At 35.6% G+C, this 507622-nt stretch overlaps 19 protein-coding genes and 5 long non-coding RNA genes across 32 annotated transcripts; 9 read left to right on the plus strand and 15 right to left on the minus strand.

The window, feature by feature from the left end:
* Window positions 1-55908: 55908 nt before the first annotated feature.
* Window positions 55909-60183, minus strand: LOC128218071 (uncharacterized). Its single transcript, XR_008258309.1, has 3 exons — window positions 59746-60183; window positions 58751-58867; window positions 55909-58463 (listed from the first exon to the last, which is right to left on the minus strand). It is a non-coding gene; the product is annotated as an uncharacterized LOC128218071 (long non-coding RNA).
* A 2088-nt stretch (window positions 60184-62271) lies between these two features.
* LOC128218613 (uncharacterized) lies at window positions 62272-64162 on the plus strand. Its single transcript, XR_008258403.1, has 3 exons — window positions 62272-62465; window positions 63356-63472; window positions 63760-64162. It is a non-coding gene; the product is annotated as an uncharacterized LOC128218613 (long non-coding RNA).
* Window positions 64163-119156: 54994 nt separating this feature from the next.
* Window positions 119157-121917, minus strand: LOC128215774 (uncharacterized). Its single transcript, XR_008258059.1, has 3 exons — window positions 121480-121917; window positions 120492-120608; window positions 119157-120206 (listed from the first exon to the last, which is right to left on the minus strand). It is a non-coding gene; the product is annotated as an uncharacterized LOC128215774 (long non-coding RNA).
* A 4110-nt stretch (window positions 121918-126027) lies between these two features.
* LOC128216463 (uncharacterized) lies at window positions 126028-127625 on the plus strand. The gene is made up of 3 exons (XR_008258077.1): window positions 126028-126218; window positions 127109-127225; window positions 127515-127625. It is a non-coding gene; the product is annotated as an uncharacterized LOC128216463 (long non-coding RNA).
* A 37119-nt stretch (window positions 127626-164744) lies between these two features.
* On the minus strand, window positions 164745-288844 carry LOC128217250 (mRNA-decapping enzyme 1B-like). Its single transcript, XM_052924263.1, has 11 exons — window positions 288725-288844; window positions 282031-282071; window positions 218499-218626; window positions 212633-212696; window positions 196919-197048; window positions 192301-192424; window positions 189102-189237; window positions 182165-182915; window positions 181442-181553; window positions 179214-179329; window positions 164745-177471 (listed from the first exon to the last, which is right to left on the minus strand). Exons 1-11 carry the CDS (start codon window positions 288842-288844, stop codon window positions 177397-177399), a joined length of 1797 nt encoding a protein of 598 aa, XP_052780223.1. The 3' UTR covers window positions 164745-177396.
* Window positions 253637-421515, plus strand: LOC128217248 (muscle calcium channel subunit alpha-1-like). 8 transcript variants are annotated; one of them, XM_052924262.1, is made up of 45 exons: window positions 253637-254428; window positions 312322-312691; window positions 314685-314790; window positions 341098-341237; window positions 343421-343530; window positions 347045-347197; window positions 347481-347671; window positions 349490-349593; window positions 357000-357115; window positions 360954-361010; window positions 361501-361591; window positions 362884-363044; window positions 363828-364053; window positions 367155-367359; window positions 368055-368178; window positions 368665-368819; window positions 369865-369974; window positions 370263-370363; window positions 370672-370849; window positions 371525-371654; window positions 372543-372602; window positions 372930-373036; window positions 377814-377831; window positions 382398-382485; window positions 383388-383548; window positions 390700-390846; window positions 395796-395997; window positions 397587-397745; window positions 398078-398188; window positions 398413-398496; window positions 401721-401843; window positions 402293-402450; window positions 403594-403759; window positions 403993-404120; window positions 404448-404544; window positions 405662-405863; window positions 406492-406619; window positions 407373-407489; window positions 407805-408220; window positions 410805-410963; window positions 411471-411645; window positions 412161-412278; window positions 413846-414051; window positions 414197-414529; window positions 416116-421515. In XM_052924262.1, exons 2-45 carry the CDS (start codon window positions 312570-312572, stop codon window positions 416161-416163), a joined length of 6291 nt encoding a protein of 2096 aa, XP_052780222.1. In that variant the 5' UTR covers window positions 253637-254428; window positions 312322-312569; the 3' UTR covers window positions 416164-421515. The 8 variants fall into 8 exon arrangements, with proteins under 8 accessions (XP_052780222.1, XP_052780214.1, XP_052780216.1 ...); XM_052924254.1 differs by lacking the exon at window positions 253637-254428 and adding an exon at window positions 289089-289348; XM_052924256.1 differs by lacking the exon at window positions 253637-254428 and adding an exon at window positions 289089-289348 and having other exon boundaries at window positions 414209-414529.
* Window positions 355153-356993, minus strand: LOC128217251 (uncharacterized). The gene is made up of 3 exons (XR_008258212.1): window positions 356390-356993; window positions 355624-355766; window positions 355153-355256 (listed from the first exon to the last, which is right to left on the minus strand). It is a non-coding gene; the product is annotated as an uncharacterized LOC128217251 (long non-coding RNA).
* A 10344-nt stretch (window positions 421516-431859) lies between the features above and the next one.
* Window positions 431860-432575, minus strand: LOC128218277 (caveolin-1-like). The gene is made up of 2 exons (XM_052925909.1): window positions 432516-432575; window positions 431860-432183 (listed from the first exon to the last, which is right to left on the minus strand). Exons 1-2 carry the CDS (start codon window positions 432573-432575, stop codon window positions 431860-431862), a joined length of 384 nt encoding a protein of 127 aa, XP_052781869.1.
* A 2638-nt stretch (window positions 432576-435213) lies between these two features.
* LOC128218257 (caveolin-1-like) lies at window positions 435214-436365 on the plus strand. Its single transcript, XM_052925872.1, has 2 exons — window positions 435214-435273; window positions 436042-436365. The coding sequence occupies exons 1-2, from the start codon at window positions 435214-435216 to the stop codon at window positions 436363-436365; spliced, it is 384 nt and encodes a 127-aa protein (XP_052781832.1).
* An 869-nt stretch (window positions 436366-437234) lies between these two features.
* On the plus strand, window positions 437235-445617 carry LOC128217657 (caveolin-1-like). 2 transcript variants are annotated; one of them, XM_052924947.1, is made up of 2 exons: window positions 437235-437399; window positions 444261-445617. In XM_052924947.1, exons 1-2 carry the CDS (start codon window positions 437340-437342, stop codon window positions 444582-444584), a joined length of 384 nt encoding a protein of 127 aa, XP_052780907.1. In that variant the 5' UTR covers window positions 437235-437339; the 3' UTR covers window positions 444585-445617. The 2 variants fall into 2 exon arrangements, with proteins under 2 accessions (XP_052780907.1, XP_052780908.1); XM_052924948.1 differs by lacking the exon at window positions 437235-437399 and adding an exon at window positions 438958-439179.
* Window positions 445618-448294: 2677 nt separating this feature from the next.
* LOC128218320 (caveolin-3-like) lies at window positions 448295-449580 on the minus strand. The gene is made up of 2 exons (XM_052925971.1): window positions 449521-449580; window positions 448295-448618 (listed from the first exon to the last, which is right to left on the minus strand). Exons 1-2 carry the CDS (start codon window positions 449578-449580, stop codon window positions 448295-448297), a joined length of 384 nt encoding a protein of 127 aa, XP_052781931.1.
* A 3558-nt stretch (window positions 449581-453138) lies between these two features.
* On the minus strand, window positions 453139-454184 carry LOC128218240 (caveolin-3-like). The gene is made up of 2 exons (XM_052925851.1): window positions 454100-454184; window positions 453139-453723 (listed from the first exon to the last, which is right to left on the minus strand). The coding sequence occupies exons 1-2, from the start codon at window positions 454157-454159 to the stop codon at window positions 453400-453402; spliced, it is 384 nt and encodes a 127-aa protein (XP_052781811.1). The 5' UTR covers window positions 454160-454184; the 3' UTR covers window positions 453139-453399.
* Window positions 454185-456245: 2061 nt separating this feature from the next.
* On the minus strand, window positions 456246-457325 carry LOC128218367 (caveolin-3-like). The gene is made up of 2 exons (XM_052926025.1): window positions 457266-457325; window positions 456246-456569 (listed from the first exon to the last, which is right to left on the minus strand). Exons 1-2 carry the CDS (start codon window positions 457323-457325, stop codon window positions 456246-456248), a joined length of 384 nt encoding a protein of 127 aa, XP_052781985.1.
* A 1516-nt stretch (window positions 457326-458841) lies between these two features.
* LOC128218146 (caveolin-3-like) lies at window positions 458842-459683 on the plus strand. Its single transcript, XM_052925703.1, has 2 exons — window positions 458842-458960; window positions 459169-459683. The coding sequence occupies exons 1-2, from the start codon at window positions 458904-458906 to the stop codon at window positions 459493-459495; spliced, it is 384 nt and encodes a 127-aa protein (XP_052781663.1). The 5' UTR covers window positions 458842-458903; the 3' UTR covers window positions 459496-459683.
* A 10411-nt stretch (window positions 459684-470094) lies between these two features.
* Window positions 470095-471087, plus strand: LOC128217964 (caveolin-1-like). Its single transcript, XM_052925442.1, has 2 exons — window positions 470095-470257; window positions 470465-471087. The coding sequence occupies exons 1-2, from the start codon at window positions 470201-470203 to the stop codon at window positions 470789-470791; spliced, it is 384 nt and encodes a 127-aa protein (XP_052781402.1). The 5' UTR covers window positions 470095-470200; the 3' UTR covers window positions 470792-471087.
* A 2435-nt stretch (window positions 471088-473522) lies between these two features.
* LOC128216519 (caveolin-3-like) lies at window positions 473523-475430 on the plus strand. The gene is made up of 2 exons (XM_052923104.1): window positions 473523-473757; window positions 474477-475430. The coding sequence occupies exons 1-2, from the start codon at window positions 473557-473559 to the stop codon at window positions 474813-474815; spliced, it is 540 nt and encodes a 179-aa protein (XP_052779064.1). The 5' UTR covers window positions 473523-473556; the 3' UTR covers window positions 474816-475430.
* A 929-nt stretch (window positions 475431-476359) lies between these two features.
* Window positions 476360-478020, minus strand: LOC128216479 (caveolin-1-like). The gene is made up of 2 exons (XM_052923054.1): window positions 477703-478020; window positions 476360-477382 (listed from the first exon to the last, which is right to left on the minus strand). The coding sequence occupies exons 1-2, from the start codon at window positions 477760-477762 to the stop codon at window positions 477050-477052; spliced, it is 393 nt and encodes a 130-aa protein (XP_052779014.1). The 5' UTR covers window positions 477763-478020; the 3' UTR covers window positions 476360-477049.
* A 922-nt stretch (window positions 478021-478942) lies between these two features.
* LOC128216477 (caveolin-1-like) lies at window positions 478943-479935 on the minus strand. The gene is made up of 2 exons (XM_052923053.1): window positions 479811-479935; window positions 478943-479470 (listed from the first exon to the last, which is right to left on the minus strand). Exons 1-2 carry the CDS (start codon window positions 479868-479870, stop codon window positions 479138-479140), a joined length of 393 nt encoding a protein of 130 aa, XP_052779013.1. The 5' UTR covers window positions 479871-479935; the 3' UTR covers window positions 478943-479137.
* A 4466-nt stretch (window positions 479936-484401) lies between these two features.
* Window positions 484402-486130, minus strand: LOC128216722 (caveolin-3-like). Its single transcript, XM_052923371.1, has 2 exons — window positions 485242-486130; window positions 484402-485095 (listed from the first exon to the last, which is right to left on the minus strand). The coding sequence occupies exons 1-2, from the start codon at window positions 485296-485298 to the stop codon at window positions 484763-484765; spliced, it is 390 nt and encodes a 129-aa protein (XP_052779331.1). The 5' UTR covers window positions 485299-486130; the 3' UTR covers window positions 484402-484762.
* LOC128216721 (caveolin-1-like) lies at window positions 485942-486854 on the minus strand. Its single transcript, XM_052923370.1, has 2 exons — window positions 486718-486854; window positions 485942-486511 (listed from the first exon to the last, which is right to left on the minus strand). The coding sequence occupies exons 1-2, from the start codon at window positions 486769-486771 to the stop codon at window positions 486161-486163; spliced, it is 405 nt and encodes a 134-aa protein (XP_052779330.1). The 5' UTR covers window positions 486772-486854; the 3' UTR covers window positions 485942-486160.
* A 419-nt stretch (window positions 486855-487273) lies between these two features.
* LOC128216887 (caveolin-1-like) lies at window positions 487274-488372 on the plus strand. The gene is made up of 2 exons (XM_052923586.1): window positions 487274-487430; window positions 487780-488372. Exons 1-2 carry the CDS (start codon window positions 487368-487370, stop codon window positions 488104-488106), a joined length of 390 nt encoding a protein of 129 aa, XP_052779546.1. The 5' UTR covers window positions 487274-487367; the 3' UTR covers window positions 488107-488372.
* A 2831-nt stretch (window positions 488373-491203) lies between these two features.
* Window positions 491204-492457, minus strand: LOC128216191 (caveolin-3-like). The gene is made up of 2 exons (XM_052922764.1): window positions 492330-492457; window positions 491204-491967 (listed from the first exon to the last, which is right to left on the minus strand). The coding sequence occupies exons 1-2, from the start codon at window positions 492455-492457 to the stop codon at window positions 491568-491570; spliced, it is 528 nt and encodes a 175-aa protein (XP_052778724.1). The 3' UTR covers window positions 491204-491567.
* An 847-nt stretch (window positions 492458-493304) lies between these two features.
* On the minus strand, window positions 493305-499652 carry LOC128218484 (caveolin-1-like). Its single transcript, XM_052926158.1, has 2 exons — window positions 499489-499652; window positions 493305-493971 (listed from the first exon to the last, which is right to left on the minus strand). The coding sequence occupies exons 1-2, from the start codon at window positions 499546-499548 to the stop codon at window positions 493639-493641; spliced, it is 393 nt and encodes a 130-aa protein (XP_052782118.1). The 5' UTR covers window positions 499549-499652; the 3' UTR covers window positions 493305-493638.
* On the minus strand, window positions 494410-495568 carry LOC128218483 (caveolin-1-like). Its single transcript, XM_052926157.1, has 2 exons — window positions 495410-495568; window positions 494410-495009 (listed from the first exon to the last, which is right to left on the minus strand). The coding sequence occupies exons 1-2, from the start codon at window positions 495467-495469 to the stop codon at window positions 494674-494676; spliced, it is 396 nt and encodes a 131-aa protein (XP_052782117.1). The 5' UTR covers window positions 495470-495568; the 3' UTR covers window positions 494410-494673.
* Window positions 499653-507622: the final 7970 nt, after the last annotated feature.

Below are 507622 nucleotides of genomic sequence, written 5' to 3' on the forward strand. Positions count from 1 at the left end.
GAAAAACTGCGATAAAATCTTTTGTCAGCATTCTTGTATCGCTGGTTTTCAGATATTTACACAAAATTTGCTCATTCCTGGACAAAAGATAAAATATTATCAAAACTGTTAATCTGTAAGAGTGCAGCCTTAAAGAAAACAAATGAAATAAAAAGGGTTTTTAATGATTTCTAGCAGATAAGTCTGTTGACAAAGAGCCAAATTCAAGGTATCATTATAGCCGTCTGTCATGTCAGAGACAATACACTAATGTTATTGTATTATATTTGTATATGATGTACATGTATAGGTCCTAATTATTAGGTCTAAGTGAATATATAACCAAATGGGATTTGTCTTTCTAGTACCTTTTATAGGCCTTAAATTCAACAAATCAGTACTAAATAATCTCATCAAGAATCAGCTTAAATTTTCATTTTCTAAGTAATTTGGAAATTTACTTGTTTGAGCGCTCGAACATTGAAAATCCTGACACAGAGAGACTAACTCAGTAAATGGGTCTGAACAGGCCAAATTGTTTGAGCGCTCAAACAAAATTAAAGGAAGATGGCCGGTTTGAATGCAAATGTTTGGTTCAAGCGATAACACATTATTTCATTGGTGGCAATTTGTTTGAGCGCTCAAACATTTTCCTGTTTAGGAAGTTTGCTTGGGCACCTAAAGACTTTTTCATTGAATGCATTTTGTTTGAGCGCTCAAACATTTTAGTGTTTGAGCAGTGTGTTTGGGCACCTAAATTTCATTGAAGGCATTTTGTTTGAGCGCTCAAACATTTTCCCCAAAAGCAGTTTGTTTGGTTCCTCTTACCCTTTTTAGTCAAAGTATTTTGTTTGAGCGATCGAACATTTTCCTGTAATAACAATTTGTTTGGCCGCCCGAAATTTCATTCCTGGAATTTTGTTAGTCTAAATGTTGAACATTTTACTTTATGTCTACAATATGTTTGGTTGCTCGAACACTTTCAGTAAAGGCATATTGTTCGTGTGCTCAAACAAAATGTCAATGCATAAGAACTGTTTAAAATTATCTAAAGTTGATGGCCGAAAGGAAAAAGTCAATCGCACAACATAAAAATATAATTTATTTTTTAAAAACACATAAACAACAAGAGGTTATTCTATCACAATATATGCCTTAATTTCACAAGACAATGCTTGTTGTAAAACTTGATGAACAAATTCTGCCATTACACATTCTCACAAAATTTGGTGACTGGAAAGGCTTTGTTATTGATTGGACAAGATCTAATTAAGGTAATTTCTAAAATATAAGGATGTGACCTTAATGTGACTCAAGTTATAGGCTGGTTAACAAAATAGTCAAAAACATTGTTTTCATACACATCTGTGTTGACCAAATTAAGTGAAGATTGGGCAACAATTCAACATAAAATGGTCTTATATTATAATTTCTCAAAAATAAATTTGATTATCTCAAAAATGACTTCAGAAATACTGTTGGGTATCAACCTTGACCAACATATTATGCTCATACACCTTTTAAACAAGTTTGGTGGTGATTGGACAATGGCCTCTTTATTTATTTCTTAAACTATATATACTATATACAAAATACATGAAGGCTACTAGCCTGACAGCCCATACACTGCAGGTAAAACTGTAAAAATTTCTGCTCTATGAATGAGTTTATAAAAGGGGCCAAATACAAAACATTATCCTTTCATTAAAATAACTAAAAAAATACAAGAGTAACTTAAGATGTATAAATACAGAAATATATATATAATAATATCAACACATCTCAAATTTGATGACTTTGTTTTACTACAGCTCGTTAACACAAGAAAATAATACAGCTCAGTAATAATGAAAATAAACCAAGAATAGCTAACTTTAACAAATTATAATCATTTTGGTCTATATCATAAGTCTACGGTATGTATGTACTTAGTACATCAATAAAATAAACTTTTGCAGCTGAAAGTCAATTACTTTATTGAAGCAAAACATATTATACATTCTGCAGTGCTGCATCCAAACAACTAACATATAATCATCTTAAATATGAGACAAGAGCAGTTAATTGTATAAAACTTGGATAATATGCCCACAGGTTATCTTTAGGCTAATGTGCAAAAGTAAATGATTTCATTGGTAAATATGACTTTTCTGACAAATATTGACCAATCAAAAACAATTTTGGCTTCTTTTACCTCACCAAAGAACTTGACCAGTTTTATTCAATTAACTGCAGAAAATTTATTAAATTCAACAGATATAATTACTATATCATGTTTGATTCTCAACCAATAGAACAATAGTATTTATCCTATACAGATGGGAACAATGTAAAAAAGGAACCATATATATTTACATTATTAACAACATTACAAACATAACAACTGTTTTAGATTTGTCTTCGTCCTTTACACCTTCTTCAGGGAAGCCTGTCCAACTCTACACCTGTGGTTATCTGCCACATACTTGATGTAATACTCTGAAGATGAAAAACAGGTTCATGACTGTGAATCAAATAAACAAGTTAATATTAAAAACAGAACTCATAATTAAACATAGTCATTTTGGCCATAAATTACTCTATATTATATATCTTGCATTATGACAGCTATTTGAACAGACTGATAGTTCACATAATTTTCTGATGATACATAACATGGGATTGTTATGTCCGTATGAGATGAAAAACCATTCTTTTTCTTAAAGGAAAGATAACACGAATACGTACACAATCACAAACATATTAAATGGATGTCGCTAACACAAGGTAAACTTATGAACTAAACATAAATACTGAATGCCTAAAGGGTCGGTGTCATGTGTGTTCAAAGAAAATTGCTTATAAGAGTTAACTAAATAAGTGTAGTGAATAAAGGAATTGGAATCAGCTTTTAACTCCAATGTCAGTTTTTGAACAATTTTGTGAAGAATTACTACATGAGTCTACATACTAAACTAAAGAGCTGTCACAGGAGTAACGGATACCTCCTACGACCAGGAATGGCAAGGTATTTCTTTGTAAATAGGCCATACCATTATCGAACACTATATTTTCATGTATCATGCTTATCCAATGTGTATTGTTTAAATAATCCATTGAGTATTTTAAAAATGACGCAGTTGACAAGAAAGGTGACCAAGCACTAAACTGAAAAAAACAGACTTACTAGAAATTACATACTCCAAAAGTACTAAAGTATGCCCCCCCCCCCCCCACACACACACACACTTCCAAATGTGTGACTAAAAAACTGTTTGAGATATTGAAGGCATTATCCATTTATTGTCTGTGAAAGAAATTGAAATTAATCCAACAAAAATTGTAGAAGCCAAGTTCAATTCTCAAAATCAACCAAAATCAATCAAAATCAATCAAAATTAATGTTATCACCCTAAATGCAGGTGAGTCACTCAGCATCTTTAGGGTACAATTTTAAGAAGAGTATTCGATGAACAAGTTACCCAAGTTTCAAAGTGATAGCTTTGATAGTTTCCATGTAAGTGACCTAATCAAAAAACTAACTAAAAAAAAACAATCAACCTGGCTTAAAAGATGCACTCTTACTCCCATATATGATTTACAAAAAATAATACCATCGTTCAAAAATACCACAAGGATTAAAATATCAAAAACAATGGTTCCTATGAAGGATACAGAATTTAATTTGAAAGAAAGATGCAGGAAACACGGTATTTCTACCTTATAAGACGAAAGTAAATCACAGTAAATCTTATAACACTCACCAATCATTTAATATTTTTGCGATTTCAGCTATTAAATACACATTTACAATCTTGTTTACAGTTATTGATTATTAAGAGTGTCACTTTAAAATTACAAAGTCAAAGAATACTTAAATATCTCCAACCCTCTCCCTACCAATCCAAATGTGTGACTCAAAAACATGTTTTAAATATTGATTGTATTATCCATTATTGTCTGTGAAAAATATTGAATTCAATCCATTAAAAATTGAAGAAACTATGTCCAATAATCTAAATCAGCTAATAATCATAAGACAGAATTTTCAGGGTACAGTCGGAAAAGGCGTTCAAGATGAACAAGTTCCCCAAGTTACAAAGTGATAGCTTCGAAAGTTTCAATTTAAGTAACCTACAGGCAAAACATAACAGACGCCTCCGACAATGACAATGATGACAATCAAGTGATGACAATAGCTCCTCATTTGGTTAAGAAATTAGACAAGCTAAGAAATGACAATGGCTGTAGTAGGCTAAGCTAGAGTTATTGTTCTAGTTCAATTAAGCTAAAAAGCAATGTATTGTCTGTTGAATTCATTATGAACAGAAGTATATGTGAATTTAACATGGATCTTCCATATCGGGTGTGCCATTTACATGTTATGTCATTTTTTAAATTTATTTGAAGCGTTACTAAACAACCATATGAATGTGTATTTAAGTTAGAGCAAACAGACAGTGTCATGTTGAAATGTTACTATTAAATAAATCCAGTGAATAAAATTAGGGTAGTTCCAATGTTACTTTTCTTTTTCCATTGATCACACTTTAAGCTACAGATGGTTAATAGTACTCACCTGGGGCAAGGCCTTTTTGACCAATTGTGGGAAGAAAATTCTGCGCTCTAAACCCAACATCGTGTTTGGGATATTTCTACTTAAAAACCTTAGGGCTATTCCATTTAAACATATAACCCCCAGGGTGAAGGCACTTTTAAAATACACCACCCCCTACAGAAGCAAATTTACTCTTTCAGGGTCTAAATTAGCAAAAAAGACATCCACCCATATACTATTTAAATATTATTGCCTTCCCCCTGTGGGTTATATGTTTTACTGGAATAGCCCTTAGTTATTGTGTGAAACATTCTTTTCTATTTAGAACTGATGTTTTATTATAAGTATTTTACAAGTGGCTCTGTGAAATATTCTGTGACTGTTAAAAGGTGTAAATTTAAAATATTTTGTATATGTACTCATTTTTTTTTTATCATTGTTTTTTTTTTTGCTTTTAAATAATTTTTGTTTTTCGTTTCAGAGACTCAGCGCCATGTCACAAATACTTCAGAACCTAGAATGAAAGTTACCGAAAGAGCAATAGACTTTCCAATCTCTACAAAATTCATCTTAACTGTTTTTCAAGGTGATACTTGAGACTACCAAAGACTTTTCAAGGACAGAATTCACAAAACAGTTTATGCCACCATCTCATATCAAAGGATTGTGCTTGAGTTGAACAGCCTTCAAACAGAAACTGTTTCAACACCTTCAATGGATTCCTTCTGATTCAGTTTACCCTTGCTGTGATCTGAGCAACTATTTACATCAGTTCAACATTGTAAATTGTTTAAACTTGAAAATTCTGTCTTCGTGCAACTCACATGAATCTATTTACTGTGGACTTTGATGTTGACTCTATACAGGAAGAAGAGACCATCTTTATACATGCTGGCATATCTTTTAAAAAGGAAACAAATATTATAACCAACATACTACACTGTTATGTCATCCAAGGACTCAGCTACTGACTCAATTTATAAATACTTCAAAAGAAAATTCCTGGACGTATGGTCATCAAACTTGACATGAAGGTTGGGCCTGACCAGTAGATGATTTTAGGGCTCATTGGGTCGAAGGTCAAGGTGACAGTGACCATGAATGGTAAATTAATTTTAAAGCTTGTCTGAGTGATAACTCAACAATGCCTAGACCTTTCGTCATCAAACTTGATATGGAAGTTGGGCCTCACCAGTAGATGACCCCTATTGGTTTTGGGGATCATCGAGCCAAAGATCAAGGTCACAGTGACCTTGAAAGGTAAAAGGTTGTCCAAGTGATAAATCAACAATGCCTCCCCCCCTCAAACTTGACTCGAAGGTTGGGCCTTACCAGTAGATGACCCTTATTGATTTTAGGGGTCAAAGGTCAAGGTCAAAGTGATCTTGAAAGCAAACTCGACAATTCCTGGACCAATCATGCCATTCAGTCTGAATGGTCATCAAACTTGACATAAAGGTTGGGCCTGACCAGTAGATGACCCCTCTTGACTTTGAGGGTCATCAAGTCAAGGTCAAGGTCACAATAACCTTTAATGCAAAAAGATAACAAATCCTCTCTCAGGGATATCTCAACCTATGATCATCAAACTTGACATGGAAGTTGGTCCTGACAAGGAGATGACGCTTATTGATTTTAAGAGTCATTGGGTCAAAGGTCAAGTTCACAGTGACCTTGAATGCGAAAATGTTTCGAGTGATAACTTGACAATGCCTGTACCCATGGCCCTCAAACCTGACTTGTAGTCGTGTCTGGCCTGTAGATGAGTCCCTTTCATTTTAGGGGTCATCGGGTCAAACATCAAGGTCACAGTGACATTGATTGAAAAAAGCTTGTCTGTGTGATAACATGTCAATGCCTGAACCCATGTCTCTCAGACTTGACATTTAGATTTTTGTAGACCAGCTGATGACTCATATGGATTTTGAGGTCAAAGGTCATGGTCATAACACACTCTATCCTCACACTTTGAATGGTCATAATCTTAAAACTGCCTCAACGGCATCCAATGTCAGTGACTAATCAGCTGTCATTTCGGTCCATGCTTATTTCATTCAATTATTCATATAATCCTGACAACATGACGCTCAGGTGGGGCCATAATGTTTGACAAACATCTCTTGTTGATACTTGGCTCATTTCTTACATGTAGCTGTAACATTTTGGGCAACTTCTCAATTATTTTGTTTAAGACATTTTACTCATCTAAGCCTAAGTTAGTGTTCATGTTAACTTTTATGACTGCCTGTTTATTGTACTTTTCATAAATTATTTTTAATGACTTTTTCTCAAGAACCATTTGGCTAAGTATGTCTCCTCCTGAAATAGACTAATTCTTTTAGCCCCAGTTGTCTGTCTGTCCGTCTGTTACAAATTGTGTCTGCCCCATGTCTCTTTAACCTTTTGAAGGATTTGATATAACTTCCCACAAATGTACACCATATTGAGAGGAAGGGTTTATTATTATAACTGTTGAGCAGTTTCTGAACTTGGCTGTATTATATCTTGCATTTACCTCAAGCTGTTAAGTGAACAATATAACATTGACCAATACAAGGAACTAAACCTTCTAGGTCACCATTTTGGAATAAAGTAATACCTAAAGCTCATATTTCCATAAGAATCTGCTCATATACAGTTTAAATAGCTTATACAAGTATATCATTTCAACATAACATCAGATCCTCCACTGTTTTATGTTTGCAACATTTTTTTTTAAACTTTGATTTATATATCATGACTTTTATGAACAAATACCAAACAGCAACTCACTGATCTATACTCATTTGGGCAGAATTTTGTAAATCCAAGCATTGTCATTTGATATTCAATGCTTTTTGGCAAATTGGGGCATTTTCTGTCACATTAAAATCAATATTAACAATAAATCTCCAACTTCAATATTCTCATATTTTTGTGCCCATTCTTTGCCAATTATTTGTTTGTTTATTGGTATACATGTATGTTTATTCATACTGTTTTTCAACATAACGAATTAATAAAATGTTTGAAATATTTTATTTGTTCATAACTTATTTAATATAACAAAAAGACTGCATTTTGTTTTATTTCACATCATGATCACTCATAGAGCGAGACTTAGAGAAGTGTAGTGATATAGCAACAGGTGTTTGTCTGACTTTCTCCTACCCAAGAGGGCATGTGTTTAAATCCCAAGTTGGAAAACACAGTTCAAAGGTCAGTTGATGTATCCTGATTTCAGGCAAAGAGAAATACATAAATCTTTACTATTATCCATAAAACGTGAAAGTTGTTAGTAAAATAAAAAAGAAATGGTCTACCATTTTTTTCAAATACAATTCTTGATAATATTTCTTGTAAAAGTACACATTTATCTTAAGAGATAAAAGAACAACACTACAGTACAAATTTGTTTTGTAAAAGCCATTTCTCAAATTCAAATGAAATGCCTGCCTTGACAGTGATATTTTGTATTATGATTACATATATTGGTAAAAAATCGGTAGTGTGCAAGAAGCAGTAGCAAGTATTTTCTTATTTCATACTATGTTTTAATGGCAATTGCATCTGTTTTTGAAAGACTGGGTCTTATAACAATAAAAAATCTAATAATTATCCTACTCCCCGATTACTGTTTGCATAGTTTTTGCAATAGCTGGTTTAATCATACGCTGAGATATACAGTCATACCCAATGCTTTTCAGTGATGCAACACTGCATCTCAGATGACTGAGCTTTTCTTTCAAAAGATTGCAATCAACAACAAACAAAGAGGATACTGTAATTGACAATAGGTATACCTATTTGTAATGACAAATGTCATTTGTATACTGGTTAGTATATAGAATTGTATATTAAAACATATTTGAGTGTGTAAACTTACATACCTTAAGATACAGTTCAAATAATATTCGCTAACTAAACTCTTTCTTAAATTTGTACTTCCGGGGTTGTCAATCGAATAGAACAAAGAATTAACGAACGTAATAGTACATTTACCTTTTGGGGTGTGATTATTTAACATGTTAACGCCATAACAATTATTATACACAGTACAAGCGATAAGAAATTATAGTTGGTATCGAAATGTGTCATAACCTGAAAACATTGCAATGTGACACAGAAACAGCTGTTTAAACGGGTCAAACCTTGCCGTAGCAACCGTAGTCGACAAAAGGTTACCACCCACTATATTTATTAAAATAAATAGTAAATATCTATTTTGATTATTCGAAAAGCAAAGCAGATCAAATCACTATTTGCGATTTTTTTTTAGTATACTCACATCTACGGTTTGTTTACATTTTTAGTCCGATTCTTCCACCTTTTGAAGAGTAATTACGTACGAAAGCGTTAATAAAACGGTCGCAGAAATCATCGTACGCAACTTCGTACGAAGTGATCGCTTGCTTAACATGCATTCATAAAAAATAGTTATGCATGACGAAAGTTGGCTCTTGAAATAACCAAACTGTCAATAGTTGATAACAACGACGATTTTGAAAGCAGGCAGCTCTCCCTGTATATTTTTCTGCACGTACACCAGAGGCACCGTCCCTCAGCACTTTCAGTGCTTTGATTGATGGAGATTCCACTTCTTTCTATTTTAGTAACAAGGGAGTAGATTTTAAATTTTATTAAGTCTTCAACAAAGTCACTTACAATTATTGCTCATTTTTTAGGTTCATAGATTCAAATAATTATTATAAACTTTATTCTTTAGAAGAAATTTCATTTTTACTAAATAATAAATTTAATAATCAGACTTTCCCATTGAACTTCATGTAGATTATTCTAAGCTACAATCTTATCTTCTGTGTGGATAGTGAATAAGCCTTTATGGATTTAAAGAAAATTTGGTTTTGAACATGTGAAGGAAGGTGATGTTGACATAAATGGAAGAAGCAATGATATAAGTGGAAGGTGCTTAATGTGTTCTGATATTTGTTTATTAGAGCTTAAGGCACTTTATTGATTTATTGGATGGTGCTTTGTTTGTGGTTTGTGTATCTATACTAAAACTCTTTCAGTTTGCAAGCAATTTAACATAGTTTTGTTTGTGTGCAGGCAATTGAACAAAGTCCTGTCAGTGTGCAGGCAACTGAAAAAAGTCCTGTCATTGTGCAGGTATCTTTACCAGGTGCTGTCAGTGTGCAGTCAATTATCAAGTCCTGTCAGTGTGCAGGCAACTGAACAAAATCCTGTCAGTATGCAGATATGAGAATCAAATTCTGTCAGTGTGTAGTCAATCATCAAGTCCTGTCAGTGTGCAGGCAACTGAATGAAATCCTGTCAGTGTGAAGTTAATCACCAAGTCCTGTCAGTGTGCAGAAAACTGTGACAAGTCCTGTCAGTGTGCAGGCAACTGTGACAAGTCCTGTCATTGATTATCCAGGCAACATGTTAGATCAGTACCTATATTTTTCAATATTCTTTGATAACAAATATCAAGCTTTATTGATTACAACGGTTAAACTCTTTTACTCAGGTGAGCGATTTAAGGGCCATCAAGGCCCTCTTGTTATTTCATTGATTGTATGGGTTTATTTTCTAAAATCATTAAATGATGTAATAAAAGTTATTCTGAATTTCCTTGTTCTTGTTTGAAGAAAATTTGAGGTTTTGGCAAAGCATAGTGTCCTCATCATTGTTTTGTGCAAATCAAAAACATTCAAACAATGTAATAAAAAACATACGGTCAAGCCAAGTACTCAAGAGGCATAAGGTTATTGCCAAAGAGACTGGTAACTTATTTAGACAAATAAAATGCATAGAAAGATCTATAACTCGGTTGCACAGTTATGCTTTAGTTCTCTTTTTGTTAGTTTATGGTGAAGACTGGGACATTCAGTATTTTTTATAATTAAGATTTAATTTTCCCAAAATACTCAATGCACTTAAAAGGGCTTTGCACAAAAATAAAATTAACAAGAGCTGACACAGTATGTGACGAATGCCCCCAAATGTGACATTGACCTATGAACAAGGTCAGTACATGAAAAGATGATCTTGCCTTTACGTGTCAAATACATATGGCAAGTTATTTTAAATTGCCTCTGAACATAAAAAACACCCATATTTGACAACCTACACTCTTATGTCCTTATATTCAGCACTCCATTGTGAAAAAAACACTAAGTGTATCTTTCACCTTAGAGATAGGGAGCACTCCATTATGAAAAAAACACTAAGTGTATCTTTCACCTTAGAGGTAGGGACATGGGTCTTGCACGCGACACGTCGTCTTGGGATGTCGAACACATGTGGCAAGTTATTTTAAAATCTGTCCATACAAGGGAAAGTTACTGCCCGGACACGACAACCTATACTCTATGTCCTTATATGCAGCACTCCATTGTAAATAAACACTAAGAGTGACCTTGACCTTAGAGGTAGGGACAGGGGTCTTGCATGCGACACGTCGTCCTGGTATGTGGAACACATGTGGCAAGTTATTTTAAAATCTGTCCATACAAGGGAAAGTTACAGCCAGGACACGACAACCTATACTCTATGTCCTTACATGCAGCACTCCATTGAGAATAAACACTAAGTGTGAACTTGACCTTAGAGGTAGGGACACAAGTCTTGCACACGACATGTCGTCTTTGTATGTGGAACACATGTGGCAAGTTATTTTAAAATCTGTCCTTACAAGGGAAAGTTACAGTCTGGACACGAGTTATTGAGCCGGACACACGGACGGACGGAAGGACAGACGGTGCGCTTTTAATATGCCCACCTTCGGGGGCATAAAAATAGGACCAAAACATAAATTATAATCAATATTACGTTGGATTGCATACTGATGGCTCCATCATTGCTTGTCTAATATTTGAAATAAAATTAAGGGACATATGCATGTTGATAAAATCTGAGAGTTACTGGAATTACCAGTATACTTGTTTACATTTTATGAAGCTGGACATTTAAAAGTCATTATGTGAACAGTGATCTATTAAAAAGGCTAATTATTCAAAAAAGGTTGTTAAGTGTTATTGAAAAAAGGTCTGGTGAACATTGATGAAAAGCTTAGTAACCTAGCTAAATAGTTTGTTTTAGGCTTTTATTTACCAAAAATAAATGTTCACTTGAGTATCTTATCAGTTACTGTTTTGGTTGTTATTTTTTAATAAAAAAGGACAATTAACTCATATATATATATATATATATATATATATATATATATATATATATATATATATATATATATTAAGACTAATAATTATTGATTTAGATAAATATGTTGTGTACATGGAAACTTTTAATGAGAGTGTTTATTCAAAGCTTAAAAGAAAAAGTGAGCTCTATGTGAAGCATGATCTACCGTGATCAAATACTATTTGAAGACAAAGTTCTGCCAACTTAGCCAACACAAAGATTTGGACGAACTCCCACGTTTGTATGGTATATTATTCAATCAATGTTGTTTTTTTAAACAGAATAGTAATGTTTTTGAATTTTTTAGTCCATACATACATTTAATCTGATATATTGGTTAATGCATGCCATGAACAATATGACCATTTTGATTATTGTCAAGTACATTTTCTGTGTGTTCACCATTTTTCTAGAGGGAAAAGTGTACTTCAGGTATAAAAAACATCTAAATATTCAAATGCGAACATTCTTTGATGTTACAATAAATCTCTTCTCTTAAACAAGCACATTTAATTTAACAATATCCATTTCCTTGTTGTTACAATGGGCCGGATTGAAAATGATGTTTATCGCCGTATAGTAATTTCGTATATCCCTAATACTATTTACGTGGTCTATCTCGAAGCTTGCCAGAGAAGGCAGAGTTGTTACGATTGATCCAAATTTAAATGTATTATCTATTTACAGAAGCATAAAATCACATCAATTCTGTAGTTGTTTACACAGGGACACATTGAAAATTGGAATTTGCTACATACAGTCTCCGACTACAGAATAGGATGATTGAATTTGGCTTGTTTGTCTAAAACCAATATAGCTATACCAACATATTGCATACCATTATAAAAAGTAATGACTCCTCTTTTCATGTCACCTTTTGAAAAATGGATTATTTCTATGTTGATTAAGCAATTTAAATAAAACCGGAATCTACCATGAAATATAACAATTTTAAGTTACATACCTTGTTTCTTTCTTGTATATCAAAGACATTAATTATCTTCAGATGTGTTGTTTATCTCATTATATGTACCCAAAATGATATTAATCAACATTTTAGACACAAACAATGAGCCTGATACCTTGGTTTGAAATCAGATTTGGACAACACGTCGATGTAACGATTATCTACTACTGGCCAAATGAACGTATAAGTTCACCTTATTACAAACATGAGCTATATTTTAAGCGCTATGGTCAAGTATTGTTACTACTTAGTATCTTAATGTTGTCAAACAATATGCACTAAATAATGTTGTCCATATATAAACAGCCACTTCAGAGTCATTCGACGTTTTTTGAATTCACTAAAAAATTGACATTTAGACACATTTAAATTAAAATACGTAAACCAAGAAAAGACAACATGAGTTTCACAGGACACACTTTAGGATGAAATTTCATAGCGGTAATATCAAGTATACAAGTATCAGTTATTTTAGTTGGAACGCAAAAAAATTAAAGATGTCTCAATATTGAAGTCAATGGTATATTTTGATGACTCGTAGCTTCAAAACTGTTTTTCGAATATTGAAAATGTAAAAACAGTCTCTAAATAGACCTATACAGGGTTCGAATTTAACTATTTTTGACACTCGCAAATTTTTGCAAGTACTTAAATTTTCAACTCGCAAAACCAGCAACTCACTCGCATTTTTAAGGCAAACCTTTGTGTTTGCTAGGAAAAAGTATACCAGTATATTGTATGGAAAACAATGGTTTCAGGTATAGTGTATTCTTAAATGAATGATCATGTAATTGTACTTTAAATGATATCATCATATATGAAACACTGACGGTACGTACTGAGGAGTCTGATCAGGCCAGTATTGGTCTGTGCAAAATATTTTGAAAACATTCCTTTCGTCATCTGTGTTGAGAGTCAATTTAACATTCAACTCCCTCTTCCACATCGAAACAGTTTTAACGGACGGATTATTTCGTTTTGGCTGCTTTTTTTGGAACTGATCGATCATTGCCATCAGCTATTGTGATCCCGACATAATAACTAATATCCATATAAACATACCTGATAAAGATGAGCACTAGCGTCGAATCTACGTATAGGATGATGATGGATATAAGATGATCGTCAGAAGTAATAAGTCCGTCAGGTCTCAGTCGTGGTCAGTCAAAGTCTGTCTGTTTCCTGCTAGCTGGTTCCGTACATCAGCTTCTATTAGACTGGTTATCATAAATAAATAACGTGACTGGTTCCCAGATCACAACACAGCCGTCGGCGATTTTAAAATCAACACGCGTAAAAAAACTTATCTTTTAGCTTGTCGTCATTATACAGGCTGTGTCTCGATACGATTATCGCTAAATACCGCCGCCAAAAATGAAAGCAAAAGACCAGTCTAGAAATATACATAGCTACGAGTACCTGCCACATAGTAACAAGTACCTGTCTGTGCACATAACGTTAATTTACGTCATCAATTTCTGTGTGATTATTGGAAAACGAAAGTAGGCATTTCTAAAATAATTTTTATATCTATTGTGCGGGAACTGATCTCCGATTATGTTCATAACTTCCGAGGATTTTTGTTGAAGTATTTCTACTTTCACTTCGAATCACCTTCTTGCAATTTTGACCTTGACCGCGCACTCGGCTATGACTTAAATACACGAAGCGTTTTCATTGGACGGCTACCATCGACTTTCCTTGTTTTAATGACGTAATTGGAAAAACATTCAAATGTGGTCCAAAGTGAAAGTAGAAATACTGCAACAAAAAACGTTCGATTTGGATAAATACGCGTCTTATTCAACGAGTTTTTAACGGTAGGAACGATATTTTAAGCTTCTCTTTGTAATGCATGCGCAAAGTTTGCATGTCAGTCTTTTCTTAACGTATTTTAGGGGGGGAAAAATCCGTTGGTTTTCAACCTCCCGGTTCTTTCGTAATGGTGAATTTCAGTTTCTGGTCGGTGCATTTTGTTGGAATATGCCGTAAAGGTCAATCTTACTAGCATAAAAGTTATATTTTTCTTGTAGATGGGAATCTTACCTTATCAGAACAGTAAAAATTATTAGATTATCTCAGTTATTTTAGGAACTATGCTCTATTGATCAGGTCCGTTTGGAATTGATGATTTTTTGCACATGTTTACCTTATATTTATTTATATATAATACTAATTTTCTTTCATGAAAAAATGTGGAATAATTTTTTAAATGACATATATTGACTCTTTTGAACAAAATAAATAATAATTAAAATTAAAAAAATAAATATGAAAAAACTATCCAGGCAATGTGACGAGCACCTTTGATTTCAGTGATAAGTTGACATTTACATGTTTAGTTTTGTAATCGAAATCGAGTTAAGCGTATTGCGGTTTGGCGTTTAGCGTTAGCCACATAGCGGTTTGGCGTTTAGCATTAGACACATAGCGGTTTGCAACATCGTGAAATTTGCTAGCATGATACAGACAATGTCTATTCATGAAACATGGACACCATAATGTAAATAACGATATAGCACTTTATAACAACGAATTAAACAATACATGAATGGAATGTATTGTAAGAGATTACTAATAAAGCATTTAAATGTTAACACATTACCAATTTCATTTTTGACCCAAATACCGCTCCATACTTTTGGTGTTCACAAGGTGATACATATTGCGATATTACTCATTGCTCCGTCAAAATTGACGTTCAAAATAAAATATCTTTCAAATTTTTTGAAAGTTGGCCAGAATGATGTGTTAGGCATGTTTTCCTCATTTTTGCTAAAATGACTTATATCGGCGGCGTCGGTTAATGCAAAAAGACGATATCTAGCACCATAACTGTTTATTACATTTTTGATAAATTTGGCGTCACTCAACTGTCGTTTGTCAATATAAAGTTATGGAAATTGCTGTAAAGATGCCTTACTACAGTAATATAACTAATACAATATGCATTTTCAACAAATGTGTCAATTATTTAATGTGCAGAAGATAAGCTGCGTGTCAATAGATAATTGTGCACGTTTATTTACGTTCAACGACTGGCCTTGAAGTGGAAATATCTTCCTTAAATGTCCGGTACTTTCTATTTTTATTCTAACATTTTATAGCCTGATATTCAGCCTTTCGTGTTATGTTATAACATATGTGGGTTTTCGGGCTAATTAAGCAACCAATTTAAAACAATGCGTTCAAAAACGTTTGTTTTAACGATGTTGACGTCAACGTTGTTTGGATGTACGTAGTCGTAATGGTGTTAAATTGTGATATTTTGAACATTGAATGCAGAGAACGGTATGTCGTCTAATAACCAAGAAAGAAATGGTAAAATAACATTTAACTAATGCAACGGAAATATGATTTTCTATAACAAAATATGTTTTTGATAGATTGCAATAATGGTTGATAAATCTATCGGTTGCATTAACTATTGGGATTATGCATATTCACGTACATGCGTATTGATGAAGGTAAGATTTATCACAGGGGCAGGTTGCGTTATTTTGACACACCACGCCCCCGTCCGTTTTTTTTTGTTTTTTTTTTATCAATTTTTTTATATCAAATTTTAGTAAGAATATGTTGTTGTTACTGTTACTTGTGAAAATTGACAAAAAAAAATGTTTTTTATTTTTTTTTATTTTATTATCTTTGTAAAGGGTGACGACTTGACCCTGAATTTCCATGTATTTGCGGACATGACCCTGTTTAAGAGGCCTTAACTTTATCAAATCTTAACCAAACTCTACATTTTTGGACTTTCCTTGTAGAGTTAGTGTCAATCTTAAAGAAAATGTACAGTTTTAACGAAAACAAATGCAATTTCAAACCCGAATTTCCTAAAACATGTTACTCGACGAACCAACTACCCGCGATTTTCACCGAAATTTTCCAGACTAAAATGCATTATCTCATTATTGCATCATCAATTCAACACGTGTGCATAAGAGAAACAATATATATATCACGATACAGGTGAAATGGAAGTCAAATATCGTCCAACAGAGCCGTGCACGCTAAAAAACAATGTTCATACTTTGTTTACAATAATTATACATGCCAGCTAGTATGTGTATACACAAACAAATTTACCCACGCAACGCAACTATATCGTAGATGCAAGCAGGGCACCAACGCATGCGCCGTGAATCATTTCCGGTTGCGCAATGTCCATGTCGGCATATGCGTAAAGAAATAAACAAAGATTGTAAATCGTGTGCACGATAAAAGAAAATAAAATAAAAATATAAAAAAAAAATAAAAAAAAAAAATGCCAATTTTCACAAGTTACAGTTACCATATCATATTCTTACTAAAATTTGATAAAAAAAAAAATTGATAAAAAAAAAAAAACGGACGGGGGGCGTGGTGTGTCAAAACAACGCAACCTGCCCTTGTGAGATTTATTTCAATTTGCGATGATCATCTATACATATTTACATCCGTACTTGATTTTCTGAACGATAAAAATTGAGTTCATTTTGCATGAACCGGTCGACCTTTCGTGACCTTTGTAGGCGGAGTTTAGCAACAAAGCAACGCTCTGATTGGGCGTAGTGATATTACTAGGATCTTCTTTTTTGCTAAATATAGAAGGCACATGTTCTGTTAGATGCCGGCTTGTTTACACGTTTCTTTTGATGTTTTACGAAGAATTTAAATAAAAGACATTATTTTCTAGAAATATCATTTTGAAAATGCTTTATTTTGCATTTGATAACCAAAGAACACGCATTAAACAAATAATAAAGACAAATTAAAATTGACACGATTTTACTACGGTTCGTCTGTAACAACTGTCAAAACAAACATGGCTGATGATTCTAAGTTCGGCGATTTCTTTCTAGGACAAATGTATTTGTTCGAACAAACGTCTTAATATTGACCATTCGAGAAGACTAGCACATCACAACACTTCAATATCTTTGCGAATGTTAAAAGACAACAAACAAATGAAATTATGACGCTATAATTACCTTGAACTGGAAGTTATCCATGAAATCACCATGACTACATTTTTTATGCCCTCTCACATAGGTCATGCATATGTAAAACATGAGTTAAAATGTATCGAAAGTTCTCTTGATTAAAATGAATAAATTACAACAAAAATCATTATTACCTCCACATATTTTACAGAAACTACCAAATGATTAAAATAAATCTTTGATTATTCTTTCTTTCTGCAAATTACTTATGGACTATTTATTATGCGGTGGATAAAAAGGACGCCGAGCTAAAACACCAAGGGCGACAAGTGCTCTTACCATTTACATTCGCTCTTCACGCTTTGTTCCCCTTTGTTGTAGTTAAAGCACTATTAGGCCACTACTTTTATATAAATTGGTTTACAAAACCGGCGGGTCTAATTTTCCGAAAAGTACAAAAAAAAAAAAAAAATGAATTTCACTTTTTTTTCAAGATTATTTTCCCGACCGTATTGATTTTGGTGCGAAACGAAAGAAAAACGAACAGATAAGAGTACGAATGCAGTAGATCTCGACTGGTTTGTTGTTCCGTAGCCGTATTCGCCGATTTATAGTAATAACATGTGAGCCAGTCAAATGTTATGGCAGCGCCGTTGACAATGGCGAAATTGACGATAGCAGTCATTCTTTGTATGAAATAATTAAGTTAAATATGCAGGAGTTGTTAAAATAACAATAGCAAAATACATTGGCAAATTTAACAGCCGACACAAACAATAACTGTCACGTGATTGTTGTTTTTCCCCGCAAATTTAGGTCATGAAAATATTGTTGTTTATAGATGAAAAATAAGTGGCAGCGGCTGCCATCGAATAAGTAGACACAAATATCTGTAAATTATGTGTGAGAAAATATTATAACATTTTATGGTTAAATATCAAATAACAGTGCACTTAGTGTGAGTGGTGAAATCGAAAGTAAAATTTCTAAGTTGACACCGGTGATCTAGTTTCACAAGTTCGGTCGGTTGTGTTTATGGATTTTAAATCACAAACTGGTTTGGAAATACTTGTCATTGAGTCAATGTAAAGCTTGTGTTTATTCTAGATTACATGTTTATTCATGTTTGGGTTAATAGTAGAGTAAAAACAATGAAAGAGTTGAACACATGTGTCAATGCCATTTACTAATGCCAGGAGTTGTGTGCAAAACACTAAGATAAAACAACACGGAAAACTATTTTGAAGTCCATTTTAATTTGTTATGAACTTGATATTTCACTATAAATGAGATTTGTTGTTGTAACCAAGGAATTCTCTTTAAAATGAAAAATAAACAATCATGAAGTATAGATGCCCTGCGAACGCTTGATACACAAAATGGCGGAGTTGGGAGAAGATGAAAATATCCGACAACTAATTATGGATTTCACTGTTACTATCATTGGTACATTAAGTTAAGTCACATGCTAGATTTATTATTTTGCTATGTGATTGTTATGTACTGATGTGGTAATTTGCTGCAAGATTTGAATTTGAAATGGATTTGCTGAACATCGCATGGTAAATATCCCGGTCCGAAAATATCCGGACTTAGCATGGATTGGGTTACACACAACTAGGACCCCGCATGGTAAAGCTTATTAAAACTCAAATCTAGGTCTAGTTTGGTTTTTAGTTTTTCAGGAATTGTTTGCACAATATTAAAGCACAATGTCTTCATACAATATTACTTCCTTATTTACAAAATTGGAAATTATTTCACTTTATTGACATTTTTCCAATATTGAAATAACTGAAACAATGCTTAGAAAATGTAATGTATTGTCTTAATACAGTGCAATTCTTGTGTATTTTAAAGCGTAAAATTTGCCTTCCCTTTTTTTCCAATTTAATATTGGTCAGTTTTTAAGTGTTCTGCATTCACTTTTGCTTTAGCATACCCTTAAAGCTAAACAAATGTCCTGCTGAGTAAGATTCAATGTATCTTTGATAAAAAGTGTAGTTTATACATGTAAACATGTTTTATAGTCAATTTCATTGATGTTTTATATGCACAGTATGTAAGATTTAAACTGTGTGTTTAATTAGAACTTTGAAACTTTGAGTGTATTAAAACATGCATTAATAGCAGTTTAAAAATTTAAAATGTCAAGTAAATGATATAAATTTTCAATGTTTTTATGTTGTTCTCTGATTTTCACCCTTTAAGAGTATGTTTTGTGACTTTTTCCCTTTTTTTTTTTTTTTTTTTTTTCGACCACCCGGTGGACATTTTTTCCAAAAATTCTTGTAAACCAAAAAATAAAAAAGGAGTGGCCTTAGGTCGAAAAAAAAGAAATAAGAAGGGAAAATGTAAATATAAGTATTGATTCTTATTTTTTAGTGCGTTCATGTAGTATGAACGCTCGGCCGCGATTTTGCATATTTTGCGCGGTTTATGCAAATGCAAAATCGCGGCCGAGCGTTCATACTGCATGAACGCACAAAAATAAGAATCAATCCTTAAATAAACATGTTACATCCCTTTTAGAAGATATGTCATATACATGAAATCATAACCAATTAACATTCGTGGATGATAACTAGTACTATCATCAAACGATGCTCCGAGCGGGGATCAAACCCGGGACCTTTTGATCAAGAGTCTGATACGTGCAATCTGTGTTAGCAAGTGCGCGTTCTGTCGAAACCATGCACGTGCTCAATAAAACCGGAAAAGCGTCATATTAAGTACAAAATTTTAATGCAGAAGACATGAATTTTCGCAAGAAATATGGAAAGTTAACAAAAGAGAACAGCAAGAAACGGATGCATTGTACATATTCGTAATAAATGCGAACATGACCTAGAAGAAAGACGTGTTAATGAGCTAAAGATTTTTATAGACGGATTAGAAAAAATGCTGCAAGTGCGCGGAACAGATGGCGGAACAGATGTCGCTTACTAACATAACATCCGAAACAAAATACGGTCTTGGGAGTATTTTTCATATAGAATGCATGTCATGTATGCCTGGAAACACAGAGCCGACTGGAAAACGACACAAAGCTAGTGCTCACAAAACCGGAACTCTATGCGTTGATGTAAATACATATTTAGCTGCAGGTAAACGTTTCTGTTAAATATTACAGGAGTAAAGCTGAGCAATAGTTTGCTTCAGTTTTCAGTATGCATCAATATTACTAATATTACTATAAAATCAATGAATGTTACCCCTAAAACTCCCTAATTGACGTCAAATAGATTGTATGGAACAACACATGAATAATATTCTTGCCTACATGAACCTTCCACTTGTTAATAAGAAGACTCCTAAGAACAGGGAACGAGAAATCGGCGAGAGCTTTGAGGCAGTTGCCGAGCAGCCATGTTCACGTACAGTGGAAGAAGAAATTTGAAATTCTGTGTAACTATTCATACATCACAAATGAAATATTGTTATGGTATAAAATACAACTGTACTAAATTCAAGTAAAAGCTTTCTAATGACGGATATAATTAAACTGGCAGTAGGGCTATAGTTATACAAGGAAGTGCTTATGACTATCTGTTTACATATCTCTCATGAATACATACAATCTGAAACAACGTTGCCTCCACTATGACGAATTAATGTCAACGCTCTATCCTCTCCCGGAAGTATCTTTCTTATTGTAGGAAAATGTTGTAATTAATGGAATTGTAGGGAAACAGATGAACAGTAGGTGCCGGGAGGTTTCGGCGGCTGGTGGCTGGCAGAAACGAGGAACTGGTCACAGTAACAACAGCTTGTCCGGTAAATAGGATTTCAGTTGCTATTCATCTTGTAAGCTTGTTCCAAGCGCAGTATGCTCCTCAAAATGAGATAACACCTTGCACTAGCAGATTCAGGGGGGGGGGGGGGCACACCTTCCCCCTTAAACTCCATCAAGTTTACTTGTATTTCAATATAGAAGAAACAAATAACAGTACGCCCAAAATACAGCATTTCGGACTAGATATTATTTTTTTAGGGTGAGTACCCCCCCCCCGCATAACTTCTTTGGTTCTGAGGGAGGGACACAAGTCAAAAGTTTACGCTTCCTAACTTACGACCCCTCTAACGTCGACACCTAGAACCGCCCCTGCCCTGTAGTGTACATGGATGTCTGCCATCATAAAGATATCAACCGAAAAGTGAGATTATCTTCAGTGTCCATATTTTTATACTTTGTAAAATATCTGTATATATACAATTTTAGTCTTAATGATTCTAAAGTATATTTTGATGAAACGAATTAATGAATTCATGTAATTTTGTAAACGTCTTTAATGCATATTTTCTTCTTTGCATCAGGGCACGTGACACTTGTCGAAAAATCTTTAAGAAAATGTTTGAGCTTTGGCGTTTCTTTAAAAAAATGTAGATTTTGCAAGAATGCAATCAGAAGAAAAGAAGATGATAATCATAAAAAAAGCGCCTAAATTACTAAATTACTCTGAGTCTGAGTCTAAGGGCCTTGATATTCGTGTTTCGGCGGCAGTAGCACAAAAGAACGATGGACACGCTTATATATTGAAGGTTTGTTTGTGGAAACAACTAAGACCTCATACTCATACTCACATATTTATAAAACAAATATAAAAAAAATATTGCTATATCCTATACTATGCTGCCGCTGCTGCTACTGCTGCTGATGTTGTTGCTGCTGCTGCTGATGATGATCTGCTTTCAGGTGAACGATGTTCACAGTCTATCACCAGGACATATCACAATGAAACGTTGCCAGGAGTTAGATAAGAAACGCCAATTTAACGCCACACAACACAGGACTGTAAAAACAGAAAAGGCGTCGTATCGAGCTAAAGGTAGATTTGTTTATACAATTAATTCATCACATACACATGGCACATATACGTCCCTTGCAAATTTAGATTTTCCCTACAGTATTTTAAACCCCGTGATATTCACATGTTGTAACCAATTGATGTTAATTAGTGTATTAACTTATGGTAAAAGTAGACGAGCGTTGGATTCCAGTTAAAATGCTCTTGTTGTTTTAAGTGATTTAAGGCCGGCTTCCACATACTTCCACACACATTATGAAATGCTTTTGACAAACGCACGTGCGTCACGCGTGCCACCTTTATTTATCGGAATGCCACAACGATATTTATTAGAAAATGTGTTGTTTTATGTTTTACTTTGATTACATGAACAGCGAATTCGCAATGACACGTTTGCTGAAGTACACGAGTGGAAAACGTATGAAACCGCAATCGATTCAACAGACGACATCCCACCAGAAGACATAGTCGAAATCCCACCGCCACTTTTCCCAAGTATAAGGCCGTCCGTGTCTGCCCTGCATCCGGATACTCTCATAGTTTTCGACATTGAGACCACGGGATTAGATACCAAAATTTTCAACATTTTGTTCAATTTTCCCATAAAAACAACATTAACGTGTCATTCAGTCAGCGTTGTATATGTATATATAGTACTTATAACTAAATAGTTTTTATACCCGTTTAATAATTCTTTGTTTAATTCCAGTAAACGACAGTGCCATAATTCAGCTGCCAGCTTAGCATTTGGATACCGGCGACACGTTTTCGGCATACATAAGACCCGCCGGTGGCCGTATTCCGACCACCATCACATCGCTTACCGGAATCGCGATACATGAAGAGCCAATGTTTTAGTACTTGACACTGGTTGGGTTTATGGACGTGTTTACTGGCATGTCTTCGCTTTCTTAGTGGTTAAAGAAATTTAACAAACCCGTCCTGATAGCCCACAATGCAGCTTTTGACACTAGAGTATTAATAAAATGCTTCCTGCGTTGTAGTGTATGCCATTCTCATATTTATGGTTTTGCGGATAGTTTAAAGCTGTGCAAAGTTATTTTTCCTGGACGTTCAAGCTACAAATTATCTGTTCTCGTCCAAAATATATTGAACATTGACTTTAATGCACACATCGCGGGAGCTGATGTTGCCGTCCTTGGAGCCCTGCTACAAACCGTCGACGCTTAACCACAGAAGCTGCAGATAACGCTATTACAAGAAGCTCATTATTACCTTAACAGACTTACGAATGAAAAGAACTACCTGCAGACATATGAAATGTATATCATTGCAAAAGCATTAACAAAAGCCGCAACAAAAGTATTGGGCGGTATTGGCGTGAGACCACAGTTATTTTTACTATATGTAATCACTAACATGGCTTTTCACTTTAAAACAGTCCCAATTGAAAAACAAGTAACTGGCTGCTGTAGAACAATCCAAGACACAAAATTTAATCACAAGAAAACAGGGTTGACCATTGCGTTTTCTCACAAAATTGAGTAGTAATACATGACCCTTAGGTCAAGACGGAATAAGGCTACAAACAACCAATTTACATAGTTCCACAGGCAATGATTTTTCCAATTTTTAGACTGAAAACTATCAGCTTTTGCAATACAGTGTCAAATTATACTAAGCTCTATGCAAAAAGGCCACCTGTTTCTTCTTTGATAAAATATTGATACTTGAACACAAGCACTCTTTTTTCTGTATTCACATCCGGATGGGCAGATAACTGTGGTCTTGAGCCTATTTAAGCAACATTTTTTTCAGAAACAGACTTCAAAACTCCTATAGGTCAACTTCAGGCTATATGCAACACATACTGAAAGTTTGGCAATGATATATTAAACACTAAATGAATGAGACAAGTATTAGCACCTGTGCTACTTTCATAAAAAAAGCAGAAACAGCCATTTCCATCAAATGGTAAGCCGCAAACCTTTGAAGAGCCATTATTTGCTTATGCATTAAAATAATCTGACCAAGTAAAGTTTTCCTGGTAGCTTTCAATAGTGTCTATAGAACAGACTACAAAAATGGCCTGCCTACTCTTTTAAGATTTTTTTCTAAGCAAAATAAGGTTTTCGCACTTCTTTTGTGCTTAGAGTTTTATATAAACAAGACGCCCAAAAGGGCATATGCTCTACTGGCTGAGTGGATCTGACTGGTTTTCAAAAGGAACCGAGCTCTTATGGATATGTAGATACTGTACAAGTTTCATCGAGATACAATCAAAAATGAAAGCTGTATCATGTTAACAAACAATTGTTAACTGACAAACTGATTTTTTTATACTATCAAGGCCCATAATCTAGGCATGCCTGAGCGGATCTGGCTGGTTTTCGAAAGGAACCAAGCTCTTATGGATATGTAGATACTGTACAAGTTTCATCGAGATACAATCAAAACTGAAGGCTGTATCGTGTTAATGAGCAATTGTTTACAGGATTTTTATACGATCAAGGCCCATATCTAATCAAGCATGGTCGGATCTGGCTGGTTTTCAAAAGAAACCGAGCTCTAATGGATATGTAAATACTGTACAGGTTTCATCAAGATACCATCAAAACTGAAGGCTGTATCGTGTAAACATGAATTGTTTACAGACGCACATACTACGTACAAATTACCATCGCACTAAGCTGTTCTGACCTTTGGCCAGTAGAGCTAAAAATGACATAGAGCCAAACTGAAATGCTTCAACTTGTCAAAATTTTGCTTTTCTTATCCACTTATATAAAAGTAACAGAACTGTTCAGTTTAACAAAAGAAATTTGGTGATAATGTGTTTATAGACAGTCTAAACACCACTATATGCCAAACTGTTTGCTTCAGGGACAAATGGCGCAACAAAAGAAATTGTAAAAACCCCCACCAAAACTGAAAGATTCATGACAACTGCTAGTGTTTTCATGTATGAGGTGGCTACATGATGTAGAAAAAGCAGAGATAGCATTAATATGCCCATTTTTTTTTTTTTTTTTTACTTTAAGTATCTGTTTTGAAGGCTAGATTTGGCATTAAAATCAGAGTACAGCACTTCACCAATGTCTATAAGTTGCTTATTTACACCTGATTTGCTATAAATCTCACTCTTGTGATCATTTACACACAAACAAGTACTACAGAGTTGACTTACATATTTATTCTCATGAAATATTGGATTCAGAGCTGCATCTCCTGGATTCAGATTGAAGGACAACTGGTGGGAGGAAAAAGGAACAGCTAACTGGAGCTTATTGGCACATCATGATCTGCAAGCAAGACACAAAAGCAATGTTTTACACTTATAAAACTATCTGCCAATACTGTTAAAGCTTGAAAAAGGCATATAAACACTCATTTGAGGCATACACAACCTTTTATGTAGTCATAAATGTGATAAATATGCAGAAAAGCTCATGAATTGAAAGATTTTCAGGACAAATTTTATGAAATATATAGCCTTTTGGACATTTTGCAATCAGTTTTTAACAACTCAAAGGTAAATATCGTCTTATTGAGTATCCAGATGCATTTTAAAAGCATTAAAACCAGAGATATGACCATATGCACGGCCACTTGCCAGTTGGCGTTAAACCCGTTTGGCAGTGCTTTTTGGACTAGGGCACTTGTGGCCTAGTTCATAGCCATAAACACGCTATCTACATTCTCAAGCCGCATCTGGGGGTTCACTTACTTAATGTATTCATACGCTGTATTTTGATTGGATTGCCGTTAGCAATTTGAATAATCAAAGTAGTACCAGAACTGATTACAATGAAAACATCCAATAAAAATAGTTCTCCTAACAATTCAAGCTAACTGTATGTTCTTTAAATGAAGCACAAGAAATTCATACGTAGCGAGTGAGTTAATCGGGTTAACATTAATGTTCTTGCATACAGTCAGATTATATGCAATAAGAATATGAACATATTGGAAAAGTACGCATCGAAATGTTTCCGTTCAATGCTCTGTATTGATAGACTGATACCCTCTTTCTCTTTTATCCGAAAAGAAACCAGTATTGATCAGCTAACCGCGGTACCCGTCGTGCATTTGAAATGTCTTGTGAATTCATACGTAAAGCGAATGAAGCGTGCGGTCTAAGTAGAAAACAACCAGGAAAGTTGGTTTAAAAAAGTATTGTTATCCTTTTTATAGAATGTTTGTCTTACTCGCAGGTATTCCGTAGTTGGTCCCTTTTCTTTTTTCGACATAATTTGCATGTTTCCGTGACATTTTCTTTTCGATACAAAGTTTTTTTTAACTAATCATCGCATGGCACTTAAAGCACTTTTTTTTTTAAATACAACATGGTTTTTGGTATTTATTGTTCAAATACTATTAATGTTAGCTAAAAACCATATGCCGCGTACAAAATCTGTATAACTTTATATTTTGAGGAAAAGTAAATCAGGGTACCAGTCTACTTCAAAATTTACTCTGATCAGACCGGCCGAATGATTCAGACATGTATGTTATCACTACTTCCGGATGCTGATGATGTGAATTTCATAGTGTTTTATTGAGGAAATTTATCAATAAAGCCGCCATTGAATGATTTCCACAATCAAACGGATTTATTTTCATCTTACCGTGGGTAGCATTTTTAATTTGACACGTAAATTTTCAAGCAATACAAGTTCGTTTGAAAAAATCATGTGTTTTCAATTTTGCAAAATTGAGATAAAAAAATATCAACTATGTGCATACTTATTTATGAAGTTTAATTCTAAATGAAGCCAAATGTATGAATATGTGCACAGCATCTGTGAATAAGATGAGTGTTTACCTATGTGCATAGAGTCAATTGCCAATTTCGGCAGGGCTTATTGGTGGTTCAGTGAAATCAGCCATGACCTCCCACAATCTGCACTTATCAACAGTAGTAAATGCATTGTTTCCATTGTTCTTATTTTCATAAAGTTAGAAAACAACTGCAGTGAATAAATTTATTCCTTATCACTGAGAGAAAGTTTAAAATGAAAGAATCCAACGGTTACATTTAGTGGGATGTATTCATCATTTTATGTAACCGTATTTAGTAAATGTTAAGTTTTAAAAGTCTAAAAAGTTTCATTTTTTGTATATCAAAGATATTTTGTGCTTAATTTAATTTCATTCTTTGAAATTTACTTTCCTTAGTTTTTAATCCCAAGCATACTTGTTCACATTTAAGTGCAAGAAAAGTCACTAAATTATGATCTGAATAAATTCATTATAATGTTAGATCACATAAAAGATATACAATGTATTGTGCTTTTAAAAGTAACAGTTTTTCATCTGTTTAAAATTATTTCAAATGCTGTGCATTAAAATTTGATTATGAGTTTAAACTATGATAGGAATAATTCAAGGGAATGGTTTTTTGTGATTTCTAGCATTAAAATTGTCTGAATCGCATGCAAATTTATAAATTACGTTAAGGTATTCTCGAATTGGTCACACTTTTTGAACTTTGTACTGTCTTCTTTTTGTTTGTCTCAAATTTAATACAGCATTGGCTTCACCAAAAAAGTAGGTCAATTTTTTAATAAACTATTTTACTCTTTGATATCGTTATTGTAAATATATTCCAAAATGTAAAAAGAAATGCAGTGCAGTGTCGAATCCACTATGCTATGAAGACTTACTCTTACTGGGTGGAATTTCCAGATATATACCTAACTCGCTTATATCACGTAATAACATCAACGGCAGATTACGCATAAGGAATGAATTCTACTCGGTAGACATACCTAGTAATCTTTTTTTAATGGAAAAACACGAAATAACTGCTATTAATAAATCATTTGTAAACTATGTGGATCCTCAGTTAGTAAGTTTCAATGCATTAATTGTACACATCGATACCAAGTTTATGTCAGGTTTCTATAAAAAAAGAAGTTTTTTCTTTTTCATTATTAACTGAGTACAGCCCTTTAAAATGTACCTTGTAATGTCTGTGACTTATCAAATATTTAATAGTAATTGTATGCAACCAAGATTTGTTTGAATTATCAAGGTTTCAAACTGCATTGTGTATGCCATTGGAACGCTAATCTTGAAAGCTCCCTTAGTATAATTTTTAAAAATAACATTGACCCTGCAAGGTACTCATATTTGGATGATTCATAAAGATTTGCACAGTTATTTATGTATAATTGCATTTAATGATACAGGTTACCTTTTTCAAATCTATGATTTATATTGCAAAGTATAACTAAGGCCAAATAAAAAATAGGTGCGTTTCAGGTAACACTGCCAAAAAAAATAGGGTAGGTAGGTCGGAATATTTTTTTTATTTTTTATTTTTTATTTTTTTTTTTTGATATATTGATTTCAGTAACTGTTGACCCACGCTGTAACAAAAATAAAAGTCATCAATTTTCAGGTTTATCAGCAGTTTTTAAACATCTTCCATGCTTCAAAGGAAACATGCTTTATTTGTCTGGTTAAATACTTTGACAATGATGGTTGGATTTCAACTAAGTTATGGTACACCACTCTGCTATTATTAAAGACTTTCCAGGAACGGTTTTACTTTTCTTTATGCACCCTTTTGCTTTCAATCACCCTCTGTAGTATGCTAAACCTCCTGTAACATAATTACATGGAGAGTGGGGCAGCAAATTTACCATATAAGCCATCAGCCAAGGAAACCTCATTGCTGTCAAGAGGACCTGGGGTTCAGGTTTAAAGAACAAGTAACATGCAGGTTTTATTGCCAAAATTGCACTTAAGGCTGACATATCGATCCGAAAGTCAGTATCTGACACATTTGTATCTGACAAGAAAATATAGTTCAAGAATTGAAATATACCTGCCACACAAGCACAAACTACCCGTAATTCACCTTAGAGTTTGGACACTCTAAAAATTCAGACATCCATTATTATTTTCAAAAATAATTTATTTACGTACCTAATTTTCAGACACCCAAAGGACATCGATTATAACTTTAACAGTTACTAAGTCTCACAGACTAAGATTATAGATCTTTATCCATACAATGTATTTACCTGGCTTAATTACCTTACCGTATACTGCACCAGTCACTTGTAACCACCACACCCCCTGCCCCCCCCCCCCCCCCAAGGTCCGGTGAATAGCTGGGTCTTTGGACTTTCGGTCTAGCCAACCCCGGGTAAAATCCCCGTCCTGCGGGGACGAACTGTTGGTAAAACCCCGACCAAATGCCCCCGCACCCCAGAGACTCTATATAAGGCCCAATCTCCGCTAAATTTGGCGCTATGACAAAACCACCGCAGTCACCCGGCCCTACGGGGCCACCTAAAAAGTAAAAACACGGCCCTTTTCCCCGGTATACCCCCGGACCTGGGGGGGGGGCGTGGTTACAATTGACTGGTGCATAACATCACTGTGACAAGTTAATTAATAACTACTCATCCTAAACGATTGATTGCCTGTTGAAAAGGAATTGTGTTATGTTTAATTGAGGATTAAAGAAACAACAAGGGCAATCAAGGGATTAAGAAAACACAGACATGACATGTTTGTAAAACGATCCCAATAAACTTTGAAACTTGTACCACACTTTTAATATAGACTTTATGAAGCAATAATCGTACAGTAATACTCATTGAAACATCAATAGAATAAATAAAAGTCAACATATTCAATGATACAGGTAACTATTTAATGTGATGAATTGAAGTTAGATATGCAATACTTAAGTTACAATCGACAACAACACCAAGACACATTAATCCTGCATAACAATATCCATGCTCTCCATGAGATCCTCGTGGGTCTACTGGAGTTATGTGTCGTCACACAGTGTGACTGTTTGATCTGAAGCCGATAAAAGGTGTTTATTCATTTCAATGCATGTATAAAATGGTGTTGAATGGGATTTTAATTAACTTGATGAAGGAGTAACACTTATAGGCGTTATAACTATTGATAACTACGGATAAATTAATAAGTTGTAAAATGCAGACATGAAGAAAAAAGGCAGGTTTAACATACATGTAGATAAAATGTAAAAATGGTTATTTTCTATGAATTCGGACAGCGAAAAAAATAATTATTTTTAAGTGTCCGAACTCTATTGTGAATTACGGGGTAAATACAATCAGAAATCCAACTCTAATATTGTCAACTTTTCGTATTTATTTCGTAACAAATGCTTTTCATACCCAAATCACATTTTTTTTTCAGGGAAAAAATAGGTTAGGGTCGGCGGGAAAAAATAGGGTCGGTCGGGTAACCTGAAACAGACGTATTTTTTTATTTGGCCTTACATAAATAAATAAATATTCTTAACTTCTAATAAGTACTTATAGTTAATTTGTCAAAACCCTGAATCTGAATGTATACGCAAGCTTATGCATCAGTCAATTGTAAACATGCAACCACATCCTGGTCCAGAGAATAGCGGGGACTTTTACTTTCGGTCCAGCCAACCCAAGCTAAAATCCCCGACCTGCGGAGATGATCTGATGGCAAAGTCCCCACCAAATCCCCCACAGGACCCAAGGGACATTAGGTTAAGCCATATCCACACTGTATTTTCCACGAAGACCCGGCACTGCGGGGCCACCTGAAAGGTAAAAACACGGCCCATTTCCCCGGTATACCCCCGGATGTTGGGGCCGTGGTTACAAATGACTGGTGGATAAAGATCCATAGTGATCCAATCTCATGCCAAGACGATTTCTGGTCTGACATCGCCAGGTAAATTATTCTTAAGTATAAAAAAGCCTGGACAGCATTTGAGAAAGACCGTTGTGAGGTTAAATCTTCATTACTTCACTATGCCACGACATTGGGTGATAAGGGAACTTTATTGAATATGTTGATTTTCATTTTGTTCCCTAAATGCCACAAGCCAGAAGATTTATACAAGTTCAATTCTTTCTCCACAATTTTCAACACTGCATTGTTATAAAAAGCTCAAAAGTCACATTTGTAAATTATTTAACCAAATACCTTTCCCTCAAATATTTCACATATTTATATTGATCTATCAACAATGCATCACCATACTGTATCTCTGACTGATTATTGATTTTCATTCTTGGCTAGAAAACAAAAAGTGAGCTCAAAGCGTCTTCAGAAAAAGAACTTGTAATTTATGCACCAGTCAAATGTAACTACGCCCCCCCCACCCCCAGGTCTGGGGAATACTTTGACTTTCAGTCCAACCAATCCCCTATAAAATCCATGCCCTGCCCTGCGGGAACGAACTGGTGGTAAAATCCCTGCCAAATAACCTCGCACCCCAAGGATCTTTTTTAGTTTGCGGGAAGACAAAACCACCGCAAACATCATGCACTGCGAAGACACCTGAAAGGTGAAAACACTGCCCTTTTCCCTAGTATACCCCGAGGGGGGGGGGAGGGTAACAATTGACTGGTGCATTATTGGCGCCGCACTGAAGTGCGCTCCTATTATGGAATGGGAATTTATTTTAGTTAGTGGTAGGAGCGGTTTTTAAGTTGGTTGACAGTTGGGTTTTACTGTTATTTTATAATGATTAAAAAATGAAATGGGTGGCGATTGCATGGGTGTTAAAAATGATTGTTATGGTTGAATAGATAGTCTTCAATTTATCTTCAAAACATTATTTCGGAATAACGACAAATAAGTTTAATAACTGTTCCCGATTCGTTTACGTTATCCGATTGGTTACCTGAAATATCTGAAATATTATGTGCTGGAAATGTAAAATGTGTGGACCGGTAATTATGTGAATGGGAATAATTATGTTTTATGTTGTTTTGTTATGTTTACTGCATTGATAAACCATGAGGTAATCTTTTTTCTTTAATCTAATCGATATTGGAATTAAATGTTCACCTAACTCTATTTGTTAATGTGTTGAAGGTGACATTAGTAAAATTTTATTACGATTGTCCCCGAGTTTTAACACATACCGGCTGTTGCTATTTTTAGAACCAGAAGGTATTTCCCCGCTATTCATAGGTCAAGTGAACACTGACAGTTGATTACGATACACCTTACATGTTGAGTCATTACAGTAAAACATGGATTATAAGTGAATTATACGCGTAAGAGAAAATTTTCTGTCGAAAAAACGAATGTCAACAATCGGCATGGAACTGGAATATTCGTATCAAAGGGCTATGTATGTAACAGGGATGTGATTGACCTGGCAGCTGGAGGGCTGAAACCATTCCGGCCATGGGTTCTTGGGGTCAAAAGCACACTGCCGTAGAAGAAAAACTGGCTTTTTAGAAGCTCTTTTGAGGGTTCTTTTGACTTTAAATTTGAAGCAAACTGGGATATTAACTCTAACAACCAAAAGCACACTAGAATCTTTTTTAATCAGCTAAATAAACAAAACAATATATATATATATATATGTATATATATATATATTTTTTTTTTTTTTTTTTTTTTTTTTTTTTGGGGGGGGGTCCCTGGGGCCATTAGATCCGCGGAATTCCGCGAATCCGCGGACAAATCACATCCCTGATGTAAGTATCTTTGAGTAGTTTTGTACGTTGATGTGTTCCAAAATGTTTGTTTTTTAATTTATGTTTGGAATTCTTAAATCATTTTTATTTGCTACGTTAGGACAGCGTGTTAATATTTTTACATACATGTACTATAATTATATATTATAATAAATATACATGTTACATCTACTTATGCACCAGTCAATTGTAACCACGCCACCCCCCAGGTCGGGGGTATACCGGGGATAGCGGGGGAAAAGGACCGTGTTTTTACCTTCGAGGTGTCCCCCCAGTGCCGGGTAAATGCGGTGGTGGGGCGTGGTTGCAATTGACTGGTGCAACCATGCCCCCCCCCCCCCGGTCAGGGCAATAGCCGGGACTTTGACTTTCGGTCCAGCCAACCCCAGGTAAAATCCTCGTCCTGCGAGGACGAACTGATGGCCATATCCCTGCCATATGCCCCCGCACCCCAGGGAGCCTAGGTAAGGCATATTCCCCGCTATATTTTGCTCGAAGACAAAACCACCGCATTCACCCGGCACTGCAAGGCCACCTGAAAGGTAAAAAAACACAGCCCGTTTCCCCGGCTATCCCCGGAATAACCCCAGACCTGGGGGGCCATGGTTACAATTGACTGGTGCATTATGTACATGTTTCATATTTTTAAATGTACTTATACACATTATTTATGTATATGATATGAGTATGTAATCTTTTATTTGATTGTTTTATATTAGAAAAATATTAGACTTAAAATTTTGTTTAAAAATGATGTGTTTTGGTATGTGACCTATTTTTAACATACCATAATACATGAACATACCCATTATTTGTTTACAAACTGCATATTTTCAAAATAAACCTGTAAGAAAAGACGTACATGGTTTCGGGCTTGAAGCCACGACAGCTTTGACACTAGCGACATTCAGCTTGGTGTAGGTCTCTTTAAAACCCCGTACTGTTGTGAATCATTATCAACCATATGCACAACAACTACACATTTGTGCTTACCAACTTACTCTTGGCTAAAACGGATATTAGTGCAGATGTATAATTAATACATGTGCATTTGTCTTTCACAGTTGTAGTTTCTGCTGGTTGATAATCAGAAGTCTAATTTCTTTCAGGTAGGAAAATGACTGAATATTACTAAGTCAACAAATTGGGGTTATGAAGAATTCCAACCTGCATTAAATACTATGTTGGATCATTGAGACAGATTTGACATCCATGTCATCCACAAGGCAGTCACAGCTGATAGAGATGATGTGAGTATTTCATATAAAACATATTTGAGTTGGTGTTTGTTGTTTTATAAACTCACTGTATTCAATAATCAAGTGGTGGTGGTGGTGATGGTGATGGTGGTGGTGGTGGTGGTGATGATGATGATGATGATGATGATGATGATGATGAATTTTATTGATAAATTTAGTAAGTTTTTTATATATTATCTACATGTATGTATCAGCTTGTTGTTGTTGTTTTTAAATAATGTCGAGAAATATTACTGTTTATATTTTATTTTGTATATGTATGGCAGTATTATTATCTATACTAATAAGTTAGAAAGGCTTTTAAAGTACATTTTTTTCCTTTACAGCACTTAACATTCTAGATGGGTAAAGAACCTGAAGGGGCATAAAAACCAAATCAGCATTGACTCAGCATTGAGTAATTATCATATGTGCACACACTTCAAGAACAAACGCATGGGAACAGACCAAACTTCAAATGTTGAAGAGTAAAGACTTATTGTGAAAAATTCTAAATGTAAGAATACCATTGACTAAATAAAACAATAGACATCGATAACCTACAGAGACTGTTTACATGTTATAATATTAAAAAGAAGTAGTTAATGTGTTGAAGGTGACATTAGTTGAGAACTTTCACTCTGACATTTTTGGAGGGGCATTACCGCCTAGCCCTACATGCACGTGTTTCTTTACATACGTATATTTTAATTTGAAAGTACATTCATTGTTTTTAAATCTGAATTCTGAGTTAGTATCATACGTAAAATTCATTTATTTGAATGATTACAGTTTATGATTAAGTCCAATAAAGCTTTATCAATTTTTACAAGAAAAGGGTTGATTTTTAAGCATTTAATAGCTATAAAAATGTATGGTTACATGACATTATCATATGTATATTTTCTTCAAAATTGAACGGTAAACTATCATAAATTGTCTTTTAAATTGTTCATTAGACATCATAGAAAATATTTAAAATGATTTCAGCAGGTTGTCTTATTATTAATTATTTTTTATGAATTTATAAAACTGCTTTATATTTTCAAACATCGAAATACTGCTCTGTTCACAAGACTCACAAGATCAATCAAAATGATTTTTTTGCATGTGTATCAATAATGCTGTTCGGTTGAACTTATGTTTTCTGTTAACTGAAGTTTATTTCACCAGAAACTGTTGTGTTTATTTCATAAGCTCTGATAATGTGAAACAAAAATCAAATATAGACAAAATATTTACTTGTCGCTCTTTGTAGCCCTTGGAGTTTGGGGTTGGGTGAAATGAAACTTAAATAACTTTTTATCTTCAAAATTTGGATAAAAGTCCCATAGTGTACCTTGATAATAACTATGTTGTCGGTGAAAGCTTTTATTAAAGTGTGTATTACTTAAATACCTTAATTCAGTTTAAATAATTGCGGCCTTTAATGATTTTTATTTTCATATAGATTTCCTGTTATATTGAGCTTTGTCAATATTTTTGTTGTTTTGTATTATGTACAATTATTACTTCTATTTCCTAACTTAATTTTTTTGTCTCATTTGTCAAATTGAATTGGTACATATTTCATATAAAGTGAAAAAACACACACACTATTTTTAAAGATGCACTCTTACTCCCAAACAAGACCTATCACAATTTATATTATTGTTTTGATTTTTCAAAATGGGTTGATAGATGTCAACAACAATGTTTCCAATGAAGGATTTTGAGTTCAATTTGCTAATAAGAATGAACATAAAACATGGTATTTCTGCCTTGTGATACTATAGTAGACCACAGTAAATCTTTTAGCAATCACCAATCATTGAATATTTGTCATGCTTTCTGCTATTTTAAACAGAGTCACAAGCTTGTTATAAATCAGTAAACAATATTTCAGTAAATGCATTATTTAGTAAGTAGTTATTGTTTTATCAGTCAATTTGATGTGTGTTTGGAAGTATATTACTCCTTAGAAATGGGTTTAAACTTTCAAAATTGATTTCTAGGAAGTACAAAAACTTCCATAATTTTGAAGAAAACCACCAATGTAGAAAGCTTGGAAGTTCAAAATATTCAAACCTTGTGTCAAGATTACTTTTATGGTCACAATTTCAATCAGTCTTAAGATAAAATGATTAATTATAATATAAGTCTTTGAATTTGGCAAGTTAAAGTTACAAATTACTTGATTTTTAACATTCTAATTGAAAAATAGTGGAAAAAGATATTGTATTCGGGAGATTTTAACTTCCACATTTCAGTGTAAAACTTCCAAAATTGATGGACAGGAAGTTTATACTTCCAGTTTCAATTTCTTAATGGAAACCCTGTTATATGTATTGATTTCAAATAAGAGTTTCACTTTAAAGATGCTCATTTAAAGATAATGAACAGACACACAAAAACTGGACACATTTGATACTAATTTTATGAATGATTATTGTTTAGGTGACCTCTGATTTGTTTTGGAGATATTCATAAATGGGTGTTATTCTTTGTTGTCTTCAGTTTCTTATACATTTAAGGATTTTTATAATTGCTTTTCTGGTATATATTAATTTAATGCAAATGAAAACACACTTTAAAGTAGACACATTTGATACTAATTATATAAATGATTATTGTTTACATGTACTCTGAGTTGTTATGAAGATATTCATAAAGGGGTGTTCTTCATGTTATTATACATTTTGGACTTGATTTAGTATTGCTTTTCTGGTATATATTCATTTAATGCACAAACAAATTATTTTAAGTGTTCAGTATCACTTTCACACATTGTTTACTATTATTTTGTGCAAATTTGGCCTATTTATGCTTATATGTGCATTGTTGTATTTCAAAACCTTTGTGAAAAATAGAAACAGTATTATTTCTTTCATGCATAGTCTGATACATATTCAGTTTGTATGCATTATTTTTATCATATTTGAAAAATATGCCATTGTCCTATAAGACACATGCTATTTTTGTGTTGATATCACTATCAACTAAAAACATCCATTTTCAACTCTTTTTTACCATGTAAATGGAGAAGTTAACATTATAACATACATTTTAGCATTATTAAACAGCTAAAAACAAGGTATGTTATGTTATAAATGCATTTCATCTAGTAAACAATGTTCTCTTTCTATATAACAGTTCAATAATTATGTTCTATTTATATATATTAATGTTTGTAACTTTCATACGAAATGATAATGTTTATTAAAGTACTACAAACATTGTTTTTCATGTCACTTCTTCATGATGAATTCCCCATATAGTCAGGAAACTTATATTCTTCCCTTCAAGTTGTCATTCCAGCATGGTGACTGCCCCCTCCCCCTAAATGATTAGAACTGCAGTGTACAAGAACAATAACTCTATTTCAGCAAATTGCAAGAGTTATTCCCTTTGTTCCTTTTCCTGTCAGTAGCATAACAAGAAAACTACTTTTTGGAATTTCATTAAACATCATTCAGTGGTAAAGCACAACAAGAGGAAGTGCAGTGCACAATGACTATAGCTGTATTTCAGCTAATTACAGAATTATTGCCCTTTGCCTCTTTTTCTTGACCAGAGCATTACTTTCAAAGTACTCGTGGTATTGAAATAAAATTTGGTATATGGATAGGTGGCAATGACAAAAAGTACAGTGCACAAGCACCCTAATTCTGTTGTGTTCATCAATGTACCACACCCCTAATGAAATGTTCAACTTGAAACTCTTCAATTTCAATGCTTTAGCCTATGTTGTTAAGCAGAATGCTACAAATATTTTGAGAATTTCATGGATGCGAATCGATGCATTGTAATGTGCTTGTTGACCTTGACATTCCTTGTTTTTCAACATATAACAAATGCATAAACTATTAAACGGCGCCCTTTGATGCTTTGCATCAATGGTCTTTCTTGTAAGAGTGGAAATCAAAATTGAGCAGGCAATATTGTTTTACAAATGGCGATGGTTTATCACAATGTCATTGAACAAAATGTACTTACACTGAGAATGGCTCCAAGACTTTTCTATGCACATAGGTAAACACTCATCATATTCATAAGCCAGATGATGTGCACATATTCATTCATTTGGCTTCATTTAGAATGAAACTTCATGAATAAGTATGCGCATATTTGATATTTATTTATCTCAATTTTGCAAAACTGAAATCACATGATTTTATCGAACGAACTTGAAACTCTACGTATCAAATTAAAACATGCTACCCACGGTAAGATGGCAATAAATCCGTATGATGGTGGTTAACATCTACAATGGCGACTTTATTGATAAATTTCTTCAATAATACACGTATAAAATTCACATCATCAGCATCCGGAAGTGATGATAACATGTACATGTGTGAATCATTCGACCGCTCTGATCAGAGTGAATGAGTCAATACAGTAGACTGGTACCCGAATGTACTTTTCCTCAAAAACGCAAGTTATAACATTTATACAGGTACGCGACACATGGTTTTACATAATAGTATTTAAACAATCAAACCAAAACTCATGCTGTATTTTAAAAAAGTGCTCAGTGCCATGCAATGATTAGTTAAAAAATAAACTTTGTATTTGAAAAGAAAATGTCACGGAAACAAATTATGTCAAAAAAAACCCAGCCCTGTTAATAAATTGATACCAACATTCTACACAATCCTTTTTTTAAAACCAAATATCCTGGTTGTTTACTACTTAGACCGCACGCTTGATTCGGTTTACGTACCCACAAGACATTTCGAATGCGCGACGGGCACCGTGGTTAGCTGATACTGGTCTCTTTTCGGATAAAAGAGAAAGCGGCTACCAGTCTATCAATAAAGAGCATTGAACGGAAAAATGTCGATGCGTACTTTTCCAATATGTTCATATTCTTATTGCATTTAATCTGACCGTATGCAAGAACATTCATGTAGTTAACCCGATTAACTCACTCGCTACGTATCCATTTCTTGTGCTTCATTTAAAGAACATACAATTAGCTTGTCTTGTTAGGAGAACTATTTTTTAACAGGGTTGTGTTCACGCCGGCCAGTATAGTTAAATGTGAGACTCCAAAATCTAAAAGGAAAAGGAACCTAAGTTTTGATGGAATTGAATTGTCATCAAAAAAGGCTTGTAATGGGAAGGACTCGGACCTTGTTTTCCCTATACTCGTTAATCATGAACGCCTGGTGACTAACAACAGCTTAAGTTCTTACTCCTCAAATTCTGGTCAGACAGACCTACCCCCAAGAACAAATGCTCACATTGTCCACCTGATAGAGAAGTTGTCGGATGATGTTTCCACTCTAAGGGACCGCCTAAATGGTCGCATTGACCAACTTGAAAACTCCCTAGAAAATCGTATATCACAAAAAGTTGCAAGTATTATTGATAAACGCATCAGCAAAGAAGTGTCTGGAATGAATAAGGATTTAGACTCTAAGCTACAGTCATTCAAATATGAGGTAAACCGGGACACTCTTGACCTTGGTTAAAAAATGCTACGACTATCCGGCATGACATCAGAAAAAGCGGATATAAATCTCAATATAGTGATTCGCGGGCTTGGATTTCATGAGGGAAAAAAATCTTAACTCTAAAGTCAACACCCTGATACGTAATGGTTTAAAACTTGATAGAATACAAGTGGTGGACACAAATAGGAAATAGTCAAACTCCTCAAATCGACCCGGTCTTGTGATAGCCTCATTTCAGTCTAACGAAGAAATCTCTACTTTATTTGGTGCTAAAAACTTGCTGAATAACTCTGATCAATACAGAAATGTATACTTGGATAAAGGCCAGTCAGCTGAGCAGAGAGCAATGGATAGCAATTTGAAGACACTAGTTACTGCTCTACAGGATGCTAGGCTTGATGTATCAATGAGGGGCAATAGAGTTGATAGATCAACTGGGACCGGCGACAACAGAGCCAACAAGGACGGGGTTCAACAATATATCAGCCAGCAACAACACATATTACAGTCATAGTACTAGAGACACACGCGATTCTCTTTCAGGTTCAAGATCTTCTGGTAGACAAGATTATCGTCAGTCTTTTTCCGGAATATTTACTAATAATAAAAACACTCTGTCTTTTGATTCACGTGGAAATTATGATAATTCCCAAAACTATGGTAATGACAGATTTGTTTCAGATAACTGATACAACACGCTTAGGTACGACAGTGGGCATCAACAAGGGTACAGAGGACGCCGCTAGCTTTTGACAGGGTTTTGGAATGTGCGAGGATGGACAAGCAACACATCATCTGATAATTTTATTCTTAGACATAATTGTATTAAGCATTTAAACTTTTTTACAAATTTACTTGGATCGGCTAAAATTGTTTTAGATGGTTTAATTTGATTTGGTAACAATAGAAAGCACATTCATTGAAAGGCTTAATCAGGGTCAGGAGGGGTAGGATTTTTAATTAAAAATAAGCTTTTAAATTATTTTGATATCAAAGTTGTTGATGACAGTAATGATGGGATATTATGGCTAGAAATGAAACATAGATATGTTGAGTCTGTATTGTACCCATGTGTCTGCTATTTGCCACCTGAAAATTCTTCACGATACTCAGATGTCAATATGTTTTTTGACAATCTGCTACACTCTATCTACCAATATCAAAATTCATGTCTTATATATATTTGCGGTGACCTTAATAGCCGTAGTGGGGATTCTGAAGATTATATTGCAGGAATTGATAATCTAATTGATAATTTTATACAGTTTCTTATTGACTGTCATATGTGCATGTTAAATGGTAGCAACTTTGTACACACTGATTTTACTTCAATCTCGTCTAAAGGTTGTTCAGTTGTAGATTATTGTATATTGAATCATTGCAATTTATCATATTTTAGCAATTTTAATGTATTCAGTGTGTCCGATTTAATGAAAACTATAGGTATTCAAAATACACTAGCTAGAAATATTCCAGATCACTCTGTTATTGCATGGAACATTGGTTTGAAGATATGTCAAATGTCTGAATGTACCTCACACACTGCTCCAGGCTATGAAAAGTTTGACCTCAAAAGTATTCCCGATTCTTTTCTTAGTGATAATGACATTTTACATTCGGTTAACAATTTAATCTGTGTTCTTGAGGAAGGTTTGAGATTGCAGTCAGATGTTGACACAGCATATGATGGTTGGTGTAATATTGTTAAAATGAAATGTATGGTAAATTGTCATATAAAACTGTTCAACCTGGTGTATGTAAAAATAATTATTTTAGAAAGCCTAAACCTTGGTGGAATGATGAATTGAGTGATATGTTTAAACTTGTTCATGCTGCAGAAAAGAAATGGATACAATGTCAAAATAGATTTACAAAAACTTTGTTAAAACATGATTATTGTAGTATTAGGAAAAATATTTGATAAAAAGGTTCAAAAATGCAAACGTGCTCACTGGCAGAAAACAAAGAGTGATTCACTCTCTGATTTAGAAGATGATCAAAAAGAGTTCTGGAAAAAGATTGGTAAAATTGGCATTGTATCAGATCGTAATAAATCAATACCAATGCACGTTATACTTGAGGATGGAAGTGTATCTGATGATATTAAAACTGTACTTATAAAATAAAAAAAAATCAGTAAGTTACTAAACGTAGAACATGATGTACACATGAATGAAACGAATATGGAAAATGTACCAAATGCTGTTAATTTTGACCTTGATGTTGGTATAGGTATTAATGAATTGTCAAAGCTGTTGGGAATGCTAAGCGATGTAAAGCAGCAGGTGTTGACTGTATACCATCCGAAACTCTGAAAAATGAAACTGCTATTATAGTTCTACATAGTCTTTTTAATGTATGTTTTCAAACTGAAATAATACCGAAGCTTTGGTCCAGAAGTATTATAAACCCAATTTCTAAATCTAAAAAAAACAAATGACCCCCTCTCCTATAGAGGCATTACACTAGCTCCTAGTATGTACAAAATGTATACCAACATATTGAATGAACGTATTGTAAAATGGGCTGATGATAATGATCAAATTGCTGATGAGCAAAACGGCTTCCGAAAGAAACGCAGTACAATAGATCATATCTCGAGTTTGACAAATCTTGTTGACACACGAAAGAAAAATAAGCAATCTACTTTTTGTGCATTTATCGATTTTAGTAAAGCGTTCGACTCGGTTAACAGAAATTTGCTTTGGAAAAAAATTGGAAAATATTGGCATGACAACCAAAATGCTCTCAGCAGTGAAATCCCTGTATCACGATATTTCATCCTGTGTCCGAATCCATGGCCACTATACAGAATGGTTTAGCATAAATACTGGCTTGCGACAGGGCTGTTCTTTGTCAACAGTACTTTTTAGTTTATACTTAAATGACTTGACATTAATGCTTAAAAGTTTGGGAAAAGGTATAGAAATAGGCAATGAAAAATTGTGTATACTACTATATGCAGATGACATTATTCTAATAGCAGAGAATGCATATGATCTGCATCCATGTTATCAACTTTAAATTCTTGGTGCAATTGAAACGATATGAATGTTAACACTATGAAGAGCAATGGTGTACATTTTAGACCAAATTCAGTGAAACGTTCTGACTATGTTTTTAAATGTGGTCCATCCACTATAGAATATTCAGACAGATATGTTTATCTTGGTGTAACACTCACAAAACATATAGACTTTAATATAACCGCTAAAATTGTTGCCCAAAGTGCTGGTCGTGCCTTGGGACTTCTCATCACTAAGTTTAAAAACAATGATGGTTTTCCATTTGACGTGTATTCAAAGCTTTATTACCCCTGTGTAGTGCCTATAATAACATATGGGGTTGCTGTTTGGGGAACACGGTCTTTTTCATGTATAAATGCAATACATCACTGACCAATGAAGTTTTTCCTAGGCACAGGTAAATATACCCCTAATGCTGCAGTTTATGGAGATATGGGTTGGAAACCAATCATTGTTGATCAATGGAAATCAGTCTGTAATTATTGGAATAGATGTCTTAGATATGATGTATCAAGAATTAACAAGAAAGTATTTTATTGGGCTGCAGTAAAAGGAAATAATACATGTAGAAATTGGGCATTTGATGTAAAGGATAAATTGTTGTCTCAGATCTGACAGATGCAAGGTTTAAAAAAACTTGTTGAGTTATGGAAGAATAATGTGAATATAAACTTTAGAAAACTTAGAACATATAAATTGTATAAGCACTCATATGAAACTGAACTGTATTGTAAATTGAGTTTTTCTTTTCCACATAAATCTGCGCTAGCTAAGTTTAGATGCGGGGTTGCACCCCTGAGTATTGAAACAGGTCGTTATCAGAATATCCCAGAAATGGAAAGGGTATGCCCCTTCTGTACTGATGCTGTCGAGTCTGAAAAACATGTTATTCTACATTGTCCAACATACAATGAGCAAAGAAAGTTACTCATGGATAAATGTAAAACGTTAGTTTAAAACTATGGTAGTTTAAATGATGATGATAAGTTCATACTTATATTCACCCATCCAGATTTAACTAGAACATTAGCCAAAACCTGTCATGAGATTTTAACCGTTAGAAACAATATTTTGTATAGCAAAAATATGTAAGCTAGTCAGTTCTGTATATGTATACAGTTATCACGATAGTCATATTCATGCGGCCTGAGTACTTATTCAGCTCTTTATTAGTATTTTAATAATATCAAATGTTTTAAAAATGAAACATGTCTTTGTATTTTATAATGTTCAACCTTTTTTTATATAATGGTAGGATGAGTCAGTTAATCTGTTCGCTCCTAACCTAGTTAGAGGTGATACATGGTTTATTAAAATATTTCTTACCAGAGCTTATTTAAAGCACCAAAGATACATCTGTTACATTTTATGTTCTTCTCTCTTTTAAGACTTCTTTTAGACACCTAGTGTCACGATTAAATGACTCAACCTACTTTTTAGTGTATTATTATGTCTTAGTATACAATGACATATAATGTATTCATTTGTGTTGTTTGAAACAGTTTGCACACTGTGAAATGTAATGTAAAAGTTTTATAGTCTCTTGTGATTCTATAATAGAATGGCCGCATATATATCCTGTTTTGTACATAATATGTTTTAACTAATTTGAATATATGTGGATTAGACTTTAATAAATAAATAAATATATATGTTTGAGAGTTTGAGGAAAGCTTCACTCCTTACTTTCAGTGTTATGATTAAAGAGGGGCCACACCATTTCAAAGAAACATTTTAAATCAAATTTAAAATAAAAAATATGAATTTTAATCCGCTTAATAAGTCTTTTTTTATTTAGGTTAAAACATCAATTCAGGTTACCAAAACAGAACTGCATGGCCAAGAGGACATGGTTGTGGTGCACATTCACGAGGTATATGAGTTCAACAAATTACGATGATCACTAGTCAATGTTTATGCTTAAATAATTTAAAACTGATTTCCTGAGGACCTGGGCGGTTTTCATAAAACTCCTTAAGTCATATCCTAACTTAAGTCACTTTCCTAATTTTATTATCTCTTTTGTCATATGTAATGAAAATAAAGACTTTTCAAAATACATTATTTCCATTAACCTTATTAAAAACATTCTTATGTGTTAAAACACGTATACATTTATTTTAATTTGACTATGAACTATAAGAAATCTACTTAAGAAAGGAACGACTTAGAGGCTTTATGAATACGGCCCCTGGTTGTGGGGCACATTCACGAGTTATATTATTTCAACAAACTTAGATATCCACTTATCAATGGCCGTGCTTAACCATTTGACATAAACGACTAAAAATTATCTTAGATAATAAACTAGAAATAGTTTGCTTTTATTTTTTATTCAATCTAAAGACATTTTAGACTGACATATATTGTATATCATTAACAGCACATATGTGTACAATATATAACGTTCAAAGAAAAACCTAGTTTTTCAACCAATATAGTTATACCATATTATGGCAAATGTTTTCTTATTATGTGTTTGTCGGTATTAAAATGTATAAACAAACTCAAACTTTCAACAATAAAATCGCAATCAAAAATTAGAAAAAGATATCTTCTATTTCAGTTTCGTGAAGTTTTCGAAAATAAACAGATTAGTCAACTTCACTTCAAGTCATTTCTCTTCTATCAACCGTTGTCCTGAAAAAAAGGTTTAACATTCCATTCAAAGGCATTTACAAATAACATTTATAAATAAATGAGTTAAATCCTTAAACCAGCATTTTTAACTGAGCTTTATTTGCATAGGTGATGTCACTAACAACGGCACAATTGCGGAAAACTACGACTTTACCTTTAAAAAGTTTGTGTGATTTACACACGTGGTCAATACCAACCACCCAACCCTGTGAGATGTACATATATAGTACTTCTAGACTTGACATGAAACATCGGGTAAAAGTATTAGAGCATCATTTTGCTATAGCGCAGTAGACAATCATTTTACAATGACTTTGTTCAAAGGCACAAGTCCGAACCCCAACAGACACTTAACTGTACACAGAACGTACAAAACACCACATGCATACCACACATATACCACACAAGCATACCACATATGCATAACACACATGCATCAAAAGCCATATGTCCATATTTTCTAACTCACAACTTGGAAATATTTACCGAACCACGCAGTGAAATCTATTGGTCCGGTAAATTTTACCTCTGGAGGGGATTTCAAATACAAAGTATATCACAGCCATCAAGCGGTAATAGCTTCCTAACCGTGAAACAACCGTTACCCGACTTACGTATGTTGAGATTTGCTTCACCTAGGCTTTTGGGCTACTTGTTCACAGCAAGGTAATCGACAGCACTCATATATATTTCCCAACGAAAAATTGGGAAAAGTTTTCAAAGTAAATCATCAAATTATGCTGGTTAGAAATGATCTAAGAGAGAAAATCTCAGCTAAAATCTCTCAAGCATATTTTCAAACAAACAATTGGGAATATCTTCCCATGTAAGGAATCATACACAACTAAACATAAAATGCTGGCTGATGTAGTTGGGTATACTTTCTTATGCTTGTCTGACATAATCTGACCTTGATCTCAGCTTATTGAGTAATGTAAAGAAAACTTCACTAGCTTTAGTTATTATTCCCAGCAATAAATAAGGGATAGTTTTCCGAATTGAAATATAATACCCAGCTTACCATAGTATCCTGGTTACATCTGCGTGCCAGGCATCTTCTAGCCTTGGCCTTCCTCTCAGCGAGGAAATCTTCCCGCATGATTTCAGCAATGAGCTGGTCCTCCGACTGAGTGTAAGTAACATTAAAAGAAATAATTTTCAGTAACATTTTGAAAATATAATATAAATGAAACATGGTTTTAGCATACTGATTATAGCTTTAGATTTCTTAAGGTTTCAAACGCTTCACCTTTTATGTTATTTTCAGGAACTTAGGTTTATAGGGAGTTTATATTGCAACAAACATGTGAGTTTGCCTTCGTGTATAGCCTATCATAAAACCAATGTCTCTTTTAGTCTCCTTGGCCAAATCCATTTAGATGTTACAAGCGAAAGTCAACCAAATGCGGATATAAGAAGGGGTGTCCTTTGTTTATAAAATAATTATTACACCAATGACATTAACCTTCGCGTCCTCCTCGACAGCAGTCGCCTCAGTCCTGTTATCTTGTAGGTTATCTTTCTCCGTATCTTCTGCTTTCTAAGCAAGTTTCCAATTTTGCAGTTTCCTCGCTTTTCGTTTCCGTTCGTTTATGAAATTATCATGAAGTATACCAGCAATGAGTTGCTTCTCATCTGCCGTATAGGATACCTGTGATTAATGTATTTACAAAATGGATAAAATCTGACGAAGAAATAAAGAATGTTGTACTTAGTTTAAATAATAATTATTATATTTATGGTATCAACCTTTGCGTCCTCCTCCACAGCAGACGCATCAATCCTGTCATCTTGTTGCTCATCTGTATTCTCATGTTGTGCTTTCTTAGCAAGTTTCCAATTTTGCAGCTTTCTCGCCTTTTGTCTCCGTTCGTTTATGAAACCATCATGGAGTATACCAGCAATGAGTTTCTTTTCATCTGCCGTATATGTCACCTAAAAAAAGTGTAATTTATTTCGAAAGCAAATGAAATCAGACAAAAAATATTTTAAGCGCTGTGAAACTGATAGTTTAAATTGAGCGATTTTGTCACCGTAATACTTTTGAATTAATTATCAGGGAAATATATTTTGAAAACCCAGAATGCTAATTCCATAAGGAAAAAGTAGAACCTGGTACCTAAAAATGAACGTAATTTACAGTTGTGAACAAGAATTACCGCATCGTCGGGTTGAGAAGCTTCGTTCTGTCGTGTGGACGTTTTCTTCTCGGCAGACCCAGATGAGACCTGAAACCAATGAGAAAGCAGGATAAAGGATCGCGAACGCATCAATGAATACATTTGCGGATCTGTGGTGAAGTAATGTTTGCCCCTCCCCCCTCAATTTTATAATAGCTTTGTAATGAATTCGTGCTTGGCACATTATTATCAAATAAATTGCCATAAAAATAATTTTAAAAATATCCACCTAAATCAACATAACAATTATTGTAGAATTCGACATGAAAACACCGCACTGTGTGTACAGTTTGACCATTATAACTCCCGGGTTTCAATGTAACCTCAACTTCGATGGGCTCTAGCAAGTCAAATAATAAATTAAGCCTTTAAATACCGCTTTCCTTGAAGTGGAGGTAGCCTGCTTGGAGGAACGGCAAGGTTAGAAGGATTATCATCAAGAGCGACGCCAAACGCCACACCGCCTGTGGCCACTTTGGCATCCTGGCCTAAATGGGATAATTTGATATCCAATTTTAACTATTTTTTCAATCAATTTCAGAAACAGGTAATAAATAATTACATATCTTGTGATTTATAACAGGTTCAAAGCTTTTTACTGCATCACTTGTTGCTGTTTATTCAGTTAAATGTATCGTCAATATTAGAGATATAAATTTATTCTATTAATATAAAAAATGACATTTTGGACTGACTTTTTCCGACACTTTTTGGACTAGGAAACTTGTGGCCTAGTTCATAGCGGTAAACACGCGATCTGCATTCTCAAGCCGTATCTGGGGTTTCACTGACGTAATGTATTAATACGCTGTATTTTGATTAGATTGCCGTTAGCTAATTTGAATAATCAAAGTAGTACAAGAACTGATTACAATGACAACATCCAATAAAAATAGTTCTCCTAACAAGACAAGCTAATTGTATGTCCTTTTAATGAAGCACAAGAAATGGATACGTAGCGAGTGAGTTAATCGTGTTAACTACATGAATGTTCTTGCATACGGTCGGATTAAATGCAATAAGAATAGGAACATATTGGAACAGTACGCATCGACATTTTTCCGTTCAATGCTCTTTATTGATAGACTGGTAGCCGCTTTCTCTTTTATCCGAAAAGAGACCAGTATCAGCTAACCACGGTGCCCGTCGCGCATTCGAAATGTCTTGTGGGTACGTAAACCGAATCAAGCGTGCGGTCTAAGTAGTAAACAACCAGGATATTTGGTTTTAAAAACAAGTATTGTTATCCTTTGTATAGAATGTTGGTATTAATTTATTATCAGGGCTTGGGTTTTTTCGACATAATTTGCATGTTTCCGTGAAATTTTCTTTTCAAATACTATATGAACTACTTTTGTGAAATGAAAATTAAAAAAGTATGTGTACTTTGGTTAACATACGCCAACCACGTAAATTAATTTGTATAGGTCTGATTTAACGGCATTGAGAAATTCAAAAGAACTATGACTTTATCTGATTAAACGCTTTAGCCCCCCCTCCCTCTACCCACGCTGAAAGCACTGCTGGACTAGGGCTTCATTTTGGGGAATGTTGATAACCATGTTCTAAGCATTGAAAACATCGGCTCACATCACAAGGGGTCACTGTTTAATGGGCTAGCTTAAACTTTAGACTAAAACTGTTTGCAAGTTGCAAAGGAAATTTGAAAAATCTAGTTAAGTATGTGTAGAGTGAGGGGGGTGGGGGGACTAAAGCGTTGAATCAGATAAAGCCATAGTTCTTTTGAATTTCTCAAAGTCTTTAAATCAGACTTGTACAAATCAATTTACGTGGTTGGCACACATACTTCTTTAATCTGATCAATTCCTTTTATATCAAAGGACTGTTATTTGCAGTTTCAGTGAAGATTTTCAATGATGTAATTATATACTATATAGAAAACCTGTCACCTCTTTTTCAGGGGAGCTTTAAACCACTGGGCCATACTTTGAACAATCTTTGTAAAAGAGATCGACATTGTACACCTATGTCAGACTGCATACACAATGCTATTAGGAAGTAGTTTTTATTTAAAAAGTGAAGAATTATTTTCTCCCTCTTAATTTGTGCTTGGTATTCAATTCATATAACATGTTTCCATTATAACTTATTGCTGTTGATAAATATTAGGCACTGCCTTCTGTCTAATGCTATTCATATAACTGCTGCAGACTTTTGTACATAGCAAAGCAAGTTGAGTAGACTAAGATGAGATGAATATCGTTTTTAAAGTATGAAATATTGAAATGTCTTTTAAATACTTTGACCATCAAATTTCATAACATGGTGTCAGCAGTTCATCACACTGCTAGTGAGAATGGAATACCAAACATAATTTTATTCTTTATTTTATACCCATCATCAATCCACATGCAATACATATCACAAAATACTTTAACCCATATTCCGCTCCAGTACAATACGGCCATATACCACTCTTGTGACGTCACGTCATAACAAGTATGTTGCGCAATATTAAATTGACGTCATTAAAACAATGAGTGCATCCTTAAAATGAAATTTATTATGCAAAGATGTGGCTTCTAAGTCATCTTATCAGTAATGTATATGATAAAACGGTTATTAGTACTGCGTTTTGATCCGGATATGGCGGAATGTCATATTTGATTCCGGTGGGGTTTTTTTGCAGTTTTTAATTTTACTCGGCTTGTGCCTTGTGGTGTCCGAATCTGCAAAAATCTACTTGAGTCGAATACAACCTCATGGATCAAAACGCAGTACTTATAACCCTATTATGTACAAAACCTGTACCCCGTGGACACAGCATCTTTAACCTACAGGGCCATTGTAACTTCGAACAATCATTGTAAAAGACAACTACATACAAGATGCTTAAGGAAGTAGTTTGGAAAAATTTAGAATTATTTTCTCCGTCTAAATTTGTATGCATTAGATAACTCAATAAATGCAGCAGTTGGCCATTCTTATATTGTCCTCTGTCACTGTCCTGATAGCTCCCTATCTCAATAGATGCAAAAGGTTGTAGGTTCATGATTCCCTGGTCCAATATGTCATACAGAAAGAAGATGTTGAATGTAGAATCAAGAAGCTTTCTTTTCAGGCACTCCAAATTGAATAGTACTGTAACATTTGGAGTGCCAAGAATTTGTTGGATTCCTAGGCAACAGGTATTAGGTGTTGCAGTACATTTGGCAAATACTTTTCACCCGTCCTTGTAAATCTAAAAAAAGCTTTTATTTCGCAAAAGAAGTTCATATAACTAAATTAAGGTTGCTAAATCAGAGTTTGAATAATTCTGAAAACTAGATGTGCCTTTAATTGCAGGAATTTGAACTCCAACTCATAATGTCAATTAAGCTGGTTATGCAATACTGCAGTTCCTTGGTGTTGGGAATACTTTATTTACTTGAATAAACAAACAGTTCTTCTGTTGGAAAGTAAAATGTATTTACATGCATTTTTCTTGCCCTGACTCCATCGAAGTCTTAAATCTTAGATCAACATGTACTTGGGGCTATGTGTAATATCAATGAGAACTATAAATTATGTTCAATTTAGTGCCACTTATGATATTTCATTCCACATACAAAAACACTAACATGTTCAAACCAATATCCTATGTTATGATAAAACCATTGCCAAGTTGGTAATTTGAATAGACAAGGAATTATATCTGGTCAGGGTTTGACATAGTCTTTCTAGACAGCTGGACTTGTTTTGCAGTTACTTTGAAAATCTTCAAAAGCTAAACTGAACAAGACTTGAGCAAAACACTCACAATACCAAAAGGGGTTTTAAAGACTTATGAGATCATTCTCACATCACCTATACCATTAGTTCTTATCTACAAACTTAAGTCAACATAATAATTGATGTTTTACATAAATATTGCAATGAATAAAACATATTGCAATAAGTGCCAATAACATAGCAATCAAGTATGATCACTATAGGCCTAAACATGAGATTTCAACATTTTCCTGATTAACAATAAATAATTTTACTTAACGATTTCCTCATTTTTTACACAAGCTGAAAAACTGGTCTCTTTTGGAATACTTCACATATTTCATGGCTTTCATCATTCAAACTAACATTTCGCTTGTTATTTCAATATTCAATGATTGTGTAAACATTCATAAATGATGGTTAAAATTAACATTCATGCTAATCATGCCTACCAAAAGCACCTGACTCACCAATTAGTATCCAATTTTGGCAGGGCTTATTGGTGGTTCATTGAACTCAACCATGACCTCCCACAATCTGCACTGATCAACAGTAGTTAATGAATTGTTTCAATTGTTCTTATTTTCATAAACTTAGAAAACAACTGCAGTGAATAAAATTTATTCCTCATCAGTGAGAGAATGTTTAGAAAAATGAACGAAGCCGAGTTACATCTAGTATGATATCAAATCCAACAAATGTATACATTATTTTATACAACCGTATTTAGTAAATGTTAAATTTTTGAAAGTCTAAAAAGTTTCATTTTTTGGTATATCAAAGAACGTTTGTGTGTATAATTTTGATGATTTTTTGTGATTCATTTAATTTCATTCTTGTTTCATTTAGTGTTCAATCCCAAGCTTTCTTGTTCACATTTAAGTGCAAGAAAAGTCACTGATCTAAATAAATTCATTATAATGTAAGGTCACATAAAGGATATATTGTTCTTTTTAAAAATAACATTTTTTCATCCATTTAAAATTATGTCAAATGAAGTGCACTGACATTTTATAATGAGTTTAAAGCTGCACTCTCATTTTGACAACTTTTTTAATTTTTGTCTTGGAATGACAATATCTAGTAATCTTTTTTAATGGAAAAGCGCAAAATAACTGCTATTAATAAATCATTTGTAAACTATGGGGATCATCAGTAAGTAAGTTTCAATGCATTAATTGTACGCATCGATACGACGTTTATGTCAATTTTCTACAATTTTCTTTAAAGTTTTGCATTTTCATCATTAACTGAGAACACCCCCTTTAAACAGTACCTTATAATGTCTTTGACTTATCAAATATTTAATAGTGGTTGGTCTACAACCAAGATTTGTTTTAATTATTCAGGTTTCAAACTGCATTGTGTATGCGATTGGAAAGATAATCTTGAAAGCTCACTTAGTATAATTTTTACAAATAACATTCACCCTTCAAGGTACTCATATTTGGATGATACATGTATAAATATTTGCACAGTCATTTATGTATACTTGCATTTATTGATAAAGGATACCTTTTTCAAATCTTTGATTTAGATTACAAAGTATAACTTATATAAATAAATATATATTCTTAACTTTATCTGAATGCACAAGCTAATGCATCAGTCAATTGTAACCATGCCCCCCGCCCCCCGGTCCCGGAATAGCGGGGCCTTTTACTTTCGGTCCAGCCAACCCCAGCTAAAATCCCCGACCTGCGGAAATAATCCGATGGTAAAGTCCCCACCAAATGCCCCGCACCCAAGGTACATTAGGTTAAGCCCCATCCACACTGTATTTTCCGGGAAGACCTGGCATTGCGGGGCCACCTGAAAGGTAAAAACATGGCCCATTTCGCCTGCTATCCCCGGTATACTCCCGGATGTGGGAGCCGTGGTTACAATTGATTGGTGCATAATGATACATAGTGATCCAATCTCATGCCAAGATGATTTCTGGTCTGACATCGCAAGGTTAGATATTCTTAAGCATAAAAAAGCCTTGACAGCATTTGAGAAAGACTGTTGTGAGATTAAATCTTCATTACTTTACTATTTCACAACATTGGGTGATAAGGGATCTATATTGAATATTTTGATTTTGTTCCCTAAACGCCTCAAGTCAACTGATTAATTAATACACATTCAATTCTATCTCCACAATATTCGGCACTGCATTGTTAAATAAAACTCAAAAGTTACACTTGTAAATTATTTAACCAAATACCTTTCCCTCAAATGTTTCACAAATTTATATTGATCTATTAACAACAATGCATCACCATACTGTACCTCTGACTGATTTTTGTTTTCATTCTTGGCTAGAAAATAAAAAGTGAGCACAAAGCGTCTTCAGAAAAAGAACTTGTAAAATATGCACCAGTCAATTGTAACGACGCCCCCCATCCAGCGAATCCCCGGTAAAATCCCTGCCCTGCGAGAATGAACTGGTGGTAAAATCCCGTGAATAACCCCACACCCCGGGGATCTAAGGTAAGAGCAATTTCCTGATATATTTTGAGGGAAGACAAAACCACCGCAATCACCCAGCATAAACGAGGACACTAGTTCTGGCTTCCATAACTGTAATGTTGATATTTATTTTTTTGATGTTTACAACACGTCCAAAAAGGTAATATATAATGTGTTCGCTGAAGTTCTTTAGCTACGAGGACACCTGAAAGGTAAAAACACAGCCCTTTTCCCAGGTAAAAACACAGCCCTTTTCCCTGGTATATCTCCAAGGTGGCAGTGGTAACAATTCACTGGTGCATTATATAAGAGAGGAAATCAAAATTGAGCATGCAAGATTTTTTCATCAATGGCAATGGTTTATCACAATGTCATGTACTTACACTGAGAGTGGCTCCAAGATTTTTCTATGCACATAGGTAAACAATCATCTTATTCATAGATGCTGTGAACATATTCATACATTTGACTTCATTTAGAATGAAACTTCATAAATAAGTATGCGCATATTTGATTTTTTTTACTCCATTTTGCAAAATTGAAATCACATGATTTTTTCAACTTGTATTGCTTGAAAATTAACGTGTCAAATTAAATATACTACCCACGGTAAGATGAAAATAAATCCGTTTGATGGTGGTAATCATTCAATGGCGGCTTTATTGATAAATTTCCTCAATAAAACACTATGAAATTCACATCATCAGCATCCGGAAGTAGTGAAAACATACATGTCTGAATCATTCGGCCGCTCTGATCAGAGTAAATTTTGATGTCAATAAGTAGACTGGTACCCTGATTTACTTTTCCTCAAACATATAAAGTTATACAGGTACGCGGCATATGGTTTTTAGTTAACATTAATAGTATTTGAACAATAAATACCAAAACTCATGTTGTATTTAAAAAAAGTGCTAAGTGCCATGCGATGATTAGTTAAAACAACTTTGTATCGAAAAGAAAATATCACGGAAACATGCAAATTATGTCGAAAAAAAGATCAGGGACCGACTTCGGAATACCAACATTGTATACAAAGGATAACAATACTTTTTTTAAACCAACTTTCCTGGTTGTTTTCTAGTTAGACCGCACGCTTTATTCGCTTTTAATACGTATGAATTCACAAGACATTTCGAATGCGCGACGGGCACCGCGGTTAGCTGATACTGGTTTCTGTCCGGATAAAAGAGAAAGAGGGTACCAGTCTATCAATACAGAGCATTGAACGGAAAAATTTCGATGCGTACTTTTCCAATATGTTCATATTCTTATTGCATATAATCTGACCGTATGCAAGAACATTCATGTAGTTAACCCGATTAACTCACTCGCTACGTATGAATTTCTTGTGCTTCATTAAAAGAACATACAGTTAGCTTGAATTGTTAGGAGAACTATTTTTATTGGATGTTTTCATTGTAATCAGTTCTGGTACTACTTTGATTATTCAAATTCGCTAACGGCAATCCAATCAAAATACAGCGTATGAATACATTACGTCAGTGAACCCCCAGATGCGGCTTGAAAATGCAGATATCGCGATTATGGCTATGAACTAGGCCACAAGTGCCCTAGTCCAAAAAACTGATCAATATCATCCTCATCTGAGCTCTCATAATCTTTATCAAGGCAGATCTGTTTCTCACACGGCGAGGGGTCATCACTTTCTTGGAAATTCCCCCGTTTTAACGAGGTGACCTCTCGTTGTAAGCATTTCCTGCTTTCCGTCATAGTTTCAATACATCTTGATAATTGGTTCCATTCGGGAAACCCTGTTGATGAGGATGACGTGCTATTCCCCATTTTTGTCAGCCTATCAAAAAGGCCCTCTTGAGGCGCATGTGCGCTGTTACTTCCGCCCTGGCCGTCTGCCAAATCCGCCTGAAAGGTAATATTTCTCTGTGCACCTTATATATACAAGAAAGACCATTGATGCCGTTTAATAGTTTATGCACTTGTTATATGTTGAAAAACAAGAAATGTCAATGCCAACAAGCATATTATGGTGCATTGAACCGCATCTATGAAATTCTCAAAATGTTTGCAGTTTTCTGCATGACAACATAGGCAAAAGCATTGAAATGGAAGATTTTCAAGTTGAACATTTCATTAGGGGTGTGGTACATTAATGAACAAGACAGAATTAGGGTGCTTGTGCACTGTACTTTTTGTCATTGCCACATACCCATATACCAAGTTTTATTTCAATACCATAAGCAGTTTTAAAGTAATGCTCTGGTCAAGAAAAAGCGGCAAAGGGCAATAATTATGTAATTAGCTTAAAAACAGCTATAGTCATTGTGCACTGCACTTTCTCTCGTTGTGCTAAATACCATTGAATGATGTTTAATGAAATTCCAAAAAAAGTAGTTTTCTAGTTATGCTCCGGACAGGAAAAGATACAAAGGGAATAACTCTTGCAATACGCTGAAATAGAGTTATTGTTCATGTACACTGCAGTTCTAATCATAAAGGGGGAGGGGGCAACGTCACCATGCTGGAATGACAACTTGTAGGGAAGAATAAGTTACCTCATTCATCATGAAGAAGTGATATGAAATAACAATTTAACAATTTGTGTAGTACTTTAATAAATATTATCATTTCGTCCGAAAGTTGCAAACATAAATAGAACATAATTATTGAACTGTAAAGTTGCAAACATAAATAGAACATAATTATTGAACTGTTATATAAAAAGTGAACATTGTTTACTAGATGAAATGCATTTATAACATAACATGCCTTGTTTTTAGCTGTTTAATAATACTAATGTTAACTTCTTCATTTACATAGTAAAGAAGAGTAGAAAATGGATGTTTTAGTTGATATTAACACAAAAACAGCATGTGTCTTATTGGACAATGGCATTTTTTTCAAATATGATAAAAATAACGCATTCAAACTGAATATGTATCAGACTATGTATGAAGGAAATAATACTGTTTCTATTTTTCACAAAGGTTTTGAAATACAACAATGCACATATAAGCATAAATAAGCCAAATATGCAAAAAAATAATAGTAAACAATGTGTGAAAGTGATACTGAACACTTAAAATAATTTCTTTGTGCATTAAATGAATATATACCAGAAAAGCAATACTAAATCAAGTCCAAAATGTATAATAACATGAAGAACACCCCTTTATGAATATCTTCATAACAAATCAGAGTACATGTAAACAATAATCATTTATATCATTAGTATCAAATGTGTCCAGTTTAAAGTGTGTTTTCATTTGCATTAAATTACATTGTAATATATACCAGAAAAGCAATTATAAAAATCCTTAAATGTATAAGAAACTGAAGACAATAAAGAATAACACCCATTTATGAATATCTCCAAAACAAATCAGAGGTCACCTATATATAAAACAATAATCATTCGTATAATTAGTATCAAATGTGTCTAGTTTTTGTGTGTCTGTTCATTATCTTTAAATGAGCATCTTTAAAGTGAAACTCTTATTTAAAATCAATACATATAATTGTATATATAACACACATCAAATTGAATGAAAAAACAATAACTACTTACTAAATAATGCATTTACTGAAATATCGTCTACTGATAACAAGCTTGTCACTCTGTTTATAATAGCAGAATGCATGACAAATATTAAATGATCAATTGGTGATTGCTAAAAGATTTACTGTGGTCTACTATAGTATCACAAGGCAGAAATACCATGTTTTAAGTTCATTCTTATTAGCAAATTGAACTCAAGATCCTTCATTAGAAACATTGTTGTTGACATCTCTCAACTCATTTTGAAAAACAATAATATTAATTATCATAAGTCTTATTGGGGAGTAAGAGTGCATCTTTAAAAATAGTGTGTGTGTTTTTTCACTTAAATATGCAACAATTCAATTTGACAAATGAGACAAAAGTTAGGAAATAGAAGTAGTAATTGTACATAAAACAAAACATCAACACAAATTGACAAAGCTCAATATAACAGGAAATCTATATTATGAAAACACAAATCCTTAAAGGCCATAATTATTTGAACTGAATTAAGGTATAAGTAATACACACTTTTATAAAGCTTTTACGGACAACATAGTCATTATCATGGTACGTTATGGGACTTTTATCCAAATTTTGAAGATTTTTTACTGTTAATTAAAAATATTTTGTCTTTATTTGATTTTTTTTCACATTATCAGAGATTATTAAATAAACACAACAGTTTCTGGTAAAATAAACTTCAGTTAACAGAAAAATTACGTTCAACCGAACATATTATTGATACACATGGAAAAAAATCATTTTGATTGATCTTGTGAGTCTTCGGAACAGAGCAGTATTTCGATGTTTGAAAATATATAGCAGTTTTATAAATTCATAAAAAAATAGTTAATAATAAGACAACCTGCTGAAATCATTTAAAAAATTTCTATGATGTCTAATGAACAATTCAAAAGACAATTTATGATAGTTTACCGATCAGTTTTGAAGAAAATATACATAATGTCATGTAACTATACATTTTTATAACTAATAAAATGCTTAAAAATCAACCTTTTTCTTGTAAAAAGCTCAATTGGACTTATTCATAAAATGTAATCATTCAAATAAATGAATTTTACTTATGATACTAACTATGAATTCAGATTTAAAAACAATGAATGTACTTTTAAATTAAAATATGTAAAAAAACAAGAACACTAAGTAGGCGATAATGCCCCTCCAAAAATGTCAGAGTGAAAGTTCTCAACTAATGTCTTTTGAATATTATAACATGTAAACAGTCTCTGTTGGTAAGCGATGTCTATTTGTTTTATTTAGTCAATGGTATTCTAACATTTAGAACTTTTCACAATAATTCTTCACTCTTCAACATTTGAAGTTTGGTTTGTTCCCATGCGTTTGTACTTGTAGTGTCTGCACAGATGAAAATTACTCAATGCTGAGTCAATGCTGATTTAACAGGTCTTTACCCATCTAGAATGTTTAGTGCTGTAAAATAAAAAAAAGTACTTTCTAACTAATTTGTATAGATAATAATACTGCCATACATATACAAAATAAAATATAAACAGTTTAATATTTCCCAACATTATTTAAAAACAACAACAATAAGCTGATACATACATGTATATAATATAAAGAAAATTAATAAATTTATCAATAAAATTCATCATCACCACCACCATCACCACCACCACAACCACTGGATTATTGAAAACAGTGAGTTTATAAAACAACAAACACCAACTCAAATATGTTTTATATGAAATACTCACATCATCTCTATCAGATGTGGATAGACATGGATGTCAAATCTGTCTCAATGATCCAACAAAGTATTTAATGCAGGCTGGAATTCTTCATATAATAGTAATATTCAGTCCTTTTCCTGCCTGAAAGAAATTAGACTTCTGATTATCAACCAACAGAAACTACAACCGTAAAATACAAATGCACATGTATTAATTATACATTCTGCACTATTATCCGTTTTAGCCAAGAGTAAGGGTTGGTAGGCACAAATGTGCATATGGTTGATAATGATTCACAACAGTATGGCGTTCAACGAGACCTACACCAAACAAATGATTGTCGCTTGAGTCCAAGCTGTTGTGGCTTCCATCCCGAAACCATGTACATCTTTTAATACAGGTTTATTTTGAAAATATGCAGTTTGTAAACAAATAATGGGTATTTTTAAGTCTAATATTTTTCTTTGTAAACAAATAATGGGTATTTTTAAGTCTAATATTTTTCTAAGATAAAGCAATCAAATAAAAGATTACATACTCATATCATATACATAAATGATGTACATAAGTACATTTAAAAATATGTAACATGTACATAATGCACCAGTCAATTGTAACCACGGCCCTCCAGGTCTGGGGATATGCCGGGGATATGCCGGGGAAATGGGCTGTGTTTTTAACTTTCAGGTGGCCTCGCAGTGCCGGGTGAATACGGTGGTTTTGTCTTTGAGCCAGATATAGCAGGGAATATGCCTTACCTAGGCTCCCTGGGGTACGGGGCATATGGCGAGGATTTGACCATCAGTTCGTCCGACGAGGATTTTACCCGGGGTTGGCTGGACAGAAAGTCAAAGTCCCAGCTATTCCTCGGACCTGGTGGGGCTTTGGTTACAATTGACTGGCTCATTATAAGTAGATGTAAAGTATGTAACATGTATATTTATAGTACATGTAGAAAGAAATTAAAAAACAAACATTTTTGAACACATAAACTTACACAACTACTCAAGGATACTTACATGAATTGCCCTTTGATACGAATATCCCAATTCCATGCTGATTGTTGACATTAGTTTTTTCGACAGAAAATCTTCTCTTACGCGTATAATTCACTTATAATCCATGTTTTACTGTAATGACTCAAATTGTTAGATGTATCGTAATCAACTGTCAGTGTGCACTTTTAGTGTTTACTTATTTTAAACGTATCCTCGACTAACCATGATTCGCGGATGTAAGGAATAAATAAAAATAATAAAGTTGAGCAAAACAATGAAATAATTTAACTACTTTTGTCAGACATGCCATTTATTTATTCATATTTCCACAAGTATTTAAGAACAAACGGTCAAAAGTTCACGTAAATAATGTCAACAGAGTACAGACACTGAAACTAGGCCGCCATCTTGATTCTAGTACCTTGATTCGCAAGCTCTGACGTAATCTAGGTCAGAACGTTTTAATTAGGCCAACACTATTTTGATCAATTGTTTTTTGAGAAAAACAGTCAAACATATCTTTAAAAATGTTAATTTCAAAATTTCAACTTGTGATAAAAGATTTACAGTATTTTGTAAACATAAAACATTAAATCATGTCAAATTACTCGTAGTGGGGGAAAGTATAATTCAACCCAAAGACAAAACTGTCTCTTTAAGTGTATTTTCAGGAACACTGAACATTCTAGATGACTTAAGGACATAAGTGCCTTCCTCGCTGATCATTTTGTACATAAGCATGTTTAAGGGCAGTTGGAAATAAATTATGTACTGCTTTATCACTGCTTAGGGATGCACCTAAAACAGAAATTAACACTCACTAATTTCTTTATTTTGACACTAAGACTATGGGTCATGAAAACACATATTATAAGTTTGCTTTGCCTTCCTACAAGAATTTAGGTCACGTGACCGTCATTATTAAAATGTGTACAAAGCAGATGAAATAACCAGCGAATTTTTGAGGATGTTATGTGGCAAATATGGTTGGTTTCTATGGCAATTAATTTGGGATTAGTAAAACTACGTTGTTTGCAGTGTTAACCATTGTTCCAAGTGAATTTATCTGTTTTAAAGACATTTTTTCGCGAGTTGGAAAGCACCTACTCTTGTAAATAGTTCGTAGTAAAAATGACGTCATAGCTTTGCAGATACGTGCATTTCACGTGATAACCAGGTAAAAACAAAGATGGCCGCGAATCAAGGTTGGTCGCGATTTTAGGGACAAAACCGAGTTTCCAACTATTAATCGACGATGTAGAAATTCCATTATTGACCTATGAATAGCGGGGAAATACCTTCTGGTTCTAAAAATAGCAACATCCGGATATGTGTAGTGTTCTAAAAATAAAACAACTCGGGGGCAATCGTAATACAATTTTACTAATGTCACCTTCAACACATTAAAAAATAAAGTTCGGTGATGATTTAATCCAATATCGATTAAATTAAAGAAAACAGCTTAACTCATTGTTTATTAATGCAGTAAACATAACAAAACAACATAAAACATAATTATTCCCATTCACATAATTACCGGTCCACACATTTTACATTTCATTCGGAACTCCTCCGAATATTTACATTTCCGGCACATGATATTACAGTTAACCAATCGGAAAACGTAAACGAAACGGGAACAGTTATTAAACTTATTTGTCGTTTTTCAAATATAATGTTTTGAAGATAAATTGAAGACAATCTATTCAACCACAAATAGCATTTTTAACACCCATGCAATCACCATCAATTTGCATTTTTTAATCATAATAAAATAACAGTAAAACCCAACTGTCAATCAACTTAAAAACTGGTTAACTGTAATATCATGTGCCGGAAATGTAAATATTCCGAGGAGTTCTGAATGAACATTCGGAGCTCCTCGGCCATTTTATCGAAAACAACCTCGGATGTATGCCGGTACATCTGTTGAAGTAGTTCGTAAAATTTTGAATTATATCATTAGTTAAATGTAGTGTTTTAGAGCTGTATTTATTGATCTAAGTTTTACTTATTGTCATTGAATTGTATTAAAGCAAACATAATGAATAATCCCAAGAGTTAAGTCACAAAGTTTAACTGCTAAATAAAATTACTACGCGATCTACTTGCAGCGGACTTAAACGTACCACTTTTTGAGTGTGTAAACCATCCAAATACATCCGAGGTTGTTTTCGATAAAATGGCCGAGGAGTTCCGAATGCTGAATGAAATGTAAAATGTGTGGACCGGTAATTATGCGAATGGGAATAATTATGTTTTATGTTGTTTTGTTATGTTTACTGCATTAATAAACAATGAGGTAAGCTGTTTTCTTTAATTTAATCGATATAGGATTAAATGTTCACCTAACTTTATTTTTTAATGTGTTAAAGGTGACATTAGTAAAATTGTATTACGATTGCCCCAGAGTTGTTTTATTTTTAGAACACTACACATATCCGGATGTTGCTATTTTTAGAACCAGAAGGTATTTCCCCGCTATTCATAGGTCAATAATGGAATTTCTACATCGTCGATTAATAGTTGGAAATTCGGTTTTGTCATGAATATACGTTTAAAATAAGTAAACACTAAAAGTGCACACTGACAGTTGATTACGATACATCTAACAATTTGAGTCATTACAGTAAAACATGGATTATAAGTGAATTATACGCGTAAGAGAAGATTTTCTGTCGAAAAAACTAATGTCAACAATCAGCATGGAATTGGGATATTCGTATCAAAGGGCTATTCATGTAAGTATCCTTGAGTAGTTGTGTAAGTTTATGTGTTCAAAAATGTTTGTTTTTTAATTTCTTTGAAATTCTTAAATCATTTTTATTTGCTAAACGTTAAGACAGCGTTTTAATATTTCTACATGTACTATAAATATACATGTTACATACTTTACATCTACTTATAATGCACCAGTCAATTGTAACCAAAGCCCCACCAGGTCCGAGGAATAGCTGGGACTTTGACTTTCTGTCCAGCCAACCCCGGGTAAAATCCTCGTCCTGCGGGGACGAACTGATGGTCAAATCCTCGCCATATGCCCCGTACCCCAGGGAGCCTAGGTAAGGCATATTCCCTGCTATATCTGGCTCAAAGACAAAACCACCGTATTCACCCGGCACTGCGAGGCCACCTGAAAGTTAAAAACACAGCCCATTTCCCCGGCATATCCCCGGCATATCCCCAGACCTGGAGGGCCGTGGTTACAATTGACTGGTGCATTATGTACATGTGACATATTTTTAAATGTACTTATGTACATCATTTATGTAAATGATATGAGTATGTAATCTTTTATTTGATTGTTTTATCTTAGAAAAATATTAGACTTAAAAATACCCATTATTTGTTTACAAACTGCATATTTTCAAAATAAACCTGTATTAAAAGATGTACATGGTTTCGGGCTGGAAGCCACAACAGCTTGGACACAAGCGACATTCATTTGCTTGGTGTAGGTCTCGTTGAATCATTATCAATTATATGCACAACATCTACACATTTGTGCCTACCAACCCTTACTCTTGGCTAAAACGGATAATAGTGCAGAATGTATAATTAATACATGTGCATTTGTATTTTACGGTTGTAGTTTCTGTTGGTTGATAATCAGAAGTCTAATTTCTTTCAGGCAGGAAAAGGACTGAATATTACTATTATATGAAGAATTCCAGCCTGCATTAAATACTTTGTTGGATCATTGAGACAGATTTGACATCCATGTCTATCCACATCTGATAGAGATGATGTGAGTATTTCATATAAAACATATTTGAGTTGGTGTTTGTTGTTTTATAAACTCACTGTTTTCAATAATCCAGTGGTTGTGGTGGTGGTGATGGTGGTGGTGATGATGAATTTTATTGATAAATTTAGTAATTTTCTTTATATTATATACATGTATGTATCAGCTTATTGTTGTTGTTTTTAAATAATGTTGAGAAATATTAAACTGTTTATATTTTATTTTGTATATGTATGGCAGTATTATTATCTATACAAATTAGTTAGAAAGTACTTTTTTTTCTTTTACAGCACTAAACATTCTAGATGGGTAAAGACCTGTTAAATCAGCATTGACTCAGCATTGAGTAATTTTCATCTGTGCAGACACTACAAGTACAAACGCATGGGAACAAACCAAACTTCAAATGTTGAAGAGTGAAGAATTATTGTGAAAAGTTCTAAATGTTAGAATACCATTGACTAAATAAAACAAATAGACATCGATTACCAGCAGAGACTGTTTACATGTTATAATATTAAAAAGACATTGAGAACTTTCACTCTGACATTTTGGAGGGGCATTACCGCCTACTTAGTGTTCTTGTTTCTTTACATATTTTAATTTAAAAGTACATTCATTGTTTTTAAATCTGAATTCTGAGTTAGTATCATAAGTAAAATTCATTTATTTGAATGATTACATTTTATGAATAAGTCCAATTGAGCTTTTTACAAGAAAAAGGTTGATTTATAACCATTTTATTAGTTATAAAAATGTATAGTTACATGACATTATGTATATTTTCTTCAAAACTGAACGGTAAACTATCATAAATTGTCTTTTGAATTGTTCATTAGACATCATAGAAAATATTTAAATGATTTCAGCAGGTTGTCTTATTATTAACTTTTTTTTATGAATTTATAAAACTGCTATATATTTTCAAACATCGAAATACTGCTCTGTTCCGAAGACTCACAAGATCAATCAAAATGATTTTTTTCCATGTGTATCAATTATATGTTCAGTTGAACGTAATTTTTCAGTTAACTGAAGTTTATTTTACCAGAAACTGTTGTGTTTATTTAATAATCTCTGATAATGTGAAAAAAATCAAATAAAGACAAAATATTTTTAATTAACAGTAAAAAATCTTCAAAATTTGGATAAAAGTCCCATAGTGTACCATGATAATAACTATGTTGTCCGAAAAAGCTTTATAAAAGTGTGTATTACTTATACCTTAATTCAGTTCAAATAATTATGGCCTTTAAGGATTTGTGTTTTCATAATGTAGATTTCCTGTTATATTGAGCTTTGTCAATTTGTGTTGATGTTTTGTTTTATATACAATTACTACTTCTATTTCCTAACTTTTGTCTCATTTGTCAAATTGAATTGTTACATATTTAAGTGAAAAAACACGCACACTATTTTTAAAGATGCACTCTTACTCCCCAATAAGACTTATGATAATTAATATTATTGTTTTCATTTTTCAAAATGGGTTGATAGATGTCAACAACAATGTTTCTATGAAGGAGTTCAATTTGCTAATAAGAATGAACTTAAAACATGGTATTTCTGCCTTGTGATACTATAGTAGACCACAGTAAATCTTTTAGCAATCACCAATTGATCATTTAATATTTGTCATGCATTCTGCTATTATAAACAGGGTGACAAGCTTGTTATCAGTAAACGATATTTCAGTAAATGCATTATTTAGTAAGTATTTATTGTTTTTTCACTCAATTTGATGTGTGTTATATATGTAATTATATGTATTGATTTCAAATAAGAGTTTCATTTTAAAGATGCTCATTTAAAGATAATGAACACACACACAAAACTAGACACATTTGATACTAATTATAGGAATGGTTATTGTTTTATATATAGGTGACCTCTGATTTGTTTTGGAGATATTCATAAATGGGTGTTATTCTTTATTGTCTTCAGTTTCTTATACATTTAAGGATTTTTATAATTGCTTTTCTGGTATATATTACAATGTAATTTAATGCAAATGAAAACACCTTTTAAACTGGACACATTTGATACTAATGATATAAATGATTATTGTTTACATGTACTATTATACATTTTGGACTTGATTTAGTATTGCTTTTCTGGTATATATTCATTTAATGCACAAATAAATTATTTTAAATGTTCAGTATCACTTTCACACATTGTTTACTATTATTTTTTTGCATATTTGGCCTATTTATGCTTATATGTGCATTGTTGTATTTCAAAACCTTTGTGAAAAATAGAAACAGTATTATTTCCTTCATACATAGTCTGATACATATTCAGTTTGAATGCGTTATTTTTATCATCTTTGAAAAAAATGCCATTGTCCAATAAGACACATGCTGTTTTGTGTTAATATCAACTAAAACATCCATTTTCTACTCTTCTTTACTATGTAAATGAAGAAGTTAACATTAGTATTATTAAACAGCTAAAAACAAGGCATGTTATGTTATAAATGCATTTCATCTAGTAAACAATGTTCACTTTTTATATAACAGTTTAATATTTATGTTCTATTTATGTTTGCAACTTTACAGTTCAATAATTATGTTCTATTTATGTTTGCAACTTTCGGACGAAATGATAATGTTTATTAAAGTACTACACAAATTGTTAAATTGTTATTTCATATCACTTCTTCATGGTGAATGAGGTAACTTATTCTTCCCTACAAGTTGTCATTCCAGCATGGTGACGTTGCCCCCTCCCCCTATATGATTAGAACTGCAGTGTACATGAACAATAACTCTATTTCAGCGTATTGCAAGAGTTATTCCCTTTATATCTTTTCCTGTCTGAGCATAACTAGAAAACTACTTTTTTTGGAATTTCATTAAACATCATTCAATGGTATTTAGCACAACGAGGGGAAGTGCAGTGCACAATGACTATAGCTGTTTTTAAGCTAATTACATAATTATTGCCCTTTGCCGCTTTTTCTTGACCAGAGCATTACTTTAAAACTACTTATGGTATTGAAATAAAACTTGGTATATGGGTATGTGGCAATGACAAAAAGTACAGTGCACAAGCACCCTAATTCTGTCTTGTTCATTAATGTACCCCACCCCTAATGAAATGTTCAACTTGAAAATCTTCAATTTCAATGCTTTTGCCTATGTTGTCATGCAGAAAACTACAAACATTTTGAGAATTTCATAGATGCGGTTCAATGCACCATAATATGCTTGCTGGCCTTGACATTCCTTGTTTTTCAACATATAACAAGTGCATAAACTATTAAACGGCGCCCTTTGATGCTTTGCATCAATGGTCTTTCTTGTTTATTTACTTGTATACTTTATATCCAGTTAAATACAGCCATCACACATTTTTTCTCTCCTAAATACACATGGGGATATCAATATAACATTGGTCTATTTCTATTGGTCAAAAAAATATCACGACTCCAATATTTATGAAACACCGCTGTTGGTCAAGGACAGGTCACGCGGTGACACCACATTTTTCCATTTTCCAAATTTAAATTACACCAAAATGGCGTCTTTATTCGGATTTGATGAATATTTCAATGAATAAATAAAACATTTAAACAGGGTAACAGGTTGTCAACGTTATACTTACATTACGGGGTTAGTAGGTGACATAGTATTGGAAATATGGGGGGCAAGAATCCATATTTAGGTTCGAGCTTCACTCCACCGCAATATGGTTTCCTTTACATTGAATATCCCATATCGCGGGCTACCTACTGACCATGGAACTTATAGTATCCTTCCACATGTTTTTAAACAAATTCATAGACAATAATGTTGTTTTTTTCAAATGACAATTTGTCATTTTGTATTCATTGTGATGAAAAAATGTCAAATTAAATTTCCAATCAATTCTTAAGAGGAAAATGTGATATTTATCTTATCTCCTGATAAAAACTTTCAATCACGTTGGGTACTGAATGGGGTACTATATTGGTTAAAATAGGAAAAGATGTCATGAACACATAGTAATCTATGACTTCATCTTACCGGTGACCATTATGATGTCACAATTAAAAAGAGTTTAGTTTTTTGTTGTTATTCCTTTCTGCTGTACTTGATATCACCTTTATATGTATTCTTCTTACAAACAGTGTGAGAATGATCGCATGATTCTTTGGTTTGAAATTGTTCCTAATACAATTTTTTGCAATGCATGCTTGTAGTGCAGAGAATAGCATCGGTTTAATGGTACATGTATTTATCCTGTTTTTAGCTTGACTATTCGAAGAATATGGAGAGCTATACTACTCACCCAAGCGTCGGCGTCACACCTTGGTTAAGGTTTTGCATGTAAGCACCTTTAAGTCATTATCTCAGCAAATACATCATGTATTGCATTGAAACTTTAGATATGTATTCCCAACTATCTTACCTACTAAATTAATGAAGTTAGATAACACTTATTTGAATTTAATGCAAAAAATGGGCCTTTATTATTTGACTTTGAAATTCTGGTTAAGGTTTTGCGTGTAAGCACACATAGGTTGATATCTCAGCAACTACTTGATGTATTGCATTAAGATTTTATACAATACTCAACCATCCAACCTTCCTAATTAACCAAGTTAGATCACTCTAGTTTGCATTTAATGTAACTTTTATAACAAATATCAATATTGTACTTGGATAACCTTGTTCTCGGATGACCCTGACTGGGACCTTTTTGACCTAATTATTTTTTAGAGCTATAGCATTTTAGACAGTTTTGAAAACAATATTTAATGTTGTCTTTTGATGACCTAGATTGTGGCCTTTTGACACACATTAAAATTTGAAGCTTCAGCCATGAAATTAAGACCATTGATTCGAAATCAAAAATCAAAATTGTGCTTTGATAACGTTTATTCTTTCGACATACTTTCCTATTTTTAAGCTACTTCAATGAAAGTTTTTTAGTACAGTTTTCAAAACAAAAAGCAATGTTGTGCTTTGATGACATAGAATATGATTTTTGACATACATTCTATTTTTGAAGCAACAGCAAAGAAATTTAGACCATGTGTATAACTTTTAAAACAAATATCAATATTGTACTTGGATAACCTTGATAATTACCGTTTGACCATCTTTTCTATTCTAAGGTACTGCAACGAAAGTACAGTAAATTTTGCAAAACAATTATCAATGTTGTCCTCAGATCTTCTTTACTGTGACCTTTTGACCCTCTTTCATAAAATGTACTGCTTTAAGAATAATTATAAATGTTGTGTTTGGCTAACCATGATTGTGACATTTTCACTTACTTTTTATTTTTATTTTTTGTGGCCTCTGCAATAAAATGTTGCTATGTTTGGAAAACAATTCATCATTGTTGTTCTCGGGTTACTTTAAAGGGACTGTACACCAGATTGGCACCAAATTTGTTTTCCTGTAACGCAACTCAGGACAATTATTTAATAGAATGTGTTAAGCTTTGAATCATAATTATAGAGAAAGGACCAAAATGTAAAAAAAATAGCAGTCCAGTGTTGTATCCACTGTGCTACAAAGGCTTACTCCAAACGGGTGGTATATTTAAGCTATATACCTTCGTAGACATACTCAGTAATATTTTTAATGGAAAAATACAAAATCACTGCTTAGCTAAAATAAATTGTAAACTATGTGGTACTTCAGTTAGTAATATTCAATGCATTGTACACATTAATACCAAGTTTATGTCAGTTTTCGACAATTGTTTTTCTTGCAAATTGATCATCTTGTGCACAGTTGCTTCAGCTAAGGCCTACGTTTTTAATTTTGAGTACAACATTGAACTTTGGACCATATATACTGTTTTAAAAAACATCTGTTAATGTTATGCTTCAGTTATCTTGATTGTGTCCTTTAGGCGTATTTGTTATGCAACTGGAATGAAATTTTGACTATGAAGTAGTTCTGCAAACAAACATTTACGATGATATTGCCAGGTGACCTTTTCATCAACTTTTCAAAGCTACAGCATTAAGATGAATAATTATGTTTGGAAATTAAATATCAAGCTTAGATATTTGGTTTGACGCATTGTCTAATTGTCCTCACCTAAGAGTGTTCAAATTATGCTTCTATATTCAAGATTAGGTTCCGATGATTTTCTGTGTTTATAAGAGGAAGAACTTAGTTCTATACTTGCAGCAGACCGAACAATGTCACCGTCCATCAGCACTTTCAGTGCTTTGATTTGGACGGTGCCCGCTCAGGGCAGCGTTCATAGTCAGTGTGGACATACCACGTGGCTTGTGACGTCACATTTAGTTATAACGTGAAGTAAAATACCGCTCGACTCAAAAAGGATTATCGCTGTAAGTGTGTTATTTTTATATCAATTTTTATAAAACCTAGCGGATGCTAAGCGGAAAAATGTACACTACACTCGGTTACTAAGCGACATGTTGAGTAATTTATAGATTTTTCAAAAATCGTGGGCAAATGCTGAAAATGGACAAAATATTGTTTGTTATGACGAGAAGCAAATCATGTTTCTGGTCCAAAAGGTTGTTTATATATATATTCACCATGTTTGCCTTAAAACGAAAGTCTCGGAATGCATATTCTATCCTCAGGATTATACATACCTACAAATAAGTCATACAGTTTATATAAATACCAAATGTTTGTATTGTGTTATGACGAAAAGCAAAACCTATTTGGTTATGACGAAACGCAGTTTTTTAGGAACAATTGCCGACCTCTCTCCATCTTGCAATGAGCCCACTTTGAACCTGTTTTGCAATGAGCATTGGTTATGTTTTACAGCAATTAAAAGACATATACATATATGACAACTACATGTCACTGCTAAGTATGTCACTGAATTTTTTGATCAGAAAACTTCATGATTCCAACAACACCTTGCGTGTTCTTCATAAGCTTGTCTGGTATTTTTTGACAAAAATGGAGTTTATGTGTCGTCGGTAGGTTAGAAGTGCACCTACATGTAGTTCACATTAATTTTGTTTCAATAAAAAACCTTAAAACAATTGAATGTTACTTAAACAAACGTTCACAATATGCATTTAATCAAGTTTGATAATGAAAAAAATGGCAACGTGAAGCAAAACCATGTTTATCGGCACAATAAAGAGAGTCAATGATTTAATCAAACAAAATGTTTTCTTTTTTCAGAATGATGCGACCTCAGTACTGATTCAGGTACCAACGTTGCCTGGTAGGTGGACTTTTACTTAACATTTTGAAAAATGTGTGCGTCCAGTATGTGGCGAAAAACATATTCTTCGATCGACATCTTAGTCAGGTATCATAACTTTAAAGATAAAAAAGTTATTGAAAAGATTGTGGCTTAGGATGCAATGTTTACAAATAAGCGTGTTTTCCACAATTTTTCGTATTTTCTTGGCAGATATGGCATATCGATGCATGTTGAAACTGTGCTTGCATGTATATATTCCTATTTTCAAAACTTCATGGTTATTGCTCGACTGTACACTTTCCTGGCCGATTTTTTTTGTTCCTTAACCCCCCATTTTGATTATTGCAAGCACATTATCCACATTTTGGTGAAATGTAAACAAACTTCTGCACAATTGTTTAGCCTTGAGAGAAAACGTTTTTAGTTCTGAGAATCGCTAATGATCACGAGTCTTTCAGTTTGGTATGTGATGTGTATCATAATTTGAAGTCAACGACTTTTTCACTTCAGGAACTTCACCATGGTCCGATTTAGAAGGCAAACGATCCTCACGTTATACAGAAAATCACACAAGACCGCAGTGGCAAACACATCCGTCAATACAAGAACATAAAATGCTAGCCTGTCGCCGATGAAAAAAAAACTCGCTTCTGAGATTACAACTCCCAAAGTAGTTAGATTCTCAGTGTACAAAAAGAGATGTTTAATGTCTTTAACTCGTAACAGAACACCCAAAAAGCACACGATTAGCCCTCGAAATACAACATAAACATATATATGCGCGTTTAACGCGCCTGATAAAATATGGAAAGTATTCAATCAATGAAGTCAATTTCCTGCAAGATATTTAAAGACACATTAAAATGATATGATTCGGAAAACCGCCATGCATTATTCTGAGGAGACGAAAGATTTCTATCGGACTTGTTTGGCATGTTCATTCCCTGCTTTGCATCCCTTGTTTATTGCACTGGGTCACAGAAGGGGACAATTTCCTGTGTATTTGTTTATTGACACAGAGGCATTTAGAGCTGACAGTTTTAGCGTAGATAGTTTCATTGTCTCACTAATACATAATCAATTCTTGTATAATTTGTATATCCAATGTATTTATTAATTTGACCGATGGGATATAAATAATAAACAAACAAGAGTAATACGTGTTTTAATAGTTATATCAAGCCCTGTGCATGATATTTATGATACTGATCTATTTATGCAATTAGAGCAAGATATCACACATTTCTCTCAACTTGGTAGGGTTTTCATTACTGGCGATACAAATAGTAGAGTTGGTCAAAAAAGAGATTACATAGAGCTTGATCGTAGTATTGACCACGATGACGTAATTCAGATAGATTTTCCCACGCCTAGGCGATCACGTGATTTTACATCGAATCGTTTTGGAGATTGCATGCTTGTTGATCTTTGTAAGGCTACAAATACACGTATTGTAAATGGTCGTCTATTCAATGACCCCGGGAATTTCACGTGCGTCACACATAACGGACAAAGTTTAGTGGATTATTTACTCACGTCATTAGATAATTTTCATTTATTGGCCGGTTTTGAAGTTGTGGATTTTAACGTTTTCTCTAATCACGCGCCTGTGGAATTTTCTTTTAAAATTAATACGAAGTTTAAGGGGTTGACTGAAAATAGAGGTACCTTTTATAAATGGGATCCTAATCTCCAGGCTAATTTTGTTGAAGACTTATCAACAGATTTACTTTGCCTTGAGAGAGATCTAACTGCAGAAATCAATGATGCATGTAACATCGATACGTTAACTTCTATATTTACAGAGTACCTTTGCAATAAAGGCAATAAATATTTTGAAAAAAAGTCGAACAGTCCCAATCGTACTTTTTTTTAGCGAAGTTGATCCAAATAAAATAGATTGGTATGATGACGATTGCAAACAAAAGCTTATAGTTTATAAGGAATGTTTGGCAAATTATAATTCAGTTATGAATAATGAGGAAAGGGAACGGGTTTTACGAGCAAAGAAAGATTATAAATACCAATGTAGAAAGTCTAAGATGTTATTCCATTCACAGCGTAGTAAACATATGAATGAAATGCGTAGAAAATCACCGAGGGAATTTTGGAATATTTTTAAATTAAAAGCCAAAAGTCAGACCGGCGATAGTATCTCAAATGAGGATTTTAAGGTATATTTCGAAGGGCTTATGTCTGGTTTGCAGAATGATAACGAGGATTCTAGCTCTGAATTTTTATCTGATTTTGATAGAAATAATGATAGCAATTCACCTACCTTTGACTGTTTGGATAGATCTATAAGTGAAGAAGAAATATTGAAGGCGATTAGTAAACTTGGAAATAACAAGGCATGTTCCATTGATAATATTTTGTATGAGTATTTTAAAGCCAGTGGCCCTTACATTTATTTTTCAATACCATTGTTGATATGAAAACAATCCCTAAGTCCTGGGCTAACAGTGCAATAATCCCTGTATATAAAAAAGGCGATCAGTCGGATCCCAATAATTATAGGGGCATTACGTTGATCAGTTGCTTTGCGAAATTATTTACAGTTATTTTAAACGAGAGGCTTAAAGAATGGACTAAGGAGTATGATGTTCTCACTGATGCTCAATTTGGCTTTAAAAATAATTACAGTACCGTTGATCCTATCTTCATTTTACACTCGCTGATTCAAAGACAGTTAAATTCTAAGCAGAAGTTATACTGTTGTTTTGTTGACTTTAAAAAAGCATATGACTGCATTGATAGGAGTAGGATGTGGTATAAATTAATAAAATCAGGTATCGATGGTAAATTTTTGGCTCTGTTACGCTCAATGTACGAAGAAGTGAAGCTATGTGTTAAACATGTAGGTACATTGTCTGATTTCTTTGATAGTAATGTCGGATTATTTCAAGGGGAGATAACTTCCCCGATCTGTTTTTTCCCTATTTTTAAATGACATTGAGTTACATTTGCAACAAGGAACCAACGCCGGGCTCACCATTGATGAACTTAATATTTACCTATTGTTGTTTGCTGACGATGCCGCTCTAATATCAGAATCAAAAGAAGGCTTACAGGAATCACTTGATCAACTGGAAACTTATTGTAATCGTTGGAAACTCACAGTGAATGTTGAGAAAACTAAAATTGTTGTCTTCAAAAAAGGTGGTAGACTTTCGCGAACTGACAAATGGAAATATGCCGGTGTCGATGTTGAAATAGTTAACTCTTTTAATTACCTAGGTGTAGTACTAACGTCTGGTGGTTCTTTTGCTCAAGCAGCTAAAACTTAAGCTGGAAAAGCTCTTTGATCAATGAATGGCTTATTTTCTATTGTAAAAGATACAATTGTTCCAGTTAAAATTATGTTTAATCTGTTTGACTCATATGTTGTGTCTATACTTAATTATGGATCGGAGGTTTGGGGATTTGGGAAATATGAGTGCTTGGAAAGAGTGCAAAAACGATTTTGTAAATGGATACTTAAAGTAAAACGGTCTACAAATACATTGTCTTTATACAGTGAGCTAGGTCGGTTTCCGCTATATATCGAACGATATATTCGTATTATTAAATATTTTATCAAACTATTCACTAGCAAAACTGATAATTGTATTTTAAGGACAACTATCGGTAAAGAATTAAGAGAGATAGATGCAAACCGTGCTGTTAGAAATTGGGCCTCAAATGTTCGAGATGTTTTACAACATTCGGGATTTCATGACGTGTGGCTTTATCCAGAATCAGTAAATATGACTGTCTTTGTACCTTTGATTAGAAATAGGCTACGAGATATTTATATTTCAGACTGGAGAGTGGGTATGGAAAGTTGTACCTCACTATCTATATATAAAGAACTAAAAGACACATTCGAAGTCTCAAGCTATATTCATAAATTAGACAACATGAAGTACATACAAGTACTTGCAAAATTAAAACTATCGTCACATATATTAAATATTGAAGTTGGGAGACATAATAACATTGTAAGAAATGAAAGAAAGTGTACATTTTGTAATTTAAACGATCTGGAAGACGAGTACCATTTTGTCTTAAAATGTCCAATGTATGCTGATGTTCGTAGAAACTTTATACCCAGATACTATTCAGAACATCCTAGTATGGCTAAGTTTATCTCTCTACTGCAAACTGATAATAAATCATTTCTTGTTAAATTAGCAATTTTTTGTCTAAAAGCCTTTGAAATAAGAAAGAACAATGCCTAATGGTTTTATTCATAAATTGTCACCAAAAACTAGACGAGCTGTATATGTCTTTGTATTTCCTTTTTACATGTTTGTTTGTTTTGTTTCCTGTTGTTGATTTATCACACATGATGTATCTCCAATCTTTTGGTATTAGGTTCCTCTATAAACGGCAATACTGCTTCTATTTTCATGTCTTATTCGATTTCTTTCCACAATTTTCAAGGTTTGTGTTAAAGAATATATTTAACATTCTCACTTCCATATCAACCATCATGCACGCTAATTTGTGTGTAACTTGGTTGATGTTTTCCTTTTTTTCTTTTGTTCTTTCCATTTTTGAGTATTTACTGAAAAATCTGTCAATGATGCAAAACTCATTTAAAATGTGTTATACATGAAACTTTATATATTTTGATTGTTTATGTGTGTGTGTATTCTATATTTATGTTTATATTTTGTGTAATGTGACGATGAGCTGTTTATGCTTAAGTCAAAAAATAAATTTTCTGTTCTGTTCTGTTCTGTTATATAACTGATATATTTCAATCCACTTTAAATACATGGTCACCATTGTAATATCCAAATTGTGAAGCATCATGGTTAAATCATATTAATGGGCTTTTATATACATGTATAGAATATAACATTACTCTTATTCTTATTCAAAAGCATTATAATAATAATAATAATAATAATAATAATAGTTGTATTACAATTTGAAAAAGTAAAAAAAACAACAACAAAAAAAACTATAAGACAAGATCATTTGTTCATTTCTATAATAAAACATCTAGGTCACTCAGATCTGAGAAGTGATAGACAGCAGACAGCGATTCTCAGAACTAAAAACGTATCTTCTCAATGCTTAACAATTGTGCAGAAGTTTGTTTACATTTCACCAAAAATGTGGATATTGTGCTTGCAATAAACAAAATTGGGGGTTAAGGAACAAACAATCGGCCAGGAAAGTGTACAGTCGAGCAATAACCATGAAGTTTTGAAAATAGGAATATATACATGCAAGCACAGTTACAACATGCATTGATATGCCATATCTGCCGAGAAAATACGAACAATTGTGGAAAAAATCAACACGTTTATTTGTAAACATTGCCTCCTATGCCACAATCTTTTCAATAACTTTTTTATCTTTAAAGTTATGATACCTAATTAAGATGTCGATCGAAGAATATGTTTTTCGCCACATACTGGACGCATACATTTTTCAAAATGTTAAGTAAAAGTCCACTTACCAGGCAAAAGTTGGTACCTGAATCAGTACTTTTCATTCTAAATCAGCCATTTTGTTTGCCAAGAAACATTTTTTCTCACTTAATGTTTGCATGAAACGAAATTACGTCCTCCCCCTTGTTTTTTCTTAGCTCGCCTGCTGCGCTTTCCCATGGCAAGGGGAGGCCGCATCATTCTGAAAAAAGAAAACATTTTGTTTGATTAAATCATTGACCCTCTTTATTGTGCGATAAACATGGTTTTGCTTAAGTTGTTCAACATCAAGGTTTATCACTCAAGTTTCCACGTTAACATATGTCTATCAATATGCATGTGAACTACATGTAGGTGCACTTTTAACCTAACGACGACACATAAACTCCATTTTTGTCAAAAAATACCAGACAAGCTTATGAAGAACACGCAACGTGTTGTTGGAATCATGAAGTTTTCTGATCAATAAATTCAGTGACATACATAGCAGAGACATGTAGTTGTCATATAGTTATATTTCTTTTAATTGCTGTAAAACATAACCAATTCTCATTGCAAAACAGGTTCAAAGTGGGGTCATTGCAAGATGGAGAGAGGTCGGCAATTTTTCCTAAAAAACTGCCTTTCGTCATAACAAAATAGGTTTTGCTTTTCGTCATAACAACATACAAACATTTGATATTTATATATACTGTATGCCTTATTTGTAGGTATGTATATATCCTGAGGATAGAATGTGCATTCCGAGACTTCCGTTTTAAGGCAAACATGGTGAATATATATATAAACAACTTTTTGGACCAGAAACGTAAAAAGTATTTTTTTAAAATATCCAGAGCAGCCAGGGAAGAATAAGCTCTATTGGTCACAGTTTGTCCCAAACTACATTTTTTTCAATTATCTTGCCGTTCTGAAAACATTGCAGCTAGTAATAGGACTTGGACTGGGGACTCCCTGTTTGCAAGTTTGTGCTCTATCAACTTGGCTCACAGGCCCTTAGAACTTAAAATAACTTAAAGCTTGCAGTTGAATTGTTCAACCAGCTCGACAAACTGTTCCTGATAACTTAATTTGCAAACAATCTGACCTTTGTGGGTTAGTACTGGGACACACTCATGAACGGTATAATATTAGTATGGTAAACCTGGGTGCAAAAGTGGGACAGGTTCAGATCTTGAACCCCACGACTGATGACTACTTGAGCTCAAGCAATGGCTTTATTAAAACAGAAACCACCTTGCATTTAAAGAAAAATGTCAACCATATTTTAAGCTTCAGAAAGAAAACAGCCTGTTTATAAATAAATATATTATTCATTTTTTATTTCAGATCTTGACATGGATCCAAGATGCTGGTAATTAGGCGGGACGGATTGTTACACATAACTGCAGGTTTCTGGATAGGTAACTAAATTTCCATATTTCCGGTTTACTTGTGTTATTTATAAGCAAGATAAAAGTAAATACACCGCAAGAGCGAATCAAGTGGAAATCGTGCATTATGTATGTATTTACAGTCAGTTTGTAGCATTTTTTTTACCAAATCTCAATTTAATACAAACTTTTAAGCTTATCATGCATATAGTTTGATGCACATTCTATAATTATAATATTAAAGATGTGCAGCATATATATGGAATGATCCACATCACTGGATACTGTATATATGTAACATTGCATGTGAAAATGCATAGCAACAAGTGATATAAGACTGCTGAAAAAATCACATTGCAAGTTTTCATATTTATTTTCAAAAATTGATGTTTTATGCATTTTTCAAAAACATTAATTTGCGACAGAAATATATAAATACGCGTCTTATTCAACGAGTTTTTAACGGTAGGAACGATATTTTAAGCTTCTCTTTGTAATGCATGCGCAAAGTTTGCATGTCAGTCTTTTCTTAACGTATTTTAGGGGGGGAAAATCCGTTGGTTTTCAACCTCCCGGTTCTTTCGTAATGGTGAATTTCAGTTTCTGGTCGGTGCATTTTGTTGGAATATGCCGTAAAGGTCAATCTTACTAGCATAAAAGTTATATTTTTCTTGTAGATGGGAATCTTACCTTATCAGAACAGTAAAAATTATTAGATTATCTCAGTTATTTTAGGAACTATGCTCTATTGATCAGGTCCGTTTGGAATTGATGATTTTTTGCACATGTTTACCTTATATTTATTTATATATAATACTAATTTTCTTTCATGAAAAAAATGTGGAATAATTTTTTAAATGACATATATTGACTCTTTTGAACAAAATAAATAATAATTAAAATTAAAAAAAAAAATATGAAAAAACTATCCAGGCAATGTGACGAGCACCTTTGATTTCAGTGATAAGTTGACATTTACATGTTTAGTTTTGTAATCGAAATCGAGTTAAGCGTATTGCGGTTTGGCGTTTAGCGTTAGCCACATAGCGGTTTGGCGTTTAGCATTAGACACATAGCGGTTTGCAACATCGTGAAATTTGCTAGCATGATACAGACAATGTCTATTCATGAAACATGGACACCATAATGTAAATAACGATATAGCACTTTATAACAACGAATTAAACAATACATGAATGGAATGTATTGTAAGAGATTACTAATAAAGCATTTAAATGTTAACACATTACCAATTTCATTTTTGACCCAAATACCGCTCCATACTTTTGGTGTTCACAAGGTGATACATATTGCGATATTACTCATTGCTCCGTCAAAATTGACGTTCAAAATAAAATATCTTTCAAATTTTTTGAAAGTTGGCCAGAATGATGTGTTAGGCATGTTTTCCTCATTTTTGCTAAAATGACTTATATCGGCGGCGTCGGTTAATGCAAAAAGACGATATCTAGCACCATAACTGTTTATTACATTTTTGATAAATTTGGCGTCACTCAACTGTCGTTTGTCAATATAAAGTTATGGAAATTGCTGTAAAGATGCCTTACTACAGTAATATAACTAATACAATATGCATTTTCAACAAATGTGTCAATTATTTAATGTGCAGAAGATAAGCTGCGTGTCAATAGATAATTGTGCACGTTTATTTACGTTCAACGACTGGCCTTGAAGTGGAAATATCTTCCTTAAATGTCCGGTACTTTCTATTTTTATTCTAACGTTTTATAGCCTGATATTCAGCCTTTCGTGTTATGTTATAACATATGTGGGTTTTCGGGCTAATTAAGCAACCAATTTAAAACAATGCGTTCAAAAACGTTTGTTTTAACGATGTTGACGTCAACGTTGTTTGGATGTACGTAGTCGTAATGGTGTTAAATTGTGATATTTTGAACATTGAATGCAGAGAACGGTATGTCGTCTAATAACCAAGAAAGAAATGGTAAAATAACATTTAACTAATGCAACGGAAATATGATTTTCTATAACAAAATATGTTTTTGATAGATTGCAATAATGGTTGATAAATCTATCGGTTGCATTAACTATTGGGATTATGCATATTCACGTACATGCGTATTGATGAAGGTAAGATTTATCACAGGGGCAGGTTGCGTTATTTTGACACACCACGCCCCCGTCCGTTTTTTTTTGTTTTTTTTTTATCAATTTTTTTATATCAAATTTTAGTAAGAATATGTTGTTGTTACTGTTACTTGTGAAAATTGACAAAAAAAAATGTTTTTTTGTTTGTTTTATTTTATTATCTTTGTAAAGGGTGACGACTTGACCCTGAATTTCCATGTATTTGCGGACATGACCCTGTTTAAGAGGCCTTAACTTTATCAAATCTTAACCAAACTCTACATTTTTGGACTTTCCTTGTAGAGTTAGTGTCAATCTTAAAGAAAATGTACAGTTTTAACGAAAACAAATGCAATTTCAAACCCGAATTTCCTAAAACATGTTACTCGACGAACCAACTACCCGCGATTTTCACCGAAATTTTCCAGACTAAAATGCATTATCTCATTATTGCATCATCAATTCAACACGTGTGCATAAGAGAAACAATATATATATCACGATACAGGTGAAATGGAAGTCAAATATCGTCCAACAGAGCCGTGCACGCTAAAAAACAATGTTCATACTTTGTTTACAATAATTATACATGCCAGCTAGTATGTGTATACACAAACAAATTTACCCACGCAACGCAACTATATCGTAGATGCAAGCAGGGCACCAACGCATGCGCCGTGAATCATTTCCGGTTGCGCAATGTCCATGTCGGCATATGCGTAAAGAAATAAACAAAGATTGTAAATCGTGTGCACGATAAAAGAAAATAAAATAAAAATATAAAAAAAAATAAAAAAAAAAAAATGCCAATTTTCACAAGTTACAGTTACCATATCATATTCTTACTAAAATTTGATAAAAAAAAAATTGATAAAAAAAAAAAAAACGGACGGGGGGCGTGGTGTGTCAAAACAACGCAGCCTTGCCCTTGTGAGATTTATTTCAATTTGCGATGATCATCTATACATATTTACATCCGTACTTGATTTTCTGAACGATAAAAATTGAGTTCATTTTGCATGAACCGGTCGACCTTTCGTGACCTTTGTAGGCGGAGTTTAGCAACAAAGCAACGCTCTGATTGGGCGTAGTGATATTACTAGGATCTTCTTTTTTGCTAAATATAGAAGGCACATGTTCTGTTAGATGCCGGCTTGTTTACACGTTTCTTTTGATGTTTTACGAAGAATTTAAATAAAAGACATTATTTTCTAGAAATATCATTTTGAAAATGCTTTATTTTGCATTTGATAACCAAAGAACACGCATTGAACAAATAATAAAGACAAATTAAAATTGACACGATTTTACTACGGTTCGTCTGTAACAACTGTCAAAACAAACATGGCTGATGATTCTAAGTTCGGCGATTTCTTTCTAGGACAAATGTATTTGTTCGAACAAACGTCTTAATATTGACCATTCGAGAAGACTAGCACATCACAACACTTCAATATCTTTGCGAATGTTAAAAGACAACAAACAAATGAAATTATGACGCTATAATTACCTTGAACTGGAAGTTATCCATGAAATCACCATGACTACATTTTTTATGCCCTCTCACATAGGTCATGCATATGTAAAACATGAGTTAAAATGTATCGAAAGTTCTCTTGATTAAAATGAATAAATTACAACAAAAATCATTATTACCTCCACATATTTTACAGAAACTACCAAATGATTAAAATAAATCTTTGATTATTCTTTCTTTCTGCAAATTACTTATGGACTATTTATTATGCGGTGGATAAAAAGGACGCCGAGCTAAAACACCAAGGGCGACAAGTGCTCTTACCATTTACATTCGCTCTTCACGCTTTGTTCCCCTTTGTTGTAGTTAAAGCACTATTAGGCCACTACTTTTATATAAATTGGTTTACAAAACCGGCGGGTCTAATTTTCCGAAAAGTACAAAAAAAAAAAAAAAAATGAATTTCACTTTTTTTTCAAGATTATTTTCCCGACCGTATTGATTTTGGTGCGAAACGAAAGAAAAACGAACAGATAAGAGTACGAATGCAGTAGATCTCGACTGGTTTGTTGTTCCGTAGCCGTATTCGCCGATTTATAGTAATAACATGTGAGCCAGTCAAATGTTATGGCAGCGCCGTTGACAATGGCGAAATTGACGATAGCAGTCATTCTTTGTATGAAATAATTAAGTTAAATATGCAGGAGTTGTTAAAATAACAATAGCAAAATACATTGGCAAATTTAACAGCCGACACAAACAATAACTGTCACGTGATTGTTGTTTTCCCCGCAAATTTAGGTCATGAAAATATTGTTGTTTATAGATGAAAAATAAGTGGCAGCGGCTGCCATCGAATAAGTAGACACAAATATCTGTAAATTATGTGTGAGAAAATATTATAACATTTTATGGTTAAATATCAAATAACAGTGCACTTAGTGTGAGTGGTGAAATCGAAAGTAAAATTTCTAAGTTGACACCGGTGATCTAGTTTCACAAGTTCGGTCGGTTGTGTTTATGGATTTTAAATCACAAACTGGTTTGGAAATACTTGTCATTGGGTCAATGTAAAGCTTGTGTTTATTCTAGATTACATGTTTATTCATGTTTGGGTTAATAGTAGAGTAAAAACAATGAAAGAGTTGAACACATGTGTCAATGCCATTTACTAATGCCAGGAGTTGTGTGCAAAACACTAAGATAAAACAACACGGAAAACTATTTTGAAGTCCATTTTAATTTGTTATGAACTTGATATTTCACTATAAATGAGATTTGTTGTTGTAACCAAGGAATTCTCTTTAAAATGAAAAATAAACAATCATGAAGTATAGATGCCCTGCGAACGCTTGATACACAAAATGGCGGAGTTGGGAGAAGATGAAAATATCCGACAACTAATTATGGATTTCACTGTTACTATCATTGGTACATTAAGTTAAGTCACATGCTAGATTTATTATTTTGCTATGTGATTGTTATGTACTGATGTGGTAATTTGCTGCAAGATTTGAATTTGAAATGGATTTGCTGAACATCGCATGGTAAATATCCCGGTCCGAAAATATCCGGACTTAGCATGGATTGGGTTACACACAACTAGGACCCCGCATGGTAAAGCTTATTAAAACTCAAATCTAGGTCTAGTTTGGTTTTTAGTTTTTCAGGAATTGTTTGCACAATATTAAAGCACAATGTCTTCATACAATATTACTTCCTTATTTACAAAATTGGAAATTATTTCACTTTATTGACATTTTTCCAATATTGAAATAACTGAAACAATGCTTAGAAAATGTAATGTATTGTCTTAATACAGTGCAATTCTTGTGTATTTTAAAGCGTAAAATTTGCCTTCCCTTTTTTTTCCAATTTAATATTGGTCAGTTTTTAAGTGTTCTGCATTCACTTTTGCTTTAGCATACCCTTAAAGCTAAACAAATGTCCTGCTGAGTAAGATTCAATGTATCTTTGATAAAAAGTGTAGTTTATACATGTAAACATGTTTTATAGTCAATTTCATTGATGTTTTATATGCACAGTATGTAAGATTTAAACTGTGTGTTTAATTAGAACTTTGAAACTTTGAGTGTATTAAAACATGCATTAATAGCAGTTTAAAAATTTAAAATGTCAAGTAAATGATATAAATTTTCAATGTTTTTATGTTGTTCTCTGATTTTCACCCTTTAAGAGTATGTTTTGTGACTTTTTCCCTTTTTTTTTTTTTTTTTTTTTTCGACCACCCGGTGGACATTTTTTCCAAAAATTCTTGTAAACCAAAAAATAAAAAAGGAGTGGCCTTAGGTCGAAAAAAAAGAAATAAGAAGGGAAAATGTAAATATAAGTATTGATTCTTATTTTTTAGTGCGTTCATGTAGTATGAACGCTCGGCCGCGATTTTGCATATTTTGCGCGGTTTATGCAAATGCAAAATCGCGGCCGAGCGTTCATACTGCATGAACGCACAAAAATAAGAATCAATCCTTAAATAAACATGTTACATCCCTTTTAGAAGATATGTCATATACATGAAATCATAACCAATTAACATTCGTGGATGATAACTAAGTACTATCATCAAACGATGCTCCGAGCGGGGATCAAACCCGGGACCTTTTGATCAAGAGTCTGATACGTGCAATCTGTGTTAGCAAGTGCGCGTTCTGTCGAAACCATGCACGTGCTCAATAAAACCGGAAAAGCGTCATATTAAGTACACAATTTTAATGCAGAAGACATGAATTTTCGCAAGAAATATGGAAAGTTAACAAAAGAGAACAGCAAGAAACGGATGCATTGTACATATTCGTAATAAATGCGAACATGACCTAGAAGAAAGACGTGTTAATGAGCTAAAGATTTTTATAGACGGATTGAAAAAATGCTGCAAGTGCGCGGAACAGATGGCGGAACAGATGTCGCTTACTAACATAACATCCGAAACAAAATACGGTCTTGGGAGTATTTTTCATATAGAATGCATGTCATGTATGCCTGGAAACACAGAGCCGACTGGAAAACGACACAAAGCTAGTGCTCACAAAACCGGAACTCTATGCGTTGATGTAAATACATATTTAGCTGCAGGTAAACGTTTCTGTTAAATATTACAGGAGTAAAGCTGAGCAATAGTTTGCTTCAGTTTTCAGTATGCATCAATATTACTAATATTACTATAAAATCAATGAATGTTACCCCTAAAACTCCCTAATTGACGTCAAATAGATTGTATGGAACAACACATGAATAATATTCTTGCCTACATGAACCTTCCACTTGTTAATAAGAAGACTCCTAAGAACAGGGAACGAGAAATCGGCGAGAGCTTTGAGGCAGTTGCCGAGCAGCCATGTTCACGTACAGTGGAAGAAGAAATTTGAAATTCTGTGTAACTATTCATACATCACAAATGAAATATTGTTATGGTATAAAATACAACTGTACTAAATTCAAGTAAAAGCTTTCTAATGACGGATATAATTAAACTGGCAGTAGGGCTATAGTTATACAAGGAAGTGCTTATGACTATCTGTTTACATATCTCTCATGAATACATACAATCTGAAACAACGTTGCCTCCACTATGACGAATTAATTTCAACGCTCTATCCTCTCCCGGAAGTATCTTTCTTATTGTAGGAAAATGTTGTAATTAATGGAATTGTAGGGAAACAGATGAACAGTAGGTGCCGGGAGGTTTCGGCGGCTGGTGGCTGGCAGAAACGAGGAACTGGTCACAGTAACAACAGCTTGTCCGGTAAATAGGATTTCAGTTACTATTCATCTTGTAAGCTTGTTCCAAGCGCAGTATGCTCCTCAAAATGAGATAACACCTTGCACTAGCAGATTCAGGGTGGGGGGGGGGCACACCTTCCCCCTTAAACTCCATCAAGTTTACTTGTATTTCAATATAGAAGAAACAAATAACAGTACGCCCAAAATACAGCATTTCGGACTAGATATTATTTTTTTAGGGTGAGTACCCCCCCCCCCCGCATAACTTCTTTGGTTCTGAGGGAGGGACACAAGTCAAAAGTTTACGCTTCCTAACTTACGACCCCTCTAACGTCGACACCTAGAACCGCCCCTGCCCTGTAGTGTACATGGATGTCTGCCATCATAAAGATATCAACCGAAAAGTGAGATTATCTTCAGTGTCCATATTTTTATACTTTGTAAAATATCTGTATATATACAATTTTAGTCTTAATGATTCTAAAGTATATTTTGATGAAACGAATTAATGAATTCATGTAATTTTGTAAACGTCTTTAATGCATATTTTCTTCTTTGCATCAGGGCACGTGACACTTGTCGAAAAATCTTTAAGAAAATGTTTGAGCTTTGGCGTTTCTTTAAAAAAATGTAGATTTTGCAAGAATGCAATCAGAAGAAAAGAAGATGATAATCATAAAAAAAGCGCCTAAATTACTAAATTACTCTGAGTCTGAGTCTAAGGGCCTTGATATTCGTGTTTCGGCGGCAGTAGCACAAAAGAACGATGGACACGCTTATATATTGAAGGTTTGTTTGTGGAAACAACTAAGACCTCATACTCATACTCACATATTTATAAAACAAATATAAAAAAAATATTGCTATATCCTATACTATGCTGCCGCTGCTGCTACTGCTGCTGATGTTGTTGCTGCTGCTGCTGATGATGATCTGCTTTCAGGTGAACGATGTTCACAGTCTATCACCAGGACATATCACAATGAAACGTTGCCAGGAGTTAGATAAGAAACGCCAATTTAACGCCACACAACACAGGACTGTAAAAACAGAAAAGGCGTCGTATCGAGCTAAAGGTAGATTTGTTTATACAATTAATTCATCACATACACATGGCACATATACGTCCCTTGCAAATTTAGATTTTCCCTACAGTATTTTAAACCCCGTGATATTCACATGTTGTAACCAATTGATGTTAATTAGTGTATTAACTTATGGTAAAAGTAGACGAGCGTTGGATTCCAGTTAAAATGCTCTTGTTGTTTTAAGTGATTTAAGGCCGGCTTCCACATACTTCCACACACATTATGAAATGCTTTTGACAAACGCACGTGCGTCACGCGTGCCACCTTTATTTATCGGAATGCCACAACGATATTTATTAGAAAATGTGTTGTTTTATGTTTTACTTTGATTACATGAACAGCGAATTCGCAATGACACGTTTGCTGAAGTACACGAGTGGAAAACGTATGAAACCGCAATCGATTCAACAGACGACATCCCACCAGAAAACATAGTCGAAATCCCACCGCCACTTTTCCCAAGTATAAGGCCGTCCGTGTCTGCCCTGCATCCGGATACTCTCATAGTTTTCGACATTGAGACCACGGGATTAGATACCAAAATTTTCAACATTTTGTTCAATTTTCCCATAAAAACAACATTAACGTGTCATTCAGTCAGCGTTGTATATGTATATATAGTACTTATAACTAAATAGTTTTTATACCCGTTTAATAATTCTTTGTTTAATTCCAGTAAACGACAGTGCCATAATTCAGCTGCCAGCTTAGCATTTGGATACCGGCGACACGTTTTCGGCATACATCAGACCCGCCGGTGGCCGTATTCCGACCACCATCACATCGCTTACCGGAATCGCGATACATGAAGAGCCAATGTTTTAGTACTTGACACTGGTTGGGTTTATGGACGTGTTTACTGGCATGTCTTCGCTTTCTTAGTGGTTAAAGAAATTTAACAAACCCGTCCTGATAGCCCACAATGCAGCTTTTGACTACTAGAGTATTAATAAAATGCTTCCTGCGTTGTAGTGTATGCCATTCTCATATTTATGGTTTTGCGGATAGTTTAAAGCTGTGCAAAGTTATTTTTCCTGGACGTTCAAGCTACAAATTATCTGTTCTCGTCCAAAATATATTGAACATTGACTTTAATGCACACATCGCGGGAGCTGATGTTGCCGTCCTTGGAGCCCTGCTACAAACCGTCGACGCTTAACCACAGAAGCTGCAGATAACGCTATTACAAGAAGCTCATTATTACCTTAACAGACTTACGAATGAAAAGAACTACCTGCAGACATATGAAATGTATATCATTGCAAAAGCATTAACAAAAGCCGCAACAAAAGTATTGGGCGGTATTGGCGTGAGACCACAGTTATTTTTACTATATGTAATCACTAACATGGCTTTTCACTTTAAAACAGTCCCAATTGAAAAACAAGTAACTGGCTGCTGTAGAACAATCCAAGACACAAAATTTAATCACAAGAAAACAGGGTTGACCATTGCGTTTTCTCACAAAATTGAGTAGTAATACATGACCCTTAGGTCAAGACGGAATAAGGCTACAAACAACCAATTTACATAGTTCCACAGGCAATGATTTTTCCAATTTTTAGACTGAAAACTATCAGCTTTTGCAATACAGTGTCAAATTATACTAAGCTCTATGCAAAAAGGCCACCTGTTTCTTCTTTGATAAAATATTGATACTTGAACACAAGCACTCTTTTTTCTGTATTCACATCCGGATGGGCAGATAACTGTGGTCTTGAGCCTATTTAAGCAACATTTTTTTCAGAAACAGACTTCAAAACTCCTATAGGTCAACTTCAGGCTATATGCAACACATACTGAAAGTTTGGCAATGATATATTAAACACTAAATGAATGAGACAAGTATTAGCACCTGTGCTACTTTCATAAAAAAAGCAGAAACAGCCATTTCCATCAAATGGTAAGCCGCAAACCTTTGAAGAGCCATTATTTGCTTATGCATTAAAATAATCTGACCAAGTAAAGTTTTCCTGGTAGCTTTCAATAGTGTCTATAGAACAGACTACAAAAATGGCCTGCCTACCCTTTTAAGATTTTTTTCTAAGCAAAATAAGGTTTTCGCACTTCTTTTGTGCTTAGAGTTTTATATAAACAAGACGCCCAAAAGGGCATATGCTCTACTGGCTGAGTGGATCTGACTGGTTTTCAAAAGGAACCGAGCTCTTATGGATATGTAGATACTGTACAAGTTTCATCGAGATACAATCAAAAATGAAAGCTGTATCATGTTAACAAACAATTGTTAACTGACAAACTGATTTTTTTATACTATCAAGGCCCATAATCTAGGCATGCCTGAGCGGATCTGGCTGGTTTTCGAAAGGAACCAAGCTCTTATGGATATGTAGATACTGTACAAGTTTCATCGAGATACAATCAAAACTGAAGGCTGTATCGTGTTAATGAGCAATTGTTTACAGGATTTTTATACGATCAAGGCCCATATCTAATCAAGCATGGTCGGATCTGGCTGGTTTTCAAAAGAAACCGAGCTCTAATGGATATGTAAATACTGTACAGGTTTCATCAAGATACCATCAAAACTGAAGGCTGTATCGTGTAAACATGAATTGTTTACAGACGCACATACTACGTACAAATTACCATCGCATAAGCTGTTCTGACCTTTGGCCAGTAGAGCTAAAAATGACATAGAGCCAAACTGAAATGCTTCAACTTGTCAAAATTTTGCTTTTCTTATCCACTTATATAAAAGTAACAGAACTGTTCAGTTTAACAAAAGAAATTTGGTGATAATGTGTTTATAGACAGTCTAAACACCACTATATGCCAAACTGTTTGCTTCAGGGACAAATGGCGCAACAAAAGAAATTGTAAAAACCCCCACCAAAACTGAAAGATTCATGACAACTGCTAGTGTTTTCATGTATGAGGTGGCTACATGATGTAGAAAAAGCAGAGATAGCATTAATATGCCCATTTTTTTTATTTTTTTTTACTTTAAGTATCTGTTTTGAAGGCTAGATTTGGCATTAAAATCAGAGTACAGCACTTCACCAATGTCTATAAGTTGCTTATTTACACCTGATTTGCTATAAATCTCACTCTTGTGATCATTTACACACAAACAAGTACTACAGAGTTGACTTACATATTTATTCTCATGAAATATTGGATTCAGAGCTGCATCTCCTGGATTCAGATTGCAGGACAACTGGTGGGAGGAAAAAGGAACAGCTAACTGGAGCTTATTGGCACATCATGATCTGCAAGCAAGACACAAAAGCAATGTTTTACACTTATAAAACTATCTGCCAATACTGTTAAAGCTTGAAAAAGGCATATAAACACTCATTTGAGGCATACACAACCTTTTATGTAGTCATAAATGTGATAAATATGCAGAAAAGCTCATGAATTGAAAGATTTTCAGGACAAATTTTATGAAATATATAGCCTTTTGGCACATTTTGCAATCAGTTTTTAACAACTCAAAGGTAAATATCGTCTTATTGAGTATCCAGATGCATTTTAAAAGCATTAAAACCAGAGATATGACCATATGCACGGCCACTTGCCAGTTGGCGTTAAACCCGTTTGGCAGTGCTTTTTGGACTAGGGCACTTGTGGCCTAGTTCATAGCCATAAACACGCTATCTACATTCTCAAGCCGCATCTGGGGGTTCACTTACTTAATGTATTCATACGCTGTATTTTGATTGGATTGCCGTTAGCAATTTGAATAATCAAAGTAGTACCAGAACTGATTACAATGAAAACATCCAATAAAAATAGTTCTCCTAACAATTCAAGCTAACTGTATGTTCTTTAAATGAAGCACAAGAAATTCATACGTAGCGAGTGAGTTAATCGGGTTAACATTAATGTTCTTGCATACAGTCAGATTATGTGCAATAAGAATATGAACATATTGGAAAAGTACGCATCGAAATGTTTCCGTTCAATGCTCTGTATTGATAGACTGATACCCTCTTTCTCTTTTATCCGAAAAGAAACCAGTATTGATCAGCTAACCGCGGTACCCGTCGTGCATTTGAAATGTCTTGTGAATTCATACGTAAAGCGAATGAAGCGTGCGGTCTAAGTAGAAAACAACCAGGAAAGTTGGTTTAAAAAAGTATTGTTATCCTTTTTATAGAATGTTTGTCTTACTCGCAGGTATTCCGTAGTTGGTCCTTTTTCTTTTTTCGACATAATTTGCATGTTTCCGTGACATTTTCTTTTCGATACAAAGTTTTTTTTAACTAATCATCGCATGGCACTTAAAGCACTTTTTTTTTTAAATACAACATGGTTTTTGGTATTTATTGTTCAAATACTATTAATGTTAGCTAAAAACCATATGCCGCGTACAAAATCTGTATAACTTTATATTTTGAGGAAAAGTAAATCAGGGTACCAGTCTACTTCAAAATTTACTCTGATCAGACCGGCCGAATGATTCAGACATGTATGTTATCACTACTTCCGGATGCTGATGATGTGAATTTCATAGTGTTTTATTGAGGAAATTTATCAATAAAGCCGCCATTGAATGATTTCCACAATCAAACGGATTTATTTTCATCTTACCGTGGGTAGCATTTTTAATTTGACACGTAAATTTTCAAGCAATACAAGTTCGTTTGAAAAAATCATGTGTTTTCAATTTTGCAAAATTGAGATAAAAAAATATCAACTATGTGCATACTTATTTATGAAGTTTCATTCTAAATGAAGCCAAATGTATGAATATGTGCACAGCATCTGTGAATAAGATGAGTGTTTACCTATGTGCATAGAGTCAATTGCCAATTTCGGCAGGGCTTATTGGTGGTTCAGTGAAATCAGCCATGACCTCCCACAATCTGCACTGATCAACAGTAGTAAATGCATTGTTTCCATTGTTCTTATTTTCATAAAGTTAGAAAACAACTGCAGTGAATAAATTTATTCCTTATCACTGAGAGAAAGTTTAAAATGAACGAATCCAACGGTTACATTTAGTGGGATGTATTCATCATTTTATGTAACCGTATTTAGTAAATGTTAAGTTTTAAAAGTCTAAAAAGTTTCATTTTTTGTATATCAAAGATATTTTGTGCTTAATTTAATTTCATTCTTTGAAATTTACTTTCCTTAGTTTTTAATCCCAAGCATACTTGTTCACATTTAAGTGCAAGAAAAGTCACTAAATTATGATCTGAATAAATTCATTATAATGTTAGATCACATAAAAGATATACAATGTATTGTGCTTTTAAAAGTAACAGTTTTTCATCTGTTTAAAATTATTTCAAATGCTGTGCATTAAAATTTGATTATGAGTTTAAACTATGATAGGAATAATTCAAGGGAATGGTTTTTTGTGATTTCTAGCATTAAAATTGTCTGAATCGCATGCAAATTTATAAATTACGTTAAGGTATTCTCAAATTGGTCACACTTTTTGAACTTTGTACTGTCTTCTTTTTGTTTGTCTCAAATTTAATACAGCATTGGCTTCACCAAAAAAGTAGGTCAATTTTTTAATAAACTATTTTACTCTTTGATATCGTTATTGTAAATATATTCCAAAATGTAAAAAGAAATGCAGTGCAGTGTCGAATCCACTATGCTATGAAGACTTACTCTTACTGGGTGGAATTTCCAGATATATACCTAACTCGCTTATATCACGTAATAACATCAACGGCAGATTACGCATAAGGAATGAATTCTACTCGGTAGACATACCTAGTAATCTTTTTTTAATGGAAAAACACGAAATAACTGCTATTAATAAATCATTTGTAAACTATGTGGATCCTCAGTTAGTAAGTTTCAATACATTAATTGTACACATCGATACCAAGTTTATGTCAGGTTTCTATAAAAACAGAAGTTTTTTCTTTTTCATTATTAACTGAGTACAGCCCTTTAAAATGTACCTTGTAATGTCTGTGACTTATCAAATATTTAATAGTAATTGTATGCAACCAAGATTTGTTTGAATTATCAAGGTTTCAAACTGCATTGTGTATGCCATTGGAACGCTAATCTTGAAAGCTCCCTTAGTATAATTTTTAAAAATAACATTGACCCTGCAAGGTACTCATATTTGGATGATTCATAAAGATTTGCACAGTTATTTATGTATAATTGCATTTAATGATACAGGTTACCTTTTTCAAATCTATGATTTATATTGCAAAGTATAACTAAGGCCAAATAAAAAATAGGTGCGTTTCAGGTAACACTGCCAAAAAAAATAGGGTAGGTAGGTCGGAATATTTTTTTTATTTTTTTTTTTTTTTTTTTTTTTTTGATATATTGATTTCAGTAACTGTTGACCCACGCTGTAACAAAAATAAAAGTCATCAATTTTCAGGTTTATCAGCAGTTTTTAAACATCTTCCATGCTTCAAAGGAAACATGCTTTATTTGTCTGGTTAAATACTTTGACAATGATGGTTGGATTTCAACTAAGTTATGGTACACCACTCTGCTATTATTAAAGACTTTCCAGGAACGGTTTTACTTTTCTTTATGCACCCTTTTGCTTTCAATCACCCTCTGTAGTATGCTAAACCTCCTGTAACATAATTACATGGAGAGTGGGGCAGCAAATTTACCATATAAGCCATCAGCCAAGGAAACCTCATTGCTGTCAAGAGGACCTGGGGTTCAGGTTTAAAGAACAAGTAACATGCAGGTTTTATTGCCAAAATTGCACTTAAGGCTGACATATCAATCCGAAAGTCAGTATCTGACACATTTGTATCTGACAAGAAAATATAGTTCAAGAATTGAAATATACCTGCCACACAAGCACAAACTACCCGTAATTCACCTTAGAGTTTGGACACTCTAAAAATTCAGACATCCATTATTATTTTCAAAAATAATTTATTTACGTACCTAATTTTCAGACACCCAAAGGACATCGATTATAACTTTTACAGTTACTAAGTCTCACAGACTAAGATTATAGATCTTTATCCATACAATGTATTTACCTGGCTTAATTACCTTACCGTATACTGCACCAGTCACTTGTAACCACCACACCCCCTGCCCCCCCCCCCCCCCCCCAAGGTCCGGTGAATAGCTGGGTCTTTGGACTTTCGGTCTAGCCAATCCCGGGTAAAATCCCCGTCCTGCGGGGACGAACTGTTGGTAAAACCCCGACCAAATGCCCCCGCACCCCAGAGACTCTATATAAGGCCCAATCTCCGCTAAATTTGGCGCTATGACAAAACCACCGCAGTCACCCGGCCCTACGGGGCCACCTAAAAAGTAAAAACACGGCCCTTTTCCCCGGTATACCCCCGGACCTGGGGGGGGGGGCGTGGTTACAATTGACTGGTGCATAACATCACTGTGACAAGTTAATTAATAACTACTCATCCTAAACGATTGATTGCCTGTTGAAAAGGAATTGTGTTATGTTTAATTGAGGATTAAAGAAACAACAAGGGCAATCAAGTGATTAAGAAAACACAGACATGACATGTTTGTAAAACGATCCGCCAATAAACTTTGAAACTTGTACCACACTTTTAATATAGACTTTATGAAGCAATAATCGTACAGTAATACTCATTGAAACATCAATAGAATAAATAAAAGTCAACACATTCAATGATACAGGTAACTATTTAATGTGATGAATTGAAGTTAGATATGCAATACTTAAGTTACAATCGACAACAACACCAAGACACATTAATCCTGCATAACAATATCCATGCTCTCCATGAGATCCTCGTGGGTCTACTGGAGTTATGTGTCGTCACACAGTGTGACTGTTTGATCTGAAGCCGATAAAAGGTGTTTATTCATTTCAATGCATGTATAAAATGGTGTTGAATGGGATTTTAATTAACTTGATGAAGGAGTAACACTTATAGGCGTTATAACTATTGATAACTACGGATAAATTAATAAGTTGTAAAATGCAGACATGAAGAAAAAAGGCAGGTTTAACATACATGTAGATAAAATGTAAAAATGGTTATTTTCTATGAATTCGGACAGCGAAAAAAATAATTATTTTTAAGTGTCCGAACTCTATTGTGAATTACGGGGTAAATACAATCAGAAATCCAACTCTAATATTGTCAACTTTTCGTATTTATTTCGTAACAAATGCTTTTCATACCCAAATCACATTTTTTTTTCAGGGAAAAAATAGGTTAGGGTCGGCGGGAAAAAATAGGGTCGGTCGGGTAACCTGAAACAGACGTATTTTTTTATTTGGCCTTACATAAATAAATAAATATTCTTAACTTCTAATAAGTACTTATAGTTAATTTGTCAAAACCCTGAATCTGAATGTATACGCAAGCTTATGCATCAGTCAATTGTAAACATGCAACCACATCCTGGTCCAGAGAATAGCGGGGACTTTTACTTTCGGTCCAGCCAACCCAAGCTAAAATCCCCGACCTGCGGAGATGATCTGATGGCAAAGTCCCCACCAAATCCCCCACAGGACCCAAGGGACATTAGGTTAAGCCATATCCACACTGTATTTTCCACGAAGACCCGGCACTGCGGGGCCACCTGAAAGGTAAAAACACGGCCCATTTCCCCGGTATACCCCCGGATGTTGGGGCCGTGGTTACAAATGACTGGTGGATAAAGATCCATAGTGATCCAATCTCATGCCAAGACGATTTCTGGTCTGACATCGCCAGGTAAATTATTCTTAAGTATAAAAAAGCCTGGACAGCATTTGAGAAAGACCGTTGTGAGGTTAAATCTTCATTACTTCACTATGCCACGACATTGGGTGATAAGGGAACTTTATTGAATATGTTGATTTTCATTTTGTTCCCTAAATGCCACAAGCCAGAAGATTTATACAAGTTCAATTCTTTCTCCACAATTTTCAACACTGCATTGTTATAAAAAGCTCAAAAGTCACATTTGTAAATTATTTAACCAAATACCTTTCCCTCAAATATTTCACATATTTATATTGATCTATCAACAATGCATCACCATACTGTATCTCTGACTGATTATTGATTTTCATTCTTGGCTAGAAAACAAAAAGTGAGCTCAAAGCGTCTTCAGAAAAAGAACTTGTAATTTATGCACCAGTCAAATGTAACTACGCCCCCCCCCCCACCCCCAGGTCTGGGGAATACTTTGACTTTCAGTCCAACCAATCCCCTATAAAATCCATGCCCTGCCCTGCGGGAACGAACTGGTGGTAAAATCCCTGCCAAATAACCTCGCACCCCAAGGATCTTTTTTAGTTTGCGGGAAGACAAAACCACCGCAAACATCATGCACTGCGAAGACACCTGAAAGGTGAAAACACTGCCCTTTTCCCTAGTATACCCCGAGGGGGGGGGAGGGTAACAATTGACTGGTGCATTATTGGCGCCGCACTGAAGTGCGCTCCTATTATGGAATGGGAATTTATTTTAGTTAGTGGTAGGAGCGGTTTTTAAGTTGGTTGACAGTTGGGTTTTACTGTTATTTTATAATGATTAAAAAATGAAATGGGTGGCGATTGCATGGGTGTTAAAAATGATTTTTATGGTTGAATAGATAGTCTTCAATTTATCTTCAAAACATTATTTCGGAATAACGACAAATAAGTTTAATAACTGTTCCCGATTCGTTTACGTTATCCGATTGGTTACCTGAAATATCTGAAATATTATGTGCTGGAAATGTAAAATGTGTGGACCGGTAATTATGTGAATGGGAATAATTATGTTTTATGTTGTTTTGTTATGTTTACTGCATTGATAAACCATGAGGTAATCTTTTTTCTTTAATCTAATCGATATTGGAATTAAATGTTCACCTAACTCTATTTGTTAATGTGTTGAAGGTGACATTAGTAAAATTTTATTACGATTGTCCCCGAGTTTTAACACATACCGGCTGTTGCTATTTTTAGAACCAGAAGGTATTTCCCCGCTATTCATAGGTCAAGTGAACACTGACAGTTGATTACGATACACCTTACATGTTGAGTCATTACAGTAAAACATGGATTATAAGTGAATTATACGCGTAAGAGAAAATTTTCTGTCGAAAAAACGAATGTCAACAATCGGCATGGAACTGGAATATTCGTATCAAAGGGCTATGTATGTAACAGGGATGTGATTGACCTGGCAGCTGGAGGGCTGAAACCATTCCGGCCATGGGTTCTTGGGGTCAAAAGCACACTGCCGTAGAAGAAAAACTGGCTTTTTAGAAGCTCTTTTGAGGGTTCTTTTGACTTTAAATTTGAAGCAAACTGGGATATTAACTCTAACAACCAAAAGCACACTAGAATCTTTTTTAATCAGCTAAATAAACAAAAAAAATATATATATATATATGTATATATATATATTTATTTTTTTTATTTTTTTTTTGGGGGGGGGGGGTCCCTGGGGCCATTAGATCCGCGGAATTCCGCGAATCCGCGGACAAATCACATCCCTGATGTAAGTATCTTTGAGTAGTTTTGTACGTTGATGTGTTCCAAAATGTTTGTTTTTTAATTTATGTTTGGAATTCTTAAATCATTTTTATTTGCTACGTTAGGACAGCGTGTTAATATTTTTACATACATGTACTATAATTATATATTATTATAAATATACATGTTACATCTACTTATGCACCAGTCAATTGTAACCACGCCACCCCCCAGGTCGGGGGTATACCGGGGATAGCGGGGGAAAAGGACCGTGTTTTTACCTTCGAGGTGTCCCCCCAGTGCCGGGTAAATGCGGTGGTGGGGCGTGGTTGCAATTGACTGGTGCAACCATGCCCCCCCCCCCCGGTCAGGGCAATAGCCGGGACTTTGACTTTCGGTCCAGCCAACCCCAGGTAAAATCCTCGTCCTGCGAGGACGAACTGATGGCCATATCCCTGCCATATGCCCCCGCACCCCAGGGAGCCTAGGTAAGGCATATTCCCCGCTATATTTTGCTCGAAGACAAAACCACCGCATTCACCCGGCACTGCAAGGCCACCTGAAAGGTAAAAAAACACAGCCCGTTTCCCCGGCTATCCCCGGAATAACCCCAGACCTGGGGGGCCATGGTTACAATTGACTGGTGCATTATGTACATGCTTCATATTTTTAAATGTACTTATACACATTATTTATGTATATGATATGAGTATGTAATCTTTTATTTGATTGTTTTATATTAGAAAAATATTAGACTTAAAATTTTGTTTAAAAATGATGTGTTTTGGTATGTGACCTATTTTTAACATACCATAATACATGAACATACCCATTATTTGTTTACAAACTGCATATTTTCAAAATAAACCTGTAAGAAAAGACGTACATGGTTTCGGGCTTGAAGCCACGACAGCTTTGACACTAGCGACATTCAGCTTGGTGTAGGTCTCTTTAAAACCCCGTACTGTTGTGAATCATTATCAACCATATGCACAACAACTACACATTTGTGCTTACCAACTTACTCTTGGCTAAAACGGATATTAGTGCAGATGTATAATTAATACATGTGCATTTGTCTTTCACAGTTGTAGTTTCTGCTGGTTGATAATCAGAAGTCTAATTTCTTTCAGGTAGGAAAATGACTGAATATTACTTAGAAGTCAACAAATTGGGGTTATGAAGAATTCCAACCTGCATTAAATACTATGTTGGATCATTGAGACAGATTTGACATCCATGTCATCCACAAGGCAGTCACAGCTGATAGAGATGATGTGAGTATTTCATATAAAACATATTTGAGTTGGTGTTTGTTGTTTTATAAACTCACTGTATTCAATAATCAAGTGGTGGTGGTGGTGATGGTGATGGTGGTGGTGGTGGTGGTGGTGGTGATGATGATGATGATGATGATGATGATGATGAATTTTATTGATAAATTTAGTAAGTTTTTTATATATTATCTACATGTATGTATCAGCTTGTTGTTGTTTTTTTAAATAATGTCGAGAAATATTACTGTTTATATTTTATTTTGTATATGTATGGCAGTATTATTATCTATACTAATAAGTTAGAAAGGCTTTTAAAGTACATTTTTTTCCTTTACAGCACTTAACATTCTAGATGGGTAAAGAACCTGAAGGGGCATAAAAACCAAATCAGCATTGACTCAGCATTGAGTAATTATCATATGTGCACACACTACAAGAACAAACGCATGGGAACAGACCAAACTTCAAATGTTGAAGAGTAAAGACTTATTGTGAAAAATTCTAAATGTAAGAATACCATTGACTAAATAAAACAATAGACATCGATTACCTACAGAGACTGTTTACATGTTATAATATTAAAAAGAAGTAGTTAATGTGTTGAAGGTGACATTAGTTGAGAACTTTCACTCTGACATTTTTGGAGGGGCATTACCGCCTAGCCCTACATGCACGTGTTTCTTTACATACGTATATTTTAATTTGAAAGTACATTCATTGTTTTTAAATCTGAATTCTGAGTTAGTATCATACGTAAAATTCATTTATTTGAATGATTACAGTTTATGATTAAGTCCAATAAAGCTTTATCAATTTTTACAAGAAAAGGGTTGATTTTTAAGCATTTAATAGCTATAAAAATGTATGGTTACATGACATTATCATATGTATATTTTCTTCAAAATTGAACGGTAAACTATCATAAATTGTCTTTTAAATTGTTCATTAGACATCATAGAAAATATTTAAAATGATTTCAGCAGGTTGTCTTATTATTAATTATTTTTTATGAATTTATAAAACTGCTTTATATTTTCAAACATCGAAATACTGCTCTGTTCACAAGACTCACAAGATCAATCAAAATGATTTTTTTGCATGTGTATCAATAATGCTGTTCGGTTGAACTTATGTTTTCTGTTAACTGAAGTTTATTTCACCAGAAACTGTTGTGTTTATTTCATAAGCTCTGATAATGTGAAACAAAAATCAAATATAGACAAAATATTTACTTGTCGCTCTTTGTAGCCCTTGGAGTTTGGGGTTGGGTGAAATGAAACTTAAATAACTTTTTATCTTCAAAATTTGGATAAAAGTCCCATAGTGTACCTTGATAATAACTATGTTGTCGGTGAAAGCTTTTATTAAAGTGTGTATTACTTAAATACCTTAATTCAGTTTAAATAATTGCGGCCTTTAATGATTTTTATTTTCATATAGATTTCCTGTTATATTGAGCTTTGTCAATATTTTTGTTGTTTTGTATTATGTACAATTATTACTTCTATTTCCTAACTTAATTTTTTTGTCTCATTTGTCAAATTGAATTGGTACATATTTCATATAAAGTGAAAAAACACACACACTATTTTTAAAGATGCACTCTTACTCCCAAACAAGACCTATCACAATTTATATTATTGTTTTGATTTTTCAAAATGGGTTGATAGATGTCAACAACAATGTTTCCAATGAAGGATTTTGAGTTCAATTTGCTAATAAGAATGAACATAAAACATGGTATTTCTGCCTTGTGATACTATAGTAGACCACAGTAAATCTTTTAGCAATCACCAATCATTGAATATTTGTCATGCTTTCTGCTATTTTAAACAGAGTCACAAGCTTGTTATAAATCAGTAAACAATATTTCAGTAAATGCATTATTTAGTAAGTAGTTATTGTTTTATCAGTTAATTTGATGTGTGTTTGGAAGTATATTACTCCTTAGAAATGGGTTTAAACTTTCAAAATTGATTTTTAGGAAGTACAAAAACTTCCATAATTTTGAAGAAAACCACCAATGTAGAAAGCTTGGAAGTTCAAAATATTCAAACCTTGTGTCAAGATTACTTTTATGGTCACAATTTCAATCAGTCTTAAGATAAAATGATTTATTATAATATAAGTCTTTGAATTTGGCAAGTTAAAGTTACAAATTACTTGATTTTTAACATTCTAATTGAAAAATAGTGGAAAAAGATATTGTATTCGGGAGATTTTAACTTCCACATTTCAGTGTAAAACTTCCAAAATTGATGGACAGGAAGTTTATACTTCCAGTTTCAATTTCTTAATGGAAACCCTGTTATATGTATTGATTTCAAATAAGAGTTTCACTTTAAAGATGCTCATTTAAAGATAATGAACAGACACACAAAAACTGGACACATTTGATACTAATTTTATGAATGATTATTGTTTAGGTGACCTCTGATTTGTTTTGGAGATATTCATAAATGGGTGTTATTCTTTGTTGTCTTCAGTTTCTTATACATTTAAGGATTTTTATAATTGCTTTTCTGGTATATATTAATTTAATGCAAATGAAAACACACTTTAAAGTAGACACATTTGATACTAATTATATAAATGATTATTGTTTACATGTACTCTGAGTTGTTATGAAGATATTCATAAAGGGGTGTTCTTCATGTTATTATACATTTTGGACTTGATTTAGTATTGCTTTTCTGGTATATATTCATTTAATGCACAAACAAATTATTTTAAGTGTTCAGTATCACTTTCACACATTGTTTACTATTATTTTGTGCAAGTGCCTATTTATGCTTATATGTGCATTGTTGTATTTCAAAACCTTTGTGAAAAATAGAAACAGTATTATTTCTTTCATGCATAGTCTGATACATATTCAGTTTGTATGCATTATTTTTATCATATTTGAAAAATATGCCATTGTCCTATAAGACACATGCTATTTTTGTGTTGATATCACTATCAACTAAAAACATCCATTTTCAACCCTTTTTTACCATGTAAATGGAGAAGTTAACATTATAACATACATTTTAGCATTATTAAACAGCTAAAAACAAGGTATGTTATGTTATAAATGCATTTCATCTAGTAAACAATGTTCTCTTTCTATATAACAGTTCAATAATTATGTTCTATTTATATATATTAATGTTTGTAACTTTCATACGAAATGATAATGTTTATTAAAGTACTACAAAAATTGTTTTTCATGTCACTTCTTCATGATGAATTCCCCATATAGTCAGGAAACTTATATTCTTCCCTTCAAGTTGTCATTCCAGCATGGTGACTGTCCCCTCCCCCTAAATGATTAGAACTGCAGTGTACAAGAACAATAACTCTATTTCAGCAAATTGCAAGAGTTATTCCCTTTGTTCCTTTTCCTGTCAGTAGCATAACAAGAAAACTACTTTTTGGAATTTCATTAAACATCATTCAGTGGTAAAGCACAACAAGAGGAAGTGCAGTGCACAATGACTATAGCTGTATTTCAGCTAATTACAGAATTATTGCCCTTTGCCTCTTTTTCTTGACCAGAGCATTACTTTCAAAGTACTCGTGGTATTGAAATAAAATTTGGTATATGGATAGGTGGCAATGACAAAAAGTACAGTGCACAAGCACCCTAATTCTGTTGTGTTCATCAATGTACCACACCCCTAATGAAATGTTCAACTTGAAACTCTTCAATTTCAATGCTTTAGCCTATGTTGTTAAGCAGAATGCTACAAATATTTTGAGAATTTCATGGATGCGAATCGATGCATTGTAATGTGCTTGTTGACCTTGACATTCCTTGTTTTTCAACATATAACAAATGCATAAACTATTAAACGGCGCCCTTTGATGCTTTGCATCAATGGTCTTTCTTGTAAGAGTGGAAATCAAAATTGAGCAGGCAATATTGTTTTACAAATGGCGATGGTTTATCACAATGTCATTGAACAAAATGTACTTACACTGAGAATGGCTCCAAGACTTTTCTATGCACATAGGTAAACACTCATCATATTCATAAGCCAGATGATGTGCACATATTCATTCATTTGGCTTCATTTAGAATGAAACTTCATGAATAAGTATGCGCATATTTGATATTTATTTATCTCAATTTTGCAAAACTGAAATCACATGATTTTATCGAACGAACTTGAAACTCTACGTATCAAATTAAAACATGCTACCCACGGTAAGATGGCAATAAATCCGTATGATGGTGGTTAACATCTACAATGGCGACTTTATTGATAAATTTCTTCAATAATACACGTATAAAATTCACATCATCAGCATCCGGAAGTGATGATAACATGTACATGTGTGAATCATTCGACCGCTCTGATCAGAGTGAATGAGTCAATACAGTAGACTTGTACCCGAATGTACTTTTCCTCAAAAACGCAAGTTATAACATTTATACAGGTACGCGACACATGGTTTTACATAATAGTATTTAAACAATCAAAACCAAAACTCATGCTGTATTTTAAAAAAGTGCTCAGTGCCATGCAATGATTAGTTAAAAAATAAACTTTGTATTTGAAAAGAAAATGTCACGGAAACAAATTATGTCAAAAAAACCCCAGCCCTGTTAATAAATTGATACCAACATTCTACACAATCCTTTTTTTAAAACCAAATATCCTGGTTGTTTACTACTTAGACCGCACGCTTGATTCGGTTTACGTACCCACAAGACATTTCGAATGCGCGACGGGCACCGTGGTTAGCTGATACTGGTCTCTTTTCGGATAAAAGAGAAAGCGGCTATCAGTCTATCAATAAAGAGCATTGAACGGAAAAATGTCGATGCGTACTTTTCCAATATGTTCATATTCTTATTGCATTTAATCTGACCGTATGCAAGAACATTCATGTAGTTAACCCGATTAACTCACTCGCTACGTATCCATTTCTTGTGCTTCATTTAAAGAACATACAATTAGCTTGTCTTGTTAGGAGAACTATTTTTTAACAGGGTTGTGTTCACGCCGGCCAGTATAGTTAAATGTGAGACTCCAAAATCTAAAAGGAAAAGGAACCTAAGTTTTGATGGAATTGAATTGTCATCAAAAAAGGCTTGTAATGGGAAGGACTCGGACCTTGTTTTCCCTATACTCGTTAATCATGAACGCCTGGTGACTAACAACAGCTTAAGTTCTTACTCCTCAAATTCTGGTCAGACAGACCTACCCCCAAGAACAAATGCTCACATTGTCCACCTGATAGAGAAGTTGTCGGATGATGTTTCCACTCTAAGGGACCGCCTAAATGGTCGCATTGACCAACTTGAAAACTCCCTAGAAAATCGTATATCACAAAAAGTTGCAAGTATTATTGATAAACGCATCAGCAAAGAAGTGTCTGGAATGAATAAGGATTTAGACTCTAAGCTACAGTCATTCAAATATGAGGTAAACCGGGACACTCTTGACCTTGGTTAAAAAATGCTACGACTATCCGGCATGACATCAGAAAAAGCGGATATAAATCTCAATATAGTGATTCGCGGGCTCGGATTTCATGAGGGAAAAAAATCTTAACTCTAAAGTCAACACCCTGATACGTAATGGTTTAAAACTTGATAGAATACAAGTGGTGGACACAAATAGGAAATAGTCAAACTCCTCAAATCGACCCGGTCTTGTGATAGCCTCATTTCAGTCTAACGAAGAAATCTCTACTTTATTTGGTGCTAAAAACTTGCTGAATAACTCTGATCAATACAGAAATGTATACTTGGATAAAGGCCAGTCAGCTGAGCAGAGAGCAATGGATAGCAATTTGAAGACACTAGTTACTGCTCTACAGGATGCTAGGCTTGATGTATCAATGAGGGGCAATAGAGTTGATAGATCAACTGGGACCGGCGACAACAGAGCCAACAAGGACGGGGTTCAACAATATATCAGCCAGCAACAACACATATTACAGTCATAGTACTAGAGACACACGCGATTCTCTTTCAGGTTCAAGATCTTCTGGTAGACAAGATTATCGTCAGTCTTTTTCCGGAATATTTACTAATAATAAAAACACTCTGTCTTTTGATTCACGTGGAAATTATGATAATTCCCAAAACTATGGTAATGACAGATTTGTTTCAGATAACTGATACAACACGCTTAGGTACGACAGTGGGCATCAACAAGGGTACAGAGGACGCCGCTAGCTTTTGACAGGGTTTTGGAATGTGCGAGGATGGACAAGCAACACATCATCTGATAATTTTATTCTTAGACATAATTGTATTAAGCATTTAAACTTTTTTACAAATTTACTTGGATCGGCTAAAATTGTTTTAGATGGTTTAATTTGGTTTGGTAACAATAGAAAGTACATTCATAGAAAGGCTAAATCAGGGTCAGGAGGGGTAGGATTTTTAATTAAAAATAAGCTTTTAAATTATTTTGATATCAAAGTTGTTGATGACAGTAATGATGGGATATTATGGCTAGAAATGAAACATAGATATGTTGAGTCTGTATTGTACCCATGTGTCTGCTATTTGCCACCTGAAAATTCTTCACGATACTCAGATGTCAATATGTTTTTTGACAATCTGCTACACTCTATCTACCAATATCAAAATTCAGGTCTTATATATATTTGCGGTGACCTTAATAGCCGTAGTGGGGATTCTGAAGATTATATTGCAGGAATTGATAATCTAATTGATAATTTTATACAGTTTCTTATTGACTGTCATATGTGCATGTTAAATGGTAGCAACTTTGTACACACTGATTTTACTTCAATCTCGTCTAAAGGTTGTTTAGTTGTAGATTATTGTATATTGAATCATTGCAATTTATCATATTTTAGCAATTTTAATGTATTCAGTGTGTCCGATTTAATGAAAACTATAGGTATTCAAAATACACTAGCTAGAAATATTCCAGATCACTCTGTTATTGCATGGAACATTGGTTTGAAGATATGTCAAATGTCTGAATGTACCTCACACACTGCTCCAGGCTATGAAAAGTTTGACCTCAAAAGTATTCCCGATTCTTTTCTTAGTGATAATGACATTTTACATTCGGTTAACAATTTAATCTGTGTTCTTGAGGAAGGTTTGAGATTGCAGTCAGATGTTGACACAGCATATGATGGTTGGTGTAATATTGTTAAAAATGAAATGTATGGTAAATTGTCATATAAAACTGTTCAACCTGGTGTATGTAAAAATAATTATTTTAGAAAGCCTAAACCGTTGGTGGAATGATGAATTGAGTGATATGTTTAAACTTGTTCATGCTGCAGAAAAGAAATGGATACAATGTCAAAATAGATTTACAAAAACTTTGTTAAAACATGATTATTGTAGTATTAGGAAAAATATTTGATAAAAAGGTTCAAAAATGCAAACGTGCTCACTGGCACAAAACAAAGAGTGATTCACTCTCTGATTTAGAAGATGATCAAAAAGAGTTCTGGAAAAAGATTGGTAAAATTGGCATTGTATCAGATCGTAATAAATCAATACCAATGCACGTTATACTTGAGGATGGAAGTGTATCTGATGATATTAAAACTGTACTTATAAAATAAAAAAAAATCAGTAAGTTACTAAACGTAGAACATGATGTACACATGAATGAAACGAATATGGAAAATGTACCAAATGCTGTTAATTTTGACCTTGATGTTGGTATAGGTATTAATGAATTGTCAAAGCTGTTGGGAATGCTAAGCGATGTAAAGCAGCAGGTGTTGACTGTATACCATCCGAAACTCTGAAAAATGAAACTGCTATTATAGTTCTACATAGTCTTTTTAATGTATGTTTTCAAACTGAAATAATACCGAAGCTTTGGTCCAGAAGTATTATAAACCCAATTTCTAAATCTAAAAAAAACAAATGACCCCCTCTCCTATAGAGGCATTACACTAGCTCCTAGTATGTACAAAATGTATACCAACATATTGAATGAACGTATTGTAAAATGGGCTGATGATAATGATCAAATTGCTGATGAGCAAAACGGCTTCCGAAAGAAACGCAGTACAATAGATCATATCTCGAGTTTGACAAATCTTGTTGACACACGAAAGAAAAATAAGCAATCTACTTTTTGTGCATTTATCGATTTTAGTAAAGCGTTCGACTCGGTTAACAGAAATTTGCTTTGGAAAAAAATGGAAAATATTGGCATGACAACCAAAATGCTCTCAGCAGTGAAATCCCTGTATCACGATATTTCATCCTGTGTCCGAATCCATGGCCACTATACAGAATGGTTTAGCATAAATACTGGCTTGCGACAGGGCTGTTCTTTGTCAACAGTACTTTTTAGTTTATACTTAAATGACTTGACATTAATGCTTAAAAGTTTGGGAAAAGGTATAGAAATAGGCAATGAAAAATTGTGTATACTACTATATGCAGATGACATTATTCTAATAGCAGAGAATGCATATGATCTGCATCCATGTTATCAACTTTAAATTCTTGGTGCAATTGAAACGATATGAATGTTAACACTATGAAGAGCAATGGTGTACATTTTAGACCAAATTCAGTGAAACGTTCTGACTATGTTTTTAAATGTGGTCCATCCACTATAGAATATTCAGACAGATATGTTTATCTTGGTGTAACACTCACAAAACATATAGACTTTAATATAACCGCTAAAATTGTTGCCCAAAGTGCTGGTCGTGCCTTGGGACTTCTCATCACTAAGTTTAAAAACAATGATGGTTTTCCATTTGACGTGTATTCAAAGCTTTATTACCCCTGTGTAGTGCCTATAATAACATATGGGGTTGCTGTTTGGGGAACACGGTCTTTTTCATGTATAAATGCAATACATCACTGACCAATGAAGTTTTCCCTAGGCACAGGCAAATATACCCCTAATGCTGCAGTTTATGGAGATATGGGTTGGAAACCAATCATTGTTGATCAATGGAAATCAGTCTGTAATTATTGGAATAGATGTCTTAGATATGATGTATCAAGAATTAACAAGAAAGTATTTTATTGGGCTGCAGTAAAAGGAAATAATACATGTAGAAATTGGGCATTTGATGTAAAGGATAAATTGTTGTCTCAGATCTGACAGATGCAAGGTTTAAAAAAACTTGTTGAGTTATGGAAGAATAATGTGAATATAAACTTTAGAAAACTTAGAACATATAAATTGTATAAGCACTCATATGAAACTGAACTGTATTGTAAATTGAGTTTTTCTTTTCCACATAAATCTGCGCTAGCTAAGTTTAGATGCGGGGTTGCACCCCTGAGTATTGAAACAGGTCGTTATCAGAATATCCCAGAAATGGAAAGGGTATGCCCCTTCTGTACTGATGCTGTCGAGTCTGAAAGACATGTTATTCTACATTGTCCAACATACAATGAGCAAAGAAAGTTACTCATGGATAAATGTAAAACGTTAGTTTAAAACTATGGTAGTTTAAATGATGATGATAAGTATCATACTTATATTCACCCATCCAGATTTAACTAGAACATAAGCCAAAACCTGTCATGAGATTTTAACCGTTAGAAACAATATTTTGTATAGCAAAAATATGTAAGCTAGTCAGTTCTGTATATGTATACAGTTATCACGATAGTCATATTCATGCGGCCTGAGTACTTATTCAGCTCTTTATTAGTATTTTAATAATATCAAATGTTTTAAAAATGAAACATGTCTTTGTATTTTATAATGTTCAACCTTTTTTTATATAATGGTAGGATGAGTCAGTTAATCTGTTCGCTCCTAACCTAGTTAGAGGTGATACATGGTTTATTAAAATATTTCTTACCAGAGCTTATTTAAAGCACCAAAGATACATCTGTTACATTTTATGTTCTTCTCTCTTTTAAGACTTCTTTTAGACACCTAGTGTCACGATTAAATGACTCAACCTACTTTTTAGTGTATTATTATGTCTTAGTATACAATGACATATAATGTATTCATTTGTGTTGTTTGAAACAGTTTGCACACTGTGAAATGTAATGTAAAAGTTTTATAGTCTCTTGTGATTCTATAATAGAATGGCCGCATATATATCCTGTTTTGTACATACTATGTTTTAACTAATTTGAATATATGTGGATTAGACTTTAATAAATAAATAAATATATATGTTTGAGAGTTTGAGGAAAGCTTCACTCCTTACTTTCAGTGTTATGATTAAAGAGGGGCCACACCATTTCAAAGAAACATTTTAAATCAAATTTAAAATAAAAAATATGAATTTTAATCCGCTTAATAAGTCTTTTTTTATTTAGGTTAAAACATCAATTCAGGTTACCAAAACAGAACTGCATGGCCAAGAGGACATGGTTGTGGTGCACATTCACGAGGTATATGAGTTCAACAAATTACGATGATCACTAGTCAATGTTTATGCTTAAATAATTTAAAACTGATTTCCTGAGGACCTGGGCGGTTTTCATAAAACTCCTTAAGTCATATCCTAACTTAAGTCACTTTCCTAATTTTATTATCTCTTTTGTCATATGTAATGAAAATAAAGACTTTTCAAAATACATTATTTCCATTAACCTTATTAAAAACATTCTTATGTGTTAAAACACGTATACACTTATTTTAATTTGACTATGAACTATAAGAAATCTACTTAAGAAAGGAACGACTTAGAGGCTTTATGAATACGGCCCCTGGTTGTGGGGCACATTCACGAGTTATATTATTTCAACAAACTTAGATATCCACTTATCAATGGCCGTGCTTAACCATTTGACATAAACGACTAAAAATTATCTTAGATAATAAACTAGAAATAGTTTGCTTTTATTTTTTATTCAATCTAAAGACATTTTAGACTGACATATATTGTATATCATTAACAACACATATGTGTACAATATATAACGTTCAAAGAAAAACCTAGTTTTTCAACCAATGTAGTTATACCATATTATGGCAAATGTTTTCTTATTATGTGTTTGTCGGTATTAAAATGTATAAACAAACTCAAACTTTCAACAATAAAATCGCAATCAAAAATTAGAAAAAGATATCTTCTATTTCAGTTTCGTGAAGTTTCGAAAATAAACAGATTAGTCAACTTCACTTCAAGTCATTTCTCTTCTATCAACCGTTGTCCTGAAAAAAAGGTTTAACATTCCATTCAAAGGCATTTACAAATAACATTTATAAATAAATGAGTTAAATCCTTAAACCAGCATTTTTAACTGAGCTTTATTTGCATAGGTGATGTCACTAACAACGGCACAATTGCGGAAAACTACGACTTTACCTTTAAAAAGTTTGTGTGATTTTACACACGTGGTCAATACCAACCACCCAACCCTGTGAGATGTACATATATAGTACTTCTAGACTTGACATGAAACATCGGGTAAAAGTATTAGAGCATCATTTTGCTATAGCGCAGTAGACAATCATTTTACAATGACTTTGTTCAAAGGCACAAGTCCGAACCCCAACAGACACTTAACTGTACACAGAACGTACAAAACACCACATGCATACCACACATATACCACACAAGCATACCACATATGCATAACACACATGCATCAAAAGCCATATGTCCATATTTTCTAACTCACAACTTGGAAATATTTACCGAACCACGCAGTGAAATCTATTGGTCCGGTAAATTTTACCTCTGGAGGGGATTTCAAATACAAAGTATATCACAGCCATCAAGCGGTAATAGCTTCCTAACCGTGAAACAACCGTTACCCGACTTACGTATGTTGAGATTTGCTTCACCTAGGCTTTTGGGCTACTTGTTCACAGCAAGGTAATCGACAGCACTCATATATATTTCCCAACGAAAAATTGGGAAAAGTTTTCAAAGTAAATCATCAAATTATGCTGGTTAGAAATGATCTAAAGAGAGAAAATCTCAGCTAAAATCTCTCAAGCATATTTTCAAACAAACAATTGGGAATATCTTCCCATGTAAGGAATCATACACAACTAAACATAAAATGCTGGCTGATGTAGTTGGGTATACTTTCTTATGCTTGTCTGACATAATCTGACCTTGATCTCAGCTTATTGAGTAATGTAAAGAAAACTTCACTAGCTTTAGTTATTATTCCCAGCAATAAATAAGGGATAGTTTTCCGAATTGAAATATAATACCCAGCTTACCATAGTATCCTGGTTACATCTGCGTGCCAGGCATCTTCTAGCCTTGGCCTTCCTCTCAGCGAGGAAATCTTCCCGCATGATTTCAGCAATGAGCTGGTCCTCCGACTGAGTGTAAGTAACATTAAAAGAAATAATTTTCAGTAACATTTTGAAAATATAATATAAATGAAACATGGTTTTAGCATACTGATTATAGCTTTAGATTTTTAAGGTTTCAAACGCTTCACCTTTTATGTTATTTTCAGGAACTTAGGTTTATAGGGAGTTTATATTGCAACAAACATGTGAGTTTGCCTTCGTGTATAGCCTATCATAAAACCAATGTCTCTTTTAGTCTCCTTGGCCAAATCCATTTAGATGTTACAAGCGAAAGTCAACCAAATGCGGATATAAGAAGGGGTGTCCTTTGTTTATAAAATAATTATTACACCAATGACATTAACCTTCGCGTCCTCCTCGACAGCAGTCGCCTCAGTCCTGTCATCTTGTAGGTTATCTTTCTCCGTATCTTCTGCTTTCTAAGCAAGTTTCCAATTTTGCAGTTTCCTCGCTTTTCGTTTCCGTTCGTTTATGAAATTATCATGAAGTATACCAGCAATGAGTTGCTTCTCATCTGCCGTATAGGATACCTGTGATTAATGTATTTACAAAATGGATAAAATCTGACGAAGAAATAAAGAATGCTGTACTTAGTTTAAATAATAATTATTATATTTATGGTATCAACCTTTGCGTCCTCCTCCACAGCAGACGCATCAATCCTGTCATCTTGTTGCTCATCTGTATTCTCATGTTGTGCTTTCTTAGCAAGTTTCCAATTTTGCAGCTTTCTCGCCTTTTGTCTCCGTTCGTTTATGAAACCATCATGGAGTATACCAGCAATGAGTTTCTTTTCATCTGCCGTATATGTCACCTAAAAAAAGTGTAATTTATTTCGAAAGCAAATGAAATCAGACAAAAAATATTTTAAGCGCTGTGAAACTGATAGTTTAAATTGAGCGATTTTGTCACCGTAATACTTTTGAATTAATTATCAGGGAAATATATTTTGAAAACCCAGAATGCTAATTCCATAAGGAAAAAGTAGAACCTGGTACCTAAAAATGAACGTAATTTACAGTTGTGAACAAGAATTACCGCATCGTCGGGTTGAGAAGCTTCGTTCTGTCGTGTGGACGTTTTCTTCTCGGCAGACCCAGATGAGACCTGAAACCAATGAGAAAGCAGGATAAAGGATCGCGAACGCATCAATGAATACATTTGCGGATCTGTGGTGAAGTAATGTTTGCCCCTCCCCCCTCAATTTTATAATAGCTTTGTAATGAATTCGTGCTTGGCACATTATTATCAAATAAATTGCCATAAAAAATAATTTTAAAAATATCCACCTAAATCAACATAACAATTATTGTAGAATTCGACATGAAAACACCGCACTGTGTGTACAGTTTGACCATTATAACTCCCGGGTTTCAATGTAACCTCAACTTCGATGGGCTCTAGCAAGTCAAATAATAAATTAAGCCTTTAAATACCGCTTTCCTTGAAGTGGAGGTAGCCTGCTTGGAGGAACGGCAAGGTTAGAAGGATTATCATCAAGAGCGACGCCAAACGCCACACCGCCTGTGGCCACTTTGGCATCCTGGCCTAAATGGGATAATTTGATATCCAATTTTAACTATTTTTTCAATCAATTTCAGAAACAGGTAATAAATAATTACATATCTTGTGATTTATAACAGGTTCAAAGCTTTTTACTGCATCACTTGTTGCTGTTTATTCAGTTAAATGTATCGTCAATATTAGAGATATAAATTTATTCTATTAATATAAAAAATGACATTTTGGACTGACTTTTTCCGACACTTTTTGGACTAGGAAACTTGTGGCCTAGTTCATAGCGGTAAACACGCGATCTGCATTCTCAAGCCGTATCTGGGGTTTCACTGACGTAATGTATTAATACGCTGTATTTTGATTAGATTGCCGTTAGCTAATTTGAATAATCAAAGTAGTACAAGAACTGATTACAATGACAACATCCAATAAAAATAGTTCTCCTAACAAGACAAGCTAATTGTATGTCCTTTTAATGAAGCACAAGAAATGGATACGTAGCGAGTGAGTTAATCGTGTTAACTACATGAATGTTCTTGCATACGGTCGGATTAAATGCAATAAGAATAGGAACATATTGGAACAGTACGCATCGACATTTTTCCGTTCAATGCTCTTTATTGATAGACTGGTAGCCGCTTTCTCTTTTATCCGAAAAGAGACCAGTATCAGCTAACCACGGTGCCCGTCGCGCATTCGAAATGTCTTGTGGGTACGTAAACCGAATCAAGCGTGCGGTCTAAGTAGTAAACAACCAGGATATTTGGTTTTAAAAACAAGTATTGTAATCCTTTGTATAGAATGTTGGTATTAATTTATTATCAGGGCTTGGGTTTTTTCGACATAATTTGCATGTTTCCGTGAAATTTTCTTTTCAAATACTATATGAACTACTTTTGTGAAATGAAAATTAAAAAAAGTATGTGTACTTTGGTTAACATACGCCAACCACGTAAATTAATTTGTATAGGTCTGATTTAACGGCATTGAGAAATTCAAAAGAACTATGACTTTATCTGATTAAACGCTTTAGCCCCCCCTCCCTCTACCCACGCTGAAAGCACTGCTGGACTAGGGCCTCATTTTGGGGAATGTTGATAACCATGTTCTAAGCATTGAAAACATCGGCTCACATCACAAGGGGTCACTGTTTAATGGGCTAGCTTAAACTTTAGACTAAAACTGTTTGCAAGTTGCAAAGGAAATTTGAAAAATCTAGTTAAGTATGTGTAGAGTGAGGGGGGGTGGGGGGACTAAAGCGTTGAATCAGATAAAGCCATAGTTCTTTTGAATTTCTCAAAGTCTTTAAATCAGACTTGTACAAATCAATTTACGTGGTTGGCACACATACTTCTTTAATCTGATCAATTCCTTTTATATCAAAGGACTGTTATTTGCAGTTTCAGTGAAGATTTTCAATGATGTAATTATATACTATATAGAAAACCTGTCACCTCTTTTTCAGGGGAGCTTTAAACCACTGGGCCATACTTTGAACAATCTTTGTAAAAGACATCGACATTGTACACCTATGTCAGACTGCATACACAATGCTATTAGGAAGTAGTTTTTATTTAAAAAGTGAAGAATTATTTTCTCCCTCTTAATTTGTGCTTGGTATTCAATTCATATAACATGTTTCCATTATAACTTATTGCTGTTGATAAATATTAGGCACTGCCTTCTGTCTAATGCTATTCATATAACTGCTGCAGACTTTTGTACATAGCAAAGCAAGTTGAGTAGACTAAGATGAGATGAATATCGTTTTTAAAGTATGAAATATTGAAATGTCTTTTAAATACTTTGACCATCAAATTTCATAACATGGTGTCAGCAGTTCATCACACTGCTAGTGAGAATGGAATACCAAACATAATTTTATTCTTTATTTTATACCCATCATCAATCCACATGCAATACATATCACAAAATACTTTAACCCATATTCCGCTCCAGTACAATACGGCCATATACCACTCTTGTGACGTCACGTCATAACAAGTATGTTGCGCAATATTAAATTGACGTCATTAAAACAATGAGTGCATCCTTAAAATGAAATTTATTATGCAAAGATGTGGCTTCTAAGTCATCTTATCAGTAATGCATATGATAAAAGGGTTATTAGTACTGCGTTTTGATCCGGATATGGCGGAATGTCATATTTGATTCCGGTGTTTTTTTTTTGCAGTTTTTAATTTTACTCGGCTTGTGCCTTGTGGTGTCCGAATCTGCAAAAATCTACTTGAGTCGAATACAACCTCATGGATCAAAACGCAGTACTTATAACCCTATTATGTACAAAACCTGTACCCCGTGGACACAGCATCTTTAACCCACAGGGCCATTGTAACTTTGAACAATCATTGTAAAAGACAACTACATACATGTACAAGATGCTTTAGTAAGTAGTTTGGAAAAAATTAAGAATTATTTTCTCCGTCTTAATTTGTATGCATTAGATAACTCAATAAATGCAGCAGTTGGCCATTCTTATATTGTCCTCTGTCACTGTCCTGATAGCTCCCTATCTCAATAGATGCAAAAGGTTGTAGGTTCATGATTCCCTGGTCCAATATGTCATACAGAAAGAAGATGTTGAATGTAGAATCAAGAAGCTTTCTTTTCAGGCACTCCAAATTGAATAGTACTGTAACATTTGGAGTGCCAAGAATTTGTTGGATTCCTAGGCAACAGGTATTAGGTGTTGCAGTACATTTGGCAAATACTTTTCACCCGTCCTTGTAAATTCTAAAAAAAGCTTTTATTTCGCAAAAGAAGTTCATATAACTAAATTAAGGTTGCTAAATCAGAGTTTGAATAATTCTGAAAACTAGATGTGCCTTTAATTGCAGGAATTTGAACTCCAACTCATAATGTCAATTAAGCTGGTTATGCAATACTGCAGTTCCTTGGTGTTGGGAATACTTTATTTACTTGAATAAACAAACAGTTCTTCTGTTGGAAAGTAAAATGTATTTACATGCATTTTTCTTGCCCTGACTCCATCCAAGCCTTAAATCTTAGATCAACATGTACTTGGGGCTATGTGTAATATCAATGAGAACTATAAATTATGTTCAATTTAGTGCCACTTATGATATTTCATTCCACATACAAAAACACTAACATGTTCAAACCAATATCCTATGTTATGATAAAACCATTGCCAAGTTGGTAATTTGAATAGACAAGGAATTATATCTGGTCAGGGTTTGACATAGTCTTTCTAGACAGCTGGACTTGTTTTGCAGTTACTTTGAAAATCTTCAAAAGCTAAACTGAACAAGACTTGAGCAAAACACTCACAATACCAAAAGGGGTTTTAAAGACTTATGAGATCATTCTCACATCACCTATACCATTAGTTCTTATCTACAAACTTAAGTCAACATAATAATTGATGTTTTACATAAATATTGCAATGAATAAAACATATTGCAATAAGTGCCAATAACATAGCAATCAAGTATGATCACTATAGGCCTAAACATGAGATTTCAACATTTTCCTGATTAACAATAAATAATTTTACTTAACGATTTCCTCATTTTTTACACAAGCTGAAAAACTGGTCTCTTTTGGAATACTTCACATATTTCATGGCTTTCATCATTCAAACTAACATTTCGCTTGTTATTTCAATATTCAATGATTGTGTAAACATTCATAAATGATGGTTAAAATTAACATTCATGCTAATCATGCCTACCAAAAGCACCTGACTCACCAATTAGTATCCAATTTTGGCAGGGCTTATTGGTGGTTCATTGAACTCAACCATGACCTCCCACAATCTGCACTGATCAACAGTAGTTAATGAATTGTTTCAATTGTTCTTATTTTCATAAACTTAGAAAACAACTTGCAGTGAATAAAATTTATTCCTCATCAGTGAGAGAAAGTTTAGAAAAATGAACGAAGCCGAGTTACATCTAGTAGGATATCAAATCCAACAAATGTATACATTATTTTATACAACCGTATTTAGTAAATGTTAAATTTTTGAAAGTCTAAAAAGTTTCATTTTTTGGTATATCAAAGAACGTTTGTGTGTATAATTTTGATGATTTTTTGTGATTCATTTAATTTCATTCTTGTTTCATTTAGTGTTCAATCCCAAGCTTTCTTGTTCACATTTAAGTGCAAGAAAAGTCACTGATCTAAATAAATTCATTATAATGTAAGGTCACATAAAGGATATATTGTTCTTTTTAAAAATAACATTTTTTCATCCATTTAAAATTATGTCAAATGAAGTGCACTAACATTTTATAATGAGTTTAAAGCTGCACTCTCATTTTGACAACTTTTTTAATTTTTGTCTTGGAACGACAATATCTAGTAATCTTTTTTAATGGAAAAGCGCAAAATAACTGCTATTAATAAATCATTTGTAAACTATGGGGATCATCCAGTAAGTAAGTTTCAATGCATTAATTGTACGCATCGATACGACGTTTATGTCAATTTTCTACAATTTTCTTTAAAGTTTTGCATTTTCATCATTAACTGAGTACACCCCCTTTAAACAGTACCTTATAATGTCTTTGACTTATCAAATATTTAATAGTGGTTGGTCTACAACCAAGATTTGTTTTAATTATTCAGGTTTCAAACTGCATTGTGTATGCGATTGGAAAGATAATCTTGAAAGCTCACTTAGTATAATTTTTACAAATAACATTCCACCCTTCAAGGTACTCATATTTGGATGATACATGTATAAATATTTGCACAGTCATTTATGTATACTTGCATTTATTGATAAAGGATACCTTTTTCAAATCTTTGATTTAGATTACAAAGTATAACTTATATAAATAAATATATATTCTTAACTTTATCTGAATGCACAAGCTAATGCATCAGTCAATTGTAACCTATGCCCCCCGCCCCCCGGTCCCGGAATAGCGGGGCCTTTTACTTTCGGTCCAGCCAACCCCAGCTAAAATCCCCGACCTGCGGAAATAATCCGATGGTAAAGTCCCCACCAAATGCCCCGCACCCAAGGTACATTAGGTTAAGCCCCATCCACTGTATTTTCCGGGAAGACCTGGCATTGCGGGGCCACCTGAAAGGTAAAAACATGGCCCATTTCGCCTGCTATCCCCGGTATACTCCCGGATGTGGGAGCCGTGGTTACAATTGATTGGTGCATAATGATACATAGTGATCCAATCTCATGCCAAGATGATTTCTGGTCTGACATCGCGAGGTTAGATATTCTTAAGCATAAAAAAGCCTTGACAGCATTTGAGAAAGACTGTTGTGAGATTAAATCTTCATTACTTTACTATTTCACAACATTGGGTGATAAGGGATCTATATTGAATATTTTGATTTTGTTCCCTAAACGCCTCAAGTCAACTGATTAATTAATACACATTCAATTCTATCTCCACAATATTCGGCACTGCATTGTTAAATAAAACTCAAAAGTTACACTTGTAAATTATTTAACCAAATACCTTTCCCTCAAATGTTTCACAAATTTATATTGATCTATTAACAACAATGCATCACCATACTGTACCTCTGACTGATTTTTGTTTTCATTCTTGGCTAGAAAATAAAAAGTGAGCACAAAGCGTCTTCAGAAAAAGAACTTGTAAAATATGCACCAGTCAATTGTAACGACGCCCCCCCATCCAGCGAATCCCCGGTAAAATCCCTGCCCTGCGAGAATGAACTGGTGGTAAAATCCCGTGAATAACCCCACACCCCGGGGATCTAAGGTAAGAGCAATTTCCTGATATATTTTGAGGGAAGACAAAACCACCGCAATCACCCAGCATAAACGAGGACACTAGTTCTGGCTTCCATAACTGTAATGTTGATATTTATTTTTTTGATGTTTACAACACGTCCAAAAAGGTAATATATAATGTGTTCGCTGAAGTTCTTTAGCTACGAGGACACCTGAAAGGTAAAAACACAGCCCTTTTCCCAGGTAAAAACACAGCCCTTTTCCCTGGTATATCTCCAAGGTGGCAGTGGTAACAATTCACTGGTGCATTATATAAGAGAGGAAATCAAAATTGAGCATGCAAGATTTTTTCATCAATGGCAATGGTTTATCACAATGTCATGTACTTACACTGAGAGTGGCTCCAAGATTTTTCTATGCACATAGGTAAACAATCATCTTATTCATAGATGCTGTGAACATATTCATACATTTGACTTCATTTAGAATGAAACTTCATAAATAAGTATGCGCATATTTGATTTTTTTTACTCCATTTTGCAAAATTGAAATCACATGATTTTTTCAAACGAACTTGTATTGCTTGAAAATTAACGTGTCAAATTAAATATGCTACCCACGGTAAGATGAAAATAAATCCGTTTGATGGTGGTAATCATTCAATGGCGGCTTTATTGATAAATTTCCTCAATAAAACACTATGAAATTCACATCATCAGCATCCGGAAGTAGTGAAAACATACATGTCTGAATCATTCGGCCGCTCTGATCAGAGTAAATTTTGATGTCAATAAGTAGACTGGTACCCTGATTTACTTTTCCTCAAACATATAAAGTTATACAGGTACGCGGCATATGGTTTTTAGTTAACATTAATAGTATTTGAACAATAAATACCAAAACTCATGTTGTATTTAAAAAAAGTGCTAAGTGCCATGCGATGATTAGTTAAAACAACTTTGTATCGAAAAGAAAATATCACGGAAACATGCAAATTATGTCGAAAAAAAGATCAGGGACCGACTTCGGAATACCAACATTGTATACAAAGGATAACAATACTTTTTTTAAACCAAGTTTCCTGGTTGTTTTCTAGTTAGACCGCACGCTTTATTCGCTTTTAATACGTATGAATTCACAAGACATTTCGAATGCGCGACGGGCACCGCGGTTAGCTGATACTGGTTTCTGTCCGGATAAAAGAGAAAGAGGGTACCAGTCTATCAATACAGAGCATTGAACGGAAAAATTTCGATGCGTACTTTTCCAATATGTTCATATTCTTATTGCATATAATCTGACCGTATGCAAGAACATTCATGTAGTTAACACGATTAACTCACTCGCTACGTATGAATTTCTTGTGCTTCATTAAAAGAACATACAGTTAGCTTGAATTGTTAGGAGAACTATTTTTATTGGATGTTTTCATTGTAATCAGTTCTGGTACTACTTTGATTATTCAAATTCGCTAACGGCAATCCAATCAAAATACAGCGTATGAATACATTACGTCAGTGAACCCCCAGATGCGGCTTGAAAATGCAGATATCGCGATTATGGCTATGAACTAGGCCACAAGTGCCCTAGTCCAAAAAACTGATCAATATCATCCTCATCTGAGCTCTCATAATCTTTATCAAGGCAGATCTGTTTCTCACACGGCGAGGGGTCATCACTTTCTTGGAAATTCCCCCGTTTTAACGAGGTGACCTCTCGTTGTAAGCATTTCCTGCTTTCCGTCATAGTTTCAATACATCTTGATAATTGGTTCCATTCGGGAAACCCTGTTGATGAGGATGACGTGCTATTCCCCATTTTTGTCAGCCTATCAAAAAGGCCCTCTTGAGGCGCATGTGCGCTGTTACTTCCGCCCTGGCCGTCTGCCAAATCCGCCTGAAAGGTAATATTTCTCTGTGTACCTTATATATACAAGAAAGACCATTGATGCCGTTTAATAGTTTATGCACTTGTTATATGTTGAAAAACAAGAAATGTTCATTCTTATTAGCAAATTGAACTCAAGATCCTTCATTAGAAACATTGTTGTTGACATCTCTCAACTCATTTTGAAAAACAATAATATTAATTATCATAAGTCTTATTGGGGAGTAAGAGTGCATCTTTAAAAATAGTGTGTGTGTTTTTTCACTTAAATATGCAACAATTCAATTTGACAAATAAGACAAAAGTTAGGAAATAGAAGTAGTAATTGTACATAAAACAAAACATCAACACAAATTGACAAAGCTCAATATAACAGGAAATCTATATTATGAAAACACAAATCCTTAAAGGCCATAATTATTTGAACTGAATTAAGGTATAAGTAATACACACTTTTATAAAGCTTTTACGGACAACATAGTCATTATCATGGTACGTTATGGGACTTTTATCCAAATTTTGAAGATTTTTTACTGTTAATTAAAAATATTTTGTCTTTATTTGATTTTTTTTCACATTATCAGAGATTATTAAATAAACACAACAGTTTCTGGTAAAATAAACTTCAGTTAACAGAAAAATTACGTTCAACCGAACATATTATTGATACACATGGAAAAAAATCATTTTGATTGATCTTGTGAGTCTTCGGAACAGAGCAGTATTTCGATGTTTGAAAATATATAGCAGTTTTATAAATTCATAAAAAAATAGTTAATAATAAGACAACCTGCTGAAATCATTTAAAAAATTTCTATGATGTCTAATGAACAATTCAAAAGACAATTTATGATAGTTTACCGATCAGTTTTGAAGAAAATATACATAATGTCATGTAACTATACATTTTTATAACTAATAAAATGCTTAAAAATCAACCTTTTTCTTGTAAAAAGCTCAATTGGACTTATTCATAAAATGTAATCATTCAAATAAATGAATTTTACTTATGATACTAACTATGAATTCAGATTTAAAAACAATGAATGTACTTTTAAATTAAAATATGTAAAAAAACAAGAACACTAAGTAGGCGATAATGCCCCTCCAAAAATGTCAGAGTGAAAGTTCTCAACTAATGTCTTTTTAATATTATAACATGTAAACAGTCTCTGTTGGTAAGCGATGTCTATTTGTTTTATTTAGTCAATGGTATTCTAACATTTAGAACTTTTCACAATAATTCTTCACTCTTCAACATTTGAAGTTTGGTTTGTTCCCATGCGTTTGTACTTGTAGTGTCTGCACAGATGAAAAATACTCAATGCTGAGTCAATGCTGATTTAACAGGTCTTTACCCATCTAGAATGTTTAGTGCTGTAAAATAAAAAAGTACTTTCTAACTAATTTGTATAGATAATAATACTGCCATACATATACAAAATAAAATATAAACAGTTTAATATTTCCCAACATTATTTAAAAACAACAACAATAAGCTGATACATACATGTATATAATATAAAGAAAATTAATAAATTTATCAATAAAATTCATCATCACCACCACCATCACCACCACCACAACCACTGGATTATTGAAAACAGTGAGTTTATAAAACAACAAACACCAACTCAAATATGTTTTATATGAAATACTCACATCATCTCTATCAGATGTGGATAGACATGGATGTCAAATCTGTCTCAATGATCCAACAAAGTATTTAATGCAGGCTGGAATTCTTCATATAATAGTAATATTCAGTCCTTTTCCTGCCTGAAAGAAATTAGACTTCTGATTATCAACCAACAGAAACTACAACCGTAAAATACAAATGCACATGTATTAATTATACATTCTGCACTATTATCCGTTTTAGCCAAGAGTAAGGGTTGGTAGGCACAAATGTGCATATGGTTGATAATGATTCACAACAGTATGGCGTTCAACGAGACCTACACCAAGCAAATGAATGTCGCTTGAGTCCAAGCTGTTGTGGCTTCCAGCCCGAAACCATGTACATCTTTTAATACAGGTTTATTTTGAAAATATGCAGTTTGTAAACAAATAATGGGTATTTTTAAGTCTAATATTTTTCTTTGTAAACAAATAATGGGTATTTTTAAGTCTAATATATATAAAGCAATCAAATAAAAGATTACATACTCATATCATATACATAAATGATGTACATAAGTACATTTAAAAATATGTAACATGTACATAATGCACCAGTCAATTGTAACCACGGCCCTCCAGGTCTGGGGATATGCCGGGGATATGCCGGGGAAATGGGCTGTGTTTTTAACTTTCAGGTGGCCTCGCAGTGCCGGGTGAATACGGTGGTTTTGTCTTTGAGCCAGATATAGCAGGGAATATGCCTTACCTAGGCTCCCTGGGGTACGGGGCATATGGCGAGGATTTGACCATCAGTTCGTCCGACGAGGATTTTACCCGGGGTTGGCTGGACAGAAAGTCAAAGTCCCAGCTATTCCTCGGACCTGGTGGGGCTTTGGTTACAATTGACTGGCTCATTATAAGTAGATGTAAAGTATGTAACATGTATATTTATAGTACATGTAGAAAGAAATTAAAAAACAAACATTTTTGAACACATAAACTTACACAACTACTCAAGGATACTTACATGAATTGCCCTTTGATACGAATATCCCAATTCCATGCTGATTGTTGACATTAGTTTTTTCGACAGAAAATCTTCTCTTACGCGTATAATTCACTTATAATCCATGTTTTACTGTAATGACTCAAATTGTTAGATGTATCGTAATCAACTGTCAGTGTGCACTTTTAGTGTTTACTTATTTTAAACGTATCCTCGACTAACCATGATTCGCGGATGTAAGGAATAAATAAAAATAATAAAGTTGAGCAAAACAATGAAATAATTTAACTACTTTTGTCAGACATGCCATTTATTTATTCATATTTCCACAAGTATTTAAGAACAAACGGTCAAAAGTTCACGTAAATAATGTCAACAGAGTACAGACACTGAAACTAGGCCGCCATCTTGATTCTAGTACCTTGATTCGCAAGCTCTGACGTAATCTAGGTCAGAACGTTTTAATTAGGCCAACACTATTTTGATCAATTGTTTTTTGAGAAAAACAGTCAAACATATCTTTAAAAATGTTAATTTCAAAATTTCAACTTGTGATAAAAGATTTACAGTATTTTGTAAACATAAAACATTAAATCATGTCAAATTACTCGTTGTGGGGGAAAGTATAATTCAACCCAAAGACAAAACTGTCTCTTTAAGTGTATTTTCAGGAACACTGAACATTCTAGATGACTTAAGGACATAAGTGCCTTCCTCGCTGATCATTTTGTACATAAGCATGTTTAAGGGCAGTTGGAAATAAATTATGTACTGCTTTATCACTGCTTAGGGATGCACCTAAAACAGAAATTAACACTCACTAATTTCTTTATTTTGACACTAAGACTATGGGTCATGAAAACACATATTATAAGTTTGCTTTGCCTTCCTATAAGAATTTAGGTCACGTGACCGTCATTATTAAAATGTGTACAAAGCAGATGAAATAACCAGCGAATTTTTGAGGATGTTATGTGGCAAATATGGTTGGTTTCTATGGCAATTAATTTGGGATTAGTAAAACTACGTTGTTTGCAGTGTTAACCATTGTTTCAAGTGAATTTATCTGTTTTAAAGACATTTTTTCGCGAGTTGGAAAGCACCTACTCTTGTAAATAGTAAATAGTTCTAAACCACTCTTGTAGTAGTAAAAATGACGTCATAGCTTTGCAGATACGTGCATTTCACGTGATAACCAGGTAAAAACAAAGATGGCCGCGAATCAAGGTTGGTCGCGATTTTAGGGACAAAACCGAGTTTCCAACTATTAATCGACGATGTAGAAATTCCATTATTGACCTATGAATAGCGGGGAAATACCTTCTGGTTCTAAAAATAGCAACATCCGGATATGTGTAGTGTTCTAAAAATAAAACAACTCGGGGGCAATCGTAATACAATTTTACTAATGTCACCTTCAACACATTAAAAAATAAAGTTCGGTGATGATTTAATCCAATATCGATTAAATTAAAGAAAACAGCTTAACTCATTGTTTATTAATGCAGTAAACATAACAAAACAACATAAAACATAATTATTCCCATTCACATAATTACCGGTCCACACATTTTACATTTCATTCGGAACTCCTCCGAATATTTACATTTCCGGCACATGATATTACAGTTAACCAATCGGAAAACGTAAACGAAACGGGAACAGTTATTAAACTTATTTGTCGTTTTTCAAATATAATGTTTTGAAGATAAATTGAAGACAATCTATTCAACCACAAATAGCATTTTTAACACCCATGCAATCACCATCAATTTGCATTTTTTAATCATAATAAAATAACAGTAAAACCCAACTGTCAATCAACTTAAAAACCGCTCCTACCACTAACTAAAATTAATTCCCATTCCATAATAGGCGCGCTCTTCAGAGCGGCGCCAATGAAACTAAGGACGTGGTATCCGTCCGATTTGTTTTTATTTTTTGTAGAGTATCATTTGTATTCGTAATAACGACGTGGGATCCGTCGAATCACTATATAAAATACAACAAATAGGACGTGGTATCCGTCATATACTTAAATGTAACACATCTACTCACGACGTGGTATCCGTCGTTAAATTCCATAAAAGACATATGTAATCCCGACGTGGTATCTGACGGATGAATTAATAATATACATGTAATTCCGACGTGATATCCGTCGTATAATGTGATAAAATCCTTGTTATCCCGACGTGGTATCCGTCTGATAATTTTATAGAATACATGAAATCCCGACGTGGTATCCGCCGGATAAAAATAATAATATGCATGCAATTCCGACGTGGTATCCGTCGGATAATTTGATAAAATATATGTAATCTTGACGTGGTATTCGTCGGATAATTTGACAATACACGTGTAATTCTGACGTGGTATCCGCCGTATATTAAATAAAAAGAACATCCTTTATTTTCTGATTCCACCAATATAATTTTCCATTCGACTTAATTCGTCGTATGTGAACGAATTTGCAATGTGGTCTCCATTTCAAATACATTTGATACAACTGTATAGTCGGGTCGCTAATTTTTCGTCTTGAAAAAGAATGCAATATATATATACCTTCTCTGTACTATCAGTAATTATTTCAATAATTGATTTTCCTCAAACCAACAACTAAACTATTATTAACTAATTCATTCCTCGAGCATTGCATATTAATATACCCGCCATGTATGTGAATTTTACATACGTCTACTTCTGCATTCATGCTTGCTCTATCATAAATAATATCCGCTTTTTGGACTAGGGCACTTGTGGCCTAGTTCATAGCCATTAACGCGATACCTGCATTCTCAAGCCGGATCTGTGGGTCCACTGACGTAATGTATTCATACGCTGTATTTTGATTGGATTGCCGTTAGCGAATTTGAATAATCAAAGTAGTACCAGAACTGATTACAATGAAAACATCCAATAAAAATAGTTCTCCTAACAATTCAAGCTAACTGTATGTTCTTTTAATGAAGCACAAGAAATTCATACGTAGCGAGTGAGTTAATCGGGTTAACTACATGAATGTTATTGCATACGGTCAGATTATATGCAATAAGAATATGAACATATTGGAAAATTACGCATCGAATTTTTTCCGTTCAATGTTCTGTATTGATAGACTGGTACCCTCTTTCTCTTTTATCCTAAATGAAACCAGTATCAGCTAACCGCGGTGCCCGTCGCGCATTCGAAATGTCTTGTGAATTCATACGTAAAGCGAATAAAGCGTGCGGTCTAAGTAGAAAACAACCAGGAAAGTTGGTTTAAAAAAGTGTTGTTATCCTTTGTATAGAATGTTGGTATTCCGAAGTCGGTCCCTGTTCTTTTTTTCGACATAATTTGCATGTTTCCGTGATATTTTCTTTTCGATACAAAGTTTTTTCAACTAATCATCACATGGCACTTAGCACTTTTTTTTTTAAATACAATAGATTTTTAGTAGTTATTGTTCAAATACTATTAATGTTTACTAAAAACCATCTGCCGCGTACCTGTATAACTTTATATTTTTCAGGAAAAGTAAATCAGGGTACTAGTCTACTTATTGACCTCAAAATGTACTCTGATTGGCGCCGCTCTGAAGAGCCCGTCTATTATGGAATGGGAATTTATTTTAGTTAGTGGTAGGAGCGGTTTTTAAGTTGATTGACAGTTGGGTTTTACTGTTATTTTATTATGATTAAAAAATGCAAATGGATGGCGATTGCATGGGTGTTAAAAATGCTATTTGTGGTTGAATAGATTGTCTTCAATTTATCTTCAAAACATTATATTTGAAGAACGACAAATAAGTTTAATAACTGTTCCCGTTTCGTTTACGTTTTCCGATTGGTCAACTGTAATATCATGTGCCGGAAATGTAAATATTCCGAGGAGTTCTGAATGAACATTCGGAGCTCCTCGGCCATTTTATCGAAAACAACCTCGGATGTATGCCGGTACATCTGTTGAAGTAGTTCGTAAAATTTTGAATTATATCATTAGTTAAATGTAGTGTTTTAGAGCTGTATTTATTGATCTAAGTTTTAACTTATTGTCATTGAATTGTATTAAAGCAAACATAATGAATAATCCCAAGAGTTAAGTCACAAAGTTTAACTGCTAAATAAAATTACTACGCGATCTACTTGCAGCGGACTTAAACGTACCACTTTTTGAGTGTGTAAACCATCCAAATACATCCGAGGTTGTTTTCGATAAAATGGCCGAGGAGTTCCGAATGCTGAATGAAATGTAAAATGTGTGGACCGGTAATTATGCGAATGGGAATAATTATGTTTTATGTTGTTTTGTTATGTTTACTGCATTAATAAACAATGAGGTAAGCTGTTTTCTTTAATTTAATCGATATAGGATTAAATGTTCACCTAACTTTATTTTTTAATGTGTTAAAGGTGACATTAGTAAAATTGTATTACGATTGCCCCAGAGTTGTTTTATTTTTAGAACACTACACATATCCGGATGTTGCTATTTTTAGAACCAGAAGGTATTTCCCCGCTATTCATAGGTCAATAATGGAATTTCTACATCGTCGATTAATAGTTGGAAATTCGGTTTTGTCATGAATATACGTTTAAAATAAGTAAACACTAAAAGTGCACACTGACAGTTGATTACGATACATCTAACAATTTGAGTCATTACAGTAAAACATGGATTATAAGTGAATTATACGCGTAAGAGAAGATTTTCTGTCGAAAAAACTAATGTCAACAATCAGCATGGAATTGGGATATTCGTATCAAAGGGCTATTCATGTAAGTATCCTTGAGTAGTTGTGTAAGTTTATGTGTTCAAAAATGTTTGTTTTTTAATTTCTTTGAAATTCTTAAATCATTTTTATTTGCTAAACGTTAAGACAGCGTTTTAATATTTCTACATGTACTATAAATATACATGTTACATACTTTACATCTACTTATAATGCACCAGTCAATTGTAACCAAAGCCCCACCAGGTCCGAGGAATAGCTGGGACTTTGACTTTCTGTCCAGCCAACCCCGGGTAAAATCCTCGTCCTGCGGGGACGAACTGATGGTCAAATCCTCGCCATATGCCCCGTACCCCAGGGAGCCTAGGTAAGGCATATTCCCTGCTATATCTGGCTCAAAGACAAAACCACCGTATTCACCCGGCACTGCGAGGCCACCTGAAAGTTAAAAACACAGCCCATTTCCCCGGCATATCCCCGGCATATCCCCAGACCTGGAGGGCCGTGGTTACAATTGACTGGTGCATTATGTACATGTGACATATTTTTAAATGTACTTATGTACATCATTTATGTAAATGATATGAGTATGTAATCTTTTATTTGATTGTTTTATCTTAGAAAAATATTAGACTTAAAAATACCCATTATTTGTTTACAAACTGCATATTTTCAAAATAAACCTGTATTAAAAGATGTACATGGTTTCGGGCTGGAAGCCACAACAGCTTGGACACAAGCGACATTCATTTGCTTGGTGTAGGTCTCGTTGAATCATTATCAATTATATGCACAACATCTACACATTTGTGCCTACCAACCCTTACTCTTGGCTAAAACGGATAATAGTGCAGAATGTATAATTAATACATGTGCATTTGTATTTTACGGTTGTAGTTTCTGTTGGTTGATAATCAGAAGTCTAATTTCTTTCAGGCAGGAAAAGGACTGAATATTACTATTATATGAAGAATTCCAGCCTGCATTAAATACTTTGTTGGATCATTGAGACAGATTTGACATCCATGTCTATCCACATCTGATAGAGATGATGTGAGTATTTCATATAAAACATATTTGAGTTGGTGTTTGTTGTTTTATAAACTCACTGTTTTCAATAATCCAGTGGTTGTGGTGGTGGTGATGGTGGTGGTGATGATGAATTTTATTGATAAATTTAGTAATTTTCTTTATATTATATACATGTATGTATCAGCTTATTGTTGTTGTTTTTAAATAATGTTGAGAAATATTAAACTGTTTATATTTTATTTTGTATATGTATGGCAGTATTATTATCTATACAAATTAGTTAGAAAGTACTTTTTTTTTTCTTTTACAGCACTAAACATTCTAGATGGGTAAAGACCTGTTAAATCAGCATTGACTCATCATTGAGTAATTTTCATCTGTGCAGACACTACAAGTACAAACGCATGGGAACAAACCAAACTTCAAATGTTGAAGAGTGAAGAAATATTGTGAAAAGTTCTAAATGTTAGAATACCATTGACTAAATAAAACAAATAGACATCGATTACCAACAGAGACTGTTTACATGTTATAATATTAAAAAGACATTAGTTGAGAACTTTCACTCTGACATTTTTGGAGGGGCATTATCGCCTACTTAGTGTTCTTGTTTTTTTACATATTTTAATTTAAAAGTACATTCATTGTTTTTAAATCTGAATTCATAGTTAGTATCATAAGTAAAATTCATTTATTTGAATGATTACATTTTATGAATAAGTCCAATTGAGCTTTTTACAAGAAAAAGGTTGATTTTTAAGCATTTTATTAGTTATAAAAATGTATAGTTACATGACATTATGTATATTTTCTTCAAAACTGAACGGTAAACTATCATAAATTGTCTTTTGAATTGTTCATTAGACATCATAGAAAATATTTAAATGATTTCAGCAGGTTGTCTTATTATTAACTTTTTTTTATGAATTTATAAAACTGCTATATATTTTCAAACATCGAAATACTGCTCTGTTCCGAAGACTCACAAGATCAATCAAAATGATTTTTTTCCATGTGTATCAATTATATGTTCGGTTGAACGTAATTTTTCAGTTAACTGAAGTTTATTTTACCAGAAACTGTTGTGTTTATTTCATAATCTCTGATAATGTGAAAAAAATCAAATAAAGACAAAATATTTTTAATTAACAGTAAAAAATCTTCAAAATTTGGATAAAAGTCCCATAGTGTACCATGATAATAACTATGTTGTCCGAAAAAGCTTTATAAAAGTGTGTATTACTTATACCTTAATTCAGTTCAAATAATTATGGCCTTTAAGGATTTGTGTTTTCATAATGTAGATTTCCTGTTATATTGAGCTTTGTCAATTTGTGTTGATGTTTTGTTTTATATACAATTACTACTTCTATTTCCTAACTTTTGTCTCATTTGTCAAATTGAATTGTTACATATTTAAGTGAAAAAACACGCACACTATTTTTAAAGATGCACTCTTACTCCCCAATAAGACTTATGATAATTAATATTATTGTTTTCATTTTTCAAAATGGGTTGATAGATGTCAACAACAATGTTTCTATGAAGGAGTTCAATTTGCTAATAAGAATGAACTTAAAACATGGTATTTCTGCCTTGTGATACTATAGTAGACCACAGTAAATCTTTTAGCAATCACCAATTGATCATTTAATATTTGTCATGCATTCTGCTATTATAAACAGGGTGACAAGCTTGTTATCAGTAAACGATATTTCAGTAAATGCATTATTTAGTAAGTATTTATTGTTTTTTCACTCAATTTGATGTGTGTTATATATGTAATTATATGTATTAATTTCAAATAAGAGTTTCATTTTAAAGATGCTCATTTAAAGATAATGAACACACACACAAAACTAGACACATTTGATACTAATTATAGGAATGATTATTGTTTTATATATAGGTGACCTCTGATTTGTTTTGGAGATATTCATAAATGGGTGTTATTCTTTATTGTCTTCAGTTTCTTATACATTTAAGGATTTTTATAATTGCTTTTCTGGTATATATTACAATGTAATTTAATGCAAATGAAAACACCTTTTAAACTGGACACATTTGATACTAATGATATAAATGATTATTGTTTACATGTACTATTATACATTTTGGACTTGATTTAGTATTGCTTTTCTGGTATATATTCATTTAATGCACAAAGAAAATATTTTAAGTGTTCAGTATCACTTTCACGCATTGTTTACTATTTTTTTTGTGCATATTTGGCCTATTTATGCTTATATGTGCATTGTTGTATTTCAAAACCTTTGTGAAAAATAGAAACAGTATTATTTCCTGCATACATAGTCTGATACATATTCAGTTTGAATGCGTTATTTATATCATATTTGAAAAAAATGCCATTGTCCAATAAGACACATGCTGTTTTTGTGTTAATATCAACTAAAACATCCATTTTCTACTCTTCTTTACTATGTAAATGAAGAAGTTAACATTAGTATTATTAAACAGCTAAAAACAAGGCATGTTATGTTATATATGCATTTCATCTAGTAAACAATGTTCACTTTTTATATAACAGTTCAATAATTATGTTCTATTTATGTTTGCAACTTTACAGTTCAATAATTATGTTCTATTTATGTTTGCAACTTTTGGACGAAATGATTATGTTTATTAAAGTACTACACAAATTGTTGAATTGTTATTTCATATCACTTCTTCATGATGAATGAGGTAACTTATTCTTCCCTACAAGTTGTCATTCCAGCATGGTGACGTGGCCCCCTCCCCCTATATGATTAGAACTGCAGTGTACATGAACAATAACTCTATTTCAGCGTATTGCAAGAGTTATTCCCTTTGTATCTTTTCCTGTCCGGAGCATAACTAGAAAACTACTTTTTTTGGAATTTCATTAAACATCATTCAATGGTATTTAGCACAACGAGAGGAAGTGCAGTGCACAATGACTATAGCTGTTTTCAAGCTAATTACAGAATTATTGCCCATTTGACGCTGTTTCTTGACCAGAGCATTACTTTAAAACTACTTATGGTATTGAAATAAAACTTGGTATATGGGTATGTGGCAATGACAAAAAGTACAGTGCACAAGCACCCTAATTCTGTCGTGTTCATTAATGTACCCCACCCCTAATAAAAAGTTCAACTTGAAAATCTTCAATTTCAATGCTTTTGCCTATGTTGTCATGCAGAAAACTACAAACATTTTGAGAATTTCATAGATGCGGTTCAATACACCATAATATGCTTGTTGGCCTTGACATTCCTTGTTTTTCAACATATAACAAGTGCATAAACTATTAAACGGCGCCCTTTGATGCTTTGCATCAATGGTCTTTCTTGTCATCTTCTGGAGCGTCCGAATGATTCAGACATGTATGTTATCACTACTTCCGGATGCTGATAAAGTGAATTTTATAGTGTTTTATTGTGGAAATAAAGCCGACATTGAATGATTACCACTATCAAACGGATTTATTTTCATCTTACCGTGGGTAGCATTTTTAATTTGACACGTAAATTTTCAAGCAATACAAGTTCGTTTGAAAAAATCTTGTGATTTCAATTTTGCAAAATGGAGATAAAAAAATATCAAATACATGAAATATGCGCATACTTATTTATGAAGTTTCATTCGAAATGAAGCCAAATGTATTAATATGTGCACAGCATCTGTGAATAAGATGATTGTTTACCTATGTGCATAGAAAAGTCTTGGAGCCACTCTCAGTGTAAGTACATAAGTACTTTATACATTTTGTTCAATGATATGGTGATAAGCCATCGCCATTGATAAAACAATCTTGCATGCTCAATTTTGATTTCCTCTCTTATAATGCACCAGTCAATTGTTACCACGGCCCCTCGGGGATATACCGGGGAAAAGGGCTGTGTGTTTTTACCTTTCAGATGTTCTCGTAGCTATTATATAAAAGAACTTCAGCGAACACATTATATATTACCTTCTTGGACGTGTTGTAAACATCAAAAAAATAAATATCAACATTAAAAGTTATGGAAGCAAGAACTAGTGTCCTCGCAATGCCGGCTGATTGCGGTGGTTTTGTCTTCCCTCAAAATATATCAGGGAATTGCTCTTACCTTAGATCCCCTGGGTGCGGGGACGTTATTCACGGGATTTTACCACCAGTTAGTCCTCCCAGGGCAGGGATTTTACCGGGGATTGGCTGGACCGAAAGTCAAAGTAATTGCGATTCCCTTGGAGGGGTGGGGGGGGGGGGGGGGTTACAATTGACTGGTGCATACTTTACAAGTTCTTTTTCTGAAGACGCTTTGTGCTCACTTTTTTTTTTCTAGCCAAGAATGAAAATCAAAAATCAGTCAGAGATACAGTATGGTGAAGCATTGTTGTTGATAGATCAATATAAATTTGTGAAATATTTGAGGGAAAGGTATTTAGTTAAATAATTTACAAGTGTAACTTTTGAGTTTTATTTTACAATGCAGTGCCGAATATTGTGGAGATAGAATTGAATTTGTATTAATTAATCAGTTGACTTGTGGCGTTTAGGGAACAAAATTAAAATCAAAATATTCAATAAAGTTCCCTTATCACCCAATGTTGTGGTATAGTGAAGTAATGAAGATTTAACCTCACAACAGTCTTTCTCAAATGCTGTCCAGGCTTTTGTATGCTTAAGAATAACTAACGTCGCGATGTCAGACCAGAAATCATCTTGGCATGAGATTGGATCACTATGGATCATTATGCAGTCAATTGTAAATACGGCTCTTACATCCGGGGGTATACCGGGGATAACCGGCGAAATGGGCCATGTTTTTACCTTTCAAGTGGCCCCGCGGTGCCGGGTCTTCCCGGAAAATACAGTGTGGATGGGGCTTAACCTAATGTCCCTGGGTGCGGGGGCATTTGATGGGGACTTTACCATCAGATTATCTCCATAGGGCGGGAATTTTAGCTGGGGTTGGCTGGACTGAAAGTAAAAGTCCCCGCTATTTACGCTGGTTACAATTGACTGATGCATTAGCTTGTGTATTCAGATAAAGTTAAGAATATATATTTATTTATATAAGTTATACTTTGCAATCTAAATCAAAGATTTGAAAAAGGTATCCTGTATCAATAAATGCAAGTATACATAAATGACTGTGCAAATCTTTATGTATCATCCAAATATGAGTACCTTGCAGGGTGAATGTTATTTGTTAAAATTATACTAAGTGAGCTTTCAAGATTACCTTTCCAATCGCATACACAATGCAGTTTGAAACCTGGATAATTAAAACAAATCTTGGTTGTAGACCATAACTTTTAAATATTTGATAAGTCACAGACATTATAAGGTACAGTTTAAAGGGGCTGTACTCAGTTAATGATGAAAAGGCCAAAATTTAAAGAAATTGTAGAAAATTGACATAAACTTGGTATCGATGTGTACAATTAATGCATTGAAACTTACTAACTGATGATCCCCATAGTTTACAAATGATCTATTAATAGCAGTTATTTCGTGTTTTTCCATTAAAAAAGATTACTAGGTATGTCTACCGAGTAGAATTCATTCCTTATGCGTGATCTGCCGTTGATGTTATTACATGATATTAGCCAATCGGAACTCCTCGGCTAGTATCAAGATATGGCCTCGGATATAATACGGGTCGTAAGAAAATAGTCCATCATGGCCGACCAAGAAGATGTTCAAACAACCAAGAGATATGTTAGTCCAAAGACAGAATGAGGAGCGAACTTTTACCACTTATTTGTGTGTAAGTGTTATTTTTATACTTATTGTATTTTAATAAAATATAAAAATAGTTTTAAAAGAGCCCTAATGAGAAACTAATTGGAAATGTCATTAATTCTTAGTGGGTGGGGTAAAGTCTTCTTTCATTTGACCGATTCTAATATAGTAAATAACAATTTTGAAGCTCCAGTGATCAGTGGCAAAAATTAAGAAAACAAATACTCTATTTGATTTTTTTTATTAACAAATAAGCCTGAATCTGACTTTACTTAGATCGATAATAGGTTAGACTTTCTTTCTCAGTGTATTTATCTCATACATTTCATATCATTAACTTTATTTTTTTATAATTAAAATTTACATTATTTTAACCAAGGATGTATGGTTTATATGTCCTTGAGTGTTGGTATCGAACAACTTAATGTAATGGCACAATTGAATGCCTCGGCCCTGTTCACTAATATAGTTCTCTAAATAAATTTGATCTTCATTCTATTGGTTTAACAAAATGAGTTTGAACGCATAAACCAGCACACATTTCTTTCAAGACTAAATTCTATGATATCCACCAGTGGTGGTGATGCAGAAACATTGAAAAATGCTGACATTTTTACTGTGCCAATGAAATGCAGACATTTAAATTTTAATTATATTGTCATTTTCAGAGAAGAGTATGGTACCAGGGGTGCAGCTGACTCTGATTCCCGGCTTCTTCTAATGAAAAAAGGCAGATGAGGTAATGGTTGTGCTATTTTCGAAATTCGGACAATATTTTAACAGTCAAGTATCCTATTGGTTTAAGCCCAAAAGTACCTGCATGTTTGTACAATTAACCAACAAGGATTGACAGTATTAAAATATCAACCTTGTAGATGAATTTAAACATGATAACAATTTCATTTCATGCTTTTTAATTTACCAGTAGAGCTAAAAGCTGCTCTCTCACAGATTGACAGTTCTTCTTGGTCATTCTTCAAAAGCCCAAAGAAGTAATTAAATTAATTTTACACATATAATTAATTATATGGCTTAAAGCAATAGCAAAAAAATATTTTCCAAACAATTGAAATCTGTTCTATTATGTGTGACCTTATATGACTAGTTGGAGGAATTTATACCAAATTTTCAAACTTGTATATGAAAGACTGTGATCTGATATTATGTCAGCAGTCTTATATCACTGGTTTCCATACATGCACAATAATTGCCAATTGGCTCGTTTAAAGATAAAAAAAGGGTGTCAGAACAGTAAAACTGTGAGGATGCAGCTTTAAATTGATGTTGCACTTAATGTTTTGTGAATACTTTTCTGTTGTTGTACAGGCTTTTAAAATAATTTATCTGAAAATATAATTCCTATTATTGTTGTATTTTCTGTTTTCTATTTCAGGCACTAGAATCCGAATGTAATCCGAATGTTATTCCCTTTGTATCTTTTCCTGTCCGGAGCATAACTAGAAAACTACTTTTTTTGGAATTTCATTAAACATCATTCAATGGTATTTAGCACAACGAGAGGAAGTGCAGTGCACAATGACTATAGCTGTTTTCAAGCTAATTACAGAATTATTGCCCATTTGACGCTGTTTCTTGACCAGAGCATTACTTTAAAACTACTTATGGTATTGAAATAAAACTTGGTATATGGGTATGTGGCAATGACAAAAAGTACAGTGCACAAGCACCCTAATTCTGTCGTGTTCATTAATGTACCCCACCCCTAATAAAAAGTTCAACTTGAAAATCTTCAATTTCAATGCTTTTGCCTATGTTGTCATGCAGAAAACTACAAACATTTTGAGAATTTCATAGATGCGGTTCAATACACCATAATATGCTTGTTGGCCTTGACATTCCTTGTTTTTCAACATATAACAAGTGCATAAACTATTAAACGGCGCCCTTTGATGCTTTGCATCAATGGTCTTTCTTGTCATCTTCTGGAGCGTCCGAATGATTCAGACATGTATGTTATCACTACTTCCGGATGCTGATAAAGTGAATTTTATAGTGTTTTATTGTGGAAATAAAGCCGACATTGAATGATTACCACTATCAAACGGATTTATTTTCATCTTACCGTGGGTAGCATTTTTAATTTGACACGTAAATTTTCAAGCAATACAAGTTCGTTTGAAAAAATCTTGTGATTTCAATTTTGCAAAATGGAGATAAAAAAATATCAAATACATGAAATATGCGCATACTTATTTATGAAGTTTCATTCGAAATGAAGCCAAATGTATTAATATGTGCACAGCATCTGTGAATAAGATGATTGTTTACCTATGTGCATAGAAAAGTCTTGGAGCCACTCTCAGTGTAAGTACATAAGTACTTTATACATTTTGTTCAATGATATGGTGATAAGCCATCGCCATTGATAAAACAATCTTGCATGCTCAATTTTGATTTCCTCTCTTATAATGCACCAGTCAATTGTTACCACGGCCCCTCGGGGATATACCGGGGAAAAGGGCTGTGTGTTTTTACCTTTCAGATGTTCTCGTAGCTATTATATAAAAGAACTTCAGCGAACACATTATATATTACCTTCTTGGACGTGTTGTAAACATCAAAAAAATAAATATCAACATTAAAAGTTATGGAAGCAAGAACTAGTGTCCTCGCAATGCCGGCTGATTGCGGTGGTTTTGTCTTCCCTCAAAATATATCAGGGAATTGCTCTTACCTTAGATCCCCTGGGTGCGGGGACGTTATTCACGGGATTTTACCACCAGTTAGTCCTCCCAGGGCAGGGATTTTACCGGGGATTGGCTGGACCGAAAGTCAAAGTAATTGCGATTCCCTTGGAGGGGTGGGGGGGGGTTACAATTGACTGGTGCATACTTTACAAGTTCTTTTTCTGAAGACGCTTTGTGCTCACTTTTTTTTTTCTAGCCAAGAATGAAAATCAAAAATCAGTCAGAGATACAGTATGGTGAAGCATTGTTGTTGATAGATCAATATAAATTTGTGAAATATTTGAGGGAAAGGTATTTAGTTAAATAATTTACAAGTGTAACTTTTGAGTTTTATTTTACAATGCAGTGCCGAATATTGTGGAGATAGAATTGAATTTGTATTAATTAATCAGTTGACTTGTGGCGTTTAGGGAACAAAATTAAAATCAAAATATTCAATAAAGTTCCCTTATCACCCAATGTTGTGGTATAGTGAAGTAATGAAGATTTAACCTCACAACAGTCTTTCTCAAATGCTGTCCAGGCTTTTGTATGCTTAAGAATAACTAACGTCGCGATGTCAGACCAGAAATCATCTTGGCATGAGATTGGATCACTATGGATCATTATGCAGTCAATTGTAAATACGGCTCTTACATCCGGGGGTATACCGGGGATAACCGGCGAAATGGGCCATGTTTTTACCTTTCAAGTGGCCCCGCGGTGCCGGGTCTTCCCGGAAAATACAGTGTGGATGGGGCTTAACCTAATGTCCCTGGGTGCGGGGGCATTTGATGGGGACTTTACCATCAGATTATCTCCATAGGGCGGGAATTTTAGCTGGGGTTGGCTGGACTGAAAGTAAAAGTCCCCGCTATTTACGCTGGTTACAATTGACTGATGCATTAGCTTGTGTATTCAGATAAAGTTAAGAATATATATTTATTTATATAAGTTATACTTTGCAATCTAAATCAAAGATTTGAAAAAGGTATCCTGTATCAATAAATGCAAGTATACATAAATGACTGTGCAAATCTTTATGTATCATCCAAATATGAGTACCTTGCAGGGTGAATGTTATTTGTTAAAATTATACTAAGTGAGCTTTCAAGATTACCTTTCCAATCGCATACACAATGCAGTTTGAAACCTGGATAATTAAAACAAATCTTGGTTGTAGACCATAACTTTTAAATATTTGATAAGTCACAGACATTATAAGGTACAGTTTAAAGGGGCTGTACTCAGTTAATGATGAAAAGGCCAAAATTTAAAGAAATTGTAGAAAATTGACATAAACTTGGTATCGATGTGTACAATTAATGCATTGAAACTTACTAACTGATGATCCCCATAGTTTACAAATGATCTATTAATAGCAGTTATTTCGTGTTTTTCCATTAAAAAAGATTACTAGGTATGTCTACCGAGTAGAATTCATTCCTTATGCGTGATCTGCCGTTGATGTTATTACATGATATTAGCCAATCGGAACTCCTCGGCTAGTATCAAGATATGGCCTCGGATATAATACGGGTCGTAAGAAAATAGTCCATCATGGCCGACCAAGAAGATGTTCAAACAACCAAGAGATATGTTAGTCCAAAGACAGAATGAGGAGCGAACTTTTACCACTTATTTGTGTGTAAGTGTTATTTTTATACTTATTGTATTTTAATAAAATATAAAAATAGTTTTAAAAGAGCCCTAATGAGAAACTAATTGGAAATGTCATTAATTCTTAGTGGGTGGGGTAAAGTCTTCTTTCATTTGACCGATTCTAATATAGTAAATAACAATTTTGAAGCTCCAGTGATCAGTGGCAAAAATTAAGAAAACAAATACTCTATTTGATTTTTTTTATTAACAAATAAGCCTGAATCTGACTTTACTTAGATCGATAATAGGTTAGACTTTCTTTCTCAGTGTATTTATCTCATACATTTCATATCATTAACTTTATTTTTTTATAATTAAAATTTACATTATTTTAACCAAGGATGTATGGTTTATATGTCCTTGAGTGTTGGTATCGAACAACTTAATGTAATGGCACAATTGAATGCCTCGGCCCTGTTCACTAATATAGTTCTCTAAATAAATTTGATCTTCATTCTATTGGTTTAACAAAATGAGTTTGAACGCATAAACCAGCACACATTTCTTTCAAGACTAAATTCTATGATATCCACCAGTGGTGGTGATGCAGAAACATTGAAAAATGCTGACATTTTTACTGTGCCAATGAAATGCAGACATTTAAATTTTAATTATATTGTCATTTTCAGAGAAGAGTATGGTACCAGGGGTGCAGCTGACTCTGATTCCCGGCTTCTTCTAATGAAAAAAGGCAGATGAGGTAATGGTTGTGCTATTTTCGAAATTCGGACAATATTTTAACAGTCAAGTATCCTATTGGTTTAAGCCCAAAAGTACCTGCATGTTTGTACAATTAACCAACAAGGATTGACAGTATTAAAATATCAACCTTGTAGATGAATTTAAACATGATAACAATTTCATTTCATGCTTTTTAATTTACCAGTAGAGCTAAAAGCTGCTCTCTCACAGATTGACAGTTCTTCTTGGTCATTCTTCAAAAGCCCAAAGAAGTAATTAAATTAATTTTACACATATAATTAATTATATGGCTTAAAGCAATAGCAAAAAAATATTTTCCAAACAATTGAAATCTGTTCTATTATGTGTGACCTTATATGACTAGTTGGAGGAATTTATACCAAATTTTCAAACTTGTATATGAAAGACTGTGATCTGATATTATGTCAGCAGTCTTATATCACTGGTTTCCATACATGCACAATAATTGCCAATTGGCTCGTTTAAAGATAAAAAAAGGGTGTCAGAACAGTAAAACTGTGAGGATGCAGCTTTAAATTGATGTTGCACTTAATGTTTTGTGAATACTTTTCTGTTGTTGTACAGGCTTTTAAAATAATTTATCTGAAAATATAATTCCTATTATTGTTGTATTTTCTGTTTTCTATTTCAGGCACTAGAATCCGAATGTAATCCGAATGTTATTCCCTTTGTATCTTTTCCTGTCCGGAGCATAACTAGAAAACTACTTTTTTTGGAATTTCATTAAACATCATTCAATGGTATTTAGCACAACGAGAGGAAGTGCAGTGCACAATGACTATAGCTGTTTTCAAGCTAATTACAGAATTATTGCCCATTTGACGCTGTTTCTTGACCAGAGCATTACTTTAAAACTACTTATGGTATTGAAATAAAACTTGGTATATGGGTATGTGGCAATGACAAAAAGTACAGTGCACAAGCACCCTAATTCTGTCGTGTTCATTAATGTACCCCACCCCTAATAAAAAGTTCAACTTGAAAATCTTCAATTTCAATGCTTTTGCCTATGTTGTCATGCAGAAAACTACAAACATTTTGAGAATTTCATAGATGCGGTTCAATACACCATAATATGCTTGTTGGCCTTGACATTCCTTGTTTTTCAACATATAACAAGTGCATAAACTATTAAACGGCGCCCTTTGATGCTTTGCATCAATGGTCTTTCTTGTCATCTTCTGGAGCGTCCGAATGATTCAGACATGTATGTTATCACTACTTCCGGATGCTGATAAAGTGAATTTTATAGTGTTTTATTGTGGAAATAAAGCCGACATTGAATGATTACCACTATCAAACGGATTTATTTTCATCTTACCGTGGGTAGCATTTTTAATTTGACACGTAAATTTTCAAGCAATACAAGTTCGTTTGAAAAAATCTTGTGATTTCAATTTTGCAAAATGGAGATAAAAAAATATCAAATACATGAAATATGCGCATACTTATTTATGAAGTTTCATTCGAAATGAAGCCAAATGTATTAATATGTGCACAGCATCTGTGAATAAGATGATTGTTTACCTATGTGCATAGAAAAGTCTTGGAGCCACTCTCAGTGTAAGTACATAAGTACTTTATACATTTTGTTCAATGATATGGTGATAAGCCATCGCCATTGATAAAACAATCTTGCATGCTCAATTTTGATTTCCTCTCTTATAATGCACCAGTCAATTGTTACCACGGCCCCTCGGGGATATACCGGGGAAAAGGGCTGTGTGTTTTTACCTTTCAGATGTTCTCGTAGCTATTATATAAAAGAACTTCAGCGAACACATTATATATTACCTTCTTGGACGTGTTGTAAACATCAAAAAAATAAATATCAACATTAAAAGTTATGGAAGCAAGAACTAGTGTCCTCGCAATGCCGGCTGATTGCGGTGGTTTTGTCTTCCCTCAAAATATATCAGGGAATTGCTCTTACCTTAGATCCCCTGGGTGCGGGGACGTTATTCACGGGATTTTACCACCAGTTAGTCCTCCCAGGGCAGGGATTTTACCGGGGATTGGCTGGACCGAAAGTCAAAGTAATTGCGATTCCCTTGGAGGGGTGGGGGGGGGGGGTTACAATTGACTGGTGCATACTTTACAAGTTCTTTTTCTGAAGACGCTTTGTGCTCACTTTTTTTTTTCTAGCCAAGAATGAAAATCAAAAATCAGTCAGAGATACAGTATGGTGAAGCATTGTTGTTGATAGATCAATATAAATTTGTGAAATATTTGAGGGAAAGGTATTTAGTTAAATAATTTACAAGTGTAACTTTTGAGTTTTATTTTACAATGCAGTGCCGAATATTGTGGAGATAGAATTGAATTTGTATTAATTAATCAGTTGACTTGTGGCGTTTAGGGAACAAAATGAGTTTGAACGCATAAACCAGCACACATTTCTTTCAAGACTAAATTCTATGATATCCACCAGTGGTGGTGATGCAGAAACATTGAAAAATGCTGACATTTTTACTGTGCCAATGAAATGCAGACATTTAAATTTTAATTATATTGTCATTTTCAGAGAAGAGTATGGTACCAGGGGTGCAGCTGACTCTGATTCCCGGCTTCTTCTAATGAAAAAAGGCAGATGAGGTAATGGTTGTGCTATTTTCGAAATTCGGACAATATTTTAACAGTCAAGTATCCTATTGGTTTAAGCCCAAAAGTACCTGCATGTTTGTACAATTAACCAACAAGGATTGACAGTATTAAAATATCAACCTTGTAGATGAATTTAAACATGATAACAATTTCATTTCATGCTTTTTAATTTACCAGTAGAGCTAAAAGCTGCTCTCTCACAGATTGACAGTTCTTCTTGGTCATTCTTCAAAAGCCCAAAGAAGTAATTAAATTAATTTTACACATATAATTAATTATATGGCTTAAAGCAATAGCAAAAAAATATTTTCCAAACAATTGAAATCTGTTCTATTATGTGTGACCTTATATGACTAGTTGGAGGAATTTATACCAAATTTTCAAACTTGTATATGAAAGACTGTGATCTGATATTATGTCAGCAGTCTTATATCACTGGTTTCCATACATGCACAATAATTGCCAATTGGCTCGTTTAAAGATAAAAAAAGGGTGTCAGAACAGTAAAACTGTGAGGATGCAGCTTTAAATTGATGTTGCACTTAATGTTTTGTGAATACTTTTCTGTTGTTGTACAGGCTTTTAAAATAATTTATCTGAAAATATAATTCCTATTATTGTTGTATTTTCTGTTTTCTATTTCAGGCACTAGAATCCGAATGTAATCCGAATGTAATCAAAAATGCCACCTGCAATGCATGGAAATCATCTAACCCAACTGCAACGCCTACATTGGAAAAATGAGTGCAAGATGGAAACAAAGTGTTCAGTGGAACATCTTGTCATAAAAGTCATCTGTTGGTCCGTGATTATTAAATAAATCCGAACATATATTTTAAAAGGGTAATATGGTAAAGGATTTATCTACGCTTAAAGTGGTTTTCCTATATTATGGAGGGAAGATAACTACAAAAACAGAAACAGATGGCATCAACAGACCGAAATAAAGGAGAACTATTTTGTTCAGTTCAATTTTTAAGACTTCAGAAAATCCGTTAATAGGGCACATCCTTGCAAATGCCATATTGTAAACTGGGCTCTTTAAAATGTGAAAAGGTGAAAGTGGTCTAGAGGATAAGCCTCAAATTCAAGGTTGTGAGTTCAAGACCTCCAAGATACTTTCTCTTGACCTCAGGAAAAGGATGTCCATACTTGTTTCTACTTAGGCAACAGACTTTAGAGTGATTTTGATAAGGCATAAAATAAGATACTAGCTGACTTGCAAACAGTTTTTCCATTTGTGTTGATTTATTTTTCAGTCTGTTGGAATGTTTATTAGAAGTGATGCGCATTGCTTACTGCAACCAATATTTATTTTCTTTATTAAGTTAAATTTAACGAACACATAACATGACTTGTGATTTTACAGATGCATGTTTATTTCGTTGATTGTATGAGTTTATTTTCTCAAAGGATGTAATAAAAGTTATTCTGAATGACTGTCCTTTTTTGTTTTAAGAAAATATGTTGAGGTTTTGGCATAGCATAGTGTCATCATCATCATCATCATCATCATTGTTGTGTACAAATAAAACATTCAAAACAATGTATTATAAAACAAACTGTCAAGCCAAGTACTCAATGAGGCACAAGGATATTGCTAAAGAGACCGGTAATACATTTAGACAAATAAAAAGCAAAGAAAGATCTATAATTCTGACACATGGTAATGCTTTAAATAGTCCTCTCATTGTGTGTTTATGGTTAAAGTGGAGACATACAGTATTTTTTATAATGAAGACTTAAATTTGTATGGCAACTTAAAGCCATATATGGGGATTAAACGCCAGAAATATTGTGAAGTCTCCCAAAAGACTCAATGCACTTAAAAGGGCTTGGCACAGAAATGAAAGTAAAAATGGGAGCAAAACCTAATTTATCATTAATTTTACATTGGATTGCATACTGATGGCTCTGTTATTACTTGACTAATATTAAAAATAAAATTAAGAGACATGTTGATCCAAACTGGAATTATTCTTGTTTGCATTTTATGGAGCTGGACATAAAAGAGTCATTTGGTGAAAAGTGATCTAAAGGCTAATTATTCAAAATAGATTAAGTATTATTGAAAAAAGTCTGGTATACATTGCTGAAAAGCTTAGTAAACCTGGCTAAATGTTTGTTTAAGGCTTTTATTTACAAAAAAATAAATCGGTTGAGTATTTTATCAGTTACTCTTTTGGTGTTGTTGTTTTTAATAAAAAATGACAATTTACTCAAAGATATTGAGACTAATAATTATAGATTAAGACAAATATAATGTGTAAAGAAACTTCTAATGAGTGGGTTTTATCCACAGCCTAGGAGGTAAAGTGACGCATGATCTGCCTTGAACAAATACAATTTTAAGACAAGTTCTGTCAACTTAGTGCACCAGTCAATTGTAACCCCCCCCCCCCACCCCAGGTCCGGGGAAATACTGGGGTTAACCCGGGGAAATGGGCCGTGTTTTTACCTATCAGGTGGCCCTGCAGTGCTGGGTGAATGCGGTGGTTTTATCTTCGCTTAAAATATAGAGGGGAATGGACCTTACCTAGAGTCCCTGGGGTGTGGGGGCATTTGGCAGGGATTTTGCCATTTGATCGTCCGCGCAGGGTTGGGATTTTAGCCGGGGTTGGCTGTACTGAAAGTCAAAGTCCCCACTATTCCCCACACCTGGGGGGGCCATGGTTACAATTGTCTGGTGCATATCCACATGAACGTTGTACTGGTACTCTAACAATTGAGCTTACTGCGTGGATAGTCACCGCCCCACCCCAACCCCACAGAACTGTTTACACAAAAAAAATCTGCAGCCCAAACCCAACAATGCATAGATTTCAGCTGGTAAAGCTGACTGGGTGCCAAGCTCACACCCATCCTACCACAACCCACAAAACTCTGCACAAGGCAATCAATGATTTTACAGAATAGTAATGTTGTTTTAATGGCAAGGCATGGTGTGAAAAATAACACGGCAAAGTATGACTTAAAACTTACATTTTATAGGGTATTCCTATAACTGTTGAGAAAATGTTGACATTTAGTCCATGCATGCATTTAATCCGATGTAATGATTCATGCATGCCATGAACCGTATGATCATTTCAATGACTGTCAAGTACATTTTCTGTGTGCTCACGATTTTTCTAGAGAAAACAGAGTGCTTCATGTATAAGGAAACATCTAAATATTCATAAAACGAACATTCTTTGAGGTTATAAAAAATATTTTCTCTTAAACAAGCACATTTAATTTAACACAATCCATTTCCTTGTTGTTACAATGGGCCTTCTTTACGCGGATTGAAAACGGTGTTAATCCCTGGCAGCCGCATTGCACTTTCGTATATCCTTACTACTATTTACGAGGTCTAGCTCGAAGCTTGCCGGAGATGGCCGAGTTGTTACGATTGGATATTAGCGTGTTAGGTATACATCTGGAAAATTCCACCCAGTAAAAGTAAGTCTTCATAGCATAGTAGATACGACACTTCACTGCATTTTTTTTCATTTTGGTATTTTATTTACAATAACGATATCAAAGAGTAAAATATTTTATTAAAAAAGTGTCCTTAGATTTGTTACAGGACAAAAAAAACGTTTTTGGTGCCAATCTGGTGTACAGTCCCTTTCATAAACAACAAGTGAAGCCAATGCTGTATTAATTTGAGACAAACAAAAAGAAGACAGCACAAAGTTCAAAAAGTGTGACTAATGTGAGAATACCTTACATAATTTATAAATTTGCATGCGATTCAGACAATTTTAATGCTAGAAATCACAAAAAAATCATTCCCTTGAATTATTCCAGTCATAGTTTAAAGCTGCACTCTCACAGATTTACCGTTTTTACAACTTTTTTTGTCTTGGAAAGAGCAAATTTTTGCGTTAACATCTTCAAACAATGATATCAGATTGCTGACAAACAATCAGCTCGTAGTTTGTCATATTTCCTTTGGAAAATTAATGTTATATGGCTTAAACTGTTACTAACAGTTTAAGAATAATGCTTAAAACTTTCTTTTAACTTTAATATTATATTCTGCCATCTAAATTTTGGTCAGCAGTCTTATATAACTGGTTTCCATGGATTTTCGCAAAAATTGGCTCGTTCCAAGACAAAAAATAAAAAAAGTTGTCAAAACGTTCAATGTGTGAGAGTGCTGCTTTAAACTCATAATAAAATTTCAATGCACTGCATTTGACATAATTTTCAACAGATGAAAAAAGGTTATTTTTAAAAAGCACAATATATCCTTTATGTGACCTTACATTGTAATGAATTTATTCAGATCATAATTAAGTGACTTTTCTTCTAATTAAATGTGAACAAAGCTTAGGATTGAACACTAAATGAAACAAGAATGAAATAAAATGAATCACAAAATATCATCAAAATTATACACACAAATGTTATTTGATATACAAAAAATGAAACTTTTTAGACCTCCAAAAATTTAACATTTACTAAATACGGTTATATAAAATGATGAATACATTTGTTGGATTTGATATCCTACTAGATGTAACTCGGCTTCGTTCATTTTTCTAAACTTTCTCTCACTGATGAGGAATAAATTTTATTCACTGCAGTTGTTTTCTAAGTTTATGAAAATAAGAACAATTGAAACAATTCATTAACTACTGTTGATCAGTGCAGATTGTGGGAGGTCATGGTTGATTTCAATGAACCACCAATAAGCCCTGCCAAAATTGGATACTGATTGGTGAGTCAGGTGCTTTTGGTAGGCATGATTAGCATGAATGTTCATTTTAACCATCATTTATGAATGTTTACAAAATCATTGAATATTGAAATAACAAGCAAAATGTTAGTTTGAATGATGAAAGTATGGAAGCCATGAAATATGTGAAGTATTCTATGGAAGCCTTGGAGGGCCACTTTTGAGTTTCGACTTACGGGTACTTTTGACTTTTGACTTTTGACTTTCGACTTTCGACTTATGACTTATGACTTTTGACTTTTGACTTAGGCTATGCATTATACACGTGCTCCAGAAGCTGAAGGGAACTACGTTGATTTCAGGTATGTAACCCCTATTTTAAACGTTTTCTCTGGCACATACACTGTGAATTAAAATGATTTTAATTATTCTTGCTCAAATACTTAATATCGCATATATTTAATTGTGGGTTGTGACGGAGGATTGTGTGTGTGTGTGTGTGTGTGTGTGTGCGTGCGTGCGTGCGTGCGTGCGTGCGTGCGTGCGTGCGTGCGTGCGTGCGTGTGTGTGAGAATGAGTTCAGTAATCTGTTGACTATGTTGTTAATGTTTTCATGTTTTTAGTGGTTATACATGTTCTATCTTTCTCAACACAAACTCTGATCTGACAAGTTATATCACCTTTAAGACGTTCACAGAGCCAGTATTAAACATGTATAGCTAGGTAAGAAATAGACTGCATTTTTACCGGGCAAACACAGAACCAGCATTAAACATGTATAGGTAGGTAACTTTACCAAGCAAGCACAGAGCCAGTTTTAAAAATGTTTAGCTAGGTAAGAAATATACCATTAATGAGTACTTCCTTTTTGAAGACATATGGAGTACTTTGGACTCAATAGTGTTACCTATGTTGTACAATGTAGAGAATAATATCATATATATAAACATGTTTTTCAGACACAACTACTCGACTGAAAAATATGAAGATGACAACTTGGATAGTGTTCTGTGTCTGTTTCATAATACTGCTCGGTATTGCCCAAGCTACTGTGCCAAGGTACCTACCACCAACATCTATAACAGACAAAACTCTGCTCACAGTAGAGTACTTTCAGAAAGGCTTTAAGATCTATGAAATTGTTGCATTTTTACTGACACGACATGGCATTATAACGTCATTGAGGACAGTAAAGAGGATACTTAAACGCTTAAATTTGAAACGACGTAATATAATATATACACCTTTGGAGATTGTGTCTGATGTTATAAACAGAGAAATACAAACAAGTGGACAATGCATAGGTTACCGTACAATGTGGCGTCGGTTAATGCTGGATTACAACATGTACGTCAAAAGGGACGACGTCATGGAAATAATGAGAGCGCTGGATCCAGTTGGTGTAGAGCTGCGAAAAGCACATCGTCTCCGCCGGCGAGAATACTTTGCCAAAGGACCCAATTTTGTATGGCATATAGACGGTTACGACAAATTAAAGCCATATGGATTTTGTATTCATGGTGCGGTGGATGGGTTTAGTAGGAAAATAATATGGTTAGAGGTTTCGGACTCAAATAATGACCCACGCTTAATTGCAAGATACTTTTTAGATGCATTGAATGAGCATAAAAAAGTCCCTCGAATACTACGTTCTGATGGTGGCACGGAAAACTGCATTGCTTTACTTTTGCAGCAATACTTCCGGCACGATGCTACTGATCCGTTTGCTGGGTCTCGAAGCGTTGTAGTTGGAAAAAGCACATCGAACCAGCGCATTGAGAGGTGGTGGGGTACATTACGACAAAATGGAATACATTGGTGGATTAACTTTTTCAAAGACTTACGCGATACAGGGACGTTTAATGAGCTGGACGCAATACAATGTGAGAACTTAAAATTTTGCTTTATGGATCTCATACAAACCGAGTTAGACCGGATTGCACAGCAATGGAACGTTCATGAGATAAGGGAACAAACCAATTCTTCGGTTATTGGTGGAAAACCTGACACACTGTTCTTTATACCAGGTCTGTTTGAAACTCACGACTTCGGTAATGCAGCGAACTTGAATGACGTAAATGTTTGCAAAGACATGTATTCGCGTCCAAAAAGACACTGTGAGGAATTCAAAGAATTAGCACATCTTTTGAAGCCAGATCTACAGATGCCATTGGACGCTGAGTCAGCACTACGACTGTATACTGAGTTGAACAATTTAATTTCGAGAATTGATTAAACATAAATACCCATTGTACTAATGAATATTGCATGGGCGTACGTTATTGATAAAACTACTTTAAGGGTACTGCATATCAGTTTCGAAAAATGGCGATTAAAAATCAGAAAATTGTTCTAAACAAGAAAAGGTCTTTGAAAGTTCTACCATTTGACTTGCTTATATAGTTGTTTTAAGGCATAAATAAAGCTGTAACGTGTCTCAGAAACTGCTTATGCGGCTTCTTATATGGTAGGTGCACTGTAGTTACATTAACCCTTTACTCCATATATGCATTATACTCCTGTCTACGCCTGCTTTCTGGTCAGGATACATCTTGTTAGCAAATATGGAATATCATAGAAATTAAATCTTCAGATTCGGCTATGACAATAATATTCATTAGTTTATGTGCTACTATAAAGATATATTCAATTATATACTCATGGTAGGTGGAGACTTGCTTGAATATTCATATAATAAAGAGTTCAATCATAGTTGCCTCCATAAAAACGCATGCAGATCACTGCGAGTGCGCCGGGAATCGCATTTGTTCAGTCTGTGAATGAATTGGGTCAGTCTTTACTCCTTGAATATTCAAGAAAGACTCCGCCCACCATGACTATATAATTTAATATATCTCTATAATGGTACGTACTTGTTATAGCCAATTGTGATGAATTATTTCTAGGATATTGCATATTTGCAAACAGGATATAACCTGATTAGGCAGCCTCTGTAGGAGCGGCGTGATCTGGGTATACCCTGTTTGCAAATGAATAGAAATAGTACATATGGAGTAAGGGGTTAAGGTTAAAACAACAGTATGTCTAAAGCGAAAGTCTCGTGGTCCTTATCCTATATCACGAAAGAGTTCAACTCCTTTCATGCTAACCGCGGCCACAATAATGTAAGATAAGTATGTAAACAGTTTGGATCGATATCAGACGCCGTGTAATTCGGATTCTGATCAGGATTCAAGCTGCTTGATACTCGGCCAACAGTTCTTTTAAATTGGAAGCGAACTGGACGACGTTGAAGTAGACGAGATTACCGGATGACAAATAAGGGTCAAAGCAATTGTATGTATAGCAAAAGTCTCGTTTGAATTTGATTGGCCGTTTATGTCGTGGGAACGAGATAAAAAAACACTTTCGTTTTCCCCCGAGTTAAAAAAGAAAATCGGGATCGTTTTCCCGAGGTTATTTTTAATTCGAGAAAAAGAAAGTTCGTTTTCCAGAGTTATGTTTTTGGTATATCCCCCGCACAGTCCCCACCCACTCATTCTCCCATTCATTCCGTATGCAACTTGCATACGGAATGAACGGAATAATGAGTGGGTGGGGACTGTGCGGGGGATATTCCGGTATATTGCCGGTATATCGTCAACCCCCCCTCGGGATGTCATTAAGTCCATTTCGTTTTCCCGAGGTTAATCTTTTAAAATATATTGCACATGTCACCTCAGTGCCACCGTAAAATCTAGATCACTAGGTCATTTAAAAAATTTAAAAAATGCTTATGAACACTCTAGCGGTTGTAAATATGACCCGATCTTCAACACACAGCATTTAAATCACACTCTTAAACTTCCAATACTACATTTACTTGGTACTTTATACACAAGTGAGTTATGAGTTGTGAGTTATGAGTTGTGACTTGTGAGTTACAACTTAAGATTTTATTCTTAAATGAACTAGAAATATCACTAAATTTGATTAATACCCCCCACAGCATCCTTAAGTAGATAAGGGCAAGGTTTAACAATAAACATAACAAATATAGAAAGGACAATAACTCCGTAATTAAGCAAATTAGAGTTATGGTTCTCAAGTACTGCACTTCCTCTCATCAAGGTCTATCTTCAGACGAAATTTCATCAAACTAGCAGCTTATGTATAAGAGTTATGCTCCGGACAAAATCAAAAGACCAAAAACAACAAAGGGGAATAACTCCTTTAAAAGAGCAAGCATAGTGATGGTTCTTGTGCACTGCACTACCCCCTCATCAAGGTCTATCTACATATGAAGTTTCATCAACATAGCTACAGTAGTATTAAAGTTATGCTCCGGACAAACTTTTGTAGACCGACCGCCAGACCGACCGACCGACCGAAAGGGTGACTCCTATATACCCCCCCCCCCAAATTTCTATTGTGGGGGTATAAAAACTTTATTATACCCCCTTCTGAAAAAGTGGGGTATATTGCTTTGCACATGTCGGTCGGTCTGTCGGTCGGTCTGACCCCTATTTTTATTGGGTCAATAAGTCAAAGGTCAAGGTCATCAAGGTCATTTAATACTGTAATTCTGACCAAATGGTTTCCGATCAATAACTCGTCCATTCTTTCATCTCCAGTCATCATATTTGCTAGGGAGGTTCGTGGTAATGAGTAGAATACCCTTATTATATTTTGTAACAACTTTGTAAATAAACAAATTTGGTCAAGTTCAAACATTTCAAGAGAAATTTGGTTGTTTACAAAGTCGTTTTGTGCGATTCTAGGTTATATCAGTTTCTTTTACAAAATCTAACTCTCGTTGACTCTAGATAGTGTATCTGTCTTATATTATCTAGTGAGTTTTTTATTGATACCACTGGGGTGAGGTAGATGTCCTGCAACTGCCGGAAGCTATTGTTTTAGCTTGTCCGGTAGTAATTAGTCGTAATTGGAGGCTAACATTATGCAGATACATTCCATTCAACATTGTCAGGTTGCAGAAACACTGTTTTGGATATTTACTATCGATATCGTAGAACTAGGCTGACAAATTAGAATAGACAGTTAAGGCCAGGGAATATAATTTTCGAATTATGACATAGCCCTTAAACCTACAGTCCTCATATTTGGTAGGGAGGTTCGGGATGATGAGTAGATGACTCCTATTTCTTTTGAGGTCAGTACGTCAAAGGTCAATGTCATCAAGGTCATTCATTACTGTAATTCTGACCAAATGATTTCCGATCAATAACTCATCCATCCTTACAGTCCTAATATTTGCTAGGGAGGTACTTGATGATGAGTAGATGGCCTCTATTTCTTTTGAGGTCAGTAGGTCAAAGGTGAAGGTCATTCAGTACTGTGATTTGATGGCAAGGCTTTTCATGTTTTATAGGTATATATTGCTTGTGACATGATATATGCAAACATACCAACTTTTTTGACCTGTGACCTTGACATTTGACCTACTTTTTATAAGCTTAATCTTGGCCATCTTTGACATACATTAGAAAAGAAATATCTGCTTTTAGGGGGGCATTTGTGTTTCACAAACTCTTGTTTAACTAATGTAACTCAATTGTTTCAAATTGCTACAATGAATTGTTTCAAATTGCTAAAATGAATTTCACAAATTAATGGCATTTTGTACAAATGAACCCTTTCCACAACAGGCTTTATTTTAGATCATTTCATCAGTGTCTCTACTTTTACAATTTTTAAAGTTAAGTTAAAACTTAAGTAATGATTTGAATTCAAGCATAGGCTCCATATAGTCAAATGCTTCATTTTCGAAAATCTGATATTTCAGAGGCGTCCAGAGGCGCTGGTGTTGAGGAAAGGATCAAATATACAAAACAATATACATGTAAGCCAAAGAGTTTGAGTATTGCTAATGCAGACTTTGACAACATCTACAATAATGCCGATGACTTTGACTGCAGAACAACTTTTAAAAGCTCTCATGGAATAGTCTCAATAGTGTTCAAATGATTTCCAAAAGTAGGTATTTATACAGGTTGTCTCTAAGGTATGTATGGATATAACTCGTAATAACTTTTATGAACTTTTAATGGTCCTTTTTATTTATCTGCAACAAACTAATGAACAAGTCTACTGTTGTATTTTGTATACATGTATTTTAACGATTTCTATGTATACATGTATTTTAACGATTTTAACGGTACCATTTCAAACACTGTATACCTGAATCAAAGGGCTCCTATAAGAGCCAACTGGTCTTGTTTTACACTGTGTGCAAATGTAACAAGTGCACTTTAAATCAGATCTATAATGTTAAAAGATATAACTTTGTGTAAACGGATTGTGTGAAACCTCATTTAAACAAATACCTGCCGTCATGAGAAAATGGACCCTTTTGTCTTTCTACTGAATAACATAAAGGTCACTTGTCTCAAACGTTAATTATCTTTAACACAAAACACAAAGATCTATATAAATCCTTACCAGTATTATGCGATATATGAGGTGTGTTAGGGAAAATAACCTCCAATATAATAGCCAAATGAGGCTACATGTACATTACTAATTGCACAGGGCATTCTAAACAATCGTCAATCTGATAAAGAGGGCCATGATGGTCCTGAGCTGCTCATCACATTTCTTTAAAGTTCATGTTTTAGCGCAACTACAAAGTCTAATGCTGTCGGTCTGTCCTCAATCTGGTATGATAAGCCCTTCTGAATAACAGCCTTCAGCTGCACTGAAAGGGTATGCTCCCTGTCTAAATTACTTAACCCATGTGGCATATCCTTTCTTTGCATTGCCCGGATTATAACCTGGACAGAGTCGTCATTTTCATCATCCTCACTGGTCAAGTCCCATATGGTTTTGGCAGTAAAGAGCTCAACTAATGAACAACAGAGGCTCCAAACATCTGCTTGTGTTCTGCCTCTCCTAGCTTGCAGAAGAATCTCTGGAGCTTGATAAGCTGGAGTTCCTGGCTGTGTCTCTCTGCGATCTGCAACTGTTTTGGTCATGGTATTCATTACCTTCACCTTAGACAATCCCATGTCACAAAGTTTTGCCGTTTCCAAATTTCTCGTCAGCAAAATGTTTTCAGGCTTAATGTCTCTGTGAATAACTATTGGATTATGATTATGTAAATATGCTACACCCTGACATACTTGCAATGCCACTGCATGTTTTTGAGGCACAGTAAATTCGTACTCATTGTCAGCAAAAAGCACATCATCCAAATTTGGACCTGCAATGAACTCTGTGAGAAGATAGAGACAGTCAGTATTGATTGAGTAACCCATCAGTAGAACAATGTTTGGATGCCTAAGATGACTGTTTGTGACAACTTCTTGCAACACTGACCGTTTCACAACTTTCATGCGTTTTATCTTAACTTTCTTCACTGCAATATCTGTTCCCAAATATTCACCTTTGTAAACCTCACCAAAACCACCCTCCCCTATTTTTTCCAATAATTTGAAGTCTCCAAACCTTACATTTAAGTTGTCAGTATTAGCATCCAACTGTGTAAACCCTTTTTTAACTGGTGGTTGCTCTGCAACTAAATTATCAGAAGAACCCATACTCTTTCTTGATTTTTTCCCAGTAAGCTTAGCTTTAATATCATTTTCATTTTCATCCTTGTCCAGTCTGGTTTCCACAGAATCCACAAATCCTGTTGAAATATCTAAGAATTCAATTGTAACATCACCCAAAAAACTTGTTTCTGTAACTGTTGAAATAGCATTTGAACATGTACACTCATTTTCGATCAAAATACTTGTTTCGGTAACTGTTGGTGCTTTGTTTACTGCTGCACCATATTTTTCACAGAAATAACCTGTTGAAACGGTGTTTGCATCTGAACCATCTTTTTCAAAGATTACACTTGTTGCAGGAATTGTCTGAACAGTCTTTGAATATTTGCCATCTTTTTCACAGATTACATCTACTTTAGGAATTGTCGAAATAGTATTTGTTCCTGTACCATTGTTTACACACATTGCACTTGTTTCAGGAATTGTTTCAGGAATTGTTGGAATAGCAGTTGCCCCTGTGCCATCTTTTTCATGGATTACACTTGTTTCAGGAAATGTAAGAACAGCGTTTGCACCTGTGGCATCTCTTTCATGGATTACACTTGTTTCAAGAAATGTTGAAACAGCGTTTGCACCTATGCCGTCTTTTTCACAGAATACACTTGTTTCACAAGCTGCTGATACAGCATTTGCACATGTGCCATCTTTGTCACAGATAAAAGTTGTTGTTGTTAAACTGTGTGTACCTTTACCATCATTTTCACCCAAATCACTTGTTTCAATAAACGTTTGTGTAACCATGCCTAGGCTAGAATCTGTAGCTGCTGTATTAGAAACGCAATCTTTCAAATCAGCAGTTATGCCAAAGTGTGTGGTGTTCAGATTTTCAGTAACCTCGCTGTCGATTCGCATATCCATGTCATATCTATCTGTAGTTGCGGGCAAAGCTATTTCAACACTCTCTTCAAAGGTGTACAACGTTTCGCCTACTTGGCATTTTACATTATAGACACCAGTGTCATTTGTATGTATCAACATGAGATTAATCCCTGCTGCATATATGCTTTGATCCTTATACCATGTGTAATTAACGTTTTCAGAACAGTTTGTTACTACGCCTAAAACAACTTTGCCTTCATTCATTCCACATATCTCATTAGGTCCATGAAATATATATGCACTGTCTTGTCCAGCGACGTCTTGTGGAAAACTGAGGCCAGACGAAGTTCGCTCCATGTAAACCTTATCATTTACAGCCAGATACGTTACATTATAACCATCTTCAAGAGGGTCGTAATCGTCTATGTCATCAGGAATACCTGATAATTCCCTGCATTGTTTTGTGCTATGACATGTGATAATTGAGGTGTCTCCTGAATATTCTGATGTTTCATTCTTAGTATACTGTACATGCAGTCCTTGTATTGTCTTCCTGTTGGCAAGATAACTCGTTTCACTTGTTTCTTCCAGTGGCTTTATTTTATCATAGGTAATGCTTTTCTTCGAAAGATAAACATGGAATTGAGACGAGTACCTTCCTGTTGACTTCAAAAATTCTTGAAATGTACACGGTTGTTCATCTATATTGCAGAAGCGTTCAATTTTCTCACCGCTGTAATTAGTTAAATTCACTTCCATATCATTTAAATTTCCAAAAGAATTTCTTCCATTCGGAAAAAATAAACGTTTGCCGACTTCAATTATTGATTCCACTGACTGAGGCTCCGTTATATTATATTCCATCTTCCGAATGCCCCCACCTCGTCTTGATGTAATTTGTCTAAAGTCACCTTGACAGTAATGGCGCCATCCGATATGTAGCTTGTACATAGTATGACGGCCGCTAGGTTTCTGTTTTCTCTTTTCCTGTCCTGCAGCATCCTAAATGAAATAAGTAGAACATGTAGTCCTAAATAAAAAAAGTAGTAGTAGTAGTAGTAGTAGTAGTAGTAGTAGTAGTAGAAGTAGTAGAAGCAGTAGCAGTTGTAGTATGAGTAGTAGTAGTAGTTGTTGTTGTGTTGTTGTTGTAGTAGTAGTAGTAGTAGTACTAGAAGTAATAGCGCTAGTAGGGCTAGTAACGGTAGACGGCGGAAGTAGTAGTAGTAGTAGTAATGGAAGTAGTAGTAGTAGTAGTAGTAGCAGCAACAGCAGCAGTAGCAACAGTAGTAGTAGTACATGTAGTAGTAGTTAGCAGCAGCAATAGTAGTAGTAGTAGTAGTAGTATAATTGTAGTAGTAGTAGTAGTAGTAGTAGTAGTAGTAGTAGTAGTAGTAGTGGTATTAGTAGTACTAGAAGTGAAGTTGTAGTAGTACATGTAGTAGAAGTAGTAGTAGTAGCAGAAGCAGTATTATTAGAAGTAGTAGAAGTAGTTGTAGTAGTAGTAGTATCAGCTGTAGTAGTAGTAGTAGTAGTAGTATCAGCTGTAGTAGTAGTAGTAGTAGTAGTAGTAGTAGAAGTAGTAGTAGGAGTAAAGGTTATAGTAGTAGTAGAAGTAGAAGCCGCCGCAGTAGTAGTACAAATAGTAGTAGTTGTAGTATTAGCGGTAGTAGTAGTACTAGTAGTAATAGAAGAAGTATTAGAAGTAGAAGCCGCAGCAGTAGTAGTAGAAGTAGTTGAAGCAGTAGTAGTAAAAGTAGTATAAGCAGTAGTAGTATTGGTAGTAGTAGTTCTAGTAGTAGTAGAAGTAGTAGATGTAGTAGCAGTAGCAGAGCGATAGCAGCATCAATAACAGTAGTAGTAGTATTAGCAGTTGTAGTGAAAAATCCTAAGAAATGGCATATTATATATGTGTTATAATAACTTCTATTATAGATCAATTGTATGCAAAGTTCTACAAAACAGAAATTAACAAGATTGCAGTCTGAAGGACAACTATATTCCCCACCGCCATGTATAAAGTTATATGAAATTCCATCCAGTAGTTTTCAAGTTATGCTCCGGACAAGAAAAAGTAACAAAGGAAAATAACTCAGTAATTAAGCAAATAAGTTATGGTTCTTGTACACTTCACTTCCTCTCATGAGCTCTACCATTGTATGAAGTTATATCAAATTCCATCCAGTGGTTTTCAAGTTATGAAATATGTTATATATATATGCACCGCTTACAATCTTCTGTTTAGATAAGGAGATAGTGCATGTTTCTACCTGACTTTGCCAACGAACGACATTCATTAAAAGTTGCAGTGTTAACAATTGCTCCGCTTTTTCATCAAAAAATGGAGCTAATAAAGTGGTTTCCAATAAATAATACCTTGTTATTGTAAGTCGTTCCCCTGCCAGTACCAAGACAAATCTATTTTTAGACATATTTACCATTTTTTCCTTTTCTTTTGGCTCACTGACTTTTTTAGTAGCAGGCACCAGAGCTTTCTTCTTCAGCTTTTTACTACGAGTACGAATATTTTCAATTACTGCTTTAATCCGCTCTCCTCTTTCCTGCAAAGTATGAAGTGTATTAGCTGTACATCTGACATTCAACAAGAATCTGAATTCTGAAAGAAACGACCAGTTACATGTATATATAAATTATTATTTTATTACACAACACGCTCCTTTCGGTTTCTTCGGAAATATAAAAAAAGAGTAAACTATTCGAACTATTAAAGGCATATGCTACAGACCAGCCACGGTTTTCCTAAAACAACATAGGTAAACGTTGTGCACCGCATCATAATGCTTTAACCTGACGAGGAAGGTAATAACGAGAACGGTTAGTCCGAGGTTTATTTGTCGTAAAGCTTAAAAAAGAAAGAAATGCACATTTACCAGAAAGCCCGATAACCTATTAAATATATACTATAAGGGCGCATAATCCCCAATGCCCGAAGCTCAATATGCTGTAATAATCCAATTAAAATGGTGTTTAAGCATATCAAATGACTAAATAAGTCAAGTACATAGAGGTATTTATCTATTGATAGTATCAATAGTTTCATAGATCTATAAACAGGACTTAAGGAACCAAATTATACTCAGTTCACATGAAAAAGCATAGTACACTAGTACACCACTGTAATCCACCTAAATAAAAGGGTACTAACAACATCTAGGACGAAACAGCAAAATATGAATCGCGAACGAAAGGTCGAGGATACGAATATTGCATTCTGGTCACGAAACTGACGAGGACGAAACTATTTCCTTACAAGTAGCAGACTTATAACAAGTACTGAAAATTTAAGTGTAGACTCTTGAAGAAGCATATAAATTTACATCATATTCATATATAAGGGACTACAAAACATAGAAATTCTCACATCTATGGCCTTTTGAAAGCGAACAATCGGAAATTTACCTTCACAAAGAGCGAAAGACCTCGGACAAAAGATTAAACCGCCCCAATACTATTTCGAAACAATGCTAAACTGTCCCCCCTTTAGCTTTATTTCATTCCTCATCAACTTGATTAAGTGTGCATTGTCACACCCTATAGAGGTCCCATCGAAACGAGTTACACGGGATCTCGATGAACTTCAACGAATAGTGCTGTCTTTAAAAGGGAGCTCTATTCGTTAAAAACATTTGAAAGCCCACATACAGCTTATTTGATAGTTGTCACATATGGCTGGGACGTACATAATTTAGCAAGGACGTGTTTATACAGCATTGTGTGAAATAATGGCCGGAACCGTTGACAGTGTTCGTGTTATTATCATATATTTTTTGGATCAAAGGGCTTAGGGGACCAAACGCGGCCTTAGGAACCCAGTCCAAAAACAATTGAGTGCGCTATAATTAAATCTATCTAGTTCCTTATGTAGAGCTTTCTTTACAGGCGCTTCAGGTGAACATTTTTACCAGTTATTGAGCAGAACCCGATTTCAAAATCAGCTCACGATGACCTTTGACTCAGTGACCCATTTTCAATTAGGACCAAGTGTCATTGAAATCAATACATTATTTCCAGTGAATATACGACGATTTCAAAGGTAGGTCAATGTGACCTTGACCATTGACCTAGCAACGCTATTCTAGCAACTAATATGGTACTGTATGATGGTGGTCACGCTTCATTGAATTATACTCAGTAGTTTCTTGCGACTTGCGGGTTGCGATACCAATAATTTGTTAAAGAAAGGACTGAAGGACGGACGGACGGACGGATGAACCACGGATGAAATGCGATAGTTTAAATTACAAATTTGAAACTGCAAACGGCAACAAACAATGCTGATCTAAGTGGGTTTAAAACCCGATCCAATATTTAGGCTTTTCATTTATAGATATGTCAGATTGAGCTTACACATGTAGCAAAGATTCCCTGTTCCTGAAATGAATATGTTACAGAAAGGCCTACATTGTGCACTTTGTGACAGAAGAAAAACACGGGGAGCTCTATTCGAGGGAAGCTCTATATGGAGTGACAGTGCATACAAGTCAAAGTATTCAGTGAACTTTGAATTCTGCCCAAATAGCGTTGTGGAAAAGGATCCCAAGTGTTCCTTTCTAGTACATTAGAAATAAAAACCAAACACCATTTGTGCCGGTGTTTTGCATGAACGGTGCCATGCAAACAAAGTGTTTTCGACTCTTCTTTCCGAATTAATTGCAAATTAATAACACACTGTTCGCGGACGTGTGTATATATGTTTTGTTTTCAATTATTTCGCAAATAATACAAGAAAAAACTAAGACAAATGAACTTACTTCTTCTGAATATTCCTTGTCCGCCATCATGAGATGAGGCATGCATCTCAAACGTAATAAGTCAAAAGTCATAAGTCATAAGTCGAAAGTCAAAAGTCAAAAGTCAAAGTACCCGTAAGTCGAAACTCAAAAGTGGCCCTCCAAGGCTTCCATAGTATTCCAAAAGAGACCAGTTTTTCAGCTTGTGTAAATAATGAGAAAATTGTTAAGTAAAATTATTTATTGTTTATCAGGAAAATGTTGAAATCTCATGTTTAGGCCTATAGTGATCATACTTGATTGCCATGGTATTGGCACTTATTGCAATATGTTTTATTCATTGCAATATTTATGTTAAACATTAATTATTATGTTGACTTAAGCTTGAAGATAAGAACTAATGGTATAGGTGATGTGAGAATGATCTCATAAGTCTTTAAAACCACTTTTGGTATTGTGAGTTTTTTTGCTCCAGTCTTGTTCAGTTTAGCTTTTGAAGATTTTCAAAGTAACTGCAAAACAAGTCCAGCTGTCTAGAAAGACTATGTCAAACCCTGACCAGATATAATTTCTTGTCTTTTCAAATTACCAACTTGGCAATGGTTTTATCATAACATAGGATATTGGTTTTAAAGAACATGTTAGTGTTTTTGTATGTGGAATGAAATATCATAAGTGGCACTAAATTGAACATAATTTATAGTTCTCATTGATATTACACATAGCCCCAAGTACATGTTGATCTAAGATTTAAGGCTTGGATGGAGTCAGGGCAAGAAAAATGCATGTTAATACATTGTACTTTCCAACGCAAGAACTGTTTGTTTATTCAAGTAAATAAAGCAATCCCCACACCAAGGAACTGCAGTATTGCTTAACCAGCTTAATTGACATTATGAGTTGGAGTTCAAATTGCTGCAATTAAAAACACATCTAGAATTATTCAAACTCTTGATTTAGCAACCTTAATATAGTTATATGAACTACTTTTGCGAAATGAAAGCTTTTTTAGATTTACAAGGATGGGTGAAAAGTATTTGCCAAATATACTCCAACACCTGCAGATACCTGTTGCCTAGGAATCCAACAAATTATTGGCACTTCAAATGTTACAGTACTATTCAATTTGGAGTGCCTGAAAAGAAAGCTTTTTGATTCTACATTCAACATGAACCTACAACCTGTTGCATCTATTGAGATAGGGAGCGTTCAGGACAGTGACAGAGGACAATACAAGAATGGCCAACTGCTGCATTTATTGAGTTATCTAATGCATACAAATTAAGACGGAGAAAATAATTCTTAATTTTTCCAAACTACTTCCTTAAGCATCTTGTATGTAGTTGTCTTTTACAGTGATTGTTCGAAGTTACAATGGCCCTGTAGGTTAAAGATGCTCTGTCCACGGGGTAACATGTTTTGTACATAATAGAGTTATAAGTACTGCATTTTGATCCAGGGGGTTGTATTCTACTCAAGTAGATTTTTGCAGATTCGGACACCACAAGGCACAAGCCGAGTAAAATTAAAAACTGCAAAAAACCCCACCGGAATCAAATATGACATTCCGCCATATCCGGATCAAAACGCAGTACTAATAACCCTTTTATTATATACATTACTGATTAGATCACTTAGAAGCCACATCTTTGCATTATAAATTTCATTTTAAGGATGCACTCATTGCTTTAATGACGTCAATTTAATATTGCGCAACATACTTGTTATGACGTGACGTCACAAGAGTGGTATATATGGCCGTATTGCACTGGAGCGGAATATGGGTTAAAGTATTTTGTGATATGTATTGCATTGATGATGGGTATATAATAAAGAATAAAATTATGTTTGGTATTCCATTCTCACTAGCAGTGTGATTAAATGCTGACACCATGTTATGAAATTTGATGGTCAAAGTATTTAAAAGACATTTCAATATTTCATACTTTAAAAACGATATTCATCTCATCTTAGTCTACTCAACTTGCTTTGCTATGTACAAAAGTCTGCAGCAGTAATATGAATAGCATTAGACAGAAGGCAGTGCTTACTATTCATCAACAGCACTAAGTTATCATGGTAACATGTTGTATGAATTGAATACCAAGCACAAATCAAGAGGGAAAAAATAATTCTTCACTTTTTAAATAAAAACTACTTCCTAATAGCATTGTGTAATCTGACATAGGTGTACAATGTAGATGTATTTTACAAAGATTGTTCGAAGTACGGCCCTGTGGTTTAACGCTCCCCTGAAAAAGAGGTGACAGGTTTTCTATATAGTATATAATTACATCATTGAAAATCTTCTCTGAAACTGCAAATAACAGACCTTTGATATAAAAGGAGTTGATCAAATTAAAGAGGTATGTGTGCCAACCACGTAAATTAATTTGTACAAGTCTGATTTAACGACTTTGAGAAATTCAAAAGAACTATGACTTTATCTGATTTAACGCTTTAGCCACCACCACCACCCCCCCACACACACCCCTCACTCTACGCACACTTAACTAGATTTTTCGAATTTCCTTTGCAGCTTGCAAGCAGTTTTAGTCTAAAGTTTAAGCTAGCCCATCAAACAGTGACCCCTTGTGATGTGAGCCGATTTTGTAAATGCTTAGAACATGGTTGTCAACATTCCCCTAAATGAAGCCCTAGTCCATCTGATTTCAATATATTATTAGTTTCTAAGAATTGCTATAAGCAAATTTCGCTGACCGTTCTCGGTGCGCTGTAGCCTCGTAATGACCACCTTGGTGTGCTGATAAGCTGCGTCGGTTATCTGTGGGGCTCAGAAGGGATTTTATGTGTTGGATGAAATCATGTACGAAAACCACAGATTGCACGAGAAAATTTCACGCGAAAGGTGCACACGGCTAATTCATTACACTCCTGGCCCCAATTTCTCAAAACTTCTCAAGTCCCTAATAACAGGATTAAGCTAAGCTCACTTATTTTCTTTCTCAATAATTTGCATAATATTTAATAAGTTAAGAATTTCTATACTTTACATAGGAATTATCTTTAAAATAGTAACAATTAACCATTTTTCATTTATAAACATTCATTTAAGTATGTATTTGGGCTTTTTTGAAATACGCTACTTAAGCCTATTAAGCTTAAGACGTTTAGAGAAATCGGGGCCAGGTATGTTATCACATTTTTCATGACGCCATTTCTTTACCAAATCTCACAATTAATGCTACCAAGTGAAAACTGGGGGTGGGTGGGGGTGGGTTAGTGCGCAAGCTCATATATTACACCCTTGCTACACCCTTGGCTTTATGTATTGCTGATATTTCCATTAAACTTGAAAAATTCAGAATATATTGAAGGACATTATTAGTAAATTGTAAATTATTGTAAGCAACAATTTTAACGATTGACTTGATCGCTATAATCAATAGTTCATATATCCTCTATTTAATAACCATACACTTATATTATTTGTACAAGCAATATATTCTTCAACTGTTTTATCATCATTCATTGTATTACAAGTTTCAAGTCCTGTCACTTATATAATATGTTAAATCATTGAGAAGTTGAATAAAAGAGAATACCTAATAAAACTTGAAAAAAACAAAAACAATTATAAGCGAGAATGTTGCCTACCATTAAGATTCGTAAAAAGTCATTGCAGATAACGCTTTGAAGTTTTCGAATAAGATATTAAGAGTATTTTGTTTCCATGAACCATATGTTACTGATCTTTTTTTTTGAAAGTTTGCTCTTAAATGATGTATTTCTATTATACCTTCCCCTCCAGTTTTATAACGAAGTAAAATGAATGTAAATGGTTTAAAAGAAATATCACAATGAAATAATCACAAGCTTCAGTATTAATATCCAAACACGTCTAGCATTGCGGATTAGATGTTTATCCACTTCACCGCCTTAAAAGAATGCCACAACCGCTGTCATCAAGCTTCTGTTAAGGCACGTGCCTGTCATTGTGTTTAAAGCTGCTCTCTCACAGATTGAACGTTTTGACAACTATTTCATTTTTTTGTCTTGGAACCAGCCATTTTTTTGCGAAAATCAATGGAAACCATATAAGACTTTATTTTCTCAAAACTTCTTAAGCATATATTTTGGCTTTTTGAAATACGCTACTTAAGCCTGTTAAGCTTAAGACGTTTCGAGAAATCGGGGCCAGGTATGTTATCACATTTTTCATGACGCCATTTCTTTACCAAATTGATTTTGAATCATAATGTGGTGTTCATTTTATGACATGCTTAAAGTTTGACCTCTATTTCAGGTAGCCCGAACATTCAACATACAATTTCGGACAATTCAGCTCCTCTGGTCCAAATTCCAGCAAACCGGAAGTGTCACTAACCGCAGGCGGAATCCTAAATATAGAGTTACAACACACTAACCGCGAGGTCGGTATCAGATCTAGACAACCAAGAATAGGTAATCGTATTACTGCAAAGGTATCGGCATGATCGGTTGGTGTGGGCGCGACGTCACATACGATTCACGCAAGCTGATTGGTCCAATCTCCTTTTTGTTGACGAGACGAGAATAAATTTGCAACAAGCTGATGGTCGGGTGCGGGTCGACCGTCGCCGAGGGGAACGGAACCACGCGGAGTGTGTAGTTCAACAGGAACGATTCGTTGGTGGCTCCGTTATGCTTCTATGCAGGCATGTCCGTGCACACCAAAACGCCATTGGTCAGGGTACAAGGTAAACATACCCGCCAATCGAGGTATGTTATTTGCCCAAGACATTACACCGTGTCATGCCGAAAGAGCAACGCAGCAATAGCTAACAAACAACATCCGAGTAATGCCAGCAAGGAGTCCGGACTTGAACCCAATAGAGCATGTTTGGGACGCGCTCAAATGCTCCATTACACAACGGCCACAACCAGGTAATCTCGAACAACGCGAGCAGGTGGCGGTGCATGCATTAGCTGGGTTTCTCAAGGGAACTATCCAAAGATACATTCGCTCCATGAGGTCAGTGATTGCTGCAAATGGGGGCCATACGAAATATCAAATAAATTGTGACTTTCTTAACTGACAGTGGTATTAAATGAATTGGCACAGATCACGCACTTTTCAAATGAAAATTTAAATAAAATGTTATGTAATTGTGTCCGACGAGTTGAGCTTTGAATCGTGATAAAAAACTTGTCCACTATCGAATAGTTGAGTTATTGTCTTTAAACTCGTGTGACTAATTAAAATATTTGCTCAGCTTAAAAAGCAAACACATGGTGCAAAATGTGACTTTTGGGGTGAAATGTTGTAAAAATCAAATAAAAGTGACTATTTCTGGAATTTGCCTATGACAGTGTCCAATTTGGCAATAAAAAAACGAAATTATTGTATGTTGTATAGATTATGATACAGTTTAATATACTGAAAGTTAAGAAATAATTCTTTGAAAAAGATGATTTGGGGTGAAATGTTTGAAAAAATAAACGAAAATGAGGATTTCTGGAATTTGCCAATAATTTTGTCAATTTTTGCAATAAAATTACCAGAATTACTGTATTATATAGATATTTTTCTACTGTAAAATATACTCAAATAATAGAAACTACATAATTTTGTGAAAAGTGATCTTTGGGTAAAATGTTTGGAAAATTAAATGAAAATAAGAATTGCTGGAATATGCCAATAACTGTATCCAATTTTTAAATGAATTAAACAAAATTCCTATATGTATTGAGATATTATAATACAGTGTAATACACCCAAAATTAAAAAACACACCATGTTTTGTGAATTTATTTTTTTTGGTAAACTTAATGAAAATGAGAATTTCTGGAATTTGCCAACACCTTTTTGCAATAAAATCACCATAATTATTGTATATAATATATATCATATTATATTATAATATACCATAAGTATAGAAACTACGTAAATTTGTCAAATGTGATTTATGGGGTAAAACGTTTTGAAAATTAAATGAAAATTAGAATTTCTGGAATTTGCCAATTGCTTTGTCAAATTCTGCAATAAAATTACCAGAATTATTGTAATTTATAGATATTATACTACAGTATTACGTATGTAATGCTAAGAAACATTTGTATTGTGTGGAATGTGAGTTTTGGTGTAAAATGTTTGAAAAATTAAATAAAAATGAGATTTTCTGGAAGTTGCCAAGAATTGTGTAAATTTTTGCAATACAATTTTCCATAATTACTGTATAATTTTTTTTTTAAATAATAGATATTATAGTACAGTATAACAAACCATAAGTTTAAAATCATTGTTAAGTGAAAAATGAGATTAACGGGGTAAAATGTTTGAAAAATTAAATGTAAGTGCGAAGTTCTGGGTTTTGCAGCAACGGTGATGCCAACACGAGAGTGAATGTAATAACTCTCCTTACCTCTCCAATACTCCCAACTAAAAACAGAACAGCTGAGATTGTTAAATTTATTTGACTTCAATATTTAATTGCACAGGAGATTTTTCATGTCAAAACAAAACAAGGCTAGGTATAGCCTAGATATATAACAAGGGCTGTTGAAGGATAGCGGGCTCAACTATAGGCTGCTTTGTCTAAGAAATAATTACAATAATGATGTAGTATGTGCCTTTCAAAAGCAATAAAAAATGCAGCTTTATTTGAGATATTAAGTTTGAACTTTTTTTTCTATTTTCAGTAGCAGTGACCTTCACCTGGACACTAGGAGCCCCAAATGTTATCCCATGAATCTCCATGAACTCTTTTTACATACCAAGTTGGGTCACAATATGTCAAAAGCAATAAAAAAGTAATCAAGGGCCATAATTTTTATTAAGGGTTAATATGGAGCTACCTATGTAGGTATGTAACTTTATTGCAATATGGTCATAAATAATTGTGTGAAGTAATAAGTCCATTAAATAAAGGTTACAAAAATTATTAGTAAAACTCCAAACTTGGCCACATATTGAACCCGACACAATGTGCCTTAAAACTATACCTTAGTTCCTAAGTCAATCAGGGGCCATAATTTGAATTTAGGATAATATAAAGTTATGTGACCTCATTGTGTGGTCCTGAACATCTATGTGGAGTACTTAGTCAATTGAACAAAGGTATTGGAGTTATAAATGAAAATGCCAACTTGCCCTAAAACTTTAACCAAAGGCTGTCGCAGTCACCTGGGCGAGTAGTATAGACCTCCTTATTTTTGAAATAATCAAGCCTAAAAGATATATTTGAAATAATTCATTGAAATCATAGTTTCATTATTATTTTTTTAAATTTCAAAAACTGAAAAAGAAAAACCACCACAAAGTTACAGGCTGGTGATCCTAGCAAGGAAATCTGGCCACATCAAGTTACAGGCTGGTGATCCTAGCAAGGAAATCTGGCCACTTAAAGTTACAGGCTGGTGATCCTAGCAAGGAAATCTGGCCACATAAAGTTACAGGCTGGTGATCCTAGCAAGGAAACTGGCCACATAAAGTTACATTCTGGTGATCCCAGCAAGGAAATCTGGCCACATAAAGTTACAGGCTGGTGATCCCAGCCAGGAAATCTGGCCACATAAAGTTACAGGCTGGTGATACAAGCAAGAAAATATGGCCACATAAAGCCATGAATAAGGGGCAATACAAATAAGCCAGTTTGGGAAATGACTGATTCTTGCCATTTATTGGGGCAAGCTACCCCTGCGAAAAAGGTTCATGAACTATTCCAAAAATTCATGAACTATTCCAAAAGTACATGAACTTCCAAATAAGTTCATGAACTTCAAAATAAGTTCATGAACTTTGAAATAATTTTTGTGAAGTTCATGAACCAAGTATTGAAGTTCATGAACTATTATTGTGATAATTTATTAGTTCATGAACTTTTGACCAGTTAACTGAAAGTTCATGAACTTTGAAAGTTTGTTTGTCAAGTTCCTCAACATTCTATTAAAGTTTAGCAGAACTGCAACGTAAGATTCAAGTTTGCATTTAAAAATATCTTTTCTAGTTATAAATGTACCAGTCAGACAATTGTAACAACGCCCCCCCCCCCCCCCAGGGCAGGGGTACATCAGGGATTGAGAGGGGAACGTGAAATGTTTTTACCTTTCTTGTTCATCAACTTCGTATACAGATGATCTGAGATTTGTGGCTGAAGGAATATTCTTAACAAAGTGTTGAAAAACAAAAGAAGATTTTCTCATAAACCGAAACAACTGGTTCTGAAATATTTATTGGTTAAGATTCTTAAGAAATAGTTTTCCCATACAACTTTTGTTTTAGTGACCATGCTGTACATATATAATTGATAGGCATTCATAGTCGTTTATATGATTTTTAAACTTCAAAATTGACTTAAGTTTTGTTTAAACAAATGTCTTGAGTCTTGGTGACGGCAATGTTCCAAACAGTAGTTTTTAATCTCCACTATTCGACAGCGTGAAAATGTATTTACACATTGGCTGATAGATGGTAAGATAATTAATAGCTATGATTTCTTTCCTCCAGAGTAATTCAAAATCCATTAGTTGTCTTTAACACTGAAAAAAATTGCAAACACAGCTGAATGACAACAATAAGCCGCCATTTTGAATTGAACCGGAGGTACATTCTGCAGACGATAATGGACGAAGCTTTCGTTGTGTAGGTCATTAAAATGACCAGGATGGCAAATTGGTGAGTTTTTACCTATCACTTGTAAATTATTGTTGAACTAAATTGGTTTTGACTCCTTACTAAATGTACAACGTTATTCAATGACAATATCAATTGACTGTAAATTGTAATTTCTGGAAAGAGCATGTCAATCGACAATTTGATTTTTCAAATGATGAATTATATGTTTTTCTTACAAAAAATCATTAGAACTTATTGTCATTTCGCTCCATCACTTTGAAATGTGTTTACTTGTGTAATACTTTCATTTGATCGGAAAAGAGACAATTTAAAGAAGTCGCGAAAATATGTGACAGTTTAGAATTGTGATATGTGACTGCATTCATTTAATGTTCTTGGGTGATTGGGTGAAGAAAACATATCTTACATATAATTGTTTATGATATTCACTAAAGTAAATTGTCCATTTCAGACTCAATGGAGACGAGTAAAACACAACCAATTATGCAGTTACTCAGCTATAGATGTGGCGAAAGTGAGGATGTCAACTTTTCCTGTTACCGGTACGCCTGAACCCAGATCATGTTGCCACGATACAGAGCCCCAACCCACCAACATGTGCTGTACAATTTCTGCAGCTGCCCACGTGTTCATGACACTACTGACTAGAGTAACTGGTAAGGGTTTAAGCTAAGATAATTTTAAAAGTTATGAAGTTTTTTTTTGTCATGAACACGTCATAGTGGATTTCAATGGAACCAAATACATATTTGACAGAAGTGAGTGTTAATACAAAGTCATACATTTATTGTTTTTCCCAGGAGGACCCTTTTCTCTCAAACATAGCAATTCAATTACTAGAGCAATGCCCCTTAACTGTCATATGACTCAAGAACTTGACAGTAGATTGCAATTGGTATCACTTTGAGGCTTAAATGTGAATCGCCCTCTACCTACAATTAATACTAGCTAATTTTGTTTCAACTGCATAGTGAAACTTAAATGTGAACAGCTTAAAATCTCATCCATTCTTTAATCTTCTAGAGTTAAAATAATTTAAAATTGGCCTTATTTAAAGGAAGAAGACTTTAATTATGTATTTTAAACTTGCTTTTTATCATCAAAAGCTAAATTCAATGTCATATATTTTTCAGGGAAAACAGACTTAAAATAGTGGAAGACAACTGCCGGTTGAGAAAGAAAAGGAGGACATGGGCGATACATATTACTGAACTGCAGTATAGAATCATATCATCTACCAACTCCATGTTAGTTGCTGTGGAAATCAACATTGATACAGATATAATTTTCGAAACTGTTAAAAAATATGAGTTACACTATCTTAACTAGGGAAGAAGTGAAAAACTGTTCCTGTATAGTGCGGGACTGCTTTACACAAACTAGATCCTGTCAGAAAAAAATTGGCAAGTCGCAGTGATTAAATAAATTTGAAGCTTACACACATTCTACCCTAAAGAAGAACTATCATCATCTACAATGATATTACATCATTTGGCAAGGTCTTAGGTGTATATACTCACAACAGTGTTATGTGTCATAAAAAGTGGAAGTGTTATAAATGGGCGACTTCTTGACAAAACCATAGAACTGTCATATTTTATAATGATTAGTCTTGTTTCATTATAACTTCTTAAACCATTATGAAAAACAATGAATAAGTATTATAAATTAATGTATGTTCAATTGCATAACTATTGAAAGTACATTTATTAGAATATTTATGTGATGGTCAAGTTTAATTTGCTTACAATCCACTAATAGTCTATTACAGTTGTGATCATCTCATTTCTACATGTTTATTGCATAACATTCATAGTTTCCAATTATTGAGTAAATTGCTGTGATCATAGTGAAATTTTGTTGATGAATATTCATGAAATTCATAATATTAATTTGCTGCAAAAAGTTCATGAAAGAAAAATGACCACTTATGATGAACACTTAGTTCAGTTACTTTTAGTTCATAAAGTTCTTGAAATTTGGTTCAAGAACTTTAATTGAATGACTTTTAGTTCATGAACTTCATGAATAAATTGGCCATTTTTCCTTCATGAACTTTTTATTAAAAAGTTCATGAAGTTCATGAACCTTTAGTTCATGAACTTCATGAATAAATCGGCCATTTGTCCTTCATGAACTATTTAATGAACTTCATGAACCTTAAGTTCATGAACTTCATGAATAAATTGGCCATTTTTCCTTCATGAACTTTTCATTAAAAAGTTCATGAAGTTCATGAACCTTTAGTTCATGAACTTCATGAATAAATCGGCCATTTGTCCTTCATGAACTTTTCATGAACTATTTCATGAATAATTCATGAACTTCATGAACCTTTTTCGCCGGGGTAGTTTGGTAAATGTCTCATTCTGGCCATAAATAAGGGCATAAAAATGATTCAAGCACATTTAGGAAATGACTGACACTTGCAATTAATTGGGGCAAGCTAGTTTGGGAAATGACTGATTCTTGCTATTAATTGGGGGATGCTAGTTTGGGAAATGTTTGATTCTGGCCATGAATAGGAGCATAACAAATGATTCGAGCCCGTTTAGAAAATGGCTGATTTTTGCCATTAATTGGGGCAAGCTAGTCTGGGAAATGTCTGACTCTGGCCATGCACAAGGGCATAACAAATGAGTCAAGCTAGTGTGGGAAATGACTGACTCTGACGATGAAGAAGGGCATAACAAATAATTCAAGCCAGTTTGGGAAATGCCTTATTCTTGGAAAAGATAGGGGGATAAGTGATTAGAGCCCATTTGGGAAAAGCTTATTCTAGCCATGAATATGGGACAAAATAAATGATTCAAACCGTCTGGGGACATGTCTGATTATTACTATAAATTGGGGCAAGTCAGTCTAGGAAATGTCTGATTCTTGCTGCAGGCCGTCAACCAAGTTTTAGTGAAAATAAAGGAAAAAATATAGGAAATTTTGTGCAAAAATATAGGAGATTTTGGCAATTTCTGGGCAAAATATAGGAACTTTAAGGTTGAAAAATCGACATTAAGAGGTTTGTAAGTGAACATTTACTAACTTATTTATTGGCTATAATCATAAAATTTGTGTTTCACTTAATCAACATTCCTTAAAGGGACTGTACACCAGATTGGCATCAAAAAGTTTTTTTCTGAAACGAATCTCAGGATAATTATTTAATATTTTTTTTACTCTTCGATATCATAATTGTAAAAACAAGAGGCCCAAGAGGGCCTATGCTCTACTGGCATGGCTCTTGTGGTAATTTTCAATCCAGAGCATGTACGTATGAGTAATAGGCAACAAATATATAGTTCACATTTTGTGTTTGGGTTAGCTAAAAAAATGCTGCATGTTCAACAACTGAGGACAGAAAGTGAACTATTTTAATATGTGCCAAGTAAAGGTAATCTGAGGGTAAAATATACAGTAAAACTGCGATCGCTCGAGGTCGCCAGGGACCGAGCCAAAACCTCGAGGGAACCGATGTTTCGAACGACCCGATTTTCAATTTTCCAGTTTGATATGAAATATCTTTCAGTGTATTTTAAGTTTGAAGTCGTCAAACAGACTGTTTACCAAGACACAGATTATGTGTTGCGTTGTGGAAATCGCTAATATGTTCAAAGTTTGTCTTAAAAACAATAAATGAATAAATAGAAATGTTTATTTTAACAAAAAAGCACATTTTCGTAACAAGCAATTTTCGTAACAAGCAACATTTGTATCACAGTACATATTGTAGCATTAGTCAGATTTAAGTTTTGCAAAATCAAGGATTGTTGATTGGCGCATCTTGTGACAAGATGTCGGTTTCGCGAAACTGCTCAATCCGATGTTGAATTGATATGGTAGTGTTTTATTCATATTTTTATTACTCATTTAAATTTCTCACAATTAACTTCTTATCAGTAACTTCTCATAATTATCATCTCAAATGCCCATATCAACTAATATCGGTCATGCATTAACAATGAAAAACGGTTTTTCACACCTTATCAAATTGCCTTTCAACTGTCATTGCAATTTTTACAACTTTCGTAAATTTTAACACCTAGCAAATGTTTGTTTATTTTGGAACACGCGTTCGGGAAAAAGTGTGAAATTATGTCCTCGAGGGAGCCATAAGGTTTTGTGCACGATTTGTGTACTTGGGACCGAGGATATTGCTCGACTGCTCGACATAATTAGGTTTCGAGGCAGCGTGGGTATATTTTATATGAAAATAGAAGGAAAAAAGTTCGGGACCAAGCTCCGACCTCGAGGGAACGCCGGTTCTCGAGCGACCGCTTGTTCGAGGGAACGCAGTTTCACTGTATTTGCTTTTTAAACTGTACTCATGTTCAAAATTTCATTTCTGTAGCTTTAAAAATTAAAAAAATTGGTCAAAAGCTAAAAGTCAAGGACATCTGAGGACAACATTGATGCTCATTGGCAAAACTGCGCACATGGTCAAAATTTCATTGCTGTAGCTTTAAAAATTAAAAAGTAAGTACAAAAAGGTGAGGCCAGCCTTTGCCCAAGGGGCATTATTTAAAATGTTTTGCTAGACAGTCATCATAATGCTCCCCAACAAATATCAAAGGTATGGGCCTTGTGGTTTGAAACAAGAAGATTTTGAAAATATTTCTTAAATAAGTCTCTAGGAAACTTGTGACCCCCGGGGCAGCGCCAGTTTTGACCCAAGGGGCATCATTTGAAAAACCATGGTAGTGGACCACTAAATAAAGCCTTGTTCAAAATAGCAAGGATTTGCATAGCTGTTTCAGACAAAATGGTTTTTAACATTTTCCAATTTAAGTATACCAAACCTGTGATCCCTGGGTATGGCCAGTTATGACCCCAGGGGCATAATTTGAACAAACATTTTCAAGCAATTGTGACTTAACATGTAAACTTGGCTAAAAATAGACTTTGCTTATGTAGACTTGGCTTAAAATAGACTTAGCTAAAATTGCATTTTTTATACTTTTAAGACCCATTATCTAGGCATGCATGAGCGGATCTGGCTGGATTTCAAAAGGAACTAAGCTCTAATGGATATCTAGATGCTGTACAAGTTTCATCGAGATACAATCAAAACTGAAGACTGTATCGTGTTCGCAAGCAATTGCTTACAGATTCACGTTTTTTTCATACTTTCAAGGCCCATAATTTAGGCATCCATAGAAGGAACTGAAGACCAGTGATGGGCAATCGGCTTGGATTTTCATAATCGATTAATCGGAGACCTTGATCGATCGATTATCCGATTAATCGGCTGTAATCGGACAGTATCACAAAAGCATCATTTTCTGATGTATATATCAATAAGGACCTTAGTTTTCATTTCTTATGCTTCAGTCAGAAAACAGGTATTATTTCTGGCATATTGAATAATAGGGGGGAGTGCTTGGTAACAATTGACTGGTGCATTAATTAAACCAGTTTTGAAAATTAAATTGAAAAAAATGAGACATAACACATTGGTTTTGGATGGCATTAGCGATTAAAAATAACGAGTAATTATAAATTAAATAAGCAAAACTTTTCTCACGTATTCTCGGAGTTGGACAAACATTTCCATTCTTCAAACAGTTTTTACATTGATCTTGACGTTCATTTCAATATGTGAGCACAGCTGGGGTCGATCAAGCCTAGTTTCATAAGAATCTGGGCTTGAATGACCCTAACCATTTCGCTGGAATAATTTGCACTTGTCCAGCACATGGACGACCGATATCCAGGGTAATCAAATATTTTTAGATCAATGTCCCCCTGGCCGTCCGCCATCATAAAGCTATTTGAACGCAAAGAAAAACTAAATGAAAGTACTGTTAAACCTCAAAGTATCGGTTACTTCCCTTAGCTCAAAGTTACTGCGTTATATAAAGTTGGAAATTTACTGAATTCAAGCAAACCTTTTTTTTTCGATTATTCGATTATGGAACGATGAGGCAGCCGATCGCCAAATTACGAATGTCTGCCGATATAATTGATTATCGGCGATCATCGGCCCATCACTACTGAAGACTGTATCCTGTTAACAAGAAATTGTTTACAGAAGCACAGACGCACATACTACGTACACATTACCATCGCAAAAGCTCTTCTGGCCTTTGGTTTTGAACCGGGGTCCCCTAAATTGCAGTCCAGTGTTGTATCCACTGTGCAACGAAGGCTTACCCTTAACGGTTGGAATATTTCAGCTATATACCTAACTTGGTAATATCACGTGATAACATCGACTAGCCAATCACGCATAAGGAATGAATTTTACTAGGTAGACATACCTAGTAATGGAAAAACACCAAAAAAATTTGCGAAGTTTAAATGCATTGTACACATCGATACCAAGTTTATGTCAGTTTTGGACAATTTTCTTTTTTTCCCCGCTATTTCATCATACAGAGTACAGCCCCTTTAAACCTCCCCATCAAGGCAGACTATGCTGCAGCAACACAACTGCGGTCACCAAAGTGGACACCTTTAAGATTTGATGTTCGTCATACTCTTCATCAAAGGTGTCCAGATGGATAACCAAGGGTGTACAACAGCAATTCTGAATGATGGTGATGGTTTAGATGATAAAGACAGTCTTAACTGTAAATAAACAATATCTAAAGGCAGTATTAAACCTTTGAATAAATTCAAATATATCCCAGCACCACTTCTTAAGAAAAATATAGGAAAAAAAATCTAAAATATAGGGAAATATAGGAGGTTTTGAAAAATTCAAAATTTCTCAAAAATATAGGAAAATATAGGAATTGGTTGACAGCCTGTTGCTGTGAATAGGGGCATAATAAAAGATCAGTTTGAGAAATGACTGATTATTTCTATGAATTAAGGAATGAAAAATGATTCAAGTCAGTTTGGGAATATCTGATTCTAGCTATGAATAGAGTCATAACATATGATTCAAACCAGTTTGGGAAATGACCGATCATTGTTATGTATGGGGACATGAAAATGATTCATTGGCAAATGGAAAATTCAACTAAATCCTATGCCAGGTAGTTGGGAAATGTCTTGTGCTGATCAAGTAATTGATAATAATTTGAGACCCACATAAGATAATAAGATGCAATGGTGAATAATCATCACATGGTTTGTAAGATGAGCATGTTTGTCCTTTTATAGATAATGCAGTCACCAAAGCCAAGGAGATCTTATTTATATATCAGAGATAATTTATAAACACTTACATTTATAGATTAAAGGAATCATGAAAACAAGAATATGACACCAAAATGTATTTGAAAGAAAAGCAGTAACAAGAGTATGACATGATGATGCTTGTATGATTTACATGAAGGCTCAAGTTTACAAACAGTCAAAAGTCTAGAGTCACACTCGAGACCCACAAATGCACATCTTTATTGTATTGTAACTTTCCTTCTTGCAGTAAAAACTGCTGTAAATATTACAAACAACTATCTATAATTTACACAGAACTTGTTAAATAAAAAACAACAATATTTTTTCCACATTTTAGAAATTTCATTGTCCGAGACCGAGTCTAGAGTCAGACTCAACACTGTTCTTAAACCTAGACCCAGTTCTGATAATTCCCTAGGTCAAAACAACCATATACTTACAAATAATACTATTTCTTCATCTACTCTTAATTAAAGCTACAAAAATACATTCTTTGAAAATTTGTTGACTTAATGAACATAAAAAATGTTAACAATGACAAACATCAACAACACATTGAACAACAGCAGTGTAATGACAACAATAGCTTGCTGTTTAGACAAGTAGACTAACAATTCCACAACTGTCACAATTCTAACTTTTCGTTCAGAAGATACAACCTTACTTTTCAAACAGAAAGTCTTCACAGTGGTGAAATACAAATCCAAACAAGTGCACCCTCCACTGGTTCCAGCATGCTTGTCTGAACTTTCATTTAAATGTAGATCTAACAGCCCCCAGCTGCTACCCACTTTCAAGTTACATGTGTGACAATGGCTTATCATTTTTTATAACTTAAACAAAATAATCTCTATGGCAACACATCACTGAGATCTCACAATTAATGCTACCCAGAATGAAATCTATCAATGGACTGATCTAAATGAGCACTAGCACAAACTGAACATATTTATTTACTCATTGTACAACAAATAAAATAAATGTTCAAGGGACTCTTTCAGGTTTTATCTCGATTCAATGATTAAAAACATCATCATATTTCAAATAAGAGCTCCAATGTTAATACCAGTAAAAAAGTTTCTGAAAAGCGTTGAAAATGTTATAAAAAAAATGAATAATTAAGGGCTCGGATTTAGGACATTCAGTTCAAAAGAGCATCTACGAGTTGTTGTTTGGTGTTTGGTCATAAATGTGAATAAAATAACTTAATTTTTAAAAGAATGTTTAAAAAAAAATTCTGGACCAACACAATATCTGTGTTGTTTTTTTTTAGATAAATTCTGAGTACCATTAATTTGCCAACACTTAACTACTGGTACATTTCAGATATGATACACAACAGGTAAAGCAACAACAGCTATCACGGGAGTGACAAATACCCCAACAGGCTTATTTCTCAAAGGAAAGTTGAACTATTTCTTTGAAAAGGGGCCATAACTCAATCAAACATTGGAAGATTTTAACCAAGTCAAACTAGCCAGTATTTTTTAGTGTTAAACATGTGTGCCAAAAATGATTTAAAATCCACAGTAGCTGTCACAAGTTTATTATCCAGATAGCACATTTTGGCAATTCTAAGTTGAAAAGGGGCCATAACTTCCTCGTTCTTTTTTTTCTTAAAATTGGTTACCAAATTCAGACTTAACCAGTATTTTATGGTGTTGAAATGTGTACCAAATTTTGTTTTAATCAGACGACACTGTCAAAAGTAAATACCTGGAAAACTCATATTTTGGTAAACTCTAAGTTGAATAAAGGCCATAACTCTGTCCAAAAAAGATTTGGTAGTTGGTAACCGGTCTTAACCAGTATAAAGATTTGGTAGTTGGTAACCGGTCTTAACCAGTATAAAGATTTGGTAGTTGGTAACCGGTCTAACCAGTATTTTATAGTGTTAAACATGTGCACCAAAAATTATTTAAATCCATTGAGGCTTTCATGAGTTATTATCAAGACTAAAACCAACATACTGACTGACAAGATCACTCCGATACTACCCTCACCCTCTCCCACCCACATTTTTTAGGGGGGGAATATAAGAACAATGCCCAGTGCCTTATAACACAATAGCACAATCCATGGTTATACACAAAACAAAAACTATACTTCTCAAAATTCATTTGGGTCTACAATGTACCTTTATAAAGCTTAGTTGAATTTTATTTTAGTAGTAGTAATTAAAACACATTCCAGAGCATCAGATCGATTTTTTTCATTAAAGGCAGCCAAAAAATCTATCTGACAAAGTTGACTAACTCAAGTTTGTTTGTGGCTCTGCATCATGACAATAATTCATTATTCACTTATCCTGAGTCTTTTACTCATTGTTTCCCTCTTAAGCATCAGAGAGATGCATTGTTTGTTGTCAATTGATATGTGGACAAAGCTATGTTTGGGACTTCCACTTGTGTACACGAGCCATGGTTGTGACATATTGGAGTCCCGAAGGATGCACACAAATGCATTTGAAAATGAATCGAAGCATAATACTTATTCGAAATTTCAAAGTGAGGTAATTTTAAGCGGAGTTCGAGATGAACAATTGATACATAAAACATATTTGCTCAAATAAGAGGTGAGCAGAAAATAAAACATGTCATGTAAAACAATCAGTACAACTTCCTTCATGGACAAGGTAGAAACAGTTTATCAATATTCTTAAAAAAACATTCTGTAAAATAAAGATAACATGACAATTATATACATCACAGTCTGACTGCAATTAAAAACCAAAGAAATAATGTATCCTTCCAAACAAACATATATCAAAGAGAGTTTGCGAAGAAAGCCAAATAAAATAAATGTAGCTTTGAATTATCATAAACAGCAATACAATCAAAAGTCTCCTAGGTGATTGTTCATTCCTTTTATTGTATATCAAGAAATCAGTTCTGCATCCACAATTTCTATAAGCATTTTGAAAACAAGGCAAGCTTCATACAATCATCTTTTTCACATACAAATAATTTAAATAGTTTGAATTTTTAACTAAAAACTTTCAACAACATCTATTAAATCAAATAAATTAATTTTATTCATTTCTATAGCACAATTCATTCCAAAACTGCAAACATAACCTCAGACTTTTGCTATCAAATGCTTTAACTGGACCACAAATATATATATGTATATACTGTTGGCTTCAAAATGTTATCAGGGGATGAAACATAAATCAAACATAGAAATGTAATCTACACATATGAACTCAATTACACACACTACTTTGAAAGTAATGACTTAAAACTTGGCACAACAGTACAAAGTACAAAAGCACAGTAAAACATAAAATACCCAATCAAGGAAAGTAACTGCTGAGGTACTGAACACATGGCTAGGGGAGGTAACTGTCACTACGTTTTCTTAGACAGTTCCCGTAGACTCTTCAGATAAGCTTCATGGATCGTTGCAATAAAACTACTGTCATTCTGGAAATAAAACATGAAAGAGTTTAACCCACAATCTAGGTTTTGGTCTGTATATATGTGTATAGACAATGAGTGCTGCAAACTGTCACAATATATACCTGTGTCCTATTTTTAGAAAACCAAGTTATTGGTTGAACGTTTGCCAAAGTAAGAGAATGCATATGCACATTCACATTCTGACCAAAACTTGTAATGATTGGACAAAGTTATCGATCAGATAAGACCGTTTTAAGGTTATTTCTATAAATAAAGGACGATGACTGGGAGATTTCAGGAATATGGTTTGTTACAAAGTTAGTCTGAGATGTCATGCCCATTTACATTCTGACTAACTTTGGGGATGATCGGACAAAGGCTTTTGAAGAAATTGATTGGATAAAACCATTTTAAGGTTATTTCTATAACTAAAGGACGATGACTGGAAGGATTTCAGGGATATAGTTTGTTACAAAATTAGTCCGAGATATTATGCCCATTTACATTCTGACAAAATTTGGTAATAATTGGACAGAGGCTTTTTAAGTTCTTGAGCGGACAAGACAGATGGTAGGTAATTTCTATAATTATAGGGTGATAACTCTCGAGTGACTGGAGTTACAGACTGGTCATCAACCTTGACCGAAATATTATGCCCATATACATTCTGACTAAATTTGGTTCAAGAGGATGCAAACAGTAGTTCTACGCTTAATCATTGATGCTGCTCGCCCGTAAGCCGCAGGTGAAACAATTATATTTCCCATTCTATGATTGAGCGTAGAACTACTGGTTGCATTTTCTTGAATGCTTCTTATAAACCTCTTGCCTTATAGTGAAGTGTCAACAAAAAAGATAACTTTGTTTCTAAGTGTGGTTTACTTAACCTATAAACATAACATGTTGACAAATTTCGCTGCTTCGTCCGCAGACTCTAATTTAATTATGAATTATGTTTATCTTATATCCAACACCCGTTACATATCAATGCCTCAGTTGTCTGGCAAAAACAACCTCGTCTTGTAATCCTGAGGTTCTGGGATTGAATCCTGCTGCTTATCAAAACTCTTCAATATAGCAGCTTATGGGCTTTTAAGTGTAAATATAAAAGGGATCAACCAATATTTCAGTCTTAAAACCATGGTACTTTTTCAATTTTTTTCAATAATTTCAGTAAATAACCTTTCTTAAGCCTACAAACATAATCAAACTTTTTATCAATCTAGAAAATTTCTTCCCAGAATTTTGATCCACACAACTTAATTAACAAGATCTGTAGTAGAAGAGCAAACTCGACTAAACTCCGCTTTGTCTTAGAAATGAATGTAATATGTGCCAGTATAAAGAAAATAAATCAAATGTTATGTAACCTTAGTGTAAGTTGGTCATCTATACTGTTGTGAAGTATTAAGTCAATTGAATGAAGGGTATAGAAGTCATTAATAATAATCCCAACTTGCCCTAAAACTTAAACCCTCCCTGAAACTTTAACCTAAGTTCTTCAGTCAATCAGGGGCCATAATCTGTATTTAGGGATAATATGAAGTGCTTTAACCTCATTGTGTTAAGTGGATTGAATGAAGGGTATTGGAGTAATAAGTGAAAATACCAACTTGTCCTTAAACTTTAACCAGACACTGAAGCCAGGGGGGATAGTAATGCCTCCTTATTCTTTGAATATTCAAGCTAAAAATACATTCATTTTACAGCTCAGACATGTGATAGAGTATAATATACTACAAAAGTGCGAACAAATCATATTGTACTTTTAAGAGATAAACGAGCGCCTGTTGCAGTTGTTCACGGGTTAGCGCTGCAACAGGAAGTGTATCTGTCTCCTGGCCCCTGTCCATTCCATCCACCGGCACCGCCCATTTCTCACCTGCAAATGTTAAAGTTTATAAGACATGAACTTATTTAATTTATGCATTAATTAAGACATCCTTGAACAAGAGTGCTTTACAGTGAATGTCCATCTGTTGTTGTTTGTTTCAGTTGAATAAGGGGCATAACTCAACAGTTATTTCAGCCAGAGTTGTTGGCCCTGCTCTACCCTTGAGTATTGTCTCGGGCAACATGTGTACCAAGATTTAATTAAATATCTTGAATTTTTATTTCAGTTACAGCTAAGGATAAAGCTTTTGAGTAGACGACGCCTACAACAACATGAAGGCTCTGACAATACCTCAGATGAGACCTACAACAACATCAAGGCTCTGACAATACCTCAGATGACACCTACAACAACATCAAGGCTCTGACAATACCTCAGATGACACCTACAACAACATCAAGGCTATGACAATACCTAAGATGACACCTACAACAACATCAAGGCTCTGACAATACCTCAAACGATGCCTACAGCAACATCAAGGCTCTGACAATACCTCAGATGACACCTACAACATTATCAAGGCTCTGACAATACCTCAGATGACACCTACAGCAACATCAAGGCTCTGACAATACAATACCTCAGACAACACCTACAACAACATCAAGGCTCTGACAATACCTCAGACAATGCCTACAACAACATCAAGGCCCTGATGATACCTCAGACGACACCTACAGCAACATCAAGGCTCTGACAACACCTACAACAACATCAAGGCTCTGACAACACCTCAGACGGCACCTACAGCAACATCAAGGCTCTGACAATACCTCAGCTGATACCTACAACGACATCAAGGCTCTTACAACACCTAAGATGACACCTACACCAACATCAAGGCTCTGACTACACCTCAGACGACACCTACAGCAACATCAAGGCTCTGACAATACCTCAGACGATACCTTCAACGACATCAAGGCTCCGACAACACCTAAGACGCCACCTACACCAAAATCAAGGCTCTGACAACACCTCAGACGACACCTACAGCAACATCAAGTCTCTGACAATACCTCAGAAGACACTTACAGCAACATCAAGGCTCTGACAATCCCTCAGACGACACCTACAACAACATCAAGGCTCTGACAATCCTTCAGACAACACCTACAACAACATCAAGGCTCTGACAATACCTCAGACCACACCTACAACAACATCAAGGCTCTGACAATACCTCAGATGACACCTACAACAACATCAAGGCTCTGACAATACCTCAGACCACACCTACAACAACATCAAGGCTCTGACAAGCAACAATACCTCAACTTATTTCTTCAGCAGAGTAATAAGTAATGTGTTAGAGGTTCTTACTCTAGTCAGCAAAGTTGCAAATAAACAACTTTTAAGAATGCCCAGAAATAAACCAGGCACATTTAATCTTTTTTTAAGAAAAAGATCTGAAAACAGATTTCCAATCAGCGTTAACATTTCAGCACAGGTTTTCAAAGAAATGCACCTTTACTTGAATCCCTTTGCCATATACAAAAACCAGTAAGAAAGTAAGGCCACATGCCGGGAAATATTCTATAATGTACATGAACAGACAATTTTCCTCTTATCAGTATTTCATATTTCACAGAACTATTGTTGACGTAAGTGAACAGATCAATTTCTATGAAAGTTGGATGTCTTAGGCATATAAAATCAAACTGCTTTTGAAGTTTATCAGTAAATACACAATCAGGTATCTCTTACATCATATTCCTTCACAAATGAATGGAAAACATTCATGCATTACCAATAAACTTATCAGCAACAACGTAAATAACTCAACTAACTTAAATGGATCATTTGTGATATCAAAATGGACTGATTAAAATCTCAATAAATGTGGAGGGTAAAAAATTCCATGAAATTAATGGTTATTAAAATTCCCCAGAAATTTGACATGATCTGTTTGGTGGACACTCCTGCAATCGAACTGAAATACCCTGTTTATAGGCTGAGGCTGCTGTTCATAGCGGAACTATCACTGAAGGTGATGTCTATCCCTACATAAGGTTGAAGGAAACATTCATATCATTTATTAATAAAAGACATAAGTGTCACAGATAAGAAATTTAAACCGCTAAAGTAGTAACTTACCTTTGGAAGATGTAACTGGCGGTGTTTTCCGGGAGGAAGTTAGAAATGCCATTGGAGACAGCAACTCTGTGCCCAAGGAGGTTGCTGCTGCCGACAATGCTGACAATATGGACTGTCAAAACAAAATGTTCAACTTTTTCAATTGGTGAAGAGGTTTGGTGCCATAAATTTAAATGCAGTAAATAGTATTGCTTTAGGGCAGTTACCTTACGGGAACTCTGCGATAACCAAGCTGTGATGAAACTATTACTCCATGGTTTTACATGAGATCTTATTAAAATCAAAACATGTTGTAGAATTGGGAAATATTTGTCCTTTTTGAATATTAGTTATAACCATAAAGTGCATTTCCTTTTATTTATAAATATTAAAACTTTTTGAATATTAGTTATAACCATAAAGTGCATTTCCTGTTATTTATAAATATTAAAACTTTTTGAATGTTTGTTATAACCATAAAGTGAATTTCCTTTTATTCATAAATATCAAAACTTTTTGAATGTTTGTTATAACCATAAAGTGCATTTCCTTTTATATATAAATATTAAAACTTTTTTAATGTTTGTTATAACCATAAAGTGCATTTTTTTTATAATTTGAAAACTTTTTGAGTGTTTTTTTTAACCATAAAGTGTGTTTCTTTTTATAATTTTAAAACTTCTAAGTGGTAAAAAAATGAAATATAAAAAATGCAAGCAATGTGTTTGTTGTACTATAATGTACCTTATCTTGTGGGTAGGATGAGCTAACAGTCGTAGTGGCTGGGACCACCGGTGCCGATGTCTGTAACAGATCTGCCGGAGTCAGGAGGGGACTTCTTGCCAATGTTGATTCCAATCTGTCTCTAGAACCATAATCCCCCTCCCCTCTTGAGCCATAATCTGACTTCCCCCTTGCAGGGGAAATGGGGGAAACCCTAGCACCAACAGTTTCCGGGGATATTTTGGCAGAACTGGTTGATGCAAGATGTAATGTAGATCTATCTGCCTGACTGGACACTGGAGGAGTAGTTTTAAACAAAGAAACAAGCACATTAGGGCCTGAGCCAGGCCCAGCTATTTCCATCTGAGGGTTTGTGGGCCCCTTATGTTTTTCAGTCTGTTCTTTCTTTCTAGCCCCGCCCCGATCATCTATGGGAGGTTTCTTGCCCAGGGGACGACCTGGTGCCTGGGGCGATGCCCCTCTGTATGCTGGGTGATTTGGTGGAGGCTGGGAGACATCTGGAATACATGGGACATCTTTAGAGGGATCAGAAGTTGAACAAGATGTAGACCCTTGACTAGATACACCAGATCGCTGTAGACGCTCGATCTCTTCCACCATGGAGCCAGAGGACATGATATGTTTAAGCAATTGTGGCAGGTTCCCCTGGGGGGCGGAGGGCTGTTGTTCCGTCGCCTCTGTTGAAGCTGTACTCTGGCTCGTCATCGATATTGATCGCTGGAGTGACTTCCCTTGAGCTCCAGAAAAATAGCTGCAAAATACAAAATGGAGATCATATCAGAACTGTAATCATTTTTGTATTTTGTAAATTCATTTATTCCATAAGTATACAATTTTTGATAAATCATGCTAATTAACAAACACAGATATTTTCTGAACCAACATTTGATCAATTTATAACATTTATCTAATAAATTAAAATCAACACGAAGGCCAAAAAAAAATCAAAAAAAATCATTTGGTTCGGGTTACCCGACCCTACCTACGAAATAGGCGCAAACCCTACCGTTTTTATAGTCAGTCTAAAAAAAAAATATTTTTTTTTTGCATTTCAATAATGTAGTTTAAAACCTTAAATAACTTTAACACCATTCTCAAATGATGAAAATGACATTCTTATATAAAGCCAAATAAAAAACAAGAGGGCCCTGAATGGCTCACCTGATCTAATAAAGATCATCAACAATAACATTCTGATCAAGTTCCATGAACATATGGTCATGAATGTGGCCTCTAGAGTGTTCAAATACTTTTCCTAATATTTGACCTGGTGACCTAGTTTTTGACCACACATGACCCAGATTCAAACTTGGCCTAGAGCTAATCAATATAAACATTCTGACTAGGTTTCATGGACATACAGTCATAAATGTGACCTCTAGAGTGCTAACAAGCTTTTCCTATGATTTGACCTAATGACCTAGATTTTGATCGCACATGACCCAGATTTAAACTTGACTTAGAGATTATTAATATAAACATTCTGACCAACTTTCATAAAGAAACATTTATAAATGTGACCTCTAGAGTGTTAACAAGCTTTTCCTTAAATTTGACCTGGTGACCTTGTTTTTGACCGCATATGATCCAGATTCGAACTTGGCCTAGAGCTAATCAATATAAACATCCTGATATAGTTTCATGAACATACAGTCATAAATGTGACCTCTAGAGTGCTTACAAGCTTTTGGTATGATTTCATCTAATGACCTAGTTTTTGACCACAATTGACCTAGATTTAAACTTGACTTAGAGATTGATAATATCTGTCATGTGTTCACGTTCCGGATAGAAAAATCTGAATTTTCCGGAACGGACACACATGATAGATATTTTTTCTAGCATACATTAAGTTACATTTTTTGTGAAGAAAGTACATAAAAAAGTGCATTTTTGTACACATCACCAAAAAGCGCATGCGATGATGTTTACTGACGTCATGACGCGCAGTAATTTTTATTCACTGCAGACATCAATAAGTTCCTTCGAAATTACGTCTTTATAGGGTTATTTTGTTTTGTTTTTTAAAGTTATTTTTTGTAAAGTTAATGTTAATGGAACTCATTTATTTAAATCTCATAATTATGATTACATAAAGTGTATTATAAAAGAAATTGAAAGTATTACATCACAGCGTGTGGCTCATCTGGCATGGGGGGATGCCAGATGGAGTTTTCCAGCACGGCTGAATTCACTGGAAATACCTATCTGGTGTGCTAGAATACTAATATAAACATTCTGACCAACTGTCATTAAGATACAATTATAAATGTGACCTCTAGAGTGTTAACAAGCTTTTTCTAAAATTTGACCTGGTGACCTAGTTTTTGACTGCACATGACCCAGATTCAACTTGGCCTTGAGTTAATCAATATAAACATTCTGACCAAGTTTCATGAACATACAGTCATAAATGTGACCTCTATAGTGTTAACAAGCTTTTCCTTTAATTTGACCTGGTGACCTAGTTTTTAACCCCAGATTACCCAATATCGAACTCATTCAAGATTTTATTGAGGGTAACATTCTGACCAAGTTTCAGTAAGATAGTGCCCAAATTGTGACCTCTAGAGTGTTAACAGTCGAATTGTTGACGACGGACGACTACGACGGATGATGGACACAGGGCAATCACAATTCGTGCTCAGGTGAGCTAAAAAGAAAAAAGCCTACCTATTTTTGAACTGGTGTAACCCTAACCAAACCTTTTTTATTAGGCCTAAGGACACTTATTATAAAATATGAAGAATCATGACCTTTAATTCAAAGGCATACTCAGTGTGTGTATACCACGTGATAAATTGCGTCATAAATGCTACGTCGGAAGGCAATAATTGCTTCAGATGAAGTCTTTAAACAAAGATAACTTCATCATTTCTTCACTATTTTAAATGATATATAGCGCTGTCTATGCCGCTAACGGAACCCCGGCTTCGGTTTTTACCAGAGTTTGATTGGGAGTTTAGTTATTAACTAGAAGTGCCGCAATGCGACGAAACCAGGTTTTTGTTATGGGCAATCAGAAATTATAGCCAATTAATTTGTTGTATTACTTGTTAGCCAATAAAGTAAGAAAGTTTTGTTTTTCTATATCTCAACAGAAAAATTAACTTACCTTGTAAAATATTCTCAAAAAATCAGTTGTCTGCTTTTTTTAACTTACACTCAACAAATCAAGTACCTTGACCTTCTTCCCCACCCTCAAAAGCAAGTTCAGTCTGCAGCTTCATATAAGCTATATTCACACTAAGATTCATCACTATCCATCAATTCTAACTAAGTTGTTGGGCAGAAAAACATTTTTCTATTTTTAGGAACAGTGACCTTGACCCCACCTCCCAAGCTAGCTCTTCACATAAGATACCTTCGCTCTAAGTTTCATCAATATCTATCAATGCTAACTAAAGTTATTGGGCAGAAACCATTTTTCTATTTTTAGTTACAGTGACCTTGACCCCACCCCCCTCAAAAGAAATTCCAAGCTTGCTCTTCACATAAGCTACTAGTACCTACACACAAAATTTCATCAATATCTACCAATGCTAACTTATGTTATTGGGCAGAAACCATTTTTCTATTTTAAGTAACAGGCAACCTTGACCTTAGCCCCAGCCCCCTCAAAAGCAATCCCAAGCTAGCTCTGTACATAAGCTACCTACACACCAAGTTTCATCAATATCGGTCAATGCTAACTAAAGTTATTGGGCAGAAACCATTTTTCTATTTTAAGTAACAGTGACCTTGACCATTTTTCTATTTTAAGTAATAGTGACCTTGACCTTAGCCCCTCCCCACTCAAAAGCAATCCCAAGCTAGCTCTACACATGAGCAACTAATACACCAAGTTTCATCAATATCGGTCAATGCTAACTAAAGTTATTGGGCAGAAACCATTTTTCTATTTTAAGTAACAGTGACCTTGACCTTAGCCCCAACCCCCTCAATAGCAATCCCAAGCTAGCTCTTCACATAAGCTACCTACACACCAAGTTTCATCAATATCTATCAACGCTAACTCAAGTTATTGAACAGAAACCAATGTCTGACGCCCGGAAGCCCGCCCGCCGAACGACAACCTCATTCTTATAACCTGGTTTTCGTTGAAAACCTGGTTAAAAAGACTTTGACAAACCTTTTCACAATACGGCCGTCTGACGGAGCACTGTCAAGCATTATTTTGGACAAAGGTTTGACGAAGTGTTTGATGAAACAAATCACATTATCAAACTGCTGTAATACCACGAAGGCGGGGCTCTGTAAACGGCATAGACTGCCCTTTGTTTTAATTAAATTGGTGTTGTTATCTTTGAGTAAAGTCTTTCTTTAGGAAAAATGTTGCCTTCCGACGTAGCATATACGACATAATTTATCACATGGTATACACACACTGATACTGTTACTTTTAAGACTAGGGAGGGTGTCAAATGAATCCCCCCTTCCCCCCTGAAATCCAGCTTATTTTTGGACCAGCATCTGGAATACGGCCCAATTTCAAATGGAATCAGTAATACCATCTACTATTAATACTTTAAAAACGTCCCATTTTTGTGAAAGTAGTTGTCATGGAAAAATTATACATAAGGATGATTTAATAGCATTTTCTGGAATCATTTAGCCAATGCAAACTTTCTTGTACTGTATGTCGATGTTGAAGTATAATCAATGCAAAAAACATGTAACATTTTTTTAATAATTTAACAAGCAATACTGTACATATATATGATTTTTACATAGACGAGTTTACAAGAAACTTTGTTCAGATCACATATATATTCTATTTCATGCTTTTTCATACACTTAAAGCTGCACTCTCACAGATTGACATGTTTTTTTGTGTTTTTGTCTCGGAATCAGCTGATTTTGGTATCAATGCCTTCAATTCATTCATAATAGATAACTCAGATAACTCGATATAGAACAGATCTCATTTGTTTGGAAAACTGCCGAAAAATCTCATTTTTCTTAGAGTGTTAGTTATTCTTTTAGCCATAAAGCATCAATCTTCGAATGTCAATATGAAACACTGTGATTTAATATTTCCAGACATTTACACAAAATTTGGCTCGTTCCAAGACAAAAATGAGTAAGTTGATAAAACGATAAATCTGCTAAAGTGCAGCTTTAAGACTCAGCCTAACTTTAAAAAATTGCCAGGGCCTGCATACCAACAAGGCTACACAAAACCATGGTTACACCAAACGGGCCACAAGCAATATGAAATTCAGGCCATGTAGAATTCCAATGTATTTTTGTGTTTATACTGTCAATCTGTACGATTATACATTGTTCCAAATTATTTCGAGTTATATTTGCTATTCCAGTACTATCAGATTTCACTGAACATACATGACTATTGACGGTCCTAGATTTGCCATTGGGTGTCAGAGAGTTGGAGTAATATATATATTTAAATGCGTTACAGGAGTTTGGGTGAGTTCCCCCGAGAAAAGAGTTTGTGCTTTCTTCAAGAATGTTGCCATACTGATGATTAAATTGTAAATGAAAGTCATTATATAACTGTCATTTATGCATACTTGTTTTCTTATGGAAATCAGAACCCAGTTCGCTCCATTTGTGGACTCTGGCGTACCTAACCTCAGCATCCAGAATATTGCCAAAACATGGTCCAGATTTAAAAAAACAAAAGGATGAGTTACACCCTCATTTAGGGCATAAATGATTTTCTCTGACCATTCATTTTTATAATCACATAACTGCATTCTAGCAGAGTTCAGCATTCCCAAGATCTTGAGGACACCAAACTCACCAGAAATTCCAGGTTAGACATCCCATCCGGACACCAACATTTTCTGCCAGAAAGATATACAGGAACCAAAAATACAATAAAACTTCATCAAGCTAACATAGTATATTCTCAATGGTTGAAATACATTTTGTATGCGGATTATTCATCAGAGGAAGCAATACAATGGTTAGCTCCCCATTTTGAAAATTTACCCATTAGGACACTTCGGAAGGTGCTCTTTCTAAAACATTCAAAAACTAAGAGAACTTTTCACCACACTGTATGTGAAGTTTTTGGTAGAATAAGCAAATACCTCAAGCTAAAAAACCCACGCTATCTAACACAAAGAAGAAAGCAAAGCCAGGAATTGGTGAACATTTTGGAAGGACAGCTCATTTCAAGAAGGAACAGTTGGTGTCCCTTCAGGAACTCTAACAAAAAGAGCTAGTGTCTGAATCTAGAATAGTCTTCTCTTTGTCATAAATTGAGCCCATTGGTTTACATCAGCACAAGTTTCAAGTCAGTTCACAAGACAAATGTTATAAGGTTTGTCAAAACTGAAATATACATAAACTGGCCTGTGACGATTATTATGAACAGATTGTTAGTAATAAATGGATTTCAGCTAGTTGAATAAGATTACAAGTATCTATCATGTGGTCCTGGTACGGATAGAAAAATCTGACCTGACGGCATGCGCATAAGCCAGTAATGTGGCTTGATGAGTTAACGGCTACGCAGCATGCCCGAGGGTCTGATTTTTCACTCTAGACCAGAAAAACATGATTGATTTTTTTCTTGCATATCTAAAATTATGAATTTGTGGAAAATTGACGTAGAAAACACACATTTGAACATTTCACCCAAAATTGCGTGCAACATTGATTACTGACGTCATATAGTTCCTCTAAAAATCACGTCTTTACGATTATTTATTTTCAATTTCAATTAAAAGTATTGCATACATTTTTGATTACGCTTTATTGAAATGGCATAACATACTTCCATAAACCATACAATAAGAAATAAGAAGTGGCGCATTGTTGCGCGTGACTCATCTTACATAGGGGGTGTAAGCACTGGTCACATGACCGGAAACACCCGTCCGGTATACAAGAATAAAATATGACTTCATTTGTGTCCAACATTGATTTCTTTCAAATACTGGTAATCCACTTTTCCCTGTGTTACCTGTCCATCTGTGCTGATGGCTGACTGGTGCTTGGCTGTTTCTGTGTACCGGTTCCCTGTTGTAGGCTCACTGTACGGAACAGCACCTCCAGGCTGATGGCACTGGTTCCTGGTGTTACACTCCCTAAACCTTCATCTACAAAACAAAATACACCATGTGGTTCCAAACGCAGGTCTGTTTTATTCTCAGTTCGTCAAAAGTCATAACTCAACAAATATTTTGACTTAAGATGGAACTTCCTACACATATATGTGTAGATATATTGCAAGTGTCAACATTGGTGCAAAGAAATATGAGAATCTATTGAAATCTTTGCACCAAATTTTGTAACATACCAATATTCAGTGCAGCAAATTGAGATTGTCTCCATGTATTTATCAAAATAATTAAACATTTCTGTAGCTATTAGCCTAGATCATGAAAAACATTTAAACACCGTTACATCAATGTCTTCAGGACCCAGATAAAAAGTTAGGTTCAACGATAATTGAGGTAAACAATTATTAGAGAATGACAATGTTCCTAAATTATTGGTGACATAAAATATTTAGTTATAAAAATTGCAATGTTGGCTATACGTTACCAACATGTTGATGTTTGTTTGAATGATAGTTCTCAGTATATGTTGAATTACTGTTTAATAAAAGTACATTTTTATTTATTAAACTTTTAATTAACAAAATGACAGATGCATCTAAAACAAAATGACAGCACATCATCCATTTGAACATAGCACAGTCTATAACACATGTTTTACTGTCGGCTGGATGATTTTTTGCTGGCAAAGTCAACCCATACTTTAGATGTGTGATGCAGACATGAATGTCAACCCACACTTAAAGTGGGTCATACAGACATGGTTTTCAACCCACACTTAAGATGGGTCATACAAACATGGTTGTCAACTCACACATAAGTTGGGTCATACAGACATGGTTGTCAACTCACACATAAGGTGGGTCATACAGACATGGTTGTCAACCCACACATAAGGTGGGTCTGCAGACTAAGTTGGTCATGTAGACATGGATGTCAACCCACACGTAAGGTGGGTCATGCAGACATGGTTGTCAACCCACACATAAGGTGGGTAGTGCAGACATGGTTGTCAACCCACACATAAGGTGGGTCATGCAGACATGGTTGTCAACCCACACATAAGGTGGGTCATGCCGACATGGTTGTCAACCCACACATAAGGTGGGTCATGAAGACATGGTTGTCAACCCACACTTAAGGTGGGTCATACAGACATGGTTGTAAACCTACACTTAAGGTGGGTAGTGCAGACATGGTTGTCAACCCACACATAAGGTGGGTCATGCAGACATGGTAGTCAACACACACATAAGGTGGGTAGTGCAGACATGGTTGTCAACCCACACATAAGGTGGGTCATACAGACATGGTTGTCAACCCACACATAAGGTGGGTAGTGCAGACATGGTTGTCAACCCACACATAAGGTGGGTCATGCAGACATGGTTGTCAACCCACACATAAGGTGGGTCATGCAGACATGGTTGTCAACCCACACATAAGGTGGGTCATGCAGACATGGTTGTCAACCCACACATAAGGTGGGTAGTGCAGACATGGTTGTCAACACACACATAAGGTGGGTCATGCAGACATGGTTGTCAACCCACACATAAGGTGGGTCATGCAGACATGGTTGTCAACCCACACATAAGGTGGGTAGTGCAGACATGGTTGTCAACCCACACAAAAGGTGGGTCTGCAGACTAAGTTGGTCATGTAGACATGGTTGTCAACCCTCACATAAGGTGGGTCATGCAGACATGGTTGTCAACCCACACATAAGGTGGGTCATGCAGACATGGTTGTCAACCCACACATAAGGTGGGTCATGCAGACATGGTTGTCAACCCACACATAAGGTGGGTCATGCAGGCATGGTTGTCAACCCACACATAAGGTGGGTCATGCAGGCATGGTTGTCAACCCACATTTAAGGTTGGTAATGAAGGCATGGATGTCAACCCACACATAAGGTGGGTCGTGCAGACATGGTTGTCAACCCACACATAAGGTTGGTAGTGTAGACATGGTTGTCAACCAACACTTAAGGTGGGTAGTGCAGACATGATTGTCAACCAACACTTAAGGGGGGTCATGCAGACATGGTTGTCAACCCACACATAAGGTGGGTCAGGCAGACATGGTTGTAAACCCACACTTAAGGTGGGTAGTGCAGACATGGTTGTCAACCCACATATATATAAGGTGGTTCATGCAGACATGGTTGTCAACCCACACATAAGGTGGGTCATGCAGACATGGTTGTCAACCCACACATAAGGTGGGTCATGCAGGCATGGTTGTCAACCCACACATAAGGTGGGTCATGCAGGCATGGTTGTCAACCCACATTTAAGGTTGGTAATGAAGGCATGGATGTCAACCCACACATAAGGTGGGTCGTGCAGACATGGTTGTCAACCCACACATAAGGTTGGTAGTGTAGACATGGTTGTCAACCAACACTTAAGGTGGGTAGTGCAGACATGATTGTCAACCAACACTTAAGGGGGGTCATGCAGACATGGTTGTCAACCCACACATAAGGTGGGTCAGGCAGACATGGTTGTAAACCCACACTTAAGGTGGGTAGTGCAGACATGGTTGTCAACCCACATATATATAAGGTGGTTCATGCAGACATGGTTGTCAACCCACACATAAGGTGGGTCATGCAGGCATGGTTGTCAACCCACACATAAGGTGGGTCATGCAGGCATGGTTGTCAACCCACATTTAAGGTTGGTAATGAAGGCATGGATGTCAACCCACACATAAGGTGGGTCGTGCAGACATGGTTGTCAACCCACACATAAGGTGGGTAGTGCAGACATGGTTGTCAACCAACACTTAAGGTGGGTCATGCAGACATGGTTGTCAACCAACACTTAAGGTGGGTAGTGCAGACATGGTTGTCAACCCACACATAAGGTGGGTCAGGCAGACATGGTTGTCAACCCACACATAAGGTGAGTCAGGCAGACATGGTTGTCAACCCACACATAAGGTGGGTCATGCAGACATGGTTGTCAACCCACACATAAGGTGAGTCAGGCAGACATGGTTGTCAACACATAAATAAGGTGGGTCACTTTAACAGTGTCTTAGTAAAATGAACAGCAAAGGTTAGTCCAACGCTCTCACTATGTCCCCCACCTGACTGTGAAGTGTCTCTGTCTGGTATCTTCAGTGGCTGAGGTCTGATAAGCCCAGTAGAAGTCTTTGTAGCCGAGGCGTTCGGGTTGTCTATCATGGGCTTTGGCTCAATCTTTTTACTGCTCTGAAAGAACAATCATAATATGTGTAAATCACTTTGAAATCAAAGAGAGCTGAATTCAGTGTTCAATTAATATACAGTAAAACTGCAATATTGAGGACACCGGAGCCTGAGCTCAAAGTTCTAGTGATCTGATGTTTCGAACAACCCAAGTTTTCCAAGCATCATTTATGTATTGCATTGAGGAAATCGCTCATATGTTCAAAGGTTGTCATATACTAAATGTGAAAATAACAAAGTAAAACAAAAAAGTGAGTACTATAGCTATGGTGCAAGAGTCCTGGGCTTATTTAGGTTTTGATCCATCATCAGTATACATTATACAAACTCTAAGCCTAGACCTCGACCAATCACCAGTTCTTAAATGATCGCCTGTTGGAACAATTGCAGTTTTACTGTTTACGATACTCTCTCATAATTATAAGTCAAAGCCCAATAAAGCATGTACATCCTTCTTAATTCTTGCTGTAATTTTTAAATGCCACCTTCTGGTTCTTTACATCAGCCTGACCATGGCCTTTGTTTTCCAAAATGAGCTGATTGGCTACATTTTTCTTTTTTTTTCTTTCTGTGCCTTAACTTATTGCACTGACATACAGACTATCAAATGACACAGATCATCTGTGTCCAATAACTCGACAAAACATGAAATTGTGATTTTTTATTATTTAATTTTTAGGTGTTTTCACTTGACAGGGGACGATAAGAGTACATTTCCTTGAATACCACAGATTTTTTTCAATCGGGCAGCTACTGGTTTCATGTCTTTCTCTTCCTTTAATTTTTTATAAACTCATGTTAATGGTATTCTTTTGAAAAAGGAACAAATTGAGTGTCTGATAAGACTGAAAAAATAACTATACAATAGTACCAAAGTTCCCTGACTATAAGGTGATAAGCTTATAAGACGACCCCCTAACTTTGCTAATGAAACTGGTGTTTTTGTCTTGACTCGTTTATAAGATGGGGTGATTTTTAAAGCAAATCCAGCACTTCAATTTCTTCAAGACTGTGATATATTCAAGCTAAACAGTAAATTATCAACTGATTTTGTTCATCGACTAATTTTGCTCATTTGCCTGAAGAAAATTGCCAATTTCTTGTCTACTGTGAGCTCTCTAGTGTGTAGGTAGGTGAATAATAGAACAAGATAGAATTACGTATTACAAGACAGAATTATGTATTATCTTATTTTTGTACACACAAAGGTTTATTCATATTTGTAGTAAACTCAAATATTTCGGCCAAAATTTTAAGATTCTTAACGACGATTATTAATATATTTTTTCCCGATCATACGATATGTTCTTACCAGCCTAGACGCAATCTTTGGAGTAAAATATGATCATACAGTAATAAAGACTGACCAATTTAAATACAAAACATTGCCACGCACCTTTTATCTCTACACAGCTCATGCTGTGATGTCACAAATTGTACTGTTTGATCTGCAGACGACAAATATGACACATTTTAATACATGTGTTCATAAGTTAAAATTTCGCAGGTGTTTGTTTGGATTGCAGTTGATGGGACTAAATTAGGAGAAATAAATAACCAATGATAATTGCGGCTAAATTATTGTAACAATTAATGAAATGTGTATTGAAACCTGCAAGTTAGGCTGCATGATGTATGCAAAGCCTAATCGCAAGAAAGAAGTAAGTTTTATTTTGGACATAGGAAAAATAACACGTTGAACAATATCCAAAATATTTTTATTATAAAGACAGCAAAATGTGTAAATTAACAATGTGTTTGGACAGAGGACAAGCGTTTGCCAATTAGAAGATATCGCATGTTCATTGTAGTGACACAGAGCAGATGGTCGTCTTAATCCGATGGGCATGAACTTTTATTGGGGTTTCATCAACAGACAATAAATAAGTCAGTCAAATTCTCTCTGAATTTATTATAGCCTCTCTTATAAGAGGGGCCCCCTACTTTCAGGTCAAAATAGGAACCCAATTTCCCCGTCTTATAGCCAAGGAAATACGTTAACATGGTTCTGTTTTGTGACTGATCATCAGGTAATGCAAGAATACATAATTTAAGCATTCATTTCGGCTACATTGTCAAAACAGCCTTTGATAGATGAATCATTTTGGAGTCCTTTTTCTAGTGAAAACATGTATTAATAAATTTAGTGTCCATTTTGAGAGGCCAGAAAAAAGTGTCCCGAGTGGGTCTTGATCCCAGATCCCCTGTTGTAAGCAGGAAATAGACACTTAAACAACTAAGACACAATAGCAAGTTCAACATTATTCTCAATCACGTATACTTTTATCCTGTTTCTGATAGCAAGTCTGAGGTCTGGAGCTATTACTGCCAATCTGAAAAAGCCACGCATTTTTCAACAAATCGATTTTCTTTCAATCAATCATAAACTCCAAAAAACCTTTGCATTTTACAAGTGGGTATTTCTTAATTGTGCAATTATCAGGAACATGCACTTATATCTTGGCAGACTGAACGCCTACCACAGCAATCAAAGAGCACATTCTCTTTAAGTTTTGGCGCGCCTGGGTATTAAGAATATAATTTGAATACCTTTCAATGCATTTATATGACTTCAAGAAATATTTTCAGTGATTTTGAGGCAGGAATTCATATCAATTTCTGGTATCTGATTGCTATAAAACCCTAATAAAAGATGCACATATTTTATGTTATAGTTTTTTAAGAACATCTCCAATGAAGTTTCTCAAACCCAGCTTTTGTTGATATCTTTATAAGTTTCTTACTTAGACTCTTAATTTCATGTAAAACATTGTACGGGATAATTACAGTCAGGTTTCATTCTCTAATCGGCCAATTATAGTTAATAGCACATGCAGGTAAAAACTTCAGTATGTGAACACTTTAACATATAATCTTTCATTCTTTTGTAAACATTCCATTATGTTCATATTGTTAACTACTATTAAAATGCCCTTCTCACCATGTAATATTCCTTATTTGTTAACTGCTGCCATTCGAACCCTGTCATATTCATAAGTTGTTGACTGCTTCCCTTCTCACCGTGTCATATCCCTTAGATGTTAACTGTTGCCTTCTCACTGTGTCATATTCCTTGATTGTAAACTGCTGCCCTTATCCATGTGTCATGTTCCTTAGTTAACTGCTGCCCTTCTCCATGTGTCATATTCCTTAGTTGTTATCTGCTGCCCTTCTCACTGTGTCATATTCCTTAGTTGTTAACTGCTGCCCTTCCCACTGTGTCATATTTCTAAGTTGTTAACTGCTGCCCTTCTCACTGTGTCATATTCCTTAGTTGTTAACTGCTGCCCTCCTCACTGTGTCAAATTCCTTAGTTGTTAACTGCTGCCATTCTCACTGTGTCAAATTCCTTAGTTGTTAACTGCTGCCCTTCTCACTGTGTCATATTCATTAGTTGCTAACTGCTGCCCTTCTCACTGTGTCATATTCCTTAGTTGTTAACTGCTGCTCTTCCCACTGTGTCATATTCCTTAGTTGTTAACTGCTGCCCTTCTCACTGTGTCATATTCCTTAATTGTTAACTGCTGCCCTTCCCACTGTGTCATATTCCTTAGTTGTTAACTGCTGCCCTTCTCACTGTGTCATATTCCTTAGTTGCTAACTGTTGCCCTTCTCACTGTGTCATAATTCAATTGCTGACTGCCTTCTCAGTGTGTCATATTCCTCTTGGTAACAGCTATTAAATACCCTTCTATGTCATATTCCTTTTGATAACAGCTATAACCTGCCCTTCTTTGACATATTCCTCTTGATAACAACTATTACATACTCTTTTATGTCATATTCCTCTTGATAACAGCTATTAAATACCCTTCTCACTGTGTTATATTTCTCAATAGTTACCTGCTATCAAATGCCCTTCTCACTGTGTTATATTTCTCAATAGTTACCTGCTATCAAATGCCCTTCTCACCACATCATATTTCTCAATAGTTACCAGCTATCAAATGCCCTTCTCACCACATCATATTTCTCAATAGTCACCTACTATCAAATGCCCTTCTCCCTGTGTCATATTTCTTAATAGTTACCTACTATCAAATGCCCTTCTCACCGTGTCATATTTCTCAATAGTTAACTGCTATCAAATGCCCTTCTCACCACATCATATTTCTCATTTTATTTTTTACTATTCAACATTTTTAAAGTGCTTTTAAAATAGATGTGTTTTATTGAACAAAGCTAATAATCATAACATGTGACAAACTTTTGCCATTGAAAATAGCAAGCTGCACTTACCTGTTGTATGACATCAGTTGTCCATATTACATTTTTGGCGAGGTCCGGACAGGCCAAAAATATGATATGGACCGCTGACGTCATAAAACCTGATACAAATCACAATACAATGATATACAGCTAGAGCAACTTTATATATACAAAGAAGGGACGCATTTTTTAATGTATAATATTTCCTAACAGTTACTGCTAGTATATGCCATTTTCACTGTGTCTTATATTTCTTAATAGTTTACTCCTATCAAATGCCCTTCTCACCGTGTCATATTCCTTCTGTGCCTTGGACAGCATCTGCATGATATCAACACCCGATCCGCCGGCGGCCATCATGCCAACCTCACCGCTCAACTTCCCCTGACCTCCTACTGCACCAATAGCTGCCACATAGCTGGAAAAACATGAAAGCATAGTGAACCCACAGCTTCAACATAGCTGAAATAAAATGATAGCATAGTGAACAAACAGCTGCCATATAGCTGGAATAATATGGTAACAAAGTAAACCAACAGCTGCTGCATAGCTGGAATAACATGGTAACATAGTGAACCAACAGCTGCCATATGGCTGGAATAATATGATAACAAAGTAAACCAACAGCTGCTACATAGCTGGAATAACATGGTAACATAGTGAACAAACAGTTGCTACATAGCTGGAAAAACATGGTAACATAGTAAACCAACAGCTGCCATATACCTGGAATAACATGGTAACATAGTGAACCAACAGCTGCCATATAGCTGGAATAACATGGTTACAAATTGAACCAACAGCTTCAACATAGATTAAATAACTGCGTAACATAGTGAACCAACAGCTGCCATATAGCTGGAATAACATGGTAACAAAGTAAACCAACAGCTGCTGCATAGCTGGAATAACATGGTAACAAAGTGGACCAACAGCTGCAGCTACATAGCTGGTTTTACATGTTGACATAGTGAACCAACAGCGGTTACATAGCTGGAATAACATGGTAACAAAGTAAACCAACAGCTGCTACATAGCTGGAATTACATGGTAACAAAGTAAACCAACAGCTGCTGCATAGCTGAAATAACATGGTAACATAGTGGACCAACAGCTGCCACATAGCTGGAATAACATGGTAACAAAGTAAACCAACAGCTGCTGCATAGCTGGAATAACATGGTAACATAGTGGACCAACAGCTGCCACATAGCTGGTTTTACATGTTAACATAGTGAACCAACAGCTGCTACATAGCTGGAATATCATGGTAACATAGTGAACCAGTAGCTGCTACATAGCTGGAATAACATGGTAACATAGTGAACCAACAGCTGCTACATAGCTGGAATTACATGTTAACATAGTGAACCAACAGCTGCTACATAGCTGGAATAAAATGGTAACATAGTGAACCATTAGCTGCCACACAGCTGGAATAACATGGTAACATAGTGGACCAACAGCTGCTGCTACATAGCTGGTTTTACATGGTAACATAGTGAACTAACAGATGCTACATAGCTGGAATTACATGGTAACATAGTGAATCAAAGCTGCCACACAGCTGAAATAACATGGTAACATAGTGAACCAACAGCTGCTACATAGCTGGAATAACATGGTAACATAGTGAACCATTAGCTGCCACACAGCTGGAATAACATGGTAACATAGTGGACCAACAGCTTCTGCTACATAGCTGGAATAACATGGTAACATAGTGGACCAACAGCTTCTGCTACATAGCTGGTTTTACATGGTAACAAGGTAAACCAACAGCTGCTACATAGCTGGAATAACATGGTTACAAAGTGAACCAACAGCTGCTGAATAGCTGGAATAACATGGTAACATAGTGGACCAACAGCTGCCACATAGCTGGAATTACATGGTAACATAGTGGACCAACAGCTGCTGCTACATAGCTGGTTTTACATGTTAACATAGTGAACCAACAGCGGCTACATAACTGGAATAACATGGTACCAAAGTAAACCAACAGCTGCTACATAGCTGGAATTACATGGTAACATAGTGAACCAACAGCTGCTGCATAGCTGAAATAACAGGGTAACATAGTGGACCAACAGCTGCCACATAGCTGGAATAACATGGTAACATAGTGAACCAACAGCTTCAACATAGCTGGAATAACATGGTAACATAGTGAACCAACAGCTGCTACATAGCTGGAATTACATGGTAACATAGTGAACCAACAGCTGCTAAATAGCTGGAATAACATGGTAACAGAGTGAACCACTAGCTGCCACCCAGCTGGAATAACATGGTAACATAGTGGACCAACAGCTGCTGCTACATAGCTGGTTTTACATGGTAACAAAGTAAACCAACAGCTACTACACAACTGGAATAACATTGTAACAAAGAAAACCAACAGCTGCTGCATAACTGGAATTACATGGTAACGTAGTGGACCACACCTGCCACATAGCTGGAATAACATGGTAACAAAGTGGACCAACAACTGCTGCTACATAGCTGGTTTTACATGTTAACATAGTGAACCAACAGCTGCTACATAGCTGGAATAACATGGTAACATAGTGAACTAACAGCTGCTGCATAGCTGGAATAACATGGTAACATAGTGAACCAACAACAGCCATATAGCTGAAATTACATGGTAACATAGTGAACCAACAGCTGCTATATAGCTGGAATAACATGGTAACATAGTGAACAAACAGTTGCTACATAGCTGTAAAAACATGGTAACATAGTAAACCAACAGCTTCTACATAGCTGGAATAACATGGTAACATAGTGAACCAACAGCTGCTACATAGCTGGAATTACATGTTAACATAGTGAACCAACAGCTGCTACATAGCTGCAATAACATGGTAATATAGTGAACCAACAGCTGCCATATAGCTGGAATAACATGGTAACAAAGTAAACCAACAGCTGCCATATAGCTGGAATAACATGGTATCAGAGTGAACCATTAGCTGCCACATAGCTGGAATAACATGGTAACATAGTGGACCAACAGCTGCTGCTACATAGCTGGTTTTACATGTTAACATAGTGGACCAACAGCTGCTACATAGCTGGAATAACATGGTAACATAATGAACCAACAGCTGCTACATAGCTGGAATAACATGGTAACAAAGTAAACCAACAGCTGCTACATAGCTGGAATTACATGGTAACAAAGTAAACCAACAGCTGCTGCATAGCTGGAATAACATGGTAACATAGTGGACCAACAGCTGCCACATAGCTGGAATAACATGGTAACAAAGTGAACCAACAACTGCCATATACCTGGAATAACATGTTATCATAGTGGACCAACAGCTGCTACATAGCTGGAATTACATGGTAACAAAGTAAACCAACAGCTGCCACATAGCTGGAATTACATGTTAACATAGTGAACCAACAGCTGCTACATAGCTGGAATAACATGGTAACATAGTGAACCAACAGCTGTCATATAGCTGGAATTACATGGTAACAAAGTAAACCAACAGCTGCTGCATAGCTGGAATAACACAGTAACATAGTGGACCAACAGCTGCCACATAGCTGGAATAACATGGTAACATAGTGGACCAACAGCTGCTACATAGCTGGAATAACATGGTAACAGAGTGAACCATTAGCTGCCACACAGCTGGAATAACATGGCAACATAGTGGACCAACAGCTGCTGCTACATAGCTGGTTTAACATGGTAACAAAGTAAACCAACAGCTGCTACACAGCTGGAATAACATTGTAACAAAGAAAACCAACAGCTGCTGCATAACTGGAATTACATGGTAACAGAGTGGACCACACCTGCCACAAAGCTGGAATAACATGGTAACAAAGTGGACCAACAGCTGCTGCTACATAGCTGGTTTTACATGTTAACATAGTGAACCAACAGCTGCTGCATAGCTGGAATAACATGGTAACATAGTGAACCAACAACTGCCATATAGCTGAAATTACATGGTAACATAGTGAACCAACAGCTGCTACATAGCTGGAATAATATGGTAACATAGTGGACCAACAGCTGCTGCAAAGCTGGAATAACATGATAACATAGTGAACCAAAAGTTGCCATATAGCTGGAATAACATGGTAACAAAGTAAACCAACAGCTGCTACATAGCTGAAATAACATGATAACATAGTGGACCAACAGCTGCCACATAGCTGGAATAACATGGTAACATAGTGGACCAACAGCTGCTGCTACATAGCTGGTTTTACATGTTAACATAGTGGATTAACAGCTGCTACATAGCTGGAATAACATGGCAACATAGTGAACCAACAGCTGCTACATAGCTGGAATTACATGTTAACATAGTGAACCAACAGCTGCTACATAGCTGGAATAACATGGTAACATAGTGAACCAACAGCGGCTTAATAACTGGAATAACATGGTAACAAAGTAAACCAACAGCTGCCATATAGCTGGAATAACATGGTAACAGAGTGAACCATTAGCTGCCACAAAGCTGGAATAACATGGTAACATAGTGGACCAACAGCTGCTGCTACATAGCTGGTTTTACATGTTAACATAGTGGACCAACAGCTGCTACATAGCTGGAATAACATGGTAACACAGTGAACCAACAACTGCCATGTAGCTGGAATAACATGGTTACACAGTGAACCAACAACTGCCATGTAGCTGGAATAACATGGTAACATAGTGAACCAACAGCTGCTACATAGCTGGAATAATATGGTAACATTGTGAACCATTAGCTGCTACATAGCTGGAATAACATGGTAACATAGTGAACCAACAGCTGCTACATAGCTGGAATTACATGGCAACAAAGTAAACCAACAGCTGCTACATAGCTGGAATAACATGGTAAGTTTACTTTTTAGGTGTTCACTGTAAAGTTTGATCAAAACAGTTTGTCTGATTATGTTTGGTGGTTAAGCGTCATACTTCTATAACAGCGTCGAAAGAAGCACGCAGGTTTTTGTGGTTCTGCTTAGATTACATTATACTTTTCAAAAAAATTGTTTGTTTTGAAACTGAGTTTTAATACTTTGCATGAATCACTAGAAAAAAATATACAGATGACAGCGGTTGTCTGGAATAACATGGTCTGTTTCAATACACAGTCATTAAAAAACTCTTTGCTTTATAATGGGGTAATTAATTCAGTGCATGCTCATCATTTTGGCTTGTTGAATGTTCAAGAAATGCTGAAATCGTATGTCAAAAGTCCAGATAAGATATCCAAAATAAACAAACTCATCTTTGTTACACAACAATGATGACTTGCATACTTTTGGCACGGCTCTGATTTATAACAGTTATAAACACAACAGCTCTTGAACCTCGTGCACCCTGTACTTCTCCTGCAATATAGCATGCCCTGAAATATTCTAAATGATTTCTGATTATAATGTTGAAAATGAGCGTAGATAAATGCTGTCTTGCAAATTCATAATATGAAAAGTCCATGACAAAATTGGTGTTGCCCGTTTAAATAACTTATAATGTACAATCCTTTACAGATGCGTTTGAAAACAACCAAAAAGCAAGGATTTGAAATATAGGTGATTGTTACGGAATTGAACAGCCTTTTCTGGCTAAGTTCGTTTTTTGTCGGTGACTGTTCTGTGTACACACAATGGTGCAATGGTGGAGAGGGACAACTCTTTTCTCTTACTTCCCCCCCCCACCCCACCCCACCCCGGGAAATTTAAACGGTTTTATTTGTTTCAGAAAAATGACCTCTGTGAAGGCTGAACATATACAACTTTCATCCATACAGCAATAGCAAGTAACCCACCTAGAAGTGCCATTATACAGGTAAGGGTAATGCCCCGGCGAAATAATGACCATGGTCCCCACGGTTTTTGACAGTTTTTGACGGTCAACCATGTTTTATCATGGTTAACCATCAAGTACCGTGGGAAAATCATTGCCTGGACCACGGTCGACCATGGTCGACCATGGTCTACCATGGTACAAAAAAAGATCACCATGGTATACCATGGTTTGACCATGGTCGACCATGGTCTACCATGGTACAAAAAAAGATCACCATGGTATACCATGGTTTTTGAAGGTCAACCATCAAGTACCGTGAAAAAACCCACAGTAGACCATGGTACAAAAGTTTTACTCCGAGAGTCACCATTTCAACCATGGTCTACCATGGTACACCAAGGTTGACCATGGTCAGCCACTGTGACAGTTTACCATAGTCTACCATCATCCTTTTTTATCTGATTCTTTACTTTGGATAAGTCTAATAATGATTTGTTGATTTTGGTAAATAACAGAAATAGCAACTTAATAAATGTGGTCTTATTCTTTACTGATATTTAGTAAACACACAACTTGTCAACAACAGAAGTTGTGTTTCAGTATTAACCCTTTACCAGCTGTTCTGCTAATTTTAGACTCATCCACAACGAAAGCATCTGATGGAAAGGAAGAATATCTATTGGAAAGGAAGAATGCCAAATTTGAAAACCTTTGAAAACATTGTGGGAAATAGAGCATTTGCTCATTACCGAGCATCTATGCTCCATTCCTCTGTGAAATGATGTTCTTGTGTTTAATTACTGTTCAAGAACTATGCAAAACTGTACTAGAACAGTAACTGATCACTTTTAAGAACAGTTGTACTTGAACAGTTCAAGAATACTTTTTAAGAACAGTTCTTGAATTTTTTAAAGACTATTGTTGTTCTAATACTGTTCTATATTAAAGTCTAGTACAATATAAGAACAGTTCATGAATAGTGTTTGCACTTAAAATGTTCTTGAACTGTTCATAAAGACAAGTTGGCACATTTAAAGAATAGTTTATGAACTTTTATGTTCTTAATATGTTCTTGAAATGTTCTTTTTAAACAATTTGGCACATCATAGGAACAGCTTATGAACATGGCAAGTTCTTAAAATGTTCTGCATATGTCTTTGAAAGGAAACTTGTACAAAAACAAGTAGTTGCATCAACAACAGGCAGGAAGTTGAGGTAGCTGTGGTTACAACTGGCTGGTGCATTTAGTGTAACACATTTGGCCCAGTTATAACCCAAAGATTATAAATAAAAAAATAACAAATGTAAAGAAAATTCCATATCAAAATAACATGAACATTAAAATTAAATTTATTTTAATTAAAGCACCACATATATCATATGTATCATGTAAGGTGCCATGGATTGCTGGTCACATTGCCTGGATACAGTAATTTATATTTTTTATATTTTTTTTTTAATAGATTTTTTTATTTATTTTTTGTCAAGATTTTGTCAAGTTATTAGTAACTTTTTTTCATGAAAAATGTGGAATATTTTTTAAAATGACATATATTCACTATCTTGTCAAAAAAAAAATTAAAAATAAAAAAATATAAAACAATATTTTATTTTATATAAAATTACTGTATCCAGGCAATGTGACGAGCACCTGTGGTCAACACTGGTTAATTAGTTGTTAAACCGGTTAAATATAATATTTACAAAATACTATAGCCATATTCTAACGTAGCTATATAACTATATTCTAACGGTTACGCATTTAAGACGAAACGCTCTTCACTGGCGGAGATAGTTTCGAACGCCCGCCATTTTTGTCGAAATAATGCGCCAAATAAACTGATGTCTTGTTTCGTTTATTTAAGGTAAGTTCAAGCGATGTAAGGAGTATAATTCAGTACCGTTTATAACGATCTTTTACGCTAATATTATTGTTTAAAATAACATAGCAACATTTTGAAGTAATGAGCAAATAAGTTTTGTTGTAATACATTTTCGCGACAAACATACGAAATACGTTTGTGTAGAAACACAGTTAAATGCTTGTTTTTGACTAGCGTTCAGCTAATACTTAATTTATATATATATATATATTAAAGCAGCTTTTAAATTTGTTTCTTAACGTTGGTAAGCTATTTTTGTCGAGAAAAAGGATCAATTGTAATGGGCCGGCAGCGATGCAAAAGTGGGTGGGGAAGGTCAAAAACTAAAACCTTTAAAAAAGTTTTTATTGTTTTGAGGAACGATCTTTTAGGGGAGTGAAACATATATTTTTGGGGACATGTTAGTAGGGAGTTAACAAATTTTACAATAGAATATTAATATTTTTTATAAAAAAACTTTCACATTTATTCTAAAAAGTCTGTTGACATTATCACTTTGTTTTCATGTCAAAATGCTCCAGACTACCTATTAAACAATGTTGTGAGTTCGTTATTATATCTTGTCAAATAAAAAAAAAAGTTCTTCAGGTTAATAATGAAAAGTAGTGGATGAGAGATCATTTCCGGGTTACAAATATGTTAATATCTTTTTAAATATAGCTGCAATCAAAACAAAGACATTGTTGATTGGACAGTTTCAATAACTTCGACTCAGTCACAAATATACTCTTTTTGTTTAAAGACAATATAGCTTTTTTATTTGAAATCTGATAAAATCTTATATCATAAAATATGCTCAAATCCTAATTACAGCTCCTCATGTTGCAATGGATAAATGGGTATGAATCATGCTTGTTAAATATTGAACCTCAAAACTAAGAAGAAATTGATTTTTTTAACATTTTTAAATTTTGGTCCTTCAATGGACTTTTGCATCGCTGCCAACCCTTGACCTTTTAAATAACCACTTTGCAAGCAAATTATGGTTAAGTGTCTGAAATGTTGTTTCGTCTATTTTAGCCAACCCAAAGGAGCTAACAAATAAATCATCAGTCCTCAAAAAAATCAACCAGTGAAGGAGAAAAACATTCAAAGCCGTAAATTGTCAAATCCATCAGTGAGTAGACTATTTTTTAAAGCAAATGGTAAGATTTTCATTCTGGTTTTGAAAACAATATGGTTGGATGTGTGGAGTGGATTTTATATGTAACAGACAAACACTAATGAGAATCTTTAAAAAAAAATCAGACTCAATAAATTTGAGCTCTTTGGTTCGAAAGAATTAAATAAGCTATCATTAATTTATATACCTGCAACATTGAAATCTTAATTCGCACTGATTTGATAACCAACTGGCCGTTAGTTATTTGAAAATGTTGGCAGTACAAATAAATAAAAGAAATATTTTTCAGGTTGGAAGATGGATGTCAAAGTCTCAGACAACGAAAGGCTTCCAGAGTTAAGAAAAGACCACTTCAACAAAAACAATCATGCAAAGAATGACTGCAAAAAATCTTTTCGCAGATGCGTTTCATCATCAAGTGTATAAGGAAAAGGGACCTGGGTACAGAGACTAGATGTAAATGTCAAGGACTGAAATGAGCAATTCAATGGTTTCTTACTAATTGTGTTTATATGCGTCATAAGAAATTAAAACTGTTATAAATGGATGTGTAGTAATGATGAAATTATCACCCTGTGTCGAATGACATTAACTATTCATGAATTTAGTTCATGAATGACATTTTGAAAAAATAATGTTCATGAACTGTCAAGTTCATTTACTAAGCAGGAGTTCATGAACTTAGTGGGAGTTCATGAACATGATTTGTCCAAATTGTCATTCATGAATAGTTCATGTTATTCTCATCAAACGCTTGACGTCACTGACATGGAGAAGTAATTTGCTGGACTAAAGAAGCTCGATACATGGAAAATGATAAATGCGAATCAATTAATACGCTGTCGTTCTAGAATCAAAATAACAACTGTATGACTAACTTTTATCAGTAAATACAAAACTGAGTTTGGCGCGCTGATGCAAAAAATTAAGTCATTAATAACTGTGCATATATATATATATATACTATAATTTTGTTCTAGTCAAAGTTTGGCACAAGTTGTTAGCTATTGCAGAGAAATAAGACATTTTTTTTCCTTCTCATATACATGTAAATGGGATATCAACAGAATACAGTACTCGGCATGCTAAACTAGATGACGCCATAAACATATTTTAATCAATACAATTCCATTTCACTGATTTTGATCTTTGATAAGTTTGTTGTCAATCCTATTTATGTGACCATGGTCTACCATGGTATGTGACCATGGTCTACCATGGTATGTGACCATGGTCTACCATGGTAGTTCATGGTCTACCATGGTAGTTCATGGTCATATACCATGGTAGTTCATGATATATCATGGTAGTTCATGATATATCATGGTATACCATGTAACGTCAAATGGCCGCCCCACGGTTTATGACCATGGTCTACCATGGTGTGCTACCATGGTCTACCATGGTGTGCTACCATGGTCTACCATGGTATCAAACCATGGTAGACCATGGTCTACCATGGTATAATACCATGGTCTACCATGGTGTGATACCGTGGGGCGGCCATTTGACGTAACATGGTAGTCCATGGTCATATGACCATGAACTACCATGGTAGTCCATGGTAGTCCATGGTTATTGGCCATCATTTTCGCAGGGGCGACAACCAGTACATATATGTGTATAATAGGCTTGAATATAATCTACCTAATCAATTAGCAGGTGAAAATGACCTAGAACAGGTGATAAAATGGAATATTGCAATATGAATCAACCTCCTGTTTGCTAATTAGCCTAACAAAAACCTGTATAATTCACCACAAACACATATGAACACACAGGAACTGAGTGAAAGGTGGTATGTTCTACCTGCACAGGAGAGAAATAATGGGTGGAAACATCCCAGCAATTTGTGAGCCAGTGATTACATGAATACTTCATGGTTAAATCAGAATACAGGATTGAATATTTCAGACATTATAGAGCGTTTGAGTGCATCTCAATGAAATATTCTGCATCGAAAGGAGTATTTGATGGTTATACGAAAGAGGAATGCAGAAAATGCTACCTTGTTTTTTGAATTATTATTTTTATTGTTTATTGTATACATAGTACAACCAGTTCTGTGGCAGAAAATATTTCATCAAATCTTCAGTGACATAGATCACTTAGTATATCCCATTGAATCACAACACAGACCAGAACAAATAACTGGCAGTGTTTGTATCAAAGGAAGTTTGGTAATCATTTCAACATGTTAGTCTTGCGAAAGGGAAAACTAAGCAAGTGCGTATTGTTGATTCTTGCTAACAGTTAAACAAAATATTCTCATATAGTTATGTTTCTAAACTCTAGGGAACAGTGATTGGCATATATTTTAAATGATTTAACTTTTTTGTTCATACATTATGCTGTGAAAGAGTAAGTATTGTCAAGATTTTGTTTATATTTCAAGAAATTCATGCTTTTTTATTCATAAACATAATAGACATTTATGAAATTGAGAAAAAATTAATTGCACCAAAAAACAACAACTGGGGAACAACATTTTACATGGATTTTTTGTAAACATTTATTGAACCAGAAACAATCTCTGCTGATGACTAAGGCCAGAGTTTTTTTATTTTTCGTTTTACGGGAGCGCCGTACCTAAATATTGCAAAACCAAAATAAGAAAAAGATTCAAATTCTTATAACTTTATTTTTATTTTTTCCGCCGCCTGTTTTTTGATCTCCGATAGAAAATAAAATCTAGTGTTTTTTAACCTATTGCTAATTTCACAACAACAAAAAATTATCACGCACAATTTCCAAGATGGCGAAAGCCGGCGCTTCTCGCCTATGATGTTAACTGAAATATGTTTTATTGTTTTGTGATATCACATGCATATTATATGTCAAGATGAAAATAAAACTTGAAACTTGCTTATTATCATCATCTAAGCGCTTGTAAGGAATATGGCCGCCTTTTACGAAATTTTAAAGTGGATTTAGTTTGAAGACTGTTGTTCATAAAATCAGTGCGTTTGTCATTTTGTGATATTTCGGAACAGAATTGTATTTTCATTATACCACAGCATAAAATCTCTTAAATATTTCTGTGTGTAGACCTGTTTACACGGGGATACACTGAGAATTGTAATTTGCTGTACAGGTTCCGACTACAGAAAAAGACGAGAATGTGACATTGGATTTGGCTTGTTTGTCTTAAGACAATTAAGTTATACCAACATATCGCATACCATTTTAATGGACATTGGCTCCTCTTTTCATGTCACCCATTTCAAAATGGATTGTTTGTATGTTGATTAAGAAACTAAAAAAATGGACTCTACTGTGAAATCTGGTAAGTTTGAGTTACATACCTTGTTTCTTTTCTTGTATATCAAACACATTAAATTTGTTCAGATGTGTTGTTTATCTCAATATATGTACCCAAAATGATATTAATCAACATTTTAGACACAAACAATGTGCCAGATGCCTTATGTTTTGCCAGTGCAGTTTCAGTGACTATAAAAAGCACAAAAAAAGTATATATGCTCATATTAAAATCATGCATATATAATAATTTATGTGTAATTTTACTAATTTTTATTTAAAAGTGCAGTGTTAAATACTGTGGAGTTACAGTTGAAGAATATATTTACATTGGTGTGAATCAGTTGACTTGTGGCGTTTAGGGAGTAAAATGAATATCCCAAATTAATGTTGAAATAAGTTCCTTAAACGTGCATTATGCACCAGGTTATGCACCAGTCAATTGTAACCACGGCCCCCAGGTCCAGGGGTATAAAGGGGATAACGAGAGAAATGAGCCGTTATTTACCTTCCAGGTGGCCCCGCAGTGCTAAGTGAATGCGGTAGTTTTGTTTTTGCGCTGAAATAGTGGGGAATGGGCCTTACCTCAGGGTGCAGGGGAATTTGGCGTGGATTTGACCAGTAGACTGTAGTCTGTCTCTACGCAGGACAGGGTTTTACCAATGATTGGCTGAACTGAAAGTCAAAGTATCCACTATTCTCAAGACCTGGGTGGGGGGCTGGTTACAATTCACTGGTGCATTATTGTGGCTACTTGTGAAAATGACATCTTGTTCTGACTTTATTATACAGATCTATTATACAACAGGCAGTATGGAGTATGAAACAAGTGTGCAAAACTTCAAAACATACATTCTTTAAATGTTTCCGAAAAAAAGAAAAAAACTACGAAAAATCCATATTTTTTTTTTTTTCTCGACGCTCATTTTTCGACATCTTTTTCTTAATTTTATTCCCTCCTCCTGGCGCTTATTTTTGAAAAATTTCCCATAAAACGAAAAATCAAAAAAATCTGGCCTAATGGTTGTTAACATTCACTAGCCAAGGATTGCACATAGTCCTAAGAAGTCAAATGATCCCAAAATTTCCTTCTATTTTAGGTGAATCAAGTTTGATTATAAAATTGTAGATTAATAAAAAAGGGACCTCTCTCATCATTTCCAATAATTAAGCATGCTTTTTGTCTGATTTTCAAATCCTAATTGGTAATCCTTTAAGGAAAATATTTAATTTTAAATATCGAGGGCTCCACTACAGTATATTAATAAAAAAAAAATCTTTGACAAAAAAATAAATATTGTTCTTCATCTTGCTCTGCAACCAACTACTTAAATAATTGCTCTTCTAGTTATTCTGTTTAAATGATTGCTTTAGTTTGTTAAAATGATTGCCTTAATTGTGCATTTTGTGTAAAGGATTGCCTTACTTGTTCAGTTTGTTTAAAGTATTACCTTACTTGTTCAGTTTGTGTAAAAGATTGCCTTACTTGGTCAGTTTGTTTGAAGGATTGCCTTACTTGTTCAGTTTGTGTAAAAGATTGCCTTACTTGTTCAGTTTGTGTAAAAGATTGCCTTACTTGTTCAGTTTGTGTAAAGGATTGCCTTACTTGTTCAGTTTGTTTGAAGTATTACCTTACTTGTTCAGTTTGTTTGAAGGATTGCCTTACTTGTTCAGTTTGTTTGAAGTATTGCCTTACTTGTTCAGTTTGTTTGAAGGATTGCCTTACTTGTTCAGTTTGTGTAAAAGATTGCCTTACTTGGTCAGTTTGTTTGAAGGATTGCCTTACTTGTTCAGTTTGTGTAAAATATTGCCTTACTTGTTCAGTTTGTGTAAAAGATTGCCTTACTTGTTCAGTTTGTGTAAAGGATTGCCTTACTTGTTCAGTTTGTGTAAAAGATTGCCTTACTTGGTCAGTTTGTGTAAAGGATTGCCTTACTTGGTTGGTTTGTGTAAGCATTGCCTTACTTGGTCAGTTTGTGTAAAGTATTGCCTTACTTGGTCAGTTTGTGTAAAGGATTGCCTTACTTGGTCAGTTTGTGTAAAAGATTGCCTTACTTGGTCAGTTTGTGTAAAGGATTGCCTTACTTGGTCAGTTTGTGTAAAGGATTGCCTTACTTGTTCAGTTTGTGTAAAGTATTGCTTACTTGTTCAGTTTGTGTCAAGGGTTGCCTTACTTGTTCAGTTTGTGTAAAGGATTGCCTTACTTGGTCAGTTTGTGTAAAGGATTGCCTTACTTGTTCAGTTTGTGTAAAGTATTGCTTACTTGTTCAGTTTGTGTCAAGGGTTGCCTTACTTGTTCAGTTTGTGTAAAGGATTGCCTTACTTGGTCAGTTTGTGTAAATGATTGCCTTACTTGTTCAGTTTGTGTAAAGTATTGCTTACTTGTTCAGTGTGTGTCAAGGGTTGCTTTACTTGTTCAGTTTGTGTAAAGGTTGCCTTACTTGTTCAGTCTGTGTAAAGGGTTGCCTTACTTGTTCAGCCAGTGTAAAGGGTTGTCTAATTTGGTCAGTTTGTGTAAAGTATTGCTTTACTTGTTCAGTGAGTGTCAAGGGTTGCTTTACTTGTTCAGTTTGTGTAAAGGATTGCCTTACTTGTTCAGTTTGTGTAAAGTATTGCTTTACTTGTTCAGTGTGTGTCAAGGGTTGCTTTACTTGTTCAGTGTGTGTCAAGGGTTGCTTTACTTGTTCAGCCTGTGTAAAGGGTTGCCTTACTTGTTCAGTTTGTGTTAAGTATTGCTTTACTTGTTCAGTGTGTGTCAAGGGTTGCTTTACTTGTTCAGTTTGTGTAAAGGTTGCCTTACTTGTTCAGTCTGTGTAAAGGGTTGCCTTACTTGTTCAGCCTGTGTAAAGGGTTGTCTAACTTGTTCAGTTTGTGTAAAGGATTGCCTTACTTGTTCAGTGTGTGTAAAGGGTTGTCTAACTTGTTCAGTGTGTGTCAAGGGTTGCTTTACTTGTTCAGTTTGTGTAAAGGTTGCCTTACTTGTTCAGTGTGTGTCAAGGGTTGCTTTACTTGTTCAGCCTGTGTAAAGGGTTGTCTAACTTGTTCAGTGTGTGTCAAGGGTTGCTTTACTTGTTCAGTTTGTGTAAAGGTTGCCTTACTTGTTCAGTGTGTGTCAAGGATTGCCTTACTTGTTCAGCCTGTGTAAAGTGTTGTCTAACTTGTTCAGTGTGTGTCAAGGGTTGCTTTACTTGTTCAGTTTGTGTAAAGGTTGCCTTACTTGTTCAGTGTGTGTCAAGGGTTGCTTAACTTGTTCAGCCTGTGTAAAGGGTTGCCTTACTTGTTCAGTTTGTGTTAAGTATTGCTTTACTTGTTCAGTGTGTGTCAAGGGTTGCTTTACTTGTTCAGTTTGTGTAAAGGTTGCCTTACTTGTTCAGTCTGTGTAAAGGGTTGCCTTACTTGTTCAGTGTTTGTCAAGGGTTGCTTTACTTGTTCAGTTTGTGTAAAGGTTGCTTTACTTGTTCAGTGTGTGTCAAGGGTTGCTTTACTTGTTCAGCCTGTGTAAAGGGTTGCCTTACTTGTTCAGTTTGTGTTAAGTATTGCTTTACTTGTTCAGTGTGTGTCAAGGGTTGCTTTACTTGTTCAGTTTGTGTAAAGGTTGCCTTACTTGTTCAGTCTGTGTAAAGGGTTGCCTTACTTGTTCAGCCTGTGTAAAGGGTTGCCTTACTTGTTCAGTTTGTGTAAAGGATTGCCTTACCTGTTCAGTTTGTGTAAATGATTGCCTGTTCAGTTTGTGTAAAGGATTGTTTACTTGTTCAGTTTGTGTAAAGGATTGCCTGTTCAATTTATGTAAAGGGTTGCTTTACTTGTTCAGTGTGTGTAAAGGGTTGCCTAACTTGGTCAGTTTGTGTAAAGGGTTGCCTAACTTGGTCAGTTTGTGTAAAGGGTTGCCTGACTTGGTCAGTTTGTGTAAAGGGTTGCCTTACTTGTTCAGTTTGTGTAAACGATTGCCTTACTTGTTCAGTGTGTTTCCGATCCTCTTACACTCCTCCTTGTCGTAGAACCAGATCCCGTAAATGCCTGAAATGGGACAGGAAAATCAGTTACAACATAATACTCTTGGACAACCCATTTGAATAACGATATTTCAAATTAGATATTTTACAGCTATTGTCGGACCAAATTGGCTTTAATAGAGAAATAAATGGAAGAAAATGTTTTTCAAACTGTTAACATTTTATTACCTCAAAGGAACGTAACAGCAGTATAGAACGGGGTATGGTAACTGGTTTGCACTTATCAGGTGAGTCTTAATAAATGATGTTAATTATTTTAAAGTTTCGATATTGTACAATAAATTCTGTTCTAAATTTGAAATAAACATGCGTATTGTGAAATTGTGGAATGTCAATGTGGGAAGGTTTGAAAAACTCCCTCTATCTTATGCATTATTATATAATTTTGTGTACCACATGTTTGTAATACTTAGCTGAAGGTGTTTGACATGTTGATTAAATTTATATACAATATACGGCTGTTCCTTAACAATTTGCGACGATGGATAGCAACATCAGGATTGTTATTATTGTTATTTGTGTACATGTACTGTAATATTTTATAACCTTTGCCACTTTCATGATTCAATAAATTTTGTCAAAACAAAAAATGGTATCTGCTCATTTTGACATTTTTCACTGCGTCCTATCTATGGTATTAAGGGTTTTTACCCGATTTTTCACATATTTTTTTTGCCTACATCCCATCCATGCTAGCGTCCTATACACAATATAATCAGGTACATGGACCAGGGCTTCTAAAACACGACAACTTGCCGTCAAGACCAATGTGTGTTCTCTTTTTTTTATTATCAATTTTGGTCCAAAACAGCTAAGTAAAAAATTAAGAAATTGTAATACACAAACCATGTTTGGCATAAACACATCCCCAAATACCCCAATAAACATGTCAAGATAAGCATGATAACCAGACCAACGGACCAGCTGCTTTGTCCAGCTATGATGATCACTCGATATCTACTAATTGCCAGATCCTTGTTATCGGTCCAAACCAGTGGTGGATCACAGGTGACTAAATTATGTGCTTGCAGCTATCCATTTGTCAAATAACAAGCTGCTAATGCTGCTGATCATTACATGATAAATCTGTTTGTGGATTACAAATTGTTAAATCTAAATTGTATTTAAGAATCATTATGGTTTAAAGGGTCGACAGGCCCGGACTGAATGAGATTTCTAAATTTAAAAAGCGCTTACATTGACAGTACCGTAAATGACTGGGTATAAGACGATAGGGGGTATTAGACGCAGACAAAAAATCCGTGAAAATCTGAGAAAAAAACTTTTAATCTATGTTATGGGTTAAAGGACGGATAGAAAATATGTCAAAAACGTCTGTCAATTTCGGACACCATGTTTGTTGACAGTGACGAAAAAAAACAAGAGGCCCAAAAGGGCCTATGCTCTACTGGCATGGCTTTTGTGGTCATATCAATCCAGAGCATGTATGTATAGGTAAAAGGCAACAGACATATAGTTTATGTTTTGTGTTTGGGTTATCTGTAAACGTAGCACGTTCAACATCTGAGCCCAGAAAGTATTGTAAGCAGATTAGTTGCATGAACTATTTTAATATGTGCCAAGTAAAAGTCATCTGACAAAAAAAAAATCTTTCAAAACTGTACTCATAGTAAAAATTTCTGTAGTTTTAAAAGTTAAAAAAAGTTGGTCAAAAGGTCAAAGTCAAGGGCATCCTAGGACAACATTGATCAATTTGAACAAACATTCACAATCAATTGTGCTGAGATGGATGCACGAACACACAAAAAGATTTTCAAACCTTTCCAGATTTATGTTTACCAAACCTGTGAACCCTGGGTGTGGCCAGTAATGACACCAGGTGCATAACTTAAACATTCACAACCAATTTTGTTAAGATGAATGTGCAAACTACAGAACTTAAATCTAAAAAATGGCCTTTGGGCTTTCAACAAGAACAAGGCGGAGTAATTCACAAAATCAACTGCAGAAGCAAAAAGCAAATTGTCTCTCAAAATCCTAGACTTGCAAATTGTCTCCCTTAACTCTAGACTTGAATTTACATATACATGTAAACTTGGCTAAAAATAGAATTCGCTCATGCAGACCTGGCTAAATATAGAAAGCATTTCTTTAAAACTTTCATGGCCCATAATCTAGGCATTCATGGGCGGATCTTGCTGGTTTTCGAAAGGAACCAAGCTCTAATGGATATCTAGATACTGTACAAGTTTCATCGAGATACAATCAAAACTGAAGACTGTATCGTGTTCACAACCAATTGTATACACAAAAGCATTTTTTTATACTATCAAGGGCCATAATCTAGGCATGCATGAGCGGATCTGGCTGGTTTTCAAAAGGAACCGAGCTCTAATGGATATCTAGATACTGTACAAGTTTCATCGAGATACAATCAAAACTGAAGACTGTATCGTGTTCACAAGCAATTGTTTACAGACGCACGACCGCACGGACACACGGATGCACATACTAAGTACACATTACCATCGCATAAGCTCTTCTGGCCTTTGGCCAGTAGAGCTAAAAAATTTGTGAAAAACTTTAAAACCATACAATGATAATGCAAAATGTGTTTCATTTTAATTCATTTTATGTTAGGAAAGGCACTTAAAAGAACTGATTGTGACCATTTGTTTCTGGATAGCACTGAAAGGTGCCTTTTATGAAAATATGTAAGATTTCTTTTTGACAGTAAATCGTAAACGATAACCTGTCTAGATTAAAGTTAAGTTATGCATAAACCTTATATTGTACGGGTTTGTTCTCAAAATGTCAACACCTACAGAAAAGAATAAAGTTAGCGTAAATGTGTGAAAAAAACAAGACCATTATCGCATCAATTTGTAGTATTGGTATGTTAAACAGAACAAAAGGCAATGTGAGTTTTTCACACCTTATCATACAACTGACAAAAAATATTTTGACAGTGCAAAACTTTGCTTTTTATGTGCATGTTTAATAATTGTTCAATTCAATTTATTATTCAAAATAATATTGAATAACTTTAATCGAAAAATATTTTTGTTTAAATTATTAACGTCTCACGATATACCGTATCCCGATCTGTAACTGCCGTTTTAACCCGTATATACTCGATCAATATGACGCGAGTAACCAGGGCTGTGAGCCAAAATTGGAAAATGCGAGTTGAATTTAAAGACACTCTAAAAAATTTGCGAGTTCAAATTTGCAGAAAATATGTAATCCTTGAAAGAGATATGAATATAATCAGTGATCGATTCCACTAGGTATAACACTAATTTTAGAGATGCCTACTTTCGTTTTCCAATAAACATACAGAAATTGATGACGTAGATTAACGTTATGCGCACACATAGGTTCTTATTACTATGTGACAGGTACTCGTTACTATGCATTTTTATAGACTGGTCTTTCATTTCCATTTTTGGCGGCAGTATTTAGTGATAATCGTATCGAGACAAAGTCTGTATAATGATGACAAGCAAAAAGATAAGTTCTTTTTACATGTGTTGATTTAAAATCGCTGATGGCGATGGTCAATCAGTTCCCAAAAAGAAGCCAAAATGAAATAATCTGTCTGTTAAAACTGTTTCGATGTGGAAGAGGGAGTTGTACATTAAATTGACCATCAACACAGATGACAAAAGGAACATTTTCAAAATATTTTGCACAGACCAATACTGGCCTGATCGGACTTACTCAGTATGTAGTGTCAGTGTTACATATATAATGATATCGTTTAATGTACAATTACATGATAATTCATTAAATCAATTAAACTATACCTTAAATCATTGTTTCCATACAATATATATTTTGCCTAGCAAACAAAGATTTGCCTTAAAAAATGTTAGTGAGTGTCTGGTTGAGTTGAAAATTTAAGCACTCGCAAAAAATTGTGAGTATCAAAATAAGTTAAATTAAAGCCCTGGTAACATCCCTTTCTACATAAAACTAAACAAACTCTCGGCTTGAAATCGACCTCAGAAAAAAAGTTCAAAAAATTGTTACTGGGTATTATATGCAGGCATTTTTTGCATCAAATTCTGAGGGGAAAAAGTGCGTCTAATACCCAGTCATTTACGGTAATGTCATATAGCAAGTGCAAGCTTTGAGCACCTGTACCTAATCAATATACGTAATTTTGTCACACTTTGACGCCTATGAGTATGGGCATGCATTCAGCACAAACGTCTTCACTCATTCACATAAACCGATTTGGGCTGCCAAACCTGCTTTTTATAACTACATGCTTTCATCTGACATAATTTGGCACAGAATTGTAGCGATTTTTCCCTGTAGCTAATTAGTTTTGGTAATCCCTAACATCAGGCAAGCTCAAATAAACTGCTTTTTGTACCCAGCATCAGACAAGGTTTTCCTACAATAAATGGCAACACTTTAATTGATGAGGATTAAATGGTTTAAATGAAGTAAGCAAATATAGAGAAGTTATAACATTTGTTCATGTAATCTTATTCCAGATCATTCAGGCTGAAAGCAAGAAGAAATAAGCATCATCTCTTAAAGATGCACTCTTACTCCAAGCTAAGATTTACCACAATTAATGATATTGTTTTAATATTCCAAAAAGGATGAATAAATGTTGAAAACAATGGTTCTTATGAAGAATACCGAGTTTAATTTGAAAGAAATGGGCATAAAACACGGTTTTTCTACCTTATGAGACTATAATAGACCACAGTCAATCTTTTAGCATTCACCAATCATTTAATATTTTTGCGCTTTCTGCTATTAAATACACGGTTACAATCTTGTAATCACAAATTAATATTTTCTATAAATGCATTATTTAGAAAGTAGTTCAAGTTTTTGTCAGTCAAAATTGATGTTTGTTATACATGTGTATGTATTGATTTTGAATGATGAGTGTCACTTTAACATTTACTTTGGATTCCAATGCTGGTTATGTGAGTATTGGACCAGAGTTATTGCTAACAATGAAGTTCAAGATAACACCCTTGGCACTAATTAAGAAGTCTGGCGTTGACAATTATACTGCCCTGTGAACAGTAAACAATTTGTCATGCAACAATATGACAATACCATTGCGCATATCAAAAAAGGCATGTTCTAAAACCTGGCCTGGCCTTCTTGGCTCAGCATTTTGGGTTGGGCCAGGCCAAGCCAGATTTTATATATAATGAGAGTTCAAGTCCTGAATATAATTGAGTACAATGATTATTTAAAAATTAAACTGTATGTTTAATATAATATTTTTCTGAGAATTATTTAAATAAAAAATGTAGTTTAATTATATTCATAATTAAATAATTTTCTTATAATACAAAAATCACGTTTTCAATTTAGCTATTCATGTAGTTTTGAACAATTTGATGTTCAACTATATGAACTGTTAGATGGAATTTCTACATCTTAAATAATGACAAAACATAAAATTCATCACAAAAAATAAATATGTATGTAAAAAATAAAATAGATATGTATGTAAAACTTGAGTTTGAACACATTGATTTTAAGATTTGATTTGTAAACCCAGATCGGTGCACTTATTTAAAACATTAATCCGATTAGTGATAACAATATTCCCATACATTCAATTAAACTTCTTTATTATCTAAATAAAATCCAGAAAAAAATCATAACATTAAACATGCAGTTTCATTTCTAAATGAAGGTCTATCATTGTGTTCCATTATCTTCAGTGCTTGTACTCTCAATATGTATTAAACATGGCCTAGCCAGGCTCGAAAAAAAATGCTGAGTCAGCAGGCCAGGTCAGGCCAGGCCAGGCCAGGTTTTAGAACATGCCATCAAAAAATGTCACCTTAACACTTACTTTTAGCATTTCTGTAGAGAAGGAAGGGATCTTGCTGCTGAAATTCCAAGTCCTTTGTGATTGGCTCTATCAGATTGTTGAGACCAAGTCGGTTTAAGATCATGAAGCCTTTCAGTGGGGCAGCTGATCTGAAATAAGGGGAATAAATGGTCTTATACGGGGATGTAATTAAGGTAAAAATAAGTTTCCCTTCTTTTGCCCTTCAGTGGACAGCTCATCAGGGGAGGTAATTCAGGTTAAAATATGAAAAATAAAGACGTTTTCAGGAAGGTAATTCAGGCATAATGAAGTTTTCCTACTTTTGCCCATTAGTGGCCCAGCTGACCTGAAATATGAAAAATAAAGACCTCTTCGGGGAAGGTAATTCAGGCATACATGTAACAAAGTTTTCCTACGTTTGCCCTTCAGTGGCACAGCTGACCTGAAATAAGTGGAATAAATGGCCGTATTAGGGGAGGTAATTCAGGTTAAAATTAATTTCCCTGCCTTTGACCTTCAGTGGGCAGCTGACCTCCTGAAATAAGTGGAATAAATGACCTCATTAGGAGAGGTAATTCAGGTTAAAATTAGTTCCCTACTTGCCCTTCAGTGGGGCAGCAAATTGAGTTGCCTCCTTTTCTATGCCTTTCAATGAGGCTACTGACCTGGAAACTAGTGGAAATTAATGATTTAATAAGGTTAAAGCTGCACTCTCACAGATTGAACGTTTTGACAACTTTTCATTTTTTGTCTTGGAACGAGCTTTTTCTGCAAAAATCCATGGAAACCAGTTATATAAGACTGCTGACAAAAAATTAGATCGCAAATTTTTATTTTTAAGTCCAGTCAAATTCCATCCAAAAAATTTCAAGTTATGCTACGGACAAGAAAAAAATGGTCAATTGCAATATAATTTGTTAAAATAGAGATATGGTTACTATACACTGCATCCTCTCTATATGTTCTATTATTATATTAGTTTAATTAAACTAAAAATATCACTGAAGGTGATTAATACCTCCGAATGCTGCCTCTCATTATGATTTATCATTGTATAAAGTTTTATGAAATTCCATCTAGTAGTTTTAAAGTTACTGTACGGACAAAAGTTTGACAAAAAAAAAACACAGAAAAAGGCAATAATTTGCTAAAATAGTGTAATGATTCATGTTCACTGAACTCCATCTCATTGTGCAGTACCATTGTATAAAATTTTATTACATTTTATATGGTAGTTTTCAAGTTATGCTCCGGACAAGAAAAATGTAACAAAGGGCAGTAACTTTGTAATTGGCTGAAATAGAATTGCAGTTCCTGTACACTGCACTTCCTCTCATTATGATCTATCACTGTATGAAGTTTTATTAAATTCCATACAATAGTTTTCAAGTTATGCTCCGGACGAGAAAAAGTAACAAAGGGCAGTAACTCTGTAATTAGCTGAAATAGAATTGCGGTTCATGTACACTACACTCCCTCTCATTATGATCTATCACTGTATGAAGTTTTATGAAATTCCATCCAATAATTTTCAAGTTATGCTCTGGACAAGAAAAAGTAACAAAGGGCAGTAACTCTGTAATTAGCTGAAATAGAATTGCAGTTCCTGTACACTGTATTCCCTCTCATTATGATCTATCACTGTTTGAAGTTTTATTAAATTCCATCCAATAGTTTTCAAGTTATGCTCTGGACAAGAAAAAGTAACAAAGGGCAGTTACTCTGTAATTAACTGAAATAGAATTGCGGTTCCCATACACTGCACTCCCTCTCATTATGATCTATCACTGTATGAAGTTTTATGAAATTCCATTCAATAGTTTTCAAGTTATGCTCCGGACAAGAAAAAGTAACAAAGGACAGTAACTCTGTAATAAGCTGAAATAGAATTGCAATTCCTATTCACTGCATTCCCTCTTATTATGATCTATCACTGTATGAAGTTTTATTAATTTCCATCCAATAGTTTTCAAGTTATGCTCCGGACAAGAAAAAAGTAACAAAGGGCAGTAATTCTGTAATTAGCTGAAATAGAGTTATGGTTCTTGTGCACTGCACTTCCTCTCATTGTGCTTTACCATTGTATTAAGTTTTAATAAATTCCATCTAGTAGTTTGCAAGTTAATGTCTGGAAAAATATTTGACAGCAAAAAACAAAACAAATAAAGGGCAATAACTCAGTAATTAGCTAAGGTAGAGTTATGGTTCTTGAACACTGCACTTCCTCTCATTGTGCTTTATCATTGTATGAAGTTCCAATTGATTCCATCCAGTACTTTTCAAGTTATACTCCGGACAAAAAAAAGTACCAAAGGGCAATAAGTCAGTAATTAGCAAGAATAGAGTTATGGTTATTGTACACTGCACTTCCTCTCATTATACTCTATCATTGTATGAAGTTTAATCCAATTCCATCTGGTAGTTTTTAAGTTATGCTCCGGACAAGATAAACTGCAACGGACCGACCGACAAACCGACAAACCGACCGATCGACCGACCACAGGGTGACTCCAATATACCCCCTTCAAACTTCGTTTGTCGGGGGTATAATTAAATACATTTGTTTTCAAGTTATGCTATGGACAAGAAGAAAGTAACAAAGGGCAATAACTCTGTAATTAACTAAAATAGAATTGTAGACAATATAATTATCCATGTAATAGTATTCTGTCATTGTGCTTTACCATTGTTATGAAGTTTGATTACTTTCATCGAGTAGTTTGCAAGTTATGCTCCGCTCTAAAAAAAGTAAAACAAGAAACGCCGCAATGCAACAAAACCAGGTTTTCAATGATTGACAAAAGAACTTCAGCCTGTGTCTGTTTTTCTATTTTTAGTAACAGTGACCTTGACCATAGGGACCCAAAATGCAATCCAATGAAAAATATCATAAACTCTTCCTTTATACCAAGTTTTGTCAAGATATGTGGACCCTGACTAAAGTTATTCAGTTTCAACTGTTTTTCTATTTTTAGTAACAGACCCTTTACCCTAGGGACCCCAAACGCAATCCCATGAAAGGTATCCATAAACTCTTCCTATAGACCAAGTTTGGTCAAGATATGTCAAGCCTTATTAAAGTTATTCAGTTTAAACTGTTTTTCTATTTTTAGTCACAGTGGCCTTGACCTTAACCCTAGGGAACCCAAACACAATCCCATGAAAGGTATACATAAACTCTTCTTTTATACCAAGTTTGGTCAAGATATGTCAACCCTAAATAAAGTTATTCAGTTTCAACAGTTTTTCTATTTTTAGTAACAGTGACCTTGACCTTGACCCTAGGGACCCCAAACGCAATCCCATGAAAGGTATCCCTAAACTCTTTCTATAGACCAAGTTCGATCAAGATATGTCAACCCTAACTGAAGTATTTCAGTTTCATAGGTGAGTTTGAAGCCGTCCTGCCGCCCGCCAGCCCGCCTGCCAGCCCGCCTGCTCGAACTACAATGTTCGTCATTCTAATAGCCAGGTTTCACTATGTGAAAACTTGTTTAAAAAAGGGCAATAACACTGTAATTGGCTAAAACAGAGTTCTTCTTCACTGCAAGATATGCTCCTTACAAGGAACATTGAAAGGGACCAACCAACCAAGGTGTTAAAATATCCATTCCAGAAATACTGTTTAAAATACTAAATTAAAGTCTAAAATACTTAAGATATATTACTAAGCAGCAGCATATTGGCAGGGAAAAGAAACATAAAATATAAATTTGTTCTTTTGTTATCTGCAAAACAATTTTATATCTTTAATTTAAGGCTAAATTAATTCTAAATCCAATTCTAATTGAAAATATCCTTCATCACATTCCAGAAATAGATGCTACAATATTATTTCTATAACTGATAAGTTATAGATATGAGCAAACTTTTGTGAATCTCACTATGGTAGTTTGTGTAATTCCCCAAGGAACAGGCACTTAAATGTTGGTCATTGAACAAGGTATTAGTGAACAAGAGCCGGTGTAATACACCGGTCGAGTGAAAAAGAGTGTAAAACCCTAAAAGAGCCATAACTCTGTGAAACACAAACGTTGAAAGACTGTTTAAAGTGAGCAACTCTACTTCACAACAAAGACTTTCTGAAAGTTTCATAAAAAATCCACAAGCAGTAAATCTAAGGGGAATATAAAACCTTCAAAAAGCTATAAAATTGTGAAAATGCAATAAACAGTTGCACACCTCCACTTCAAATGAAAGCCTTCCTGAAAGTTTTGAAAAAAATATCAGTAAGTAAATGTGGGTTTACAGAAAGAAAATCTTCAAAAAGTATTTTGAATGTCATTTTAAGATTCAATATTAGTAAAAGCATTACACAATGTCCCTTCATGTGTGTCTGTGTGCATGTTTATAGCTAAGCCAATATCATAAAAGTTGTTTTTATCAGATTGTGGTCCAAAGACCATTTGCAATTTTCACAGAAGTGTAACAATGATGGGTTCAGATGCCAAAATGTTTGAAACTACTGAATCAACAATGTATTGTGGCAGTGCGGTAATTGCTTCTATTTTAAGAATAATATCTGCATAATGCACCAGTCAATTCCCCCCCCCCACACCCCAGTCCGGGGAATAGCGGGGACTTTGACTTTTGGTCCAGCCAAGCCCGGGTAAAATCCCCATCCTGCGGGGATGAACTGCTGGTAAAATCCCTGCCAGATGCCACCCCAGCCCAAGGGCCTATGTATGGCTCATTCCCCGCTATTTTGGGCGCAAAAACAGCATTCACCTGGCACTGCGGGGCCACCTGAAAGGTAAAAACATGGCCCATTTCCCCGCCTATCCCAGGTATACCCCCCGGACCGGCCATGGTTACAATTGACTGGTGCATAACCAGAATGTGATTTTTTTTCAATAATAATTCTTACTTGAAATGACATCGTCAAGATGCCACAAGACATGCTAATTGTCTGGAATATTTGACAAAAACGAAAACCAAAATCATGAGATAAGATCAATCTCAAATAATTGTACATACAGTTTGTCCATCGTACTTGATAGTATGAATGACTTCTTCAGAATAAAAAAATCACTCAAGGGCTGTAACTTTGCATCAAAGCTATGAATTTCCATTGTACATGTTTTAATAGCAATTTGTGAGCTTTTATGAGATAAGGTCTCCTGAAGCAGTGAAGAAGGAATCTAAATAGTGAGATTTCATTGTATAAACTCATCAAAGCGCCATTACTTAGTAAAAAGATGTCATATGGGATTCATATTTCAATGTGCACATGTCATCTCCATAACAAATATTTCAAAAGAATCAATCAGGGCATAGGAGGAAGAAGGAAGGGCATTAACAACAAGAACTTTCACAGGAATGTGACAAACTGCCCTGATTTCATCTGGTCTGAGTGACACTCAACTAACCATAAAGTGTGACCCTGACCTGACCTATGGTGTTAGCATGTTGCTATGTGCAACACAATTTAAACATGATTGTTAATAAACACATGGACAAAAAGATGGTGCAATAGTTACATATAAACTCATGGACTATTAGATGGTGCAATAGTTACATATAAACTCATGGACAAATAGATGGTGGAATAGTTACATATAAACTCATGGACTATAAGATGGTGCAATAGTTACATAGAAACTCATGGACTATTAGATGGTGCAATAGTTACATATAAACTCATGGACAAATAGGTGGTGCAATAGTTACATATAAACTCATGGACAAATAGGTGGTGGAATAGTTACATATAAACTCATGGACAAATAGGTGGTGGAATAGTTACATATAAACTCACGGACAAATAGGTGGTGCAATAGTTACATATAAACTCATGGACAAATAGGTGGTGGAATAGTTACATATAAACTCATGGACAAATAGGTGGTGCAATAGTTACATATAAACTCATGGACAAATAGGTGGTGGAATAGTTACATATAAACTCATGGACAAATAGGTGGTGCAATAGTTACATATAAACTCATGGACTATAAGATGGTGTAATAGATACATATAAACTTATGGACTATAAGATGGTGCAATAGTTACATATAAACTCATGGACTATAAGATGGTGCAATAGTTACATATAAACTCATGGACTATAAGATTGTGCAATAGTTACATATAAACTCATGGACTATAAGATGGTGCAATAGTTACATATAAACTCATGGAGTATAAGATGGTGCAATAGTTACATATAAACTCATGGACTATAAGATGGTGCAATAGTTACATATAAACTCATGGACTATAAGATGGTGCAATAGTTACATATAAACTCATGGACTATAAGATGGTGCAATAGTTAAATATATGACAATGACAAAGTTTATTTGCTATAAGGCCACCGGCCCATTACAATATACAGACATACAGTATAAATTTACAATGTTGTGCAACAGTACAATGAAACACATTGAAACAACTATACAGTAATATTGCTTTTATATAGGTATTGATTTTTAGAATTTCATTCTTCAAGTCAAACTTTTCTTTTATTAAACGCATGGTACAAATACGTAGATACACTTTTAACTATATTAACATTAGATGACGCCATGAGTATTCTAAACTTGTTAATGCTAGGATTAACATAATATTTCTGTGGTATATATTGGGATCGCAGATCCTCGTAGAAATCACAAACAAGTAGAAAGTGGTATTCATTTTCAATACATTCAAAGTGGCATACTTTGCATAATCTTTGTTCCCTTGGGATATCAGTATAACGACCCTTTTCAATTTCTAAATCGTGAGAACTAGTTCTAAAAGATACATATATAATCTGATATTTAAAACATCTAAATATTTTTCATATCCAAATGATGACTTGAATCCGAAATATGAGCATAATTTTCTACTATTACTAACTTTACTATGCCAATCTTGTTTAAACATGTCATATAATCTATTTGTAAACGACTTAATAAAAAATATTTCCGAACAAACGTTTTGGTTGTCCCAAATGTAAACAAAACCTATTGATTGTAGACATACACGTAATTTTGTTACCCAGTTATTTCTACCATGTAGGTCATCATTACACATCATGATATAGCATTTCATAACAAATCTATGATCAGGCATTTTTAGTATTTTAAGCCAATATTTAACACAACGTTTATAAGATTCTTTAAACATTGGGTATCTACCACAATCCCCTAAAACAGTGTCATTTGTTGTATGTAACTTAGCACACATAAACCTTTTACATGAATAAATATGAACCCTTTCGAGGTCATCATATTTTCTGAGACCCCATACTTCTGCTCCATATAGGAGTTGTGAGCATATTTTTGCATCAAAAAGTTTGAAGAATACTCCATTTGACCACATTTATATAAAGAACATAACAATGATACCAGCACACGTTTACCCTTTATGCAAAGTTCATGTACCATACAATTAAATGAAAGTTGTGGTGTAAACGTAAGTCCTACATAACAAAATTTATTGACCACTTCTAAAGGAGTAGTGTTGTAGAACCATTTCTCAGTTCTTGAGAGTCTTCCACCTTTTTTAAAGACAACAATTTTGGTTTTAGTTTCGTTAACCTTTAACTTGTATGTGACACAAAATTCTGAAAGTAAATTTAACTGTTTTTGCAAACCGTACACAGTATCTGACAATAACGCTATATCATCGGCAAACATAAGAAAAAACAGATTAACAGTCCCTGGATGCAACTGTATTCCATGGACATTATTACTTTCTAGAAAAGTAACTAATTCGTCAATAAAAAAAGAAAACAAGAGATGTTTGTCAAACATTATGCCCCCTGAGCGCCAAGTTGCCAGAAATATTTGGACAATTGAATGAAATATGCATGGACTGAAATGACAGCTGATTTGTCATTGGATGCATATGAGGCAGGTCATCTACTGGTCATACCTAATCTTCATGTCAAGTTTGATGACCATAGGTCCGGGAATTGTTGAGTTATCACTCGGACAAGCTTTGGTCTTCCAACAGACCGACCGACATGTGCAAAGCAATTATATAACCCCTCTGCTTCGAAGGGGGGCATAATTAAACTAGATGTTCACTGAAAACTGATACTTCAACTCATGCATTTAGTGACATATAAATTTCTACTGTCTACTATATAAGAAAACTAGTATGAGGTCCCTGGGTCAAAGCGTTCTCAAGTTATTGATCGGAAACCGTTTTTCATGTTAAGGTCACACTGACCTTGACCTTTGACCCACTGACCTCAAAATCAATAGGGTTCATCTGCTGGTCATGACCAATACACCTACCAAGTATGAGGTCCCTGGGTCAAAGCGTTCTCAAGTTATTGATCGGAAACCGTTTTTCATGTAAAGGTCACACTGACCTTGACCTTTGACCCACTGACCTCAAAATCAATAGGGTTCATCTGCTGGTGATGACCAATACACATACCAAGTATGAGGTCCCTCGGTCAAAGCGTTCTCAAGTTATTGATCGGAAACCGTTTTTCATGTTAAGGTCACACTGACCTTGACCTTTGACCCACTGACCTCAAAATCAATAGGGTTCATCTGCTGGTCATGACCAATACACATACCAAGTATGAGGTCCCTCGGTCAAAGCGTTCTCAAGTTATTGATCGGAAACCGTTTTTCATGTTAAGGTCACACTGACCTTGACCTTTGACCCACTGACCTCAAAATCAATAGGGTTCATCTGCTGGTGATGACCAATACACATACCAAGTATGAGGTCCCTCGGTCAAAGCGTTCTCAAGTTATTGATCGGAAACCGTTTTTCATGTAAAGGTCACACTGACCTTGACCTTTGACCCACTGACCTCAAAATCAATAGGGTTCATCTGCTGGTGATGACCAATACACATACCAAGTATGAGGTCCCTCGGTCAAAGCGTTCTCAAGTTATTGATCGGAAACCATTTGGTATTCCGACCGACCGACCGACAGACCGACCGACCGACCGACCGACCGACCGACCGACATGTGCAAAACAATATACCCCACTTTTTTCAAAAGGGGGCATAATAATATTGGACTTGCTAAACAGCCCTGTTTTAAACCAACAGAGCTTTGTATATAGTTACTACGACATCCATTACATCTTATACATGATTTTACAGAATTATACATACTAAGTAAAGACTTAAATAATTTTCCTTTAACTCCTTTCCTATTTAGAACCTGCCATAGATAGTTTCTATCAATAGTATCAAAACATTTTTGAAAGTCAACAAAAGCAACATACAATTTGCCTTTCTTTTTATAAAGCATGCGTTCTATAATAGAATTTAATATAAACGCATTATCCACGGTGCTATAGCCGGCTTTAAATCCAGCTTCGTTTTCAGAAATTTTACAAAAGACTTGCGCAAAGAAGTTTAGACGAGAAACTACCGTATTATATCATGCATAGGACGCACTTTTTTACCCCCAATTCTCGTCTTAAAAATTGTCTGCGTCCTTTCTATGCTATTAGAATTTCATCTGTTTTTTTCCAAGTCCATTTCAGGTCGAAAATATCGGACCGGGGAAGAACGCGGTAATAGTAAGTATCTGTACTGCGTCACCGAAGAGAACAACTGACATAGGTAAAATCACGCAAGTTAACACACGCAGAAATACATTGAATGTTTACTTTAAAATGATTTATTGAGAAATAAATTGAAAACAAACAAGAGTGTTTACTTTTTTATAAAAGGGACGCTACTCACAAAAACTCGATGTGAGTCAGCACTTTAACTGGATTGAGTTATAACGGCAACGGAAAATCGGGAAACGAGGTAAATATCAATTAATTGTGTTCATGATTTTAATGTTTCGATATTTTACAAAACATTTTGGTTCTATGTTACTGTTTTAAAAAATTAATAAAGGAATGTGCATAACGCAAAGTAGCATTATTGTCACTATCAAATCTTTTCAAATGTGCGAATGTGTGAAAAACACCCGCTGTCTGTCATTAGAAAAACATCAATAGAACAAACTATTGCGATGGTAATACCGTATGGTTGTTTGTTCGCACTTAACCCGATGTGCCTCCCGCTGGCAAGGCTAATTACCGACACGCATTAATTATGCCGATATGCTTTAATTCGTGCAGCGACAAGCCTTATCAAAACAATCAATAGTTTTGACAATACACAGTTTTGTTGCGATTGCAACCGTTGCAACGGTTGACTGTCATTCAGAAGGCATGTCGGGACTATTGCAACGGTTGCAACGGTTGACTGTCAGTCGGGAAAATTACGGCATTTGTATAAGTCTTATAATATGCGTGAATGTTCTCAAAATATCAAGACATATATCATTGTTGTGTACGCTAAATTACCAAAATACGACGATAATTATCGAAATACACAAGACAGTTATCAAAATATGCCTTATATGTTTGTTTTTTACTTCAATATATGTATTAAATTCTTTACCAACCTCAATTTTTCGGCTCCGATTTTGACATTTTCCCGCTGCGTCCTATCTTTTATATTAAGGGTTTTTACCCGTTTTCTCAACTTTTTTTTTGCCTGCGTCCTATCTATGCTAGCGTCCTATACATGATATAATACGGTAATATACCACAGTATATTTTACTCAATACATTTTGTAAGGAGATTCCTCTATAATTATCACCCTTTTTATGGATTGTTACAATTATTGACTCACACCAAGAGTTTGGGTATTCTCCATTCTTAAAAAGTCTATTAAATAAATTAACAAGTATAACACATATTTCATCAATTGCATACATAAAAAACTCTGGTATAATGTCATCAGGTCCCGATGCTTTTCCGGCTTTTAGGTTTTTAATGGAAAGTCTTACTTCGTCTCCACTAATGTCTGTATTAAATATAAATTCTTCTATCTCATCCAAGTGTTCATCTGTTTCAACACCTATCAAACGTTCATCTATGTCCGCAGCTATATTATTATTTAATAAATTACCAAAGTGCCTAACCCATTCTTCGGTTGATATGTTATTTTGGTTGTCTCGACATTTGTTTGTAAGACATTTAACTTTTGTCCAAAATGACTTAGAATCATTAAGGTTACTTGTTATGTTATCGAACTGTTCGCTATAATGCAACTGAGATTTATGTTTACACATATTTTTAAACGTTATTCGTGCATTTTTATATTTTTCTAAATTTCGCTCTGTTCTGTTCTGACGGTATTCGCGTAATACTTTATATTTTTCACTTTTCAAGTTATGGCATTCAGCGTCAAACCATGTTGGGTTAATGGAAAAACGTTCACTAAATCCTTTTATGAAACTTTTCCCTACAGTTTTCAAATTGTCAGTTAGACAGTCTATTATATGATTTATATCCTGTGATAAGTCGTTTATTAAATCACAAGTATTAGTTAATAATTCGGCACTAAAGGTAGTGCACATTCGATCTTGAAACTTTGCCTTTTCATGTTTTGGTATATAGTACTTTTTACGTTCATCGGTCACAGTTTTGTTTATAGCTGTGTTTAGAAGTATTCTACCTTTAATCTGCATAAATATCGGAAAATGTTGCGATTCACATCTCTCATCGATGTTAAAGTCCGTTATTAGGGATAAAATATTTGTTGAACATATGCAGTAGTCAATAACACTACATCCTATTTGGGATATAAACGTTAAGTTGCCAACACCTTTATCGCGACCAAACCGCCCATTTAATATGTACATGGAATATGTTTGACAGATTTCTATTAGTTGCCTTCCAGCTGTATTAATTGTGGTATCATTTGAGTGTCTATTATCAACAGGACTGTCGTAAAGATGGCTGAATTCATACAACTGTGGGATATTTCTATCCGCGTATATATGTTCACTGAGATTTCCGCATCTGGCATTTAAATCACCTATCAGTATCATTTCATTATTCGGATTATCAGTAGCTAAAGTAGCGAGTTTATCTTCTAGGAAATGTATGCCTTTCACAGTTATATCATTGTAAAAAGGCGACTTGTTTGGCGGTAAATATACAAACAGCAATAACGTACCTTTAACTATGTTCATAAAGCGTCTATTTATCTTAAGAACTATGCCAATCTTGAAATCAAAGTTAATGTGTTCAATATATTGCATGATGGTCTTTCGGACATACACAGACATACCACCCATGGCTCTGCCACGCCTTGCAATATTTGTTGCTGGCAAAAAAATGCAATCGTGTAGCTGACTTAAATATTTAGACTGTGTATTACTTTCCTCCCATGTCTCCGCTAGGGCAAATATATCAACAGAGAATATATATTTTTTAAAGTCATTAAAATAACATTCAGAAGTTAGTCCTTCTATGTTCCAATATCCAATACTTAGTTCACAACAATTAGGGCCTTGACCGTTGTGTTATTGCCTTGTATTTGTGTTAGGGGTGGTCGTCTCCGTTTCCATATTCTCATTTACTTGGGCAGTGCGTCGCTTTGCATTTATAAACAATCTGTGTTTCTGAGGGGTGAATTTTTCTGTTTCTCTGATGTGAAGTTTTCCCTTCAGGAAGTATCCGCTTTGTCCTTTAGATTTTAAGTCAGCGAGGGTTGTCATTTGTCGCGAAGTAAGAATTTCTGCTACACGAATGCCCTGTTTACGAAGTAAACCTCTGCCCGAAAACAAGTAATGTTTATGCTCATAGATATTAAACTCTACAAAAACAACTCCATCTTTCCCACCTGCTCTAATGAGAAGATGCAATATGATCTTGATTCCATTCAAAATCTGGTTTCCCAACTTTCAGAACCTTCTCCACAAGATTTATTTTCAATGATGTACTTGTTTCATTTTCAGTACTTTTAAGCCCAAAGATTCTTAACTTATTTTTATTTTCCCTTTGCTCGAGTTTACAAACAGTTTCGTCGATTCTATCTACTATATCCATTTTTGAATCGCAAATATCTTTAAGAGTGTCAATATCTAGCAACAGCATATCACGGTCACCCTTTAATTGTTCAATATGATCTTTTAAATTGTGCATATATTTTTCATGAGTATCTTGTCTACTATCAATGTTGTTCATTCGTGTCTGTAACCCTTCGCAAACAGTTTTTACTTCATGAACATCAACAATAATTTTTGATACATCTGTTTTGATATCTTTAATTTCGCACTTTAAATCATTGTTACATTTACTAATTGCCAATAATATTTCATCTTTGTCACTCATTGGCCCTGGATTTGATTCAATGTCCTTTGAAAGAAGTAGAAGCCTTGAGGAGAACGTTGTATACTTGTTTGAGGACCACACAGTCTGGTCATGGATGTTACTCATGAAGCATGACACATGTAGCGCTGGCCAGAAGCAATCGTTGTCAGGAAAATAAGTGGATGTAGATACTAACGAGTGCAGCCAGCTGGTTAACGATACACTTGTCAAACATAAAAAGGTTAACAGTGAGCAGCAGAGAAGAACACGTAAATGGATGTCGGTTCCATTGGTAAACGGCGAGTATTTCTCCTTGGACGAATATCCACGGAAACCTCTACCTGGACCAAACGACCCAATGCTGGCGATATACGACGATGTTTATATTCTTTGCGTATTGTCCCCAATTGTACTTCGTAAAGAGTGTACAGCTTAAGCTCAGGCAATTTCTTCGTGCAGATGTATATACCCGATAATGACTGGGTCAAATAACTAGTCTTGTTCGCAGTACTATAAAACGTTATAAGGTAGACAAAGGAGCGCTTACTGGTGCGTAGCACTATCGATGGTACATGTTTATATCTTCAAAGTTTAAAGCAAAAGTCTTTTCATATATATTCAACTAAAACAGTTTTTGTTTTAATATATTTTGATATATAACACAAGCCTGTGTATTAAGCAATCCATTCATATAAATCATTCCTCATTCAGTAATGTTTAACACGAGTAAATCACTAGATAAGTCAGACCATAAATAACACGTCTTGACTGTTGCACAATACATATGAATATAAACTCATGGACAAATAGATGGTGCAATAGTTACATATAAACTCATGGACTATAAGATGGTGCAATAGTTACATATAAACTCATGGACTATTAGATGGTGCAATAGTTACATATAAACTCATGGACAAATAGATGGTGCAATAGTTACATATAAACTCATGGACTAATAGATGGTGCAATAGTTACATATAAACTCATGGACTATTAGGTGGTGCAATAGTTACATATAAACTCATGGACAAACATATGGTGCAATAGTAACATATAAACTCATGGACTAATAGATGGTGCAATAGTTACATATAAACTCATGGACTAATAGATGGTGCAATAGTTACATATAAACTCATGGACTAATAGATGGTGCAATAGTTACATATAAACTCATGGACTAATAGATGGCGTGATAGTAACATATAAATACATGGACCAATAGATGGCGCGATAGTTACCTATAAACACATGGATGAATAGATGTCGCGATTATTATATAATAAGTTACATATAAATACATAAACTAATAGATGGCGCGATAGTTACATATAAACTCATGGATAAATAGATGACGTGATAGTTACATATAAACTCATGGACAAATAAATGGGGCACATACTATATACCTTCCTTTGGGGTAATAAAAGGAGGATGGATGGACCATATCATCACAATAATTTATGTCCTGTCTTGAAATACAAGCATATAATGATGAAATCAGAATCTGTCTGGCAAATTCAACAGGAGGAGATATGCATGCAAACTACAATGCATCTATTCACCATGAAAGGGGGTCAACTTCGTAACTGATCAATGTAATTATATTGGGATAAACACAAGCCAATGAGCACAGCTGTGACAAGATGCTATGTTCCAGAAAACATCATCCATAAGGGTATAAAAATCAAGGTAAAATATGAGCTTTAGACCTACAGTCAAACCTGGTTGAACGGTCACCTGCTTTAAATGGCCACCTGCCTTAACGGGCCACTCCAAATTCCCCCCGTACGTTTTTACTATATAATGTACGTGCATTAAGCGGTCAACTGTCTAACGCGGCCACGGCCACTAATTTTTGTCCCCATGAAGCCATATAATCACTAATTAGCGGCCACTAATCCCTTGTCACTGACACTTCCGCTTATAAATTTTTCCAATACACAGCTTTAATTGCGCATAGAAGTTTACGGAAAAGAACGACGGCCTCGGGTATCTCCGTCATCCAATGAAAATGAATATTGCATCACACGATTGCCATGCGTGTTTACTCATCGAGAAATCATGTTTATAACACGTCGGCGAATGTTTTGATCAGAATTGACACAATTAATGACACAATTATTACGATAATTAAATAATTAAGATAAGAAGTTAATTATTAAATACCGACAAAAACACCGGTTATTATGAATTCACAGTGTGCATTGTCATTCGACGGCGTGAAATGAGTTACGATTTTTATTCACTTCAATATTATTTTTTAAGTGCACGGATTTATATTTCTACGAACAGATATTTACAATACATTGTTCTTGATATTTTTTTAAACTTTGATTATGGCTGAAAAAAAGACTTATCGAAAGTGTTTGACTCTAAAAGAATGTGTCGAGTGTGTAAAGTTATTAGAAAACTTCCGTAGTGCAAGAATGTTGCCAAGGATTTTAACTGTGGACGGACTCAAATCAATTTCTTACTTAAACGTAAGCATGAAATTGTGGAGGAATATGAAAGCAATGGAAACCCAAAGGCAAAAAGACAGAGTAAAATTACGGGAAATGTGTATGCACATGTAGTTGTGTAAATGTGTAGACTGATCTGTGGTGTGTTTTGTTAATGCTATGCATCAACATTTATTTAATATACGGACTACTTTAAAAAGTGACCTAAAATGTGTATGTACATGTAGTTGTGTAAATGTGTAGACTGATATGTGGTGTGTTTTGTTTATGCCTTGTATCAACATTTATCTATGTATTTTATTTATAAATTTGAAATAAAGTTTTTTATCTATACACATGTATTTGTATTCAACCTTCTTCAATAATATTGAAACAGATGTTATTGATTGTGGTGTGAGGTGGTGGTTAAGATACATACTCCATCTCTGAATAAAGCTTAAGTGGCGGAAATGTCAAACCTGGATTAAGTGGCCACCTGTCTTAAGCAGCCACTTTGGTCATTTCCCAAGGGTGGCCACTTAATACAGGTTTGACTGTATGAATCTTCGTAAAATTGGGTAACTCAGGTAGGAATATACTGTCTTCACTATTAAGTGAAATAGTATATACCTATAATGCAACCCATAAATAATAACGTTGTGCACATTGCCATTTGCCTCCATACATTACTTTCAGAGTTTTATTTCACTTAGGCCAGAGTTTTTTTTCTTTTTTGTTTTACGGGAGCGCCGTACCTAAATTTTGCAACACCCAAAAAAGAAAAAGATTCAACTTCTTATAACTTTATTTCTATTTTTTCCGCCGCCCGTTTCTTTGATCTCCGATAGAAAATAAAATTTAGTGTTATTTAACCTAACGCAAATTTCACAACAACAAAAAATTATCTCACACAGTTTCCAAGATGGAGGAAGTAGGCGATTATTGCTATAAAGTTAACTGAAATATGTTTCATTGTTTTGTGATATCATATGCATATTATATGCCATGATGAAAATAAAACTTGAAACTTGCTTAATATCATCATCTAAGCGCTTGTAAGGAATATGGCTGCGAAATTTTAAAGTGGATTTAGTTTGAAGACTGATAATGTTGTTTTTTTGTGATATCGGAACGGAATTGTATTTTCTTTATATCGAAGCATAAAATCACTGAAATATTTCTGTGTGTAGACCTGTTTACACGGTGACACACTGAAAATTGGAATTTGCTGTACAGTTTCTGACTACAGAAAAAGACGAGAATGTGACATTGGATTTGGGCTGTTTGTCTAAAAGACAATAAAGTTATACCAACATATTGCATACCTTTTTAAAGGGCATTGACTCCTCTTTTCATGTCACCTATTTTAAAATGGATTGTTTGTATGTTGATTAAGAAACTTAAAAAAACTGGACTCGACCGTGAAATCTGGTAAGTTTGAGTTACATACCTTGTTTCTTTCTTGTATATCAGACATTAAATTTCCTCAGATGTGTTGTTTATCTCATTATATATACCCACAATGATATTAATCAACATTTTAGACACAAACAATGAGCCAGATATCTTTGGTTTTGCCAGTGCAAGTTTCAGTGACTATTAAAAACACTACAAAAGTGTAGAAGCACATATTAAAATCATGCACATATATATACAGAATTGATTTAATTATCATCATGTGAAAATGACAGCTTGTTTTGCCTTTATAATACAGACTATTGTCGCATCATTTAATCAATTACCAGTTATTTGCAAATATTTAGGTCCTGAGTGAGAATTGTTTATATTTATATGTTAAATCTGCATTAGGAAGTCTGGATTGTTTTCACTTTACGTTTTTTTTTTCATATATATCCAATATGGCTGCCGCTGTTTCTGCTACAGCGGGGCTGGCCATTTCTCGCCCACCGGCCAAATGTCAGGTCGAAAGTTGGCTGTTTTCTGGTCGTTTCTTGGCCAAATATGGGCTGCTCTGTTTAGACACCGGCCAGAAAACGACACGGCCAGTTTTCAGCCAGTTTATGGCCAAATCCATGGAAATTGCTGGGAGATGGCATTCTTGTTTAGGGTTTCATTGAGACATTAGCCACATTTTTTGTTTTCTATAATTATTTTAAAAACTTTGGATTTTTGGCGAAATGTTTGATAATTTAACAAAGATTTGAAATGAATAACATTTATGCTGCGGCTGTCATTCTATTTTCTACAAACTTGGAACATTTTGGCATTTATTCTTGTTAAGAAATACATAACTTAGATAGTATTTAACTTGAGAAATTTTGGACTTTCTGAAAGTATGGACACTACAAACATATTTGAAGAAGTTGTAATTTTTAAAATGATGCCCTCTAACAGCTGTGGCGCAACACTATTATACAACAGGCAGTACGGAGTACAAAAAAAGTGTGCACAACTTCAAAACATGCATTGTATAAAAAAATCAAAAAAAGAGAAAAAAATACGGAAAATCCATCTTATTTTTATTCTTTTTTCTTGACGCTCATTTTTCGACATCTTTTTCTTATTTTTATTCCCTCCTCCTGGTGCTTATTTTTGAAAAAAATCCCGTAAAACGAAAAATAAAAAAACTCTGGCCTTACACAGCCATAACCTTCTTTAAACATGGCAAGTTAAATGAGAAATTAAACAGGATGCATTATTTCAACATTTTACATCTAAATTGGGTTTGGTTCATTTTAACAGGCCCATGTATTCAAGGGTCAAGTATTTCTGAAAAATTCGAAAAACATATCAAGGTGAATGCAAATTAAGACATATATAAATATAATGATTAAAATAGTAAATTAGACATTAAAAAATAAAGACCAAATTTAAAAACAAACAGCCAGCAGCATAATTGTAAGCTTGGAGACCATATCCATCGATTACACCACAGAACACCATCATTTGGAACACCTCGGCCATTTTCTATCGAAAACAACCTTATTAATGAAATGTAGTATTTTAATGTGTATTTGTATATCCAAGTTTGAACTGATTGCCAGTTAAGTGTATTATTGAAACATAATTAAGATTCCCAAGAGTAAGGTCATTAAGTTCCACTGCTAAATTGTAATTACTACGCAATCTACTTGCAGAGTAGTTTAAGTTTAAATATTTCTGACACTGTAAACCGTCCATATACATCCCAAGTTGTTTTCGATAGAAAATGGCCGAAGAGTTCCGTACGAGTACACAGTTACTCTGAGAGAGATTTGATGTGAGTTCCGTACGAGTACATAGTTACTCAGAGATGAATTGATGTGAGTTCTGTACGAGTACACAGTTACTCTGAGAGAGATTGATGTGAGTTCTGTATGAGTACAGTTACTCTGAGAAAGATTGATGTGAGTTCCGTACGAGTACACAGTTACTCTGAGAAGGATTGATGTGAGTTCCGTACGAGTACACAGTTACTCTGAGAAGGATTGATGTGAGTTCCGTACGAGTACACAGTTACTCTGAGAAGGATTGATGTGAGTTCCGTACGAGTACATAGTTACTCAAGAGATGAATTGATGTGAGTTCCGTACGAGTACACAGTTACTCTGAGAAAGATTGATGTGAGTTCCATATGAGTACACAGTTGTTCCGTATGAGTACACAGTTACTCTGAGATGGATTGATGTGAGTTCTGTACACGTACACAGTTATTATGAGATGGATTGATGTGAGTTCGGTACGAGTACACAGTTACTCTGAGAAGGGTTGATGTGAGTTCTGTACGAGTTTACACAGTTACTCTGAGAAGGATTGATGTGAGTTCTTTATGACTACACAGTTACTCTGAGATGGATTGATGTGAGTACACTGTTACTCAGATAAGGATTGATGTGAGTTCCGTACGAGTACACAGTTACTCAGAGAAGGATTGTTGTGAGTTTGGTACGAGTACACAGTTACTCAGAGAAGGATTGATGTGAGTTCCATACGAGTACATAGTTACTCAGAGATGGATTGATGTGAGTTTGGTATGAGTACACAGTTACTCAGAGATTGATTGATGTGAGTTCTGTAGGAGTACATAGTTACTCAGAGAAGGATTGATGTGAGTTCCGTACGAGTACACAGTTACTCAGAGAAGGATTGATGTGAGTTTGGTACGAGTACACAGTTACTCTGAGATGGTTTGATAAGAGTTCCGTACGAGTACACAGTTACTCTGAGAGAGATTGATGTGAGTTCCGTATGAGTACACAGTTACTCTGAGAGGGATTTATGTGAGTTCCGTACGAGTACATTGTTACTCAGAGAAGGATTGATGTGAGTTCCGTACGAGTACACAGTTACTCTGAGAGGGATTTATGTGAGTTCCGTACGAGTACATAGTTACTCAGAGAAGGATTGATGTGAGTTCCGTACGAGTACACAGTTACTCTGAGAGAGATTGATGTGAGTTCCGTATGAGTACACAGTTACTCTGAGAGGGATTTATGTGAGTTCCGTACGAGTACACAGTTACTCTGAGAGGGATTTATGTGAGTTCCGTACGAGTATAAGTTACTCTGAGAGAGATTGATGTGAGTTCCGTACGAGTACACAGTTACTCTGAGAGGGATTTATGTGAGTTCCGTACGAGTACATAGTTACTCTGAGAGAGATTGATGTGAGTTCCGTACGAGTACATAGTTACTCTGAGAGGGATTTATGTGAGTTCCGTACGAGTACACAGTTACTCTGAGAGAGATTGATGTGAGTTCCGTACGAGTACACAGTTACTCTGAGAGGGATTGATGTGAGTTCCCTACGAGTACACAGTTACTCAGAGAAGAATTGATGTGAGTTCCGTACGAGTACACAGTTACTCTGAGAGGGATTGATGTGAGTTCTCTACGAGTACACAGTTACTCAGAGAAGGATTGATGTGAGTTCCGTACGAGTACACAGTTACTCTGAGAGGGATTGATGTGAGTTCCCTACGAGTACACAGTTACTCAGAGAAGGATTGATGTGAGTTCCGTACGAGTACACAGTTACTCAGAGACTGATTGATGTAAGATGTAAACACAATTCAAAATTTGTTGACATTGAAATTATAACATTTCTGATGTAGGCCAGTTTCTTGAAATGGAACAAGGAGATTTTTACTTCATTCTGGAGCAAACAAGACAAACAGGGCCAATAGTTTTTTTTATCAACAATGCTTAGTAAAATTGCTGGATCATTTTACTGAAATGGCTAAAACAAAACATTATAAACTCATGGGTGAAAGTTGGAAATTTTGCAAATTCTGAAAAATGAAGCTGGGGGCCAGAGGCCCCTGGAAGCTCACGGAATTAAGCATTTTAAAACACATTTCAAAGCCTTTCCTGACTTTTAATCAATCAAATCTATGTTGTACATTTTTGATATTTCTGGCAGCTTTTGTCATCTCCATTTGTTTTTCGCAGGCTGTTCAAGCTCTTTAGTACTATACCCTGAGGGTAGAAACTTCATTGTTCAATTTTGACAGCAGTATTTCGATTCATTTCTTTGTTTATTTTTGCCTCCAATTTGCGGTATGTTGTAAAAGTCCTAAAGGATACTGACCATAAATATTTGGCGAAAACCGGCTTTTTCTGCCATCCAAGTTTTTGTTGGCGCAGAAACTGCCAAGGTTTTCGGAGAACATCGGAATGACAATTCTTTTTTAACAAAAAGAAACGACAATAAGGAAAACTTTCACCCATGCAAACTTATAAACATGTACAAGAATCAAAGAAGGTAAATGTACAGAATTAACCTACCCAACAACAGATGTTTTATTAGAAAAAAAAACAACCTCATCTATGGTTAGAATTAACTGACAGCTTCCAACTTAGCAAAGACAATATGTTTCCTTCTATTAGATGGGATTTTATTTTGTGTGCCAAGGTAGTCTTGTTATGATATCTATGTCATAAAAATACCTCTGAGATCTCAATCAGTGTACTTGCCTTCAAGTAACTTGCCATATTCTCTATGTAGTTTATACTTATAGTTGTTCTTAATTTGATTAACTATGTTGTAGGATTTGTCATTTATTTAAGTATTGAAGTATTCCTTGCAGTTCTTCTGTGTATATAAAGATGTGGTGAGTTACTGGTTAGTAAAGTCCAAATTCACTCGGACCAAATTCTTCCATACACAGATAAACCCCATTTTTCAAATATTCAACTAATTAATTTTATCTTGAAGAATTTAAATGCAACACTGAAAACAAGAGGGCCAAGTTGGCCCTATATCACTCAATTGATTGGACAAAGGTTTCTAAAGTTTAAGTGATCAGACAACATTCTGGACGATGCCTGCCCATATCAAATATATTTGAAAGGCCACAATTTTAGGCACAATTTATTACTTTGAATAAGACATGAAGTTTGCAGTAAGGCCAGAGTTTTTATATCTTTAGATTTACGGGAGCGCCGTACCTAAATATTGCAAAACCCAAATAAAAATAAAATTCATTTTCGTAGTTTTATTTTTATTTTTTCCGACGAACGTTGCTCCAAAGTTAAGAAAAAAATAAAATTAGTGTTCTATAACCCATATCTCAGAACCAACTGGTGTACCAATTGTCATTCATTATCGGTCTTTTTACTGCACAAACCACGTAAACCAGTCGGAAATACGCGGGGAAACAGAACAGGTACCCGTTACCATAACAACGTCCTGTCAAAAGTGAAAGTACTTTTTGTCATACCCCTTATTTCTCACAATTTCTGCAGCTATATAGAAATGTTTTACTACAAAAACGTTCCGATGTTTATGTTTCATTATTTAAATCAAACCGTGGTGAACTTAGAGCGTGTTTATTGTGATTTTTTTGTAGATTCAGTATGTTGTTCGCGTTTCGTGGAATGATTGCGAAACTTCCGGTCAAAATATGGAGACAGAAATTCGTGGGTTGTATTGTCTATTAAAAGTCGTTGGCGCACGTCGTATATTAACAAGGATGAATTGGATTACAGCGCAAAAATGTATAGCTTCTGACAAACACAAACTGCAAAATGATATCATGTTCATCATAGTCAAAATGGATATTTTTGTCTGAATTTGACTCTGGGGAGCATTGAACACACTGCTTCATGATCACATTTTTGAAGAGAAAAACACAAGGTATCGTGATAATCGTAATTGTTAATTAGTTTAATAATGATTTAGAATTTAAATCGTTATAGAATACTGAAAATGATGTAATAATAACAAAGTATGTGTTTCCGATAAAACAGAAAAAAATCTGAACATAAGATATCTGGCAGGCAGTGCAAGAAGTCAAACTTATCCGTTGCTTATTGCCAACGGGCATAGCTGGAATAAGAAGGATATTTTTCAGGACTGATTCTAAAATCAGTTCTTAGACCTGCTTTTTTGAAACATATAACACTTGTAAAATTTATCTTAATGCTCCCGAATTTTCTCTGGTGAAGTACATAAATGTAGATTTTGACTGTCTGTGTATCCGTAAGCCCTGTCAAACTTTGAAGTGAAGAGGAATTTCCATCAGGGCTTCTACTTTTTTTGGTTATATTTTCTATATAAAAACCACATCACGGTAAATTGTCACGGTGCTATTTCGTTAATGACAGAAAAACACATTTGACCTCCTTATTATACCGTGTCTGAAACTGTGTTCAATGTTTGATTACTTCACAATGGAAATGATATGCTTATATTGTGGGCAAAAGGTTAGAATTGGCCATTTAAACTTCTTTATTACACTGACATGTCTCATAAAATCCATGGGTTGATAATATATGCACCTCATATGCATAGATGCATTCGAACAAATATATACAATTAATTTCAATGAGCGCTTGAACTCACAGTGTTGAGGTCAATATTTTCAGTCATTAAAAGGATCTTTTAATTATGCTTTTGAAACTTTAGGGTGATCTATCACCCTTTTTTCAGCCTATGAAATAGCTGACACAAGTAAGGTGTGTTTTGTCTTCATGATATAAGATGATTTAAAAAATAAAAAAAATCGGAGAAAAATCCGTTTTATTTTTATTTATTTCTCCTTTGGGACATTTTATGTATTTTATTTTTATTTTTATTTCCTCCTCCTTACCCAACTTTTTGAAAAATCTCCTGTAAATCTAAAGATAAAAAAACTCTGGCCTTAATGTCTTCAATGATTGTAAAACAATCAAATAATTATAAAAAAATTAAAAATACATTATTTCAAAATCATTTTCAAAGTTTTCCATATACACTGAAAGGTAGCCCCGCCCCTTGGCTGCCATGATTTTTTAACGAATCAACATGGGGTGAAAGAATTTGATACAGGGTCACCCTAAGAACATTTCTGTGAAATGATTTTGGAATTTGAAAGTTTTCTTTTCTTTTCGGTTGCCATTGGCAACCACAGTTCTGCATGGAAACACTTTTATTGAAAGAATCTTGAAGAGGTGAACACCCAAGGAACATTCCTGTGAAGTTTGGCTGAAATTGTCAAAGTGGTTTAAGAAAAGAAGTTGTTTGAAGGAAAATGTTGCAATGAACAAAAAACTTTGTGCTCAGGGGAGCTAATTACACCTCCAAAGCAATTGAATGTAGTATAAATTTGGCTGTTATGACAACGGTGGCATCGATGATTCATTAACATTACAGGTTTCTCAATAAGTTTGACCTTCTGATCCCAAATTCAATAGGGGTCATCATTTAGTCATGACCAACTGGCATACCAAGTATGAAGATCCTGGGTGCAAGTGTTGTCAAGTTATTTAGCGGCAACTTTTTTTTTCACTTTAAGGTCACCTTTCACCTATCAATCTCAAAATCAATAGTGGTCATCATGACCAACTGGCATATGAAGTATGAAGTTCCTGGGTGAAAGTGTTCTTTATTAATTGAGCTTTCTTAAGTAATTGAACGGAAACAAAGTGTGACGTATGGATGGATAGAATCACTTGACAGACAGACTGACGGACAGGGTAAAAACAATATGCCTCTCCCATTCATTGGGGGGAGACAAAAAAAGTATTTGAAACTCATACAATCTAAAAATGCTGTTTTATCCCTTATAAGTGTCAATGGCCTCACAATTATGTCAGAAAAACACCCCACTAAGAATAGCTTAACAGCAATTATAAAGCATTATATTGCTTGTGTGCAATGAATTTGTCATTTCGTAGTAACAGACTTGTAACAGACAATTACCCCATGATGCCTGCTAGATGCTTATCAGTTGATTCTGCTAAACTGTTTACGTCAGAATATTGTTATTATTTCCACTGAGTCGTTTATATGTCTACCACAGCAAGAAATCACTAGCAAAGAACAGATTTTAATCTCATGTAATATTTTATCATTCTTACTGCTCCTCCAGAAACCATAACATGAATTGTTCTGTCTTTACAACAGCTTGTAATGTCAAGGATTACTTCTTACTTGAAGGAAAAATGGGCAATATACACAAATTACTATTTACCTCTCTTCAAATTTAGTCACCAGGTATAAAGCACTGAGCAAGAAGTGGGTAAAAATCACTTTTTGCTGTAAATTCCTCTCAAAATTGGAATAATAGAAAAAAAAATTATATTAAGATTTAAGACAAAAATTACCTTATATCAGGCTTCTTTTTTTAAAGAAATGTGTTACGAGAGATGTCATCGCGGGAATATATTTTATGGTAGCCAAGGCATTGGTTTGCATAACACCGCGTTCATCTGCTGCTACCGGGTACAACATCCAGTTTTATGACTCCGCGGCGTAACTCCACGTCTGATGAGATAAGCAAGGAACTTTTTATTCTTGTTCAGAACTTATTCTTTTTTTATCCTTATTTACATTGTTAGTCGCATTAAGTTCTGACCAGCAATTTATACAGCAGACATTTTACACTATTCTGAACCATGACCACTGACGTCATGTGCGTTCTGCAATTCACTCACTGTTATGTAGTGTAATATTATATGATATTCATTATTTGTGGTTAACAATAGCTAGTGGTGTTTTGGGGAATTTTCCATAGAAAACAATGCAAGAAGATCTTCAACCATGCGCTACGAACTATCAATTTGTGATTTTCAGAAAATCGTAAAATAGTAACATAGCCCGTTTCGGGTGTAATTTATTTCCCAGTTTCTATGCTATATCATTGTCAAGTATAAGTACATTGGGTTAGGGTATCGCAAAGAAATAGCGCAAAGAAATAGCCGCCAGACAAATGAAAATGTGGGTAGTGTGATATGCTTATATCGCAGGAGTGGGTAGTGCGACATGCTTATATCGCAGGAGTGGTTAAGTGCGATATGCTTATATCACAGGAGTGGGTAGTGCGACATGCTTATATTGCAGGAGTGGTTAAGTGCGATATGCTTATATCGCAGGAGTGGGTAGTGCAATATGCTTATATTGCAGGAGTGGGTAGTGCAATATGCTTATATCGCAGGAGTGGGTAGTGCGATATGCTTATATCGCAGGGTATTTCACGAAAAACAGATTAAACAAATAATGTCCTGGTAAGGAGAAATTGCAGCAAAAAAAGCATGTGGTGAATCGTGTAAAAGTTAGAGGCATTTAATCATTCTAAGAATCATGTAATGTGATGATTTTTTGTATTTTACACTACAATACATTGTACTTGATCGCTTTGGATTAAATTTGTTTCATGTTTTCAAAGACATATAAACTTGGATTAGAAACTTCCTTCTATTATTTATATTTAGATTATTTTGATCGCTAGTGAGCAGTGACATTTTACCCACCATAATCATTTATCTGTCACAATTTCCCCATACTTGCTAGCACATGCTAAGGATCGGAGTTTTTATATCTTTAGATTTACGGGAGCGCCGTACCTAAATATTGCAAAACCCAAATAAAAATAAAATTCATTTTCGTAGTTTTATTTTTATTTTTTCCGACGAACGTTGCTCCAATGTTAAGAAGAAAATAAAATTAGTGTTCTATAACCCATATCCCAGAACCAACTGGTGTACCAATTGTCATTAATTATAGGTCTTTTTACTGCACAAACCACGTAAACCAGTCGGAAATATGCGGGGAAACAGAACAGGTACCCGTTAACATAACAACGTCCTGTCAAAAGTGAAAGTAGTTTTTGTCATACCCCTTATTTCTCGCAATTTCTGCAGCTATATAGAAATGTTTTACTACAAAAACGTTCCGATGTTTATTTTTCATTATTTATATCAAACCGTGGAGAACTTTAAGCGTGTTTATTGTGAATTTTTTTATAGATTCAGTATGTTGTTCGCGTTTCGTGGAATGATTGCGAAACTTCCGGTCAAAATAAGGAGACAGAAATTCTTGGGTTGTTTTGTCTATTAAAAGTCGTTGGCGCACGTCGTATATTAACAAGGATGAATTGGATTACAGTGCAAAAATGTATAGCTTCTGACAAACACAAACTGCAAAATGATATCGTGTTCATCATAGTCAAAATGGATATTTTTTTCTGAATTTGACTCTGGGGAGCATTGAACACACTACTTCACGATCACATATTTGAAGAGAAAAACACAAGGTATCGTGATATTCATAGTTGTTAATTAGTTTAATAATGAATTAGAATTTAAATCGTTAAAGAATACTGAAAATGATGTAATAATAACATAGTGTGTGTTTCCGATAAAACAGAAAAAAATCTGAACATAAGATATCTGGCAGTCAGTGCAAGAAGTCAAACTTATCCGTTGCTTATTGCCAACGGGCATAGCTGGAATTAGGATATTTATCAGGACTGCTTCTAAAATCAGTTCTTAGACCTGGTTTTTTGAAACATATAACACTTGTCAAATTTATCATAATGCTCCCGAATTTTCTTTGGTGAAGTACATAAATGTAGATTTTGACTGTCTGTGTATCCGTAAGCCCTGTGAAACTTTGAAGTGAAGAGGAATTTCCATCAGGGCGTCAACTTTTTTTGGTTATTTTTTCTATATCAAAACCACATCACGGTAAATTGTCATGGTACTATTTCGTTAAAAACACATTTGACCTCCTTATTATACCGTGTCTGAAACTTTGTTCAATGTTTGATTACTTCACAATGGAAAGGTTATGCTTATACTGTGGGCAAAAGGTTAGAAATGGCCATTTAAACTTCTTTATTACACTGACATGTTTCATAAAATCCATGGGTTGATAATATAAGCACCTCATATGCATAGATGCATTCGAACAAATGTATACAATTAATTTTAATGAGCGCTTGAACTCAACAGTGTTGAGGTCAATATTTTCAGTCATTAAAAGGATCTTATAATTATGCTTTTGAAACTTTATGGTGATCTATCACCCTTTTTTCAGCCTATGAAATAGCTGACACAAGTATGGTGTGTTTTGTCTTCATGATATAAGAAGATTTAAAAAATAAAAAAAATCGGAGAAAAATCCGTTTTATTTTTATTTATTTCTCCTTCGGGACATTTTATGCATTTTATTTTTATTTTTATTTCCTCCTCCTTACCCAACTTTTTGAAAAATCTCCCGTAAATCTAAAGATAAAAAAACTCTGGCCTAGGTAAATTATTTCTCCTGATCGTTGCACAGATTTGGCTGTGGCTAAATAATGGAGTTCTTTATTATTCAATGAGTTTCTTAGTTTTTAATTTATACCAATTTATATAAAAAAAATCCTAATTACACGAGAACTTATCAGCTGTGCTGACTGAAATTAACGTAGATGCCCGATTATCTTCAATGTAAGAAATGGCAGAATTTCCCGAAACTTGCTTAGCACCAGCTTAGAATTGTGGGTAAATTATTTCTACTTAACGTTTCACCAATATCGGACAGTTTCCAATCCGTGTTTCATATGTCTCTGAGGTTTTAATCTACTTAAGCTGTTAAATTTGGAAACTTTGGACCTAAGCACCCCATTCTCTGCTTGACCAGGGGCAGTCTTGCATGTGTAAATATATTTAAGTATTTACCATAATGTTTTTGCTAATAGCACAGTCTGATAAAAAAAACTTCAATTTTGTGATTTTCAAATTCTAACGATAACTCCCAATATCAACAATAAAATAGCAATTAATGTAATAATACTAAAGGTTTTCCATAGATTTTTTTTCTCAACTCAGCCAATCAAATCTTCTTTGTAACTACAATTTGTATGTTATAATTTCATGTTAACGGTTTTACATGCCCGACATTCCGTCTAGTGATTGGTTCTCAGCTAAATCATGGGGCACCACTACAACTTGGAAATAAATGAGCTAATAGATAGCTATTTTATCAACAGTTTATTTTCTACATACCATTATTTTCCTGAAAGCATTTCTGTTACATCTGTTAGACTTTCTGTGTAATGTTTGTGTATTCTTAAAGGGACTGTGTCACAGATTGGAACCAAAGTTTGAACCGCTTCGCCAAAATTGTAGTACAGCGTCTTACTCACTGCGCTACAAAGGCTTATTCCAATCGAGTGACATAATTAAGCTATAGACCTACCTCGGTAATATCACATGATAACACCGACAATCCAATCACGCATAAGGAATGAATTCTACCTGGAAGACATACCCAGTAATCTTTTTTAATGGAAAAATACAAAATAACTGCTAAACTTAAATAAATTGTAAACTATGTGGTACTTCAGTTAGTAAGTTTCAATGCATTGTACACATCGATGCCAAGTTTATGTCAGTGTTCGACAATTTTCTTTTTTTTCCGCTATTTTATCATACGTGAGACAGCCCCTTTAATATTACAATTGATTAAATTGATTGCCATTTAGCCTGTATATACGCAAAGCCTAATCGTAAGAAAAAAACAATTTTATTTTGGACATGGAAAAAAGTAACAGAGTAAACAATATCCAAAATATTTGCATTATATAGTCAGCTAACTTTGTCTCCAGTGAAGTACCATGTGTTTTGACTGATAAAAAGCATTTGCCTATTAGAAGATATCTCAGTGTGTGTATACCACGTGATTAATTGCATCGTAAATGCTACATCGGAAGGCAATATTTTGCTTCAAATGAAGACTTTAAACAAAGATTACTTCACTATTTCTTCACCATTTTAAATGAAGCAAAGTGCAGTCCATGTTGCTTATGGAGCCCTGCCTTCAGTCTTTTACCAGAGTTTGATTGAGGGTTTAGTTTCTTAAATCACTTTGACAAACCTTTTCACAATACGGCCATCTGACGGAGCACTGTCAAAACATTATTTTGGAAACAGGTTTGTTGTGTTTGATGAAACTAGTTTCCTTATCAATCTTAGGTAATAAAATGAAGGCCCGGCTCTAAAAGCTGCATAGACTGTCCTTTGTTTTATTTAAAATGGTGTAGTAAAAGAAGAGTTATCTTAGATTTAAGGCTTTCATTTTAAGCACACTGTATCTGCCAATTAGATGATATCAAGTGTTCATCATAGTGAAACAAAGCAGATGGTCACGTTAAACTGATGGTTGTGATTTTGTCACTTTTATTGGGGTGTGAATGACAAACCAGGTTTGTGTATTATAATAATTACTGACTTAACCGTTTTCGATCGAAAATAGAAAAAAACAAACAAATTTCAGACCAATTTCTGTTCCTGACATCAGTCCAGCATGAAATCGTTCCAGACTGGAAAATTGCTGGTTTTTAGAAGCCCTGATTATCACTATACATTACTATTCTAACTTTAAGATTATAATCATTATACTCTACTCTTCTAACTTTAAGATTATTATCACTATACATTACTCTTCTAACTTTAAGATTATTATCACTTAATACATTACTCTTCTAACTTTAAGATTATAATCACTATACATTACTCTTCTAACTTTAAGATTATTATAACTTTACTCTTCCAACTTTAAGATTATTATCACTATACATTACTCTTCTAACTTTAAGATTATAATCACTATACATTACTCTTCCTACTTGAAGATTATTATCACTATACATTACTCTTCCAACTTTAAGATTATTATCACCATACATTACTCTTCTAACTTTAAGATTATAATCACTATACATTACTCTTCTAACTTTTAGATTATTATCACTATACATTACTCTTTTAACTTTAAGATTATTATCACTATACATTACTCTTCTAACTTTAAGATTATAATCACTTTACATTACTCTTCTAACTTTTAGATTATTATCATCATACATTACTCTTCTAACTTTGAGATTATTATCATCATACATTACTCTATTAACTTTTAGATTATTATCATCATACATTACTCTTCTAACTTTTAGATTATTATTACTATACATTACTCTTTTAACCTTAAGATTATTATCACTATACATTACTCTTCTAACTTTAAGATTATTATCACTATACATTACTCTTTTAACTTTAAGATTATTATCACTATACATTACTCTTTTAACTTTTAGATTATTATCACTATACATTACTCTTCTAACTTTAAGATTATAATCACTATACATTACTCTTTTAACTTTTAGATTATTATCACTATACATTACTCTTTTAACTTTAAGATTATTATCACTATACATTACTCTTCTAACTTTAAGATTATAGTCACTATACATTACTCTTCTAACTTTTACATTATTATCATCATACATTACTCTTCTAACTTTAAGATTATAATCACTATACATTTAACTCTTTTAACTTTTAGATTATTATCACTATACATTACTCTTCTAACTTTAAGATTATAATCACTATACATTACTCTTCTAACTTTAAGATTATAATCACTATACACTACTCTTCTAACTTTAAGATTATTATCACTATACATTACTCTTTTAACTTTTACATTATTATCATCATACATTACTCTTCTAACTTTTAGATTATTATCATCATACATTACTCTTCTAACTTTAAGATTATTATCACTATACATTACTCTTCTAACTTTAAGATTATTATCACCATACATTACTCTTCTAACTTTAAGATTATTATCACTATACATTATTATTCTAACTTTTAGATTATTATCATCATACATTACTCTTCTAACTTTTAGATTATTATCATCAAACATTACTCTTCTAACTTTTAGATTATTATCACTATACATTACTCTTTTAACTTTAAGATTATTATCACTATACATTACTCTTCTAACTTTAAGATTATAATCACTATACACTACTCTTCTAACTTTTAGATTATTATCATCATACATTACTCTTCTAACTTTTTAGATTATTATCATCATACATTACTCTTCTAACTTTTAGATTATTATCATCATACATTACTCTTCTAACTTTTAGATTATTATCATCATACATTACTCTTCTAACTTTTAGATTATTATCACTATACATTACTCTTTTAACTTTAAGATTATTATCACTATACATTACTCTTCTAACTTTAAGATTATTATCACTATACATTACTCTTCTAACTTTTAGATTATTATCATCATACATTACTCTTCTAACTTTTAGATTATTATCATCATACATTACTCTTCTAACTTTTAGATTATTATCACTATACATTACTCTTTTAACTTTAAGATTATTATCACTATACATTACTCTTCTAACTTTAAGATTATAATCACTATACATTACTCTTCTAACTTTTAGATTATTATCACTATACATTACTCTTCTAACTTTTAGATTATTATCATCATACATTACTCTTCTAACTTTTAGATTATTATCATAATACATTACTCTTCTAACTTTAAGATTATTATCACTATACATTACTCTTCTAACTTTTAGATTATTATCACTATACATTACTCTTCTAACTTTTAGATTATTATCATCATATAATACTCTTCTAACTTTTAGATTATTATCACCATACATTACTCTTCCAACTTTTAGATTATTATCACCATACATTACTCTTCTAACTTTTAGATTATTATCACTATACATTACTCTTTTAACTTTAAGATTATTATCACTATACATTACTCTTCTAACTTTAAGATTATAATCACTATACATTACTCTTCTAACTTTTAGATTATTATCATCATACATTACTCTTCTAACTTTAAGATTATTATCACTATACATTACTCTTCTAACTTTAAGATTATTATCACTATACATTACTCTTCTTACTTTTAGATTATTATCACTATACATTACTCTTCTAACTTTTAGATTATTATCATCATACAATACTCTTCTAACTTTTAGATTATTATCACCATACATTACTCTTCTAACTTTTAGATTATTATCACCATACATTACTCTTCTAACTTTAAGATTATTATCACTATACATTACTCTTTTAACTTTAAGATTATTATCACTATACATTACTCTTCTAACTTTAAGATTATAGTCACTATACATTACTCTTCTAACTTTTACATTATTATCATCATACATTACTCTTCTAACTTTAAGATTATAATCACTATACATTTAACTCTTTTAACTTTTAGATTATTATCACTATACATTACTCTTCTAACTTTAAGATTATAATCACTATACATTACTCTTCTAACTTTAAGATTATAATCACTATACACTACTCTTCTAACTTTAAGATTATTATCACTATACATTACTCTTTTAACTTTTACATTATTATCATCATACATTACTCTTCTAACTTTTAGATTATTATCATCATACATTACTCTTCTAACTTTAAGATTATTATCACTATACATTACTCTTCTAACTTTAAGATTATTATCACCATACATTACTCTTCTAACTTTAAGATTATTATCACTATACATTATTATTCTAACTTTTAGATTATTATCATCATACATTACTCTTCTAACTTTTAGATTATTATCATCAAACATTACTCTTCTAACTTTTAGATTATTATCACTATACATTACTCTTTTAACTTTAAGATTATTATCACTATACATTACTCTTCTAACTTTAAGATTATAATCACTATACACTACTCTTCTAACTTTTAGATTATTATCATCATACATTACTCTTCTAACTTTTTAGATTATTATCATCATACATTACTCTTCTAACTTTTAGATTATTATCATCATACATTACTCTTCTAACTTTTAGATTATTATCATCATACATTACTCTTCTAACTTTTAGATTATTATCACTATACATTACTCTTTTAACTTTAAGATTATTATCACTATACATTACTCTTCTAACTTTAAGATTATAATCACTATACATTACTCTTCTAACTTTTAGATTATTATCATCATACATTACTCTTCTAACTTTTAGATTATTATCATCATACATTACTCTTCTAACTTTTAGATTATTATCACTATACATTACTCTTTTAACTTTAAGATTATTATCACTATACATTACTCTTCTAACTTTAAGATTATAATCACTATACATTACTCTTCTAACTTTTAGATTATAATCACTATACATTACTCTTCTAACTTTTAGATTATTATCATCATACATTACTCTTCTAACTTTTAGATTATTATCATAATACATTACTCTTCTAACTTTAAGATTATTATCACTATACATTACTCTTCTAACTTTTAGATTATTATCATCATACATTACTCTTCTAACTTTTAGATTATTATCATCATATAATACTCTTCTAACTTTTAGATTATTATCACCATACATTACTCTTCCAACTTTTAGATTATTATCACCATACATTACTCTTCTAACTTTTAGATTATTATCACTATACATTACTCTTTTAACTTTAAGATTATTATCACTATACATTACTCTTCTAACTTTAAGATTATAATCACTATACATTACTCTTCTAACTTTTAGATTATTATCATCATACATTACTCTTCTAACTTTAAGATTATTATCACTATACATTACTCTTCTAACTTTAAGATTATTATCACTATACATTACTCTTCTTACTTTTAGATTATTATCACTATACATTACTCTTCTAACTTTTAGATTATTATCATCATACAATACTCTTCTAACTTTTAGATTATTATCACCATACATTACTCTTCTAACTTTTAGATTATTATCACCATACATTACTCTTCTAACTTTAAGATTATTATCACTATACATTACTCTTTTAACTTTAAGATTATTATCACTATACATTACTCTTTTAACTTTAAGATTATTATCACTATACATTACTCTTCTAACTTTTACATTATTATCATCATACATTACTCTTCTAACTTTAAGATTATTATCACTATACATTACTCTTCTTACTTTTAGATTATTATCACCATACATTATTCTTCTAACTTTAAGATTATTATCACTTTACTCTTCTAACTTTAAGATTATTATCACCATACATTACTCTACTAACTTTAAGATTATTATCACTTTACTCATATTACTAATAATTTGTTCAACAATATCCTGCAATATTGTCCAAATGCTGGCCAGACAATTCTGATCTATCTTAACCTATGTTGGCAGAAACTCCAACTAACTTAATCATACTATTGCATAAATTTCATTATAAATGTAACATGCATGTAACATGCTATCTTTATGGAATATCATTCAGGTGAAGAAGAATAAGTGTTATCTGCATTTAAAACTAGTACATCCAGTGTGCAAGTTTCCAACAGTTTCCCATTACAAACATGTCAATACTGACGGCTTTTACCAATCTCTAGTATAAAACATGGTTTTACCTTTCCTTAGAATCTGTATCTTGATCACTATCACTCCAGATTTGCTGATATATAGCCCTCCATTCTTAAAATTATTGCCTAGCAAGGCTTCTCTGCAGTTGTTTCTTGGCACACAATGCTATTAATTACATAACACTTTCAGACAAAACTATCTTCATTACATCAAAAGTTGTTGGAATTAAATTCAAGAAGGATATTTTTAAACATAGTGACGATTTAGGTGTCATAAAATCAATGGAATTTAATAACTGGTGTAGTGAAAACAGTCACTCTGCAAGGTCATTCTAAGCCCAGCTGTGCTCAAATGGGAAGTCAAAGCAGAGAGAGATTCTATTATAAGTAGTTATAAATAAAACTATATAGAACTACCGAGCTGGATATTGCATTTGAGAGAGGAGATCGGGGATGTCTATGACAATGTGAATACAGGTGAAGTTTGGGAAAACAGAAAAGAAGAGAAAAGAAGTGCACAAGTTCTGGAGTTTTTAAACAATACACATGGGAGTTTTCTGTCTGGTAAAATTCTATTTAGAACAAGAGAAGAATATTGATAATATCTGTTTGCTAAAAGTGAATAAATTGTGAGATTATTTTCTTCTAAAACAATGAAGGATGTGGAAAAGCGGGCAGTAGCAACACATGATTGTGTGTTTGAGCCATTGTGTACACAAAATGAATGTGTGGTGGTGAAACATTGTCAGAAATAGTGGTTATTTCTTGAGAATTAATCATTAGAGGGGGAAAGCCTGGATTAGTAGGATTTTCAAAGCGAATGAGGATTAACTAGTTTTCCAGATCGCAAGAGGTTTTTTACAAGTGGGATTTATCCAGAGCAACTCATGAGGTTTTCTTATTGGAATATTTACACCAGTGTTTTGTGTTAAGTAATTTTTCTTTTTTCAGCATAGCCACAATACCCTCACCATGAGGTAAGACTTAAACAATGATATGAAATTAATGACTTTGCCTAGAGATAGATTGGATTGTATCATCAAATCTCATTTCATCTCCCTTCACCCTTCTACACAGTCTTCACCATTAAGGCAAGTAGCAGAGAAATATAGTAGAAATCTGCTTCATATACCACACAGAACTTGAGAAATAATGACATTTATGCAAATTCTATGGCACTTCTTTAAGCATGACACCAACACCAGCACTATGATCGTCATTAGCAAAAGCAGCACTACAACCACTATTTCCACCCTATTCATTCTCAACAGTGGTACAAGCAGCGCCATCATTACCATGATATCTAAGCAGCGCAAGCAGCCCCACAACATTTATTATTTTCAGCAACAGCTCAGATTGCATTATGACCAATGACAAGAAATTGGTAATACAGCAACATAGCCGAAAGAATGAGTCCACAACAAATTCTCCAGAAAATGAAAAGCAAGTTGAAGCCATTAAATTTCTGTTTAAATCTATTCACAAGAACAAACAAAAACCATTGAAACAAAATATTCAATAAATGTGCAACTTGAGTTAACAACAAGGCACCGTCAGATTCAATACCACGAACTTACAAATATCAATCTGTAACATAAAAGTCAGTTCATTTGAAAATTTTAAATATTTACATAATATGGAATCTATTCACAAATGAAACAGTGCATATGGATTTTCCTTGAGTTTGATCAATGACAGGAATGGTACTGTTTCTACTTAATAGATAATGTTTTACATTTCAATGCCAGATTTAGGAGTTGAACAACCTTGTATACCATCTACAATTACTAGTTCATACATTTATTCTAAAGTCTGTCCAAATTCTAATATGACCAGTAAGTTTGCAGATAAATGAAAGTCAAACTTTTTTCAACAATTTTTCTCCTCAAACACAGAACCTGCCTTTATTAACAATTCTTTTCAGGCCAATGACTTTCATTAAACATTCTTGTTAGCATGGGAAGGAAAACTCATGAGGCTGGAAAATTGGGCAGCCTTTATGATTCTAATTGTAAGAGAATTATACCAGAAAAAATTGAAATAGGTTGATAGTGGCTGTCTGCTACCTTAACTAGATGAGTAAACTTCATTTTCTTCATTTAAAGGTAAACAGAAGTCATTTAAAAGTTCACTAAGATAATACCAGAATTCATTTAGAAGTTATTTAAGACAATACCAGAAGTCATTGTGAAGTTCACTAAGATAATACCACTAGTCATTTAGAAGTTCTTTAAGATATTACCAGTAAGTCATTTAGAAGTTCACTAAGATAATACCAGAAGAAGTAATAAAGAAGTTTACTACGATAATACCAGTAGGCATTTAGAAGTTCACTAAGATAATACAAGTAGCCATTTAGAAGTTCACTTAAGATAAAACCAGAAGTAATTTAGAAGTTCACTAAGATAATACCAGAAGTCATGTGTGTCTTCACTTTGGAGGTCACCAGTTGTCATGTGTGTTTTCACTTTGGAGGTCACCAGTTGTCATGCGTGTCTTCACTTTGGAGGTCACCAGTTGTCATGTACGTGTTCACTTTGGAGGTCACCAGTTGTCATGTGTGTTTTCACTTTGGAGGTCACCAGTTGTCATGTGTGTCTTCACTTTGGAGGTCACCAGTTGTCATGTGTGTCTTCACTTAGAGGTCACCAGTTGTCATGTGTGTCTTCATTTTTGGAGGTCACCAGTTGTCATGTGTGTCTTCACTTTGGAGGTCACCAGTTGTCATGTGTGTCTTCACTTTGGAGGTCACCAGTTGTCATGTGTGTCTTCACTTTGGAGGTCACCAGTTGTCATGTTGTCTTCACTTTGGAGGTCACCAGTTGTCATGTGTGTCTTCACTTTGGAGGTCACCAGTTGTCATGTGTGTCTTCACTTTGGAGGGCACCAGTTGTCATGTGTGTCTTCACTTTGAGGGGCACCAGTTGTCATGTGTGTCTTCACTTTGGAGGTCACCAGTTGTCATGTGTGTCTTCACTTTGGAGGTCACCAGTTGTCATGTGTGTCTTCACTTTGGAGGTCACCAGTTGTCATGTGTGTCTTCACTTTGGAGGTCACCAGTTGTCATGTGTGTCTTCATTTTAGAGGTCACCATTTGTCATGTGTGTCTTCACTTTGGAGGTCACCAGTTGTCAAGTGTGTCTTCACTTTGGAGGTCACCAGTTGCCATGTGTGTTTTCACTTTGGAGGTCATTTGGAGGTCACCAGTAGTCATTTGTCTCTTCACGTTTCAGACTTGCATGAGGAAAACATGATACATTTGTGTAAATTATTTCGAGGTTACCACTAAGATGGTTTATAATGATGTTAAACAAATAAGTGGATATTTTAGGCAAACTGAACTTGGGTTTGCTAGTAGAGTTTTTGTTTGTCACATACATTATCTTTTGTTTTAACATATGTCTGTCGCACCTTAGTTGATAAGACACTGACTATACAGCAAATATCTAGCGAGTATGTACAATATTGAATGAAAGCAACCACAGCTGCCAGATGTGACGCTAGCTTGGCAACAGTTGGGATTTCAATGTAACAATGGTGAACATGATATGTATTGAGACAGTCATGAAAAACGTGTCCAACCACTGATTGTAAGACTTCCCTATAACTGAAAAGTCATTGGTCATAGCCACAAAGGTTTAGCATCATCAAAGACCCTGCCACAAATTTGTCCTTTGAGGGTCAATACAGAACCTCCAGGTCTGGGGATATTTTAGGAGTTTCAGGTTGAGAGACAATGCAATAATGCTTTTCTTGATTTGACCTAGTGACCTATAGTGTTTAATAAAAAATGTGCCATAATCATACTAGCCCTAATTATCATATTCTGACTGAGTTTCTTGGATGAACACTGATGATTTTGTGAAAGGAATAAAAAACTTCAACACAAAATTTGTCTAAATATTTGACCAAGTGATCTCATTTTTACCAGATATGACAAATATTAACACTGGTCTGAAATATCATGCTGACATATATTCTGACCAAATTTCATGAAAATATGATAAAAAAAAACCTGATGTATTGATGACACAAAATATCACGCCTGCCCACTTTTCGACAAAGTTAACTAGGAAATTTTTGATGAAAAAAATTACTGTTATGGATATTGCTTATCATCCACAGTGTCTTGATTTTTTTTTTGAATCTAATGGATAAATGAACTAATTCCACTAATGTGTTCAGTTCTGTGCATGAAAACTTGCCATCACTGCTCTGGTAGCTATGACATTATCACGCTTTCATACCTAATTACTTTTTTATGATCTCATCTTAAGACACACCTATAATTATTTTCAAGATGTTTCTGAGAAACATTTTAAGGCTTAATATTTTTCTGATTTTTAATGTATGCGCAAACCATCAAAACTAATGTCACATGACAAATAATGGGTGTCACAATGATCCAATGACTGGTGACTCACCCATGACAAGCTGGGACTAGTCACATGAATGATTGAAGAACTGCACCATCAAAAATAGCAGAGCAGGACTTCACTTGTCCAATAGCTTATAGATTTACCAACAAACAATAAGTCAGGGGTCAAAGCCGCCATGTTTTGAACATCACCAATGACCTTGCCACCAATTTTGTTGCATGAGAGACAATGCAGGACTTCCATTAGTTTAAGATTAATCTGTGTTTTCATTATGTGAAAGAATAACTGTCAACTAATAAGTTTATCCTCTCAGGTTCACAAGAAAATGAATAAATAATTAAGGTACAAAGACATCAATAAAATAATTAACAGTCATTAGGAAATTAGTGGGAAAGCATAAACAGTGATCAGCAGACTTTGTACTGCAAGTGTGCTGTTTGTACATCAAACATTGGCAATGAACATCACTACATAATAAACCACCTTGCTTAACTGATGTCTATGTCTTGATTATGCAACTAATCCTCCTTACCTTGATTAGGGTAATATAAAACCAATGAAGTCAGTAGGGTTTCTATGATTAGGTGGCATTTTACCAGGTGCTAGAGTTATTAGTCTACTGTATGGTAAAACATATTTTTCATTCATATAGAAAAGAGTTGTTTTCTTAAGTTTATTAGAAATGTGTTCATAATTATGGAACACAAACAGTCTGTCTGATGTTTCTTGCAAAGTCTTTTGCAAAGTTACAAGATACATGAAAAAAATTCTTACAATTCCTTAATGTTTAAGTTTTTTTGCAATGTTACAAGATACATGAAAAAAATTCTTATAATTCCTTAGTGTTTGCCCTACATTTTCAGCCAATCAGGGGAGATCGAATTTGAAAATGTTTAGTTTCTTATTTGTGAAAACAACTCTTCATCAACATGATTAGTAAATTGCTATAACTGGGTATGCGCATGTAGCCATCCCTGTTTGCATATGCAAAGGCACAATTTCAGTGTCAACACTGAATTAAATGACGTCACAATAGTTTGGGCGGGGGGGGGGGGGGGCATGCAGTGATTGATTATAAGGTCTTTTTGACAGGTGCCAGAATAATTTTAGAGCTGATGCAATTTGCAAGGGGATAAAATCTACTCAGTTTTAAGAATTTATTAAGTAATTTCTTCATGAATAACTAGAGCTATCACTGAAGTTGATTAATACCCCCGAACGCCGCCTCTCATTATGTTATATCATTGTATGAAGTTTTATGAAATTCCATCTAGTAGTTTTCAAGTTACTGTACGGACAAAAGTTTGACAAAAAAACACACACAGAAAAAGGCAATAACTCTGTAATTGGCTGAAATAGAATTGCGGTTCCTGTGCACTGCACTTCCTCATATTATGATCTATCACTGTATGAAGTTTTATTAAATTCCATACAATAGTTTTCAAGTTATCCGGACAAGAAAAAGTAACAAAGGACAGTAACTCTGTAATAAGCTGAAATAGAATTGCGGTTCCTGTACACTACACTCCCTCTCATTATCATCTATCACTGTATGAAGTTTTATTAAATTCCATCCAATTGTTTTCAAGTTATGCTCCGGACAAGAAAATGTAACAAAGGGCAGTAACTCTGTAATTGGCTGTAATAGGATTGCAGTTCCTATACACTGCACTCCCTATCATTATGATCTATCACTGTATGAAGTTTTATTAAATTCCATCCAATAGTTTTCAAGTTATGCTCCGGACAAGAAAAAATAACAAAGGGCAGTAACTCTGTAATTAGCTGAAATAGAATTGCAGTTCCTACACACTGCACTCCTTCTCATTATGATCTTTCACTGTATGACGTTTTATTAAATTCCATCCAATAGTTTTCAAGTTATGCTCTGGACAAGAAAAAGTAACAAAGGGCAGTAACTCTGTAATTGGCTGAAACAGAATTGCGGTTCCTGTACAATGCACTTCCTCTCATTATGATCTATCACTGTATGAAGTTTTATTAAATTCCATCCAATAGTTTTTAAGATATGCTCTGGACAAGAAAACGTAACAAAAGGCAGTAACTCTGTAATTGGCTGAAATAGAATTGCAGTTCCTGTACACTGCACTCCCTCTCATTATGATCTATCACTGTATGAAGTTTTATTAAATTCCATCCAATAGTTTTCAAGTTATGCTCCGGACAAGAAAAAGTAACAAAGGGCAGTAAGTCTGTAATTGGCTGAAATAGAGTTATGGTTCTTGTGCACTGCACTTCCTCTTATTGTGTTTTACCATTGTATGAAGTTCCAATGAATTCCATCCAGTACTTTTCAAGTTATACTCCGGACAAACAAAAGTAACAAAGGGCAATAACTCAGTATTAAGCAAGAATAGAGTTATGGTTATTGTACACTGCACTTCCTCTTATTATGCTCCATCATTGTATGAAGGTTAATGCAATTCTATCAAGTAGTTTTATGCTCCGGACAAGGTAAATTGCAAGGGACCGACCGACAAACCGACGGACGGACCGACCGACTGACTGACCGACCACAGGGTGACTCCAATATACCCCCTTCAAACTTCGTTTGTCGGGGGTATAAAAAGGCTAATTACTGACATGCGTTAATTATGCAGACATGCTTTAATCCGTGCAGCGACAATCCTTATCAAAACAATCATCAGTTTTGACAATACACAGTTTCGCTGCGATGGCAAGGGTTGCAACGGTTGACTGACAGCCAGAAGGCGTGTCAGGACTATTACGGCATTTGAATCAGCCATTCAGGATCGACGACAGCATGAAGGCGTGTCGGTGAGGATCGACGGTGCAATTAACCAAACTCCTCCTATTCTTTATCAAAATGAGAATGTGTGAAAAACACCACTGTCGTAATTGCGACCTTCATCCCTATAATCACCTATGAATGCAAAGTAAACAATAAGTGGTAATTGATTTTGGTAACATAAATTATGTGTAGTTTTATTTTGTTTATTGATCCCCGAGTCCGTTTGTTAATTGTTCTTTTGTTTACCAAGGCCTAAAAAAAAAAATTGTTTGGTTAGGGTTACATCCTTTTCAAAAATAGGTAGGGTAGGTAGGCTTTTTTTTTTTTTTTATTTTTTTTTTTATTAGGCTTTATATAAGAATGTCATTTTCATCATTGGAGAATGGTGTTAAAGTTATCTTCTATATAAGCAATTAAGGTTTTAAACTACATATTGAAAAGCAAAGAATTTTTTTTTTTTTTTTTTTTTAGTTTTTCATTTTTTTTTTCAAAATGACTATAAAAACGTTAGGGTCGGCGCCTATTCCGTAGGTAGGGTCGGGTAACCCGAACCAAATGTATTTTTTTTTTAGGCCCAATAATTAAATTGTTATTCAGAACCGTATTAAGATATCTGTGTTAACAAGGGTTATATGCTATGTCGTCGTATGTAATTGTGTCGCGTTCCCGTCTTTAGTTTTGTGTTAAGTTATATTTTGTGTTGCTTATTATTAAATTTTGATTATTTTATCGTTCTTTTAATTTATTTTGAAAAAAGATAAATAAATCTGAAAATACCCATTACATTCCCTTTTAGTTATTATTTAGCCGACCCGGCTTGAAAATTATTAGCTCACTGTTGCAGCTTTAAATACACCCATGAGCAGTCGCTTTGCTCCGGGCTCTTTTGTGTTCCAGCATGCAGACAGCGTGTTTTACACATTTTGCTGTGACGACAATGGTGTCAGTATAAATAATACCCGCACTAAACGAAACATGAGTCGATCAATACGGTTTACGGTCAATACCATCAATATTGTATTGTCGGAATACTTGAGAAATACCAATAATAAAATTTAATGAAGAGTAACAATAAAACCTTTTCGCAAATATTTTTAATGTAAATCGGACCTAAGTTGGTAATTTTAAATCATAAGAACATAACTGTAAACGTGTTTAAAATGCAGGAAATTGCACCATTTGATTACGAAAAATAAAAAAAAATTGACGTCCCGACATGCCTTATGAATTTCCTGGCGGAAACCCTGCATATACAAGAAGTTACTTAATAAACTCTAACCTATGACAAAGAACTATTAAATCCTGATTTAAGTTTAGACTTAAGTGGATGTGATCATGACTTTGAAGCACAACATCTGTAAGCATTTGTGACATATTTTCATCAAAGAAATGAATACGCAGTTTATAAGCTGGAACCATCAAAACCAAACCCTACCTAAAAGAAGCTTAGTTTTGAAACACAAAAGCAACGTTGACCTCAAACTAGAAAATAGAAAATGTTTGGTATCAGTGCCAAACCATTAAAAGGTGACTGGTGCAGATGCTCAACATTCATCCAGTTCTACAAAGCTCCAATAAGTATATAAAAATTATCATCATGGTCAATGCCCCTGTAATATAAAGCAGAGAGTTATAGAACTTGATATGCCAATTTTACCCATGACCCCTAAGCAACATCTTCACCTTGAAATGTAAATATTTTAGCCAAACAAATTCACTATCACATCCTCAGTTCAAGAGTAACAGAATGATGCCAAAAAAATGATGTGTTACAAACAGATGTCTACTAGAAGAACAAACAGATGTTTACCAGAATGTGCACAATGTATTTCTAATGTATAATGCTCCAACTCCCCCAACTTAGGTATCCTTAGTCAGTGTGAATTGATAGTTTGGAGTCAAAAACATTCTCCTCGGTAACTCATAAAGGACCTGAATAAAAGTTCTATATCATCTATGAGATTATCCATCAGAGCCACAAGAGATCAAAGCTGCTTACCCCATGAAAACATCTATCAAAGACACAATGGTTCATAAACACCATTGACCTACCTGGACATACAAACATAGGGTTCTTTAACACTCCCTGAATTTTCCAAGGCCTTCTTACAGGATCCATTTGATGTGTTATTAATAGAAAAATAAAACAAAATTCATTCCCAGTGAAAGATATAAGTATGTATCATATGCCTCGGTCTGAATAGAAAAATCATACCCTAAGGGCACACACGTTACCGGCCACGCACAGTGCCCGAGGGTTAGAATATTCGATCCAGACCGAAAAACATATTTTTTCTTGCATATCTAAAACCTCAATTTGTGGAAAAATTGGCATCGAAAACACTTTTTTGTACATTTCACCAAAAAACATGTGCAATGTTGTTTAATGATGTCATTAAGCGTTGTAATTTAAGATCACTATTCACATGAAAATATTCCATAAATACTCATTTTAATTTTAATTGAAAGTCTTGCATACTCATATTTTTAATTGTGCTTTATTTAAATAAATACTATTCATAAACAATACAATAAAAGAAATAAGAAATAATGTGTTGTTGCGTGTGACTCATCTTACATGGGGTGCTTTTATGTTCTGCATTAATTGCTACTGTTGTGCAAAGTTTTTCTGTTGGCATTGCCAGTGTTGTGTTTAGCTTTTCTGTTGGCATTGCCAGTGTTGTGTTTAGTTTTTCTGTTGAAATTGCCAGTGTTGTGTTTAGTTTTTCTGTTGGCATTGCCAGTGTTGTGTTTAGTTTTTCTGTAGGCATTGCCAGTGTTGTGTTTAGTTTTTCTGTTGGCATTGCCAGTGTTGTGTTTAGCTTTTCTGTTGGCATTGCCAGTATTGTGTTTAGCTTTTCTGTTGGCATTGCCAGTGTAGTGTTTAGCTTTTCTGTTGGCATTGCCAGTGTAGTGTTTAGCTTTTCTGTTGGCATTGCCAGTGTAGTGTTTAGCTTTTCTGTTGGCATTGCCAGTGTTGTGTTTAGTTTTTCTGAAGGCATTGCCAGTGTTGTGTTTAGCTTTTCTGTTGGCATTGCCAGTGTAGTGTTTAGCTTTTCTGTTGGCATTGCCAGTGTTGTGTTTAGTTTTTTCTGTTGGCATTGCCAGTGTTGTGTTTAGTTTTTCTATTGTCATTGCCAGTGTTGTGTTTAGTTTTTCTGTAGGCATTGTCAGTGTTGTGTTTTATTTTTCTGTAGGCATTGCCAGTGTTGTGATAAGTTTTTCTGAAGGCATTGTCAGTGTTGTGTTTTGTTTTTCTGTTGGCATTGCCAGTGTTGTGTTTAGCTTTTCTGTTGGCATTGCCAGCGTTGTGTTTAGCTTTTTTGTAGGCATTGCCAGTGTTGTGTTTTGTTTTTCTGTTGGCATTGCCAGTGTTGTGGGGGGTTTTCTGTAGGCATTACCAGTGTTGTGTTTTGTTTTTCTGTTGGCATTGCCAGTGTTGTGTTTAGTTTTTCTGCATTGCCAATTTTGTGAAAAGTTTAATACCTTTAATATAACATTCTTATACATGATACAAGAAACTTGGCACATACATTCACCCTACTATAAACACAAATGAGCAAACAAATTCAATCATCCCAGCTTACACATATGTTGTGTCAGACCCCTTGTTTCCCGAGAAGATAACATACCAGCATAGCAAACCTGCTTGCAAAGCTCTTGTTTAAAACTACAGTGCACTGCAGCACACATTATTTACATTGTTAATGATTCTTTGTGCAGGAAGTGATGACCAAAACACCAGGAATAATTAACCAGGTAATCTGTTTGGCTCGCAACTCTGGCACATGGCAAACCCGCTGGTTTTATGAAAAAACTTGGCCCATATTGATGACTTTACGCCAAGCTGACTGTTGACTGTACAGTGAAAGCACTCAAACAGTATATGTGATTATTGAATGCAGAGATAAAACTGTGTGAGTGGTCAATCATTAATTAAGATGATATATGAAAGGATATAATTTTGCATGGAAATGAAAGCACATGTTGCCTTATCTAATTAATTAACTTTTAAAACTTAAAATGTGCAGCCACAGACAAAGATTCTCTGATTGTAAACCACTCTGTACATAGGTCAATTAAGCCATGCATTATTTGAAAAGACTAAGTCTGTGTATGCCCCTTACTTAAGTGTGAGCCCCACCAGGGACACATTTATATATAAAGGACTCTCAAAATAGTTACCATTTTTTTCATTCTTTACAAGGCCCGATAGTATCAGTCAAGTGGTATATACCTGTCTGCCTCTCACCCCTGAAGTTGTGGGTTTAATCCCCACCAGGGTGAGAATGGTCAAGTGGTATATGTATCTGTCTCTCACCCCTGAAGTTGTGGGTTTAATCCCCACAAGAGTGAGAGTGGTCTAGTGGTATATGTATCTGTCTCTCACCCCTGAAGTTGTGGGTTTAATCCCCACCAGGGTGAGAGTGGTCTAGTGGTATATGTATCTGTCTCTCACCCCGGAAGTTGTGGGTTTAATCCCCACAAGGGTGAGAGTGGTCTAGTGGTATATGTATCTGTCTCTCACCCCAGAAGTTGTGGGTTTAATCCCCACAAGGGTGAGAGTGGTCTAGTGGTATATGTATCTGTCTCTCACCCCTGAAGTTGTGGGTTTAATCCCCACCAGGGCGAGATTGGTCAAGTGGTATATGTATCTGTCTCTCACCCCTGAAGTTGTGGGTTTAATCCCCACTAGGGCGAGATTGGTCAAGTGGTATATGTATCTGTCTCTCACTCCTGAAGTTGTGGGTTTAATCCCCACCAGGGCGAGATTGGTCAAGTGGTATATGTATCTGTCCCTCACCCCTGAAGTTGTGGGTTTAATCCCCACAAGGGTGAGAGTGGTCTAGTGGTATATGTATCTGTCTCTCACCCCTGAAGTTGTGAGTTTAATCCCCACCAGGGCGAGATTGGTCAAGTGGTATATGTATCTGTCTCTCACCCCTAGTGTTGTGGGTTTAATCCTTACCAGGGTGAGAGTGGTCTAGTGGTATATGTTTCTGTCTCTCACCCCTGAAGTTGTGGGTTTATTCCCCACCAGGGTGAGATTGGTCTAGTGATATATGTGCCAGCCTCTCACTCGAGAGATCCTGGGTTCAATCCCCACTAGGGTCAGAGTGGTCTAGTGTTCTGTGTCCACCTCTCACCAAAGAGCTTGTGTGTTCAATACCCACCAGGGTGAGATTGATCTAGTGGTATAGGTGTCTGCCTTACATCAAAGAGTTTGTAGGTTCGATCCCCCCACCAGGGTGAGATTGATCTAGTGGTATAGGTGTCTGCCTTACACCTAAGAGCTTGTAGGTTCGATCCTCCCCACCAGGGTGAGATTGATCTAGTGGTATAGGTGTCTGCCTTACACCTAAGAGTTTGTAGGTTCGATCCTCCCCACCAGGGTGAGATTGATCTAGTGGTATAGGTGTCTGCCTTACACCTAAGAGCTTGTAGGTTCCATCCCCACCAGGGTGAGATTGATCTAGTGGTATAGGTGTCTGCCTTACACCAAAGAGCTTGTAGGTTCGATCATCCCTACCAGGGTGAGATTGATCTAGTGGTATAGGTGTCTGCCTTACACCTAAGAGTTTGTAGGTTCCATCCCCCCACCAGGGTGAGATTGATCTAGTGGTATAGGTGTCTGCCTTACACCTAAGAGTTTGTAGGTTCCATCCCCCCACCAGGGTGAAATTGATCTAGTGGTATAGGTGTCTGCCTTACACCTAAGAGCTTGTAGGTTCCATCCATACCAGGGTGAGATTGATCTAGTGGTATAGGTGTCTGCCTTACACCTAAGAGCTTGTAGGTTCCATCCCCCCACCAGGGTGAGATTGATCTAGTGGTATAGGTGTCTGCCTTACACCTAAGAGCTTGTAGGTTCCATCCCCCCACCAGGGTGAGATTGATCTAGTGGTATAGGTGTCTGCCTTACACCTAAGAGCTTGTAGGTTCGATCCCTACCAGGGTGAAATTGATCTAGTGGTATAGGTGTCTGCCTTACACCTAAGAGTTTGTAGGTTCCATCCCCCCACCAGGGTGAGATTGATCTAGTGGTATAGGTGTCTGCCTTACACCTAAGAGCTTGTAGGTTCCATCCCCCCACCAGGGTGAGATTGATCTAGTGGTATAGGTGTCTGCCTTACACCTAAGAGCTTGTAGGTTCCATCCCCCCACTAGGGTGAAATTGATCTAGTGGTATAGGTGTCTGCCTTACACCTAAGAGTTTGTAGGTTTCATCCCCCCACCAGGGTGAGATTGATCTAGTGGTATAGGTGTCAGCCTCTCACCCAAAAGGTCGTTAGTTCAAATGTTCTCATGACCTCTCAAAATGAAATCAGTGCTGGTTTCAATCCAGGGAACAGACTTGACCGTGAAACATATCAGTTTTAAGCTGTAGTCACAACTGAGCTGAAATAAATTACTTATCAATATCAGGGTCCAGTTTCTAAATTAACAGCAGCACCAACAATCAATGTTTTGCCTGTCCACCAATCATCAACCCCAACATGTTTGTCTATCATCCATCAACCCACCATCTCTGTCTACCAACCATCAACCCCACCATGTCTGTCTACCAACCATCAACACCACCATTCCTGTCTCCCAGCCATAAACCCCACCATGTCTGTCTACCAACCATCAACCCTACCATGCCTGTCTTCCAGCCATAAACCCCACCATTCCTGTCTCCCAGCCATAAACCCCACCATGCCTGTCTCCCAGAAATAAACCCCACCATGCCTGTCTCCCAGCCATAATCCCCACCATGCCTGTCTCTGAACCATAAACTTCAAACCATGCCTGTCTACCAAACATGAACCCCATCTTGTCAGTCTACTAACCAACATTCTGATTGTGTATGTCTACCAACAATCAACCCAACCATGTATGTCTACCATCCACCAACCCCATTATGTCTATCAACCATCAACCCCGTCATGCCTTTCTCTAAACCACCAACCAAACCTTGCAAGACTAAAAACCCCAGCTCCACATCAACCCCACCATGCCTGTCTACAAACCATGAACCCCACTTTGCCTGCCACCAACATTTAACCCCACCATACCTGTCTTTCAACAATCAACCCCAACTTTTACAGCACTTTCTTGAGACAGGTCAGAACCATTAGCAATTCAGGGACTCAAACATAGGAAGCAGGAAATTCCAGGATAAAGTGAATGAACTGTATTATCACCTTTTAATTGCTATCAATAAAGATAATCATGTCATAAAGTGCGAAAGAACATAGGCTGACATTGTACAGGCTCCTGTTGTTTTCTTGATTTATTAACTACTTCACCAATATCCACCATAGGTCTCAGATGGCCATCCTCATTTCCAGAATTCTCTGTAACACAGCCATGTTTTCTTTTAAATATTCTCAAATCATAACCTGTCAGTACTGTGGCTGCTGGAAAGTTTGGCAGCAGACCAATAATTGAAAGGTGTGTTCTATTGTACAGTAATATGCACCTTTCTGAACTTCTCTGCTTAATAAGCAAATAGCTATATTTTACCATAAGAGGATTCAAGATATCTGCATACAACAAAGCTGCACAATTCTCAGGGAACTTTTCATTTCCAACCCTGCCAACCACACAAATTAATCAACTACACTTCAATGGTTCCAAATATGAACTGAACATGAGCCCCATTATGAGAAACTGCCTTACTGGTTATAATGAGAAGGTGAAGTGGTACTGCAGTGATGAAATTCCGATCAACCTTCAACTTCCCCTCTACGAAGGTAAGTCTCTTGTTATGGCTCTAGTTTGTGATATTCATTATAGTTGTAATAGTTACTTTTTATCTTCAAGACTAAAGTACTGCAAGCAAACACTCATCTGCTGTGAGAGTTATATCCTTTGATATACATTTCCAAATTTTCACTGGCAACTTGTGTACCAAATTTATTTTTAAAATCTTTCATGGTTTTTGAATTTTAAATGGTTTATGGGTTATTGCCGAGGTTATTGTTTTTGGAGGACAATGACACTGGTGTCAACAATCCCAAGTAGTACCAAAATATCTCAACTTTTTTTCTTTGATAAACAGATTGGCTTAAAATGTATCATTTGACCAAAAAAGCTTACAAGCTGGTAATCCCTTATAATCAATCATATTTGAGAAACATTATTGCAACTTTAATTTTTATACCTCCTACAAATATGTATACCCTTTGTTAACTGAGAGACTAACTTTCATTCTTAACGAACAATATGGCATTATAGATGTTGAAAAACAACAACTCCATTACATTGTAAATTTATCTCTGTTGACTACACAGAAGTGTAGGTCTAACCTTACAAGCAATTCAATAGATGGCTTGTCCACACTTTAATAGCCATATATGTAGGTCTATCCTTACATGCAATTCAATTCATGGCTTTTCCACACTTGAATAGCCAGAAGTTTAGGTCTAACCTTACAAGCAATTCAATACATGGCTTGTCCACACTTGAATAGCCAGCGGTGTAGGTCTAACCTTTATAAGCAATTCAATAGATGGCTTGTCCACACTTGAATAGCCGGCGGTGTAGGTCTAACCTTTACAAGCAATTCAATAGATGGCTTGTCCACACTTGAATAGCCAGCGGTGTAGGTCTAACCTTTACCAGTAATTCAATACAATGCTTGTCCAAACTTTAATAGCCAGAGGTGTAGGTCAAGTTGAAACATGTGACCAAGCGCAATAATGTCACTGTAGAGGAATAAATTCTCCATTTGTCATACTTAGCCATTCGAAAATAAGGGGGACTTACTTGAATGCTTTTGATGCTTTTAATGATAGCTCAATTAGGAATAATTTGGTGTCAAGTACTTACAGTCATTTGTTCCAGTTATCTGTTCCTTACAAGATTATGCAAATGTCAGAATGACTTGGCCATAATAACATGTGGTGCTTGGCAACACAAACATAATTATTTCATGAATTTACAAGATGTGAACCCTCATATACTTACTCATCAATACATTAAATAAGCTATGATTCCTCAGGCACACACTGTAATGCAATATTGTATGAATTAATGTTTACTACTAAGACTTGCCACTTAATTTACTTTACTTTAATTAAAACACCTGCATTAAAGGCAGTCAAAATGATTAAGCAATATTGTTAACTCTGTCCAGTTATTATCACAAAACAACTGTGGAGTAGGGCCAAACTTGTTTTTTTTTGTAACTCATACCCGCAGACTTAAACTTTTTTGGCTATTTTTTTTAACTTAAGCCCCTGTCTAACTATCAAAAAAAAAAAAAAATCATCCCTTTGTGCTCATGCAACACTGAATATGCATTTTGGTACGTATCAATAACAGTAAACAGACAGTACAAAACCGTGTGGGTTTTCAATGGATTTGGTTATTCTAAACTCTGAAAATTCATTTCCCACTGACTGGCCAATGAAAAAGAGCATCTTGTGACTCCATTTACAAACAAAACTAATGAGAAGCTAATATGATCAAAGGGATAGATCAAGTGTACCTTTCCAGCTGAGAAAAACTTGTCACCCTCAAACATGCACACTGTTTTCAGTGACCACCCATTTCTTCTCCAATGAAATATTTTTTACTAAATATTAAAGCTGCACTCTCATAGATTGAACGTTTTGACAACCTCAGTTTTTATTTTTTGTCTTGGAACGAGCCAGTTTTATAAGACTGCTGACAAAAACTTATATCCCAGATTTTTATATTTAAGTTCAAATGTTTTATGCATTTTTCTAAATAGATAAACCAATAGTAATGGTTTAAGCCATAAAACATTTTCGAACGGAAATATGAAAATCTACGATCTGTTTTTTGTCAGCAATCTTACATCATTGGTTTGCACATATTTACGCAAAAATTTGCTCTTTCCAAGACAAAAAATAAAAAAGTTGTAAAAATGGTATATCTGTGAGAGTGCAGCTGTAACACATGAGACAGAAAAGTATTTAGTTTAGTTTTACACATATATATATATATATATATATATATATATATATTTCAAACAAATGAGAACAAAAGTCTCTGACCTGTAAACCATTTCCATGAAAAACATGGGGAAAAGAGGTGTGATGGTGATTTTTTCCCAACATGAATAATGTAGCACAACATTCCCACTACATGCCAAAACATACACTTTTATGTATACAGGTTTACAGGGCTTTTACAATAGCTCTGACATTAAATCATCACCTCACTTCTCTTTTCTTTCTTCCAGTCTCTCCTACTGTCTAAGTTCCACTACTTAATGATTGTAGAATAATAAAATAAAAAAACAGTTATGTATGTTACATTCTTGAATATACAAAAAAAAAATGAGTGTGATTCAAAAAATAAGTAGACCCAGAACATACAACATAAAAGAGAAGTAATAATGGTATTTATACATACAGTGTGTGTATACCACGTGATAAATTGCTTGATAAATGCTACGTCGGGAGGCAATATTTTACCTCGAATGAAGAATTTAAACAAAGATTACTTCACTTATTCTTCACCATTTTAAATGAAACAAAGCACAGTCTACGCCCCTTACGGGAGCCCCACCTTGGGTCTTTTACCAGAGTTTGATTGAGAGTTTAGTTTCTTAAAAAACTTTCACAAAACTTGTCACAATATGGCCGTCTGACGGAGCATATATGACGTAATTTATCACGTGGTATACAGTGTTCGACACTAACGGGGTCCCGGGATCCCGAGGACACAAATTTTTCGGGAAGGACACCTGAATTTCGAAGTCTGGTATTCCGTCGGGACACTTAAATTTTGACCGATAAAAGCTTAATATCAATAAATAAATTGCGTTTCATTTATTTATTACCTTAATTTGGGTCCCCCTAAATTTCTTAAAAGTGCATGTAAAAATGATATTATTAATAATACGTTGCACACAAAACGAAAGTATGGCTGACTTTTTGACTACTATAAGTTACGTCATGAATCTATAAATACACAGGTCATTTCACAGTGCGCATGCGGGTTAACACTTCCATTTTGTTGTTTACATTATCAACAAGGTCAGAGGTGACAGACTTTTATTATCGGTACACTTATTATGTTAAATTAGTTTGCTTATGTGTCAGAAATGCCCAAAAATGATGCCAACACTACTGACTTTGATGCCTTAATGATGTGACCTTCAAGTTGTTACAGTAACATTTATGGCACAAATACCAGAATCCTACTATTCCACATTCTTTGTTTTATGCTTTGATCAATACAACATAGAAATAAAATTCCCAAAATTTTATTAATGCAATCAAAGTATAAAATTTTACGACATTTTGGCGCAAAAAATTAGCATACACAATTTTTCGGTCGTCTGCTCTTTTAGTATACACTTCACCTGTTGGGCAGTCTGATTGATTGATCAGCAGCTCTACTAAATATAAACTTGTGTTTTCACAGGCTAAATGTATTATTCCAACTGTTTCTTAATCAAAAGCACTGACATATTTATGACAAGACCCTGAACCTGAATGACGTATTTTTTGCATATTTTCCGAAAATCTAAAAATAGTACCAACCATCAAGTTTTTGTTTACATTGTATCCATCTTTGTTTTTGACTGAAAACAAACGGGACTTAGACATTCTATTGCTTTTGAACCCAATCTACTGACTAAGAGACCCAAATCTTCCTCTTGCCAGTCTTGCCATTGCCAGAGGATTATATGTCTGACATTGCGCTACTAACTTGTCATTGAACACATGTATAATATGGTGTTTAAAATACACTGTATTTGCATGTTAAATTTAATATTAAAACTGGTTAAGTAATGAAAAAAATGTAAAAATGGAAGGGACTCCTAATTTCAGGAAGGGACACCTGATATCAAATGTTGGTGTCCCTTCGGGATCCCTTGGAAAAATGGTTAGTGTCGACCCCTGGTATACATACACTGACATACACCGGCATTGTCAGAATATTTCCTCAAAATGCACAACGTTTCTGTTAGGGCTTTGATTTTGCATCATGGTATTATTTTAAAACCTGTGAGGTAGTTCAAGACAGCGCAATCCAATGATGTCAAATGACGTTGTTTTTATATGTGCAAAAAGATGCATTATTCAGCTATGAAGTTAAAAAAGTTATCTTCATTTTTAAAACAAGATGTGGACTACTAATTATTAGAATACAACCTACATTTTCAGCCAATGAGATTGAACAGGCAACCATTAAGTAGTAGACTTAATCATTTAACTTTCGCGCGGGCTTAAAGATCCACCCACTGCCAATCATCCGATACACACTACCTTCGTCAGATTTTGCGACAACAATGTATCAGCCAATGAGGTTGTATTCTAAGTCAGTTAGATGACATGAAGTGAATTCTTAATGATTCAGAAGGACTCATTCTCTACGCTCACTCCGCCCATTCTTAATCATTAAGAATTCACTTCATGTCATCTAACTATTACATAGATGTCCCCACAAGGCAGCCATAGCAAAATGACACCAATAGTACAGTTCCTTTTACTGTTCTGTGACATGCAAATCAAGCACAGCACGCTGAGATAACATTGTTATTTTTAAGCACCACCACCATTATCAGCAGCAGCATAACTAACACCACCATTATCAGCAGCACCACCACTTACACCACCATTAACATCAGCAGCATAACTAACACCATCCTTATCAGCAGCACCACCACTTACACAACCATTATCTGCAGCACCACCACTAATACCACCAATTTCAGCGGCAGCATAACTAACACCACCATTATCAGCAGCACCACCACTTACACCACCAATTTCAGCAGCAGCATAACTAACACCACCATTATCAGCAGCACCACCACTTACACAACCATTATCTGCAGCACCACCACTAATACCACCAATTTCAGCGGCAGCATAACTAACACCACCATTATCAGCAGCACCACCACTTACACCACCAATTTCAGCAGCAGCATAACTAACACAACCATTATCAGCAGCACCACCACTAACACCACCAATTTCAGCAGCAGCATAACTAACACCACCATTATCAGCAGCTCAGCCACTTACACAACCATTATCTGCAGCACCACCACTAACACCACCAATTTCAGCAGCAGCATAACTAACACCACCATTATCAGCAGCACCACCACTTACACCACCATTATCAGCAGCAGCATAACTAACACCACCATTATCAGCAGCACCGCCACTAACACCACCAATTTCAGCAGCAGCATAACTAACACCACCATTATCAGCAGCAGCGCCACTAACACCACCAATTTCAGCAGCAGCATAACTAACACCACCATTATCAGCAGCAGCACCACTAACAACACCAATTTCAGCAGCAGCATAACTAACACCACCATTATCAGCAGCACAACCACTCACACCACTAATTTCAACCATCATCAGCAGCACCGCCACTTACACGACCATTATATGCAGCACCACCACTTACACCACCAATTTCAGCAGCAGCATAACTAACACCACCATTATCAGCAGCACAACCACTCACACCACTAATTTCAACCATCATCAGCAGCACCGCCACTTACACAACCATTATATGCAGCACCACCACTTACACCACCAATTTCAGCAGCAGCATAACTAACACCACCATTAGCAGCAGTATATGGAGTGTAACAAGTAAACTGGTTGACTGTTTCCGAATATACAAGCACCTGAACTTTTCAAGCAGGGAAAATATTCATTCATGTACTTTTGAGGAGTTTTTGCAAATTAAGGACTAAGGGGGGAATCTTTTTGACTAATATTTGGCATTACAATAATTTTGCAAAGAAAAAAACGGGAAGGCCTCGAAAATATGAATACAGAAAAGATAAACTTCACTAACAACATAAAACTCATTTTCACATTTGGGAAAACAGTACATGTTCTATCATTGATTTCCAATTTCGGAACCCAATTGGTCAAAAAGAAATATTTAAAAAAAGCTTGACTTGTGTTTGAAGGTGAATTGAATATTTGACCACACTAGAGATAAATGTTCCTGGTATATTATTATTTAATTGTTGACTGGTAATGGATATTTAGGTAGTGATAACTCAGGGAATAGAAGAGCTATGCAGGGCTCTCAATAGGCTGAAAATTTTGGGAGAAGTGACTTCTCCCTTCAGTCAATTTAGGGAGAAGTGGGGAGACTTTAGGGGAAGTGATACTTTTCGTAACACCTGATACAAAAACTATGCCATACCACACACCTGGTTTTATTCACATTCAAATTGATTGCTATAACAAGATAAAATGTTCATAAAATAATGTATCATTTTTGGCTCAGCAAAAGTGTATTTATCAATGTCACATAGTTTATAGATCTCCAAATAACATCTAAAATGAAACAAAAAACCAAGACAGCTAAGGATTTGCAACAATCAAAATGATAAATAAATTAACTGTCAATATAGTAGGGGGGCGAATCTTATTTTGGTACGTTCGGGATAGGGTACGAATGTCACATTCAGCTATGCTGTTATTAACTTGTCTCTGGCTTAATAATTTTAAATATGCTGACATTTAAGAACCAAATGACATTTAAATCACAGTCCTAAGTGATGAAAACTTTACCAATACATAATGGGAGGTTGAGAAATTAACTTGGAAAATTGTTCTGACAAAATGGCGATCTCGCTGATTTTTTTGACATCGTAAACAGGAGAAAAATACTGTAAGTATTAAAACTCTACATAAAGCAATAAAAAAAAATGTGTTTACAAATCAATTTTTTATCGTAAACATTTCACTGAAACCAATCAAATATTTGGTGATACGTCATGTTATTGATTTTCTTAGCGCCACCTTGCCGATGGCTTGAGATGGCTATGACCGTCTGCATCATAAGCAACAATGTTTAAAATGTCTGGCATTGTTTGTTCAATACATATATCAATTACTTTTTAACTTCATTAATGCTTGACACGATTGTTCATAATTATGTCGCCTTTTCTATCTCATTTTAACGAACGTATATCATTTGATCAGGGTCTTCTCAATGTACATTCTGATTGGTTAACTTTCAATAGCTCCGCCTACCGGCGATGTTTTGGTAATTGGATGACACGGTCCAATTATCGGATTAGGAGATTATCAAATTTTATGATTGGCTAATTGCGATGTTTAGGATGTGGCCAAATAATCACTGATTGACAGATTTACAATGTGCTAAAATTTTCAGCGAAGTCAATGTCGCTTTGATGATACAAATGGGCGAAGTCTGGGAATTTTAGGCGACCACTTCGCCCAAGTCACCCTCTCGCGAGAGCCCTGGCTATGCCAAACAGTATTTGACAAAAATGAAATAAATTTATTAACTTGCACTTTTTTTGATACCAAATTTGTTTCACATAGAGATGCTTTGACTAAATTAGGTCCAATATGGCATAGGGTGACCTTGACCTATGATAATCCATCAACCAGATCAATTTCGAATAGTTTCATATTTTTAGCATTGTTCTTGTTGTGTTTTGTCTTAAAATATTATCTGTGTTACTTTCAGAAAAAATTGTTTGTGAACAATAAATATCTTCTCCTCTCACTCAGACAACTACAGTGCTAAAATTATCATATTTCGTACTCCTTTATTTTATTCAACTTTCTTAACAATGGCCAATGGGATTTCTAGTTTCATTTTACAATGCCCAATGAAAAATTTATTAACTTCATCCCTGTTCATTTCACAGCAAGTCAGAGTGAATTCAGTCCGCCTAATATTGCCGAACTGAATTTCATGTTTTTTACCCCATGTGTTAAAATTTCATATCTGCAATCCATCTGGTTCTCTTCCTTAAATGGTATAAACAAATGTTATTCAGATTGAGAGTAAAAAGAAATCAAATGAGTAGGGTTGTCTGTCCTTTAAAATTATTCAAATGTAACTAATTCAAAAATGACAGTAGACAATAGAAAAGGAAGGGTGTTCTACTCGCCCTGCACAAAAATTGCCCTGCACAAAAATTACTCGCCCTACATTTTCAACAAAAATTTTAGGGGCGTAACCTTTTGAATTGCACCCTCTCTAAGAACCTTACATTTATCGGTTGAACAAAATCAGGTAACACTGATTAAACACAAGCTGGTTTTGCAGCCAATTGAATCTTTATTGCATAAGTAAGTGATGGGTAATGTTGACACAGATCTCGCAACCTTATATTTAAGGGATAGTCACAAAGTGGTGTTAAATCCATTATTTCAATATGTTGGAAAATTCTGATGCAACACATTTTTTTCAAGTACACTAGTAAATACTACAATGGCGATGTTTTCTGTGATAACTCAACATATGTTAGGAAGATGCAATCTCCTCTTTCCCAGTGCTAGCAAAAAAACATAAATACATTTCACAGGGAGATTCACGGAGTTAGACATTCCTGGATCAAGAAAAAACACTGTGGCAATTTCATTGCCGAAAATAATTGTTTACATAATGCCACTTGTAAAAAGAATTTCTCAGAGGGATGCCGCAAACTGGAGCAATAAATGGCTGAAATGACGTAATGACTTCTCTTCTCAGCTTGAGTTTTGTTCATGGCAATCACATTGGTGAATATAAAGCAGTAGGACATGTAAGATGGTTCACATACTTTTTTCTCACATTATACAATCATGTGCCCTGAAGAAGACTTAGTTAGATGTATATTTAGGATTTTGACGCACGAACTTTCATGGCCTATAATCTAGGCATTTATGGACGGATCTGGCTGGTTTTCGAAAGGAACCGAGCTCTAATGGATATCTATATACTGTACAAGTTTCATCGAGATACAATCAAAACTGAAGACTGTATCGTGTTCACAAGCAATTGTTTACAGACGCACGACCGCACTGACACATGGACGCACGGATGCACATACTACGTACACATTACCATCACATAAGCTCTTCTGGCCTTTGGCCAGTAGAGCTAAAAATTGGTCCTTGTACAAGATCCATAATTAGTAGAAAACAGAAAATGCAATAGGCTTATAGCTGAACATCTTCAGCGCAGCAGCAGTAAAGAAATGATGGCACAGTCGGAGGAATGACTCATGAGGCTGAAACTCTGCTCAAGGCACCTATTTACCAAGTTCTGCTTTTTCCATCAACATATCCATGATTTCTCAAAAACCATCAGACAAATTTACTGCTATTTACCTTTGCTTCACTATGCTTATTTATACTTTGTTGGCATTTCTAGTTTTGTTTTGGTTCACTTGCCGGTTAATTACGACTACAAAGTACTACTTTTTATAGGAGAAAGAACACCTAAATCCTATCTAATAACTCAGTGGTCAATATAAGCACAAGCCCAAAAAATAAGCACAAACCAGCAAGGACTTTAATTTACCAGTATTAGGTTTACCCAGCTTGTTCAAATTTTAACTTGAGGTCCAGTAGTTCTACAAGATTTAGTGCACGTGTTGTTACAAATATCTAGTTTTGAAGACTGCTAACACAAAATATCTCATATTCAAAATTTCAAAAACAATATTAATAATTCTTAAATTTGTGGCAGTGTTCTTAAATAAACACTGTTGAACAGAGCTTCTAACATCTGACAATTTGCCAGTTTTTACCAATTTCGGCCACGCCTACCGATTTCAGAAACAGAAAAGGGCTAAAAAATTGGTCCAAATGTTTAAAGAATTTTTATAATTTCAGTCCAAAATGGCTAAGTCAGTAGAAAATGTATTAAAACAACCTTGTTCGTCCATAACACTTTCCAAAATACCCCCAATAAATGTGTCAAAATGACCAATCAGCTGCTAATCGGCTACTAATGATAATCAATCGATATCTGTAAATTGGTGGACAAAAAAGGTCCAAACACATGGAGATCACAGGAGACACAATCATAAGAATCATGTGCTTGAAGCTATCCATTAAAGTACTGTTGAAAGCAGTCCTTTTGTCACATAACAAATTGTTAAAGCCGCTGTTCATTCCATGAAATTATGCTGCTTGTAAATACACAAAGCACACAAAGATTTCCTGACAGTTCTAGTTTCAATTCAATATTGAAATGGATCACTATTTTTTTTTTATTTGATTATTTTTTTTATTTTTATTTTTTTTTTTTTTGGGGGGGGGGGGGGGGTGACAGGCCTGGATGTATTGAGATTAAGTTGAGATGAAACAAGAGCTGTCACAGTATGTGACGAATGCCCCCGAATGTGACATTGACCTATGAACAAGGTCAGTACATGAAAAGTTGATCTTGCCTTTACGTGTCAACTACATATGGCAAGTTATTTTAAATTGCCTCTGAACATAAAAAAATACCACCCATACTTGACAACCTACACTGTTATGTCCTTATATTCAGAATTCCCTTGTGAATCAACACTTAGTGTATCTTTCACCTTAGAGGTAGGGACACGGGTCTTGCACACAACACATGTGGCAAGTTATTTTAAAATCTGTCCATACAAGAGAAAGTTACAGCCCGGACACCACAACCTATACTCTATGTCCTTATATGCAGCACTCCATTGTGAATAAACACTATGTGTGACCTTGACCTTTGAGGCAGGGACACGGGTCTTGCACGCGACATGTCGTCTTGGTATGTGGAACACATGTGGCAAGTTATTTTAAAATCTGTCCATACAAGAGAAAGTTACAGCCCGGACACGACAACCTATACTCTATGTCCTTATATGCAGCACTCCATTGTGAATAAACACTATGTGTGACCTTGACCTTTGAGGCAGGGACACGGGTCTTGCACGCGACACGTCGTCTTGGAATGTGGAACACATGTGGCAAGTTATTTTAAAATCTGTCCATACAAGGGAAAGTTACAGCCCGGACACGACAACCTATACTCTATGTCCTTATATGCAGCACTCCATTGTAAATAAACACTAAGTGTGACCTTGACCTTTGAGGTAGGGACACGGGTCTTGCACGCGACACGTCGTCTTAGTATGTGGAACACATTTGGCAAGTTATTTTAAAATCTGTCCATACAAGGGAAAGTTACAGCCCGGACACGACAACCTATACTCTATGTCCTTATATGCAGCACTCCATTGTGAATAAACACTAAGTGTGACCTTGACCTTTGAGGTAGGGACATGAGTCTTGCACGCCACACGTCGTCTTGGTATGTGGAACACATGTGGCAAGTTATTTTAAAAGCTGTCCATACAAGGGAAAGTTACAGAGCCGGACGGACGGACGGACGGACGGACGGACGGACGGACGGACGGTGCGATTTTAATATGCCCACCTTCGGGGGCATAAAAAACGCCTTAATTTTATATGATTGACAAATACAAGGGCTGAATTAAAGAGCCAGCATTTATTAAAGGAGCCAGGGTTAAGATGAAAACTGTAACAGACGAACAGCAGCGGTCAACTTGCAGCAAAAATTATGCAGAAACAGAGAAAACCATAATCTCCTTATCAAACACATTAATCCATCTTTAAACTTCTAATAGCCTCATGCCAAATTGTTGGGACTTTTCAGACATTTGTAGACATGCTATTAATACCACTGATTCCAATAAATCCCTCCGAAAACAAGCTGTCCAGTCACTTTCTTAAAACCTTTTACACACTCCAGAATGTTTTATTTCTGCACTCCTGAGTGTTTTATTTCTGTTTTGCCGGAGTGTCAGACCATGGTTCATGATGTGACATGCTAACTCGGGACAGAATCTGATATTATCCGACCATATTTAAGAATGTTAAAAAAATCTGAAGCAGTACTATGAATGTTTTTTTTGGCTATAGTTGTATAAAGTAGTTAAAAATTAAACCATTTGATTAATAAGTAGAAATTGTATAAATAAGAATACTTCAGATGAGGGCTTTTCTCAGTCCAACTGTCCAACAACTACCCTCCACAAATCACCGGTATACAGGGGAGGGAAGCAAGTACAGTCCCTCCTACAGCATTCAGCAGTTATCTTTCCTACTTGGGACTAATAATTTTTTGTACTTCAATGCTTAAAATGTCAGTTTTTATGGTATTCAACTATTTATAGCAAATGTGTATGCTAAATATAAATATGTATATATATTACATTTTTACATTTAACAGAAAGAAACATACCAAATTTATTTCTAATTCTTGTATTTTACTATCTTCAATCCTTACTTAATAGTTGATATGTAACTTAACTTAATGCGTAATGTTAAGACTCTCTGTCCTTTGATAAAATTCTGTATATCATAAATATTCTGTATACTATTTTCCTTTTACATTGTTTTCAACGTAGATGTTTAACACCGCACAACCTTCACTTGTATTTCGTTTCGACAAGTGCGGGTATTAGTGCCTAACTCATCTAATATTATTTCTACAGTTATCATCCCTTGCCAAATCATCACCAATTTAAGTTAATCGGCAAATCTACCTTATCAACAACACCATTATTAACCTAAACTTCTCTACTCTAGCCATTGCCTTTTTACGATAAACGAGTACTCTTTTTCCTATATTTCCTTTGCATAAAGTTTAATATTATATAAATGTTCTTACTTTTTTGTCACCAAATACTAGTATGATTGTGTTTGAGAGTGTGTAATAATGTTATAATTTGTTCATGGCATGTATGTGATATTGCATATAATTTATAATATTTCTATGACTGTTTATTATGTGTAACACTTGTACTATTTATATAATTTGTATTATTTATATAATTAATCACTGTAATGGTGGAAATAAAGAGAATATATAACAAGAGTGCCAACAGTTGCAAAATATGCCAGTCCCTTTTTAAAGACACACAGATTGGTGATAATTGGTTCAGAGCTAAATTTAGAGAATGGACACTGTAAATTCAACAATTTGACAATTCAATTCAAGGGTGACCAAGACATAGTGGCTCAACCAGAGTGGCTCTTGAGAGCTTTTGTCTGTCAGATTATATATAACATATATCAGCTGCTGGTGAACATGAGCTATATATTCTGCCCCTTAACATATTGGCTTAATATGGTGGAAATCAGACAAAAGCCTCTAAAGTTATTGATTGGACAAGACCGATTTTAGGTAATTTCTATAATAAAAGGGCCATAACTCTCAAGTGACTTGAGACATGTAACTGGTTATCCAGCTCATATTAATTCCATACACATTCTGACCAATTTTGGTGAGGATTAGACAAAGGCTTCTAAAGTTATTGATCGGACAATACCAATTTAAGGTAAATTCTATAATTAAAAGGCAATAACTCTCCGAGACTCGAGCGAAATGGCCAGTTATCGAACTTGTCTGATACAATATGCCCATTCACATTCTGACCAGATTTTATGAAAGGGCATATAACAATGTTAAAAGACTTGTGTTAGTTAGCCGTATTTACATATATTATTATAACAAATAAATACTGAATGCTATCATACAGCTCAGACCTGGAAATTACAAAGGAGTGTATTTTACAAACTTGATGTTTATAAGATTTATTCAAAATCATCATCTTGCTCTCAAGAATGAAGCCTTTCAATGGAAGATGAATACTGGTCTTTACCTTTTGTATGTAAATAACGACCCTTCAATGGATGTCTTTTCCTGAAAAGAAAAGGGAAATAACTGTTACAAACAAACCAAAACAGTTCTTACCAAAGTTACTGCCCTTAAATCAATACTTATACATGGTGTAGAAATATTAAACTTTGCATAAGTAACATGTACATAATTGAAACAATACATTGCACTTTATCATTCTTTTTTAAATGTTTGACAAAGTCTTCTTATTTAAACTTAATTAACTATGATATTTGGAAAAAGTAGTAATAAAATTCTGGACATTATATAGCAGGGTTTCATATGAGAACATGTGTCAAGCACTTGTGTTAGAATGCTGGTTTTTAGATCCAAAAGTCTAAAAGCAAAAAGTCTAAGTTCAATCACTGGGAAAACAGTCAGTCTGTAAGTCCTTGGGAATTAATTTTGACCAAGTCAGAGACATACAGTAAAGGGTTTGGGCTGTCTGAACGAAATACAATGTCAAACTTTACTAGAATGCTTTCAGACTTTTTTGTCGGGATAAATTGAAAAGGCGCACCATTTAGCACTTGTGCAATTGTACAAGCTTTCTTCTTCCTGTATTATTGCTGTATTTTAGAAATGTTTTATGTGTAAATTTATGTGTAAATTGAGTGACATAATCAATGGATCATCAGAATGCAAAAACAGTTCATAACTTTGAATGAAATTGTATTTGATTGGTTTAATCAATATCCGCACGTTTTGTACTCAAAATACTTCATTTTAAAATATAATATATAAATCAAGCTTAAGCGCAAGACTAAATATGCCGACACAGAAGCATTTCAGTCCTCATTTCATGAGTTACCGTACTAGTTTCTGTCTTAGAATTCTCCCATGCTTTATACCTTAAAAGAACGTACTCTTCTGGAGAATTTTGATAATTGGCATAATGTTGATTTTTCTGTTTTAAAATGATTAAACTTGACATAATTTTGATTCTGATTATTGATAATTGTAATTTTATTTGTAATTTGAAACTCAATGAATCATTCCTTTCAGACAACATTAACCTCATTGTACATTTTGTATTCATATATGTATTTACTATGTGCCTGCATAAAGCCTCTTTATACTTAGCACCTATAATCAGGGCTTCTAAAAGTTTGGAACCTCAATCGGTCCGGACCCGACGACAACCCCCCCCCCCCCCAAAAAAAGAAAGACCTGTTCAAAAGTCCGATTATATAGAAATGTCACACATTTTCGCGACGTCATTTCTGTCAATATTTTTTCGCGATGTTGCAATTCGTTAGAGGGATCTAGAGCCAGCATAGCCGATTCAGATAGTCATTGATACAAGCTTAATTCAAATGAGATTATCATCGAGTTCTGTGGCGTTGTTAACAAGAACGACTGCGATCGTAATTAACTGTGGCCGGAGGGAAGCGGTCAGACGACAAAAAATGAAACAGTATTATGATTTATTTGCTTAATGCTTCTACGGTGGGTCAACATTCAACTGATACTCTTGAATAATAATATACATCTAGATTTATTATCGGGTCTTCAAGCTATAAGTGTGATAACGACAACGATTTTTTTCATTACTGCAAATTAAAATGACGTAAGCGGCGCACTGCTAGTTAATCAAGCGTGTCGCTGTTGATATCCTTTATATGACTAAGTTAATTAATTCGGATTTTTAATGCTTTCGCAGATTAACAATGACAAATGCATTTATCTTTAAAACCGTTTTTAACCAGCAATGGTTCTTTATTACAATTTAAATTTAACAGTTTGGTAATCAACAAACGGATATAACATCTAATGATCGACAGCGACATAGCATATTGCCATGTGAAAATATCGACCGATTTTAAAACTTAATCAGGATAGCTGCAAGCACATAATTAACACATAGTTTGTTTAATTGTGTCTTCTGCGACCACCAATACACGTGACTGGACCGATTGCAAGCGTCTGCTAATTAACAGATAGGCTATATAGAGTGATCAGTGTAGCGGAAAAAGCAGCTGGTCGCATTGGTCTGATGGTAACTAAGACACTTTTATGACCTATTGGGGGTAGTTTTGAATGCGTAATGACCCATGAATGTTTGTGTTACAGGCACAATTTCTACAACTTTTACTGACGTTTTGGACCGAAATTATAAAAAAAAATGAAAAAATTTCGGGCCGATTTTTTTTACACTTTTTGAAACTGAAATCAGTCTGGCTTGGTCAAAAGCGGTCCAGACCGGCAAATTGCCAGTTTTTAGAAGCCTTGCCTATAATATCCTCATGTTTGTAAACTCTGTTTACATTGAGTGTATGAATAAACTTTGAAACTTTGAAACTTATATCTAAACACAACTAGTTGTACTCTAGAATTGTTTTAACATATTATAGTCTCTTTTTTTTCTGTAACGAATCTCAGGACAATTATCTAATAGAATGTGTTATGCTTTGATATCATAATTGTAAGTACCAAAATGTAAAAAAAATTGTGTCGGAGACCGGGTTCGTACCCGCGTCGCTAAAATAGAAGTCCAGCGTCTTACTCACTGAGCTACAAAGGCTTACCGTAAATGACTGGGTATTAGACGCACTTTTTTCCCTCAGATTTTGATGCAAAAAAATGCCTGCGTATAATACCCAGTAACAATTTTTTGAACTTTTTTTCTGAGGTCAATTTCAAGCCGAGAGTTTGTTTAGATTTATGTAAAAAGGGATGTTACTCGCGTCATATTGATCGAGTATATACGGGTTAAAACGGCAGTTGAAGATCTGGATACGGTATATCGTAAGACGTTTATAATTTCAACAAAAATATTTTTCGATTAAAGTTACCGTAATTCACCTAAGAGTTCGGACACTCTAAATATTTGGAAACCCATAATTATTTCCCAAAATAATTTATTTTGCGTACCTAATTTTCGGACACCCAAAGGACATCAATCATAACTTTCATAGTTACCAAGTTTCACAGACGAAGATTATTGATTTTTATCTTTTCAATGCCTGGCTAGATTACCTAACCGTATACACCACTGTGACAATTTAATTAGTTACTACCCATCCTAAACGATTTATTGCCTGTTTAAAAGGAAGTGTGATATATTTATCTGAGGATTAAACAAACAACAAAGGCAATCAAGGGATTAAGAAAACATCGACATGACATGTTTGTAAAACGATCTGCCAATAAACTTTCAAACTTGTACCACACTTATAGACTATATGAAGCAATAATCGTACAGTTATACATTAATCCTGCATAGCAATGTCCATGCTCTCCACGAGATCCTCGTGGGTATAACTGTAAGTTATGTGACGTCACACAGTGTGACTCTTTGATCTGAAGCCGATAGAATGTGTTTATTCAGTTCAGTGCATGTATAAAATGGTGTTTTAAATAACTTGATGAAGGATTTACACTTATAGGCATAATAAATAAGTTTATGACCATTGATTACTAATACCGTATTTTCTCGACTATAAGGCGATTCGCTTATAAGACGGCCCCCTAACTTTGCCCATGAAATCTGGTGCTTTTTGTTTCGACTCGCTTATAAGACGGGGTCAATTTTTAAGCAAATCTAAAATGCTAAAATTCTTCCTAATGAGTAAAAATGTTCAAGCTCAACGGCCAATTATCGACTTTCGCGGTAACTGTTTTTGTTTTACTCAAAGAAAATGGCGGTCAACTGTGAGCTCTCTATTTGGAGGTAGGTTAAAAATGAGTACATAAGTTTACAGGACAGGTCGTTACTTATCGAAATTGTAATAATTAATCAATAACAACATATGTTTGTTTTAGTTTATTTTTTTATTGAAGACACCAATGAAGTTCTTCGGCAAAATAAATGGCTTCAATAACATAACTGCGAAAAGCCGAGGCATGAATAGGTGTTTGTTTAGCAATAATGCTTTAGGCAATATTGTCCCTTGATTGGCGACGAACATAAAGGATTCATATCCGCATTGTCATTTGTTTGCTTAATCAAATTGACAGTTAGGTACCTACATCATATTAAAATTCCAATTTATTGATTTGATATATCTGTCAAACTAATTATACTGACACGCGCCATGAGAAAAAATGCAGATATAACGGTACACTGTGTGACGTCAGAGCACGCGCGGTGAAGAGATTTCGTGTTGTTGTTTACTTAATTGCCCCATACTTATATCAGCAGACGATAGACTGGATAGACGAATACCCTATGTAAAATTTAACTGATTTTGACTTGAATCTTTTTTTAATATTTTATCGACTCGCTTATAAGACGGGTCCCCTACTTTGGGGGTAAAAATCGGGACCCAATTTCCCCGTCTTATAGTCGAGAAAATACGGTAAGTGGTAAAAAGCAACCATGAAGAAAAAAGGCAGGTTAAATAAACATGTAAATAAAATGTGAAAATGATAATTTTCTAGGTATTCAGAGAGCGAAAAAAATAATTAATTTATGGTGTCCAAACTCTTGTGAATTACGGTATTCAATATTATTTTGAATAATAAATTGAATTAAACAATAATCAAACTTACATATAAAAAAGCAAAGTTGGGCACTGTCAAAATATTTTTTGCATAACACAACTTTTCATTCTCGACAGTATGGTTGTATGGTTTTAAAGATAACCATCGCCATTTTTACGAAAAAAAATTTTTTTTGTCACTGTCAACAAACATGGTGGCTGAAAATGCCGGACAATTTTGACATTTTTTCTATGCGTCTTTTAACTAAAAACATAGATTAAAAGTTTTTTCTCGGACTTTTCACAGATTTTTTTCCCTGCGTCTAATACCCCCTATCGTCTTATACCCAGTCATTTACTCTAATCGGGTGACATAATTAAGATATACACCTACCTCGGTAATATCATGTGATAACACAGACTAGCCAATCACGCATAAGGAATGAATTCTACCTGGTTGACATACCCAGTAATCTTTTTTTAATGGAAAAATACAAAATAACTGCTAAATTTAAATAAATTGTATTAAAACTATGTGGTACTTCAGTAAGTATAACTGCTTAATTTAAATAAATTGTATTAAAACTATGTGGTACTTCAGTTAGTAAGTTTCAATGCATTGTACACATCGATGCCAAGTTTATGTCAGTTTTCGACAATTTTCTTTTTTTGCGCTATTTTATCATATGTGAAACAGCCCCTTTAACACAGCTCCAGATAGGGTACGGGCTTGCAGTAAAGCACATAATTGTATATGAAATTGTGAAAAATACAATGGATTCTGAGCCTTTGCATATCAGAACACATTTAGTCCTAACATTTCTATCATAAGTCTAGCAAGGTATTTATTAAAGAATGGAGCATATCCCATTCAGGGCAGCATTTACTTCCTCTAAACATTCTATTTTCATTCATGTTTATCAGGGGGGATTACTGGATAAAAGATTGTAATATTTTAGCAGCTGGTTTGGCACCAGTATTGGCAGAAGTAGAAAAGGTACACATAAAAACTTGACTTCATTTCTTTTGAAACTGGTTAAAAAGTTTTAAATTGTAAATTTTTTACTCTTAGCATGGTCACAAACATAAAAAATAATCAAACAGTAATATACTCTTATGAAAAAAAGTGTGGGTAAACTACAACAACCTTTGTTCCAAAGCCTTGAACCTGTTTCAATAAGTCACTTGACAATGTGTTGTGAAAAATGTTGTGTGATCAAAGCTGCTTTGCATCTAAGTGCTGATAATTTTGATCAAATCAGAATATTACACAAAATCCATGTGCTCTTCAAAAACTATATATATATATATATATATATATAGCCTAAAATGTGACAAAAAAGTGATTCTCTCGACATATACATTAAATCTGAAAGCAAGTTGGGCTAGTCACAAACCTAGTCCATATAAACAGAAGCTTCAGAGTCTTAGACAATTTTTTATTTGGCGACTCTACGCGTCCATAACCAACTTGTTGTTTTCCTAGCCAAGAATGACAGATCCCAATGCTAAGTATATTGAGCGAAAAGATAACAGGCACCTGCTAGATGGTTTCAAAATGGGAATGCTTTATTGACGGAAGTCCATCTAAATTAAACTGATTATTTGTGTTTCATAAAACACTTAGGTGTATTAAGTAAAAGGTATTGGCTATTTAATTAAAGTGTAACTTTTGTGTTACAACAGTGAAGTGTTAAGTATTGTGGAGTAATAGTTGAAGAATATATTTTACATTGGTACTGCTCAGTTGACTTGTGGCGTTTAGGGAACAAAATGAATATCCTAATGCTAATTTTTTTCCCCCTAAACGCGCATTATTGTGGCTAGTTACAAACCCAACTTTACTAGAAATTTCACAAAAAGGAAAAAGAAAAAAGGATAAGTATTGGAGCTAAATTGTGCTGATTGACACTCATTAATGCCTTTATCTATAATATTGGCAGTTTTATCGCACCAAAATAGCTTTTAAATACCCAAATAACTTTTATTAAGCAATTTGTTAAATACCCTAGCTTATTATTATTATTATTATAGAAGCTTATGACTCAAGACAAAGATGATTATAGTTAACATTCTTCTTCAATGTTTGTCTAAAATCGATATATGCCTTCGCTGTTACGCAATGAATACCACTCAGCACTGCCACTGGCACAGAATAGATATACAGAACATTAAAATCCGAAGACATTTTGCACACATTTTTAGTGAGGTATGCGATATGTGCTGCTTGACATGCAATAAATTGATACCTACCCATTCATTTGTATTAGAATTAAATGAATATAACGCTACTTGAGAGGCAGTGTCAATAATTTCTGTAATATACGGATCTCTTTGCTGTACAGCAGCTAAATTCATCCGTCCTTCCGCCATCTTTTAAAATACAACAGGAACGCAGTAAGGAAAATAATATACAGTTTTCATTGAAAAATTACAGTATTATTGTTTAAGTAATTATCCTCAGTTATAAATGTGGTCGCATAACATATTCCAAATGAAAGCTTATTTATTTTTTATTCATATATTTCATTTATGCAAATTATGTCTTCACCTCTTACTGTTTTGGTCGAGTAAACAGGAAGCCGGTGTACCGTGACCAATTTTGCAGCGGTTCGCACTTCACAGCTTAGAATTTCTATTGTAGAAGAATAAAGCTGTCTAATGTCTCAAACAAATGCTGAAAGACCATCCTATTATCCGTATATTGTGTTTCATGTCTCATGTGTATTTGTTGTTTGGAGAGGATGAGTATTTTCGGAGGCTGATGCCCGGATTAAAAAGTTGCTGATGCTGAGATGCTAATTTGTTGAGTGTTTCATTGGTGAATTTTTAGGAAGCATATCTGTTCAAACACAAAAATGGCATTATTTGACAGAGGTATGTTACACAGTTTGTTTAGAAAACAAAAGACCTTGCATTAGAAATTATTTCTGTATTCCCTAGTTTAATTGTTATAACGAAACGTAGCAATTATTGCATGTATCATTGTATGGGTACTGAAGTACAAATGGTCAATACATTACAGTCATGTACAATTATACATGATGATGATGATCAATAATATTGTATTTGTGCCATTGGATACATATGTGCCATGGGTGCTAAGAAGAATGAATTCCTACTCCCAATTGATTAGTTATAAGTTTTATAATTTCTATATATATTAATTCTCCCTATTTTTTCTCTTCTTTTTCTTTTTTGTCATTTTTTTGTAAACAAGTCAGCATATCATCAATTATTTGCAACATTGTGCATTTACATTTTAATAAGGGGGACTCCAGCGAGGGCTTGGCTCTAAGTGAATCTAGTGTTGCTATTTGGACTACACGTACATTTTTGTACTTTCAAACAATAGACTTCAGTTTGTTGTTTCGGATCTAATGAATCCTTTTTAAATAGCACACATAATCCTAATTAAAATTGCTGAGAAAAATGAAGTTAAAGTTTTAGTTTTAATATGCATGTTTTTTGCATGTATATTATATTATACCTTTGGTAATGTTTTACTATCAGCTATGTAACATAATGATTTTATATATACATTGTATATGGGACAAGTTCTCCAGATATGCAGCTTTGATATTGGTACAACTTCTCTTATAGTCATTCCCTCTTTTCCCTCACTGAGGGCAGTAAAGTTTTGATTAACAATATAATCATATTCAACAATCAACATATATAAATTAATATTGATAAATGGGGCTAATATGCAGTTGCTTTTAAGGACTGAACCTACATAATGCATGAGTATGCATTGTTTGTTCCAATGTATCAGCAACTTCTATTGTGAAAGTAGACAAACCCCATATTAGTGATAAACATTTAAATAAATTGTAACCTTGGTGATATGCATTATTGGACTCCGACTGTGTATATGTTTAACAACAGCGAATTTCAATATTGCAATAACACATGCTTCAACAGCTGACACCTGTATTTAACATATTTTCATTTATAAATAACAGTTTCTTCTTTGTAACATCTTTTATATGTATTGGTTTAGAACAACACTGATATTGTTACAGCATTTGTCAGTGACTTTAAAGGTCATATAAAGTTACGCTTGTATTTAAAATCAATGCAAACACATGTATTACAAACATAAATTTTGAGTGATTAACCTTTAACTGCTTACTAAATAATGCATTTATGGAAAATATTTATTACTGATCATAACAAGATTGTAACTGTGTAATACTGTATTTTATAGCTGAAGATGCACAAGTATAATGACTGGTGAGTCCTAAAAGATTATTAGTGATAAACTATAGTCCCTTTAGGTAGAAATAGAAACCTTTCTTTCAAATTAAACATGGTATCCTTCATAAGAACACTCGATATGTATTCATTCTTATTTGGTAAATTTAAACAATTGGATTAATTGTGGTACATCTTATTTGGGAGTATGAGTGCATCTTTAATATTTAAATATCAATAAAGTAAGAAGAAATGTCTACTGCTTTGTGCAATACCTTTGATTAAAGGAAATAAATAGAGGAACTAGCATTAAGTTAGGAACTTGACCATGAAATCTTCATAAATTACTCAGTAAACAATCACATATGTTTAATTTGCTATTATTTACCTGGGTATGTTAAGTTTAAAAACATTTCTTTAGTTTATAAAACACCATGTTTATTTGTTTCTTTATTTGTTTCCCAGTATATTATTTTACACTCTGGTTCAGTAGTGTTTAATTTGACCATCATTTTTAGTGATTACAGCATATAAGAAACCGGTAGAACAAGGTACATATCCTTCAGAGATCTTATCTTGGTGATAATGTTTGCAGACTGTGTTTTATCAGTGTGGTATAGACCTTTGCCTATCTTGATTATCTTTTGTTCTCCCACTCGGCTTGGCTCATCAGCAGCAGCACTGATACCAGCTCCGGATGATTTCTCCTGATTTGTGAGTTCTGTTATAAGAAACTGGCCACAATAAATTACAGATGTGTTTTCATAATAATTCTCATTCATCAGAGGTTTGACATTGATATATCTAACCTTCTGGTTCAAACGCTGTAAAATCGAGTGCAAATCTATAAATAGTTGTTTTTCCTGATCTTACCAATCAAAACACATTACATACATGCCATATTTTCAGAACAAATTGCCATAATTTTGAAAGGCTCCCTAGGGGATTATGTCCAGAATTTAAGGGGATTTGGGTCACATACCAGGGGATTTTCATCATCGCCATGTAGCATTACGGGCATACCACACGAATTCACCTTGTTTACCCCTTTTTCCAGCACTTCATCTATATTTTTATGAGACACAGCCATATTGCATAATAAAGGCACTCGCTTGCAAAATAGAATACTTCACAGAAAAATATGTTTCAGAGACAATTTAATGGGCTTACCTTCCTCTAAAATTGGATACAAAATCTGCTGCCTATGATCATAAATGATGACTTTCAGACTAATAGAGAAAATGGAATGAATTATCAATATTTTTCATTTCAATTCCCAAATAGTCAGATTTGTTTGCTTCTGATAAAAAGCAAATGCATAATTAAATTATTTATTGTTTAAGTTCATAAACATATCTTCTTTTGGCATTCATCAAAAAATAAAAACATCACCACCATAATAAATAAATAAAAGTCATTTTTATCCGAATTGTCTACTTTCAGTTTCTCTTCTGGAAGTTCTGTTATTTTCCGATATTTGCGATGAAGGTCAATGTCATGTATGTAAACATATTAGTGAGGCATAACAAAAACAGCATTGTCTATTAGTTATTTTAATCCTTTTCTTTACTGAATAATTTACTGTCACCTTTAAATTATTAATCCTTTTGATGACAATGACACATGTTTTGAAGAACGCTTTAATTTGTTACATCCTCTCTGATTGGATAAAAATGATAGTTTTAACCAATGAAAATCTGGCCAGTCTAATTGACATTTCTTACGCAAATTCTCTCAGTTTCAATCAAAACAATGCATGAAATGTGCCCTGCTGATTTATTAAGTGTCACCCAATAGGTGTTGTTAAAACACACCATCAGTTGATAATCCAATTAAGCTTCAGGACAGGAAGGGCATTATAACTGTAAACAGGCATATATAATTAAACACTGTGATAAATTTGCGTAATTTTAAACACACTTTTTTTTTGATTCCGGGGGATTTTCATCCCCCTCCGGGAGACCGGGGGATGGGTCGAAATTCCGGGGGATTTTTCCCCCCTCCGGGGGATATGGCATGTATGACATTAAGTACGGCAAAATTTCGTCAACGCAGCCATATTGGAATTCCAACTGATTGAATGTGTAAACAAAAATGGAGGAGAACAAACTATGCGGTATATGTGCCAGTTTAATCATGTCAAAATCATTGCTAGTTTCCATCTTATTGTGTTGACAGTATTTCTAATTTAAATTGTGTTTGTGAGACATTTTTTCATTGGCTATAAGCAATTGGCACTGTTGGATAACTGATAAAAAATGACATACATACTTCTGAACAGACCATACATGTATTTTACGATAAAAATTGAGTGAAAGACATTGAATTAAAAACACATTCGGACAGACAGACAGACGTTTCAATAATCAATCAGACAGATGGATAGACAGACGTCCTGGCAAGTTCTTAAATTGACATTGCCTGCTGTCTAGGCGATGGCTATAATGTTGACTTTGGTTTTGTCCATAATACAAGGCAGACAGAAAAACACTCACTTGTCACACAGTCGGACATATTCTGACAATATTATGCAAACAGGCAAAACAGACTTAGTGCTAATCATTCAGATAATATTTCAACATTTTCAAAACAATATATAGATCTTGTTAGGTTTGCAGATGACAAAATTGTTTATTTATGAGTTGAAGGTACCTTTCTGTTAGTGTTGTTACATCATATGTCATAACTATGTTTTCTTTCTTTAATTGTCAGAATATGTGAATTTATAACAGATGTATGCCAACAATTGATGTTTAAGATAGGCTATGTTCTGAGGGAAGACTCACTTCTACTTATGACAAATGATGTATGTGGGAAGGGTGTAAATGATGGTTTAATATCTACATTTATTTTCTGTGTCTACAGTTTTAACTATTTTTTCACATATATTCACAAGTTGAAGACAGTGGTTGGATTATTTACATACCAATATAAGTTTGGGAAATAAGTTATTTTGAGCTGATTGACTTTTCTAGGAATATTTGAACACTTATCTGGAAAGTGCATTGCCAATGTAGCAGGGAGGAATGTGAAAGTTTGTATACAGGGGAATGCAGGATGAGCCTGTTTATACATAGACCACTGTCTGTTAAGATATATAAAACATATGCCTGTGTGACTAATTCCTCAACAAGAAGGATATTGTAAATAATATATTTGTGTTCTGGAGCTTCACTAATAATTCTTGAGGAATAATGATTGGTAAGTAAAATGTATGAAGTTTGGTCTATTAAAAGGGATTAATCATGTAAGATTTATCTTGTGTTTTACACATTAGAGTAACATACAAGGGATTTTTGTGTGTGCAATTTTCTGCCCTCTAAAGGCCATGTCCATTTCCCCCAAAATTTCATATTATTTTCACAATTTGATTAATGTAGATTACGTTAATGAATAAAAAAGCAATGAATTTCTTGAAATATAAACAAAATCTTGACAGGACTTACTCTTTCACAGCATAATGTATGCCCTAAAAAAGTTAAAACATGTATATTTACCATTATATTTGCTATTTTGGCCTGATTTTGTATTTTTCCCAAAGTTAACTTTTTTTCCCAATTTGCAGGCACAGGGGGTAAAAATATTTCCAAAGAAAATCACTGCATACACATGTAAGCTATGCAGTCCTTAAAACTGGGATCACACTACGATGTTTGGACCAACGTTTACCAATGTTTGGGCAAACGTCCAGCTCCACTAGTAAAAGTTGTTAAAAGTTTATAAGGGTTGATGCTGGCAAACGTTGTTTTTTTTAACATTTTTAACCTTGTAAGTTGTGCTCTGTCAAATTGTAAAAGTTCCTGAATGCTTGATTAAGTTGATTTAGTTTTACATGAGTTTGCCTAAGTTGGACTCTGCTGGCAAACGTGAACTGAGATGCTTGCGGTGGTGTACTTAAAGGTGGAGTTTGGATCAGTTGTCCAATTTTCACCTTAGTTACGCCCGGATGGCTGTGGAAAGTTCCCCAATGCTAGCCCCTTGTGTTACCATCATGTTCATTGCTTTGGGTACCCCTTGGTCTCCGTTAGACAAGGGTTCATCTAAGCTCACCACGCCAACCTCTCAGTTGATGTTTGCCAACAGAGTCCAACTTAGGCAAACTCTGTACAACCTAATCAACAACGGTAAATTTTTGTTCTTTATATTGCGACAAAGTTAACTGTTATATTCAGCTTAAAAAGTTGCCATATAACACAAATGCAGTTAAGAACTTTTTTCCATTCCTGGGTGAAATATTATTATAGATAATGGTTATCAAGCCTAGGACCATCAGAACTGGAGACTGTCTGAAAAATATGGTCAGCTATAGTTTTCACCAATGTATTTTTAGTATGGATGGCAACGAGTAGTAAAATTAATACTCGAGTAATCAGACGATCGTTCGATCGAGTACTCGGGTACTCGATTACTCGGAAAAATTGAATATGTGTTCGCAAAGACAAGATTGTGGATACATGTATCGTTAATGACGTATATTGTGCGTTGGTCGTATTATTGGTCATTTTCACCTTTAAAGTAAACTTTCATTAAGTATTTTTACTATTTTAACAAAAAATGATATAAAAAGAAAACAAATGTTGTTTCTGGCATTTAATTTGTCTGATTCGTTTCATTTTATACAAGTATGCACTGCAGTAATGAACAACCATCAGAATTACAATGAACGAAAATTTACAGCATACATAAAAATAGTGAACGAAATTCAATACGAAGTTCAGTTGTAGAGTTGACTCTACATTTTTTTTTTTTAAATGATAGTTTTTCGTACTGTGTAATTGTTGTTTACCTCATCAATATTCATAATTCTTGATTTAAAATATCAACCAATCAATTGTGATAATCATTGCAAAAATAGTTAAAATACGCCCATTACGAAATCAATTCTCGTAAACAGTCGATATTCTTTCGCTCGTTAGCGTCCATTGTTTGGTGGAAGGTCTCTAATTGGTATACAATAGAATTGTGTAGGTGAAAGTAGCGCTATCAAAACTTCGCTAATTGACATCAGTGCTAATTTGAAATAAGGGTCCTTTGTTGACAGTTTGCAACTATCACAACAACTGTCAACTAATTGGTGGGGTCAATTGTGTACACAGCGGGGATTAGAGGGACCGTAAATTGTCCTCTTGGCAACTAACCAGATCTGATATTTTGTCTGTAAATCGTGTATTTGGTGATTTTTATAGATTTTTTTTTTTTTTTTCTGAGTACTCGAGTAGAGATTTGGTACTCGAGTACTCGGACGTTCGATCGAGTACTCGGGTACTCATTGCCATCCCTAATTTTTAGATTTCATTTGTGAAGAAAGCCTTGAGCTGACGAAATCACACAATAAAACCTGTGTCCTGAGCAAGAACCAGTACATGTGTACACTTTTAGAGGTAATGCGCAGCTGGTGAGAGCTAAAAAATCAACCTGTTGGTCAAAATCCCACTAATTTATATAGACCATTTCATCAAGAGTTCTAGGAGCGATTTCAATTTCATACTTTAATAAGATATGTTTTTGTCAATAATACGGCTCCATTGTCCATACTTGGGCGTTCATATTGATGGGAGATAATCTTGGGAGTATTTCTGCATGAAAGGATGGCAGAATGCTGGAAAATGGAGAGCCTGGTTGGCAAGAATTACAATGTATAGAATATCATGTTATTATGGGCAGATTCTCTACAAGAGTAAAATCAATGTTAAATATTCTCAAATTTCATCCTTTACAATCTATATCATTATATGTCAAGATAATTATTCAATGGTTTACTGTGTAATTAACAACAACAAACATGAAAAAGGTATTGACAAAAAATATACTAAATAAATATACTATATATTTATTCACTGATAGTTGCACTGATTTATTTAAAAGATGAAGCTGAAGGCTCATGTGAGATAATGTCATTCTTTGGAACAGCTTGTCTGAGAAGCTCCATGTTTTGACAGGTTTAACCAAACTATTGTGGTATTGTTTGACCTGTTTTAATATGATTATGAATAAATGTATCTCATGAAGTCAGATGACATGTTAATAAATTATATCATGAAGTAAATATAAGAAAGATGAAAAACCAAAATTCTGACAGAAATGGTTTTCGTTTACATAAATATAATACACTGTAGAAATTATCTCTATCATATTGTGCTTCATATATTAAAGGGACAGATTAAATGTGGCTACTTATTTCAATTTCTTGAAATTGAGTTGTTATAGTTACTTTCTGTGCAAACACAATACAGCAACTGGCAGAAACCCATTTGAACAGAATCTTGTATATCCAAGCCTGAAAATAAATCGTTTTTCAATAGGGTTGACTAACTCCTTTCGGCCAAATACATTTTCTGTCATATTTTAATAGAGCTCTTATTTAAACTTTGATGCTGTTTTATCATTGAAACAAGCATATTGATCACATTTTACATGAGATGTTTTATCATTGATCATCATTTATCATTTTATCATTTGCAATTTTTCGACCAGTCAGTCACGTAGCTGCCTTACACGAGTACGCGGCTGAATCTACATGAGTCTGACAAAAAAAAACCCAGCCAATTTGCAGTATGCATGCTTGACTACGTGATCCTAAAACTGTCCAGTTTCCAATACTAAATACAGCATCTCAGAATGCACCAGATTGCACCAGGGTTTTAAAATAATTTTGAGGGGGCAAGCCCCCGGACCCCCCTAGCACAATTATGAATCCACATGAATAGAGGACTAGCTACTCCCCTGCCAGGGTTTGTTAATTTCTGTTTTGATGCATGATGTATTTAAGCCATGTGTTCAGTGAACTGTTTTACTGATAAACACCAGGGGTTGTGTACAGCTACGATGCTGTGGATACTGATCACTGATTGGTCAGTCACAGACATTTAGAACTCTGATTATGGTCGATTGGAAATTGTGCTAAGCTGAATTGGTATTTCATATTTTTGACTCTAATTACTTGACTGATCTTATTGAATTTAACATGTTTGAAAACATTTGCTGAATTGGATACAATTAGGTTCTTAAAGTATGCAGGGTTCTCAAAAAAACAAGTGGCAAGCGGGTTTAATAGGACATTTTAATTTGTTACACTGACATAATATTAAATGAAATTCTTCATCTTATGCCTATGTTTTGTATGCACGTTGATGCATGATTTCATAATACTGTTTTTTATGTGGAAGACATCCATTAAATGTCCCTGCTATAAAATGGTGCGGTTTGTGACTTTTACTAGCTGTCGCCTTGTATTTTGTAATGGAAACCTGGAACATTAAATATTTATACACCACTGTAATTGGGGTGTCATCTTGATGGTTATAATGGCTGTGTTTGGCATAAATACTGATTTGGTGACAAATAAATAATCATTACCAGAAACCATAACTAAGAATATAGGAATCCTTGTATGTTAGAAGAACAATTTCAGTAAATGTTGTTTTTTATGACATTGATGTGGTCCCTAAGCACCTTGCAAGAAGAAAAACTGTCCTACGTCTTTATTGATTATCAAGTCAAAGACAAGAACATTGGAGAGACTTAAGATATTGTCTTTTATGTGTTCGTGTAGCAAAAAGTTATTTTTCAATTTATTGGGTAAAAAAATACAAATGACTATTTATTTTTATTGACTAAGTTTATTTTGTGGTATGATTGTAGTTCTTGGCTGTCAGTGTCAGTACCCCCCCCCCACATTCCCCATCCCCCACCCCCCATCCTTCAGTAAGAACTGTTTTTTAATGCATTGGAATATAGTTTGGCGGGCCTTAAATATTCACTATGGTACACTGTTAGGATTGAGGAGAGCAGATATGTATTCCAATTAGGCCACAGATTCATTAGCAGGGTTGTCACTCTTATCCTTATCAAGGAGTTTCCCATGTCAAACCAACAAGGCCATAGCATCATCAGCAGATATCTCTGACCTCAACTGTCTCATCCCATCAAGGAGTTTCCCATGTCAAACCAACAAGGTCATAGCATCATCAGCAGATATCTCTGACCTCAACTGTCTCAGCCCATCAAGGAGTTTCCCATGTCAAACCAACAAGGTCATAGCGTCATCAGCAGATATCTCTGACCTCAACTGTCTCATCCCATCAAGGAGTTTCCCATGTCAAACCAACAAGGTCATAGCATCATCAGCAGATATCTCTGACCTCAACTGTCTCATCCCATCAAGGAGTTTCCCATGTCAAACCAACAAGGTCATAGCATCATCAGCAGATATCTCTGACCTCAACTGTCTCAGCCCATCAAGGAGTTTCCCCTGTCAAACCAACAAGGTCATAGCGTCATCAGCAGATATCTCTGACCTCAACTGTCTCAGCCCATCAAGGAGTTTCCCCTGTCAAACCAACAAGGTCATAGCGTCATCAGCAGATATCTCTGACCTCAACTGTCTCATCCCATCAAGGAGTTTCCCCTGTCAAACCAACAAGGCCATAGCATCATCAGCAGCTATCTCTGACCTCAACTGTCTCATCCCATCAAGGAGTTTCCCATGTCAAACCACTGTAAAGGCTGTAGGATCATCACCAGGGTTGTCACTCTTATTCTTGTCACTCAACTGTCTCCTGGCAATCAAGGTGTTTCCCATGGCAAACCATTGTGAATGCCACATCAGCAGGGTTATCTCACGGATTGTTCCTCAACTGTCTCATGTCATCAATGTGCATCTCATGGCAAACCATCGTTAATGCCACAGCATCATCAGCAGGGTTATCACAAAGAATGTTCCTCAACTGTCTCCTGGCATCAAGGTGTTTCCCATGGCAAACCAATGTGAATGCCACAGCATCATCAGCCGGGTTATCACACCGATTGTTTTTCAACTGTCTCATGGCATAAAGGTGTTTCCCATGGCAAACCTATGTGAATGCCACAGCATCATCAGCCGGATAATCACAAAGAATGTTCCTCAGCTGCCTCATGTCATCAAGGTGTTTACCCATGGCAAACCAATGTGAATGCCACAGCATTATCAGCAGGGAGGTAATACAAAACAAAGTCAAACATGCAAATATAACTATAAACAGTTACATTTTTTATCAAATTTCTAGCTTAAGTAGCTTAGGAAATAAGTGTACAAAGGGCTTTTTAACACAAATTTCGGTATTGAGGACAACTTCCACATACATTTATAAAAACAAAAAATTATGACATATATTATACTCCATTAATAGACAATTGTTTATACGATTGAAACTTGTATGGATCTGACATAGTTAATTAATCAAAATTACAAATTCAGCCTAATTTACTGTTACTTTATTCATGTACCCTTCTTCCATTTGTTTTCAAGATTATATAGGAAATATCATGAACTTTTGACCAGGCCAGACCGATTTCAGTTTCAAAAAGTGTAAAAAAAATCGGTCCGAAATTTTGTCATTTTTAGCTCTACTGGCCAAAGGCCAGAAGAGCTTATGCGATGGTAATGTGTACGTAGTATGTGCATCCGTGCGTCCGTGCGGTCGTGCGTTCGTGCGTCTGTAAACAATTGCTTGTGAACACGATACAGTCTTCAGTTTTGATTGTATCTCGATGAAACTTGTACAGTATTTAGATATCCATTAGAGCTCGGTTCCTTTCGAAAACCAGCCAGATCCGCCCATGCATGCCTAGATTGTGGCCCTTGATAGTATAAAAAAATGCTATTGTGTAAACAATTGGTTGTGAACACGATACAGTCTTCAGTTTTTATTGTATCTCAATGAAACTTGTACAGTATATAGATATCCATTAGAGCTCGGTTCCTTTCGAAAACCAGCCAGATCCGCCCATGAATGCCTAGATTATGGGCCATGAAAGTTTTAAAGAAATGCTCTCTATTTTTAGCCAGGTCTGCATGAGCGAATTCTATTTTTAGCCAAGTTTACATGTACGGTACATGTAAATTCAAGTCTAGAGTTAAGGGAGACAATTTGCAAGTCTAGGATTTTGAGAGACAATTTGCTTTTTGCTTCTGCAGCTGATTTTGTGAATTACTCTGCCTTGTTCTTGTTGAAAGCCCAAAGGCCATTTTTTAGCTTTAAGTTCTGTAGTTTGCGCATTCATATTAACAAAATTGGTTGTGAATGTTTAAGTTATGCACCTCAAGGTGTCATTACTGGCCACACCCAGGGTTCACAGGTTTGGTAAACATAAATCTGGAAAGGTTTGAAAATCTTTTTGTGTGTTTGTGCATCCATCTCAGCACAATTGATTGTGAATGTTTGTTCAAATTGATCAATGTTGTCCTAGGATGCCCTTGACTTTGACCTTTTGACCAACTTTTTTTAACTTTTAAAACTACAGAAATTTTTACTATGAGTACAGTTTTGAAAGCATTTTTTTTTTGTCAGATGACTTTTACTTGGCACATATTAAAATAGTTCATGGAACTAATCTGCTTACAATACTTTCTGGGCTCAGATGTTGAACGTGCTACGTTTTTAGGTAAGCCAAACACAAAACATAAACCATATGTCTGTTGGCTTTTACCCATACATACATGCTCTGGATTGATATGACCACAAAAGCCATGCCAGTAGAGCATAGGCCCTTTTGGGCCTCTTGTTTTATAATTTCGGTCCAAAACGACTAGGCCAGTTAAAGTTGCAGAAATTGTAATACACAAATATTCATGGGTCATTCACACATTCAAAACTACCCCCAATAGGTCATAAAAGTGTCTTAGTTACCATGTGACTAATGCGACCAGCTGCTTTTTCCGCAACACTGATCACTCTATAGCCTATCTGTTAATTAGGAGGGGCTTGCAATCAGTCCAATCACGTGTATTGGTAGGTTGCAGAAGACACAATTAAACAAACTATGTGTCAATTGTGTGCTTGCAGCTATCCTGATTAAGTGTTAAAATCGGTCCATATTTTCACATGGCAATATGAATATGCTATGTCGTCGTCGATCATTACATGATATATCTGTTTGTTGATTACCAAACTGTTAAATTTAAATTGTTCTTTTAAATGTGCATATGTCATTGTTAATCCGAACCTAGTCATATATAGGATATCAACAGCGACACGCTTGATTAACTACATAGTCTGGAAGCTGAGTGCGCCGCTTACGTCATTTTAATTCGCAGTAATGAAAAAATCGTTGTCGATATCACACTTATAGCTTGAAGCATTGATTATAAATCTAGATATATATCATTATTCAAGAGTATCAGTGGAATGTTGACCCACTGTAGATGCATTAAGCAAATAAATCTTAATACTGTTTCACTTTTTGTAGTCTGACCACTTTTCGACAGCCACAGTTATTTACCATCGCAGTCGTTCTTACTAGAAACGCCGCAGAACTCGATGAGAATCTCATTTGAATTAAGCTTGTATCAATGACTGAATCTGAATCAGCTATGCGGCTCTAGAACCATCTTAGGAATTGCGACATTGCGAAAAAATATTGACAGAAAAGACGTCGCGAAAATGTGTGACATTTCTAAGTAATCGGACTTTTGAACAGGTCTTTCTTTTTTTCTGGGGGGGGGGGGTTGTCGCCGGGTTAAGACCGATTGTCGCCGGGTCTGGTCCGATTGAGGTTCCAAAGTTTTAGAAGCCCTGGTTTCAATTATCCATCTTTAATAGATACTTCAGTTATCAACAACTGCTCTGTTGTACACAATGATCTTGGCAAAGATATGATCTCAGATCAAAGGTGCAGGTTGTGTAATTGTTTTGTTTGTTTGATCAATGGATGATATGCCAAAGGCTTTTATGTAGACCCTTTAATTTTGGAATCCCACAGAGAAGGGATGAGACAGACTCTTTTAGAAGCTGTATTATACCTCAGTATACCGTTTAGTCCGCATTCTTTAAACTTTTTGTTCATGCCTATGTTCAATAGACAATCCTAAGAGACATCGATAAGAATGCAAACTTGTTTTAAATGATATTGGTGTTGTGTAACCTACTCATACTTTAACACTATGGTTACAGGTAATATTAATGATATCAGAAATAATTCAGATTGCTTTTAAAAAATTAGTCATTAAATTTAAAGATGAAAATGATATGATTGCCATTAGTATGAATCATATTGAATCTTCAGTTCAGTATCATGATTATGATCATGATGTTACAATAGGACTCTTTTCTAAGTTGTCCTGTATCCCTGCGCGGTAGATGCATGTTTATACACTGAAATAGATGTGATACAGGTTGCCAGAAAAGCATCCTATTTGTTTATAACTACCTTTATTTTATACCGCCTATGATTAATACCATGTTTTAATGTACCAGACTGTTTGCAGTTCAAATCAAAGGCACTGCACTCAATGGCTTTTACATGTTTTCCCGGAATTTCCAATGCTGAAATGAATTAATTAAATTTATTGAATTTTTCCATTATCTTGTATGTAAACAAAATAAAGCAGTTGAATTATTTTGGAACATTTTCTTTAAATGATACAGTTTCTTCCTGACAATTTTCCATAATCATTTCATCAATAAATGTAGTAAAAGATTTAAATAAAACTACAGTGTGTAGTGGCAGCACTCACCACATTGCACTAGTATGATGCGGGATCTGGGCACAACAATACATGGTATGGATTTGTCAGTACGGTGATATGTATTTTTGATTTTTACCAGCAGTATGGAAACAGATATGGATTAAAGGCATATAGTCAATTTGTTTATCGATAATATTACACATCCTTAACAATTAACCATCGTAAAATTTAAAAAGAAACAAAGGAAATATCATCATGAGTAAAACCCGTTACAGAAAGAATATGTTCTAGTTTGAAAATTCTTATGATATAATAATATATATACTTTCATATTTGTAATTATGTTGCTAAAACATTGACAAAAAAGAGAAATTCTAGTCTTGCTTTGACAAAGATAACTTTTCATGTAAAAATATATTGCCATTAGTTTTGTGATCATATGATCTATATTATATCAAGCTTCTTTTACATGGTGCCTCTGTCATGCAAGGTAAGGTGTAGTATTGGCAAAAATAAATAGATCAATAGCTGGATGCCTGCCTCTGTTTCGCTTGCATCCTTGCAACATGGCATCGTTCTGCTGCTTTATGCTCTATCTATTCGCAAGGGACGTTTTGTTATCAGAGGTGTCAACTATCGATTGTCAAAGATGAAAAGTAGCCTCAAAAAGAGAGTGAGTCTGTCCACTTTAATACTTTAGATGGTCATCATTTGTGTGTTGTTTTGCAAAAGAAGCCAATTTAATGCAAAGAATGCCCGGTTGTTTATGTCTGAAAGTTAGACTTTGGGTCTTATGTGGAAGAATGAGAGGGAGGGGTTCGCAGTTGTTGATATGAAGGCAAGACCTGCCTCTTGACTCTTAGTTTGTGACTCTCACCGAACCCTTTAGCAGTGTATGTTAAAATGATAGGACAATTTACGAAAAGGAACTTTTGGTCAGGTAAAAAGGGGAAGTCTCACTAAAATATTTCCTGCCAGATCAGATTGATTATCAAGCCACTTGACATTAAACTGGTAGGTTTCCCACAACAGGCATGGGAGACCGCTGTCTGAAACCCACCACAGAGGGCTGGGCTTACCTTGCTCCTGGTATAGGCTGTCTGAAACCCGACACAGAAGGCTGGGCACACCTTGCTCCAGGTAAAGGCTGTCTGAAACCTGCCACAGAGGGCTTGGCACACCCTGCTCCAGGTATACGCTGTCTGAAACCCGCCACAGAGGGCTGGGCACACCTTGCTCCTGGTAAAGGCAGTCTGAAACCCGCCACAGAGGGTTGGGCACACCTAGCTCCAGGTATACACTGTCTGAAACCCGCCACAGAGGGTTGGGCACACCTTGCTCCAGGTATACGCTGTCTGAAACCTGCCACAGAGGGTTGGGCACACCTTGCTCCTGGTAAAGGCTGTCTGAAACCCGCCACAGAGGGCTTGGCACACCTTGCTCCTGGTATAGGCTGTCTGAAACCCGCCACAGAGGGCTGGGCACACCTTGCTCCAGGTAAAGGCTGTCTGAAACCTGCCACAGAGGGTTGGGCACACCTAGCTCCAGGTATACGCTGTCTGAAACCCGCCACAGAGGATTGGGCACACCTAGCTCCAGGTATACGCTGTCTGAAACCCGCCACAGAGGATTGGGCACACCTAGCTCCAGGTATACGCTGTCAGAAACCCACCACAGAGGGTTGGGCACACCTAGCTCCAGGTCTACGCTGTCAGAAACCCACCACAGAGGGTTGGGCACACCTTGCTCCAGGTATACGCTGTCAGAAACCCACCACAGAGGGTTGGGCACACCTTGCTCCAGGTAAAGGCTGTCTGAAACCCGCCACAGAGGGTTGGGCACACCTAGCTCCAGGTATACGCTGTCTGAAACCTGCCACAGAGGGTTGGGCACACCTAGCTCCAGGTATACGCTGTCTGAAACCCGCCACAGAGGGTTGGGCACACCTAGCTCCAGGTATACGCTGTCTGAAACCCGCCACAGAGGGTTGGGCACACCTAGCTCCAGGTATATGTTGTCTGAAACCCACCACAGAGGGTTGGGCACACCTAGCTCCAGGTATATGTTGTCAGAAACCCACCACAGAGGGTTGGGCACACCTTGCTCCAGGTATATGTTGTCAGAAACCCACCACAGAGGGTTGGACACACCTTGCTCCAGGTATACGCTGTCTGAAACCCACCACAGAGGGTTTGGCACACCTTGCTCCTGGTATAGGCTGTCAGAAACCCACCACAGAGGGTTGGACACACCTTGCTCCTGGTATAGGCTGTCAGAAACCCACCACAGAGGGTTGGGCACACCTTGCTCCAGGTATACGCTGTCTGAAACCCACCTCAGAGGGTTGGGCACACCTTGCTCCAGGTATACGCTGTCTGAAACCCACCTCAGAGGGTTGGGCACACCTTGCTCCAGGTATACGCTGTCTGAAACCCACCACAGAGGGTTGGGCACACCTTGCTCCAGGTATACGCTGTCTGAAACCCACCTCAGAGGGTTGGGCACACCTTGCTCCTGGTATAGGCTGTCAGAAACCCACCACAGAGGGTTGGGCACACCTTGCTCCAGGTATACGCTGTCTGAAACCCACCTCAGAGGGTTGGGCACACCTTGCTCCAGGTATACGCTGTCCTGTCTGAAACCCACCACAGAGGGTTGGGCACACCTTGCCCCAGGTATACGCTGTCTGAAACCCACCACAGAGGGTTGGGCAAACCTTGCCCCAGGTATAGGCTGTCGGAAACCCACCACAGAGGGTTGGGCATTATGTGACCTTGCTCCAGGTATATGCTATATGTCGTGTGCTTGCCACTCATTATAGTTTTCTTTGCCACATTTTGTTTAAGCGCTCTTTCAAAGTATATTGAATTAGTTTCAATACACTTTATCAAAATTAACGTACGTATCAGCTTTTAAGAAAGCCTAAGCTGATAGAAAATCTATTGTCAATTAAGAGAATTTCAATACCAGAAAAATTATTTGCTTCTGTTGTTTGAAGGCAAATAAGACATATAATATAGAGTGTCAGAATTTCAATATCTGCTTAATTATTTATGCAAACCTGCAGTTTGAATTACTTAATGACTTTCTTGGACCCTGCTCAGATAATGAAATAGCAAACATTCACTCGGGAAATGTCCTGTTCTTCGCTACTGACTACGGCAAACACAGCCGCTGTAGGTTTTAGTAAATAGTTTGTATTATACATTCATTGTCTTTTACAGTGAAATGCATGCGAGTCTCCATAGGGGCATTAGTAGTTATTTGCTAAGATGATGTCAATAACTTATTCTTTCCGTGACAAGTCAACGCAGTGTTCATGTTTAGATTGGCGATTTCTGTAAGTGGCTAGAAAACTCCAATAACTGCACCTGACTTCGTCTGCGAAAGGCTTCGTGTCCGACCACCGAGAATTATTGATTTTAATGTTGAAAATCAGTGACAGACTCAGTAGATGGAAAAATCTTTTCTGTCTGTCATTTTATGGTGCTGTTTTATAGTAAAGCAAGAATATTACTGGAATTTTGCCTGTTATTGTGGTACAACTTTGTTTGTGTGTCCGTGCTTTAAGTGAGTTAAGGATCAGAAAATGTGGCTTCTAGAAAAGACAACTATTTGGAGTTTGAAAACGTGTGGGGATTTGGTGATATTTTGTTTCAGTGATACAAGTAATAGGAACAAATTGTCAATGTAAATAGTGTATTTAAGTGTTGCTAGATCTACAAAATGGAGCTTAGTGTTTTCAGTGGAGGTATGCATTTTTCTGCCAAATTTTCTTGATAAGGAAACAGTATTGATACCGTACTTGTTAATTAAACAGAATTAATTCCAATGGAAGAAGTTAGAGCCAGGATTTGTCGTCTGTCCGGTGAAGTATTTGTATTGATTGCAGAAATCAATGTGACCAAGTATCATGGAGAAACAGTCACTAACGTAGCAATAACCTGGACTGTATAATGTCATTACTTCCATTCATCAAATATTAAACTGCATTTTTGTGTCCATACTATGCATGCATTGTGCAGTTCTTGGTCCTAACTTGATATTTTGTACCTTTTACACACCACCATGAATATATAGGCATCATTTTAGTGGGAAGTAGGAAGCTGGTATTCATTTATATATTAATTGACTCCAAACTTTGACAACCAAAGTAATTCATGAAATGTGACACCAATTGACACACACTGAAAAGCACTGATATAGATATTCCTAATGGAGAGATTTACTAGTTGCATGATAACCCTGGTCAAATAACTGCTATGATCTTAGATTCATTATATTCTTGTGTGAAACAAAGTGGGTGTTTATGAAGGGCAGCATAAAAAGTGTTACATCAGTTACCATTTTTTGGTTAGAGGCACCACAAATCCATGATCACAATAAAAAACGCCATTAGTGAATCATTCCACACAACACCCACACAGGACACCACACCATCAGTGAATCAACACACAACACCCACACAGAACACTACACGATCAGTGAATCAATACACAGGACACCACACGATCAGTGAATCAATACACAACACCCACACTGGACACCACACGATCAAAGAAGAAACACACAACACCCACACAGGACACCACATGGTCAGTGAATCAACACACAACACCCACACAGGACACCACACCATCAGTGAATCAACACACAGCACCCACACAGGACACCACACCATCAGTGAATCAACACACAGCACCCACACAGGTCACCACACGATCAGAGATTCAACACACAACGCCCACACAGGACACCACACCATCAGTGAATCAACAAACAGCACCCACACAGTACACCACACCATCAGTGAATGAATCAACACACAGCACCCACACAGGACACCACACCATCAGTGAATCAACACACTTCACCCACACAGGACACCACACCATCAGTGAATCCACAAACCTCACCCACACAGGACACCACACCATCAGTGAAGCAACACACCACGCCCACACAGGACACCACACCATCAGTGAATCAACACACAGCACCCACACAGGACACCACACCATCAGTGATCCAACACACAACACCCACACAGGATACCACACCATCAGTGAATCCACAAACCTCACCCACACAGGACACCACACCATCAGTGAAGCAACACACCACGCCCACACAGGACACCACACCATCAGTGAATCAACACACATCACCCACACAGGACACCACACCATCAGTGATCCAACACACAACACCCACACAGGACACCACACCATCAGTGAATCAACACACCTCACCCACACAGGACACCACAACATCAGTGATCCAACACACAACGCCCACACAGGACACCACACCACCAGTTAATCAACACACCACACCCACACAGGACACCACACCATCAGTGAATCCACAAACCTCACCCACACAGGACACCACACCATCAGTGAATCAACACACCACACCCACACAGGACACCACACCATCAGTGATTCAACACACTTCACCCACACAGGACACCACACCATCAGTGAATCAACAAACAGCACCCACACAGGACAACACACCATCAGTGAATGAATCAACACACATCACCCACACAGGACACCACACCATCAGTGAATAAACACACAACACCCACACAGGACACCACATGGTCAGTGAATCAACACACAACACCCACACAGGACACCACACCATCAGTGAATCAACACACAGCACCCACACAGGACACCACACCATCAGTGAATCAACACACAACACCCACACAGAACACTACACGATCAGTGAATCAATACACAGGACACCACACGATCAGTGAATCAATACACAACACCCACACTGGACACCACACGATCAAAGAAGAAACACACAACACCCACACAGGACACCACATGGTCAGTGAATCAACACACAACACCCACACAGGATACCACACCATCAGTGAATCAACACACAGCACCCACACAGGACACCACACCATCAGTGAATCAACACACAGCACCCACACAGGTCACCACACGATCAGAGATTCAACACACAACGCCCACACAGGACACCACACCATCAGTGAATCAACAAACAGCACCCACACAGTACACCACACCATCAGTGAATGAATCAACACACAGCACCCACACAGGACACCACACCATCAGTGAATCAACACACTTCACCCACACAGGACACCACACCATCAGTGAATCCACAAACCTCACCCACACAGGACACCACACCACCAGTGAATCAACACACCACACCCACACAGGACACCACACCATCAGTGAATCCACAAACCTCACCCACACAGGACACCACACCATCAGTGAATCAACACACCACACCCACACAGGACACCACACCATCAGTGATTCAACACACTTCACCCACACAGGACACCACACCATCAGTGAATCAACACACCACACCCACACAGGACACCACACCATCAGTGATTCAACACACTTCACCCACACAGGACACCACACCATCAGTGAATCAACAAACAGCACCCACACAGGACAACACACCATCAGTGAATGAATCAACACACATCACCCACACAGGTCACCACACGATCAGAGATTCAACACACAACGCCCACACAGGACACCACACCATCAGTGAATCAACAAACAGCACCCACACAGGACAACACACCATCAGTGAATGAATCAACACACATCACCCACACAGGACACCACACCATCAGTGAATAAACACACTTCACCCACACAGGACACCACACCATCAGTGAATCCACAAACCTCATCCACACAGGACACCACACCATCAGTGATCCAACACACAACACCCACACAGGACACCACACCATCAGTGAATCAACACACCTCACCCACACAGGACACCACAACATCAGTGATCCAACACACAACGCCCACACAGGACACCACACCACCAGTGAATCAACACACCACACCCACACAGGACACCACACCATCAGTGAATCCACAAACCTCACCCACACAGGACACCACACCATCAGTGAATCAACACACCACACCCACACAGGACACCACACCATCAGTGATTCAACACACTTCACCCACACAGGACACCACACCATCAGTGAATCAACAAACAGCACCCACACAGGACAACACACCATCAGTGAATGAATCAACACACATCACCCACACAGGACACCACACCATCAGTGAATAAACACACAACACCCACACAGGACACCACATGGTCAGTGAATCAACACACAACACCCACACAGGACACCACACCATCAGTGAATCAACACACAGCACCCACACAGGACACCACACCATCAGTGAATCAACACACAACACCCACACAGAACACTACACGATCAGTGAATCAATACACAGTACACCACACGATCAGTGAATCAATACACAACACCCACACTGGACACCACACGATCAAAGAAGAAACACACAACACCCACACAGGACACCACATGGTCAGTGAATCAACACACAACACCCACACAGGACACCACACCATCAGTGAATCAACACACAACACCCACACAGGACACCACACCATCAGTGAATCAACACACAGCACCCACACAGGACACCACACCATCAGTGAATCAACACACAGCACCCACACAGGTCACCACACGATCAGAGATTCAACACACAACGCCCACTCAGGACACCACACCATCAGTGAATCAACAAACAGCACCCACACAGTACACCACACCATCAGTGAATGAATCAACACACATCACCCACACAGGACACCACACCATCAGTGAATAAACACACTTCACCCACACAGGACACCACACCATCAGTGAATCCACAAACCTCATCCACACAGGACACCACACCATCAGTGAATCAACACACCACACCCACACAGGACACCACACCATCAGTGAATCAACACACAACATCCACACAGGACACCACACCATCAGTGAATCCACAAACCTCACCCACACAGGACACGGCACCATCAGTGAAGCAACACACCACACCCACACAGGACACCACACCATCAGTGAATCAACACACAACACCCACACAGGACACCACACCATCAGCGAATCCACAAACCTCACCCACACAGGACACCACACCATCAGTGAAGCAACACACCACGCCCACACAGGACACCACACCATCAGTGAATCAACACACATCACCCACACAGGACTCCACACCATCAGTGATCCAACACACAACATCCACACAGGACACCACACCATCAGTGAATCAACACACCTCACTCACACAGGACACCACACCATCAGTGATCCAACACACAACGCCCACACAGGACACCACACCATCAGTGATCCAACACACCACACCCACACAGGACACCACACCATCAGTGAATCAACACACCACACCCACACAGGACACCACACCATCAGTGAATCAACACACAACACCCACACAGGACACCACACAATCAGTGAATCAACACACCACACCCACACAGGACACCACACCATCAGTGAATCAACACACAACACCCACACAGGACACCACATGATCAGTGAATCAACACACAACGCCCACACAGGACACCACACGATCAGTGATCCTACACACAACGCCCACACAGGACACCACACGATCAGTGATCCAACACACAACGCCCACACAGGACACCACACCATCAGTGAATCAACACACAACACACACACACAGGGCACCACACCATCAGTGAATCAACACACTACACCCACACAGGACACCACACCATCAGTGATCCAACACACAATGCCCACACAGGACCCCACACCATCAGTGAATCAACACACAACACCCACACAGGACACCACACAATCAGTGAATCAACACACATCACCCACACAGGACACCACACAATCAGTGAATCAACACACATCACCCACACAGGTCACCACATGATCAGTGAATCAACACACATCACCCACACAGGACACCACACAATCAGTGAATCAACACATATCACCCACACAGGACACCACACAATCAGTGAATCAACACACATCACCAACACAGGACACCACACGATCATTGAATCAACTCACAAACACATATAACACCAACACAATCACTAAATCAATTAATATCCAAATAAGAATTACAAAATGCCATGCATTGACTGTAGTTATGCTTGTATAAGAAAGTGCACCATCATACAAAATTCATGTCTGTAAATGAATCTTTATGTTTTAATGAATATGACTGTCATTTCAAGTAAATACCTTAAATTAAACTGAATATAATTTGATTTTGTTTATTTCCAGGGGACAACTATGACCACCATTTCCAGACAGCAAGTAAGATCTCAAGCCAGGCACCCCCTCAAAGTATCCAAGCCCCGGTAGGCAATCGCCCACCTGACCCAGGAGGTTCCCACTCCCCGGGCTCACCCCCTAAGCCAGGCAGCACTCAGCAGTCCCCGGTACGGATACAAACCCCGTCAGATGCTAAACCTCTCAGCCCGGGTTGGAGCGCGGCAATAGCTGCGGCTCAAGCACAAGGTGCAGCCAATATGACACGGAAACGGCAAAATCGGAAATTACAAAATCAAAATGTGCGGCCTGCAAGGGCCTTGTTCTGTCTCAATCTTAAGAATCCAATTCGTAAACTGTGTATACGGGTCGTGGAATGGAAGTATCCTTTCTTGTGCTTGTTTTTCATGCAGGAATATTGGTGCAAAAAGTGTGATAGTGAAATCTTACATGAATGATATATGGATTTACTGATAGTGTATCTAAAATGGTAGTGTGTATAAGTAAGAAAGGGACACACATAGTTAATTTTTTTTATTTTTTTTTATTCTTTGAAAGCGCCCCCATAGTATATGTTTTGTAATAAAAAATGTCTTCATCCTGAGACATTTTGGTACCAGTTGAGCCTTCAGGTCGATCTGCCTGTCTACTGTCTGTCTACCCTAAAACTGTCTGTTCTTCATTTCCTTTAATAATCAAATTCAGTTTGCCAAACTTGGTACCAAGCCTTGTTGCTCATATAACCACACAGTTCTGCATCATTTTATATTTTGAGCCAAGTTCTAGCTTTATTACATCATTTACCTACATTTAGATAGTAAAACCTGCCCCTGCTATACTTTAATTACCATTGGCATGATCAAACTTGATGTGGTCCAACAATAACCTTCATAGTTGAGCCACAATCAATAAATTAATTGTTTGGTTTATTAGGACAGACTCAAAAAATACCAAGGACCTGAAAAATATTTTTAGCCTCTGGTGGTTATTTCTTTTTCATTCTGGAATTAAGGGGTTGGCAAGTTTTAAAACGAAGAACCTACCTACCTACTCACGCCTTAAAACGTGGGCCAAACTATTAATTGGCCTTATGTACAGATTATATTTTGTACAGAGTTATGGCCCATATCTTGGCATTTTACAGAAGTAATCAATATCAAGCCTAGTATTGTAACCTTTGTTTGAATTTATTTAGAATCAAGGCCATTTTGTGTATTGAAATGAAGCTTTTATTTTGTGCTCATCTATGTTTTTAATGCCTGTTTACAGTTGTCAACTTCTGAGTAATGGCCAGCAGACCAGAGGTACTATAGAGCTCTCTGATTCAAAAATTCCAATGCCATGTACCATAAGCAGAAAGGGCTTCGTAGTTCCTTGCGACTAGAACTTTTCTGCCTCGTGGACAGCACGTTTTTCATTCAAGAATGTTGAAAAGAAAATCTGCTTTGAAAATAAACCATTAAACCACACAGACTGTCTAGAGATGGACTTCAAATCTTTCCCACTAAGAATAAGTAAACAAAAAGTAAAAACTTAAACAAAATGTTGAAGACATTTCCATGAAACTTGGTACACGTGTTCACTCTGACATGGAAATTTGGTACACCTGTTCACTCTTTCATGGAAACTTGGTACACGTGTTCACTCTGACATGGAAATTTGGTACACATGTTCACTCTGACATGAAAACTTGGTACACCTGTTCACTCTGACATGAAAACTTTGTACACATGTTCACTCTGACATGGAAATTTGGTACACCTGTTCACTCTTTCATGAAAACTTGGTACACGTGTTCACTCTGACATGGAAATTTGGTACACGTGTTCACTCTGACATGAAAACTTGGTACACCTGTTCACTCTGACATGAAAACTTTGTACACATGTTCACTCTGACATGGAAATTTGGGACACCTGTTCACTCTGTCATGGAAACTTGGTACAAGTGTTCACTCTGACATGAAAATTTGGGACACCTGTTCACTCTGACATGAAAACTTGGTACACCTGTTCACTCTGACATGAAAACTTGGTACACCTGTTCACTCTGACATGAAAACTTTGTACACATGTTCACTCTGACATGGAAATTTGGGACACCTGTTCACTCTGTCATGGAAACTTGGTACACGTGTTCACTCTGACATGAAAACTTGGTACACATGTGCACTCTGACATAGGTACCAGTGTATTTCGCCCAATAACTCTGGCTAAAATATTTTTGCAGAACTTTATGTTCTTTGATTGACTGAAGAAAATATTGAGCATTGGTTTCTGCTTTAGGTGCCTTTGTTGAGTTGGTTAAACCATAATTTTTCAGCTTTTGAACACATAGCAATATGTAAATGTATATAATCCTTAATTAATGTTCAGACCTTTTGAGTTTCTTATTCTGCTGACTATATTTGCCAACTGTATAGCGCTGGCCGTGTATACACCATACCCCGGTCAAGACACCAACGAAACCAACAAGGCATTGGTAAGTACAAAACCTTGCTACAAGACTATATATATATATATATATATATATATATATATATATATATATATGGTGGCCTTTTCTTTTCCTTGTGGCTATAATGATCTTGTATAACAGTATAATATCAAACATCAAAAAGAGTGCAAATTGAACCCGCCTTTAATAATGATGCTTTTCAAATGTTTTTTCCTCATGACTCCTTGTGATTTTCATTTAATATGTTCTGGCTCTTGCACTAAAGCCACACAATGAAAAGAATTCACAGTGCCAAATGCCGTCTTAGTTTTCACTTACAGACTGCAGTTCTTTGAAATCATAAGCTTGTAGGGCTTCAGTTAATGCAAAACAAGAAATATTTGTATTAAAGCTGCACTCTCACAGATAAACCATTTTTACAACTTTTTTTATTTTTTGTCTTGGAAAGAGCAAATTTTTGCGTAAATATCTGCAAACTAATGATACAAGATTGCTGACAAAAAATCAGATCATTGATTTTCATATTTCTGTTTGAAAATTAATGGTTTATGGCTTAAACCGTTACTAATGGGGCCTAAAAAAAAAATATGTCTGTTTCCTGTAACATGCTGAAAAAATGATGGGTCGGTAGGTAGGGATTTTTTTTTTTTTTTTTTTTTTTTTTTTTTTAATGTTCTAAAATGTCAGAATGATCCAATATTCATGTCTGTTTCAGGTGAATTATTTTTTAATAAACGAATTCATTGTGTTATATATAGATTCAAACTTTCTGCCTTAATTAAGCTAAAACTGCTAGTTTGACAGCCAATGTACATGTATTTCAGTTGTAGAATGCATCCTTTTGAAGGGCAAGACCTGGGTTCGACTCCCAGCAGTGGCAACATTATGTGCAATTTTGAATATTGTCAGTATGTTTACCAGGGAATCAGTTCATCTTTACACTTTGCAAATATAACCTAGTGAAAAAGTGAATCAAATAACATTTAGACAATTCATTTTTGGCAAATGTTTTAAACAAAACTTTCAAAATGCATACATTTTGTAGTAATAAAACATGATATTATTGCACAAACTATTTTAATATAGACTGTGTAATAATATCAAGTTGTATTACAATTAAATGAACATGGCAACTATTATAAAACAAACAGTTGGCTAGACAGTTGGTAAGAATCATAACTATAAAATCTGACTAGCATCAAACCGATGTTAATAATACAACATGAACTGGCAAGAATCTCCACAAATCATATATAAATCAATACTTCGAATGATAAATGACTAGAATCAATGACTGAACCATTTAACTCTTAGAGCGCTGTCAGAATTGTACAGGTCTTTGGGACTGCTTGTACACTTAAACCTTACTTACTGACTCGGCAACAAACGGTGTAGACCCTGATTGGTCTACACTGGTCACAAAGGCCTGATATAGTCGTGCTTCACGTTATATATAATAATATAATATAAATCAATACTTTATAAAATGATAGATTGGACTGGAATAGGTTCAAATAGACTAGAATCAGTATCAAAAAAGCTTAGAATGACTGATAAATAAATAATTACAATTTTCTTTTTTAAACAGTACCTTCATTAAATAGTTTCCACCACTTAAAAAATAAAACAATTTACAATGTTTTAAAAAGATCTGCTGTATTAGATCCACTGTTCAGTCTGTAAAAATCTCAAGCACGATGAAAAATAATCAATATAACTTTTAATAGAATACCTGGTCTTATTTCCTTTTCTGGACTTGACTGTACTTAGGTGGTTAAAACATTCACAGAGTCAAAACTTGGAAAAATATGTTCAGACTCTGAAGAACGTAGTATTTAGTTAATGCATGTTCGTTATGTAAACCAATTCATCCTTGTCAAATCCCAATATGCCCTCCGATTGTTTAGTTGCAACGACATCTTTCTTACTTTAACTTTCAGTTTCACTTTCACGTTTATCTTTTTTCCGGAAGTAGACAAAAACATTCAACGTTCCTATTGCCAATATTGCAACATTGTGTTTTTCATTAATGGCCTAACCATAACTGTTATACAATATTGTTTTGTTATAGATCTTAACTGTAACACTGACAATGATCTACACAGTTCTCCTTTCACTTTCATTAAAATTGACAGGAAGTTAGCGTGCACCTGTTTCCCGCGCTTTTTAGACCATGCGCTACGAAAAAATGTTATTTTTCTGTTAACTCATTAAAAACTTATAAGAATATTTTTTTAATTAACCGAGATTTAATAAAACAACCTAAAATAAATGAACAAAATATATCTTAGCATTGTTGTTTTTCAATACCATCGCACTTAGCGAAAATGCAGAAGGTATCCGTTAATTTGCATATTGGGCGGAGTTAATATTACGTCATTGAGTTTGAGCGCTGCTAATTGACACGGTTACCGATCAGATTCGAGATCGATAATCACTTGTCACTTCGGGTGTTAATTGCTCTTGCGGGTTAAACAAACATTCAGATCATGCATTGAGGCTCCTTTCAGATGATACCGACTCTCACACCGAAATATCCCGGGTCAAAACTGACGCATACAACAAATGTCAAACCGGAAACGTTTGTAACTATGCGACGAATCTGGACACGACTAAATTATCGTTGTAATACCACAGGCCAGAGATCGCTAAAATCTGACCTTTCGAATTTTTGGGCATAAAAAATTTGCGGTCGGCGGTAAAAAAATACGGTCGGTCGGGTTACAGGAAACAGACAAATTTTTTTTTTAGGCCTGGTTTAAGAAAAATGCATAAAACATCAATTTTTTAACTTAAATATAAAAATCTGCCATCTAACTTTTGTCAACAGTCTTATATAACTGGTTTCCATGGATTCGCAAAAATTGGCTCGTTCCAAGACAAAAAATCAAAAAGTTGTCCAAATGTTCAATCTGTGAGAGTGGAGCTTTAAGGTCACAATTTTTTTAAAACATAACATTGGTTAAAAATACTTTGAAAATCTTTGAAACCTAATTTCTTGTGTTTGAGGTGTCAATTTCAGTAGCGGTATGTTAACCTCTGTTTATCATAATTGCTTTTGTAAGCTCCATTGCTCAACTTATCTTAATGATTGTAGGGTTTCGATTTCCATGGCAACAAAATGATTTTACATTCGCCTGATTGGCTTATCCCATCATGCAGACTGCCTTATTAACACAGATTTGCATAAGTTACCTTTTATGGATTTCTTCTTGCATTATCTTTCTGGTTTTTGTAAATGTCCAGTATTATCTCTGATTCCCATTAATCAAGGCTTTGCATTTTGCAACTGTAAATCTTTAAATCTCAGAGAGTTGGTGATTTGCAATTTTTATGAGAAAAATCAACATTGTAATTCGTTTCCTGTCACAACCTAAACAAACAGACAGATACATAGCTAATGGAATTTGTCCATCATCTTCAAACTTTGGAGGAAAAAAGGTCATGGTTTATGTCTTAGCTTTGGTGTTGTCTACGGCAGTGCTATTGTTCACCATAACTCAAAAACTGAGCACAAAATATTCAAACTTGGTACACATGTTGCCAGAGACAATTATAATGCATTTGTGTAGCAAGGCACTTAACTATGGCTTTGATAGTTGTCAAATTATTCCCCTTGTTTGTCTGGAAACAGCAACAGCAGATGATGGTTTAGGGTTTGGCTCCATGGCTCTCTTGTTATAAATAACTGTTGTTTCTTTTTTACACAGAATTTTTTTCGAGAAACATAATGTGTGTGTACATATATATATACATACATGTGTTGATCCAGTCATTATTTGCCTGTCTGTAGGTCTCCGGGAACGCTTTGTTACAAATTGGTTGGGAAAGCATTAGTACCAGCTGCCTCAATTCTTTTCTGTTTTAAATTGTCTCAGTCTCGTATAATTGTCTCAGTCATATATTTACAATCTGTTGATCTATACTGCTACTGTTAGTTCTAACAGTAGGTCTGCCTGGTTATATTGTCTGGTATATCATTTCTTATATATTCTGTTGGCAAAAGTCCTGAGTATGATGTTGCTTTCTGTGAGCGTCATAGTAATATTCTACAACCTGAAGTGACTTTTTATATCTTTCCTGGGGCACCCAAGAATGTGAAATTATAATTATGTATTTTCAGAACATGTGTGATAACATTTTGTCTAACTGATGTTCCTGCATATAGTATTGCCACGGTATCGGACAATTATTTGAATGAGAAACGGAGGGGTTATAGCCATCAATAGTGTTGATAGATCAAGGAATGTAAAATGTATATAGATGAAGCTAGTACACAGTCATAACATAGAGAGACAGAACAGATATGTATAAGGCATAATACATGTTGATAGATCATTGGTAATAGATACATATACAACTATCTCAAGAAAGAAGCATTGCAATTAAAACTGTTGTGATTATATAGTCCTTGACCAGAATGTTCTGATTAGCCGATGAGGTTCCTGACATATATGTCTATCTGGCACTAATGTGTTATAATGGCAGTACTATCTGGGCAAAACATGAAACAACCTATAATAATTACTTTATGTATGGAAATGGCAAAAACCAATTAACGTTTGATTACTGGCGTGATTAGTAACTGCAGGTATGCAAGCATTGATTCTGTTGCAATTTCCGAGTTTTATGGGAGATTTTCACTGAACAGTAAATTTACTATGACTCAATACATTCTGAATGGTACACAGATTTTTAATGAACATTGAAATTAATTTTACATGTTCGAAAATAAGTAATATAATATCTGACAATTAATATGAAAAAAATTGAAGTTGGGACAATTTATGCTACCATTAAAATTTACTACACTAGTAAGCCTTCGTGGAAAAATAGACTGATTGAAATATACTCTATTAAACATAACGTTTTGGTGAATTTTTCAGAATTGATCTACATAAAACTTAAACGAACAGAAAATTTGAAAAATCCTTGCTTGTCATTGGCCCACAGTTCCCAGTTATAATAGGACAGGCGCATAGCTGCCTATACGCGAGTACGCGGCTGAATCCACATGATTCTGACAAACAAACAAAAATCAGCCGAAGTTGCACTTTTCAGTATGCGCACTTGACTACATGATCCTAAAACTGTTCATATTCCAGTACTAAATAAAGCCCCTTAGAATGCCCAGAATGCACCAGATTTCACCATGGTTTTCAAAAATTTCCGAAGTGCATGCCCCTGGACTCCCCTAGCACAATTATGACTCCACATGAATAGAGAGCTAGCTACGCCCCTGTAAGATTGGTTATTGTTAACCAGGTTTTCAACGAAATCCGGGTTATTAGAATGAGGTTGTCGTTGGGCGGGCGTCAAACATTGGTTTCTGTTCAATAACTTTAGTTAGCATTGATAGATATTGATTAAACTTGGTGTGTAGGTAGCTTATGGGAAGAGCTTGCTTGGGATTGCTTTTGAGGGGGGTGGGGCTAAGGTCAAGGTCACTGTTACTTAAAATAGAAAAATGGTTTCTGCCCAATAACTTTAGTTAGCATTGATAGATATTGACGAAACTTGGTGTATAAGTTGCTTATGTGAAGAGCTAGCTTGGGATTGCTTTTGAGTGGGGAGGGGCTATGGTTAAGGTCACTATTACTTAAAATAGAAAAAATGGTCAAGGTCACTGTTACTTAAAATAGAAAAATGGTTTCTGCCCAATAAGTTTAGTTAGCATTGACAGATATTGATGAAACTTGGTGTGTAGGTAGCTTATGTGAAGAGCTAGCTTGGGATTGCTTTTGAGTGGGGTGGGTCTAAGGTCAAGGTCACTATTACTTAAAATAGAAAAATGGTCAAGGTCACTGTTACTTAAAATAGAAAAATGGTTTCTGCCCAATAACTTTAGTTAGCATTGACCGATATTGATGAAACTTGGTGTGTAGGTAGCTTATGTACAGAGCTAGCTTGGGATTGCTTTTGAGTGGGGAGGGGCTAAGGTCAAGGTCGCCTGTTACTAAAAATAGAAAAATGGTTTCTGCCCAATAACATAAGTTAGCATTGATAGATATTGATGAAACTTAGTGTGTAGGTAGCTTATGTGAAGAGCTAACTTGGAATTGCTTTTGAGTGGGGAGGGGCTAAGGTCAAGGTCACTATTACTAAAAATAGAAAAATGTTTTCTGCCCAACAACTTTAGTTAGCATTGACAGATATTGATGAAACTTGGTGTGTAGGTAGCATGTGAAGAGCTAGCTTGGGATTGCTTTTGAGTGGGGAGGGGCTACGGTCAATGTCACTGTTAGTTGAAATAGAAAAATGTTTTTTGCCAAATAACTTTTGATAGCATTGATAGATATTGATTAAACTTGGTGTGTGGGTAGCTTATGTAAAGAGCTAGCTTGGGATTGCTTTTGAGGGGGTAGGGGCTAAGGTCAAGGTCACTGTTACTAAAAATTTAAAAATGGTGTCCGCCCAATAACTTTAGTTAGCATTGATAGGTATTGATAAAACTTGGTGTGTAGGTAGCTTATGTACAGAGCTAGCTTGGGATTGCTTTTGAGGGGGGTGGGGCTAAGGTCAAGGTCACTGTTACTAAAAATAGAAAAATGGGTTCTGCCCAATAACTTAAGTTAGGATTGATAGATATTGTCGAAATTTTGTGTGTAGGTACTAGTAGCTTATGTGAAGAGCAAGCTTGGAATTTCTTTTGAGGGGGGTGGGGTCAAGGCCACTGTTACTAAAAATAGAAAAATGGTTTCTGCCCAATAACTTTAGTTAGCATTGATAGATAGTGATGAAACTTAGAGCGAAGGTAGCTTATGTGAAGAGCTAGCTTGGGAGGTGGGGTCAAGGTCACTGTTCCTAAAAATAGAAAAATGTTTTTCTGCCCAACAACTTAGTTAGAATTGATGGATAGTGATGAATCTTAGTGTGAATATAGCTTATATGAAGCTGCAGATTGAACTTGCTCATACAACAAATTAATTGGCTATAATTTCTGATTGCTGAACAAAAACCTGGTTTCGTCCCACTGCGGCGCTTCTAGTTTATGTGAAGAGCTAGCTTGGGAGGTGGGCACAGGATCCTATCCTAGGATGCCCTTATGCGATGGTAATGTGTACGTAGTATGTGCATCCGTGCGGTCGTGCGTTCGTGCGTCTGTAAACAATTGCTTGTGAACACGATACAGTCTTCAGTTTTGATTGTATCTCGATGAAACTTGTACAGTATCTAGATATCCATTAGAGCTCGGTTCCTTTCGAAAAAGCCTAGATTATGGGCCATGAAAGTTTTAAAGAAATGCTTTCTATTTTTAGCCAGGTCTGCATGAGTGAATTCTATTTTTAGCCAAGTTTACATGTACATGTAAATTCAAGTCTAGAGTTAAGGGTCTAGGATTTTGAGAGACAATTTGCTTTTTGCTTCTGCAGTTGATTTTGTGAATTACTCTGCCTTGTTCTTGTTGAAAGCCCAAAGGCCATTTTTTAGATTTAAGTTCTGTAGTTTGCGCATTCATCTTAACAAAATTGGTTGTGAATGTTTAAGTTATGCACCTGGTGTCATTACTGGCCACACCCAGGGTTCACAGGTTTGGTAAACATAAATCTGGAAAGGTTTGAAAATCTTTTTGTGTGTTCGAGCATCCATCTCAGCACAATTGATTGTGAATGTTTGTTCAAATTGATCAATGTTGTCCTAGGATGCCCTTGACTTTGACCTTTTGACCAACTTTTTTTAACTTTTAAAACTACAGAAATATTTACTATGAGTACAGTTTTGAAAGCATATTTTTTTGTCAGATGACTTTTACTTGGCACATATTAAAATAGTTCATGCAACTAATCTGCTTACAATACTTTCTGGGCTCAGATGTTGAACCTGCTACGTTTTCAGGTAACCCAAACACAAAACATAAACTATATGTCTGTTGCCTTTTACCCATACATACATGCTGTAGATTGATATGACCACAAAAGCCATGCCAGTAGAGCATAGGCCCTTTTGGGCCTCTTGTTTATATCAAATGATGTGTAAACATTATAGTCAAGTTATTATGTAAAAGGTCTTTAAAATGATTAACAAATGACATAATATATAAAAAGTGCCAGAAAAGATATTATAACATAAATTTATATCAAACCAATAAGTAATAGTTAATTTCGACAACCAACTTAATAAAAGCAATTTTAATTATTTATGGCTTAATGGTATTTTGGTGGTGGTTTTTATGGGAAGTGTAAGCATTAATTTCTGTCTTACAGTTTATTTTAACGTTCTGAAGAAATGGATCCTTTAGGGCGCAGGTAGAGGCCATGTATATGACTACAGACCGACCCTATCCCTACCCATGCGGCCAATTTGGTCATTACATACAAAGTCGCAATATAAACATTTTGTTGTTATAAAAATAAAGTTTTTTAATGAGTGTTAATAAGATCAATAATGACAGAAAAAATAGGATGGAAAAGTACAACAGTTGCATCAAATTTATGAAAAATTGATGCATTTGGACTTAATTTCCCTTTTATTTGAGTACAGTGTCTGTTTGACTAATTTACAGCACATATTTAACATTTTTTAACTATAAATAACAATAATTATTCCAAAGAATAAGTAGGTGCAACTGTGTGTTGATGTATAACAGGCCCACACAATTTCACTCCCCCCAAGGATCGGAACATTTTTCATTTGGGAAATCTGTTGGATCAACTCCAAGACAGGATTTCCCCTCTGGTGATGAATGAAACATGCATGAACTACTGCTGCATTTGTTCCTGTATAAACATGATTATACCTGGCTAACGGTGTTGTGCCAAGCATTTCAACTCAATGTTCATTTGTTGGAGTTCTTCTTCTTATCTGGTGCAGTGTTTCTGCAATTAAGTTGAGTCTGTGAATTCCAGAGAAATTGTTGTCTGCCACAGACAAAATGTTTGTAATTCTAATTTTGATTATGCACAATACAACCTTGTTTTTATGTACGCACCTATCAACATTCAGGGAACAACGTTCAGGGATGTGTTGGTCTGATTTATAGTTGCATATTAAATTAATTGCTTATATAAAATATTTATGTATATAAAATTCAAATGAAAGAACAACAATAACAAAGTGAAACTTCTGCACCAGATGTAGCCAAATAGCATTTCAGAGAATCTTGATATGATTAATTAAATCTGGAATTTTATTTCAACCATGTTTCAAGGAGATAAGAATTTAATTATACCCCCACAAACGAAGTTTGAGGGGGTATATAGGAGTGAGCTTGTCGGTCGGTCGGTCTGTCGGACGGTCGGTCGGTCTGTCTGTCTGTCTGTCGGTTTTCATGGTTTCCGGACGATAACTCATGAAAGGCTAGACAGATTTGAAAATTTTTTGGTACACAGGTGTAACATCAGAAGATACAGGTCAAGTTCGATATTGGGGCTGGTGGGGCCAAGGTCAAGGTCACTGTTACTAAAAATAGAAAAACGGTTTCTGCTTCATAACTTTAATTGGGCATGAGATATTGTGATGAAACTTGCTGTATAAGCAGCCTCTGTGAAGACAATTCTTGTCAATGAAAATGGGGCCAGTGGAGTAAAGGTTTTTGTGCACTGTTACGAAAATAGATAAACGGTTTCCGGACAAGAAGATGCAGTGTGCAGTAACCTTGGAGTTATGGCCTCTTTTCAAAGGAATGGTTTGCCATTCCTGTGTCCAGGCGGCATTTGGGGGTATTCGTCACTCCTGTGACAGCTCTAGTTGTAAATATAAATAGTTTTGTGATTCTTGCTGCTTACGTAAGGTGCATTTGTAAAATATATTAACACCCGGAAACAGATCATCAGAAAAACAGATAGACCTTGGATAGAATACAAACACTCAAGGATATCTAATAAATAATAATTACATCAAAAAATGCATTCCATCCCATCAGCACTGCAGTGCAGATCATGTTCTGGTAACTTCTATGTTTTCTAAGAATCAACCATATCTTGATGGAATTAATCCTTGGAGAGGAACACATTGACAATACAAACTTAATATGTTGAGAATAAAAAAAGTAGTAGAAATTAATCTGCCAAATGTGCAATATAAAGTTATGAACTTAATTATGTGACTTTCTAAGGCCCAAAAATAGGTCCAATTTCTTATGTACTGCTCCGTGTTCAGTTTCTATCTTCTTTTCTTTTATTTCACAATATGAATTGTATTCCTTTTTTATTATAAAAAAAGGGACCTTTTTAGGATATTTTTCAGATTAATCACATAAATTTCTATTACTGTCAAATATATATATGTCATTTTCACATTTTTGAAGGGCATAAATGGCTTCAGTTTGAAATAAAAATTATTTTTGAAACTGCCGAAATAAAGGTTTTTAGAGGGGATATTGTTTTGGTGCTGGCACTCGGAGTCAGTTTGTCCATCCGTCACATTTGTTTCTGTCTGAAACCATATCATACTATGGATTGGTCAGATGATGTTCAACTTGGTCAGAATGTCCCCATTCATAAAATGTCAACCATTTGTAAATGTTGGTCACATGGGGTCAAAAACTAGGTCACTAGTTAAAATCTTTGGAAAACTAGAGACATTATATTTGGTTTTTAGTTATCAGAACGTTGTCCTTGATCATTTCTTGAATTAATTTTAAAATAGACCTTGTGGTGTTAAAAACTAGGTCACAAGGTCAAATCTTTGAAAAAACTGCCAAGAGGTTATATTCATGGTTGGAACACACTAGAGACATAATATATAGTCCTATATTTATGAAACTTAAACAGAATGTTTTCTTTGATAAAATCAATGACTAGTTTGAAATCAATGACTAGTTTGAAACTTGGTCACATGAGGTCAGAAACAATATGTCAAATCTTTCAAAAATTATGTTCAAAAGCAAATATTGGTATTGATTGGTCAAACTTTGTTCAAACTGTGGTCAGAATGTTCCCCTTTATGTAATATAGGTAGACTTTAAAAATGGGTCACATGGGGTCAAAAACTAGGTCATTAGGTAAACTCTTAAAGAAAACTTGCGAACAAACAGAGGCAATATATTCACTCCATTTTTCAGAAAAACTTCAGAATTTGCCTCTATGAAATCTTGGCTTTTTTGAAACATTATATTTGGTCCAACTTTATTAGAACATTATTTTTTACCAATTCTTTGATTAATTTCAAACTAGGTCATGTGGTGTCAAAAACTATGTCATTAGGTCAAATCTTAGAAAAACTGGAAATGCTCTAGAGGCTTTTTTTGCAATATTTCTGGTCTAATCTGGCCTTGATGAAATATTTTTATTAGTTTGAAGCTGATAATGTGGGTCAAAATCTAGGTTACTTGGTCAAATTTAAATGCTACACTGTATATGATATTCTTTTATGTCAAACACTCTAGAGGCTATATTCTTGCAATATTTCTGGTCCAGTCTGGCCTTGATGAAATATTTTATTAATTTGTAACTGGTCATAATCTAGGTAACTAGGTCAAATATAAATGCTACATTATATATGATATTCTTTTATTTCAAACAGTTGCTACCAAAATCATATCTCATATCTAATGTTCATAAGAGTCCATCACTCTGCAGCTGTATTGCACGTTTAGATTGGAATATTTCACCAACACCTGATTTCCATGCCACCATTTGCCTAATCTGGCGGGGGATATTAATTCAACAAATTGCTAAGTTTTAAAGGAGTGCCGAAATATATTTCTTGACCTACTATTTCTGAATTTATAATAATGTCTGTCAGAAATTTGCATTTAAATTGGTCCAATGGTGTCAGCTCCCCCATGGTGAGCTCAAGGCTTAATAATGGTATTGCCTGTTTTAAGGATGTCGTATTTTATAAATCTTGTTGATGTATATAATATAACATTTTAATAAATTAATACACATATTGAATGATGTAACATTATTATTCTGTCTGTTGAGGAGTGCGGAAAAGTATATCTTGGCTATATTTATACCCAGTCAAAAACTATAAACTAGCCTGGCTGAACTCAAAGAACTTGTTTTATTTACTTTCCAAATTCAGGATGATAGATATATTTATAGTCATGTTCATTGGTGTCATTTGCTCAATATTTGTTGTCTTCTTGCAGACACTTTTAATACTGTTGACAATATTTCAAAACCATTCAAGATACTCAAGTGGAGCTTCAGTGCACATACAATCATTATGTTATGAGGGACAAACACTTTGGCTTTGGTAGTTGTTGAATTATGCTCCGAAAAAAACTAAGAAAAACTGAATGTTCAGCACCACTTGCTAAATCGTTGTTCCCTATTCTCAAATGTGTTTTCCTTATTTTTTATTTTTAGTTTGCTACATCAAGACAATGACTAATTATGAATAACATTGCAAAATAAACCCCAAAATGGCGTGTTGCAAACTAGGATAAATAATTATTTTGTTTTCCCACCTGGGGTTTCGAAATTGCTTAAGCAAGGACAAAGAAAAATTGGATGTGTCACATTGGGAAATCTTTGTTTTGAAAAACAACATAATATATGACAGCAATTCTAAAAATTGTCACAGATCAAGCTACATTCCTGAAGAAATTGTATATAAAACTCTTATTTTGGTGAAAGTTACGGTTGAATTAATGGTGAGCACATACAAAGTGTGCAATACTTTGTCAAAAGCTTTTGCTATTATGCATTTTCACAAATTCAAGATTTGTAATGGAATGTTTGGTTAAACAGCTCATTTTTTAGAAAAACAGAATGGTTGTACAGCTGGGTAATTGGATAGAGAGAATGGTTATACAGCTGGGTTATTGGCTCGAGAGAATGGTTATACAGCTGGGTAATTGGATAGAGGGAATGGTCATACAGCTGGGTTATTGGATAGAGAGAATGGTCATACAGCTGGGTAATTGGATAGAGAGAATGGTTATACAGCTGGGTTATTGGCTCGAGAGAATGGTTATACAGCTGGGTAATTGGGTAGAGAGAATGGTTATACAGCTGGGTTATTGGCTAGAGAGAATGGTCATACAGCTGGGTAATTGGCTAGAGAGAATGGTTATACAGCTAGGTTATTGGCTAGAGAGAATGGTCATACAGCTGGGTCATTGGCTAGAGATAATGGTTATACGGCTGGGTTATTGGCTAGAGAGAATGGTCATACAGCTGGGTCATTGGCTAGAACGAATGGTTATACAGCTAGGTTATTGGCTAGAGAGAATGGTCATACAGCTGGGTCATTGGCTAGAGATAATGGTTATACGGCTGGGTTATTGGCTAGAGAGAATAGTTGTACAGCTGGGTCATTGGCTAGAGATAATGGTTATACAGCTGGGTTATTGGCTAGAGAGAATGGTCATACAGCTGGGTCATTGGCTAGAGAGAATGGTTATACAGCTGGGTAATTGTCTAGAGAGAATAGTTGTACAGCTGGGCCATTGCCATTGGCTAGAGAGAATGGTTATACAGCTGGGCCATTGGCTAGAGAGAATAGTTGTACAGCTCGGCCATTGTCATTGTCTATAGGGAATGGTTATAAAGCTGGGCCATTGGCTAGAGAGAATAGTTGTACAGCTGGGCCATTGTCATTGGCTAGAGAGAATGGTTATACAGCTGGGCCATTGGCTAGAGAGAATGGTAATACAGCTGGGCCATTGGCTAGAGAGAATAGTTGTACAGCTGGGCCATTGTCATTGGCTAGAGAGAATGGTAATACAGCTGGGCCATTGGCTAGAGAGAATAGTTGTACAGCTGGGCCATTGTCATTGGCTATAGAGAATGGTTATACAGCTGGGCCATACATGGATCTGAGATGCCAAGATAAGCTCCGCCCCCTTAGCTATTGTTACTACTAGCAGTGATTTTTTTTCGTGAAATTTACCGCCAAATAACGGCTGTTTCCCCTCGCCGAAAATCGTCCAATTTTCCCAAAAAATAGTCACATTTTCCCAAAAATTGGTAATCAATTCCCCTCAGAAATGAATAAACAAGAGCTGTCACAGTATGTGACGAATGCCCCCAAATGTGACATTGACCTACGAACAAGGTCAGTACATGAAAAGTTGATCTTGCCTTTACGTGTCAAATACATATGGCAAGTTATTTTAAATTGCCTCTGAATAAAAAAATACCACCCATACTTGACAACCTACACTGTTATGTCCTTATATTGAGAATTCCCTTGTGAATAAACACTTAGTGTATCTTTCACCTTAGAGGTAGGGACATGGGTCTTGCACACGACACGTCGTCTTCGTATGTGGAACACATGTAGCAAGTTATTTTAAAATCTGTCCATACAAGGGAAAGTTACAGCCCGGACACGACAACCTATACTCTATGTCCTTATATGCAGCACTCCATTGTGAATGAACACTAAGTGTGACCTTGACCTTTGAGGTAGGGACACGGGTCTTGCACGCGACACGTCGTCTTGGTATGTGGAACACATGTGGCAAGTTATTTTAAAATCTGTCCAAACAAGGGAAAGTTACAGCCCTGACAAGACAACCTATACTCTATGTCCTTATATGCAGCACTCCATTGTGAATAAACACTAAGTGTGACCTTGACCTTTGAGGTAGGGACACGGGTCTTGCACGCGACACATCGTCTTGGTATGTGGAACAAATGTGGCAAGTTATTTCAAAATCTGTCGAAACAAGGGAAAGTTACAGCCCGGACAAGACAACCTATACTCTATGTCCTTATATGCAGCACTCCATTGTGAATAAACACTAAGTGTGACCTTGACCTTTGAGGTAGGGACACGGGTTTTGCACGCGACACGTTGTCTTGGTATGTGGAACACATTTGGCAAGTTATTTTAAAATCTGTCCATACAAGGGAAAGTTACAGCCCGGACACGACAACCTATACTCTATGTCCTTATATGCTGCACTCCATTGTGAATAAACACTAAGTGTGACCTTGACCTTTGAGGTAGGGACACGGGTCTTGCAGGCGATACGTCGTCTTGGTATGTGGAACACATGTGGCAAGTTATTTTAAAATCTGTCCATACAAGGGAAAGTTACAGAGCCGGACGGACGGACGGACGGTGCGATTTTAATATGCCCACCTTCGGGGGCATAAAAATACAATTATGAATTGTCAGGGTTTTTTTTCGGCAATATTTATAGCCAGTAGTCATGTTCTCAATGGCAAAAAGTACCCTTTTTCCCATTTCTGAATAAAAATTTCCAATCTGGAGTTCTAAAACTTTAAAAGAAATTTAGAATAAAAGACGATGAAATTATAAACAAAACAGTTATTTCCCCAACATGCAAGCGTCTATTCACAGAAACATACAATGATGTAATATCCGCGTCATGGTGAAAGGTGGATTTTCATTGGTTTAACTCCATTTTTTCACCCAATCAGAAAGCATGCAACAAATTAAGAGTTAAAATCATTGTGTTAAAAACATTTTTCATTGTCAACGAAAGGATTACTAATTTAAAAGTGACGGTAAATTATTCGGTGCAGGAGGGGATTAAAATAACTAATAGACAATGCTGTTCTTTGTCATGCCTAAAGTACATGTTTACATACTTGACATTGACCTTCATTGCCAATATCGGAAAATGACAGAACTGAGAAGTGAAACTGAAAGTAGACAACTGTATTTATTTATTATAATGATGGTGTATTTACTTTTGATGAATGCCGAAGAATACATGTTGATGAAATCCTACAAAATTCATTCATTTGTTTTATGATCAATTGCAAACAAGTCTGACTATTTGGAAATTGGAAAACAATAAAAATATTGATATGTTCATTCCATTCTCTCAATGAGTGTGAAAGTCATAATATTGAATAGACAGCAGATTTTGTATCCAATTTAAGAGGAAGATAAGCCCATTAAATTGTTTTTGAAATTTTTAAGAACTTGTTAATCAAACAATTGACTATTTCAAAGAGTTAAAACAAGGGATTAAACAATGTAAGGTGTTAACGGATTCAGTGCATATTATGATGAAAATACCAATGTTATTCATTATAGTATTTTATAAATTATATCCATTGTAATTATTTATGAAAAACTTCCCAACATAGATAGGGATCATTTGGCACAAAAATCATGTTTTACATGTTTTTATGATAGTAACAGTCATTAAAGAGAGTTAAAACAGTTTTAATAGATGTCTTTGTTACTGTTTATTTTAAATGACCATTTTAATGTTCATTGTATTTTCCCAATTTTGGGAATTAACGCGCTTATTTTCCCGATTGTAAAGCCACAGGTGGTTTTGAAAATTTAAATAAAAATCACTGACTACGCACCCCAAGCGTAAATTCAAAATGGCGGCTCTCGCTGCTACGAAAGCATCAGAATCCGATTCTCTTGCGAAGATTCCGGACAATATATCAGTTAAATATTTACCAGATCAAGCCAAATTATCGGGAAAGGTGTTAGAAAAGGGATTAATTACTTTCTACAAGGTTATATTCATGACATAAAAGTTTTGGAAGAGGAAAGTATCTGCCATGTAACCGCGAGATGCTGGCCTTCAATGAGAAAAAACGACAAGCCTCATATGTTAGGTGTCGATGTGGAGGGGGATTCCATACGATATATGTATTGCTCATGAAAGGCAGGGTATGTGGATTTCCAATTGTATTTAACAAATTTTATTATACTAGTAGCTTTATTCTTAAATATACATTGTGTAATATAAGCAATTTTGGATCGCCGTGTCTTTTACATTTCATGCCGTGAATCGTGATACGGAATGCGAAAAAAATATTTGCAAGTCGTCGAGTAGAGAAAGAAGTAATATACTGTATGTTGTATTTCAATTTATTGGTTTTCATATTTCTAGTTACTGCCTCGTTTTAGACATTTAACATCTGGAAAGTCAAATGATCAGTGTAGGATAAACACATGCCAATTTCACAGCATGATATCATGCTTTTGTTTTGATAACTTCTGTCATCAATCTCTGTTTTCATATTTTTTATAGATTGAGTGGTCATTGTTCACACGTGGTTGGCTTAATCAAGTCACTTCAGGAACTCAAGTTGCACAACTTCACCCATGCTCCTGATCAACAAAGTTACACAAGTAACACAACAATGGAATGTGCCAAAGGGATCAAAGATCAAGCCAGTTCCAGTGAACCAAGTCATAGTAGCACAGTCGGGAAAGGAAACCTGTCCTTTGCCAGATAGATACACAGACCAAGTTTACAAATTTTAAATTTAATTAAATAAATGAACTACAAACACACAATTCACTTAACAATGCTTTATTCCAAACATGAATAAACTAACAGTTATTCAATTATATCAAAAAAGCAGAAATAAAATCATATGATTCCTGTATAATATTTAAACAAATTTTAACTCTTGCTTCTTTGAGCAGAACTATATCGACATTTAAAGTTTGTTTATATTCCCACCAGTTGCTTTAAAATCTGAAGTTCACAACACTTTGATGAAAGTGCAAACTGTAATTCTTCAACTTGGACTTCTTTTTGTGACAACTGTTCTTTTAGGGAAGCATTCTGAGCGGTAAGTGCAAACATATCCAAAGATGATGTCCCTGAAAATAAATGCATAATAAATTTTACATTTAAGACAAGATGTTTAAAACTGACTCCTACCATTTCTCAAGAGTGTTGGAATACCTCTGTTTTAAATGCAGCACCTATTGATTTACCGAAAGAGTTCACACCATTAAATTACCAAACATCCTGTGAAGACCCAAGTAAAACAGAACTGACAACAAGATCACAGGCATTGTTAGAGTGATGGTTTCACTTACATGGACATTCGGTCTGTGTTTCTACTCCTGGTACAGTGTCTGCAGGATCCTGGACCAGCTTTTCTCTGAAAGAAATTGTTGTAATGTTGATATATTTATATGCAAATTTATACAAAAAAACTATAATTTCCGTGTAATAATGTTCAATCTCTTCAGTCCTTTTGAGTGTTCTGTTCTGTAACATACAAAATACTTGTATTTATATATATGTAACTATAATGCTGTTGTTTTGTATTGAAAAAGGAACAGTGGCATGGCCTAAAAAAAAAATACATTTGGTTCGGGTTACCCGACCCTACCTACGGAATAGGCGCCGACCCTAACGTTTTTATAGTCAGTTTAAAAAAAAATAATGAAAAACTAAAAAAAAAAAAAATTCTTTTTCTTTTTGCTTTTCAATATGTAGTTTAAAACCTTAATTGCTTATATAGAAGATAACTTTAACACCATTGTCCAATGATGAAAATGACATTCTTATATAAAGCCTAATAAAAAATAAAAAAAAAATATAAAAAAAAAGCCTACCTACCCTACCTATTTTTGAAAAGGATGTAACCCTAACCAAACAAATTTTTTTTTTAGGCCCATTCTAAAAAAATGCTGTCATAAGTTTCCTTTCCAAGTGACCGCTTTGTGGGGAGTTTTCTTGAAGATGTTATTCTCCAGCCATCAGCTGATAATGGGTCAGGATACTCTTTAGATGGTCCATTTCCTCCATGAAAGTGCTTATATATGCATACTAGTAAAATATAATTAGTGTGACAAGACTCCACAATGCCAGTCAGTAACATATTATACAATAAAACAGTAGTTTAAACTTGACACATTCATAACCTGATGGAAACTGTTTAAGGTTTCAACTAGCATGATCATGGAGGTCAATATTTAGGACACATGAAAGTAAATAAAATAAACATTTGCAGAATTCAGAATTATAATTGAAATGATTGTATTTTTATCGTTTTACGATAAAACCAAATTTTAATTTACTAACCTTCGAGCAGACATCTTCGTGCTGGTTTATCCTGTTAACATTCAGTTTCTCGTGTGGCCGTCCACAGGCTTTAATCCAGCATTTGCACTTCTCAATGTCGGATTATGGGTCGGAAATCGTTTAAATCGGCCTCCATTTAGTCCCTCTGGATACCTTTCATCCGCATAACATATTCCCCATCCGCATTGTTTAACCATTTTCACAAATAAGTCTTAAAACTTCAATAAAATGTCCAGCTGTAAACAGTTATCGCTGCTGTGTGTGTGGGTAAAGATGGCGGACGGGACTCGGTGAATAATTTGCAGCTTTCTCATTGGTCAATAATGATAAGTTTGATTGACAGGTCGGATCGATGTATTGGCTAGAGACAATAGTTGTACAGCTTGGCCATTGTCATTGTCTAGAGAGAATGGTTATATAGCTGAACCAATGGCTAGAGAGAATGGTTGTACAGCTGGGCCATTGTCATTGGCTAGAGAGAATGGTTATACAGCTGGGCCATTGGCTAGAGAGAATGGTCATACAGCTGGGTAATTGGCTAGAGAGAATGGTTATACAGCTGGGTTATTGGCTAGAGAGAATGGTTATACAGCTGGGTTATTGGCTAGATAGAATGGTTATACAGCTGGGTCATTGGCTAGAGAGAATGGTTATACAGCTGGGTCATTGGCTAGAGAGAATGGTTATACAGCTGGGTTATTGGCTAGAGAGAATGGTTATACAGCTGGGTCATTGGCTAGAGAGAATGGTAATACAGCTGGACCATTGGCTAGAGAGAACGGTTATACAGCTGGGCCATTGTCATTGGCTAGAGAGAATGGTTATACAGCTGGGTCATTGGCTAGAGAGAATGGTTATACAGCTGGGTCATTGGCTAGAGAGAATGGTCATACAGCTAGGATATTGGCTAGATAGAATGATTATACAGCTGGATCATTGACACAATGGAAGATTATACAGTTTGGTCATTTTCTGGACAAAATGGTTAAATACAGCTTGGTTGACAGAATGGTTATACAGCTTGGTTGACAGAATGGTTATTCAGCTTGGTTGACAGAATGCAGGATTCGAATTTAACTTTATTTGATAATCGCAAATTTTTGCGAGTGCTAAAATTTTCATCTCGCAAAACCAGACACTCACTCGTAATTTTTTAAGGCAAACCTTTGTGTTTGCAAGGAAAAGGTATATATTGTATGAAAAACAATGGTTTAAGGTATAGTGTAATTGTTTTAATGAATGATCATGTAATTGTACATTAAACAATATCATCATATACTGACATTACTGAGGAAGTCTTGATTAGGCCAGTATTGGTATGTGCGAAATATTTTGAAAATGTTCCTTTCGTCATCTGTGTTGAGGGTCAATATAATGTTCAACTCCCTCTTCCACATCGAAACAGTTTTAACAGACGGATTATTTCATTTTGGCTTCTTTGTTTGGAACTGGTTTATCATTGCCATCAGCTGTCGACGATTTTGAAATCAACACGCGTAAAAAAACTTATCTTTTTGCTTTTCATCATTATATATATATACAGACTGTGTCTCGATATGATTATCGCTAAATACGGCCACCAAAAATGGTTAGAAAAACCAGTCTACAAAAATACATAGTAACGAGTACCTGCCACATAGTAACGAGTACCTGCCTGTGCGCATAACGTTAATCTACCTCATCAATTTCTGTGTGATGATCAGAAAACGAAAGGCATTTCTAAAATTAGTTTTATATCTATTGTGCAGGAATTGATAACCGATTATGTTTATATCTATTATGAGGATTGCATTTTTTCTGCAAATTTTGAACTTGCAAATTTTTGCGAGTGTCTTTAAATTCAACTCGCATTTTGCGAGTGTGCGAGTGCTAAATTCGAACCCTGAGAATGGTTATACAGCTTGTTTGACAGAATGGTTATACAGCTAGACCACCAAGCAAGACAGAATTATTACACATGGAACAATCTAGACTTGTGATATGGATAGTTTTTTACCATTAACAACTTCCAGTATTCTTTGTGTACAAGATTGTTTCATACCATGATCTTTCTCTTGGCAATTGTTTTTACTACCAATAAAGGCAATTTAGCAACAAAATGGTGTGACATCTCCCAATCAGCTGTGTTCGTTTTATGGGTCAAACTTGTATACTTTATGGCTGGCAGCCATTGCAGGTATTGATTAGTCCTTCTCCTTTTTTGAGCAGACAAGTATGGCACTGAAGCAGTGATTATTTGATCAATGTAACATTCAGGAAAATCCCTGTATATCTGTCTTGGAATAATCTGACAGCAAAATTTGTCACAAGTGAATCTACTCAGACACTTAAAAAGATAAATAAGGATCCCTTCAAGTAAACACTATATTTGCTGAACATAAAAGTATCAGGTGTTTTTAGTTGTTGTTTTTTTCATGTTCATTTTTACTGGTATATTTTTTGGTGAACCAGTTACTTTGAAACCAGTGAAAAATAATCAAAATACTCAATTGATTGCTAATGAAGATAAAAAAAAAAGGTCAAGTTTAATTTACTTCTGTAAAATAGATAGTTTGAATTGCCAGTCAATATTCAAAGATGAAAGTTTGGTAGACTACTCACCTGATCCCCGGGGGGGGGGGACTACTTTTTAAGGTCACATGGTGTATCTCTACTCCCACTCTTGCCATGATTGTTTTCTCAGGCGCTACAGGTGGAAAATGTAACTGCTGTTGCTTTCATCTTCACATTTGTTATCCCCCGCCTTGAAAAGGGGAGGGGATATAGTAATGGTAGGCGCGATTCCGTGCGTGTGTGTGTGCGTGTGTGCATGTGTGTGTGCGTCCGTCCGACATTCATTTCTTTGCATCTCCTCTTACATTTCTCATGCGATTTCTACCAAACTTTCAAAGATTGATGATCATAAAGTGAAGCAGCTCATATTGTCGGGCTTTTGTGATTAAACCATTTTTGAAAGAGTTATAGCCCTTTGTTTATTTTACATTTAAAATTGGTTTCTTCGCAACTCCTCTTACGTTTTTCATGCGATTTCTACCAAACATTCACAGGTTGATGACTATATAGTGACGCAGCGCATATTGTCGGGCTATTGTGATTCAACCATTTTTGAAAGAGTTATTGCCCTTTGTTTATTTTACATTTAAAATTAGTTTCTTCGCACCTTCTCTTACGTTTTTCATGCGATTTCTACCAAACTTTCACAGATTGATGATCATAAAGTGAAGCAGCGCATATTGTCGGGCTTTCCTGATTTGACCATTTTTGAAAGAGTTATTGCCCTTTGCTTATTTTACATTTAAATTGGTTTCTTCGCAACTCCTTACATTTCTCATGCGATTTCTTCCAAACTTTCACAGATTGATGATCATAAAGTGAAGCAGCGCATTTTGTCGGGCTTTTGCGATTCAACCATTTTTGAAAGAGTTATAGCCGTTTGTTTATTCATTTAAAATTGGTTTCTTCACAACTCCTCTTACGTTTTTCATGCGATTTTTACCAAACTTTCACAGATTGATGACTATATAGTGACGCACTGCATATTGTCGGGCTTTTGCGATTCGGCCATTTTTGAAAGAGTTATTGCCCTTTTTTTACATTTAAAATTGATTTCTTCGCAACTCCTCTTACAATTTTCATGCGATTTCTACCAAACTTTCACAGATTGATGACTTTATTGTGACGCAGCGCATATTGTCGGGATTTCGCGATTCAACCATTTTTGAAAGAGTTATTGCCCTTTCTTTATTTTACATTTAAAATTGGTCACTTCGCAACTCCTCTTACGTTTATGACTATATAGTGACGCAGCGTATATTGTCAGGCTTTTGCAATTTGACCTTTTTTGAAAGAGTTATTGCCCATTCTTAATTTTACTTATTTCTTATGTTCCTGAGAAACTTCCCTTACCATTGATTGGCTTTCGTTACAAAAAATGCCCCCATGAGGCGGAGGATATAGCTGTCTGTGACCGCTCTTGTTTTGTATTATTTTAACCTGCATATGAAAAACTAGAGATATAATTAAGGTGATGTGCATGTGGTTGTATATCACTTATGAGCAGGCTTAGATATTGTTAATATTACATTATTATTATTATTATTATGCGTAAATTGTTTGTGCTGTGGTTTCAACATTTTGTTCAAAAATTATATTTTGTTTAAAATAGTAAAATTAATTATGATATTGATAAACAGTTTCTGAAAATATCACACAATAACAATATAGAGAAAAATATGAGAAGGCATATAGAATTAATTTCTATAATGACATTTCTTCATGGTTGGCAAATATCATAAAATGGGTTTCCATGGTGCTTAAAATCAATTGTAAAATACACCACAATATCAGCATGATTGTCATACATGTACATTGTCATAAAGCATGATGTTCAAGCAATTGTCAACAATATATGATGCTTGAATGCATCAACCTTTTATATACAGTCAAACCCTGTTGGGTCAAACTCTCAGGGACCAGTGAATTTACCTCGAGCCTCGGTAAATTCAAGCCAAGCGGGAAGGCTTACCTATAGTTTTTAGATATCGGTCCTTTACATTTAATTCGAGCCAACAAGGATTTCAAGCCAAGCGAGTTCGAGCCAATGGGGTTTGACTGTATATATACAAGAAAATTGTACAGATTTAAGGCATAGTAAAGATGCTAAGATTGGTCAAAAGATGGTCAATAATTTTGAAAACTTTTATTTTCTGTACTTCTGAGGTACCATCTTTATTGAGCCTAAAAAATGGGCCAGAACCAATTTGTTGAATGCTACAGTACACTCCACACAGAACTACCACTTTCCGTTTTCCTCGGCAGATTTTGGTCATCTCGGACACGACATCCAATTTATCATAATCCTCTTTCCTCGGTGTTTTCACTCGTTCACCTTCCGAGGCTGATCAGTGGACCGTATAGTTACAATCGCCGCGTTACTCGGGAGTGAAAACACCGCGAAACTCCGAGGAAACCGATAAGGATCTCCTACTGTAAATGTAGTTATGTAATTTATTTGAATACTGTTCTTTTATTGTGTTGTTTCAATATTTTTGCTCACTTGCACATAATAAGACTCGCAATCCTTTGACGGCGCAAAAATGCAATATACTTACGTCGATGTCCATTTTTGACCGAGTTCTAATTATATCTAAACAGTCCCAGTTACTTAAAGTAATGTAAACAATCTATTTGCTACGTATATTCAATAAATTTCTCTTAACTGTTTTACATTTAAACATGCAGTTTGATAAAGAATGCATTTTTCGCAATAACAAACATGCCAGATAACCAAAAGTAATCTAAATTTAGGGTACAATACGTCACTACGAAATTTGCATATCACGTGACTTCCACATTGTCAAAAATACTAGATTGCGTTTCATACATATAATTTCTAATTATTAACTAAGAAGTTATAGTTTCAATATTTTTAAGCACAATATTCATACCAACACCATAACTTTCATAAAATAGTTCAATTGAAAGCTGAATTATATTCATTTAGAGTAGGAAATAGATTACGCTAATATATCATACATGTAGATTAAATCGGCGATTTTTTTAAACCACAGAACATGAGTTACCTTCATACTTTTTTAATGTCATAATTAACAATGCAATTAAGATATTATCTGGAATGCGGAAAAAAATATGTATAACAAAATAAATAGTGACAGGAAAAATATTCACACTTACATGGTACTCAACACCTGTATATTACTCCAAGCCAATTTAGTTCTCAACAACAGAAAAGCTGTATGACGTAATTATGGTAAACAAACAACACGTGGTGTAATATCTTAAATGTGTGCGGATATAAACAGGCAATTAACAAATTTATATTAGTTGAAAGGTAAATTAATAACCGAACGGGATAAAGATGGATTGTTTTATTGAATAGGTATTCTTTATTTCTTTACGAGAAAAATTGATTTTTATAAACGAAATAACTGAAAATGTAATTATTTATTTTCAATAGTAGCAATGTAGTAGCAAAGCATACACCTCGGAGTTCCGCTTTGAGGGCAATAAAACAACACGATCACCGGCGATACTGGCAATAAAACCCTCGGCTGGAAACGAGCAACTCGGCGAAACTCGGCGAATTTTAGCGAGGAAAAAGGTTACGTACTCGGCGGATGTCCGCGATAAATTAAAAAACCCTCCGAGTGACCGAGGAAAGTGATAGTTCCGCGTGGAGTGTACTGTATATTGTTGGTTGTTAAAATGAATTATTTTGAAACCAAAGGGTGGCTGGAAATGCTACACTAAGTTTGTTTTAATGTAAAGTTAAAAATTGTAATACGATTTCAGTAAGTCCCTTATTTTTCAATGAAATTTCTTGATATTTTAACCGATATTTTTTTGGTATGCTTTTGTATGGTTATTGACAAGTTGGCCCTGTGTCCTTTTCGTTTTTCATCATATCTAAATATAGCACAGCTGGGTCTTAAAATAACACACATGCAATGTTTACTGTTTCTTGCATCCAAATTGAAATACAGTAGGACTGCAATTATAGAAAATGCTTGAATGTGCCCAAATGATTGAAATGATAACTATTTTAGGAAGAAGTGCTTTTACCATTTGGTTTTCAATTCATCTCTTTGTTGTTGTTTTCAAGAAAAATAGTTGAAGTATTGTAATAACTTTGATGTTGTCATTGCATTAGAGAGAACTCGAACCATGCAAGATATATTCACATATAACATGTATATAGTATTAGACCCATAACTATGGCTTTTAAAAGCAGTACCACTTTTCAACTAAAAAAACAACAACAGGCAAGCATTTTATTTCACTTGGCACTCTTGTTAACTTTTGTTGTTGAAAGCAAATCTGTCTTATTCTTGCTATAATATGATTTACATTGCATTAAATGTACATAAAAATGTTACAGAGAGATACTTTTGTTGTCAAAATTCTATGTTGATGTTTTATTGGCTTGTCTATTTTTCAAAGAAAACAGTTGAACTAGTGTCATAGCCTTGATGTGTTGTAAGTGGGCAATTTTTTTTTGGCCATACCTCAATTTATGTCCCAAGATATTTACATAGAATTAAAGGGACTTTACACCAAGAATCTGTTACCTCAGGACAATTATTTAATAAAATGTTTTACTTGTTGATATCGTAATTGTAAAAAAGAATACCAAAATTTAAAAAAAAAATGTGTCGAAGACCGGGTTTGAACTGGTGTCGCCAAAATTGCAGTTCAGCGTTGTATCCACTGAGCTACGAAGGCTTACTCTAAATGGGTGATATAATTAAGCTATACACCTACCTCGGTAATATCACGTGATAACATCGACTAGCCAATCACGCATATAGAATGAATTCTACTAGGTAGACATACCCAGTAATCTTTTTTGATGGAAAAAAACAACACCACTCAATTTATTGTAAACTATGTGGTACTTCAGTTAGTAAGTTTCAATGCATTGTACACATCGATACCAAGATTATGTCAGTTTTCGACAATTTTCTCTTTTTTTCCGCTATTTTCATCGTACGGAGTACAGTCCTTTTAAGTGCATGTGATAACATTGACAATGGCACATAACTCTGGCTTTAGTAATGGCTTAGTGCTTTTTTATAGAATGTGTGATAAAACATCAACTGTAAATCAATCATTTAAAACATTGTTCTTTTTGTTTTTTTCAGGAGCATATAGAGATAATATTTCTTGTGATATTTACGGTGGAAGCTGTTATGAAAATTATAGCATATGGTTTCATACTTCACTCTGGTGCTTATCTCCGCACATATTGGAACGTTCTAGATTTCATTATAGTAGTTATAGGGTAAGTAATTGTTTTAAAAATATTTTACCATTATTTGATTAAATTCAAAACCTACATGTTATCACCAAACTGGACAAGAGTGTATCCTCTGGGTAACTCTGGTTTCCCCCACTATGCAAGACCACCCTCTCATGTACATGGGTGAAAGTTTTCTGGACTGCTCCAGAAGTTCCGGATTTTCGATGTCCTCAGGTATCACTTTTCCAAATCGTGTAAATCCGTTGAGATTTCAGAGGGGGGTAGGGGGTATAGGCCTACCTCAACCCTGACTTCGACTTTCAAATTGTTGAAACGAAAACGAAAGTAAATTCCAGTGACTCTATCTGTTTTGCTATTTATTTTTAGTAACGATTCGTCATTGCAAGGTGCTCGCTTACGGGTTTTTATGAAGATAGCCTGGAGCGCGTACGGCTACGGCCATAAATAGACTAGCTGGGTTCGACCGTTCCGCCAATAAGTCCGAACGGGAAAGCCAATCGCTCCCAATTGGGAATGTTCGCGATCATCAAGACATTGCAGACGCTTTTTAAACGCCTAGGTAGCGGTGAATTACGATATAATACAACAATTCTGATTGGCTCACTGTACCCTGTAGTCCAATAAAATAGCTGGTCTTTTGGCGGTTAGATGATTCTTTTAAAAAACAACAACAATATTCTTGTGATAAAAGATCGTTGCAAAAAATATTGAAAATGAAGTTTCTACCCCCAGCGTGCATGATAATAAGTCAGTTTCTTTGGCAATCATATAATCCTGGAAAAGTGCTGTACAAGCACTCAAAACCACTCATTCCCAGGAGCTTCCGGGGGGCCCCTACCAGCGCTTTGCCCTGGACCCAACGGGGGCCCAGGCGGCCCCATGGCCCCCAGCTAAATTTTCAGGATTCTCAAGATTTCCAACTTTCACCCATGCATGTACTGTCATGCCAACTAGACTGTCTAGAGCTCTTAGTCCTGTAAGATATGGTTAATATGAATGTCTAGAGCTCTAAGCCCTGTAAGATATGGTGAATATGACTGTCTAGAGCTCTAAGCCCTGTAAGCGATGGTGAATATGGCTGTCTAGAGCTCTAAGCCCAGTAAGCTATGGTGAATATGACTCTAGAGCTCTAAGTCCTATAAGCTATGGTGAATATGACTGTCTAGAGCTCTAAGCCCTGTAAGCTATGGTGAATATGACTGTCTAGAGCTCTAAGTCCTATAAGCTATGGTGAATATGACTGTCTAGAGCTCTAAGCCCTGTAAGCTATGGTGAATATGACTGTCTAGAGCTCTAAGCCCTGTAAGCTATGGTGAATATGACTGTCTGGTGGTCTAAGTCCTATAAGCTATGGTGAATATGACTGTCTAGAGCTCTAAGTCCTGTAAGCGATGGGAAATATGACTGTCTAGAGCTATAAGTCTTGTGAGCTGTGGAAAATATGACTGTCTAGAGCTCTAAGCCCTGTAATTTATGGAAAATATGACTTTCCAGAGGATTAAGCCCTGTAAGCTATGGTAAACATGCAATATGACAAGACAACAGTTGTACATTGCTAAATGCAGCTTATAAAATAAAAGCAGTAGACAAAATAGAAAATGCCTAAGCAGAATGTCATTTACATTTTATCAATTAATCTTGTTCATATTTGAAACATTGAAAGTAAACATCTCCAAGCTACAAAAAAACAGTTAAGACGATAGGGGTAAATTTGCTGAAATAAACTATTTCTTGAAAACATGTCTTTGGGCAGAAATTTCATAAGGCAGTAATTGAATTGGCCAATGAAAAGTGGGAAACGCATTACGTTGCCTTTGCCCAGTGACAAACTACGGAAATTGCTGGCTGAATTGATGTGGTCGTGTCCAATTTTGTGGATTTAATTACTTTTTCTCCCTTGCAGTCTTTTGGTCTTTATGTTGCATAACTTAAGTTACACAAATTTACATTTTTTGTTTCAGGGAAATTAAACTCAGCAGTGTTAAATATCCAAACTGCGCTTATAAAATTGTTTTTATTAATATTAACATATAAACTGCTTTTAATGTATTATACATGCACAATTATACATTTATCTGATATGGTTAAATAGCCAACAGTGAAACCATTCTGTAAGAGCATTTTGATATGTATTGATAGTTCTGTTCAGTTCTGTTCTGTCCCTTCCAACTTTGTTCTAATAAGCAAATGATTTTGTATTTCAGATTAATCAGTACTATAGTATCAGCCACAGTAGAAGGTGATGTGTTCGATGTCAAAGTTTTACGGGCTTTCAGGGTGCTACGACCCCTTCGTCTTGTTTCTAGAGCTCCAAGTAAGTGTACTAAAAAACCATCCTATAGTTTATTATATTATGTGAATGATATAACCAACATGCACAGGGTCTAACCAACATGTCACTTTTTAAATTGATTGACTGTTCTTTCCACTGCGAGGTATTGTCACTGGTGTAGTCTCTGTCCCGTTACTGGTGTCGTCTCTGTCCCGTAACTGGTGTCATCTCTGTCCCATCACTGGTGTCGTCTCTGTCCCATCACTGGTCTCATCTCTATCCCATCACTGGTGTCTTCTCTGTCCCATCACTGGTGTCGTCTCTGTCCCAACACTGGTGTCGTCTCTGTCCCATCACTGGTGTCATCTCTGTCCCATCACTGGTGTCATCTCTATCCTGTCACTGGTGTCTTCTCTGTCCCAACACTGGTGTCGTCTCTGTCCCATCACTGGTGTCATCTCTGTCCCATCACTGGTGTCATCTCTATCCTGTCACTGGTGTCTTCTCTGTCCCATCACTGGTGTCATCTCTGTCCAGTCACCGGTGTCATCTCTGTCCCATCACTGGTGTCTTCTCTGTCCCATCACTGGTGTCATCTCTATCCCATCACTGGTGTCATCTCTGTCCCATCACTGGTGTCTTCTCTGTCCCGTCACTGGTGTCATCTCTATCCTGTCACTGGTGTTTTCTCTGTCCCTTCACTGGTGTCATCTCTATCCTGTCACTGGTGTCATCTCTGTCCCATCACTGGTGTCGTCTCTGTCCCATCACTGGTGTCATCTCTATCCTGTCACTGGTGTAATGTCTGTTCCGTCACTGGTGTCATCTCTGTTCCGTCACTGTAGTCATCTCTATCCCATCACTGGTGTCATCTCTGTCCCATCACTGGGGTCATCTCTGTCCCATTACTGGTGTCATCTCTGTCCTGTCACTGGTGTTCTCTCTGTCCCGTCACTGTATTCATCTCTGTCCCATCACTGGTGTCATCTCTGTCCCATCACTGGTGTCATCTCTGTCCCATTACTGGTGTCATCTCTGTCCCATCACTGGTGTTGTCTCTGTCCCGTCACTGATGTTATCTCTGTCCTGTCACTGGTGTTATCTCTGTCACGTCACTGGTGCCATCTCTGTCCCATAACTGGTGTCATCTCTGTCCCATCACTGTAGTCATCTCTGTCCCATCACCGGTGTCATATATGTCCCATCACCGGTGTCATTTCTGTTCCGTCACCGGTTTCATCTCTGTCCCATCACTGGTGTCGTCTCTGTCCCATCACTGGTGTCATCTCTGTCCCATCACTGGTGTCAGCTCTGTCCCATTACTGGTGTCATATATGTCCCATCACCGGTGTCATCTCTGTCCCGTCACCGGTTTCATCTCTGTCCCATCATTGGTGTCATCTCTGTCCCATCACTGGTGCCAAAGTGAGGCTATTGGACCAAAGTGAGGTTATCTCAATGAATTGAGGTTAGCAGATCAAATTCAGGTTATCAGACTGAAGTGAGGTTATTGGAACAAAGTCAGACTTAGCCCTTCAAAGCCAGCAGGGAACTTGATGAAGAATTTTCATGAACTTACACCCGATCTAGAGCTGGATAGCTCAGAAAAAATTCTAGGAATAAATGAAAACCATTTCTCAGTACAAAAGTCCCAGATATTATCAGATATGACCACATTCTAAAGAGTTAATCACAGTTGGCCCTCTGGGGGAGGATCTATGGACTTATTTATAAGCTCACATTGTAAATCTAATGAGTTTTTTAGTTAATCTTGGACCTAGGTACCAATCACATCTGGTAAAGATTGGACCTATTGCTCCCAAAGAAAGAGATATTGCTGATTGATACAAGTCTCTCTTTTGCCTATTGAGACAAAACTGTAACAAATTCAGAATCCTATATTAAGGATATATATGATAAAATAAAAAAGTACAATAATTAAGTGACATTGAATTGAGTTAAACCTCAATTTGTTTACCTAAGTGCTCATCATTTTCTTATTGTTGTTTGCTTTATTATCACATACGTTAAATGAATTCTTCACAGCGCCCGATGTCAATATATATCAGACATGATTGTGAACTTTTCATATCAGGTGTTTAGACTTTGCCAGACTACTTCCTCGGGTCTGAAGTAAGTCTCTGACATTCCATGGAACATCATTATACATAAATGTGCAAACAATGCATAACTTCCGTAATTTCTAGAAATATGCAATGAATACATGCAAACATTGATTGAAGTGTCATTTTACTGTTTTAAGCGTATGTAATGAAAAGGTTATTGAATTTATGTTACTATTGCCATTCTGACATCAAGCTTTACTACTCTCCATGACACATGTACATATATATATATTTCTGTACAAGTTTCATATACCTATACATATAAAAGCCTTATAGCAGTCAATTAACAACATGTCCATCTCGAGTTTTAAAGTTCTTCAAAATGATGGATATTGTAGCTTCTCCTGGGTGCCTCTTGGAAATTGAAAATCTGGCAAATATTGTTCCTATAGTTGAAGTAGAGTGACCAAATAACCAACCTGCACTGTATAAATGGAAAATACCCTACCTGCACAGTATAAATGGAAAATACCCTACCTGTAGAGTATAAATGGAAAATTACCTACCTGCACTGTATAAATGGAAAATACCCTACCTGCACTGTGTAAATGGAAAATACCTTACCTGCACAGTATAAATGGAAAATACCCTACCTGCACAGTATAAATGGAAAATGCCCTACCTGCACAGTATAAATGGAAAATACCCTACCTGTAGAGTATAAATGGAAAATACCCTACCTGCACTGTATAAATGGAAAATGCCCTACCTGCACAGTTTAAATGGAAAATGCCCTACCTGCACAGTATAAATGGAAAATACCCTACCTGCACTGTATAAATGGAAAATACCCTACCTGCACAGTATAAATGGAAAATACCCTACCTTCAAAGAATAAATGGAAAATAATATTAGAGTATTAGATCAAAACATTTTCATTAGCATAAAAAACTGACATGAAGTCACCTGAGATCATTGAACTGTTTTTTCTGTTATGTTTGTATTTGTATGTCCAACTATCTGGGGAAATCCTGCATGCAGAGCACAGAGCTTCACTAATTGCATGATTATTCTTCCTTTTGGTGTCCAACCGATTTAACCTATCAGCAGATAATTACTTATTTCTGTTGTTTAGAAAAATACAGGAAGTGTCTCTTGAGGTTTTTGTGCTGATATGGGACTCTTGAGAATCAAAAAGCAATATGGTCCTTCAAATTGATTCTTGTTGTTACAGTAGTCAGTAGTACTTTTGTGTATTTGAACCTGGTCAAGTTGCTTAGTTGTTTGTAATCCAGTGTGGGGTGCAATGCAGAAATTGTTCTCAGGCTGGTCACTTATACGGTTACAAACAGATAGTACCAAAGGCGGAAAAGGAGCCTTCATTAAATCACTTATATTGTTAGCTTGACTGCTTCTTGAAGAAAAAAGACTAAGTATTGCATGTACCGTGCAATCAGGCCTTTAACCCACGTCTGTCTCCTTGTTTACAGGTCTACAGGTGGTCCTGAACTCCATCTACCGTGCAATCAGGCCTTTAATACACATTTGTCTCCTTGTCATCTTCGTTATCATCATCTACGCTATTGTCGGCCTCGAGCTCTTCTCAGGGAAGCTTCACAAGACTTGCTTCATCAATGGAACCAGTAAGTCCTGCTTCTAGTTTTCAAGAGTTCATTAAGTGAATAGGAAACCTTGAAGGTAACCAGGAATAATAATTGACAAAGCTCAGGCAGCGTGGTTCAAACCTTGGACCATTTGAGTATCATGTGATAACCACTCAATGATGTGTCATGGTAATTGCTTATAAAGTTATTCCAAAAGGTTCACTAGAAGTGGGTCTTGAAATTTACTATATTGTTTTATTCTCATGCAACACCACCAAAAGAGCTACAGATAATCTTCAGTCAACATGTTTCCCTTTTGCAGAGGAGTTTGCGAGCGAAGACCCATCTCCATGTGGAAAGGGTTACAAGTGTAACGCGTCCAAAGGGTATGTGTGCGAGGACGGCTGGGACGGGCCAAATGACGGGATCACCAACTTTGACAACTTCCCCCTCGCCATGCTCACAGTGTTTCAGTGTATCACCATGGAAGGCTGGACTGATGTCCTTTATAGCGTGAGTTACAGCAGCAGACTATTATTTAATGTCGCTTAGAACCTTTTCACATTCACCCCTTGGGCTGCAACCTATATACTGACAAAAATGATGTAAAAATACAATACGTTGTTAATCACATTAGTGTTTCATAAAAAATTGTGTTTAAAAATTTCTTGTTTTTTTTTGTCGCTGAAAAATTAGTTATCCTAAGAAATTTATAGAAATTGCATGTAAATTTGGAGCATGGGGTTACTCTTTTTTTAAAGTTGTTTCATGTAAAAATAAGCTTTAAAAGATCATGTCTTAATTATTTTAAAGGTTATTGTCCTGAAATGCATCGATCTGAAAAGAAAGCAAACAAATGCCTTATATATAACCATGGTTCCATGCTGACATTCAGTGATCTTAGTTTATTTGTCTGAATAAAAGGAGTGTTGACATTTTGTTAGGAAACATATAGCCATTTTCATCCGTTCAAAGCCCGCAATACTACAGAACTCACGTTTTATGGGAGAAGCTTTCTTTTCAAGTCAGCTTGTATAGTTGTGCTCTTAATACCGGAGAAGACGATTTCTTACTGTCAAAGGTTACAAAATTCAGTTTAAGCTTTATTTTATATGCATCTCACGATTTATATGATAATGCATTGATTTTAAAAAATGTTCTCTTTTTGTTCTCAAATGAATGATAGCTTAAGTAAGTCTGTTTCATTCAAAAAGCTAACTTAATTTCATCTTAAGACATCTGGTTATCTGTTAAAATTTCTTGATAAACTTCAAAGCATGATTATAATTCTTCCACCTATAGATTGGAGATTTATTTCATAGGGTGGTGGTTTTCAGCAGACATTTAAATCTTGGCTTCTGCAGCACCCAATCAATACTTGCTGAATATAAAGAGATAATCATTTAGCAAGATGTTCTCAATCTCTAAGGGGAAAAACATGATCACTTTTCCCTTAAAGGGCCCCTCATTACTTTTAATAACTTATTTGAAATATAAATAAATATAAGTTTTAAGTTCTGAGCACATATTATGTCTAATAGCAAAATGTTTTGCCAACTGTGTACATATAGATTTTGAAATAATTTTCAATGTGCAGAACTAAATATGAAATATGGTTGAAATATGAACATTTATTAAACTTTGTTCACTCCCCTTGATGGATGGGAATAGAAGGGTTGTGATATGTGGAACTAGGGAGACAAATTCTGGGCATGTTCTTTGAATTGGCCTTTGAAGAAATATTAAGGTCAGAATCAATCTGATTTTATTTACAAAATAAGCTACATAGAGGATTATTGTTTGTGTCAGTGAAAGATCATGATATATTTCACCGAGTGAGCTCCAAAAGCTATATTTCATGAGTGGCTTAGCAGTTTGTTTAATATTAACCTTTGTTTTTTACAAGGTATTAAATATCTTGCGATCTTACACTGAAATTTTTTTTTTCTTTTTATCATATGCCAAAAAAAGGATATTAAATAACAGTTACTAGTAGTTTTCTTGAGGAAAACGTCCTAAATAAATCGTATGCCAACATGGCGTTATTTCAGAAACAACGGCGTTGAAACTTTGTCTCTACCCTGTGTGCTTGATGTTTGATAAGTAAATGAATGCAGGCTTGAATTATTTTAAAAACAGTTAAAATATCAAAATGTTATTTCACTGTTTGAAACAATATCAAATTCTTTTCACTGATAAATCTCTAGAAATAACCGAAAGGCACACAAGGAAATGTTATATTTGCTGCTTTTATCATAATATCACTATTTCTTTTTGTCGCTCTTCAAATGCATAAATGAAAGTTACTTGCATCGTTATACTATATTTCAGATCAACGATGCAATGGGTAATGAATGGCCGTGGATCTACTTCGCCAGTCTGATCATCATCGGGTCGTTCTTTGTTCTAAACCTCGTACTTGGTGTCCTTAGCGGGTATGTACACATTCTCTGTGACGTTCCCGTATTTGAAAATGCATCTAAGTGTTTCATCGATAGATTTCTGCTACAAAGATTCGACTTCGGCAAAATATACTATAATTGATATATATTTATATATCTCTGAAATAGTTTTTTCTATATTTAGTGAAAACAGTGTCATCCTTTCAAATCTTACTTTCATGCTTTCACATTCTTGCTGGCATGGCTCTCTCCCTCTCTCTCACCTGCTCATGATGTCTCAGTTTTCCATCTCTTGTTCAGTCTCATGCTCTCTCCCTCTCTCTCCCCTGCTCATGATGTCTCAGTTTTCGATCTCTTGCGCGGTCTCTGTCGCTCCCTCTTCTCCAGCAATTATGTCATATCCGTACAGCTATTTTTTTGTCTTTGCAACAACCTTTTAGCCAAACTAGATTTTTCAACATAAAAAATGGTTTATTGTGATCCTCTTAAATATAACTACTTCTAAATGTCTCGAAATGGGAATATTATAGAAAAAAAAATAAAGGGCTTAGATTGATTCCAAAATTTCCAAACTAATTGGGGCCAGACAATTTCTCTCATTGTATAAATAGTAGTTTTCCATTACCACATAAGGAGAATATTAAACCACGGTAATAAATTTTTCGAAAAGGACATCTTTAGCATTGAACAAGAAGAAGCATTGTTTATATAGCAGATAAGGTTACCATCAAGTGGAGCTAGGCACAATGTCATGCATTGATTTTTCTTGAACAATTTCTGAGATTGCGGTAGAATAACAGATAATGAAAAGATCATGATTTTGTTGGAAAGAATTAATCACATCTTATGGTAAATAGCTTGATTTATGTTAAGGTGGTTGCTTACAACAATATTTGTTATGATTTGAGTCTTGTTGTTGCAGATGAACTACTGGCATCACTCACAAATAACTTACCTATCCATGTCCAGAAAATTTACTGTGTTGTACATAACACACTTATTATAATAGTATATAATCTTCTTTAGCTTATTTTAACACATAGTGACAAGGTGAGCTTTTGTGATCACAATTTGTCCGGCGTCCGGCCGGCGTCCGTCCGTCTGTCGGTAAACTTTTACTTTAAACGACATCTCCTCATAAACCGCTTAGCCAATTTCATCCAAACTTCACAGGAATGTTCCTTGGGTGGTCCCCTTTGAAAATTTTTCAAAGAATTGAATTCCATGCAGAACTCTGGTTGCCATGGCAACGGAAGGGAAAAACTTCTTCTCCAAAACCACAAGGCCTAGAGCCTTAATATTTGGTGTATAGCATCATCTAGTGGTCCTCTACCAAAATTGTTAAAACTATCCCCCTGGGGTCAAAAATGGCCCCGCCCCGGGGGTCACTTGTTTTACATAGACTTATATAGGGAAAACTTTAAAAATCTTCTTCTCAAAAACCACAAGGCCTAGAACCTTGAAAATTGGTATGTGTCATCATGTAGTGGTCCTCTACAAAATTTGTTCAAATTATTCTCCTGGGGTCAAAAATGGCCCCGCCCCAGGGGTCACTAGTTTTATTACATAGTGTTACTTAAACATCTTTTCCTCTGAAAGTAAAGGTCAGAATGACTCCATACTTGATATGTAGCATCCTTATATGGTCCTCTCTCAACTTTGTTCAAATGGTTTTGTTTGGCCCCTTTTAGGGGTCACCAGAGCAAAAAATAGAAAAACCTTTAAACAACTTGATCTTATTAACTGCTTGATGGATCTTCAAGTCTGAAGCATCCTAGCATGGGCCTCTGTCAGGTCTTTTCAAATAATTTTGTTTGGTCCCTTTTAAGGGCAACCAGAGCTAAAATTAGTAAAAAAAAACTTAACATTTTCTTCGCATGAATCCCTTGATAGATCTTCAGCAAATTTGGTTTGAAGTGTCCTTGCATGGACCTCTCTTAAATTTGTTCACATAATTTTGTTTGGCCCCTTTTAGCTAAAAATAGAGTAAAAAACGATTATTCTTGTGAACCTCATGATGGATATTTACCAAATTTGGTCTGAAGCACCCTTGCATAGACTTCTCTCAAATGTATTAAAATAATTTTGTTTGGTCTCTTTTATTTTCATATTTCTTATAATATGCATGAATGTTCTCAAAATGTCAAAACTTAAATCATTGTTGTGTACGCTAAATTACTGAAATACGACGATAATTATCGAAATACACAAGACAGTTATCGAATTATGCCTTATATACAATTTTTTGTTTGATTTTTACTTCAATATATGTTGTTAATACTAGGTTGGGAATCGGTTGCAATTTTACTATCGATGATCGGTTCCAGTCAAGTAACCGATTATCGATAGTACAATCGGTTTTTAAAATACTAGATAGTACCTGAGTTGTAGTTTTATTCATGTAGAGTATTAAACTCTTAATCATTATATGCATATACCTTATGTCTATGATTGAAGTTATTAAGTGTTGTTGTATAAAAAATAGTTTATTTCCTTGCTGACATTGTGGCTTTCATCAGCCATTTTGTTAAAGATAACATCTTAACACTTACTAAAAAAAAATAATTCGATAATCGATTATAACTAAATACTATCGATTGTCGCCGATTTCAGACCCAACCAATCGATTTTCGATTATAATCGATCATCGGAACATCACTAGTAAATACTTTACCAACCTCAATTTTTCGGCTCCGATTTTTACATTTTTCCGCTGCGTCCTATCTTATATATTAAGGGTGTTTACCCCGTTTTTTTCAACTATTTTTTTGCCTGTGTCCTATCTATGCTAGCGTCCTATACATGATATAATACGGTACCTTTCAGCCAAGTCAAAAAAAAGAAAACAACATATGCTGCAAATTTGTTTTTCCATCATTTCCATTCTTTGAATGAATAATCCAGGAATTTGTTCTTTACAAATCACTGATACTCTTTTTTTCATGTCTTGAATTTCACAATTTATTGTTAACACAATGCTCTAGTATCAAGAAGAACAACAAACTGTTCCTAAAATAATCTAAAACCTTAGTACAGTGCTCCAGCGAGCCCCTTTTTTGAGGGCGGTTACCTCTAAGTTGAAGGTCACACTTAGTGTTTATTCACAATGGTATGCTGCATATAAGTACATGGAGGTTAGGCTGTCGTAACCGGGCTGTAACTTTCTCTTGAATGGACAGATTTTAAAATGACTAGCCACATATTTTCGACATACCAAGACGACATGTCATGTGCAAGACCCATGTCCCTACCTCTAAGGTGAAAGATACACTAAGTGTTTATTCACAATGGAATGCTGAATATGAGGACATAAGAGTGTAGGCTGTCAAGTATGGGTGGTATTTCAGAGGCAATTTATAATAACTTGCCAGAACAATTTGACACGTAAAGGCAAGATCAACTTTTCATGTACTTGTTCATAGGTCAATGACACATTCGGGGGCATTCGTCTCATACTGTGACAGCTCTTGTTCAATATTCTTTGAGAAACAAGCTATATTGATAACAAAGGTTAAACTCTTTTACTCAGGTGAGCGATTTAGGGCCATCATGGCCCTCTTGTTGATGAGTTTTTACAACTTTTAGTAAAATTCTGTGAGTACTTTGTCAAACATTGTGTAAGAATTTTGTAGAACCAAGAAATTTTAACCCAGACAATAGTTTTGCTTTTCTGATCTCAATCTAGCAATTTGTTCTCAAAGCAAATATCCAAAAGAGTTAATGAAGTTTTAGACTAATTGTGAGGAGGAAAGCGTCCAATAACCCAGCAGTATTGGTCCCCTGTGCCTCTGCTGTACAGGCCTGTCAGTGTTCTCTTGCCAAGCTGCAGGCTTCTCCTGACACAGATGGTGCCTCCAGTACAATAGTGGCTGTTTCCTTACACCTAATGCTATTTGAAGGCTAGATGTTTACTTGGCATGTAATTTAATTTTTGAAATGAGAGAAATGCAGCTTGCCCATATGGGACTCTTATATTAGGATTTATTTTTTTTAAAAATGGGGGGAGGGAATAAGAAAAGGAGTATTGTAGTTGTTTGGGTTTCCAGGGAAGGAGTGCAAACTCAAACATTTTCAAGTTTATCCAATACAACTTGGTACACATGTATCCAGAGATAATACCCACATGTATTGCCAGGTCCATGACTGTCTTTAGTGATTGTTGAGTTATGTCTCTTCTTTGACTGAAAAAACAACAGAAATGCATTGGCATTTGTATCACGTTTTGCTTGTTTTCTTGTTGGGTTTGGGTTACTTGTTCATATATTAAAATGTGTCATTCTCATTCATACTGAGGATTGTTAAATCTAAAAATGTATGATATGCATATAAATGGTATGATCCGGTTAGCGCAGAGGTAAGCGCACTTGCTTCTCACCAAGGCGACCTTGGGTTTCGATTCCCGGCCTGGGCGCATGTGAGCCAAGCCGGGAAGTGGGGTTTTTCCGGGTTTTCCGGTTTCCCCCACAACACAAGACAACACTCTCGCGCAACATCATGCCAACGAGAGTGACTTAGTATAACCTATCATAGCTTTCTTCACAATCATTGTAAAATATAACGTTTAAACTAAATGGTATGATCATGCTTACATGATTTCTGAAGATCGTCCACCAAACAAAATGACATGAACACACATGGCCATTAACCCAAGTAGTTCAGGATCAAGTGTGCCATTTTACTTTCTTTAAGGTATTAGCCGCGCAATACACACTTTTTTAAAAGCTTTAACCGACAACATAGTTATAATCACGGTACACTATGGGACTTTTATCCAAATTTTGAAGATTTTTTACCATTACACCCACCCCCAAACTCCAAGGGCTACAAAGAGCGACAAGTAAATATTTTGTCTATATTTGAATTTTTTCGCATTATCAGAGATTATGAAATAAACACAACAGTTTCTGGTAAAATAAACTTCAGTTAACAGAAAACTAAAGTTCAAACGAACACATTATTGATACACATGGAAAAAAATCATTTTGATTGATCTTATGATTCTTCGGAAAAGAGCAGTTTTTCGATGTTTGAAAATATATAGCAGTTTTATAAAATTCTTAAGAAATAGTTAACTATAAGGCAAGCTGCTGAAATCGTTTTAGATATTATCTATGATGTCTATTGAACAATTTAAAACACAATTTATGATAGTTTACCGTCCAGTTTTGAAGAAAATATACATAATGTCATGTTACCATACATTTTTATAGCTAATAAAATGCTTAAAAATCAACCTTTTTCTTGTAAAAAATTATAAAGCTTAATTGGACTTGTTCATAAAATGTACTCTTTCAAATAAATGAATTTTACTTATGATACTAACTCAGAATACAGAGTTTAAAACAAATGAGTGTACTTTTAAACTAAAATATGTGAAGAAACAAGAACACTAAGTGGGCTCGCCCCTCCAAAAATATCAGAGTTGAAAGTTCTCAACTAATGTTTTTTTTTAATATTATAACATGTAAACAATCTCTGTGGGTAATTTGATGTATATCTGTTTTATTTTGTCATTGGTATTCTAACAATTAGGTTTTTTTCACAATCATTCTTCACTCTTCAACATTTGAAGTTTGGTCTGTTCCCATGCTTTGTACTTGTAGTGTGTGCACAGATGATAACTACTCATTGCTGAGTCAATGCTGATTTGGTTTTCATGCACCTTCAGGTACTTTACCCATCAAGAATGTTTAATGCTGTAAAGGAAAAAAGTTGTACTTTAAAGCCTTTCTAACTAATTAGTTTAGATAATTATACTGCCATACATATACAAAATAAAATATAAACAGTTTAATATTTCTCGACATTATTTTGAAAAAACAACAACAAGCTGATACATACATGTATATATATAAAGAAAATTATTAAATTTATCAATAAAATTCATCATCATCATCATCATCATCATCATCATCATCATCATCATCATCATCATCATCATCACCACCACTTGACCACCACCACCACTTGACCACCATCACCACCACCACCACTTGATTATTGAATACAGTAGGTTTATAAAAACAAAAACCAAGTCAAATATGTTTTATATGAAATACTCACATCATCTCGATCAGATGCGACTGCCTTGTGGATGGACATGGCTGTCAAATCAGCTCTCAAGGATCCAACATAGTATTTAATGCAGGCTGGAATTCTTCATAACCCAGTGTTGTTGACTAAGTAATATTCAGTCATTTTCCTGCCTGGAAGAAATTAGACTTCTGATTATCAACCAGCAGAAACTACCACCGTAAAATACAAATGCACAAGTATTATACATTCTGCACTAATATCTGTTTTAGCCAAGAGTAAGGGTTGATAGGCACAAATGTGTAGTTGTTGTGCATATGGTTGATAATGATTCACAACAGTATGGGGTTTTAACGAGACCTACACCAAGCCAATGAATGTCAATAGTGTCCTAGCAGATGCGGCTTCAAGCCCCAAACCACATACAACTTTTTTTCACAGGTTAATTTTGAAAATATGCATTTTGTAAACAAATAACGGGTATGTACATGTATTGTTGTATGTTAGAAATAGGTCACGTACCAAAACACATCATTTTTAAACAAAATTTTAAGTCTAATATTTTTCTAAGATAAAACAATCAATTGAAAGATTACATACTCATATTATATCTTAAACATAAGTTATGTACATAAGTACATATAAAAATATGTAACATGTACATAAGTACATGTAAAATATGAACATGCTGTCTAAACATTTAGCTAATAAAAATGATTTAAGAATTCCAAAGATAAATTAAAAAAACAAACGTTTTTGAACACATCAACGTACAAAACTACTCAAGGATACTTACATTCAGAGCCCTTTGATACGAATATCCCAGTTCCATGCCGATTGTTGACAGTTCGTTTTTTCGAGAGAAAATCTTCTCTTACGCGTATATTTCACTTGTAATCCATGTTTAACTGTAATGACTCAAATTGTTAGATGTATCGTAATCAACTGTCAGTGTGTACTTTAAGTGTTTATTTATTTTAAACATATATTCATGAGAAAAACATCACAACGTTTCCAAATCCTACGATGTAGAAATTCCATTATTGACCTATGAATAGCCGGGAAATACCTTCTGTTTCTAAAAATAGCAACATCCGGTACAGGCCGAATACGCCCGATGTTCGTCGCGATCTGTTACGGCGAGTGGCGATATATGTCGATGTTACCCGATGTTTCCCGAGTTGTATTACATGGCTAATACCTTAATGCTAACTTTCCTCCATCAGCTTCACAAGTGTAACCACACATAGATTACAAACACCAACAATTCCAACCACGCTTCCAAAGAATGTAAATGTTCTGCTTGTTCTGTTTTATTTGATTACATGTACTTAACATGTTTCTACTAGTACACTGATTTGAAATATGTGTGATACTGTCAAAGTTAATCTTATCTTGTATTTCAGAGAGTTTTCCAAGGAGAGAGAGAAGGCGAAGGCTCGAGGTGATTTCCAAAAACTGCGAGAAAAACAGCAACTTGATGAGGATCTCCGTGGTTACCTAGACTGGATCACTCAAGCAGGTGGGTTATACATAATATACATGTGTTTACTGGGATTACCTAGACTTAATTATTCAAGCAGGTTGGTTATATTTAGTAAAATCTTAGAAAAATCTTTGAAACACACTAGTGTCATTATATTTGGTCCGACATTTATCAAACTTAATCTGAATGTTTTTGCTTGATAACTCTGGAACAAATTTAAAACTGGGTCATATTTGATAAAAAATTAGGACAATAGGTCAAATCTTCTTCTTTTTTGTCTGGAACCATATCATGGTAATGATTGGTTACATAATGTTCAAACTTGGACAAAATTTTACCCTTTATGAAATTTTAAAAGCTGTTCACATGGGGTCAAAAACTAGGTCACTAGGTCAAATCTTAGAAAAATAATAGAAACATACAAGAGGCCATGATTTCTGGACCATAATTTTTTATTCTTAATCAGATTTTTTTCATTGATGGAATGATTGACTAGTTTAAAACTAAGTCACATGAAGTCAGACCCTAGGTCACTAGGTCAAATCTTTGAAAAATCATGTCCAGAACCAAATATTGGTATTGATTGATCAACCTTTCTTCGAACTGTGGTCAGAATATTCCCCTTGAAAACATCTTGAAAGTGGGTCACATAGGGTCAAAACTGGGCCATTATGTGTTAATCTTACAGAAATCTTGGGAACAAACAGAGGCAAAATCTGCCTGCTCATATCTTCATGAAACTTAATCAGAATTTTGCCTCTATAAAATCTCGGCTTACTTTGAAACTAGGTTACATGGAGTAAAACAATAGGTCTAATCTTACAAAAACCTCTGCAATTCTCTAGGAGCTTTATTTTTGCAATAATTTTGGTCCAATCCTCTTGAAACTTGTTCAGAATGTTTGCCTTCATGAAATCTTTTTTTTTTTAGTTTGAAACTGGGTAATGTAGGGTCATAAACTAGGTTACTAGGTCAAATCTAAATGCTACATGATATACAATATTTATTTTATTATCAAATCGTTGCAAACAAACTCATATCTCATATCCAATATTCATCAAGAGTCCATCACTCTGCAGTCATAATTATTGCATGTTTGGTTACCAACACCTGATTTCCATGCCACCATTTGCCTAATCCGGTGGGGGATATTAATTCAACGAATTTTCTTGTTTTGCTTTGCTTTTGACAAGATTTGAAAGCTTATAGAATCATGCTCAAGTCTGTTTCCTTGGAAGAAACGAGACTGCCACCTATGGTAGATATTGGTAGTGGTGTTCGTTTTCTGGGACCAAAAGAGATCCCCTTTTGAGGATCAAAGTTTGTCTTTTAGTATGAAAATTCAATCATTTGAATTTTTAAAAGATTAGGATAGCTGTAACTCACCAACTGCAGAAAGTATAGAAGTTTATTGGTAATTCTTCCTGAATTTCTAATGTGTTATTGATTTGTGCGGTCACTTGGAATTGTCAGCAACTGGGGAAACCAAATTTGTCTGGCTCTGTTTAGGGTTTGTCGTTATTTGATATTAACTCAGACATAGTTTGAGGGCTTAATTACGTTAAGGTGTTGTCTATAGGCATTGCAGTAATATTTGTCCGAAGTATCAATATGGTTTTTCTGCTGTTGCATAATGCAGACAATTACACTCATCTAGAAGGGGAAAGTACGCTTATCGATGCCGAGGGACTGCCGATGGTGGTTGGCCCCATCTTTAGTACAAGTCTTGCTAGATTGGGGGATAAAGTGCGCTGACAGAATGTAACCCCGGTTCTATAACGTGCCATTGTATAGCCATGACAAATAGTAGTTGGGCGTGGATCAAACCTGCGATCCCTGGGTTGACAGCTTAAAGTTTTCACTAATGTTTCATTATGGGAGAGATATTGTCACACTAGTGTTTGGTCATGAGAGGGATATTGTTACACTAATGTATTGTTACGGGAGAGATATTGTCACACTAGTGTTTGGTCATGGGACAGATATTGTCACTCTTGTCATGGGAGAGATATTGTCACATTAATGTTTCATCATGGGAGAGATATTGTCACACTTGTGTTTCGTCACGTGACATATATTGTCACTCTTGTCATGGGACAGATATTGTCACATTGATGATTCATCATGGGAGAGATATTGTCACACTTGTGTTTCGTCACGTGACATATATTGTCACTCTTGTCATGGGACAGATATTGTCACATTGATGATTCATCATGGGAGAGATATTGTCACACTTGTGTCACATTACTGTTTCATCATGGGACAGATATTGACACATTGATGTTTCACTATTTGAAAGATGTCCTCACTTTTGTTTTTCTCAATGGCCCATTTTTTAAAATTTCAGATTGAAATATCACTGAATGTTGTACACTATTGTTTAGTAGTAGTTGTGATTAAGTACCTTACATCCGAAACCTGATAGTATTGCACAATGCTATCTACATGCATATCGATATCCACATATCCCAGTTGTGCAGACAAGAAGGCTGTGTATATTGTGTAATATATTTGTTCTACCCTCTTCGGGATAGCGGTACAATTAGATTACATTGTCAGATGTTGAGACGAAATGAGGGTTGAATGCCTTCATTGATGCCAATTCAGGTTTCCTGGCTGCTCTCATATTTCCGGGCTGAATATTAATTAGTTGAGTGTTTCTTTTCTTGATTCTTCCTATACACAAAAATATTGGTCAGGGTTTGATGCAATTTTTATTTCCCTAAAGCATAAATCTATAATTATATCTATTAACAAGCTGAAGATCTGTTTCATGAATGCATTGTATATAACAAAAAACATTTATAAGATCTTATACGCTGTAATTGTTGGATTGTCCTAAATTATGCCGTTGCATTTGAAGTGTGAAGGGGGAATTATACTTGGACAAAGTAAAGTTAATTGTCCGGGTGATCTGTTGCAAAGGTTGGAACAAACTACGCCCTGGCATTTTTTCCATGATCCATGGTCAGTTATGTGCCCTTAAACAACAGTTCTTATACTTTTGGCTATAACAGACTTTGTGGAGCAAACTTTTTCCATAGTTGCAGCACTGTCACTTGAATACTTGGTACATGATACCTACAGAATGGGTAGTAGTGGTGACTGGCATATATTTTGTGACCCTTGACCATCTTGTCGTAGAGTTACATGCCCTTAAATAGTAATATAATATTTACACTTTTGGCTATTTGTTAGATAAATATGTCTCTTACCCTAGTAGTGTAAATCTAACAGATTCCAGGTTTACCATAGTCTCTGAAATACCAGGACTTACAACTCATAGAAACTGACCTAAGATCCATTTTGTCATGTTAATGGCTTCAATCAACTATGCTTAAATAGAAATAAGTATGCACTCTTACTCCCAAATATGATTTACCGCAATAAGTAGTATTGTTTTAATATTCCAAAAAGGATGAATAAATGTCAAAAACAATAATTCTTATGAAGGATACGGATAATTTGAAAGAAATCAGCATAAACATGGTATGTTTACCTTATGAGACTATAGAAGACCACAGTAAATCTTTTAGCATCAGTGGTCGAAATTAGCACAAGCCCGCAAGCCCTGCACTGGTAAAATGTCTTTCGGGCTTGCTCAAATTCTGAATCTTATATAGCAGGGCTTGTTACAAAATTTAATGCCAAGCATTAGTATAAGCATTTGGGCTTGTTCATCCAAAAGTCTAATTTCGATGACTGTAGCATTCATCAATCATTTAATATTTTTTCGCTTTCTGCTATTAAATGGTTAAAGGTTTATCAGTCAAAATTGAGCTTTGTTATACATTATGAATAAGAGTGTCACTTAAAGATTATTTTATTTATTTAAGTCTAATGCAATGTTTTATTGTTTCTATTTCTACAGAGATGATGGACCCAGAAAATGAGGAGGAAGGGGAGGAGACTGAAAAGAGAGGTCATGGTGGGTCAATGTGTGATGATTTATTTTTGCTTGTCTGTATTCGAAGAAAGATATGTGGGGTATTATGATAGCCCTGGTATTGTTGGCTGTAGAATCTTGCAGCAACTTAAACCTGAACTAAATCTAAAAAGAAATCAAGATATTCAAATGAAACTTGTTACCCGATCCTATACGCATTTGTATAGAATTTACCATAACTCTGGTTTCGTTAATTATTGAGTTATGCCCCTTGTTTAGAAAGAGTAGACAAGCTTTAATGTTTGCTCCAAGATGCTCTTGTTTTAATTTTGTCATAAACCTTTGTCACTTTTGGGATGTTTTCATCCAAGAAACTTCTTAAATATACATACTATAATAATTTCTTAAAAACAAAAAAAAATGCTGTTTTTGTAATTACTTTTTCTAAAGCACAGTTAAAGTGTTACTATTTTAAACTTTAGAATAAGTCATGGCCTTATAATTCACAATTATATCTTTATATATTTTGAAGCCAAAGTTCCGAATGAGACAGATTCATCGGATAAAACAGAAGATGGAATAGACGTAGATGAAGTTCAACAGACCTGGTGGCACAGAAAGAGGTGGGTGATAATGTCGTTCAGGGCTTGATTATGTATGTCAAGGTCAGGGCCAAGGGGGTGATTACATATATTGGGGAGTGATTATGCACTACAGGTGGTGATTACATATATAAGGGTTTGATAACACCCTAAAGGGGGTGATTACATATATCAGGGAGTGATTACGCACTACAGGGGGTGATTACGTATATCAGGGAGTGATTACGCACTACAGGGGGTGATTACGTATATCAGGGAGTGATTACGCACTACATGGGGTGATTATGTATTTCAGGGAGTGATTAAGCACTACATGGGGTGATTACGTATTTCAGGGAGTGATTAAGCACTACATGGGGTGATTACGTATTTCAGGGAGTGATTACGCACTACATGGGGTGATTACATATATCAGGGAGTGATTACGCACTACAGGGGGTGATTACATATATCAGGGAGTGATTACGCACTACAGGGGGTGATTACGTATTTCAGGGAGTGATTAAGCACTACATGGGGTGATTACGTATTTCAGGGAGTGATTACGCACTACAGGGGGTGATAACATATATCTGTGAGTGATTACACATTACAGGGGTTACTACATATTTCATAGTTCAGGGGATGAGTAAATATTTTGGGGTTCAGGGGATGGTAATGTTTTTAGGGAGTGATTCTGTATTTCAGGGTGTGATTACATATATAAGGGGGTAGGGGGATTCTGTATTTCAGTGGGTGATTACATGTTGTAGTGGGTGATTACATATTTCATGGGTGATTACATATTTCAGGGGATTATTATGTATTTTAGGGGGTTATGTCATAGTGTATGGGATTATCATGTTTTTTGGGTATGATCATGTTTTTAGGGGGTGATTACATGTTTCAAGGGGTGATAATATTTTTCAGGAAATGATTGCATGTTTCAGGGGCGGATTATTTGCATTCCATTTGTAAAGCTATTTAGATTTGCCGTGGCTTTAAACATGTTCATTTTTACGTTTTAAGACATGTCTTAAAAAAACATGCATTTGTCTGGGTATCAGAGAGAAAAAAGCCAAAGTGATGTGTTATAGGGATAGCCTTTGTGTTGTTGTCATCATGCAAAAAACTGAACCTTGGCCATAACTTATTAAAAATTTAAGTTATTCCAATGAAACTTGGTACACATGTAGCCCGATGCATTATGCACATGAGTTGTGAGACCACTAACATGTTATGCCCTTTATTTGTCTTAACAAACAACAACAGACATGTGTTGTGTTTGCTCTGCGGTCCTCTTGTTAATCTAACAAATTGCTTTTCTTTTGCAGTCGGAGATTACGGAAGTTAAATCGTCGTGGTAGAAGAGCGTGTAGAACATTTGTAAAAAGTACTCCATTCTATTGGACAGTTATTGTGATGGTGTTTTTAAATACTTGTGTTTTAACCTCAGAGCATTATAGACAGCCAGAATGGCTAGATAAATTCCAAGGTGAGTAATGGTTGTTTGTAGCCTTATGAGTAATGGTTGTTTGTAGCCTTTAATCCTAATAGGTCATCATTACTTGACATTAAAGCTGCACTCTCACAGATTTACCGTGTTTACAACTTTAAAAATTTTTGTCTTGGAATAAGCATTCTTTTGCGTAAACATCTGCAATCAAGTGACTGCTGACAAAAGATCAGATCGCAGATTTTCATATTTCCGTTTCAAAATTAATATTTTATGGCTAAAACCATTACCAACGGTTTTAGAAAAATGCATAGAACATCAATTTTTGAACTTAAAAATAAAAATCTGCGATCTATTTTTTGTCAGCATTCGTATATGACTGGTTTACATGCATTTTCACATAAATTGGCTCATTCCAAGACAAAAAATAAAAAAAGTTGTCAAAACGTTCAATCTGTGAAAGTGCAGCTTTCATGCTTGCCATTGACTCTGATACCATAATTGAGGTCAACTACTTTATAAACATATGGGTGTTGAAAAGGTGAAAAATAATTTTTTGATCAGAACATTGTTTATTTATGAATTTTTGTCGTTCATTTTATGTGAACAAGTCAAATTTTGTTTGGATGACAATTTCAGACAGCAATTTTGGTACTCTGCTCGTGAAAACATACCTTTCTTGGTGAAATAAATTTAGATCTAGCACCAAAATTCAACAAATATCCTCTGTATCCTGAAAAGCATTGTTCAGCTTTCATTTGAAAAGGATTTTATTCATAACTGAATGTTTGTTCTTATAGTATTTATTATTTCTCATTTCAGAAATTGCCAACATATTTTTTGTGATATTATTCACATTGGAGATGTTGTTGAAGATGTATAGCTTGGGGTTCCAAGGCTACTTTGTGTCATTATTTAACCGCTTTGACTGTTTTGTGGTACTATGCAGTATTGCGGAGGTATTGTTGATACAGTTTGAAGTTCTGCCGCCTCTTGGTGTCAGTGTGTTACGATGCGCTCGCCTTCTACGATTGTTTAAAGCTACTAGGTAAGGAATGGACAATACAGTCGAACCCCTATGGCTGGAACTCACTTGGCTCAAATTCCTTGTTGGTTGAACTGAATGTTAAGGACCCATTTATTTATACTGATCGTAAGCAATCCCGCTTGGCTCAATTTTTCTGAGGCTTGAAGTATTGTCGCCGGTCTGTGGGAGTTTGAGCCAACGTGTTTCGACTGCACTCGAACCATAAACATGGAATCATTATAAAGATGTCTGCATTAACAGTGGTCGAAATTAACACAAGCCCGCAAGCCCTGCACTGGTAAAATATTTTTCGGGCTTACTCAAATTCTTAATTTTATATAGCAGGGCTTGTTAAAAAAAATTATGCCAAGTACCAGTATAAGAATTCTGGCTGGTTCATCCGAAAGTCTAATTTCAATGACTGCATCAAGGATGCCGGCTTCTTATACTCCTACTTATTATGTCTCCCCCTCTCTGGGGGAGACATATTGTTTTTGCCCTGTCCGTCAGTCCGGTAGTCCGTCAGTCCGTCCGTACGTCACACTTCGTTTCCGATCGATAACTGGAAAACCGCATGACCTAGGATCACCAAACTTGGTAGGGAGGTTGGTCGTGAGGTGTAGAGGATCCCTATTGTTTTTGGGGTCACTAGGTCAAAGGTCAAGGTCGCGGCGACCCCCAATATAAAAAACATTTCTGCTCAAAATCTTGAGAACGGTTTGACCTAGGTTCACCAAACTTGGTAGGGAGGTTGGTCATGAGGTGTAGAAGATCCCTATTGTTTTTGGGGTCACTAGGTCAAAGGTCAAGGTCGCGGCGACCCCCAATGTAAAAAACATTTCCGCTCAATATCTTGAGAATGGTTTGACCTAGGTTCACCAAACTTGGTAGGGAGGTTGATCATGAGGTTTAGAAAACTCCTATATTTTGGGGGGTCACAAGGTCAAAGGTCAACGTCGCTGTGACCTCTAATGTCAAAAAATATTTCCGTGCAATATCAGGAGAATGCTTTGTTCGTTTCCGATCGATAACTGGAAAACCGCATGACCTAGGATCACCAAACTTGGTAGGGAGGTTGGTCGTGAGGTGTAGAGGATCCCTATTGTTTTTGGGGTCACTAGGTCAAAGGTCAAGGTCGCGGCGACCCCCAATATAAAAAACATTTCTGCTCAAAATCTTGAGAACGGTTTGACCTAGGTTCACCAAACTTGGTAGGGAGGTTGGTCGTGAGGTGTAGAGGATCCCTATTGTTTTTGGGGTCACTAGGTCAAAGGTCAAGGTCGGGGCGACCCCCAATATAAAAAACATTTCTGCTCAAAATCTTGAGAACGGTTTGACCTAGGTTCACCAAACTTGGTAGGGAGGATGGTCATGAGGTGTAGAAGATCCCTATTGTTTTTCGGGTCACTAGGTCAAAGGTCAAGGTCGCGGCGACCCCCAATGTAAAAAACATTTCCGCTCAATATCTTGAGAATGGTTTGACCTAGGTTCACCAAACTTGGTAGGGAGGAAGTACAAATTTCATGTCCATCATTGATTATTTCTCACCTACGACCACACAATGGGGGAGACATGCGCTTTTTCAAAAAAGCAATCTCTAGTTGCATACTTCCTTTTGCACAAAGGAATAAGACTATATATATCTTTAATAATAATGAAATTCAATTATATTCCACCACTTATTTGTTGAAATTTTTTAACAGATGAGCATATTATACATCTGCATGATTGTGTCTAATCATTTGTAATTTTACAACCTACCATTACGCTGTTCCAACAATCAAGAAAAAATCAGGATTTTTTTATGCCCCCTTTTGAAAAAAGTGGGGTATATTGTTTTGCACATGTCGGTCGGTCTGTCTGTCTGTCTGTCTGTCGGTCGGTCGGAATACCAAATGGTTTCCGATCAATAACTTGAGAACGCTTTGACCGAGGGACCTCATACTTGGTATGTGTATTGGTCATCACCAGCAGATGAACCCTATTGATTTTGAGGTCAGTGGGTCAAAGGTCAAGGTCAGTGTGACCTTTACATGAAAAACGGTTTCCGATCAATAACTTGAGAACGCTTTGACCCAGGAACCTCATACTTGGTATGTGTATTGGTCATCACCAGCAGATGAACCCTATTGATTTTGAGGTCAGTGGGTCAAAGGTCAAGGTCAGTGTGACCTTTACATGAAAAACGGTTTCCGATCAATAACTTGAGAACGCTTTGACCCAGGAACCTCATACTTGGTAGGTGTATTGGTCATGACCAGCAGATGAACCCTATTGATTTTGAGGTCAGTGGGTCAAAGGTCAAGGTCAGTGTGACCTTAACATGAAAAACGGTTTCCGATCAATAACTTGAGAACGCTTTGACCTAGGGACCTCATACTAGGTAGGCTTATTGGTCATGACCAGCAGATGAACCCTATTGATTTTGAGGTCAGTGGGTCAAAGGTCAAGGTCAGTGTGACTGTAAGCTGAAAAAAGGTTTTCTGATTGTCCATATTTTATTTTCTTATATAGTAGACAGTAGAAATTTATATGTCACTAAATGCATGAGTTGAAGTATCAGTTTTCAGTGAACATCTAGTTTAATTATGCCCCCCTTCGAAGCAGAGGGGTTATATAATTGCTTTGCACATGTCGGTCGGTCTGTTGGAAGACCAAAGCTTGTCCGAGTGATAACTCAACAATTCCCGGACCTATGGTCATCAAACTTGACATGAAGATTAGGTATGACCAGTAGATGACCTGCCTCATATGCATCCAATGACAAATCAGCTGTCATTTCAGTCCATGCATATTTCATTCAATTGTCCAAATATTTCTGGCAACTTGGCGCTCAGGGGGCATAATGTTTGACAAACATCTCTTGTTTTTTTTATTAAGCTTCCATATTATTTCATTCTTCATCAACGTATGGCATGCCTCTTGGTGTTTGGCTACTGGTTTCTGTAACAATCTGAAAAAAATAGGAAAAGTTTCGAATTATCACAGCCCTGGTTTTCACTCAACCACAAGTTACCTCTGACAAGTTACCTCAGACAAGTTACTTCAGACAAGTGACCTGGGACAAGTTACAAAGCGGAGTGAGGCTTCCATTTTTAATTGTCTTATATATTTGGTTGTAGGTACTGGTCGTCGCTGCGTAACCTGGTAGCATCACTTCTCAACAGTATGCGATCTATCGCGTCTCTGTTGCTACTCCTCTTCTTGTTCATTGTGATATTTGCGTTGCTCGGCATGCAGTTGTTTGGAGGAAAGTTCAACTTCCCGAGTGCCAAGCCGCGCAGCAATTTTGACACGTTTTACCAGTCACTTCTAACCGTCTTCCAGGTAAGAGTTTTTTTATTGTAAGAAGTAGGGGCATTGTAACTACTGGATATTAAAATAATTCTTGTATATTTTAAGGTTTAAAAAGTTGGCAGAACATTTTGCCCAAATTATAATAAAGAAAAGGTATTAATGATAGTTCAGAGATTGAAAAACTCAAGTGACCAATTATCCCATTCTGTTTTACTGAGAGGGTGACGTAAATTGTTTTGTTCTTAAAATAGACAAAGAACAGATTAAAAAAATGCTTACCTTCTTTTAATGTTGGCAATCATTCACGATTTCTGTATCATAAAGAATTAGTCAAATGAGTTGAACATTTAAGAAATATTACACACCACTGAGGGTCTTATGACATTATAAGGACCAGCCAGTCAGCCCCTGAAGGTGTGTATATGGAGCGAGGCATTAGCGCCTTTGATGTGTTTTATTGAACAAATCTAATAATGTTTACTTGCGAAAAAAATGTCGTTATGAAAATTGCAAGGAGCACTCACTAGTTTTATGACATCAGCGGTCCATATTATATGATGTCAGCGGTCCATATTTTATTTTTGGTGAGGTCCAGACCGGCCAAAAACATATGGATCGCTGACATCATGAAAACTGGATTTTTATTAAAATACATTAATAAATGGACCGATCAACTTTATATACACAAAAAAGGGACACATTTATGTAAGGTATAATATTTTCAGATATTGACCGGTGAGGATTGGAATGCAGCGATGTATGATGGCATCAAGGCATTTGGTGGTGTGAGTGACATCACCTGTATCTTCGCCACACTCTACTTTGTCATACTGTTCATTGTTGGCAACTGTATCCTTTTAAAATGGGCATAACAGGGATTTGGCATCAAATAGAAGATGAAATTTTGTCCATCCTAGAATAAATTATAGGTTAATGTCAACTTCATTGAACAATCACCAAAAATGTTCTTAATAAAGTAAGGTTTATTATTAGTGCCTTATAGAATCTTGCAGAATATATCTCATACTGATTTATTCAGTTTAAAAACAGCCATTTCATTGCAACAGCGAGGTCTTAAACTAGCGAGTCTAGCCGAATTTACCCACTGCTTATCAAAGAAGGTTAACAGAATGGGTCAGTTGTGGGTATCTGGCAATGATTTATACATCACTTGTACGAATTCTAACTGCATACCTTACCTGGTAACTTTAAATTAAAAATCTAAAATTTAGTGTGGCACATTATGCTCTGCTTTTAAAAGAAAGTGTTGAATTGTGCTCTCTAGCAGCTGGATCCATTCTTCCCAAGCCTACCATTCCTTAATGCCACACACAGATATTCTACTGAATGTGTTCTTGGCCATTGCTGTGGACAATCTGGCTGACGCTCAAAGCCTTACGGAGATAGAGGAAGAGAAGGCCGAGGAAAGAGAGAGAACCCGCTCCATACGTCGCTCAAAAAGCAAGTCTCCAGAGAAAGGGGATGATAAGGTATTCTTTGGCAAGCTTTATAGTATCCTGCAATACTGTGGCAAGCTTTATGGTATGCTGCCATACTGTTGCAAGCATTATGGTATGCTGCCATACTGTTGCAAGCTTTATGGTATGCTGCCATACTGTGGCAAGCTTTATGGTATGCTGCCATACTGTGGCAAGCTTTATGGTATGCTGCCATACTGTGGCTAGCTTTATGGTATGCTGCCATACTGTGGCAAGCTTTATGGTATGCTGCCATACTGTTGCAAGCTTTATGGTATGCTGCCATACTGTGGCAAGCTTTAAGGTATTCTGCAATACTTTGGCAAACTTTATGGTATGCTGCCATACTGTGGCAACCTTTAAGGTATTCTGCCATACTTTGGCAAGCTTTATGGTATGCTGCCATACTGTGGCAAGCTTTAAGGTATGCTGACATACTTTGGCAAGCTTTATGGTATGCTGCCATACTGTGGCAAGCTTTAAGGTATGCTGACATACTTTGGCAAGCTTTAAGGTATGCTGCCACACTGCGGCAAGCTTTAAGGTATGCTGCCAGGGCAAGCTTTAAGGTATGCTGACATACTTTGGCCTTGGTGTCGAAGTCAGTATCATTTTGCAAAAACCTTGGCCACTACTCAAAAATTTTCAAGGTATAAAGTTAGTATATATGTTGCTAAAAACAATATGCACATGTATAGCAAAGCACATACCTCTGGCGTTTATATATGTTGAATTATGCCCCTTGTTTAACTACTGAGAATTACACAGAGGATATTATATTCTTATTTAATGTACTGAGTGACCTTTTACTTAATGTTAAAGAACTAATAGGGACCAAAAAAACATTGCATATGTACTCTTTATGACCTTGTTATATGTATTTTGACCTTTTTTTTTTTGAATGACCTTGAAATATATGTACTATAGAGAGGGATAAGGAATTCTTGGTTTGGAAATGAACAAAAATAGAACATTGCTCTTGTATGCTCTTAATGTATGACCTTGAAATGTATAATTTAACCTTCACTGGATGACTTTGACCTTGATTTTTATGCAGGGAGAGGAAGACGAGGGTGTTGGGATGAATGGGGATGAGAGCCACACCTTGGACGGGGATTACGATGACACCCAGCTCAGTCGTCGGCCCAGTGCACGCAGTTCCAGAAGGTAGGCCATGAGTTTGTGTGATTTGCCCGAAACTTTATAATCTTGCTACAATTTAGCTAAATGGATATTTTCAGTAACAAAATTGAAATTAGTAAATACTTTTTATAGGTCGAAATCAATAGTCTTTCTTTTGCATATATCAATCTGCTTGTACGAAGAAATAAGAAGTTAATAGAACTTACAACTTTTAAAAGTATTATTGCAAAGTATTTTACCAAAAAATCTTCCAAGAATCTATCATTTTAGTATAACGCAACATCTTTTATACATGTCTGTTTATGTGATCAGTCATCGGTCTCACCAGCACACAGAGCACCACATGTTGAGGGTTGATGACCCTTACGATGATGAGGGCATGTACCGACATAGCCACAACATACCCATTGAAGGTTAGTATAACAAATGATGACATTGGTTGCCATAGTTAATTAAGATTATATCAGTTTGTCGGTGAAATTACATGTTGATGATCCACTTTCGCTGGCAGCATTACACATATTCCCTAATATGTGGGAAAAAAAATCCCTAAATAAGGATTCCACATATCAAAAATATTTTGATGCCAGGTATATAGATTAAGCTGTTAATATGTTCCTGATTGATTGATATTGATGCATATGAAATGAGATTGGAAGCTATTTCTGTGCCCTGTGTGGAATATGAAACATCGTTCAAAATTAGTTGTATGTAACCACAGAGGATGACTACCAAACTGATGATGAGGACGAAGAAGAGGAAGATTTGGGAGAAGATGAAGATGACAGTCAGACGATGTCAACTGCCCGCCCTCGCCGCATGTCTGAGCTAAAACTCAACACGAAGGTCAAACCCATCCCGCCCGCTAGTTCACTCTTCATCTTTTCACCTCAAAACAGGTGAGAACTACATCTTAAAATATATATTTAGGGCAGCTGATTTTTGAAGTCGAGATATTGTCATACTCTTTGTGTTGTGTCGACTTTGGTGTTGGGGAAAAACTGACCTTGTCTATAACTCAAAACTGTTAAGATATTCATATTATACTTGGTACAGATGTTGCCAGAGACAATAAAATAATAATTGTTGAGTTGTTCCCTTGTTTTATAAAAAAATAAACCTACGAGTGTTGACATTTGCTCCTTTCTTATTTATTTACATGACTTATGATTTCCACAAGCTGTTTGTTTAATCTTTTACTCTTCTTTGAAAGGGAAAAGGATTAAGTGGAATTTGTAGAAACAGAATTGGAGTACAGTTAAACAGCCAATTTCCTATCTTTGAAAACCGTTGAATTGGGCAATATTTTATATTCTTAGTGCTTATTTTGTGACAATTTTATTAAATTGCACATTCAAATCAACTTTATCAGTTTTACCCACAGGGGGCAGAAACAAATGGTTTTTGTTTATTTAAGTCTATATGTATATATATATATATACATATAAGAAAATAATTTGTTTCTGCCCCCTGTGGTTTTACCAAAAGTTTTTAGTGGTTATGGATCCTGTTATTGTATAGTGTAATCTCTAAAAAGGTATCATATATCACAAGTGATATGTTTGTTGTTACAGGTTCCGTAAGTTTTGCCACGCGGTCTGTAATCACTCGTACTTTGGCAACATTGTCCTGGGCTGTATCCTCATCAGTAGTGGCATGTTGGCTGCAGAGGACCCCCTGAACAGCAAGTCTGACCGCAACGTCGTAAGTAAATACACACGTTACAGTGAAATCATACATTTCATTACTTTTATGAGTACATTGTGGCAATGGTAACTTGATCTCCGTGTGGAATGTTCCCTTATATATTTTGGAAATATTCAAGAATAGAATGTGTTAACTGCAATTTGTACCCAACATGATAGGTTTCCACATGTTTTGATCAACCTATTTGTGTATCAAAAGAAGCATCTATATTAAGTCTGACAGCAACATCTAGTTGTTGTTCTTAGAAAAAAAAAGTGTTCAATGAATTTTATCAGCAACAAATTTTACTTCAACACTTTTAGTTAACACACACAGAGTGTTAGATGTGATATTTTTAGTACACGCGGCATTGTCAAAGCTCAATTAAAAATGGTTTCATAAGTTTAATGGTAGTTAATTTAAAGTCGTACTGGAAATATTTTGGAATGTATTCCATATTGGAAAAACAAAACTGACTGATCAATACATAAAAACAATCAGGAAACCAAAACAGTTCAAAGTAAAAGCAGAGCAGTTTACCTACTGATAACGTCTCATGACATATCGCGGCCCCAATTTCTCGAAACTTCTTAAGCTTAACAGACTTAAGTAGCTTATTTCAATTAGCCAAAATACATACTTTAATTGAATTTTGATACTTGAAAAATGGTTTAATGTAATTAACATATAGATAATTCCTATCTAAAGTACAAAAACTCTTAAAGAAGCTATTATACAAATTATTGAAAAACAAAAATAGTGAGTTTAGCTTAATCTTGTTATAAGGGACTAAAGAAGTTTCGAAAAACTGGGGCATGCTGTTGTGTTCTTTTTGGCTTTGTTCTGTTCTGTTGTGTTTTGTTCTGTTCTGTTGCCTAAAAGTGTAATGTATTTCTGTATTTTCAGATCCTGAACTACTTCGATTATATCTTCACCAGTGTGTTCACAGTGGAAATTATTGTCAAAGTATAAAGCTACACAATTATTTACTACAATATATTTTACCAAAGATTTTCTGACCGGATTCAAGATACTGGAAACATAAAGAGTGATAAAATGTCAATTATTATCTTTAAATCAGTGGAATATTTTTGTATATGATTTTTTAATGATCTATTTCTTTAAGTGAATTCAAAATATCATGGGTATCTTTTTAATTATAAATGTTGATAGTTTTCATTTTTAAGTACATGTACCAAATGAGCAAGTAAGCAACTAACTTCATACATATTGATTCATTTACTCACTCTTACTGCAAAATTTAATGAAACCTGTTTGAAATGTGTATTTCAGATTATAACATATGGCTTGGTGCTACATAAAGGTTCTTTCTGTCGCAGTTTTTTCAACATTCTCGACCTTCTAGTAGTCGGTGTTTCTCTGGTCTCATTCGTCTTAGAGTAAGTTTGAAACTTGTCTTATTTAAAAGCCTTTAAATTATCATGTTACAAGAATTGTTGAAATGTTCACCCTGTCCAGCTTACATGTGGCTATGATTCTTTACTTTATTCTGACTGCAGAAACTTCTTTCCTGGAGGGTGAGAGTGGTCTAGTGGTATAGGTGTCCGCCTCTCACCCAAGAGGTTGTGGGTTTGATCCCCATCAGGGGTACTTTCTCATGGCCTCTCAAAAAAGGACACAGTACTGGTTTCCTGGGAAACGGACTCAAGAGTGATTCTATAAGCTTAGCTTTCGTCACAATTGAGCTAAAATAAATTTGTATATACTATATACTAAACTTCTTTTCCTTAATTGATAACAATGATAAGATAATGAAATTTTGTTGGTGTTATATGATTCACAGTTTTTTTAAACACGTTATGTCACCATAAGCATGTGCTATTTACTTTACTTACATGTACATGTATTGTTTAACAATAGCACTGTCTAGATAGAAAACTTGTGTTCCCATATTCTTTCTGACTAGCAAACCTCCCATGTACAGAGTAGCAACTAATGAACTAAAATCAGGATGAATTCAATCTTATGACATAGGCCCTAAATGCCATTAAATATAGACTTATGAAGCCCAAGTCTGTGAAATAACCCTAAGCCTGGCAGTCTTAGAATTCTACAACTTGATTAGGACTAGCACTTCATGTATGTAAAGTTTGAGAGTCTGGGGGACTCTTGTTAAAAAAAAAAACAACTATGAAACAAAGATTCGTGGACAAATACAGGTTTTTCTCATGGAATACAACTTAAAATTTCTTTTCCATTCATAATGTGCAAACATTTTATACAAATATACATTGGGATTACTAAAATTTGCATGAGAAACAGTTCAAATGACATCAAAGTTGATAAAACCATTTTGCAGACTGCTAGGGACTGATTTTAGATGTGATTACTAACCCAAACTTGCATGTAGCTAATATGCCCATGCTGCGAACCTTTAAGTCTTCATACATTAAGGGTTGTCCCTGCCAAGAAAACAAATCATTTAGCTACCGATTTGCTTTAATTTGGTACTAATATTTTTTGTATTGCCTATCATTGGGGTATATTATATCCTTTTCTTGTCATGCATTTTAGATGGTTACTTTTTCAAAGAAAAAGGGTCAAGGAACTTTCATGGCATTGGTGTTATTGTTGTCATCTGCTCTGGTGTGAACTATAGCCTTGGTCATATCTCTAGAATCATTTAAGATATTGAAATGAAACTTCATAAAAATGTTGCCAAAAATAATAATTCACACAATATACAAGGCCCATTCATTTAGCTATAATAATTATTATTGAGTTATGCCCAAGTTTGCCTGGAAAAAAAGCAAATAAGGCTTGGCACCACGATGCTCTGGTTTTGATACCTGAGAAAGTGTGCAATACCTGAACAGTTATACTCTCTCTCTCCGAGGTGGCTAGGCATTGTATAGGGGATCTTATCTGAGGTAGGCATTGTCTAGGGGATCTTATCTGAGGTGGGCATTGTCTAGGAGATCTTATCTGGGGTGGGCATTGTCTTGGTCATCTTATCTGAGGTGGGCATTGTTTAGGGGATCTTATCTGAGGTGGGCATTGTCTAGGGGATCTTGTCTGAGGTGGGCATTGTCTAGGGGATCTTATCTGAGGTAGGCATTGTCTAGGTCATCTTATCTGAGGTGGGCATTGTCGGGGGGATCTTAGCTGATGTGGGCATGGTCTTGGGGATCTTATCTGAGGTAGGCATTATCCAGGGGATCTTACCTGTGGTAGGCATTGTCCAGGTGATTTTATCTGAGGTAGGCATTGTCTAGGGGATCTTATCTGAGGTGGGCATTGTCTAGGGGATCTTGTCTGAGGTGGGCATTGTCTAGGGGATCTTATCTGAGGTAGGCATTGTCTAGGTCATCTTATCTGAGGTGGGCATTGTCTAGGGGATCTTAGCGGATGTGGGCATGGTCTAGGGGATCTTATCTGAGGTAGGCATTATCCAGGGGATCTTACCTGTGGTAGGCATTGTCCAGGTGATTTTATCTGAGGTAGGCATTGTCTAGGGGATCTTACCTGAGGTGGGCATTGTCTAGGGGATCTTATCTGAGGTAGGCATTGTCCAGGGTATCTTATCTGAGGTAGGCATTGTCCAGGGGATCTTATCTGAGGTAGGAATTGTCCAGGGTATCTTATCTGAGGTAGGCATTGTCCAGGGGATCTTATATGAGGTGGGCATTGTCTTGGTCATCTTATCTGAGATGGGCATTGTATAGGGGATCTTACCTGAGGTAGGTATTTTCTAAGGCATCTTACCTGAGGTAGGCATTGTCCAAGGGATCTTATCTGAGGTAGGCATTATCTAGGGGATCTTATCTGAGGTGGGCATTGTCTAGGGGATCATGGCTGAGGTAGGCATTGTCCAGGGGATGTTATCTGAGGTGGGCATTGTCTAGGGGATCTTACCTGAGGTGGGCATGGTCTGGGGGATCTTATCTGAGATAGGCATTGTCTATGAGATCTTATCTGAGGTAGGCATTGTCTAGGGGATCTTATCTGAGGTAGGCATTGTCTAGGGGATCTTTATCCGAGGTAGGCTTTGTCTAGGGGATCTTATCTGAGGTAGGCATTATCCAGGGGATCTTATCTGTTATAGGCATTGTCCAGGGGATTTTATCTGAGGTAGACATTTTTAGGGGATCTTATCATGGTGGGTAGGCATTGTCTAGGGGACTTTATCTGAGGTAGGCATTGTCTAGGGGATCTTATCTGAGGTAGGCATTGTCAAGGGGATTTTATCTGGGGTAGGCATTTTTAGGGGATCTTATCATGGTGGGTAGGCATTGTCTAGGGGATCTTATCATGGTGGGTAGGCATTGTCTAGGGGACTTTATCTGAGGTAGGCATTGTCTAGGGGATCTTATCTGCGGTAGGCATTGTCCAGGGGATTTTATCTGAGGTTGGCATTTTTAGGGGATCTTATCATGGTGGGTAGGCATGGTCTGGGGGATCTTATCATTGTGGCTAGGCATTGTCTAGGGGATTTTATCTGAGGTAGGCATATCTAAGGGATCTTATCTGAGGTGGTTATGCATTGTATATGGGATCTTATCTGAGGTGGGCATTGTCTAGGGGACCTAAGGAAAGTTGGAAACCTGCTTGTGTAGGATTAATATCTGCTTGCAGTAGGAAGGCAAAAACTGAACACAATCATTTTCATATGGATGCACACTTTTATCACTTTAGGTTCCCTTATTGGCACTCGCCCCTGATTGACGCACTATCTGACTCCAATCTTGCCTTTATTCACTCCACCCATTTTCCTTGCTTTGTAAAGCACATAACACTTCCTTATTAAAGCACTTAATAATATTTTTAAAGCATCTAACAATACATTATTGAAGCACACTATGATAACAACGTGCTGGAGCTACTTTCTCTCTGTCTACTTTCCTCTGTATTATGTTCTTCTTCTGCTGTAATCAAATTATTGAATTGTACATTTGTTCAATAATTATACATTGATGAAAGGTATTTTTTCTGATGCCATTGATAAAGATACTATTAATGTTTACATTGGTAAGTGTACAAATGATCTTACACAATCAGCGTATAAAGGTATACTCAATTAAACAGGGACTGAGCTAGTCAATACTTCAGTTGAATTTTGAGCGATTCCACACATGTTTCCAGGCGTTCGATCACAAAGCAAGCGAGATCTAGACTTCTGCAAGTTGTAGACTCATAGCACATTTTCTTGTATCTATGATATATTTTCTTAAGTAAATTTACATGTATCCTAATATAAGAATTGAAACTGGTGAGATTGAAAATAACTCACACATCAGAGTCAATGTGTTATGAGTCTACAATCCATGTTTGTTTATATGTGAGTGAATGTAGAATTGTTTATTGTCAAATGGTTAGATAATTTTTGTATGCTGTTGGTTTTAGATCTTATTAGTTGGGGGGGGGGTTTTCAAAGAAAATGGTTAAGGTATTGTCGTCGCCTTGTTGTCGTTATAATAATTTATGTGTGAACTTAAACCTTGTATACACTATCATCCACACATTTTCTTTGCAGATTTTGCTAATCACCACGATTTTTCCTTACCACAGACGTTATCTTTCCAATCTATTTTTCACTTTACCGGGCAATAAAAGCATATCCCACACCGCGTTCATTTCTATAATTTGCCCGTGTCATGTCAACGCTATACCTAGCATTGGGAAGTGTTAATTAACGGTTATTATGGTATCTGTTTTCAAATTTCTTAAGGCTATTTCTTTGTTCCATCCTATAAATATAATTGAAGTCAGTTTTATTAAACTCGTACAAACTCGACCCGTAATGACACAATCTCTCCCGCAAAGGCAAAGTGTTTTTTTGTAAAAAATGGATGGTTGGTAGTGTTTACATAGCAAGGGCCTTAACTCTGGCTTTAATAATTGCTGAATTATGCCCCATGTTTGACTGAAAACAACAGACAGGCGAGTGTTTGCGTTCCCTCTATGGCGCTCTTGTTGTTTTATTGCTTCACTAGTTAGTATGTTGTTAATAGCTTTTGAATGGCAAATATACTATGCAAAGGAAGGAGTATGGTCACTTCAAAAATAGATCACTAATTGAGCACAAAGCTTCTTTTTCTGTTATGAGTATGTTAAACTTTTGCTTTTTTTTAATTTATAAAGGCCAGCATGAAATTAGGATAGAACCATTAATACGGAATTATTTCAAAATTTGCAATATTTTATGAATTTTTCTAGGCTCGGTGGAGCTAATCTGTAAGTACAGTAGAAGGAAGACACTCTGGTACCAATGTTGGTTGGCATCGAGCTCATCAACAAAACCACATTAATACTTCTTACCTTATTCTTACAATAGCGATTATCAAATACTCAATGTTTACGATATTGGTTGTAAAAGGGTTGCCATGTTAGCTGTTACAATTTTTATATTTTATAAAATTTGTAAGTGGTGTATGATTACTAAAACATATTGCCGTAGGTCATTCCCACATTTGGCTACTAAATAACTTATTATGCTTTATCGTTGATGTATAGTCATGGTTGAATGCACTTTTCAATGAATGAGTTAGTTGCATGGGGATTTTTTTAAAGTATGTAACAATTAGTGTGTCCATGGCAACCGAAAGATTGGCTTTTGGTACCAGAGTGAGTTACTTAAGCAACCAATGATGTTGGCATGGCGACGTAAAGTGACATTAACTGACACATTTTAGGAATGTTTTAGCATTTTGTCTATAGAATACGAATGTAGATTTTTCATTATCTGTTAAACAAATAGGTACTTGAACTTTAATACGTACATGATTGTGATCCGAATGTTCATCAAATCAACTTTGCAATTGAATGTATTCAGTAAAAAAAAGAGAGGGGTTAATGATAGAAGTGGCTGTCCGTCTAGTGATCAGGTTTGAGTCCTCACGACTGCAAGAAATGGACTCAAGTACTGGTTTCAACCCAGGATATCGTCTTTTATGATTAATATCAGTCTAAAGCTATTCAAAATCAAGTCAAGATTATTATTTTAAGTTTAAACTATAAACTAAGAATAAGTGAAACTGTTTGTGCTTGGATAAGCCTTATATTTTTCAATTATAGTTTCAGTAAAAGTCTGTATGTTTACTGTTTCTAATGTTTAATAAAAAGTGAAGCGTTCAGGTGAATATGTTTGGATTATTCTGAGCAGTCCTGCTTGTCAACTGCTTTGTGTGTTTGTTTCGTAGCGTAGAGTTACTGTACAATGGTGTTTTAATAAATTTTGGAATGCATGTACGAAGAATGAAACAAAACATCTTTGTTAAATATGAATTCTGTTACGTTATTTCATCGTCAAATGACCCCAGTACTCGATTACACTCTGCATTTCATCATGTACCATACAACAGTGGACTGGCAAAAGCTGGCATTCTCTGATTGAGCTAAAACTTGAGCTCTTTTTTATAGACAAATCATGCAGTTCTTCATAGTTCAGTCAGAAGAGCTGCTGACATGTAATCCTTGGTAGCTCAGTCAGTAGCTCTCCTAACATCAAATCTTAGAAAAATCTTTGAAACACGTTAGAGGCAATATGTATGGTCTAATATTCATGAAACTTGATCAGAATGTTTTCCTTGATGAACTCTTGGACATGTTTTAAACTGGGTCACATGTGATAAGAAATTAGGTCACTAGGTCAAATATTTCAAAAATCTTGTCCGAAACTATTTTATGGTGGTGATTGGTCGGATTATGTTCAAACATGGTCAGAATGTTCTCTAGGTCACTAGGTTATATCTTACAAAAATCTTGGGAACACTCTAGAGGCAATACATCTGCTCTAATTTCCATGAAACTTCAGAATCAGAATGCCTCAATGAAATCTTGGAATAGTTTGAAACAAGTAAGTCATATGGGGTCAAAAATGAGGTCACTGGGTCAAATCTTAAATAAACTTTGTGGACACTCTAGAGGCTATATTCTTTGCAATATATCTGGACCAATCTTCATGGAACTTGATCAGAATGTTTGCCTTGATGAAATCTTAGATTAGTTTGTAACTGGGTAACATGGAGTCATAAACTAGGTTTCTTGGTCAATTGTAAATGTTACATTATATAAAATATATTTATTTTTTTCAAACAATTGCAATCAAACTCAAACTCATATATATTTTACCAACAATTGATTTCCATTCCTTGACTGAGGCGGGGGATATCAATTCAACGAATTTGCTTGTTAAAACTATGTCAGATTGTATCACTGTACTGATGTAGTGTTAACAGAATGAGGTGAACTGGGTGAAGACGATTGTTGTTGATATAGCTCAGTCCCTGTTGATTCTGTATTGTTACGTTACAAGTATTTTTGTGCCCTTTCTGTTTGAGACACTAATTTTATAGCTTTTTACTTGTCAAATTCTTACATTGTTTCCTGAATATATATATATGGTAGTTAAATAAGGGCTTAGATGCCAGATGTTGACATTATGTCTCCCCCATTCATTGGGGGAATGGGGGACATTGTTTTTGCTCCGTCCGTCAGTCTGTCCGTACGTCACACTTTATTTCTACTTTGGCTCAATAGCTGAAGATCCTTTGAGTCCAGAAACTTCATACATTGTATGGGAGTTGATCATGACTTGTAGATGGCCCCTAATGAATTTGAGATCTGTAGGTAAAAGGTCAAGGTCGAGGTGACCTCCAGGTGAAGTATGAAATGTTGGCAATTAACTTACGCTGAAAATGTTTTCCGCTGAATAACTCAAATTAACACACTCTTATTAGTAATGGCAACCTCATATGTTAAATTTCAACATCAACAAGCAAATCATATTTTTGAGATGTTGAACACATTTTCTGTCCCTCTCTTTTAACATGTTTATGTACTATGAGGCAAGTCTTTTCTTTTCTGATGGAAATGGTGTTCAATTAATGGAAGGACGATGTACTTTTGTCTATCCAGAGATGCTTATTATATTGTTATGACTGTGTCATTTTACAGCCAGCGAGTTGATTCAATTTTCAGGGCATTAATCTCATCGCTAGCTCTCCTTAGGGAAGAAAGCATAGAAACGATGCAACATGCTAATGGCACTGCAGCGTTTACCCAGACTGTGTCTTGTGGTGTTATACAATCATTCCTTCCATCGTGCCAGAGGTTTAAACCAGTCCCCATGTACATTATATACATGTACATTTTTCATTATCTTCTCACAGAAATTTTAATCACAAAACTGTCACTATGATACTTAATATTATCAATTTTCACCGCAGTAATTCCCTGTGTATACGTTACATGTTTTATGAATATCTGTATTATTGTTGTCTCCCCTGGTTTCACAATTGCCATTTATACGATTGGCTATATTATGTCCCTTTGTAACATTAATGCCATTTGTCAAAGGTCTTTTTCCATATTTTTTAGATATTTGAATAAGTGTTTACATAACATCATGCCATTTGTAAAAGGCTTTTTGTTCATTTGAATATTGTTTAAAAGATTATTCTAAAAAATAGGCTAACACAAAGATATTAAGATATTGCACACTTTGGTTGACAATGTATCTGCTGGAAGGGGTCCCTTTGTGTCCACATGCACATAATTACAATAAAATCATGCCATATAACATTTCACAATATTCCTATCATTACTCTTAAGCATTACATACATATACTTTATGATATTAGTCCATTTTTGTGTTGCCTGCGAAGCATAGCTGTCACATGTGTTTCTAATGAAGAACTTTTTTAACTATTACAGACTTGGTATGCACATTGGGCATGGTCAGTACATGACCTCTTTTCATTTCTGGGTAAATAGGTCAACTGTCAAGGTCATGTTGATATTAATAGAAAAAAAATATTTGTTTCGTTTCAGATCATTAACTTGTAAATGATTTGGTATGGACTATTTAAACTTGATATTCACATTGGTCATGATCAGTAGATGACCCATTGGTTTTATGGTCAATAGGTCAAGGTCATTGTGACATTAATTAGAAAATTGTGGGTGCTCCTGACAGGGGACACACATCTGATGTGTGAAATTCTAGTCTAGTCTTATTCACTTATGTCTTCTCTGTCTTTCACATTAACTGACATGTCAGGCTTTTGGAAGAAGATTAGCATTTCTTTCTTTCTAGTTTCTTCTTGTAATCTTCTTTTTGGAAAAAGCATTCAATTTGTGTACTTAACAAATTATGACCACATCTTTTATATGTTTTAAGCTACTAATGTTCAAATTTTCCGTAAAATGTCCAAATGTGCTTCTTTTTATAGCTTTATTAACCTAATATTTGTATATTTGACTTCATTTTTCTGACACATGTTGGCTCCTCAACAATAACACTTTACAAAGGCATTAACACTATAATTATCATGAACATTTACACTTGAACATGAACATTAATACTTTAACATTTACACTTCATGATGAATATTTACAGTTGACCATGAACTTAACTCTACATCATGAACATTTACACTTTATCATGAACATATACACTTTATCATGATCATTTACACTTTATCATAAACATATACTCTCAATCATGAACATTTACACTTTATCACGAACATTTACACTTAATCATGAACATTTACACTTAATCATGAATATTTACACTTAATTTACACTTTATCATGAACATTTACACTTTATCATGAACATTAACACTTTATCATGAACATTTACACATTAACAATTACCCATTATCATGAACATTAACACTTTGACAAAAACCTTAATGCTTTATCATTGATTGCTACAATCACAATTTGGATACCTTAAAATAAGTTGTAATTGAAATTTTATCTCTTGTTTACACATTTGTTTTACGTATTGCAGCAATGAGGCAATATCAGTGGTGAAGATTTTGAGGGTGCTGCGCGTGTTAAGGCCATTACGAGCCATCAATAGAGCTAAAGGGCTCAAGGTACGTACAATTGCGTTCTTGTAGCTCAATTAAATAGGAAGGATCATTTGGGGCTTGTGAAATCATAGTAATTAGACTTTTGGATGGACAAGCCTAAGTTCTAACACTGGAGTTTGTCATAAGAAATGGAGCTTGTGCTCATTTCTAGCACTGTTTATGTATAAATGTAGATGTTGCTTTTTGATTGTCAATTTCTAAAAGATTGTGGTCATCACTTACTCCTTTTTTCAATATTTTCCTCAGTGAAAAATGAGTAACAGAATGTGTCAGTTATGAATATCCCAGAATGCAAACTATCAAAACATACAGCAGTTTTCAAGTGGGAAAGAAAAATAGAGGGTTAGACTTTAGTTTTGTTCAAAATATAATTTTAACATATATTTAAGAAATATTACACACGACTGAGGGTCATATGACATTTTAAGGACTGGCAAGTCAGCCCCCGAGGGTGTATATGGACCAAAGTTTGGCCGAGGTCCATTCACCTTCGGGGCTGACTGGCCGGTCCTTATAATGTCATATGGCCCGAAGTGGTGTGTTATATTTCTTATATTATACCGAACACTTTTTTACCATTTAATAATTTTAAAGCACCTTTGATGTGTTTTATTGAAAAAATGTAATAATATTTACTTGCGAAAAAAATGTTGTGAAAATTGCAAGCAGCACTCACCTGTTTTATGACGTCAGCAGTCCATATTATATGACGTCAGCGGTCCATATTATATTTTTGGAGAGGTCTGGACCGGCCAAAAACATAATTGTGATGCTGACGTCATAAAAACTGGATTTTTATTAAAATACATTGATATACGGACCGATCAATTTTATATACACAAAGAAGGGACACATTTATGTAAGGTATAATATTTCTATATAGTTGTTCCCTCTTCCTGTTCCAGCATGTGGTACAGTGTGTGATCGTGGCAGTGAAGACCATCCAGAACATCATGTTGGTCATGTTCCTCCTGCAGTTCATGTTTGCCGTCATCGGTGTACAGCTGTTTAAGGGGACCTTCTACAAATGCAGTGATCGCTCCAAACTCTCTGAATATGAATGCCAGTAAGTCAGTCCATCAAGTTTCTCTTATTTCCTATTTTGTGAACGGACCCTGTTTTGGTGTTTTTATTTCACAGCTGTTATAGAAGTGGGGCCATATGGTATAGCCACCAAGTTGAGATTTGATGACAGACATGTTGGGATCATACTAATAAATGGATATTTTGAGCCTTTTGAAATAAAGTGAAGATTTTGTCATAGCAAGGATGCCATTGATGTGCAAAATCTTTAAATTTAGCCAGTACTTAAAAACATTCAAGATATTCTCATGCAACATAGTACAAGTGTAACCACTTTTAAAACAGACAATTTGCTGTTTAATACCAATTTTGGAATGAGTCCAAAATTAGTTCGTTTTTGTGTCGCCTGAAAAGACGACATATAGGGGTTACTTTTGTCGGCGGCGTCGGCGGCGTCGGTGGCGGCGGCGTCCGCGTCCCATTTTCGCTTGTCCGGGATATATCTCCTAAACTATTAGTGGTATCAACTTGAAATTTCATATGTAGATAGATCTAATTGAGGGCAAGTGCAGTGCACAAGAACTGTTACTCTTGCTTCCATATTTTTAGAGTTATTGCCCTTTGTTATTTTTAATGCTTAAAGTTTTGTCCGGGGCATATCTTGTAGAATATAAGAGTTATCAACTTGAAACTTCATATGTAGATAGATCTCATGGAGGGCAAGTGCAGTGCACAATAACAGTAACTCTTGCTTTCTTAGTTTTAAAGTAATTGCCCTTTGTTAATTTTCATGCTTAAAGTTTTGTCCGGGGCATATCTTGAAGAATATAAGAGGTATCAACTTGAAAGAATATAAGAGGTATCAACTTGAAAGAATATAAGAGGTATCAACTTGAAACTTTTTTTTTTTTTTTTTTTTTTTTTTTTTTTTAATGTTAGATACTATGAATGTAGAACCAATCTAAACCAAAAAAAAGACTGGGGAAAAAAAGGAAGGAAAAGAAAAAAAATCACAAAACATGCATGTTAATGCTCTAATTGTACAAATGAATAAAACAATGTATCGAAATGAACAAACAACTTTTGAAAACGTGTAGTTACAAAAACAAATTCCTTACAATTGCCCAATTACTTTTAAATTTATCTGAGATATTTGTATTTTTATAAATGTTCCATGCTAACTGAAGGCTATTTCTGAAACCAATTACTGTTGGAACACACTTTTTTCTTTTACACAAAAAAATATATTTCTTATATTCTAATAAAAGTATATCAAATTTAAAGTTATTATTCCCAGAACCTAACAATACATACATACTGTTTATGACAATACTTGAGTCATTTGTATTCAATTTTTGTAGCATATCCTGCAATACCGGCTGTATTTTATTGCAATCCCAAAATAGATGTAAAAGAGTTTCTTTACAGCATTCACAAAAGGAGCAATTATCATTTTCAACTAGCTTCATTTTATATAATAATGAGTTTGTTGGTAATATTCTATGAAGAACTCTTAATTGTAACCATTGAGTGTAAGAATCCTTTGTACACTTAAATACACAGCTATAGACATTTTTCCAATTAATACTGACATTTTCATATTGTAACAGCCATTTATGTTGACTTGTAGGAATTTCATTATTATCAATAAAGATTTTGTAAAAAAATCTGTTAACATTTTCTTTTGTCAAAATTGGGTTAATAAAAGTGTTCATACATGGGTTACTACATTCTAAAAAGTTAAAGACATTGAGGACAAGATTACAATGTCTTATATAGGCCTTAATTGCAGAAGTCAATCCATTATAGTGTAAAAAGTTGATTTTCTTATCAATTATTGCTTCAATTTCCAATAGGCTATACAGATTTCCATTGGCATCAAAAACATCTTTTACACAACGAAATCCCTTATTGTATAGGGTATGAATAAATACATAGTTTCCATTAACAAAATTGTGGTTATAAAATAATGGCATATGCATAAATTGATTAACATTGTCTATGCAAAACCTATCTATATATAACATATATGCATTTATTACATCTTTCCAGAATGTGTTTGACATCTTTTGACAAATAATTTCACAAAATTTCTTACCACAATTCAACATTTTATTGACATCAAATAATACAGACATTAGTTTGAAACATTTACTACTACCATTCAATATACAATTTTTTATCCATTTTAATTTTAAGCTATAAATATAACTTGTAATATCAATCATATTAATACCACCTTCTGGGAAATCTTTTTTGAAAATGTTACTCTTAATTTTTGCTTTTCCATTCCACACAAACTCAAAAAATAAATTGTTTAGCTCTTTAACAAAATCCTTTGTTGGATTAGGTAAACTAATGAAAAGGTGTGTGAATAATGGTAGTAAAAGTGACTTAACTACCGTAAGCCTGCCAATTGGTGTAAGTTTCCTCTTTTTCCAATATGAGATACTGTTTTTAACTTTAAACATTTTTTCATCAAAATTTATCTTACCCATTTGATTTAAATCTACATCAAAATGTAACCCAAGCAATTTGAATCTAGTATCGCCCCATGATAATTTAAATTTTGTTTTTATGGACTGTGATGAGTATTTCAGTGGTCCTATCCAAACTAATTTGGTCTTATCATAATTAACTTTGAGCCCTGATAATTGTGAAAAATGATACAACAAATCTACAACCTTTTTCACTGTATCCTCAGTACCATCTAAGAGAAGAGATGTATCATCAGCAAATTGTGAGATCTTATACTCTTCACCATCAATTACAATACCCTTTACAGTTTGATTGTTTCTTATCATAATTGCCAGAATTTCTGAACATAAAATAAACAAATATGGAGAAATAGGGTCCCCTTGTCTACATCCTCTTCCTATCTTAAAAAACTCAGAAAGGTGTCCATTTAATTGGATCGCCACTTCAGTATTATACATAAAAATTCTTATCCATTTTTTAAACATATCACCAAATTTGAACAGAGACAAAGTTTTCTCAATGAAATTAAAAGATATGGAATCAAACGCCTTTTCAAAATCAATCAGCATCACTAGGCCAGGAATTTTCTTATCATCACATGTTTTCATAATATCATACAACAATCTTGTGTTTTCACTTATATTTCGACCTTTTATGAATCCTGTTTGATCTTTTGAAACTAAGGTATCTAAAACATTTTTCAATCTGTTGGCTATACTTCCTGAAGCTATTTTGTAAAAAACATTTAAAAGAGTAATAGGTCTCCAATTCTTCAAAAACTGTTTAGGCTTACCCTCTTTTGGTATACATACAATTGTTCCCAATTTGATATTTCTAGAAAATGAATTGGACAAAAAGGCATGATTAATTGCTCTTAAAATAAATTTTCCAATATCTTTCCAAAACATTTTATAAAAGTTGACTGTAAAACCATCACAGCCTGGACTTTTATCATTTTTCATTTGTTTGACAGTATCTGCAACCTCTTCATATGTTAAAAGACCCTCTAGAGAGTTTGACTGCTGATTGTTAAGTACATTATAGTTACAATTATTAAGTTCAGTTTGTAAATCAAAGTCACATGACAAGTTTTCCTTATATAGATTATTATAAAAATTATAGGATTCTTTCAAAATTTCCTCTTGTTCCAAAATTTGAGAACCATCATCTTTTTTAATAAATGGTATATGCTTATCAGCAATAGTTCTTTTTTCTAAATTGCAAAAAAAAGTAGTAGCCTTTTCTCCATTTTCTACCCAATTTGCCCTAGACCTTATTACATATCCCTTCAGTTTATTGTTTCTTAATTCACTAAGCTCTGTCTCTAAAGTAAGTAGTTGATCTTTATTAGTTTCTGAAAGATTTTTTTGTAATTCTAAAATATCATGTAGCAACTTTTCCTCTAGTCTATTCCTCTCCTTTGATTTATAACTAGCATATGATATTGTTTTACCTCTAATTTCCATTAACATCGTTTCTAGAAATAATTCATCATTTATTACAAATTGAATTTCTGATCTGTCCATTTCTAATACAGCATTAAAATCATATACTGGAACACAATATTGTAAAATAATCTCATCAATTTTTCTTTTAACACCTTCTAAATAATCAATTTGAGATAAAAGTGAGTTATTAAATTTCCAAAGGCCCTTGCCATGTTTAGCTTTTGAAAAACATGATCAGATTTGTAGCAAATATCTGTATCACACTTTCTAACATAATTCATCATATTATTTGTAATCAAAAAAAATTCAAGCCTTCCCTGTTGACACGTGTTTAATCTTCTCCATGTAAATGTTTTTGTCTCCCCATGTAATTCTCTGTAAGGATCTAACAAGCCTCTATCAGGGATAATGTTTAACAAGGTTTTTCGAGCTTTAGTATTGTTGTTTACCGATCTATAATTTTTGTAGTCTAGTTCTGGATTAAGCACAAGATTATAATCTCCACAAATCATATACTTATCAATGTTATTAAATGTATCTAATTTATTAAATATCATATTAAAAAAATCAGGACAGTCTTTATTTGGTGCATATATATTGGCTAACAGGAAGGGCACGTCATTGTACAATAATTCAAGGAGAAGAAAGTTTCCACAATTATCTTTCAATACATTTATTATTTTTACATTTAAGTTTTTCTTGATAAAAATAGCTACTCCTCTAGCGTTAGATTTACCATTACTAAAAAAACAATCTCCGTTCCATTCTGAATATATCATTGTCTCAAGTTCATTTGTAAAATGTGTTTCCTGAATACAGGCAATATCAACTTGTTTCTCTTTAAGTATATTAAAAATATCAAGGCGTTTTTTAGTATTGTTTAGCCCACGGCAGTTGTAGGAACACAATGATAAATTAGACATAAGTAAAGGTTGTGTCTAAGTAGCTAATCAGTAATCTATAATAGTTGTAACTACACTTATATAATAATATAATCTTGACAAACATCATTATGTACAAAACACTAACTATACAATGCATGTTTAAATATTCAATCAAAGAAAGCATAAAGCCAAAACAAAAAAAAAGCAAAAATGAAAAACTAGTTTTCACTTTATACATGGAAAGTACAAATTCATGGTTACTCTAATTTCTACAATATTCAAAACTATCTATTTACATAAAGTAGTACCACTTCAATTTATATGGTTAGAATATATGACAAATATTCTCTCAATACCTGTCAATAACAGTAAAAAGGGATCAAATATTTGATCTATCTAGTAACCTAGTGTATAATAAGGATCAATTATTTGACTATAATATGGCTGTCACAGACTGATAACATTGTCTTTACCTGTTGGGGTTGAGTTATATTAAGTTATTTTTTTTATTTTTTATCAAGAAAAAAGAGAAAAAAGAAGAAAAAAAATAAAAATACTTATATATATAAATACCAACATGCTATGAACAAATCTGGAATTGATGTTATTTTTACCATTCGTATATGTGATTGAGGGAAAGTGCAGTGCTCAAAAACCATAACTCTTGCATCTATATGTTTAGAGTTATTGCCCTTTGTTAATTTTCATGCTTAAAGTTTTGTCCGGGGCATATCTTGAAGAATATAAGAGGTATCAACTTGAAACTTCATAGCTAGATAGATCTCATTGAGGGCAAGTGCAGTGCACAAGAACCGTTACTCTTGCTGCCATATTTTTAGAGTTATTACCCTTTGTTAATTTTTTTGCTTAGGTTTTGTCCCTGGCATATCTCGTAAACTATAAGAGGTATCAACCTGAAACTTATTCCGTAGGTATATGTGATTGAGGGAAAGTGCAGTGCACAAAAACCATAACTCTTGCATCTATATGTTTAGAGTTATTGCCCTTTGTTAATTTTCATGCTTAAAGTTTTGTCCGGGGCATATCTTGAAGAATATAAGAGGTATCAACTTGAAACTTCATAGCTAGATAGATCTCATTGAGGGCAAGTGCAGTGCACAATAACCGTAACTCTTGCTGCCATATTTTTAGAGTTATTGCCCTTTGTTAATTTTCATGCTTATGTTTTGTCTGTGGCATATCTTGTAAGCTATAGCAGGTATCAACCTGAAACTTATTCCGTAGGTATATCTGATTGAGGGAAAGTGCAGTGCACAAAAACCGTAACTCTTGCATCTATATGTTTAGAGTTATTGCCCTTTGTTAATTTTCAAGCTTAAATTTTGTCTGTTGGTGAATTGGAGTCTTACTTCAGCCATCATCAACGTATTTATCCATTATCTTCAAATTATTTCTCAATGTCATTGACTTCAGTATTTATTGTGCTCATTTTTGCTTATATAACCAATTGCTTGCTCCTGGCTTAATGTTGTTACCTTCAGTTCAAATGCCACCTACAGTTGAAAGTTAAATGGCAACATCATTGTCTATAAATGAATAAAATGCCAATCTAACAGCTATAATGTCGGCAGTAAATAATTCGTCAGGCGACACATTCGACTCGCGGAGTTCTAGTTTATAATTTTGGTCCAAATCCGCTCAGTAAAAAATGTAAAAATTCTAATACCCAAACCATGTTTGTTATTCACACATCCCCAAATACCCCATATGTGTCAAGATAACAATCAGACCAGCTGCTTTGTTCCGCTATGATGATAACTTGATATCTGTTAATTGGCAGACAATCAGTCCGAACACATGGTAGATCGCAGGAGACACAAGTAAACAAAATATGTGCTTGCAGCTATCCATTAAAGTACTGTTGAAATTGGTCTGTTTGACACATAAGGAATTGCTAATGCTGCTGATCATAACATGATGAATCAGTTTGTGGATTACCAAACTGATAAAATTAAATTGTAAGTACCATTACAGTTTAAAAACAGTTTTAAAGATAACATTAGCAGCACCTGAAGAATGCTGACAACTCCTGTTTTTCAAAGCTGTTTTTCAGGTTGATCGTCCTGGATCCATTAAGATTTCAAAAAATTGCATGTGAGGGTACATTCCTGCCCAGGTGTTGATGGAAACCTCAATAATCCCTTTTCAATTTAATAATGTTCCTTAATGGCCTTAATGTCCGTAAGAGCTGCTATTACATAGACTTTGTTGACCAGAACATCAACTAACTCTCTATAATTGTATAATATTGTTTACCACTGTCTTGTTCATTCCATGGGCTACTACGTAGACTTCATTGAAGGGAACATCAATAATACTCTATAATTGTTTAACATTGTTTACCACTGTCCGGTACACTCCAGGGGCTACTATGTGGACTTTGTTGATGGCAATATAAATAATCCGGAGCTGAAGGAGCGTGTCTGGGAAAACAACCTGCTCAACTTTGACGATGTCTCCAAGGCTATGATGACACTCTTCACTGTCTCCACATTTGAAGGATGGCCCCTGTATGTATACCTTTATAAATTAAGTAACACAGTATATAAATATATATTGGAGTATTTCAAGCATTGTAGTTTATACTAGGTGGAAGTACAATTATTACCAGAATTATGAAATATGGACCACCTGTTATGAAGATGACATGATAGCAAAACTACATATACATGTACTTCTCATAAAACACCTGACAATGCACCAACCTACATATGTATGTACTTCTCATGAAACACCTGACAATGCACCAACCTACATATGTATGTACTTCTCACGAAACACCTGACAATGCACCAACCTACATATGTATGTACTTCTCACGAAACACCTGACAATGCACCAACCTACATATGTATGTACTTCTCATGAAACACCTGACAATGCACCAACCTACATATGTATGTACTTCTCATAAATCACCTGACAATGCACCAACCTACATATGTATGTACTTCTACTAAAACACCTGACAATGCACCAACCTACATATGTATGTACTTCTCATAAAACACCTGACAATGCACCAACCTACATATGTATGTACTTCTCATAAAACACCTGACAATGCACCAACCAACATATGTATGTACTTCTCATAAAACACCTGACAATGCACCAACCTACATATGTATGTACTTCTATTAAAACACCTGACTATCCACCAACCTACATATGTATGTACTTCTTATAAAACAACTAACAATGCACCAGCCTACATATTTATGTACTTCTCATAAAACACCTGACAATGCACCAACCTACATATGTATGTACTTCTCATGAAACACATGACAATGCACTAACTTCCCATGAAACACCTGACAATGCACCAACCTACATATGTATGTACTTCTCATGAAACACCTGACAATGCACCAACCTACATATGTATGTACTTCTCACGAAACACCTGACAATGCACCAACCTACATATGTATGTACTTCTCATGAAACACCTGACAATGCACCAACCTACATATGTATGAACTTCTCATAAATCACCTGACAATGCACCAACCTACATATGAATGTTCTTCTACTAAAACACCTGACAATGCACCAACCTACATATGTATGTACTTCTCATAAAACACCTGACAATGCACCAACCAACATATGTATGTACTTCTCATAAAACACCTGACAATGCACCAACCAACATATGTATGTACTTCTTATAAAACAACTAACAATGCACCAGCCTACATATTTATGTACTTCTCATAAAACACCTGACAATGCACTAACCTACATATGTATGTACTTCTCATTATACATCTGACAATGCACCAACCTGCATATGTATGTACTTCTCATGGAACATCTGACTATGCACCAACCTACATATGTATGTACTTCTCATTAAACATCTGACAATGCACCAACCTACATATGTATGTACTTCTCATTAAACATCTGACAATGCACCAACCAACATATGTATGTACTTCTCATGAAACATCTGACAATGCACCAACTAACATATGTATGTACTTCTCATTAAACATCTGACAATGCACCAACCGACATATGTATGTACTTCTCATGAAACACCTGACAATGCACCAACCTACATATGTATGTACTTCTGATGAGACATCTGGCTATGCACCAACCTACATATGTATGTACTTCTCATAAAACACCTGACAATGCACCAACCTACATATGTATGTACTTCTCATTAAACATCGGACTATGCACCAACCTACATATGTATGTACTTCTCATAAAACACCTGACAATGTGCCAACCTACATATGTATGTACTTCTCATTAAACATCTGACAATGCACCAACCTACATATGTATGTACTTCTCATTAAACATCTGACAGTGCACCAACCAACATATGTATGTACTTCTCATGAAACACCTGACAATGCACCAACCTGCATATGTATGTACTTCTCATAAAACACCTGACTATGCACCAACCTTCATATGTATGTACTTCTCATAAAACATCTGACTATGCACCAACCTGCATATGTATGTGCTTCTCATTAAACATCTGACAATGCACCAACCAACATATGTATGTACTTCTAATGAAACATCTGAATATGCACCAACCTACATATGTATGTACTTCTCATTAAACATCTGACAATGCACCAACCTACATATGTATGTACTTCTCATTAGACATCTGACTATGCACCAACCTGCATATGTATGTACTTCTATTAAAACACCTGGCTATGCACCAACCTACATATGTATGTACATCTATTAAAAAACCTGACAATGCACCAACTTACATATGTATGTACATCTATTAAAAAACCTGACTATGCACCAACCTACATATGTATGTACTTCTCATTAAACATTTGACTATGCACCAACCTGCATATGTATGTACTTCTCATGAAACACATGACAATGCACTAACCTACATATGTATGTACTTCTCATTAAACATCTGACAATGCACCAACCTGCATATGTATGTACTTCTCATGGAACATCTGACTATGCACCAACCTGCATATGTATGTACTTCTCATAAATCACCTGACAATGCACCAACCTACATATGAATGTTCTTCTACTAAAACACCTGACAATGCACCAACCTACATATGTATGTACTTCTCATAAAACACCTGACTATGCACCAACCTACATATGTATGTACTTCTCATAAAACACCTGACAATGCACCAACCAACATATGTATGTACTTCTTATAAAACAACTAACAATGCACCAGCCTACATATTTATGTACTTCTCATAAAACAACTGACAATGCACCAACCTACATATGTATGTACTTCTCATGAAACACATGACAATGCACTAACCTACATATGTATGTACTTCTCATTAAACATCTGACAATGCACCAACCAACATATGTATGTACTTCTCATGAAACACCTGACAATGCACCAACCTGCATATGTATGTACTTCTCATAAAACACCTGACAATGCACCAACCTGCATATGTATGTACTTCTCATGGAACATCTGACTATGCACCAACCTGCATATGTATGTACTTCTCATTAAACATCTGACTATGCACCAACCTGCATATGTATGTACTTCTCATAAAACACCTGACAATGCACCAACCTACATATGTATGTACTTCTCATAAAACACCTGACAATGCACCAACCTACATATGTATGTACTTCTCATCAAACACCTGACAATGCACCAACCTGCATATGTATGGACTTCTCATGAAACACCTGACAATGCACCAACCTACATATGTATGTACTTCTCATTAAACATCTTACTATGCACCAACCTGCATATGTATGTACTTCTCATCAAACACCTGACAATGCACCAACCTGCATATGAATGTATTTCTCATAAAACACCTGACTATGCACCAACCTTCATATGTATGTACTTCTCATAAAACATCTGACTATGCACCAACCTGCATATGTATGTACTTCTCATTAAACATCTGACAATGCACCAACCAACATATGTATGAACTTCTCATGAAACATCTGACTATGCACCAACCTACATATGTATGTACTTCTCATTAAACATCTGACAATGCACCAACCTACATATGTATGTACTTCTCATGAGACATCTGACTATGCACCAACCTGCATATGTATGTACTTCTATTAAAACACCTGACTATGCACCAACCTACATATTTATGTACATCTATTAAAAAACCTGACAATGCACCAACCTACATATGTATGTACTTCTCATTAAACATCTGACTATGCACCAACCTGCATATGTATGTACTTCTCATTAAACATCTGACTTTGCACCAACCTGCATATGTATGTACTTCTCATTAACATCTGACAATGCACCAACCAACATATGTATGTACTTATCATAAAACATCTGACTATGCACCAACCTACATATGTATGTACTTCTCATAAAACATCTGACTATGCACCAACCTGCATATGTATGTACTTCTCATTAAACATCTGACAATGCACCAACCTGCATATGTATGTACTTCTCATCAAACACCTGACAATGCACCAACCTGCATATGTATGTACTTCCCATCAAACACCTGACAATGCACCAACCAACATATGTATGTACTTCTCATGAAACATCTGACAATGCACCAACCAACATATGTATGTACTTCTCATGAAACATCTGACTATGCACCAACCAGCATATGTATGTACTTCTCATGAAACATCTGACTATGCACCAACCTGCATATGTATGTACTTCTCATAAAACACCTGACAATGCACCAACCAACATATGTATGTACTTCTCATGAAACATCTGACTATGCACCAACCTACATATGTATGTACTTCTCATTAAACGTGTGACTACACACCAACCTACATATGTATGTACTTCTCATTAAACATCTGACTATGCACCAACCTACATATGTATGTACTTCTCATTAAACATGTGACTACGCACCAACCTACATATGTATGTACTTCTCATTAAACATCTGACTATACACCAACCTGCATATGTATGTACATCTATTAAAAAACCTGACAATGCACCAACTGTGGGAGGCAAATAAATTCTTAACCTGTGATCTTTTTTAGCTTGTCTTTTTTTGAAGAAAAATCACAGTATAATCATAGCCATGGTGTAGATGTGGTTCTCATTGGGCAAACACTTTAACCATGGCCATAAGTCATAAACATATAACTCTGGCTTTAATAATTGATGAAATATTTTTAACTGAGAAAAAACAACAATTACAGACAAGCATAAGCATTTGCTAACTAATGTGGCTCTATTGTTACAATGCAGTATTTTCTATTTTGATATTGCCACATGAAAATAAACAATAAAATATGTTTACCTCTAACGATACATTAATATAGGTTATGTACTTGGTAAATCACTGCTTTTACATTGATGAAATAAATTTACATGTTTCTGAATATAACATCACTAATTTATTATAGAAAAAAAAAGTTGTTTGAGGTTTCTGCTTCATTCCAGGTTGCTGTACATCTCCATTGACTCTAACAAGGAGGGTCAGGGTCCGATTCACAACTACCGCCTGGGCGTAGCCATCTTCTACTTCATCTTCATCATTGTGATCGCGTTCTTCATGGTGAACATCTTCGTAGGTTTTGTTATCGTCACCTTCCAGAATGAGGGTGAACAGGAATACAAGAATTGTGAGCTGGATAAAAATCAAGTAAGTGTATTGATGTCACAGCTCTCTCAATATCTATTATTGTTGTTTTTAGCTCTACTGGCCAAAGGCCAGAAGAGCTTATGCGATGGTAATGTGTACGTAGTATGTGCATCCATGCATCTGTGCGTTCGTGTGTCTGTAAACAATTGGTTGTGAACACGATACAGTCTTGTACAGTATCTAGATATCAATTAGAGCTCGGTTCCTTTCGAAAACCAGCCAGATCCGCCCATGAATGCCTAGATAATGGGCCATGAAAGTTTCAAAGAAATGCTTTCTATTTTTAGCCAGGTCTGCATGAGAGAATTCTATTTTTAGCCAAGTTCACATGTACATGTAAATTAAAGTCTAGAGTTAAGGGAGACAATTTGCAAGTCTAGGATTTTGAGAGACAATTTGCTTTTTGCTTCTGCAGTTGATTTTGTGAATTACTCTGCCTTGTTCTTGTTGGAAGCCCAAAGGCCATTTTTTAGCTTTAAGTTCTGTAGTTTGTGCATTCATCTCAACAAAATTGGTTGTGAATGTTTAAGTTATGCACCTGGTGTCATTACTGGCCACACCCAGGGTTCACAGGTTTGGTAAACATAAATCTGGAAAGGTTTGAAAATCTTTTTGTGTGTTCGTGCATCCATCTCAGCACAATTGATTGTGAATGTTTGTTCTAATTGATCAATGTTGTCCTAGGACTTTGACCAACTTTTTTTAACTTTTAAAACTACAGAAATTTTTACTATGAGTACAGTTTTGAAAGCATTTTTTTTTTGTCAGATGACTTTTACTTGGTACATATTAAAATAGTTCATGCAACTAATCTGCTTACAATACTTTCTGGGCTCAGATGTTGAACGTGCTACGTTTTCAGATAACCCAAACACAAAACATAAACTATATGTCTGTTGCCTTTTACCCATACATACATGCTCTGGATTGATATGACCACAAAAGCCATGCCAGTAGAGCATAGGCCCTTTTGGGCCTCTTGTTTTCATTACACAAACCTGCCAAATCAAAAATCCCCAGCCCACTGTGCTCGAAAACAATTTAAAAAATCAGTGTCCCTCTGTGCTTGACAACAGTGCAAAAATCACCAGCCATCAGTGCGACAACACTACAAAAATCAACCGCCATTGGTGCTTGACAACACGGCAATTCATCAGCCCTCTTTTCTGGCTGCAAAAAATCAAATTACTTAAAAAAATATTGATAATATTTTTTATTTTGGTATGTCAACTGAATGATAAAGGCTAAGGAGTAATGAAGTAAATTGATTATCAGCTTGTCCAAGTTTCACAAAAAAAAGTAACAGACTCTCATAGCCTTGGTGGTTTGTTGGCGGGGTCACAGTGCAAAAACTTGCCAAAAAACTTGGCCTTTAAACCTTTCATGAAATTCCAATCAAACTTGGGTACATGTTGTAAGAGACAATACTCACTTGTTTAACCTTAATAGTTGTGGAATCATGCCCGTTTTCTCAGCTGCAGCACTGCAGCGTTTCATTGTTTTTAGTTAAGATCAGTTTGTTGGTCATTTTCATAACATATTTTAATTACAGTTCATTAGTTTCAACCTTTACATGATGTCTTTTCCAGAGAAAGTGTATAGAATTCGCACTGAAAGTAAAACCAAATAGACGATATATTCCCAAGTCTCGATGGCAGTATAAAATATGGTGGTTCGTAACCTCACAGGCTTTTGAGTATGGCATCTTTGTACTCATCATGGTTAACACGATCGCACTGGCTATGAAGGTGTGTATACTGTCTTGCATCTAGTATTGCGTCTATATATCAATGTGTAGATTCATTGAACATCAGTGTCTTTATCAAGTTTCCATTTTTTAAAAGAAATTTCGATGAAAATACATATCACAATGTCAAACTTCTAAAAATGTACAAATTCTATTTATTGTAAGCTTTTGTTAGAACTTGCTTTTTAAAAAGTTTAAATGAAAATTTTCATGACAAGAAAATAATTATCTACAATTTTAAGATTCTTGAATACCCTTCATTAAAGCGCAAGTCAAGTTACAGGAGTAATGATATGTTCAGCCAATGTTTCCAAGAACATGATTTTATTTCAGTTTTACGGCCAGTCAGATGATTACTCAGAAGCATTAGACTATATGAACATGATTTTTACTGGGGTATTTACTCTGGAGTTTGCTCTGAAACTCACCGCCTTCAGAATTAAGGTAAGTCTTTTTGATGTCCATACCAGCTTTGCCAAATGGTTTAATTATGATTATATGATGATTATGTATTGGTAGTGTTTGTCGTTGATGATAATGGTTGATGATAATGGTTGATGATGATGATGATGATGATGATGATGATGATGATGATGATGTTAACATTTTTTTATTGACAGCAGTAATGTTGATATCACTTTAATGATGATGGTCTTGTTATATTTCAGAATTACTTTGGCGACCCGTGGAATGTGTTTGATTTCATCATTGTTTTAGGAAGTTACATAGATATCATCTATACTGAGGTCAATGTAAGTAGACACCAAGAAAATAAGAGTGTTACTATATTACAGAATTACTTTTGCGACCCATGGAATGTGTTTGATTTTATCATTGTTTTAGGAAGTTACATAGATTACTTCTATAGAAATCTATATCAGGGTGCTATATGATCAGATTGAAGGTTTTAAATTCACAGGTTTTGTTCAAGATCTTATGTAAGAGAAGGTGGAATTTGATCTATGTAAAATAAAATGACACGTTTTACAACAAACTTAATGAAATCTTTACAAAAAAACTGAAATGTTTGCATTCTTTCTCTTGTATATTTTTCTTTTATATATTTTTATGTGATTTTCATAAAAAAACATTTGAAATGACAGTTTATTTCTTAATTGGGAGGAACATATACAATAATATAAAAACAATTCATTTTTGAAATGACCGAAATACGCAGGTGAACTCAATTTCAAGAGTCATTTATTCTTTTGTCAAAAAAATGTATTTTCATAATTAAAAACTATTCATATGAAAAATTGCCAGTAATACAAGTGATCACTTTGATGGGTGATTTATGTGCTGATAATGTTGAAACTACACATTTTCTAAGTCATAACATAAGGGTGCCTGACTTTTTACTTTTTCATCACTTTACAATTTTCTAGTTTTATTCAAATTTTATATATTTATATTATATCACCATTTTCTTATAAATATTTCATCATTTGCATTTCATATTTCACATTTTGTTCTCTTTCATTATGTTACTATTTAATCTTACCAAAATTAAGTCTCTAACACCCAATGATTTATGGAATATGAACATTGTTAAAATGCTGTTATTTTTGGACTGGGCTTTTACAATTGATTTTCTAACTGGATTGCAAATTTTCGAAAGGAAACATCTTACATATACATTTAAAATAAAAAGCATTTGACCGAATAGTTATAAATAAGATTTTGCACCCAATGAAATATTTTATAATTTAGTAATTATCAATTATGTCAGAAACGTTTTATAGAGGAACATGAATTTTTTTGGCAACTAAGAATAGTTTATTGTTTCCAAATATGCATTTATCAAATTAAACATGACCAACAGACCATTTTGATTTGATATTGCCTTTTAACAGACATTAACCAGTTTAGTGTTCGAAATTATAGTTTGTCTTCTGGCCCAGCCTCTGTTGATTCAACTGATGGACCTGGTTAAAATCGAAAAGGTCTGACCATCATAAATCCTGTTGAACAAAATATAATTGCGAACACTAACAAGCTTTTAACAATCTACCACGTAGAGGATTTGTGTGCACTTTTTAACTAACGTTTGGTATGATTTTATTCTCTATCGCCACTTAAACAGAGAACCCAGGTTTGTTGTTTCGTCTGCATGGCCGTATAGATTGCATGGCAAATTTTACCTGATATCTATACCTTATAAGTATATGTAACTTCAAAGTTCATGACTTACCTCATGTGTAATATAACCAGAACTTTACTTTCCATGATATATTGTTCACTATTTCCCTGACATTTCCCTAATATTTCATGCATTTCCTGATATTTTGTTCACAAGTCACTTATAATTCTAATAGTTCATTCGGAAAATAGCTCATTGAGCTAATGTTTCTGTTAACACATACCCGACTTTAAATAAAGATTTTTGTATATCTTGTATCTTTCATCGCCACATATTTAAACCTAAATGATATCAACTATTCATTGACCTATTCACATAGTGCTCAGATTTTACTGTCTAAAAAGTGCCAAAATTAGCGGGCAAAAATAGAGCAAATATTTGCTACCTTATTTTATCACTTATCTTTGGTTATTTTTTTGTCCAAAGTAAAAACTGTTTTGACTTAGCTTAAATTTACCCATTTTATGTTATTTTTTCATAGCTTTTATGCGCAAGTTTTGCCATTTAGTTGAATTGCTTGAAATGAATCAACATTTGGAACTCTTGGATCAGTTCATGACAGAGCACTCTTGTCTAGTTAAGCCTTTAGAACAACTAAGAAAAACAGGCAAGTGTCAGCATCTCTAGAGGGTACTCTTGCTCTGTTATGTAATGGGCCACAAGTTAAGTTTTATGCCAACTCAAGAACTAACTGCTTGTTTGCACTATTTTTCACAGGCTGAATAAATATCATTGAATTTTGAGCCAAGATCTTACCACAGGTCTCAAAAATACATTTTTATACCTTATGTATCTTGCACAGTTAAAAAACTAAAAAAATATGGTAAGACTAACTTAGACTTTTTGGAAAATATCTCTGAATTAAATATAAGAATAATTGCTTGAAGAGTGATGGTATTGTAAACCATTACAAAAAAATGGGGGGGGGATAAAGATTAGACAAATGAATGGCCATTGTTTTGTGACAAACTTGGCAAATAGGGGCACCCTTGTCCTATGATGAACACATTTCTAGTTATTTAAAATCTCCATTTTAATTTCAACGTAGATGCTGGCTTATGACTTAATTGAAACAGGCCCCCTGGTGCCTTAATGTATATGTTCAATGAATTGATCTAGAATGCCGGCTTATGACTTAAATGAAAACGTCCCCTGGTGCCTTATTGAATATGATATGAGATAATTTAGAATACTATGTTATAATATCAATATCAATAATACATCTAAACTCCACAATCTCGACATCCTGCTTTTGTAATGTAAGCTTTTGTGGAAGTTGTTTTTGTACCAAAGTCTGGTAGCCTTATAAAAGTAGTACGGTACAAATCATGTTGTGATCCGCCCATGTATACAGCCGCTGCGTTATTTGATAAATGATTTTTTTTTGTCAAGAGACTTACACGTTGGTCAAACATAATTTCTGTTCAAATTAATGTTACATTTGAAAAAAATATTTTTTTCACAAACTGCATTTTTGCCCTGCAGCTTAAATGTTTAATAAAATACCACATAATATCTTGACTTTATTCTTAAGTTAAATAGTGTAGATACCTGTCAGGGATATTGTCTGAAACTAAGGCATTAATAAATACATCAACTTGTCAGTTATTTTCAGCCTGACACTCTTTCTTTTTTCTCACGTTTCCCATTTCTCAGCACTGCCTTGTAAAACATAGCTTGTAATAGAGTAACATTCATAGGTTAGAACTCACTAACTTTCCTCTTACAGGGCATGTTTTAAAAATAACATTTTTCTTATAGATTTTAACCCTATTTCACCTTTTTTTCTATCAATAAAATAACCCAAATCTAAATTGGACTGTAACATTTTTACAGACTGGATCACGCATCATCAGCATCAACTTTTTCCGACTGTTCCGCGTGATGCGTCTTGTCAAGTTGCTCAGTAAAGGGGAGGGCATCAGAACTCTGCTGTGGACTTTCATAAAGTCTTTCCAGGTATGTGAAATTGGTTTGTCTCTTCACTTTTGAGTCTTTCACTAATTATTCGGTTAGCCAGTGGTTATGGCCATCCCTTCTCACCAAGGGGCCCTGGTTTGACCGCCTGGTCGTATATGAGTTTGATTCATGGTCACTGAGCTGGACAAGTGGGTTTTCTCAGGGTAAACCATAAGACCATACGACAAGACTATAAGGCCACATTTTCATGTGACATCATGCCAACAGAGAGGGATAAATATAATGCTTTGATTTCTTGTTTGAAGTCATAAATGTTTAAATTAGTCTTTGGTCAAATGTATATTGTCACACTAAATATTTGAGGATGTTAATTTCTTTTATCAATGTTCTATCTTTGTTTTGTGTAGTTTTAGTCTGTTCCCAGTTCTGTTTGAGTTTGACAAAACCATTACATGCTAATCTGACTTATTTCCCATGTTTCCTTCTAGGCGCTGCCATACGTTGCCCTGTTGATAGTGATGCTTTTCTTCATCTATGCAGTCATTGGCATGCAGGTGTTTGGCCGGATAGCCATCAACGACGATACCGCCATTCACCGCAACAACAACTTCCAGTCTTTCCCACAAGCCCTGCTAGTGCTCTTTAGGTAACAGCTTAGGTTTTAACCAATGAATTTCCCCACAAGCTCTACTGGTGCTCTTTAGGTAACAGCTTAGGTTTAAACATATAAACTTCCCCACAAGCTCTACTGGTGCTCTTTAGGTAACAGCTTAGGTTTAAACATATAAACTTCCCCACAAGCTCTACTAGTGCTCTTTAGGTAACAGCTTAGGTTTTAACCTATAAACTTCCCCAAAAGCTCTACTGGTGCTCTTTAGGTAACAGCTTAGGTTTAAACATATAAACTTCCCCACAAGCTCTACTGGTGCTCTTTAGGTAACAGCTTAGGTTTAAACATATAAACTTCCCCCACAAGCTCTACTGGTGCTCTTTAGGTAACAGCTTAGGTTTAAACATATAAACTTCCCCAAAAGCTCTACTGGTGCTCTTTAGGTAACAGCTTAGGTTTAAACATATAAACTTCCCCCACAAGCTCTACTTGTGCTCTTTAGGTAACAGCTTAGGTTTTAAACTATAAACTTCCCTACAAGCTCTATTGGTGCTCTTTAGGTGACAGCTCAGGTTTTAACCTATAAACTTACCCCACAAGCTCTACTGGTGCTCTTCATTATTAATTTATGTTTAAAGGTGTATTCTATCGCAACAAAGTCTACTGGTGCTCTTTAGGTAAAAAACAACTAACTTTCCCACAAGGTTTACTGGTGCTCTTTAGGTTAAAGCTTAGGTTTAAACCTTTAAACATTTCCATGAGGTATTTTTTCCTCTTCAGGTACTTGTGTATAACTCCTATAGACTGTCTCACAAGCTCTAATGGTGCTCTTTAGGTATTAACTTAGGTTTAAACCTATATACTTTCCCACAAGGTTTGCTTGTGTTCTTTACGTACTTTTTAGGTTTAAAGGTACATACATATTTAATTTATTGCATTTATTTTTCCCTTGATTGTCAAGACAGCTATGAGCTATCATAAGTAGGAATGATTCTAAATCTTCATTCCCTGGTTTGATTATTTGCTATCAGTTAATGTATAATGAAACCAACTTCTCTGAATACAACTCATAATTTGATTTAAGATAGAAAACATTTTATTCTGAATTCAATTCTCAACTTACTCATTATTTACATTTTTATTACAATGAATTATTATCTTTTCTTGTAATTCTTACAGATCGGCAACTGGTGAAGCATGGCAAGAGATTATGTTGGCGTGCCGTAATGATAATGAGACAGTGAAATGTGACCCGCTCGCAGAAAACAGTGCCAAAGACACGACATGTGGCAGTAACTTTGCCTTTGTCTACTTCATATCCTTCTATGTGCTTTGCTCATTTTTGGTATGTGTTTGTTCAAGTTTAAAACACAGTTTTAAGTCTCTGTTTATATACAGTGTTATTTTTAAGGTCTCTGCTTGTATATAAACATGATAACATTTCCAATTTCTTTGCATTTTGTTCAAGTACCTAATACAAGCAAAACGTCAAACTAAAAATTAGATTCCAAATAATTCATAATTGTTATAAGCCTACTGTATTTATTTGTGCTTTGATTTCTTGATTTTGCTTCACAGATAATCAACTTGTTTGTGGCTGTTATCATGGATAACTTTGACTACCTGACTCGTGATTGGTCAATCCTGGGTCCGCATCATCTTGACGAATTTGTTAGATACTGGTCGGAATATGACCCGGAGGCCAAGTAAGCCATTACATTTAGCGCTGGATTTTCATTTCAGAGAAAAGAAAACAGTTTTCACCTTTACTTTCTTATATGCTGTCCAAGAGTATGATCCTATAAGGTGGCTGAGTTTTAAAAGAAGTACAAGAGTCTATTACATGTGGACTTCCATGTACCTAACAGATCTAAAATAGAAATAACCTGACAAATGCCTGTGTAAACTTGGCTACCGTCACAGAAAATGTCTATATTTACGAGTTTTAACCTAAACAGAGTGATCATATTTATTTTTTGGAAAGATGTATATATGCAGCAAATATAATTATGTATGTATTTCTCTGTTTGCAGAGGCCGGATTAAACATCTAGACGTAGTGACATTGCTTCGTAAAATATCACCACCATTAGGCTTCGGTAAATTTTGTCCTCATAGGATTGCCTGCAAGGTAAGTGGTTATGCCGTATTGAAATAAGAATGTAATCCACTCTGCAAGGTGTCAGACCAAGCCAGCGGTCATACCGTATTGAAATAAGAATATAATCCACTCAACATACAAGCCATATTTCTGAGAGGCTTCCCAGGGGATTTTGGTTTGAATTCCAGGGGATTTTGATATTACACCAGGGGATTTTTACGCAGCGAAATTTATGATAAAAGAATAAATACATAAACACTCTAATTACAATAATTTTTGGACTAAGTCATCATGGTCATTCATGGAATTTCACACTGATGGTATTATGGATGCTTTCCACTCAAAACCTTGAGCTAGTTTAAAAAAAAAATCAATTCCAGGGGATATGGATCCCCCGGCGGGGGACAAGGGAGTTCCGGAATTCCGGGAGATTTTTTCCCTCCTCTGGGGGATATAGCGTGTATGCTACAAGGTGTCGGACCAAGCCAGAATAGCCCTGCTTTAGCTAGTGGTCATACCGTATTGAAATAAGGATATAATTCACTCTACAAGGTGTCAGACCAAGCCAGCTGTCATACCATATTGAAATAGGAAAATCATTCACTCTACAAGGTGTCAGACCTAGTCAAAATAGCCCTGTGTTAGCTGGAATGAGGTAGACCCATATATTTGTTTCTGGGATAAGACATAGCTTGTCTGAAATAAAGATCTGTTCTAAGGCCTGTAGTTTATGTGAGCTAAATACATCAAGATATAAGCCAGTATGTCATAGTAGCTATTTTACTTGTTGCAATTTGATTTGCAAGTAGTGATATTTCCACTGTGTTTATTAATTTCCCCTTATGATATTCTGATTATTTGCAATTGTATTTGTTGTGTGTTATCAGTATCGGTAATTATATAATTGGTTATACCAAACTAAAACATGAACATGTACATTTATTAAGAATATAAACTAATACCTGAAAATGTGTGTTAGTTCATGGTCGACATTATTCTGTTGATCCTCAAAAATTATTGTAATGCCGTGTGTTTGAGTAAATTCCTGCATACCGCATTTTATTTTCCTTAGAAACAGGAAGACATGTAATGTTTATTTCTTAGAAAATAAATTTTGTATTTAAAATAATTTTATATATCATTTCAGAGATTAGTAAGTATGAACATGCCTCTGAACAGCGATGGAACTGTGATGTTTAACGCAACGTTGTTTGCCCTTGTGCGCACCTCTTTGAAAATTAAAGTAGAGGGAAATATCGACCAGGCGAATCAGGAACTAAGGGACGTAATTCTCAAGATCTGGAAGAGAACCAGCCCAAAACTGCTGGACCAGGTTGTCCCCCCTGCTGGTGAGTGAAGTATTTTCAATTAAATTTTACTTTATTTATGTTGAAACAAATTATTCTAGCCATGCATTGTCTAGATGATACGTTGAAAAAGGTTGTACAGTTGCTTTTTAATAGTTTAAAACATTTAATTTAGATAAAATGTTGTAACCCCATTATTGGTGTTTGTTGTAATGCTAGATTATATAAAACATACAGATGCACAAAGTATCAACATTTATTTTAATGTTTAGTTGTAGTGCAAGTTTCATATTTAAGGAGCACATTTTCGAGTCCTAAACAAAATTATAACAAGTATTATGTCTTTAAGTTTGAGAATGGTCTAGTGGTATAAGTGTGGGCCCCTTACCTATATGGCCATGGGTTCTAGCCCTATTAGTGTGAGAATGGTCCAGCGATAAAGGTGTCAGTCCCTCACCAATGTAGTCATTGGTTCAAGCCCTAGCAGGGTGAGAATGGTCTAATGGTATAGGTGCCAGCCCCTCACCTATAACGCAATGAGCTTCAAGCTCTATCAGGGACATGATGTCTTGACCTCTTGGATCTAGGAATCCTGCAAAAGTTATGCATACCAGCATACTTTGTTAAAGCTGTATATTATAATAAAGTCATATTTTGTTGTTATTCCCAGGTGATGATGAGGTGACAGTGGGAAAATTCTATGCAACGTTCCTGATCCAGGATTACTTTAGAAAGTTTAAGAAGCGCAAAGAGCAGATGGTGAAAATACAGAAGGGAGATCACACTAATGCCCTCCAGGTGATAATCTACATGTACCTTGTATTAACTGAGAAATTTCGATTTTTTTTTTATTTTGATTATGTATGTAATTGAGTAAGGAGAGACCATTTTGCTTAATTTGAATCACATAAGTAAATTTACTGCTTCAAATGATTGACCATTGCATTGAACTTGTATCCATTGAATTGCCTATTGCATTGAACTTGTTTACATTGAATTGACTATTGCATTAAACTTGTTTACATTGAATTGACTATTGGATTAAACTTGTTTACATTGAATTGACTATTGCATTAAACTTGTTTACATTGAATTGACTATTGCATTAAACTTGTTTACATTGAATTGACTATTGCATTAAACTTGTTTACATTGAATTGACTATTGCATTAAACTTGTTTACATTGAATTGACTATTGCATTAAACTTGTTTACATTGAATTGACTATTGCATTAAACTTGTTTACATTGAATTGACTATTGCATTTAACTTGTTTACATTAAATTGACTATTGCATTTAACTTGTTTGCATTGAATTGACTATGGCATTAAACTTGTTTACATTGAATTGACTATTGCATATAACTTGTTTCCATTGAATTGACTATTGCATTTAACTTGTTTACATTAAATTGACTATTGCATTTAACTTGTTTGCATTGAATTGACTATTGCATATAACTTGTTTCCATTGAATTGACTATTGCATTAAACTTGTTTCCATTGAATTCTTCCACCTGCATGTAATTATTCCCCTTGTAATGTTACAGGCTGGTTTGCGTGCAGTGCATGATTTGGGTCCAGAGATCCGGCGGGCCATATCAGGAAACCTCGGGGAAGAGGAATTCCCCGACAAAGATGTTGAAGAACCCATGCACAGGGTAAATGTAAATAACGTTTTGTATATATTTCATTATATTTTTTTTAAAAACATAAAAAATGGGTTTTTAATGTGTAAATATTTTTTTCTTTTATAGCATGTTGTTGTCAATGTCTTACAAAATTTAATGAGAAAAAAGGAAAACTGATGTATTATGTTTGCCCTGATAATGTGTGCAACCATGTTCTTGTGTACATGCCTTCTTGTATACCACATTAAACCGTGGTCTTGTCTTGTTGCTAAAGGGTACTGCTTGCTGCATGGTTTAGAAAGAAATATTCAAAGGTGTGCTTCATTAATTTGAGGTCATTTCTGTTTGCAGAGAAACCACAGCTTGTTCGGCAGTGTGATGAGCGCCCTGACTGGAACTGTAAAAACCGGTTTACCATTCACCACGAGAACCCAGTCATTGTTCATCAACCACGATCAAGCCCCACCGAAAGTCTCGCCTACAAACTCATTCCACAGTCAACATAAACCATCTCCTAGAAATTCCATAAATGGGAAAATTTCTCCAGCAGAACCTAGCAACCATATAGCTGGGAACCGCCTCAATGTAGAACTGAACAATGCTATAAATAGATCAACATCACCAACTATAAATAGATCACAGTCACCTTTAGCCAATCAGGTGACCCCGTCAGTGCCAATTGGTGATGATATATCAAGGTCAAGGGTCACACCTCCTATATCGTCGAGTGAGATGCAGAGATCTCGACATTCTAGCAAAGCATCAAGGTAATGTCAGCATTGAACCATATTTTCACCTTCATTTACATGTGTTTGTATAACCAGGAATGGTGCTGGATAAAGTGGTCATGAAACTGATTGTAATGGATATTGTTAAAGTTTCCTACCTTGTTTATGTCATCGATTTTAACTTTCAAATGTTTCCTGTGCTGGTTTTTCATGGGCACCTTAATATTGGCAGTGTTTTTTTATAAAGGTTAAAAACAGCTGGTAACAACTGTACTTGTCTAATTCAAGTATTATATCAGCATTTCCTAAAATATTTCACCTTAGAATGTTAACAATGAGCCACTTGTTCTTAACGTTGTTAACTTGACCTTGGTCAATGTCATCTTTGTCAACTTTTAAATCTTTACTGCCATGGAAGATTAATGGACACACTTGTGATTCGCAGTGTTCCTAACAAGATTTGAGACAAGTATTTCACCTTTAAAAGATAACAATGATGTCGTTAATTATATCGTTAACTTTACCAATGATCTGAACAATTAGCCCTATTATGCCGTTATTAAATAATGTGTAAAGAAATGCACCTCAAGTTTGATAAGGTTTCGTAAGATACCGTGACAATGTACAATATGTGAATCATTTCTTGGAGTATGGAATAATTCCATATTGTTGAAGGCATAGCTTGAACCAAAAATATGTGTAGGTTTGTTCTGCTACCTGGGCCCTTCACACAGAATAAAGGAGGGTAAAACAAACAAAGAAAACACATTTTGGAAAAAAAGTGCCTACTGAGTCTACATTAAGCTACATGTACACTAGAGGGATTATTTCAGTTCAACTAGGTATCTTTCCATTACAGTGAGGGCTCATTCTATTTTAGTGAGGGATCTTTCTATTTCAATATTGGATCGTTCCATTTAAATGAAAGATCTTTCTATTTCAATGATGGATAGTTCCATTTTAATGAGAGATCTTTCTATTTCAATGATGGATCATTTCATTTCAGTGAGGGCTCATACCATTTTAGTGAGGGATCTATCCATTTTAGTGAGGGCTCATTCCATTTTAGTGAGGGCTCATTCCATTTCAGTGAGGGCTCATTCCATTTCAGTGAGTGCTCATTCTATTTTAGTGAGGGATCTTTCCATTTCAGTGAGGGCTCATTCTATTTTAGTGAGGGATCTTTCCATTTCAGTGAGGGCTCATTCTATTTCAGTGAGGGCTCATTCCATTTCAGTGAGGGATCTTTCCATTTCAGTGAGGGCTCATTCTATTTTAGTGAGGGCTCTTTCCATTTCAGTGAGGGCTCATTCCATTTCAGTGAGGGCTCATTCTATTTTAGTGAGGGCTCTTTCCATTTCAGTGAGGGCTCATTCCATTTCAGTGAGGGCTCATTCTATTTCAGTGAGGGATCTTTCTATTTAAGTGAGGGCTCATTCTATTTTAGTGAGGGATCTTTCCATTTCAGTGAGGGCTCATTCTATTTTAGTGAGGGATCTTTCCATTTCAGTGAGGGCTCATTCTATTTTAGTGAGGGATCTTTCCATTTCAGTGAGGGCTCATTCTATTTTAGTGAGGGATCTTTCTATTTTAGTGAGGGATCTTTCTATTTTAGTAAGGGATCTTTCCATTTCACTGAGGGCTCATTCTATTTTAGTGAGGGCTCATTCCATTTCAGTGAGGGCTCATTCTATTTTAGTGAGGGATCTTTCCATTTCAGTGAGGGCTCATTCCATTTCAGTGAGGGATCTTTCCATTTCAGTGAGGGCTCATTCCATTTTAGTGAGGGATCTTTCTATTTTAGTGAGGGCTCATTCCATTTAAGTGAGGGATCTTCCTGTTTCAGTGAGGGATCTTTCCATTTCAGTGAGGGCTCATTCTATTTTAGTGAGGGATCTTTCTATTTTAGTGAGGGCTCATTCCATTTCAGTGAGGGCTCATTCCATTTCAGTGAGTGCTCATTCCATTTCAGTGAGGGCTCATTCTATTTTAGTGAGGGATCTTTCTATTTTAGTGAGGGCTCATTCCATTTTAGTGAGGGATCTTTCTATTTTAGTGAGGGCTCATTCCATTTAAGTGAGGGATCTTTCCGTTTCAGTGAGGGATCTTTCCGTTTCAGTGAGGGATCTTTCCATTTCAGGGAGGGCTCATTCTATTTTAGTGAGGGCTCATTCCATTTCAGTGAGGGCTCATTCTATTTTAGTGAGGGATCTTTCCATTTTAGTGAGGGCTCATTCCATTTTAGTGAGGGATCTTTCTATTTTAGTGAGGGCTCATTCCATTTAAGTGAGGGATCTTTCCATTTCAGTGAGGGATCTTTCCATTTCAGTGAGGGCTCATTCTATTTTAGTGAGGGATCTTTCTATTTTAGTGAGGGCTCATTCCATTTCAGTGAGGGCTCATTCTATTTTATTGAGGGATCTTTCTATTTTAGTGAAGGACCATTCCATTTCAGTGAGGGCTCATTCCATTTCAGTGAGGGATCCTTCTTTTTCAGTGAGGGATCTTTCCATTTTAGTGAGGGCTCGTTCTATTTCAATGATGGACCGTTCCATTTCAGTGAGGTCTCATTCTATTTTAGTAAGGGATCTTTCTATTTCATTGATGGATCGTTCCATTGCAGTGAGGGGTCATTCCATGATGTAGAGGAGGGGAGTCAGACTGGATCAATATCGGAAGTGTCAGAGGACCGTTGGGCACACATGAACTCTGTCGGCTACCCACCCAACCACGCCAACAATGTTCAAGAACTACAGAAACGACCTATATATGTGTACAGAGAGTATGTGTTGATTTCCTTGTCTTGGCAATAGTGCTGGATATGGTTTTACTCATTTCAGCCAAGTTTGATCACCTGGTCTGAATATTCATGTTAATAATTATCTGGGATATTTTCTTGGAAAAACTTGATTCCATGATAATATTACAGAATTTTCTAAGACATTTCTTCCATTTGTAATCCATTAATGTGATTTCCCAGTTATTAAAAACAGGGATGATAAAGTTCAGGAATAATCCTGAAATCAGGATTCAGAGCTTTCAATATCGGGTAGCTGAAAAGTTGTCAAGGTTTTCTTTTGCTGGACATTTGCATTAGAAATAGTAAATTGTAACCTTGAAGTGGATATAAACATTTTTAAACACTTTATGCAGTGTTCTATAAGCCTGTAGCAATGATTGGGACCATATCTATTATTTGAAAACCAAATTTTCAGGATTGGGATTTTAGGTGTGTTACATCCCTTTCTGTAACGATTTATAGCTTATCTCTGTGTCCCTTTGCTTTCAGTTTACCGCAGGAAGACAGCGATTACGAGCGTGAGCATGCCCCACCCACTCCCCCACCCCGTAAACTCTCTCGCAAGGGCGTCGCCTACCGCCTCGGATGTATCGGAAAACAGGGCAGCGACGAGAACCCTCTTATGCGAAAAGTTGGCGAGCCACTTAAGTTAACGCAGTCCCAGGTAATTAAAGTAGGCAAAATTTCAATTATTCTCTGCACTTCGGACATGTTCTACTACTGCAGAGGTGGACTTCCTTCACTTCTACATGTAAGTCACATTACTAACATTTCAGTTATAATTTATTTCTGCTAACCAAATATATATATAAATGCTTTAAACATCAAAATGCTGTATCTCATTTGCTACTCATTAATCGTTCAAGTCAAGAACATTAATTTGCACCTCTATATATTAACCCTCTCTTTTCGGGAAACGATGAAAGTATTCTCATTTATTATGAAGGTTTTTTAGTCTGGGTCTGTTTCATCCTTTATAAACAGTTATGAATTATTTTAAAAACTATACACTGTGTACCCATGTTTAAACTTAAGCATAACAGTACGCAATTGCATTTTTATTTTGATGTTTATTTCGAGCGAATGCTGCCATTTTCAAGATAAAAGAATAGAGTAAGTCAATATTTTCAAAATCATGCTGAAAGGCAGTATTTGCATTTCACATGCTGGATATTTCAGGCGATGGCGGTAGCAGGGCTGACTCCAGAGGGACGACATCGGGATGAGAATTACCCGAGCCCGCGACCTTCACCCTTGACGACCCCAAATAGAGCCCGGGCATCATACTCACAACCGAGTAAGTACAAATAAGTGCAATATCCGAGGGGTAAGGCTTTTGACTCTGGCATCTGTCAGTCCTGCATGTCCCACTCAAAGGTTTGTTGTGAAAAGGTATTGGTAAGCACCATGGAATGGTAAGTTTACAAACACCTCATAAATGTAGCTGATTTGAAGATTACTATACACTCATTTCTTGTAAAAGTTCTCAGACGTTCGTTATTTGTTTCAGAGAGTGAGGTTACTTCAATCTGACATTGACTTTCCCATCACAGTAAATGTGGTAGAGTACTAAAAAAGGCACTTTGTTTAAGTCATGTATTAGATTACTATGATGGTTACAGGCTTTCAAGCGGGCCCTTCTTTCCCTTCTTTTTCCTACTTTTCCCTACTTTTTTGTTAGGCTCCTACTTTTCCTTACTTGTTCTTGAAAAAGCCCTACCATCTCTACATTTTTGTAAAAATAGTGTGATAAATAATAGAAAAGTTTTAACTACCGTAAATACATTGATTGAAATAATCTAAATAATAATTTTAATAACAAGCTCTTTCTTGTATTTTGGAAGGATTAGTTTGATGCAGTGGGTCTCCAATGCTGCAAGCGGGGGTTCTAGGATGAGAATGAGAATGGAAAGTCTGTCCGTCCATCTTTCCTCAGGGTTTCGGATCAATATCTTGTGAACTCTTTGGCCAAGGGACCTCAAACTTGGTAGGCAAGTTGGTCATGACCAGCAGATAAACCCTATTGACTTTGTTGTCAGTGGGTCAAAGGTCAAGGTCATGGTGTCATTGAGCAGAAAATCTGCTGCTGATCAATAACTATAGAATGCTTGTGCCCAGGTAACCCGGAACTTGGTAAACAGTTTTGCTCATGACCAGTAGATAACCCTATTGATTTTGAGGTCAGTAAGTCAAAAGTCAAGGTCTTTGTGCTATTGAGCTAAAAATCCAATTCTGGTCAATAACTGATGAAAACTGGGGCCCCCAGTGATTTCAAACTTCCAAACCAAAGGTCAGTGGGTCAGAGGTCAAGGTGAATAACTCATTACCACTTGGGCCTAGGAACCTCATATTTGGTGGGCAGTATGAACACTACCATTGGATGAACCTTATTGATAAAGGTTACCAGGATTTCAATACAGTAAACCTAGTAAGGCCATTTTCCTACAGCATTCACTTAAGAATTACATTTTGTTTAAAATATTGAATCCTGACAAAAAATTCTCTAATCTAATGCGGCCATGTAACCCACTGGCAATGTCAGAGAGGTAGATTTGGGTATTCAAGCTGGTAGATTTGGTTCAGAATTTCTATATCCCTGGCATTTTCAGTCAAAGCAATGATTGATACGATGTAAATAAAAACTTGATGGTTCTTACTATTTTTAGATTTTCGGAAAATCACCTTAAATATGTTTAGGGTCATGAAACGCCTTCTTTCTGCTACTTTTTGTCATGAAACACCTACTTTCTTCTACTTTTTGTTAAAAAAAGCTCCTACTTGTTTATGGGACTATACTGCAAAGCATGAATTCCTACTAACAGCATGTTTTAACTAACACCCTGTTTTTCTCCTAACACTTCTAGCTGCTAATCCTCGACTGAGGTTCAAACGGTCGCGCTCCATTGTTGAAGGTAGTGAGCGGATGTCTCCGGACCCGGCCCGTGTGGCCCGCTACAGTGACGCAATGCTGCTGCCTGGGGGTCGTGATGAGAGGGGGCCCCTCCGCATACCAACTAATCGCCTCCCAGAACAACGGGATAACCTCAGTGCTGAAAGCCTTGTAGAGCAGGTATTTATCAACAATAGGCTTATCTAAAAAAAGATCTTCTAGTATTTTCAAAGAAAATAAATATCTTAAATTTTGCTATAGAAAATCTTTCTGTAGAAGTAAAGAGGTAAATGCCAATATTTACTGTTTCATTATTGGTATTTAGTGTGTATACCAGGTGATACAGAACGAGGGCCTTGGGCGTTATGTTGATGTGGATGCGTTGAAGCATGAGATCGCAGAGGCCGGAGACATGACTCCAGAGGAGATGGAGCAGGCCGCGCGAAGAATACTCCAGGAGCGCAAGGCTGGGCTCACCTCGCCCTACTATGACCATATGGGTGGACAGGAGCGCAAGGCCGGGCTCACCTCGCCCTACTATGACCATATGGGTGGATACCGTGCCCATGAGATGAAGGACTACAACCAATATTCTGCTCAAGATGATACACGACGTCGTCAGGGTTACATGGACGAGCGTCGGGACAGTTCTAAAATGGTATATGTCACCACCTTGTAGCAGTTAGCACGGAGCTTGACAAGCTCTCTCGCATTATCGTCTACCTGTGTGTGTAAACAGCAGTTACTCTGGCTTGATTTGCTACTCCAGTATCTAGCGCATGTTGTCTCCTGACTAACGGCTGGCTGGCTGGCACTCCCAAGTAACACTCATCCTCTGGTACGCTCATACTCTGGAACATTGTATGCTTTTTCTGCCAGGGGAATACACACGCAGCTGGTACAGTGCGCATGTTGTGTCCTGTCTTTACGCTGGCATTCACAAGTAACGCTAATACTCCGGCAGTATATATACGTTCACTGTATGTGCGACAGTTATTACATATACATGTAATCGTCGGCATGTATCCAGTACTGAGTAGACAATCCTCAAAATAAACGCTACCATACATGGAAGTGCAGTCAAACTAACAGTGTATCAAGTATTACTACCATACACTAATTGTCTTTCAAGTTTACATTTTTTATATCCCCAAGCTTTTTAATTGTTTATTGTTTTGGGGGCTAATGGAAATGGCTATCATGACTCATTTATTACTCATTGCTTTGGGAGACAGCTGCATTTAGAAAAATCATAAATTTTCTGATAATACTTTTAAAGTGATACATCTCATGTTACATACACAAATATAAACCAGGATGACGTCACATCAAAAATACAAGAAGCATTTTTGTACCTTAGAGATATTTTCAACAGAAGTAATGCACTAGATGAAATTGCTCCAAGGACTTTTGATACAAAAGCCCCCTTATCACTTGTACACATGAAAAACTAAATGAATAAATTATATCTATTAAAATACTTAAGACTCAGCAATGTTTTCAAGTCTCCATTTCATCTTTGTACTCATTATGTATCTTTGAATTAAGTAATTACTGGTTGTCAAAAACTTACATCGTAGTTAATTAATAGAGAAATATTTTTGTATATTGTAAACCTGTATATATTGTTCCATCTTCCATGCAATTTTCTATAGTCCATGAGCACAATTTTCACACCTTTCTCTGTAATGACCATGTTTTAATACGAGTCTTAAGATGTTTCTTCATGTTTTCTCTTTTCATTGTTACTATATTTTTTAAACATTGTTGCATGTACACTTGTATAAAAAGAATTGTGTGTGATTAACCATTGAAAATGCATATAATGTGTTTCCGTGGTAATACCCCAGCTGGTCTGGTGACTATAGTAACAAACATTCACATAGATGTTGCAGCCCAACAATGTAGTGTTTATATGCTTAAAATAACATCTAACATCTAACTGTAATGTTCTTCAGATCACATACTCATTTTATTCATCAAGTAAATGTTGCCAGTTTATCAATATGTTTCAAAGATTTTCCACTTCAAAACCTTGTTTGAAACTGTATAAAATCTTCACTGCTTCTCATTGCTCAAGTGAACAAACATCTTTTCTAAAAAAACAATGGCTTAACAATATCTTAGTGCATGTAATATGTGTTAAAATACAACAGATTGATATTACTGAACCAATAAAAAGTTACACTCTTACTTTTCTGTGAAGAATTACCAATGTTTGGTTTTTTGCGGTGTGTTTTTTAGGCCCAGCGTCGAAGTGCCCCACCCCCATACAATTCAGACCACGTTTGACAGCAGACAACCCCTAGAACCATTCCAAACAACAGACTGGTTGCACATTTTTGTCCAGTCTGGAAACTTCCTACATTGAGTTGTACAGAACCAGTCTTAAGATTTAAACTGTGCCTCTGCCTCACTTGGTATTAAAATGAAAGAATTTTTGTGAACTGAAAGGTACATGTACAGTTAAATTTCATGTTATACATGTAAACTGTCCTTACAAGAAAGATATGATGATTGGTATAATCGGCATATGTCACGAACTGAGATATTCAGCATTGGCTTCTGCTTGACATCGCTCTACAAATTGTCAGAAAAGGCAGTCATGTTGGGCACAGGATACAGTTTGAACTGCTTGGAACACATAAATACATAGTTTTATGACTGTGTCACATGTGTACATGTATAAGGCCATCATTTTTGCGTTAGTATTTCAATAAACCATCTTTATTTTATTGTAAGACTGATGAAAGTTTTGACTGACTTCTATAAGGACATGCTTTTAAAGCAGTAAAATGTACTTAAGTATAACAAATCAATTTAAAGTATTTTGCCGTTTCAAGACAGCTTGGATTCATTTTTTTACATCAGCCTTATACTGAATATGTTATAAATCTACCAACAAAAATAATTAAACATGCCAAAAGGTAGAAATATTGAAACAATATGGTGTATATTATGATGTTATATTTTATGTATAATAACCAAAGTGTGTCAGAAATGAGATTGCTCATTTTTTGGAACCATTTTTTCACCATGTTTGCCGACTTATTTGCTAAAAGCAGAAATCAGTTTTTATGTGTTCTCCTTGGATTGATTTTTGTTCACTATTTGTGTGTATTATTATTTCACAAGTTTGATGTATCATCTCTTGTCATCTCATTGCTTGAGAGTAGAATGTATCAGTAATGTTATTTTTAATGATGGATTTTCTGTACACAAATACAGTATAATGAGAGTATTTTTCTCTTAAAATCTGAATAGTAACTTGTATTAAAGCTACAATAACAATTGTTGTACATTGAAACTATTTTGCTGAATCAACTTAAATTCATTTGATAACAGAATAAATTGGGGGAGTGATATTCTAGGTTGTGGTATTTTCAATTTTCTATTATACGTATGAACACAGAATGTGTAGCTCACCATATATGTGTGTTCACCATATATGTGTGTTCATGGTGTATGTGTAGCACACATGTAAGTAGCTAACAGTGTATGTGTAGCTTATCATATATGTATGTTCACCATATATGTGTGTTCATGGTGTATGTGTAGCACACATGTAAGTAGCTAACAGTGTATGTGTAGCTTACCATATATGTATGTTCACCATATATGTGTGTTCATGGTGTATGTGTAGCACACATGTAAGTAGCTAACAGTGTATGTGTAGCTTACCATATATGTGTGTTCACCATATATGTGTGTTCATGGTGTATGTGTAGCACACATGTAAGTAGCTAACAGTGTATGTGTAGCTTACCATATATGTATAGCACTCTAGGTATGTAGGTGTAGCTCACCGACTATGTGTAGCTCACCATATATGTGTAGCTTACCATATATGTATAGCACTCTAGGTATGTAGGTGTAGCTCACCATATATGTGTAGCTCATGGTATATGTGTAGCTCACCAAATATGTCTAGCTCACTCCCATGGTTAATTGTTTGTGATACCTATTTGATTTCCACTGATGTTACATTGATTGTCTAATTCTTTTCATATTCTCTCTCCAATAGAAAATTTGCACCAGATTTATTACCAATTACTTGCCAGAAAAGTTTGATGGATTTTATATCTTGTATGCATTACAACATAATATTAAAACAAACAAATGAAGGCAATTTGAGTCAAAAAGCTACTTTTAATGTTACATTAGTGGAATGTTATCAAATGCATATTATTTTATCATGATTAGAAATATTTTTACATCTACTTAGACAGTTTTATACCATTTTTACCGAGTTGTAGATAAATGTATACATACACAAGGCCATTATTATATATAAAAGTTTGTTTGTATATTTATTTTACCCAGTTTCTTTCTAGAAATATAAAGATGTAAATTTTGTGAGTAATATTTATTGTTGGTCAATAATTTATTTATTTTTCAAGTGTAAGTTAATAAAACATATGTTCATTTATTTATACTGAAAAGCCTAAGTATTTTCAATCATGACTGTATTCCCTACATTGGCTAAAACATAATGACTGTATTTCCTTCATTGGATAAAACATAATGACTGTATTCCCTTCATTGGCTAAAACATATTGACTGTGTTCCCTTCATTGGCTAAAACATAATGACTGTGTTCCCTACATTGGCTAAACCATAATGACTGTGTTCCCTACATTGGCTAAAACATTGCTTCCCCTAGCAGTAATTCATACAGGTCATACGCTACCCTGCTTCCCCTAGCAGTCATTCATACAGGTCATATGCTACCCTGCTTTCCCTAGCAGTCATTCATACAGGTCATATGCTACCCTGCTTCCCCTAGCAGTAATTCATACAGGTCATATGCTACCTTGCTTTCCCTAGCAGTAATTCATACAGGTCATATGCTACCCTGCTTCCCCTAGCAGTAATTCATACAGGTCATATGCTACCCTGCTTTCCCTAGCAGTAATTCATACAGGTCATACGCTACCCTGCTTCCCCTAGCAGTAATTCATACAGGTCATATGCTACCCTGCTTTCCCTAGCAGTAATTCATACAGGTCATACGCTACCTTGCTTCCCCTAGCAGTAATTGATACAGGTCATATGCTACCCTGCTTCCCCTAGCAGTAATTCATACAGGTCATATGCTACCCTGCTTTCCCTAGCAGTAATTCATACAGGTCATACCCTACCCTGCTTTCCCTAGCAGTCATTCATACAGGTCATACTCTACCCTGCTTCCCCTAGCGGTAATTCATACAGGTCATATGCTACCCTGCTTGCTTTAGCAGTATTTCATACAGGTCATACGCTACCCTGCTTTCCCTAGCAGTTATTCATACAGGTCATATGCTACCCTGCTTCCCCTATCAGTCATTCATGCAGGTCATACGCTACCCTGCTTATCCTAGCATCATTCATACAGGTCATATGTTACCCTGCTTCCCCTAGCAGTAATTCATGCAGTTCATACGCTACCCTGCTTCCCCTAGCAGTAATTCATACAGATCATACGCTACCCTGCTTCCCCTAGCAGTAATTGATACAGGTCATACGTTACCCTGCTTCCCCTAGCAGTAATTCATACAGGTCATACGCTACCTTGCTTATCCTATCAGTCATTCGTACAGGTCATGCGCTACCCTGCTTATCCTAGCAGTTATTCATACAGGTCATACGCTACCCTGCTTTCCGTAGCAGTCATTCATACAGGTCATACGCTACCCTGCTTTCCCTAGCAGTCATTCATACAGGTCATATGCTACCCTGCTTCCCCTAGCAGTAATTGATACAGTTCATACGCTACCCTGCTTCCCCTAGCAGTAATTCATACAGGTCATATGCTACCCTGCTTCCCCTAGCAGTTATTCATACAGGTCATACGCAACCTTTGCCTTTTTATTAAGCCAAAGAAATGAATCAAAATGATTGGCTGTCCTGTAGAAACTTTCAATGTTTTATCATAGAGATAAGTTTGTTTGGGTTCAATTTACCGTAATATCAGTGATTTGGAAAGTAAGAAATTTAGAAAATTAAAAAAAAAACGAATAAGTAGAAGGCAATAAGCACAACCTTGGATATATAACAGTGTTTATTTTTGTTGAAAATCTTACAGCTTAATGAAATATTTTTCCTGCGACTTTCTTTTAAAAGTGCATGACAGATTGTGAAAGTCTTTTTTGAGAAAAGAAACTGATAATTGTCAGTTATTAACATGTGAGTGTTTGTCTGTAGATCTATTTCACTTCTAGATAGTGCAGAACTAAATGTGTTAGTTTTTCTAATGAAATGCTCAATTTTTCAGCTATCAAACTGGTAGAGTTTCAGGATGTTGTGTTGTTTTATAGTGTTGTGACTTACGATTTTTTTACAAAATTACTTGTGATGCACTTGTAAAAAATAGGTTATTTACAAAGTAGGTCACAGTACGATACTTAAATGTATATTTTCAATCAACCATGTCTTGGGAAGTATACTTTTATTTATATTTAAAGCTACACAGATTTAGCGTGTTGACAACTTTTTTTTATTTTTTGTCTTGGAATGAACCAATTTTTGCGTAAATATCTGCAAACTAATGGTATATGACTACTGACAAAAGATCAGATCACAGATTTTCATATCTGTGTTCGAAAAAAAAATTATGTCTCAAACCGTTACTAACGGTTAAAGAAAAATGCATAAAACATCAATTTTTGAAATTAAAATACATGCGATAATGCGATCTGAATTTTTGTCAGAAGTCTTATACCACTGGTTTCCATACATTTTCAAATCAATTGGCTCGTTCCAAGACAAAAAATAAAAAAGTTGTCAAAATGTTCAATCTGTGAGAGTGCAGCTTTAAAGACATCTGTTACGTTTAACCTGTTATTCAATAACTCTTTGTATATAAAATTGTTGATAGTCTTGTGTTAAATGAACTTTGATATTGTTTTTGATTAAATCTTTTATTAGGATGTTAAAATCTTATCTGTTATATTCTAATATTTATTTTTTCTGAAACTGTCTGAATGCATGTTTTCAGTGCACTGGTATATCAGAGTGTCGCTTGATTTCCTCTTTTCACTTCTATCATGTATTGTGATTTTGCCAAAACAGAATGATGGTAAAGCCATGTTTGTTTGTGGTGGTTGTTTTTTTTTTTCATAATATTAAACATTTCACTGTTAATTTGCTTACTTTTAGTTTTTTTTTAAAAATGGCAGATTTATACAGATAATGATTTAAAAGAAAAAGTCAGAAGTAATGTAATGTCATTCTAACTTAAAAGACACTTTGTCTTGCTGTCTGCACAAAATTAGAAGTTTGTATTTTATATTAAATTTACATATATCTAATTTAACTGCAATTCAACATCTCATCTTGTTATAAACAGACAGTATTCAAAATTCATGTTTGATGAAAACAGATTATTGATTTGTTTTTGTAACTGTATATTAAAAAAAGTCTTTGTAATGAAGCATGGCTTCAGCAACTAGTTTCATGTGTAAGGTAGAAGTCATTTGGCAGTCATATTGTAAGTCTACTATGATCCCTTTGCTTCATGCCAAAACGATTTATCTGTCATAGACATTTCTGTTGTTCATGCTCATAAGTGATTGAGACTTTTTTGTCACTGACTGTATTATATTACCTATTTTAACATTTTCAAGGATTGTTAAACAGGATGTGCAATAAACATATTCCCCAAGTTGTTTTGTTGTTAGTAATGGTTGATTATTCTGCGGAGAAAACGACGTGTTGTCCTACCATCTTGAATAAATGGTGATAATTATACTGAGAAAACGTGTTGTCCTACCATCTTGAGTAAATGGTGATTATTCTGTTGAGAGAACGACGTGTTGTCCTCCCATCTTGAGTAAATGGTGATTATTCCGCCGAGAGAACGACGTGTTGTCCTACCATCTTTGGTAAATGGTGATTATTCTGTTGAGAGAACGACATGTTGTCCTCCCATCTTGAGTAAATGGTGATTATTCCGCCGAGAGAACGACGTGTTGTCCTATCATCTTTGGTAAATGGTGATTATTCTGTTGAGAGAACGACGTTTTGTCCTCCCATCTTTAGTAAATGGTGATTATTCTGTTGAGAGAACGACGTGTTGTCCTACCATATCTTGAGTAAATGGTGATTATTGTGTTGAGAAAATGACATGTTGTCCTCCCATCTTGAGTAAATGGTGATTATTCCGCTGAGAACGAGGTGTTGTCCTACCATCTTGAGTAAATGGTGATTATTCTGTTGAGAGAACGACGTGTTGTCCTACAATCTTTAGTAAATGGTGATTATTCGGTTGAGAGAACGACGTGTTGTCCTACCATTTTGAGTAAATGGTGAGTATTCAGTTGAGAGAACGACGTGTTGTCCTACAATCTTGAGTAAATGGTGATTATTTTGTGGAGAGAACGACGTGTTTTCCTACAATCTTGAGTAAATGCTGAATATTGCGCTGAGAAAACGTTCGTCTTGTCCTACAATCTTGGGAGTCTTGATTCTTAATATTCAGTTATCTCCCTTAGACCTAAGTTAACTTGTGTGAAAAAGTATACCGTGAGGCTGTTACTTTCAGTAAGAACTTGAAATTTTTACCAATTGTTTGGTTTTATTATTGACAGACAGTTCATTTCTTATTTGTACAATGTGCACCACCAGCAATACAAGCATGTACATGTATGTTAACAATAAAATTGTCTTGGATATACATGTTGACATTGTATATCAAAGCTAGCATACGAACGAGTTTCACTGAAAATCATTTCATTGTTTGCCGTATATCAACCTTGGTGGTTATAATTTATTTAAATCAGAGGATGAACAAGCTATGCAGAATGATGTTAAAACATTAAAAATAGTTCAAATTGAGCTTCGTTAATTTGATGCATGGCTAAATTTTAGCCACATTTGAATTGACGCACCTACAGATTGAAGATTTTAATTTACGACATAGATCTTTTAATGTAAAGGTCCCAGATTTGTAGCAGACACGACTACATGCGCATTTTTCATGAAGCTAACACAGTCCAGTGGCGTAGCTACATATAGGCCTTGTATGCCTTGGCCTACAACTTTTTTGGAGAATGACAAAATTAAATAACCCGAAAAATCAATAAAAACGAATAGCTACTTAAACACTTAGAACAACTCAAAGATTGTTTAATTAAGACCAATGCAAGTTCGGTGCTTATTTAAACTATGTGCAAGGTGATTTTATTTTAATCGTTGCATATTTAATAAAGTGTTTGTAATTTGCATATAAAATGGATGCACAGTGTGCTTTTGGGTTTTATCTTGAAATGCTTCTAAATTTCACCATTTTGCTTCTTATTTAGAAAGAAACTTTGGGGTAGAGAGGAGGACTTATCCCCAAACTCACATAGATCCATCGGGCCTACACGTTTTTAAGGCCTAGCTACGCCCCTGCAGTCTGTACATGCTCTGTATTACAACACAAATCGGATGGGAAATTTCAATCTTGCGATCTTTGAGGGTAGACTGATCTTTGAGGGTAGACTACATCAGTTTGTGTGTATACCACGTGATAAATTGCGTCATATATGCTACGTCGGAAGGCAACATTTTCTTAAAATAAAGACTTAAATCAAAGATAACTTTTCTTTTATTACACTATTTTGAATAAAACAAACGGCAGTCTATGCCGCTCAAAGAGCCACGCATTCGTTTTATTACCGAAGTTTGATAAGGTGATTAGTTTCACCAAACACTTCGACACACCTGTATTAAAATAATGTTTTGACAGTGCTCCGTCAGACGGCCGTCTTGTGAAAAGGTTCGTCGGAGTGTTTTAAGAAACTAAACTCTCAATCAAACTCTGGTAAAAGAACGAAGGTGGGGCTCCGTAACCGGCGTAAACTGTGCTATGTTTCATTTAAAATGGTGAAGAAATAGTGAAGATATCTTTGTTTAAAGTCCTAATTCGAAGCAAAATGTTGCCTTCCGACGTAGCATTTATGACGCAATTTATCACGTGGTATACACACACTGTACATACTTGTTTTATTAATTTTAGTTTTATTTTCATTTACTGCGTATAAACCCCATTGAAATGATAACAAATAAATATGGGGTCACTACGTATACAGTATACACACAGACTGCACATGTGTGTAATTCGGTTACCTGCTACATTGATGCTGGTTCTATTCAAGGTCGGCAATCGGCTATGTGCGGTCTTCGCGCTTAAGGTATGCATGACTGAACAGTGATTATAATGTACAAGCATACATTTGACATATAGAGGATCTGTCGACAAGTTGAATTAAAATATTTATTATATACCCATCATAATCCACACGCAATACATATAGCAAAATACGGTAGTACGTATTCCACTCTTCGTTGCGCGATGTTAAAATGACGTCATAAAACAAAACATTTGGCTTTTAAGTAATATATTACCAGTAATGAATACAATAAAAAGGTTATTAGTACTTGCCCCTCGTGCAATCCGAATCCAAAAAACCACTCCAGTCGAATACAGCCTCCCGTATCAAAACACAGTACTAATAACCCTTGTATTATTAGTATATGATAATGCACCAGTCAATTATAACCCCCCTCCCCCTCCAGGTCCGGGGAATAGCGGGGACTTTGACTTTCGGTCCAGTTAACCCGGGGTAAAATCCCTGCCCTGCGCGGACGAACATATGGTACAATCACGGCCAAATGCTCCCCAGGGACCCTAGGTTAGGCACAATCCCCGCTATATTTTTGCGAAGACACAACCACCGCATTCACCCGGTATACCCCCGGACCTTTATATTTACTCTCCCTAGCCCCTGAACGTTCATTAGATTGAAAAGATCTGGATGTATGCAATTCCAGACGATTTATTAAAAAGTATGTAGCGCAGTTGGCCGGCCAAAAGACTGTCCATCCAAAGTGATCGGGAGGTGCAGTTGGACGACCAAAAGCCCAAAGACAGTCCATCCAAAGTGGTGGGGGGTGCAGTTGGACGGCCAAAAGCCCAAAGGCAGTCCATCCAAAGTGATCGGGAGGTGCAGTTGGACGGCCGAAAGCCCAAAGACAGTCCATCCAAAGAGGTGGGGAGGTGCAGTTGGACGGCCAAAAGCCCAAAAGCAGTCCATCCAAAGTGATCGGGAGGTGAGTTGGACGGCCGAAAGCCCAAAGACAGTCCATCCAAAGTGGTGGGGAGGTGCAGTTGGACGGCCAAAAGCCCAAAGGCAGTCCATCCAAAGTGGTGGGGAGGTGCAGTTGGACTGCCAAAAGCCCAAAGACAGTCCATCCAAAGTGATGGGGAGGTGCAGTTGGACGGCCAAAAGCCCAAAGACTGTCCATCCAAAGTGATCGGGAGGTGCAGTTGGACGGCCGAAAGCCCAAAGACAGTCCATCCAAAGAGGTGGGGAGGTGCAGTTGGACGGCCAAAATCCCAAAAGCAGTCCATCCAAAGTGATCGGGAGGTCAGTTGGACGGCCGAAAGCCCAAAGACAGTCCATCCAAAGTGGTGGGGAGGTGCAGTTGGACGGCCAAAAGCAGTCCATCCAAAGTGGTGGGGAGGTGCAGTTGGACGGCCAAAAGCCCAAAGGCAGTCCATCCAAAGTGGTGGGGAGGTGCAGTTGGACGGCCAAAAGCCCAAAGGCAGTCCATCCAAAGTGGTGGGGAGGTGCAGTTTGACGGCCAAAAGCCGCCACAGACAGTCCATTGGAAGTGGTGGGGACGTGCAGTTGGACGGCTAAACGCCCACAGCCAGTCCAACCAAGTAGGCGATGAGGCGTAGTTGGACGGTTTAAAGCCCACAGTCAGTACAACCAAAGACGCGAGGAAGCGCAGTTGGACGGCTAAAAGCTCTGGCTCAGCAGCGACGCCGGGTGGTATTTTGTACCGGTGAGGCGGGTAAGGTCTGGACAGGGATCAACCTCCTCCGGTTGCGCGTTTTTTTTTTGTCTTTAAATCACTTTGCCTAAAACGCATTTTGACGTAATTTCAGGACTTACATCAACCGTTTGAAACAGCTTTAAACAAAACGAAACCGTAGATTATAACAATTAGTTCAACTACTTTGATTATTATTATTTTGACTACACTAAAAAATGCATATACATATAACTTTACCGCTTATTAAGTCATTACATAAAACGAAAGTAACATCAGCACTTGGAAAATAAATGACATTCATACATATCGAAGATATTTATATTTCGACTGTCAAAACTAGACAAACGGGCCTCTCTACCAGACACAAGTTCATTAGCCACTAAAAGCAAGTCTGCGCTGTCCGTCGCATCTCGATGGGAGCATCGGGCCCCAATTTATCGAAACTTCTGAAGTCCCTTTAAACAGGATTAAGCTAAGCTCACTATTTTTTTTCAATAATTTCATAATATTAACTTCTTCAATAGTTTTTTTACACTTTTGATAGAAATTATCTTGATGATAATCAGAATTATTCATTCATCAAAATTCAATTTAAGTATGTTATTTGGCTAACTGAAATAAGCTACTTAAGCCTGCTAAGCTTAAGAAGTTTCGAGAAATTTAGGTCAGATGATTTAGACGTTCCTGTGTCATGTTGGTTTTCTTGTAAATTTTCAATCTGCGCAACGCAGAAAATGACCACTCATTGATTACGTTTGTTGTAGGCATAACCAAGATTAGTTGTATTACAGTCAGAACGTCACTGGACAGTTCCCGAGATACAATGGACATGTTCCTTTACTCACTATGTATTCAACAATATCCTGTAACGTAGTGGTGGTGTTAGTAGTTTATACTCCGGGTGCCGGCGTAAGCACATTGAAGGGTCCCAGAGTGACAGTTCAACCACCACACACCTATCCTGGGCCGACTATCTGGTGGTTAACTAGTACTAGGTGCCTGCAAGGAACTGACAACTTCTGAACATGCCAGGGGCAGTGGTACAGTGCGAATAGTCGTAGAAAGGATTGCATAACCAATCACAGCATCAGGATGACATTGCTCTGGTCATTGTCCTGGCCTCTGAATGGAGGTCCCTGGCGCGCGAGGAACTGGATACCTCTCAGTCTGGTAAGAATCCGCTAGCCGTTGTTTTCCTTTCTTCCATATGCGCGGCTTACAAGCTTTCCCCCAACATCTTGCGTTCCTACAATACGCTCGCTAGATCGGTCGACTGGAAATCTTGTGTTCCTAAAATACGCCAGATCGGTCGACTGGAAATCTTGTGTTCCTACAATATGCCAGATCGGTTGACTGGAAAAGAAATAAAACATGAGTTTCCATCTATTATTATATTTCTGCACAATTTATCTTAATGTAACCATATGTAGTTTATTTAAATTCAGTAAATGAACATTTAGTTTGACTTCGTTCATATACAGCGTGCACACGTAAATAACTAAATATATTTATACTTCATCAAAGTGCAGCCTAGAATGTAGATGAATTAAATTTTCTGGGTTAATTTGGATCTGATATTTTTATTTAAATAAATGTGAAGAAGATAATTATTATACATAACTGCTTCTGCTGCAACTTATTTTTGAGTAATCAACTTGTTCTTTTGATATTCAAGTGTGATAAAATCTTAATTAGTCGTGCAGTTGCATGTAGTGTGATTGTTTATATTAATATACTTGACTCCATTAATCTCTGATGACCTCTGATTGCTTCACTATCGATAAACTTGTAGTTACTTGCCCAATACCCGTCACAGTCGTTTCCATGGGAACAGGCGATAGCCATATTCGGAGCTCCTCGGCCATTTTTATCGAAACCAACGATACAAATGGCCGAGGAGTTCCGAATGAGGCGATATCGCCCTTCACACATTGGCATTAAATGACCAGGCTGTATCAAATTATAATTTCTTAACACAATATTATTTTTCTCATTGTTCATAATCAACCGAATTATTGGGGTGGGGGTGGGCCTGGCGACCGCCTCCCCTGTCCCCATCCAGTGCCGGCGCCGCTGCACACGTACAATTATTGATACTCATATAAATTTTAATTGTATCACATGTTTTTCCAGTATTTTAAAAAAAAGCTATATAGTTTACCTGCGCCGTTGAAGAGCTGGACAAATCAATGCGTACTTTGACTTTCGGTCCAGCCAAGTCCGCGTTAAATCCCCGTCCTGCGGGGACAAACTGCGGGTAAAATCCCCGCCAAATGCCCGCAACCCAAGGACCCTAGGTAAGGCCTATTCCCCGCTATTTTTGGTGCGAAGACAAAACCACCGCATTCACCTGGCACTGCGGGGCCACCTGGAAGGTAAAAAACACGGCCCATTTCCCCGGCTATCCCCAGTATACCCCGGACCAATGGGGGGAGGGGGGGGTACAATTGACTGGTGCATAAACCGGAGACGAGGTAAGCAAGTGAAAGTTTCAATAAGACATGTTTCTTTAAAGGGTCCTCATGGAACGCCACACTTGTATTATGTCGTGATATCTTATGCTAGTATGTCTAACTGACATGTAATGATATGTCTAAGTGCTGACCTAAACTATGCTCTTTAAACAGATTCCGTAGTTCCATTCGCTATACATGTACTATATCAGTATGTTTTGGTATTGCGGTGGTGCCCATTAACAATGAAATAAACATGATTATTTGCAATTTAATAATTTTAAGTGCTTTTTGTGTCAGGTTCTATGCTTGCGATTGTTCGTAATAATGGGCAACCGATCCCATTGTAGACCAGGAGCGTACCTAGAAAGCATGTACTCGCATACAGTTTGTATTGGGGTAACGGGGGCATCCTCCCCCGTGAAAATATATATATATATTTCATTACTTTTTTGTGCTTTAAAAACGCTAATATTTCACACAAATTACACTTGTACTAAACTGTAACATTTGCTTTACATGTTACTTGTATAGGTACCATTGTGCCTTACCCCGGTAAGGTTGGGTTTTTACATCAAATTTCGCAATTAAAACGTTTGTTATTTTTTTCAGTAGTACGCGTTCGAGGATTTGCGTAACGCTTTGTACGCCGCTCTAGACCCACGTGATACAGTTGTAGTAGAGTGTTGACGGTGTATTTCCGACGCCAATTACATTAACCAAAAGAACTCAGAGCGAAAATAGATGTCTTCCTCCTAGCCCGGATTGTTGTACTGTGAAATCATTTATATTCGTTGGCATGAAATTTCGTGGTTTTCCGAAAAAATATATTTTCGTAGGTACTTGAATTCGTGTTTTTTTTCATTTTCGAAAAAAAACATCCGAAACTGCGATCGTCCTAATTCGTCTGCATAATCTCCTAGTAAGCTTACATGACAGAAAGAAAGAGAAACATGTCTTTGAAGAAAAATGTTTGTCATGATATTGTCGGCAACAGAAATATCGGTCGACCCAATCTTCTTTGAAAACTGATTTTAACAATGTTAAACTTCTTGCTATTAAGGTGATCATTGAGTAGTATTTTGCAGACATATTTTTTTTATAAACAAGTCAATAATAACCAGTTTTTATACAAGGTTCCCTAAATTCCAGTATGTCGTTTATTTGAAGAGGGGGGGGGGGTAGCTAAACAGTTTAAGTCATGCTAGAGTTGTGACCCTTTGTGTAATGAAAATGTATACAGATATGGAATAGTTTAATAGAAGTCCTGTATTTCGTTAACATAACATAACATAACATAATATTTATTCAGCATTAAATGACATATCATCTATAGCCAAAATGCAAAATATATGAAATAAATCATATGAAACAAATCATCGTGAAGAGCAAAGACATAGTCAATAGAGAAGTATACTATATATCATATCAATTCTCAACATAATTAGGTTCTCGATCGTAACAAAAATGCATGATATAGATATTTACTAACACAGTGCATAGTTTTTCCGCTGTCTGAGGACAAAAGGGTAATAAATTTTTGTTTTCTTGGCCAATGGCAAAAGTATGGTTTAAAGAATTGTTTTCGTAGATTGTGATATTTTGGACATACTTAACTTTATCCAAATTATACCATGTTGGGTTTTTTCTGCAATTTCAAAATACTTGCTTAATGATTGGTGATAATAAATTGATAGGCCACCGCTGAAACGACCTTTCTTTGTGTTGTACGACTTATTTCCAATTAAATGCTCACAAAAATAATCTGTAATATTTAGATTTAAACAAGTGTGTTTAGAAATCCAAGTTTCTGATAAAAATATAACATCATACTTATTAACAATGTCTAAAAAGTCAGTGTCTAAAAAAATTCTCGAAAGACCATTAATGTTCCATGATATAAGTCTTAATTCTGGCTCCTCTTGACTGTCCTATGTTATGGTCACAGAGTTTGCCGTTTACAAACTTTTTTGTTAATTTTCTGTTTATATAGAGTTTATTTCCGGTGATACGGGCGGTGTTTCCATGTTCTTCGGCGTCCTTCACGATGGGGTAGAATGCCTTCCGAGCGTTACGGTACTCCTGTGGGGATTGTACTCCGATGCCATGGCCGGAGCTCTTCGGGGCATCTTTGATGGGCGGTTCGATGGATTTTAACCTAACGGTCTCTGATTTGTAGTTGTGGAATTTAACCACAATGGGACGAGTCTTACCAGCCGCCTTGGCCCCGAGTCGATGCGCACGGTCGAAAATCATACCCTCTGTTTCAAGCTGTAATTTCAACTTTATTAGGTCCTTGATGAGCTCCTCACAGTTCTCATTATTCTCAGGGGCACATTCAGATACCCCGTAAAATGTTAACATGTTAATTAACACATGGACTAATTGCACTTGTATCGAAAGTCGACGATTTCTAAACTGAATGATTCGGGTTCTTCAGGTGGTAAACTAGGGCGATAATTGGCACATTCATTAAGAAGTGTGTCTGAACTTCCGACATTATAGTCAGTTTTCACCCTTTAATAAGCAATAATAAATAGTATTTCTCTGAGTGTTTACGTACATATCCCAGCCAGTTAGATCGCAGTACGGATCCCAATTTCATACTTTAAGAAATTGCGGCTTCTTTATTATTTGGTTATTCAGCGGCTCGCGCAAGCGCGCTGGCTAGTAATGAGATATTCACGCACAAGTCTGAGAAAGTTATTGCTTATTTATGTCTGACTAAATTGTTAAGTAAGAATCCGTCCGGTGACCCCATTGGCGGAGACACGACCGTCAACACTATCTAGACATGTACATTAATTGTCTTGCCTTTTTTTCGAGGATTTGAGAGCTAGAAGGGTTACGTTAGGCATGCGTTTTGTGAAGTAAACCTTAAAGGCATAGTTTAAGCCTTCTATATGTGCCCCCACCCCCTTAAAACTGTGTATAGTACACAACTTCTATGTATTGATCTTAATCTTTATTGTCTTGTGCTGTCTATCAGATCTCTGATCTGAGTATTCTGCGGTGCAGTTCAAGTTTTATTATAGAAATAGCCAACCCTTTATGGCCCTGAGCCAATACACAAATACACTGGGAATTGGCCCTTACTGTGACACCAGTGCATTTAACAGGGGATGCACAGCAGGGGATCATGATGCCAAACATTCCTTAAACTATGGCTTCAACGATATGAACATAGTCCGCTTGAAGCGAAATTGGCAGTTACTGGCGTTTTTAACTTTCATTGTTGCCATTTTATTCATTGCTTCTAAAATATATTTGTTCGAGATACAAGAACACATTTTTTATGGTAAAATTTATATATAAAAAGACAACAATGCACAACAATGCGACAGAAATATTTAAAATGTATCACAGATTAATAATAAATCATCCTGTACAATTAAGTTTTACAAAAGATGGCCATGAAACGAAACGCGAAATGTTCACTGTCCACCACCTTGCGACAACTTTCGTTAAATGTTGTTAATTTAAAATTCATGATAGTCCTTTCCAGATTTAAGCTTGTTTTCCATGCGGCTTTATTTTTAAAAGTCCACACATCTTTTTTTTTAAATGTCCACACACCCATAAGTCTTGGTCGATCTTTTACCGTCATAGAAAACACATGATCTTGTCATTAGTAAGAATAAGTGTCAGTGCAATAAGCGGGTACGAGTACGCGTACCGGTCACAAGTCGGGTGTGAAAGACTGATCAAGATGAAAGCGTCCCTGGTGCGTTTATTTCTTGAAGTTCTTGAAGCACGCTCCAAAGGCTTCACAGCATGGTTCACAGCAGCACTGGGTACAGGTCTTCATTAGCTTGATGCAGACAGCACAGTTGAGCTCGCAGTACTTGAGAGATGGGGTGATGAACCAGACGTGATAGAAGGCGATCTCGGCGAAGGCACAGCCCCACTCGGCGGCGATACAGATACCACAGAGGAGGGTTGAGATCTTGTAGCAGAGTCCCAGCCAGCAGTTAAAGCAGGTGTAGGCGAGCTTCCAGACGCAGTCAATGGCGTGGGCACCCTCGGGCTCTCCTAGAACATCCTCGAAACAGACCTGTGGAAGACATTTTGTGAAATTACAAAATATGATCGAGGAAAACAAAATACAATTAATTACTAATGTTTTTTTAAATTAAATATTATTTGTCAACTCTCTACTTAAACATAAATACTTTTTTTTCAATCTTGTGTATTGTCATTCTATTAAAGATAAATACTCGAATGGACGAAAGTCCCAAACTTGTCTAAATTGTGAACGTATAGATGTTTTGTTTCATGTTTTAAGTTTTTCTTCAAATTAATATAAAAAAAACCTGCAAATTTAAGACTTTAATAATCAAATGACACCTGAATAAGCTTGAAAAAGTTTGAAGATAATTAACGTACCTTAATGTGGTCATTGAGATTGTTGGGATCTCTGTTCACCAAATCCAAAGCGTCAGCCATTTTGATGGTTGGTTGTGTGTTTCGTACGACCTGCAACTACTGCGACTAGAAAGGGAATGACCAGTTCTCCTGGCTGACCACAAGTTATACCTATTGTTGTTTTCGCAATCGCTATGGAACTGTGTCCAGTGGCAACACATAATGCCTGACCATTTGGTGAATTAGCCGATAGGTTTAAGGCCAACGATCAGCTAATGTTGGACAATTGGTTGTTGTTACTCCTCTGGGCATTGGGTGTAATTATGAATAAATAATAAACCAATTGTTGGCACATGGCACATGCACCATTGTTATTAAGACAAAGATGGACATTGACTTGAATCGTGGCATCTTTCTGTTTGGCAATATACAGGTCGAAAGTATAGAGATGTTCAGACATTTGTAAAAATGATATTATTATAAGATATAAATTATAGGTCCGTCATTATTATTATTATTATTATTATTATTATTATTATTATTATTATTATTATCATCATTATCATTATCATTATTATTATTATTATTATTATTATTATTGTTATTGTTATTATTATTATTATTATTATTATTATCATTATTATTATTATTATTATTATTATTATTATTATTATTATTATCATTATTATTATTATTATTATTATTATTATTATTATTATTATTATATCAATGGCACGAGACCCCAACATTTTGAAATTATATTATCGGTCTTAAACAGGAAGAATTATTTTTATATCGGCTTAAAGTTTGTTACTCCTTTTCGTATTGTTATCGCATACTTTACAATCCGTTCTCATTGTTAACGAAATATCCATTCAAGAATTGATAAAACAAGATCGGACAAATCATTGTCAAATTAGAGGATATTATGAGTTTACATAATTTTGACAATAAATATTATACTTATTTAGGATCTTACACTTGCAATTAGACAAAATAGAATACCTTATTCATGATTTTTAGATTCGACTTTCTTTTATCATTTTGACCTCCGCGTTTTCCAAAGAAAAGAAATGCACTTTTATTATACCTTCAGTTGTATTAAATTATTATTCTAATGATTGATAGTATCATTGAAAGTCATTCAAGCTCCGAGTTCCTATACAGTATTTTAACTGTTACTTAAGTAACGTATATCAGTTTATATATTTTACAAGTCACTAAGTCACTCTAGCTGGCACGATGTTGCACGAGAGTGTGGTCTTCTTCTATTGTGGGGGGGGGACCGGAGTATCCGGAGAAAACCGAAAACCTACTTGCCCGGCTTGGTGACCACTAGCCAAGCTCACATGCGTCCAGGCCGGGAATCGAACCCGGTCGCCTTAGTGAGAAGCTAGTGCGCCAACCACTGCGCTAACCGGACAACCGACCTAACGTAATAGTAACGTATATTGACATAGATGTCCGCATATATACTAGAATCTCCACACATTTCCACTCATTCACAATGACGTAGATATCCCCTAAAATGAGTTTTGATAAAACATTGATATACCATTATATAAATGCATATATTCCATTTTAAATCTACTTGTCAATGAGTACATCCCTGGGGTCTCCCATATTTCACAACCATGGGTCCTGGGCAACAATGTAAGAGCCATAGGCAGAATTTTGTGGAAACGGGGCATCCAGCTGATGCACATTTTGAAGAATAATAGGTCCCAAGGAATTGGACTCAATGAATCACTGATACTGTAATCAGTAGTTATAGTATTGTCATCATTCAAACGTGTTTACGTACATCTTGAATATGTTAAAACTTATTTAATGCCAACTAAATGTATTTAACATTTTTAATTACGCCAATCTGCCATTTCTTGTAATAAAATATCACCCACGCACTACTATTGCATAGAAGGTCCTAACGACAATACCGTAGTATTTAAAAAAAAAATGTGTAAGAAAAGAGGTCTTCAATCTCATGGTTTCAAGTGCAGTTTTCTATTCGCCTAGCCATTTGTCGCTAGAATGAAATGTATGCTTTTTTTGTATCAGATCGTGACTTTTATGTTACTGAAGCGCTGCAATTGTGGCATATATGTTTGTGACCATGAATGTAAATAACGTTCTTAAATCAGAATAACTAGTATATTCATAAACAGTCCAAAAGAAAGGATAGAAAAATGATGCTTTACATTATAAAAATGATTGTTATTCTTACTTATTTTTTGTTAGACCGTACTTTACTGTACATTATTTTGATGTTGCATGTATTTTTTTTTTAAACTAACTGTCATTGATTAGGGTTTATGTTGTTTGTTTTTATGTTCGACCCTCTAATTTAAATGAACGAAATGTATTAGGTATTCATGCCTGTCCTGTCTTGTTTCAGGCTAACGGAGAACAACAACAAATCTTCTTAAACACCATTCAGCTTATTTTATAATTGCATTTTCATATTGAATATCCATTGTTATTTATACCAAGTTTGATTGCATTGTGATCGCTTTATTCTTAAGTCATAGCGTAAGGTTATATAGGAATAGGATTATCAGAGGACATATATATCACACGTTTATTTTTCTACAATTATGGCACTCGGACATGTATTTTCTTGACCACTGTCAACCAGGGTATAAATGTTGAAAACATTTTCGGTGGACACCACTTCCAATTCTTTGTTCACTCTGAACGCGCGGACGGAATACCATCAAACATGGCCGACAGTCTGGACCTTAGCAACAGAGATCCCAACAACCTCAATGACCACATTAAGGTATTTATTTTATTTATTTCATTCGCATTCAACCTTTGATATATACTACATATAACATAGTTCTGACTTATGTGTTATTCTACTAGTTTAAAGCTGCACTCTCACAGATTCCATTTTTACAACTTTTTTTATTTTGTGTGTTGGAAAAAGCAAATGTTTGCTTAAATATCTGAAAACTAATGATCAAAGATTGCTGACAAAAGAACAGACCGCAGAATTTCATATCTCCGTTCGAAATTTAATGTTTTATAGCTTAAACCGTTACTAACATAACATACTAGCATAAAACATAAAAAAAATAACTTAAATATAAAAATCTGCGATCTAATTTTTGTCAGCAGTCTTATATAACGGGTTTCCATGGATTTTCGCAAAGAACATTAGCTCGTTCCAAGACGAAAAAAATAAAAATAAAATTGTCAAAACGTTCAATCTGTGAGAGTGCAGCTTTAATATAAATCAGGGACACCCTCCGCCAAACATTTGAACTCAGTATATGAGACTATCAGTTTGTCGGCTTTTATAACTAAAATAGTGTAATACCATATTTACCAGAATGGGGCGATGTCAACGGTTTTAAAGATAAACAAAGATTCTATTTTATCATTATATGATACCGAAGAAATAGATGCGTTGCAGTCGATTACAATTTAAGAATGCCCGAATACACGTTTAATATGATTTTCTTGGACATACCTTCAATGCAAATCGAGCATGCCAAATGAAGCAATTTAATGTACTAACCAACACCTTATGTCTCCTCTCCAGGTCTGTTTCGAGGATGTTCTAGGAGAGCCCGAGGGTGCCCACGCCATTGACTGCGTCTGGAAGCTCTCCTACACCTGCTTTAACTGCTGGCTGGGACTCTGCTACAAGATCTCAACCCTCCTCTGTGGTATCTGTATCGCCGCCGAGTGGGGATGTGCCTTCGCCGAGATCGCCTTCTATCACGTCTGGTTCATCACCCCATCTCTCAAGTACTGCGAGCTCAACTGTGCTGTCTGCATCAAGCTAATGAAGACCTGTACCCAGTGCTGCTGTGAACCATGCTGTGAAGCCTTTGGAGCGTGCTTCAAGCACTTCAAGAAATAAACACACAAGAGACTAGGAGACTCAAGTGTTATGAAAGGTTACATATAATTTACAAGTGATAATAAATTTTAGTTGAACAAATAAACAAATACACTATTTATGCTACAGTTTGAAAAAGTGATCTATGTCTTATTAAGGCACTCAGGGAGTGAAACTGCAACATTTTAGTTGAAATTTTAGGATGCTTTCGGCTTATTCATGTTTTTACTGTAACGCTGTATGACGTCAATCGACCGAGCTTTGTGATGAGCATTGTGCATTACAATCAGCGTGGTATTACTAGTGTATATTTTATAACATAGCCAATAGCTTTATATTTATAATGATTTATTTTAATTCAAGCATACTGTGATTTATAATAGATGTTGTTGTTTTTGACCACAAAAAAACAAAACCAAACAGAAAATTATTGTTAAGTTTTACAGAATAAAATAATAATAATATATTACTGTTTGTTATTGATTTTCTCGTTTGGATTTGCATCGGAAGAGTATGCAACGTTTTAATAAGAATTATTGACGCTAGAAAGTAAAACAACACTTTTCCCTATTATATCGGTTAAACTTGGTAATGGCGTTTCAACCTGCATGAAATCAGATCGTGCCTTAATTACCCGTAACTGGTAACGAATCGTAAATACTCGTAATCTTCCGACCCTTCTCGGGAGTTTCCGTAAAGTCCGCTAGGCTCTTTAACCAGTGCCGATCTTTAACGATGACGGATTCGATCATTGAAATCAAAGTTGTTTTCCCCGTAAAGAAGCAATTCAATAAACAATGTAACGTATCCATAGCTTATCACAATAACTTGATTCATTATTCATTTGTCACTAGGACAACTCAGTACAAAACACAAGTTGTTTTAATTCTCGGGTAGTTGAGCTCATAACGTCAGGAAGGAGAGTAGGAATAAGGTGGACAACATATATTTTTTTGATATTCTGAGAAATCTAGTTTGACCATCGTTTATAAAACATGGGTGAACAAGTCGACCTGGTTAACCGTGATCCTAACAATTTGAATGATCACCTGAAGGTATTTTGCTTGTTGTATATAATTAATTAATCAACATACTATTAATGAACATATTATCACGGCATATCAGTGCATTGGTATATTTTGCGCTTAATAAATTAGAAAAAAAAGAACTAAAAGAAAAAAGTCAAAGTTTAGACACAGCTATAGATGTAACGATAGTTTGAAGTTCTTGTTAATTTTTTGTTGAAGTTTGTGTTTTTTCGAAAATTTTGATATGTAAAGTGCTTTCGAAGTAAAAAAATATATTCTGTAAGATATTCTCCTCCTTTCTGTTTTTTTCAGACGATATAATGATGATTCGTGTTAATATAATAGATAATGATAAAGTTTTAACTCAACGAGTGTATAAAATACTAAAGTGCCCTTATTTCTTTCATGTAAGTAATTGATATTTAGATTTAAGACTGATTATCTTAAAGAAGAACCGTCATCAACACGCTACACCGTGACACAAGTACTCCGGAAACGCCATCATGTTAGTGACACTAGGAACATATATGACATCCAATTACTTTTCTCTGGTTTAATGGCAACTTTGCAACAAAGACTACTGGTATACTAAAGTGAATAAGGTCCTAGCTCCATCGCTGTAAAAAGTCTGTCGAAATTCTCAAATTCAATGTTAATTTCTTGGTCATGAATGTGAAACAGTCCTCTCTGAAATACATTTTCAATTATCTTAAGAGTATACGGGTCATACATTGTTTTGTTTTTATTTCCTCGTTTTTCATTTTCAATGTTGGCTAAAGTTGAATATGCACAAATATGCAGCGAAATAATGAAACGATGTCACCTAGGTAATACCAACTTACCACAAGAAATGGACTAAGATCTTTATTGAACGGGACCTGATGTAGGGCTAAGATTCAGACTTACTAGAGAGGCAGGAACTTACTAAGACTCAGGCAATACACGCATAAGCACATTTCGTTCAAGATAATCGCCATAATGTGCCGAGCGACGGTTTTGCTATCTTCCGTGTTTGGTTTTACATCTGGGACCAAATAACAAAACATCCTCCCAGATTACATGCTTACATAAATACATATATTAACAAAACAAATAAACACTAAAATAAAACATGAAGTTTATTTCTTTCACGTTTCAGAGACATTCACCAACTGATTTATACACATACATACTCTGCATAATCTTAATAACTCTGTCCATTTCTATGAGTTGTGTAGATTGTTTTATGAGAAACATTTATGTGATGAAAACTAAATGCGGGCACCGAGATAACGCGCTTCCATTCCATTGGTTTTACGTTGTCATGGTGTTAATTACTTCTTTATTGAACCAATTGAGTTTCTGCCACTGCCAACGTTTTTATTACCCGTAACGAACGATTTCCATGCAAGAATCGCAAAAAAAACTGTATTCCGACCATTCTCGGTAGTTTCCGTAAAGTCCGCTAGGCTCTGTTAACATTGCCGAACTTTAACGACGGTCTGGACCGAAGTTCTCTGATACCCGGGACATTGAAATTGTATTTTGTCGTAAAGAAGCAATTAAATAAACAATAGAACGTATCCGTAGCTTGGCAAGATAACTCGATTCATTATTCATTTGTCACTAGAATGACTCAGTACAAAACACAAGCTCTTTGAATCTCGGGTAGTTGAGCTCATAACGCCAGATTGGTTCAACCTGGACCGTTGAAAAGGAATTATATATTTATAGTTGGAAATCAGTAAAAGCAAATTTTGAAAAACAGTCTGAAAGTATGGCTGACCTCAATAATCGTGATCCTAACAGTCTGAATGACCATATTAAGGTATTGTGCGTGTTGTATTGTTGGTTGGTTGCTTTCATAGGACTAGTGTGTATGTTTTCTTAGAATTTTCCTTGTGCTTTTGAAACTGAAACAAAATGCCAGACTTAAATAAAGATCTCTGCTTTAGCACATACATAGCTAAGTCGCTTCGTGAAGTTCTGTTCTATGCCTAGATATGGCTTTGAAATTGCCATTTCTTTGGTATTTAAATGTGTCGACATATGTTATAGTTACGGCGCGCACAAGCCGAATTAATAAGATTCTGCAGTGTGTATAATACAACGTGTGTGTGTGTCTGTGTATAATACAACGTGTGTGTATGTCTGTGTATAATACAACGTGTGTATGTCTTTGTATAATACAACGTGTGTGTGTCTTTGTATAATACAACGTGTGTATGTCTTTGTATAATACAACGTGTGTATGTCTGTGTATAATACAACGTGTGTATGTCTGTGTATAATACAACGTGTGTGTGTGTCTTTGTATAATACAGCGTGTGTATGTCTTTGTATAATACAACGTGTGTATGTCTGTGTATAATACAACGTGTGTGTGTCTGTGTATAATACAGCGTGTGCATGTCTTTGTATAATACAACGTGTGTATGTCTGTGTATAATACAACGTGTGTGTGTCTGTGTATAATACAGCGTGTGTATGTCTTTGTATAATACAACGTGTGTGTGTCAGTGTATAATACAACGTGTGTATGTCAGTGTATAATGCAACGTGTGTATGTCAGTGTATAATACAACATGTGTGTGTCAGTGTATAATACAGCGTGTGTATGTCTGTGTATAATGCAGCGTGTGTATGTCTGTGTATAATACAGCGTGTGTATGTCTGTGTATAATGCAGCGTGTGTGTGTCTGTGTATAATACAGCGTGTGTATGTCTGTGTATAATACAACGTGTGTATGTCTGTGTATAATACAGCGTGTGTGTGTCTGTGTATAATACAGCGTGTGTATGTCTGTGTATAATACAGCGTGTGTATGTCTGTGTATAATACAGCGTGTGTATGTCTGTGTATAATACAGCGTGTGTATGTCTGTGTATAATGCAGCGTGTGTGTGTCTGTGTATAATACAGCGTGTGTATGTCTGTGTATAATACAGCGTGTGTATGTCTGTGTATAATACAGCGTGTGTGTGTCTGTGTATAATACAGCATGTGTATGTCTGTGCAGAATACAACGTGTGTACATCTGTGTATAATACAGCGTGTGTATTTCTGTGTATAATACAACGTGTGTATGTCTTTGTATAAAATAGCGTGGGTATGTCTGTGTATAATACAGCGTGTGTATGTCTGTGTATAATGCAGCGTGTGTATGTCTGTGTATAATACAGCGTGTGTATGTCTGTGTATAATACAGCGTGTGTATGTCTGTGTATAATGCAGCGTGTGTATGTCTGTGTATAATACAGCGAGTGCATGTCTGTGTATAATGCAGCGTGTGTATGTCTGTGTATAATCCAGCGTGTGTATGTTTGTGTATAATACAGCGTGTGTATGTCTGTGTATACTAGTAATACAGCGTGTGTATGTCTGTGTATAATGCAGCGTGTGTATGTCTGTGTATAATGCAGCGTGTGTGTGTCTGTGTATAATACAGCGTGTGTATGTCTGTGTATAATGCAGCGTGTGTATGTCTGTGTATAATACAGCGTGTGTATGTATGTCTATTATTATGCAGCGTGTGTATGTCTGTGTATAATACAGCGTGTGTATGTCTGTGTATAATACAGCGTTTCTACGTCTGTGTATAATACAGCGTGTGTATGTCTGTGTATAATACAGCGTGTCTACGTCTGTGTATAATACAACATGTGCATGTTTGTGTAAAATACAGCGTGTCTACGTCTGTGTATAATACAGCGTGTGTATTTTTGTGTATAATACAGCGTGTGTATGTCTGTGTATAATACAACGTGTGTGTGTCTGTGTATAATACAGCGTGGGTATGTCTGTGTATAATGCAGCGTGTGTATGTCTGAGTATAATACAGCGAGTGCATGTCTGTGTATAATACAGCGTGTGTATGTCTGTGTATAATACCGCGTGTGTACGTCTGTGTATAACGCAGCTTGTGTATGTCAGCATATAATACAACGTGTGTATGTCTGTGTATAAAACAGCTTGTGTATGTCAGCGTATAATACAGCGTGTTTATGTCTGTGTATAATACAACGTGTGTATGTCTGTGTTTAATACAGCTAGTGTTTGTCTGTGTATAATACAGCGTGTGTATGTCTGTGTTTAATACAGCTAGTGTTTGTCTGTGTATAATACAGCGTGTTTATGTCTGTGTATAATACAACGTGTGTATGTCTGTGTTTAATACAGTTAGTGTTTGTCTGTGTATAATACAGCGTGTGTATGTCTATGTTTAATACAGCTATTGTTTGTCTGTGTATAATACAGCGTGTTTATGTCTGTTTATAATACAGCGTGTGTATGTCTGTATCATTTTAATCACGACGGTTGCGGGTGAGGTAAAAATGTTGTACCATGTTGTCAAGGACAACGTCCAATAAAAAGCGTGCGGTCATGCCCTATTTATTTGCTGCCGTTCCGATATTGGAGTAAATGTGTAGACGATAACAAAGAAAACACCCCCTAACATGCTACTACGCTTTGATAATGTGTAGAAATCACCAAGAAGAAAATGTCCACCCTTCTACGTTCAATCTCATAGCCAGTGTTTATGACGCATGTTTTCCAAGCATATGTTTTTTACATGTATATCATGTTGTATTGATTGTAATGATGTGAAACTATTTCTTAATTAGGGTCCGTTATATAGGGGTCATCTTATTTTTGTAATGGTAGCAAAGCAAAATGGCAATCTGCATTAGACATGTACGCTTCATTTCACATAAGTCAGTATTTATAAGGTGTCCAATGTACAGCTATGTGAATTGTATTATTTAAGCAAATCGTCAATGTCCTAATGAAATGACGAGCGTATTTTTCATAGAGTATCTTAAGGTAGCGCACCCCAAATGGGCATCATTTGAAACTATGAAAAAACTTTAATGTATATCATTTCCTGGTTTCAAAAACAACATTTAAAAGAAATTTACCGTCAAATAACGATTTTATTTAAATTTGAATTACCCTACTCACAATTTCAGAATTTTTGAATAAACGACATCACCAAAGACAAAAAAACTTTATTCCATTTATTTTTCAACATTTTAGTAAAAATTTGGTATAAGAGTAACAAAAAAAATATTTGCTTTCAGAAATAATACATTAGTAATCACATCATCAACAAACATAATCAAACTGTACTGAAGTAGCATAGTATAGTATTACAAATTTAATACACTGTTTTGACGCATTTAAATTGGAACCTTGACGTTTAAAAGCAAAATCAACAAGTTCTTGAAGTACTCATGACCTGGCCCGTATTATTAATTAACTTTAACCTTTTTTGAACATTATGCCAAAAAACAGAACGTTTTACTGTCTCGTTTCAAAAACTAAGGGCTTGCCATTCACAACCACCTGTTTCAGCCGGGACTGCAAATAAGAATATCTTCAATGAAGCTAATGTACAGTCAAACCCCGTTAGCTCGAATTCACTTGGCTCGAATTCCTGGTTGGCTCGAACTGAATGTTAAGGTCCAATTTCTTTACACTGAACGTATATAATCATTCCCGTTTAGCTCGATTATTCCAAGGCTCGAGGTATTTACACCGGTCCCTTGAAGTTATAGCCATCAGGGTTCGACTGTATATGTGTAAAAAGTAAATTAATATGCTTTTATTATAGTTTTAAATGAAAATATTGTATACAATTCTGATTTTTTTATCTAATGAAAAAAGAAAAGAAAAGAAAGAAAAATATTTGTGCATCTGGATGGATTCGAACCGCTATCATGAAACCCTCAAATGAGTTGTAGTCCTGTGCTTGGGTTTTCGAAGTTTTCATTAAGGCTGTGCTACTTAAGTTTGATTCATGGAACATATTTCAGATATCGAACTGGACTGGAGCATTGCCAAACTGGTGTTATAAAAAATGAATGCCAATTCATTTAAATATGGATATAACGGCATGCATCCCAGGAATGTTGCTGTGCCTGGGTAATTATCAAAGACAATATGTTTGCATGTTACTACGAAACGAAACCAATACATCAATTAATAATTCAGAGACTTGCGTTGTTGCATGACAGAAGTACGGCTCATCTTTCACAAATCTACCCGACAGTGAATCTTCACTTACCACCGGCTTGGTAAATTGTTACGTAAATCTTTACGTGGCATTGCCTTCGCAGTAGCGCTCTTGATTTAAATTTACTAACAATAAGTTTATAAAAAAGAGCAAGCCATTTAATCTAATTATGAGAGTTTCAAGGTGAAACCTGTGATCTTACAGCAAGAAGGCTACACAGTTTTTCCAAGACTTAAATCCAGGTATTCGCATAGCTTTGGTGTCGTTATCACCGTTGCCGTCATTGACGTCGTTATCGCCGTTGCCGTCATTGACGTCGTTATCGCCGTTGCCGTCATTGACGTCGTTATCACCGTTACCGTCATTGACGTCGTTACCAGCGTTGCCGTCATTGACGTCGTTATCACCGTTACCGTCATTGACGTCGTTATCAGCGTTGCCGTCATTGACGTCGTTATCAGCGTTGCCGTCATTGACGTCGTTATCAGCGTTGCCGTCAATGACGTCGTTATCACCGTTGCCGTCATTGACGTCGTTATCACCGTTGCCGTCGTAACCATCGTCGACAGTTACAGTTACATATATGTTATAACTCATACAACAAATGAAACTTGGTACACATGTTACCAGAGACAATACGCACATGTTACCAGAGACAACACGCACATGTTACCAGAGACAATACGCACATGTTCATCTCGACCTGTAACTTTGGCATCTATAATTTTAAAGTTATTCCCAGTTTCGACCGAAAAACAACAGACAAACGTTGACGCTCTTGTCAGATATACATATCTTTTTCTCTTCAACCGGAGATAGAATTCCTGAAGAAATCGAAGAAATCACAATTATAAGAATGCTATAAATAACAAGAAGTAATCATTTCATTTCAGGTGCAGTTCGAAGATGTTCTTGCAGAGCCTGAAGGTGCGCGGTCTATCGATTGTGTCTGGAAGCTGGCCTTCACCTGCTTCAACTGCTGGATGAACCTGTGTTACAAGTTGTCTACGCTTCTCTGTGGCATCTGCATCGCTGCGGAGTGGGGCTGTCAATTCGCGGAGGTCGCCTTCTACCACATCTGGTTCATCACGCCCATGCTCCGTATGTTTGAAATTAACTGCAGTGTTCTCCGAAAGGTCTGCGCCACCTGTACAGGGTGCTGTATCGAGCCGTGCTGTGAATCGTGTGGAAGGATCTTTAAATCTTTCGAAAAATAAGAGTAAGACAGAACAGCTTAGTTCCAATTGTTTCCAAGCTCCACTCTTGATCTTGATGTGTGATTACATGTATATGACTATTCTGTTAATTGTATTTCATTTTAATCAGGGTTTTAACTAAATACCTCGTTTTTAAGGTATTCAAGCTATCTTAATCTCAGCATAAAGTGTTAAGTAGGTATGCAGCCATATACTAGAAACTGGTTTGAAACAGTTATAGATATAACATAATTATATATGAACAAGTATAATCATATTTTTTATAGTACAATGCAATTGTTGTACTGCAGCCTCGGTGTGTAAAATAGTTTTTGAAAGCCATTGACTTAGTTTCTAAGTTGTAAGTTCTGTCAAGTTTGATATCTATAAATATGAGGTTGTAAGTTCAGTGAAGTTTGATATCTATATAATATATGAGGTTGTAAGTTCTGTGAAGTTTGATATCTATATATATGAGACGAATGATTGAAGCATATCTGTGATATTGTGGCAGTAACACACACACTGACGTCTACATCAGACTCCTACATAGCAATGTAAGCCAGCGGTAAGCATGACTAATGTGCAATGCTTGGTCCTGGTATTGGCGTTGCGGAATCTTGCAGAATTTCGTTAAGCCATCTAACTAACACTCAATCTCTGTCAATCTTACAGTTAAAATACTGACGTACAATAGTAAGACTTTTCGCATCTCGAACTAAGTTTTGACGTTCTAAGATAGCCTCACATACAAATACAATTAGTTTCAGTAGTAATTAAGTCAACCTTATCAAATCCGTCCAAACATATATTTGATATAGTTCTTCTACGTGTTTTATCTTCAGTAGATTCAGTAATTTATGTATATAGAAAATTAATCCTTATCACTGTTAATATTTGAAAGTATCTAAATGTATGATTGAATATATCCTTTCCCCAATGTATTGGACTACGCCTGACTATGTATTGGACTACGCCTGACTATGTATTGGACTACGCCTGACTATGTGTTGGTTGTTATATCTTGTATAGTGCAATAAAGGTTATTCTATAACTATTGTAAGTTCTTTTTATACGCTTAATGTTTATGGCGATTTACTATCGTACATGTACATACTGCTTGTAAATATGCACCTGGGAATAACTTTTCATCTGGGTGCAAATGATTACCTGAGAGAAACTGTTCACTTGAGAGCAACTGTTCCCCTCAAAGCAACTGTTCCCATGAGAGCAACTGTTCCCCTCAAAGCAACTGTTCCCATGAGAGCAACTGTTCCCCTCAAAGCAACTGTTCCCATGAGAGCAACTGTTCCCCTCAAAGCAACTGTTCCCATGAGAGCAACTGTTCCCCTCAAAGCAACTGTTCCCATGAGAGCAACTGTTCCCCTCAAAGCAACTGTTCCCATGAGAGCAACTGTTCCTATGAGAGCAACTGTTCCCATGAGAGCAACTGTTCCCCTCAAAGCAACTGTTCCCATGAGAGCAACTGTTCCCATGAGAGCAACTGTTCCCCTCAAAGCAACTGTTCCCATGAGAGCAACTGTTCCCTTGAGAGCAACTGTTCCCATGGTACGAACTGTTCCCGTGAGAGCAACTGTTCCCCTCAGAGCAACTGTTCCCACGAGAGCAACTGTTCTGAGAGCTTTTCCACTGAAAGCAACAGTTCTCTTTTGCATACAACACTACATAAACAGCCTCAGTTTGGTACAGTCATGTTAGGCGCAACACTACCACCCAGTGGCTGACTATATACAGTCGAACCCCGTTGGCTCGAACTCTTAGGGACCGGCGAAAATACCTCGAGCCTCGAAAAATTCGAGCCAAGCGGGAGTGCTTACTTTCAGAATAAAGAAATCGATCATTTACACTCAGTTCGAGCCAGTGAGGAATTCGAGCCAACGGTGTTCAACTGTAAATGAATACTATTAGCTCGCAACACATGCTGTAAAGAACAAACCCTGATCCTGATATTGCAATAGAGTTCGACACGTCTTGTATAATTATAACTGTGTATATATGTGTTGTCGTTTTGTTTGCGTTCCTTTCTTTTTTTTTCTTTTCCCACGTATCACAATCAGCAGTACTTGATGGAAACTGCATTGAAGTGAATTGAATGGCCTGCTCAAGCGGTAATTCATTTTGTTGTTCTTTACCGCATACAGTGTATTAGCTTTGATGTATTTGATTATCCCGAAATACCAAAAATACATAACAACACTGTTGACGAAGTACATGTCGATTTTTAACTAACTAGCTTTTAACAATATATACGTTCTGGCACTGAAGTCAGTTGGAAAATGACTATAAATTCTTGAAACATTAGAAAGGCAATCAATACGATGCTTAAATAATGATTCAAATTAAACACGCATGGAAGCGAAACAGCACAACTAGAAGCAGATTCCAGCCTTACAGCCCAGCTAATTAAAAAGTTCCGCATAGGAACAAAACAATAGAAGCAAAATAGTCTTCCAGTACCTGATAACCGCCACCATGAAGGAATACAATAGGCTTAAATACAAGAACTATAACGGAAACCAATGCACTACAGTATGTCTCCATCGCGTTAAACGTCAAACACGTGAACATGCGTACAAACACATGTATAATACGCACAGGACGTTAGGAACAATAAACAAATATGACTATTTTTTTGTTGTTGTTTTTTTGTCAACAGATACATTTGTAAAAACAGCATCATTAACATGTAATAACGTATCACAGGTTTGTTAATATGATCATTCGTTAGGTTGAATGCATGTACAGTGTCTCAATACAGTCGAACTCCGTTGGCTCGAACTCCCAGGGGCGGCGAAAATACCTCGAGCCAAGCGGAAAAATCGAGCAATGGAAATGCTTATTTTCAGTATATAGAAATCGGTCCTCTACATCCGGTTCGAGCCAAGCAAGTTCGAGTTAACGGGGTTCGATTATACACAGAGTGATTTACGGGTCACATAGTGGAACATAGAATAAGACTTATGGAAACCTCACATGTCCTCAATGTTGTGCCCCAAACACAGACACTCCTATTCTACCAGTCTTTATCCCGCCATGTATGTACACAGAATCATTTGAGTTCGCCCATCGTCACGTATATTACACATGAAGGAGATTGCGCGCCGATGTCATTTAACATACATACAAGCAAAAGAATGGTACACATCTTTTAATATCACAATAAGGCAACAGTAATGCACTAGTCAATTGTAACCACGGCCCCTCTAGGTCCGGGGAATAGCGGGGACTTTGACTTTCGGTCCAGCCAAGCCCGGGTAAAAAGCCCACCAAATGCCCCCGAACCCCAGGGACCCTAAGTAAGGCACATTCCCCGCTATATTTGGCGCGAATACAAAACCACCGCATTCACCCGGCACTGCGGGGCCACCGGAAAGGTAAAAACACGGCCCATTTCACCGGCTATCCCCGATATACCCCCGGACCTTGGGGGCCGTGGTTACAAATGACTGGTGCATAAGCCGGTACTGAATGTTACTCGTTTACATAAAAAACTTACTAAAAACACATTCATCATAAAGACAGGTGTAAAGAAAATGAAAACTAGACTGTTATTTTACCTATTATTATATCTAAGAATTATTAACAACACAATTCTTTATAATGAAGACCGTTTTCACAAAACTAGGTCATATTACTACGCGTGCGTCAACGTTCTAATCACATCAAGAAAATATGCGCAGAAGGAAGCAGGGCGTCTCTGAATGGATCGTTCACTTTTTAAACTGATGGAAGAGCATGCCACAGGCCATACAGACCGGCTCCATGCAGCAGCCGATGCACTGTTGCCAGATCTTCTTGAGACAGCCGCAGTTCAGGTCCATCATCTTGAAGCAAGGTGTGAAATACCAGACATGGTAGAATGAGACCTCGGCAAACTGGCAGCCCCATTGTGCGGCGATACAGATACCACAGAGGAGTGTGGAGATCTTGTAGCAAAGACCCTTCCACAGGTTGAAGCAGGTGTAGGACAGCTTCCATACACAGTCGATACTGTGTGTGCCCTCGGGTTCAGCCAACACATCCTCGAATTGACACTGAAAATAAACATAACATTGCTTATTTTTGTTTGAATAGCTGTGATTTTTTTAACTGTATAATAAATTACAACACATTGCATTAACACCCTACCTTAAATTTTGAATATATATGTATCGAACTCCTAGGGACCGGCGAAAATACCTCGAGCCTCAAAACATTCGAGCGAAGCGGCAATGCTTACTTTCAGTATAAAGAAATCGGTCATTTACATTCAGTTCGAGCTAGTGAGGAATTCAAGCCAAGCGAGTTCGAGCTAACGGGGTTCAACTGTAGTTGAATGAAACATGAATCCCATACAGGTTTATAACCTTAAAGTGTCACTCGTATTCAAAATCAATATATACAAATGCATTACAAACATACTTTTTGAGTGAAAAACCTATTAACTATTTTCAAAAAATGCATTTATAGAAAATATTAGTTACTGATAACAAGATTTTAACCATGTATTTAATGGCTGAAAACACACAAATATTAAATGATTGGTGAGTGCTAAAAGATCTACAGTGATCAACTATTGTCCCATAAGGTAGAAATACCGTGTCTTCTGCACCTTTCCGTGCAAGTAAACACTGTATCCTTCATAAGAACCATTGTTTTCGATATTTATGCACCCTTTTCGGTATATTAAAACTATTGTATTAATTGTGGTAAATCTTTTTTGGGAGTAAGAGTTTGCATCTTTGGTTTAAACAGTATTTTTTTATAACAAATACACATTTACATCATACACATATGATATATAAAATTGCTGAGAAAGCCATTGGCTTGTATGAAACCTCTTTTCTACAATGCAATTAATAACCTTTTCTCTTGTTATTATTTGCAAAATTGGGAATAAATAACTATATGTATATCAAACGTATAAACATGTGTAAAATCGTCAAGGTTTACGTACCGAAAGATGGTCGTTGATGTTGTTAGGGTCCCTATTAACCAGGTCTAGTGCGTCGGCCATAGTTCTTGGTTTGGTGCTTCTCCTTCACACAAAATCCTTCGACTGATGCGCAGGGTCCGGGGATGCTCGTATTTAAGCGGGGACATCTGTTTGCAAAGGCAATGTATGACATTGTCTAACGTGTGATCTTTGTTTGCTATTTAGCTTTGATTTGTGTCAAATGATTTTTACATGGTTCAACATATTTGATTGCTTAAGTTATGAAGGCAAAGTAAATTTGTATAGGTATAATTGGTATGTTTCTATTCACTTTGTTTTAAACCAAATTTCAACTGTTGACTTAACCTTAAATAAACAATGAATTGAACGTTAAATTTAAAGAAATATGAAAATATGAATTTCATAGTTTGGTTAATTTAACAAAAAAAATATCCAGCTAGTCAAAGATACGCGCCGGGCCTGCCTTGAAGGTCAGTGTTTTGGTACAACTTAATCTCCCTCTTAAAGATACGCGTCAGGCCTGCCTTGAAGGTCAGTGTTTGGGTACAACTTACACCTCCCTCTCAGAGATACACGCCGGGCATGCATTGAAGGTCAGTGTTTGGGTATAAATAACATCTCCCTCTCGGAGATTAGCGCCGGGCCTGCCTTGAAGGTCAGTGTTTGGGTACAAATTACATCTCCTTCTCAAAGATACGCTCCGGGCTCTGTTTTCTGCACCTTTATTTCAAATAAAACATGGTAGCCTTCATATGAACCTTTATTTTTAACATCTATTCATCCTTTTTGATATATCAAATCAATTTTTATCAATTGTGGTAAATCTTATTTAGGAGTACGAATAAGTTATATGCCTGTCTGTCTGCATTGCTGTCATTCCTCAGAAAGAAAGTTTGCGTGAAATGTCACGGTATGAAGACATGCTGACTCCTTTTCGATGAACATTGATATGGTTGATAACAATAACAAAATGTAAAACACATAACGTTTTATAACAATACATTTTAGTGAAAAAGGATGAATTAAATGAAACCCTATTTACCACTGGTATATTTTCTGCGGCTTTCCATTTTAGACTTTCTGCCATTGTGAACACTTTATATTACATCAACACTTGTGTAAAAGTATCTGTTCGTAAGCAAACATAATGTTTCTCTATAGTGAACTGATTAGCAAAGCAGCATGCACTCACTAGCTGATTCATTGGTGGGGGTGGGGGGAGGAGAAGCGTGCAAAATTGTAAAAGTTTACTTTTTATGTCAATATCATATTCATATAATAAACTGTAATAAAAACGCCCAAAAAGAACTATTTCGGACGGGTATTGTTAAAATCTTGTTTAGGGAGTACCTAGTCAAATAACCAAATAACTAGTTTTGATTTATTTTCCTACTTTTTTTCGGTTGTAATTTATAAAGAGCAAGCTAATTCGACGCTCGTAACTAGTTCTGTCAATCATAAAGCCATTATATAAGCCATGGGTCGAACAGTGTTCTGATTCTTTAAATAAAAAGTAATCATCCATAACGGCTACTTGGCAAGTCAGTTCTTTTCCGTTACGGCAACTGGGCAAGTCAGTTCTTATCCGTTACGGCAACTGGGCAAGTCAGTTCTTATCCGTTACAGTTACTTGGCAAGTCAGTTCTTATTCGTTACGGCAACTGGGCAAGTCAGTTCTTATCCGTTACGGCTACTTGGCAAGTCAGTTCTTATTCGTTACGGCAACTGGGCAAGTCAGTTCTTATCCGTTACAGTTACTTGCCAAGTCAGTTCTTATCCGTGACGGCTACTGGACAAGTCAGTTCTTATCCGTTACGGCTACTTGACAAGTCATGTCTTATCCGTTACGGCAACTGGACAAGTCAGTTCTTATCCGTTACAGTTACTTGGCAAGTCAGTTCTTATCCGTTACGGCTACTTGGCAAGTCAGTTATTATCCGTTACGGCTACTTGGCAAGTCAGTTCTTATCCGTTACAGTTACTTGGCAAGTCAGTTCTTATTCGTTACGGCAACTGGGCAAGTCAGTTCTTATCCGTTACGGCTACTTGGCAAGTCAGTTCTTATTCGTTACGGCAACTGGGCAAGTCAGTTCTTATCCGTTACGGCTACTTGGCAAGTCAGTTCTTATCCGTTACGGCTACTTGGCAAGTCATGTCTTATCCGTGACGGCTACTGGACAAGTCAGTTCTTATCCGTTACGGCTACTTGACAAGTCATGTCTTATCCGTTACGGCAACTGGACAAGTCAGTTCTTATCCGTTACAGTTACTTGCCAAGTCAGTTATTATTCGTTACGGCAACTGGGCAAGTCAGTTCTTATCCGTTACGGCTACTTGGCAAGTCAGTTCTTATCCGTTACAGTTACTTGGCAAGTCAGTTCTTATTCGTTACGGCAACTGGGCAAGTCAGTTCTTATCCGTTACGGCTACTTGGCAAGTCAGTTCTTATTCGTTACGGCAACTGGGCAAGTCAGTTCTTATCCGTTACAGTTACTTGGCAAGTCAGTTCTTATTCGTTACGGCAACTGGGCAAGTCAGTTCTTATCCGTTATGGCTACTTGGCAAGTCAGTTCTTATCCGTTACAGTTACTTGGCAAGTCAGTTCTTATCCGTTACGGCTACTTGGCAAGTCAGTTCTTATCCGTTACGGCTACTGGACAAGTCAGTTCTTATCCGTTACGGCTACTTGACAAGTCAGTTCTTATCCGTTACGGCTACTTGGCAAGTCATGTCTTATCCGTTACGGCTACTGGACAAGTCAGTTCTTATCCGTTACGGCTACTTGACAAGTCAGTTCCTATCCGTTACGGCTACTTGGCAAGTCATGTCTTATCCGTTACGGCTACTGGACAAGTCAGTTCTTATCCTTTACGGCTACTTTGCAAGTCAGTTCTTATCCGTTACGGCTACTTGGCAAGTCAGTTCTTATCCGTTACGGCAACTGGGCAAGTCAGTTTGTATCCGTTTCAGCAACTGGGCAAATAAGTTTATATCGGAGTACTATGTGTTATCCACTGGGCTTGTCTCTGTACATTCTGTTGTATTATTACAACAATACCATCCTTAAGAGTAACTTTGTCCATTAATGGATTTAAATTTGCACTCTCAATGATTTACCGTTTTGTCAACTTTTATTTTTGTCTTGAAATGACCCATTCGACAACTCCATGCATCTTTTGCGTTGGTATCTGAAAACCAGTGATATAAGCCTGCTGACATAAACTCAGATCGCAGTTTTTCATATTTACGCTTGAAATATAATGATTTGTGGTTAAAGGCGTACATTACGCTTTAAAAATGCATAAATTCTCCAGTTTTGAACATAAATATGATAACCTGCGATCTCAGTTTTTGTCAGCAATCTTATATCACTTGTTTCCGTGCATTTTCTAAAAAAAAATTCCTTGTTCCAAGACAAAAAAAATAAATAGAAGTTCTCAAAACGTTTAATCTGTGAGAGTGCAGCTTTAAACGGAGATTGTCAACTAATGACAAAGAGCTAAACACCATAAAGGGTAGGAGTTTTATTATAAATAACAACAGTATGTTTAAAGAATATACATACACATTAATTAAATATCACAGTATACCATGTAGAAATATCATTGCTATGTTTTACTCAATTATTCAGAAAAAATGATCAAAAGTTCCAAAAATCCCATTTGTATTTGTTTTTATTGAAGCACGATTTGCCAATCCAATTAAATATCCATCATGATATCACACACACAAAAAAAACAACGTGGACGGAATAGAAAAACACGTTACAAAAATCAGTATGAGTATCCTGGCCAGCTATGTAACAAAAGTCCCAAAGCGACATATGATGACCTTCCAAATCGGCATTCGATGTTGCGCACAATTTCAATAAACTCCTGGTTACTTCTTGAAATGATGGAAAAGTTGTCCACAGGCAACACAGCAGGGCTCGATACAGCAGCTGATACACTGGGTGTACACGTTTTTGCAGAGCCCACAGTTGATCTGGAAAAGCTTCAGGCATGGTGTCATGAACCACACGTGCGAGAAGGAGACCCCGGCGAACTCACATCCCCAATACGCCGCGATACAAATACCACAGAGGAGCGTGGAGATCTTGTAGCAGAGACCCTTCCAGCAGTTAAAGCAAGTGTATGACAGCTTCCAGACACAGTCGATGGAGTGGGTACCCTCGGGTTCAGCTAGAACATCTTCGAATTGACACTATAAAAACAAAAACAAAAATAAAGAAATGTAGTTTTGGGTTGAAATTGTTGGATCTTATTTCATCTTAAAACAAGATCCATAACAACTTAGTAAGGTCGCCTTGGTCCCCACTCGACCAATACATTTTCGCAGGAAATTAAGTACGACTCGTAGAAAATAAACGATCGTCTTTCAGCCATTCATTTAAGTCCATACGCGCATTTCTTCTTTTTGAATTAGAATGGCATTGATATGTAAAGGTGTAAAATAAATATTTTGCTATAAGCTTCATGCTTCCCTTTCTTATATTTTTCATTTTTCATGTATTTCAAGTATTATTTATATTATATTACGTGGTTCTTGTTAATGATTACGGTTATTCTATTATTATTACCTGAATGTGGCCGTTGATGCCATTAGGGTCCCTGTTGATAAGATCCAGTGCGTCAGCCATTGTTCTTTGCCTTGTTGGTATTTCTTCAGAAATAAACTTGGAACCAGAGCTGATATCCAGGCGCTATGGACGGAAGCGCTCGAGAACCCTGATTTTATATTAAGATAAATTCCCATGTAACCATGGAATTCGAGACTTTGGAAGAACCTGATTGGTAGCAATGGGGCCAAATATTTGCTATGAACACGGAGCGTGACTTTAATTAGGTTTGATATCGTTATTTGCACACTTGTTTAAAAATGAATATCATTAAGTGGCTAGTTTGCTCGTTTGTTTAACAGAAATCCTTCAATGTCAGCGATTGGATTGAATCATCTTTAAGTGATGTTTAATGATCAATTTTATTCTAATCTTGAGTTGTTTGATCAAGCCAGTAAGGTCCAATTCGCAGTAGTGTGAAATTCATTCCTGCTTCAATTACCGTATACCGAAAACAGAGATTTGATGTGTACATTTATGTGTCATTAATTGTACGGAAAACATTTGTAAAGTTAACAATCGTGTACATTAAAATCTTAAAGATGTGTTTGATATATTTAAATGAGCTGACCTTTGAACGCTGGCAATACCATGTTTTTAAAGGTTGATTCGTATATTTCGTGCGTTAATGCAGGACGAAGGCTATGACGACTTCGGATAAAATACAAAAGAGAAATCTCTAAATGGCCTTTATCGTGTTTGAAAAGGGACGGCGGATTGTTGCAACGTAGCATACCATTGATAACTGACGTCACGTTTGTCCAATCAAATTGCAACAATCAAATTATAAAAATGGCATCATAACGCCGACCGGTTCGTACTTAATGAACATCAGTTATCTCAATATCACAAAAATACTCAAGTCAAATATCAATCTCAGTCTCAACTCGTTTTATCAAATTACAGCACCATATGATTCAAAATGATAATTGTTTTACCCTTTTTAAAATCGCATTCTCTCATTCATTAATATGTTGATTTGGTCAATATTTTATTGAACAAAAAAATGAGAGCAAAAATTGTACTTGAGTCCAATTTATTATTTTTGAGTTTTACTCAAGTACATTTTGTGCTGTTGATTTTTTTTTAGAATATTGAACAATCATGTTAATCAACATAATGCATGTGAGAATGTGCTTTTTAGAATAGTAAAACTTTAGTAATTTTTAATAATGTCATACTGTAATGTGGAAAAATGAGTTGAGATTGAGATTTGACTTAAGTATTTTCGTGATATTGGGGCCTGGTAATCTCAATATAAAATTCAGAGTCCTGGTAATATATTGAGGATAATTGTTTGTGGGTTTAAGATCGATGTTTACGAGGTGAAATATTTTGCCATCTTACACTTATTATTTATGGCCTTTTTTATCATATATCTAAAAGAATTCAAAATGACATTTAAGTGTAGCTTTTAAAAGAAAAGATGTATGCGAACGTATAGTCATTTTCTTTGAAAGTGTGTCCCAGCCCTGTGCGCGCTGACGTTTGAAAGTGAGAGCGGGCTAGAATTTCAAAACAGTGAAAATATCGAAAATAATATTTCACTGTTTGAAACAATGAAATGTCATTTATTATTTCACTGATTCAAGTCATTGTTTTTGAAAGTGTGTGCCAGCCCTGTGTGCGCTGACGTTTGGATGTGAGAACGGGCTAGAATTTCAAAACAGTGAAAATATCGAAACTAATATTTCACTATTTGAAACAATGACATATCATTTATCATTTCACTTATAAATCTCTATGAATCGGCGGAGAGCATATAATAAAAAAAATCATTTGAACACCAAATTTAAGTTTTGAAGTTTTTATTACGAACAATATAAAAAAAAAAACAGTGAATATCACAGTAGTTCGTTGGTACACTTCTTTTTCAATCTAAATGTTGTTTATTTCCGCAACATGTTCACTATATCACCAGTATACAAGTCACAATCCAGAAACTCACAAACTAAGAACGAAATTTTAGCAATTAAAATAATAAAACGGAGATGGTGTTGTTCCTATTTTGAAATTGTTTCACAGAATCAAATACCAAAGTAGGATATTTGTTTTTTACTTTTGTTAATACTTTGATTGTTTTTCCTTAGTTTTGTCTTGTCATCAATTATTTTTTAAATTGGTGGAAGAGCATTCCACATGCGACACAGCACGGCTCAATGCAGCAGTCAATGCATTTGGTGTAGCAAAGCTTGAGGAAGCCGCAGTTGATGTCGCACATCTTCAGACAAGGAGTGAAAAACCAAATGTGGTAGAATGACAGCTCCGCAAACTGACAGCCCCATCCCGCGGCTATACACATGCCACACAAGATCGTGTAAATCTTGTAGCAGAGGCCCTTCCAGCAAGTGAAGCAAGTGTATGACAGCTTCCAGACGCAGTCAATGGAGTGGGTACCCTCGGGCTCGGCAAACACATCTTCAAACTGGCACTGGAAGTAGCGATGGAACAATACTATTAACATTGAGTTAATAGACTCTGATTTCCGCACCAGTATTTCAATATTACTGTTATATTGGGTATTTTCTTATAATGATGAAGGACCAATCTATGCTCAGTAAAAATAAAACTGATATTTTCTTAAAGCTACACTTTCACAGATTTACCGTTTTGACAACTTTTTCATTTTTGTCTTGGAATGAGCCAATATTTGTGTAAATATATGCAAACTAGTGATATATAACTGCTGGCAAAAGGTCAGATCGCAGATTTTCATATTTCTGTTCAAAAATTAATGTTTTATGTGTTAAACCGTTACAAGGTTTAAGAAAAATGCATAAAACATCAATTTTTGAACTTAAATATGAAAATCTGCGTTCCGAATTTTTGTCAGCAGTCTTAATGAACTAGTTTTCATGCATTTTCAAATAAAATGGCTTGTTCCAAGACAATTTTTTTTTTTTTTTAAAAATGTCAGAACGTTCAGTCTGTGAGAGTGAAGCTTTAAACCTATGAAATATCAATTACTTTAAAGTTGTTCAGTAAAATACACCACTTAAAATTACTGAGAATCTCATGGCGAAAAATGGAAAGCAAACGCGCTGAATTCCTCGTTCTTTCAGATCAATAGCTTGGTAAAAGAGGTAAATTCAAAATAAAAATAAAAACAGTTAGCTTTTTTAAGTACCTGTAAATGATTGTTAATGTTGTTCGGATCTCTGTTGATTAAATCCAAAGCGTCGGCCATTTTGAATAAATTCCGTTTTAAATTTCCTAGATGTAGCTTAAGGACAAAGTGTCAGAAAAGTGAATAAAAAAGGGCCATTTTTTTCTTATATACGGTCTTGTATCCATGAGTGACCAGCCTGTCCGAGATGTGTTGACCATTGGTCACTGGAAGCTGCAAACAAAAAGAGCAAACAGAACAGCAATTACATTCACCTGTCTATTGAAACTCAAAAAAGTATACAAATATATTACCGGAAAAGTGGTAGTTTGTCGACCAAAACTTTCAATACTAGAATATTTACCTTAATTTAGCCCGCATGTTTGCATAACTAAGAACTTGAGCATTGACCATTGTTCATTTTTAAAATTAGCTTCATTTACAAACTTCTACTTTTGGATAAGATTATGTTTACTTGTATTAGTACCTGAATGTTACTTAATAATTAACAAAAGTAGGAGATTTCACTCAAGTCCAAACTTGTCAAAGATTTTAAAGCTGCACTCTCACAGATTTACCATTTTTACAACTTTTTATTTTTTTTGTGTTGGAATGAGCATTTTTTTTTGCGTAAATATCTGCAAACCAGTGATAAAAGGCTGCTGATGACAAATAATCAGATAGCAGATTATTATATTTCCTTTCCAAAATTAATGTTTTATGGCTAAAACCGTTACTTACAGTTTAAGAAAAATGCATAAAACATCATTTTTTGAACTTAATATAAAATTCTGCAAACTAATGTTTTGTCAGCAGTCCTATATGACTGGTTACATGCATTTTTGCATAAATTGTCTCATTCCAAGACAAAAAAACAAAGTTGTCAAAATTTTCAATCTGTGAGAGTGCAGCTTTAATTTTCTTTTTGGCATTCTACAATAGTTTCATTGTTGGAAGTTACCAGAGTCAGCTTTTCAGTAAAACTAATTTAATATTGCCTTTTCAATAGTGATCTCTATAATTATCCTTATTTTGTTGTCCATGATATCTACTTCTCGTCTGCGCTGTTTTCTTCCTTCTATAACTCCGTCTTGTTTGAGGAAAAATTAAACTCAGGTTATTGAAAGGTGGACAGTCAGTAGATGTATTTCTTCAGCTTCTTGTTCTAAATATATGTATCTATTTGCCGTCATTATTGTTTAATTGAATAAGGGAATTGCAAGCAAAAAATTGATGTCTTGACTGTCTGATTGACCGATTGACCGATTGACTGACTGGCTGACTGACTGACCGACCGACCGACCGAACAACCGACAGACCGACCGAATGAACGAACGAATGAACGAACAAGTAAATGAAATATGGATAAAAGGAATACTGCAAAAATGCGTACGAACATTGACGAATAGCTTGATTAAACCTATCCTGTTTAAAGAAAAAAGCATGTTGATAAGGAACAAGACGAAGTTTTTTTCAAAAAATATTTGATCCACACGTGATAAACTTTAAATCATTGGCAATGATAAAAAGTATTTTACCCTGCTGATAAGCTTGCTTGAAGCATTTATAGGGACCTCCCATAAGTTCAGTCATCATTTTGTGGCTGAATGAGTGAGGAATATCTTTGATTTCTTCTGAAGAGAACGTTCACTGTCCAATATGTCTGACGTAGATCTCATTAACAGAGACCCCAACCAGATCAACGATCATCTTCAGGTATTTGGCATTTCAAGAAATTAATATGTCTATGTTTATACTCGAAGCTTGTTAAATTTTTACCTTTTTCGCTTGTTGAATTGTTAAAGTAACATTAAAAAGATGTTAGATTGAGGAATAATTTACTACACTATTGGTACATAACAGAGGAAGCAATTAAAAAAACCCACAAAAATAATGTATGCTATCAACATCTCCGTTATTTCAGTGCCGATTCGAGGATGTTATAGCCGAGCCCGAGGGTACCCACTCTATCGACTGTGTGTGGAAGCTTTCTTACACTTGTTTCAGCTGCTGGAAAGGTTTATGTTACAAGATTTCCACGCTCCTCTGTGGAATATGCCTTGCCGCTCAATGGGCTTGTAGCTTCGCCCAGATTTCGTTCTGCCACATCTGGTGCTTCACACCCTACTTCAAATACCTTGATATCTGCTGCGGCTGTTATAAGAAGCTCTGGACCCTGTGTGTATCCTGTTGTCTTGACCCGCTATGCGAATCCTGCGGGGGTCTGTTCCACGCCTTCAAGAAAAACTGATCGGTTAGACAATTAGCGAAGTTGGAAGAACATTCATATAACAGAAAATGAGAGGACATTTCATGTTCATGTTTTATATACACATATTTCCAATATAAAATCGACAAAATGGATGTTAAGTTATTGTGTTTCATCTGATAAGATTGCATTTTATTGGAAAGTACAATACAAGTGTCGGTATATATTTAGATTAGTTTGTTGTATTGCATCATTCCGTCCTAAACTCTCTGTGAATACTTTTAAACATCAACCATACAATATTTTATACAATTTTTATTTTTAAGCATGCTTGTGTATGTGCAAACTGAAAATTAATATGATTTTACATTTGATATCTGAAATCAATTTACATATAAAGGATTTTTTTGTCTTGATATGTTGAAATAGTTTACATGTCAAACTAAGAATCCCTAAGTGCTCTGCTACATATTACGATGTACACTTAAGTCAACTACATATCTGTTGATATTGCAAATAGGATGGATAGAAACACGGGCGAATTAATTCAGTAATTTCAGAATTAACAGTTAAATATATGAAAATAGTTATATGAAGAATACCATACATGTTTCGATCATATCTGGTAATGACCATAAAACCTACAAAAGATATCATTCGTGCCATACGTGTCAAACGCAATACGTGCAATACACCGTACGTTGCATACGCCTTACGTGTCAAACGCCATACGTGATATACACCGTACGTTGCATACGCCTTACGTGTCAAACGCCATACGTGATATACACCGTACGTTGCATACGCCTTACGTGTCAAACGCCATACGTGATATACACCGTACGTTGCATACGCCTTACGTGTCAAACGCCATACGTGATATACACCGTACGTTGCATACGCCTTACGTGTCAAACGCCATACGTGATATACACCGTACGTTGCATACGCCTTACGTGTCAAACGCCATACGTGATATACACCGTACGTTGCATACGCCTTACGTGTCAAACGCAATACGTGCAATACACCGTACGTTGCATACGCCTTACGTGTCAAACGTCATACGTGCAATACACCGTACGTTGCATACGCCTTACGTGTCAAACGTCATACGTGCTATACACCGTACGTTGCATACGCCTTACGTGTCAAACGTCATACGTGCTATACACCGTACGTTGCATACGCCTAACGTGTCAAACGTCATACGTGCTATACACCGTACGTTGCATACGCCTTACGTGTCAAACGTCATACGTGCTATACACCGTACGCTGCATACGCCCTACGTGTCAAACGTCATACGTGCTATACACCGTACGCTGCATACGACTTACGTGTCAAACGTCATACGTGCTATAAACCGTACGCTGCATACGCCCTACGTGTCAAACGTCATACGTGCTATACACCGTACGCTGCATACGCCTTACGTGTCAAACGTCATACGTGCTATACACCGTACGTTGCATACGCCTTACGGGTCAAACGTCATACGTGCAATACACCGTACGTTGCATACGCCTTACGTGTCAAACGTCATACGTGCTATACACCGTACGCTGCATACGCCCTACGTGTCAAACGTCATACGTGCTATACACCGTACGCTGCATACGCCCTACGTGTCAAACGTCATACGTGCTATAAACCGTACGCTGCATACGCCTTACGTGTCAAACGTCATACGTGCAATACACCGTACGCTGCATACGCCTTACGTGTCAAACGTCATACGTGCAATACACCGTACGCTGCATACGCCTTACGTGTCAAACGCCATACGTGCTATACGCCGTACGCTGCATACGCCTTACGTGTCAAACGCCATACGTGCAATACGCCGTACGCTGCATACGCCTTACGTGTCAAACGCCATACGTGCTATAAACCGTACGTTGCATACGCCTTACGTGTCAAACGCCATACGTGCAATACGCCGTACGTTGCATACGCCCTACGTGTCAAACGCCATACGTGCTATACGCCGTACGTTGCAAACGCCCAACGTGTCAAACGCCATACGTGCAATACGCCGTACGTTGCATACGCCCAACGTGTCAAACGCCATACGTGCAATACGCCGTACGCTGCATACGCCTTACGTGTCAAACGTCATACGTGCTATAAACCGTACGTTGCATACGCCTTACGTGTCAAACGCCATACGTGCAATACACCGTACGTTGCATACGCCTTACGTGTCAAACGCCATACGTGCAATACACCGTACGTTGCATACGCCTTACGTGTCAAACGCCATACGTGCAATACACCGTACGTTGCATACGCCTTACGTGTCAAACGCCATACGTGCAATACACCGTACGTTGCATACGCCTTACGTGTCAAACGTCATACGTGCAATACACCGTACGTTGCATACGCCTTACGTGTCAAACGTCATACGTGCAATACACCGTACGTTGCATACGCCTTACGTGTCAAACGTCATACGTGCTATACACCGTACGTTGCATACGCCTTACGTGTCAAACGTCATACGTGCTATACACCGTACGTTGCAAACGCCTTACGTGTCAAACGTCATACGTGCAATACACCGTATGTTGCAAACACCTTACGTATCAAACGCCATACGTGAATATTAAACAATTGTTTAACCCTGGGGATGTTGAGCTAATCAAGTCAGACCCATTCATCTTCACAATCTGGTCAGACTCATTCACCATCACGATTGGGTCAGACCCATTCATCCTTGCAATCAGGTCAGACCCATTCATCCTCTCAATCGGGTGAGACCAATTTATCATTGCAATCGGGTGAGACCAATTCATCCTCGCAATCGGGTCAGACCCATTCATCCTCGCTATCGGGTCAGACCCATCCATCCTTGCAATCGGGTCAGACCCATTCATCCTCGCAATCGGGTCAGACCCATTCATCCTTGCAATCGGGTCAGACCCATTCATCCTCTCAATCGGGTCAGACCCATTCATCCTTGCAATCAGATCAGACCCATTCATCCTCTCAATCGGGTGAGACCAATTCATCATTACAATCGGGTCAGACCAATTCATCCTCGCAATCGGGTCAGACCCATTCATCCTCGCAATCGGGTCAGACCCATTTGTCCTCGCAATCGGGTCAGGCCCATTCATCCTCTCAATTGGGTGAGACCCATTCATCCTTGCAATCAGTGCAAACCCATTCATCCTCTCAATCGGGTCATACCCATTCATCCTTTCAATCGGGTGAGACCCATTTATCCTTGCAATCAGTGCAGACCCATTCATCCTCTCAATCGGGTCAGACCCATTTATCCTCGCAATCGGGTCAGACTTATTCATCCTTTCAATCAGCTCAGACCCATTTATCTTCTCAATCGGCTCAGACCCATTCATCCTCGCAATCCTGTCCTACACCTGCTTCACCCACAGTATCTGGTGCGCTGTCCTACACCTGCTTCACCTACAGTATCGGCTGCGCTGTCCTACACCTGCTTCACCCACAGTATCGGTTGCGCTGTCCTACACCTGCCTCACCTACAGTATCGGCTACGATGTCCTTCACCTGCTTCACCTACAATATCGACTGCGCTGTCCTACACCTGCTTCACCCACAGTATCGGCTGCGCTGTCCTACACCTGTTTCACCTACAGTATCGGCTGCGCTGTCCTACACCTGCTTCACCCACAGTATCGGCTGCGCTGTCCTATACCTGCTTCACCCACAATATCGACTGCGCTGTCCTTCATCTGCTTCACCCACAGTATCAGCTGCGCTGTTCTTCACCAGCTTCACCCTTTGAAAGTGCGTATATTATAAATTATCAATGGGGTTTCTCGCTTTGCTAGTGACTTTGCAAAATTTTAATTAAAGTGGCACTCGTTATTAAAATCAATACATACACATATATAACAACATTCATTTTGAGTGATAAATCTTTAACTTCTTACTAAATAACGCATTTATGGAAAAAATAATTACTGATAACAAGGTTGTAACCGAGTGTTTAGAAGCTGAAAACGCACAAATATTAAATGTTTTTTTTACAGTGATGGACTTGTTTTTTTTTTATATTTATTCATCCTTTTTGTTAAATTAAAACAATTGCAATATTTTGTGGTACATCTTATTTGGGAGTAAGAGAACATCTTGAAGTGTTTTTGTGTGTGTTTTTTTCTCATTTATTTTTCACATAGATATATATATCAGTACAGTTTTAAATTCTCAACATATACAACATATCTATGTATTTTGATAGGATATACATATCACACACACACATGCACACGCACAAACACTCGCTCCCGCACTCGCTCCCACACACGCACACACGCACGCACACACGCACACACACACACACACACACACATGTACATGCACAAACACTCGCTCCCACACTCGCTCCCACACACGCACACACATACACACGCACACACGCACGCCCACACACACACGCACACACACATGCACATGCACATGCACATACACTCACTCCCACACACGCACGCACACGCACACGCTCACGCACACATCGTATGATGTTTATACGATCGATGTCCACTGTATTAGCTTATATAATCTATAAATGTTTTTATATTTTTTTAAGTCAAGTATGCATCAAAGGATAGTGTTCTACTATTATATTTGGTTGAATGTATATAAAATTTCATTAGAATAATAAGAAAGTTGCATATGTTGTTGTATTTGTTTTTTGTCACTATTCCCAATAAAGCTTCACGTTTACCTATAATCATATTAATTGTTGTTGAAGCTATGAAAATGTTTAATTAATTGTTGTGTCTCGTAACACTCCCAGTATAAATGTTCAATAGATTCAATACCTGAATTACAGAATGTACATAAGCTACAATCGACAAGTTTCAATTTAATAAGCAGTTTGTTGGTTGGTATTGTTCTTAAAAGAAATGTGTAGTAAAAGCTACGTATTAACGTAGTATCTATTGTAGATGTGTATATATTACATCACTGCTCACTTGCAGTACATCTTGAAGTTATCATATTGATTATTCTATGATCCTGCTAATTGTCTTTTTTAATGCACATTCGCGTCTTATGGCACTTGATATACTCTTCACGTTTAATATATAAACAAACTTATTATTCATAACAGACTCTTTTGAAAAATACAAAACTTACAATAGTTAAAGATTTTAAGACACGCGGTGCTATCCACCTCTTAATAACATCAAGTTAAAACCAAAAGAAATAAAACCATATCCAATAGTCCAAGAGCTGTGGGACCACTCTAGATGTCATTTATCGTAGGGCTCGCGGCATTTGGGGTTAAAAATGACTCATCTGGCGATTATCCCACAAAACGGTGGGAAAAAAACCCCTCCCCCTTTGGCATTAAGAATATGTTTCAGTTACACTTGGGGATGTGACGGGGTCAAGCCACAATACAGCCACTATAGGGCGCGGACAGACCCTTATAAAATCAACAACAGACTCTTAAAATAAACACAGTGATTTAATAAGCTTCTAACACACTTTGTCAATTTAATAGTCAAAAATTATTTAAATGCAGCATATAGAAATAAATAAATAATTTCGACATAAAATTTATTATTCACTTTTTGCAATAATAAGATAACGATCGAAACCAGACGCCTGTTTGTTGTGACATATTTGAGAAGATAAACCAAACTGGCTTGAAATATCAACACTTAATGACTGTCGAGTACGTTAAGGAATCTGAAATGTGTTCTGCTATCTCATAACTTACAATCCTGCACATTCTCTTATTTGGCGGGCAAGCTATTACGTTAATTAACACAAAAATGTTGTCAGCGGCGACAATTAACGCAGAGGGGGTCAACTGAGGGTACTCGTCATTTCCCCAACAGTTTCAATGGCGTCCATTCCTCCGAGAAAATGTTCTTTGGCGTTCAAAAAGGCGTCGTTTGCCGGTAATGACGTCACCAAAACCGAACGGTAAAGATGTGAAAGAAAAGAAGAAACTTCGAATATCTACAGAATTGAACCCGGAAAATGTTAACGACATCGTTAAGGTAAATAATATATGATGTTCGTGAAGTTAGCGGCCTAGCGGCCTAGCGGCGTGAAGTTAGCGGCCTAGCGGCGTGAAGTTAGCGGCCTGGCGGCCTAACGGCCTAGCGGCGTGAAGTTAGCGGCCTGGCGGCCTAGCGGCCTAGCGGCGTGAAGTTGGCGGCCTAGCGGCCTAGCGGCCTGGCGGCCTAATTTTTTTCTATTTCCAAGCAATTGTTAATGCGTTTTTTTTTAAACCATGATAAATCAAAGTTTTTTATTCATATAGTTATATAGCGGCCTTAAATTGTTTTCTATTCAGAATATTTTTCATTACCTTTTATTCTAAAACAATTTTAAATTAACTGTTTTATGCACAAATTATCACTCTGAAGCGTTTTTCAACTTTTTTCAAAAAAATCGATCAAGCACTTCAGCGACCTAGCGGCCTAGCGGCGTGAAATGAGCGGCCTGGCGGCCTAGCGGCCTAAATTGAATCCTATTTCAAAGAATGTATACATGCATTTTCTTCTAAAACAATGACATATTAACTGTTTTTCTGCAGACATTAACACATTGAAGCGATTATCAACATTTTTTTTCAATTTTTTTTTCAAAATCGTCGTTAAAGCAGTCAGATAATTCAAAGCATTAAACATGCCTGTTCTTCTAAAACAATGATGTATTTACTTTTTTTATGTGTTCGTGTCTGTGCCTGTTTTATTTGCTTCCTCAATTAATCACAAGATAACAATTTCAAAACTATATTTGCCCACAAGGTTGTTACAGATCTTAATCTCAAAAGCTTTATTACAGTTGTTTTTTTCGGCACTGGTGTTTATCTATGTTACCTGCTATGTTACCCTGCTAGGAAGTGTGCATTTTTCGCCACTCGATTTAATATCAATGCTTGCTATATGGAAGAAAGGCGATACTGTGACAAACAAACACATCATATTTCAAAAAAGAAGAAAGATATAGCCGCAAGTGAGCAGTGATTAGTAAGATAATATGATCTCCTGTGTTGTATCAAATATAATCCCAGTAAGGATAAAATTATACATTTCAAACAAATTTATCTGATCCTTAGACTTCCGATAACGTTAGTTATAGTGTTCTGCTGCTATATTAGCATGGTTGTTTTCGTTCATTTATGGCTTCTTTATTTAGATTCACCAACATGCTTTACAATCAATCAAAATAGGCCGATTGCTCAGAACTTTGTCAAATTTAACGTTTTACCATCAAATAGTTGACAAAGTGCTCACATATTTAAATATGAATAAGTTCTGCTGAAACAATTGTCCCATAAAGCAAGTCGCCATCCAATGTATCCATTGTAAGGATTTGAAAGTAAGCAACGTTGCCGTTAGCAACGCCGTGAACTTTAACAATTAGGCCACTCCTTTTTTATTTTTTGGTTTACAAGAATTTTTGGAAAAAATGTCCACCGGGTGGTCGAAAAAAAAAAAAAAAAAAAGGAAAAAAGTCACAAAACATACTCTTTAAGGGTGAAAATCAGAGAACAACATAAAAACATTGAACATTTATATCATTTACTTGACATTTTAAATTTTTAAACTGCTATTAATGCATGTTTTAATACACTCAAAGTTCTAATTAAACACACAGATTAAATCTTACATACTGTGCATATAAAACATCAATGAAATTGACTATAAAACATGTTTACATGTATAAACTACACTTTTTATCAAAGATATATTGAATATTACTCAGCAGGACATTTGTTTAGCTTTAAGGGTATGCTAAAGCAAAAGTGAATGCAGAACACTTAAAAACTGACCAATATTAAATTGGAAAAAAAGGGAAGGCAAATTTTACGCTTTAAAATACACAAGAATTGCACTGTATTAAGACAATACATTACATTTTCTAAGCATTGTTTCAGTTATTTCAATATTGGAAAATGTCAATAAAGTGAACTAATTTCCAATTTTGTAAATAAGGAAGTAATATTGTATAAAGACATTGTGCTTTAATATTGTGCAAACAATTCCTGAAGAACTAAAAACCAAACTAGACCTAGATTTGAGTTTTAATAACCTTTACCATGCGGGGTCCTAGTTGTGTGTAACCCAATCCATGCTAAGTCCGGATATTTTCGGACCGGGATATTTACCATGCGATGTTCAGCAAATTCATTTCAAATTCAAATCTTGCAGCAAATTACCACATCAGTACATAAAAATCACATAGCAAAATAATAAATCTAGCATGTGACTTAACTTTATGTACCAATGATAGTAACAGTGAAATCCATAATTATTTATAGGACATTTTCATCTTCTCCCAACTCCGCCATTTTGTGTATCATGCGTTCACAGGGCATCTATACTTCATGATTGTTTATTTTTTATTTTAAAGAGAATTCCTTGGTTACAACAACAAATCTCATTTATAGTGAAATATCAAGTTCATAACAAATTAAAATGGACTTATTCAAAATAGTTTTCCGTGTTGTTCTATCTTAATGTTTTGCACACAACTCCTGGCATTAGTAAATGGCATTGACACATGTGTTCAACTCTTTCATTGTTTTTACTCTACTATTAACCCAAACATGAATAAACATGTAATCAAGAATAAACACAAGATTAACATTGACTCAATGACAAGTATTTCCAAACCAGTTTGTGATTTAAAATCCATAAACACAACCGATCGAACTTGTGAAACTAGATCACCGGTGTCAACTTAGAAATTTTACTTTCGATTTCACCACTCACACTAAGTGCACTGTTATTTGATATTTAACCATAAAATGTTATAAAATATTTTTCTCACACATTATTTACAGATATTTGTGTCTACTTATTCGATGGCAGCCGCTGCCACTTATTTTTCATCTATAAACAACAATATTTTCATGACCTAAATTTGCGGGGAAAAACAACAATCAGTTATTGTTTGTGTCGGCTGTTAAATTTGCCAATGTATTTTGCTATTGTTATTTTAACAACTCATATAAAGAATGACTGCTATCGTCAATTTCGCCATTGCCAACGGCGCTGCCATAACAGTTGACTGGCTCACATGTTATCACTATAAATCGGCGAATACGGCTACGGAACAACAAACCAGTCGAGATCTACTGCATTCGTACTCTTATCTGTTCGTTTTTCTTTCGTTTCGCACCAAAATCAATACGGTCGGGAAAATAATCTTGAAAAAAAAAGTGAAATTCATTTTTTATTTTTTTTGTACTTTTCGGAAAATTAGACCCGCCGGTTTTGTTAACCAATTTATATAAAAGTAGTGGCCTTATGATCAATTGGTCCAATATTAAAACATATATTAAATTTACATTTAACATCAACGATATAAGATAATTACAACTTTATATTCAGATCGAGTTTAACGATATAAATAAATATTCGCGGAGCCCGAGGGAACGTACAACTTTGGGACAATCTAGTGCGCGTTTAACAACCTGTTCACAGATACCAAGGTGTGGTGCTACAAGTTCCTGTCTGCCCTTCTCGCCGTTCCATATAGCATCTGCTGGGGCGTCGATTTAGCCTGACTCTCGTTCTGTAAGATCTGGCTGTGTGAGCCTGGCATCCTGTGTGGCACCATCCAATTCCGCCCGTGGTCGCGGATCTTTGGTCTCCTCGTCCGCACATTCGTGGAACTCACTCACGCAGCCGTCGGAAGACCATTTGGTAACATCCGGGTCACAACGTCGAAGGAATGTTTTATCGAGGGGTTTTCAGACATGATCGTTAAGAGAAATCCTGAGGTATGCTCAATTATATCAGCTACTATGTATGAATAGTATTCCCAGTTACTGTTGAAGAGTAACTGCGGGGAGTATGTATGAATAGTACGCCCAGTTACTGTTGAAGAGTTACTGCGGGGAGTATGTATGAATAGTACGCCCAGTTACTGTTGAAGAGTTACTGCGGGGAGTATGTATGAATAGTACGCCCAGTTACTGTTGAAGAGTTACTGCGGGGAGTATGTATGCATAGTACGCCCAGTTACTGTTGAAGAGTTACTGCGGGGAGTATGTATGAATAGTACGCCCAGTTACTGGCCTATGTGAACTTCCACACCGCGATGGGTGCGAAGTCGCAGCCCCACCCGAGGGCGATGCAAGTCCCACACAGAGTGGTGAGAAACAAAGTCCCTTCCCACTCTCGAAGCACTTGTAGGAGAGGCTCCACACGCAGTTGATGACGTGTGCGCCCTCCGGCTCTCCCAGGACATCCTAAAACTGGACCTGCTGGAGGGACAAGACAGAGTGATGGCAACATGTTATATAAACTCTGGCTTACTTTATTCCAATCTTTCTCACATTTAAACATAGCTCTGTTTTTAAGTTTTGCTGTACTGATACCTTTTGAGCGACATATAACTTTAAAAAATGCACGTAAATATTAGTTATAATTGACCAATATCCGTTGACAAAATTGTAAACTATCATTTGTTCAGCTGTTTTCTTTGTTTCAGTTTGATGTATAGCTATTTCCTTTGATAATTCTTTTTTTTTACAGTTTTTTATAGTTAAATGTGCGGTCGTCGCATGATAACCTTAAAATCAATTTAAATGATAAAACATGTGTCAATAAATCTTAACGTTCATTTAGTATCGTTTGCGTATTGTACCCTACTGATAAGCTTGTTTGAAGCATTTATAGGGACCTCTGGTACGGCCACCTTACAGTTTAGTTATCATTGTGTGGCTGAATGAGGGAGGAATATCTTTGATTTCTTCTGAAGAGAACGTTCACTGCCTAACATGTCTGACGTAGATATCATTAACAGAGATCCCAACCAGATCAACTCGCATCTTCAGGTAATGTTGCATTAAAAACAATATGAATATGTATATACTCAAAGACACAAAGCTTGTTAAACTTCTTCCGTTTCAGTTGTTAAATTGTGTGAGTATACATACAAAAGATGTTTGCATTATTAATATACTAGACAGTGGTTAATTACAGAACATGCAATTAAAAGGCCCACAAAATAATGTATGCTATTACCATCTCTGCTATTACAGTGCCAATTCGAGGATGTTATAGCCGAGCCCGAGGGTACCCACTCTATCGACTGTGTGTGGAAGCTTTCTTACACTTGTTTCACCTGCTGGAAAGGTTTATGTTACAAGATTTCCACGCTCCTCTGTGGAATATGCATTGCCGCTCAATGGGGCTGTGACTTCGCCCAGATTTCGTTCTACCACATCTGGTTCTTCACACCCTGCTTCAAATGCCTGGATCTCAACTGCGGCTGTCTAAAGAAGCTCTGGACCCAGTGTGTATCGTGTTGTCTTGACCCGCTATGCGAATCCTGCGGGCTTCTGTTCCACGCCTTCAAGAAAAACTGATCGGTGAGACACTTAGCGAAGTTGGAAGAAGATTCATATAACAGAGATATGAGTGGACATTTCATGTTCATGTTTTATATCCACAAACATGGATGTTAAGTGATTATGTGTCTGCTGATAAGACAGCATTTAATTGGAAGTACAATACGGTTGTATAGTATCATTTCGTCTTAAGCTCTCTGTGATTGTGATTTATTGTATACATCTATCATATATGTATTTTTTTTTTTCATTTTACTATTATTTAAAAAAACAAATTGTTACTTTTAGTGTGTAATTAAAAACTAAATAATCTCTATCGTGTTGAATGTTATTGGCATGTAGAAAACAATATACTAGGCAAACTTATTTTTATCCCCATTTGAGCCTTTAAATCAACAAAAAAACACTACTAAACAAAGACTGCAGATTTAGTTGCCGTGATTCATGACTCCTATGCCGCAATACGCAATGCCACAGGGTGTCACAGCAGTCAATGCTTAGTACGTGCAAGATTCCCGTTAGTCAGAGCAAGGAATCAATATTTGACCTGATGGTCTAAGAAATTGGGCTAGTTTCAAGTTTTATGTTTCCGCATGTATTTTGTACGTGCAAACTCAAAATTCATATGATTTAACATTTGAAATCCCATTTTTTACATGTAACGGTTTTTTGTTTTATTTTATACATTGAAATATCTAACATGTTAAACTTGGTAACACTTAGGGCTGAAGGACATACATGTTCCGTGGTTCAAATCAACTCTACGTGTGTTCATATCGAAAACTGGGCGAAAAGAAACACGGGCGTTTTTATTCAGTTATTTCAGAAGTATCTGTTTAAAAACATTTACAGGTTGAGAAACCATATAAAAATAGATAAATAGTAGGTAGTGACCCTAACACCCATAAAAAACGCTATACGTGTCATACAACATACGTCATCTGTGAATATTAAATCATTGTTTAACCCTGGGAGTGTTGAACTTATTCACCCACGCAGTCGGGTCGGACCCATTCACCCTGTCAATCGGGTCAGACCCATTCACCCTGTCAGTCGGGCCAGATCCATTCAACCTCGCAATCGGGTCTGACCCATTCACCCTCACAATCGGGCCAGACCCAATCACCCTCGCAATCTAGTCTGACCTAATCACCCTCGCAATCAGGTCAGACCAATTCACCCTCGCAGTCGGGCCAGACCCAATCACCCACGCAATCAGGTCAGACCAATTCACCCTCGCAGTCGGGCCAGACCCAATCACCCTCGCAATCGGGCCAGACCCAATCATCCTCGCAATCTGGTCAGACCAATTCACTCTCGCAATCTGGTCAGACCAATTCACTCCCGCAATCTGGTCAGACCAATTCACTCTCGCAATCGGGCCAGACACATTCACCCTCGCAATCGGGTCAGACCAATCATCCTCGCAATCAGGTCAGACCAATTCACTCTCGCAAGCGGGTCAGACCCATTCACCCTCGAAATCGGGTCAGATCTGTATATATATTCATCGCGGCGGAGTGATGCTGTCAGTTCGCGGCGGTCTCGTTCTCCCATATCTGGTTGTTCGCGCTGTCAGTCCGGCTTTTGGACGAACATCAACTGCGGGTTCTCTAAGCGTCTATGGAGCGAGTGAATCCGGTGCTGCGTGGATTCGTGCTGCACGTCCTGTGACAGGATCTTCCATTTGTCAAAGAAACCCTGAACTTTTTCCAATTTGTTTTCATATGTTCACGATTGGTGTTGTATGAACCACTCTTTGAATGATCATGATACATCCGTTGTAAAAAAATGAGTGGATATTGACGCTTGAAATTCTTTATGTTATTGGTAAGTGGGTTGGATATCTTTGGGTTTTCTCGTTATACAAGCATCTTTTAAAATGTACATTCACGTTAGGTGAACAACTATTATTTATTAAGGACTCTTAAAAATATACCAATGATTTAATTAACTTCAACCACACTATGTTAATGAGACTAGATAAATGGAAATTCAGTAAATAGGAATAAATCATTCATTTCTACATGAAATGTATTGTTCACCTTTTGCTATTATAAGGTTACCATTGAAACCATACACCTGTTTGTTGTAAAATATTTGAGAAGATAAACCAAAATGGCTTGACATATCAAGACTTAATGACTGTCGAGTACGTTAAGGAATCTGAAATGTGTTCTCCTATCTCATTACTTACAATCCTGCACATTCTCTTATTTGGCGGGCAAGCTATTACGTTAATTAACACAAAAATGTTCTCATCATGAACAAAACAGGACTCAGTAAGGTCCCAAGAGTTCGGAGAATTACGGCGAAAACGGGATAAGCCTGCTCCATTTCGCCATCGGGAGATGCAGTTTCAGTATAAAAGTGCGAGATCTGTTACTTTGAATTATTTTAATCAGATTTAAAAGCGCTGAATTCTTGCAATCAAAATGTCAGGAAATCACAGTGACGGTGACACAAGTGAGCCACGCGAGCCGCCGCCAGTGGAGATACCTATGGACGATCACGTCGAGTTGATTGAAAATTCCAGTCGGAAATCGTCGTTAGCGTCGTCCGCGTCAACTTCGTCATTCGAAGACGTAGACGTTAGGTCAAAGTTTAAGGCTACGACTCCGGAGCGATCCCGACGTGGATCAACGACAAGCGCTCGAAGTAACAGGAGCTTACATAGCCGTCTTAGTGTTCGCACTCCAGGGCCGTTGTCAGCGGCGACAATTGACGTAGAAGACGTCAAATCAGATAACTCAAATGTTTACGTTATCTCCGCGACTACTTCAATGGCGTCCATTCCACCGAGGAAAGGTCTTTTGGCTTTCAAAAAGACGTCGTTTGACGCTTTCTCACCTTCTGATCCAACCGATACGTCATTGCCGGTAATGACGCCACCAAAACCGAACGGTAAAGATGTGAAAGAGAAGAAGAAACGTCGAATATCATCAGAATTGAGGGACCCGGAAAATGTTAACGACATCGTTAAGGTAAATAATATGTGACAATATGTGTTCGTGTCTGTGCCTGTTTTATTTGCTTCCTCAAAACTACATTTGCCAGCAATGTCGTTACACATCTTAATCTCAAACGATTTATTGCATTTTTGGTTCTTTCGGTGCATGTGTTTATCTACATGTATGATACCCTGCTATGAAGTGTGCATTTTTCACCACTCGATTTCATATCAATGCTTGCTATATTGAAGAAAGCCGATAACAAACAAACAAATCATATCTTAAAAAAGAATACGATCTCATGTCTTGTGTCAAATATAAATAATCCCAGTAAGGATAAAATGATACATTTCAAACAAAGTTATCCTTAATCTTTCGATAACATTGTTTTCTGCTGCTATATAAGAATGGTTGTTTTCGTGCATACATGTCTTCCTAATTCAGTTACAACAACATGCTTTACAATCAATCAAAATGGGCCGATTGCTCAGAACTCGGCTAAAGTTAACTTTTAACCATGAAATAGTTGATGATGTGCTCACATATCTAAATATAATCAAGTTTTGCCGACAGTTCTCTCATAAAGAAGATCGCCATCCAGTCTATCCATGGTAAGGATTTGAAAGTAAGCAATGTTGTCGTTAACAACGTTGTGAACGTTAACAGTTCTGACCGATTGGGCCAATATTGAAGCATACATTAAATTCTCATTTAGCATCAACGATATAAGCTAATTATAACTTCATATTCAGATCGAGTTTAACGATATATTCGCGGAGCCCGAGGGAACGTACAGCTTTGGGACAATCTGGGGCGCATCCAACAACCTGTTCACAGATACCAAGGTGTGGTGTTACAAGTTCTTGTCTGCCCTTCTTGCCGTTCCCTGTAGCATCTGCTGGGGCGTCAATTTCGCTTGCCTCTCGTTCTGTCAGATCTGGCTCTGTGAGCCTGGCATCCGGTGTGGCACCATCCACTGCCGACCTTGGTCGCGGATCTTCGGTCTCCTCGTCCGCTCATTTGTTGAACCTACCTTCGCAGCCGTCGGAAAAATCTTTGGTAACATCCGGGTTACAACGTCGAAGGAATGATTTACCGAGGGTTGAAAGACATGATCGTTCATAGAATTGGTAAATGAGATATGGTAAAAAAACTCAGCCATGGAAACATTTATGGATTGATCCCAAATTACTTAAACATTTTTCTTAAAAAAGAGCATCGTCATCGTATGTTTTGTATGTGTTTGCGTTTGTGCGTGTAAAGTTCTGAACGACTGATATTTCAATGCATGAACTACTGTGTCCTTCCTATACCGTATCTCTAATGTGTTCTTATTGTTCAGATTTTGATATTCTGACTGCGTTAGCACAGATGCTCCACTCATGAAAATCAGACAAGTCCACGCGGTAACGTTCGTCCACGTTATAACTTACAGGCATTAGTAAACCTGCCAATTTTTGAGAAATGAGCAAAGCTAGGAAAATCAGTCATCTAGACATTTATTGTTTAACGTTTATTCAAAAAACCTCGAGAACAGCTGCGACATAAATGAAAACAAACTAGATAACTGCGGAAAGTATATATGAATAGTACACCCAGTTACTGTTGAAGAGTTACGGCGAAGTGTATATATGAATTGTAGTATGTCCAGTTACTGTTGAAGAGTTAATGCGAAGTGTATATATGAATAGTATACTCAATTACTGTTGAAGAGTTACTGCGGGGAGTGTGTATGAATAGTACGCCCAGTTACTGTTGAAGAGTTACTGCGAAGTGTATATATGAATAGTACGCCCAGTTACTGTTGAAGAGTTACTGCGGGGAGTGTGTATGAATAGTACGCCCAGTTACTGTTGAAGAGTTACTGCGGGGAGTATGTATGAATAGTATACCCAGTTACTGTTGAAGAGTTACTGCGGAGTGTATGTATGAATAGTATGCCCAGTTACTGTTGAAGAGTTACTGCGGGGAGTATATATGAATAGTACGCCCAGTTACTGTTGAAGAGTTACTGCGGGGAGTATGTATGAATAGTACGCCCAGTTACTGTTGAAGAGTTACTGCGGGGAGTATGTATGAATAGTACGCCCAGTTACTGTTGAAGAGTTACTGCGGGGAGTATGTATGAATAGTACGCCCAGTTACTGTTGAAGAGTTACTGCGGGGAGTATGTATGAATAGTACGCCCAGTTACTGTTGAAGAGTTACTGCGGAGTGTATGTATGCATAGATACCCAGTTACTGTTAAAGAGTTTGTTTATATGGCGTTTTATAATTATCATCACCAGACTTTAAATCAGAGCACAACGGATGTGGCTTTTTTATGTTCTTGTAAACGAGGTGATGAAATACTGTGCAAATGGAGATATTTATAATGTTTATTGAAGGATGTGTGACTTGAGGACCTACTTTACTTATTGCACGACCTCTCCTATCCAGAATGCCTTTAATATACTCCTTTTATCATATATCAATGTCAGTTTTATATGTTCCTATATATTGTGCGACTATTGAACAAGAGTTTCGAAATACCCAGTCATTTTATGCCATGTGCAAAATTGCATACAAGTATTACAAAGCTTATGTTGTATTTATTACTTATATAACAGTAGGTACAATGCACGATCGGCCAAAACAGAAAAAAAAAATCAATACACACAACTACCGAAACATAATTATATAGTATCTGTACATATCACAATTCCCAGCAACAGTGCCTATAAATATTATATAAGGCTTTCCCGTAATTACGAGGTTCTGGCAGCCAGAAGTCATATCCCATTGGAACCGTTTATTTGATTGGATTGGATTATCAATGATATAAACCTTGTGTAGCGAGATGACCCGAAGCCTGAGTGAAGTGTGAGCATATAAACACAATACGTCGACTTAATAGTTTCCACTGTTTTAACAAAGTCAATGTAAAAATCCACCGATCTATATAATGTATTGGTTGAAACGTCTTTCGCAAATGTAAAGCTATTTCGATTAACTTTTAAGTAATTGTTCTAAACGTTTTTTCTTATTTATTGAAAAATTAGCAAGTATAAATTCACAGAAGCGAATTCGTCACACGTTTGAAAAGAATATGTAACTGATGTACAAATTCGTCACATTATTGTTTTTTTTCAGCGCTCTAATGATAGGGATTCTTAAAAAAATATCACCATTTTACTCTACTTCGATAATAGTCGATAGATATTGAGGCATTCCGCAAACGTGTGAAGAGATAGTTCCTATGAAATAAACGCTTAAACGACGCCTGTATGGTGATCAAACGTATCGTCCTTGGCATTATTGTTAACATAATACCCTGTAGATACAGTTAGCTCTTTGAGATTTTAATCCTGCTAAGACAGCCCCCGCAAGCCTCACAGATGGGTAAGCAGCAGCAGTCGATGAGGGTTTGGAAAACCTTCCTCACACATCCGATGCAGATGCTGAAATCACGCATGGCCGGTGTGTATATCCACACGTGCATGAAAGCGATCATTGCGAAGTCGCAGCCCCACCCGAGGGCGATGCATATCCCGCACAGAGTGGTGAGAAACTTGTAACAAAGTCCCTTTCCACACTCGAAGCACTTGTAGGAGAGGCTCCACACGCAGTTGATGGCGTGTGCGCCCTCCGGCTCTCCCAGGACATCCTCAAACTGGACCTAATGGAAGAACAAAATAGATTGATTTTTACATTTAATACAGACTCTGGCTTACTTTATTCCACTCTTTCCCACATTCGAAAATAGCTCTAGATGTGTTTGTCCTGTACCTTGGAGCGACATATCCTTTACGTAATAAATTGGACATATATTTATGTCATAACTGACCAATAACAGTAGACAAAATCATTTTTCAATTGCTTTGTTTTGCTTCAGTTAAATATATAACATTTCCTTTGGTAATACTATTTCTATATATCTAGGTAAAATTGTTTAAATTGCAGTAAGAAATTACATTAAGAAATTTGACCTATAATTACCTTCAAATGATCGTTAATATCATTTGGGTCACGGTTTCCCATGTCCAGTTCTTGCGCCATATTTTATCTACTTTTATTTAGAAAAGAGTTAAAATTCCAACTCCTTAACAAGACAGTGGCTGGGATCAGCCCTGGAACCTTCAATTATATAGGCACAGTACGATCGTTGCTAGGAGGCATCTTCTTAGACCATGAGCGGGAGCTTGTTAAACTCGCCTTATTGATGTTAATCTTTTATGATAAAATACAATATTTAATATGTTCAAAGAAACTGAATTGAAAGGTTCCACCGGGTGCTCCATGGTTTCCCGTGGTATCAGGCCGGAGAGAGAGAGAGAGAGAGCGAGCTCGTGGGCATTGTGCTGAGACAATAGAAGCGATGGGGTCGATACTTTTATGATAAGAGTTTATACCAGATAATGAATTCATATTTACTTAGCAGAAAACTCATCAAAACAACAAGCACATATTTTAAATTTAGAAATAGGACGAACAATGAATTCCATTTCTATTGCATGGTACAGTGCGCATGCTTGGTAATGACGTCACTAAGCTATAATCTGAAGTTTGTCACAGAGATGCCAAATCCCAAGAAACGTGACAGAGACTGCGTGAACAAATCTAGCATTATTTATGACATTAGCATTAAAGGGCAGAGCTAAACAGTTCATCAACACATTCAATTATAAAAAAGTATCCACTAGTATCCCCCCCCAGGTCCGGGGAATAGCGGGAACATTGACTTTCGGTCCAGCCAATCCCGGGTAAAATCCACGCCCTGCGGGGACCTACTGCTGGTAAAATCCCCGCCAAATGCCCTTGCACCCTGGGATACCTATGTTAGGCCCATTCCCCGCTATTTTCGGAGCGAAAACAAAACTACAGCATTTACTCGGCACTGCGGGGACTGAAATGTAAAATCACGGCCCATTGTCCTCGCTATTATCCCCGGTATATCCCCGGACCGGGGGGGAGGGAGGGGGGATGCGTGGTTACAATTGACTGGTGCACTACATGCGTTTGTTAATTCTGCAGAAGAACAGTTACTGATTGCAAATTTGTATTTTAGTATTTATTGAAAGATAAATTAATAAGATAAAATAATAATATAAAAATGATAAGCTACTTAAAGAAATTATATCACAGAAGAGGCAGATACGAAATAAAAATAATTTTCTCTTTTGATTGGGTGTTAATTTTCATTTTGGATGGAATACTTTTTATAAATCCGTAAAAGTACTTAAATCACAGACACTTTATTTATATTAGATCAAAACAGTATTATCTCGTAACATTTTCCTCGTAAACTTCCGTTAAAAATCCATTTCTAATGAAAGTATCAAATGCGGCTGTAAAATCGATTCGAGAATGTCTTTAATGTATGTTCCCATTGTGATATCATCCTCCACCAAGATCTTGTTTCCAGCCAGTGTTACTACGATTTCTGTATTCTGATCTTGCTGAAGCACATGCCCCAGGCCTCGCAGAAAGGACCACAGCAGCACATGATAACGGTGCCATACACCTTCTGGAAGCAGCCGATGCAGATCGAGAAATCCCTTAGGCACGGGGTGTAGCACCAGACATGATCAAACGCGGTCATGGCGAAGTTGCATCCCCAGCCGAGCGCAATGCAGATACCACAGAGAAGGGTCAGAAGCTTGTAGCAGAGGTTCTTGCCACACTCGAAACAGGTGTACGAGAGCTTCCAGACACAGTCGATGGAGTGAGCACCTTCGGGCTCACCAAGAATATCCTCGAAACAAACCTGAAGAGAAACAGATAGGACAGGTAACGTTAGTCGTCATGGTCTCGTTTCATTTATAATTAATAATTAATAATAAACTTTCATCAATGGATACTTGTAATATTACTATTAGGAATTTATATCCCCCTCAATAAAAAAGAAAAGAAATGTAAACTAGAATTGTAGATTTGTCCTCCACTCTCTATTTGATATAATTTGCAATATCATATTATTATATATTTTTTTTACTTTTTTCTTTAGTTTTGAGATATGATTTGATTCCCGAATGTTCACATGGCGTCATTTGTGCAAACATTTACAGAAGGCGGTTATTTTTTAAAAGATAATTCCGTGAATTTACCTTGATATGGTTATTGAGATCATTTGGATCGCGGTTTATTAAATCCACTTGGTTGGCCATGGTGCTGTGTGTACCTGAAGCCCAGAGAGAATGATGAACGAAAACATTTTTGTCAAATTTATATATGCCCCGAAACTATTGTTGCCTAGTTCGGGTTTCTATGAGCCCCGGAGTAATAGAGATCCATCTTTCTAAAACACCTTTTAGGAAGTCTTTGTTCAGTCAGCTATTCATTTACCAAAATTAATATTCTATTGAAAAGCAGAACATCTAAGCAATCCTTTTGTTGAGATCATCAATGAAACATCTATTCAGCTTTTAAAATGCTCATATTTAATTTTAATAACGGTTTTGGTAATTGAAAGAACTACATGAAATGAGTCTTGATTTTTCGAAAAGGTTTTGTTGAATAATAGTTCTGCAATATGATAAGTAAACAGCTCCATGCTGCGCTGCAAATTGAAATTGAGATATTTTGTATCAATTTTAATACAAATTTAACGTTAGTAAAACACTAAAACTTAGAATAAGTATATGTATCATCATTAATATATTAATAATATATTAAAATATTTACAATTATTTTGTGAATAATTACGAATGGAAATTAATACAAGGGTGGGGGTGGGGGTAAATTGTTTTGAGTTAGTCCATGCTTTTCGCTGGTTTATTTGAAAACGGTGGAGTATATATATGAACATATCAATTATTATAAATTCACTGTTTCTCTCATTTTAGTCCGTTTCATTGTAAAACCAAACTTACACGCTAACACCACTGGGAATAAAAAATGCCGTAATTTCCGGTATGGCGTTATTTGACTGAAATTTGGCAAAGTTTCCCGATGAAATATTAATTTATTGTTATTTTTATGAAATGTAGTCATGAAATAATTATATTTCTTTTTATCAGTGTATTGCCATATAGTTCGTCGAGACCTCGTGAACGTCAACAGTTAATACTCATGGCAAATATACTCGTTAAATAAAGCATTTGGTGTAAATTCATTGAAATATATTGCTATATATTGCTATATAATGAGTGAGTAACACCATCAAAAATAGTTAGACTATGGAACCAAAGTGGGCAACGCAAGTACTTAATCCCCGTGCTACATAATGGCTTGTGCTTTTTTGGCGACTGAGACTTGCCGTCCACTAGGCACCGAAGTGTTCCGAAAGCGGAATTCGGGATCGGCATTCGCAAAATCGTGATTTTTTGGCATGTCCCAGTCCTTCCTTAACACTTCCTGAAACCATCCCAAAACCGTCTGGCCAAATTGGTTGCATCAAAGTTTTAATAGTTTTAAAATGTGGGCGCCGAATGTTTTATTCGTAACGGCTTCGGGATCTTCGGCAAACCATTGTTAACCATTAGGGACGTTTGGAAACTCATCGCCAGTAACTCGATATCTTTGGAAAGCCCTTCGCGGTCCTTCGTCATTTGTGCGTTATTTCATTTAGTTTTCATTAATGTACACTCGCTTCTATGCATATATACATCCGAAAGTGCGGACGGAGGTGCACGTGTATATTTCCTGCACTGTAACATACATGTACTCATGTCTTTACAAAACAATGCACTTAAACTAACTGCAGCATTGTTTCCGAAGACACGTTGGTCTTGAACATAAATATACTTGGGGTGACTATGGGGTCAAACAACGTCATCACGTCATCGGCTATTTTTGACATTTTAGTCAGCGTTATCCAACGTATACAATGTCATTTTGTGACGATTCGACTGGTTTATGGTAACCGGTTTACGGAAGTGTCGATGACCTTAGGATCATAATATTCTAAAAAAACTAAATAATTGAACATGAAAAAACATGAATCATGATTAAGTAAGAGCAATGTAATCTTATGATATTAAACACATCCAAACATATTTTACACAAGTAGCGACATCAAACTAAAATACTGTACATGTTGGAAACACTGAAACATAAGTTATAGCTAAACAGTCGATGGACTTCGTCCTAACTGCTAACTGTCTTCTCCACCATTCTTGTCTTGCCATGGCACCGATACAGCATTTCTGATGAAGTAGAGCCTATTTTTTTCTCGCTGGCGCTTGAATGCAACAGCGTGGATGTGTCCTTCTCCAGCTGCTTGCTCAACCTCATGGAAGTGTTTTCCTGCCCTTCAGGCTCCATGTATCAATTATTGGTTGTTGTCCTCAGCATCAAACTGGTCATGGTCTAGTGCAGGATACTGCATCCTGATAAGGCTGTGCATGCATGCACAGGCATTGACGATTTTGCAGAGCACCTCTGGACGTTGAAGCTTACAGATGATTAAGCACTGACACCGAGCGGTAAGATCAGACAGACTGCGGGGCGGGGGGGGGGGGGGTAAATCGTCCAAGCTTACTTTTTACTTGCATATCAGAGAAAAAAAATGAAATACGCCCAAAATGCACCATTTGCGACTAGTAATTGTTAAACTTTACCAACCCCCCTACCAACACTCTAAACCGAATAAAATTCGGCTGGGAGGGGCGTTAGTCAAAGGTTACACCGCCCCTATGTTGCGCCCCCTCTTATATAAAATCCTGTTTCCGCCTCTGCCAATCAGTTTAATATTAAATGTTTATCATAACGTTTGTACTTAATTCCCCGGTCTTAGTACACTGATTCCCCCGGTCTTAGTACACTGATTCCCCCGGTCTTAGTACACTGATGCAGCCATTCATCAGGTAATTCCCCCGGTCTTAGTACACTGATGCAGCCATTCATCAGGTAATTCCCCCGGTCTTAGTACACTGATGCAGCCATTCATCAGGTAATTCCCCCGGTCTTAGTACACTGATGCAGCCATTCATCAGGTATTTCCCCCGGTCTTAGTACACTGATGCAGCCATTCATCAGGTAATTCCCCCGGTCTTAGTACACTGATGCAGCCATTCATCAGGTAATTCCCCCGGTCTTAGTACACTGATTCCCCCGGTCTTAGTACACTGATGCAGCCATTCATCAGGTAATTCCCCCGGTCTTAGTACACTGATGCAGCCATTCATCAGGTAATTCCCCCGGTCTTAGTACACTGATGCAGCCATTCATCAGGTAATTCCCCCGGTCTTAGTACACTGATTCCCCCGGTCTTAGTACACTGATGCAGCCATTCATCAGGTAATTCCCCCGGTCTTAGTACACTGATTCCCCCGGTCTTAGTACACTGATTCCCCCGGTCTTAGTACACTGATTCCCCCGGTCTTAGTACACTGATTCCCCCGGTCTTAGTACACTGATTCCCCCGGTCTTAGTACACTGATTCCCCCGGTCTTAGTACACTGATGCAGCCATTCATCAGGTAATAATTTTACAGTATAAATAAATCCACGACAAAAGTGGTACGGTATACAGAATGGTTCACATTTTCTTTGATATTTCGATATTCCTTTTTATCTGCCTTTTGTTAATTTCTGTTTATTAAATTACTCTTATACACGTTCATCTGCCTTTCTTCATCTGCCTTTCTTTTCAATATCTGATATTTTTATTTTGCTCGGCTCGTAATTATCAGAAATAATCTAGGTTTGAAGTTTATAGTTTTTATGCGTTTAATTTAATTAAGTGTATTGAACATGTGTTAAAACGGGTTATTTTAGACAGATTCATGTTATATAATCTGCAATTCTAATTCAAAAGTCTAAACTTCAGTAGAAATATCTTACGTATACATCTAAAAGGTTATTTAACTTATATCATAAACATTGATATATCGTATTTATCATTTGGACCTGGCATCTTAATACAAGTTTTCAACTGAGTGGAAAATTGCATCTATTCGCAGTTGAATTTAAAGAAAAACGACGATTAAGAACACCAAATATGTGGCAAGACAATGGTTTAAACTTTGTATGCATTGGAATACATTTTATGAAAATTATAGGTTATTCAAGTCATCGTTGACAAAAAGAGCTTATGTGAACTTTTCCATAGGACGCTTTAAAGCTGCCCTGACACAGATTGAACGTTTTGACAACTTTTTTTATTTTTTGTCTTGGAACGATCCAATTTTGTGGAAATCCGTGGAAACCAGTTATATAAAACTGCTGATAAAAAGTTAGATCGCAGATTTTTATATTAAAGTTCAAAAAATGATTATTTTTTTTACATTTTTTTCTTAAACCATTAGTAACAATTTAAGCCATAATACATCAATTTTCGAATGGAAATATGAAAATCTACGATTGGATTTTTTGTCAGCAACCTTATATCATTGGTTTGCAAATATTTAGGCAAAAAATTGCTCTTTCCAAGACAAAAAATAAAAAAAGTTGTAAAAATGGTATATCTGTGAGCGTGCAGCATTAAAAGTCAATGAGTCGATTGTTCAGATTTTGTTAAAGTTAATAACGTTTTGAATTTTCAACTCATTACTGCTCTGTAAGTTTAATGGATACAAATGTTATACTCTATATTTCAAATGATTGACCCTCAAGCTGTGCTCGTTTACATTTAAATTTGTTAGTATATGATCAAATATTTCACGTCTAAAAGTTAGAAACGATGTCGCTAATCACGTTGTTAACACAAACAAAGCTCTGAACAATCGGCCCGGTCGAATCCAAGACCGACAACACCTGTGAAATAAAACTTTATTGATAGAGGTGCAAAACATATCGGAAAGATAAATAAAACTGACAGAAATAGTTAATGGATCTCCATAAATATATCACAAATCATTTTCAAAATATTTAATTATTCGAAGAAAAAGTCTACACGTATGTCCATATAGTGTCTCAAAAACTGATCGATTGTTAAAAAAGAATAATTCTTTTTTTATGAAAGACATTTATATCGCAGAAGGTCATGTAACTCAATATATATCACAAATATAATAAATCATTGTCAAGCTAATGTGCAAATAATTCCCAGAGAATGTCCGCTCCTCTTGTCACTGATCAGGTCCGGACAGAAGTTTAACAAACAACATGGCAATGCGCTAGCATTTTTGAATCTTGATTCTACTGAACATCATGCCACACGCCTCACAGACTGGCCCACAACAGCACATGACGATAGTGCCGTAAACCTTCTGCCAGCATCCAACGCAGATGGAGAAGTCACGGAGACAAGGCGTCCACCACCAGACGTGGTCAAAGGCGGTGATAGCGAAGTTGCAGCCCCAGGCGAGCGCGATGCAGATTCCGCAGAGAAGTGTCAGGATCTTGTAGCAGCAGTTCTTGCCGCATTCGAAGCAACTGTATGACAGCCGCCACACGCAGTCAATGGAATGGACTCCGTCAGGCTCTGCCAACACATCCTCAAATGCGACCTGGAATGTTTAGTTCGTGAACGTATTTCTGTGTGATATTTACGATGAATACACCAGATCCTTCGGATATCAGCACAAAATGATAAACATACTAACAAAGCAGCAACAAAAACACTTTAATACAAAATGTCTGAAAAAACCCTTACCAGAATATGGTTGTTGATATTGTTAGGGTCTCTGTTTACCATGTCGACCTGAGCCATTATTGCAGGATGGTGAGAGCCACTGATGACAAATGTTACCTACAACCACTTGATGCAGAATGAGGAGCTCTCACATCAGTTCACGTCTTAAAACATGTTGGCAACGGCACCCTTCGTCGTGGTTCAGATGTTTGAATGGGTTGGCGAAGCAGAGAATATCGACAAAAACTATTCATTTCATACAGCCATTCATAGGATTATACTTTCAGAGCTTATATATTCATGTACCATCCTTGAATTAATATTTGCATTTTCACGCGATGAAACAAGACAGCCTATTCAAGTCTTCTGTTCAAAAATGTGTTGATTACCATGGGTGATTGCAATAGATGATACATTGCCCAGGTAGCAGGGTCTACACTTGGTAGCAAACTCTGATTTAAGCAAATGAAGATGTTTAATATTATAAACATATCTCGATAAATATCCAAGGCAGAACTCCCATCTTAACAACGATCTTTACAGCGTGCTTCGACTTCTTTTAGATGTTTGATCTAAGTTGTGCCGATAAATATAGAATAATCTAAAAATGTTGAAGAATCATGAATTTATTACTTAATATGAAAGCCGGTACACTAGTTTGTATGTAGATTCTAAGCTGCAGGGTTCTATAAATGTCATAGTAACTCTGCGTAGGGAATGGAGATCTTCAATTGTTTCGTCTTTTATTATTTAACAACAAATAAATAACAGGGGTTTTTTTATCAAAATCCGTATAACGGACACGTATTGCATGTTTTCAATTGGCAGCGCTTATGATCGACAGCCCTGAACACATTAACAAGTATAACGAATCAATGGAATCATCATAAAATAATTTATGTATGATTGCGATCTTTCAGTTTCTTTACCACTACGGTTCTCATCTGCCTTTTAACGGTCCATCGTCGTCCTGCTTCAGTCTAGCCATACAGTTTCCAGTCAGTTCACAATATGGTCCAGCAACACAGTTCAGCGTTATAACCAGGCACTTCTGTAAGCAGCCCAGCTGTATGCTCAGACAGCGCAGACTTGGGGTACATTGCCACGCCTGGTTAAAGGCAACTATCCCAAACTCACACCCCCATCCGATGGCGATGCAAAGACCACAAAACAGAGTAAGAAGTTTGTAAATGCAGCTCTGACAGCACTCGAAGCAGTCAAAGGTTAAAGCCCAAACTTCCTTTATAGTCCTGACACCTTCCGGTTCCGCTATGACATCTTCAAATCGAACCTGCGAAATATTGTGTCCAAAACGTTACCACTTACTTGCATGCACATCACATAAATACAAACGTTTGTCCATTTTGAATCACAAAGCAATTATTTGAACGGAATCATTAGAAACGAGTTTAAATAATACAAATGTATTTAAAACTATATTTTACATTGATATAATATAAGATATATGTGCGTTTGAGAATCAGAAATATTTATTACCTTAATAATACTGTTGATGTCGTTTGGATCCCTGTCGTTTAAATCTACTGGCATGCTTAAATGTCTTTAACAACTGACTTCATAAATAAACATTCTAAATGTGTCTTTATTTTGACTCCTACATTGTGTTTCAAAATGTTCATCAATTATGCAATTAAAGATTTGGAGGTTATGCCAGGGTATAACCATTTTATCAATGACCTTTTTGCTTCTTCGAAAACAATGCGTTGGTTTTCGCTGCAATTTTATTTTGGTAAGAAACAAGTATAAAAGAAACTTTCAGCATTCAGGTGTTTATATATATTTGTATGGTTTTTTTTTTATCAAAAACTATAACAAGCAATAATCAAAATACTAAAATATTGTAAATTCAGTCACCCCAGGCCGGGCACTTTCGTTGCGTGTCTAATTTCGAGTTTGGCCCTGACTGTTTGTGACTGCCGTAATTAATAGCATATCAGATGAAAATTTTGAATAGAAACTTCAAAATGGTAACAATTTTGCCTCATTACTTATAGAAATCAAAGTATTTAAATTACCTGGCAACGTGAAATGTTAGAATTTATAAAGTTTGAGCCTACAAGCCTGGCCAGCCATTTCTCTCCGGAGCCTTCTTCTGAACAGAAAGTGAAGCCAAACCAGCCAGCACCATGACTCAAAAAGACGTAGATTTAGAAAACAGGGATCCTAATGGACTTAACGCACATATTCAGGTACCTTATTAAGAATATGCTCATAAGAAAATTGTTTGATGATAAAGGTTTTGTCTCTGGACACCTAAATTATCATGTTGTGGTCTTAAGATAATTACAAGCGTTTAATGTGTCCAAATGAAAGGCGTTTCGTCTGGCATTTATCTAGATTCTAGATTAAGATATGAACATCATTGAATAATCACATCAACAATTACCTTTTTTTTAAATATTTTTTCTTAGTTTTTTTTCTTTCCAAAAATTAGTCATATATATATATGTATGTATGTATATACAGCTTATATTATGAAGAGAATCGGTCGGTATCCCAATATACAATATAACATCTCTTTTACAATATCTTTCTCAGGTTATGTTCGAGGATGTGCTGGCAGAGCCCGAGGGGGTAAAGTCCATCGACTGTGTGTGGAGTAATGCGTACGGCTGCTTCGAATGCGGTAAGCATCTGTGCTACAAGATCTTCACTCTACTGTGTGGCATCTGTCTGGGCCTGTGCTGGGGTTGCACGTTCGCGGAGGTGGCATTCCAGCACGTCTGGTACTTCACTCCCTGCCTCCGGATGTACAGCATCCAGTGTGGTTTCTGCCAAAAGATCTACGCCATGTGCCTCAACTGCTGCTGTGAACCTCTCTTCAAACTGTTCGGGGACTGTGTCGGTCGAATTAAGAGCGGTTAATATAGGAGTGTACCATTGGTCCAGGCTGGTGTCGGTGGCGACTGTTGGTTTTGAAAAAGACGCGGGAGTATTACTTCATTTAATCTCAAAGACGCCTGTGATATTAAACATTTTAGGTCTATGTCCATAAAGATATGATTGCTGTTAGAAAATAAGTTTATGTAAACAACTGTTAATATGATGACAATGAATTGAATGCTTTTTTCCACCAGCTAGTATGACTTATTATTCTTGTTAATCTTTTCTCAAATAAATTATTAATTTTCTTCAAGTTTTGTTGCCCTCTTAACTTGTCGTGTCAAGGTGACTAGGTCAATTAAATTAAATCCATCATCTCTTTGCAGAGACAACTAAGTTATGCAATATGGATTTTTGTTCCATAATGGATATGTGAGCGCGTTTTTATACGTGTCATTTATGACACGGAAATTGATTGTTTCCCATGAAACATGAGATCGTCCAGAAAGCTCATAATCTTTAAACGGCATTATAAAGGGCATAATATGTCGAGGATATTTTGCTTAGTTTGAACTTGCCATTTACAAAACATACACACATACCTCACACCTATAGAAAATTCATTTCAAACAGTTCGTTATCTGGCTTCAAACTTTATCACAATCAAGTAATGAACATGTATTAAAAGCAGTAGTTGGTTATGGTCGTGGTTATACAGTACGTATGTTGTATTGTGTGGTAATAATTTTTCGTTATTGAATGTTGCCTAAGACTATCATGAAGTTAAAATAGCAGTAGTATTGCCTAATATTATCATAAAGTAAAACTGGTCTTACTGTTACCTAACACTACCATGAAGTCAAAATGGCGGTTATGTTACCTAAAACTACCATGCAGTCAAAATGGTGTCACTGTTGCCTAACACTACCATGAAGTCAAAATGGCGGTTATGTTACCTAAACCTATCATGAAGTCAAAATGGTGTTACTGTTGTCTAACACTACTATGAAGTCAAAATGGCGGTTATGTTACCTAAACCTATCATGAAGTCAAAATGGTGTTACTTTTGCCTAACACAATCATGAAGTCAAAATGGCGGTTATGTTACCTAAACCTATCATGAAGTCAAAATGGTGTTACTGTTGCCTAACACTACCATGAAGTCAAAATGGCGGTTATGTTACCTAAACCTATCATAAAGTCAAAATGGTGTTACTTTTGCCTAACACAATCATGAAGTCAAAATGGCGGTTATGTTACCTAAACCTATCATGAAGTCAAAATGGTGTTACTGTTGCCTAACACTACCATGAAGTCAAAATGGCGGTTATGTTACCTAAACCTATCATGAAGTCAAAATGGTGTTACTTTTGCCTAACACTACCATGAAGTCAAAATGGCGGTTATGTTACCTAAACCTATCATGAAGTCAAAATGGTGTTACTGTTGCCTAACACTACCATGCAGTCAAAATGGCGGTTATGTTACCTAAACCTATCATGAAGTCAAAATGGTGTTACTTTTGCCTAACACAATCATGAAGTCAAAATGGCGGTTATGTTGCCTCAAACTGTCATGAAGTCAAAATGGCGGTTATGCTACCTAAAACTATCATAACAAAATGGCGGTAATGTTGCTTTATACCATCACAATTCAAAATTTCTGTTAATGTCTGAACCATATAAATTTATATATGATGGTGAAACATCTGCACAGGGTGAAGGTGGTTACCGGAATACTTATTACTAGTGGAGATGTTAGAATGTACACTCTTGTACGGTGTTCCTACCAAGCTGTACTACTCTTTAAACGGTATGCCACCAATGCTGCACTGCTCTTTGTACGGTTGGCCACCCATGCTGCACTGCTCTTTGTACAATTGGCCACCCATGTTGCACTACTCTTTGGACGGTGTGCCATCCATACTGCACTTCTCTTCGTTCGGTGCCCACCCAAGCTGAGTTATTCTGTGTCCGGTGTGGCACCCATACTGCACGTCTCTTTGTTCGGTGTGCCACCTTTGCTGCACTACTCTTTGTACGCTGTGCCACCCATAATGAGTTACTCTTTGTTCGGTGTGCCACCCATACTAAACTAATCCTTGTACGGTGTGTCGCCCATGCTGCACTACTCTTTGTACGCTGTGCCACCCATGCTGCACTACTCTTTGTACGGTGTTTCACCCATTCTGCACTACTCTTTATTAGGCGTGCCACCTTTGCCTCACGACTTACGGTGTGCCACACATGCTGCACTACTCTTTGTACGCTGTGCCAACCATGCTGAATTACTCTTTGTTCGGTGTGCCACCCATGCTACACTACTCTTTGAACGGTGTTTCACCCAGGCTGCACTACTCTTTGTACGGTGATTCACCCAGGCTGCACTACACTTTGTACGGTGTTTCACCCATTCTGCACTACTCTTTATTCGGCGTGCCACCTTTGCTGCACGACTCTTTATACGGTGTGCAACCCACCCTGCACTACTCTTTGTACGATGTGCCACCCATGCTACACTACTCTTTGTACGGTGTGCCACCCATGCTACACTACTCTTTGTACGGTGTGCCACCCATGCTACACTACTCTTTGTACGATGTGCTACCTTTGCTGCACTACTCTTTGTACGGTGTTTCACCTAGGCTGCACTACTCTTTGTACGGTGTTTCACCCATGCTGAGTTACTCTTTGTACGGTATACCACCCATGGTGCACTACTCTTTGAACGGTGTTTAACCCAGGCTGCACTACTCTTTGAACGGTGTTTAACCCAGGCTGCACTACTCTTTGTACGGTGTTTCACCTAGGCTGCCCTACTCTTTGTACGGTATGCCATACATGCGTTATTTTATTTCCAACGCAGCAAAACAACCTGACGTCTATTTTTCTTATGACAAAATTGAAATAATCATAAATACATAAGGCTGACATCGTGATCAATATTGTAGAATGTTTAATTTAGTTTGTTGTTAGGTTATTGACAGTAAGTTCTCTCTTTCGAATCATTACTTGGTCAATATTCATTGCTTGACAGGAAAGATGTACACAATGAGCATGTGAGCCAGGCATTGTTTTATTCTGCTGTACTGACGCCGCTGAGGCGACTATGTTGTTGAAACCAGTATATCATAACGAAATTTCTTTAAATCATTTATTTTGGCAACTTCAGGGTAACATAAAGCGCGTTCGTAAACATTATCCACAATATCTTGAGTATTGACCTCCGAGTTACATGTATGTCTAAAGTATCTTAAAACATAGACCTTATTACTGAAGCGAAATACAAAATTGTATACAATCGAGTTTGTTATCTAAAGCATGGCTAGGCAAAGAGTTTTTTTTTATTTAAAACGGTACACATTTTTATATTGAGTTACATAAAAGTTAGATACGAAAACAATAAAATACACGTGAATCACATAGACATTCAAGTCAATTGGCACACTGACAAAATACGGTTGGAAGTCAATGCAATTCTGAACCCAGGTTGCAGTTCTCCGTCTAGGCTTTGCTGATCTTGATTTTGCTGAGCATAAGGCCGCATGATTCGCAGAGCGGGCCGAGACAGCAGTCGATACAGATGAAGAAACATTTCCTCCACGGGACACAGTTGATTTCGCACAGCTTCATGCACGGGGTCACGAACCACACGTGCGTGTACGCTACCTGGGCGAACGTGCACCCCAGCTCTATGGCGATACAGATGCCCGTTAAGAGGGTTGCGATCTTGTAGCAGAGGCCCTTGCATAGATTAAAGCAGGTGAAGGCCAGCTTCCAAACGCAGTCAATGGAGCGGACTCCCTCGGGCTCGCCGAAAACATCCTCAAACTCAGCCTGAAGGAAAGTCAGATATATTAAAGAGTTGTCGTGTAAAGCAGAGAATATCAAATAATCTGTAAATCAAACAGAACTTCACTTGTCATCTAAATATATGCTATGTTACATTGAGTTCTAACTTAAGGCAAGAAAGAATAAAAAGAAAGTATTTACTTACAAAAACAAGTCACCAATGACATCTCATGTGCGGTGAAACCAAGAGAATAAAGCGGTTGTAAAATGTGAAAGTGTAAATAGTACAGTTTATGTAAAGATTAAAGAACAACATATACGAGAATGATAATTGTTATGCAAATCTAACCAATACCATATACTGTGCATCGTGAATTTAGTTTTATAAACAGTAGTACGGGTAATTTTATTTCCACAGTCAAGAGAGCAAATCTCTTATTGCTAAGATGTTATCGTCCAAGTATTATCTCTAACGTTGTTGAGGACCATGCCACATGCGTCACTGCACGGCCCAAGGCAGCACTGATGGTAGATGGTCCAGGACCTCTGGATGGGCGCACAGTGGGTGGGCAGCAGGTGGAGGTGGGGGATAACACCCACATCTCGTTGTAGATCTCAATAGCGAAACTGACATTGTATGCAGCAGTTACGTCTGGGTTTACTGTAGAGTTGTGACTTGTTTGTTCATGTTACATGTGTCACTGTAGAGTTGTGACTTGTTTGTTCATGTTACATGTGTCACTGTAGAGTTGTGACTTGTTTGTTCATGTTACATGTGTCAATGTAGAGTTGTGACTTGTTTGTTCATGTTACATGTGTCAATGTAGAGTTGTGACTTGTTTGTTCATGTTACATGTGTCAATCGGGATTATACAGTTGGACACACGAGTATGGCGTTGCGTATAAGTAAAGTCATAGCAATATTGAATAACTTTGGCTCAATTTGCGTTATTCATGAATGCGTCCACTGGATGCAGAAACCATGTAACATGCGCCACGTCTTTCTTCTAATTTCAACAAACCTCCTGAACATTAGACCTACAGACTTTAGTACCTCAAATCAAAATCAGGTATCGTCAGATCTGCTTTTTGACACGACATGTTAAAAGAATTAATGCGCTGGGATTACAAAATTGGACGTATGGTGTTATGTGGTTTAAAAAAGTGCGAATTAAAAGATCACTTTACATGAGTTTAAATACGTTCATAAGATTGCAACGTTATTGTAAATTTGAAAGCAAGCCGATGAGTCTTACATGAATCTTGGAGAAGAAACAAGGGGACTCGATTATTATATTATTATACATAATTACATAGAAAATGCATGTATATTGACTATAACACCGCTACGCTCACTCAGCACATTCTTAATCATTAAGAATTCACTTCATGTCATCTAACTACTACATAAAGAACACTCATATTGTGACAAGTATAACAAAACAAGTATGACTTTAAAAAGTTTACTTTGAAAACTTCAGATTACAATTAAGCGGCTTCGAAAACAGTTTCGCTCGTTTTTGAAATTCAAGGTGACATGTGTATCAAAGAATGTATTACTAATGTAACATTAAAAATCACATGAGCATGCGCTTGTTACTTAAAGGTTTGTAAAAGGTAAAATGTATCAAACAACTACGCAATGAAAAACTTTAGTTACATAATGGGTAGATACGAAAAATGTAAATACACATAAATCGCATAGACATTAGAGTCAATTGGCACACTGACAAAATACGGTTGGAAGTCAATGCAATTCTGAACCCAGGTTGCAGTTCTCCGTCTAGGCTTTGCTGATCTTGATTTTGCTGAGCATAAGGCCGCATGATTCGCAGAGCGGGCCGAGACAGCAGTCGATACAGATAAAGAAACATTTCCTCCACGGGACACAGTTGATTTCGCACAGCTTCATGCACGGGGTCACGAACCACACGTGCGTGTACGCCACCTCGGCGAACGTGCACCCCAGCTCCATGGCGATACAGATGCCCGTTAAGAGGGTTGTGATCTTGTAGCAGAGGCCCTTGCACAGATTAAAGCAGGTGAAGGCCAGCTTCCAGACGCAGTCGATGGAGCGGACTCCCTCGGGCTCGCCGAAAACATCCTCAAACTCAGCCTGAAGGAAAGTCAGATGTATTAGAGAGTTGTCGTGTAAAGCAGCGAATATCAAACGATCAGTAAACAAAACAGAACAATATTTTTGCGTCTCATTTTTGCTATCAAAAATGAAAATTCACTTTCAACAAGACATTTCGAAAAGTTGTTACCAAAATGAATTAAATGTACATGTAAAGCGTAACATAACGTTTTAGCTTTGGTTGTTGAGGAAAGTGTGCTTTGCGGGTATTATTAATTTATCAAAAGACGTATCACTCAACTGATCTTGAATTTTCAACTAAAACTGAATTCTTTGATGTTAAGAAGTGTGACAATAGCAATAAGGAATAAATCAAAATAGTCACTTACAATGTCCAGTCAACCAAGTACATGCTATGTGCAGTGAAACCCAGGAACCAGGGTGCGTTTTTGATAATGTGATGGAAGCAAAGACACAAACTGGTCAGATAGTTTAATGAAAAGGGTATAAAACAACGATAATCAAGTATTTCAAATGTTAATACTAAAACAAATATGCAAATTACAAGATGTCGTAGGATAAGTTATATACAGAGTAATACTTTATTTAAAAAAATATATATATCTCAGTTATGTCAGTCCAATTTCATATTCCTGGGATGTTAAGTTATTGTCCAGATGTTCATATCGTTCCGCAGTATAGCACAGTAAATCTTAAAGGCAGTTTGTGTGAAGGGGCAGTCTATTTGACGTGTGTGACTCTAACGTTGTTGAGAATCATGCCACATGCGTCACAGCATGGCCCGACACAGCACTGAAGGTAGATGGTCCAGAGCTTCTGTATGGGAGCGCACTGGATGGACAGCAGACGCAGGTGCGGGGTAAGTATCCACACCTGGTTGAAGATCTCAATGGCAAAAATAAAGCCCCACTCGCAGGCCATGCAGCAACCGCAGAAGAGGGTCAACAGCTTGTACCAGAAACCTTTGCACATGTTGAAGCATGTGAACGCGAGCTTCCAAACACAGTCGATGGAGTGGGTACCATCCGGCTCGGCAAACACATCCTCGAAGGTGGCCTGGTGGAAGAAAGATATTGTTTCATGTAAAAACTATCGAATTCAATATAACATTCACAGTAAACGTCCACCTTGTGTCAAATTGGTCAGTCTATTATTGCGTTAAGATCCAACCTGTGTCAATTGCTGAGAATATTGGTGGTATTGTTGTTGTTTTGCTTAATAAAACATCAACATTTTATTTAATAATAAATTTTCTGTTTTTCAAAAGGGTTCTACAGGGTGTATATATTTTCCCTGTTGTGTTCACATTATATAACAAAGGCATGTATTGCTATGACAACCAACCGTATGCTCTACAACTGGTTAAACTTTAAAAACAATTTCATTTTTTGCCTTTTTTAGTGGCCATTTTCAACAAATAAAAAATGCGAGAAAGGTAAAAGGTAAAGTTACAAACCTTGAGGTGAGCGTTGATATTGTTAGGGTCCCGGTTAACTAAATCCACTTGGTCTGCCATGATGGAAGGATCAGAAAATAACCGGACTTCAAGACTTCCAGGCAGTTTATGAACACCTTGTCTTCTTCTACAACTCGTTTTAACTCCTGATTGTCTATATCTTTTATATCTTATTCATCAAAAACAGGCATTAATTGAACATGTGATTGTCCTTTGTTTTATGCTTAGTTGGATTGGCTAAGGATACTATCAAAAACATCTGATTGTTAATGTGTGATGGTTTGTATGGGGGTACAAAGAACAATAGACGTTTGAAGGCCAAAACAATGGCCATGTGTACAGATTCCATATTTTAATTATATATTCTAAGTACATGAATAGATCGAAGTAGATTAAAATGGTATTTTAATAACGAGATGTTTGAGAAATGCTGAAATGGTACATGTCAGTAAACGCTATCCACCTGGTTTCAGCTTTATTCTGCTTTTACACAATTGTTGAGACAATACATATTAAAGCTGCACTCTCACAGATTTACCATTTTTACAACTTTTTTTATTTTTTGTCTTTGAAAGGGCATTTTTTGCGTAAATATCTGCAAACCAATGATATAAGATTGCTGGCAAAAACTCAGATCGTAGATTTTCATATATCTGTTCGAAAATTAATGTTTTATGGCTTAAATCGTTACTAACGGTTTAAGAAAATGCATAAAACATCATTTTTTTAACATAAATATACAAATCTGCGATTTAGTTTTTTGTCAGCAGTCTTATATAACTGGTGTCCATGGATTTTGGCACAAATTGCTCGTTCCAATGACAAAAAAATAAAATTGCATATAATATGCATCGAGGAAACGTGCAACAACGGAGTTTGTAAAAAGATTAGTTGAATGCTGCTTGCATAGTTCATAGCATTTTTTAAGTATCGTATACTTTTATTATCGTCTCTCTTCCCTTGTTGTAGCCAGGAACTGTTTTCCGTCAACACAATTAGAATAATTTAAGATTGAAAACAATACGTAAGAATGTTAAAGTGGGCACATGCATAACTTATAGTTCTTATGTTGTGCTAGACCTTCGAATATAACGTCCGTTATTCGGTTACACTAAATGAGGTATGTTCTGTAGAATATACTGTCACATGGTTCTGTTATATTCCGTCAAAAATGTTTCTGGGGTGGGGTGTAACATTTTTATACGAAAACACCAATGTGTAATGTTAAATAATGGTTTGGGTATTGTCATTCCTTTCTTGTGCTGGCAAATAAATATTTGTGAAATCATGATTTTATTTGCTGATTAATTGCTAAACATTTAAAAAGTCTGTCTTCTGATGTGAGAACATTACAATTCTCTGTCACCTCATCCATCCGTAAGCTGAGACTAATGATCACGAGTGTGATTTGCTATTTATATCATAACATTTTAGAGCTAAATTCATAATACGTCGCTGTTTAGCCAAATTCTTTGCAAGTGCAACGTCATTTCAGAAATGACGTCGTTGAAATTGTGTCACTGCCATGTGTGCGGTGACGTTTGATTGGAAGTAAGAGTGGGCTAAAATTCCAAAACAGCGAACCATATCATTTTTTGAAACAGTTTTTATTTATTTCACTGATAAATCTATATAAAAGAATACAGAAAATAATGACGTTAGTTTATTATGGAAACATAATTTATTATATAAATGTTAATATTTTGTAACATTGACGTGGATGTTTTGTATATGGGGCGCTGGTCGTGCTTAAGCTCCAAAACCTTGATTTAATTCAATTTGATTGAAAAAGGAATATTCCCGTTTGAGATAATATCCTAAAAGTAATCTGGGTTGTTTCGAATTATTAAAGCATATGTGGACAAAGTTTAAGGTATTCTTGGTTGTTATTTTCTTCTCGATGGAGATTTAATGTGTCTGCCAAATGAATAATAGAAACGGCTGAACTACAATACAAATGGGTTTATTTTGAATGAAGCATGATCGTTAAAAAATTGATTTATCGGTTACTACGGCCTAGTATAATGTTTACATGTTTGGTATAGAGCGGCTGGTATGTGGGTATGGTAAATGTAGCGATTGATCAATCAGTTTTCAAGTGCTATCGGCTGAATCGGGTCTAAAATACCACAAAGGGTGAGAAAATATTTACATAGTAACCATGCAACGTCACCAGGTGTACATGAGCTGTTTATACATGTACATATAGAGGTCTTACAGGATTAGGTGTAATTAAAATTCCAATGGTTTGGCCATTATACTGTTGAAATCAACTTTTGCTATTATCATTATTATTATTATTATGATCCGTTCACTGTGTACCGATTTGTTTAAAAGGACGTGTACACTACCAGCACAGAATGGACCATGTCTTGAACCTTAACAATGTCCTGAAAGTACAAAACTAGTATCTGGTCATTTTATTTTATGAATGTATGGAGAAAATGGTCATTTTAACCTATGTCGGTGCAACCATTTACAGTTTCCGACTATTACATAGAAATGCGTTTGGTGAACATAAGATGATACATCATAATATAGTAGGGCACGCCGGACAACCGGGTATAGAGTAATTTCTGGATTATTTTATAACACAGCAAACCTGTTGCTTTATATATAGAATTAAAACACGTTTCAGTAGTTTGATTATTTAGTGGTTATCGGGTTGGTTGCAATATAGCGTTATGGCAACGAATCATGGACAGTCATTAAAATGTCTCGCCTTGAGCAAGTTTAGCCAAATGTATTCGCAACAAATCTTGTTGTCTCGCCTGGCTTTTGAAAAACACTCCCTATACTTTATTGGTTTAGCTCAAATGAAATATCGGATTTTGTTTAACCATGTAGGCCAATACATGTCCTAAAGTATACAATAGTGCGGTCCTGTTTTTGGATACCGGGTACCGGTGTTTATTAGTTACGATCTCCCGGGCTTAATTTCAACAATAGCGGGCCGTATAAACCTTTTATCTCATCAAACTGAATACCCAATGTTCGATCGAAAATACCTGTCAATAGGTCATGTAATTATAATTGAAGCTTTTTGAGAAAATATTTGATATTTGTGACGTATGAGTCCGTAAAATGTCAGAGGTTCGATAAACAAAGAGAATTGTGCATGACAGCCAACTATATGTTACATCAAAAAACCATAATTTCTTCAACTTGGAGTTTGTATCTGACTGTCCAAACATATCGGATTTCAATGAAATGTTAAGTTGCATTATCGCTAATGCCAACATAAATAGAACAAAACGTGTATCACAATCCTTATAAGCAACACAAAAAACCTCGATTTTTTGCTGCCTTCGTGGAAATGAAACCATACCAATTTTTTTACAGAACTTAAGAATAATATGAACTATGTTTTGAAAAGTTTAAATCTATGTTTTCTCTCTTCATAGATATCTACCAACCCCCTCCGTCAGTTATAAATGCACTTAAGTGAAGATTCTTCTAAATAAGTAGGCCAAGGACATTGCATATCAGCTATATTGAGGGTGTTTTTGTCCGTCTTAGACAATTACGATTAAAGTATACGTATAATCGGGAAAAACAGAACAAAAACACAACAACGTTAAATGGATCGTAAGAAATATGCCAGGTAAAGTTGTGATATAAGATGCATAGAAGTGTTCTGTGACGTATTTACAAAACTTAATTCTGCCTATTCATACGTTTTATAAACAAAATGAACGTATATGTTTGAATATTTTTTCAAAGACTGACATAAAAAATATATTGTAACTACTGCATCATCCCTGAATTTAAATAAGAACATAGAGCACCATATAACATTTCGGACGGATCTTGCCCGTTCTTAGTCGGTTAAATTTAAGTTCAGAAAAGAAAGACCCCTGATGCTTCTACACATTTTAGTTTCATTGCTGAACGATTGGATAACTTAATACATAACTCATAATGCATCCAATGTCCGTGTACATATTTCTGAACTACCTGGTGCGATATTCAGGTTTTTATTTTGTGTTTTATATGTGCGTTTTTTTTAATCAGGAAAACCTTTCACCACGAGTGCGTTCACGTGCAGACCAAACCCGACATCCTTGTGCAAAGCCTACCTTCACATGGCAGTTAAGCTCATTAGGGTCCCGACGCATAAGATCGACCTGTTCTCCCATTTTTATGTTTTAATTTTCGAGCAACGTGTCCACAAGAACAGGTTTATTTCTACTGCCTACAAAGCGTAAACTGACAGTCTTTGACTTTATGTAGGTGTCTCAAGTTCGAGTTTGTTATTATAGCTATTGTTTTAACAAATGCTTAGCTACCACGATAAAAGCTTGGCGATACACACTCACTTCGTTAGTGATATGTACTTATAGGTAAGGTTATTATTGAGGCAACAAAAAGTAAAATCAATTCGTTTGATAGGAGTGAGTGAAAATATTTGGGCAAATGTCGTTACTAAAGGAAATGTGATACCCATTGGTTTGTTAACCACGAGCACAATCAATTTGTAATGAATATCTATATCAAAAATAAAATAGCACATTTATGTACACGCTTTAAACAAGGAGAGATCCATGGTTTGACGTGCGAGCACGTGTACGTGTACGTGCATCCTCCTCCAGAAAGCTAAAACCTTAATTTATGTTAATTTATTATTTTATTTTTATCCTTTACTTATTCATATTCATTCATTCATACATTCGTTCGTTCGTTCGTTCGTTGGTCATTCATTCATTTATTCATTCATTCATTCGTTCGTTGGTCATTCATTCATTCATTCATTCATTCATTCATTCATTCATTCATTCATTCATTCATTCATTCATTCATTCATTCATTCATTCATTCATTCATTCATTCATTCATTCATTCATTCATTCATTCATTCATTCATTCATTCATTCATTCATTCATTCGTTCGTTGGTCATTCATTCATTCATTCATTCATACATTCGTTCGTTCGTTCGTTGGTCATTCATTCATTTATTCATTCATTCATTCGTTCGTTGGTCATTCATTCATTCATTCATTCATTCATTCATTCATTCATTCATTCATTCATTCATTCATTCATTCATTCATTCATTCATTCATTCATTCATTCATTCATTCATTCATTCATTCATTCATTCATTCATTCATTCATTCATTCATTCATTCATTCGTTCGTTGGTCATTCATTCATTCGTTCGTTGGTCATTCATTCATTCATTCATACATTCGTTCGTTCGTTCGTTGGTCATTCATTCATTTATTCATTCATTCATTCGTTCGTTGGTCATTCATTCATTCATTCATTCATTCGTTCGTTCGTTCGTTCGTTCGTTGGTCATTCATTCATTCATTCATTCATTCATTCGTTCGTTCGTTCGTTCGTTCGTTGGCCATTCATTCATTCATTCATTCGTTCGTTCGTTCGTTGGTCATTCATTCATTCGTTCGTTGGTCATTCATTCATTCGTTCGTTCGTTGGTCATTCATTCATTCATTCATTCATTTATTTGGGGGGAAGGTTTGACTACTTTTAGTATAAAATGGTGCATTCTGGTGTAATTCATGCCTATATTTTTTCTACCATATTGACATGATAACTTCTGACTGGAGGGCGGGTGGGTGATTGGGGGTGTTGGGGTGCACCGCTCTAACCCCTCCAAATGTGCTTGTATGAAGTATTGCACTCTCATGATCACCATGATACCCACTGCCTTATGCTTTTATACAACGGGTACACCCAACAACAAAAATACAGGGTTTCTAAAACTTGGGCGTAATTTACACAATACCTCAATAAAACTCACAGAACAACTGCTAATATGATATAATGTATATTGAAAGTTAGGTTATGTTTCACTAAGGTTATTGTTCTGAAAACGTTTTAATAATGCACCAGTCAATTGTAACCACGCCCCCCCCCTCAGGTCCGGGGGTATACCGGGGGACAGCGGGGAAATGGGCCGTGTTTTTAATAAAATAATCTCTGAAACTTTCGGTCAATATTCCAAAATGGGATGTTTTAAAGAAAAATAAATATTTGGACTAAATAGTCACAATGAAAGAATTGTACATAGTTGGTAGGAGCAAGGTGCAAAAAAAGATTGGACTTCCTATGACTTGGCAATTTGAGTTTATAATTACTTTCAAACATGTAGTCAAAGACACGATCCCACGATATTGTTTGAAACTCGGCCCAACATGTTGATCAGCAATTATAGACTTTATTTGCTAAGTTCCTATTGATCTTGGTTTGTTTTGGTTTCAGTATCCAAAACAAGCGGGCAGAAATCTATGTAGCAAACAAACTAGACAAGTTAAGTGCTATTATGGCCAGCAGTGTTCAATTTCAAGTCGTTCAATGAAAATATTTGACATTGACAGCTTTTAAATCATTGAAGAAAATCGATAGAGTGGTTTTCATGGAGTGATTTAATTTGTAAACTTAGGAATGAATACATAGTTGTTTAATAGAAACCCTGCTTAATATCAGTGGGACATTTATGGACATTTGCGCTTTAGATGTATGCAAACATATTTCAAACAAGCAATGCAGTCCTTTTTTGAACCCAACAATTAACAGATACCAATAATGAACTAGGCAGGTATTCATAAGTCCTTTCCTAACTTGTATTTTGAACATATAAGTAGCCATGTATTTTCAACTAATTCAATGAAAGTCAAATATCTCCGAAATTAAAAGTAAGACATGAGTGTTTTTAACACATAATTAGGTATGCATTTTTAAATAAAGTTAAGTATTTCAGAAATTGATAAGTTATTATTATTATTATCATTATTATCATATGACAGGTAGGAAAATCACTTACGCAATGACTTAAGTGAGAGAAATACTTAGATGAGAGGATGACTTAAGTGAGAGAAATACTTAGATGAGAGGATGACTTAAACGAGAGAAATACTTAGATGGGGGAATGACCTAAGTAAGAGAAATACTTAGATTGGGGGAATGACTTAAGTGAGAGAAATACTAAGATGAGAGATGACTTAAGTGAGAGAAATACTTAGATGAGAGGATGACTTAAGTGAGAGAAATACTTAGATGAAGGAGACTTAAGCGAGAGAAATACTTAGATGGGGGAATAACCTATTGAGAGAAATACTAAGATGAAAGAATGACTTAAGTGAAAGAAATACTTAGATGGGGGAATGACTTAAGTGAGAGAAATACTTAGATGGGGGAATGACTTAAGTGAGAGAAATACTAAGATGAGAGAATGACTTAAGTGAGAGAAATACTTAGATGGGGGGAATGACTTAAGTGAGAGAAATACTTAGATGGGGGAATGACTTAAGTGAGAGAAATACTTAGATGGGGGGAATGACTCAAGTGAGAGAAATACTTAGATGAGAGAATGACTTAAGTGAGAGAAATACTTAGATGAGAGAATGACTTAAGTGAGAGAAATACTTAGATGAGAGGATGACTTAAGTGAGAGAAATACTTAGATGAGAGGATGACTTAAGCGAGAGAAATACTTAGATGGGGGATTAACCTAAGTAAGAGAAATACTTAGATGCGAGGATGACTTAAGTGAGAGAAATACTTAGATGGGATGATGACTTAAATGAGAGAAATACTTAGATTGGGGGAATGACTTAAGTGAGAGAAATACTAGATGGAGAATGACTTAAGTGAGAGAAATACTTAGATGAGAGGATGACTTAAGTGAGAGAAATACTTAGATGAGGAGTGACTTAAGCGAGAGAAATACTTAGATGGGGAATAACTAAGTAAGAAATACTTAGATGCGAGAGATGACTTAAGTGAGAGAAATACTTAGATGGGATGAATGACTTAAGTGAGAGAAATACTTAGATGGGGAATGACTTAAGTGAGAGAAATACTAAGATGAGAGAATACTTAAGTGAAGAAATACTTAGATGGGGGAATGACTTATTGAGAGAAATACTAAGATGAATAATGACTTAAGTGAAAGAAATACTTAGATGGGGAATGACTTAAGTGAGAGAAATACATAGATTGGTGGAATGACTTAAGTGAGAGAAATACTAAGATGAGAGAATAACTTAAGTGAAAGAAGTGAGAGAAATACTTAGATGGGGAATGACTTAAGTGAGAGAAATACTTAGATGGGAATGACTTAAGTGAGAGAAATACTTAGATTGGGGGAATGACTCAAGTGAGAGAAATACTTAAATGAGAGAATGACTTAAGTGAGAGAAATACTTAGATGGGGGAATGACTTATTGAGAGAAATACTAAGATGAAATAATGACTTAAGTGAAAGAAATACTTAGATGGGGGAATGACTTAAGTGAGAGAAATACTTAGATTGGGGGAGTGACTTAAGTGAGAGAAATACTTAGATGGGGGAATGACTTAAGTGAGAGAAATACTTAGATTGGGGGAATGACTCAAGTGAGAGAAATACTTAAATGAGAGAATGACTTAAGTGAGAGAAATACTTAGATGGGGGAATGACTTATTGAGAGAAATACTAAGATGAAATAATGACTTAAGTGAAAGAAATACTTAGATGGGGGAATGACTTAAGTGAGAGAAATACTTAGATTGGAGAATGACTTAAGTGAGAGAAATACTAAGATGAGAGAATGACTTAAGTGAGAGAAATACTTAGATGGGGGAATGACTTAAGTGAGAGAAATACTTAGATGGGGGAATGACTTAAGTGAGAGAAATACTTAGATTGGGGGAATGACTCAAGTGAGAGAAATACTTAGATGAGAGAATGACTTAAGTGAGAGAAATACTTAGATGAGAGGATGACTTAAGTGAGAGAAATACTTAGATGGGGGGAATGACTAAAGTGAGAGAAATACTTAGATGGGAGAATGACTTAAGTGAGAGAAATACTTAGATTGGGGAAATGACCTAAGTGAGAGAAATACTTAGATGAGAGACTGACTTAAGTGAGAGAAATACTTAGATTGGAGAATGACTTAAGTGAGAGAAATACTTAGATGGGGGAATGACTTAAGTGAGAGAAATACTTAGATGGGAGAATGACTTAAGTGAGAGAAACACTTAGATGAGAGGATGACTTAAGCGAGAGAAATACTTAGATTGGGGGAATGACTTAAGTGAGAGAAATACTTAGATGAGAGAATGTCTTAAGTGAGAGAAATTTTTAGATGAGAGGATGACTTAAGCAAGAGAAATACTAAGATGAGAGAATGACTTAAGTGAGAAAAATACTTAGATGAGGGAATGACTTAAGTGAGAGAAATACTTAGATAAGGGAATGACTTAAGTAAGAGAAATACCAAGATGCGAGAAATTCTTTAGTGAGAGAAATACTTAGATGGGAGAAAGACTTAAGTGAGAGAAATACTTAGATGGGGGAATGACTTGAGTGAGAGAAATACTTAGATGGAGGGAATGACTTGAGTGAGAGAAATACTTAGATGGGAGAATGACTTAAGCGAGAGAAACACTTAGATGAGAGGATGACTTAAGCGAGAGAAATACTTAGATTGGGGGATTGACTTAAGTGAGAGAAATACTTAGATGGGAGAATGACTTTAGTGAGAGAAATACTTAGATGGGGGGTAATGACTTAAGTGAGAGAAATACTTAGATGTTGGGATGACTTAAGTGAGAGAAATACTTAGATGGGAGAATGACTTAAGTGAGAGAAATACTTAGATTGGGGAATGACTTAAGTGAGAGAAATACTTAGATGGGGGAATGACTGAAGTGAGATAAATACTTAGATGGAGGGAATGACTTAAGTGAGAGAAATACTTAGATCGGGGATGACTTAAGAGAGAGAAATACTTAGATGGGGGAATGACTGAAGTGAGAGAAATACTTAGATGGGGGAATGACTTAAGTGAGAGAAATACTTTGATTGGGGGAATGACTCAAGTGAGAGAAATACTTAGATGAGAGAATGACTTAAGTGAGAGAAATACTTAGATGGGATGATGACTTAAATGAGAGAAATACTTAGATGGGGGAATGACTTAAGTGAGAGAAATACTTAGATGGGAGAATGACTTAAGTGAGAGAAATACTTAGATGGGGGAATGACTTAAGTGAGAGAAATACTTAGATGAGAGACTGACTTAAGTGAGAGAAATACTTAGATTGGAGAATGACTTAAGTGAGAGAAATACTTAGATGGGGGAATGACTTAAGTGAGAGAAATACTTAGATGGGAGAATGACTTAAGTGAGAGAAACACTTAGATGAGAGGATGACTTAAGTGAGAGAAATACTTAGATGGGGGAATGACTTAAGTGAGAGAAATACTTAGATGAGAGAATGACTTAAGTGAGAGAATTAGATGAGAGGATGACTTAAGCAAGAGAAATACTTAGATGGGAATGACTTAAGTGAGAAAATACTTAGATGGGAATGACTTAAGTGAGAGAAATACTTAGATGGGAATGACTTAAGTAGAGAAATACCAGATGAGAAATTCTTAAGTGAGAGAAATACTTAGATGGGAGAAGACTTAAGTGAGAGAAATACTTAGATGGGGGAATGACTTAAGTGAGAGAAATACTTAGATGGGGAATGACTTAAGTGAGAGAAATACTTAGATGGAGGATGACTTAAGCGAGAGAAATACTTAGATTGGGGGATGACTTAAGTGAGAGAAATACTTAGATGGGAATGACTTAGTGAGAGAAATACTTAGATGGGGGAATGACTTAAGTGAGAGAAATACTTAGATGGGGGAATGACTTAAGTGAGAGAAATACTTAGATGGGAGAATGACTTAAGTGAGAGAAATACTTAGATTGGGGAATGACTTAAGTGAGAGAAATACTTAGATGGGGGAATGACTGAAGTGAGATAAATACTTAGATGGAGGGAATGACTTAAGTGAGAGAAATACTTAGATCGGGGATGACTTAAGAGAGAGAAATACTTAGATGGGGGGAATGACTTAAGTGAGAGAAATACTTAGATGGGGGAATGACTTAAGTGAGAGAAATACTTTGATTGGGGGAATGACTCAAGTGAGAGAAATACTTAGATGAGAGAATGACTTAAGTGAGAGAAATACTTAGATGGGATGATGACTTAAATGAGAGAAATACTTAGATGGGGGAATGACTGAAGTGAGAGAAATACTTAGATGGGGGAATGACTTAAGTGAGAGAAATACTTAGATGGGGGAATGACTTAAGTGAGAGAAATACTTAGATGGGAGAATGACTTAAGTGAGAGAAATACTTAGATGGGATGATGACTTAAATGAGAGAAATACTTAGATTGGGGGAATGACTTAAGTGAGAGAAATACTTAGATCGGGGATGACTTAAGAGAGAGAAATACTTAGATGGGGGAATGACTTAAGTGAGAGAAATACTTAGATGGGGGAATGACTTAAGTGAGAGAAATACTTAGATTGGGGGAATGACTCAAGTGAGAGAAATACTTAGATGAGAGGATGACTTAAGTGAGAGAAATACTTAGATGGGGGGAATGACTTAAGTGAGAGAAATACTTAGATGGGAGAATGACTTAAGTGAGAGAAATACTTAGATTGGGGAAATGACCTAAGTGAAAGAAATATTTAGATGAGAGACTGACTTAAGTGAGAGAAATACTTAGATTGGAGAATGACTTAAGTGAGAGAAATACTTAGATGGGGGAATGACTTAAGTGAGAGAAATACTTAGATGGGAGAATGACTTAAGTGAGAGAAACACTTAGATGAGAGGATGACTTAAGCGAGAGAAATACTAAGATTGGGGGAATGACTTAAGTGAGAGAAATACTTAGATGAGAGAATGTCTTAAGTGAGAGAAATTTTTAGATGGGAGAATGACTTAAGCAAAGAAATACTAAAATGAGAGAATGACTTAAGTGAGAAAAATACTTAGATGAGGGAATGACTTTAAGTGAGAGAAATACTTAGATAAGGGAATGACTTAAGTAAGAAAATACCAAGATGCGAGAAATTCTTTAGTGAGAGAAATACTTAGATGAGAACTGACTTAAGTGAGAGAAATACTTAGATTGGGGAAATGACCTAAGTGAGAGAAATACTTAGATGAGAGACTGACTTAAGTGAGAGAAATACTTAGATTGGAGAATGACTTAAGTGAGAGAAAATACTTAGATGGGGGAATGACTTAAGTGAGAGAAACACTTAGATGAGAGGATGACTTAAGCGAGAGAAATACTTAGATTGGGGGAATGACTTAAGTGAGAGAAATACTTAGATGAGAGGATGACTTAAGCAAGAGAAATACTAAGATGAGAGAATGACTTAAGTGAGAAAATA

Source organism: Mya arenaria, chromosome 14 (genome assembly GCF_026914265.1).
Source record: "Mya arenaria isolate MELC-2E11 chromosome 14, ASM2691426v1".
Taxonomy (NCBI): domain Eukaryota; kingdom Metazoa; phylum Mollusca; class Bivalvia; order Myida; family Myidae; genus Mya; species Mya arenaria.

Bases quoted from the DNA above. Each gene is read 5' to 3' on its own strand.
- LOC128217250 (XM_052924263.1), bottom strand. From the start codon at position 288,844: ATGGCGGAAGGACGGATGAATTTAGCTGCTGTACAGCAAAGAGATCCG. The intron at 179,330-181,441 runs GTAAGTTACTAC...TAACATTTGCAG, and splicing joins GCCAGTTACATCTTCCAAAG to GTGAGAAATGGGCGGTGCCG. The intron at 177,472-179,213 runs GTACAATATGAT...TTTTATTTCCAG, and splicing joins CGCTCGTTTATCTCTTAAAA to AATGACAGTAGTTTTATTGC.
- LOC128217248 (XM_052924254.1), top strand. The intron at 343,531-347,044 runs GTAAGTGTACTA...CCTTGTTTACAG, and splicing joins TCTTGTTTCTAGAGCTCCAA to GTCTACAGGTGGTCCTGAAC. The intron at 363,045-363,827 runs GTGAGTAATGGT...TTCTCATTTCAG, and splicing joins ATGGCTAGATAAATTCCAAG to AAATTGCCAACATATTTTTT.
- LOC128218277 (XM_052925909.1), bottom strand. From the start codon at position 432,575: ATGGCTGACGCTTTGGATTTGGTGAACAGAGATCCCAACAATCTCAAT. The intron at 432,184-432,515 runs GTACGTTAATTA...TGTCTTCCACAG, and splicing joins ATCTCAATGACCACATTAAG to GTCTGTTTCGAGGATGTTCT.
- LOC128218257 (XM_052925872.1), top strand. From the start codon at position 435,214: ATGGCCGACAGTCTGGACCTTAGCAACAGAGATCCCAACAACCTCAAT. The intron at 435,274-436,041 runs GTATTTATTTTA...TCTCCTCTCCAG, and splicing joins ACCTCAATGACCACATTAAG to GTCTGTTTCGAGGATGTTCT.
- LOC128217657 (XM_052924947.1), top strand. From the start codon at position 437,340: ATGGGTGAACAAGTCGACCTGGTTAACCGTGATCCTAACAATTTGAAT. The intron at 437,400-444,260 runs GTATTTTGCTTG...ATTTCATTTCAG, and splicing joins ATTTGAATGATCACCTGAAG to GTGCAGTTCGAAGATGTTCT.
- LOC128218320 (XM_052925971.1), bottom strand. From the start codon at position 449,580: ATGGCCGACGCACTAGACCTGGTTAATAGGGACCCTAACAACATCAAC. The intron at 448,619-449,520 runs GTACGTAAACCT...GTTTATTTTCAG, and splicing joins ACATCAACGACCATCTTTCG to TGTCAATTCGAGGATGTGTT.
- LOC128218240 (XM_052925851.1), bottom strand. From the start codon at position 454,159: ATGGCTGACGCACTGGATCTTATCAACAGGGACCCTAATGGCATCAAC. The intron at 453,724-454,099 runs GTAATAATAATA...TTGTTTTTATAG, and splicing joins GCATCAACGGCCACATTCAG to TGTCAATTCGAAGATGTTCT.
- LOC128218367 (XM_052926025.1), bottom strand. From the start codon at position 457,325: ATGGCCGACGCTTTGGATTTAATCAACAGAGATCCGAACAACATTAAC. The intron at 456,570-457,265 runs GTACTTAAAAAA...CGCTACTTCCAG, and splicing joins ACATTAACAATCATTTACAG to TGCCAGTTTGAAGATGTGTT.
- LOC128218146 (XM_052925703.1), top strand. From the start codon at position 458,904: ATGTCTGACGTAGATCTCATTAACAGAGACCCCAACCAGATCAACGAT. The intron at 458,961-459,168 runs GTATTTGGCATT...CCGTTATTTCAG, and splicing joins AGATCAACGATCATCTTCAG to TGCCGATTCGAGGATGTTAT.
- LOC128217964 (XM_052925442.1), top strand. From the start codon at position 470,201: ATGTCTGACGTAGATATCATTAACAGAGATCCCAACCAGATCAACTCG. The intron at 470,258-470,464 runs GTAATGTTGCAT...CTGCTATTACAG, and splicing joins AGATCAACTCGCATCTTCAG to TGCCAATTCGAGGATGTTAT.
- LOC128216519 (XM_052923104.1), top strand. From the start codon at position 473,557: ATGGCGTCCATTCCACCGAGGAAAGGTCTTTTGGCTTTCAAAAAGACG. The intron at 473,758-474,476 runs GTAAATAATATG...CTTCATATTCAG, and splicing joins ATGTTAACGACATCGTTAAG to ATCGAGTTTAACGATATATT.
- LOC128216479 (XM_052923054.1), bottom strand. From the start codon at position 477,762: ATGGCGCAAGAACTGGACATGGGAAACCGTGACCCAAATGATATTAAC. The intron at 477,383-477,702 runs GTAATTATAGGT...TTCTTCCATTAG, and splicing joins ATATTAACGATCATTTGAAG to GTCCAGTTTGAGGATGTCCT.
- LOC128216477 (XM_052923053.1), bottom strand. From the start codon at position 479,870: ATGGCCAACCAAGTGGATTTAATAAACCGCGATCCAAATGATCTCAAT. The intron at 479,471-479,810 runs GTAAATTCACGG...GTTTCTCTTCAG, and splicing joins ATCTCAATAACCATATCAAG to GTTTGTTTCGAGGATATTCT.
- LOC128216722 (XM_052923371.1), bottom strand. From the start codon at position 485,298: ATGGCTCAGGTCGACATGGTAAACAGAGACCCTAACAATATCAACAAC. The intron at 485,096-485,241 runs GTAAGGGTTTTT...TAAACATTCCAG, and splicing joins ATATCAACAACCATATTCTG to GTCGCATTTGAGGATGTGTT.
- LOC128216721 (XM_052923370.1), bottom strand. From the start codon at position 486,771: ATGCCAGTAGATTTAAACGACAGGGATCCAAACGACATCAACAGTATT. The intron at 486,512-486,717 runs GTAATAAATATT...AATATTTCGCAG, and splicing joins ACATCAACAGTATTATTAAG to GTTCGATTTGAAGATGTCAT.
- LOC128216887 (XM_052923586.1), top strand. From the start codon at position 487,368: ATGACTCAAAAAGACGTAGATTTAGAAAACAGGGATCCTAATGGACTT. The intron at 487,431-487,779 runs GTACCTTATTAA...TATCTTTCTCAG, and splicing joins GACTTAACGCACATATTCAG to GTTATGTTCGAGGATGTGCT.
- LOC128216191 (XM_052922764.1), bottom strand. From the start codon at position 492,457: ATGTGGGTGTTATCCCCCACCTCCACCTGCTGCCCACCCACTGTGCGC. The intron at 491,968-492,329 runs GTTAGAGATAAT...AAGTTCTGTTTG, and splicing joins GTGGCATGGTCCTCAACAAC to ATTTACAGATTATTTGATAT.
- LOC128218483 (XM_052926157.1), bottom strand. From the start codon at position 495,469: ATGGCAGACCAAGTGGATTTAGTTAACCGGGACCCTAACAATATCAAC. The intron at 495,010-495,409 runs GTTTGTAACTTT...TTCTTCCACCAG, and splicing joins ATATCAACGCTCACCTCAAG to GCCACCTTCGAGGATGTGTT.
- LOC128218484 (XM_052926158.1), bottom strand. From the start codon at position 499,548: ATGGGAGAACAGGTCGATCTTATGCGTCGGGACCCTAATGAGCTTAAC. The intron at 493,972-499,488 runs GTAGGCTTTGCA...ACTTTCCTTCAG, and splicing joins AGCTTAACTGCCATGTGAAG to GCTGAGTTTGAGGATGTTTT.